The 576,716-nt window shown below is 46.3% G+C and overlaps 1 protein-coding gene and 1 long non-coding RNA gene across 4 annotated transcripts; both read right to left on the bottom strand.

Moving 5' to 3' along the window:
* Positions 1-214,857: 214,857 nt before the first annotated feature.
* On the bottom strand, positions 214,858-576,270 carry LOC138580857 (zinc finger protein 514-like). Of its 3 annotated transcripts, XM_069651738.1 has the most exons (10): positions 576,046-576,270; positions 546,002-546,128; positions 536,799-536,909; positions 401,753-401,869; positions 401,090-401,200; positions 334,247-334,333; positions 312,944-313,033; positions 277,813-277,905; positions 246,778-246,870; positions 214,858-216,033 (listed from the first exon to the last, which is right to left on the bottom strand). In XM_069651738.1, the coding sequence occupies exons 1-10, from the start codon at positions 576,067-576,069 to the stop codon at positions 215,372-215,374; spliced, it is 1,515 nt and encodes a 504-aa protein (XP_069507839.1). In that variant the 5' UTR covers positions 576,070-576,270; the 3' UTR covers positions 214,858-215,371. The 3 variants fall into 3 exon arrangements, with proteins under 3 accessions (XP_069507839.1, XP_069507840.1, XP_069507841.1); XM_069651739.1 differs by lacking the exon at positions 277,813-277,905; XM_069651740.1 differs by lacking the exon at positions 401,090-401,200.
* Positions 467,106-467,579, bottom strand: LOC138579602 (uncharacterized). Its single transcript, XR_011304093.1, has 2 exons — positions 467,503-467,579; positions 467,106-467,415 (listed from the first exon to the last, which is right to left on the bottom strand). It is a non-coding gene; the product is annotated as an uncharacterized lncRNA (long non-coding RNA).
* Positions 576,271-576,716: the final 446 nt, after the last annotated feature.

The raw sequence follows: 576,716 nt of genomic DNA, 5'->3' as shown, positions 1-576,716 counted from the left end.
TGCTGTTTAAATCTCCCTGCTACACTGTACTCTTTGTTTTTCCCACTCTGCATTACTCAGCATATCTTCCCCATCCAGTATACCTGTATTTATGGGAACAGTAGTCCATTCTTGATGTTTTACACACAAAGTCTGGGTAAGTGTTCTTTAAGGGCAAGTGAACTCTGAATGACTTGCAGGTAAAGTCTGAAAAGGCGTTTTCATGAGACTTCCACACAGATCTTGAGAAAATGTCTTCCGTAATATTCCAAGATGGATGAGGGGAGGTGTTACAAAATGCATTAAGGCATTGGGTACGGGTGGGGTATCCTCAAGGTGGAAGGGGAATGCCATGCCATGTCTGATGGTGCCCTGCTACTCCCCCAGAGGTTGTTCCCCCCCATGTGATACTCCCTCATATAACCTCCCCCAAGGTTAGGATCAAGTAGTGGCTGCCATCCCGATGCCACATGGGGAGAAGTCACCGCCGGGAGGAGTGATGACACCATCGGATTAATCGCATTCCCTTTCCCTAATGCTGCTGGTTCTCTATGCACCAATTGGGAAATGGGAAAGGAAGTCCACATTTCCCTGTTCTCTTCCTTTTCTGTGTTCTATTGGAAAACAATAGGGCTGCATATCTAAGTACCAGTGCATGACCCAAGAAATGGTGTCCTTGCAGAGGCTCCTCCATGTTAATGGAGAGTGATCTGTGACCAATTTAAAGTTCATGCCGGAATAGTAGTATTCAAGGTATGACACTGCCCACTTTATAGCCGGGAGCTCCAATTCAATAGTGGCATAGTTCTTTTCTCGGGGGTATAATCCCCTGATAAAAAGAATAGGGTGTTCTATGCCATCGTGATCTTGTGAAATGTGAGAAACCTGAAGGTGTCTCACCTGCTAGTCCATGGGGATCTGTCATCCAGGTGGCCAGAACACAGCCATCGCTTTTGGATCCAGTTCCTGGGGGTGGACCAGTGCGGGAGGATCACCTGGTGGAAGGGTCTTCGCGGAGTGGAAGTGGGACACTGGATGGCGAGACGCGGTATCCCCTTCCTTGTGATACCTTTACCCCATCCTACCAGGAAGGATACTTAGGAAGTCAAACACCCCCCCCCCCTTTCCCAACACAAACACTTTCTCACAGACAGCTCACTGTGAGAGAAAACAGACTAACACCCGAGCCGTATACCTGGCATGTCCCAATACAATGGTCAGGCAGGGCCAGGCAATTACTGATCATTACACACACCTGACTTCCATCACACTTTCACACTTCCCCACACGGTTAAAAGCGGAGCACGAAAGCACACTCTGAGCGAGGCAAAGCACACGAGGAAGAAGCAGTCCCAAGATAGCAGTTTAGTGCAAGGCGAAAGACAGCAAGACCAAAGAGGATTGAAAGGAGGGAAGGGTCTTTGACCTTTTCATCGAAAGACCGTCACTTTCACGAGCCTTCGAGAATAGGAAACGTAAGACCAGGAATCAAAGCTGAAGAATCCTGCATTGTGTGTCAAAGATAGCAGGGGCTCTCCCGCATGTATATTCAAGGCGGGGAGAATCGTTTGCCACTGTGGTACTGTCCTTGGCTCCTACATCAAAGCAGAGCCCCTGAAGTCAGCACAGCCGGTGAGTTGGGGAGACTGATACCAGATCGGTCTGTGTTGAAGCCAAGGTTGACAAGCTGCAACATTGTATAATTAAAGCTGAAGCGTATCTGGCAAGTGACGCGAATTAAACAGAAGAGGAGTGATTTAACTTTAAAGCCAAGATACGATACCGTAGGCAGAGTGGTCTGGTACCAGGTGGGTACTCATTCGAACGTCTGTTAGGTATCCAGCTGAAAGGTGACAATTGTGAAAGTGATCAAGAAATTGTCAAATCGAAGTGGTCCTGCAACGGTTCAAGTGAAACCCTGTGCACATTCGAAAGTCTTTGAGATTTGATGAAAAAGTATGCATATGAAGTTGGTCCGAGCCCGGCGCAGGGAGATCAGCTAAAAGCTTTTGTTTAAAGCAAGTTTGTGTTAAGAATTACAGTTGAAATCGAAATTGTTCCAAACCCGGCAGAGGGAGACCAATTGTGATAAAAGGGTGCTGAGCCCGGGTGAGGGGGGTCCGGGGTGAACCGTGAGTCAGCCGAAAAAGAATACCCTATTCTGAAAACAATGTATAAAGCAGATCTGAGCCCAGATGAAGGGGATCCAAGGTGAAGAACAATGTATATAAAGGATCTGAGCCTGGCTGATGGGAATCCGAAGAGAAATTGAGGACTTTTGAAAATCTGAAAGAAGAAAGGAACGTATTATTTGTTGCTTGCATCAAACCCTTTGAATCAAAAGACTTTGAGGGGCAAAGAGACTTGGGCAACGAAGGCCCTCGTGCAAATGTTTGAACTGTATCCTCATGCTCGAAAAGCCAGAGTCTGTGCTAAGCTCGAGTGCCCCCACCTTATCGCATGCTGAAAATGTGGGGAAGGGAGGCCAACGGCCTGAATATCCTGACATATCATTTTGTGAACACTTCTTTTTTGTAACATTGTTTCCAACACTATTTGTATTTAGAGGTAAGGATTGGCAATAGGTTTATTAGTATATGCCCTATTATTTTGACAAGGCACCATTAGGACTACATTATTATTTGATGGTCGTAGCTTGCTCTCATCTGTAGTTTTAGGATTAGATAGGCATTTTTTAAACCTTTTGTTCAATTCAATAATCACCCTTGAACTTGGTCACTTGTGTCTATCTTACTGTTGATACCATGCCTTCCTGATAGAAAGGACAGCCCCCAACCCGATACGTGAAGCGTCTGTCTGTAAAATTAACTCTTTGTTAAAGTCTGCCACCTTCAACAGTGGTTCATTCACAGAATGTTTCTGAGTTTGTCAAAACACAGCTGGTCTTCATCTCTCCACTTTATCTTTTGGAGTTCTACATTCCTAACCCCACTAAACCCAAAAAGACTCTTGGATCTTTCTTGGTTCTGGGCACTGAAGTTTCCTAGACAGCTTTCACCTTCTCATTTTGAGGTTAAACCAACCCATTACCAACAGCAAATCCAAGATACTTGACTGCTAACTGTGTCAAGTGACACTTTTCTGGATTGGCTGTGAGCCTGGCTTTCCTGAAAGCTCTGGTAATTAAGTATAGGTGGTGTTGGTGTTCTTCCCATGTCCTACTATGGATGAATATATCATCAATAAAAGCCCTGCAGAAAGAGGAGTAAGGCCAGAGTACTTGGTCTATTAACCTTTGAAAGGTTGCAGGGGCTCTGTGTAGTCCAAAAGGTAATAACTTTAACTGAAATAGTGTTAGGCAGAAACCTGTGCAGTTCCCTCTGGGACCACTGCAAAAGATTTAGGACTACAGGTGTTTGGCAGTAAACCCACTTGGTAGCAGTCTGTACCACAAAGATTCACTTGGTAGCTGTGGCTGAGCAGTCAGACTTCCCTCAAGAAGAGTTAGGCCGTATACAGAGTATTCACAATAGGTCAAGAGAACACAGTAGAACAAGTAAACACTGACTAGGGCTTGGTGTAAAAGAGAGATAATTATTTATTTTAAAACCAAATCTAGAAAAACACACAGGCACTAATAGTAAGCAATTCAAAAACACGGTCACTAAAAGATATACACTCCCTTAAAAGAATATTAGACAAGTCTTAAGTAAAGGCCCACTTATTTTCAGACAGCGGTGAATGCTTAATGCAGATGGCACTCTAATAGTTTGTTTTAAAAAGGGAGAGAAGAGCAGAGAACAAGTTGAAACAGATCCCAACACTTTTATCAGAACATAACAAGAGAGGAAGGCAAAGTAAAACCGTGAAGTTAGAGTTCAAGAGGCCGGATCCACTTTCGGAGGATCCAAACAAAATGTGTCCAGGGTCACACGGTTGCAGTGCACAAAAGTCTTGTAAAGGTTCAAAAAGGAGTTGGACCAAAGAAAGGGACCAGTTAGAGGGTCAAGACGGCCAGCCCAGTCCAGAAGGTTAAGGGGTTATTATTACCTTGTTGCAATCTTTAGAAAGGGAGGCCTGGCGGAAACGGTACCTTAAAGTGGTGAGAACGCTCCAGCGGGGGCAGTTGTTCCTGGCAGCGGGTGCAAGTTGGTGCTTCGTCCGGGGGAAGAGAGGATCTCGTTGTGGAGGAAGACAGGAGTCCGTTGCACTGCCAGGGAAGAAACCAGCCGCAGAGTTTCTCAGGTACAAGGAGCGGTCCGGTGATTTGCGGTTCAGTGGTGAGTGGCTATCCGGCTGCCGGGGTGCTTGGCACAGGCAGTTCGACCACAAACCGGGCTGGGGTGCGAAGAAAGAAAGGTAAACTGGTTGTGCCCACCAGTCAGGGGAAGAAGCCTCTCCAGCCGGGAGATCTTCTCTGTCGTCGGGAAGTGGTGAGTCGGTTCTGCAGGGCTCCACCGGTGGTGTTGTCGTGGTAGGTTGGCTCAGCTTCTCCCTCGTCGGATTCTCAGGTCCTGTGGCAACTTCTGAAGTTCCAGTCCCCAAAGCCCTGCTTTTATGCAGAAAACCCCCATTCACTCAGCCTAGCTGTCACTCAAACATGCTAAGTGGTGAGCCGGCTGGCTCACCACTTGGGCCAATCACACAAGAGTGCGACCTGAATTACCAAGGTAACTCAGTCCAGGGTGCCTAAACCCCCTCCCACACCCCCTGTGGTACCCAGACAGAGTGGCACCACATTTGGAGGCTTCTGTGGAGAAGCCCACCAAAAAGTGGAACAAAGGGCTTGACTTGGGTTGGAGTCACAGAAGAGAACACAAACGCCATTTTAGAATCGAGTCTTGGCAAAAAATACCAACCAGAGAATTAATATTAATTAAATAAAACGGCGGTATGTTCGAGGCTATGAGAATTAAATAATTAAAGTTGGTAGCCTCGAACAATGGGAAAATCCCATAGGAAAATATTCACGGTCGAATATAAAAAGTAGTTTCCACTGCCACCAGCCAAAACTCGATCGGGGGGACGGAGACGTGCCCCTTCGACTAACAGATCCCGGGGCAATCGAATTGCCCCGACCAGTACATCCACAATATGATGGTTTGTGCTGGTTTCTGTTAATAATTTGGGACTAGTAAAGCCAATGGTGACTTTACATGCCCTGGGAGACAGTAGTCAGTCCCAGGGTATGGAGTCTATGGTGGGGTGTCACTTTGACACCCCTGTGTTACTGCACAGAGGGTGCTGTGTAACACACATAGGAAAAACACATGAGACCCTATGGAGTAAAGGACATTACCAGTCAAAGGAATACCATAAATCATGTCCAAGAGTGGGAGAAAAAGAGTCTCACTCTTGGCAGGAGGAAAAAACAAACTCCAGAAATCCAGCAAAGCTGCTGGGGGACTCACTAGGTTAGGAAATTCAGCCTAAAGGGAGAATTCTCCCTAACAAATAGTCCAATTGGGAAGGGGGGAGCTGTTTTCTCCTTGTCCTCTGGAATAATGGGAACTTGCCATGATCCCTTCGTCAGAGCAATCGTGGTGAGAAAAATAGTGGTTCCCAATCAATCAATTAGATTGCCTATCCTTGACATAGGATAACTGTCCAATTGGGAAACCGTATTGACCCTCCTGAAGTCAATGCAGCACCTCCACGATTGATCTGGCTTGGCAACAAGTACTATCGGAGAGGACCAAGGGCTGTGAGATGGTTCAATGATGTCAGATCTGAACATATTTTCCAACTCTTCTATGACTATTCCCTTTCTGGCCTCTGGGATCCAGTACGGTTTTAAATGGACCACTTTGCCTGAGGGTGTCTGGATGTAATGGAAAACCCCTTTCACTCTTCCTGGCTCAGATCTAAAGACATTGGGAAATGATTCTAACAGATCTTCTCTCCGATTTTCAGACAACTGGGAAGGAATCAGGGTGTTCTTATCTGATTCGTCCGTCAATGAACTAGGCAATACCACAGGATCCTCTCTCCACTCCTTGACGAGGTTTACGTGATAGATATGGGTAATAATTCTTCTATCGGGTTGGTAGACTCGATAATCATTTGGGCCTGTTTGCTATGCCTCCAAATATGGAACTTGCCATTTGGACAACATCTTGTTCTCAGAAGATGGAAGGAGAATGAAAACCTTTTTTCCAATGGTAAAGGATCTAAGCATAGCTTTCTTGTCATGGTAGGTCTTTTGGTTTTCTTGAGCCTTCACCATGTGAGCTTGGACTATACTTCTGACAGTAGTCATATGTTCTTTTAACCGCTGGGTGGTTTGAGAACAGGGTAGGGTGGCTTTCTCCGGCTCTTCCCAAGTCTCCTGTAACATGTCAAGAACATCTCATGGCTCTCTGCCATATAAAAGCTCAAATGGAAAAAATCCTATTGAGGATTGTAGTGTTTTCCAATGGCAAAAAGGTATCATGATATCCCAGTTTTTACCGTCTGCCTCTACTAACTTCTTTAGGACATGTTTCAGAGTCTTATTGAATCGTTCCACTAACCCGTCATTTTGTGGATGATAGATGGAACTCCTTAGAGTTTTTATATGCAGGATTTCCTTACCCTCTGCCATGAGTCGACTCAAGAAGGTAGTTCCCTGATCCGTTAGGATCTCCTTTGGAAACCAGACTTGTGAAAAAAATTGAATCAAATGCTTGAGTATATGTAGGGTCGTATTATTGTGCAATGGAATGCTTCAGGATATCAAGTTCCATAATTCACGATTACCAGTATGTATCTGTTTCCTAGTTTCAATGGTTCTAAGGGCCCAACTATGTCCATGACTATGCAGGAAAATGCACATCAATTATGGGTAAGGTCTGTAATGGAGCTGGAAGGGATATCTGAAAGCTGGTCTTCTGGCACAGGGCACAAGTAAGCGCAACGTTTTTCAACTTGGCATAAATTCCTGGCCAAAAGAAACGGCTTAATATCTGTGGCTGTGCCTTGGCTGTTCCTAGATGACCACATGTTAAATGAGAGTGATCCATTTCTAATACCAGCCTCTTGTGGATTTTTGGTACAATTATCTGAGACCTGTGAGTCCCATCGGGACTAAGGTCACCCGTATAGATTAGTCCAGATTTTAGGAAACCAAAATGGCCCCCCCCTTTCTCTCTGCCTTCCTCTTCAGGTAGCACATGAAGGCACGCTTCTGCAGCCAAGGGATCATTCCTTTGTGGGAATGCAAGGTCTGGAATAATCTCGGCTTCCTCCCCAAGGGCTTTAGATGATACTGCCTCTGATGTAGTTGGGAGATATGCATCTGCCTTTCCAAAGCCTTTGCTCCCCCTCTCAGTTTTACTAGTGGTTTTATCTTCCTTTGCTTTGGGAAATAAAGCCCTCTCCAGGATCCCCTGGGCTATCCTTTCTCCTGCCTTTATCAGATATGCTTCCTTCTGTGAAGGCATCATGAAGCAAGACACAGACAACAGATTCAAAGTTAAAAAAAAATGTATTTTTTATTGTAAATGTCAGGATGGTGTAAGGCCTAACCTGCCCTATGCTAAGGTTGGATTTCCCTAACTAAAGAAACTAAGGCTAGTCCAAGTCAGTAAGGTCAACTTAAATTCTGTCAGTGTCCAAAACCTATTCTTGCTCTCCCAACTAAGCTATACAATCTGTAGGGATGTCAGCAACAAATGAAATAGTGTTCCAAATAAGGTTCTGCACTTCTTCCAGCTCTAGGCGTACATTCCAATGCCTTACCCCAAGTTCAAACCAGTTCCAGAAAGCCTTGGGGTTCCTTTCTCCAAGCAGACAACAGAGTTCCAAAATGGCCTCAAGGTTCCCTCCCCCAAGGCTACAACAGTTCCAAAATGGCTTCAGGGTTCCCTTCGCCAAGGCTGCAACACAGTTCCAAAATGGCCTCAGGGTTTCCCCAAGGCAACAATTCTTCCAGCTTGCCATTGTACAATTAGTCTCTTAATTCTCACGACCAGTTCCAGGCTACCTTTATAGTCCTTCAGGTTCAGTAGATACAGATTGCTATCTTTCCCATTCTCTTCAGCAATCTTAGTTATCAGTGTAGATTCTTTATCTGGACTTTCCTTTACTTTTCCAGAGAGGGTATTCTCGGTCTAGGCGCAGTTATAGGACCACACGGTCCACCCATTACAGGTCACGCAACCGATAAACCTAGGCTTCTTTCCCACACAGTTTTTTCTTTCATCACGTCTGTGCTTTAGTTTACATTCACTCTGAATTGTCCTTGCCACAGTGTGTTCTTCCACACAACTCACTTCGTGGTGCTCACTGTCTTCCACCACGTTGTTTTCACAAACTTCTTAAATGTTCATCACTTGCTTTTCACCTTATTCATAACGTTTCATTCTTTGCCTTTTTTAAAAAAAATATTCATTGCTTGTGTTTCACACTTGTTTCCATTTCATTTGTGGGTTTCTCAAAGCTTTCCTACAGTTCGGTATTCAATGATATATGTAAAGCATTTCTTTACTTCGATATTCAATAATACATGCTTTTTATTTAATCTCCTTCACTTTAAAGTTCAGCTTTTTGTTAGTATTATTCAAAAACCCCTTTCTTCAAGTTCAGTCACTTCTGCATATATTTCCTTTCAACCGGCATCACCATATGCCTTGCAGTAGCCCCAGGAGCCCCCGTGCTATGAATCCTGCTGTGGGTTACTAGTAGCTCTGCCTCTCTCTCGCTGACACTGCAGGTGGCCAGCAGCATTTGTGAGTCCTCCGTGCCCCACAGCTCCGGCTCCGAGTACAGAAAGGACTCAGTCAGCCTTGGTCCTCATACAGCCCGCTCGGACCCTGCTGTCACAACTTCCTGACATCACACGCCAGTGTCCTAGCCTCCAAGCAGGACCCTCTCGGCAGCCTTCTTCTCTGCAGGACTTTAACCCTCTCATGCTTGTTTCTCCCAGCCCGGTATCTCTCCTGCTAGTCTCTCTTTTCCTTGCAGTCGGCTACACCTTTTATGCATCTGTAGCTCATTAACAGGTTGCAGGTGCGAGCTCTTGTATGCAATTGCCTGACTACAATTACTGGTGTTCTCTGGACATGCTTGACCCTCACAATAGTTTCCAAGTCTCTTCCATGTCTCAGTACCAGAGTGGTGTAACTGCATGTTAGTCTGTACAACTTCTAGTCGCCTCCTAGTCTCCTATTCCTCGTCCCAGTACTAGAGTGGTACAAATATGGGGAAATAAAAGTGATTGGAAACAACCTATAAAGGTTGGGGCAGGGTAAGGTTTGCTCTCACAAGGGGATACCATGTCCTACCTGCAGACACCCTCTCCCCAATCCCCAAGGACCCTCTACCTAGGTGATCCTCCTCCCTCGCATCTCCACCCCCAGGGTCAGGATCCCAGAGCGATGGCACTTCTCATTGTTCGTACACAAAAGGAGAAAAGGTGCACAAACTTTAGTCTATTAGATTGCTCATCTGTCTAAGCGAAGATGGTTAGTAATGACCCATACCCATTAGTCCTGACAAAATGGACTTGGTGTGTAACGCAAATTTATAGATTAAATAATTTTAATTTTCATATTCAAAAACATTGTTGAAACAACTTGTTTTAAAACACACTGTATAACCCAAGATTATGACCCACATGGTGGGTATAACACCAATCAAATGGGATAAAATATACCACAATATTACAACATAAAAAATTCACAGACACATGACGATCAACATCCACTATACATTAAACAAAGTGTTGATTAACAACATATCCCAACATGTTTCATTTCTTTGTTGCTTCCAAATGCTAGAACTTTCTTCAGGGGAAAGAACCGTTTTACATCAGTTTTCACCACCATGCAATCCTGAGTACGGGGTAAAACGATCCAAAAATGGGGTCACCTAAGAAGGATAACAACCAACACCAACATATCAGACAGTGAGCCATATGATTATCATAACCCAAATACCCCTAGACACCATCATATTGATGTCCAAAGGACACAAGAACAGGTCTCAAGTAGACCTGCCCCATAAAAACCAAAACTACTATACCTCTACGTGTGATAGTAAATAGTAAGGACTCTGTCCAATCGAATAGCATAAAACTTCTCAAGTCAAATTTATTTTAGTAGCTGGGTACTCCAAATCACCCTCCTGGTTCCAAAATCTGTACATCAAATTAAACACAAACACAACATGTAATGACTAACAAAGCACCTTACAGGTACAATCGTTATAACCTAAACAACAGGAACTTACATCACCATGTGTCCCAACTTTAGCACCTTATGTTTATGTGAGGACAAGCAACTGTCAGTATCAACCACATGTTACCACCAACGTGATATACCTCAATTTGTGTGCCATCACCTTCTCATAGGTTCTCATAGGTTCTAACAATAAAGATATATATTACCTCTAGTCTCCACTACGAAATCATCCTTAGAGTATCACAGTATAACTCTTATATTTACCAGGGGTGCTTGCGGCATTGCCTCAATGCTAAAAAGGAAAATTTACACAGGACCGGTCACTCGATATGAAAGCCCGTCACAGCAGTTCTCCTAAAGTGCTCCACAGACATGCCCCTTATCTTTAGCGTTAAGCAGGACCAAACTCGTCTATCTCCGATCACTGCGGATCCAACTAAAAGCGGTGCCGTATTTACACGCACGCTCGCGTCTCAACCTAGACACCAAAAACGGACTAACGCTATGTTACACTGAGAAACGGCGCCGTCTTTCCATGCATGCTCGTGTCTTGACCTAGACACAAAAAACGGACTACCGCTATATAACAATATACAGGGTGGCTGGCCCAAACACTAACAAAGGACTCTAAGTCTCTGCGTACTCCACAACAGAAACCTGCCTATACTTAAAATTACGACGCGAGTCCCCAATAGCATCAAATTGTAATAGTTTGTGTGACATGTAGGAACAAGAAAGATGAGCAAGGTAGGGAAAGGACGCGATCCCATGGTGGTGAAAAAAAATGTTATGCATTCATGAATAGCTGTTACTTGCACAAAAATATAAATCATCCTCATTCTTCCTCATTACTCACAAATGCACATGGAAAATATACAGTATCTGAAAACATCAATGCAGCATAGACATATTTATACTTTGACATGAAATGTATAACTGAAGAGGAGGACACATAGAAAATAAACATCTCATAGGTGCACATGATGCCACTCCACCTCCTCATTAAGCCCTCTAATGTGGCTCTGGCAGTTAAAAATAATTTTTTGTTCAAAGGTGGAGAGTCTCCTATCTATCTCTTGTTTGTTAGAGCCATAGATTTTTTTGAGGATGACCCACCTAAAGTCTTCATGTGTGTGTTTCTTTTCTAAAAAGTGTTTCACCATGGGAGCTGCAATGATGACTTTATTCTTAATGCAACTTCGATGTTCTGTCATTCGTGTCTTACATTTTCTATTTGTTTTACCAATGTATTGTAGCTCACAGGGACATGTGATAAGGTAAACGACATTTTCAGAGTTGCAGTTTGTCATTTCATTAAGAACCCAAACTCGTGATGGATTCAACTGGATTTGTTTAGTCTCTACTGTATATTTACACATCAAACACTTGCAGCAGGGGAAATGCCCTTTCACTGATGGAAGCCCCCACAGAGTAGTTTGTCTGGGAACCGGCATCTGTTTAACAGTTATATCATTCCTAATAAGCATGTTCCTTATATTTTGACTTTTCCTGAAGGCTATGAGCGGAGGAGGAGTAGCTCCATCTCTATAGACTTTGTTCCATGCTTTCTTAATAATACTCTTTATCTTGTACGACAAGTTTGAAAAAATATTCACAAACACAATGCTGGCTTTTTTTATCTTTTCTTTCTTTCTTTTCCAACAATGCATCGTGATTGTTATTAAACGCTCTCTTAGATGATTGTTTGACTAGCTTGGCTGGATAGCCTTTGTTCAAGAGTTTATTAGAGAGCTTGGAAGCACTGTCACTAAAATCCTCTTTCCTACTGCTATTCCTTTTGAGTCTCAGGAATTGACCAAACAGAGATTAGCTTTAATGTGGTTGGCATGATGACTATTATAATGCTAAAGTGCATTTTTATCAGTCCCTTTATTGTAAGGTTTAACTTTCAACAAATGTGGACGTGATTGGTTGGTTTTGATTATAGATACTGCTTCAGAAGTTTCAAAACAGATAGTAATCGACATCACTAACATGCAAGAAGCTATCAAAAAAGATCTAGATTTGGAAACTTTCAAAACTAAATTGGAACAACACCTGAAAGAGCTTGTAGATTTAAAAACGATACAACTCTGGAGCGTGTAAAAAGAATGAAAAAAGACTTGTTGAATTATAGCCATGAGAAAATATTTCCATATACTGTTAAGGGCTACAAATTTGGCAATATTTATCAAGGACCCACTAACCCCAATAAGAAAAGGGTACATTTTCGGAACACTTCATACAGCTCCAGTGACAATGGTAGTACTGGCTCAGGTAGCATAGCTAACCAACAAGGATCTGGCAGAGGTAGAGGACAACGTTATCCCAATCGCCAGAGACAAGGACTGCCTTTTTTAGGACAGGGACCCAGCCGTGGAGACTGGGGCAATCAAATACAGACACGCAGCAGAGCAAGGAATCAGTGGTAGTGAACCTTTCTAACTATTCCCTTAGCCAGAATGAAGAAAAAGTGCTAAATATGGGTCTTATTTTTGTTACTACTAAGTTTCATGACCCTTTTGAATTTAGGTCTGAATTTCAGGCCTTTATGCGCAAACTACATCTGAATTAATTTTTTGAGTCAGGGAATGACTACACCAATCTTAACCGTACGGGTTTGAGGAATAAATCTACCTTCAATGCACCTGCCCACAGCAACCTCAGCTGAATCCCTTGTCTTTGAGAAACAGGTGTTGTTAGAACTGTGTAAATTGGAACAACAGGGCATCCCTAACCATTCCAATTTCAGTCCCACACAACGTACAGTGATATCTAAGCTAGCTAAAGATCATGATATTATTGTAAGACAGGCCGACAAGGGGGGAGCTATAGTGCTCCTTAATCGCTCTGACTATGTGAAAGAATGTCTGAGACTCTTGAGCGATGAAAGAAGTTATTGTCGCATTCCTAATGATCCTTCTAAGGACCTTGTGGAAATTATAAAATCCAAGGTGTCGAGGGCTCTTGAAATGGAAATGATTAGTAAACAAGAACATGATTATCTAATCCGTGACCAAGGCAGAGTACCAGTGTTTTATATTTTGCCAAAAATTCACAAAAGTCTTATTAACACCCCTGGAAGACCGATAGTGTCGGGAGTTAGCTCCATTCTTGAACCACTATCCAAATTTGTGGATTTTTACTTAAGACCATTTGTCCTGAAGATGGACAGCTATTTAAGGGACACTACAGATGCGATCAACAAAATAGAGAACCTGCCGTTTATTAGGGGCGAAACTCTATTGATTAGTCTGGACATTCAATCCTTGTACACCGTGATCCCGCAGAGAGCTACTCTAGCTGTCATTGAAGAAATTCTGATCAGCAGAGAAGATGGACACGCAGTCAGCAACAGTTTTATATTGTGGTGCGCAGAGTTTGCACTTACAAAAAATTTCTTCCAGTTCCAGGGCATGTTCTATAAACAGACAGAAGGCACGGCTATGGGTGCCGCTATGGCACCAAATATAGCGAACCTGTACGTCGAATATTTTGAAAAAATGTTTCTGTATACTGATGGTAATCCATTTAAATCCAATTTACTAAAGTGGTATCTCTATATAGACGACATTTTTGTGTTGTGGCAAGGGACCAAGGAGGAGCCTGGTTGTTTTGTGGATTGGCTAAATTTATGTAATCCTTTTCTGAAATTTACACGAGAAATTAATGAAGACAAAATAAATTTCCTGGATATTACCATCTTCCACCATAGTGGAGTTCTGAAAGTTAAACCTTACAATAAAGGGGCTGATAAAAATGCAATTTTGCATTATAATAGTCATCATGCCTACCTCATTAAAGCTAATCTCCCGTTTGGTCAATTCCTGAGACTCAAAAGGAATAGCAGCAGGAAAGAGGATTTTAGTGGCAGTGCTTCCAAGCTCTCTAATAAACTCTTGAACAAAGGCTATCCAGCCAAGTTAGTCAAACAATCATCTAAGAGAGCGTTTAATAACAATCGCAATGCATTGTTGGAAAAGAAAGAAAGAAAAGATAAAAAAGCCAGCATTGTGTTTGTGAATACTTTTTCAAACTTGTCCTACAAGATAAAGAGTATTATTAAGAAAGCATGGAACAAAGTCTATAGAGATGGAGCTACTCCTCCTCCGCTCATAGCCTTTAGGAAAAGTCAAAATATAAGGAACATGCTTATTAGGAATGATATAACTGTTAAACAGATGCCGGTTCCCAGACAAACTACTGTTACTCACCACTCCGAGTAGGCCGAAGATACAGAGATAATGACCTTGGAGATGTTGGTGGTATAAGATTCCAAACTCAGCCTTCCATCCCAGCTCCCCTGAGTACAAGACTCGGGCTTCCTCAAAGAGGGGCTCTTTTCCACAATGTACCTCTCTGCTGTTTTAGTTAGAACAGACAAAGATGTCAATTGAATAAAAGAGCGGGGAGAACACACACCGCCAATACCAATGCTGCAAAAGAATACCAAGATATTAGACAGTGTTGATATTATGCAAGTAATTAGAACAAATGAAATGATGGTACAACTACCTATATAGATATTGGAGTGGAGTTGAATTTCCCCGGGAATGATCTAAATAAAGAATAACACAAATGAGTGGAATTGAACGAATTCAGTATCGGTTCCCACTTATAGCTATAGGATTGATAACCACTGACCTGAAATAAGATAGTAGAGTAAGAGGAGTCCAGGATTCTGAAGACAACGACAGGAGAAAATAACAAACAGGGAAGTTAGTACAGGTAAGTAACCCCAAACGGCACGAGGGACGCACTAGTGCCAGGTTGGTGCAATTCAGGAGGGCGTTCATGTGCACTTAAGAGCAATCACAAGAAAAGTCACTCAGTGTCCCAGAATCCAACAGAAAACAATATCAATGGAAGGCAATAGGTATGTACCTGAGTACACGAGTATAGCTGAGTAACTGTTGAGATGATCCAGATAGAAGACGGCAATTGAAGAGCAGAGCGGCAGCTGGGAAGAACCACCAAAGAAGAGGGACGTATCCAGTAGCGTTCCGAGTCCAACAACCAGATGAGCACGACAGGAATAAAGGATGAGACGAAGCAATCCAAGAGTCAGGCAAAGGGTCAAAACCAGGAGTTCAGAAGGATTCGTGTAAGGAAACACGAAGAGGAAACGGTACAAAAACCGCGAGTAGCTGGTAACACTAATTAGCAGCAACGAGCCCCTTGGAAGACGGTGGTTTTATAGTCGTAAGAGGGGCGTGGCTTGCTGTGCGTCTTCCACGTACAAGACGTGTCAGGTGACCTGGAGTGTGTCGACGTTTGTACAGACGCCATGGTAGCTTGTACCTGGAACATAGAGGAGCCTGTAAAGAAGTTGTATTTTGCAAAGATGCCCGCGGGGAAGTCTGAAGTGTAACAACTACTCTGGGGGCTTCCATCAGTGAAAGGGTATTTCCCCTGCGGCAAGTGTTTGATGTGTAAATATACAGTAGAGACTAAACAAATCCAGTTGAATCCATCACGAGTTTGGGTTCTTAATGAAATGACAAACTGCAACTCTGAAAATGTTGTTTACCTTATCACATGTCCCTGTGAGCTACAATACATTGGTAAAACAAATAGAAAATATAAGACACGAATGACAGAACATCGAAGTTGCATTAAGAATAAAGTCATTGGAGCTCCCATGGTGAAACACTTTTTAGAAAACAAACACACACATGAAGACTTTAGGTGGGTCATCCTCAAAAAAATCTATGGCTCTAACAAACAAGAGATAGATAGGAGAGACTCCACCTTTGAACAAAAAACAATGTTTAACTGCCAGAGCCACATTAGAGGGCAGGAGGTGGAGTGGCATCATGTGCACCTATGAGATGTTTATTTTCTATGTGTCCTCCTCTTCAGTTATACATTTCGTGTCAAAGTATAAATATGTCTATGCTGCATTGATGTGTTCAGATACTGTATATTTTCCATGTGCATTTGTGAGTAATGAGGAGGAATGAGGATGATTTATATTTTTGCGCAAGTAACAGCTATTCACGAATGAATAACATTTTTTTTTCACCACCATGGGATTGCGTCCTTTCCCTACCTTGCTCATCTTTCTTTTTTTAAAAAAAAGTTTATTGATCAAAATTTTGTTTTTGATGCATACGCATCTTTACAAAATTATAGCATTATTCATGAAAGTTACATCAAATAAACATCTTTGCAACATTTAGTTCATTCAGTAGTTTACATGTACAACAATTTATCACTTTCTATGCATTTACAAAGAATTAAAATGAGATTAAAAAGATAAACTAAATAAACAGAACATCAAACTACAGATATCGTGTATAATATCATATAATACTTCACATAAACAAAGAAAGATAAAGAAAACAGAAGAAAGGAATGTTTTTTTTTTTTTGCACGACATGATATATGGCAAAAGATAAACATATAAAAAAAAGCTTGGAAATATCTATATATATATATATATATAGTCTTGACCCAAACACTGGAAGTTGTGGCTTAATATAGAGCAATCTCTGAACTCGTTGACAATGCCTCCACAATGATTTTCACTAAGCGTACTGTCGCTAAAATTATAGCATTTGAAGAACCCCACATACAACGCGACCAAATTAATTCTCTTACAAAGCTCGAGTCTGTCAAACTAAAGGAGTTAGTCGTTTTCACTCTTTCAGTTTCAAAGAATGAACATACTAAAAAAAGATGTTTTAGAGTTTCGATTGCTTCAGATTTATTGCAAAATCTACAGCTGGTACTGGTAGTACTATTAACCGTACTCTCCCAATATTTCGTTCTCGATTTTGTATGCAATAGATCTAAGCGGAATCGCATGTAAAGGGCTCTGGTTTCAGCACAGGGGCAGAGTATCAGATATAGTAGTCTTGGCGATTGCTTATGACGGAATTTCGCATATTTGGTGAACGACTTGTAGACCGATATTTGCGAACAGATAGCCGCCCAATCATTCCAGAACAGTCGTTTATGTGCTTTAAATAATTTAGATGGTAGAGCTTCTGCAGAAATGTTTATACTCGCTAAGATAGCAAGAATACGCTTATAGAAGGTTCTAATAGATATAGGATAAGCTTCCTGCAACATGATTTTAAAGTCCTCATAAATGGAATTTTCAATCGGAGAGCACATTTTTGCAACGTTCTTTACAATGCGCCAATCATGACGCACTGCTAAGGAATTTAGCCCTAGTTCGTGTAGTAATATTGAATTAGGAAGATAATTCGGAAGACCTAAAGTGGCCTTCCACAATTTTGCTTGGAGTTTATTTAGGAAACCGGATAGATCTAAGAGACATAGATCTAGACTATACAAAATTATTGCTTCAATCTTCTTAGAATAAAATTCAAACAACGGAAGTAGAGAAAATTTGCAATACTTATGGAAAATCATTTTCATTTGATTTTGCAAAGGTCGTATTTTTTCCGCAAGTGTAATTTGCCAAAAAATAGCAGAGGAATTATTTGCCAAATTATAGCCCAGATAAATAGTCTGTTTAACAATTTGAATATTACAAGAGTTCAAGTGCCATCGAAATTTGCAAATTTTTACCTTTGAAGAGAGCACAAGAATATTCGATTTTGTGGAATTTATCGTCAAATTGTTATCACTACAATAATGCTGAAAAATATTCAATTTGTTTTGCAAACCTGATTGAGTACTATCAAAGAGAAGCACATCATCGGCATACGCCAGCCAAGACAGCTGAAGTTTGCCAAGACGAACAGTGTTAGATATAGCAGGGTCCCATAACCCTTCGATGTCAGATAAATAAAGGTTAAATAGGACCGCTGCGAGATTACATCCTTGCTTAACCCCAATTGCAGTGGAAATAGGGTCAGTCAAACTGCCCTGACTCGAGATGCGTACTCTGAAAGATGTTTTGTCATGTAACAACGCAATGAGTGCTACTAAGTAGGGAGGGAATTTCAGTTGGAGCATTTTGTTCCAGAGCCTACTGCGAATAACGCAGTCAAATGCAGATGATAAATCCAGTGATGCTATAAAGATTGGACCATGGTCAGGACGAAGTGCCTCAGCTTTTAAATGTGCTAGGATCGTGGCGTTTAATTGTGTGCCCATATTCTTTCGAAAACCAGTCTGTACTTTGTTTAAAATATGATTCTCAGAAATGTGGGCTTCAACCTCCTTCAATAAGAGGAGAGAAAAGATTTTGGATGCCACGTCCATAAGTGCAATAGGCCTGAAGTTAAGGGGGTTATTTATTGGTCCTTTTTTATGTAATGGGATGATAATAGAGCTAACCCACGAGGTCGGAAGGTATTTTTTGGGTAAAGATAGATTGAAAAATCTTCAAAAAAGTATTGGCCCAAAACAGTGGGTCATCTTTAATTACACAGGGCGGGAGGCCGTCAGGACCTGCACATTTCAAGGATTTAAGTTTGGAAATAGCGAACAGAATGTCTTCAATGGTCCATGGGCATATCATTGGGATATGGATAACTAGGTCCATAATATCTGCAGATGAAAATCTTGGTGGGAGCAGGTATTTCTGTGCATAAAAGTTGGACCAAGCAATGCCATCAATGGATGATTCAAGCGAGGGCCTAGTACTTTTGTTCACTGTACGCAATAGTTTCCAAATATCCCGCGTATTGCGGTTACAGATTAGGCGTACTATGTTTTGGTTACCAATTAGGTGAAATGCAGATCTGGCCGCTCTTATATTGTTTCTATATCTGCATAGTAATAGCTTCTTACTTACAAGATAGCTGCTACAGGATGTGGAACAAAAGTTTCTTTTAAGAATTCTTAGCTCGCGATTTCTCTCCGATTTTAATTTAGCGATTTTACATGTCAAAATATAATCAGGAGCATTTGATTGAGGCTGTATCAATGCAAGTTCTGCAAGGGCAGTTAGATGATTATGAATCATTTGCAAATTCCATGCAAGAATAAACTGGCAGGATTGTGCCCCTTGATCATGATCAGGCCACCAGTCCCGGTTTACTAAGAATGTTAGATGTCGGCAGGTAGAGATATTCCAGCGAATAGACAAGAATTGTCTATCGCTTTGAACTAAAGTCAGCGGTTGGGATCTGCCAAAGGACTGAATTTCAGCAAGTATGATACACTGTAGAATGGCATGATCACCGTATGCTGCAAAAAAAGAAGTAATAGGACAGATGATGCCCGCTAGACCTTGGGAGGCCACCATGTAATCAATAGTCGAGCAAGCCTTTCCCCTGTGCCAAGTTAGGAAGGATTGAGGGAGTAAGGGATCCAACACTACTAGATCCCATGACCAAAAAAATTGGTTCCATTTTAATCCATTTGCGTGTGCTGTTTTGAAGTGCTGAGAGGCTATGTGTGAGGGATAAACTCTTTGAGATGCAAATAGATAAGCATTAAAGTCGCCACAAATCAGCACTTCTGTCGCTGGATAGTTACAAAAAGTTTCTGTTAATAATTCATTTAAAATGTGGATGGCCTCTTCAATGGCGAGCTTAGTGGGATTCCAATAAATGGAAATCAACATCACCTTTTTTAGCCCAGAAATGTCAATATCAATGTTTGTCATTACAAACAATTGAGAGCACAACTTAGAATTTATTACAAAGACAAGATCATTATTGAGAAGAATAGAAATGCCTCCGACTGGCCGACCAGACCGTGGCTGACATGCGGTTTTGTGAATGGTTGTGAATCCATCAAGACAAAATTCTTTGCAGCACATGGTTTCTTGCAGAAATAAAATAGAGGGAAGATCATTCAAGTTTCTATTTGTAAACCATGTAAGAAGATTGTTTAGACCGCAGCAATTGCAGGACTGAATAATGAGCTTGTTACATTATGATGAAGATGCCGCAGTCGTGCTCATTGTTTGTGAGGAATTTTGAGAAAGCGGCAAAATTCCAAAAAGTCCATTCAGAGCGGAAGTAAGGGAGGCCAACTGAACTAAAATGTTTCCATTCTCCAAAGACGTAAGGGCCGAGTTAGTTAGAGCATTACATTTCGACAGGGTGGGTGGGGGAATGAATTCTAGGAATTGCATTGCTTTTTCGAAAGAAGCAAATGCTTGTAGTTCCAATCCCAAGAAAACTAAGTCCGATTTATACTCCCAGATTAATTTTGCAATAATGGGCGAAATTACCTTGCAAAGCATGCGATTGTTGTTGATTAGGGGTAACTTTATCCATTCTATGTCTTGGGAAATTAAATTACGTAACGAAGGGATTTTATATAGGGTGTTCATCAGAAATGAGCGATTGATGGGCACCACTCCATTAATTTGTTGATTGCTGGTCCAACCAATCAAGGTCTGCGTTTCTTCGGGGATTTCATTGAAGGAGCGCAGATCATGACTAACTATGATCTGTGAGACAGCCGAAGTACATTCAGCAGTGGGCTCTCGCCGGACAACATTCGCCACCTCAGAAGGAGATGAAGCTACAACTTGAATAACCTCTGGAGAAGCGCCGATGCCCGAGGATGAACCAGCTTGCGTTGCTAGAACTACTCCACAGGGATTATTAGTGGCTGTCAACATCGTTGGGAGGAGCATTTGAGTAGCAATATTCTGCGGGAAAGAGATTTGAGGTTCATGCAGTTGAATCATAGTCGTGGGTTGGTGAAACATTACTGGGACATTCATAGTAATTGGAGTAATAGATTCGGGAGCTTCTTTCTTAACGTTAGTAGTCCCACCACAGCATGATGTTTTTTTGTTTTCAATCAGGGGAAAAAAAGTATTTAGATTTGCCTGAACTAACGTGCTAGAGCTTCCAACATCTTCACAACCAACTAATTCTCCAGTATGAGTGAGATCTTCTATTGCCTTCTCTACAATTGGTTTAAGAGACTTTGGACACATTCCTTTCTTTGCTTTTTTTTTAGAGGAATTTATTTGTAGCGCCATTAAACTTTCTTCGTTCAGTTGGATAGAATTAAAACGAAAATCTTCCCTTCCAATTTGTGAAGTATTCAGTATTACATCCCCATTGTTACAATTTTTGGCTGGAACCTGCAAAGAGATAGCTGCACTGCCACTATTCGCAATGCAGGCATAGTTTTTCTTTGATTTGTTTCTTCGTTTCAATGCTCTCTGATAGGATTTTTTCATCCTCCGTGAGGGATGATAAATATTAGATGGCACCTCAGTCAAATCGGGCGAGGTCAAGATGGAATCCTCAAGTAAATTTGTAATCGCTGAGGGACTATCAGGAGCCGGCTCATCCGCAGTAGCAGCTTGAGCATTTGTATCATTGTTAAGAAGGTCAGCTGAAAACAGCTCTGATCTAAATAGCATATGTTCAATTTGTAGTATTCTCTCGTGCTGAAGTTTCGCCACCTCTACTATGTCCATTGGGGTTGTGCCAGAAGTAGAAGTTTCTGGCAAACTAACTCCAACTGTGGCATTAGCAAAAGAGGTGGGCATGCCATTTAGTAAGTATGTAATTTCAGTTGTTTGTGTACTTTGCGATGTTAGAGCCTGTATTGCCAGGTTGGCAGGCAAACTCCTCTTTACAAGCTCAGCCGTGCGTTCAGGACAAGCAATATGAAACTTATGACAAGATTCCTGGGCTAACATAAACCCTTCGATTTTTGCTAGTTTAATTGAATTGTTAACAATAGATTCTTTTATATCCTTTAACAGCACATGTGTGAGTTCATGTCCCCTATCCAATAGATTTAAGATAGGAGTCAATACAGGAAATGAATGTAATTCACGCTCCAATGAATGTGAAGAGTTTTCGTTGTTCGATATTGGAGATAGAGGAGAGTGGGGGGCAGTAGGATCAAGAGAAGTCACATGTGGTAATTGATTATTCAAAGGATCAGAGAATACAGTATTCTCATGTTGTGGTTTCATGAGAGATTGAAGTTCAAAAGTGGGTGAACTTCTCATTTTGCTCAACGCAAACATTTCCCGTGAATGACTTCTGGATGAAGAAGGCTGGTTAAAAGACGCTAAAGGCGGACATGGCGTCTGATGGAAATGGACATGTTCCCTCACTCCGCAAGAAGATGCTACGGGAGTGGATGGGCCTAGAGAGAGACTAATTCGCCTTTCTAAGGCCGAGATTATGCCAGGAGCGAGCATAGAGGTATCGGAGATGGGCATAGGGCCATTATCGGTCACCTCAAGAAAGACACTAGATTGAGTATCTATGTCGTTGGCAGTTTGCAATGTGAAAGGTGTGTGCACTTGTAATTCGAGTAAAGGAACAGATACTTCAGTGCCTGTATGTTGTTCAGAAGCACTCAGAGCGACCGCCAGTTCTACAGGATTCGCAGTAGACATCGTTTGTATGTCAGCGGGAGGCTCGGACTGTGGACAAGTTTCTGATACCCTAACTCCTTCCATTTTTGCTTTTGGAATAGATTTAAGACCAGATTTTTTGTTGGATTCCCGCAATCGTTTCCCGTTCCTTAAGGTGAATAAAGAGGAATCCATAAATTAGTGGTTGGTAGGAATATAACACGTCACCTATTGTAACATAACAACAATAGCAACTCACCGAAATAATGTGTGATGTTTTATTTTTTTTTAGTACTATTTTTTTATTTTTTATTTTAAGGTTGCGTTGCAGGAACCCAACCGTATTAGTATTTATTAATTAAGCTGTCAGAAGGGAAGCGGAATACAAAAGAATAAAGCAGGGCTTACCCAAATCGTTTGATTGTCCGCTTAGAAACAGCCACCCACCACGCGCCGCGTACCGCGAACAGCAAACAGTCCTTGGCAGTGCTTCGCGGTGCGCAGCGCGGGTGCGCTGGGGGCGAGTGAATTTATGGAGGTAGGAGGGGCGTGTTCCAACAGAGGGAAACTTGATTCAGAACACCTTTGAACAATAGAAGAGAGATAGAACAAAAAGAATACATTTAAATTACTGCTTAACTCGTATTCACTGTCCACTATACATAAGCAGTCATTTATTGTTCAGAAAGCCTCAAGCCTCAAGCCAAGAGGAAGAGAGGAGGAGGAAACACGCTGCAAATCACCTGTTTCCTGCCGTGATGCAGGTCAGGCACAACGGTGTCACTGTGAAAGACTTCCTCCTTGTCCAACGGCAGTTCAGGTTCAAGAGAGGCGAGGTTCGGAAAGGTGAAGTCCACCGCCACACGAGGGCTGTGCAAAATCCCAGCGCAGCGCTCCTCAATTAGGGACCAGCACAGCAAACAGTCCTTGGCAGTGCTTCGCGGTGCGCCTTGCTCATCTTTCTTGTTCCTACATGTCTCACGAACTATTACAATTTGATGCTATTGGGGACTCACGTTGTAATTTTAAGTAAGGCAGGTTTCTGTTGTGGAGTACGCAGAGACTTAGGGCCTCATTACACGTTGTGCGGTAATGGAATACCGTTACCGGTAATGATTTACCGGTACCGTTAATTCCCTAAGCAAATCACGACCCGGACCCACCGCTATCTGCGCACCCGTTAATTACGGTGCCACTAATAGCGGCAAGGCCGCGGGCGCGCGACCCACATGCCGGAATTAGCACCATGGCGCTAATACCAGGCCATCACAAGCCATGCGGACATGGTATTAGCGGCATGTAAAACACCCAAAAACCCCTTACCGGCATGGTGCTAATAACGGCATCGAAAAGCACCCGTTAAGAGACCTGAGCAGTGTACCCATCAACTACAGGTGGACACAATCAGCACAGGTGCATGCAATGGGGACAGGCAGCACAAAAGAGCACACCACACCCCTACCCACACCCCTTCCCACACCAAGATGGTCCCGATAGCAGCAGCATGACATGACAGCCTTGACTACATGATAGCAGTGCAGCACCTACAACAACAGCCAGCACCAGAGGTGAGCTGTAACAGGCACCCATTACTCACACCATACAGGCGAAGACAGACATCCACTGAGGAGGTGGCTCCTAACCCCTGTACGGAACCCACAGAACCATCAGGAAGAGGACAACAATATAGTACATCCTTCCAATGACAGTGCTCCGCTGCCTAAGCGGCCTGGGTGTGGCACTCCTGTACGGCCGTGTCAAAGTGGCAAAGACAACCATGGCATGTGTAGAGCATCACAAAATGTGCATATGATGGAATGTGCCTATGCCACTTGAAATTGACATGCAACCACCAGAAGAGTATGATGTGGCTGGGGATGAGTGCGGGTGGAATGCCCCAGCAGGACATGAAACAGGCAGTGCCAAGGAGGCACACGATGTGCATCAGCATCTGATTCTGTAATCTCATCATGCACCAAGGTGAAATAGCATGGACGTAGATGGGAATTGTTGCCCTGGTGCATGTTTCGAGGCCCACAAAGGACCCTGTCCACAATGAATGACACATACACAATAATGGAGACCACGCTTGGGTTTCAAACTCTGAACAGTGTATATTGAACATATTGTGGTACTAAAGTGCATAACCCAAACTCCCAAAATACACCCTTACCCCCCTCACCCCTCAACACACCCAAATACACCCTTACCCCCCTCCCCCCTCAACACACCCAAACACACCCTTACCCCCCTCCCCCCTCAACACACCCAAACACACCCTTACCCCCCTCCCCCCTCAACACTCCCATGTGAGTCTCATGACGTGAATGTGTCCATTGCCACATGTGGCACACGAATCCTGGTGGCCCTATTTGCCAGTGCCTGCATCGTCATCTGGTGGCTGTGAAGCCGTGCGCCGCAGGTTCCGCATAGACCGGCGCAGGGGACTAGTCTGGCGGGAACTCCCAGACGAGGAGGGGCCTGGTTCTTCCTGGGCCGTGAGTGGGCACCGACGCTCAATAGCGTCTGCTATGCGGTTCATGGCCTGCCGCAGTTGGGCCATTTCACTGCAGATTCGGCTGGTGCATGCCTCCATGCCCTCCCTTGTCTGCTGTGCAAGTGTAGCAATGTCCTCCCTCAGGCGGGCTGTCTCTGCCACATGTTGACCTACTAGGCCACTCATCTCGGTCTGCCTCTGGTAGATGGTCGAGAGGTCATGTCGCATGGTGGGTGCTGGTGGGATGGCTGATGCACCTGGTCCCATTGCACTTGCATCAGGAGAGGATATCTGGGGGCTCCATATCCCTTCAGGGGTGGGTGAATCTCCATGACTACCCGGACCTGAGGAGTACCTCGGGCTTGCCAGTAAGGGGCTTGTTGGTCTGGGGCTCTGGCTATCAGCATCAATGGCAGGTGTGTCCTCCTCATCTGAAGGTGGGGCCGTGGCTGCTGCTTCACCCGTTGAGCTGGTGGCAGCAGAGTGCATTCCCTCGATGCTGCCCTCACCTGCTGGGAGACACACTTCCGTGGGTGCCACGACGGGAGCAGCCATGGCCTGTGGATGCGTGCAACTGGTGTTCCGGCTGCTTTTGTCCCTGTGGTCATGGACACTCGTCCTGGCTGCCCTTGTGGATGTGGCGGTGTCCCCTGTGGCATCCCTCCTTGCTTTTTTGCTGGATGTGGGAGCAGGTGTGGAAGTGCGTGCCTCCTCAGTGTCAGTGTGTGATCCTGCAAGGGTGAGAAATGTTGACAACCATCAGTAATGGGTCGACCTGCCTTGAGCAAAATGAATACGTCATGCCGTTCTATGCATTCCGGGCTCTTTAGTGTTGATGCAGGTAATGGGGATGTTGGGTGGGTCATGCATGAATGGGTCTGTGTTGTACGGGCATGTGGTGATGCATGCATGTCTGTTTGTGGCTGGAGCCACGGCATTCATATGGACACATGATTGGGGGGAACATCACACTTCACTGTGCATTGTTGTCATGATCTCTGCTTCCAAAAGGTCAGGGTTTTCCCAACTCCCTTGGAAGCAGATCCATAACCCAGGTTCCGAGTGCCAACCAGTCCCAATTGGGACCTTTTGGACCCAGTCCTGGCGCCAGTGGCACCAGGCTCATAAATATGCCCAGTCCCAGCGCTGGAAGCGCCGGGCTCATAATGCTTGGGTGGACTTACCTTCAGCAGACCATGCTGCTTACTTGCCTGCCAGTTGAGCCTCTGATCCTCTTCTGTTTGGAACTACTTTTCCTGTTGGGTGGGGCTGGAGCCACTCCCTAGATTCAGAACACTGGAACTCTTCTAGAAGGCAGGAACTCTTTTCTTACCAGGAACTCTTTTCTTACTTAGGCGTGGCTGTGGAAGGAGACACCTAAGCACTACAGGAGGCTATTTAAACCACACCCGGTGGATGAATCTTGCTTTGCGTTATTCTGCAACCTCTGCAGCAGAACACTCATCGTGTCTTCTGCATCCGGTCCTGGGCCTAAGGAAAAAGGCTTACCATCCTGAATCCAGTCTTCAGCAACACCTATAAAGACAAGAAAGAACAGGTTAGCATTCCGGCATCTGAAAGGCAAAGGCTTACCATCCTGAATCCAGTCTTCAGCAACACCTATAAAGACAAGAAAGAACAGGTTAGCATTCCGGCATCTGAAAGGCAAAGGCTTACCTACTCTTCGTGCGCTCCGGAGGTCTTCGGCGCTGCATCCTGCATCTGAAAGACAAAACAAGGTGCGTTTAAAGACATTGGGGAACTTTAATACTCACGTGCCATTACTCCTTTCCACATCTAATCCAGTGGGTATTCCGGCACCCTGCAGCCGCTCCGAACTCGTACCTGCAAAATAAAAAGACAGTTAGAGCGCATAGTGAAGCAGGCAACAAGCGCTTACTTACGTGCTTCCAGGCGCTTCTATTCATCACACGGGCTCCATCTTCAACTCACTTCAGCCCGTCATCCGCCATCGCCGGAACCCTGCAAAACAAGAGACATCATTGCTAAAGACTTTAAAGACATTTGAATGACTCGAAACTTACCGTTCGTGCAGTAAACGACGGACAGCAGTCCTCTGAAGTCAAGAGGCCTGCGCTACCTATCCAGTGAAGAAACTGGTTACAGCACCCTGCCCCGAGGCAGATGGAGAGCTCGGCATTCACTTACCTAAGACATCTTACTCTACACGTCAGGCATACAGTGCACAGAGGTCCAGCCCAAAGAGCCAACCGGGTGCTACACATCACCTTTGAAGATACGGTAGTCGCCCAGTGAAGACCGGCGCCTCTGCGAGAATCAGGTGAGCGTTACAGAACGCAAAGCCTACCGCAAAACTCTCGCCCAGGCGCTATGGAAACCTCGGATACTGACCCCCTAGCCCGGTTACTTGGGGAACTAAGGGCAGAAGTGCATGCAGCTCGTCATGAAACGAATGCTCTAAGAAGGGAACTAATTATTTCCAAGGAGAGAACAGACAATCTTGCTAGACAAGTGCTACAGTCACAAGCCGGACAGACCCCATTACCCGCATCAGGGGCAAATCTTCCTTCAACATCCTCTATGAATCCAGTGCAGATCAACCTACCTGGGAATGTACCTCTGGCTCCGCCCGAACGATTTTCTGGAGACCCAAAGAGGTTTGCAGTATTTATCAATCAGTGCCGGTTGCACTTCTTATGCCGGCCAGCAGCCTTTCCAACTGATCAAGCAAAAGTAGCTTTTGTACTTTCGTACCTTAGTGGCAATGCGGCAGACTGGTCGATCCCTCTAGTTAATCAAGATGATCCGGTTCTCCATGATTTTCAAGCCTTTCAGCTTAGTATGGAAAAACTGTTCGCAAGACATTCACAGGGGCAGGCATTGGACAATGAGCTTCTTTCGTTGCGACAGGGTAATCAAGACCTTTTGGCTTATATTGCATCTTTCAATAGACTAATAGTGGAAACTCAATGGCCTGAGGACAAAAGGATTATGCTGTTTTATAGAGGTCTACGTGGAGAGCTGAAAGACGTTTTAGCCCAAGTAGTGAATCCCCCACAAGACTGTTCGGATTATATAGACTTGGTCGTTCAAATAGATCACAGGCTGCAGAACAGGAAGGCCGATCGTTCCAAGTTTGATGCTCGAGTATTTTCCAAACCGCCAACTCCTTCCAAAGGAGTAGACTCCGGGGAACCCATGCAAATAGGGGGTCTGAAAGGTCCTCTAACACAAAGGGAGCGGGAAAGGAGGAAACAGTTGCAATTATGCCTATATTGCGGAAACTCAGGGCACTTTCTTCGAGACTGTCTGGTGAAACCTGCCAAGAAGGCAGTAGGAGCTGCAGTTACCAAAGTTACAAACTCTGAGCAGGGAAACGACCTCGCCCGACAAGAATAGAGGTCCTCTTGCCGAGCGTGAAAACCAGTTCCGTGACCTCGCATTTCGTGATACCTATGGTCCTCATTAGCCCTGATAATCCGGATCGATTACATGCAATTGAAGCTTACGTCGACAGCGGTGCCATCGGCAATTATGTGGATCATGAAATGGTTTTGAGGATGAATCTAACTCTTTGTCCCAAGGCTGTAAAGGACGTCATTACTACGGTGGATGGTACGGAGATAGCCTCCGGGCCAGTAACGCATACCACTCAAGAGGTGACGCTAGTAAGTCAAGATGGACACCATGAGAAGATCGTGTTCGATGTGATCAAGGCCCCTCAGTTTCAGATTATTCTAGGAATACCTTGGTTAGAGAAACACAATCCTCTGATCGATTGGCGAGCAAGAACGGTCCAGTTTCCAGAATGTGTCTCTACTTGTCACCCTCCACCTGGTGTTGCACTGGCCGCAATTTCTTCAGAGACTCCCCAGTTACCTCCCGAATACCTAGAATACCAAGATGTTTTCCGGAAGAATCAGGCTAACTCTCTACCTCCTCATAGGTCTTATGACTGCCAGATAGACCTGATACCTGGATCTACTCCTCCTTGTAGTAGAATTTATGCCCTCACCGAGCCTGAGAACCTTCACCTTCGACAATACCTGGATCAATACCTGGCAAATGGGTTTATTCGTCCTTCCAAGTCCCCTGCTTCTTCAGCTTTGTTCTTCGTTCCAAAAAAGGAAGGAGACCTTAGAACTTGTATCGATTATCGCTCCCTGAACCAGATCACCGTTAAGAATAGATATCCGTTACCTTTGATCCCTGAACTCCTGGACCAAGTCAGAAAAGCATGCATATATACAAAGCTGGATCTTAGAGGAGCTTACCACTTGGTACGAGTAAAAGAGGGCGATGAATGGAAGACGGCCTTCCGCACCAAGTATGGGCTATTTGAATATCAGGTCATGCCCTTCGGACTTTGCAATGCCCCGGCCGCCTTTCAATATTTTATGAACGATGTCCTCAGAGAGCTCATAGATGTATGTGTTGTTGTTTACATTGACGACATCCTCGTTTATTCTTCATCGGAATCTGAACATCGGAAACACGTGAAAATGGTCCTCGAAAGATTGCGTCAACACAAACTTTTCGCTAAATTGGAAAAATGTGTTTTCAACGTGACTGAAGTTGAATTCTTGGGATTCATATTATCACCTGGCGGAGTGCGTATGGATTCAAAGAAGGTCGATGCAGTTCTCAAATGGCCATCACCATCCTCCGTAAAAGGTGTGCAAAGCATGTTAGGCTTCGCTAACTTTTACCGCAGGTTTATCCCCGAATTCTCTCGAATAGTCCAGCCCATCACTGCCTTGTTAAAGAAAAACAAACGTTTTGAATGGTCTACCGAGGCGGAACAAGCTTTCCAGGATTTGAAGACTAAATTTATCTCTGCACCAATCTTAAAACACCCTCGCCCCGAACTCCCCTACATCGTGGAAACTGATGCTTCAAGCCTTGCCATGGGGGCAGTTCTATCACAAAAGGACCCGGTAACCAATCAGTTGCATCCCGTGGCATTTTGGTCCCGCAAATTCTCGCCTCCTGAAATCAATTACACGATTACTGACAAGGAACTTCTGGCTATCAAGTCTGCCTTTAAGGCTTGGCGGCATTATCTGCTGGGGGCCCGACACACCATTACTGTGATTACGGATCACCGAAACCTGCAATATTTGAAGACCGCAAAAGCCCAATCCTCTAGACAACTCCGTTGGGCATTATTCTTTGCCGAGTTTGACTTCATAATTACCTATCGACCTGGTACAAAGAACGGTAAAGCCGATGCCCTTTCTCGGATGGGAGTGGAAGAACACTTGGTCAACCCTAAACCTGTACCAATCATTCCCGAACAAAGAATTCTGGGTGTAATCGCCACAGAATCCATAGAGGAAGTTAAGGATAAGGCCAGGCAACTTGTAACTCCAGCAGACATACAGAATTGGCATCTGCAGGGAAAGGACTTTGCAGTAAAGGACAACTTATTGTATTTCCAAGAACGATTATACCTACCCAGCACAGATTTACAGAAAAAAGTAATCTCTTGTTATCACGACTCTTTAATGGAAGGCCATCCCGGTATAGCCAAGACCTCAGAAAAGATCAAGCGCTACTTCTGGTGGCCGTCTTGGAAAAAAGATATCAGAGACTTTATAATGTCCTGTGGAGTATGCGCCCAAAACAAGAGTCAAAAGGAAAGACCAGCAGGCCTCTTACGCCCTATTGACATCCCACCTCGCCCTTGGCATACGCTTTCTATGGACTTCATCACCGATCTACCTCCATGCTCCGGATACAATACGATTCTAGTAATCGTGGACTTATTCTCCAAGATGGCGCATTTCATTCCGCTCAAAGGCTTGCCAACAGCAGCAACTCTGGCCCGAGAATTTCTCGAAAACATTGTCCGACTGCACGGTTTTCCTTCGGTTCTAATTTCGGATCGAAGTAGTCAATTTATTTCTCATTTTTGGCGAAGTTGCTGTCGGTCGGCTCAAATTGATGTGAGACTATCGACCAGTCACCACCCTCAGACCGACGGACAAACCGAGAGGACCAATCAAACTCTGGAACAGTATTTACGGTGCATGCTGCAACAAACTGAAAAAACTTGGAAAGATATCCTTTGGATAGCCGAGTATGCCTACAATAACTCTGTCCATTCGGGAACTGGGAAAACCCCGTTTTTTCTTTTGTACGGCAGTCACCCTCGAACCTCGGAGTTGGATCCCCTCCAAGATCTTGAAACACCAGCAGTAGACTACCTGCATTCTACAATCACCCAAGCCTTTAAGGAAGCTGTTTCTCACCTTCAAAGGGCTAAAGAACAATACAAGAAAGGAGCAGATCAACATCGGAAGGAAGCCCCTCACTATCAAGTAGGGGATCAAGTCTGGTTATCCACCAAATATCTATCTCTAAAAGGGCCACGCACATTCAACCCAAGATACCTTGGTCCCTATTCCATCACTACCATAGTAAACCCAGTAGCGGTCAAGTTGGACTTGCCCCCGCACATGAAGATACATCCGGTCTTCCACGTCTCTCTATTAAAACCTGTGCAACCTCAAACCCGACTAACCAAATCTCCAAAACCTATCCTAGTGGATGGAGAACTCGAGTTTGAAGTCAAAAGCATTCTGGACTCCAAGATCTCCAAATCTAAACTATTCTACCTAATTGACTGGAAAGGCTACGGCCCCCAAGAGAGATCCTGGGAACCTGCTGAATATGTCCACGCTCCTCGCCTAATCAAAAGATTTCACCGAACATTTCCTGACAAGCCAAAACCCCCGGAGAAGCCCGGTTTGGGAGGGGCCTTGAGGGGGGGTACTGTCATGATCTCTGCTTCCAAAAGGTCAGGGTTTTCCCAACTCCCTTGGAAGCAGATCCATAACCCAGGTTCCGAGTGCCAACCAGTCCCAATTGGGACCTTTTGGACCCAGTCCTGGCGCCAGTGGCACCAGGCTCATAAATATGCCCAGTCCCAGCGCTGGAAGCGCCGGGCTCATAATGCTTGGGTGGACTTACCTTCAGCAGACCATGCTGCTTACTTGCCTGCCAGTTGAGCCTCTGATCCTCTTCTGTTTGGAACTACTTTTCCTGTTGGGTGGGGCTGGAGCCACTCCCTAGATTCAGAACACTGGAACTCTTCTAGAAGGCAGGAACTCTTTTCTTACCAGGAACTCTTTTCTTACTTAGGCGTGGCTGTGGAAGGAGACACCTAAGCACTACAGGAGGCTATTTAAACCACACCCGGTGGATGAATCTTGCTTTGCGTTATTCTGCAACCTCTGCAGCAGAACGCTCATCGTGTCTTCTGCATCCGGTCCTGGGCCTAAGGAAAAAGGCTTACCATCCTGAATCCAGTCTTCAGCAACACCTATAAAGACAAGAAAGAACAGGTTAGCATTCCGGCATCTGAAAGGCAAAGGCTTACCATCCTGAATCCAGTCTTCAGCAACACCTATAAAGACAAGAAAGAACAGGTTAGCATTCCGGCATCTGAAAGGCAAAGGCTTACCTACTCTTCGTGCGCTCCGGAGGTCTTCGGCGCTGCATCCCGCATCTGAAAGACAAAACAAGGTGCGTTTAAAGACATTGGGGAACTTTAATACTCACGTGCCATTACTCCTTTCCACATCTAATCCAGTGGGTATTCCGGCACCCTGCAGCCGCTCCGAACTCGTACCTGCAAAATAAAAAGACAGTTAGAGCGCATAGTGAAGCAGGCAACAAGCGCTTACTTACGTGCTTCCAGGCGCTTCTATTCATCACACGGGCTCCATCTTCAACTCACTTCAGCCCGTCATCCGCCATCGCCGGAACCCTGCAAAACAAGAGACATCATTGCTAAAGACTTTAAAGACATTTGAATGACTCGAAACTTACCGTTCGTGCAGTAAACGACGGACAGCAGTCCTCTGAAGTCAAGAGGCCTGCGCTACCTATCCAGTGAAGAAACTGGTTACAGCACCCTGCCCCGAGGCAGATGGAGAGCTCGGCATTCACTTACCTAAGACATCTTACTCTACACGTCAGGCATACAGTGCACAGAGGTCCAGCCCAAAGAGCCAACCGGGTGCTACACATCACCTTTGAAGATACGGTAGTCGCCCAGTGAAGACCGGCGCCTCTGCGAGAATCAGGTGAGCGTTACAATTGTTTGATGCATACACTCACCTCCATCGGACGAAACGGCCACGCCATGCTCCATTTGTCCAACTCCCTCAATGCATTCCACCCCGATGGTTGATGCACATGTCTCCTCCCACTCAGTGAGCTTGATTGGCGATTCACTGCCTCCTCCTGTGCCCGTAGCCAGGTTGCGGTTCACGGATAGAATGTTCCGCACACGGAGCCGGAGGTCATCCCACCTCTTTCGGCAGTCTTTGACTGTGCGGGTTGTGGTGCCTACCGCGCTGACCTTGTGGGCTACCTCTTCCCAGATGGCCTTCTTCTTCACAATGGTCTCCCGACGCATGTCGTTGTTGAAGACGACATGAGCATTGTCTGCTAGTGTCTGCGTTAGCATAAGGAGCTCCTCCTTGCAAAATTTCTCCTTGCGTTGCCGCTCAGACGATTTTTTAACGGCCTTGGGCATCTTCACGGTGTCCTTGGTGTATTTCCCAACGTGGTTCCTGGTAAGGTGTCCTGGATAAGGAGGATGGCAATGGATTGTGTTTTTAAAGATGGCCGCCGTGCTCTTTCCCGTTCCGGTGCGATGACGCTATTTCCGGTTCCGCAATATTACGGTAACCGCTATTAGCGGTCACCGCTATTTGCGGAAACCGCTATTTGCATGTGGCGGCAGGTCGGAAGTGCTAACAGCGCTTTCGAGGATGCCGTTAAGGGACTTTTTGGGGAGTTTAGCGGCATGGCGGTAGGCTCATTACCGGCATGGCGGTAGGCTCGTGCCCGCGATCTCGTAATGGCATGCAATTTGCGGCCTCTTGCGAGGGCGGACATGCTAATTACGCCATGCCGGTAATTGCCGATTTTTACCGCCTACTGTGTAATGAGGCCCTTAGAGTCCTTTGTTAGTGTTTGGGCCGGCCACCTTGTATATTGTTATATAGCGGTAGTCTGTTTTTTGTGTCTAGGTCAAGACACGAGCGTGCATGGAAAGACGGCGCCGTTTCTCAGTGTTACATAGCGGTAGTCCGTTTTTGGTGTCTAGTTTGAGACGCGAGCGTGCGTGTAAATACGGCGCCGCTTTTAGTTGGATCCGCGGTGATCGGAGTTAGACGAGTTGCGTCCTGCTTAACACTAAAGCTAAGGGGCATGTCTGTGGAGCACTTTAGGGGAACTGCTGTGAAGGGCTTTCATATCGAGTGACCGGTCCTGTGTACATTTTCCTTTTTAGCATTGAGGCAATGCCGCGAACACCCCTGGTAAACATAAGAGTTATACTGTGATACTCTGAGGATGATTTCGTAGTGGAGACTAGAGGTAATATATATCTTTATTGTTAGAACCTATGAGAAGGTGATGGCACACAAATTGGGGAATATCATGTTGGTGGTAACATGTGGTTGATACTGACAGTTGCTTGTCCTCACATAAACATAAGGTGCTAAAGTTGGGACACGTGGTGATGTAAGTTCCTGTTATTTAGGATATAACGATTGTACCTGTGAGGTGCTTTGTTAGTCATTACATGTTGTGTTTGTGTTTAATTTGATGTACAGATTTTGGAACCAGGAGGGTGATTTGGAGTACCCAGCTACTAAAATAAACTTGACTTGAGAGGTTTTATGCTATTCGATTGGACAGAGTCCTTAGCGCTACTTACTATCACATGTAGATGTATAGTAGTTTTGGTTTTTATGGGGCAGGTCTACTTGAGACCTGTTCTTGTGTCCTTTGGACATCAATATGATGGTGTCTAGGGGTATTTGGGTTATGATAATCATATGGCTCACTGTCTGATATGTTGGTGTTGGTTGTTATCCTTCTTAGGTGACCCCATTTTTGGATCGTTTTACCCTGTACTCAGGATTGCATGGTGGTGAAAACTGATGTAAAAAGGTTCTCTCCCCTGAAGAAAGTTCTAGCATTTGGAAGCAACAAAGAACTGAAACATGTTGGGATATGTTGTTAATCGACACTTTGTTTAATGTATAGTGGATGTTAATCGTCATGTGTCTGTGAATTTTTTATGTTGTAATATTGTGGTATATTTTATCCCATTTGATTGGTGTTATACCCACCATGTGGGTCATAATCTTGGGTTATACAGTGTGTTTTAAAACAAGTTGTTTCAACAATGTTTTATTGAATTTGAATATGAAAATTAAAATTATTTGATCTATAAATTTGCGTTACACACCAAGTCCATTTTGTCAGGACTAATGGGTATGGGTCATTACTAACCATCTTCGCTTAGACAGATGAGCAATCTAATAGACTAAAGGTTGTGCACCTTTTCTCCTTTTGTGTACAAACATTTATGGTTAGCCTCGGACCGTGGAGTTAGGTTTCCAGCGGGGCATCAGTGACCTTATGTATAATGAACTTCTCATTGTTCCTCATTTAGATTTGTATGTCACCTCTATAGTCAGGGCCTATGACGCCTGCTAAAATGTCCGGGCCGTATCGCCAAGCTAGGCCTGACTTAGAGGCAAGTGTGTTGTAAGTGCCTGACTGGGGTATCAAAACCAGGTCAGTTGATATTAAGGCCTGGTCCACAGGCTGTATTAACTGCCCACTGCTACTACACAAATCAAATCCTATGGATTGCTCTGTAGCTACTGATGGATCTGAAGCTAAGTTTCTCAAACCTGAGGGTCTCAAAGTTTGTGTCAACTGAGCCCAATCCCACCCTGACACCATATGTGAGGAGCCAGGAATAGGACTCTGACACAAAGGATTCCTGCTTTTGGTCAAACACTTTTATTAACGAAAAGAAGGTGCTAGGGAAATGCCTCTCTAGCCCTGCTCTAAGAGGTGTTTCCTGTTTCCCTACCTAAAACCAAAACTAAGGGTCTCTCTAAGTCAGAATGTCCAAAGGAAAACTGTCCTGTGTCCAAAGTACTATTCTGGCCCTCACATTCTAATAAACTAAACTCTGAAGTGAAAGGGGTAATGTCTTCAGCCTTTAGTGGACATAAATGTTCAAAAAGAAACATTTGTCACGCCAGCATAAAAGTTCTAACAGGATTGTAATGCTTACCAGATGCTTTGCGGGAGCACCTGGTTGCCTCGCTGAGTGTCCCGCACCTCTTATCACCCAAAGCCCTTGCAGTATTCTTGGATGGTACACTGCTGTGTTTAGGGTAGAATGAGGTGGGATTGTTGAATGTAGTTGGATACCCCGGGTTGTTGAGTTGCCTGTCATTGTAGAAGGATACCCTATAAACAAGAAGCACACGTTACTTTAGTGTGAGTGACTCACCCCTTCCCTTCCTTTCCAGACTATTGGTCCTAACAGTGGGATAAGCTCGGCTCACCATGTTGGGTGGTGGTGCTGGTGTACTGGGGTTTATTCTAGTGATGCGCCGGTTGCCAGTTACTTTACTGGTTGCTGCATGACTAGCCCTGCTGTGGCTTGTAATCAGCGTCTTGAGGAGCAGACTCTCCAATGTCCTCTTTATGTTGCAGTCTTGTTCTGCTAATTAATGTCTCTTGGTATATGCCCTGCTTTGTTGCTTGGCTTTTTTGTATGCGTGTTCTGCTGATTAATGTCTCTCGTTGCTATATTTCTTGCATTGCTGTAATGTCTCCCTTTGCTATATGCCTTGCTTTGCTGCTTGGCTTTTATTGTTTCTAGCTTCTGCTGCAGTTGGACTGGGCATGTCTATCTTCTCCTCTCCTGTTACTGGCTTACTGTGGAAGCATTCCAGTGTTTTCTTTAGGTGTTTTTTTGCAGGGTGATGCTTGCACGTGCATACAAGCATTTTTATCTCCCTGCCCTTCTGCAGCGCGTCATTCACAAGTTGATTTAAATGTATTTTGTTCTACTTGTTATTTCAGGGATGGCAAAAAAAAGTTCCAGGTGATGTTGTGACAGATTACATGGCGGAGGATGGCAGAGCCATGACATGTGAGAGCGAGTGAGGACTGCCCTGCTAAGTTTGTAGAAGCGAGCATTGCGCGGCTGGATTTATACATGTTCTCTCTTTTTCCTAGCGTTCAAGGTAGCTGGTAAATTCAGAACATGGTAAGCAGAATAACGGGAAGCAAGGGCATGTACCCGGAGCGTGGTTTAAATAGCTCTGGATCCACTGCCCTTGAGAACTAGAGTAGCAGCCAGAGACCATAGTAAGTAGAATACCTGGCAGCCATATTGGGTGTATGCTTGTGCCGTGACACTGCAGCCATTTTGGAAGGGTGTGTTAACACCTGATGGTGGATGGCGCAAGCACCAGCTGCACATTAGTGGAGTCCAATCTTCCCCTGCTCATGGGCTAACAGTGGTGACTGATGTGTCACTGGCACAAAGGGCCCCACCAGAACTCCCGGAACTGTTGGTCATGACAGCATTCCCGCCTAAGGCCCCACTCAAGGGTTTCTCAGAGTTCTGACGATGGAAACGGGCCACCAAACATGGTGCATGCTTGTTAGAAGCCGGTTCCCAAGTCCTGTGTAGTACTCCATACCCTTTCCAGTCTGTCAGGTAGTATAACTTATTTCTCACTCGTTTTGAATTTAGAATGCTTTGTTCCTCATGTTCAGGCTCATTGCTTTCAGACAGAATTGGGGGTTCCTGGTTGGACTGGTTTTAGTAATGAACATGGAACACAGGCTGTATTCGTAAGAAAGGCGGTAATGCCAATTTAACGGCTACTGGACTACTCACTGCGATGATGGAATATGGACCCATGTATCTTGGAAGACATTTCTTTGGGCCCTTTCGTTCAATGTACTTGGTTGCTAACCACACCTGATCTCCTACTTGGTATGTGGGGGCACGTTCTCTCTTTCTGTCTGCAAACTTCTTGTGAGACTCCTTAGTCCATTGCAAATGTGCAGATGCCTGTTTTAATGTGCTGTGAATTGTATTTTGTAGTGTTGTGACTGCCAGCATTTCTAGGGCTTCGGTTGGATCATACAATAACGTTTGAGGGTGTCTACCATGAAGGAAAAAGAAAGGTGTAAACCCGGTGGAACTGTGCAAGGTGTTATTATATGCGTACTCTGCCATCCAGAGTAGGTCCACCCAATCCAGATCTGTGTGACTAAACATGCAGCAAAGATATTGCTCTAATGTCTGGTTTGTCCTTTCAGTTTGCCCTTCGATTTGTGGATGGTAACTGGTTGATAACTGGATCTCAATCTGGGCTATGGCACAACATTTTTTCCAGAACTGGGAAACAAACTGGCTAATCCTGTCTGAAATCACTACCGAGGGGAATTCATGTAGTTTGAATACCTGTTTTAAGAATGTCTGGGCTGTGTTGGCAGTTGGTAAGCCTTTGAGAGCTATGAAATGTACCATTTTTGATAACAGATCGACTACTACCAGGATTGTGTTGAAGCCTCGCGATGATGGTAGGTCTGTGCTCAAATCTACTGACCCTGTGTGCCAGAGGGCTGCGGGCACTGGCAGTGGTTGGAGAAGCCCATGTGGCTTTTTCTTCTGTGTCTTGTGTTGAGTGCTGTTAGGCGATCCTCTGCACACCAGTCCGCTACACACCAGAACACACACCAGAACACTGCTCACATTTCCCCAACACCTCCTCCCACGGTTCGAGGCTCAAGTGATTCGGTGAACCCAAAGGACTGGAAACTCCGTACCAGCTATGGTGTACGGTCTCGATTGCAACCCTTTCTGCATTGGCAATTGCCTTGGAGAGCGTATAGCAGAAGGGGCGGTGTTACGTCTCCACGTCGATCACGTGATCCAGAGTGGCGTTCCTCACGTGACCTTGGTGGACGTCACATGACCCAGAGACGTCACATGACCCAGAAACGCACAGTATAAAGGTCGGAGAGACAGAACACTCATTGCTTCTCAGCTGTCTTCAGACTCTGTTTGGCGTTACCTATTGCTCCACTGTTACCTTGATCACGGAACTCTACCTCGGACTCCTTCGGATACCCTTTGTACCTTTGCTTGGAACTGTTTACCTGTTGCCGGACTTTGGACTACATCCTGACTTGCTTTTGGATCATCCCTTGGTACTTCATTGAACTCCTATGCCATTTCCCTTCTGGGGATCCAAGTCACGCCTTCACTCCTACAGGTGGCTGATCCTACATCCACGCTCTCTTACGGTGCTACTATTCCAGGGACCGCCGCATCATCTGAGTCTCGAACCTGTACTAGGTTCCCGGGGTTTTCCTAACACCCGATAGGTAAGACCTTTTAGATCCTTTGATTACTGAATTGTATTGTGGTTGCCTGGTACTTAACCTCGTTCCTTTTTGACAGCAGCATCGGTGTTCCAGAGGTTCCGTGGATCTGGGAAGTCATCTCCCACCTGTGGCCTCAAAGGTCGTACAGCGGGTTTTCTTTAGTTCCCCTGTACGTCACTTGGGGACGGAGGTCTCATCGGTCTACACGACACTCAAGTCAGAACAGACTGAGAAGCCGTATACTCGTGTTAGACGATGCAGGGATCCACGGAAGAACCCATAGCTGCTTTAGTCCAGGCGATTACAGTATTAAGGGCAGATATGGCCGCCGCAAATACGGTGATCCACCAAAGGTTAGACTCCATACAAAGTGTTCAGCATTCCCTTCCTGCAGACCCTGAGTTCGGAGATGCTAGTTCCTCCACCACACCTCCTCCCTTGGCTAATACTACAGTCCCCACCCCGGTGATACTCCCAACCCCTACCCCCCTGGCCGCTCCTGAACGTTTTCAAGGTGACCCCAAGAAATTCAGGACCTTCATTAACCAGTGCAAGTTACATTTCTTGTGCAGACCTTTGGCCTTTCCTACTTCCACTGCTAAAGCCGCCTTTGCCCTTTCCTATTTAGCTGGGACAGCTGCAGCTTGGGCTAACCCTCTGTTGGAGAATAATAACCCAGTCATTTATGATTTCGATCTGCTGGTTCTAGAAATGTCTTGAGTATTTGATACCCGACATAAGGCACAGTCTAGGGATTTGGAGTTGTTAGAACTAACTCAGGGTAGAAGGACTCTGATAGAATACATCACTCGGTTCAATCAATTAGTTGCTGAAACGTCATGGCCAGAAAGCAAGCGGGCAGTTGTCTTTTATAGAGGGTTGAGTAACAACATGAAAGATGCTTTAGCAGTGATCCCTTCTATGCCCACTCAGTATCCGGAACTAGTTGATCTTGCACTACAAGTAGATGCACGGCGATCGGAACGTAGAGCTGAGCTGGGGGTTTCTTCCCATCCTACACTTACCAGTACTCCTACTTCCAGTGCGGAAGAACCTATGCAAGTGGGTGGTTTACGTAGCCCTATTACAACATCTGAGAGGGAACGTAGAAGGGTGGATAATGCATGCTTCTATTGTGGCATCACGGGACATTTTGTGAAAGAGTGTCGTCGACGTCCCAAGAAGAACCAGGTTTTTCGGACAGCTCGACCTTAGACCCGGAGAACAGGTCGAGTGTTCAGTCTCTATCTCCGGGTACCCCTCTTGCCTTTGCTCGTGTTCAACCCGTCTCTGTAAACGCTACACTATGTCCCTCTACAGGCCTTCTTCATACAGTCACAATCATCATTGATTCAGGTGCTACTGGAAATTACATAGACATTGCTTTAGCCCATTCCCTCAATCTACCTTTAGTGGTAAAAACCCGACCTGAACCTGTTCAAGCCGTAAATGGCTCTGCGTTAATTTCTGGTCCTGTTCGACACCAAACTGCACCTCTCTTGTTGACCATACAAGATATTCACACAGAGACCTTAAGTTTTGACTTAATCACCACACCTCAATTCGGTATCATATTAGGGATACCATGGCTACGTGAACACAATCCGCTGATTAATTGGCAATCAGGCACTGTGCTCTTCGAATCCGAGATCTGTCAGAATTATTGTCTCCCGACCCATCAAACAATCGACACCCCTTCTCGGGCTTTGGGAGCCCTAGCTCAACTCACGCTGAGTGTTGATGGATCCGAGGTTGTGACTCCTCATACCGTTGGGGGGTTGATGTCTGGGATTCCGTCTGAGTACAAAGCATTCGAATCAGTTTTTGATCGCGGCTCTTCTGAGGTACTACCTCCACATAGACCATATGATTGCCCCATCGAATTAATCCCTGATTCCACTATTCCTTCGGGCAGGATTTATTCTTTATCTCCCTCGGAGGAACTAGCATTGAAAGAGTATGTACAGAACGCCCTTAGTTTAGGACACATCCGCCCCTCTACTTCACCAGCTGCAAGCCCTATATTTTTTGTACCGAAGAAAGAGGGGGATTTACGTCCTTGTGTGGATTATCGACGTCTTAATGCCATCACAAAGAAGGAGAGGTATCCAATTCCGTTAATCACACCCCTTCTGGACCACTTATCACATGCTTCTATTTTCACCAAGCTTGATCTGCGCGGCGCATACAATCTAGTACGCGTTCGCGAGGGCGATGAGTGGAAAACGGCTTTCTGTACTCGTTACAGGTTGTATGAATACCTAGTCATGCCCTTCGGTCTGTGTAATGCCCCGGCCCCATTCCAACGCTTTATGAATGACATATTCAGGGATATACTGGATGTATACATGGTTGTGTACTTGGACGACATCTTGATCTTTTCTCGTAATCTTGATGACCATGTAAAACATGTCCGAGAAGTACTATCCCGTCTCAGAAAACATTCCTTATTTGCCAAACCGGAGAAATGTCAGTTTCATGAAACGTCTGTTGAGTTTCTGGGATTTCACATTACTCCGGGAGCGTTATCCATGAACGATTCCAAGGTCAGAGCAGTCTTAGAGTGGCCAGTACCTCAAACACTCAAGTCCTTGCAATCCTTTTTGGGCTTCGCCAACTTTTATAGGCGTTTCATTTCCTCCTTCTCCACAATCGTTGCCCCGCTCACGGCCCTGACCAGTCCTCAGGTACCCTATCGTTGGCAGAGGGAACATCAGGAGGCTTTTGAGGCTTTGAAAACCGCTTTCACTACCGCACCAGTGCTCCAGCACCCCAATCCTGACCTCCCATTCATAGTTGAGGCGGATGCCTCTTCTTTTGCTCTTGGTGCAGTATTGTCCCAATCATGTCCTACAACAGGCAAATTACACCCAGTGGCATACCATTCCCGTAAGTTCTCCAGTACTGAGACTCACTACACCGTTACGGAGAAGGAACTCCTGGCTGTCATGGACGCCTTTCGTGTTTGGCGCCCTCATCTTTTGGGGGCTAAACATCCAATCACTGTATACTCAGATCATCGAAATTTACAGGACCTGGCTTCATTGAAGTGCATTAATAGCAGACAGGTTCGGTGGCATCTTTTCTTTTCCTCTTTTGATTTTCGTATTATGCATCGTCCTGGAACTTCACATGGTAAAGCAGACGCCTTGTCACGTTCCCCGGGTGGGGTCGAGTTGCCAACCTTCCCTGACACTGTTCTCGGAAAGAGTCATGTAATTTGTCTCTGTACACCCTCATTGTCATTGTTAGACTCGGTCCGAACCTGGACTAGCATTCATTCCGAACAGTTGCGAGAATGGGACCCCGTGTATTCTGATGGTTTGCCTTTCGTGCATGACCGCCTGTTTCTTCCCACACCTGACACTCGTAATCTGGCCCTTGAGTGGTCTCATGATGCTCCTTTCAATGCCCATCCCGGTCAGGAGCGCACTTTAGATCTCCTCAAGCGCTGGTGTTGGTGGCCCTCTATGAAGCGCGATGTGGAGTGTTACGTCAATTCGTGCGCGGTGTGTGCTCAGGCTAAACATCGGAGAGGCCGACCGGTTGGGTTACTACTTCCGCTTCCGGTACCTCCCAGACCTTGGCATACACTGTCTATGGATTTCGTGACCGATCTCCCCAAGTCACAAGGTTTTGACTCAATCTGGGTAGTGGTGGACACGTTCACAAAAATGGCTCGTTTTGTTCCTTGTAAGGGTATTCCTTCGGCTCCGGTCTTAGCAGACTTGTTCTTTGAACACGTGTTCATGTTATTTGGGCTCCCTTCGGTCATTATATCCGATCGAGGATCACAGTTCACCTCTCGTTTTTGGAGGTCGTTGACTAAATTGTTGGGCATTGATACCAGGTATTCTTCGGCCTCTCATCCTGAGACTGATGGGCAGACTGAAAGGACGAATCAATCTATGGAGCAGTATCTTCGCTGCCTTATGTTGCAACACCAGACCTCCTGGTTGGCCGTTATACGGCTTGCTGAGTTCGCATACAATAACGCGGCTCATTCAGCTACAGGTTGTTCGCCTTTCTACGCCCTCTACGGCCAACATCCCAAGGTCTTGCCGGTCCCTGATGCTTCTATTTCATCAAATCCTGCGGCCACGACATGTCTTAGGGATCTATCTGCGATACATGCTAGTACTGTGGTCCATCTCACTGAAGCAAAGGCGTCTATGAAGGCCAGTGTGGATGGCAAACGTCTAGCTGCTCCTCCTTTGGTGGTGGGTTCTAGAGTTTGGTTATCTTCACGTCATCTTCGCCTAGTGGGTTGCCGGAAATTGCTGCCTCGTTTTGTCGGCCCGTATGTAATCTCTCAGGTTGTGAACCCGGTGGCGTTTCGTCTAGTGCTTCCTAGTTCCTGGCGTATCCATCCTGTATTCCATGTCTCCCTCCTCAAACCCTGTCCCGACTCTGTCCGTCTTAGAACCCCTGTTGCGCCGGTGTCCCTGGCCTCTCCTGATGTCTTTGAGGTGTCGGCCATTTTGGGGTCCCGATGGTTTAGAGGTAGGCTCCAGTATCTAGTGGATTGGAAGGGTTACGGTCCGGAGGAGCGTTCTTGGGTTTCCGCCTTGGATCTAGACGCCCCTCGGTTGGTGGCCCGCTTCCATAGGGATCATCCGTCCTGCCCACGGGGTCGTGGGCCTTTGGGGAGGGGCTATGTTAGGCGATCCTCTGCACACCAGTCCGCTACACACCAGAACACACACCAGAACACTGCTCACATTTCCCCAACACCTCCTCCCACGGTTCGAGGCTCAAGTGATTCGGTGAACCCAAAGGACCGGAAACTCCGTACCAGCTATGGTGTACGGTCTCGATTGCAACCCTTTCTGCATTGGCAATTGCCTTGGAGAGCGTATAGCAGAAGGGGCGGTGTTACGTCTCCACGTCGATCACGTGATCCAGAGTGGCGTTCCTCACGTGACCTTGGTGGACGTCACATGACCCAGAGACATCACATGACCCAGAAACGCACAGTATAAAGGTTGGAGAGACAGAATACTCATTGCTTCTCAGCTGTCTTCAGACTCTGTTTGGCGTTACCTATTGCTCCACTGTTACCTTGATCACGGAACTCTACCTCGGACTCCTTCGGATACCCTTTGTACCTTTGCTTGGAACTGTTTACCTGTTGCCGGACTTTGGAATACATCCTGACTTGCTTTTGGATCATCCCTTGGTACTTCATTGAACTCCTATGCCATTTCCCTTCTGGGGATCCAAGTCACGCCTTCACTCCTACAGGTGGCTGATCCTACATCCACACTCTCTTACGGTCCTACTATTCCAGGGACCGCCGCATCATCTGAGTCTCGAACCTCTACTAGGTTCCCGGGGTTTTCCTAACACCCGATAGGTAAGACCTTTTAGATCCTTTGATTACTGAATTGTATTGTGGTTGCCTGGTACTTAACCTCGTTCCTTTTTGACAGCAGCATCGGTGTTCCAGAGGTTCTGTGGATCTGGGAAGTCATCTCCCACCTGTGGCCTCAAAGGTCGTACAGCGGGTTTTCTTTAGTTCCCCTGTACGTCACTTGGGGACGGAGGTCTCATCGGTCTACACGACACTCAAGTCAGAACAAGTGCACACATGGCAAGTCTTGACATATCATATTGCATCTTCTCGAAGCGTGGGCCACCAATAGTACTGTTGAACCTTTGCAAGGGTTTTGGTGATTCCTAGATGACCTTCAAGTAAGCAGTCATGGTAACTTCAATATCTGAAAATGCATCGATGTGTCAGGGAGATACAGACGGTTGCACTGGTAAGATAGACCATATTTTTGACTGACTCTTGCAACTGTGCCAGTTTGGTGGGTGTGGCGTTTATGGTTCCTAAAAGCTTGTGTGTTGGGAGATTTGCCACAGGTTCTCCTTCGCCGCAACCTATTCTTGATTGAGCATCTGCCTTGCCATTGTGTACCCCGGGTTGGTAGGTGATCGTGAAATCATATTCAGCGAAGAAGTGGGCCCATCAGAGTTGTCGAGTAGATTGCACCATGGCGGTTTTGAGGTTTTGTAGATTCCGGTGATCACTGTGACAGGATGTTGTGCCCCCAAAAGATAATGTCACCATTCTTTAAAGGCAACCTTGATAGCCAGTAGTTCTTTGTCTGTAATGGCATAGTTTTGTTCCGCGGGTGAAAACATTTTTGACCAAAATGCCACTTGGTGAAGTTGCCATGTGTCTGGATTTCACTGGGACAGCACCACTCCCATGCCTACATTGGAGGCGTCAGTCTCAACCATATCAGGGCGATCTGCTTTTGGATGTTGCAGGATTGGTGCTGTGGTGAATCAGTGTTTCAGGGTGATGAACGCCTGTTCTGCGTCTTCAGTCCAGTTACGATATAATTGGGTGCACAATATCAGAAAAGTCTGGTATAAACCATAGATAAAAATGTGCAAATCCTAAAAAACTTTTGAACGAAGTAGGCGACGGTCACTGGAGGATTGCTTCAACTTTGCGGTTGTCCATACAAACTCCCTGTGGCGTCAGTTGGCAAAGAGATGAAGGCAATGTTGGGGAAGGGAAACTTGCTGCTTATAAATATTATTTGAAGTTGACTCAACCTCTATTGCCAAAGACTGTAAGAGAAAGAGAGAAGTGGGTCCTAAAGGCAGACGTAGGTTGTTGTTGTGGCAGACAGACAAGAGAGGCAATGACGCTGCCCCTTTTGAAGAGAGATATTCAGAGGAAGAGTGCCTTGCCTATTTGAAGCTGTTGAAGTAACTTAAAGTGAATCTTGTCAGAACCAAAACCTGTTTTGAGTCACAAAGTGCTGAAGCTGTGGTGGAATATCTGATTTTCAGTAGATGCAGGATTTCAGTAGCACAAGTGAAATGGAATACTATGAAGCAAAGGAGAATGTCCTCATGGCAAACTCCAGTAGAAGTGAAGTTGTTGAAGTAGAAGCAGCTACTACTGCGAATCCTAATCTTGTGAATAGAGACATAATAACTGTTAACCAAGACCTGTGTTTCACTAACATTTATAGAAGTTGTATTTCTTTTGAACTGTGGCAAGTCTTATTGGATAACGGGAAGTGGTGGAAAAACATTGTGGCTGGGAATAACATTGATGATATTTTGAGGAAGTGGAACATCTTTATTTCACCAAGAAGAAAAGCTTTGTTGTTGTTGGACCTTTGGTTAACAAATCTTTACCTTCGCATTGATGAAGAACTGAATTCAGACTTTGCTACCTACGTGGATTTCCTCGTTTTTTTTTAATGAACATTGGAGCTTGAATCCTGGGGAAGGGATTTCACCCAGGTTACTGATAGGTTATCAAGAAACTGTGAATATAATTGTTGATGTTATCTGAATAGCCATACATTTTATTTGTGTATCTGATGTTTAAGTGTGAGGGCCAGACATCCTGTGTTATAGTATTTCACTTTAATTGTGTTAGGCTGGGAAATCCTCATCAGAGTAGGGATAGTGAGGCATTTAATATCATTTATAAATTAATAAAATTACATGTTTTGAACAATTATCAAAACGTTGTCTGCCTCGCATTGCTGACCCCTCACACTTATGCTCTCAGGAGGTGATGCAGGCCGGTTTTTAAGTATAGTGAGTCCCCAAGCCCCGACAAAGGAATGTCCAAAAACTATGTTAGGTGATAACAAAGCTTCTTTATATAAAATAAGGTTCAGCAAAATATATACATATAAATAATAACACTTTTTACTTTGGTTATACTATTCAAATAATGGCAATATGATATAGATTCTATGTGGTGCAACACAATAATTAGAATCATAAATAAGGCACCAACTGGTGACAGTTTTTAAAAAGCATAGCAATCATAAGCAAGGTGTATCTTCATAGATCAAGGAAGAAAGGCAGTGTACTCTCTGTAGACTTAAATAGTGATACTGTATGAGGATCCCCCACCTGGGAAACCTGTAAGGCAAATGTTAGTGTGCACCTTATCTTGTCTGTTACAGACCAATCCAAACATGTTCAATAATGTTCTGCTTTACTCCTACAGGTTCCACCTCCCCACAGTACCTGAGATGCCACAAGAGAACAGGATCCAATATTAATCTGGGACCTCTGCATGATTTCTGAGGCTGGAAGATGCTCTTCCTTGTCACAGTACCTTTGGTGCCTTGCCAGGCGAAGAGGTGGATGTTCTTGGCTGCACTCGATGGAACCCCTTGAGGATAACCCCTGTGCAAGAAGGTGTCACTGGAATGCTGAGGCCAAGAGAAAAAGAGGGACCAGATAGTGTCAGAAAGGCAGCAGTTTTGGTCTTTGCAGTGGTCTCCATTGGCGGGTCGTTACTGTGGATATCCCTTGAAGGTGAAACTTGCTGTGGACTCCAAAAAGGCCTGGCTGAAGAGGATAAGACCCTTAGGGTTATTGGGGTAGGTGTCATGTTTCAGGATTTCGTGGTTTACCGACATTTGGTTCGTCCGTGCTGCAGCACGGACCTCTGGATGGCTGAGAATGACCCGGACTCGACCACTGGACTGGACCCTCACCAAGGCTGGAACCTTGGAATATCTTCTTCGGTTTTTGGTGATGGGAAACACACCGGTGAACCTTCCTCTGCAAACTGGGATCTTCTTCAGTGGTCAGATGTCGTGTCAGGGATGTCCATTTAAAGATTCTTTGATCAGGTGGAACTTTTGTAGCCCCAAGTGTCAAGCAGCACTATGCCAGGGTACCCCCTCTTCTGGGCAATACATGGCAATCTGGCTTTCAGCGATCACAAACACTCCTCCAGACCCTGGGTGACACAACTGGACTTGGATGTCAGATCAAGATGTCCAAGCACTCTTCTTCTGGACTTAAGAAGACCCCTTCACCAGAGGGCAGGCTTCTAGGGTACTTCTGATGAAGAGTAGTGTAACAAAGTGGAAGTCCGGGACACCAAGGTAAGTTTATGGTGTTTTATTGTCCTGGTCGTGTACGCCATCAGTTGAACACAGGGATGGTAGGGGACACTGAAGACACAAAGTCACAAGGGAAACACCGGGCTCACCCCCACACCCATACTTCTCAGCTTTGTCTCTCTGTCTCTAACGGTCACCCAGTAGAACCTCCAACACTAACATTCCACCAGCTCATGACATCACACACAGCTACTTTTGAAGCCACATTACAACACCTCTCCCTCCCTAGGGAAACACAAGAAAATGATTAAGGTAATGCGACCAGCACCAAAACCCTAGCTACCCAAACACGGTACCAGAAATCCCGCACACAGCAGCCGCCTATGCCCAGAACACCTGGCAACCTCACAAATGGGAACCACACACAAAGGGAACCATTCACAGGCCAAACCGGACCACATAGAAAATGCCAACGGCACACTAACTCCATGACAACAACATGCCACGACCTTCAACACTAACTCCTCAAGTCCCCTAATTCCACCCTCGAGAACTAAAAACAATAAACTGTGCACTTACGCCTGTCCTGAGCTGCCCCTCAGAACCTAGGGCTGCCACCCCTAGACATACTATTGTTAGATAACACTAACACAACTACCTAACCAAACTTACCCTCCTACACACTAAACTCCTTCCACTCCGGTCTGCCCCCCGCAGTATCAGAGCTGCCCCTCTGAGCACAAACCAACCGCCCCCTAACCGGAGCAACAACAAATGCCCAACAACAAACGAGGGACCCACACAGCACAACTCTGACTGCAGTAACACAAAGAACCGCACTCACAATCCTGCTCCACTACCACTAACCATTGGACATTTTCTCTCTCTACGCTACTCCACCTCTAAACACATCAGTAAGACAACCTGATCTACCAAACTAGGAATCAGGAAGGAAACTGCACACCTCAGATCCAACATAGTAACTTCGCTGGTCCAAAACCAGGTACTATGGAAACACAGGCAAAGCTGATAAACTCTCAACCATAGCGGCCTACTTCGGCCCTTAGACCAAGCGCTACGAAACAAGAAACTTAAATACATACTCAGGCATAGTGACTGAACTCGGCACTTAAACCAACGCTATTAAACACAACAGTACAACACTGCCCTGAGAAACAACACCCATAGCGACCTACCCTGAATTTGACCAGGCACTATGACCACAGAACAACACTACATCAACTCCAACCACAACACTCAGGAAAACGGGCACAACTGAGATACACAACACCATGGCGACCTACCCCGGGGCCAAACCAGGAACCATGGAACAACAGAAAAACACCGCCCTAAAATACACCACAAACATAGTGACCTACCCTGGCACTTGACCAGGCACTACGTAAACAGAACACATAATGAGAACAGTCACACCAAGCACTCTGAACACACACATGGGCAATCAAACTCAACCCGCATCAGAACCGGGCACTATGGAAAAACAGCACCTACAGTCCAACTGCTCAACACGCACCCTCACACACAGACATAGCGACCTACCCTGGCACTAGTACCAGGCACTAAGAACCCCCATGCAGTCATAAACACGCTATCACACGCGCACCAACTCATTTTACACGCACCTATCATTACACTCACACGCCAAACATAGATAACACTAAGCGTGCAACGATACGAAATGCTGATAACATTGCATAATACATGGAAAATTAGGTGCAGACACTATAAAGGTCAAATGCGAAAAGCTGATAAGATTGCATTACACATGGAAAAATTGGTGCAGAACTGGGTAACATAACCGGCAGATGGAATCCGGCATGGACTGCTGGGCACGAACAATGTCAACGCTGCACGAAAGTCAGAGTTCCACACAAGGAAACCACACCAATGGAACCCATGTTCAAATTACTCAGTTCACGAGTAAAACTTAAGACCATATTCCCTGAAGTTACGGTCCTCCTGGAATGGAATTCCACTGCTTGGATGGTACAAAGGAAATAGGACTGAACTACAACAGTCACTACATAGCACAGTACACCCCCCTTACCTTGGGAAATGGAAGGGGCAAAAGCTCTGTTCCCAACTACAACAATGCCCGACATGAAAAACAAAATAACCAAAACTACAAATCCCAATAAAACATCATCACATTTGTAGTTTGTTTTTCATAGGTTGTACTGGTCACGTGACTTTATCCTCCAATCACGCCTCTCTTATCCTCCACAACACTGGACACCACAGACAAACGAACAACGGCCTTCAAAACCTAAGGGTACACCCCCCGGGACTTAAATAAGGGCCTAGGTACCTGTCAGATAACTTGGGCCACAACATGTAATCTGCACCCATACCCACTCACACAGCCCGATACACTAACCTGACCAACGTCCCAAACAACGCTGAACACCAGGTAAGTTCCAAAACACAATTTGACCAGAATGGAATCAGTAAACGTTGCATGATTTTACTCCAATTGCTTCAGGATGGTATGGCTGGCATGAGTTTGTCACTCGAATGAAACCATTCTACACTCCATGATACGCTCTCTCTCCCGGCACATACCTCCATGCTACCGGCGCGCCGAGAACAAGGCTTGAGATTCAAGAAATCGATCACTGCCTCGTGACCCACTGGAAACGCCTCTCCCAGGTGTGATGTCACGAGTAGGCATGGAGTGACTGGCCCAACAACTTCACTGGAGGGGCTACCAAGCTGCGGCACTCTCCCAACATCTCCGGCACCACTCTGCACCCGATGCCATGAAGAAGGACCCACTCCGCAAAATTACAAGAAAAGGAGGGGCCAGCTTCGAGGGGCCAACTTCGCTGCGTGGCCCTGTTGAACCAAGCCTTACTCCAACCGCCTGAATGAACATGGGAGTCCGCTCCACGCCGACGCACGGCGCCGCATAGATAGTCCCCAGGAGACACCAACAGCTGGACTCATACTCCTGAGCGGCCCCGCGCCTGACACATTGCGCACCCAGAAGCTGCTCCCTCCTTATAAACCGTCGGCTCCACAGCACCGCCACCATCGGGACAAACTAGCCTCGTTGACTCCGAATGACAACGAGACCTATACTCCTGGGCGCCCCCTCCTCCCCCGCGCCCGACACATTGCGCACCCAAGAACCGCTCACTCTTCATGGTGGGAAGGGCGGCAGCAAATTGGCTCCTCTGCACCGCCACCGCCAAGACAACTGGCCTGCTCAACACTGAATGGCAGAAAGCCAATGCTGCTCCTCCGACAAAGCGAGGTGTTCTTGGCACGGCCTCGCTGGGGGCAACAAACGTGGTACGACGGGCCAACTGAATACAGGCCCGTCTGGGTGTGGGGGATCCATGGGGGCGGTGTTCCCAGGGTGCTGCACCCCCCCCCCAGCAGGGCCGATGACTAGGCAATCCACCTACCATCCCATCCTCGTCGCCAGTGTAACAAAGTAGAAGTCCGGGACACCAAGGTAAGTTTATGGTGTTGTATTGTCCTGGTCCTGTACGCCATCAGTTGAACACGGGGATGGTAGGGGACACTGAGGACACAACTTCACAAGGGAAACACCGGGCTAACCGCAACACCCATACTTCTCAGCTCTCAGCTTTCTCTCTCTGTCTCTAACAGTCAACCAGTAGAACCTCCAACACTAACATTCCACCAGCTCATGACATCACACACAGCTACTCTCCAAGCCACATTACAACAAGTAGAAAGTGCACGATGGTCCCTAATAGCTTGGGAAGATGTCACCTAACCAGGCTCTCTTGAATCAGTCCTTGAAAGAACACAGCAGCTTTCGGATTACTCGAAGAAAATGCAGCAGCACACGTCTTCCTCCAGCGGGGCGCCACAGAACATCATCTTCTTGCTTCAGCTTTGACTTCAGCTTCTCCACTTAACTTCTGAACAAAGTGGTGAGTGAGGGGTCCATAGAATTGTTCTCCATTCACGCAGGCTAAGCCAGGCTCAGTCAGCCAGTCATACACAAGTACATTCATGCAGGCAGGCAGCCAATCAGGCTCACAGGTATTCAGGCCATTGACCCAAACCAGACACCCAAAACACAGAATGTAGATTGTAGTAAGCACCCAGCCTTTAAAAAAAACGGCACTGCATTTATTCCAGTTTCTGTCAGGGCTGGCCCAGGCATTGTGTCACACAAGCCAAAACCAGACACCCACAATACAGATGTGAGTTGACTTCAGACTCCATTCATACAGGTCCCATCCCAAGGGTGTACCCACAACACACAGTGCCTGGGAGGGCTTCAGTCAGTCTGACAGGAGGCAGCACCAGAGCTATATATGGTCTTTCCACCCAACAGCCAGTCAGGGAGAAAGGGACAAAGTCAGGGCTTCCCAGGACTTTGGGAAACAAGGTATAAAGGCAATAGAAACCAAGAAGCTACAGTGGCCATCTTGCCTTTGTCCAGAAATCCATTGATTCCTATGGCAGGGCCTGGGTGTCCCAAAAATGGAGGACACTCATAGCCACTGCCAAGTCAGCATGTAGCTGCCAACAGCCCATAACCTGCTCGCTAGGCAACACAGGTGCCCAAAAACACATACAAGGGGTATAAGGATTTACCACCACCCATGGGTCCCACAAGGGTATGCCATGGGTGTTGTTCACCAAAAGGAGAAATGAAGAGCTGCTCTGCCAGAGGTCTAGGCTGGCCCTCACTGTCAGAAAACAAACAGAAAATACACACAGAGAAGTGGCAGGGCAAGGACTAGGAGGCCCTGTCCCTCCAAAAGGCATTTCCAGCATCACAGTAGAGTAGCTCAACCTTTTCCGTACACTGGGTCACTGGTCCGTCCACGGCGACTACATTGTCTATCGTAGTTTTATGACATAATGGGACACCAATCCGGTGGGCCATTGTGAAATCCATGTAATTACCCACAGCCTGCAGTCCACATACGCGTCCAGAGCGTGCATCTTCTGTGGATGCTGAGGACAGTTGGGTACTACGGGTATAGCAAAATGTGAGACAGAGGATACCTTTTCTTCGCTCAACAATTTGTCTCTACATTTGCCAGGCTGTGGAGTTTTCCGAAAGCCCTAAATTTGTGGATGGAAATGTCAACAGCACCTGCCTTATTCCGCAGTGGTTTCGATGTGCACTCATGCAAAAAATGTCCAGACTTGCCGCAGTACAGACATAGCTGTTATTGTCTTTGTCTATCCCTCTCCTCTTTCCCTCTTTCAGCAATGGTTCTCGAACACTTCCCAATTGCATTGATTCACGTTGGGCTTCCGTATGATGTATATGGTTCTCCTTAGGACATATGTGCAGAGGACACGCTTCTGAGCGTGAACAGTTAGCCTTTCATTCCTGTAAGCAGTGGTTGAGCTGAATAACCAGGTCAATGTAATCAGAACAGCGGTCTGGTGGGTTTACCACCTGGTCTAAAACGTCCTTGTGGAAGAGAGTGGTTTGCTTTTCTTCCGGCCAGTTCATCTCTGCTACCTGTTAAGGGTGGCCACATAGGCTAACAAATCTTGTGAACCATGCCGAAGGCACAACAGCTCATTGTCGAGGGCCTGTGCCTGTTTTTTCCCAGCAAAGAGCTTCTCTAGTTCGCTTTGAAACCCCAGGAAATTGTGTAAAATTGGGTCATCCCTATCAACTAATGGTATCAATCGATTGGCTGCAACACGAATGCCACTTTTGTTTGATCAGCTGGAAAGGCCCGGGATCTAAAAGGGAAATGGAACCTACCTTTATTTATTTTATTTATTGTTCATTTGTAAAGCGCCTATACACAAGTGTTTCAAAATGCAGCAAGGCAGGAGGGGGGTGGACAGGTAGGAGAAAAGTAATAATCCTAATAGGCCTTGCAACATTTAGATCATGCAAGTGCAGTAATGAGAAGTGCATAGAGGAGACAGGTGGGCAAGTGCAGGAGCTGGGTTGGAGGGCCCAACAGAAGGAGAGTGCTAGGGAGGCCAGGGGGAAGCAGAGAGTGAGAGGGGATTGTGATGATTCGGAGCAACTCATCCCTGTTAGATACCAGCCAAATACCCCTCCTATACTGAAACCCCGAGAACTGTTAAGAATGCCCATTACAAAGTCAGATATTTTGTATGGATACATGTACTTCTGCAGGACAAAACCCATTGAATGTACTGGGACAAGGAAGACTTGTTTGGAGGAAGGAAGAACAAACGGCCCAGAGCAGATAAGTCCCTTTTCTATTGTCAGCAAAAAGAAGAGACAAAAACGGACAAGATTGGGTGGCTGAGGAGATAGAGGATGAAAGCCGGAGAGGAAGTAGTAGTAGTAGTAGTAGTAGTAGCTGGAGGCAAAGAGGAAGGACCAGTAACAAAGACTATCGGAACAGTTGTAGTCGTTGTAGCACCCGTTGTCATAGTGGTGGTCATAGAGGGAGGAAAAAGGAAGACAGAGAGGAAAGTGTTGTGAAGAACAGGTGGAAGCTGCGAGACCAGCCGGTAGAGGAAGACTGTGAAAGTCATTGTTGGAATTGGATTGATCAAAGCGAAGTAAATGAAGAGAGCTGGAAAAAAGGGAAAAGGGATATGCATAACCAAGTCCAGCGGTCCCTATTGGGACTGAGATACTCACGAGACATATTAGATTGGCGGAGGAATGTGAAAGCCATTGCTGAGCAAAAACACTGAACGGAGAAACCACTGTAGCAACGGGAGAACACTGAGCCTCACGGGAGCTGTAACGCTGAAACTGTGTTACAGCCGACTAAGCAGGGGAATACAGATTTTCTATACATTTGTCACAGAAAGTCATGATTCTATTAAAGACTCGGAGGCGAAAGATTATGCTTTGACGTCTCTTTACTCACTCGAGCAGCATCAGTTATAACAACAAACATGAAAAACAAAATAACCAAAACTACAAATCCCAATAAAACATCATCACATTTGTAGTTCGTTTTTCATAGGTTGTACTGGTCACGTGACTTTATCCTCCAATCACGCCTCTCTTATCCTCTATAATACGCTCTGTCCCCATAGTCCTTCCTCTTTCTTTTGCTGAACGAATTCAAACTTGCGCCCCAACCGGTAGACGACTTAACTTTCTCTGCTCCCTTCTCAAGGCTTCGTTTTCTGCTCCGTCCCTGGAACAAATATAACCATTACTAATCTCCTTGTGAATGGCTGGGCAATCGCATAACAATAACATTACTATATCCAATCCAACATCACATTATTTTCCAGATATCATATTTACACATTTTTCGTTGTAGCGATTGAAATTGGGTGGAATAATCTTTCACCTCCGAGTCTTTAATGAGTCTTTAATAGAATCATGACTTTCTGTAAGTACACAAAACACAGACTTTATTGCACAGCTCACCGGATGGTATGATGTTATTAAGGCAAGTGCAGATACAGTTGGTCAGGTAAAACAACTAAGGATTGGCCTCTTGTCAGCAATTGCAGTTCTTAACTTAAAATAGAAAAAACCCCCAAGGTTGTCAGTCTTACTTTCAAATGCCGTTCGCTCTAAAACCAAGGGTTCTGGTTTTCCTTTAAACAAATAAAGTTTGTAACGTTTTTAACCCAGGACTCCGGTCCTTCACTCAAGAAAATGTAATTCCAAAAATGTCCGAGCGTTTTCCCCAACAGCTTGTTTAATCAACCAATGTCCCGAGCTTCTACAGCCCTGTCTCCTGGCTCGATGTTGCAGGCCCCTCCGGAATGCAGCCCACTTGCCTGGCCGATCCCGGTTCGTATCACAAAGATAAGCCAAATCTTCTGGTGTCTGTTTTTACATCTGCGGCAAGCACCTTTTCCGTCAGGCGCTTTCCTCTGCTCTGTAATCACTGTTGTTTGCTGGACAGGTACGGCGTATTCCGTCGGTCCTTCCTCTTCTCCCTAATAGGCCCACCGGTAGTGGCTACTGGCCTCGTTCCATTCCGGGGCCTCACCGGCAGCCTCCTTCCATTCTTGAAACATGAGAGAGAGCTTGAGTGGTTTGGTAGCGGATTTAACCCTTGAGCCCCGCCTCCCTGGTAATTAACACTGTGTGTTCCCAACCACATACATATGTGTGTTCCCTCACACCTGCGGCTAATTCCCCTCCTCCCTGCTCCCTCTTCGCTACGCTGGCCTGGGTTTTAACCCCTGATGGTGAGGGTCTGCTTGAATAGGGAAACATGGTTTTTTCGTCTCCCTTCTTTACTTTCATTTCCCACTTTCTGGCTTTTATATGAATGCGGTAAGTGGAGGAGCATTCTGGGATATGCAGTCTGTGTCTTTTGTGGTTTACTCGTTGCACTTAGATTGATCATTATGTTGTCCTGTTGGATGGTTGGATTATATCCTTCCCTGTGGCTCTGTTCTTTATTGTCCTTCCTTCTTATGGCGGCCGCTACTATTTCTCCATCACACGAATGTATGGAAAATCTGTATTCTATGTCAAGACTCGGAGGCTCATATTATGCTCGTTTAAAGCTTACTTACCACCAATGATGCTACTTGCTCTACTGGTCTAAAATAAAAATTCTTAAAAGTCTCCTCATTAGACCAGTCTGCCGCCTTCAGAATATCTTCCAGGCGGGCTCCTGCCATAAAAGCAGACAATGCCATAGCACCTCGTGTGGAGTGTGCCCCGAACTGAGTCACATCTATACCTGCCTCAGCCATGCACCACTTTACCCATCTAGACAAAGTGGCTGCTGCTACTGCTCTAAAAGGTTTTCTAATTGCTATCAGCAATTGATATTCCCCAACAGGTCTCACCCTATTCGCTCTCTCTTCATACAGTTTCAAGCATCTAACTGGACACAATTTTGGTTTCCCCGTAAAGGCCATGGACTCAACCGATTTAATGTTAGTCTTTGTTCTCTTCTCTATGTAAAATACTACCCCTGAAGGTGAAAAAGATTTCCTATTTACCTCCAAAGCCTTCACATCGGACACTCTCTTACATGAAATCAGACATAATAAAGTAGTTAACTTAGCCCACAAAGCTTTCCTAGTCAAAAACTCATTGTCTGGCCAAGTCTCAAACTTCTTTAATACCACACTCAAATCCCATGAATGAGAATATTTAGGTGCAGGTTGTCTCATGCACCTGATCCCTTTCAGGAGCCTACATACCAGAGTCTGCTCACCTACCGGCTTACTCACAATGTACACATGACCTGCCGATACCGCTGATCTATAATTATTAATGGTCCTGTAAGCCTTCGCCTGCGCTTCTAAAAAATTCACTATGTGAACTATATCTGTTCGTACGGGATCAACCTTTCTCTCCATACACCAATCACTCCATTTATTCCATGCCACTCTATAGGCTTTCCTTGTAGCCAGTGCCCATGACTCTCTGATGAATTCTTGAACTGTCCCTGAAAGTCCCGGCTTAGACCAACTTCTCCTGAAATCGCCCAAGCTATGAGGCTCAAGTTCCCTGACCTCACCAATGGATGAGTCTCTTCTGCTGGATCTAGCAATGTATCCTCTCTGTCAGGTAACCGAATTGGAGCCTCGTAAGACAACTCCAGAAGATCCTGAAACCAAGCCTTACCTCTCCAATCTGGTGTTATTAAAATCACTGTGGCTTCTTGTCGCCTGATTTGCGCCACTGTGCGCGCTATCATGGCGAACGGAGGGAAAGCGTATTCTCTTGCTGGTCCCCAAACCTGGAGAAATGCATCTGTCGCTACTGCTTCCGGATCCAGTCTCCAGCTGTAAAACCTGGAGATCTTCCTGTTCAGCCTGGACGTGAACAGATCTGTCTGACATGAACCCCTGCGACGCATTATCTCCTGAAATACTGATTTGTCCAGCTGCCAATCGCTGGAGTCCCTCAACTATCTCGATTTCCAATCTGCTACCAGATTGAGATCCCCTGGCAGATGCTCTGCTCTCACGCTTATTCCCTTCTGGAGGCATGTCTGCCAAAACTCTTTGGCCATCTCCGTCAGCCTTTTCAATCTCGTTCCGCCCAGTCGATTTATATATCTGACTGCCGAAACATTGTCCATCTTCAACAGAATGGCCGCTTTCACTCCTTCCTGGGTCCAACACCGAACCGCGAAGGATCCCGCCAGTAGCGCCAGGCAATTGATGTGGAGACCTAGCTCCTCGCTCGACCATCTCCCTCCTGTCGACTGGTCTACCCATCTGGCTCACCATCCCCATCGGCTGGCGTCGGACTCTATCACCAGGTCCGGGGATGAGCCAAATATCTCCCTGCCATTCCATGCCTCCATATGGTAGTACCACCATTCCAGTTCCAACCTCGCTTCCTGCAATATCATCACTTTTTGTTTGTAAGATAGACCTCTCCTGAAATGATCTATCTTCAGCCTCTGCAACGCTCTGTAATGCAGAGGCCCTGGGAATATTGCCTGAATTGATGATGACAGACGGCCTACCAGTCTCGCTATGTCACTCAATGAAATCTCTTGCTTCGTCATCATACTCTTGATATCTTTCTTTACTGAATTCACCTTGTCTAACAGAAGCTTGAGAATACCCTGTGTTGTCTCTAAGCTGAACCCCAGGAACTCCATCTCCTGCACTGGCTCTAGTACCGACTTCTCCCAGTTTATCAAAAATCCCAGTTGTTGTAGCAAGACAGTGGTTATCCGAACCTGTTCTACTAGAATCTCCTTATCCTGACACATCAGACAGATATCATCCAGATAAATGATCATCCTGAGCCCCTGCTCTCTCAGATATCCTACTACAGGTCTCAAAAGCTTGGCGAAACACGATGGCGCTGACACCAGCCCAAACGGAAGACATTTGAACTCCCACTTCTGTCCCTTCCATACAAACTGTAATAGCTTTCTCTGCCCTGCCTCAATGGGAATCGTTAAGTATGCATCACTGAGATCTATCCTTGCCAACCAATCTCCCTTCTGGAGAACATCTCTTAACAGATGAATCCCTTCCATCTTGAAGTGCCTGTACACTAGGAAGTAATTCAAACCTTTCAGGTTTATCACCGGCCTTACTTTGTTTTTCCTTTTCACTAAAAACAGATTGCTTCCAAAACCTTGTGGACCTTCTGAGCCTGGGCCTATTGCGTTGTTTACCTTGAGTAACTCTATCTCCTTGTCTAGAAGCTCCTTGTCTTCTCCGCTGAACTTTATTTGCCTCGGCAATGCCACCTGATATGGTTCTTGCCAGAATTCCAACTGAAAGCCTTGCACCGTCTGTCTTACCCATGCATCTGAGGACAGCGCCTCCCATTTCTCTACATGCAGCTTCATTCTTCCTCCTACCGGAGGAATACTCACATCCAACCTTTCTGTTGATTTTAGATTTCTCACCTGAATTATTCTGGTGCTGCTGTCTGCTATTGCGCCTCCAACCTCTACCTCTGCCTCTTCCCCTGGAAGGGAAGAAAGGGTTGAATCTTCGATCTTCCTGTTTCCAATTAGCTCTGTCTCTATAGGAGCCTCTGTACTGGCCACGGCAGTTTCATTAGGATGGACCTCCTCCTCTCCGTGGCTAATGCCGTATTAGCGTTCCCCAGCAGACAGAGGGTCCTCTGAGCCCAGCCAGCTACAATGTCCAGGTCCATGGGCTCCTTCTTGGCCTTAGCCTCTTCCGCCAGCTGCCAGATCCTTGTAATCGGCCCTAGCATGTCCAGCAACTTATCCTGGCAGGACCTCCAGGACATGTCGATGCCCATCTTCACGTCCCTGCCATATCTGCCCAGGAACGTAAGGATTCTGTCATCGATTTCCAGGGTCTCGGCTACCCCGTCCAGAACCCTCGGTCTCGGGCACTCCGCTTTCAGCTTGAATCTTGCCTGCTTGCTCAGCGGCGCCCTCAACCATCTCCTGATGTACTCTGCAATTTTCTCAGGAGGGTCCCACTCTTTGGACCTTGGATGTACAAGGTCGTCAAGATCGAACTCGTCTCTGAGAAGATCCTCCTCTTCCCTCCTGCCTTTTTTACTCTTAGGCTGGATTTCATCCTCTTCTGGGGAGGTCTGAGGTTCTGATGAAGTGAATTCCTCAGATCTGGAACTGCTCCTGCAATAGTCGTCATCCGACTCGCTTGAGCTTGTACCTCGCCTCTCACGAGACCTCTCCTTCCTTTTCCTCGAGCTGGATCTGCGGGGTGAACCCTGGGCGCTACGGTCCCTGCGGGTTTTATGCTTGCTTCCCCCTTTCTTCCTGTGTGCCTTCCCTTGCGACAAGGCAGCCAGGCCTTGCAAAATGCCCCTCTCTCCGCGGGGCCTCTCGGCACTCTCCATTCTCTGGACTGCCTCACTCATACGCAGGCCGCTGACGTGAGGACCTTCAAATTCTTCTGAGTAATCACTCATATTAGTAGTGCCTTAATAGATCTATTTGCAGTTTGCTTGGGCTGCCACCGTCAAATTATAAATCTTATATAGTGTAGCTTGGCGAGTCTCGGAATCAGTTAGCAGTTTTGCCTGGGACTGAGCCCGTCAATGAGATCTTGCACAGTCTCTTAATGCTTTCTCCCCAGCAGGCAGAATAATGAGGGGTCTACACACAATCACCTGGGTGAGCCAGTCTTTAAGCATAAAATTCAATTTTTTGCCTGCGGTACCTATTTTCGCCACTAGAAGGTGGCCGCGGCTCACTGAGCAGAGCTGCTGCTCTTCCCACCTGCTACAGCAATAGAATGCTGCCAACGCTGGATTCGTTTGATGTATAAGGCTGCTAACTTTCTTTCCTCTTCCGTGCGCAAACACAGAGAAGCTACTCTCCTCAAGATTCACAGTTCGTAATGGCGCCGGAACCCAAAGGGTCCCGTAGCACCGTTCTGTGGCTACAGTGCCTCCTAACGAGGCACAGCTGGCGCCGTAATGAAAAGTCCCGTTGCGTCCTCCCCTGCGGATATGTTCCGCCAGCACAATCACGTTGCGTGTCTCCTTCCCTACGCGCGCGCATCTAAATAACAATCATATATCCAAAATACATTATCATTGCCATCACAAAACATATAAAGTAAAAACATATGCTTCACTTATCTCGGCTGCTCGAGCAGCAAAGAAAGAGGAAGGACTATGGGGACAGATCGTATTATAGAGGATAAGAGATGCGTGATTGGAGGATAAAGTTACGTGACCAGTACAACTTATGAAAAACGAACTACAAATGTGATGATGTTTTATTGGGATTTGTAGTTTTGGTTATTTTGTTTTTCATGTTTGTTGTTATGACTGATGCTGCTCGAGTGAGTAAAGAGAAGTCAGAGCATAATCTGAGCCTCCGAGTCTTGACATAGAATTAGCAGACACTAGATGGGACATCATCGTCTCATAGAAGTCATTTCTGTGTAGCTACCAAGGGTACGACGCGAAGCAGGGAATTGTCAGCACAACCTGGTGACGAGAATGTAACAAGGACGACTCGGGGAGAGGCATGATCCCAGGTCACGACCAGGCAGAAACAGCAATGCACGAATGATAACACATAGATACGGGTAGGGGGTGGCTAGTCACCAATGTGTTGGTAAAGACTATTAGTCACACAATAAACAAAGAAACATGCAAGTAACTACTTATTTCAGTGAAGAGCATAGACATAGTTTTGAATTAGTGTACAGACCGTAGGACTTGATGTAATCTAGGTGGCAGAAGGCTACAGGAAAGCAGCCACATGCCTGTCATTTTTTGTCCCTTTAGTAGTTTAATAGAACATTAAGTGTGAGGGTCAGAATAGATGTTGGGTACATGATAGTGGACCTTTAATTTGACATCCTGACGACTGTCTCTTTAGTTAGTTTTGTTGAGGCAGGGAAACCCCTCAAAGAGTTAGGGATAGTGAGGCATTTTTCCTGACCCTCTTATTATTTGAATAAAGGCAATTTGGTAAAACCACTACCTGTGTCAGTGTCTCCTTACTGTAACCCATCACAGGATCCACAAGTGCAAGTTAAGTTAAGGGGCTACAATGGCTCCAAGAGGTGCAAGACAACCAGCCAAATGGAGGCGGGGGGGCCTGACAGGGCATGTGCAGGATGGGTTCGGGGTCACAGGAGATCAAGTGCAGACGTAGACTGGGAAGGGGAGGGCCTGGCACCCTGAATGACTCTGAAGAAATCAAACCACCAGTCTCAGGCAGAGGGGACATTAAGGAGGGGGTGGGGAAGGAGAAGGAAGAAGAGAAAAAGAAAGTCTTGAGGAACTTCCGGAACTTAAGGAGATCCCACTCAAGTCTGAGAGGTGCAAGTAGACCATTGCAGAGGGAGGCAACTGCGGAGGGGAGAGATCTACCCCCAACTCTCTGCTTAGAGAAACATCTGATTTGCAGAGAGTTGGAGATAGAGGAGCAAAGGGCTGTAGTAGGGAGGTATTTAGGGATAGAGAGTTGGATATAGCATGGTCCCAGGCCCCAGAAAGCCTTGTGGATGATGCAGAAGGTCTTGAATTTGAACCTTGCAGTAACCTGGAGCCAGTGGAGAGATATAAGGGCTGAAGAGATGCCGTCCCTGGGCTTGAGGCCAAGGGTAAGTCCTGCTGTCCTATTTTGGGTTAGTTGTAGGGGGCGAAGGGATGAGTTGGGAAGGTTGAGGAAGAGACTGTTGCAATAGTCCAGCCCAGGGAGTACCAGAGCTCTGGAGACATTGCGTTTCTGTGGGAAGGTGAGGAAGAGGAAAATGCCTCTGAAGAGGTGCAGCTGAAAATAGGCCTTCTTGGCCAGGTCCATGATGTGAGGAGAGAAGGAGAGGCAGGAGCCGAAGATGACGCCAAGGTGTTTTGCTTCATACAAGGGTGAGGGGTGAAGGCCTAAAGAAGGTGGCCAGAGAGTGGGAGGGAAAGAGGGAGCGGGGGTCCAAATGAGAAGGATCTCTGTCTTACTGGCATTAATGCAGAGATCGTAAGTATTACATCATGACTGGATAGTAGACAGGCAGTCAGGAATGATAGAGGAAGAAGAGGAGGTAGAAGAGGGTAGCTTTAATGAGAACTGCGTGTCATCAGCATAATACTGAAATTTAGGAGAGAAGGCAGAGATCAGATGGGCTAGAGGGGTCAGGTAGATATTGAAAAGCCAGGACGAGAGGATAGTGCCTTGAGGGAAACCACAGGTGGAGAGTGAGAAGGTTGAGAGGAAATGGCCCAATTGAACCTGGGAGTGTCAGTCAGAGAGGAAGGAGATCAACCAGTCCGGAGCCAGGCCTGTGATTTTTTATCAAGGTGGCATGATTGACCTTGTCAAAGGCAGAGGAGAGGTCAAGAAGGATGAGAACATAAGAAGAGCTGGAATCAAGATTAGCGAGCAAGTCTTCACGGGTGTTCAGGAGAGCAGTTTCCATGCCTCTGGCAGCTCTAAAGCCAGACTGGTGGTCATGGAGGCAACCAGCAAATTCGGTGTGCTGGACAAGCTTGGAGATGGCAACCTTCTTCAAGAGTTTGCCCAAGAAGCAGATAGTAGAGATGGGGCGATAAATTGCAGGGCAGGAAGGATCAGTAGAAGGGTTTTTGAGGAGAGGGTGCACAAGGTAGTGCTTGAAGAGTGACGAGGAGGTTGAAGCAAGGAAGAGAATATTATCCTTGATAGTCTTGGAGGAGCAGGGGAGCACCTGTTTGGAAGAGACTTTCATAGAGCGGACTTGTCTAGAAACCTCATCAGGTGTTATGGGAGAAAAGGAAGGGAATAGAGGGTCAGGGGAGAGGAGACCGAGGGAGGCCTGGAAAAAGGGGAGGGAGAAGGATGTGGAGTAGAAGTGAGTGAAGAGAGGATATCCTGAGTTTTGGAGATGAAGTGAGAGGCCAGAGCAGTGCAGAGTGCCAGGGAGGGCAGAGCAGAAGTGGAGACAGCAGTAGGGTTGGCAAGTTCCTTGCAGATTTTGAAGAGTTCAGTCGTGTTATTAGTGGCCGCGTAGATTCAGGCTTGGATATAGGCCCTCTTCCTAGAGCAGATAGTGAGTCTGTATTGCCTTTGGAGCAGGGGGCAGGCCAGTTTGCCAGAGGATGTGCTTGAAGCCTGCTCCTTCAACTCAGCAACTCTGCACTTGTGTTTCAGAGCAGCCACATTGGAGTCATACCAGGAGTTGCCCTTGGATGTAGGCTTTAGGCGGATCCTCATGACAGAGGCAAAGATATCTAGAGTGTTGGAGATTGAGAGTTGAAGGTTAGAGAGGACTGAGTCGCAGTGAGAGTCGATGGACGGAGTAGGAGGGGAAGTGAAGGTGGAGGCAAAAGCGGCAGCTGACACTCGCTTCATCAGTCAAATGAAGGAGAAGGAGGCTGGCAGTGCAAGCAAAGACTTAGCCAGAGGACCAAGTACGTCCAGGTGAGAGGAAAGGAGGACATGATGAGACCAGGAGAGAGGAGAAACAAGAGGGTTGGAGATGGGGAGGTCAGAGGAGATGAGAGCATCCAAGGTGTGTCCGGCAGAGTGCGTTGGATTAGAGGGAAGAATGGAGAGGAGCCAGAGGGATGACAGGGAGAGGAAAGGCGGGAAGAGGGGAGGAGGACGTTGGTGAGAGATGGTAGATGCCTATTTAGAAGGCAGAGGTTGGGCTGAGAGCCCTGGGCCATGACAGTGCCATTCAGATAGACATTAAAGAGGACCCTGGAGGAGAGGAAGGATGCCAAGAGTACCTCCCAATGGGTGCCCCCATTAATGGGAAAGGAAGTGTAGAGGAGCAACTGCATGCCTCTGCCGGAATTCCGCCCCCTACCTCCTGTATGTTGGAAGACGGAGATTGTGCCATGATTGACTCCAGCAGTTCTGACCATACCCCAGAAAATATTCGAAAAAGGTACCCTCAGAGAAAGCCCTACCAAATGTATTCCCGAAGAGGAGACAATCTGAGGGAAGAACTCCCTGAAGGAATATGAAAAAGAGCGAAAGAGGAGCTAGTGACGTCACAAAAGATGAGCATGACTCACTGAGAATACTGAATGAAGAGAATGCATGGACCTTATACAAACTGATAACGAAGTAACTAATCAAGGAAACTTTCATATGCGAAAAGAAGATTGCATGTGTGTGACGCACTGCAGAAAATACAAGCCGTTCAATAACTGTACAGATGCAGCAACACAAGTAGATTAAGTAATCTTAGAAGCTGGCTATACATAGTGAATAGACTGGAAGCGGAGCAACCATTGTATAGAAGCTGTACATCAGTGTCATGAATTTAGTAAGCCCGGACCCATGGAGAGGAAAGGCCGAGAACTATGTTGCAGCAAAGAATTAGCTGAGATCGTGGATACGAATAGCGAGGCTGTCTGGCCTGGTATCATAGCTGAAGCAAGCCAAGGCGGTTATATATTCTTAAAGGCGGCAAATGTGAGAAGCTGAATCATCCCTTGTTAAGGTGTAAATAAAGAACACCAAGCGTGTCAAGTTTTATTCATTTAAGACATTTAAATGCTGCAAAATGGTTCAAATCGTGGTCTCCTGTCATGTGAGCCAAGAATGAAAATAGAGTTGAGCTTGGAGTCCTAGTACAACAATAGCCCACTCCCTTTTTATTCCCAGAGACAAGAATACTTTGCAAGGCCAAGTTCAAAGAAAATCTTCATGGCAGAAGGCATGGGTGATGGGAGACGTGGGGCTAATTGGGTGGGGAGATAAAGTGAAGTCCACCTCCTAGCACCTGGGTAGGAGTTTATGTGCTGCTAAGTGAACCGAATGTTCCAGACATGGCACGAGTGTGCCAACCAATTATAGAGGGCCGTATAATGAAGGGCCTTATAGTTTGAGAGCCAATGATACACTTTGTACCTAATAAGTGTTGAAGATGACATGTTTTAGAGGTAGGCATAAGTTGTCCACCTGACAGTAGATGTCCAATCACAATTCCACCACTTAGAGAAAGTATACTTAGATGTTCCCCTTGAGCTTATCACAATCCCTCGTAGGTTTTCTCATTTGCCACGTAGTATGATGTCACGTATGACACATTTTTAATATATAAATGTGTTTTTATGTGAAATGAATCGAAAGCTCAAGCGAACGTCCATTGATGTCTGTTGTAAGTGCCTGTTTTAGACAATTTATAATAAAACAAAAAACGTTGCCATTTCCTGAGTTGGTTCGATTATTTGGTGTCAGAGTTATTCTGCACCCCATCCATTGCATGCGTGTTATCCAAAGGACCCTAAGCTCACGTGGTAGCACTGTGGATAGTGCAAGTTCCAAACTGTTTTGTCCCGAGTCTTTTGGACAATTGAGTATCCTCCACCATTAGCCAGAAGATCGCAGGGTTTCCTGTGGAGAGCAGCCGAATAGAAATAAACTTGCAAGAAGAACCGAGGCGGTGGGCAGATCCCCCTTTGACAAAATCCCTGCCCGGTTTCCATGGGCGCTCTGCGGACAGAAGGCGAAGTGGTCGGATTGAAGGAGGAGTCGATACTGAAGGCCTCGAGTCGATTGACGAACGAATGGTGAGTGGACTAAGGGGAATGGCAAATGAAGGGAATGGGGTTGTGAAAATTTTTGAGTAACAGGAACTATTGTGTGAGGAAAAGATAGCACCTAGAGTCCCAGCTCAAGGGAGCTCAGAAGGGGACGTCTCAAACTCCAATTGGAGTAGAGTGAAATATATAACGCATGAACAGGTTTATGTAAGGTGACGTCTCAAACCCTGTACAGGGTTTTAAGTAAAGTCGAGAGAGAAAAAAAAGGGTGTTCACAGTGTTTATTAATGTGTAAAGTCGACTAGTCTATATGTTGTCTGTTGAGTAAAGCTATTGAAGAGCAATAGAAGTTGTAAAGTCATTGAAAAAAGTTGAGGAGCTATAAGTGACTACACTAGCAAAGAGGTTGGTATCAATCCAAAGGTAGAGATAGCTAATTAAGGAATTAGAGGCCTGAGCGGCAATTGATGGTGTGCGCTCATATTTGCTGTTTTAAAGAGTTGAAAAAGCAGTGATTTAAAGCAAAAGTATATAGGCTTTTTTATAAGTCTGGTAAGTATTGACAGTCAATTGAGACTTGTCATTATGGGAGACACTCCTCTCATGCACCTATGCAAGACACTGCCAAAACACATGCCCAAGCTCAAACAGTATAGTGCAGAATGGGTGAAAGGGACGGCAGATAAAATGTTCATGCCGTGGCCACAAGGGGGGATCACTGTCAAAAGCAGTATTACAAAACATGACCACATACTTGCACGTTGCGTACACAGGGAAGAAATTAGAGAAAGGTTCGCTATTTTAGAGATCAGGAAAATGTATCAGGAAGAGAGAGAGGATCCGCTACCTGAGGAGTGGATGCTTAGTCAGCTTAAGGAGGAAGGTGTTGAGCCCTCAGCTCCCTTTACCTCGGCCAAAATAAAAGGCGCTAGTGCGGAAGAAATAGGGTTATATCCTTTAAAGGAGTTAAAAGAGGTGACAGGGTATAGTAATCCAACATACAAACCGCCCGCTTATAGCAGTGATGATAGTCCAGAGGAGAATAAAAGAAAAGAAGAGATCTGTAAGATTATGCAAAACAAAGAAGAAAAGAGTGAGTGGTCGAATATATTGACAGAAATAGAAAGAGAGATTATAGATGGAAAGAAGAGAAGGATAAAACTGACGAGATAGCGCTCATGCAGAACGAATGGATGGGTGGACGTGGACAGATATTACTTAACATCGATGGGAAAAGCATCGAGGATTTAGGCAAAGAGAAGATAAGAACGAACAAGATAGAAGGGATAAAGAACGAGAGAAGAGATTGAAAGAAGACAAGCAGAAAAGGAAGAACAGGGAGCAACGAGAGCCAATGTATCGGGAGGAGCAAGAGAAAAAAAGAACGGGCAGAAGAGCAAAGAAAGTATGACAATAGACACAGAGCGATAGAAGATAGGGATATAAGAGAAAGGAATAGAGAAGAGGAGCAAGTTTAAAAATTAAGGGACAAAAGAATACATAGACAAAGAGAATAAGAGGAAAGCAGGGAAGGAGGAAGGACAGAAGAACGAAGGCAAGAGGAAGACAGAATTAGAAGGGAGTCAAGAAAGCAAAGAGAACTAGATGAAGAAATAGAACGAAGAAGTAGACAGCGGGGTCTGAAAACAGTCTTATTCGTAAGGAGCCAGTGGGGCCAAGCCCTGAAATACGATGGGATAGAACAGAAGAGTTCCTTCCGATAAAGGAAGTAACACCAGGGGCATCTAGAGTTGTAATAGATGAAGAAAGATTTGATGTGCAAAGCATCAGAGGGCGGATAGATAAGGCCTATCAACAGTTGATACGAAATAGCAAACATGAAACTCAAGGGAATGATGATCGATCCGTAATGCCTCGATCACAAAGAGAGGAGGGAAGCGTGTTCAGTGATTAACATAGAGCATTGTCCTTAAGCAGACTGAACTTAGATAAAGGTGAAGGGGATGATGGTCACACTAGTTGGGGACAACACATGTCAGAAGAGGAACGAGACTCAATCCTCGGGGGTATGAGGAGGGAGCACGTGCGTCCCTGAGGAAAGCTTGGAAATAGATAAAAAAGTAAGCTGGTCAGATCTGGAACAACCTAAGGACAGGACGTCAGATCCCATAGCATATCCAGAGCATCCCCGAGGACAATCCTATAGTGAGAAGGGAGAATCACTGCCATATGTGAGCAGGTTAAGGACGCTACCGACGAGGAGACGGGCAGGGACAATTGTCCCTCCCATGGATAGACTAACAATGGGAGCTGACTATTGGTTAGGGTTTTACGCAGTTTCCCTTATTGGAAAAAGGGGCAGCAAGACCACAGTAAATCCCTCGCCGCAGATGGACAAGGATAATTTAAGGTGCAAGCTCCCGAGTTTGACTTTGGGTGCCGGGAAATGGATCTATGAGTTAGACAAAATGACAGGAGGAAACACGCTGGTCATACGGGACATTAAGGGTCTCCTGGCAGCTATTCCTGAGGAGAGAGCTGATGACATATGGAGGAGAGCAGGATATTCAAGTGTGACAGCACAAAACACAGCGCATGATGGAGTGCCATTTAATAATTGCAGAGCAGAGATATGGAGTGTTCTCAGGGTACAGTATCCTGACACATCAGATATGGGTGCTATTATGACACGTAAGATGAAGGAAGATGAAGACCCTATTGCGTACATTCAGGACATTCAGGAGAAATGGCCACTTGAAACTTGCGAGCAGTGGGAAAAAACTGGCATTATTTTACCACATTTTATGTCAGGGGTTTCCTGAGCCAGTACAGAGACAGATGAAGAAACAAGTGGGGATGGAAGCAGAGCCGTGGGCTGAGATATAGCTGACAATTGTGCATCACTGTCAGCTATTGCAAGAGAAAAATAAGAAGAAAGATGAGATTAGAAAAATCAAGGAAGTCAAGTTAGTTCAGGAAAAATTGTCAAAATTTGCCATGGAAGGGGCGGTATTGACAACTGGAGAAGGATTGGGAATGCAGGAAGCAATGGGTACATTGCAGGCGAATAATCAGCGCCTGATGGACCAAGGTGGATATGGGTTTGTGCCACGAGGCAGAGTTATGGGCTATAGAGGAAGAGGAGGATTCCAAAATAATCAAGGTGGGTTTCAGAATACACGTAATGAGAATCTGAGTACTCAGGGAGGGTATAACCAAGGGGGACTTGTCAGACGAGCCCCCGTATGTTGGACTTGTGGAATGACAGAGCACATTGCACGCGTATGTGGGAACCAAGGGAATGTACAGAATGGCCAATTTTCAATGTACTCGTTCATGTATACGAGAGGGAAAATATCCAATGTCGGGAATTGCCATGAATGCTCAAGGGTTCTCTGGAGCTACGAGTCGAGTTCCTTTTACTGATGAATTACCAGTCTCCATAGGAGAGTGTGACATGTTCACAATAAACACCAGTTAACATTTTGGGAAGAGATCTGATGACGAAACTTAACATGACGCTTTAATTTACTAATCAAGGGATAGTGTGCTCCACTCCAGGAATACACTACTAAAATGTGGGCAAATTTATACTGGCATTTACAGGGCAAGTGGCTCTGTGAGACGTTCCAGTAGATCCAGACGATTTTCTGTATGGGGTAAGCATTCTATTGACTTGGCTACCTGGCTTTGTGGGAAAAATTATGAGGATACCTGGCAGGTTTTTGTTTACACCACGAATATCTATGGACGAAGAGGGGTGACAGACTATCCCTATAGAATTGGAAGGGAAGCAGCCGTAGTACAAAGGGAAATGGCAATGCTTGAAGGAGTAGACGATGAGGGCAGACCATGGAGAACAGTAGTAGCTCTCGAGGAAGGGTACAGATTGACTGACATCACTGATGACGACATGTTCAGGGAAGACCAAACAGACGATGAAGCTGTGTTCTTTATGAGCATCACATACTGGATAATAATAGAGAAAAGGGAAGTCCCACAGCAAAAAGGTGCCAAGCGTCGTTTGGACCACAGGCCCTTATGACGTAGGTTTATTAAAGGGAATAGGGGAAGTCAAAATAAAACTGAAGCCAGGAGCAATTTTACCTCAAGCAAGACAGTACCCCATGTCTCGAGAGGCTGATGAGGGTATATTTCAAACTATCTCGGCATTGATGAAACAAGGAATTCTGGTGCCATCAGAATCATCATGCAACACTGCGGTATAGCCGATCAAAAAACCTAAAGGAGGGTCGTCAAGATTTATACAAGATATGAGACTGATTAACCAGATTGTAGAGGCAGAGTTTCCTTTAGTTCCTAAGCTGGTGATGATACTAGGCAGTATCCTAGTGGAAGCCCGATATTTGATGGTGATCAATTTGAAAATTGCACTTTTCTTGATCCCGTTGCGCAAAGACTCACAAGACTTGGCTTCCTTTACGTTTCGCCAAACTCGACTGAAACATACTGGTTTGCCCAAGGGGTACTGTGAGTCCCCATCGATATTTGACAGAGTCTTACAGGTGGATCTAGGCAATATTGATTTTAAGGGTGCGGTGATACAATACGTAGATGACATTTTAATTTGTAGCACCACAGAAGATGAGTGCATACAAGATTCTATTCAGTTAATGACTATTCTAGCAGACAAGGGATATAAGGTAGACAAAGAGAAGTTACAATATTGCCAAGAAGAGATGTTATATATAGGGCAGCTGATTTCACATGAAGGAAAGAAGGTGACACCTGAAAGAGCTGAGGCGATTATGAAAACCTCAGAGCCAAATACAGTGAAAGAGATGCAACAGTTTTGGGGCTATGAAACTATGTTAGAGCCTGGGTGTTTGATTACAGTTCATACACAAGACCCCTGTTGCAAGCTTTAAAGAAAGCACAAGTGAATAAAGTAAAAATAGAATGGACTGAGGAAATGGAGCAAGGGTTTGAGGAGCTGAAAAAATCTATTTGTACTGGCCCTGTTTTCGGAATTCCCAATTATACTGAGGAATTTAATTTCATTTCGCACACAAATGGGACAGTCATGACAGCAGTACACATGCAGAGAACCACATTGGGGCAGAAGCCTTTAACTTATGACAGTGACCTTTGTACACCTTCGTACTTCAAATTATAAACCTATTTTAGTGTACTCATATGCCACCACTTAGAAGGTGCATCAACTTATAATAAGCCACCTCCTATGCAATATTACATCATGAGCATTATAGCCCACAGCCTCTTAACCCATATATGTCTACTGCTTATTATCCACCAGACACCTTGTAGTAGCCACCCCACAACTATCAAGCGAGCTCTACACAATTCAACCTATATATTTTTAGTCACCCCCACCATTATGGAACGCCCTGATCCAAATCCCCCAAGTGGGCCTCAAAGTAATCCATGTAGTCTACCCCTCAGAAACTCTAGACTTCGAGCGAGACTCACGAGATTCCACGAGCCCCTGACCAGAACCTTACCTCCCGCCAACAAAAGATCCAATAACCAGAAGGTAAATATCACTCCCCTTAATATCCTGAGGCCTCTAACCACTTACACTAAAATAAAACCTACCCAATCCACTGTAGTGGCCCCCCCTTTGAAAGGAGGATTAATAAATGCCAGATCCCTGACTGCACATGCCACGGATATCTGTGACTTGATATCGGCCGATAATCTGGACTTTCTTGCTATCTCAGAGTCTTGGCTGCACGACGCAGCAGGACCCCTACTTTCTTTAGCAATCCCGATGGTTATACCATACTGAGACAGGACAGAACTAAAACGCGAGGCGGCAGCATTGCTATCATCGCTAAGACTAGACTAGGTATGAGAACTACGCCCACCCTAGTTTCTGAATCATTTGAAGCGCTCACTATCAAACCTCCTCTAGTTAACTCCCAGACATTGACTATCCAACTCATCTACAGACCACTTGGACCCAAAGGAACATTCGAGGAGGATATCTACAAACTACTGTCCAATAACCTCAAAATTTCTTCACAACTACTTGTCCTAGGGGACTTTCATTTGGGATACAATGACCCCCTAGACAAAAACGCCACCACCATTGCCAACATTCTTTCTGAAGTGGGCATAACTCAAACATTTCTCGAACCCACTCATACCAAAGGGAGAATCCTTGACTGGCTAGCAGATTACAACTGCACCGCCAACATCAAATCCATCGTCCCAAAACCCTGGACAGACCACTTCTTCTTGTCCTTTGAACGCTCCACCTCTAGACCACTCTCTCCAGTACCGACCATGGCCCGCCATGTCCAATAAGGAATAAAAAGAGTATCACTATGGATAAAGTGATTACCGCCATCCTACCCACTCTTAACCAATTAGCGGATCACTTAGACCCTGAAACGCTCATCGACGAGTACAACAAAATCATGTTAACTACTCTCGGCAACATTGCACCTCTAAAACTCAGACCGAGTAAACACAAATTCCATTTAAATAAATGGTTCACCTCCGTACTAAAGGATTTACGACAACATTAAGAGGGATTGTGAAAACGCATGGACGCTAATCCCCTCAGAAAACCACAAAAACAACTAACGGAAATCTCCTCCCACTACAAAAAGGAAATCCACCTGGCCAAGCGAAACTCATATAACAAGCGTATATCTAATGCTTACTCGCGTATGAAGGAACTGTTCACCATCCTGAAGGAATTAGTCACTCATCCCCATTCCGGATACATGCTCCAAAGATAAAACATGGTGTTCAGATATACAACAAGCACTATCAAATAAAGTAACTATGCTCCAAAAGAAAACAGATAACAAAAAAGCCTCTCTCAATCAATCAACCAGCGCAGACTAACAATCTGATTACCGACCCCCTTCAAAGGAACAGGAATCAGCTGTGCAATTCATGTTCTCCAAAACTTCTATTCTTGAGGTAGAGAAAGTCATCCTCTCTCTTAAGTCATCCAAATGCCAGGGCGACCTCTGCCCTCCCCAGCTTATAAAAGACGCCGCCAGAGATCTCTCCCCATTTGTATCGAAACTCATCAACGCCTCATTTGCGTCGGGCACTGTGCCCACCAATTTGAAACAATCTTGGGTACTACCTCTGCTTAAAAAAGCAAACCCTAGACCCACTTACAGCTACAAACTATTGTCCCATAACAACAGTCCCTTTTTTGCTTAAAATCCTGGACAAGATTGCTTACAACCAAATTCAAAAATTCTTTGAACAATATAAGCTCTTAGGAGCATGTCAATCAGGATTACGACCCCAACATGGTACAGAGACTGCCCTTGTCGATTTGAAGGCACAAATAGATGAACTTCGAGATAAAGATAAAACGGCTCTTTTCCTGTTGCTGGACCTTTCGGCTGCATTCGTCCTTGGCGACCACAAGGTCCTTTGCAGCCACCTAGACTCAGCTGCACACTTTTCCAAAGAGGCTGTAACCTGGATTGAGTCTTTCCTCAGCGACAGGACTATGAGGGTATTTTCCCCCTCGGCAACGGCTGACCCGATCCCCATCCTATGCAGAGTTCCTCTGGGTTCTTGCGTCTCCCCAACCCTATACAATATATTTACTAAGCCCCTTTTTGATGATGTGGACCTTCTTGGTATCACCTACACTAATTATGCAGATGATACCCAGATTCTTCTCCCACTTTACAGAGTTTACAACAAGAATTTCGCCTTGGTAAATAGGGTGTATCTCATCATCCAGGCATGGATGGCAACCCACGGTCTATGCCTGAATGATGATAAAACAGAGCTTATTATCCTGGGGACTCATTCTAATCTTAAAAAATTAGGCCAAGACTATACCTCATTTGAGATTGATGGTAATATCATCAAGGTATCTAAGGAGGTGAAGACACTTGGCTTTTATCTGGACTCCACACTCTTTTTCAATAAACAGGTGAAATCCATGGCTTCTGCCACAGCTTACACTTGTAAGCTCATCAGAGCAGGTAAACACTTTCTCTCAGATAACAATTGCATTATCTTAGCTAGAGCCCTGATTCTGTCTAGGCTCGACTATTGCAATGCCCTATACATCGACGCTATCATCCACAGAATTCAAATCCTACAAAATAATGCCTTGAGAGCAGCTCTTGGCGTGTCCAAACGAGCGCATATATCCAAGATTAGGCTCCAAAACAACTGGCTGTCTACCCAAAATAAAATCCATCTAAAAGTTGCATCCCTTGTTCACAAAGCTTTGAACAATGCCGCACCTAGCTATCTCACGGACAGATTCCTAAAGAGAAGCTCCACCCGACCGGCGAGAACCTCCAATGCCAATAGCCTTATCAAACCGAGATTCAGGATGGATAAGGCTGGGGGAGGCAGCTTCCAGGTCCGAGCGGCCCAATTCTGGAATTCATTGCCACACCCTCTACGTGAGGAGCAGCCTTTTCTGAAATTCAGATCCAACTATATCAGTCTGCTGAAGTCTGCCGATGACAAGTTGCTTACTAGCTCTTACAAAACTCCTGATACCTCCTACTGTATATATATATATATAATCACCAACCTACTGCCCATTTGTACACCTCCCCTTTCTGGCTAGTGATTTGAAGCGCTGCTATTGCCTGTATATAGTCTGTCTTGCTTGTAATCCATAACGGACCTTCTATTGCCTGTATATATTTGACTTTGTATGTAATCTGTAACCATGCAACCTCAAGCCTTGCATATTCTGTACTGCTGCGCCCGGCTACCTTCGGGTTTGGTGCGCATTATAAGTGAATAAAACAAACAAACAAACAAACAAACAAACAGTAGGATTTTAGACCCAGTTATGAGAGGACACTTTCCTTGAGAATGTTAAGATGGATTTCTGAACTCTGATCTGGTGGGCAGAGGTTCAGAAGGCCAGCCTAGTTTCTTGGAACAGGGTAACCTTCTGGACAAGCCAGACCAATCAAGGTAGCATCGAAAGCCCACAATGAGCACACACAGCGAAGGACACTACAAATTACTCTCAGTCAGGTGTATATCAAAAATACATATACATTTATTAAAGACCTTTTAAATCAAACACAAGATCAGCAGTAATACTTAAACCAGCACAACGCTACTATGAAACATATATACAGATACCAATGGCCTAAAGGAATGACAGACAGTAAGGGTCCACAACTTGTAAGGAAAGGAGGAAGCAAACACTGTGAATATACTTTAGGCCAGAGGTCTTGAAACTGTGGGGCGTGCCCCCCCCAGGGGGGCGCTGCTGCATCCCAGGAGGGGTGCCAGAGCCCAGCATGAAATGTAAAAAAATGTTTGTAAATAAATGTCAATATTTTTAGATTGGAGGAAATGGGAAGGGGCAGCTCACATGGTCAGACTGGACCATAAAACGGTCTTAGTCACCAATGAAAAAATAGCCAGCATTTGCAAATGGATATTCAGTCCTTTAGTCACAGACAGTTTGAATAGTACCCAAGTGGGTGTTTTTTGTTCAAATGTAAACAAATTGTGATATTTAAAGAATATTTATTCAGCAACAATGATCAAAACTACTAGCTGCATAGTGAAGTAACTCCTCAGACTGGCCCACATTGGCCAACAAAGTGGCCCATTTTGACTGGCCTACACTAGCATTTTTGGTACGGTCATCGCCCTATTGCCCTATAGGCCAGTCCAAGCCTGCCGGCTCATCCATAATAGGCGAGGGGGCGTCCACCCACTGGCCACCTCACCCATTATGGAGGAACCGAGGAGCCAGCCCAGTGAAACACTGAGCACTCCCTCAGCTGCTTTTTCCAGCTGAGGGAGTGCTCCTGGGCTGGCTGAACTGTCAAAGTGAAACACTGTTTGCCTTTGACGGTTCATTTCCCCAGCCGCACATGATCACTGAGCCATGCAACGCTGGGGGTGTTTTGCTTCGCCAGCCTTGCATAGCTCATTGGAAATGCTGGCTGGGGCACTGCATGTATGTATGTGCGAGGGGGTGCTCCTGCACCTACTCGCACATACGGGCAGAGCATCCTGGAGCAGGGATTTTAGCAACCACACGCAGGCCCCTGCAGAAGGTACGTTTATGGCGATTTATTTTTTATTTAAATGTGTATGGATGTGTGTATGCTTGTGTTTTGGGACTGTGGTGGGAGCAGGATGGGCGGCAGCACTGGGATAGTGGTGGGAGTAGGGTGGGGAGAGCCTAGGGTCTGTACTGGGAGTAGGGTGCGGTGACGGCACGCAAAAGTTCATAGCGATTTCTACATACTGTCCATCTGGCACTTTTGGGGGTGCCCGGCCTGCCCAAACTTTGCTCAGGGGGGGCCCAGGCCAAAAAAGTTTGAAGACCACTGCTTTAGGCAGTTCTTGTTACACATCGCTGCAAGTGGTCTTTATGGGCACGGACCCGCTTGTGCGGCGCTCTGATTCCTAACATTTCTAAGATGGAAGCTGGTGATTCTCCCCGACCGGCTGGCAGCGGTCTAGTAGTTGCACGCTCCCTTGACGTGCGGACGACCGATCACGTGATCCTTTATCCGGAAACGAAGCGGCCAGTGCTTCGCGCCGCTTCTGCCTTTGACGCTCCGTGAGTTCGCTTCAGAATCCTCTCTCTCCATGCTCTCATCTCCCTCTGTGTTTGCGGTTCCTACTTACCCTGTGTTACTTTCTCTCTTCAGATCCTTCCCTCAGCTTTCGCTGGTTTCGTTCTCAGTCGGCTTCACGAATCAATCTTGTTTGTCTTCCATTCCGGCCGGTTCCCCATCTGAGTAAGTTCCCTTTCTCTAGGATTCCCTTGAGTATTTTTACCTGGTCCTCATCTCCTGTTATCCTTCCAGACACTCCCGACTCTCCCGAAGCTTTCCTACTCAGCCAGGTTCCAGATCCGAACTCTCGTCTCTTTCCCTCAGTCCTTTTCGGGTGAGAGGATTTCCATTGATCTCTCCTTTCCTTTCCCTTCTTTGGGCCCTCCTCTAACCTGCTCCCTATTTCTTCCCTTCTCATTCCTGCAGACAAGGTTTCTTGTGTGATTCCCGGGGGTTCCTGTCGGAGACGTCCAACCTTCCACCATTAGCCTGATCTGCACGAGCTGGGATTTCGTCCAGGGTTTTCTTCCCATTGAGGGTTTCCCTGGGAGACCTGCCCGCTCTCCTGGGTCACATTACCCTGGGCTGAGTGGCCAGGGCTGTCACTGGGAAATCTTCACAGCTGCTTTAATTCTCCCAGTTGGAGTCATCGATTGCCAAGGTGAGCTGTTTGTGAGTTATTACTTAAATTAGTACTACAACAGCTTATATTACTCATAATTATACAGTGCATTAACAGTAAGCGACGCCAGAAGGAATATTGGCAATCGGAATTCCAAATGGAACAACAAATGCAGCAGCTAATGGCGGCCATGCAGGCCATGTCATTAGAGGTACAATCCTTGAAACAGGATAATGCTCAACTACTACATCAAGTAGCTAGAGCCTTTTCAGACACTCCCCCGTCGTCCTTACATTCCGTTATGTACGATGGTGACCCCTACAGACTAAAAGAATTCCTTGACAGTTGTACCATCCAATTCACTTTCAAACCTCGCTTTTTCCCTACCGATAAAGATAAGGTAGGCTATGTTATTTCACACCTTTCTGGTCCAGCGTTAGCTTGGGCGACCCCTTTAGTTACCTCCAACAATGTTATTCTTGATTCTTACAGCCTCAAAAACATGTTTGGAAGAAAGGAGATTTCGGTTGCCACACAAGAGAGACTTCTCGATTTAAAACAAGGAAACAAAGAATTACTTTGGTATATCACTCAGTTTAAACAACTATCCTCTGAACTAGGCTGGCCAGATGAAGGTCTCCTCACTCTTTTTCGGAGAGGTCTCACAGATGAACTAAAAGACGAGGTCTCTAAAGTCCCTCGTCCCGCTAATCTAGCTGATATGATCACGTTAACCATGCAAATTGATTACCGAATGCATGAAAGGACATGCGAAAAGAAAAAGGGGAAAGGAACACGACCACAGTTGGATTATTCCTCAACCATTCAGAAATCTCTGTCTCCTACTGAAGAACCCATACAAGTTGGGACCGTTCGAGGACCGATTTCAGCTACTTAAAGGGAGAGGAGAAGATCTTTGAAACTATGTATGTACTGTGGGTCCTCTACTCATGTTTTGAAAGACTGTCACTTAGTTCCTCCTCGTCGCTCTCCTATTCCTAAGTCGGGAAACTTCAAAGCCTTACCGTTAGGGGAAGACCGGTAAGTGCCCAGCAACATTCTTCCCCGTATCAGACCAGTATGTCACTTGATAACTCTCTCAGCAATCAGTCCATGGTGGTAGTTTCTCTTTCCATCCTGATTCCAGAAAATGTCATCCCAGATATTCCGGCCTTAATAGACTGTGGAGCGGCTGGTAATTTTGTGGATGTGGAGTGGGCAAAATTACACGGTATCTCTCAGGTACCAAAGACTTTGGTTACTCCTATTCAGGGAGTAGATGGTACCCCTCTGAGTTCGGGTCCCATTAAAGAGCAAACCATTCCGCTCACTTGTAAGATATCGAGTCATAATGAAACCCTGGTTTTTGATGTTATCAGAACTGCCCATTACCCAATTATTCTAGGACTCCCTTGGCTGAGACTACATAACCCATTCATAAACTGGGCTCCTGGAACCCTTTTTCTAGGATCAGAATATTGTGTCCATCATTGTCTTTCTCAAGAATCAGTGGGGATCCGTATACCTTCAGATGAGACTCTCAAACCAGCTGTATCTTCCGTCAGTCAACTTGAGATTCCTGACTGTCATGAGCCTTACCGATCAGTGTTTGAAAACCCTGAATTTCCTAATCTCCCTCCTCATTGAAGAGTTGATTGTCACATAGACCTGCTTCCCGATCAGCCCATTCCCTTTGGCCGCATGTACGTTCTTTCTCAAAGAGAAAAGTCGGCATTAAAAGAATACCTTCAAACCCATTTACGGAATGGTCTCATTTCTGAGTCGGTGTCTCCTGCAGGGGCATCATTATTCTTTATCCCCAAAAAGGACTCAGATGAGCTCCGTCCCTGTATTGATTATCGTGGTCTCAACAAAATAACCACTACTGACAAATATCCCATGCCTCTCATCACGGACATTGTTGAAGCTGTTCGAGGGGCTTCTTGGTATACCAAGTTGGATCTTCGTGGTGCATACCATATATTCGTATTGCACCCGGAGACGAATGGAAGACCGCATTCCGGACTCCATTTGGACATTATGAATATCACGTAATGCCATTTGGCTTAGTGAATGCTCCTGCGATATTTCAGAGATTCATGGACCATCTATTTGCCAATATATTGTTCCGGTTCGTAATCATCTATCTCGACGATATCCTTGTTTACTCCAACAACCAAGAGGAACATATTCATCATGTTAACACTGTGCTAGAATGCCTGCAATCCAACCATCTCTACTGCAAAGCATCCAAGTGTGAATTCCACCAGAGAAAAGTTACCTATCTAGGATTTGTCCTATCTTCCCAGGGTATTTCCATGGACCCCAAGAAGATATCTGCAGTTTTGGATTGGCCTATTCCAACAGGGATAAAGGACATACAGAGGTTTTTGGGGTTCGCCAATTTTTCTCGTAAATTTATTCCTTCCTTCTCAGAAATCATACTTCCCTTGACTCGACTTCTCAAGAAAGGGGTATCATTTGTTTGGAATGAATCAGCTCAGAAGACATTCGATATTTTGAAGAAAATGTTTACTTCCTCAACCATTTTGATCAACCCTGACCAATCCAAACAATTCATTGTCGAGACAGACGCTTCTCAGAATGCGTTAGGAGCTGTGTTGTTACAGTCATCAGAACAAGGTGAAGAAAGACCGGTGGCATACTTATCCAAGACATTTAATTCTGCTGAGATAAATTATTCGGTACTTGAGAAGGAACTGATGGCTATCAAACGCGCCTTCGAGGAATGGAGACATTTGCTTTTGGGTTCACCCTTTCCTGTCTTGGTGCGTACAGATCACCAAAATCTCAAGGTTCTTCAAAATGCTTACACCACAAACAGCAGACAAGCACGTTGGGCTTACTTCTTCTTACCTTTTCGGATAGAATTTATTTACTGGCCTGGCAGACAGAATTTAGGAGTAGATGCTTTATCCCGTAAGGATTCTCCAACTTCTTCTTTTTGCCCAGAAAAGATGTTTCCCAATGCTCGGTTCATTGCAGTACGTACTGATTTCCTCCAAGAGGTACGAACAGCCACCACTCTTAATAAAACTTTCTGTGAAGACCTGGCATCTACTTATCATCTCTCCAAGGAAACAGAATACTACTTTCATGGTACTCAAGTTTTGATTCCCGTTCCTTCTTTACAACTGGAGGTGTTAAAAATCTGCCATGACTCTCGAGCTGCAGGACATAGGGGTGTACTTCCCACATTGGAACTCATCCAACGACATTTCTGGTGGCCTTCCATGAGATCTGATGTCCGGGACTATGTTGCCGCCTGTAAGATCTGCGCTCTTGCCAAGTCTCCTCGCTCACCACCGTTAGGGTTATTAGCAAGAATGCCCATACCAGACCGTCCTTGGCAGATCATTTCCACTGATTTCATATCTGACCTACCGCCATCAGCGAATATGACTACTATCATGGTAACGATCGATTACTTCACCAAGTTAGCACACTTTACTCCTTTGCGAAGATTACCAAATGCTCCTTCCATGGCCAACATTTTTCTCTCTGAGGTGTTTTCTCGCCATGGTCTACCAGACACTATTGTGTCGGACAGAGGTCCCCAGTACACCTCTCTCTTTTGGCAACAGGTTTGTCGCATTTTGGGTATTAAACGTGCCCTCTCTTCTGGATACCATCCCCAGACGAACGGTCAAACTGAGCGATTGAACCAAACCCTCGAGGGATACTTACGGTGCTTTATTTCTGCGGCTCAAGACAATTGGGTGGAACTGCTCCCACTTGCAGAGTTTGCATACAACAATTCTTTACATTCTGCTCTCCAGTCCACTCCCTTCTTTTGTACCTATGGTTATCACCCTTCCTTTGCTGCGAATGTGTCTCCCTCCGATTCTGGCTGTCCGGGTGTGGATTCTCTGATTGCAGATATCCATGAGGGACAGAGACTGGCTAAGCAATCGAAAGCTCAGAATCGAGCGAAAAGGTACGCTGATCTTCGTCGTCGAGACTTTAAGGAACTGACCATCGGGGATTCGGTCTGGTTGGCTTCCAGATTTCTTCCTCGTCATTTGGTCCCATCTAAGCTATCTCCCAGGTACTTTGGTCCCTTTCTAGTCCTCTCCAAGATTGGGACGGCCGCTGTCCGACTTGCCTTACCTGCTTCCTGGTCTCGGATTCACCCGGTTTTCCACCTGTCTCAGATTAAACCAGTGGTGCGGGATCGTTTTCATCGCGATGGAGATTCTCTACCGCCTCCGATTCTCACTGACAGTGGTCCTGAATTTGAGGTAGCTGCTATCTGTGACTCACGATGCCATCGTGGTCGATTGCAGTTTCTGATTGACTGGAAGGGTTATTCCCCTGCTGAAAGAACTTGGGAGCCAGCTTCTGGGGTTCACGCACCCCGTCTTGTGCAGCGTTTTTTCCTGCTTCATCCGGGTAAACCAGGGCCGCCCTCCCGGAGGAGGGGGCATACTGTTACACATCGCCGCAAGTGGTCTTTATGGGCACGGACCCGCTTGTGCGGCGCTCTGATTCCTAACATTTCTAAGATGGAAGCTGGTGATTCTCCCCGACCGGCTGGCAGCGGTCTAGTAGTTGCATGCTCCCGTGACGTGCGGATGACCGATCACGTGATCCTTTATCTGGAAACGAAGCGGCCAGTGCTTCGCGTCGCTTCTGCCTTTGACGCTCCGTGAGTTCGCTTCTGAATCCTCTCTCTCCATGCTCTCATCTCCCTCTGTGTTTGCGGTTCCTACTTACCCTGTGTTACTTTCTCTCTTCAGATCCTGCCCTCAGCTTTCACTGGTTTTGTTCTCAGTCGGCTTCACGAAAAAATCTTGTTTGTCTTCCATTCCGGCCAGTTCCCCATCTGAGTAAGTTCCCTTTCTCTAGGATTCCCTTGAGTATTTTTACCTGGTCCTCATCTCCTGTTATCCTTCCAGACACTCCCGACTCTCCCGAAGCTTTCCTACTCAGCCAGGTTCCAGATCCGAACTCTCGTCTCTTTCCCTCAGTCCTTTTCGGGTGAGAGGATTTCCATTGATCTCTCCTTTCCTTTCCCTTCTTTGGGCCCTCCTCTAACCTGCTCCCTATTTCTTCCCTTCTCATTCCTGCAGACAAGGTGTCTTGTGTGATTCCCGGGGGTTCCTGTCGGAGACGTCCAACCTTCCACCATTAGCCTGATCTGCACGAGCTGGGATTTCATCCAGGGTTTTCTTCCCATTGAGGGTTTCCCTGGGAGTCCTGCCCGCTCTCCTGGGTCACATTACCCTGGGCTGAGTGGCCAGGGCTGTCACTGGGAAATCTTCACAGCTGCTTTAATTCTCCCAGTTGGAGTCATCGATTGCCAAGATGAGATGTTTGTGAGTTATTACTTAAATTAGTACTACAACAGCTTATATTACTCATAATTATACAGTGCATTAACAGTTCTTCACTTTATCAACCCTAACTGAAAGGCAGTCCAGTCCCTAAGAAGAGTGGAGCCTTATGCTCAAATGTACTTTCAGATGCAGTTGCACGCAATTGTGCAGTTGGGCAGAACAGGGTCTCTTGCAGGGGTTATAGCAGCTCAGGAAGGCAGGTGAGGCAGTGAAGAATAATTTCTCACTATCCGAGGAGGGTCTCCCCAACAGGGTAGAACAGACTCCAAGAGTTGGGAATAGCTTGGTAGCACAAGCTGCCTCGATAAAGGTGAGTGGCCCTCAGGGGACACTTGTGCGTAAAATGGATGGATGCGCTAGGGGCCACCGATAAGGATTGCAAGTACTCACCGACCCCAGGCGCACTCCGGACCAAACTTTGGCAGTCGAGTCCACTTCGGTTGCGGGTTCAAATTCTGCAATTGTGCGGCTTTGCGGCTTTCATCGGCTGAGTTCCAGGGATGATTCTGTTGCGGGACAGTGACGATTTCTCCTCTCCTGGTGAAGGGATCAACTCAGTTTCACTGCAGCTCGTCTCAGGACAAAGGGGGGTACAGCAGCAGCACACCCACAAAGTTTTTTACCACGGCTGGGCGACACGGTGACCGTGTGCACTCAGGTTCAGGCATACTTCCCTAATATCAAACCTAGGGTACCTAGGTGTATGAAACTCAGCTGGCGAGTGCCTGGGACCCAGTGCTTATGATCTCCAAAGTCTCAAGAGGCAACTCAAGATCCAGAGCAAAGGTCCTGTGCAAGCTGGTCAGTTCACTGGTTGGCTCAGGAACACTTCCGAAAAGGCTTACTTGCAGGTTAAGGCGGAGGTGCTGTGAATAGTTGTTCCCACTATTCAAATTGGTTGAAGCACCTTTGCAGACCTTTTAGTTCGATCAGAGGCAGAGGGATCCTGCGGGACAACAGCAGGCTCAGGCTGCCAAACCTTCCAGCAGGTCACCTCGACTCGGCTACTTAGTTTCAGGATGCTTGGATCCTATCCTAGGTTCAGTGAGAACTCAAGAGATCAACCTGGTATGGGTGTTTGGGCCCTTCTCTTATCCAGAATCTCCTTCGTGCCAAAACGAAGAGGACCCAATGAGAGACCTGCTCACATACAACCATGCCAGACGTGGACCAATCACGGACCACAGTGGTCCCAGTCATTGCCAGCACACCACACTCTCTGGCACCCAGGATGTACATTGGAACTAGACAGTCCAGCCCACATCCTGGATGCACACACACACGGCATGTAGAAGCCCACGAAAACTTGGCGTTTCGCAGGAGAATGCATGACCAAATAAGGACTGACCCGGGTCTGCTCGACCTAGGGAAGGCAAAGGGACAAGATGGCCAAAGTACAGAACAAAGGACCTTGTGGAATGGCCATTTTGGGGCCAAGCCACTGTCCAGGGACAAACACAGTAAACGTGATATGGACCGAAAGAAAGGGTTAAAAATATGTGGAAATTAACAGCTGCCACCAGCTCTGTCCAAGGCACATCTGTACTTCTACCGAAAAATCCTTTGAGGGTGTCTAGGGCCTTAAAAATTAAAGGAAGACCCAGTGCACTGTACTGTAAGGTACTTTGTGCACTGGTAAAAATGTTGCAAAGAACTTGCAACAAAGTGAAAGGCTAAAGGAAACAAAGTCTCCCAGTACTGACGGTCTTTAAGGGCATGTCAGTTTCCCCATAACAAAGTGAGCGAAAACCCAGCAGAGTGCAGCAGAAGGCTGTGCTCCACTGGCAAAAGTCAGGCTAGGGTGGTCAGAAACAGCAAAAAGTTGGGGGGTTCACAACTGGAGGAAAAATTACTCATAAATGAAAATATTTCCGAACACTGAACAGTCATTGGCAGCCACCGCGTTCGCAATTGAGAAGTCTACAAGTATTGTGATGGGCTGCTTTATTACTCTTTTCATGGAGCATGCTCTATTTGCCATTTTAGAGAAACCTAAAGGCACATTGACATCCCAAAGAGCTTCAGCATATTAGGTAATGATTTCGAACCCAACAATTAAAATTGTGAGATTCAAAATAGTCGATCCTGCCAAGTTTATAGCTGAGCCAATAGCAGAAGGCGAGCATGTGCATGATTGTGCTAATTATGTTGAATTTTATGATGAGATTCCCCATGTGAAAGAGAATGCTTTGGCGGGAGGGGAAATCCTCTTCATTGATGGATCTTTGAAAATTGATCAGTCTAGTGGGGAAAGGCATTCTGGCGCAGTGGTAATAAGAGAAAGATTAAATGGATAATTCCAAGTTGTAGCAAGTGCAAGGCTACTGTCTCACTTTTCAGCGCAAGCAGCAGAATTGGTAGCGCTTATTGTCGTGCTTGAGAAAAACAAAGTGCAGGAAGTGACGTGTACATGACTCCGCCTTCGTGACGTCAACCGTACATGCAGGGTTAGCACGCTGGAAAATGAGGGGCTACCTCCATGCGGATGGCACTCCAGTACAGCACGCATCCTTATTGGACAGGCTTATTAAGGCACTACAACTCCCAGTGGCCATAGCGGTCATTAAATGCGCAGCTCATACTAAGCGGACAGATTTTATCTCTTACGGGAACAAAGCCGCAGACGCAGAAGCCAGAAGGGGTGCATATTCCTCAGATATTTTGAGTTTTGATACTGAGAGAATTAAAGAGAAAGTCGTCACAACTATGGTAGTGCAAGAAGGGTTTAATACATTATCGATAAGCCAACTAATGGAGATTCAAGGGAGTGCACTGCAGGAAGAGAAGGAATTATAGAAGCGAAGGGGGTGGTCTTCATCCCCCACTGAAGCATTATGGTGACAAGATAGCATTGGAAAGCCGGTGATGCCAGTAGCATTATTGGAGGTTGCGCTTGAACAGCTGCATTACCCCACGCATGTAACTAGGAAGAGTCTTGCTTCAATGATTGCGGAAGACTGGTTCATTCTGAATTCTTTGGAACACGTTGCACTCTTTATGGTAAACTGCCTCGTGTGTCAAATGTTTTACTGCTGGGCATACACTGAGAACAATTAGAGGGGTAATACATCGACCGAATGGTTCAATATTGACTATGTCGATATGCTGCAATTATGTAATGGATATAGGTATCTATTAGTGGTGGTGTATCTCTTTTCCAGGTGGATTGAGGCAGGTCTGTGCACACACCCTGATGCCACTTGCACAGAAACGTTTTTAGTACATGAAGTCTTTCCGAGATGGGGTGTGTGTGAAGTCCTGAGATCCGACAATGCGCCACATTTTGTTAATGAAGTATTTGAACAAATGAGGCTTCTATTGAACATTAAACACAAGTTTTCTTCCGCCTATCACCCGCAAGCGAATAGAATATGTGAGAGACTCAATGGCCTCCTTAAAGAAAGGATTGCCAAGATTAAATTGACTTTGAAGAAGGGATGGTTATATAGCCTGCACCTAGCTTCATATGCCCTTCGGTATCAGCTTGGTTCAGACCATCACCTCCCCCCTCACGAGTTAGTGACATGGCGGCGAATGAGAATGCCTCTTACCCCTCCATCTAGGAGTTGAAGTGCAGCCCAGAGTGTAGCTAAAACATATGGTGATGAATTGCATGACTATTTGAAATGTATGACCTCTAGCATCTCTCTCATTTCAGATCAACTCAAGCGCCAGGGCGGTCGGTCTCAGAACACAGATGAAGACAATTCAACAACCAGCACAACTGAACTTCTATCAGCACCAAAGTTATATGTTGGTGATCTTATCCTGATCAAAAACTTCCCTAGGAAGGTGAGGTGAGACCTTCCCTCCCACCGTTGCCGACCAAGAAGCAAGGCAAGAAGAAGAATTTCAGCGTGTGCAGACTCGATCGATGACAAGGACGAAGGATGATAAAGCAATGGCCAGTGAATGAAGCAGCTTTAGCTTGGACTAAAATTCAGCAAATACTTCTTATAGATATTCTAGCAGGAGTACAAAGCAAATTTTAGTAGGCCAACAATGAACTTTAGAAATACATTGAAGTATCAAAGTTATGCCTAAACGTCAGTTCTTGATCAGAAATTGCAAATGAGATCAGTATCCAGATTCATTTTGTGGCACATACCTGTTCTAAACAGTTAAACATATGGTACTTACTGATAGTGATGTGCATCGGCTTGTGCTTGCTGTTTTTGTATTTATACTTCAAGCTTATCCTCTTCTTGTCAGAAGAGATGTTGATATTCACACTTTTTTACAGGATCCTAAAAATGGCCCTGTGATTAGAAGACTTCTAATTGCAATCATTGAGCAAATGTTACAGTTGCAAGTATAAAAAAATTGATAACATTGTATTAAAGATGAGAAATCTGGAAGCTGGCACGGTTCTAGAGAATGAACAAAAAGTACCAGAATGGCACAAAAGGTGGTTGTCTATGTTTTGGTGCATACTATATGCCTGCACAATTATACTCTTTGTCTTTCTGTTCCTCCTCTTTCACAGTCTCTATCATATTAGTACTCCCTCTGAGGAAGAGGCCACTATGATTCTCCCCACTATGGGAACTACTTTTAATTTGCTTACTTCCACTAAGGTAGAGGTCTCTTTGCTTCTCCCCACTGTAAGAACTGTTTTTGATTTGCTTCATGAGTATTACACAACCTTTTCATTTGAGAGACATAAGAGAAATGCAGAGGAAAATAATGAGGGGGATAAGTACCTATTTAGACAATGCAGCACATTTGGGTAACCACATGTGGTATCAACCCATGAAATAGGTGGGAGAGAAAATATCTAAGGAGAGTTGCTACGTCTGCACTCTCATACCATATGCCATGAACACAGTATGAACTTTCATCTCCAGAGAGGTTCCAGAACACGATGCCAGGTGCCTCGTTCAGCTTGCAGCATGTATGACCAGAGGACAATTTCAGGGAAGTTGGGCCACTTTGCGATGTAGATCGAAATGGTAGTTTCCTTTCTAGGATGATTATATCAAGACTTTACAGATGGAAAAGCAACCTGAATGGGAGAGCAAGATGCTTGTGTATCCTGCAGAAGGACAGGAAGAGGAAGTCTTAGTCTATGGACAAGTGAAGTCCAAGAAGGGATGGGAAGGAGGTCGGATGTCCTGTGCAGCTCATCTACTGAAGTCAGAATATATGCAAGATGCAGTCATGGGCTAAGTATGTCAAATTGCTGACTTGGGTCGAAGATGAATCAGGTCCAATGGTTGTGATCCCATTGGTGAATGTGACACTGTGCTTCAGAAGAGAAGGAAAGAAGCATCTAGGAGATAATGTAGGCTGCAAAACTACAGTTGATGAGGCCTAAGGGCTGAGGAATCCACTGTTTGGCTGTGGCGAGTGATTCATCCTGCTGGAGAACAGAAGAAAGGAAGAAAGGAGAAGGAGGTGCGTGTGCGTGTGTTGTGCCTGTGGCTTTAACAGACCTACCACCTGACCAAGTCACCTGACTGGGTCACCAGACACAAAAGGCCGCCTCCCCCACCCTGGCAGCGTTAAGCCCTGAGGTCTAAGGGCTGAGGAATCCACTGTTTGGCTGAGGCGATTGATTCATCCTGCTGGAGAACAGAAGAAAGGAAGAAAGGAGAAGGAGGTGTGTGTGCCTGTGTTGTGCCTGTGGCTTTAACAGACCTACCACCTGACCAAGTCACCTGACTGGGTCACCAGACACAAAAGGCCGCCTCCCCCGCCCTTGCGGCGTTAAGCCCTGAGGTCTAAGGGCTGAGGAATCCACTGTTTGGCTGAGGCGAGTGATTCATCCTGCTGGAGAACAGAAGAAAGGAAGAAAGGAGAAGGAGGTGCGTGTGCCTGTGTTGTGCCTGTGGCTTTAACAGACCTACCACCTGACCAAGTCACCTGACTGGGTCACCAGACACAAAAGGCCGCCTCCCCCGCCCTTGCGGCGTTAAGCCCTGAGGTCTAAGGGCTGAGGAATCCACTGTTTGGCTGAAGCAAGTGATTCATCCTGCTGGAGAACAGAAGAAAGGAAGAAAGGAGAAGGAGGTGTGTGTGCCTGTGTTGTGCCTGTGGCTTTAACAGACCTACCACCTGACCAAGTCACCTGACTGGGTCACCAGACACAAAAGGCCGCCTCCCCCGCCCTTGCGGCGTTAAGCCCTGAGGTCTAAGGGCTGAGGAATCCACTGTTTGGCTGTTAGGCGTGGCGCAGCGCTGATGATGGATCCATCGAACTTATCCACATCCCTAAGGAGGCGAGCGCAAGTCAAACGCATGGCATTCCAAGATGAGCTGCCATTGAAAGGTGCACGCAACAAACAGGTGAGCCAATACTTTTCCTGCCAATCTGCATCGGAAAATATGGATCACATTACGGACCATGATATTCCGATCCAAGACATTGTATTTCATCCCCTGCCACACAAAGTTTGTGGGACTACACCTTGTGAGGGTGCTCGCCCAAATTCCGACCCCTGTGGAAAAATCCACCCTACGCCCGTGTTAAGTAGCCCTAAACAAGCTGAAGTGATAAGTCGCCACATGTCAAATAATGCAAGTTGTCAGAGCGCTACGGGCGATATTTCGCTCATCGTGGTTCAGGACTTACCAGCAGGGGTGGGCGAGCTCCGTCCCTCCATAGAGACAGCCGGTGATGTGCGAGCTTCTGGCCGCTCAGGGCCGGCGAATGATGTGCCACGGGAGTTCGGAGAGGCGGCGTTGTTGTACGAGGCGGAGGATGCTCTCACTGACGCTGAGGGGCAGAGCCAGTCGCAGGAAGCGAAAGCAGTAGGAGGATGCGACGCCGTGGCCGGCGACGCAGAGGCAACACAGCGCCTGTTGGACTTGGCAGAGGCCCGCCGCGTCAGCCCTGCCGCGGCTGCTCTCGCAGAGATATAGCAACCCAAAAGTGCAGTGAATCGTACTGATGTTCCTGAAACTAATCACGAGGGAGGCGCAATAATTCAAAGCGATTTTTCTTCCCTAAACAAAATGACAAATGCTGCTGAGCCTATCCACCTCTTGATATCATCACTACTGACCGCGGATGAAGCGCTAACAACGGTGCACGCGGATGATTTGGTGTGTGATCCATATTTAGGTAGTGAACAGAGGGGCAATAACGTAGGTCCTCCTACCTGTGATAAAAGAAACTCTTTGGAAGTGGTCTCTACCGTGCTTCAAAAATTGATTAATCTAAACAAATCCCATTCATTTAAACAGTCTGTGACATCTACCCCCGTGCAGGATGCGATATCTAAAGCACCCCTGAAAAGGAATTGTGTTAACATTACAAATGTAAACCGTGACATATGGGGATCCGGCAATTATAAAAGACCTAAGGCAGCCACTTCTGTATCCTCAGATGAGACAACATCGTCACATCACACTAATGTAGCAGACTCCCAGAAAAGATTGCCAGTATCAACATCTCGGAGGAGACCCCAAAGTCTGGAAAACAAGGCTACATCTAGTGAAGACTCATTAATTGACTCCCCCAAAAGAGACTCGTCGTTAATTGAACGCCCTTTTCCTAAAATCCGTCGAGAAAGGACGTGGCATAGACTGGTACCCCGGCCTTATCAAGAGCGACAAAGTGAGGGTAGTGGAGCCCCCTGTGCTCATGTACCAGCAAATTAACTTTTAATAGCTTTAACATCTGCAATGGCCATTTCTCTAACACCCTTCACTAAGTTGTACGAATCTTTAAATGAAAATGTGAAAGACGTTACAACTCTATTGGCCATGATGAATTCAAAAGTGTTACATCTGGAAGCATCACACTGTGCCCAAAACGCTAAACAAGAGGAGCTAACTCAAAAGATATTGGTAGGAATAAACTCCTTAAATAATGTGAAACAGAACGACACATTCGACAAAAAGCTGTTCGCAGAGGTCGCAAAAGAAACTTTGTCTCTTTTTCGGAAATCTCTGATCGTTCAAAAAGGAGATATCCATAGTTGCGCTAGAGACTCGAGCGTGACAAGATTGCCGGAGGCGCATTGTTCCGCTAAAGTTGCTTCTAATGCCGTCCAGGGGACTATGAAGATGGCCTTCCAAGTTCATCCGACTCAATCTCAGCACCTGACTGTTACATCTTCAGAAAGTCTTGTAACTGAAGACAATGCACCTGAGCTACCAGGGCGCAATGCTGTACCACTGTCGTCCGAAACTCCGTTAGAGAAATCCAGCATCTGTAACACACCACAGTGTGGAAATGTTGGGCTCTCTAACCCCCTGGACATATCGTTTAACACGGCCTTCCATCAAGCTAGAAATGCTGCAAATCCATCCTTATCAGACTCACAAAAAGCATCTGGCTCAATGCCTCCTGGGAAAGAGGGGGTTCAGGTGGGCGAAACGAGAGATAACCCCGCAGCATCCGAGACTCCGGCTGGGATATTTCCCATTTTTGGAAACCAAGACTCACAAAATCAGGCCAAAGTAAACAAGATTACAAAAAAACTCCTCCACGGATTGTGAAAAAGCAAAAGAATTTACCTGCTCATAAAAAAAAACCAGCAAAAAGGAGCACGGAAATTTTTACGTAATCTGAATATGTTCCAATTGGTGGACAAAGCAATCACCTCAAGCCTGAAACTAGCAGACACAATTAAGGATAAAACATTGGACCAACCGTTAACAGCAGAAAACGTGACGATATCTACTGAAATATTGCCTTGTGAGGAAGATTTGGCAATTGACAAAGAGTTAATAGACTTATCAACGTATGAAGATCCTGAGACAGAATGTGTTGCCAGTAAGAAAATACCGTGCGTTGACCTACGCTCACAAAAAAGCCCGTCAGTGCTTCCAGCCTCGAAAACGACCAACACTCCTAAAAAGTTGAAAAAGAAACACAAATTGTAAAAAGAGCAACAATCGAAGTGAGCAAGAGCACTTCCTCGATATCAACACGAGACACTAACCAGAGGAGATGTGAGCTGGTGCCCCTGGTCAGAGAAATAGAAGAATCAGATTTTGTACCTAAGAGCCCAGAGTTCATGACACTTCAAGCAAAATGGGAAAGGCAGAGGCTGAACAACAGGAAGATGAAGTTAGATCTCGACGAAGGCAACCATCAAGTAGTAAATGGAGAGAACCACTCAAAAAGAATTGAAGGGTCTGGGGTGCCTGTCCTGACTGTTCCACATTTACCACTACCAAAAATCGGCAATAGTCATGTTGCACAGTCTAAAACAAACAATCAGAAGAAAGAGAACCTTTATGAAAACAGGGGTTCGAACGAAGTGCCTAGCTTGATTAAAATAATGCTGGAGAGGTTGGTAGGTGGTGACAAACTAATTTTGAACAGATCAAACGTGTTGAGATTACTTCATCATATACCTCGGTTGCGCTCACTTGATTCGAAAGACCTGAAAACGGTTGAATTTCCGGACGAGCGGCAAACAGACAAAGTGATTTTGCATATAAATTCTCACATAATTGCAAATGTTATTTTAGAGGCTGATGAATATCTGTTATCGTTGGGCTTTGATACCTATAAATTGCTAGAACCAGACACACGCAATATTTCATTCAAGACTGCAGGACTATGTGTCTCTCGGCCCTTACCTACAGAAACATCTCCATCTTTGGAACATTCTCAATGCACAAAAGCACTCGGCATGGCTCAGTCAAGCCATTGGGGACAAGACGAGTCAATCAACAAGAGGCATCACTCCGCGCATATTTGCCAGAACTCTGAGCCCATGGAGCATGTCGAGGAAGTCGGAACAAGCACGATGGATAAAATCAAAATAACGATAAATAACGGAGCGTCAGAGGTCATCCGTGTGGAAACTGCACTAAACGGCACGCAAGGCAATGAAGTAACACAGGAATGGAACTGGCTGGCATCAGCCTTAAATAGTAAACAACACAGCTAATGCTCACAGACCAACATGGCCCAAGAATGTCTGCTTGCCTCCTGGAACACACGTGGTTTTGTCCACTTGTTAAATAACGCATGGGCCCAAGATTTACATCTCATGTGCTTGCAAGAAACTTGGCTGCGTGAACTGCCGGTGATCTCTGAATTTGAATGTGCTTTGAACCCTGCTATTAAAGCGGACAAGGGGCGCCCGATAGCAGGGCTGTTAACACTGATCAAACGGTCTTCAGGTTACCGCTTGATAACTTCTAAAAACTATACGTCCTACATTCAAGTATGCGAAATAAGAAAGCTCACAGAGAAACCATCACCTTCTGATGTATTCCACATACTTAATGTATACTGGAATCATCAAGCCGCCGGGTCCTACTCCTTTATTGACCAAGTTTCCTCCATAATTGATAATCTGCTTGAATCATCCAGAGGAACAGGCATGATACTCTGTGGTGATCTAAATATCGATTTTTTTAAACCCCAGAGCGTCACTAAAGGTTGCCTTGCTCAAACCTGGACAGATGAAATGTCTGTAAGAGGTTTGTCTATGTTAAACGGCTGTACCCAAGGTGACATTCCACCAAGGGCCACGTGGCAGCATGAGCTCTGTAGTTCAACCATCGACTACATTTTTGTCTCTGACAGTGTGCACACGAGAACAAAATCTCTGAATGTTCGGGCAATGATAAACAGCGACCACGAAATGCTGGTAGTAAAATTTTACGACACAAAAGGTGCCCTGAGTAAAAAATGGGGCTAAAAAATCTCAGCAGAATCGAATCGCCTACGAATAAGACTGGAAGAACACGAAGTGGCCACCATATGCTCCCAATTTAAGCAGATACCTTTGGAGATTGAGTATGCTCCCATATTGGCGCAATTTAAAAGCTCAAATAACGGAATGAAAAACAGATAATTCAAGAAAAAACACTCCTTTGATCTAACAGTGATGCAAAGCAAAAGAGCCATGCGAGCCGAAATTCGGAAAAATAATCTAGGTCCAAAAGAAGAAGGAATGCAAGGAAACAAAGTAACTAAACAACACTACAAAAACTGGATTAAAAGTTACCAGTTTATATTACATCAAAATGATGCAGAGGCAATGTTGAAGATTCTTTCCAATAAGAATAGTGGTGAGTTTTGGCGACAATAAACGCGATGGAATCACCACAAGAGGCGTTACTTATAAGTCAGGTGACGGAAGCTGAATGGGTCAAGCACTTCACTGCGCTATATCATAATTCCCTTGTCCCGCATGCACACTCACCTATCGAATCAGATTGGAACCTAAACTTCTCAAGAGACGAAATACGAGATGCAATAATGAGAACGAAAAACTCTAGGGCCCCGGGTCCCGACGGCCTATCGAACTTTATGATTAAACAGTTCCCAGACCTGTGGGCTGACTTGTGCTTCGATCTCTTTGCAAGAATAAACTCGCAAAAGCAAGTACCGACATCATGGAAGGCAGGGATAATAGTTCCCATATTTAAGAAAGGGAACAGAGCGTCACCGAAAAATTACAGACCAGTGGCCCTCCTTGACATCCTAGGCAAGCTTTACGCATCTTTGTTGCAAATCAAATTAATTAATTGGGCACAAACAGCAAAAAAAGTGGACGAAAGACAGGCAGGTTTTGTGAAAATGGTGGGTTGCTCACTGAACCTGCTAATCTTAAATCTGCTAAAAATGGAAGCCCTGCGCACAAACACAAAGGTGAATGCAGCTTTTGTTGACTTTTCCATGGCCTTCGATATGATAGATCGCGAAGCGCTATGGGTTAAACTGGAAGGGTGGGGGTGTCCGGAAGATCTACTTGCGGCAATCAAAGAGCTTCATACAGACACTTCAATTTCAATTTGTCTTGATCATTTGGGCTCCCTATCCGCTAAAATCAAAACTCTCAAGGGAGTGAAACAGGGATGCCCGCTGGCAGCTGCAATCTTCAGCCTTTTTATCTTTGACATTGGAGAAGCAATCGAATCTGTGAGAGCCTTCCCTCCAAAACTCAACTCAACGCCGATAAGTTGGTTGTTGTATGCCGACGATCTAGTAATTCTAGATCAAACTCCGAACGGCCTCCAACGCAAACTAGACGCGGTTCAAGGATATGTGAATACAAACAACTTGAAGTTAAATCCTGCAAAAACTGAAATTTTGGTGTTTGAGAACCTAAGATCACGCAAAAACCAGAGGTGCTCAAAACACAAGTGGTCACTAGAGCAAGTGGTCCTTTGCACATCAAAATCTGTAAAATATCTAGGAATGATTTTGAACTCCAGTATTTGTGATGACCCTTGGGTGACTGAATCAAAGAGGAAATGTGGACAGTTGGCACGTCAGGCTCTTGTGATCCATAAAAAATATGGGCGATTCTCAATGCGACCACTGAGAAATTTTTACGAACAGAAAGTGGTCCCGATTTTAACATATGGCGCTGAAAATGCCTTTGGTTGCCCGTCTACACATTGGGCATCACTGGAACATATGTTCTGGACGCAGGCTCTAAGCCTACCAATAGGAATATCTACTGCATGCATAAGGTATGAACTTGCGCTGGTCTCATTGCATGCGAGGGTCTGCTGGAACCAACTATCGTTGTTCCGGAAATCCAAAACTGAAGAGGGAATCCTACAATTCAAGATCCTGCATAATGCGTGCAGTGGAGGCTCCGACATTTTGTCCCAATGGGTAAAACGAGGTGAAGATTTATTAACCATCAACAACATTAGTTTACATGCCCTGCACGTAAACCCGACAGCAGCTAAAGTGAAGATCTGGCGCGCTGACTGGATTGACACAGGTAGTGAACGCCAAGCTGCCAGCGCGATGAAAGATGCGCCCGCTGAAGCGAAAAGCTACAACATACTGCAGCCTTATATGATTAGTTTTCCAAACTCGAAGGCACGTAGACTATTCTTGTTATTCAGGCTGAACTCATTCAAGACGAAGGACCGCATCAGACTTCGAGCAGACGACACTGATTCAAATCCCATTTGTCGTATCTGCCTTAAGGAGCCGGAATCCCTTAAACACCTGGTGTTATTTTGTCACTCTTTAAAAAATGAAAGATCTGTTCATCTGGGACAGTGGTACGCAAATCATCAAACACTGCACGCGGACGAGTGGTGGCAGAAAATGTGGAATGGATCGGATTGGAAACTAATTATGCCCCTAACCTCTTTCCTGGCTGTAATCGAGGAGAGGTTATCTAAAAACTCAAGTGTCTGATCCCCGATTCGTTGAAACAAAAGTATAACAAGTGTGGACTGACCAATGAGATAAACACCTTGGAGAAAGGTCTGTACACTACTTGTGTAAGGCAGAAGAGTCGAACATCTCAGGGGAATAAGTAGAGGAGTAATAACAACATTAAGATGTTAAATGTTTTGTTTTGAATTGTGTCATATTTTAAAGGTTTGATTTTTAAACCAATAAAATTTAAAATAAAAACAAAAAAAACAGTTGATGTTTCCAGAATGGGAGCAGGGACAGTTGTCCTGATGGATCGATATTGGACTTGTGGGCCTAGGTCCTACATGAAGCTGCCCAAGGATTGGGGATGAATGTGTTCCTTGGTACTCATGCATGTTCCAGCATTAGTGATTCCTCAGAGTGACCTGAACATTGAAGAATTTCCAAAAGTAGATGCCTATTTGAGAAAGAAAAGATCGCTTGAATTTCTCAGTTGAACCAGAAGAGACAATTACTTCTCAGCCAAATCAATAGAAGCATTAGAATCTATTCCTTATAGGCACAGGTTATTCAGCAAGACTGCTTCAATATTTACAACTATCTTCATGCCTACGATCCAGAATGCCAAATTGTTGCAAATTACCAGATGGGAGCTTCTGCAGACAATCAACACCAACATAAAGGGATTTAATGCTATCAAGGAAGAGCTGAGGGCCATACGACTGATGACCCTACAGAACAGATATATCCTTGACATGATCACAGCGATGGAAGGAGGAGTTTGCGCCAAAATCAGGCCATCATGTTGCACCTTCCGACCGTCTCACAATGATGAGAATGGGACCTTGACAGAGGCCATAACGTTGCTGACGAACTTGCATAATCAGATGGAAGACGAGACAGAGGACATTATAGATGACAGTTGGTTTGCTTCCATATTCCCATGGATTCCGCAGTGGATGGCAAACATCTTCAAGTTTCTTGGAGCACTGTTGCTCATTGTGATGTTTGGATTCTGTGTGATGAAGATAATAATTGCCCAATGTCAAAAGGCAGCAAAGAAAGCAGTAGGAATGAAGATCATGATCAATGTCGAATTAGGGTTTGGACCCAAGGAATTGACTCATGAAGATGGCAGAAAATACATTGAGGCCAGCATTGTAGCACCTGAAGGAACGAAGTTCCTGTATCCAAAGAATCATAAGAAGTATGTGGGACGAAGGGTCTATTGTAATCTGAATGGACAGTGCAGCTACATGACCTGGAGTATGGACGAACATGTTAAATCAGCCGGCACCCTGAGGGGGGTGATGAAGATCTGGACTCCAAAGAAGCACTTCTTCAAGAGAAAATATCAAGATGTGGCAACAGGTGAAGAGGTGGTCGATGTGTAGAGGAGAAGCCAAATGCCTCTACTAGAAGTCCTGCACCTATTCTGCCTATATGTTGGAAGCCGGAAATTGCGACATGCACAACGCCAGTAATGATACATATACAGCAAAAGGTCTTTGAAACAAGGTGTCAATTGAAAAAGCCCTATAAGATGTATCCGCAAAGAGATGATGGTCTCTTAAGATGGATCCATGAAGATGTGTAAATCTGAATAAAAGAGAAGATGAGTGGCGTCACATGAGGTGAAGACGACGCACTAAGAAGAATCGTCACAGAAGAGAATGTAGAGACTTTATGAAATCTGATGACGTAATAAAGAATTGAGTAACCTTTCATGTGTGGAATGAAGATTGCACGTGCAAAGAGCACTGAAGAAAATATAAGCCGTTTTATAATTGTACAGATGCTGCAACACAAGTAATCATGAAGGCTGGCTATATGTAGTGAATTGACTGCAGGTGGTGCTGTATATATATATATATATATATATATATATATATATATATATATATATATATATATATATGTATATATATATATATATATATATATATATATATATATATATATATATATATATATATATATATTATTTATTTGTTTTTGGTTTTAAAAGGAAAACCTTTACAAAAGAATAATGCCTTTCCAAGGATAAAATTGCAATAGGATCTCGGAAACCAGGAATAACTGGAAGGTCCAAAAAATGTCAACCAGGAGGCTCGCTGAACCGTGTCGTCTTTTGATACTTTGTTAGTATGGTAAGTTTCTCTGAGACTTTTACTATCGCTGCAGTGAGCATAATTTCCTGGCCGGAGATCAGTCTGTTCCAGAATGCATTTTGGTCTAGGCTCGCTTCTCTGTTTACAAATCTCCTCAGTAAAGACACTCTTATGGCCCATGTGCCTTCGCACTCCAGCAGTAGATGTTTCAATGTTTGGAGATTCGAAGTTTTGCAAATTTCACAGAATTTTGTTGCCTTCTCTCCCTGGTTTCTTTGGGCTAGGTTCAATCTCAGTCTGAGAAAACTGTTTCTTATCTCTCGATCTGGGAATTTTTCCAGGTAACGTGGCATAGTGCCAAGTTTCCTATCTACTGTCAAGAAGGAGTTTAGTGTTTTTAGGTTTCTAACTCCAGTGATTGTTTCGATCCAGTCAGCCACTTTTAGTTTTTTTTTTACTTTCAAGGGGTTTTGCAGAAGGATTTCTGTAGGTAAATCAAGCCTGTGCAGAATCTGTCCAATCTTTTCTTCTAAGCTCGACAGTTGATTTGATTTTGCTTTCTTTAGATGTTGATTTATATCGAAAAAGAGAGTGGACCTGCTGGCTATGATTATATTGCGATAAAGCGACAGAAGTTTCCACTCTGCACGGCAGCTCAAGGAGGTCAGGCCTAGTTCGAATCTCAGGCTGACTGACGAAGTGCACATTGGTAGGGAAATGGACGATTTCCAAATAAGTCCCTCAATTTTGTTCCAATCGTAGTTCCACAGCAGAGGTTTTGCCTCCAATCCATAGAGGAGGACAGGAACTGCTTTGCCTACGTAGAATTTCTTGAGTGGGGACAATGAAAATTTACAAAATTTACTGTTCAGGTTTTTCATTTGCGCGATGATTTTCGAGGTCTTGCTGAGAATTGATGAAATCACCTTATTTGCAGTTGGATGGGCTAAGACTTCATATCCCAGGTATGTGAGCTCATCCACTCGGGGAATTGCCTTATTGTCCAACGCCCAGATCCTTGATGTTATCTTTTTTCTTGGATGTTTGAAAATCAGGACCTTGGATTTTATTGGGTTGATTATTAGGCCGTTTAACTTGGCATATTCATTGAGTTTGGACAAAAGATGTTGCAGTCCTAATGCTGATCCATCCAAGAGAACTAGATCGTCCGCGTAGGCCAGCCAGTGTAGTCTTCTGCTGTTAATCCTGGGACAGATGAGCGACGCCGAGGCCAGAAAGTCTCCAATATCTGATAGAAATAGGTTAAAAAACAATGGTGCACCCAAGCATCCTTGTCGTACCCCTTTGAGGACCTGGATTGCTTTTGAAAGGTTGCCGACATCATCCAGCCTCACTCTAATATATAATCTGGATATTCAATGTCGCAACTTAAGTGACCCAGGACCTGTGGAAGAGAAGGGCTGAAAATATGGCACAGCAGAGAAAACAGCTGAAAATCAAGGAAGAATCGAGAAGGCTGTCTGGCCCAGTGTCAAGGGTTGGGGCAGCCAAGAACTGGTTATGAATTCAAGGAGATACAAAGAATGTGAGAAGCGAGGCAAGCTCTTGTTAAGGTACAACAGAAAGACACTATGGCCCTCATTACGACCCTGGCGGATTTTTTCCGCCATCGACGGACTTTTCCGCCATGGCGTAAAGTCCGTTTACGCCATGGCGGATGGTGGACTTACCGCCCCATTCCGAGGTCGGCGGGGCGGTAAGTCCCCATTGACCCATTTACCCTTCCCCATTCCCATTTCGGCCCCATAGGGTATAATGGGAGTGGGGAAGGAGTTAATTACGCCACCGTAAATTACGGTGGCGTAATTAACACCAAGGTCCCATAGCGCCATGGATTTTTACGCCCGCAAAAAGCGGGCGGAAAAATGACCATGGCGCTCTGGGAACTCGGAATTGGCGGTAAGGGGTCGGCGCAGCTAACGCTAGCGTAAACCCCTTACCGCCAGGGTCGTAATGAGGGCCTATGAGTGGTAAGTTTTATTAATTTAATATCATTAAATGCGAAGAAGCTAAAACACGGTCTCCTGTCACATGGGGTAGATGGACATAGAACATGGGCAAACAGCACAGAGACTTGAAGATAAGAAAGTGCTTGCACTCCCTTCTATTCTCAGGAACAGTGATACTTTGCAAGGCCAAGTTCAAAGACAATTCAAATGGCAGAAGGCGTGAGTGATGAGGGATGATGGGCTAATTGGGTGGGAGGCATGGTCAAGTTCACCCACCAGCACCTGGGGTACCAGCTTGCGTGTTGCTAGCGAGTCAAATATTCCAGGGGGGTGTGCCAACCAATTATAGAGGACCATGTATTGAAGAGCCCTATAGTATGAGAGCCAATGGTGTGTCGTTTCTATAACAAATATTGTGGATGACTTGCATAAGGGGTGGGCATAAGTTTTCCACCTGACTATAGAGACCCAATCACAATCCAATCCCCTACAGAAAATATACTTAGATGTTTCCCATAGACCAACCACAATCCTAAATAAGCTTTCTTAGTTTGCCACATAGTATGATGTCACATATTATGAGTTTTCACTATAAAAGTGCTACTTTTTATGTGATGCATTGAGATTATGCTGTGAGACGTCCGTTGATGTCCGTTGTACTCCCTGTTTTAGACAATTGAGAATAAAACAGATTACCTTTGCCAACTTCCTGAGTTGGTCTTATTATTGGTGGAAGAGTTATTCTGCATCCCCATCCATCTAACGATGCGCTACCTCTTTGAAAAGTGCCTAAAAGTTCAGATGAATCGACCAGAGGGGGGAGTGTAGAGGAGCAGCTGCATGCCTCTGCCGGAAGTACCACCCCCCCAGCTCGTGTATGTTGGAAGCCTGAAATTGTGCCATGCTTGACACCAGCGGTTGTGACCATACCCTGGAGAATATTTGAAAGAAGGTACCCATGAGAAAGCCACACCAAATATATTCTCGAAGAGACAACAATCTGAGGTAGGAACTCCCAGAAGGAATATGAAAAAGAGCAAAAGAGGAGCTAGTGACATCACAAAAGATGAGCATGACGCACTGAGAATACTGACTTAAGAGAATGCATGGACCTTTTAGAAACTAATGATGAATTAAAGAATTGAGTAAACTTTCATATGAGAAAAGAAGATTGCACGTGTGTGATGCACTCCAGAAAATACAAGCTGTTCAATAATGGTACAGATGCAGCAACGCAAGTAGATTAAGTAATCTTAGAAACTGGCTATATGTAGTGAATAGACTGCAGGCGGAGCCGCCATTGTATAGAAGCTGGACGTTGGTGTCATGAATTTAGTAAGCCCGGACCCATGGAGAGGAAAGGCCGAGAACTGTGTTGCAGCAAAAAATTAGCTGAGATCGTGGATACGAGTAGCGAGGCTGTCTGGCCTGGTATCAAAGCTGAAGCAAAAAAAGGCCGGTTTATCTATTCTTAAAGGTAGCAACGTGAAAAGCTGAATCATCCCTTGCTAAGGTGCAAAGAAAGAACATCAAGCGTGTCAAGTTTTATTCATTTAAGACATTTAAATGTTGCGAAACGGTCAAAATCATGGTCTCCTGTCACATGAGCCATAGATGGAAATAGAGTTGAGATTGGAGTCCTAGAACAATAATGGTGTGTGCTTGCACTCCTTTATATTCCCAGAGACAAGAATACTCTGCAAGGCCAAGTTCAAAGACAATCTTCATGGTAGAAGGCATGGGTGATGAGAGACGGTGGACTAATTGGGTGGGGAGGTAAAGTCAAGTCCACCTTGTAGCACCTGGGTATGAGTTTACATGCTGTTAAGTGAACTGAATGTTCCAAACATGGCACGAGCGTGCAAACCAATTATAGAGGGCGGTATAACTAAGGGCATTACAGTTTGAGAGCCAATGATACACTGTGTACTTAATAAGTGTTGAAGATGACATGTTTTAGAGGTAGGCATAAGTTGTCCACCTGACAGTTGATGTCCAATTACAATCCCACCCCTTATAGAAAGTATACTTAGATGTTCCCCTTGAGCCTATGACAACCCCTCATAGGTTTTTCTCATTTGCCACATAGTATGACATCACATATGACAAATCTTTTGTATATACATGTGTTTTTATGTGAAATGAATCGAGAGCTCGAGCGAACGTCCATTAATGTCCATTGTAACTCCCTGTTTTAGACAATTGATAATAAAACAGAAAACTTAGACATTTTCCTGAGTTGGTTCGATTATTTGGTGTCAGAGTTATTCTGCATCCCATCCATTGCATGCGTGTTATACAAAGGGCTCTTAGCAAGGGGAGAGTACAGAGACCATGTGGCTGGAGAGGGAATGAAAGAGAAGATAGCATTGAGGGTTTGCCTGGAAGAAACATTGACATAGATGTCAGCAATGGGCAGGCTAGGATTGGAGACCAGGAGATGCTTCTTGAACTTTTTCATTCCAGTCTTAGACAGAGGGGTAGGATAGGTGATAGAGAAGCAGTTACAGAAGATGGGGGAGATTGAGAACACCATTGTGGAGACAGGAGGAGAGGGGGTGGGGAGAGAGGAAGGAACTGATTGATTCATAAATACTGCATTCTTATGAGGGTCCACTGTGAATCGCTCTGGGGGCACTAAGGGAACAAAGCGGGGGTGTTGACTTGGATACATGCTGGCTGGGGTACAGGTGGAACTGGTGGGCCTGGGAGTAGGACTTGTCCTGCTTGCAACTGTGTTAGATTTCTGGCCAATTCCTCTGTTCGATCTCTATTGACCACTAACTCCTGTCAGAGAGCATTTGTTTCAGAACGGGCTGCATGTACTTCCGCTCTGAGTTCCTCTAGAACAGTGGCTAGTTGATCTACCTGGTAGGTCTACATGACGCTCTGGCAAAGCTGCTACTGTGAGCAGCACGTTCTGTAACGCTTACCTGATGACTTGCGGGAGCACCCGGGTGTCTCACTGAGTGTCCCGCTCCATTTTACCAAACAAAGCATGTGCAGCCTTCTTGGATGGTACACTGCCGTATTTAGGATAGAAGGGGTTGAGATTGTTGAATGCAGATGGATAACCTGGGTTGTTGAGTTGCTTGTGATTTTAGAAAAATACCCTATAAACAAGAAGCACACATTACTTTAGTGCGACTGACTCACCCCTTTCCTCCCTTTTCACACTATTGGTCCTAACTGGGGGTAGGCTGGGCTAACCTTGTTGGGTGGTGGTGCAGGGGTTTATTTTAGTGATGCGCCTGTTTCTAGTTACTTCACTGGTTGCTGCATGCCCAGGACTGCTGTGGCTTGCAATCAGCGCCTTGAGGAGCAAAGCTCCAATGTCCTCTTCATATTGCAGTCTTGTTCTGCAGATTAATGTCTCTTGTTATATGCCTTGCCTTGTTGCTTGGCTTTTTTTGTGCTTGTTCTGCTGATTAATGTCTCTTTGCTATATACCTTGGTTTGCTGCTTGGCTTTTCTTGTACGTGCCCCTGCTTTTATTGTTTCTTACTTCTACTGCAGCAAGGCTGAGTATGTCTATCTTCTCCTCTCCTGCTACTGGCTTACTGTGGAAGCATTCCAGTGTTCCCATCACAGGTTTTTTTGCAGCGTGATGCTCGCACGTGCATACAAGCGTTTAACTCCCTGTGCTTCTGCAGCACAGCATTCACATGTTGGTATATATGGGTTTTGTTCCTTCTTGTTGTTATTTCAAGGATGGCAATGCTGTTTCCAGGTGATGCTGTGACCGATTTCGCGGCGGAGGATGGCAGAGCCATGACAGGTGAGATCGAGCTAGGACTGCCCTGCTAAGTTCGTGGAAGTGAGTGATGCATGGCTGGATTTATACTTGCTCTATATTTGTCATGATGCCTACCCCTGGGGAACCAGACCAGGTCCAGCAACCCTGGAAGCAGGCATCGAGTTATTTTGAGCAAGCCCAAAAACCCCTGCTAGGGGCTGTTTGGGTGCGGTCCTGGCACCTATGGCACCAGGCTCATATAGAGAGTCAGTCCTAGCGCCGTAGGCGCCAGGCTCATAGAGTAGAACTTACCTGATGCAGACCATGCTGCAAGCTTACCTGATGTAGACCATGCTGCAGAGCTCCAAGCCAAATGAGGCTTGGAAGGGACTATTTTACCTAGGGACTATTTTTTACTCGGGTGGGGCTGGGGAGGAATACTTACCTGGGACTACTTTGGAGGCTATTTAAACCACGCCCGAAGAGCGCCTGAAGAGCAGCACAAGCTTAACGTTATTCTGCATCCAGCAGCGTAACGCTCACTGTGTCTGCAAGCCTGCCTCGAGTCTGCAGCTACTAGAAAAAGGGAGGAACCGAAGGAGAAAAGGTTAGAATAAGAGCAAAACCTTCGATCCTTACCTGAATTCCGGATCCACCGCGCCTTCGAGCTGGAAGAAATTAGTATTTTACGCGCGCCGCCTCGCCTGCTGCAGCGCCGCGCTGAACTCACCGGCCTTCGCAGCATCCTCACGATCCACCGCATCCTTCTGCACATTCCGCCGCACTCCGGCACCTAAGGGGAACACAAGAACAGCAAAGGTGAGCCAAGGGAATAAACAGAGGCAATAGTAACTACCCCCATAGACTTACCTGATTACCGCCGGGGATACTATTCCTCTTCACGGGTCGGCGCAGTCTCCATTGCATCCTCGCCGTACCCCGGCCCCTAAGGGGAACAAAAGGACAACCAGGTGAGACAAAGGGACAAACAAGGGGAACTCTTCTCACCACAATAGACTTACCTAATATTACCGCCGGAGGCATTATTCCCCGAACTTCATATTTTCTCTCCACACCTGAATAAGGGAGCAAGCAACAGGTTACATTCTGGCCTTATTTTATTGAACTGTGTAGAATAAGCCAAATCCTTACCTGAACTTCGTCAGCTACCACGAGGAACTCTTCGCTGGGGTCAAGCTGCAAACTGCAAGGAATCGGACAAGAGTGAAAGTCAGACATGTGAACTCTTACGAACTACATACTTTTCGGAGTCAATATTGTTCTGGAACTCACCAATTCCTTCGAGCCAGTGAAGCAACTGGTTATCAACGTGCCCCTGCGCTCAATGCAGGATGGAGAGCTCATCTTTTCAAACCATCAGGTGAGACTATAAGAGGGGACATCAAAGGTGATCTGTGGGGAGAACAGCGGGGGTGGAGGGATTTACGCTCAACTCCACGGGTGGTTAATTCCCTTTCTCCATTTGCAGAAGAATATTCCTACGGGCCAAGCAAACGAAGCTAGGTGGGCCAGTCCAGTCCGTCACCTCGGCCCTACGCGTCACATTGGTGGAGACCGCAGCTGTCCAGTTCAGATCGACGCCTCTGTGGGAGCCAGGTGAGTGCAACAATATTTTTCCTAGATGGATTATGGGGCCGTGATCCAGATAGGGTACAAGGTAGCTGGTAAATTCAGGACATGGTAAGGGTCCCCCTGCCCGTGTAGGCAGAATAACGTGAAGCAAGGGCATGGGCCCGGGGTGTGGTTTACATAGCCTTGGATGGGTTGCCAGTCAAAGGATCGAATCTAAAGGGTCGACAGGTCAAAGGATCGAAACCAAAGGGTCGACAGGTCAAAGGATCGAATTTTTTTTTGGGGGGGTCCCCCTAACCCCCTTTTTTTTTGCTAAAAAACACTTTTTTTCCCTAAACGAAAACCTAAAAAAATATATATAATTAAAAAAAAAATCGATCCTTTGACCTGTCGACCCTTTGGTGTCCATCCTTTGACCTGTCAACCCTTTAGATTCGATCCTTTGACTAGACATCCCTTGGATGCACTGCCCTTGTGAACTAGAGCAGCAGACATAGGCCATAGTGGGTGGAGCATCGGTGGTTATATTGGGTGTATGCTTGAGCCTGAAATGGCAGCCATTTTGGAAGGGTGTGTTAACACCTGATGATGAATGGCACAAGTGCCAGCTGCGCATTAGTGGAGTCCAGCCTTCCCCTAACCATGGGCTAACAGTCGTGACTGATGTTTCAGGGGTGCATAGAGTCCCACCGGGACTCCCGGAACCTGTGGCCATGACAAGGATACAGTTCCTTATTCCAGAAGGTGGTTCCCTTCCCTTGGATTTCTGTTCCCCTGGTTGCTTATTCAGCAATATCAGTTTCTTGGGTTTCTCTTTATCAAATGTACAAAACAACTTGGCTTTCTCTCTTCATCTTCTTAGGATACCTGGTGTACTCTCCTGCCTGGTCTCCATGCCTCCTCTTATGATTAGCACAACCTTTTCGCTAATCCTGATTTGCTTTTCTTAGGACTGCTTTGATTCATGTATTCCCTATACAATGTTCAGTAACAGGGCTTCCTTTTATACACACACTTGCAATTGCCTGGCATACTCTCCTGCTAGGGCTTTATTGGATGCGCTCTCTTGCAATGGCCTGGTATATTCACCTGCCAGGGCTTTCGTAAATGCACTCACTTGCACTTGCCTGGTATACTCTCCTGCCAGGGCTTTCTTAGGTGGGCTCTACACACCTCTCCACAGTGAATAGTCTCTTGTTTCTCCTTTTTCTAACAGTTTATTTGCCTGGTATTTTATCCTGCCAGGGCTTCTTTTATCTGTGTATCGTATACACTCATAATCTTGAAAACTCTGTATCTTTCTTTCTTTCCCTCTTGGTACGAAATTGTCATGACCCGTGTGCCAACCTGGCCATTATGGTGCAGGTGGAAAAGGAGGCATGTATATACATTGGCAACCACATCCAAGATGGAGTCCAAGAGCTCCACCAGTGTAACTTCACTGCAACAGTCTAGTGTTTCTCAAAATGCCTACCTACTCCCTCAATCCATCACATGGCTGGAAACCTATAAAGCTAAGCACCTTGCTGTGCTCAGCGCATCGCATCAAACGCAAATCGGTTGCTTCTGCATCCCGTTCGGTTTCAGTCTGCATGTTTGATTACCTTCTTCCCACTTAGTTTCTGTGATTTCCCATTAGATTGGGCTATTTCTATCCCTGTTTCCGCCAGCCTCTTTAGGCGCCCTATTTCTTTTCTTAGCCGCACTGCGGCTTCTTTTCAGGCCAGGCTGTGCCGTGTTGCTTTGTATCCATGCGGCAAAACAATGGTTGTTATTGCTTTATACTTGCCGCCCGTGGCCACTCTATAAACTTGGCTGTGCCGCGTTGCTTTTTCCCGCCTGGCAACTGCAACGGTGTTCTTTGTCAATCTGCCACCCCATGGCACCTCTAATAATTCAGGTTGTGCCACGTTTCTTCTTCCTGCGCGGCACAGAAACAATGTTCTTTGTTCATCTGCGGCCCGGTGGCCCCTGCAAAATTCTGAAGACAGTGGGGGTCATTACGAGGTTGGAGGTAAGGGATTACTGACACCGATAAGGACACCGGTGCTGGTAATACCTTACCACCCTATTCCGAGATCCCTTAGCAGGTCCCTTCCTTAACACCTGGTTTTACCAGGCGTTATGGAAGGGACCCGTTAAGGGACTTCAGAGCTAATAACGGTACCGCAAATTGCAGTACCGTTATTAGCTCCATCCCCATTCCCATTGAGCCCTATGGGGGCTCGAATGGGAATGGGGAATGGTTCGCAGAATGGGGACTTACCGGGTCCTCCAAGGTTGGAATGACCCGGTAAGTCCCTATTTCGGGAACCCGGACCCGGAATGCGGTAAGGGGGTAGCCATGGTGCTAACAGCACCATGGCTACCTCCAACTTCGTAATGACCCCCAGTGTCTAGTTGTGAACCGCAGCTCCTCTGCCGTTCATTTTCTCAGCATTAGGTAAGCATAGTTCTCGCTCATCTCGGCAACCTCTGCAGCCCATCCTCATCGTCGGAATCAGCAAAATCGTAACGTGGCGCAAGCACCACCACAAACACCTGCCTCACATTACCTTAGCTGTTACTCAGCTACATTACTGGCTACCTAGTGGTAGCCTTTTGGACTTCCACAGCTCTACATACAAGAGGAACAGAACAACCTATTCCTCAGTAGAGACTATTGGGTTTTATTCCCCAGAGAGGTTCCCAGAGATTCCTTAAGCTCCGTTTCCTACTCAGAGGGCCTTATTATGAGGTTGGAGGTAATGGATTACCGGCACCGGTAAGGGTGCCAGTGCCGGTAATCCCTTACCTCCATATTCCGAGGTCCCTTAGCGGGTCCCGTAATGGGTGCCTGGTTTTACCAGGTGCCCTTAGCGGGAGCCGCTAAGAGACCAGGGAGCTAATAACGGGCCCGCTGCTAGCGGGCCCGTTATTAGCTCCATCCCCATTCCCATTGAGCCCTATGGGGGCTCGAATGGGAATGGGGAATGGTTCTCGGCATGGGGATTTACCGGGTCCTCCAAGGTTGGAATGACCCGGTAAGTCCCTATTTCGTGAACCCGGACCCGGAATGCAGTAAGGGGTTAGCCATGGTACAAATAGCACCATGGATACAGCTAAAAAGGTTTTGGGGAGGCTTTCCACTACTTCTGGGACCCTGAACCAACTTTCAGATCAGTACCATTGTTTTATTAATTGCTACTAGTCATCCCCAGTCAAAAAGGAAGATCATCCTGAAATCATTCTGGAGTCATCCAATGACTCCATTCTAGAGTCATCCATGGATAGTTCAGGAAGATCATCCTGAAGTATGTGTACACGCCAAAATATTTAATGAGATGATGACTCTAGAGTTATCACAGAAACTACTCCAGGATGAGTTCGGAGTACTTCCAGTGATGATCTTGGATTACTCCAGGATGACTCCATGACAACTTCAGGATGAGTGGGGATTACTCCCGGATGACTTTGGGTTACTCTAGAATGACTCTATGACAACTTCAGGATTAGTTGGGATTACTCCAGGATGACTTCGTATTACTCTAGGATGACTCCATGACAACTCCAGGATGAATTCATGATAGCTTTAGGATTGGTTTTGAATTGTAAATGATTATTTCAGACCACTCCATGAGTTTAAATGATTTCAAGATGCTTCCAAAAGATTTAGGAAAAGGGGTTGGATTACCCCAGGATGTATCCCTTTTGAGTAACATTGGTGGCATTACTTTACAATGACTCTAGTTAGACTTCTGGATAGTTTACTGGAAAAAAAACAGTAAGCAACACCTTGTTTCAACAATGGATCAAATGCAGCAGTTGCCTGCTGCATACAAAATCTGACCACGGAAGTGCATGCTTTAAAAAATGAAAGTACTGGGAAAAGAGATTTTAGACTCTTGCATGGTGCAGTTTGTGTTCAAACCCACATTTGTTCCATGTGACCGATCAAAGGTTGGCCAAATAATCTCAAATCTCACAGGAAGTGCCCTGGCTTGGGCTACTCCGTTGGTCACAACCAACAGCCCAGTTCCTGATTCTTATCCAGGGTTTATGAATAGCTTACAGGCTATGTTCAGATGCCAGGAAATTACAATATCGGCACAGGAACACCTGTTAGATATTAAATAGGGTCCTATGGATACTGTACAGTATATAATTCAGTTACTGGTATACAACACTGCCTGGCTGGATGATGCTTTAGTTACATTATTCAGGCATGGCCTTACCAAGGAACTTAAGGACGAGGTAGCTCAAGGTCGCCCACCAGGCCATCTAGCCGAGATGATTGCTTTAGCAATGCAGCTTGAGTATCATCTCAGAAGAAACATTTGGAAAAGAAATAGAACGGACTCTTCAGAACACCAGAAACACATTAGACATTGATAACACCTCTGTTGGGAGAGGAACCCATGCAGTTGGGAGCTACCAGAGGACCTTTGTCTGTAGAAGAGAGAGCCAGAAGATACTTACAAGGCCTTTGTATGTACTGTGCCTCAAAGGATCATCTGGTGAAGGACTGTGCCATCGCCCCTCCTAGACGTTCGGGAAATGCCCTTTCCTAGTCATAGAGGGAACAATGATTCGGGAAAGTACTCTGAGTCCCCGCAGTTCTTCCTCCATGGTGGTAATTAAGGTCACCATACAGTTACCCAGAACCATTCTGGAGAACATTCCTGCAATAGTGGATTGTGGAGCTGCATGCATCTTCCTGGATAATGACTGGGCAGGCAGGAATTACATCCCACAGAGGACTAAAGTGACTTTGGTACCTGTAGAGGGCATCAATGGATCCCCTATTTCCTTGGGACTCATCAAAGAATAGACGGGTCTCTTATCCATGTAGCTTTGATCTAATAAAGGCAGGTTATTCTAGGATTACTTTGGCTGAGATTGCACAACCCATGCATAAACTGGACGGCAGTATCCCTCTTCTTGGGTTCAGAACATTGGTTTCAACATTGCTTTACTGATGGGTCTGTCGGTTTACATTCTCCTACTAATACCACTCCCAAAACTACATCTTCTTTACTAGTGGATATGGTCATATCCTTACCAGAGCACTATCAGACCTATCAAGAAGTCTTTTCAGATCATGAATACAAGGAACTTCCTCCACATAGAAGCGATGGCTGTGCCATCGAACTGTTACCCGGAAGGCCTATCCCCTTTGGCCGCATGTTTATACACTCGAACACCGAAAAGCAAGCACTCAAAAAATCTTAAAAAGTAACCTACAGCATGGCCTCATACCTGAGTTGAAATCTCTGGGGAAATCTCTCGTTTTTTATACCCAAAAAGAACATGAAAGAACTCCAGCCCTGTACAGACTTCCGAGGTTTAAATAAAATAACCATGCCGGACTGATACCCCATCCCATTGATAACTGACATTCTCAAAGCTGTTAGAGGGGCTACTCTTTTTTCTAAGCTGAACCTCTGTGGTGCTTATCACCTTATTCAAGTGCGCCAAGGTGATGAATGGAAAACAGCCTTCAGAACTCCCTTCGGCCACTGTGAGTATAGGGTGATGCCCTTCGACCTCTCTAACGCCCCAGCCATTTTCCAACGCTTTATTGAACAGGTTTTTCTGATTTATTACTTCATTCTGTCATCGTCTATCTAGACAACATTCTGATTTTTTCCAAAACATTTCCTGAACATATTTTGCACGTGAAAGAAGCTTGGGTAGTTTACAAAATAATCACCTTTGTGCCAAACTGGAAAAATGACAATTTCACCTTAAATATCCGAGCTGGGCTCTCTGCTCAAGGGACGCAAATGGATCCCAAAAAGGTGAAAGCAGTTTTACAATGGCCTACGCACCAACATTACGAGACGTGCAAAGTTTTTTAGGCTTTTACAATTTCTATAGGAAATGTATCCCACATTTTATGCGTTCTATCCTACCTATAACTGGTCCCTTGAAGAAAGGAAGAACGTTTTCCTGGAATGAAGAAGCACAAAATGCCTACCAGGATTTAAAGACAACCTTTACCCAGGCCCCCATACGCAGGCTTCCCAATCAGAGTAAACCTTTCAAAGTGGAAACAGACGCTTCCAGTCACACTCTAGCTGCTGTCTTAAAACAGAAAGGCAGAAACGGCACTGAACATCCCATTGCCTATCTGTCTAAAACTTTAGGGCCCTCATAACTAAATTACTGTCATGAATCCCGCCCCTCATGTCCCCAGCCCTCTAAGATGTCAGGCTGGAGCCAGGCCACGATCACTTACATGGCCCTCAAGGGCCTCTCCATCCCTCCAAAGACCCACTTGGAGTCAGACTTGGTGCTTGTGGCACCAGACTCACTCACTCCCATAGGATAACATTGGGGATTGGACTTGTAGTGCATTGATGGGGACAAGATGGATGCCCCCACATATTTCGGTTCCCAGAATGCATGTGCGGTCTAGTCTTTGGTGGTTCAGCCCAGAGGCACCTGGGATACCCAGAGACTATTTAAGCCACACCCAGACTGAGAAACATGCTTTGCGTTTTCTGCACCTGCAGCGTGGCACTCACCGTGTTCGGATCAGTCTCCAGTAGGCCTGCATCTTTCTTCTGCGCTCAGCTCCTGCAAGAACAAGAACACCGTTAGGAACAGCCTTACCTTGCGGCGCTTCTGCCCATCAGTCATCGCTCCTTCTGTTCTGCGGGCATCTTCGGCGGTGTCATTCCCATCCCGGCACACCGCGGTGTCATTCCCATCCCGGCACACCGCTCCCTAAGGAAAAGGGAAAAGAACAGAAAAAAGGCATTAGTAAGCATTCTGCAAATCTTCGCTTATTTTTAAATACTGTACGAGCTTCAAACGCTTACCTGAATCCCAGCTTCGCTGGGGGAACTCTGTCTCCCGAACTTCTCATCCATCTGCAAGAGAGAAAAGACACTCCAGGTTAGCGTAGAAACATCTAGAGGCGCCGCATACCGCGCTTACCCACCGCATTTGTTCTTCATAACCGGCATTCACGCTGAAAACGTTGCAGCACCTTAAAGACACAGAAAAAGAACTCAGTTCAATGCACATACTAAAGGGGTGCATCGCGCATCGCGCTCTCACTCACCTTCAGCGCTACTCATCTCAGCAGCACGCCGCCATCTCCGGACGCCGGCCATCATCTAAGTAAGGAAAGGAACGAAGTTAGAGAACTGTTCAAAAGACTCATTATGCTTACCTGTCGGACTCTTGCCAGTGAAGTAACTAGGCAGCAACGAGCCCGCATCAATCAACGCGCCCCTGCGCTGAAGGCAGGATGGAGAGCACACTATCCAAGAAAACAAGGCCCAGTCTCCAGTCGAATAGCCTCCAGGGAAGGGTTTGAGGTCGTAAGAGGTCAGAACAGGCTGAGTGACGTCCCCGTGGATACCAGGTGAGCGTTACAATTACACAGTTCTTGAAAAAGAATTATTGGTGATCAAAAGAGCTTTCCAAGAGTGGAGACATCTTCTCTTGGGCTCTTTACATCCTGTAGAAGTCAGGGCAGATCACCACAATCTGCGAGTACTCCAGCATTCGGAAACACAGAACATCCGCCAGGCCCGGTGGGTTTATTTATTTTCTCCTTTCAACATTAACGTCACCTTTGTCACAGGAAACACAATTGTGATGGCAGATGGTCTATCCCATAAATCCACCATTACCTGTCTTGATTGCTTATAATTGGGTGTGGCCACAAGCCTCTTATCTCCACCTCATTTGAGGCTGTGAAATCAGACCCCTGGTCATCAGTCACTCATGTCAAAACTCGCCCTAGACCGTGACTCAGCGCTAACAGACAGACATGCTTAGTGTAAGGAACTCATGGTGGCAACAGTAAAGACAGACACGAGTGATCACAGTTCAAGGGTGTTTATTAAACTGTATGTGCAGGTTGGAAATAACGCCTAATCTAAACCTAAATCTAAGATGGGAGCAAGCTACGACTATCAAATAATAATAAGGTAGTCCTAGTAGCGTCTTGTCAAATAAAAGGTTCTATACTAAAAAACCTATTGCCAATCCTTACCATTTAATACAAAAGAAGTATGGGATATGATTCACACGAAAGAAAGAAGTGTTCACAAATGATATGATATGATATTTTATTGATATCACGCCTATACACAAGTGTTTCAAGGCGGGACCAGGCAAGGGAGGGGAACAAGGGGAAACAAGAAAACAATCTTACTAGGTCCAGTGACATTGAGATTGCGCAAGTGCAGAGGGGAGGGAAGGGGAGAAGTGCCAAGGGAAGGGGAGGAGGAGCAAGTGCAGGACATAGGATCAAACATCAAAAACAAGAAGTGCGGCCAGCAGGTGGTGGTGCAAGTTTAAGTGCAGGAAGACAGGTGATAGATAAGTGCAGGTATGGGGGGATTGTAGGGTTGCAGATACAGCCCCAAATGCAGAGGTTGCCAGGGGGGCAGTGCAGGTGTGCAACTGGGAGGGCAGGGACCTTGGACCGTGGTTCAGAGGGTGGCCAGGTAGCTAGTGCAGTATCAGACAGGAGATCAGAAAGGTAGCGGAAGAGAGAAGGCAGAAGCAAAGAGGAAAGTCTTGAGCTGCTTCCGGAACCGGAGATGGTTCTGCTTAAGTTTCAGAGAGGCAGGGAGGCTGTTCCAAAGGGAGGCGCAAGCCGAAGAGAGAGATCTGCCCCCAACTTGTTGCTTGGAAAAGCGACTGACCCTCAAAGAGTTGGGGGTGGAAGAGCGAAGTGCTTGAGTAGGAAGATACTTCAGGAGAGAAACCTGGAGGTATTTTGGTTCCAGGCCCTAGTGGGCCTTGTGGACAATGCAAAGGGTCTTGAACTTGATCCTTGCAGCCACTGGGAGCCAATGGAGAAATTTCAGTGCTGGAGAGATACGATCCCTTGGATTGAGGCCAAGGACAAGTCTCGCAGTCCTGTTCTTCATGAGTTGCAGAGGACGGAGAGTAGAGGCAGGCAGATTTAAAAGGAGGCTGTTACAATAATCAGGCCTAGAGAGAACCAGGGCTCTAGATGCAGTGAGCTTCTGAGGGAAGGAGAGGAAAGGAAGAAAACATCTGAGGAGGTGCAGTTGGTAGTTTGACTTCTTAGAGATGTCGGAATATGAGGATGGAAGGAGAGTGTGGAGTCAAAGATAACCCTGAGGTTCTTAGCCACAGAGGTGGGAGGAGGAGGAGGGCCAAGGAAGGCCAGCCAGATAGTGGCAGGAAATAGGGGTGCGTGTATGCCAATGACGATGTTAGGATGTGCTAGCCGGGGGTCTCCCTTCCCTACGTTTTGAGCACTGGACAAGGCAGGACTCCTGAGCACAGCACACTCTTGAATTTTCCCAGCACGAGATGGCAGTTTCGTTTTCAGCTATCAGGGTCTTCAGTGTTTAAGTCTCTTTCCTACAAAAAGTCTCTTGCCTCGCGTACCTGAACTATTCAAAATAAACAAAAAGTTCCTTTCCAAATGTACTTTGGGTGATGACTTTTCACCCCTCGGTCACCCTCTTCCGGGCTTAGACCCCTCTCAAATATGAGCCACCCTCTGTTGGGTTCACTACGGCTTTTCTCACAACAATTTCCCCTGTGGCATTCACAAGCCTCAATGGTCCTCATTACGAGGCTGGCGGTAGCCGTGCCTGTAATAGAGGCACGACTGCCGCCGGTATTATTTTTTTTCCAGCGCCCAGAAATTGGCAATTACCGGGTCATTACAGCCTTGCTGGACCCAGTATTGGGCCATTCCTGGGCGCCAGAAAAAATGTGTCCCCATTTGAGCCCTACAAAGCTCAATGGGAATGGGGAGGTTGGATGCACCGGCACCGTTTATGACGGTGCCGGTGCATCTGACATGCTGTGCTCGCGGGTGCCTTTCATTCCGCCAGGTCAGACCTGGCGGAATGAAAGGCACCCGAGAGCACAACTTGGAGTTTGACGGTCCGGATACAACGGTACCAACATGCTTACCGGTACCGTTGTATCTGGACCGGCAAGCTCGTAATGAGACTCAATGGGCCTCATTACACGGACGGGGGTAAGGGTTAACGGTCACCGTTAATGGTACCGGTGACCGTTAACCCTTATCGCCTTACTACGAGGTCCCTTTGCGGGTTGGAGACTTTAATGCTTGCTTTTTGCAGGCGTTAAAAACCAACCCGCAAAGGGACCAGAGAGCTAATTACGGTACCGCAATTTGCGGTGCCATAATTATCACCTTCCCCATTCCCATTATGCCCTATGGGGCAAAAATGGGAATGGGGAAGGGCAATGGGGGAAGGGGGAATTACCGCCCCACCAACCTTGGAATAGGGCAGTAATTCCCCTTTCCTCCAAGGCGGTGCCGGTATTTTACCAGCATGGACCAAGGTGCGAATAGCACCTTGGTCCACCGCCGTCCGTGTAATGAGGCCCAATGTCTTTTTAAACAGTTCACTGTGAACAACCGTCTGTCGGGTTCACTCCTGTCAACGCACTGTTCCTTGGGACTTCAGGCTTCGCCCTTTTTTATCGGCATCCCTCCGTTGGGTTCACTCTTGCCAATCGCACAATCCTTTCTATTTTCTCACTATGCGGGATTCAGCTCCCTTAGCTTTTCAATTCCATGTAGATCAAAGATTTTCGACTGTACAGGGGGTTTTGCTAGACCCCTGTGTGACCACTTTGACCGTCTGCTTTCAGCTCTTCTAGGGCCTTCTGCTATCAGTAGTTTCAACAGACGTGGGATCAACCAAAGTCTCTCGAAAGAGCACCTACTGTCATGATCTCTGCTTCCAAAAGGTCAGGGTTTTCCCAACTCCCTTGGAAGCAGATCCATAACCCAGGTTCCGAGTGCCAACCAGTCCCAATTGGGACCTTTTGGACCCAGTCCTGGCGCCAGTGGCACCAGGCTCATAAATATGCCCAGTCCCAGCGCTGGAAGCACCGGGCTCATAATGCTTGGGTGGACTTACCTGCAGCAGACCATGCTGCTTACTTGCCTGCCAGTTGAGCCTCTGATCCTCTTCTGTTTGGAACTACTTTTCCTGTTGGGTGGGGCTGGAGCCACTCCCTAGATTCAGAACACTGGAACTCTTCTGGAAGGCAGGAACTCTTTTTTTTACCAGGAACTCTTTTCTTACTTAGGCGTGGCTGTGGAAGGAGACACCTAAGCACTACAGGAGGCTATTTAAACCACACCCGGTGGATGAATCTTGCTTTGCGTTATTCTGCACCCTCTGCAGCAGAACGCTCATCGTGTCTTCTGCATCCGGTCCTGGGCCTAAGGAAAAAGGCTTACCATCCTGAATCCAGTCTTCAGCAACACCTATAAAGACAAGAAAGAACAGGTTAGCATTCCGGCATCTGAAAGGCAAAGGCTTACCTACTCTTCGTGCGCTCCGGAGGTCTTCACACTGCATTCCGGCATCTGAAAGACAAAAGCTTACCAACTCTTTGCACGCTCCGGAGGCCGTCGGCGCTGCATCTCGCATCTGAAAGACAAAACAAGGTGCGTTTAAAGACATTGGGGAACTTTAATACTCACGTGCCATTACTCCTTTCCACATCTAACCCAGTGGGTATCCCGGCACCCTGCAGCCGCTCCGAACTTGTACCTGCAAAATAAAAAGACAGTTAGAGCGCTTCGTGAAGCTGGCAACAAGCGCTTACTTACGTGCTTCCAGGCGCTTCTATTCATCACACGGGCTCCATCTTCAACTCACTTCAGCCCGTCATCCGCCATCGCCGGAACCCTGCAAAACAAGAGACATCATTATTAAAGACTTTAAAGACATTTGAGTTACTCGAAACTTACCGTTCGTGCAGTAAACGACGGACAGCAGTCCTCTGAAGTCAAGAGGCCTGCGCTACCTATCCAGTGAAGAAACTGGTTACAGCACCCTGCCCCGAGGCAGATGGAGAGCTCGGCATTCACTTACCTAAGGTGAGAGCGTTAACCTGTGGGGGTCTACAGGAGAGGAGAAGAGGAAAGAGATAGGGACACCCCAATAACCCCAGTTCATTAACCCCGTATTTTCTATCTGCAGACATCTTACTCTGCACGTCAGGCATACAGGGCACAGAGGTCCAGCCCAAAGAGCCAACCGGGTGCTGCACATCACCTTTGAAGATACGGTAGTCGCCCAGTCAAGACCGGCGCCTCTGCGAGAATCAGGTGAGCGTTACAGAACGCAAAGCCTACCGCAAAACTCTCGCCCAGGCGCTATGGAAACCTCGGATACTGACCACCTAGCCCGGTTACTTGGGGAACTAAGGGCAGAAGTGCATGCAGCTCGTCAGGAAATGAACGCTCTAAGGAGGGAACTAATTATTTCCAAGGAGAGAACAGATGATCTTGCTAGACAATTGCTACAGTCACAAGCCGGACAGACCCCGCTACCCGCATCAGGGGCAAATCTTCCTTCAACATCCTCTATGAATCCAGTGCAGATCAACCTACCTGGGAATGTACCTCTGGCTCCGCCCGAACGATTTTCTGGTGACCCAAAGAGGTTTGCGGTATTTATCAATCAGTGCCGGTTGCACTTCTTATGCCGGCCAGCAGCCTTTCCAACTGATCAAGCTAAAGTAGCTTTTGTACTTTCGTACCTTAGTGGCAATGCGGCAGACTGGTCGATCCCTCTAGTTAATCAAGATGATCCGGTTCTCCATGATTTTCAAGCCTTTCAGCTTAGTATGGAAAAACTGTTCGCAAGACATACACAGGGGCAGGCCTTGGACAATGAGCTTCTTTCGTTGCGACAGGGAATCAAGACCTTTTGGCTTATATTGCATCTTTCAATAGACTAATAGTGGAAACTCAATGGCCTGAGGACAAAAGGATTACGCTGTTTTATAGAGGTCTACGTGGAGAGCTCAAAGACGTTTTAGCCCAAGTAGTGAATCCCCCACAAGACTGTTCGGATTATATAGACTTGGTCGTTCAAATAGATCACAGACTGCAGAACAGGAAGGCCGATCGTTCCAAGTTTGATGCTCGAGTATTTTCCAAACCGCCAACTCCTTCCAAAGGAGTAGACTCCGGGGAACCCATGCAAATAGGGGGTCTGAAAGGTCCTCTAACACAAAGGGAGCAGGAAAGGAGAAAACAGTTGCAATTATGCCTATATTGCGGAAACTCAGGGCACTTTCTTCGAGACTGTCCGGTGAAACCTGCCAAGAAGGCAGTAGGAGCTGCAGTTACCACAGTTACAAACTCTGAGCAGGGAAACGACCTCGCCCGACAAGAATAGAGGTCCTCTTGCCGAGCGTGAAAACCAGTTCCGTGACCTCGCATTTCGTGATACCTATGGTCCTCATTAGCCCTGATAATCCGGGTCGATTACATGCAATTGAAGCTTACGTCGACAGCGGTGCCATCGGCAATTATGTGGATCATGAAATGGTTTTGAGGACGAATCTAACTCTTTGTCCCAAGGCTGTAAAGGACGTCATTACTACGGTGGATGGTACGGAGATAGCCTCCGGGCCAGTAACGCATACCACTCAAGAGGTGACGCTAGTAAGTCAAGATGGACACCATGAGAAGATTGTGTTCGATGTGATCAAGGTCCCTCAGTTCCAGATTATTCTAGGAATACCTTGGTTAGAGAAACACAATCCTCTGATCGATTGGCGAGCAAGAACGGTCCAGTTTCCAGAATGTGTCTCTACGTGTCACCCTCCACCTGGCGTTGCACTGGCAGCAATTTCTTCAGAGACTCCCCAGTTACCTCCCGAATACCTAGAATACCAAGATGTTTTCCGGAAGGAGCAGGCTAACTCTCTACCTCCTCATAGGTCTTATGACTGCCAGATAGACCTGATACCTGGATCTACTCCTCCTTGTAGTAGAATTTATGCCCTCACCGAGCCTGAGAACCTTCACCTTCGACAATACCTGGATCAATACCTGGCAAATGGGTTTATTCGTCCCTCCAAGTCCCCTGCCTCTTCAGCTTTGTTCTTCGTTCCAAAAAAGGAAGGAGACCTTAGAACTTGTATCGATTATCGCTCCCTGAACCAGATCACCTTTAAGAATAGATATCCGTTACCTTTGATCCCTGAACTCCTGGACCAAGTCAGAAAAGCATGCATATATACAAAGCTGGATCTTAGAGGAGCTTACCACTTGGTACGAGTAAAAGAGGGCGATGAATGGAAGACGGCCTTCCGCACCAAGTATGGGCTATTTGAATATCAGGTCATGCCCTTCGGACTTTGCAATGCCCCGGCCGCCTTTCAATATTTTATGAACGATGTCCTCAGAGAGCTCATAGATGTGTGTGTTGTTGTTTACATCGACGACATTCTCGTTTATTCTTCATCGGAATCTGAACATCGGAAACATGTGAAAATGGTCCTCGAAAGATTGCGTCAACACAAACTTTTCGCTAAGTTGGAAAAATGTGTTTTCAACGTGACTGAAGTTGAATTCTTGGGATTCATATTATCACCTGGCGGAGTGCGTATGGATTCAAAGAAGGTCGATGCAGTTCTCAAATGGCCATCACCATCCTCCGTAAAAGGTGTGCAAAGCATGTTAGGCTTCGCTAACTTTTACCGCAGGTTTATCCCCGAGTTCTCTCGAATAGTCCAGCCCATCACTGCCTTGTTAAAGAAAAACAAACTTTTTGAATGGTCTACCGAGGCGGAACAAGCTTTCCAGGATTTGAAGACTAAATTCATCTCTGCACCAATCTTAAAACACCCTCGCCCCGAACTCCCCTATATCGTGGAAACTGATGCTTCAAGCCTTGCCATGGGGGCAGTTCTATCACAAAAGGACCCGGTAACCAATCAGTTGCATCCCGTGGCATTTTGGTCCTGCAAATTCTCGCCTCCTGAAGTCAATTACACGATTACTGACAAGGAACTTCTGGCTATCAAGTCTGCCTTTAAGGCTTGGCGGCATTATCTGCTGGGGGCCCGACACACTGTTACTGTGATTACGGATCACCGAAACCTGCAATATTTGAAAACCGCAAAAGCCCAATCCTCTAGACAACTCCGTTGGGCATTATTCTTTGCCGAGTTTGACTTCATAATTACCTATCGACCTGGTACCAAGAACGGTAAAGCCGATGCCCTTTCTCGGATGGGAGTGGAAGAACACTTGATCAACCCTAAACCTGTACCAATCATTCCCGAACAAAGAATTCTGGGTGTAATCACCACAGAATCCATAGAGGAAGTTAAGGATAAAGCCAGGCAACTTGTAACTCCAGCAGACATACAGAATTGGCATCTGCAGGAAAAGGACTTTGCAGTAAAGGACAACTTATTGTATTTCCAAGAACGATTATACCTACCCAGCACAGATTTACAGAAAAAAGTAATCTCTTGTTATCACGACTCTTTAATGGAAGGTCATCCCGGTATAGCCAAGACCTCAGAAAAGATCAAGCGCTACTTCTGGTGGCCGTCTTGGAAAAAAGATATCAGAGACTTTATAATGTCCTGTGGAGTATGCGCCCAAAACAAGAGTCAAAAGGAAAGACCAGCAGGCCTCTTACGCCCTATTGACATCCCACCTCGCCCTTGGCATACGCTTTCTATGGACTTCATCACCGATCTACCTCCATGCTCCGGATACAATACGATTCTAGTAATCGTGGACTTATTCTCCAAGATGGCGCATTTCATTCCGCTCAAAGGCTTGCCAACAGCAGCAACTCTGGCCCGAGAATTTCTCGAAAACATCGTCCGACTGCACGGTTTTCCTTCGGTTCTAATTTCGGATCGAGGTAGTCAATTTATTTCTCATTTTTGGCGAAGTTGCTGTCGGTCGGCGCAAATTGATGTGAGACTATCGACCAGTCACCACCCTCAGACCGACGGACAAACCGAGAGGACCAATCAAACTCTGGAACAGTATTTACGCTGCATGCTGCAACAAACTGAAAAAACTTGGAAAGATATCCTTTGGATAGCCGAGTATGCCTACAATAACTCTGTCCATTCGGGAACTGGGAAAACCCCGTTTTTTCTTTTGTACGGCAGTCACCCTCGAACCTCGGAGTTGGATCCCCTCCAAGATCTTGAAACACCAGCAGTAGACTACCTGCATTCTACAATCACCCAAGCCTTTAAGGAAGCTGTTTCTCACCTTCAAAGGGCTAAAGAACAATACAAGAAAGGAGCAGATCAACATCGGAAGGAAGCCCCTCACTATCAAGTAGGGGATCAAGTCTGGTTATCCACCAAATATCTATCTCTAAAAGGGCCACGCACATTCAACCCAAGATACCTTGGTCCCTATTCCATCACTACCATAGTAAACCCAGTAGCGGTCAAGTTGGACTTGCCCCCGCACATGAAGATACATCCGGTCTTCCACGTCTCTCTATTAAAACCCGTGCAACCTCAAACCCGACTAACCAAATCTCCAAAACCTATCCTAGTTGATGGAGAACTCGAGTTTGAAGTCAAAAGCATTCTGGACTCCAAGATCTCCAAATCTAAACTATTCTACCTAATTGACTGGAAAGGCTACGGCCCCCAAGAGAGATCCTGGGAACCTGCTGAATATGTCCACGCTCCTCGCCTAATCAAAAGATTTCACCGAACATTTCCTGACAAGCCAAAACCCCCGGAGAAGCCCGGTTTGGGAGGGGCCTTGAGGGGGGGTACTGTCATGATCTCTGCTTCCAAAAGGTCAGGGTTTTCCCAACTCCCTTGGAAGCAGATCCATAACCCAGGTTCCGAGTGCCAACCAGTCCCAATTGGGACCTTTTGGACCCAGTCCTGGCGCCAGTGGCACCAGGCTCATAAATATGCCCAGTCCCAGCGCTGGAAGCGTCGGGCTCATAATGCTTGGGTGGACTTACCTGCAGCAGACCATGCTGCTTACTTGCCTGCCAGTTGAGCCTCTGATCCTCTTCTGTTTGGAACTACTTTTCCTGTTGGGTGGGGCTGGAGCCACTCCCTAGATTCAGAACACTGGAACTCTTCTGGAAGGCAGGAACTCTTTTTTTTACCAGGAACTCTTTTCTTACTTAGGCGTGGCTGTGGAAGGAGACACCTAAGCACTACAGGAGGCTATTTAAACCACACCCGGTGGATGAATCTTGCTTTGCGTTATTCTGCACCCTCTGCAGCAGAACGCTCATCGTGTCTTCTGCATCCGGTCCTGGGCCTAAGGAAAAAGGCTTACCATCCTGAATCCAGTCTTCAGCAACACCTATAAAGACAAGAAAGAACAGGTTAGCATTCCGGCATCTGAAAGGCAAAGGCTTACCAACTCTTCGCATGCTCCGGAGGCCGTCGGCGCTGCATCTCGCATCTGAAAGACAAAACAAGGTGCGTTTAAAGACATTGGGGAACTTTAATACTCACGTGCCATTACTCCTTTCCACATCTAACCCAGTGGGTATCCCGGCACCCTGCAGCCGCTCCGAACTTGTACCTGCAAAATAAAAAGACAGTTAGAGCGCTTCGTGAAGCTGGCAACAGGCGCTTACTTACGTGCTTCCAGGTGCTTCTATTCATCACACGGGCTCCATCTTCAACTCACTTCAGCCCGTCATCCGCCATCGCCGGAACCCTGCAAAACAAGAGACATCATTATTAAAGACTTTAAAGACATTTGAGTTACTCGAAACTTACCGTTCGTGCAGTAAACGACGGACAGCAGTCCTCTGAAATCAAGAGGCCTGCGCTACCTATCCAGTGAAGAAACTGGTTACAGCACCCTGCCCCGAGGCAGATGGAGAGCTCGGCATTCACTTACCTAAGGTGAGAGCGTTAACCTGTGGGGGTCTACAGGAGAGGAGAAGAGGAAAGAGATAGGGACACCCCAATAACCCCAGTTCATTAACCCCATATTTTCTATCTGCAGACATCTTACTCTGCACGTCAGGCATACAGGGCACAGAGGTCCAGCCCAAAGAGCCAACCGGGTGCTGCACATCACCTTTGAAGATACGGTAGTCGCCCAGTCAAGACCGGCGCCTCTGCGAGAATCAGGTGAGCGTTACACCTACGTGGTGCTGGACCTCTCTGCAGCTGGTTTTCCCTTAATGTTAACAGTCTTTGAACTTTCTTTACTTTGCCCTTTTCAACTTTCGTTCAACACATTTTGGTTCCTTATCGGCTTTCCCCTCGACTTAACGGCTGTGATGGACCACTTCACTTTTCTTGTCTCTGGAGTCAAAGTCGGTACCACGGTAGCAAGTGTCTCTCCATGTTCGGATTATCAGTGTAGGTGTGCTCTGTGTACCGTTGACATCTGCTGCAACACACACTGGCTATTGTTCGCGGTCTTACGATTCCTTTCAGGGAGGTTTTGCAGGTCTGGGTCGGAAAGGGCAAGGTTGCTTCTCTCCTTGACGCCCTTTCGGTTCTCGCTGCCTTTCTCCTCCTCTTGAACTGTCGTGCTTCGATAGCTGTTTCATTGTGCCGTCTGCCTTGCTCGTCATATGATCTTGTGCTCCACCTTTTATTCCTGTGGGGAAGGGAAAGGGCCGTCAGGTGTGTGTGTGATTCTGGTCAATTACCTGACTTTGCCTGACCCTTGTGTTGGGACATGCCAGGTAAACGGCTCTGGTGTTAGCACGTTGTCTTTCGCGTAGGAAAGTATTTGTGTCAAAAAAGGGGGGTAGAGTGTCTGAGTATCCTATGTGGTAGGCTGGGGAAAAAATCTGCTATAAGAAGGGGGATACCGCGTCTCACCCGCCGGCGTACCGCTTCCACTCCCCGAGGACCCCTTATCCAGGTGATCCTTCCTCAGCGGTCCACCCCTAGGAACTGCATCTAATAGCGATGGCCATATCCTGGCCAACTGGATGACAGATCCCTGGGGACTAGTCAGGGAGACACCTTCAGGTTTCTCACACTAGATTCTTGTGCTTGTCAACATGATTAAACATATACTGTCAGGAATTGTAAAGTTCTTAGACTCAAAGAAATACCACTCTGATGCATTACTCTGAATCATACACTTGACACAGGAGTTAACATTTTAATGCATTTAATATGACCCCCTATCTTCTGAGGGTTCTTATTTTTATTAAAGAATCTAGAGCAAAAGCAGCTAAGCCCGGCACGCAAAGGGCATCATTTCTTTGGATCTACTAAGCTGTTAAGCTGTGGCTGCGACCCCCCTCACCTGCCCTCTGTCAGCTTCCGGGAGGACTTTTGAGGTGCTGAGGGAGAAGCGGCATGCAGCGAAGAAAGCCGCGGTGTAGGAGAGAGCGCCGTCACGCTGGTTGGCTCCGCCTCCTGCCCACCCTTTGCTGCGAGTGACGCCCACAGGAAGTGGTATAAAACCAGCACCCAGACACCCTTGCGGCACTAAGCCTGGCGCGCAAAGGGCATCATTTCTTTAGATCTACTAAGCTGTTCAGCTGTGGCTGCGACCCCCCTCACCTGCCCTCTGTCAGCTTCCTGGAGGACTTTTGAGGTGCTGAGGGAGACACGGCGTGCAGCGAAGAAAGCCACGGTGTAGGAGAGAGCGCCATCGCGCTGGTTGGCTCCGCCTCCTGCCCGCCCTCTACTGCGAGTGACGCCCACAGGAAGTGGTATAAAACCAGCACCCAGACACCCTTGCAGCGCTAAGCCCGGCGCGCAAAGGGCATAATTTCTTTGGATCTACAAAGCTGTTAAGCTGTTTGGCTGCTTTCTGTGGTTGTGCAGGGAATCTAACCTGTAGGCTGCTGAATACGATCCAAACAAGACACTAAGAGGAAGGAAGAGCACGACAGAATGAAGACATATCCCGCTGCCCTGGATCTACAAGGCACGGGATTGAGAACCCCCCTGCAGGTAAGACAAAGATTTGCATCTCTCCCAGAGGTAAATGGGAGCCCGGACAACACACTGAAAACAACAATGCTAAAACAGAGCCGTTTACCTTTTTCTACAAAAAAGCATAAGAGTCTATCAGTGGGAGCTAGCCTGACTAATACGGAAATGAGAAACCAATCGCTGTCCTTGGAAAAGGACAAAAACCTGCGATTGGCTCCTAAGACTCCTGAATTACCCATGGTCTGTACTATCCCTACTGCAATAGTGAATTTAAAACATCCATCCTCAGCACTGACAACACCGAAATCATTTGTGATTAATACCCACCAGGGGAAGGCAGTTGAACAAACTGACCGTGAAACAGACGAAACTGCTCTAAGTGACGATCCGATCCCAGTGAACAAGTCAGAAAGAAGATCAGATGAACCTAACTCACCCCTGGCTAACTCGTTGGAGGAAGCTCTGGAAAAGCGGAGAATAGACGTTGAAAACAAGATTACTGAGACAGGACTGGAATCTGGCGTAAGGGAGGAACTGCATAGTCCGGAATTATTCTTGACCAGCCCGAGTGAAGATCAGTACCCCTCAACCAAGAATGATGGTACCTTAGCTGGAAATTCAAAAATGACCACACCCTCCCAGGAAGAGGGCATGGCAGACCTACATGACCTCCCACTGGGGGATCAAGTGAAATTAAGAGGAATGCCAAAACTATCCACACAAGAACTAAGTTGTGCCCTAGATAGTACCACAAGGAAACGTCAATCACTAGAGGCATCATGGGAACATGGAGGCCAGTGGGATGTGATCGAAATGGGACAAATGGAAGAGGTCCTACAGGATTCCATCATACCGAGGGAAAAGATACAGCAGACTGACCCCACAGAGACAACCCCAGTAACATTTTATATCTTTCAACCATATAGAGAACAATATTCAAATCAAGGAGAAGTGGGAAAAGGAGATCAAAATCGTAATCAAACTGAGAAAAGAGAAATGATTGCAAAACCCCAGTGGGAAAAGGGGAGCATAACCCTCAATCCCCTGAATGAAATAAATAAAATGCACCATACCCCTGTGCACGATGTTGGATACGCCAAGAGACAATCGGGGAGGGCGATATCATTAGGAAGATCTACTACCGACGGAATCTCAGTCCCAACACCTGTGAGCTTGAGTAACTCAAGTCTTGCAAACAAAATCTTGCAAGACATAACTACATTGACGGGAAAAATCGAAAAGGGAGAAAGGAAGAGTTTCTCGCTGATAAACGAAAGAATGGCAGCTCTGGACAAAGCACAAGCCGAAGGGGGATCCTTTGAGGCTGAGGATCTGAGCACAACACCAACTAAACTCCAGGGGAATCAAACCTCAACGAAGGAGACCCAAACAACAACCCCTGATGAGGATAACCTGTTAGCTGATCCTTTGAAAGACCTAACTCCAAAAGCATTAGTCTGTGAGGATCAAACAGCAATGAACATGATCGGGTCTCAAACCTCAGAAGCCGTTAATACACACTCAGGAGAGCCATTGAAGGAACATATCTCACAGATAATAACGGAAGCCTGTAAACTTGGAAGAGAAAAGGATATGGAGCACATTCAAAAAGTGATCATGGCCTTGTTAAACATCACACTGGCCCCCTTTCTAAAACTTTATGAGGCAATTAAGGATTCCGTTCAAGAGGTGATTACTAGTAACATGCAAATAAAAGAGACACACGTCCTAATGGATTTTTCCTTGCAGAGTATAAGTGTACAAATAAATAAAGAAGCTGAATTAACTCAACTTTGGCAAAGCCGACTTAGTGAACTAGCAAGACGAGATGCGGATGATAAATCCCTACTGATGGAAGCAGTCCTGGCGGACTGTAAATGGATGAGAAGCGTACACAAACAAAAGATAGATGAGCTTCTTTCGGGAAAAAAATCCAAAGAAGGGAATGGTCCAATGAAACTGAAACAGGGTGCCAGTGCCCTCTCCAAACAAAAGGAGACACAATTGGAGGATGTGATTCTGATCCCTTCAGGGGAAAAGAGGGTGGAAAAAAGCAACTCAACAAATCAGCCGACCATAGCTCAACCGGATCAATCCACTTTTGCGATTTTTGCAGGCGCAATTTCTAAGGATCCGGCCCATCAGAAGGAAAAGGAGGCGGCAAAAAAACTAAATGAAAAAGGAAAAAAATCCAAGAATGAAGCTCTCAAACGCAAAGTAAATGGCTCAAGAGCATTCCTAAGGAATTTAAGAACACCACCTATTTATTTATTTATTTGTTTATTACATTTATATAGCGCGCAGACAGCCCAGGGGCATTGTGGCACTGTTACTTGTAAGGAAAACTTAGTTACAATGGGTACAGGTTGTGCCTTGGGTTACAGTGAGGCAGTGACCTGTGATCAGATATAGGTGGTGTCATACCACGTAATGCATCATACATGACATTCATGAGGGCTAGGTCATATGTTTGTTAGATGAACAGGGTCGTTTTCAAGGCTTTCCGAAAGGCGGCCAGTGAGGGTTCAGAGCGCAGGGAGCTAGGGAGGGTGTTCCAGTGTACGGCAGCGAGGTACGGGAAGCTGCAGCCCCCTGCTCTGGCTCTTTTTACCCTGGGTACTAAGAGCATGCTGGCATAGGGTGAACTAGTGGGTCTTGCGGAGGAGACCGGGTGGATCCTCTGGGAAAGGTACATTGGGGCGGCAAGATGGACACATTTGTGGGTGATGCTTGGAGCTTTGAATAAGATCCTTTCCTTTATGGGGAGCCAGTGGGATGCTTTTCTGGCAGCGGTGATGTGCTCTCTCTTGGCAATGCCTTGTGCAGCACGCAGGGCACTGTTCTGTATTACTTGGAGCTTCTCAAGGTTTTTGTTGGAGGTCCCTAGGAAGAGAATATTGCAGTAATCAAGCCGCGAGCCAGTTATGGCCCTGGCTATGTTAGTGCATGTTTCTTTTGACAGATAAGGTCTGATTGCGTTAAGGAGTTTTGCATGGTAAGCAGCAGAGGAGGCGATGGCGTTTACTTGTCTGGTCATGGATAGGTCGGAGTCTAAGTAGACGCCCACCGAGAAGAGAAAATATACAGTGTGCAAAGAAGTCCAGAAGAGAATTGACCATGAGTGAGTTGGACAGCATAGAGATTGACTGGGTAAAACATCCCAAAAATGCAGTAACAGAGGATAAATGGGATGACCTGGAGGAGTCAGCGAACTTAAGTGACCTGATTGAGTTCATGGACAACAACAGCGAGGAGGAAGATTGGGAAAGCATTAGCTTATCGGAATGGCAAACCATAGACAACTGGGATAACGCTGATTCGATCACAAATCCTAAGGATCATAAGAGATTGAAACCCCAAAGAAAGATTGCCCCTGGGAACTTTGGGATGACAGGAAAAAGATCTGAACCATGGGAAAGAGAACTCATTAGCGTTATTGAAAAGGAACCTGCCAAATTTAGAACCTTGGAACAAAAAAGAAAAGAGCAGGACAACAAACAGATGAATGTACGAAAGCAACAGGGAAACCCCCGACCAAAACAAAAAAATGATACAAAAGATAAGGAGCCTACTGAAGTCAAGAAAAGGAAAGTGTCGCCTTCAACACCCCCAAAGAAATCCATTTTATTCAAAGGATGCTATTTAAAACTAGAAGCCGCAGCAAATGGACCCAGAAGGGTGGTGCTAAATAGGAGCTATGTGATGGAGCTCTGTAATCAAATTTCACCACTACGTACGATATCAACTGAAGATATACAAATAGTGGAATTCCCCAGGGAACAAAGTATGGACCAAGTCATTTTACATCTGACTTCCAATAAAACCAAGCAGAAATTACTGGCGGCCAGTGACATCCTTAAAAAAAGGGTTTCCGACTTGAGGACTTGGATGATGACTTTAAGCAAAAGAATGAAAAAACAATAATGAAGCAAAGAAAAGAAGTGAAGGAGGAGACCCCAGTATATACCAAAGAAAAAGCTACTGGGAATAAGTACACAAAAAACAGATCAGTCGATGAGATTCCAACAGAAAAGGAGGAAAAAGGAAAAGAAGGGGAGAAAAATCAAAAAGAAAAATCCTCAATAACCAAAAAAAGCAATGAGACACTGAAAATCTTGAGGTTTACAGTGGACAATTCAGAAAATCCCAAGAGGATGGCAAGCACCTTAAACAAAGCAGAAAATAAAGGAAATGACTGGTCATGGATGGCGAATGCCTTGATCTCTAAGAAGAAGCAATAGAGTAAGGTGAGCCAGCAGAGATCTGTCCTCTGTGCCTCGTGGAACAACAGAGGATTCAAACATCTGCTCAGTAAAGACAGTCACTTTTTGGCCAAATATGACCTTATTTCAATTCAGGAATCCTGGATCCGCGAACCTCCAGTATGTGAGGGTTATGAAGTTTATATCAATCCGGCCAGAAAGGGACCAAAGGGAAGACCATTTGGAGGCCTTATGATATTAAAGAAATTAGACAGTTCACTAAAAGTGTTAAAACATCACATACCAAATCCATATGTGCAAATACTTAACATAACACTCGAAGCAGAAGATCCGAAAGTTGCGAAACAAATGATCCTGATTAACACCTATTGGAGTGAAAATATGCCAAGGTCGGTGAGCTATCTAAAATCAATCACAGACGTCATTGATAAATCTATGACGGAGGAAAAAGACCAGCTGATCCTATTAAATGGTGATCTAAACATTACATTGTTGGACAAAGAGGGTAAAATCAAAGAAATAGAACATCTATTGGGAAAAGAAAAAACATGGATGAAGGAAATGAGAATCCGCGAGATGAAGATGCTGAATGGCCAGACAAAAGGAGATCTAATGGGGGCCAATACGTGGCACAGTGGAAAATCGGGAGCATGCCTAGACTATTGCTTTGTAGGAGGGAACACGCTGCCGTGGATAAATTCCTTCACAATAATCAGACAAGCTAATAGTGACCATAGTTTGCTAGCCATGGACTCGCTTGGGAAATAAGATCAACCATAGGGAGCGAAAGAACGATGGAAACAGAGGTGTCATGGGGAAGAAATCGACTGAGGCTAAAGAATCAGATGATCCCTAAATTGGTACAGGGATATAAAGATGCCATAATCAGAGACGAAGAGGTGGTTGAATATAAATGGTTGTTGGAAGCCTATGTGAGCAAGTACGACCCTACTAAAACTAAGCTAATTAAAAAAAAACATGCTTATGACGAACACATAGTGGCCAGACGGAAACAATACAGTGCAGACCTCAAATGTATAAAAAAGGACAACAACATAGAGAGACAGGAACTCCTAAGGAAGTGTCGCCAAACATATAAAAATTGGCTGCGTTCAACTAGCTATTATGCTCACCTGGCTCCCACAGGGGTGTCGGACGGAACTGGACTCCCGGGGCCTCCACAAGTGTGATGCGTAGTGCAGAGATGACTGACTGGACTGGCCCACCTAGCTTCGTCTGCTTGACCCGTGGAATTAGTCTCCTAAAGACGGGGAAAGGGAATTAGCCACCCGTGGATTCGAGTATTAGCACCTCACTGCGTTCCCACTTATCACCCCGATATTCCCTTTCACAAAGCTCACCTTATAGTTTTGAATTATGAGCTCTCCATCCTGCGAGGAATGCAGGGGCGCGTTGATGGCCAGTTACCTCACTGGCTTGAAGATATTGGAAGAGTTCTAAAGAGTTCACAATGTCTGAGTAATCACTCTGTCCAATTCCTTTGTTTTCTGTTGCAGCTTAGATCCAAAAGAAGATCGTCTTGTGGCAGCTGAAAGCGATCAGGTAAGAGTCTGTGTTATCCAACACTGTCCGGTAAAAGTTGCCAAGGTTAAACTTGCTGCTTTCTCTTTTCATGCAGGTGCGGCGAAAGAGGATTTGGCGTTCTGGTGATTAATACCTCCGGCGGTAAAATCAGGTAAGGATATGATGGAAAGAGATTGTCCTTCTTTGTTCCCTTGGCTCACCTTGTCGTTTTTTCCTTGTTCCCACTTAGGTGCTGGAATGCGGTAACCAAGTGATGGAGACAGCGCCAGACCATGGTGGTGCTGCGAGGAACGGTAAGTATGGAGCGGCGCTGCTGCTGGCGAAGCGACGCGTTTAAAATGAAGTCTTTTTCTGGTTCATTGATGAGTTGAATCCAAAATCAGGTAAGAAATCCAGTAATGTTCTTGTTCTAACCTTTTGTCTTCTTTCTCCTCCTTTCTAGGCGCTCTGGTATCGAAGTGGGCGTGGCAGGATGCTGGTTGCTGACTGCAGGCACGGTGAGCGTCACGCTGCAGGATGCAGAATAACGCGAAGCATGTGCTGCTCTTCGGGTGTGGTTTAAATAGCCTCCAAAGTAGTCCCTGGTAGTATTCCTCCACAACCACATATTCCTCCACAACCACGCCCAAGTAACAAAATAGTTCCCTAGGAAAAGTAGTCCCTTCCAAGCCTCACAAGGGCTTGGATTCCTTGCAGCATGGTCTGCATCAGGTAAGTTTAAACATATGAGCTTGGCGCCTATGGCGCCAGGACTGATGTCCCATATGAGCCTGGCGCCACAGGCGCCAGGACTGTACCCAGATAGCCCCTAACAGGGGTTGCTGGGCTTGCTCCAGATGACATGATGACTGCTTCCTGGGTTGATGGCCTTGGTCTGGATGCCGGGGGCAGCCATCATGACAGCACTCCCCCCCAAGGCCCCTCCTAGAGTTGTTCCTCCCCTTGGCCTTGGTTTGTCTGTGAAATTCCGGTGGAATCTTCTCACCAACCTAGGTGCATGAACGTGGTCACTAGGTTCCCATGACCTTTCTTGTGGTCCGTAACCTTTCCAGTCGATTAAATAAAAAAAGTCTTGACTTAACCATTTTGGAGTCCAGGATACGTTTTACTACGAATTCGGGTTCCCCGTCTATCAGGACGGGCTCAGGTGGCTTGGTTAGTCTTGTCCCAGGTTGTACTGGCTTCAGAAGTGAAACATGGAAGACAGGGTGAATTCGCATACTAGCAGGTAATTCCAATTTGTTGGCCACCGGGTTGATAATGGCCTTAACAGGGTAAGGTCCCAAATATCTAGGGTTAAAGGTCCGCTTTCCCTTTAGAGGTATGTGTCTTGTGGCCAACCAAACTTGATCCCCAATTTGGTATTGTGGAGCATCACTTCGATGCTGATCAGCATTTTTCTTGTACTTTTCTTTTGCCTGTTTTAAATGTTCAGTTGCTTCCTTGAAGGCTTGTGTAATAGTAGCGTGCAGATGGTTCACTGCGGGCATTTCTAAGTGTTGAGGCGAGTCAAGTTCTGAGGTTCGAGGATGTTGCCCATATATGGTATAAAAGGGGCTTTGTCCAGTTCCAGAATGTACAGAGTTATTGTATGCATATTAGGCAATCCACAGAATGTCCTTCCAATTACTTTCAGTCTGGTGTAACATACAACGCAGGTACTGTTCAAGAGTCTGGTTGGTCCTCTCTGTTTGACCATCGGTCTGGGGGTGGTGACTGGTTGACAACCTCACGTCGATTTGCGCTAATTGACAACATTTCTTCCAAAAATGTGAAATGAATTGACTACCTGGGTCAGAGACCAATACGGAGGGAAATCCATGTATTTGAACGATGTTTTCGAGAAACTTCTTGGCCAGAATTGAAGCAGAAGGTAATCCTTTTAAAGGAATAACGTGGGCCATCTTGAAAAAAAGATCTACAATAACCATAATGGTGTTAAGTCCATTACATGGAGGTAGGTCTGTAATAAAGTTTAACGATAAGGTGTGCCATGGTGTAGGTGGAATATCCAAGGGTTGTAAAAGGCCAGCTGACTCTTTCTTCTGACTTTTGTTTTGAGCGCAAATGCCACACAAGATTACAAATGACTTTACGTCTTTTCACCAGGTAGGCCACCAGAATTGTCTCTTAATTTTAGCTTCAGTTTTCGCGATACCTGGGTGCCCTTCCATCAGGGTGTCATGATAATTGGAGATGACTAGTTCTTGTAGTTCCTGGAGTGGTAGAAATAGTCGTCCTTGATAATAAGGTAGGTCATTGATGACTGAGTAGTCTGAGCCTTTCTTTACCTAGTCCTGCAGGGCTGTTGGATCAAAGAGTTGTTGGATCTTTACCTGAATATCCTCTAGTGTTTGTGAAGTAGTTATGCCAAGGATTCTTTGTTCTGAAATTATAGGCACCGGTTCCGGGTTCGAATATGTTTCTCCCATTCCTATTCGGGATAAGGCATCTGCCTTGCCATTTCTACAGCCTGGTCGATAAGTGATCACAAAATCGAACTCGGCAAAGAACAATGCCCATCGAAGTTGGCGAGACGATTGGGCCTTGGCTGTCTTTAAATACTGCAAGTTTCGGTGATCAGTGATTACAGTAATGGTATGCCTGGCGCCGAGAAGATAGTGCCGCCAAGCCTTGAAGGCAGATTTGATGGCTAATAACTCCTTATCGGTAACTGCATAGTTTAACTCGGGTGCCGAGAACTTTTTGGACCAAAATGCTACTGGGTGAAGTTGACCGGTTTCAGGATCCTTCTGGGACAGAACTGCTCCCATGGCTAGACTGGATGCGTCGGTTTCAACTATATATGGAAGGTCAGGGCGAGGATGCTTTAATGCCGGTGCAGACTTGAATTTAGTTTTCAGTTCTTGGAAGGCATTCTCAGCTTCTTCAGTCCACAAGAAGCGTTTGTTTTTTTGCAAAAGTGCTGTGATAGGATGTACAACGTGCGAGAAATCTGGAATGAATCTGCGGTAGAAATTAGCAAACCCGAGCATGCTTTGTACTCCTTTAACTGAACTGGGTGATGGCCATTTGAGAATGGCGTCCACCTTTCGAGAGCCCATTCAAACTCCTTTTGGAGTCAAGATAAATCCAAGAAATTCAACTTCTGTAGTATGAAAAACGCATTTTTCCAATTTTGCATATAACTTGTGCTGGCGTAGTTTCTCGAGGACTGCATGAACGTGCTCCACATGGTCTGATTCTGAAGAGGAGTATACTAGGATATCGTCTATGTATACAACAACACAGACGTCAATGAGTTCACGAAGGACATCGTTCATAAAGTACTGGAAGGCTGCTGGTGCATTGCACAAACCGAAGGGCATTACCTGGTATTCGAATAATCCGTACTTCGTGCGAAAAGCAGCCTTCCATTCGTCGCCTTTCTTTACACGTACCAGATGATATGCCCCTCGAAGATCTAATTTTGTGTAGATGCAAGCATCCTTTACTTGGTCCAGTAACTTGGGGATCAGAGGCAATGGATATCGGTTTTTAACCGTGATCTGATTTAATGCGCGGTAGTCTATGCACGCTCTAAGGTCACCTTCCTTTTTTGGCACGAAGAACAAAGCTGAATATACAGGGGACTTGGATGGAGGAATGAAGCCATTGGCAAGGTATTGATCCAAGTATTGTCGTAGGTGAAGGTTCTCGGGTTCCGTAAGGGCATAGATCCTACTGCATGGAGGTTGTGCACCAGGGATGAGATCAATTTGACAGTCGTATGACCGGTGAGGTGGTAAGGTGTTTGCCTGCTCCTTTTGGAAAACATCCTGGAATTCCTGATATTCTTGAGGTAACTGCATGGCTGGAGTAGTGACGGTAGCCAGGTCCTTGTTCAAGGTTTGTTTTAGATAGCAGGTATGTGCACAATCCGGGAAGGTTATTCTCTTTTCTCGCCAATCAATACAAGGATTATGTGTTTCCAACCAAGGTATCCCCAGTATTATTTGAAACTGCGGGGCTTTGATTAAATCAAACACAATCGTCTCTCGATGCCCATCCTGACCCAATAGTGTCATCTCAGCGGTGGAATGGGTTACCAGCCCAGAGGCAATTTCAGTTCCATCGACTGTGGTGATGACATCTGAAGTGATCTTTTTGCAGAGAGGTAGATTCAGCCTAGAAGCCAATTCGTGGTCCAAATAGTTTCCTATGGCCCCGCTATCAATGTATGCCCTTACTGCGTGCATACGTGATGGCTGCCTTGGATCCATAATGACCTCTGTTCCTTTGGGGTTAGCATTGGGTTTAACCAACACCCGGTTCTCGAACTTGGCTCGATCAGCCTTTCGATTTTGAAGTCTGTGATCTAACTGGACCACTAAGTCTATGTATTCAGCACAGTCTTGCGGTGGGTTCACGACTTGAGCCAAAACATCTTTAAGTTCTCTTCGAAGACCACGATGAAATAATGTAACCCTTTTTTCCTCGGGCCATCCAGTTTCCACCACCAGCCTATTAAAGGTTGCGATGTAGGTTAGCAGATCCTGGTTACCCTGTCGTAGGGACAAAAGTTCGTTATCCATGGCCTGTCCTTGGTAGTGTCGGGCAAATAGTCTTTCCATGCTCATTTGAAAACCCTGAAAATCCCGAAGAATAGGGTCATCCTGATTGATTAATGGGATTGACCAATCCGCTGCACTACCGCTGAGATAGGATAATACAAAGGCTACTTTAGCTTGATCGTTTGGAAATGCTCCGGGTCTGCATAAAAAGTGCAAACGGCATTGGTTCATAAACAGGGCAAATCTTTTTGGATCCCCCGCAAAACGTTCTGGCGGGGCTAAAGGGATATTTCCTGGTAGAATCACTTGCACAGGGTTGCTTGATGTAACAGGGGTTGGCATCCCCCCGAGTCCCGGTAGAGGGGTTTGACCCGCTTGGTTTTGCAATAATTGTCTAGCAAGGTCATCAGTGTGTTCCTTAGAAACAATCAGCTCTCTCCTGAGGGTATTAGTTTCTTGGCGAGCGGCATGTACTTCCGCCCTAAGTTCTCCTAATAATTGGGCCAATTGGTCAGTCTCTGAGGTCTCCATGACACCCGGGTGAGAATTTGTAGGAAGGCTTCACGTTCTGTTACGCTCACCTGGCTCCCACAGGGGTGTCGGAAGGAACTGGACTCCCACGGTCTCCACCAGTGTGATGCGTAGTGCAGAGATGACTGACTGGACTGGCCCTCCTAGCTTCGTCTGCTTGACCCGTGGAATGAGTCTCCTAAAGACGGGGAAAGGGAATTAGCCACCCGTGGATTCGAGTATTAGCACCTCACTGCGTTCCCACTTATCACCTGATATTCCCTTTCACAAAGCTCACCTTATAGTTTTGAATGATGAGCTCTCCATCCTGCGAGGAATGCAGGGGCGCGTTGATGGCCAGTTACCTCACTTGCTTGAAGATATTGGAAGAGTTCTAAAGAGTTCACAATGTCTGAGTAATCACTGTGTCCAATTCCTTTGTTTTCTGTTGCAGCTTAGATCCAAAAGAAGATCGTCTTGTGGCAGCTGAAAGCGAACAGGTAAGAGTCTGTGTTATCCAACACTGTCCGGTAAAAGTTGCCAAGGTTAAACTTGCTGCTTTCTCTTTTCATGCAGGTGCGGCGAAAGAGGATTTGGCGTTCTGGTGATTAATACCTCCGGCGGTAAAATCAGGTAAATATATGATGGAAAGAGATTGTCCTTGTTTGTTCCTTTGGCTCACCTTGTCGTTTTTTCCTTGTTCCCCCTTGGGTCTTGGAATGCGGTAACCAATTGATGGAGACAGCGCCAGACGGTGGTGGTGCTGTGAGGAACGGTAAGTATGGAGCGGCGCTGCTGCTGGCGAAGCGACGCGTTTAAAATGAAGTCTTTTTCTGGTTCAAAGATGAGTTGAATCCGAAATCAGGTAAGAAATCCAGTAATGTTCTTGTTCTAACCTCTCTTCTTCTTTCTCCTCCTTTCTAGGCGCTCTGGACTCGAAGCGGGCGTGGCAGGATGCTTGATGCTGACTGCAGGCACGTTGAGCGTCACGCTGCAGGATGCAGAATAACGTGAAGCATGTGCTGCTCTTCGGGTGTGGTTTAAATAGCCTCCAAAGTAGTCCCAGGTAGTATTCCTCCACAACCACGTATTCCTCCACAACCACGCCCAAGTAACAAAATAGTTCCCTAGGAAAAGTAGTCCCTTCCAAGCCTCACAAGGGCTTGGATTCCTTGCAGCATGGTCTGCATCAGGTAAGTTTAAACATATGAGCTTGGCGCCTATGGCGCCAGGGCTGATGTACCATATGAGCCTGGCGCCATAGGCGCCAGGACTGTACCCAGATGGCCCCTAACAGGGGTTGCTGGTCTTGCTCCAGATGACATGATGCCTGCTTCCTGGGTTGATGGACTTGGTCTGGATGCCCGGGGGCAGGCATCATGACACTAGCTATATGAGAATGCAAAGAGATGCCAAGAAAATGCTAGCCTCAATATCAACTAACAAAGCAAGAAGTACATGGGACCTACTTAACAACAGGGACCTTAATCAATCGGCAATAGGCATTAACCAGGTCTCAGAGGAAAACTGGTTTCAGCATTATACTGCACTGTATGAAGGGGAAACCCAGGGTAAAATTATAAAGGAGAGGCCTGACGACATTCCGTGGGCCCTGGAATTTGATAGAGATGACATCTTAACTCTAATAAAAAAAACTTAGCACATCCAGGGCAGCAGGCCCAGATGGCATCTCCAACAAGCTGTTGAAAGAAAATTGTGAGGACTGGTCCGACCTAATATATGCACTATTTCAACAAATAAAAAAAGCTAAACAAATACCAACAACGTGGACAGAGGCCTACATTGTACCGATCGACAAAAAGGGGGACCAGGGAAATCCCAGGAATTACAGGCCGATTGCGCTACTTGACTCAATTGGCAAGCTATTTGCGTCACTCTTATTAAGGGACCTCAAAAAATGAGCCTCCCATGCTAAAATCTTGGACGAAAGGCAAACAGCCTTCGTAAGTGGAGTCGGTACCGCCCTGAATTTGTTTTTGATTAACCTGTTGAAGGCAAAGGTCTTAGAAGGGGAAAAAAAAGCTTTACTTAGCTTTTATTGACCTCGAACAAGCATTCAATGGGATAAATAGAGAGCGCTTGTGGACAAAAATGAGGAATTGGGGTTGCCCAAAGGACCTGTTGGAAGCTATCCAAGCCCTATACATGGACACTTCGATCAAGGTTCAAACTACAGCAAATGGAGGGCTGTCTAGGAAGATTAAAACTTCCAGAGGAATAAAACAGGGATGTACGCTAGCCCCCTTCCTCTTTGTCTTGTATATGGCTGATATGAAGAATACTCAAGAGCAGATCCATGCCTTTCCCCTGAAGATTAACGGAAGGGAGATACTGTGGATGCTATATGCGGATGACGCGGTATTTGTAGATCAGACGCCAATAGGCCTTTAAAGACGGATCGATACTTTCAACAAATACCTAAAAGATAACAACATGAAGATCAACGTCAAAAAATCCATGATCCTAACCATGAGGTCTGCCAGGGGAAGAAAATCAGCAGGGAAAATTCAGACGTGGTCATTGGGAAAGGAGAAATTGGAGGAAGTGGAAACCACAATGTACCTGGGGATAATGATAAATAAAAACTGCAATGAACAGGCGCATTATGCACTGATTTGGGAAAAACTAACGACCCTGACCAATCAAGGGATCTGCCTACATCGTAGATATGGTAAATTTTCCCCAACTCCGATAGTAACCTTTTACAAGCAAAAAGTGATGGCAGTCATCACATATGGAGCGGAGGCACTCTTAGCCTTAAGATGGGAATTTTGGAATACATGTGAGGCCTACTTTTGGCGATAGATCTTGCGCCTCCCGACTTCGTTACCGATGGAGCTCATAAGAACGGAGCTAAGGCTTCAATCCGTGGCCTCAATTGCACTATGGAAATCCCTATCCCTGTATAGAAAGTGTATCCTCGACAATCCATCTAAGCCGTTTGAGATTTTAGGGAAGACGGAAGTACCAAACGAAGATCCAATGCTTCTCAATTGGAAAAGGAGATGAAAAGCAAGCTTGGAACAGGCAAACCTCTCGGAAGATACCCTAAAGGGCAATCCAGATAAAGCCAAAAGAACTATCCGGGAAAAGGACTGGGAGGAAACACAGGAGCAAAGAGTGAAAAGAAATCTATGCTATAACATTGTCTGGGAAAAAAAAGGCTTAAATATGCTCCCACCGTACTTGCTAAAATTCCCATCCAAGCATTACAGAGACCTGTTGCTGCGCTGCAGACTTAATATATGGCTCTGCAGAGAAGTAAAATGGAAAAGAAAGATAATTGAAAAATCCATGGCATATTGCAGGTTCTGTAAAAATAAAGATCAACTTGAATCTGTCAGGCATGTGATGCTAGCCTGCCCGGTCGTGGAATCGAAAAGGCAGGTCTACATGGGCAGCTAGACCAGTAACATCACGGAGAAGACGGAAGAAGAATATTGGTAACGGCTCCTAACCGTTGAAAAGGTTGGTAGAACCCTAGATGCATTAAAATTTGTCGAATCATTAAAATTGGACCAGGAAGAAGACAGTCTTGGACTGTGAGACAATTCCAAGCCCACCGATTAGACCGACTTAATTAATGACTAGCGGCAAAATGTAATTTATGAAACAAACTATGGACATGTTTCTATCGATGAATTTGAAAATTGAATAATGTTTAAGGTTTAAATATGATTAACTAATAAAACAAAAAAAAACCAACAAAAAAAAAAGATATCACATAACATAACGTAACATTACACCTATGAACAAGATTGCCATGTGGGCAAAGAGCATGTTTGAATGTGTAAGTACTAGAACAAGTGGTGGTTTTAGTTTAACAGCATGGGTAACATTTATCACTCATTAAGCTATGCTATACTATACTAAACGATACTATACGCCATCAGTCTCCATGCACCCAGCAAGCATCCACCTGTCACTCACGTTTAGAGCGGAGGGTGCTTTAGATGAAACAGCTCCTTCTGGAGTTGACGAGTTCTGCTTAGCTGGGACTGTCTGTCTCGCTTGTGTGCTGCTGCACTCCTCCCCATCCCCTCCGGCTTGAATGGACTGGCAAGTCTGCTGGGCTTCCTGCTTTCCTTTCTTTACTCATCCTTGTGCTAGGCTATATATTTATCAAGTAACATGATTGCCCTGCACATGTGAGTTCATCATATCCGCTATTTGGAACAGTGAGGGAGCTAGCGTATCACTTTGTCTGTTGGAAGTCAAACTGCTATGTAAAACTACGTTAGATGGGTTTTTGCACCTCAAAGTGAGATCTCTGCACCCATTTAGTAAATTTCTTCACTGTACTTTATGGCATTTGTGACGTTCTGCAACATTATACATCGTATGCTTCTGCAGGCTATATTAGCCGGCTGTCTGTTATCAAGGGACATCAATATCACTTGTTACCCAGTTCTCCATGGTACCCTATGGCCCTTGACTTTGTGAATGAGCAAGATGCCTCTGTTTGCATCTGTCAATTTCCTGTTCTTGAATCCTTATCAGATATAACACTTTACCGGTGAGAGGTTAAAAGGCTGCTCTCAGATAACACCTAATGGTGTGAAGTCAAACAGGCTGCTAGCTGACATTTGTTGGCGGCTGATCTGCCAGAACAGGAAAGCACAATTTTCTGGACATTGGCTGATCGTGCAGAGCCTACGAACATTTGTTGAGCAAGTGTCGCACACTTTGTGTGCATCATTACATTTCTATGTTAAAGTGTGGTGTATGTTTGAAGAACACCTTTCATGGTTACCAGTCGTATAAGATAAGAAAAGCCGTCTTAAATCAGTCTGAGTTCATGTAACCCCCCTCAAGACAGTTGTCATAGATCAGAGATTTGTAGTACGGCAAAGAGATCATTAAAAACTTCAAGGAGCTATATTTGCAAAACAGGCCGCTTATGTCGGTGGCACAAATAAAGCATACACATCCTAGCAATGGTGAGTAATGATTGCTGCATGCACAAGTAACATAGTTGCTTGGTGAATACACGAGCGCCTATAAACATATTGTATGTGTTAGAAAAAATGAAATGAATAAATGCATCAAACTTTGAAGCAGTTAGCAGTTATGGCTAACACAAGCATAAATGAATACATGTATTTAACAGTGAGGTATTCAGGATACGTCCAATATTCTGTTACTGGAAATAGCTAAGAATACATGAATGAATGCATGTATTTCATGAGAGGTTTTTAGGTTAATTCAAACTCCTTACTGGCAATAGTTTCAAGGTAAGATACAGTCTTCTTTGAGACCTAATTAGAAAAAAACAGCCAGCATAACTTGGCTCTTGACTTTCTGACCCAATGCGCTTTAGAACGTGTGATCTTGAGCTTATTACCACATGTGTAAATCATCCACAGTTTAAATTGGTGCTCCTTGAGGTAGACCAAAATGTGAGTGCCTCTGCTACCCACAGTGATTTGCAAGTGGAGGTCATCCAATACGTACTTATGCTGTGTGCACAAACTTGTACCTTGAGGTATAATGCAGTATATTTTCAGTTCTGTGGACCCTGATTGTGATGCCAGTAGTGGACGGATTCTGCAAAATTTCAGGCTTTCCAGACTCAGGGTTTGCTGCTAATCTTCTTTTGATGTGCGTTAGTTAGGAAGCAAAGTGGTGAAGGAAAGAAAATGTGCATGTCAGATTTCTGCAAGGACATGGGCATTGGCTTATTTTGCCATGCATTCCTGGAACCAGAGGTATCCATCACTTGTCCCGACTGTGTAAACTCCCTTGGGCCCTGGGTTTGTGCTGAGACATGTTTCATTTTGTGTCTGGCTTGAATAAGGCTTTGCGACTGGAGGCTCAGCTGTTTCACTTGCTGGTGTGGTGGTCTCACGGGAGACATCTGCACATAGTTGTCACTTTTGTCGTTCTCTGGACAGTTTCCTTTTCCTTGACATGCTCCCATGGCGAGTTGTGGCTTCTGCAGGGGTTACAAGGAAATCACAGTAGAACACTTGAGGGAAGAATCTATGGATGCCACACACGTCTCTCTGCACGGACAAAGTTTTGGCAAGTGGAGTATGCTACAATGCAAGTCTGGATGATGAGACTCTGAGCCCCACGTTCTTGGCAAGAGCGATTCTTTGGCACACAACACACATCCGGTAATAGCTAATACCATCGACTTCTTCCTGATCAATGAGAAAATGAAATGTTGGCACCCAAGGTATCTGCATAGCTCAGCTCTGAACCGTTGCTTCGAGGCGCTTCATGTTGTGAACATTCATAATTCAGTGTCTACAGCAACATAAAAGAGAAAGTCCAAGTATTAGCAGCAGTACACACTACATGGCACTTGTCGAATAAGTCAGTGTTTTAATGAATGTGTCCAGCGCGGTCAGCCCTTTTCAAAGAACTTTTGTGGCAATCATTGTAACCACAGAAAAACCAGTATTCATGCCAGTTAACTGTGAGCTATCGATTAAAGAGTGCATAGGCTCTTCCATTGTATCTTCGGAAGCTACTAAAGCTGCAATCTGTTTGACCACTGCAGAGTGTGCTTCAAGATAAGACTTCACTGCTCCACACTCTTAGACGCATGTTTGCAGTTGTGCCATATGCAAGCCCAACTTTGGAAATAGTAAGGGTCTTAACTTGAGACTCGGCCAGTGGAGGAATTTGAATTATGCACTTGCACTAGGGGAAATGCCGTCAGGCCTAGTATGCTAGTTTTCTTTCTAGATCATTCGGAAACTTCAAGGCCTAAGAATGATTATTGTATTCCCGTGTTCCCTTCCCACCTTGAAGCACTCCACCTGTGTATAAGCGCTGTATAAATTTACAATTACAATTACAATTGTGATGGCCTGGGTGGATTCAGAATAAACCCAGAGCACTGAACTTGTGTACTCACAGTAACCACTGTTGGAACCCCAATTGCAACATGACAACAGGACTCATTGAATTGCACCAGATATGAGCCATTATATAAGCTGTGTACTTGACTGTGAAAAAATGCAATGGTTGTAACATGAAGTGTGCATTTGGTGTTACTGTCACAGGAATTCACTGGCTCTGCAAGCGCGCAGACCATGTGAGTGGACCCTTTGCATTCACGTAATGAGTACAGTGTTATTTCAGGACTTGAAGATGACACACATGCATGTAAATAAAGCACTACATAGCCTTCCCTGATCCAAATGTCATTAACCAAGTGCACATTACCACAGGAATGCAGGAACCATTAAAAGGGAACTGATTTTGAAGAGTCAGCCCCAGAAGAGGGGGACCCAATGGTGAAACCTTCACCCAACGTGAACTGAAAGATTAGTTTTTGTGTTTGTTTGTTTTGTAAATACCTCAGACCCTCAAAGGCAAGAGACTTTCAAGAAGAAACAAGACTTGACCATCAACCGTCCTGATTGCTGCCATGGGAAAGCTCCAGTGTGTGCTGTACCCCAAGCTCCCATCTTACCCGTGCTTCAAACATGGGGAAGGGAGTTCCAAGCTACCGCATCCTGACATATTATTGGCAAACACTTTTCTTTTCTTAAAAACGACCCCACACCCTTCTTGTATTAGTTGTGAGGTTTGGCAATATGTTTCTTAGTATAGGCCTTTATTATTTGACACAACGCCACAAGGACTGCCTTATTTTTCATTGGATGGTCAATGACTTGTTCCCTTCTTAGATTTAGGTATAGAGTAGGCATTTTTCCACCCTGCATACAGATAAATAAACACCCTTGAACTGTGATCACTTGTGTCTGTTTTACTGTTGTTACCATGAGTTCCTCACACACCTCACAAGATACTCTAGGGTCAGAGGTGGTGCAGGTAGCTGATCTCCTGACGCACCCAATCTGTGTGCACCTCAGGACAGCAGCTGACTGCAGGATAGCTGTCCAATTCTCTTCTTTAATGAAGTTATCTAGAGATTATATCACCTCACTCAGGTGATACTGTGAAAGCATTCCTTGGCCCAGCATTCCTATAGATATAGCTTGTGTCAGTGAAGTATTATGGGAATTCCACGCTCTATAGGGACCCACACTGGTCCTGCTCTTCTTTTATTGCATTTATTGTCTTGGACCACCCATAATACCGGACTCCCTGATGCATAGGTAATATGCTTGGTGCCATTGCGCTTCTTTTTTTCTCTATAGGACGCACTCCAGAACCCACCTTCTTCGCTCTTACAGTCAGGGGAGAAACTCAGGTTCCTATTGTTGCATGTGGCCTGGAACTATGTATAATTTTAAAAATACATCAAATGTGGGAATATACATGCCATGTCTAACGTGTGAACACCTTTGATTTGCCATATATGCTGGCCCGAAGTAGACCAATAGAGGGACAGTTTCCCGCATGTTTGTTCAGTCATGTTTGAAAAGTATTCTCTGTCAAAAATGACTGAATCGGCAACATACATGTGCTTTGTATCATTTGGCTCTTGGGGGAACTTATACTGATTTTCAACCATGTAATCCCTTGCTTGGTATGGTCTAAGTTAAATATATGGGAGCTGTGCTTGGAATTCAAGACTATCAGTTTGGAAAGCCCTGCACAGTGTTCCCAGAAAGTGTATTTGGGCCACAGGATGGGCTCACGTTTGACAAGTAGAAAGGCATTGTAATATCGAACATAACACACATGGGACCCTATCTCATGGAGATCCTCAACATCATCAAAAGCATCAAACAATGCATTTTGCGCAAATGTCTGGAGCCTAGTTCTAAACAGTTCTCTATAGGTTCTGGACACCGGATCACTAGGTGCAAACAGTCTGGATTCATCAAACACATAAAAAGTGTGAACTTGCAGCTGCTTGGCTGGGCCATTAAACTTCTTAAATGATGGCATCCACACATAGACCTACCACACATCCGCAACCCTTAGACCTACGCCCTCCACCCCTGGATCACCTGCACCCACTGCAAAACCTTGATTCCAAGGCACTATTTACTCGCTTCACCAAGCTACTAACTGCACCTGGCGTACAACGGTCTCAGACCCATGTAAGAACTTATACTTTACCACTTTAAACAGATTGCAAACTGTTACCCTTTTACTGTTAAAGCTTACCACCTGATGTCACCATTATTACACATCTGCCTTCAAGAACACACATTTTTTGTCTAGGTATTATGCATGTATCTCACGTTTCCCTGTTTCCCTTTCCTAACTTGCCTGCCTGTATCCAGTAGCATTGTTCATTGGCGATATGATCCTTATGTGTTGTCCACTTGTGACCGGTTTAGCACTACCTAGCACACGTCAGGAAACTGCAACCAGGTTTTATAATTGCTGCTCTTAGTTTAAACGCTATTGTAATCGCTCCTACCTGTCTGTACAGGCCATCCCCATAGTCAGACCCTGCTGCCACAGTTGCTATTACTTTTCTGCACACTGTATTTTACCCCAGATTGTGATTTTCGAATTTAGACAGGTTGCCATAGTTGATTTTACTGGTCTGCACATTATATTTCACCCCTGATTGTGATTTTCGAATCTAGACAGGTTGCCATAGTTGCTATTACTTGTCTGCACACTGTATTTTACCCCAGATTGTGATTTTCGAATTTAGACAGGTTGCCATAGTTGATTTTACTTGTCTGCACATGTATTTCACCCCAGATTGTGATTTTCGAATCTAGACAGGTTGCCATAGTTGATTTTACTTGTCTGCACATTGTATTTCACCCCAGATTGTGATTTTCGAATCTAGACAGGTTGCCATAGTTGTTATTGCCTGCCTGCACACTGTACCCTAGGTTGTGATCTCTGAATTTAGCCAAACATTTTGTCGCTAAAACTGCCCCAAAGTTGTCATTTATGATGCATTTAGTAACCACCGACCTCTCTATTCAACTGCTGCATTAATTACTGCATTCTGCACCTTGCTGCCCTGCCCTGCTAACACTACCACTGTCAATCTTGACAGAACGCTGCCTAGTAATCTAGTCACCTGACCCCCTATCCGACTGCTGCACTGGATTATTGCATTCTGGTACCTAGCTGCCCCGTCTTTGAATACCACCCGGGCATCGAAGATGCACCTTGTAGCTACCTGCCCTGCCATCTGACCGCCACACCCTACCTACACCTACAGAATGTACCTCCAAGGCATCTGCTCAGCATTGCTGAGAGTAATTCTCTACCTCATCCATTTATCCGGCCAGCCTAGCCCTACCTTTAGCTCTGCCTCCATAGGCAACATTCCCCCACTCATTATGTATCTCACTATACCATGCAGCCTCACTGCTAGAAATGCCAAACTATGGGCCAGATTACCCAAACTATATGAACCTCGAGCTAGGGATTCCATCCAGTCTAAATTGACTAACCGGACCCCACCTATGTACACAGTCACCCCTACCAACCGCCCCACGGACACACCCAAGCATAGCCTAATACTATGACCAAACATAAGGCTCACAACTTAACCACCATAGCCACCTGTACCAAAACTATCTCCATGCCCATAAGAGGCGCCTTAATTAATGCGCGATCTGTAGTAGCCCATGCCACAGATATAGCAGACCTTATTCTTGCAGATGGACTAGAATTCTTAGCAATCACTGAGTCCTGGCTCCATGCAGCCTCTGGCCCAGCTCTCTCACTAGCCATCCCTGATGACTATACTATCCTCCGAGCGGACAGAGCAGAATCCAGAGGCGGAGGCCTCGCCATTATTGCCAAAACGCACCTAAACATTAGACTTGACACCACAGACCTCCTCACTTCGTGTGAATCTCTCACAGCTAAGCTGCCCACTGCCAACTCCCAAACCATCAACATCCACCTATTCTACAGACCTCCTGGTCCTTTAGGTTCCTTCAAGGAAGACCTTACCACCATCCTCACCAACAACCTAAAAAATACTTCCCAGACTCTCCTAGGAGATTTCAACCTAGGCCTCAAAGATCCCAAAGACCTCCAGGCTACCCTCATTAACAATACGCTGTCAGAATTAGGCTTTACCCAAAGAGTATCCACTCCTACCCACAACAAAGGGAGGACCCTTGACTGGGTAGCAGCCTACAACTGTGTGGCCTCCATCACTGCTAATACTCCTCAACCATGGTCTGACCACCACCTCCTCACTTTCAACCTCGAAGCCTCAAGCCCCATCACTTATAATTTACTTGCCACAGCTATCCCTACGAGAAGCAAGAAAAATATCACAGCTGAAAAACTCATCTCCTAAATTCTACCGACCTTGAACCAACTCTCAGCTACCTCCAACCCCCACCACCTTGTAGAAAGTTACAATAACTGCATGCGCTCAGCCTTAGACTCTATTGCACCCCTCAAACTGAGAAAATGTAAGCCAAAAAAACACCTGAACACTTGGTTCTCTACCCACCTAAAAGCTCTCAGACTAGAGAAACGCATAAAGGAACAAGCTTGGAGAAAATCTCCTACAGATACTAACAAGCTGATCTCAACAAAATAATCTCCTCATACAAAAAAGAAATCATCCTCGCTAAACAAGAATCATATAACCAGAGAATCTCACAAGCCAAATCCAGCACAAAAGAACTGTTCTCTATTATCAAAGAGTTAGAAACTCCTGTCCTAGTCCCAGACACGTGTGAAAGATAAACAATGGTGCACTAGTGTCCAAAATGCCCTGTCCAATAAAGTCACAGGCCTTCAAATCAAAATCAACAACAATAAAGAATCCCTAACCAACTCTACTAACTCCACCAACACTCACCCACACCCCACACCTCAGAACCCCATACCCAACCCACCCACCCACCCGCTTCAGCTTCTCCAAAGTCTATACATTAGAAGTGGAAAAATTCATCCTCAGCCTTAAACCGTCTAATTGCCAGGGCGACCCTTTCCCCGCACAAATCATTAAAGACGCGGCAAGAGACCTCTCACCATTCATTACCAAACTCATTAACGCCTCCTTCTCTTCAGGCATCATCCCCAACAATCTTAAAGAATCATGGGTCCTCCCTCTACTCAAAAAACTCTCACTAGACCCTTCCATACCCACCAACTACAGACCCATCACCACCGTCCCCTTCCTGCTCAAAATATTAGATAAGACTGCCTATCAACAAATACAAAAATATCTTGAACAAAACCACCTCCTGGGAATCCGGCAATCAGGCTTTAGGCCCCAACATGGGACAGAAGCTGCTCTCATATGTCCTAAGGCCCAAATCGACACTCTGAGAGATAATGGTAAAACTGCTCTACTACTCCTCCTAGACCTCTCAGCAGCATTTGATCTAGTAGATCACAAAATGTTATGCAACCGCCTGGACTCGGCTGCCCACTTCTCCCAAGAAGCCATCGGTTGGATTGAGTCATTCCTCAGCAACAGATCTATGCATGTCTTCTCCACCTCAGCTTCCGCCGACCCCATCCCCATCACATGTGGGGTCCCTCAGGGTTCATGCGTCTCCCCCACACTGTATAACGTGGTCACAAAGCCTCTGTTTGATGATCTTGACGGTCTGGGTATCACCTACACTAATTACGCCGATGATACTCAGATCCTCATCCCGTTGACGGAAGATTACAACAAGGATTTGGCCTTGGTGAACAGGGTATACCTCATCATCCAGGCATGGATGGCCTCCCACAGTCTATGCCTGAAAGATGACAAGACTGAACTCATCATCCTCGGATCCACCACTAATCTAAATAAAATGGACCATAACTACACCAACTTTATTATAGACGGCAATCCCATCAAGGTATCTAAAGAAGTGAAAACCCTAGGAATCTACCTAGACTCTGCCCTCTCCCTCCATAAGCAGGTTAGTTCCATTGCCACCTCCACAGCCTACACATGCAAGCTCATAAGAGCAGCCAAACCTTTCCTATCCACTCAGAAATGCATTACCTTCGCCAGAGCCCTTGTATTATCAAAACTGGACTATTGTAACGCCCTCTACGTAGGAGCCAACAAACAGGTAACCAATAAAATCCAGACCCTACAAAACAATGCTCTCAGAGCAGCACTCAGCATCCCCAAGAGAGAACACATCTCTAACATAAGGAGAACTCACAATTGGCTTACCACCACCGACAAAATCCTGCTCAAAGTAGCCTCCTTAATACACAAATGCCTCAATAATGCAGGCCCCCGCTACTTAGCCGACAGAATAAAAAGATACACCCCTAACAGGCCCACCAGATCCACCAATGCTAACTTACTTACAGTTCCCAGATTCAATCGAACCAAAATGGGCGGCAACAGCTTCCAAGTGAAAGCAGGCCAACACTGGAACTCTTTACCACCCTCCCTTAGGACACCTCAAACCTATCCCCACTTTAGGCGTAGCTACATTCAGTGGTTAAAGAATAATGACCAATAACTGACCTCGCCTTTACTAATCATGTAACCATGTATACCTGTAAACTGTAAATTCCTGCATCCATCGCAACTGTATCAACCTATGTACACACTGTAAATTACTGTACAACACTGTAACCAAGCTGAGAATAACCTTGCTGCTCCTGCGCCCTAATACCTTCGCGTCTGGCGCGCAATACAAATGAATAAACATAAACAAACATAAACATAACCCATGGTTAGAGGAAACATTTGTATTGAGGTTGGAGTTCCTGGCTCTTGAAGCTCTCTTTTCTCTAACATGTGTGAAGAACTTAAAGGCTTTAGAACAACTTCTTTGCTTGCATTTGAAGTGGAAACCTTGCCCCGAAGCCAGTGAGATGAGAAACACAGTGAGGCTCAGCCACAGTACAAGGAAGTATACTGCCAGCATTATATAACACCATTTCAGAAAGCCTGTCCAAATACTCTAGCAACCAGAAAGGCTTTCTGTTTCCGAATTGGCAGACCTGGAGTACTTCCCTGAATCGTGGCGTTGTAGTCAAGAGTGGCACATTGTTCCTCATCTTGCAACCCAATCATTGTTTGTTGGGTCTCCATCTCTTCTTCTTCTGCATGCTCCTCAACTGGAAGAAAATGATTGCATGGAAACATTGTGGTAACCATCAGCGGGTTTCAGGTGGTCCACAGAAAGTTTTTTGGCACCTCTCTTGGGTGGTGTTGCGGGCAGGACAGCAGTTCTGGACCCTTTCAATCTGATTACTTGTACTGCTGGTCTGTAGGACTGGCCAAACAGAGTCTTACATGGATCTTCGACAGGACCCAATCTCTTGCTTTGAGAGTGGTCTCTGGACTGGCCTCAGCAGCTTCCACCTGGTGGGATTCCCTCAGCAGAGTTGTCGACAGCTGTTACTGTTGCTTAAAGAGGGATTTGGGGAGAGTGTGCGGAGCAGGCATAAACATTTTTCTCCCAAACAAGAGTTCAAATGGAGTCTTACCGTTGCATAGAGACTGATGTGGTAAATTATTTAATCTTCTACTAAATAGATGCACGTGGTCTACCCAGTTACCCCCCACTGAACGGATGCATTTAGTCAAGCACAACATTATTGAGTGGTTTGCCCTTCCTAAAAGCCCATTTAATCTCTGGATAATACAGGTTTAGAAAAGTGTAGCTCTGATTCCCAAGCCTCTCATGCCTTTCTCAAGGCCCGTCCTGCGAAAACTGGACCATTATCAGCATGGAGCGTTTGAGTTTCTGTCATGGCCACTTCCCCCCCTGAGTGCCTGTAAGACTGATATGCAGCCTGCTTTCTTTTGAGGAATCATCTAGGTGAGCCTAATGCAAGAATCCACTATTACTAGAATATATTTGTACTTATTTATTGCTGGTAGTGGGCCTATATCAGCCAGATATTGAATCTCAAAAGGTGAGGTTGTCTTTCTTAAAGGAGCCTCTTTAGGTTTTTTGCTGTGGTCCACAGTTGTCTTCAGGCATGTGTCACAGTTCACTATGTATACTTTAACATATTGCTTTAATCCTGGCCACCAATACCTGTCAAGGAGCAGCTGTGCAGTTGGGTAGAAGCAAGTCCATCATGTGTGGCTGTCTTCTCTATTAGGGGTTAATCTTTGAATAGGATTCAATTTTATCATAGGAATTGTGACTCCTGCTTCATTATTCTCAATGTCATAAATGTAATTACTTGGGAAACCTTTTGGCCTGGGTATAATACCCAAACAAGCTTATTTTATTTCTTCATCCATTGCAGTTGCGTAGCGAGTTATGGCTGCTATTGCTTTTCTCCCTGTGTGCTCTTTGGCATATTTATCTGCTAATGCATTGCCAATGCTATGAATGTGCCCTTTAGTATGTGCTCTTGTGTGCATCACCCATAGCAAAGGGTAAGTCTGTTTAAGGTCCCACACTTGTCTCTAGAGTTGCCTGGGAGCAATAGTTATATGCCTAAGGTCTCTAAAATCATATTGAATCCACCAATGCAAATCATTTTTATAGGCCCTGACAATCTAATCTGAATCTGAAACTACTAGTGTGGGCTTCTCCGAGTCTACTTGGCGCAATACAAGCAGCAATCCATGCAATTCAGCAGTCTGGGCAGACATGTCTCCCAGATGCTTTGTTGCAATATCAGTGTCTATAAATGTGTCTTCATGTGTAAAATGTCCTACCACTGCTGCACATGCAGCAGCATATTTGGAATGTGTTCCACCAGCTGGTACAGCGGAGCCATCACATAAAATTATTTTGAAAAAAATCAAACAATGGCATGTCAGGCAGTGAGGTATCTGGTTCTGTATTCATTGTCCAAGTCAATCCACTCATTCTTTGCAATTCTGCCATTTAATGATACTTTACATCTGGAGCATGTTCAGATTTTGACCAATGAATCCATATAGTATGTAATGCCTTTAGATTGGGCATGCTAGCTTTTGTGGCAGGCTCAAGTTGAGCCAAAACTATATTTATGTGTATAGTTCTATTTGCTGCAAACTGCCTTTCTTTCTGAATGATCATCTGAACTGAAGAAAGAATATTTTCCTTAGGTGTAAATCTTAATTCAGGTGTGGAATATACATGTGACTTACATGCGACCCTAGATTGCCAACTGTGTATGTGAAAGCATGATCTCCCACAACAGGTTTATTTCTAAGTGTTTGTTTCTGTATTTCTGTCTTGCAAAGGACCAGTTTGAGTCATTAACGAGTACACATGGTGCAGAATGTGAGTGGGTTCTGGCAACCAATGAGCTGCTTTGAAACCTGGTTTTATCAAAGCATACAATGGTTTCACTACTTTAGCAAAATTAGACACATAAGATCTGCGAAAATTCAAAAGCCCTAAAATTGCTTGCAATTGTCTGAGTGTGTTAAGCGTTCATATCTGGGCACACTACTCAGGAAAATCTGCTAACAGGCCTCTGCCCTCATCTGTAACAGTGAATCCTATGAAGGTAACACAATGAGCTATTGTTGTGAATGACTCGATGAGTGTGTGGGCGCTGCATTCTGTAAAACTCGCAGAGCTGCTGTGTGTTTTTTCTCAACTTTCACGTCCTTCCCCTCAGTTTTAGAACGGTCTGGCGTCTTTGCCTGTGAGGATTGAGATGAACTCTCATCAATGCCATACTTTTGTGGACTCTTCATTTGTCTTCTGTCTCTGAAATTATAGTCTGTTGGTCTAAACTGGGACTGCCCGCGAGGTTCAACCGAAGATAATTTACCTCTGTGAGTGCCTTGCCACTGTGGGGCATCCCTATCTCCTGTAGTTTTCTCATACTTTGGTTCATGCTCTGGGCATTTTTCTTCTTCTATTAGTGAAAGCTGTTGTCTTTGTGTTCTACCACCCTTTTTACCTTGAAACGATCCCCTTCCTTTTGAGGGTCTCCCTTCCTGGTGTGTCTCTTTGTCGGGCTTACTATCCTTGTAGCCTTCTTCTGTGCCTCTACAGGTCTCCTGCCTATGTGATCTCTGCCTAGCGATTGATGCTAAAGATGTGATTGACGGAGCGCATATCAGCTGTAAATAAAGCCAGCTATAAATTGAGATCCAGCTGTCACAGCTTGCTAAAGGCAGTGTGCAGCCAGAGGGAAGGAACATGGCTAGTGCCCTATGTCTATGCTGTGGTGTAACCTGGGGATAGGCGGCTTGCAGCTGTCCTAGCTTTTCTGAATACCACTTGGGTATGTCCTCATTTCTGGAAGGGCATGATCATAATTGTCATGATCACAAGGGGGTCCCCTCATCACCCTAGCAATTCCCCATTTCCTCATACCCACACTACACCAGGTGCCAGGAAAAAGGAAGGATGGACCTCACTGTTGCGAGCCTGGCACTCACCATTGTCATAGGTTTTACCTTGAACACTGTATGGGCTGTCCCTCCAAGATGGCCGCACTGTATGCCCATCTGGATTCAACCCCAATATGGCCGACGGCATGGCCACAAACCTTCCTGCAGGTCTGCAGACGAGTGTGCCTGGGTGGGTGACTATAAGAACCACACCCATGCTTTCCTCCTCACTTTGCGTTTCTCTGCTATCAGCAGTGACACGCTTACGGCAGGCTCCTGAAACCTACTCTCAGCCTCCAGCATCCTTGGTCCTAGGAGAAAGAAGAAAGATTGCAGATTAAAGCAGACCAAAGCAAACTACAACAAAGGCACAGACTACTCACTGTGCCATGCTCCCATTCTCCAGCCTTTACAGCGGTGCCGGTGCCGCACCTGTCCCTCAGCAGCACCCGGCTCCCTCAGCTCCAGTCCAGGTGCCACATCTGTCCCTCAGCAGCTCCGGGCTCCCTCAGCTACGGTCCCGGTGCTGCATCTGTCCCTCAGCAGCTCCCTGCTCCCTCAGCTCCGGATTCTACGGCTCCTGCATCTACAAAGGAATTAAAAGACTGTTAGATCATGAACACGCACAAGTACGAATGTGGGAACAATATAAAGCAGCAGGGCATGCAAGCTAAAAGCACCAAGAAAGGGAACAATATAAAGCAGCATTGCATGCAAGCTAAAAGCAATAACAAAGGAATAGCGCACAGCTACAAGAGTACAGTGCAGAGACAATAGAGACGAAGACAAGAGATTAAGAAGTGAAGTAGACATTAACCAGCCCCATCCGACAAACCACAGACGGTCTGGGCAGAGCCAGTGAAGTAACTGGCACGGATTAAGGATAGGAACCACATGCCCCTGTGACATTCAACAGGAAGCCAAATCCTGCACAACGCCAGCTATCCTTGTGTTGCTGCTTCCTACACAACACCCCTGCTCCTTCCACTCCACACTTGGATGGTGTTCATTTTAGCACTACATGGGTGTGGGGTGACGAGAGGCATGGAACTAGCATTAGAGAGTCCAGACACTCCCAAGAGTCCAAGGTAAGCGTTGCACTAATATAATTCTCAATGTCTGTAGCTGCACTCCTCCTGCATCTATCTGTCCTTGTGGCTGCTGGGCAGGCGCTATGCCATGCTGTACAGCATATTGCACTGCAAGGTTATGTACGGTGTCAAAATGTACAGCCAGTAGTTAATAGTCTGTTTGTAAAAAGGGGCCTCTGCGGTTTGGATGAAACTGGGCTAAAAATTCCAGTGACAAGTTAGATGTGGCTAACGGTCCATGTCTAGCATTTCTTTGTGGATAAACTAGGTTACTCCCAAACCAGTTGACATGATTTGTATGCGTTAAAGCCAATTCAGGAAACTGGTATGGGCGACAATGGATGGTATTTAAGTCTCCCCTAAGCAGGAGAGTTGCATACGCGTTATTTACCTTGTTGGCTGGGGTTTTCAAGTAAGCGAAGAGCGATTCAGCGGGCAGCCCTCCCAGATGCCCAATCGCTACTGTAAATTTATATTAACTCCCTGACAGTGTGATAACCTAAGCCAATCGAAAACCGCTAACCTGCAATGTATGGGAATATTGATTTCCTGATGGGCCATCTTCTGTACCCACCGAACCTCTTTTCATTAAAAAACCTTTTTAGAAAAAATAGTTGTGCCCGGCCCGTTTATCTTGACTGGGGCATGAGCTTATTATTAGCAATGCTGTGGTCAACCCCAATGAAGTCCCATCTGGGGTGTCACCAGGCTTGATTGCCTATAATTAGGCGTGACCATGAGCCTCTTATCTCCACCTCATTTGAGGCTGTGAAAACAGACACCTGGCCATCAGTCACTCATCTAAAAATTCACCCCAGGCCTTGTCTCGGTGCTAACGGACAGGCATGCCTAGGTTCATGTGCTTATCAACATGATTAAAGATATATAATCAGGAATTGTAAAGTTCTTAGACTGAAAGAGATACCACGCTGATGCATTACTCTGAATCATGTTAATGCATTTAATATGACCCCCTATCTTCTGAGGGTTCTTATTTTCATCAAACCAGCTAAAACAAAAGCAGATATAACATAACATAACATAACATAACATAACGCCTATGAACAGGATTGCCATGTGGGCAAAGAGTTTGTTTGAATGTGTAAGTACTAGAACAAGTGGTGGTATTAGTTTAACAGTATGGGTAACCTTTCTCTCCCATTAAGCTATGCTACACTTCACTATACCATACACCATCAGTCTCCATGCACCCTGCAAACAACCACCTGTCACTCACGTTTAGAGCAGAGTGGGCTTCAGATGAAACAGCTTCTTCTGGAGTTGACGAGTTCTGCTTAGCTGGGACACTCTGTATCGCTTGTGTGCTGCTGCTGCGGCTGCTGCTGTACTCCTCCCCAGCCTCACCGGCTTGAATGGACAGGCAAGTCTGCTGGGCTTTCTGCTTTCCCTCCTTTACTCATCCTTGTGCTGGCCTATATATCTATCAAGTAATATGGTTGCACTGCAAATATGAGTTTGTCATATCCACTATTTGGAACAGTGAGGGAGTTAGCATATCACTTTGTTCGTTGAAGGTAGAACTCCTATGTAATACTACATTAGATGGGTTTTTGCACCTCACAGTGAGATCTCTGCACCCATTTTGTAAATGTCTTCACTGTACTCTATGGCATTTGCGAAGTTCTGCATATTGTGCATCGTATGCTTCTGCAGGCTATACTAGCCGGCTGTCTGTTATCAAGGCACATCTATCTCACTTGTTACCCAGTTTTTTCCATGGTACCCTATGGCCCTTGACTTTTTGAATGAGCAAGAGGCCTCTGTTCGCGTCTGTCAATTTCCTGTTCTTGAATCCTTATCAGATATAACACTTTACCTGTGTGAGGTTAAAAGGCTGCTCTCAGATAACACCTAATGGTGTGAAGTCAAACAGGCTGCTAGCTGACATTTGTGGTCGGATGATGTGCCAGAACAGGAAAGCACCATTTCCTGGACGTTGGCTGATCTTGCAGAGCCTATGAACATTTGTTCAGCAAGTGTTGCGCACTTTGTGTGCATCATTACCTTTCTATATTAAAGTGCAGTGTATGTTTGAAGAACACCTTTCATGGCTACAGGTCGTATAAGCTGTCTTAAATTAGTCTGAGTTCATGTCATATCCACACCCAGTTTCAACCAGAAAAGATGTTTCCCAATGCTAATTTTCTATATTTTGTGGCTGACTTTCGTAGCATTTTAAGGAAAGAGACCATTTGCCATCCGGAAGCTATTCAATAACAGGCACAGAGAAAGAACCACCTCTGTGAGAATTGTATTTTCGCGGTCTTCATACCGACTCAGAAGCTACGTAAAGAAGTTCTAGGAATGTGTCATGGCGCCGTCATTGCTGAAAATCGTGGTACACAAGCCACTCAAGAATTCATTAGCCAACACTTTTGGTGGCCAGAAGACTTGCAGTATGTAAAAGACTATGTTTCGGCTTGCACTATCTACATTCAAAACAAGACTCCACATCACCACCCATTTGGTCTGTTGGTACAACCACAGACACCCACTCGTCCATGGCAACAAATCTCCACTGACTTCATTGTGGATCTCCCTCCATCTTCGGGGCATACCACTATTATGGTAACTGTGGATTCTCTCACAAAATTGGCACATTTTGTATCTATGTCCCAGGTTCCCACAGCGGCTTAAATGGCACAATGCTTTCTAAGCACAGTCTTCATGTTACACAAACTACCTGATACAATAATATTAAGACAGACAACCTCAATATACCTCTAAATACTGGACTCTTGTTTGCAAAACTCACAGTATACAAAGAGCCCTTAGTTTGGGGTATTATATCCAGTCAAATACCCACACAGAAAGACTAAATCAAATGCTGGAATAGTACCTATGATGCTTTGTCTTGGCTCTTCAAGATAACTGGAAACTTGGTGGAATTCGGCTACAATAACGCCACTCATTTTATGATTAAAACCAGCCCCTTTTATTGTAGATATGGTTATCAGCCCTACAGCATCCCTGCTCAAGTCCCTCAGTAGACAGTTTACTATTTAATATCCAAGAAGGACACAAGAAGGCATATGATGCACTTACTACCTCTCAAGTTCAAGAACAAAAAATATGCTGATAGAAAAAGAACTAGTAAGCCTGTTTACCAGCTCATTGATATGATATGGCTAGCATCACAGTTTCTTCCTAAAAAACTAGATCCCCCGAAACTTTCTCCAAATTCTTTTTTACCCTTTAAGATAATTTGTTCCGTGGGACTGGTGGTGTATTGCATAAAGCTCCCTGCTTCATGGTCAAGCATTCATCCTGTATTTCATGTTTGTCAACTCCAACCATACATCCAGGACATATTCCATAGGAAACAGCAAGGTCTGCCTCATCCAATCAGTATCGCTTCAGGGCCAGAATATGAGGTGGCAGATATTTGTGATTCTCATCATCATCGAGGATGCATTCAGTACTGACTGGAAAGGATACTCCTCTTCAGATTGCACCTGGGAACAGGCAAACGTGTACATGTTCCAAAGTGCGTTCAACGCTTCCATAGATAAAGACCTTAGAAACCCGGTCCTCTCCCTTCACAAGGTGGGCATACTGTCATGACCTGTGTGCCAACCTGGTCATTATGGCGCAGGTGGAAAAGGAGGCATGTATATACATTGGCAACCACATCCAAGATGAAATGGAAGAACTCTACCAGTGTAACTTCGCTGAAACAGTGTAGTGTTTCTCAAAATGGCTACCCACTCCCTCAATCCATTGTCACATGACTTGAAACCCACAAAGCTAAGCACCTCGCTGTGCTCAGCTAGTCCCTTCAAACTTGAATCGGTTGCTACTGCATGTCCCTCTCTGTTTCACTCTCCAGGTTAGATTTCCTTCTTCTCACCTTTTTCTGTGATTTCCCATGACATTGGGCAATTACAATCCCTGTTTTCTTCAGCCTCCTTAGGCACCCTATGTCTTTTCTTTACCTTTCTACAGTCTTTTCCGTCGCAATGCGGCTTCATTTCAATTCTGGCTGTGCCACGTTGCTTTCTATCCACGCGTCACAGCAACAGTTGTTATTGCTTTATACTTGCCGCCTGTTACACATGGGCACCGAGTGGCTTTGCTCGGTTCACACGGTTTCCGACTTCAAAGAGGTCGAGTGTCCTTTCTTGCTTCCCCGTTCTGGAGACGCTGGAAGTTGTCAGGGAAACCACGCCGCGGGAGTAAGAAGCGTCTCATAATCAGCTGACTCTGACGCTCCTTCGGCCAAATAAAAACACACGTCGCGCAAGACACGGCGCTTCTAATTAGCGTTGCTAATCTCGCCATCGTTCGTGTGTACTCTCTTGGATGATTCCTGTGCCTGACCCTGGACTTGTTATCGGACTTGCATCTCGCGCGCCCCTTGTCTGCCTTTGGAATTGCCGGCTGTTGACTCGACTTCAGAACACCTCCGGACCTGCCTTTGTGTTATCCTTTACAGACTGTTTTTCTCCTCCTTGCAAGATTACCTGAAGCCCCACCTCGGAACGCTTTCTGACCTGCCTGTTGTCTGGCCCTTATTTGACTACGTCTCTCCTTCCCGCTGGTTGTGTATTACGTTACACTTGTTGATCCGGTTCTTCTGTTTACATTTCAAGCATTGGCCGGACTACCGCTTCCTCTGTTTCCTGATTACGCTTCTTACTAATTACGGTAAGATATTTTCAGCCATTGTGACTTGTCTTCTTAACATACTGCAGTCTTCTGTGAATAGACTTTGTGGATACCTCACTGTGCAAGCTGGACGCTCTGCTGATTCCTTGCACCATCCCGAATCTAGTTGCGACCCTCGTGCCGTTCGGGAAGCTACCCTCTACTAACCTTTCCTGTTTATTATTTTATACCTCCGTTGTGTTCTCTTTGGACCTCCTTTCATCCATAAGGGGGTAAGACCTTCTCCTTACTTTTCTATCAATATTTCCCATCTAACTAGAACTTCCAACTTGAGCCTTTTCTTTTCTTTCTTTCCTTTAGGATTCCTCCTAAACTAATAGCTGCCAAACCTCTTTCAGGTACTCGCTCACATCCTAGATTTCCATCAATCCCTTTAAGTTCTGATTTATTGCCTCTAACCTGTACCTTGTGTTTTTTGCAGCTTGGTGTGGCGGTGTGGTTTCTCCCCGCTCTTTTAGGTAATATACCAACCTGCCTGTTCTATTATTACACAGTCAAGGGGGTCCATTATCTTAAAGAGCCGCCTCAAGAGAGGCAGTCCGGTGTGAGGGGTCCTTTTCTGGACTATACTCAGCAGTGACAGAAGGTTCCGGTCCATTTGGTGTTCCTTCCTCTCAATGCCCCGGCCAGTCCTACAGGCGGTGAGTAACACCGCCCCGCGGCCTCTCTATAATTCTGGCTGTGCTACATTGCTTTCTCCCATGTGGCACAGCAACAGTGTTCTTTGTTCATCCGTTGCCGGGCGGCTCCTGCATCATTTCGGCTGTGTGACTGGCAAGCTTCAGCTCCGCACAGCAACAGTGTCTCGCTGTGAACCGCAGCTCCTCTGCCATTCATTTTCTCAGCATCATGCAAGCATAGTTCTCACTCATCTCTGCAACTTCTGCAGCCCATCCTCATCGTCGGAATCAGTGACATCTTTACATGGCATGAGCAATGCCACAAATACTTCCATCATATTCTATTAGCTGTTACTCAGCGACATCACTTGGTAATTATTAGTACCCTTTTGGACTTCCACAGTTCTACATACAAGAAGAGCAGAACAACCTACTCCTCATTATAGACTATTAGGTTTTATTCCCCAGAGGGTTTCCCAGAGATTCCTCAAGCTTCTGTTTCCTGCTCAGGGGCTCAAGGGTTTTTTGGGAGGCTTCCCACTACTTCTGGGACCCTGAGCCAACTTTCAGGTCAGTTCCCTTGTTATATTAATAAATCGCTATTAGCCATCACAGAAATACTCATTCACATTCTCTCGCTCTCTCTTATGTACTTCGTTAATGTTTACTTGGTTCTTGCATGGCTGTCAATACGCCCCGGCATCCCCGCTTCCGCTGGTTGGACTCACTGGCTTTGGCTAGCGTACACTCCTTCTCTCGCGGTAAGCCGGCAGCGCTTGTTCAGCGTCTCCTCTTCGGTTGCCATATTTGCTTCTTGTCTTCTCAATGAGTTGCGGTCCCTGCTGGGATCTTCTGCTTCATGTCTTCAGGTTTCGGTATGTCAAAAGCTGCTTCCAAACACCAACCAACGTTGGTAAGCCGTATGTAGGCTTCTGGCGTTCCCGCGGTCTCTGCTGGGCTCTTCTGCTTTGTGACTTCAGGCTCCGGTAAGGCGAAAACTGCCTCCAAATACCTGCAAAAACCGGCAAGCCCTATCCTGGCTCCTGGTGTTCCTACAGCGTGTCACCTCTTGCAGTCAGCTTCCCTGCGTTTGGTTCTCGAGCCGGTCTGCTCCACGGCTCCCTCTTCAGCCTCGCAGCCTCTCTGCTCGGTCTGAGAGAGGCAGCGTTCTCTCTCCAGAAGCTCACAGCCCGTATCAGCTGCACCACTGTTTTAAAAATCTCCCGGGCACAGGTATTCACTAGCAATGACTGAGTGCTACCTGTGACATGGTATACCCTTTTTCTTTTGAGGACACCCCATCAATTCCCCATGCCTTAAGGGCGTATTGTCAATCCTCCCCTCATCCACCCAGGAAAGTTACTGAAAACACGTTTCCATACTCTGTACACAAGTCATCAAAACCTGACTTGCCTTTCAAAACCAATGAAAACACTTTTTCATACAAGTCATTAACAACTGACTTCCTTTTTCCTAAATGCGAAAATACTGAGATGAAGAAGAAGAGGAGCCGAGTAATGAAGATCAATGGAGGCCAAGAGCACAAGCCGGCTCTAGTTGTTGCAGGAAAAGGCAAGCTGCTGGGAGATTTAAACCAGTGGACCAGCTGACAGAGAGATGCTGGCTGGAGAACTCTGGTCCACTCTGTGTCGACTAAAGGACTGCAGGGCTGCTGCGATGTCCATGGAGCCAACCAGCTCACTGAATGAACCGAGGTGAGCTCACTGAAGGGGACAGTATGCTGTGAGGATGCCAGAAGCAGACGAGAAGCTTCAGAGAGTTTGCAGGTACTGAAAGGCAGCCTCCACACCGACTGAGCCCAGAGAGATGCTGAACGGAAGAGCAGGAGCCAAGAGAGGCACAGTAGCTACAAAGCTGAGGTGGTGAGAGGGAACAGATCAATGAAGATCCACAGGCTTGCCACGGGAGAACCTATACATGCCATCAAGAGATGGTAAATCCACCCAAGGGAAGCAGGGACACCAGGGCGTATTGGCAACCCACCCGAAAGCAAATAAAATTGAATGAAGTGTATGAGAAAGAGCGAGTATCACTAAAAGAGGCAGAACAAAGTGAATATAAGAGACTGTCAAGTGTGTGAGTTATGTTATGTTATACGAATGTGTAAAGCGCGACATTCACCCGAAGGCATCTTGGCGCTGACCAGAAAGGTAAACCGGAAAAGAAACAGACTAGTAACAGAAAGTTTAGGAAAGATACATTTTTAACGCACAATGAAAAAACAAATGTTCCTTCATTTCGCACAGAGCATAGGTTAGAGCGTTCCAAGCTTTTGATGCAGCCACAGAGAAAGCGTGTCCACCAACACGGGACAGCTTAGACTAGGTAATTTGGATGGTCAGGGAGGTTTGGGAGCGAAGTACTCTAGATGGAATATAGGGGGGAAATTTCACCTGGAGATATTCAGCCCCCTGTTTATAGAAGGCTTTATGTACAATACACAGAGACTTGAACAACACCCTCTTCTCAACTGGAAGCCAGTGCAGTCGGCGGAGAATAGGGGACATGTGAGCACCATAAGGTGGGTGGGTAACTGCTCTACAGCCATGTCCTGTAGTAGATGAAGTTGACATATTAAATAGGCAGGTTGTGCTAAATAGAGCACATTGAAGTAGCCAATACTGCTCATTACCAAAGAGGAAACTACAGGAGCATGAAAATCTGATGAGATATAAGGAAGAACCTTATGAAGGACCACCAGCTTAAAATGGCCTGATTGGCAAATGGCTGACACCTGATCAGACATTGAAAGAGTGTTAGACATTTTAACACCTACATCCTCCACCATAGAGACAGGAGAAGGAAAAGGGCCCAAGCTAGAGGGCCAGAACTCAGCAGTCCAGTACAGTAGAGGGTCAGTTGTACCCACAACCAGCACCTCTGTTTTTATCAGCGTTTAACTTCAGCCAGTTCCTGGACATCCATTCACCCACAGCCTCCAAGCAACCCCTAAGTCAAACAGCAGTGTCGGAACAAGACAGATCGAGCCGAAGGAGGATCTGTGTGTCGTCGGCATAGGAGTAGCATAGGAAGCTGTGTGACTGGATAATGCCAATAAGAGGAAGAATGTAAACGTATAAGAGAATAGGAGATACTGCGGAGCCTTGAGGGATTCCGCATGACAGAGGGGCTGGTTTAGATTTGAAAGGAGGCACGGAGACAGATTGGGATAGCCCTGAGAGAAAGGAGGTGAACCACATGAGCACTGTGCCAGATAGGCCAGCAGAGGAGAGGCAGGCAGCCAGGTTGGGGTGGTCAACGGTGTCAAAAGCGGCTGATAGATCTAAATGAATCAGTGCTCTGACTCCACCCTGGTCCACCAACCGTGCCAGATCATCCACCACAGCCACAAGCACTGATTCAGTACCCCTGCCAGGGCAAAATCCAGACTGCAAAGGGTCTAGAAAGTCAGAAGATTCTAGAAAAGCACCATGTAGTGGGGAAATGAGAGATTTGAGCACCTTCCTGGTGAACGGGAGGCGAGAAATGGGACAAAAATGTGAAAGGACTGCAGGGTCCAGAGAGGGCTTCTTAAGTAAAGGAATTACAAGAACGTGTTTTAGATCATTAGGGATATAACCCGAAGCAAGGGAATCATTAATTGCCAGTGTGATCCAGGAATCAGTGTTGCCAGAGATATCTTTCAGAAAGAGGAATAGGGTTAATGGGAGAAGCAGATTTTAGCCTATTTATAGCAGATAGTACATTTTGCAGAGAGAAAATAGGAAATTATGACCAACCTACCATGGACCCAGTGTCAACAGAAGACACCTTCGGGAGGTCAACAGAAGAGCCTACACTATTGAGGTTTTTGCGAATAGAGAGAATCTTTTCCTCAAAAAATGAAGACAGAGAGTCGCAGAGAGCTTGCAAAGGTATCAGACTGGAGGGGATTTTTGTAGGTGGAGATAACGACTTTGCCAACTGAAAGAGAGCTTTAGGTTGGTTAATGGCAGCTGAGACTTTCTCATTGAAGAAGGATTGTTTAGCCAGGAAAATTCCTTCCTGGTATTTGCTGGAGTCTTCACAGAACAGGATTTTTATGGGCTGGTTTATAATGTAGTCTCCATCTTCTTTCGGCCTGCCTACGGAGAAGCTTTAGTGACTTTAGGTCTTCAGTATACCAGGGTTCATAAAGACGAACCTTAGCTATACAGCACTTCAAAGGGGCAATGGAATCTGCCACATTGCCAAAGGCCTGTGCTAAGGTGGTTAGCGTGCGGGGAGTTGACCTGGCAAAGTACGACTTAATTTGAGTACATAAGTGTTGGCGAGAGGTGGAACGCCTGGCACGTTTCCAGGAAAACTGTGTTAGCCGAGTTTTTTAGGGCAGAGCATAGTAGGGGAAGAGAAAGGAACTGCAAAATGATCGGACCGGGTTAGTGTGAGCGAGGGAAAGATACTAAAGACTTCTTTATCAGCAAACACAAGATCTAAAGTGTTTCCAAGACGGTGGGTTGGGTAGGCAACTTGTTGTGGAAAACCTAAATCTGACATTGTGGGATACAGTTGAGTGTGTGCCATACACCTATGAGGAAAGCCCTGGAAGGAGACTATACCAGACAGATTCAAGTCACAAGAGAAGAGCCCTGGCAGCAGAGTATACCAGGCAGATTCAAGTCACAAGAGCATACATATGAGAAAGTCCCTGGCAGGAGAGTATACCAGGGAGATGCAAGTTGCAAGTGTGTACATATAGGAAAGCCCTGGCAGGATAGTATACCAGGCAAATGCAAGCTGCAAGAGTATTCATATAAGAAAGTGCTGGTAAGGAAAGCATACCAGGCAAGGTCAAATTGAACAGCATGTAAAATACATTACCTAAGGAAGTCCTGATAAGGCTACAGCAGGAATGGCAAAAGGCAGAGTTAAAACATATCAAAAAGGAGACACAACCTGGCAGGGCAGTGCACCAGGTATCCTACCAATATACAGACTAATAGCCACGTTGTTTTGTATACCAATTGAATTGTTGATCAAGAGAAATTTAAGGAACTGATATTCTTGAAATTATAAAACCGAGTGAAGAGAAATCCAGGGGAATGGAACCATCCTCTCGAGCAAGAAACTCAATCCTTCTGGAACTTTTTGTGTTGGAGTTACGCATTTCCTTTTTCAACATATGTACACAACTCAAGGCCAAAGGCATTTTCCCTTTTCACCTTAGATTTTCAGAATGTTAGGGTCAGAATAGTTCTTTGTACACAAGACGTTTTGCTGTGGACATTTTGACATTGGACGGACCCTTTGTTTTGTTTTATGTAGGGAAACCCCTTTTAGGATAGGGACAGAGAGGCATTTCCCAACCCACCTTTATTGTAATAAAAGTTTTTGTCCCAAACCATGATATATATGATATGATATGGCACTTATAACACACCTATACACAAGTGTTTCAAGGCGCGACGAGGCAAGGGAGGGGGTACTGAAGAAAGACAGAGACAATGATCTTACTAGGCCTGGTGACATTGAGATTGTTTTAAGTGCAGGGGAAGGGGAAAGTGCAGAGGCTGGGGGAAGGGGAAGGGGACAGTGCAGTACGTGGGATCAACAATAATATTATAGAATAATAGAATAAATAAGCAATAATAAAGTGTGGCGAGCTGGTGGCAAGTGCAAGGGTAAGTGCAGACATCAGGTGTCAATTGCTGGTAGGGGACTATAGGGATACAGAAAACAGTCCCAAGTGCAGGGGTTGCCAGGGAGGCAGTGCAGGTGTGCAACTGGTGGGGGAGGGGACCTGGGCATGAGATCAGAGAGTAGCCAGGTGACCAGTGCAGTTTCAGCCAGGAGTTCAGCAGGGGAGAGGAGGAGAGAAAGCAGAAGCAAAGAGGAAGGTTGTGAGGTGCTTACGGAACCGGAGATGGTTCTCCTCAAGTTTCAGGGAGGCATGGAAGCTGTTCCATAGGGAGACCCCAGCCGAGGAAAGAGATCTACCACCAACTCGTTGCTTGGAGAAGCCACTGACCCTGAGGGATTTGAAGGTGGATAAGTGAAGAGCTCGAGAAGGAAGATAATTACGAAGAGAACATTGAAGGTATTGCCGCCCCAGGCCTTGTGGACAATGCAGAGGGTTTTGAACTTAATCCTCGCAGCCACTGGGAGCCAGTGTAGAGATTTCAGTCCTGGAGAGATACGATCCCTGGGCTTGAGGCCAAGGACACGTCTCACAATCCTGTTCTGGATGAGTTGCAGAGGGCAGAGAGTAACAGCAGACAGATTTAGAAAGAGGCTGTTGCAGTAGTCCAGCCTAGAGAGAACCAGAGTTCTGGAGACAGTGAGCTTCTGGGGGAAGGAGAAGAAAGGAAGAATACCTTTTAGTAGGTGCTGCTGGTAGTCTGACTTCTTAGAGACGTCAGAGATGTGAGGAGGGAAGGAGAAATGTTGGGTTGAAGATGACCCAGAGGTTTTTAGCCTCACAGGTGGGAGAAGGAAGAGGGCCAAGTGAGGCTGGCAAGAGAGCGATAGGAAAGGAGGGAGCAGGTCTGCCGATGAGGAGAATCTCTGTCTTACTGGCATTAAGGCAGAGATCATTGGTGGCACACCAGTCCTGGATAACGGACAGACAGTCAGACATGAGAGAAGGAGAAGAAGTGGCGGAAGGGAGCCTGAAAATGAGTTGAGTGTCATCCACATAGCACTGAAAATTGGGGCCCGAGAGTGACAATGCAGTGGGAAAGAAGTGCCAGGAATTGGTTGAACAGCCAGGGAGAGAGGTTAGACCCCTGGGGAACACCACTGGTAGAGATAGAAATAGAGGAGAGGAAGGACCCAAGTGGGATCTGGGAGGGTCGACCATGTCCCTGTCTCATTCCTGGGTCCTCACAGTTGCCTTATCTGAGTTTAATCTGAAGCTTGTGGGTTGGCCCAAGAATTTAAAAGGCTCCTCCACAATTTCGAAATAAATGTAGGTCTTCATGGTTATCTCTTGTGTTCTAGGACCGCACCATGAGGTTTTGTCGTAGACTGAGTGAGGTAATGGGAGAGGGGGGATAGCTGAAGGTAGGCATTTCAAACATACTCCTAACTGTTCTCCAGTGTTCATGGCTGAACGTTATTAATCAGTGCTGCAGGGGTACACTGCAGACTTAGCATGTACAGTGGGCTTGCGGATAGGCATTCTTTTGTATCGTGTACATATGAGCAGTGTTTCTGCAGGACACATAATCTTATTAACATATATGGGCGTGCTCTCATTCTTAATAATGTGACCTTTTGTGACCTAATGATAGGCCTGTCAGAAAGGCATAGAAGCATGGGATCACTGGAAAGTGTATTTTCTGGTAGTTCATTTCACTGGGATCCAACAAGCTCTGACAGGGTCAGAGTCATGACTCTGTCCAGGAGGAATAGGCACCCTTCCCGAAATGGGGCATTGGCCATAGAAGGCCATGAGCCACATTCAGCCCTTGCCCAGAATCAGGATGAGAGTGTTGGGGGCACCCAAGGCCCTACCATTCCCTTTGGTGCCCCTATTATTGATGTGGGTATCACAGGATGCGTCACAGTACCTTTTCTGACAAGAGTACTCTTATCTCTTTCAGGACTACAACTCCCAAAGTGCACCTAGGTGCCACCAAGGAAACTCAGAACAGCAGGAATAGACTCAAGAACGAAAATTGAATGGACATGGATTTCTCCTGCCGTACATAGAAGATACACCCAAAACCTGACCTACCAACCCCAGATGGTCCCCAGGTGACTGATGGGGAAATAGACACCATAATGAAGGGGAGTAAGGACTGCAAAAGAACAGAAGAAACACAAACATCCTCAACAGATTAAATTGGGAACAGAGCTCACATGCAGATGAAAGAAACCACAAGGAAAGCAAGCAGCCTAAGCACATGGCTGCTACTTTGCTAATAGAGACTGAAAAGAGGGCAGGGCTAACATTTGTATCAGGGGTCCTCCAGTAGCTGGTACGGTTTAAGTTACTTACCTATAACTATTGTTCTCCAGCATGGCTTCGGCATGGATTCACATGCTCATCAATATTCCCTGTCATCAGGCTGGAAATCCTTGGTAAAAGAAAAAACAGTTTCACTTAAAACTGTATTTCTCCGTTAAACCAATCACTGTCCTCTGGGTCATACTGCCCCGATCCAATGACAGTTCTCTCCATAAGCCCCTCCTCTGGCAACCATCTTCAGAGTTGGTAAGATATGTAAAGTGGCAGTTTGACCAAGAAGAGCCGCACATGGGACGGAGGGAGGGGTCGCATGTGAATCCATGCCAGACATATGCTGAAGAACAATAGTTACAGGTAAGTAGCTTAAACCTTCACCAGCATGGGGTCTGGCATGGATTCACATGCTCATGAATAATGAATACATATCAGCACAACATTACACAACCACGGGAGGTGGCAAGGATCAACAGAAGCAATAACTCTTACCTCTGAACAGACCCAACGCAAGCAAAAAGGTTGCGTAGCACTGCTTGGCCAACTCTGGACTCCTCCATGGAATCCCTGTTGACGCAATAGAACTAGGTGAAGGTGTGTATGGACCTCCACGTCGCAGCAAATGTCCAGCAGGGGCCGACTGACAGGAATGCCATAGTCACAGCGATCGCTGTGTTGGAGTGGGCTCTCAGGCGGCCCGGCAGCGATCGATTCACCAACTGATGACAGTGCGTGATGCAGGCCTTCCCATGGTTCAGAGGACCAAAGGTCACGAAGTCTTCCGAAAACTCTTTGTGCATACCACGTAGAACTTCAGGGCATGAGCAACTTCCAGCAAGTGAAGGCCCTTTCAGCTAGTGACAAAGGCTTCGGGACAAAAACAGGTAACACCCAAAGGCTCATTGAGGTAGAATTCTGACAGAACCTTTGGCATGAAAGAGGGGTACATACACAGCACCACCCTCGATTCGTGGAAAGTCAGGTAGGTGTGCTTGCAGGATAGAGACTGGATCTCATCTACCCTCCTGGCAGAGGTGATGGCCACAAGGAAAGCCACTTTCCCTGAGAGGAACTTGAGAGGGTCTGATACATAAGCTCAAATGCAGCCCGCATGAGCCTTGTCAGGACCACATTGAGTGCCGGGGCAGGAGCCTTCACGGGCGGGAAAGATTGAAAAAATCCTTTGAGCAACTCCTTGATGAGTCAATGAGACCAAAATGAAGATCGGGAGGAGATAGCCCCAAGATGGACCTTGATAGAGGCATGCGCCAGTCTGGCCTTGGCCAAGGATAGCAAGTATGGAAGGACTTGCAGGGCTGCGACCCTCAGAGGGGTAATCTTCTGAGACCAGCACCAAGTAGCGAAAAGCTTCCACTTGTGACCATAGCACTTCCAAGTCGACGATGCACTGGCCTTGGCGAGGACCTCCCTGCTGTCTGCCAAACCAAAACCAAACCTTAGGGTACAGGAGCCAAGTCCTCAGGTTCAGCGATCCTGGGTCATGATGAAGGATTGCACCTCCTTCTCTGGTGAGAAGATCCAGAACCACTGGCAGCTTGACTGGATGGCGACGCGGACAGGCTGAGAAGGTCCGGATACCAAATCTGCCTCTGCCACACCGGGGCAATGAGTATGGTCTTGCATGGACACTGTCTGAGTATGTTGGTGAATCGTAGCAGGAGAACGGGGGAACGCATACAGGAACAGCCCTTCCCACGGGAAGGAGAACATGGCCACCAGGCTCTTCGGCTGAGCGAACCTGCTGGCAAACCTTTGGCACTTGAAATTCGCTGCCGTCGCAAACAGATCTACCTGGGGCCTGCCCCACTTGGTGACCGTCTCCTGGTATGGCAGGGCTCTGAAATCACGTGCCTTGCGCGATGTTGGAGCGAACACCCCACCATTCTCTCGCCCGACAGAACTCGTTGAGAGATATCATGTCCGTGAAGCTTCCAGACACCTGTATCCAGTGGGCGTCCAGGTATTCCTGAACGGGTGGCATTTGCAACCTGCAGAGCTGGATGAGGTAGATGCAGAACGACATCAGGCCCAGTAATGACTTGATGGCCCGCCCCGTGGCTGTCTTTGTTAACGACAGCCGTTGCACCTTCCCCAGAATGGCTGCTATTCTCTCCTCTGAGGGCGACACCAGACAAGACACTGTATTGAGTCTGGGGCCTAGGAACAGCGTGCTCTGTGATGGCGTTAAGCTGGACTTTGGATAGTTGGTGGAGAATCCCAGGTTCATAAGTAGGCGGACGGTTGCCTCCGTGTATCCTTTGGCCAGCTCCCGCGAGCCGGCATGAATCAGCCAATCGTCCAGGTATGGGTATACGTGTATGCCCTGTAGATGTAGATGGGCCGCCAATGGTGCCCTGCATTTTGTGAATACTCTGGGGCTGCCTTCAAGCCAAAAGGTAGGGCCTTGAACTGGTAGCGCTGTCCATGCACCACGAAACGTAGAAACTTTCAATGTTTCTTGTGAATGGGGACGTGGAAGTGGGCGTCCTCCAGGTCCAACAAAGTCAAGAAGTCTCCTCTTTCCAGTTGGGCGAGCACGTGCTGCAACGTGACCATTCTGAATTTTTGGGACTTTAGGTATTTGTTCAGATGTCATATGTCAGATGTCTAGGATGGGCCTAAAGCCCCCTGTCTTCTTTCTGACCAGAAAGTATCTCGAATAGACCTCGGAGCCCCAGAGTCGCTGGGGAACTAGCTCTATCGCCCCTTTTCGCAGCATGGCCCGTACCTCTTCCAGGAACTGAGGGGTGTGCTGCTCCTGGCGGGTAACTTGAGGCATCCGCAGACACCTGCATTGAAACTCGAGGATGTGTCCTTGGCCGAGAGCATCCAGCATCCATCTGTCAGTGGTGATCTTTCTCCACTCGTTGACGAACCTCATCAGCCTGCCTCCCATCGTGGTGCACTAGTGGGGGCCTGATGTCCACAGCCGGTTCAGGCTTGCTTCAGCGCTGGCATTCTCCCTTCCGGGCGACGGTGACGCTGTCCTCCGCTACTGTAGGCCTGGGAACAGCCTCTGTAGGCTTCCTGAGTTGTCGATCTAGAAGACTGATGGTACGATGAAGAGAAATCTTTTGAAGACCTACTCGACTTTCCCCTGGAGGAGTGAAAAGAAGAACAGTGCTGCTGGAGGGTGCCAAGGGAACGGGCCGTCTCCTTATCTGCTTTGATGGCCTTGAGGGACTCGTCGACAACTTTCCCAAATAGGTTCTCTCCGTCGAAGGGCATGTCCAGCACCTTTGCTTGGACTTCCTGGCAGAAATTCATGACCTTCATCCATCATTGGCGACAAAGGCAGACAGGGTTCCCAATTTGCCTGAAGCCCCTGTCGGCGATGTCCAATACCACTGTGATGGCGTGATCAGATGCTACTTCCTCTTCCTGGAAGAGAGCGATTGCTTCCATCTTCTTATCGTTGGGGAGGAACTCCAGAATAGGCCCCAGCTTGTACCACAACTCCCTGTCGTACCTGGCTACCTTGATAGTGGACACCACAGTGTAAATCACCTTCTTTCCCATGGCGTCCATCTTCTTCCCCTCACTCTCCGGAGGGACCGAAGACAACGAGGATGGGTTGACTGACCTTTTCCTCCTGGCCGGCGATACCACCGAAATCCAGCAATGGCTGCGACCTCAGGCACTTGGTCGCGTAGTCTGGCACCCAATATTTCTTTTCCAGCCTATCCCATTTGTCTGGAGCCGTGCAAGAGTTCTTCATGAGGTCCAGGACCTCCTCCCAAATGTCGTCCAGAAGAGGCACTGCCATGACTGTCTTCATCTTGGCTTTGCGCCTCTGGTATAAGAAGCCCTACTTCTTGGTTTCCTCTGGCACTAGCTGGAATAGCTCGGAGGCTCTGGAGATTATGGAGTGGAATGATGCCACTTCATCCGGTGGGGACACCCTACGTGGATCATCCAAATGTGGAGATTTGCTGTCTGCTGCGATGATATCATCGTCGTCCAACAGCGTCATGGCCGTATCCGTCCCCATGTAGGGTCTGCTGGGGGAGAAGGGACCAAATGTGGTGGCAGAGGTTGAAATGGGGGCGCCGGATGACGCTTCCTCTTCTTCGCCAGAGGCTGATAGGGGACCTGGGTTCCCCAGGTGCTGGAGCCGGAGACATCCTCATCTGGATCTCTGACACCAAGGTGTGCAGGGTCGACAGAATATCCAAGGAAATGTCCCTCGGCTGCGAAGGCAGTAAAGGGAAAATAGGCCCTGCGCCATCGTTGCCGTTGTCCTCCTCTTCAATGTCCTCATGGACCGTGTTTAAGGACTTTTGGTCTTCGTCATCCGTGGACGAGACCTCCATGGCTTGGGTGACTGTAACGCTCACCTGATTCCCGTAGAGGCGCCGGTCTTGACTGGGCGTATACCGTATCTTCAAAGGTGATGTGTAACACACGGCTGGCTCTTTGGGCTGGACCTCTGTGCACTGTATGTCTGGCTCGAAGGGTAAGATGTCTTAGGTAAGTGAACGCCGTGCTCTCCATCTGCCTCGAGGCAGGGTGCTGTAACCAGTTTCTTCACTGGATAAGGGGAGCAGGCCTCTTGACTTCAGAGGACTGCTGTCCGTCGTTTACTGCACGAACGGTAAGTTTCGAGTCATTCAAATGTCTTTTTAAAGTCTTTAGTAGTGATGTCTCTTGTTTTGCAGGGTTCCGGCGATGGCGGATGGCGGGCTGAAGTGAGTTGAAGATGGAGCCCGTGTGATGAATAGAAGCGCCTGGAAGCACGTAAGTAAGCGCTTGTTGCCTGCTTCACGATGCGCTCTAACTGTCTTTTTATTTTGCAGGTACAAGTTCGGGGCGGCTGCAGGGTGCCTGAATACCCACTGGGTTAGATGTGGAAAGGAGTAATGGCACGTGAGTATTAAAGTTCCCCAATGTCTTTAAATGCACCTTGTTTTGTCTTTCAGATGCGGGATGCAGTGCCGAAGGCCTCCAGAGCGTGCGAAGAGTTGGTAAGCTTTTGTCTTTCAGATGCCAGAATGCAGTGTGAAGACCTCCAGAGCGCACGAAGAGTAGGTAAGCCTTTGTCTTTCAGATGCCGGAATGCAGCGCGAGGCGTTGGTGACAGCCGATGGACCAGGTAAGTGAAGAGCTGTCACTGAAGACCGTAATGCTAACCTGTTCTTTCTTGTCTTTATAGGTGTTGCTGAAGACTGGATTCAGAATGGTAAGCCTTTCTCCTTAGGCCCAGGATCAGATGCAGAAGACACGATGAGCGTTCTGCTGCTGAGGATGCAGAATAACGCAAAGCAAGATTCATCCATCGGGTGTGGTTTAAATAGCCTCCTGTAGTGCTTAGGTGTCTCCTTCCACAGCCACGCCTAGGTAAGAAAAGAGTTCCTGCTTTCCAGAAGAGTTCCAGTGTTCTGAATCTAGGGAGTGGCTCCTGCCCCACCCAACAGGAAAAGTAGTTCCAAACAGAAGAGGATCAGAGACTCAACTGGCAGGCAAGTAAGCAGCATGGTCTGCTGCAGGTAAGTCCACCCAAGCATTATGAGCCCGGCGCTTCCAGCGCTGGGACTGGGCATATTTATGAGCCTGGTGCCACTGGCGCCAGGACTGGGTCCAAAAGGTCCCAATTGGGACTGGTTGGCACTCGGAACCTGGGTTATGGATCTGCTTCCAAGGGAGTTGGGAAAACCCTGACCTTTTGGAAGCAGAGATCATGACAGTGACGGCCTGTGGGGGCTGCTTCTGGGCCTCCTTGCCCCCCCTTTTTCCCCTCCTTAGGTTCTTAAACCGGGGCCTGAGCAGGCTTCCCCACTTCTGGCATGCCGGCAGACTTTCCCAAAGTCATTGCGGCAGTGTCACGCCTGGGGTGTATGGACACCGTCTGAGCTTCAGGGGCTACCTTCTCAGGGTCAGCGCCCTTCGCTGTCGTGGCTGTAGCAGTCTCCAACTCTGTCGCTAACGATGTCTTAGCCTGTGCCGGTTGGACATGCTTGGGCTGTTCGGCCTTCTTCTCTGTCCGCGGCTTCTCAGATTTCTCAATAGTTTAGCCGGGGTAGATGATTTCCTCTTCAAAGAGGAGCTTGATTGCCTGCTGGCAATGGAAGCGGAAGGTGATGTTGAGTTGTGCCCTATCTACCTTGGGACCCGCTTCCGCTGCGAACCCAGCGGACTCTGAATTGTGGCTCTTGTCCTTATCTTGCACCCCCATGGTGCTGGGCCTGAAGAGGGACCTTCCCTCCTTCTTCTCCTCCGTCATGGTCGGAGGGCGCAAAGTAGGCCCCATGGCCTTCCAGAATGTTTTGCCCTTGAGCGGCGTGGAACTTCACCGACAATGATTCCCCGCTGTCGGCAGTAGAAGCACAGAGCACATGGGCTTCTTTGAAACAAAAATAGAACTTTTTCCATAAAAAACAAAAAAACATGCAAATAGCTCAGAGAGCAAACTCAAGGACTCCCAACACTGAAACTTGCGGTAAAAATCTGAAGATGGCTGCCAGAGGAGGGGCATAGGGAGAGGACTGTCGTTAGATGGGGGCAGTATGACCCAGAGGACAGTGACTGGTTTAAAGGAGAAAGACAGTTTTAAGTGAAAGTGAAACTGTTTTTTCTTTTACAGAGAATTCCCATCCTGACGAAAGGGGAATATTCATGAGCATGTGAATCCATGCCAGAACCCATGCTGGAGAATGTCTGTAATGCTAATTAAAAAAGAAGCGTACACCAGGCAAGAAGTAACACTGTTTATTGCAGGCCCAGTTGCAGCTCGGAGAGCACAAATCAATCAGCACAGTGGAACAGAACTAATAGAAGGGAGCTGTCAGAGCCGCCCACTGCAGTTAAGCTTTTTATATGTGTTCACACTATTAGCATAAACAAAGGTTGCAGCACTGTTAAATCATACGACAAAGCTTTTTGGCAGCACTATGCCAGTCCCCTAAGGCAGCCTATACGTTACTCATTCATAATTGGTGAAAATAATCGTGACCCCCCCTATGTCCAGCACCTCCCTACATGATGTCACAAACCTTCCCACCCCACCCCACAATGACAGACATTGCATTAGACAATTGTGCTGCCACCAGTACTCATGGGACACAACCCAACCTGAGTTTAGCAAGGCGAAGACATTCTCACTGCATCTAACCAATGAGTTGCCCTGCTGTGATCGACAAGGACACAAAACACTATTGCACCCTCTGGATGTGTCATGGTCATGAAGTCAGGGGCACAGGCATGCAGGGGTCGCATGCACAAGAGACCTGGGTGGACACTGTCCTGGCGCCTTTGATGCCAGGCTCATGAACAAAAGTAAACAAGAACATCCATTTAATACCAAAAGACTTTTATTATGGACATAGCACTTCAGATGCATTAATCTTGAACATTCCATCCATTTAGCAGGATGCATTAACCTTGAACATTCCATCCATTAAGCAGGATACATTAACCTTCAAGATTCCATCCATTAAGCAGCCCCACGTGTATTCTTGGGTGTGGCTGCTAATGGATTGCCTTTGCACATGCTCACTCTCTAGGAGTGGCAGGGTGTGGCTGGTAAGCCAGCCCTAATGGGCGTGCCCACGATCTCAGCTATATAAGCTGCCCCGATCCTCAAGACAAACGCTTCGTGTTATTCTGCACTTGCAAGCAGCGTAACGCTCACATTCGCCTGAGGTCAGACTTACCTTTGAAGATCCTGCTTCCTGAACATCCTGCTTCCTGCCAGCATACTTACCAACTGGGGGAAGCTGTTCTTACCTGTACATCATTTCAGCGAACCAAGTATTCATCTTTACACTTTCCGGAACGCCGAAATCTTCATCTTGGCACCGCATCACGACACGCTCCATCATCGACGGCAGCGCCTGCAAGGAAAAACAGCAGACAAGGTTAGACATCGAAAAAAATAGTCAGTTTAAGGTTGCGCTTCGCCATACTTCGCGCTTTCCCTTAAACCATCACTTACCTACTGTCGAGCATTGCGGTTGCATACATCTTCCATCCGGCCGCATCTCACGTCTCACAGCTGCATTGAGGCCACATTTCCATCTAAGGGAAGAAAACAGAAGAGAGACATTATTGCGGGCATACATAGGAGCAACATATACAGACATTAAAAAGAACGAACAGCATCACAAGAGCTCAAGAAAGATTTACACATCATAAGGAGAAGCATAGTCGCAGCTGGACTGGACTAATCCTTATCAGGGATCAGTGAAGGAACTAGATCCCATTTTACGCACCCCTGCCAGAAGCAGCAGGACGGAGAGCTTATCTTCCAAAATTCACAGGTGAGTTTTATGGGCCACCGTATGCTCACAGAAACCGTACTTTGGGGTGAAGGGTTCAAGAGGTACAACAATCATAGATTGGCGCACTCACACACTCTTATCTCCACGCAGGAGCAGTATCACCAAGTACCACCGCTCACATCTTTTCTACTGAGGGAGAGGCCTGAAGGGGGTGATTGAAGTTCAGGGAGGGCTGCAAACGTGCCCCAATGCCTCCGCAGAGACCAGGTGAGCATAACAGGATGCCAAAAATCTCATCTGATTGGTCCCCTCCTGGTTCACTCCCTCACCCCCACAGCCCTACCCAAGCCCATCAGCGATTTAAAACTGCTTATCCCACCGTAATGTTCCTTCTGTTGACCACTATTTATTAATTGATGGTTTCCCTTTCCAAGCGAGTGCCCAGGTGCCTGGCTCACTGAACTTGAAAGTATCAGCTGAACTCATCTCCCAGCAACTGCAGTCTCCTGTGAACAGTCGGTTTGCAACATTTCTCTAGCATGCTGCTATGGCTGAGTGCTTGAGAAATTCAAGTCTGCCCTGAAATATGGGGTCCGTCAGTGTGAATACTTAAGTGGCTTACTTACCTGCGTCCTATATGTCCAGGTGGCTGTTGTATGTTCACATTATATTGTACTACTCCTGCTACCTGTTGCCCTTGCCCCTGGGGTCTCTGTGTGCTATTCTATCCTGTGAACTTCTCTAGCTGCACCTGCGCACACAGCACATAAATATCATGGTGCACCTCTAGGGATGTCCCTTCACCTTTCCCAGTCACTCCCGCAAATGATGAGTGCGCCCCCCTTGGCAGTGCTGAATTTGCACCTTTACTGCATTCCCCCCTATGATCGATCTATCAATCGACACAACTTTGCCCGCCATGCTTTTACTTACTGTTTTAGGGACCCACAACCTCGTTACCCTGCTCATGTCCCCCCCTTCTTCCTCATATACCCCAAGTGACGATTCCAGTACCACACACTCTTGTCCACTGGCAGAACATGCCACCTAAAAAGCATCATATTCATCGACAGTTGCAGGCAGGACTGTAAGCGCCCTTTGTATATCTCCCTTAGACTGCATGGCATTTACTGTATTACCCTGTGTTTTACCCTCCTCCCCACCCCCCTTTATTGGCATTTTATATCTCCTTCTTCCCTTTATACATTTGTAATATTGTAACATCAGCTGGCCTGCACAGAAAGTGATGAGCATCAGAACGAGCAGGGGGACAGTAACCTTAACCACGTTTGTCAAGCAAGTAGAGACCCAGGAGAAGCAGTAATCAAACCATGTGTCCGATGCCAGTCTGCGTTTCCTTCGTAAATTTTTCATGGAGAGTGCAAATTTCCTCGATGGCCTCTGTCAGTGTTCCATTGGCTGTATCATTTGTTGGTGTCACGGTGCAGCAGCTGCTGCCCATTTTATGGCATATGCCACCCTCCATTGCTGTCAACATATCTAAAATGTATCTGTTCTACAGTGCCACTAATCTTACTGCACAAAGTTCTTCCCTTACTGCATTGAGCCCCTTCTACGTTGAATTAACTAGCTGCAAGAGCTCATAGTGGGTCAACTGCAACCACTTTGCGTTAGTGGCTGCTTGGACCCCAGGAAGCAGTAGGGATGTGAAGAAAACCAATGCCCTTGAGAAAAGCCGAAAGCGATGAGGTATACACTCTAAACTCTGTGACGAGGCTGCCGACCAGTATTTGTTACTATGCTTCCTTCTGTTCACCTTGTGCTTCGCCCTTGTTTTTTTTTTAATAACATATTTTATTGATTTTTAAAATAAACAAACAATACTTAATCAATACATTCAAAACATACAGGCATGCAAACATTCTCAATGCACGGCTTGTCGGTTACCTTTTGAAGGGTACTTCTGAACTGCAGTGCTCTGATATCTTCTATGTTCCGTATGAGCGGTTGAGCCATGCTTGCCTTACTGCCAACAAATAACATGTTCAAATCCCAACTCCCCCCCCATACTCCATCCCCAACTGAAGCATCTGTCGCTCATACAACTAAACTTTTTAACAAATAGTCAAACGTTAAGTGCCTCTCGTCACTGTGGCATTAGAGATGCTGCGTTGGGCACTTTTGAACTTGTATTTCTTACTGTCTTGTGATCTAAGGGGGATGTGGTTTGGTGTGTCTTGGGCTGCCAGCCATCGTGCAGGGTGAATTCTATAGTTCTCGACTGGGATGTCTTCCGGGCGAGCTCTTGGTCGTTCACACCAGGTAAGTACCTCTGTTTGCTGTTTGCGCTTATTCATCGCCTATTTGTGGCAATGCCTCTATTTCTTGCTGAGGTGGCCCATCTGGCGGTCTGTTTGGTCGAGGTCTATTTCTCCGGTTTTCTTGCTGTCTCCATGGGCCCCAGTCTCCTTCTAGATTGCCTTCTGCCCAGTTCCATGCCTCTTTAGGGTCCGTGAAGTGCACCGTAGTGCCCTTATGGTAGATTTTCATCTGTGCCGGGAATGGTAGGCCATATTTCACATTCAGCACCTGGACACGTTTCTTGAGAGGGTCAAATGATTGTCTCACTTTTTGTACTTCTCTAATGAAGTCAGGGAAGAAGGCTATCCTGGAACCGTTGTATGTTATGGCACCTTTCGTCCTGGCCATTTGGAGCACTGCATCTCGATCCGTATAGTTTAAGATCTTGGCTATCACTGTCTGTGGTTGTGTTCCAGGGAGCGGTCTGCCAGTCAGAATCTGGTGAGCACGCTCAACTGAAAAGAACTTAGATAAGGATTTGGGGGAGAATAAGTCGGTGAGCCATTGCTCTAGGAAGAGCTCCATGCTAGCTCCCTCTGTTTTTTCGGGCAGGCAAAGAATTCGGATGTTATTTCTTCTCGATCGGCCCTCTCCCTCTTCCACCCGTTCCTCCAATACTTTGATGCGTTCCAGTACACCGTTCATTTGTTGACCCATACCTCTTAGCTCGGCCTCTGCTAGGGATATGCGCATCTCGGCCTCTCCTGTGTGGGACGATAGCTTCTGGAGATCGTGACGCAGTAGGGAGACCTCTGTACTAATGCTGTCCATTTTAACTTCCATGGAGGCTCGCGAATTGGAGATGGCGTTCATCGCGTCTCTAAGGGATATGTCTTCATCAGGGTCTTGTGATTCACCAGGCTTATACTGATCCGCTGGGGGAACTGGGGCGGATGTCATATATTGTTCCATTGTGCTCTGGGTGCCTGCTTTCTTGGCCTTTTCCTTTCCCATTTCAGAAGTTATACGCTTACCCCTTGTGAGCCTCTAATGTGTAGCGTTTAGTGGAGCAGTTCAGGGTGTAAGCCCACTTTGCCCTGTAGTACTTGTGATCTAGGTGCGGTTCCTGTGAGTATGATTTTGGGCCCACCGCGGGTGGATTTCTTCTGTCTGTGGCCTTGCTGCTTTCACAGCCTCTGGTTGGGGCACCACATCATTCTCTTTTGCAGTGTGCTGCCGAGCTCTTGTGCCTTATTTCCGATCATCCTGGCGGTGGCTGCAGGGTCGTTGTATGGGTATCTTTGTGGAGCCCTCTATTTTCCTGTGATGTTAAGCCCTGCGGTTTTCCTGTTAATATACATTCTCTATCTTGCATGTCTTCACCCTGGGGGTAATGTTTGGTGCCACAGTGGTTGCGTTGAGGCCTGTTCTGTAGGCTGCTGTGTAGGGCCAGGTCGTGCTTGGAAATGGGCCGCAGGATGTATGGCTCTGGGTGCCTTAGCGCCTTCTAGATTGTTCTCAGTAGATGTTTGCTCTTCACCTCACTAGTTGCATCCATGGTTCACATATGGTGTCTGCAGTTCAGGATGTGGTTGGCGGGTAACATTGGTTTTCTAGTTGCTTCCATATATGCCTGTTATTGTCTGCAGCTGTTTAATATAGCAGGTTACTGATCTCTCTGTGGGTATTCCCGCCTCTATGTTGTCGCAGGGTACCACAGTTTTCAGGGATTGGGGGTCCCGCTCACTTTCCTTTGTTAATGTTGTGCCCCTTTCTCATGTGTCTTACAGGTTTGGCTCAGAGGTGTGCCTGTGCAGCCCCACTTCCCAATGTCCAACGTCCTTTGCAGAGTGATTTTATCTGTGCTCATGCAGATCCGCCATGTTCTTTTCATCTCTCTATGCCGTGCGGGTATAGGTGGTGCATTGTCAGAGCCAGGCTCCTTGGGGCTCGTGGGGTCTGTGGAGCTGCGCTGGTGTGTCAGGCAAGTGGGGGCCCCCGCTCGTAGCAGCTGTCTCCCGTCTCCCGTCTCCCTCCTTCCCTTCTCCTTACCGCTGTTATTGTTGTTGTATTCCTCTGGAGCTTCGGAGTGGTTGCGTGCCTCGTTTTACGTGCAGGGTTTGGGTTTGTCGCAGCGGGGTGTTGATTTTGTCGGGAGGGAGGCAATGTTCTTTATTTCTCGCCTTCATGCAGGGCAATGGAGATATGGGGAAGTGCTTCTCTCGGACGCCCAGGAAGGCTCACGGCTTCTTATTGGAGCTCAGCTGCCGGGCGTTCTATTTCCAGCAGTGGCGCAGCTTCAGCGGGTGGCAGCGTTCGGTCTGATCCTCCTGCTGTCTCTGGCGGCCATCTTGTTTCACTCGCGTTGTCTGCTGCCTCTTTTCTTCGCGGCGGATTTCTCCGGATTCCCAGGCCGGTTTCCTCCCCAACTTCAGCAGTTCATTGTACCAGGTTTCTGCTCTTGATGGGTGTCCTTTTCATGGCTGGGAATTCTTATTTTTTTCCAGGATTTTGCAGGATACGTCTGGCGGCCTCGGGAGCACAGTGAAATTGTGTCTTCATGCGGTGCTCGCTGGCCACGCCCCCCGCTTCGCCCTTGTTGTGCCTGCTGTTCTTCCATCATTTTTCTTTTTAGCAGTGCCGGGTGTTCATTGAAAAGTATCAGATCTGCTTTAGGCACTACCAGAGCAGAAGTGTGAAGCATAATGAGAGAACATAGTCCACCCCAATCAGGAGGCAGCTGGGTATATGCTTGGATCCCACAGGTTCACCAGTGGTCCATCACCGCTGCTGTCCCACTCTGCAATGCAGTGGTACTCATCACTCTTGCGCAGCCGGCATGGCCCCCAGATATGTTGTCCCCATTGACCTAAAACATAAGGAGAATCGTATAAGAGGCTTTATGTGGACTGGCTGATGTCTTTCTTCTAACCATGTCACTGCATGCACATAATTATTTCATACTGCCCTGCAAGTATCATACATTTCCGTTACGACATTATCCTCAAACCATACTAACCCTTCTGCTTGATACTGCATCTTTCCCGCCCTCCCATTTGCCGTCAACAGGAGCATTTTCTCCTCATCAAAGGCCTTGTATGGCACCGAGGAATGTCCTGCCCAGATTAATGTTTGCTTTGCACTCTGTCGTGGTTAGTGAACAGTTGATTTCCTTTTCTTGCACCTTCAGTTATATATTCTACTATTACATACATGCCAACATTCCGACACGCCTGGAGGGAGATTTCTACAGAGAAATCGGAAGACAACTATTTCCTCATAGGAATGCATTGGGGAAATCATTATTTTAGGCGGGAGAACGTGAAAAATAGCAGTATTTTTCACTAAAAAAATCGGAAGTCTCCCGCCTAAATCGGGAGGGTTGGCATGTATGCTATTATGTGCTTAGTGGCCTCTTTTGTGGCCATTCTGTCTAGCTATATATAATTGTCTGGGTATACCTTATCCCCTTCATCTATCCTTTGAACCACCACAGTGTGTGACTGAAAGAGGCCTCTCGTTTTACACAATGACAGGTGCTTTAGGCAGGGGTGTAATTTCACGAAAATTCCAGGGCTAGTGGAAGTGACATCACAAGACCCTTGACCCCCTGATGACATCACCAGAAGTGATGTCATTTGACCCCACCCGAAGTGACATCACGGGAAGCGATGGAACACGACCTTTCACCACACGCAAAACAGGAAGTGGCATCATATAGCATTGTTTCTGAGTACACTATGAAAAATATGTTACAATAAAGTGATATACATTTCACACAAGAATGGATCACCATATGTATCATTAATATCAGTGCGTATAGGCCCATATTACCAAATCACTGTGAAGGCAAGCAGACGTCCAAGGCCAAACGGTAATGATGTGTTATTATATAGCACTTACGCTTAAGCGCTTCATATAGAACAAATATACATACAATATCCCCCGACCGGTGTTGGTACTCATTTATCAACCTCAGTAGGATGACAAGCTGAGGTCACCTTGCTGGGAGTTGAACCTGCAGATCACACACACATTGCAGCAGCCAGTTGTGACCCCTGAATGACATCCATTAAGCACCCCATTTCCCCCTTTGGTACCTCCAAGGAAGAATGTGGGCGCCTGTGTGACGTGTGGGATGAGAGAGCGCACATAACAAGTGTCATTAGCCCTCTCTCTCCACACACAACGCATGTCATCATACCACACATTGCCAGATGCCGCGTCTTGCCTGTCCCCAATGGCATTGTGAAAAACATCTGTGTTAAATACACTCCTTTTTTGCTCTCATATTATTACCATTGTTTTGTATAGTGCTGTCGACACTTTGCTTATTAAAAACTAGAGGAGAGAGAGAGAGAGACAGAGAGACAGAGATACAGAAAAAAGCCACAACAACCCATAACACATTATTTTTCTCCTTTCTTATAGTGCTACCACTGTTCCGAGGCAAGTCTTCTTCCCTCTCCATGGCCCTCCTATAGAGTCTAATAGCTGAGATAAAATGTCAATGATAACTGGTTTATACTTTATTATTTTTCTTTTTTAAAGTTTTTATTAATTTTGAACAAACAAACAATAAAACCAAACAAACTTTTTAAATTCCCTAACCACTACTCCCACTACCCCACCCCCCTTGCGAGTCTATCACCTTGAGTCATCAGATTCCACACCCTGTGGTTCGGTCTCCTCCTCCACAGGTTCAGTCGGGTCATCTAACGACCCAAAAATCCGGCTATCAGTGATTTCCAGGCCATCAGGGATTCATTCTCCTCCCACCGCCCCCCGTTTCTGCACGCCTCTTGCCATGCTATGGTTTCGGCTTCTGCCCATTTTTGCAAGTCTTTCCACCACACCTCTATCCTTGGCACATGGCATGACTTCCATCCCATGGCAATCCTTCTCTTTGCAAGCACATAAGCCAGGTCCCTTAGTTTGCTTACATGCCTGAGTTTCCGTGGTCTGGGGAACCCCCCAGCAGGCAGGCCCATACCGTGTCCACTACTATCTTGACCTCTCTTCCTTCTAGTTTCTCTTTTACACCCCTCCAGAACCTCTCTATGATCGGGCAAGACCAAAACATGTGCACCATGCCTGCGTTCTCTTCGTCGCATTTGGGGCATGCTTGCCGACCTGCATTCTCGAACCTCGATATCCTCCAAGGCGTCACATTAACCCTGTGTGTTATGTAAAGCTGTATCTGTTTCAGTCTTGCATTTCTAGACACCTTCTTATGATACCTTTGCACCCGTTCCCACATCCCATCTCCCATTTGGGCCCCAACCTCCATTTCCCAGTCCAATCTCAGCTGCGTGACCTCCTTCCCCAGTTTAGACATCAACATCTCTTACAGTTTGGAGACCTCATGGCCCCCCTCAGCTATATCATATATAACGTCGATGGTGGCGTCCAGTTCTTCCTCCAACACAGTTTCGGGCCACATTCTCTTAATCCTATGTACCATTCTGTGGTACGTGATGTACTGGCCTTTGTGCAACCCAGCCTCCTCCCGCAGCCCCTCAAAAGTAACACAAGAGCCCCCCTGCCAAATATCCCCAATCGTTGCCACCCCAGCCGGCTCCCAGTGGGTCCGGAGTATCAGTCGCAGCTGAGCGTCTGCCCCTGTCAATACCACCAATGGCATCTGCGGCGAGCATGGGGACGGGTTCCCCATCAATTGGCATGCCCTGCGCCACACCTTCCACCCCAGCAGCATCATTTTAGGGCGCCCCACCATCTCCGCCCTGGGTGCCCACATAACTTCTTTCAAATAAAAGGGTGCACAATCCCGCCCAAACAGCCTAAATTCGGAGGTCTCTTCATCAGATAGCCATTTGGCAACATATTGCAACTGGCTCGCCACATAGTACGCCTCGTAATTGGGCAGCTTTATACCCCCTTTGTCATGGAAGTTCTGGAGCTTCCATAACGCCACTCTGTTTCGCGTGCCGTGCCACAGAAAGTCCCTACACATGCTATTCAGTTTGGCAAAAAACCCTTTAGGAATCAGATACAGAATATTCCCGAAGTAATGTAGGAGCCTTGGCAGGACCACCATCTTTAGCATCGCTCCCCGCCCCATCATCGCCAAAGGCAGCTTCGCCCAAAACCGCATGCATTTCTCAATTTTTTGGATTGCCACCTCTGTATTCCCCAGGTACCGAAAAGTACTAACCGCCCACGGTACCTGTAAAAACGGTAACCTCTCTGCTGGAACCCCTGTATACCCCCCCCAACGGGAACAGACTAGACTTCTGGGGGTTCACCGCTATGCCTGATAGCACAGCGTATCTCCCAAGCACTTCCAGAATGTACTGGAGGTTCTCCTCCGGGTACCGCACATACAGCAACATGTCGTCCGCATATAGGGAGACCAAATGCCGCTCCCCGTTCACCTCGATGCCTATGGTGTCATATTGCTGCCTCAAATAGATTGCGAGAGGCTCCAGGGCCAAAATGTAGAGCATAGGGGACCACGGGCATCCTTGTCTAGTACCCCTACTAAACTGCCACCTCTCTGATATCACAGATCCCGTCTTTACCCTGGCCAGCGGTTCACTATCCAAAATCTCCGCCCACCTTACATAGCCAGGCCCTAACCCATAGTGTTTCAGGGCCGCCAGCAGCTACGGCCACTTGACTGAGTCGAAGGCCTTGATCGCATCCAGGGACACGATTGCCATTTCCTCCTCACTTCCGCTGCCAAATTCAATGATCCTCTGAAGTCGCCTATGATTGTTAGTGATGTTTCTATGGGGGACATAGCCCGTTTGATCCGGATGTATTAACTTACCAATGACCTTTTTCAGTCTATTCGCCAAGACCGCAGTTAATATCTTGCCGTCTTGGTTCAACATTGACACAGGTCTGAAGGAACCACAGCTGCGCCCTGGTTTATTTGGTTTAGGGAGAGGTACTATAACTGCCTCTCTCAGTGACTCCGGCAGGCGGCCCGTCTCAAACGCCTCATTTATCATCTCTAGCAGCGGGAGGAGGACCTCTTCTATATATACCTTGTAAAATTCGCTTGGGAGCCCGTCTGTCCCCGGGGTCTTACTAGTAGGCAACTGCCTCACCACCTCCCCCAGTTCTTCCAGGGTAATCGGGGAGTCCAATTCCTCTCTTTCCTCCTCACTTATCTTGGGCAGCCCCATATCCTCAAGCATTTCTTCCATCATTGCCCGGCTACTTTCCCCGTCTTCCCCGTATAGCACTTTATAATAATCCACAAACGCTTGATTAACCCCCTCCTGGGTGTCCTCTACGCTACCATCTTCCCACTCTATAGTTCTGATTGTGGCTCTGGGGGTCTCGCTCTTATATAATCATGCCAAAAGTCTCCCCGGTTTGTCACCTCCCGCATGCTGTCTCTCTATGTACCTTTTATAGTTAAGGTTACACAACCTCTCCCAGTAATCTGCACATTTTTGCTGCAGCTTAAGTATCAAATCTAGTTTCTCTGCTGTATCGTCGCCGGCTTTTAAGGCCTCTTCTAATTTTGCTTCCGTCTCCCTTAGTTCTGTTGAAACACCACCCTGTAGGCCCTTGGATTTCGCCATGGCCGCCCCCCTCATAACCACTTTAAAGGCCTCCCCCATAGTGTCCCCGCCGAGTCCATACTCCCAGTATTGGTTTCGAAATAATTTACTATCTCCTCCTGTAAATCTTCTCTAAAGAAGGGGTCTCTCAACGCCTCCGCTCGTAGGCGCCATGTCGGGATCCTTGCCCTCGGGGGGCAATATTGCCACGCAAGAATCAGGGGCGAGTGGTCCGAGAGGACCCTGGCCCTCTACTCTATGTGCGCAATCTCCGCTATCATTTCTGGTGATGCGAAGACAGTCCAGCCTTGTTGATAACTGCTGTGGGGCGGAATAATGTGAATATTGCCTTTCCCCAGGGTGCCACACTCTCCATGCATCTTCTAACCCAAAATCATCAAGCAGTGTCTGTAGCGCCTTGGCTGCAGGGGCCGGTCTATCCAATTTCCCGTCCGATCTATCACCCTCGGGTTCAATACACAGTTGAAGTCCCCTCCCCAGATCGCTGCGCTATCCACACACACACTCAGGTTCGCACTCAGTGTCCTAATTTATGCCGCCGTGTTCTGGTTCGGGCGTCTGGTTTATACTTCACATCAAATTGACATGCTCCTCTCCTTTTGTATGAGGGAACCAGTGCTGCGAATGATGTTGTCTCGACGGATGTACGACAAATGCAGCCATTGTTTCTCATCAGTCACTTTGACGGCTGTGGGTGTCACGTACACTATGACGTGCGGTCCTGTGAACCTAGGTTCTTTCCATTTTCTGACAAAGTTCTTTATGAAGACTTAGTCGCTTGGGTAGAGGGGTGCTGCTGGTGGGAAGGCGTCTTCTTCTTACTTGTTTGCGGGTGACGACTCAGTTGCCGGCCAGCCGGCTTGAGCATGGATATTCCCGACGATATATGGGTAATTGCTTTGGCGAGTTCAGTCAAGTACGTTTTAAATTCTTCCCCCAGTACCTGTGATGAGCTATGAGCGTCCAAAAGTGTACATGCAGGAGAGGAAAGTGCATCCATTCTCCTGCCAGTAACAGTTTCATACAGAGTCAAATAGTGATCTGCGCCGGGCGAGTTACATAATGCAAACAGAGCGAGAGGGAGGCGGCAATAATGCCAGGTTTTGCCAAGTGTCATTGTTAGCTTTGCCAAGCGCTCCTTAAGCAGGCCTTTTAGTCTCTGAACCACAACGTTGGCTTGTGGGAGGTACACTGAATATAGGCAGTGCTTTATCCTCAGGAGGGCTGTGACCTCATTGAACAGGTAATTGGCAAAGTGTTGTCAATTCTCTGACCTTAATTCATCACATATGCCCGACCTTGGCAATACCTCCTGCACCAAAAAGGTAGCTGCCGATTTTGCATCATTGTGGGCACCGTGTCCATCCTCAAGCCAACTTGAAAGGACAGACAATAACAAGCATATACCTGTAAGAGGTACATCTGTCTTGCATGTCGACATAGTCGATATGCAAGTGCCGCTAGGGCCCTTCTGGACGCAGAATTGTTGCTTTAACAGTTTTTAAAAAAGTGTTCTTATATTTCGTTTTTATTGGCATTGGTTAACTAACAGACATAAACACTCCCTCTCTCCTACCCCTCTTTCTCCGCAGTACATGGTGCAGCATACAATGTCCAATGGATCAGGCAATGCCCAAAATTTGCAGTTTCTGGGCACAGTAGGATATGTTATAGACACTTGCGCGGTACAAATGTCCTTTAACATTAACATTAACATAGAAGGTCGGGGGCGTGGCTACAGAGCCATGTGAAAGGACGTGTCTCAGAGGGAGCTCCTGATGATCCTTGATGCCGCGTACAAAAACGTTGTAATCAGTGCTAGAAACGAAGGAGCAGCTGTATGAAGACCCACCGCACACATACGGAACGGATCGCAAGGATCAAGGCCGGCACGCAGGACTTTGGAACTGAAAACACCAGCCCGTGTCTCGCCGAAACATTAAAAAAAATGGCGGTCTGCCCGGAACAAAGGAATGGATAGGGGTCGCTGAGGTCCGCAACACGCTTGCCGCCGGTGCGGATGCCGGCACCGTCAGCTGCGTGGGACCCGTTAAATGCAGGAGGAGAGGCGCGAACGGATGAGGGAACCGGAACGCAAGGTATGCTGAGCGGGCCCCAGTGAGGACAAAGAAACCTGCAGCGGAGCGCCACGCGGAGTTGGGAAGTGCCCCCTGGGTGAAGACGGCTCGCATTATATGCGGGCTATGACCATGGACGTTTAGATCTGCCGGTGCCCTGAACGGAAGACGCGAGGGAGGCCGCGCATGCTGAGGAAGATACATTGTGACAAGCGCCGGCGGGACTCAGCCGGCGGACGCATCACGCGCGAGGACCTTGAGGAGTAGCAACATTGTGGCCACGAGTTTACAAGGACATGCTGGGGAGGGCTGAGCCCCAGGAGTGCTGGAAGGGCTCCACCGGAGCACACACGGACATCGTATGCACACGCAGCATGCACAGAGAAAGTCTTATAACAGAGGTGTGGGGGGGCCGTGCGAACAGCTGACGAAGGGTGCTCTGCAGAGAGAGAAGTGAAGCTGCGTGGGGGGGATGCCCTGCGCCCCTCTATGGACGTCTGCCTAAGGCTGATAGAGCAGGGGCTCCGCTCCAAAGCCCATCTGTGAACATCAGGCGCTGGCCTGAGGAGAATCCCCTGTTCACCAGCCGGGTACTGTTGCAACTGAGAAGGCAGAGGGGCCCGGAGGGAAGGCCATACAAACGCCACAGCATAGGGGGCCATACCACCCCCCCGAGAGACTTCTCCTGAATCAGCGGCAGAAGGGCACTAACACACTACATTGTTGCCCATCTGGGAATGCAGTTGGCACGGTAGGCGTTGGGAGACACTTGCCCCAGGACAGTTGAAGGGGGGACTCGGGGCGCCCTTCCCATAATAAGCTGCGAAGACCACGGCCCAAGAGGACCACAGAAGTGAACTGCATTGTGGCCAGTAGAGAGTCAAGCTCTATGGAAGGTAACAGGCCACTGTGAGCGGAGCCACGCTTGGGCACATCGCCGGGCAACAGCGCTGTCCAGGGTGTGGGGCACGATCCTCCCGTATACCATAGACAGGCCGCCCCTGGATTTACAGGTGTGGATAGGAAGCTGTCGCTAACCGAAAGAATGTCCAGTAAGCCCTTGAGAACGAAGGCTAAACAGCCCACGCTGGATGAATATGCCAGTACCCCGACTGGCCCCAAAGGAGCCAGGAGCAAAGATAAGATTCCAGCAGGGGGAATGGCTGCTGTGAGCACAAACCAGGAGGTCCTTGAGGCAATCGCGGATCTGAAGGCGGCCTGGGAGTCCAAACTCCATTTTGCTGTGACGGAATTGAAAACGGCGATGGAGCTCCAAGTTGGGGCGGTGCAGGAAGATGTGAACCTCCTCAGGCAGGATGTTAGGACCCTGGCAGAACGCACGGAGACCCCGGAGAAAGAGATGGGACCAATCGCAGCGGACTGTGCTGCACACAAACGGGAGCTACATGCCCTGATGCAACGAGTGGGCAATTTGGAGAGTAGGGCGGAGGAGGCAGAAGGGCGCGCTCGGAGGAACAACATTTGTATCGTTGGTCTGCCAGAAGGGGCTGAGGGTCACAACCCGACGGAGTTCATGGAAAACATGCTGCTATAGGAAATCACTGGGGGAACCCTCTCTCAGGGATTTGCCGTGGAGAGAGCGCACAGGGCCCTGACAAGGAGGCCACCGCCGGGAAACCCGCCCAGGCCAATGATCGTCAAGATCCTCAATTATTGGGATCGAGAAAGAATCCTTGAACACTTCCGTAAAGGGGGAACAATACAGCGAGGTGCGGCGAGCATCACTGCCTACCCGGACTATACCCTGCAGGTACAGCAAAGCCACATGAACTTTGGATCGATTAAGAGGAGATTGCGGGAAGCTGGCCACAAATACATGCTGCTCTATCCGGCCAAGCTAAAGGTTTTTTATAAAAGCAAGATGTTGTTCTTCGAAACTCCAGAAGACGCCATGGGGTGGCTAGATATGCAGAGCTGCCCCCAAGAGCCAAATATCCAGAAAGAAGATGGAGCCGGACGAGATAAGTGAAGTGTGAGAATTGGTGGGACTGCGGAATGTGGGACTTGATTATAGTCATTGATGCAGCTGGACGGCAGGTACGTCCTGGCTGGTGGGAAACATGATCCATGTGCACGGATACTGCTGCGCGAGGAAGGAGCCTCCCGGGGCCGATCTTTATACCCCCATTTAGAGTTTAGTTAGGTCACTGTTAGTAAGGTGACACCCTGCTGGGTTCTCGGAATTGGGTTGCCAAGGGAGAGCCAAACGCGGGGATGCCTGAGATCCAGGGATGGAGCTGGGCAGTTAGTTGGGTTGGGGTGTTTAAGTTTAAATATGAGCCTTTGTAGAAATACTACTATCAGGAATCTGTTTGGTGTGGGGGGACGGCTGTGTGGGGGAGGGAAATGGAACCATTAATAGTCCATGGGGGACCTTAAGATATTAACATGGAATGTTAGAGGGCTCAACAGTTACTTGAAGCGTAATAAGGTTATGCTGTATTTGAGGCGATAGAAGATAGACATCGCCTTGTTGCAGGAGACACACCTGATGAGAGAGAAAATGGAATTGTTGGGGAGGAAATGGAAAGGGATAGCGGTGGGCTCATCGTATTTTGCCTGTGCAAGGGGAGTGCTTGTCTGGGTGGCGCTGCATGTCCCATTTAAGGTAACCGAAGAAATTGTGGAAGCAGATGGGAGGCTGGTTATAGTTAGGGGGCTGTTGGAGAACAAAGAAGTATGCATAGTGAATACATACGCCCCTAACCAGAACACGGCGGCATACTTTAGGACACTGTGTACCAAGTTGAGTGCGTGCGTGGGAGCTGCGGTGATTTGGGGAGGGGATTTTAACTGCGCCTTGAACCCAAGAGTAGACAGGTCGGATGAGGGGGCAGCCAGGCGCAGCACAGCGGCTAAAGTGTTGCAGACGTTGCTAGCGGACTTTGGCTTGGCAGATGTGTGGAGAGTAAAACACCCTGATGGGAGGCAATACTCGCACTATTCAGCTCCACATCAGCTACACACGAGGCTAGATTATATCTTTGCCACTCCGGACGTGGTTGCCGAGAGTATTCATATAGACTACAAAGCGAGGGTTCTCTCGGATCATTCGCCCCTGGTCCTCGGGTGGCAGTATTGCCCCCCCAAGGGCGCGAATACCGACATGGCGCCTCCGGGCAGAGGCGCTCAAAGACCCAGTTTTCAGGGAGGACATAAGGGATGAGATTATTGCTTACTTCGAGGTGAATACTGGCAGTGTGCAGTCGGCGGGCACTTTATGGGAGGCCTTTAAGGTGGTGATGCGGGGGATTGCCATTGCGAAGTCAAGGGGGTTGCTGGGCGGAGATCTGGCTGACCTCCATAGGGCTGAGATCGAACTGGAGAGAGAGATGGATGGAGGTGGGGCGGATACGGAGGAGATATTCAGATTGCAGCGGAAGTGCGCGGACTACTGGGACAGGCTCTGTAACTTAAACTATAAATAATATATAGAAAGGCAACACGCGGGAGGAGATAAAACGGGCTGGCTTTTAGCATGGTTGTATAAGAGTGAAACCCCTAGGTCCCCGATTCGAACTGTAACCAGTGAAGAGGGCAAGACGGTAGACACTCAAGAAGGAGTAAATAGGGCATTTGCGGAATACTATGCGGCTTTATATGAGGATGATGGGGGGAGCAGCAGAGAGGAGATTGATGAGGTATTGGAGGACATAGGCCTGCCCAAGGTTAGTGATGAGGAGAGGGAGGAGCTAGACGCACCGATCACCCTTGAGGAACTGAAAGAGACTGTGAGGCAGTTGCCCACCAGTAAGGCCCCGGGGGCAGATGGATTCCCTAGCGAATTCTATAACATGTATGAGGAGGAGGTGCTCCCACCCATGCTAGAAATGCTCAATGAGGCGTTTGAGGTGGGACGGTTGCCGGAGTCACTTAGGGAGGTGATTATTATACCGCTCCCCAAGCCCAATAAACCGGGACATAGTTGTGGCTCCTACAGGCCCCTGTCGATGCTGAACCAAGACAGTAAGATCCTAACAGCGGTTCTGGCCAACACAATGCGGAGATTGATCGGCAAGTTAATTCACCCAGACCAAACGGGCTATGTCCCGAGTAGGAACATCACTCACAATCACAGAAGACTCCACCGAGTGGTTGAATGGGGGTGCAGTTATGACGGTGAAATGGCGATTGTGGCATTGGACGCAGTCAAAGCGTTCGATTCTGTTAAGTGGCCGTGGTTGCTGGCGGCCCTGCGAGGGTACGGTATGGGGCCATGCTATATTAAATGGGCTGAGATGTTGTATAGCGAACCGCTAGCCAGGGTTCGTACGGGTGCAGTGGTGTCGGAAAGATGGCAGCTGGGCAAAGGCACTCGGCAGGGGTGCCCATGGTCCCCGATGCTGTACATTTTGGCCCTGGAGCCATTAGCAATATACCTCAGGCAACAATATGAACCGATTGGCATCGAGGTGGGAGGGGAGAGTCATCTCATATCCTTGTACGCAGATGATCTGTTGTTATATCTAAAGTGCCCAGAGGAGAATCTTCAGTATATTTTGGAGGTGATGGAGAGGTATGCCGGGCTGTCCGGGATAGCGGTGAACCCTCGGAAATCTTGCCTGTTTCCGCTAGGTAACTATGTGGGAAGGCCTGTAGAGAGGTTGCCGGTGTTGCAGATTCCGTGGGCGGTGAGTTCCTTCCGCTACCTGGGAATAGATGTATATCACTCGATTGAGGAAGAGCACAGACGCAACACTGAAATAGCCATAGGAAAAATCGGGAAATGCATGAGGTTTTGGGAGAGGTTGCCCCTAGCGATGATGGGCCGTAGTGCTATGCTTAAAATGGTTGTCCTGCCTCGGCTTTTACATTATTTCAACAATATTCCTTACATGATCCCTAAGAAGTTTTTTGTTAAGCTGCACAGTATGTGCAGAGAATTTTTGTGGCATGGCACCCGAAACAGAACTGCATTATGGAAGCTGCAGAATTTCTATGAGAAAGGGGGTATTAAACTGCCTAATTTTGAAGCTTACTATGTAGCGGCGCAATTGCAGTATGTGGCTCAGTGGCTCTCTGATGATGAGACCCCTGAACACAGGTTGTTCGGGAGGAACTGTGCTCCTTTTTATTTGCGGGAAATGATCTGGGTGGCTGGCTCGGATATGAGTGAGCGCCCTAGAATGCTGTTGTTGGGATGGAACATGTGGCGCCGAGCCTGCCGTATGATGGGGGACCCTTTCCCATGGGTCCCGCAGATTCCGCTGGTCGCGCTGGCAAAGGGGGACAAGCAACTGAAGGTAATCAATAGGACTTATTGGGAATCGGTGGGTCTAGTCACTTTGGGAGACATTTGGCAGGATGGGGCTATTATGGAGCTGGGGGAACTTGGGGCAGCGTCGGGATTGCACGTAGGCCAATATGTCACTTATCACAGGGTGGTACAGGAGATTCGGAGTAGGTGGCCTGAAACCATCTTGGCGGAAGAGCCGGACACTACTGTCGGGGTGATATACGATACATCTGAGGGTGGGCATGAGGTGTGCAGGTTGTACGAGATGCTGATGACTAAGATCGGAAAGGACCTGGTGCATTTGAGATTAGAAGGGGAAACAGAGATGGGAGCCCTGATGGAGGATGGGATGTGGGAACGGGCTTTGGGATATCATAAGAAGGTATCGAGAAATGCTAGGTTCAAACTACAGCTGTACATAACGCACAGGGCGCATATGACCCCCCGGAGAATATCAAAGTTCAGAAATGTTGGGCGCCAGGCTTGCCCTAAGTGTGATGAAGAAAACGCAGACATGATACACATGTTCTGGGCGTGCCCGGTAATTGAAGGCTATTGGGGTGAAGTGGTACAGAAACTAGCGGAGAAAGGGGTAACGCTCATAATAAACTCGGCCTGGGCCTGCTTGCTAGGGGGGTAACCCAGAGCGCGGAAACGCAGACATGTGGGGAAATTGAAAGATTTGGCATATGTGCTCGCGAAACGAAGGATTGCCATGGGCTGGAAGGAATGTCATAAGCCGAGAGTGGAGGTTTGGTGGAAGGATTTACAAAAATGGGCGGAGGCTGAAAGTGTGGCAAGAGGCTAGTAACACAGGGGGGATGAGGAAATGGGCTCCCTCATGGCATGGAAACTGTTGATAGCTGAAATGTTTGGAGCAGTATCGGCCCCAGCGGAGTCTGAGAGCAGCGACGACCTGACACACGGAACAGATACTGAGGGCGAGGAACAAACAGGCTCATAAGGGGGGGGGACGGGGAGTGCAGTGTTTATGTTGTTAAATGTTATTAACTATGTTTTGTTGTATTGTTGTTTGGTTTGAATAAAATAATAAAAAAATTTAAAAAAACAAACAAAAACAAAACATAGAAGGTCCTGAAGTGTGAAAAGGGAACTATATCCTCATGCCGCAGAAGCCAGAGTGTGCGCTTTGCTCGAGTGATCTGCATTGCCCAGTGCTAAAAACGTGGGGAAGGGAGGCCAACGACCCGAACATCCTGACATATCATTTTGTGAACACTTCTTTCTTTTTCATAAACATTACCCCACATTATTTGTAAATTAGTGGTAAGGATTGGCAACATTTTTTTTAGTATAGGCCCTTTTATTTTGACAAACCTACACTAGAACTGCATTATTATTTTTTGATGGTAGTAGATTGCTACCAGCTGTAGATTTATATAGGCGTTTATCACACCCATGCGAAGGTTCAAAAAACACTGTTGAACTGTGGTCACTTGTGTCTATCTTACTGTTGATACCAAGCCTTCTCTACAATACGCACACGTTTCTGTTTTAAAGTGTTAGAAGAGCGGGGGTTTAGCACAACGCGTAACCATGCTCCGATCACAAGTGGGATCCAAGGCCATGTTAAAATATCCCAAAATAATTGTTTTGCCTTCCATAAAAGCTTCTATATGTGCAAGGGTATTTTTGGAAAACCCTCTTGACCCACATTAGGGGGGTATATTGACGCCACCGTTAGTGTTAGGGGCCAGCTCCACAATCATGAATATATAGCGCCCGTCTTTGTGATCCTTAGTACAGAGCACTTTGATTTGGATGCCAACCCTAAAAGCTATGAGAACTCCTGCCACCTTCCCCTCTGCGTCCGACTGTAGAATGATTGGATAATGTCACAAGCAGAGTTTGTGCCGATCTACTTTGTGGATATGAGTCTCCTGGAGCACCACCAAATCTGGTTGGTGACGGGCCAGGAAGCCCTCTAATTTCCTGCATTTTAGCAGTGTGTTTAGGCCCTTAATGTTAATCATAAGGCACTTGAATTAGCTTGTTAATGATAAAACCGCAATGAGGGATACAGCAGACTGATCCTGCCATTACATACGTACTTAAAAACCAACCCTGTGCTACAGTTACACCCCTCCCCCCCAGCCCTTAACCCTCAATTTAACAGTCTCTACCCAAAAACAATTTCCTCCCTACCTTCCCCTCAAATGTCCCCTGGCATGAGCCACAGTACCTAATGTAATGTGAGAAACCTGAGGGTATTCTCCCAGTAAGAGCCCGGAATTCCCTTATTCAGGTGGCCAGGACACAGCCATCGCTATTGGATACAGTTCCTGGGGGTGGACCAGTGGGGCAGGATCACCTTAATGGGGAACCCAGGGTTATGTTAGGGGGAATGCCCAAGGTGAGACGTGGTATGTCAAAGGGGAAGCATACCAAGAGGGTGAAATCCCTGGCATCTTTATGGGCTGTGTTACATCAAGCCCCCTGTCTGTCTCCCATAAAATCTCCTGTATCCAAATCCGCCCACCTCCCTTCATTCGGTAAATCATCTAGAAATATGAGCCCTTTAAAACCGGTAAACTACATCTCCCAGAAGCCCAGTTTTCCTCTACTTTCCATCCGACTTCTCTCAACCATTGTTCTCCAAAACGTTCCAACTATCCCTTTTCAAACACCTAGTTTATCCTGACAAAACACAATCCCCTATGTTCTGTTTTGCATCCCGATCATTCCTGTTCAATTTATAGACCTTCCTCATTATATCACGTCAAACGATATGACAATAGCTCTTTTCCATCCAACCCCGTAGGACACTCAGGAATTATATCACCCTGCGTTTCCACCCTGAACACTTCTTCACATTGTGACAGACAACAGACTTGTAATATTCAACCCGTGTATCTGACATGTCCCAACCCAAGAGTCAGGCAATTGGCTTTAATCACACACACCTGACGGCCCTTTCCCTTCCCAACAGGGATACAAGGTGGAACCAGAGAATACAGTACGAGCAGGGCAAGGAAGGCGTAAGTCTGCACGGGGGGATGACTAAACCAAGGCGGCAGTTCAGGAGAAGGAGAAATGACCTTGCCCTTTTTGTCCCAGACCCGCAGCACCTTCGTGGACGAGAGTATAAGACCACGAACAAAGGAACAAGTGTCCTGCATCAGATGTGAACGGTACACAGGGCAAGCATACGCCGATAGGCAGGAACAAGGGAAGCTCCAGAGCCTGTGGTACCGGCCTTGACTCCAGAGAAGCTAAAAAACCAAGCGGTTCAGCACAGCCAGTGAGTCGAGGGGAGAGCCAATAAGCACCGGGCTGTGTTGAGTGAGGATCGAAAGTGTCAAAATTTAACGCAAATTAACTTTGAATAAAGTGTTTGAACTATTGAAACTACAGTAACCAGAAGGCTGTAGGAGGGCCAGCCAAGGGGAAGCAAAGTGGTCATACGTGAGGGTCGAGCAAAAGCCCTCTACAAGCAAAATACTTTGATCTGCAAGTTGGCAAGGCAAGCGAATCCCACCTGGTGAATGAAAGTAAGGGAAGTGAATCCCGTGAACATTTGAACTAAGGTGAAAGCAAGAAAGGGAAGTGCAATAGTGAGTCCGCAGGAGGGATGTCGAAGGAGAGAAATAGAGTGGTAAAGTGAACCCAGAGAAGAGAAGGGAGGTCCACTGAACCATTCTTGGTAAAGACATTGATAAGTTAACACAAGTCCAAGCCCGGACAAGGGAGATCCAGGGTGAAGCTAAACTCAGATACTGACAGTTGAGAGAGGTCAGAAACCCGAAACGAGGGAGACCCAGAGGTGAAGTCATTGAAGGTCTGACAGTTGACAGAGATCGGAGACCGAATGAGGAGATACAAGGAGTTAAGCTATCATCCAAATATTTGAATGAGCATGGGTCGGGCCCAGAAGAGGGGGACTCAAGGGTGAAGTCCTCACCCTTTTTTGAACTGTAAGAGGAATACAATTGAGAACGGTCACCCTGGAAGAGGAGGACCCGGGGTGAAGCCATCACCCTGTTTCAACTATTTGAACCGATGTGAACAGTGAACTACAATTGACAAAGGGTCAGTCCAGACGAGGCGGACCCAGGGGTCAACCCAGCGAAACATATTGGAAGCAAACTTTCATTTGTTAAAGGAACTTTTGTTTGGGTGGTTATCTGAACATATCAGGCTCCGAAGGCAAGAGACTGTCAGACGAGGCGAGACTTGACCATCGACGGTCCTGAGACTGTCAGGCTTGGAACTATTGTCTCGTGCTGGAGAAGCCCGAGACTATCTGCCTTGGAAATGTTGTCTCGTGCATGAGATGCCCAACACTGTTTGCCATTGAACCTGTCGTCTCCTGCTAGAGATGTTCGAGACTGTACTGTGCTCCACCAGCTCCCATCTTACCTTGTGTCTAAAACGTGGGGAAGGGAGATCCAAACCACCGAAGTCCGAGACAGTACTGTGCCTCAAGCTCCCATTTTACCCCATGTCTAAAAAACATGGGGAAGGGAGATCCAAGCCTCCCCATCCTGATTTATTATTTAAGAAAACTTCTTTCTTTCTTAAATCTTAAACCCAACACCTTTTGTGTTTAGCGTAAGGAATTGGCAATAGGTTTTCTTAGTATAGATAGGTCTTTTTGTTTGACTTGACATCACTAGGACTGCCTTATTTTTCATTTGATGTCGACGTCCTTCCCCATCTTAGATTTATGTTTAGAATAGGCATTTGTACAACCCGCAAACTATTTTTCATTGTTCATTAAACACCCCATAACTGTGATCACTTGTGTCTGTCTTACTTTTGGTCACCATGAGTTTCTTACAGTAACCTGGGTTGAGAACCCTTAGCTGTGATGTGAGTCATTAATTACACAGGTTGAAGTGCGGATATCCTAAAACCCCCATCTGTTACCTGAACAGATAGGATCCAAGATGTTGAACTCCTTTTCTGCTAAAGTTAGATGTGCTGCTTCTTTATTAGTCATATCCATAGTTTCCCGCTGCAAGTTCTCTATGTTGATGCCTTTGGATTCGGTCCTCTAAGGCAGGCTTTCCATTCGTCTTTCTGCATGCCCTTATTTCTGCATCCTTGTTGCTTGCGTCAATACCATTTCCAGGGTTTGAGTTGCTTAGTAGGCTGCATGCTCGCTCCTTCCGTCGGGGCCAATGTTGTATCCTCTTTAATCTGGAGTAGAGCAATTATTGACTCTTGGGAAGCTATTCTATGCTGTTGACTGTCTATGGAAAAGGATAAACCAAATGTAAAGGTCCACTTATATTTCATAACACGTGAGTGTAAGGTATTAACTACCACTTGCATGTCTCTATGTTTCTGGAAAGTAGTTTGCAAGAGATCTTGAGGATTTCTGCCACGTTATATGTTACGGGCGATGAGATCCTCGCCTGCTTGAGGATTTGTTCTTTTTGCAGATATAGTGCACAAGCAGCTAGCACATCTTAAGGGCGGGCCCCAGCTTCAGATCTTCTCGGGCCTGTACGGTGAACCCGGTTAAGGGGATTTTACCAGCCTCCTCCACTTTGTAGGAAACCATAGTGGCAACAGTAAGACAGCCACAAGTGACCACAGTTCAAGGGTGTTTATTGAACTTTTGTATGGGTGAGGAAAACGCCTAATCTACACCTAAATCTAAGAAGGGAGCAAGCTTCTACCATCAAAATAAAGAAAACGCTGTCCTTGTGGTGTCGTGTCAAAGAAAGATGGCCTATACTAAAACACCAAATACCACTTCCTACTTCTAAACAACAAATAGTGTGGGCTGTAGTTCATAAAAAAGAAAGAAGTGTTCACAAAATGAAAAGTCAAGATGTTTAGGCCATTGGCCTCCCCTCCCCAAGTTTTTAGCACAGGGCAAGGGAGACACTCGAGCACAGCACACTTTGACTGCTCTGTGCACACAGAAACAGTCTTGTCAGGAAGTCAGGAAACCTTCAGAGGCAGAGTCTTCGGTGGGATCTGCAAAAAGGTCTCTTTGCCGTAGAAAGTCTTGCATCACGGAAACAGTTTCTAATCCATAACATTCCTTTCTTTGCTTTCAACTATTTGGTGTGACATCCATGCTGGATCTCCCTCAGTCGGGTTCGGACCCCCTTCTCTCTCAGCATTGTAGGCTCCCCTCAATCGGGCGCAAGCCAAATTGTCACTTTATCAAAGTTCCTTTCTTTATTTCATCGAAGACTTTCGAATGTGCCAAGGACTTTGCCTCAGACCCTCGCAGGACCCCTTCGATATCCTTCCTTCCACATTCACTTTTAGATTGGAGATAATCTTGCCAGAGACCTTTGACTGGGTAGTCATGGATGCTGGACCACTCTGCGATTGTGTCTCTCTTCACACAATTCAAAGGGTTACTTTGTTTCACCATTCTCACCATCTGGCCTTCACTTGCGTCTTTTCCTGAACACGCTATTTCTCATTTCTTCTTGCAACACTGTTGCTGCTCACAACCTCCCTTTCATTCCAAACCAGTATCTGTTAGCTTCCTTCACTCACCGGCTGTAAGGGGGTTTTGCTTTGCGGTTTTGTCCCTGGAGCCAAGGATGGTTCTCTGGCAGCTGTAGCTCCTCCTTCTGCCACTAAGTCGTTCAGGAGGGCGCCGGATACTTCAAAGACACTGGGCAGCATCTCTCATTCTACCAGCTGGGCTGGTTGCTTGCTATTTTCCAGTTTCTACGAGCTTCACGATTTTCTGTGGCAAGGGTCAAGTGCTTCTCCCTCCTTGCACCCAATCTCTGCTCCTTTGTCTCCTTTGTCTCTTGTCCTGTGTTCAGCTGCCGCTTAGGAAGACCTGCTCCTTCGTGTGCTTTGCCTAGCTCGCCAAAAGTTCTATAAGTTCACAATGAAGGCCTCCTCTCAAAAGTCTCAATTCTAGAAATAATTGTCTTTGGACTCCCAGTTCCAGAATGCACTGTAAAGATTTGGCTCCCACTTCACAGCTCTCCAAAATGGCATTCCATGGCTTTGGGAGCTGCAGGAGCTAAAAGGGGATGTTGAACTGAGGTCAGGGTCTCACAGCCTGCCCCTCAGAGACCTGGGTTCACCTGCCTGGCCCAAGGGAGGAGGTCTGCTGTGGGTACCACCAGGCAACCCCAGCTGGCCCTGGTCTTGCCTTCTGGAGTTCAAGTTCCTTCTCCACACGGCAGTCTCCTCTTAGGTAACAGGGCCAGTCTTTGGGTCTCTGAGGGTCTCTGCAGTTAGCTTGGTCTTTCTCCTGCTTCCCGGCACCTTCCAGCATCCCCTAATCACTCAAATCGTGCCTTTGTTTTCCACCTTTTATACTTCCTGGGAGAGGTAATTCGGTTCAGGTGTGCATTGTTGTAAAGGGAGGTCTGACTTTGCCTGGCCTCATTACTGGGACAGTCTGCTGATAAAAGGAAGGAGGCTGTTGTCTGTGTCTGACTGGGTTTTCTGTCAGTAATCTTTATACTCCTGATCCCTCTCCTCTAGGTCTCAGTGTTTACATTAAAAGGGGTGGGGGACAGTTGGAAAGTCAGTAAATCTTGCACAGTAAGATGGGGAAGAGGATTGAAAGGAAAGGGGATACCGCATCTCACCATCGGGTGCCCCTACCCTACTTCCTGAGGTCTCCTCATTCAGGTGATCCTCCCGCACTGGTCCACTCCCAGGAACTGGATCCAACAGCGATGGCCGTGCCCTGGCCACCTGGATGACAAATCCCCAGGGATCAGTACGTGAGACACCCTCTGGTTTCTCACATCTGCAATTAGATCTGCGAAGATATGCATCACTGTGTCCTTTAATCCTGCGTCTGTCACTGTTTCCGGGAGATTTTTGATACGAATATTAGAGCGTCTAGATCTGTTTTCCAGCTCCTCATAGTGGATTTCAAGATTATGTGCCACCCTGGACAGATCTTCCAAGGCAATGTCTGCTTGCTTACATTCTTGTGTAAGTTCCTGAATTGCCAGCTCATCTGTATCCACCTGCTCTCCCAAGGAGGATATTTCCTTACTAAAGTCAGTTAGTGAGTGCCTGATTTCAGATGTAAACCTAGAAAATTGGAGCTGAAACGATGCTTAGAATTTGTCCTGAAAATCTTGAAAGCTTTTTGCTAAATCTTCTTTAGAGGCCACCATGTCTGGGTCCACAGTACATCATTCCGATATTGGGCCTCATTACGGGTCCGGCGTTAACTGTGCCGGTAAAACAAGCAAGTAGCCACCGGACCCGTAAACAGTTATCAGCGCCTGGCTTGAGGGTGACACCGGGGTACTACAACCGTGGCTGCTGGAAAGTCAGGCGCCGGTAATATGGTGATCCCCATTCCCATAGAGTCACATAGGATTCTATGGGAATGGGAACCACAGAAACACCAGCAATGGTAATAATGGTGGAAGTGCTTCCGTGGAAGTCTGTGGGTGGGTGCTGGTCCGTCCGGCAATTCAGACCTGCCAGGGAGGGCACCCGCCCTCCAGGCTTGTACTTTGCCTGTCCGGAAACAACGGTGCCGGTAAGCTTACCGGAACCGTTGTTTCCGGACTGGCAAAGTTGTAATGAGGCCCATTGTCTTAGTCCCTGATGTCTCTAGGGCAGTGCAGAGTCTTTCGGACAGAATTTTTGAAGTGTCTGCTGAGCCTGCGTATGTCCCGGTGGAGAATTCTTTCTTTTTTACTTACAGCATGTACGTGGTACTGCTGATGCACAAATATCGCAGGTTTCATTTAATGCCAACAGAAGCCAGCCACGATAATACCTCCCATCAACAGTGAGAGGTCTTAGGACTTCAATATGGGTGTCTTCTTTCCTTCAAGATAGACACTCCAAGATAATTTGGGGAAATCATGCATCACCATCTAAACCAGTGGACTGTGGCGTCCCACAAGGAGCTTGTTTCTCCTGATTGTTGTTTAATCTATACTTGCGGTGCCTATGCACATTGTTAACCCATCTTGGCATATTTTTTACTAACTTTGCCGATGATACACAACTGGTGCCGGCGCCGTTAAACGCATTCCGCACTTTTACGAGGTTCCCTCACAGGACCCGATGTGGACGTCAGGTTTTACCAGACGTCCAGAGCGGGTCCAGCGAGGGGACCAGGGACTTAACAACGGGCTGGTCGTAATCGGCCCATTGTTAGCTCCCGCACCCATTCCCATTGAGCCCGATGGGGGCTCAAATGGGAATGGGGAAGGTCCGGGCCCGGGTTCCCTGAAGGAGGAATTACAGGGCCCTCCAAACTCGGAATGGCCCGGTAATTCCCCATTCAAGGAACCCAGACCCGGACCTGATTTTGGAGGCAGCTATGCCCTTATTAAGGGCATAGCTGCCTCCAAAGTCGTAATGAGGCCCCCAGTGTCAGAAAAAGTTAAAACGCTAGGAATTTACATGAAAGCATCCCTGGGAGTGGAAGCTCAAGTAGCCTACTTAAAAAGAAACTGTCATTATTACCAGAAACTCCTGAGGAAAATCAAACCCCTACTAAACAAACAAAACAGTACAACAATTGCTAGAGTCACTATACTCTCACGGCTAGATTATGGAAATGCTCTGCTGCTGGGCACCAGTAATAAATGCCTTAAAGAGTGCCAGGTGATTCAGAACAACTCTATAAGAACTATAATCGGCAAAACAAAGAGAGAACACATCACAGGAAAGAGGAGAGACCTACATTGGCTAGCCATAGATGAACACATCACATTCAAATCTTTAACTTTGGTTCATTGCTGCCTATATGGAAATGCCCCAATATACCTCAAGAAACAATTCTTGAGATACGAACCAAGTCGAAATCTCAGATCTACAAACAAAGGCCTACTACAGGCCATGTCAACTAAAAGGACAAACGGCTTAGGAAGCCCTTCTCAACCAAAGCAATAGCCAAATGGAATAAACTATCTGAGACCTTAAGAACTGAAACAAATCTACTATGCTTTAAGAAAAAACTCAAAACCCTGCTATTCAAATAAAGCACTACTAAATCCAACATCCGAACCATACAGACTTAATTGTTGTCTTTCACTATGTCCTTGTCTATATAGAATGCGCTCCGATGCCTGCGGGCTGCAGCACTATACAAACACATAAATAAATAAATATTGACTGCTAAATTATCTGAAGTGCAGAAGGGACAGGTTATTGTCTAGTCTGGATTTGCCTCACCTTCCAACCTTCTCCACCGTAGAGAATCCTCCAGCCATGCATGCAGCCTCTATCTTGTGAGGGCCACACCCATATACCTCCTGCAGAGAGCCACCTTACTGTGAAAATAGTGATAACAGTAAGGCTGTACCAAGGTCTCGTCTCCACAGGTGTCTTGAAAACAGCAATAATAATCTCAGTTTTCCATCTGCCACCTAGATTTCTTAAACTCACTTGCCTGGAATATCTGGGTACGGAGGGTCTCAGGAAGTTTCACAGGAACATTCCCACCTGCGAGAACGATCTGAGCAAGATGAGGGCCAGAAGGCCCATGCTGCTTGGCCTCTTCTGCAGTGGGTAGCTCTGTGTCTGTATTGAGGGATAGCTTCTAGTGTGTAAAGTTTGCACCGGGTTGGACTGTTTTCCTTGTGGCATGCGCTGTGTGTGTTATATTAGCTGGGAGGAAAAGCCCCTTCTATGCCCACCTCAGATCTGCCAGAATTCCTTCCTGAGTGCTGGTCCCGGTCCGGGAGCCTTGAATGAAGCTAAAGCCCCCAGGGGCCATTGTTCGGACTGGGAAACATCAAGGCGCCTGGGGCGGGGAATCTCGTGTCTCCAGCATGTCTCATTTAAGCCAGGGAAGTCTCTCTCTCTCATAGCGTGCCGACCCCCAAACAGGCTACCAATGTTCTGGACATCTGCCGGGTATTTTATTTGTTGCCTCGAGACAGAGCTCTTGCACACACGTCTTCACAGTGCGGCGGCCCTCTTGGAATCGCTTTAACAGTTTTAAACATGTGCCCCACCAGAAATTGTTGCCACGTCATGCAATTTCCTGCAAATTTAGCCACAATTTCAGCATGAACCACCTTTTGTTTATTTCTGTGGCCACATGCTCCTTTGGCACGTGGGCCGGGAAGTGCTCTAATGCTACCTTAAGTAATTTTCTGGGCATCACTGGTTTCCCTGTGCTAGTCTGCCTCCACACCAGGTTGGTGGGAGAAAGACATCATCCCCTCTCTATCCATAGCGCCTTCTCTTCCTGGGGTGCTCCCTGCAGTTCAATTATCTGGACAATGGGCAGTGCATTGAATGGGTCTGTAGCATCAGATGTCTAGGGTCTTTTTGACCCTTGCGCCATCATAGGTATGTTGTACCTGGTTATAGCTTGGTATTGCCTTCGGGCAGGTAAGCCGCTTCTTTTGCTGCTCTGTCGGCCATATCATTCCCTTGGGAAATAAAGTCCTGGCCGCATGTGTGGGTGGTGCACTTTATTATTGCTACCCCTACTGGGACCGTCAATACCCTAATTAGCTGCTTCAGTAACTCTGCATGCTGCACAGGGCACTCATCGCTTCTTCTAAACCGCCTCCTCTCTCATCAAGCTAACCCTGAGTGCACGGTGGAGGTGGCGTAAGCAAAGGCGGAAAATATGTTCACTACGCGCCCCTCTGACATGTCTAATGCTCTTATTAGGGCTACCAATTCTGCCACCTGTGCAGAGTAGTGCACAGGCAGTCATACCTGTAAGCAAATGCGAAATTCGTCTCCTGCGTGACCCACCCCTGCGGCCCCCCGTATGCCTGCATCCCATGTTGGAAACAATCATGGATGACCCATCAACAAAGACCATGTCCCCTCCTTCTATTACTTCCTCCTTCATCCAGGGGTTCCTTTCTAATTTGTCCATGTAAGATGTGCAGTCGTGAACATATTCTCGTTGCTCAGCAGGCTGTGCTATGAATTCTGCTGGGTTCACCACACAGCATCTGACAATCTCAATGGCTGGGTTTGTCAGTATTATCTCGTATCCTGGACCCCTTTGAGTTTTCAACGTTGATTTTGACTTCTCTAGTATTGTGAAAAGCGACTGCTACATGTACAAAACTACAGGACAACCCATTGTTATCATTGCTGCCTTCTGTATTGCAAATGCTGCAGCCACTAGAGCTTGTTCGCAGGGGAAATGACCCTGCACCATTTAGTCTAACAGTCCGCTGTAGTATGCCAGGGGCTTGTGCCCCTGTGATTTTTGCTGTGTTAGGACAGCCGCCATCACTGTGCCATCAGAATGGGATAACAAATCAAACAACTTATAATTGGGGGTTGCCAACACTGGTACGTGCGCCAGTGCCTCTTTGAGTTCAGAGAAATTCTCATTCATTTCTGAGGTCCATTTAATGTGACACTTTTCCTTCTGGGCTTCCTTGAGTTCCCAGAGGAGCGGTTTGGTAAATGTTGAATAATCAAACCGCCAAGCCCTGCAGCAGTTGTATAGTCCCAGGAATTGTTGCATCTCTTTCACTGTGTGGCGGGTGGGATCCTGTGTATTGCCTCTACACTTTCTGATGTTACCGTTTGCCACTCTGTGGATATTATCTATCCTGAGTACACCACCTCTTCCTGGCAGTGCTGTAACTTCACCTTATCTACCTTGTATCCCTTGTCGGCTAGCAGGGTCAATAGAAGGAACACATTCCCCTGCACTGCTCCTCTGTCACACTGCACACTAGGAGGGCATCCATGTACTGTATCACTGTGCTGGGAACCTGTAAATTGCTCAGATCCATCTGGATCGCTCAGTTGAACACACTGGGAGACTCAAAGTAGCCCTGAGGTAACCCTGTGAGTTCAAATTGGACCCTGCGATAGGTGAACTCTGTGAGATACCTGGAGCCAGGAATGTAATGGGATGGAAAAGAAAGCGTTCTTGAGATCAATTACGGTGAAGCATTTGGCATTTGCTGGTATATTGCACAATAGTGTAGCAGGGTGTGGTACAAGTGTAAAGTCAGCCTCTACCACGTTGTTCAGGAGGCGGAGGTCCTGTATGAATCGCCAAGCACCTCCCTTTGCTTTTTTAATCAGGTATATGATCATGTTACATGGGGATGTTGATGTCTGTATTATGCCCTGTTGCCATAATGTGAGGAGTGTGTCATAAATGCCCTCATCTGCTTCCCGGAAAGGGGATACTGTTTTACCCAGTGCAGCAGTGTCCCTTCTTTTAACTTTATGCTTACGGCCCCTGCTCCTTTGAGCACTCCCACATCATGGGGTAACTTTGTCCACAATTTTTAGGGGCCCTCTTTAAGTCCTCCCTCCTCTTCCCCATCTGCAAAAAGATTTACATCAGCTAAGTCGGTCAATATCAATGTGGGGTCGATACAGAGTACTGTATGCCATCCTCATCTGTCCCTTACAATGTCCCTTTCGCTTTATCTCTGGCACCCAACCCAGTAGTATCTGGACCCCATATAGGAACCCCTTGGGGTGCAGGGCTTGCCCTTGTAAGGTGCTGTGGATGTAGTGGGCCTGTAAAATTCTCTCCACCCTCACTGGATACATGCCAGGAGTGGAACACACCAAACCTTTTTCTGTCAATGAGATGGTAGCATTAAGCTTGCTCAGCAAAACGCTCCCCAAGATGTTTATGGGAGTGTCTTTTGAACACAGTAGTGGGGCTATAAGGTGTTGTGTGCCTATCGTTAGAGGTAAATCCTGTGTAACTGGAACCACTACAGCCCTCAGATCCAATGTATTGGGATACATACTTCTTAATATTTTCCACACATGTGCGCGGCAGTTATTAAAAGGGGCCCCATTGTGTATATTGGTACTCAGCTTTACCCCGTTGTATCCCTCTGTTCTCATATTTTGTCCCCTTGCTCCCCTATTATCACAGCAAACAAGCTTTTCATATCCCTGATCGCCAGGGTCCCTGCTGTCTTTTTTCCTAGAGCGTACATCCACTTGCTCGCCCCTGCTATGAGGGAGGGCAAACTGTATATCAAATTATCTCTATCATTAGTCTGCCATGGCACATAGCATGCATGTCCCTTCCCTTCTGTAACAGGGGCATTTGGGTTGTCCTGGGACATACATCCAGCCTCCTTCTTGTGACCTTTGCCATCCCTATCTCCGCATTTCTACAGCAGAGGATCGTCGACCAATCTCTATTGGTTTCTCCATTGTCCCTTCTTTTTTTCTGTTTGTCTTTATCCTTATCCATCGCTCAGGATCCTCATCCCCATACTTATTTCTGTCTCCTCCTCCTCTGGAGGCGCATGGACTTTGTCAGATATGTCCATTCCTTCCTCCCCCTTGTCAGGCTGCTCATTGTCCAATTTGAACTTTCATTCCTGATGTCCAACCATCACCACCCAAGTAATCCCCGGCTCCTTCTCCTTTCTCTGGACCTCTTTTTCTATTACCCTCTTTGCTTCTTTGAACATAGTATCCAACTGTCGCTACATGCTTTTTATTCTATGTCTGCCGGGTACTTTTGGCCTCCCTTTTCCTTATGTTCCCCAGCCCCACCTTACTTATTACCCCTCTTCCCCTTCTCCGAGTCCCCCCTATTTTGGAGTACGCGCCGCGGGTTGGTGTGCCCTGCAACATGCTTTAATTGTGGATACAGCCCACATAGACGGGGCACAACGCTAGGTGATTCTGTTATGTTGCTGTCTTGCCCGCCCTTCTTCTCTGGCCCTTTCTCGTCTCCTCAAAGAGCTTTCTGAGCACTTAAAATATTTTGCCCGCTTTTGAGTTTCGATCCTTTGTTTGTTGCTAACATATACGCAGCTCCACCACTGAGTCTACAACACTTTCCAGGCAAGATCTAGAGGATCCCACGGTGGGCTTGGTACTGTGCATGCCGAAAGGAGGAGTAACTGCAGGCTGCTGCAGTGCCATGGGTGATCCAGAGGACCAGTGTCAGTTCAAGAAAGCTTTACATCCATGGGGAGAACTCTGGAATGAGCCAGAGAATGGAGAAGAAGACGACTTGCCACTCGTTCCCCTAATTCATTGGTAGAGTTCGGTTTGGAACAAACCTGGCCTCCCCAGGAAAGGGAGCAACCGGGACAGGAACAAGATGAAAGGAAATATTGCAACTAAATGGCAGGATCCCACTGAACACATTGCTGCAGCGTTGGAACACACTGAATAGGAAGATGCATTTGTGTGTCTCTGGCATGAAGGTAAAATAAGCATTGTTCCAACCACTCTGACATACATTGCAGAAGTTACTATGTTTCAATTCCCAAGCATCAAACACACGCAGATGTATACAAACCTTTTCCGTGTTTACCACAAGACTTTAAGAATAATAATTTATATGATGGGAGAACAGAGGTGAACAGAGGTGCCTTATTAGATACATGTTTGCGGGGGTTCAGTGAGCTGGCCTTAAGTCATATCAGGGCCAGCCACCACAACCCTGGGCACATGGTACAGTCACAGGCCATCCCAGCCCATGCATCCCAGTTAAAAGTCATGTTCTAAAGCACCACCCAAGGAAAAGAGATCCACCTTTAAAAGGCATCCAGCCCTGTTAGTCCTGGTCACACCTGGAGAGAGGTTGCAGGATGAGAGCAGCAGAATCGGCAAGACCCCTAACCGGAAGACAGAGTGAGCGGTGTGCGACGGCCAGGACCATTGAGGAGGGACTGGTGAATGGTAAGGAGGTAGAAATGTGGTGCAGTGAGGAAGATGATACTGTTTTGAAGGAATAGATTGTGCGATTTCAGGAACAGGAGTAGTGGGAAAGTGGAAGAGGAAGGCGATCCTGGCAGTTGGCAGCATGAACAGGAATTGTGTGGGATCAGAGACGGGGTATCACCTTGGTGAGGAGATTGAGGGGTACCACCTGAAGAAGGAGGAGAATGTGGTGCAGGAGAGCAACAGTATCTGGGAGGAAGATGTAGGGAAATTGGTAGAGCCTCAATTCTTGTGCCTGGCAACTATGCTATTTTAGATCTCCAAAATCATATTTTATACTGTGATTGCTGCTTAGATATACTGGACATACTACCAAATGTCAACCAGAAATTATAAGAGTAATAGAAGTATGCCAAGTAGCATTATCACAAAAGATTAACAAGAAAAAATATATTCCTTTATTATATTAGATAAATGTTATTGTAACTACATGAACCAAAATCGCCAACACATGTTTCGACCGTAGGTCTTTTTCAAGATGTTCCTGTTAGTTCTTATACATTCATAAGTTAATGATCCTTAAAGTAAATGGTTCTTGCCTTTATCCTTAATTGTTTCCAACACAAAAGTTCCTTACCATACAATCAAGAATATGAATCCTTGAAGAACATAATATCTGGGTATATAGAAATTTGGGGTACAGGCAAGAATCATGTACTTTAAGGATCATTAACTTTTAATTGTATGAGAACTAACATGAACAACTTGAAAAAGGTTGAAGCAAGTGTTTGGCGATTGATTAACTGAATTACAATAACATTTATACAATATAATACATTAATATATTGTTTTCTTATTAATCTTTTGTGATAGCACTACTTGACATACTTCTATTACTCTCATAGTATCTGGGAAGAGACAGGCAAGGATGCTGTGAAATTAAAGTTGGGAGATACCTGCCTGGAGAGAGATACTGCTAAAGATAAGAAGAGAAAATATACCATCTAGTAGAAGTACGAGAGAGACAAGCAAGAGAGGCTGCTTTGAAGCAGATGAGAATCAGGAGTGTGGGCCAGCATCTGATTCTGGAGGTGGGAGAGGGGCACCATCAGAAGCAAGTGGGACAGTTGAAGCCGCTAGAGGTGGAGCTAGAATTGGACCATCTTAGGCTGGAGGGAGAAGGAGAGACCATCTACCTATCCATCAAGCACAGGGCAGTTCTAGAAGACTACTTTGGTCCATGGGATTTCGCAGAGGTAGATGGAGGAACGAGAAGCCTCTGCTACTACGTGAAGCAAGGTAGCCAGCATGGGCCCAGGCATGAGGGAGAAGACACCCAGGTAGAACACCAAGACAGGAAATGGGTGCAAGTCAAGAGTAGGGCTGTTCCACTCAGCTGAACCTCACCACGGTGCCCAAAGCCAGCTGGCAAGCAAAGACCTTGTATCACCACTTGGTGGAAGGAGGGTCACACTTCTCTGCCTAGCCCCAACAAAGTGCATCTTGGGCCAAGTCTGGCGAGGGGTTGCTGCTCTGTCGGAGAGCCCATATGAAATGGCCTAGGTGCCAGTAATCTGGAGGACCCCCAAATGCCTGCCTGCCTGTGAGCCATGGATCCAAGGCCTGAGGAAACCCCTAGCCCAAGGGGGAGGTCTAAGGCCCAAACAAACATTTTTCCCCAATGCCACACAAGGTGAAAACACACTCTCTTTGAGGAGACACTCTGTAAGCACTTCTTTTGAATTTTGGACATTTGAAGATTCATTGGGACACTTGTTTTGGCACCAACCTGATTTCATTCATGTGACACTTTGGAACCCTGAGCAGCTTGCTACAGAACCCCTTTGGAGCCAGAGCAGTAGCCCTGTTTATTTTGGCACCTATGAATCTTGCTGGCCCCTTCCCTCACACCTGTGATGTCAGAGTGGAATTCCTGTTCTTGCAGACATTTGAGAACCCTGCTTACTCCACCCTCAAGTTCTAACACTGAAACCCTAAACTATTACCTGGATACCTTGTTTCATTGGGTTTGAAAGAATCCTGACACCTTATGTTAATTTTGTGCATTCTAAAATAAAACCTTTAAAAATCTGGCAGCGCGAATAAGGGCCAACAAGCAAACTGCAGGCATCAAATTTGGGGGGCGGGGGGAGCTCAACACAAAATGTATTTGGTTGTAGACATTGTCATATTGTCCCTTACGGACGACGCCCTTAGCTCCCTGGCTCATGGCGAAGAGCAGCTGCAACTCTACGGGGGAGGGGATATTCTTAATATCTCCCCTCTTAAGGTCATAATAGGAACAACGCTTTCCATATACCTGGGCGAAGGGCTCACTGAGGTATTTAGGGGTTAACATCCTGGGGAACATGACTCACCTATTTTGACTCACCTATTTAGGCTCAACAATTCTACTGTGGTTCATGGGGTTAAAAAAGATCTGGACCGATGCCACTCTCGGCACTTGTCCTGGATTGGGAAAATGGCTGTTATTAAAATGAATGTGCTTCTGGTACCTCTTTCAGGCGATTCCCGTCCCTGACCCTAGGCGCACACTACAACACTGGAACGCCCTGCTGCTAAAATGTCTGTTGAGGGGGGCTACCCTAGGGTGAACAAGCACACACTATATGCCCCAAGGTGGCTTATCTTTCCCCAAGCTTTTTAGATATTATATGACGGCGCACGTCAGACCCTTTGTAGATTGGGTGCAGAAGGAATCTGGAAAGTTCTGGGTGGCCATGGAGCAGGCAATGGCGGGGCAACATTTATGGACGCAACCGTGGTTGCCAAGGAGAGGATGGGCGCAGGGGCTATATGTCAACTCCATTACTAAAGCCACTTTAGAAGTCTGGGACAATCTGAGTAGATCACCAGGGGCCTGCTCTTTCCAGTCGCCCTTTACCCCATTTATTCACAATGGCAACTTCACCTTGGGTAAATTAAACAAGGGATTTGAGGGGTAGATGGACAGAGGGATAAGCAAGGTAGGAGATCTTTCCCTGGAAGTGGAAATCAGATAGAGTGCAAAAATGCTATGGGGCTGACGGAGGGCGACTGATTCTGATACTTGCAAGCTAGGCACTGGGTACTTCACCCCTCTGTGAAGGAACGGGCAACTAGGGAGCTCACACCCCTCGAAATCCCCCTTGAGTTAATCTTTCAGGATCCAGCAGAAGCTAAGGGACTGATAGCCAGACTATATGAAGTAATCAACTCGCTTTCAATCCTGGCCAGGAGATCCTATTGTGTTGGTTGGGAGGGTCTTTGGCAGAGAGATACCCCTAGAGGCCTGGGACAGGTTATATACAGGGACCTATTCCACCTTATGTCCACGGCTGGCAGAAACACAAGTCAAGATACTGTCAAGATAGTATAGAACCACATTCCGCCTGCCCCAGTTGCACCCGGCTGTCTCTGAGCTGTGTTGGAGAGGGTGGAGGGCAGAGGGTACTCTATTGCACATTCAATGGGGCTGCCCTGCAATACAAGAGTACTGGCTGGATGTCAGATTCAAACTAAAAGACATAATTGGCGTAGAGATTCCAGGAGACCCTTTACTTTGCAGCCTCTGCCTCTATGATTTGCTAAAGCAGCCGTACACAAGAGTGGAACTCAAGTGGATGTCATACCTGCTGCTGGCGGCCAAACTTTCAATTCTACATTTGTGGAAGTCGACCTGAACCGCCCTCTTTTAGTATGTGCCTGGACAAAGTTTGGAACATTCTTGCCATGGAAAAACTTAGAACTAACATGAGGAACTCCCTTTTAACTTTTATGGCTGTCTGGTCCCCCTTTTTGAACTACGTCCAGAGAGACTTCAATGCCCCGATTTGCCCAACGAGACGGAGAGCCCTAAACCTTGTTGAATTACCCTAGACTACGCCCCCTAGTCAACTATGACGCATTTGTCCTGTCAAACATTGTGTGGCTATCTCTTACGATACCCGAGGGTACTCCCCGGGCCTGTCCTAGTACATTTTCATCTATAACTTTCTTTTTTGACCTCTTTATGTCACCTCTCTAGTTCCCCAGTGTTCCTTATTCTCTCACTGTCTCCTGCAGCCTGAGTCACTTTTAAAAGCAGTTTGCATGACTCCAAGAAGCCAGAGTAGGCTACCCGGGTGGCAAGTATATTTCTGTCTATGTACAATGAACGCTTCAAAACATATCCCCATAAGTAGCACTCCCCAGAAGCTAATCAATTAGCAGCCATGCTGAAAGTATTTTGCTAGTATGACTGTGAACCAGCAGCAGGGTCTAGACTTTATTACTTGTTTTATTCATGTCATTGCCCTGCCCTAAGAAAATATTTGAATATTGGCATGATATACTACACTAATTGATCTGGGCAGGCAAAGCTCCTCTGATTAGCGCTGGCTACCCTGAAACTCCTGTATGAAAGGGAATGACTTGGATTCCCCGATTATTAATTTGAATACTATAGGCCTCATCACGAGTTGGGCAGTAGCCCTTAAATGCGGCAGTAACAGTATTACCGTGCATTTAAGTGCTGGCACTATCACAAGCTGTGGGCTAAATGGGCTGTTTTACCTCCAGCTTTGTTCTGGAGGTGAAAATCCCATTTCGCGCCCTGTTTTCGGCGCAATTACCGGCGGCTGTATTAGAGCGCAGTAGTTGCACCGAAAATGCCCCATTGGGTCCAATGGACCCAATGGGGATTTACCGTTAACACCCAACCCGTGATCCGGCGCTAATAGCAAGCAAACAAACAAATAGCGCCGGACCAGTTGGCGCTAATGCAATTACAGTTGGGCGGTATTACAGCCAGGATACCGTCCAACTAGTGATGAGGCCTATGCCTTCAGGTCTAATATGAAGTTAGTTGGTACAGTGTGGGGAAGTTGACAAGGGAAACGGAGGCCATAGTTAGGAAGGGTAAGTGAAAGGTCTGCTGCAGGGAGCAGGAGAGAGAGAGGGAATGATTATTACAGGTTGAGCAGTGCTGTATCTTGGATATTATGCAGAATACACAACAGGTTTCATCATGGGGTCACGTATCACTCTGAAGCTTTAGCCTTAGTAAATTTTGATATTCTGATATTCTTGAGGTTTTAAATGTTAGAGAGGGAAGAGGTTAGGGCAGCATGTAGTGTGTGCAATGGGGCAGTTTCTCCAAGACCATAAGCTAGCAGATTTTGGTACACTACAGGGAATATGAGCTGACAAATGCATAGTATATGGCATATGTGAAGGTGTGGGCTGGCTGTTGGAGATATTGGCTTGAGGTGCCTAGTGAACTCCCTACTTTTGTCTTCTTGCAGGTGTTGCTCGCCTATAAGGGAGCCCCCAAGAAAGTGACAAGAAGTTGCATGCGCTTAGTGTATCTGGGGAAGGGGAGATGGGTGACAGAACTGGGGCAGAAGTCACAGAATGAACTAGAGAATGACATGTGTGGTTACTAGGTCGATCTCTTCAACTCTAGATTTAAACTGATTAATTTCAGTGGTTTGCGCAGGAGCCATGTTAGGCCGCACATATCCAGCATTTTTCCCCAAAGGCAGTCACAGGAATGTGTTAGGTGCAGAGTCGAGGAGCCTGCCTTCTTATATATGATGGGTCATGCCCAGGGGTGCAGGCACAGTGGAAGGTCATAGATTATTTGGAGGGGATCAGTGGGTGGACACAGTTTTTAGATCCATGTGTGTTTGTTCTGTGACTCTAACGGCTACAAAGAAGGCACAGAAGACAACCAGGAAGTTGCTTTTTCTGGGGCAGGTATTGTATAAAAGACAGTAGGTGAAATGCTGCTTGTGACTTTATCTGTTATCCAAAGGTACCTGGCAAGGTGAAATGATTAAATGGGAGGCATTCGAGGAATCGCTGTTGCAGGAGAGCATAATGTATGGAAATGACAAGCCTCAATTCAATGCTTGGACTTCCTTTAGAGTCCTTAACAAGACAAGGTGGGGGAGAAGCCAGATGAAGGGAACAGAAGTACAATGGGACTACATAATTATACTATGTGTTACGATTCGGAGCATATGGCAATCTTACTCTAGTTACTGGTCTCGGGTTGATTGCATCTGCTCAGTGGGTGTTGGTTCAGCCACTGCATGAGAGGGTGATATCGATCGAACGTCAGGATTCAGCGGATTTCAGCCCGACTTTTTTACTTCACTTGCACAGCCAGGCACCAAAAGACATGCAATATGTATGGATTTGTTTCATTTACTCCATTTTCCCTCCCTTTCTCTAACATGTGTATTGCGCGTCAAGTATAGCATCTTTCCTGATGATCAAAACTTTGGTTTATAATGGATTTATTGCCTGATATGTTTCAATGAGTTTGATTATTTTTTACTGAACAAACAAAGTTTGAAACAAAGAAATAAACAAAGGAGTTGGTAACCAAAAGAAAAAATGGTTTATTCCCCAAGTTTGAGAAATGAGAACTCAAACCATTATGGTAGACCACTAGGGTTTTCACATCTCCACAGAGTGCCTTAGTATGTATTCTAAGTGTGCAGTACTTGGCTAGCTATCACCGAAGAGGTTTAAAGGGGATACATATGTTATTGAATTTTGCTATGGGCATCTTATCAAGAACCTTTCAGGAATTGTAAAATTGATATGCAAGCTTACTAAAAAAGGTATACCGTTTGTCTGGGACACACAACAATTTGCCATTTAAAGGTTTTTCATAAATCCAGTACTACATTATATGACTGTAAAAATGTAAAAGCAAAAGACCTTGGCTTACACTCAACCACAGTTTTCCAATGCAAAATGTAGTTCTTGTGTCGGGGAGGGAAAAACATTAAGTAAAGTGGCTCTCTTGTAAAATAATACATCAACACATTGCTTTAAAGCCAGAACGACAATTACAAATGTGTCTGCTTTACATAGAAATATTACATAAAAAGATCAATCAAGATAATCATGCACATTTTTAATATTGTTTGCTGAAATCTGTTTATTGGGCGACAAATGATGGATGCTGCAGTGGGTGTTTAACATTAGCTGTGGAAGCCTTGTGACCTTAACATGCAGGCGATCCTAAAGGACGGCAATGTCATTTTTCTTTTGAAATTGTGTTTGAATGTGGTCCCAATGACTCCCTGGTATTGAAATATTACGAGATTTGCAGAAGTTTATGTTGCTCCTTTTTATGGTTTGATGGTGTATTTCTGTGCACAAACACTATACCACAAAACGTCACATTATGAAATGAGGTATGTGACTATCTGCAAAACCGTATGATGGAATCTGTATTGGCTTTTGTTTTTACCCATCTTTCCTAAGCAAGTGTCCAATGATTTGATCTGAAGTCCACTGTCCTGACTTGCCAGGATGAATCTTTCATTGAGTTATGAATTCTCTTTTTCACAATCATTTGTGGAATTTCCTGAGCAACATGGGCTGTCCAGTTCCTAAAATTGTATTGCTGTTCAGCTTCCACTATGTTTTTTTTGATGTCGATTAAAATCACTTTTCCGACTGAAGTCTTTTTCGCATTCAGTACATTTATATGGCCTCTCACCAGTATGTATTCTAACGTGTCCATCCAGATTATATTTACGATTGAAAGTTTTGTGACAGAAGGTACATGGATATGTCTTTTCCCCTGAATGGGTTCTATGGTGTGCGATTAGATGGCTTTTCTCAAAGAATCGTTTCTCACATTCATTACATGCATACGTCCTTTCTCTTGATTGTGTTCTCGCATGTTCACCAAGTTCTCCCGCTGGACTGAAGCTTTCATCACATTCACTAACTGTGTATATAGTCTGGCTTTGCTGAGTGTTTGGAAGATAATTGGGAAACTGTGAATGCCTCTGACTACTCTGAAATTCACTATATTTATCAGGTCTTCTAATGTTAGGGCTTCCCTGAAATAAACCGGTATGTGCTGGATTGCTAAAAGCACTTTCACCGTGAGTAGGCTTCTCTCCTCCAAGTAACCGATCCTGTCTTTTGGCGTTTGTTTCCATGTGAAGGTTGGGAGTCACTTTTGCATTGGTCTTTGAAAGGAAGGTGTTACATGGTGTAGATTTTTCCGAACATTTTGCTGACTCTCTAGCTTTCTTTGCCCGGTTCATGTCTTCATTGCCTGCAGGAATATAAACAAGAAAGCATTGTTAGCTTTGTCCATACAATAAATAGTCAATAGTCGTAGCTTTCTCCCATCTTTAGATTTAGGATTAGCTAGGCGTTTTTTTCAAACCCAACTGAAGTTCAATAAACACCCTTAAACTGTGATCACTTGTGTCTGTCTTACTGTTTAATACCATGCCTTCCTTACAATAGGTTCTGTTTGGTCACAGCCATGCCAGCATGAGTACCAGCGTAACCAACAAAAAGCTGGTAATCTTTCCTAGAGTCTCCAGTACAAGTGGCGTAGAACTTAAGGACCCGCACCGGGTCCAGCCGATGGAATCGTTTCTCTGCTTTGGAAGGGCAAAGCGGAGGACAAAACACAGGAAGATGGATCTTCTGAGAGAGATGCTAATCCGAGACCACCTTCGGCAGAAAGGAGGGTCTCACTCTCAACGTCACCTTCTTTTTGAAAAAAACCAAAAACAAATAGGGAGGTAAAACAGACAACCTCTGGAGCTCATTCACCAGTCTCTAAGAACTGATGGCAGCCAGGAAAATTACCTTAAGGATGAGTAATTTTATAGAACAGGAATTAAGGGCCTCGAATGGAGCACTGTGAAAAACCTGAGGGTATCCTCACTACCAAACCCCCTGTATTCTCTTCTCAGGTGGCCAGGGAAAGGCCATTGATCTTGGGTCCTGACCCAGGGGGTGGAGAAGCAAGGGAGGATCTCCTGGGAGGAGCGTCCTTGGGGATTGGGAGTAGGGTGCAACCAGGCGAGACATGGTATCCCCCTCTCCCTATTGACCATCAACCTAACCTTTCCCTGACCTTTATGGGTTATTGTAAGTCAACCTCTCTTATTTCCCCTCCTGTGACGCTTGACATTACTGAGACGAGGAAGAGGCAGCTCAGAGCAGTGAACACTACACCATTTTGGTACTGGGACGAAAAATATGCCTGCTAAGTGTTGTGAAGGTCAGGCAAGCCAAACTGGGAAAGCACACCTGCAACCTGTTGGAGGGTTGCAGGTGTACACAATTAGGAGGAGAAAACAACAGCGGAAGCAGCAGCAGGGAGGCCGGTGCAATCAGCAGGGAACCTTACCTGAGGAGAGGCGAGCAGCTGGGGAAAAGTGCTATGGGTCGGTCCGTCCTGTGCAGCATGGCAAGATGCTGGGGACTGCAGAGATTGGCGGTCTATGGAAGCGTGGAGTGGGAGCTGGGGCACCGTGGAGCAGACTGAACTTTGAGAAGGGAGCCGTGTGAAGGGACTGTCCCTTTCCCTTGGGTTCAAGGTGTTTCTTCACCTGTGTTAAGAGGTTGACACAGGAGTGCCTGAGGGGCAGGAGTTGGACCCCTTACATCAAAAGCAGAAGACCATGTGATCCGCGCTGCTGGGAAAGCTGTCAAAATGACCGTCAGTTTCTGACAAATGAGAAACCCGGTGCGTGAAAGCTTGAACATTTCTATTGTTGAGGAATACTTTGTATGGAGTGGTCGCGTGTTTAAGGAAACCCATGTTCGCAAGTCTCCGGTTTACACCATTGTCGATTGTTGAACTACCAGGAAAAATGTGTATCAGAGTGGTCGCGTGTTTAAGGAAACAACACGTTTTCAAAAGTCTCCGAGTGCTGGGCATGTCTTTTAAAGCATATCGAACTAAATACAAACTTAACAAATAAAGAAAACTATTACATGTTGAATTTAGAAGTGAACAGAACTTTAAATACAAGTAAAACCACTGTATGCTGAATTCTGAAGTGAGTGGAACTTTAAAGAATAAGCTAAAACAAAGGTATACCGAAGTTTGATTTAAATGGAACTTTAACATTTAACACTGAACCAAAGAAAGGCGCATTGAATACCAAATTGTGTGAAAGCTACAAACAGCAGAAATATACATTGAAAGCAGAATTAACGGAAATACTGAAATTAACTCCAATATAGTCAAGATACTCGCATGAAAATAAGTTATAAAAAGAGGATGCAAGTGTGGCAAAGAATCCTAAGAAGACCAGGATATTTTTGTGATGATGAAACTAAGTCTTGGGGAAGGGATCCCTGAGACTTGAGACATTTATTGGCTTAGGGACGAAGCCCAAAGGTTATTTTATGTTGTAACTGTGTTACCTGAAACTTGGAGAAGGGAACCCCGAGTATTGGTTAAAACTGTATCACCTGGAATCTAAGAAAGGTAATTTGAGTCTTTTGTTGGAACTGTTTTATACTTGGGGAAGGGAGCTGAAAAGAAGCTGCGAGCTGGAAGAAGGTCAGAACCTTATTTTGAACACTGTGGGGGTCATTACAAGGTTGGAGGTAGCCATGGCGCTTTTAGCGCCATGGCTACCCCCTTACCGCATACCGGGTCTGTGTTCCCTGAATGGGGAATTACCGGCCCATTCCAACCTTGGAGGACCCGGTATTTCCCCATTCAGGGAACCCATCATCATTCCCATTCGAGCCCCCATAGGGTTCAATGGGAATGGGGACCATGCTAACAACGGGCCCGTTGTTAGCATGCTGGTCCTTTAGCGGCTCCCACTAAGGGCGCCTGGTAAAACCAGCCGTCCTTAGCAGGACCCGCTAAAGGACCTCGTAATGCGGCGGTAAGGGGTTAACGGCACCGGCACCGTTAACCCCTTAACGCCAACCTTGTAATTACCCCCTGTATCTTTTGGTTGTTGACATCCTTACACATCGTATAGATTAGTTGTGAGGGCAAGAATAGGTTTTGGACACAGACAGATTTTTAAGTTGAACTCTATGACTCAGACTTTCCTTAGTATCATTTAGGTAGATAAATCCCACTTTAGCATACATAGGGCAAGTTAGGCCTTTTTCCATTCTGACATTTAAGTTAATAAAGTGCTTTATTTTTGAACTTTGAATCTGTTGTCTTTGTCTTGCTTCATGATGCCTTCACAGCACCAAAAAAAAATGTTAAAATTAAACTCAAATCCCACGCCGGAACCACAAACTGGCAGGGAGTTAACTGGTTACACAAACCCTGCAAGAACTGCATAACAGTGGGGATTGTGAAGATCAAGCCCTGTTCCAGGGACCTCTTGAAAAACGAAATATCAGCGAGGTAAGCCTTTACAGTACCAATGTGCAAGCCTGCTTGGGCTAAGGAAAGCAGAAAATACAATAGGGGGGAAAAGAGGACAGGATAAAGGATCCAGGTCCTTCACCTGGCACCAAAGCGAAATGTATGCCACCTGCAGGCATAAATGGATTTTGTAGCGGGCCTTGTAGCTGAAAGGAGCACATCGAGTACATTGTCCGACAAGTCCTACTCCTTGTACCTCAGCCTTTCAGTAGCCAAGCATGAAGATTCAGGCTGCTGAGGTTCGGGTTGAGGACCCGCCCCTCCGATTGGGAGAGCAAGTCGACTCTCTTAAGAAAGCGCCAGGGAGGGCAGATGGACATGTCCAGAAACTCCGGATACCACATTCTCCAGGCCCAGCCCAGAGAGATGAGGATCATTATGGCTCCGAACAAGTCAACCTCCTGAGAACCAACAAAATGACATGGGACTGGCGGGAACGCATAAAGAAGGCTGAATGTCCACTAAACTGTCACTGCATACCCCAGAGCTCCCTGACAGGGAAATTCCCTGGAGCAGAACAACTCGCACTTCCCGTCGAGACTGAAAGGGAAGAGGCCACTTGAGGAGTCCATCAAAAGGAGATGATCTCCCCCAGAACTTCCTGCAGAGCTCTATGATGATTCTGATGATGTCGTCACACCTTTCCCATGATAGCCGCTCCCTATTTGGCCAGGGGACGGCAGCTGCTACCTGATCCTGACCCTGGAGGCGGCTGTATGACGGAGGACCACATGGGGGAGGTGACCTTCAGGAGGATAACATGGCATCATCGGATGAAGGCACATGCCCCCCTTTCCCTTTTAGGGATGCTCCCTGTGTATTCCAAGGATTTATGGCTTATTGTAAAAGTTCCCTTACACTGCCGATAAAACCTGCTATAGTATCATGTAGAAAGAAAACATAGGACAGCCCAACAATTCCATATATATACAAATACTGAGGCGAGGAGGCTGAACGGAGCATTTCCACGATGCCGAGAACTACAGAATGTGCTCTAGTAGTTATGAGAGCTTGACAAGTGCCGCGAGATCTAAAAGGCGGAACCTGAATGAACACAGTGAGATCTACCTGAGGAAGCCAGGTCCGCTCCGGTCGAAGGACTGTTGGGCCACTGTGGAGGGGTCTGTGGAGCCATCCGGCCCAGGATGGAGGGCTGCAGCAGCCGGTGTGCTGCGTTAGGACCCCGCTAGAGGAGGACAGGTCTGGTTGGTGGCTGCGGGGTCTCGAGAGCAGTACCTTAGCCACAGGGACACAGGTGGAGGCTTGGTCGCCAGGAGGCAACCACAGGGGACGTGGAGGCCGGCGAGTGAGGACGGTGGACCTGCAAACCGGAGGCAGAGCACTTAGATGCCTTTCCCTGTTCTGTTTACCGCAATAAAACGAGTCGGTGAGTCCTGGAGACAGAGATTGGGACAACGGGGCACTTTGGCAACAATACCGAAGAACTCTAAATAATTGTGAATGGAATGAAAGAGAATCATTTTGGGGGGCAGAGCCAGAGAGATGTCAAGGGAGGAGAAGAAAACCCCTCACCTCGTGAACCTTTGCAGAACTATTTTAGATGCGAGTCTAGGACCCGCACCCAAGGGAGACAAAGCCTCAGAGAGGTCAAGGGGGGAGAAGACAACCCCTCACTTTGTGAACCTTTGCAAAACCATAATAGCTACGAGTCTGGGACCTGTACCTAAGGCGAGGAAAGCCGCAGATGTAAAGGGGAGAGAAAGAGAGCCCTTCACCTCGTGAACTTTTGCAAAACCACAAGTCTGCAAGTCTGTGTAAAGTATCCCACACTGAAAGCCCTGGCAGGAGAGTATACCAGGCAAGCAGAAGTCTGCAAGTGTATGTAAAGTGAAGCACGCTAAAAGCCCTGGCAGGAAGGTTTACCAAGCCAAAGCTAAAGTTTGCAATAGTAGAAAATATACCACCCCAAAAAGTCCTGACACAGAAATACGTCAGGTAAACCCAAGACATTGAATGAAGTGAATTTGAAGTGGAAAAGAACCTGGCCGGGGAGTACACCAGGTATCCTGTATAGTCAAAACTTATATTTAGAACTGTTTTGGAATACAAAGTGTTTTGTTATGAACCACAAAACCTCCAAGGAACTTTTGTGCCTTTTGAAGTCGTGAGAACTCTTGAACAGCAAATTGGGGAAGAGAGCCATCCTGGAACCTTGAACATTATCCATTTAGAACTTTTCTGTTGGAGTGCATTTATATTTGTTTTTAACTTGACCATTTGTGCACCTTCCAAGAGTAGAGATATTACCCCTTTACACAGAGTTACTTTCGAATATGAGAGCAGGGATAGGATTTCAGACACAAGATAGTTTTGCTTTGGACATTTTGACATTGAACAGACCCTTAGTTTTGGTTGAAGTAGGAAAATACCTCTTAGAAGTAGGGACAGTGAGGCATTTTCCAACATAATATCATTTAATAAAAGTCTGTAAACACGAATATGACGTTTGTGTCCGCATATCATTACTGGCTCCTCACAGCTCCCACTCGTGGGAGGCCGTAGTCTGTCTGATCAAGGCATATACTGTGGCTTTCTCTCTTCTGGCCAGATGAACCGCCGTCAGAGAGACGGTGTTCTCCAGAGCCCAGAACCACAGTTGCACTGCTTCTCAGCACAGAGGCAAGGATTCCACCCCCCCCTCATTTGTTGAGGTAGGGTATGGCCACTGTGTTGTCCGTCAGGACTAGCACAGTTTTGAGTTTCACAGAGGAGAGCAAAGCAACCATGGCCAGCCTGATCACCCTCAACTCCAGCTAGTTGATATGTTCCCAGGACTACAATCTGCTCACCGTCAGGGCTGGCAGGTGAGCACCCCAACCAGTCAGAGATGTGTCCATGACCACCGTCACCTGGGGCCAAGGTTGGCGAACCATTGTGCCTCTCAGCAAGTTGTCTCGCAAGGCGCACCACATGAGATCCTGAGCCACATTATTCGAGACCTGTAGAAGGTCCGACATCTGGCTCTGAAACTGTGACCATCAGCAACAGAGAAGCCACTGAAGCGATCTCATGTGCAGCCTCTGCTCCAGCACCACAAGGATGTAGGAGGCCATGAGGCACAGTAGACACAGGAAAGCCGAGGCTGGGACTTGTACCTGGGATTGGAGGACATTGACCATCTGAAAGAAGTTCACTACTCGATCCTCTGCGGGAAAGCCCTGCCCAGGCGAGTGTCCAAGACTGCCCCGATCAAACGGAGAGACTTGGACGGGGGAATCTGAGACTTTTTGAAGTTCAGGGATAAGCTCAGGCTGTGCAATAAAGTTCATGTGCAGAGTAGATGCTCCAACACTAGATCTGGGGAGCAAGCTCGAACAAGCTGGTAATGCAGGTAGGGAAAGACATGAATGCCCTCCCTCCTGGGGGAGCTGCTACCACTGCCAGCAGCTTGGTGAAAAACCTGGTAGCCAAGGAAAGGCCGAATGGCAGGACTTTGAACTGGTAATGGTTTTGGCCCACCATGAACCTTAGGTACATCCTGAAGTTCCAGGTAAACCAACCAGTCCTGCAGAGAGAGGGCTTGCAGAATGTAGGCTAGAGTAATCATCTTGAACTTGTCTCTGCATAGGAACATGTTCAGCAGCCGCAGACCCAGTATTGGGTGCACGCCTCCCTCCGTTGGCACCAGAAAATAGGAGTACCATCCCCTTCCTGGTTCTGAGCATGAAACCAGCCTGATCGCGCTTTTCAACAGAAGCTGATGGACCTCCTCCATGTTGATGTGGTCCCGAGACAAAGGGGTGGTCAGAGGAGCGTGGTCCGGGGGTGCTGAAGGAATGGAGGCAATATCCCTGTCGGATGACCTGTAAGGCTCAAGCGTCGAATGTGGTCTTTGAATATTCCAGGCTGAACAAGGAAAGCCTCCCACCAGTGACCAGTGGCAAAGCCAGTCACTGATGTGTGGCACCCTGGTGTGCCGCGGATACAGTGGCCACTGCAATGCCCCCATGCTGGGTACCCCTTCCACTACCTCTCGGGAAGAGCCTGCCCTCTTCCTGGGGTAGACTGACCATGACCCCTCGGGTCAAAGAGGTGGGGAAGGGGCAAAAACAGTGCCCTGAGACGACAGCTGTGTGGAGGGCTGTTGCATCGTTAGCCCAAAGGGTTTAGCAGTTGCCTTAGACTGTTAGGGAGAATTCTCTTATAAGGCTCATTTCCCAAACCTAGTGAGTCCCCCAGCAGCTTTGCTGGATTTTTGGGGTTTGTTTTTTTCTCCTGCTAAGAGTGAGACTCTTTTACTCCCCCTCTTAGGCATGATTTGAGGTATGTCTTTGACTTGTTATGTGCTTATGGGCTATGGGGTTCCTTTTTTCTCCATAGGGTATGATCTGTTTTTCTGGATGTGTGGTACACAGCACCCTCAGTGCAGTACCACAGGGGTGTCACAGTGATCCCCAAACATAGACTCCATACCCTGGGACTGACTACTGTCTCCCAGGGCATGTAAAGTCACCATTGACTTTACTAGTCCAAAATTGTGAACAGAACCAGTACAAACCATCATATTGTGGAAGTACTGGTAAGGGGTAATTCGATTGCCCCTGGGTCTGTTTTTGAGGGGGCACTGTCCCGTCCCCCCTCGTCGAGTTTCTGGCTGGTGGCAGAGGATACTACGCGAAATATTCCACCGGAATATTCTCTATGGGATTTTCCCATTGATTTTAAATGCACCACTTTTTGGTGCAATGTTAAAGATACCGCCGGTTTATTTATTTAATATTAAATCACCGGTTGGGTCTTTTTGCCAGAACTCGATTCTAAAATGGCATTTGTGTCCGTCTCTGTAACTCTGACCAAGGTCGAGCCCTTTGTTCCACTATTTTGGCGGGCTTCTCCACAGAAGCCCTCCAAATGGTGCCACACTGTCTGGGTTCCACAGGAAGGGTGGAGGGGGGAATTGGCACCCTGGACTGCGTTGCCTTAGCAACCCAAGTCGCACTCTACTCTGATTGGCCCAGTGGTGAGCCGCCCGGCTCACCACTTAGCATGTGTGATTGACAGCTAGGCTGATGAATGGGGGTATTTCTGCATAAAAGCAGGGCCTTTGGGACTGGAACTTCAGAAGTCGCCACAGGACCTAAGAATCCGAAGAGGGACGAAGCTGAGCCATCTGCAACGATGACACCACCGGTGAAGCCCTGCTGCAGCTACCTTACCACTTTCCTGACGACAAGAGAAGATCTTCTGCTGGATGAGTCTTCTTTCTCAGAGCTGGTGGGACCAACCAGTTCACCCTTTTCGCCATCCAAAGATGGCCCTTGGTCGAATCGCCCGTGCCAAGCACCCCGGCAGCCGGATAGCCAAGCTCACCACTTTTGACCGCGAATAAAAGGTCTGCACCTTTTAACCGGTAACTCTGCAGCTGGTTTCATCCCTTTGCAGCGTAACGACTCCACGTTTCCTCCTCGACGAGATCTTCTCTTCCCCTGGTCGGAACCATGAACCGCAACCACTGCCAGGAACAACTGCCCCCGCTGGAGCTTCCTTTCGCTTAAGGTACTGTGTCCTGCCTGGCCTCCCCTTTCTACAGATTGCTAAAGGTGACCCTTAAATCCTTAGCTTCTAAACTGGGTTGGCTCCAAGCTTCTAACTATATCTTTTGACTCACCCCAACCTCTTTTGAACACTCTGCAAAGACATTCAGTGCACTTTAAACCGTGTGATCCTGGGCACTTTTCGCTTTGCTCCATTTAAAGTGGGCTTGGCCTTTGAACTTTGGCTCTACAGTATAACTTGCCTTTCACCCCTTGCTCTGAACGCTTAATAAGTGTTGGGAACTGTTTTTATTTTATGCTCTGCCTTTTCTCTCCATTTTTAACCTAAACTATTGGAGTGCCATCTAGGTTAAGCGCTCACTTCTGTCTTAACAAATAGTTGTGCTTTAACCCTGACTTGTCTGATAGTTATCAAGGGAGGTGTGTATACTTACCTGACTGTGTTTTAGACTACTTTTCGTTGAGAGTGTTAGTATATTGCCTAAAGTGTGTTTTAAATAAATAACTATATACTTTTTATACAAAGCTCTGGTCAGTGTTTGTTTGCTCTACTGTGTCTGGACGTCGAGTGCAAGCCCTAATGTCTTCAGCCAAGAGTGGTGCCTGAGCACTGTGCTAGTGTCCATGGACCTGCCCACAGAGTCTACCGTGTCCAATCCTGACTGCAGAATTTGGCATGCTGCCTCCTTGCCAACACAGACCAAGGACAGTAAACCGTCCCTCATCTCTGCCTCTTGAACATACTCAGCCGCATTGGCCACTGTTGACCAAAGGCCAAAAGAAAACATTGCCATGGCTCAAGAAGCATTCGCAGCCCGCAGTGCAGGACTGCCCAACGTAAAAACGTTTTTGCAAATGCGTCAAACCTCATACTCTCCTTGTCCAGTGGAAGCGAGGGGAAATTAGAAGTCTTCAGGCTAGCTATTGCAGCCTGAATCACCAAGCTTTCATGGGAGGAAAAAATGCTGGTCAGATGAAGCAGGACAGTGTTTCCTGGCCAGATCCCTGTCCACTGCCGGAAAAGAGGCAGGTTGCTCCCACACGTACAATACAGGGCTCCACTGCCACATTAATGAATCTTATATAAAGTGCTTAATACCGTAGAGCAGTCTCTAAGTGCGGGTCCAGGATTCACACCTGTCTTGCTCTGCGATGTCTTGCTTTCAAGGCAAATGCATTGCCTCTGAGCTATCCTCCAGCCACTGAAGGGCAGGAGCATCTCTGTCTTGTGGGCATCATCCAGAATATCGCAAAGTTCATACTGAACCTTGGACCATCAAATGCTGGAAGGCAGCTTGAGACTTTCCTGGGGGGCTTTGGGGGGAGAGAGCTGGCAACATGTCCATCTCTGTGTTGGTGTCGAGGCCACTGGCCACTTGCAAGTCCTCTGCCAGGTCCAGCACATCCTCACCTTCTCCACAGAATTTTTCCGGGAAATTCCTCACCTCCCTAGCACCTATAGGTTTAAGCCCAAGGGGGACCTGGTCGATCTCCTCGTCTTAGACGTCATATCTTTGATATGAATGCGTCACTTAGGAGTGGATAGTATTCCGACAGATCCGCGGTGTCCACAATGGCGGTCAGCGTTGACACCAGTGCAGGCGCGGAGGCTGACGCTCCCGACGTTGGGGCCTGCTGGCGCTGAGAGACCTCAGTCTCTGTCTGGTTCAGGCCTGACCCCTTAGGCATGCTGATTGGTTGCCAGAGGTTACCCTGACAGTCACAACAGATGAGGCTGATGACTTACTGAAGATGTCCAACATCTACAGGCAGAAGTTTTCCCCTTCCTCCAGCTGGGAGGATTGGGTTGGAAAAGGTACCTGCGTCGGCTGCTCAGGGCACTCCCTGGAGCAGTGGCTTTTTTTCTTTGAAGCGGACGATGGTGTGAGGACTCACTCGGGGAGCGGGACCTCTTCCAGTGCTGCTTTTCCTTTTCATTGCACGGAGCTGCTTTTTCTTCCGAGTGTCGTTTCTTACCATGCGACCTCGACCGAGACCGAAGTGCCTAACCCTTCCCTTGTGGACAAGTGCGAAGATCTTCACTGCTCCCCCTCGAAGGGCCTTCGGGTGCATGGACTGGAGCAACCCACAATCTTGGGTGTCGTGGCCATCACCCAAGCAAATCCGGTGCAGATCCGAAACTGACAACTGCCAGCCACAATCTGTACAATGCTTGAAGCTTGAGACCTTCAAAAAAAGCGGCATGGTGTAATTTTTATAAAATTATAAAGCGTGGTCCAAGTAGTGAACAGAATGCGCAGGAAAAAGGAACTGAGGTCATGGGGCGTGGTGCCGCTATATAGATACTGACCCGACGTCATGTCTGGCACGGGGCACAGAGGCGTCAGGCAGAGGGTACCCCCTGCCTGGCTGTGCCCCCTGGTGGCCGAAAAGTTTCCAGAGAAAGTCTGCGCTGGCCTAGGGATATCATAGATGAGGAATCCATGGGAAAGAAGAATCCTTTAGAAGTCTCCCATCATATCACGCTTTTTATAGGAGACTTTTTCATTTGCTAAAATCACTGGACTATGCAAACAGTCTTCACATGTAGGTTTACCTTTGTCTTTCCAAACGCACAATATTTATTTTTTTGCTACCACAAGAGCTCTGTAAATCCATTTCCTTGTTGCATCAGATGTACCATGCCATTTTGGAAACAGATCCAAAACACAAGGTATTGGATCTCTAGGGAGTATGAGGTTCATAACCAGTTCTATACGCTGTAGGATATTTTCCCAGAAATTGTTGTCCTTCGAGCAAATCCAAAACATATGAATACTAGTGCCTATTTCTTTTTTACTATACCAGCAGTGATTAACAGAGTAATTTGTTTCACCACCTTTTTTTAGGGGACCAGTCTAAATAGTGGATGATTATTTACTGCTTATAATGCACGTTGAGGTCTATTTTCCATCGTGCTGGGCCAGCACATATCCGAATCCAATCCACATGGGTAATCACTATGGCAAGGTCTTCTTCTCATTTCAGTTTACTCCTCTCTGGTGCGAGATCTCTCAACATGAGTTAGAAAAGACATACTTAAGCTGCAGAAATAATTGACATCCGTAAAAGTTGAATTATTGTCAGATGTTCATATATTTTTGCGTTCATGATGGAGAAGATGTCTACACATAATTCATTTAGTTATCGATAATGATGCCCCTGTGGCTCAACTTATATTTAAACCTAAAAGTGAAAGTCTAATAAGGTGTTACCATCAAGTACTTGATTTGTCTTCCATATTCCTGCCTTTTGCATTGTTTTCCACAGACAAGAATTGTCAGAAAGAAGACATTTTCTTTTTCCAGAGTGATTATTTCTTTTCCATTCCTGTATAACATGCTTAATAGTTGGAGGTGTGATATGTGCAGGCAAGGACCTATCCATGTATAATAAACATTCCAATGTAATTGGATATACAGTTTTTCTCAATATGTGCCTGATCTGGTGTTTTCTCAACAGTTGTAACAAGCCAATTAGCAAGCGTGCATAATGTATATGCCCTATGATATGATGAGTCACTTATAACGTGCCTGTACACAAGTGTTTCTAGGCGCAACCAGACAAGCTAGGAAGAAATAGGGAGGACGAACAAACGATTTTACCAGGCCTTGTGTCATGCAGATCGCGCAAGTGAAGGGGGAGAGGGAGAGGAGAAGTGCCGGGGGTGGGGGGTGGTCAGGGCAGCACTGCTCTGAGTAAGTGCAGCTGGAGGAGCCGGCGTAGGGTAGTGCAAGAAGGAAGGGGACTGTAGGGTTACAAATACAACCCCAAAGTGCGCGGAGGCCCGAAAGCAGTACAGGTGCTTGCAGGTCGTGGGGAAGCCTGGTCCCATTGGATTCTGAGGGTATTCAGGCGACCAGTCAGCGCAGCAGACAGGTGGGTCAGCAAGGGAGAGAAAGAGAGAAAGCAGAAGTGAAGAGGAAGGTCTTGAGCTGCTTTCCGTACCTGAGGTGGTCTGGCTTGTGTTCTAGAGGGACAAGGAGGCCATTCCAGAGAAAATCCCCTGCAGAGGAGAGAGATGTACCTCCCACTATCTGCCTGGAGAAGCGTCTGACCATCAGAAAGTTAGAGTAGTTGAGCGAAGGGCTCGAGAAGGAACATGTTTAGGAAGATGATATAGTCTTATTTTGGGGAAACCAAAACCTCCTTTACGGACTGAATCCTCAATATTGCCCATGGTATTTTTGCTTTATTAGCTTCTCCCCACAAGAAGTTGCTAATAACTTTATTTATTTCAGATGTTATTTTATTAGGAAGTTCCAGCAAAAGCGAAAAGGTATAGCTGAAGAGTCATCTTAATTATTTCTATCTTGCCCCACAAGATCGTTTAATCTTCTCCATTTTTGACATAGCATTCTCATTTCCATGAATTTTTCCTGCACATTTCTGAATAGTATATGATGAACTTTTCCTGCTAATCTAATGCCTAGATATTCAAAACCCTGGCCTAGCCAATTCAATCCAATCCCTTCGAATAAATCTTTGAGGCATGAGGGTGAGATCGTGAATGTCTCAGTTTTTGAAGTATTTACTTTAAAGTCAGATATCTTTCTAAACTAATCAATGACTTATAATGAACCTTTAAATGATACATTTGGATCAGATATCAAAACAGGCAGGTCACCTGCATATAGATGAATTTGTGATTAATAGAGTCCAATTTATATGTCTTTAATTCCTGGGTCTTGTCTGATCAAAACTGCTAATGTTCAATAAATAAAACGAATATAGGCGGAGAAAGAGAACATCACTGTCTGGTTCCTCTTTTAATATCAAACATCTCAGAAGTCATCCCATTTACAGTAACGTGTGATCTGGTTCCATTGTACAATGCGTCACATAGACTCAGGAAGTTGGGACCAGATCTGATCTTATTTAGTATAGATCGAAGGTAAACCCAATTAACCCTAGCAAAAGCTTTTTCTGTGTCAATGATACCTGCTGCTTAAGGATATAGAGAATGTTTGTTTGAATGAATTACATCAACCAATTCTCTAGTATTGGCTGAGCTATTGTAACCAATTAGGAACCTGGTCTGATTTTTATGAATTATAATTGGAAGGAGTTTACCTAGTCTTATCGCATACACTTTAGACAGTAGTTTAACATCTGTGTTTAAAAGTGAAATTGGCCTATAGTTTGCCCAAATTGTGTGATCTTTCCCTGGTTTTGGAATCACTGTTATCAGACCGGATTCATAGAAGCTGTAATAGCTGCTTGTCTAATGATAGCTCTAAACAATTGTGTTAAGAAAAGAGACGGTTCTTCACAAAGTGCTATATAAAATTCAATTGCAGGCTGTCTTGCCCTGGGCTCTTTCCTGATTTCATTTTTCTCATTGCTTGCATAATTTTGCTTGCCATTATATCAACCTCTAGAGTGTCTATTTTAGTTAAATCTAGAGTAGGTAGGTCGAATCTCTCTAAATATTCAACTAAGTTTTCAGCCTGCGAGTAATAACGCTTTTCATAAATGTTTTTGAAAGAATTACAGATATTCAAATTTATTCTTAGCATTTCTCCCCCTTCATTTACAATCGACAATACTTGTCTTGAGCTTTCTGTCATTTTCAGACGTTGTACCAACCAGAAGCCTGCTTTTTCACCATATTCCCAGAAGGCCTGTCTTGTGTAAAACAACCCTTGTTCTGCATTTAAAGTCAATTTGTGGTTTAGGGAGTTTCGTGCTCTTATTAATTTCTCTCTGTTGTATTAATGTGGGTTATCTCTATACAATTGATCTACCTGGGTATATGCATGTTCTAGTTGATCAATTTATATTCTTTTTATCCTTTATTTATTAGCTGAGTAACTAATTATTTTGCCACTTATTATTTTGCCACTTATAGTTGTTTTCAGAGCATCCCAGACAAAAAAAAGATTACATACAGAGTTTTCATTTATGTTCAGGTAAGGTGTTGTTTCCTTCTTTATAAGTTCTACAAAACCTATGTCTGATAAGTGGTGTATGTTTTTTCTCCAACGGTTTCTCTCTCTTTTACCTCCTGATGCACCATCTAGCAATGGTTCTAAACTGGCGTGATGAGAAATCAATATACCTCCTATATTCGTTAAAGTAATGCCACCAAAAAGTCTCCTCAAGGCCAAAAACAAGTAAATTCTTGAGGATGTCTTGTGCACACTTCAATAAAATATGTATGGTCTATCTGTTGAATAACATTGTCTACATACATCTACCAGTCCCATGCTACCAGCTTCAGTCTTGTTAAACTTTTTCATGCTTTATCTTCTGAATATGAATCTCTACTGTGTGACCTATCTAAATCTTTATCTCGTGCAACATTATAGTCTCCACCTAAATCTTTTTTTTTTTTTACATCTCCTGGACTTTGCAAAATGTTTTGGATTTTATCCCAAAAACATTGTTGGCCTGTATTTCGACCATATATATTGAATAACAACACTCTTCTATTTTCGAATAAGGCTTTTACTGCCACAAATCTATCCTCTGGGTCACGTATAATTTTATGTGCATTAAATCTTAGGACTTTCCTGCCAGTTCTAGAAGGTTAAGCTACTTGCCTGTAACTATTGTTCTGCAGCATGGGTTTGGCATGGATTCCCATGCTCATGAATAATATTCTCCTTCGTCAGGCTGGGAATCCCCTGTAAAAGAAAAAAACTGTTTCACTTTCACTTAAAAACTGTATTTCTCCTTTAAACCAATCACTGTCCTCTGTGTCATACTGCCCCCATCCATTGACGGTCCTCTCCCTAAGCCCCTTCTCAGCAGCCATCCTCAGATTTGGTAAGCACGTAAAGTGGCAGTATGACCAAGAAGAGCTGCAGAGGGGACGGAGGGAGGGTTCACATGTGAATCCATGCCAGACTAAAGCTGGAGAACAATAGTTACAGGTAAGTAACTTAACCTTCTCCAGCACAGGGTCTGGCATGGATTCACATGCTCATGAATAACAAATACATAGTAGTACAACATTACATAACCATGGGAGGTGGCAAGGCTAAACAGAAACAATAACTCTTACCTCTGGAACAGACTCACCTCAAGCGAACAGGCCGTGTAGCACAGCTTGGCTGACTCTGGACTCCTCCCTGGAATCCCCATCGATGCAGTAGAACTTTGTGAAGGTGTGTGTGGACCTCCACGTCGCAGCCCTGCAGATGTCCAGCAGGGCCACACCAGACAGGAATGCCATCGTCGCTCTGGTGGAGTGGGGTCTCAGACGGCCGGGTAGCGGTCGGTTCACCAACCAATGACAGTGCGTGATGCAGCCGGAGAGCCACCTTGAAATGGAAGCCTTGGACAAGACCTTCCCATGGTTCACAGGACCAAAGTTAACGAACAGTTGTGAAGTCTTCCGAAAACCTTTTGTGCGTGTCATGCCGAGCTTCAGGGCTCGAGTAACGTCCAGTGAGTGCAAGGCGCCCTTTCAGCCGGTGACAAATGCTTCAGGAAAAAAACAGGTAACACCAAAGGCTCGTTGAGGTGGAATTCCGACGGAATCTTCGGCATGAAAGAGGGGTGCGTACGCAGCAACACCCTCGATTCGTGACAAGTCTGGTATGGCGGCTTGCAGGACAGAGCCTGGATCTCACCTACCCTCCTGGCAGAGGTGATGGCCACAAGGAAAGCCGCTTTCCACGAGAGGAACTTGAGAGGGGCATGATGTATAGGCTCGAAGGGGGTCCACATGAGCCTCGTTAGAACCATGCTGAGTTCCCACGCCGGGGCAGGCGCCTTCACCGGCAGAAAAGATCAAAAAGTTCGATGAGACCAAAGTGAAGATCTTCCTGGAGACCTGGTGTAGCGGGAGATAGCCGCCAGATGTACCTTGATAGAGGCATGCACAAGTCCGGCCTTGGCCAAGGATAGCAAGTACTGAAGGGCCTGCGGGGCCGTGACCCTAAGAGGGGTAATCTTCTGAGAACTGCACCAAGTAGTGAAACGCTTCGATTTGTGACCATAGCACTTCAAAGTCAATGACGACCTGGCCTTGGCGAGGACCTCCCTGCAGTACGCAGGCAACTCATATCCTCCAAACTCTAGGGCTGCAGGAGCCAAGACCTCAGGATCAGCAATCCTGGGTCGTGAAGTTGCCAGCTTCTAATACCACTAAAGTCATGAAATGTGCATTTGTCAAGGCTGCACCTAGGGCCTGGAATACTCTTCCACATGACTTGAGAGAAACACAATCAACTGAAATTGTCAGAAAGAAAAACACTGCTGTTCTCCTGAAAATATTTTGCTACTGATTGACCTGTTAGTGCTGATCTCCTCTGCTCCGTTAGGTCAGAATAATTTGTTTATTTTGTTTTGCTTGTCTTTTTATGTGCACCCTTAAAGGTCTGGGTCCCTGGTTGCGCGTTATAAATCTATTAAAGTAAAAGTAAAGTATAGTGATGAAGGATTGAGCCTCCTTCTCTGGTAATAAGATCCGTAACCACTGGCAGCTTGACCCGAGGCGACGCTGACAAGCTGAGAAGGTCCGGGTACCAAGTCTGCCTCAGCCACGCCGGGGGGGCAATGATTTTCATCTTGCATGGACACTGCCTGAGTGTGTTGATGACTAGAAGCAGGAGAGGGAATGGGGGGAACGCATACAAGAACAGTCCTCCCACGGGAAGGGGAACGCATCCCCCAGGTTCCTCGGCTATGGAACCTGCTGGCAAACTTTTGGCACTTAGCGTTCACCGCTGTCGCAAACAGATCTATCTGGGGCCTGCCCCACTTGACGAACAGGCGGTCCACCCGATCCTGACGAAGGTCCCACTCGTGGCAGGAGCGCAGTTCCCTGCTGAGGGAGTCTGTGATGGTGTTCTTGACTCCCGCCAGGTTGAGAGGGACGAGGAACATCCCCTGTCTAATGGCCCAGCGCCACAAGTCCTGCGCTTCCTTGGAGAGCGCCAGGGATCGAATGCCCCCCTGCTTCCTGATATAAAACATGGCGGTGTTGCTGTCTGTGAAGATCCTCACCACCTTGCCTTTCAGAGACGGGATGGACTACTTGAGGGCCCAGAACACTTCCCGCAGCTCCAGGATGTTGATATGAAGATTCTTCTCCTCTGGCAACCACAGGCCCCTGGCATGCAGATGTCTGGTGTGTGCTCCCCATCCCTCTACGGAGGCATCTGTGGTGACCGTCTCCTGATATGGCAGAAACTGAAATCCCGTGCCTTGGGCAATGTTGGAGCGAATGCCCCACCATACTATCGACTGATGGAACTAGTCATTGAGAGATATCTTGTCCGTGAAGCTTCCGGACACCTGTATCAAGCGGGCGTCCATGAATTCCTGAATGGGTCGCATTTGCCACCTGCAGAGCCGGACGAGGTAGATGCAGGATGACATAATGCCCAGTAACAACTTGATGGCCCGCACCGTCTTCGTTGACGGCAGCCGTTGCACCTACCCCAGAATGGTTTCCATCCTCTCCTCTGACAGCGACACCAGGCAAGACAATGGGCCTCATTACAAATCGCCCGGTATGGAAACAACGGTGGCGGTAAACCCGCCGCCACCGTTGTTTCCATGCCGGGCGATCACAACCCCTGCAGGCGGGAGGTGATGTTCCCGCCAGGTCTGACCTGGCGGGTTTAACACCGCCCGCCTGCAGGCGGACAAGGAAACACCGGCAGCATTACGAGATGCTGCCGGTGTTTCCATGATCCCCATTCCCATTGAGTCCCATAGGACTCAATGGGAATGGGGATTAACACCATTCCGCCTAAGTGATTCCCGGGAAACCGGGGTTGTAATGCCCCGGTAATTCTGGGAATCACGGAGGCGGAATGGTAATACGAGTCCGGCGGTAACCAGGCGGTTTTACCGCCTCAGTTACCGCCGGACTCGTAATGAGGCCCAATGTATTGAGTCTGGCGCCTAGGAACAGCGCGTTCTGTGATGGCATCAAGCAGGACTTTGGATAGTTGACGGAGAATCCAAAATCGGTAAGTAACCAGACGGTCGCCTCTGTGTATCCTTCAGTCAGCTCCCGCGAGCGAATCAGCCAGTTGTCCAGGTACGGGTATACATGTATGCCCTGTAGACGTAGATGGGCCGCTACTGGTCCCAGGCATTTCATGAACATTCTGGGGGCCGACATCAAGCCGAAAGGTAAAGCCTTGAATTGTTAGTGCTGTCCCTTCAACACGAAACGTAGAAACTTCAGATGTTTCTTGTGAATGGGGACGTGGAAGTAGGTGTCCTCCATGTCCAACGACGTCAAGAAGTCTCCTCTTTCCAGTTGGCTGAGCACTGCAAAGTGACCATCTTGAATTTTTGGGACTTTAGGTACTTGTACAGACGTTTTAGGTCTAGGATGGGCCTCCAGCCCCTGTATTCTTTCTGACCAGAAAGTATCTGGAATAGACTCTGGAGCCCCGGAGTTACTGTGGAACTAGCTCTATCGCCCCTTTTCGCAGGATGGCCCGTACCCTCTTCCAGGGGCAGAGGGATGTGCTGCTCCCGTCGGGTAACCAGAGGGCTACGCGGAATCCTGCGCTGAAACTCCAGGGTGTGTCCTTGGGCGAGAGCATCCAGCACCCATCTGTCAGTGGTGATCTTTCTCCACTCGCTGACGAACCTCGTTAGCCGGCCTCCCACCGGGGTGCACGAGTGGGGGCCCGATGTCCCGTCCGGTTCAGCCTTGCTTCGGTGCCAGCATCCTGCCCTCCGGTCAACGATGGTTCTGTCCTCCGCTGCCGTTGGCCTGGGAACAGCCTCTGTAGGCTTCCGGAGTTGTAGATCTGGAAGGCTGATGGTACGATGAGGAGAAACCTTTTGAAGACCTGCTTGACTTTCCCCTGGAGGAGAGAAAAGAAGAGCAGTGCTGCTGGAGGGTGCTCAGGGAATGGGCCATCTCTGTATCCGGTTTGATGGCCCGGAGGGACTCCTCGGCGACTTTCCGAAACAGGTGCTCTCTGTCGAAGGGCATGTCCAGCACCTTCTCCTGTACTTCCTGGCAGAAGTTTGTTGCCTTCATCCAGCCTTGGTGACGAAGGCAGATAATGTTTCCCATATGCCAGAACCCTGTGTCAGCGACGTCCAATGTGACTGTGATGGCGTGATCAGACGCTACCTCCCCTTCCTGGAAGAGAGCGATTGCCTCCATCTTCTTATCGTTGGGCAGGAACGCCAGAATAGGCCCCAGCTTGTACCACAACTCCCTGTCGTACCTGGCTAAGATCACCAGTGCGCTGGCCGCCTTGATAGTGTGTAAATCACCTTCTTTCCCATAGCGTCCATCCTGTTCCCCTCGCTGTCCAGAGTGACCGAAGACGACAAGGACGGGTTGGCTGCCACCGTAGGCATTTGGGTGCGGAGTCCGGCACCCAATATTTCTTCTCCAGCCTATCTGGTTTGGCTGGAGCCATGCAAGGGTTATTCATGAGGGCCAGGCCCTCATCCCAGATGTCGTCCAGAAGGGGCACCACCATGACCGTCTTCCTCTTGGCCTCGCGCCTCTGGTACAAGAAGCCCTCCTTCTTGGTTTCTTCAGGCACTAGCTGGAATATCTCGGAGGCTCTGGATATCATGGAGTGGAACGATCCAACCTCATCCGGTGGAGACACCCTATGTGGAGCATGCAAATGTGGAGATTCGCCATCCACTGCAACGATATCCTCGTCGTCATCTATCGTCATAGTGACGTTGTCCATCCCTGTACCCGTGTCTGAGTCCACTGTGTGAGAAGAGACCCGATGTGGTGGCAGAGGTTCAAATGGGGGCGTCGGATTAAGCTTCCTCTTCTTTGCCGGTGGCCGACGAGGGCCTGGGGTATCCCAGGTGCCGGAGACGGAAGCATCCTCATCTGGATCTCTGACACCAAGGTGTGCAGGGTTGACAGAATAGCCAAGGAATTGTCCCTCGGCTGCAAAAGCGGAATAGGGAAAATAGGCCCTGCACCGTCATCGACATTATCTCCTCTTTAACATCCTCGTGGACCATGTGTAGGGACCCTTGGTCTTCGTCGTCCGTGGATGAGACTTCCATGGCTTGTGCCACGGCCTGCAGGGGCTGCTTCGGGGCTGTAACGCTCACCTGATTCTCGCAGAGGCGCCGGTCTTGACTGGGCGACTACCGTATCTTCAAAGGTGATGTGTAGCACCCGGTTGGCTCTTTGGGCTGGACCTCTGTGCACTGTATGCCTGACGTGTAGAGTAAGATGTCTGCAGATAGAAAATATGGGGTTAATGAACTGGGGTTATCGGGGTGTCCCTATCTCTTTCCTCTTCTCCTCTCCTGTAGACCCCCAAAGGTTAACGCTCTCACCTTAGGTAAGTGAATGCCGAGCTCTCCATCTGCCTCGGGGCAGGGTGCTGTAACCAGTTTCTTCACTGGATAGGTAGCGCAGGCCTCTTGACTTCAGAGGACTGCTGTCCGTCGTTTACTGCACGAACGGTAAGTTTCGAGTCATTCAAATGTCTTTAAAGTCTTTAGTAATGATGTCTCTTGTTTTGCAGGGTTCCGGCGATGGCGGATGACGGGCTGAAGTGAGTTGAAGATGGAGCCCGTGTGATGAATAGAAGCGCCTGGAAGCACGTAAGTAAGCGCTTGTTGCCTGCTTCACTATGCGCTCTAACTGTCTTTTTATTTTGCAGGTACGAGTTCGGAGCGGCTGCAGGGTGCCGGAATACCCACTGGATTAGATGTGGAAAGGAGTAATGGCACGTGAGTATTAAAGTTCCCCAATGTCTTTAAACGCACCTTGTTTTGTCTTTCAGATGCGGGATGCAGCGCCGAAGGCCTCCGGAGCGTGCAAAGAGTTGGTAAACTTTTGTCTTTCAGATGCCGGAATGCAGTGTGAAGACCTCCGGAGCGCACGAAGAGTAGGTAAGCCTTTGCCTTTCAGATGCCGGAATGCTAACCTGTTCTTTCTTGTCTTTATAGGTGTTGCTGAAGACTGGATTCAGGATGGTAAGCCTTTGCCTTTCAGATGCCGGAATGCTAACCTGTTCTTTCTTGTCTTTATAGGTGTTGCTGAAGACTGGATTCAGGATGGTAAGCCTTTTTCCTTAGGCCCAGGACCGGATGCAGAAGACACGATGAGCGTTCTGCTGCAGAGGTTGCAGAATAACGCAAAGCAAGATTCATCCACCAGGTGTGGTTTAAATAGCCTCCTGTAGTGCTTAGGTGTCTCCTTCCACAGCCACGCCTAAGTAAGAAAAGAGTTCCTGGTAAGAAAAGAGTTCCTGCCTTCCAGAAGAGTTCCAGTGTTCTGAATCTAGGGAGTGGCTCCAGCCCCACCCAACAGGAAAAGTAGTTCCAAACAGAAGAGGATCAGAGGCTCAACTGGCAGGCAAGTAAGCAGCATGGTCTGCTGAAGGTAAGTCCACCCAAGCATTATGAGCCCGGCGCTTCCAGCGCTGGGACTGGGCATATTTATGAGCCTGGTGCCACTGGCGCCAGGACTGGGTCCAAAAGGTCCCAATTGGGACTGGTTGGCACTCGGAACCTGGGTTATGGATCTGCTTCCAAGGGAGTTGGGAAAACCCTGACCTTTTGGAAGCAGAGATCATGACAGTACCCCCCCTCAAGGCCCCTCCCAAACCGGGCTTCTCCGGGGGTTTTGGCTTGTCAGGAAATGTTCGGTGAAATCTTTTGATTAGGCGAGGAGCGTGGACATATTCAGCAGGTTCCCAGGATCTCTCTTGGGGGCCGTAGCCTTTCCAGTCAATTAGGTAGAATAGTTTAGATTTGGAGATCTTGGAATCCAGAATGCTTTTGACTTCAAACTCGAGTTCTCCATCCACTAGGATAGGTTTTGGAGATTTGGTTAGTCGGGTTTGAGGTTGCACGGGTTTTAATAGAGAGACGTGGAAGATCGGATGTATCTTCATGTGCGGGGGCAAGTCCAACTTGACCGCTACTGGGTTTACTATGGTAGTGATGGAATAGGGACCAAGGTATCTTGGGTTGAATGTGCGTGGCCCTTTTAGAGATAGATATTTGGTGGATAACCAGACTTGATCCCCTACTTGATAGTGAGGGGCTTCCTTCCGATGTTGATCTGCTCCTTTCTTGTATTGTTCTTTAGCCCTTTGAAGGTGAGAAACAGCTTCCTTAAAGGCTTGGGTGATTGTAGAATGCAGGTAGTCTACTGCTGGTGTTTCAAGATCTTGGAGGGGATCCAACTCCGAGGTTCGAGGGTGACTGCCGTACAAAAGAAAAAACGGGGTTTTCCCAGTTCCCGAATGGACAGAGTTATTGTAGGCATACTCGGCTATCCAAAGGATATCTTTCCAAGTTTTTTCAGTTTGTTGCAGCATGCAGCGTAAATACTGTTCCAGAGTTTGATTGGTCCTCTCGGTTTGTCCGTCGGTCTGAGGGTGGTGACTGGTCGATAGTCTCACATCAATTTGAGCCGACCGACAGCAACTTCGCCAAAAATGAGAAATAAATTGACTACCTCGATCCGAAATTAGAACCGAAGGAAAACCGTGCAGTCGGACGATGTTTTCGAGAAATTCTCGGGCCAGAGTTGCTGCTGTTGGCAAGCCTTTGAGCGGAATGAAATGCGCCATCTTGGAGAATAAGTCCACGATTACTAGAATCGTATTGTATCCGGAGCATGGAGGTAGATCGGTGATGAAGTCCATAGAAAGCGTATGCCAAGGGCGAGGTGGGATGTCAATAGGGCGTAAGAGGCCTGCTGGTCTTTCCTTTTGACTCCTGTTTTGGGCGCATACTCCACAGGACATTATAAAGTCTCTGATATCTTTTTTCCAAGACGGCCACCAGAAGTAGCGCTTGATCTTTTCTGAGGTCTTGGCTATACCGGGATGACCTTCCATTAAAGAGTCGTGATAACAAGAGATTACTTTTTTCTGTAAATCTGTGCTGGGTAGGTATAATCGTTCTTGGAAATACAATAAGTTGTCCTTTACTGCAAAGTCCTTTCCCTGCAGATGCCAATTCTGTATGTCTGCTGGAGTTACAAGTTGCCTGGCTTTATCCTAAACTTCCTCTATGGATTCTGTGGCGATTACACCCAGAATTCTTTGTTCGGGAATGATTGGTACAGGTTTAGGGTTGACCAAGTGTTCTTCCACTCCCATCCGAGAAAGGGCATCGGCTTTACCGTTCTTTGTACCAGGTCGATAGGTAATTATGAAGTCAAACTCGGCAAAGAATAATGCCCAACGGAGTTGTCTAGAGGATTGGGCTTTTGCGGTCTTCAAATATTGCAGGTTTCGGTGATCCGTAATCACAGTAACGGTGTGTCGGGCCCCCAGCAGATAATGCCGCCAAGCCTTAAAGGCAGACTTGATAGCCAGAAGTTCCTTGTCAGTAATCGTGTAATTGATTTCAGGAGGCGAGAATTTGCGGGACCAAAATGCCACGGGATGCAACTGATTGGTTACCGGGTCCTTTTGTGATAGAACTGCCCCCATGGCAAGGCTTGAAGCATCAGTTTCCACGATGTAGGGGAGTTCGGGGCGAGGGTGTTTTAAGATTGGTGCAGAGATAAATTTAGTCTTCAAATCCTGGAAAGCTTGTTCCGCCTCGGTAGACCATTCAAAACGTTTGTTTTTCTTTAACAAGGCAGTGATGGGCTGGACTATTCGAGAGAATTCGGGGATAAACCTGCGGTAAAAGTTAGCGAAGCCTAACATGCTTTGCACACCTTTTACGGAGGATGGTGATGGCCATTTGAGAACTGCATCGACCTTCTTTGAATCCATACGCACTCCGCCAGGTGATAATATGAATCCCAAGAATTCAACTTCAGTCACGTTGAAAACACATTTTTCCAACTTAGCGAAAAGTTTGTGTTGACGAAATCTTTCGAGGACCATTTTCACGTGTTTCCGATGTTCAGATTCCGATGAAGAATAAACGAGGATGTCGTCAATGTAAACAACAACACATACATCTATGAGCTCTCTGAGGACATCGTTCATAAAATATTGAAAGTCGGCCATTGCAAAGTCCGAAGGGCATGACCTGATATTCAAATAGCCCATACTTGGTGCGGAAGGCCGTCTTCCATTCATCGCCCTCTTTTACTCGTACCAAGTGGTAAGCTCCTCTAAGATCCAGCTTTGTATATATGCATGCTTTTCTGACTTGGTCCAGGAGTTCAGGGATCAAAGGTAACGGATATCTATTCTTAACGGTGATCTGGTTCAGGGAGCGATAATCGATACAAGTTCTAAGGTCTCCTTCCTTTTTTGGAACGAAGAACAAAGCTGAAGAAGCAGGGGACTTGGAAGGACGAATAAACCCATTTGCCAGGTATTGATCCAGGTATTGTCGAAGGTGAAGGTTCTCAGGCTCGGTGAGGGCATAAATTCTACTACAAGGAGGAGTAGATCCAGGTATCAGGTCTATCTGGCAGTCATAAGACCCATGAGGAGGTAGAGAGTTAGCCTGATCCTTCCGGAAAACATCTTGGTATTCTAGGTATTCGGGAGGTAACTGGGGAGTCTCTGAAGAAATTAAGGCCAGTGCAACACCAGGTGGAGGGTGACAAGTAGAGACACATTCTGGAAACTGGACCGTTCTTGCTCGCCAATCGATCAGAGGATTGTGTTTCTCTAACCAAGGTATTCCTAGAATAATCTGAAACTGAGGGGCCTTGATCACATCGAACACGATCTTCTCATGGTGTCCATCTTGACTTACTAGCGTCACCTCTTGAGTGGTATGCGTTACTGGCCCGGAGGCTATCTCCGTACCATCCACCGTAGTAATGACGTCCTTTACAGCCTTGGGACAAAGAGTTAGATTCATCCTCAAAACCATTTCATGATCCACATAATTGCCGATGGCACCGCTGTCGACGTAAGCTTCAATTGCATGTAATCGATCCGGATTATCAGGGCTAATGAGGACCATAGGTATCACGAAATGCGAGGTCACGGAACTGGTTTTCACGCTCGGCAAGAGGACCTCTATTCTTGTCGGGCGAGGTCGTTTCCCTGCTCAGAGTTTGTAACTTTGGTAACTGCAGCTCCTACTGCCTTCTTGGCAGGTTTCACCGGACAGTCTCGAAGAAAGTGCCCTGAGTTTCCGCAATATAGGCATAATTGCAACTGTTTCCTCCTTTCCCGCTCCCTTTGTGTTAGAGGACCTTTCAGACCCCCTATTTGCATGGGTTCCCCGGAGTCTACTCCTTTGGAAGGAGTTGGCGGTTTGGAAAATACTCGAGCATCAAACTTGGAACGATCGGCCTTCCTGTTCTGCAGCCTGTGATCTATTTGAACGACCAAGTCTATATAATCCGAACAGTCTTGTGGGGGATTCACTACTTGGGCTAAAACGTCTTTGAGCTCTCCACATAGACCTCTATAAAACAGCGTAATCCTTTTGTCCTCAGGCCATTGAGTTTCCACTATTAGTCTATTGAAAGATGCAATATAAGCCAAAAGGTCTTGATTACCCTGTCGCAACGAAAGAAGCTCATTGTCCAAGGCCTGCCCCTGTGAATGTCTTGCGAACAGTTTTTCCATACTAAGCTGAAAGGCTTGAAAATCATGGAGAACCGGATCATCTTGATTAACTAGAGGGATCGACCAGTCTGCCGCATTGCCACTAAGGTACGAAAGTACAAAAGCTACTTTTGCTTGATCAGTTGGAAAGGCTGCTGGCCGGCATAAGAAGTGCAACCGGCACTGATTGATAAATACTGCAAACCTCTTTGGGTCACCAGAAAATCGTTCGGGCGGAGCCAGAGGTACATTCCCAGGTAGGTTGATCTGCACTGGATTCATAGAGGATGTTGAAGGAAGATTTGCCCCTGATGCGGGTAACGGGGTCTGTCCGGCTTGTGACTGTAGCACTTGTCTAGCAAGATTGTCTGTTCTCTCCTTGGAAATAATTAGTTCCCTTCTTAGAGCATTCGTTTCCTGACGAGCTGCATGCACTTCTGCCCTTAGTTCCCCAAGTAACCAGGCTAGGGGGTCAGTATCCGAGGTTTCCATAGCGCCTGGGCGAGAGTTTTGCGGTAGGCTTTGCGTTCTGTAACGCTCACCTGATTCTCGCAGTGGCGCCGGTCTTGACTGGGCGACTACCGTATCTTCAAAGGTGATGTGTAGCACCCGGTTGGCTCTTTGGGCTGGACCTCTGTGCACTGTATGCCTGACGTGTAGAGTAAGATGTCTGCAGATAGAAAATATGGGGTTAATGAACTGGGGTTATCGGGGTGTCCCTATCTCTTTCCTCTTCTCCTCTCCTGTAGACCCCCAAAGGTTAACGCTCTCACCTTAGGTAAGTGAATGCCGAGCTCTCCATCTGCCTCGGGGCAGGGTGCTGTAACCAGTTTCTTCACTGGATAGGTAGCGCAGGCCTCTTGACTTCAGAGGACTGCTGTCCGTCGTTTACTGCACGAACGGTAAGTTTCGAGTCATTCAAATGTCTTTAAAGTCTTTAGTAATGATGTCTCTTGTTTTGCAGGGTTCCGGCGATGGCGGATGACGGGCTGAAGTGAGTTGAAGATGGAGCCCGTGTGATGAATAGAAGCGCCTGGAAGCACGTAAGTAAGCGCTTGTTGCCTGCTTCACTATGCGCTCTAACTGTCTTTTTATTTTGCAGGTACGAGTTCGGAGCGGCTGCAGGGTGCCGGAATACCCACTGGATTAGATGTGGAAAGGAGTAATGGCACGTGAGTATTAAAGTTCCCCAATGTCTTTAAACGCACCTTGTTTTGTCTTTCAGATGAGGGATGCAGCGCCGAAGGCCTCCGGAGCGTGCGAAGAGTTGGTAAACTTTTGTCTTTCAGATGCCGGAATGCAGTGTGAAGACCTCCGGAGCGCACGAAGAGTAGGTAAGCCTTTGCCTTTCAGATGCCGGAATGCTAACCTGTTCTTTCTTGTCTTTATAGGTGTTGCTGAAGACTGGATTCAGGATGGTAAGCCTTTGCCTTTCAGATGCCGGAATGCTAACCTGTTCTTTCTTGTCTTTATAGGTGTTGCTGAAGACTGGATTCAGGATGGTAAGCCTTTTTCCTTAAGCCCAGGACCGGATGCAGAAGACACGATGAGCGTTCTGCTGCAGAGGTTGCAGAATAACGCAAAGCAAGATTCATCCACCGGGTGTGGTTTAAATAGCCTCCTGTAGTGCTTAGGTGTCTCCTTCCACAGCCACGCCTAAGTAAGAAAAGAGTTCCTGGTAAGAAAAGAGTTCCTGCCTTCCAGAAGAGTTCCAGTGTTCTGAATCTAGGGAGTGGCTCCAGCCCCACCCAACAGGAAAAGTAGTTCCAAACAGAAGAGGATCAGAGGCTCAACTGGCAGGCAAGTAAGCAGCATGCTCTGCTGAAGGTAAGTCCACCCAAGCATTATGAGCCCGGCGCTTCCAGCGCTGGGACTGGGCATATTTATGAGCCTGGTGCCACTGGCGCCAGGACTGGGTCCAAAAGGTCCCAATTGGGACTGGTTGGCACTCGGAACCTGGGTTATGGATCTGCTTCCAAGGGAGTTGGGAAAACCCTGACCTTTTGGAAGCAGAGATCATGACAGGGGCCTTCTCACCCCCATAACCCACTTGCGCCGGCTTCCTCCCTTATGGAATGCCAGCAGACTTTGCCAAAGTCACTGCGGCGGTGTTGTGCCTGGGGAGTAGGGACACCTTCTGAGCTGTGGGAGCTACCTCTGCAGGGTTAGCACCCTTAGCTGTCGTGGCAGTGGCAGTCACCTACTCTGTTGCCGATGAGGTCTTAGCCTCCGTCCGCGGCTTCTCGGATTTCTCACGTAGTTGAGCCGGGGTAGATTTCCTCTTTCGAAGAGGAGCTCGATTGCCGGCTGGCAATGGAGGCGGAAGGTGATGTCGATCGTGCCCTATCAACCTTGGGACCCACTACCGCGGCGAACCCGGTGGACTCGGACTTGCGGCTCTTGGCCTTATCGTGGGTCCCAATGGACGAGGCACCCTCAAAGGACTTAGAAGATCGCTCCTCGGACTGGCCGGTCCTGGGTGAGGCATGACCCTGCTGGGAGCATGGGTCAGAGGTCTTGGTGTTCTGCCACACCACCAGTCTACAGTTTTTAAGTGAAAGTGAAATGTTTTTTCTTTTCCAGAGGATTCCAGCCTGACGACGTGGAATATTCAGGAGCATGTGAATCCATGCCAGACCCCATGCTGGAGAATCAACAATAGTTTTATGAAGACACTTCCTCATATCAATGTAGTATGTATTGTCTGACAGGCCAGGTATGACTGTCACTGTGTTTTCAGAACCAAGACTAGACACCACAATAAGGTTCAAGGGTTTTATCAAACTTTTTATGCAAACTAAAGTGGAACATGTCAGGGTTGTGACAAAACTCAAATATGGTGTCAGGAGGGCAACAGTAAATAATAACTGAGGATATCAGGTTTGTTGCTGCTAGTGTCAGGGTACAGCATGAGGGAAAGGGCTAGTGCCTCTCAATAATGGGGTGAACAGAATCAGGAACTTCCCCTCTTGCTTCAAAGGGTTTTGTAATTGGACTGGTCAGAGTCATGTTCCAAAAAACAAGCAATGCAAGCCAGGTGAAAGAGTAAAGAAAAAGTGTTCCAAAAGTTCCTCCAAGTCCCATATGTATAAACCAAAAAGCAGCCCTTCCTCATTCAGGTTCCCTTGGCGATGGTGCAGAGTGAAACAATGTTTCCTAACACGCTCCAGCGAGTGCTGAAGACTGGGCCTTCGTTCGCTTATAGGGAAAGGTGTACCTTACTATGCTAGATGGTTGGGTCTGGCAAGTGGGTGTGACAGGCTCTCCAAACCTATTGCTAATGCAATCCTAAAGAGCAAGGTTTGTTTCCCCTATCCAGAAGGCTAGGGAGTTGAGGGTGGGGGGAGGTGTGATTCCTGGTCGCCCCTGCCATAGTGCGGGGATCCAGTGAGGATAGACTGGGGATGCCCAAGGTTTGGCAGTGGACTTTGTTACACTTGCCAAGTCTGTTTAACCAATTCTGTTTAACCAAATGTTCTCAACCTGTATTCCTCTTGCTATGACTGAGACAAACGCTACCCTTTCACTAAATCGTCTTCATGACTGCATTTTCTTATTGCCTATCAAGAAACTCCCGTTTAAAAGGCTCATATAGAAAGTGCATGCTCTCTGACATTCACAGGACGATAGATAAATGGAAGAAAGCCTAGCCCCCCCCCAAAAAAGACTAGTTTATCAAACACAATTTGGGGACTACCAGGAAAAAGGCAGAGCTTCCAAAATTAAAAACTACTCAGTGTTCACAACTCCAGCCTCCCAGCCAGATTCATTCAAGTTCTCAATCCATTTAGCAAACCCTATGCCTTTCTTAACAGTTGTTAACTCCATTATAGGCTTCAACGACAGATTATTGCTCTCCTTTTACTCCAAGGGGTCCTTCATCTCGCAATAGCATCACACTGAACACCAAAGCTTGTTCAGCCCAGCAACCTTTATAGCTCTGGTTACGTGGGTGTCTGCCCACTGAGAGAAACCAGATCAGTTATCGGCTCCTGCCTAAACAACCAGCCATGTGTCCGTTGATGCCAGTGGGATCAGTGCCCAAGTAATTTTGGGCCCATTTTCGGCATAGAACAAAGTTAGCGATTTGGTCCTCTTCAGCTGCCCCAAGCAACAGGGCACCAGTACGAGGAAAGTTGAAACAGACGTTTTTCTGGAGATGTAATTAACTGTGCTTCAGACTTTTCCAGTTTATGCTTTGATAGCTATTTTATAAACCACTTAATTGAAACATGTTTAGTTTTTATCATTGCTTGTTTATTTGTAATATAGACCATAGCCTGCCAACATGTTACGAACCAAAGATCATCATCAGTGTGTACTCTCTATTCTGTGTAATTCCTTTAAATTCTCAGTATTCTTGAAATGTCCTAACCTTTTGCATATAGATCTCCTATAAATATATGAAATCACAGTGTTTTTCTTCCTCTATGACTCTGCTGACTTAATTTGCTCTGTTATTTAAAAAGACGTGTAGATGATGCGATGGGCTCGCCTACCCGTGGTATGTAGCGTTTGCAACCAGAGAGGAAACGTGTGTTTACAGACACCTATAACACAGGACCAGTAATATGAAGAGAATTTAATGGACAACATTATTGTACAACTAAGAAGTAAACACTAAAAGAAAAATGCTGGTTAAGCAAGAGTGACAATCAGCAGCAAAGTGGGTGATAAAGTAATTCATATTACCTAAAACTCTATTGACTGACCTGTCTGTATACTGATGTTTTCTATTTTCTCATTGTCCTCATGGTCCATTGAATAGGGTTCTTCCTCTTCTTTTATGAGCACTGAAACAATTTCTGTATAAAGCACAGGCCGAGAGATTAACATGAACAAACTATAAAATATTATTACAGTCAAACCAGTAGTCCTCAGTTTGGCCTTCTTTTAAATCAACCTTCGGATGCCCCCCTCCACCTTCCACAAGTACAAAGATATACCTCCTGCCCCAAATTACTATGAATTTTGGAGGCTTAATTTTCACATACTGGAGTTATTGTTGAGGAAAATAGGTTGAGTTACCCCACAGGATATCGGGAGATTTGCACTTCTGGCCTCAAATTATTACAACTGAGTTTTCTAGTTTAGAAATATTCTTCCTTTGTGGCTGGAAAAGATTGCAGAGTCCTTTTATAATATTGTCTTGGAATGAGAAGAGTGGAGAGGAATTTTGGGGTGCATGGCAGGGCACAATTAGTGGTAATAAGGTAGTTTCAAGTCTCCAACACTTCTCTTTATTGAAAACTTTCTATTTTTTCAAGCTGCAAGTCCAGCATACTAAATAAGTACACATTCTTTTTAAAAATGGTCTTTATTGATTTTGTTACAAGTCTGACACATCACTTGTTCACTTCACAGTAAAGGTTGGTATAGCTCTTAGTTAACATCAGGCACTGATTTTGAAAAAGCAATTGACCAAAACATTATAACTTGTGTATATCCCCTACCCCCCCTCCACTCATCGGAAGAAGAGGCTGAGCTGCATTGTACAAACAGAGAACCAATAAAGTCATACAGGGACACCACACTACATCATTGGTTAGGCTTCATTGCTCCATGACTTGCTACATTGTGGAGGTGTACTTCATCCTCAGCTTTATTGGTACTTTGGAGGTGGCTGTTTGATGTGGGCTTTACTCAGCACGGCACAGAGCACTCCAGTATTCTGCATAATATTCCTTAAAGGGTAACCAGATCAAGTCCATGTTCCTACGAGATTCCATAGCTGCGGCCGCCAGGCTTTCCATTTCCTATATTGCATGTGCTTTACTGAGCCATTCTCTTTTGGAGGGGAGGACTGCTGACTTCCATTTGATAGTTAAACATACTCTGACAGCTAATAATAAGTTTCGTTGCATATGTGATAGAGTTTCATGGGAGTCTTCCTCGTCCAATTCCACCCCAAATAGTACCAGTGTTGGTGTGAGTGCTCTGGGGATCCCGTCGATGTCTTGGATCCACCCTAAAACCTCTTTCCAGTACATTTTCACCTTGTCACAGCCCCACCACTGATGCCAGTAATCGCTTATCTCCCCACAACCTCTCCAGCAGTGAGGGGGTGTACCTGGAAACATTTTGGACAGCCTTAGGAGTGTAGTGCCACCTGACCATTATGCGTGCATTGTGCATCTTACATTATGTGGATATGGATGACCCCCAGACCGCTCACCGTATAGCCTTCCAAACCCTGGGTTGATCTCCCAGATTTAGTTCTGCTTCCCATTTAACCTCAGATGAGGGGTGGCTCAAGTGGCCTCTGGTGATCAGGGCTCTGTACATACGGGAAATTAGCCCTTTTGTGGTCTGGGGGGCACTTAAAATTAGTTCAAATGCAGTGAGGCGGCGTTGCAGGGTGTCTCCCCAGCGGTGATCCGTTAAGACACTTCGTAATTGAAAGTATTGCATAGGGGTTACATTTTCCTCCTGCAGGACATCTCGTAGGTCCTCTAAAGAGATGTATACCCCTTCTCTCCACATTTGTGCCGCACTCACTACTCTGGCTTCATACCAATTCTGAAATCGGTGGACATCACAGATTAGCTTTTGTATGGGGGGGAGACCAAATGCAGCTTAACGGAGAGGGCCAAGTAGTGACGCCTTGTGTGGCTCGGGAGGGGTGCCAACGTGACCATAACACCTTCAGAATGGGATGTTCACGTATTCTTAGCGTCATGGCTGACTGAGGGACCCACAACCATTCCCCCAGAGTGACTGGTGCAAAGGCATTATTCTCTATTGCGACCCACTGTTTCTCAGGGTTTTCCCATAAATGGTCAACTAATACCCTTAGTTGGGAGGCTCTGTAGTATTCCGGGATATCTGGAAACACCAAACCCCCTGATTCTTTGGGTAAAACAAGAGTGGAGTAGCTAATTCTAGGCTTTTTGCCCACCCATAGGTATACCAATAACAACACCCGTTTAATCTCGGCAAGAAAGGAATCGGGTATTATAATTGGGAGTGATACAAAGAGAAAGAGAAAACGGGGCAACATTTTCATCTTGATGGAGGTAAATCTGGTGGCCCACGACATGGTCAGTTTTGACCACCTGTTTACGACCTCCCTGACAGCTTTCCACAGAGGGACATAGTTTGCCTCAAAGAGGTCTGCAAGGGACACAGTGATGTTTACCCCCAAATACCTCACTGATTGGGGTTGTATTTTGAGACCCCAACTCAAGTCCAGTGATTGGAGGAGGTTTCCACCCTCTCTGAGTGGGACTGCTATCGTCTTTGGGAGGTTTGCGTGAAAGCCGGATAAGGCTCCGTAGCTGTGTATTTCTTGGAAGAGGGCTGGGATTGATTCTGCTGGTTGGGTGAGATACAGGAGAATATCATCGGCAAACATTGCTAGTTTGTATTCCTTGATTCCCCGAGTGATGCTGTGTATTCTGGGGTTTGACCTTACCATTTGGGCAAATGGCTCGATAACTAGTGCGTAAATAAGGGGAGAGAGGGGGCTTCCTTGCCTAGTTCCTCGTGTAATGACAATAGGATCCAAAGAGACGCCGTTGATGGAGACCTTAGTATATCCATTCGGGATCGCTTAAACGGTCGTGCCAGCATGGAATTCTTCTGAGGAGAGTTTAACCCCCTTACATTCAGGGACCCCAAGGTTATGCCATCAATCCTTGCCATTGTAGTGTGTAAATTCTGCGCAAGTAGCCCCCAGATACAGCAGTCTAAGCGATATTTGTGACCTCCTCCCTGTATTGACTCTAGTTTGCCATGTTGTATGCGATATTGATGTATGTGGTTCAACATTGTGGTTCTGATATCCTCTGTCTTCTGAATGAGTGTCCCCCCCTCCCTTTCCCTGAGAAAAGCTAATCCTAGCATTCTCTGTTGACTAAGGAGACGCCCTAAACTAAGAAGGGCCATTCTGTTGAGGCCCCTCTTCAGGCATTGTATAATTATACAATAGTACAAGTGCCCAGCGCGTCCGCTTCCGATGACCGCCATGGAAAGGGAAAACGGACTCCGTTTTCCCTTTCTATGGCGGCGGCCATTTTCTTGGTCGTTTTTTTTCTGTCCCAAAACGCTGCAGCGTTTCGGGACAGAAAAAAATTACTTTTAGTACCCCGGTCACGCAAATTTTGCGGGCCGGGATACTAATAGCAATAGAACCCTCGCGGCGGGGGCATTTCGGACTCTGGTAATGCCCCGGGGCCTTCGGTAAGGCCCTCGCTTCGCTCGGGTCCTTACCTATGGGCCCTGGGGCATTACCTGAGTCAGTAATGCCCCCGCCGCTCGGGTTCTATTGCTTAATTAGAAACATGCAAAGGATGCAGTATTAAGTAACCTGAGAGAACCATCCCTTTTAAATCGGGCGAGCCTGTTTTAAAAAAAAAAAAAAGGGGGGCTTGCACTTTCCGTTAACCTGCAAACCAGTAACAACCAAAGATGAAGTACTGAGCTGGGTGGAAAGCTTCAGAAGTCTGTGTTCAAGTTCACACAGTGTCCAGGCGTTTATACTTCCACTTCGTTTGCACCTTCCCTCTCCTGGGTGGCTTTGACGCTGGGTCTAATGTGGGTCCCTCTGGCTTCCTCCACGGGGCAATGTCCATATCTTCTGCTGAACCTCAGAGGTGTCGCAGGGCTCTTTCTGCCTCATCTATCGTGGTGATCCTAAAGTCTTCTCCCCCATATTCAAAAGACAACGAGAAGAGGTGGCCCCATCGATAGTGAGTACCTTTCTCTTGCAACCAGATTGTGAGGGGGCGGCATCCTCTTCTTTTAGCTAGGGTCCTGGCCGAGAGATCTTGGTAGAGCATCACCTTTGTGCCTCCGAATTCGATTGTGCCCCTTTCCCTCGCTTTCACCAGGATGTCTTGCCTTTGGGTGTAATAATGGCACTTCACCAGGACCGACCAGGGACCTTGCAAGGGCTCCCCTGCCCTGTGCACTCTGTCGAATTTCAACTTTGGAGAGTCTGTGTCGACATATAGGGTCTGGATTAGGGCTTTAACTTTCTTCTCCAGTCCTACCGGGGATTCCCCCTGTTCTTCTGCTAAGCCCAGTATTCGAATGTTCATTCTTCGCTCTCTGTTTTCAAGGTCATCAAGCTTTGCCTCCATGTCTCTTTCCTTTTGTTCTAGTTCCTGAAGTCGAGCTTCATATTGCATTGTGGCTAAATCCCCTGATTGCTGATTGTTTACCACAGCTTTGAGTCGATCCTCGGTCTTCGCCACTCTGGTCTGTAGGTCAGCAACAGTTTCCGTGAGCTTGACTTTATTGACCTTATTTCCCCCAGCAAAAGCCTGATGTCCGATTTGGTGGCTCTCTCTAGATCATTGCCCGGGATATCTGTCGAGCTCTGGGCTTCATTTGACTCCATGGCTGTGTGTGTTTGGCGAAATGTTTGGAGTAGGGCCAAAGTGTTGGGGTCCAGCTTTGTTCCGATAGGCGTCGGTGTTGTACCACTCCTTTTCCTAACACTTTTCACTGCATGAACTTGTGCCTTATTTAAAGTCCACTCTGCGTGCAGGGGGAGTTTTGCTTCTTAATCTGTACCATTTCCTGGTGGATCAAGTTCAGGCCACGTGTCTCTTTCACCACTCACTTCGACAAGCACCTTTGAGGTATAAGCAGTGTGAGACATCAGTCAGAGAGTCACAGCCTCATCCACGTTGGTTTCTGTGAGGGCTGATGGTCGTGGTGATTTTGCGGGTTAACGGAGCCCTGGACACTGGAAACCAACTGATTGTTGTTATTTGTCGTATGTTCGGTGTGCTGCCTGTCCCAAGATTGCCGTTTGCGGTGGGTGGGTGCTAGTGCAGCTGTGCTTGCAACATCAAGTTAGCTGTTACAGTTCTCTTCGCTAGGGGACGTGATGTAATAACGTAACCCGGCTCCGGAGCTAATGTTAGGCGTTTGTGAGTGCCACTGACCATGTTATTGGGAGGCGGCCCCTCTCATTGTATTATTTTTTTTTTGTTATACTGTTGTCATGACCCTTGCCCCTGGCCCTCACTGGCAAGTCAGCCTTCCAGTAAGCGCCAGGTCAAAGGCCTTAAAACCTCATCCAAGACTCTCTTGGAGTCAGTCCTGCCTGGAGCCTTTGGCGCCAGGCTCACAACCATCATGAAGACCAACATTATAATGGGACTATTTACTTGGGACTATTTAACTTGGGGGTGGAGGGGGGGTTCAGCCAACATGGAGGTACACACATAGCTCAGTTACAAGGAACTGAGCTATGCGGTCTAGTCTTTTGGGTGTGGCAGGCCTGAGACTACTTTACCTGGACTACTTTGGGTATGGCAGGCTGGGACTATTTTACCTGGACTACTTTACCTGAGACTATTTCAACCACACCCACGAAGAGCAGGACGGAGAATCCACCTGTTACAATATTAAGACCCATCTTTAACCAGAGGCCTTACCAAGGGACCGGTAGAGGGTTCGAGAGTGCTAATCATCCAACCAGGGCTGGGTGGCGTCCCCGTGGATACCAGGTGAGCGTTACAGAGCGCAAAGCCTCAATCCACCTGGGCGTCATGGAGACTTCAGAGACTGAAATTAGTTCAGTTGTTGGGACAATTACGCGCTGAAGTACATTCAGCCAGGCAAGAAACCAACGCTCTTAGGAGGGATTTGATTGTTACTAAGGATCGTACCGACAAAATAAGTATACAATTGCTCCAATCACAGGCAGAACACACCCCATTGCCTGGTAACATTCCGCCAGCACCTGTACCAACTTCTTCCACCAATCCAGTACAAATAACCCTTCCTGGGGCAGTTCCTTTAGCGCCACCTGAACGATTTACAGGGGACCCCAAGAAGTACGCAACGTTCATGAACCAGTGTGGTCTTCATTTCCTATCGACCAAGCGCGGGTTGCTTTTGTCTTGTCATATCTGAGTGGCAGTGCAGTGGATTGGTCGGTACCATTGGTAAGTCAGGATAACCCGTTGTTACATGACTTTGGGGGTTTCCAGATGGAAATGAAAAAACTCTTTGCTCGTCATACCCAAGGCCAAGCATTAGACAACAAACTTTTGTCACTCCGTCAAGGAAGTCAAGACTGGGTGACCTGAGGAAAAAAGGACCACGCTATTTCATCGGGGTCTGTGAGGGGAACTAAAGGATGTCCTTGCTCAAGTGGTTAAGCCACCTAAAGACTGAGAATTCTTCAACCTTGCGGTGTAATTAGATGACAGATTACAAGACCGAAAAGCGGACAGGATAAGGTTAGACACTCGATCTGTGTATGTCGGTCAAAGGATAATGTTCCACGTACATTGGAAAGCACGGTAGAACCCATGCAAATCGGAGGTGTACGGTCCCCTTTAACTAAAACTGAAAAGAGATAAGAGAAGGCAACAGCAATTATGCTTATATTGTGGAAAATCAAGCCACTTCCTCAAAGAATGTCCAGTGAAACCACTAAGGAGAACTGTTGGAGCCACAGAGAAGGAAGATAATAACAAGGAGTCAGAAAACTACCAAGCCCGGCAAGCGTAGAGGTCCGCTTGTCGAGCGAGAAGGATGAGCCACAGACCTCACACTTTGCATTACCAGTAATTTTGATCAATCACCAACAACCGTCTCGATGCATGCTGTCGAAGCATACATAGACAGCGGAGCAGTTGGGAATTATGTAGACTCTGGCAGCAGAGATAGGGCTTCCCTTATGCTCTAAGTCGACTACTGAAAAAGTTACTACTGTTGATGGGACAGAAATAGCTTCCGGACCAGTAACCCAATGTCCAGCAGCACTAACCCTAGTGTGCCAGGATGGACACCGAGAATCTATTGCATTCGATCTCATCAAAGCTCCTCAGTTTCGACTAATCTTAGGGATGCCATGGTTGGTAGCTCACAACCCTCTAATAGATTGGCGTGTCAAGAAGTTGACCTTTACCGATGATTGTGCTCGTACCTGTTATTACCAAGAAAAGGGGAAAACAGACTGTTGTACATCTGCTACTCCCAGTACTGCGGCGACTGTACTAGGTGTGACTAGTACTCTACCAAATGAATACCAAGATTTTCAAGATGCGTTCCAGAAAGAACAAGCCAATACTCTACCACCGCACAGGCCCTACGATTGTCAGATCAACCTCATACCTGGTGCGCAAATTCCTTGTGGTCGAATCTATGCACTTACTGAACCAGAAAACTTCCATTTGAAATCTTATCTTGATCAGTACCTGGCAAATAGATTTATCCACCCATCTAAATCACCTGCAGCCAGTCCCTTATTCTTCGTACCAAGGAAGGAAGGAGATTTGAGGACTTGCATCGACTATCGCGCATTAAACCAGATTACAGTAAAAAAACGTTATCCAGTGCCCCCTAATTCCCGAATTATTGGATCAAGTCAAAGACGCCCAAATCTATACCAAACTGGACCTCAGGGGGGCGTACCATCTTGTTCGAGTGAAGAAAGGAGACAAATGGAAAACCGCTTTTCGTACCAAATTCGTACCAAATACGGCTTGTATGAATACCAGGTAATGCCTTTTGGACTCTGCATTCCAGTACTTTATGAATTATGTTTTGCAGGAGTTAATCGACATTTGCGCCCTGGTTTACATTGATGATATCTTAGTGTATTCTGCTACAAAAGAAGACCATGTCAGGCATGTCCGCTCCGTCCTTACTAAACTCCGCCAACATAAACTGTATCCTAAACTCGAAAAATGCTCTTTTCATGTCACCGAAGTGGAGTTCCTCGGTTTTATCCTCACACCGAAAGGTATCAGAATGAATAGACACAAGGTAGATGCCATTCTTAACTGGCCGTCACCAACTTCATTTAAAGGAATCCAGAGTATGTTGGGCTATGCAAACTTTTACCGCTGATTCATCCCAGATTTTTCCCAAATAGTGCATCCAATTACATCACTATTGAGAAAAAAAAAGTTCCATTGGACCGAAGAAGCAGAGAAGGCCTTTCAAGAACTTAAGAAAAAATTCACTTCTGCTCCAGTTCTACGGCATCCTCACCCAGACCTCCCTCATATAGTAGAAACAGATGCCTCTAGCATGGCTATGGGAGCTGTTCTCTCACAAAGGGACCCAGGAACTGGTCACTTAGACCCTGTGGCCTTCTGGTCACGAAAATTCTCACCTCCCAAACTCAACTATGCTATCACAGACAAAGAACTCTTGGCTATAAAATCAGCTTTCAAGGCATGGCGACACTATCTCCTTGGTGCTAGACATACTGTCACGGTCATAACTGATCATCGAAGCCTGCAATACCTAAAAAACAGCAAAGGCTCAATCATCCCCTCAACTGCGGTGGGCTCTTTTCTTCGCTGAATATGACTATGTGATCACCTACCAGCCAGGAGTCCGAAACGGAAAGGCTGACGCCTTGTCCCACATGGGTGTTGATGAAAAGGTATACATAACTCCAGATCCAGTAGCCATCATTCCAGAAGACAAACTCCTGGGTCTTACGACAACTTTGACACAGGGTGAATTACAAAACAAGATCCAACTCTTCATGGATCCCACTTTCTCACAAGAGTGGTGTGCTCAAGGAGAACATTACACCATTAAAGACCAGTTACCATATTTTAGGAACCGTCTATACTTGCCAAGTAATGATTTACAAGAACAGGTTATTTCGGGTTATCACGACTCCGAGATTGAAGGTCATCCTGGAATTACCAAAACTCTAGCTAAAGTAAAACAAAACTATTGGTGGCCAACATGGCGTAAAGACATCATACAGTTTATTCAAACTTACGGTGTGTGTGCACAAAACAAGTCCCAAAAGCAGAAACCAGCTGGTCTTCTCCAACCATTGGAAATTCCTACCACACCATGGCACACACTGTCCCTTGATTTCATTACAGATCTACCTCCCAGTCAAGGATTCAACACCATTTTAGTAGTTGTATTGTATTGTATTGTTTATTTATTTATAGAGCGCACCTGGCCGTTAAGCAACTGGGCGCTTGCAGAAAATAAATCTTAGGTTACAGGTACATAAATAAGTTACATTTCTATTGTTACAGGATCATATATCAAGCATTTCTTATGTTACAATGTCGGAGGACTTACATGTGGGATATGTTACATATATCAAACATTTCTCATGTTACAATGTCGGATGACTTACATGTGAGATATGTTACAGTTACATATGTTACAGTTACACGTATTTACAATAAATATACAGCGTATTTGGTGCAGTTGGGGCAAGAATTTGACGTTAGATTTGAACACATGGAAGGAGGGGGTGGCTCTGGGTGCATCTGGGATGGAGTTCCAGAGATGAGCTGCTAGAACTGGGAAGCTGGACCCACCAGTTCTTTTCAGTTTAAAGTTGGGGATTTTGATGCTGTTTGAGAAGGCCTTTCTGATAGGTCGTTCAGAAGTGTGTTTTGTGATTTTTTCTGTAAGGTATGCAGGTGCTTTGTTGTTCAGGCAATTGATACGGTCATTGATGGCCAGCCAGTTGACGGCTCTTCTATGGACAGATATGTGTTGCCCTTTGGGAATTCCTAGGGCTGTTCTAAGGGCATTGTTCTGCAGGGTTTGGAGTTTGTTGATGTTATGTTTACTGGTGCCTAGGTACAGTGCATTAAAGTAGTCTAATTTGGAGAGGATGAGGGCTCGCGCTATGGTGGTACAGCTATCTGTGGATAGGTATGGTTTGCAGGCGTGGATGAGTTTGCAGGTGTAACTGGTTGCTGAGGCTGTAGCATTTACTTGCTTGTCGAGGGTGAGAGCGGAGTCTAGGTAGAATCCTAAGGTTTTGACTTCCTTGGCTACCTTGATTTTGATGCCATTGATCAGGATGGAATTGTACAGTTTATTGGTGGACTCGATGATTAAGAGCTCAGTCTTGTCGTCGTTAAGACATAGGCCATGTGTGGCCATCCAGGTTTGGATGATTTGGTAAATTTTGTTTAGGAGTCTGGTATCCTTTTCATAGTCACCCTGGATTGGGATAAGAATCTGGGTATCATCGGCGTACTTGGTATATGAGACCCCTAGTTTGTCCAATTTATCAAAGAGAGGCTTTGTAAAAATATTGTACAACGTGGGTGAAACACATGACCCTTGAGGGACTCCACAGTTGATGGGGACTGGATCTGCTGCTGATGAAGGTGAGAAGACTCTTATGGTTCTTTGGTCTAGGAATTAGTTTATCCATGCCGTGGCTTTTGTAGAGAAGTTGGCTGCCGATTTGAGGTGATTACAGAGGAAGCTGATAGGTCTAGGAGTAGGAGAATAGCGATGTCTCCTCTGTCTTTGCGCTCGTCTAGTTGGTTTTTAAGATCAAGGAGAGCCGTTTCGGTTCCATGTCTCGGTCTAACTCCTGATTGTCTTGTCCCTAGTAGATTGTTGATCTCCAGATAAGCTTGGATCTGAAGATATGCAGCTTTATCTAAGATTTTAAGGAGGAACGGGACAGTTGTTATGGGCCTGTAGTTCGTTGGGACATTGGGGTCCAGGTTTACTTTTTTTAAGAGAGGTAATATCCAAGCATCTTTAAGGTTGGTTGGCACAGAGCATGATTTAAATGAAGAGTTAATAAATGATGTGACGAAGGGGGCTAGTTCATGTGCAGCCTCTTTAATAATTGGGGCTGGACAGATGTCACCAAGGCATCGGGACGGTTTCAAGGACATGATGATGTTCTTGGTTTCCACAATAGAAATGACTCTAAAGCTAAATTGGTTAGGGGGTTTAGTTTGGTTGGCGGCAAGTTCCTGGAGGATGGTTTTTTGCGTGCAGAGGGCATTGTTGTGGAGGGTGGATTTTTTGGCTAATATTTTGTCTTGTAACATTGTGATTTTGTTGCATAGGGCTTTTTGAATGTTAGTGCACCAGGCTTTGTCTTTGATACAGGAGTCTATGGGTGCAATTGGGGATTCTAATTCTCTCAGAATGGAGAAGATTTCCCTGGTATTCGAGTTTGCTTTATTGATTCTGTCATTAAAGGTCTCTTTTTTTTGCCTGAATGATTTGTTTTTTGTAGCTGTTAGTAAGGGCAGTGAGAAGGTTTCTGTTGTGGGGAGAAGGGTTTTTTCTCCAGCAGGCTTCTGCGTGTTGTTTCTCTTTGCGTAGGGCTTTTAGCGTGGGAGTGAACCAGTTGTTAAGATGGGCAGTAGGGTTTAGATTTAGTGAGTTTCAGAGGCGCAATGGCGTCAATCGCCGAGTTGATGGTGTTATTGTACAGGTCGACTAGATCATTAGGGTTAGAGATCTGGCTAGAGTGATTGGTGATAGGTTGGATCAGGGGGAGAAGATTTGCAAGTGTTATATTTTTTTTACAGCGGGTGAGGGCAGGAGGAGCATGAGGTTTAGTAGATTTAGGTTGAGGAAGGTCTGAAATGGTCAATGAAATCAGATAGTGATCTGTCCATATGCAAGGTTCAATTGCTGTTATGAGGGAAACGCAATTGATGTCTGCGACCCAATCCAGTGTGCGGCCTTTAGAGTGCGTAGGGCCGTTATTCCAAATATTGAGCCCTGATTCCCCAATAGTGTTAGCTATGGTGGAGGCATTGGAGTCTTTTAGGTCCTTGTAGCCCAAGTTAAAATCGCCTAGTAGGATGATTTGTGTGCCCGGTTTGGCATTAGTGTTTAAGAGGGTGGTTAAGTCTTCTTCGAAGGTGCCTAGTGGACCAGGGGGTCTGTAGATAAGGTGTACCGTGACAGTACGTGAGGCGGCGATTTCTAGTTTTAGGGATAGTAGTTCAGCTGACGGCATAGTGCAGCTGTCTATTTCTTTGATGGTGAGGTTGGCTCTACATATAAGAGCTATACCTCCTCCTTTGGAAGTTTCCCTGCCTTTTCTGAAGATGGTAAAGTTTGGGGGTATGGCTATCAAAAGCGCAGGGCCAACGGCTTTGTGTAGCCATGTTTCAGTCACTGCTAGGAAGTCGAGTTGGTTACAGGTGATGATATCAGCAATTTCCGAGGCGTGGGCTATTAGAGATCTAGCGTTGATGAGACCTCCCTTGAGGGTTTGTTTTATTTCAGTGTTATTGCTAGTGTGGACCTTGTTGGGCAAAGTTTCAGAGGATTTGGTGCAAGGGGTTAGATTGCAGCTAGGTTTCCTTTTGTGCATTTTTCGCCTGGTGTGTTTGAGCTCCTTCTTAGTGTGGCTAAGAGGTGGGTGTGCACTTGGTGGTTTAGGAAGTCTAGTGCCTAGTCTAAGGTTCCTTAGTCCGGTAGGACAAGCCTGATTCATTTGGGTCTGGGTAAAGGGAATAGGCTGTTTGGGGAGTCTAGTGCCTAGTCTAGAGTTCCTTAGTCCGGTAGGACAAGCCTGATTCAGTTGGGTCTGGGTCACGGGAGCAGGCTGTTTGGGTGGTAACTGTGTGTACATCTCTGTAGTTGGTTCCCTTACTGTAGGCAGATTGTGGTGAAGGGCTACCGTAAAGGCTAAGGCAGAAAGTGTAGAGAGTATAGCTAAGTAGCCAATAGGTGAGTCGGACATGAGAGATGTCATAAGTCTGGTGCTTAGAAGTTGTATAATCTAAGTGGGCAGCGTGCAGATGGGTTTGCTCCAATTCAAAATTCACAATATGAACTAAAATGCATGACTTAGAGTAGTTAGCAACGTACAGGGCAAGCGACCAAGAGGGTCTTGAATAGGTCACAGGGTGCAGTAGCTAGCGACCATAGCGTATAAATAGGTCACAGGGTACAATGGCAGGCGACCAAAAGGGTCTCAGAAAGGTCACAGGGTGCAGTAGCTAGCGACCGAAGGGTCTGAATAGGTCACAGGGTACAATAACAAGCGACCAAAAGGGTCTCAGATAGGTCACAGGGTGCAATAGTTAGCGACCAAAAGGTCCGAGTAGGTCGCAGGGTACAATGACAAGCGACCAAAAGGGTCTCAGATAGGTCACAGGGTGCAATAGTTAGCGACCAAAGGGTCTGAGTAGGTCGCAGGGTACAATGACAAGCGACCAAAAGGGTCTCAGATAGGTCACAGGGTGCAATAGTTAGCAACCAAAGGGTCTGAATAGGTCGCAGGGTACAATGACAAGCGACCAAGAGGGTCTCAGATAGGTCACAGGGTGCAGTAGCTAGCGACCAAAGGGTCTAAATAGGTCAAGGCAGAGAGCAATGCCACGTATATGGCAGGGGTATCAAACAGTAGTGAGGCAATCAATAGGTTATGCTAGTACACTACTCATACATCAAGCGAGGGCAAGTAGGGAGCAGTGCAGAGTACACAAGGCACCATTCAAGAGTATGGCACATCAAAAAGGCATGGTGCGTCAAGCATTATCAGGCAGAAGAGCAGTGTAACAAATATGTGGAGCACATCAGAATATGTGGGCAGCAAGCTTGGACAATGCAGGATGTGAGCAGATTAACTCAGGAAGCACGCATATTAGTCAGAGGCAAGTGCAATCAGGGAGCATAGCAGGAAAACATAGGCAATATGGCACATGTTAAGCAGGGGTGCTGCAGATGAACACGTTGTTAGCAAACTGAGGCGGTCACTTTAGATGATAAGCAGATCGCTGTATCACAAAGGCTACCCCCTGACTGAGCCTGGTTACCCTCTCCCACTAGCTGCAGGAGCAGCTCCATGCCGCCTGAAGCCCTGCGTGTTCATAGGTAAGCCTGGAGGCTATACCTCTGCATTTAGGCATCCTCGCCTCATCACATCGAAAATGACCCGTTTTATTTCACAATTGAAAGCCTTCAGCTTGTGCAGCCATAGCAAGCATACCAGACCCCTGCGCTGCATGGACACCAAAAACGAAGTCCATAACACCTAGATTTGCTATTGCAAAAACACAAGGTTTTTGCCTTGTAAAAATGGCCGCCTCCGTTTCCTCTCACCTACTCTGCTTTGTTGTGAAGCCCCAGAAGCCTGTTGCCCTGTGATTGGTTGTCCGCCACATCTTAACCAATCGGGGTGCACCGGCAGGCGAAGCCGGCCCTCGACGAAGGCAACAGACAAAGGCTACCCCCCTGACTGAGCCTGACCGAACGCAGCCAGGCGCAAGGCGCCTTCCCTATGCCCAAAATTTCTACATCTCATCTGGCCTCTAGCACCCTTCCTGCTAACCCGACCACCTACAATGCAAGGTAATCTACGCTACTTGCACCACCTTTGATGTACTTTAGTGACTTTTAGTAGACTTGTTCTCTAAAATGGCACACTTTATTCCTTTTAAGGGTCTTCCAAATGCATCCAATTTAGCAAAAGTATTCCTGGCGGAAATCATACGGCTACATGGCTTTCCATCGGTCTTGATCTCAGATCAAGGTAGTCAGTTCGTATCCAACCTCTGGAGGAAATACTGTTCAATGGCCCAAATTGACATTCGACTAACCACAAGTCACCATCCTCAAACAGATGGCCAAACAGAAAGAACAAACCAAACCCTCGAGCAATACTTACGTTGCATGTTACATCAAGTGGAAAGAAATTGGAAGGACTTGTTATGGATAGCTGAATATGCCTATAATAACTCATTACACGCCAGCACTGGACAAACCCCTTTCTACACTATATATGGTAGACATCCACGTACTTCAGAATTGGATCTCCCAACCCCTTTGGAAATGCCAGCGGTTGAAACCCTACACACGACTATTTCCCAGGCCTTCAAAGAAGCAGCAGAACATTTACTCCAAGCCAAGAACAGACAAGAAATTCGCTGACTAACATCGTAGTAAAGCCCCCCGACTATCAAATTGGAGACAAGGTCTGGTTAGCATCAAAATATGTGCCCATAAAAGGGACTCAGACCTTTCGTCTCCGATATCTGGGACCTTATTCTATTGAATCCATAATAAAGCCAGTGGCAGTTAAATTAGCCCTACTTCCCACTATGCAGATCCATCCTGTGTTTCACGTATCACTCCTGAAACCGGTACAACCCGGTACTCGGGTTACAATACCACCAAAACCAGTATTAGTTGACGGAGAACCAGAGTTTGAAGTAAACGATATCCTAGACTCAAAATACACCAGATCCAAACTATATTACTTAGTTAATTGGAAGGGATACGGCCCTCAAGACAGATCATGGGAACCTAGTGAATGAATCCATGCACCTTGCTGAATTATAAAGTTCCATCAGAATTACCCAGCCAAACCAGGACCAGGCAGAAGTGCCACCGTGAGAGGGGCCTTAGGGGGGGGTAGTGCTGTCATGACCCTTGCCCCTGACCCTCACAGTCACGGAATTCCCCCTTCTCACCCGAGATCGCTCTTTGGAGGATTTCTTGGAGGAAGTCTTCTTGCGCACGGATCCTCTTTTGTACAAGCCCGCGTGAGTCTCTGACTCCAGTGTGCATTCAGCGTTCCAGGATACTCGGATGCTCAGGACGTCCAGGAAGCAAGGAAGTATACACGAAGGAGGTACCCCAAATACGGGAAAGAAGGTAAGAGATGAGGGAGGAATTAATTGGGAAAATTAGAGGGTCCGGGAACCAAGGACAGGGGAAAGTTCAACGAACTACGGAGCACACGTCTAGTCACCACCAGCGATAGCGTTGAGACGCGCGGGCCGCGGGGGCGTGGTCTATTTGTAGAATGTGCTACGACCGACATGGAAGCTGCTGCAAGGCGTACCACGTTAGACGGCCATGTTGGGAGTATCAAAGAGTGCAAGCCCCGTTGTGACAAGGACCAGGAAGTCCAAAAGGGGCGCGTTCTGTGGATCATGACACTCACTGGCAAGTCAGCCTTCCAGTTAGGGCCAGGTCAAAGACCTTAAAACCTCATTCAAGACACTCTTGGGGTCAGTCCTGGCGCTTTTGGCGCCAAGCTCATAACCATCATGAAGACCAACATTAGAATGGGACTATTTACTTGGAACTATTTAACTTGGGGGGTTCAGCCAACATGGAGGCACACACATTGCTCAGTTACAAGGAACTGAGCTATGCAGTCTTGTCTTTTGGGTGTGGCAGGCCTGGGACTACTTTACCTGGACTACTTTGGGTGTGGCATGCCTGGGACTATTTTACCTGGACTACTTTACCTGAGACTATTTAAACCACACCCAAACAGCAGAACATGCTTTGCGTTATTCTGCTGTGGGCAGCGTAACACTCACCGTGTCCAGTTCTTTGATGCCAGTTTACCTGAAACCAAGGACCTGCAGAGAGAGAAAGAACACTATGAAACTTACCTGGAACAGTATCCTGTCTTCAATCCATCGCTGACTTCAGTTCCACTCACCTGAAGGTACGAACTCCATCATCTGGCACCGCATGCATCCTGGAATACCATAGCCTGGAAAGAAAAGAAAGAAAGGCAGTATTAGTAAGCGTTTACTCACGTTTCCTCCCGAATGAAGAAAGCCACACAATTCTTATCTGGGTAGTCATCTCCTGGTCAGTATCATTGCTGGAACATTACGGCGCTCGGCGAGGAACATCGCAACCTGCAAGGAGAGAAAAGACACAGGTTAGCAATAAAAAAGGCGAAACAGCACCGCGCATTACTCACCGGACAGCACTGCACACCCCGCGCTTTCGCCTACTGGCCCATGCTCATCTTCAAACTGCATGACAACACCAAAATACCTTTCCATACCTAAAAGGAAAGAAGCAAGACATTATTATTCGAACTAAGAGGAACATAAGAACTGCATATAAAGACTGTAAAGCAGCAAACCTACGGAGTTGCAGCAGGCCTGGATTCCCACACAGGGGCTTGCACCAGTGAAGTAACTTGGTCGCTGTTCGCCCCCACATCTACGCGCCCCTGCCACGAGGAGCAGGACGGAGAATCCACATGTTACAATATTAAGACCCATCTTTAACCAGAGGCCTTACCAAGGGACCAGTAGAGGGTTCGAGAGTGCAAATCATCCAACCAGGGCTGGGTGGCGTCCCCGTGGATACCAGGTGAGCATAACAACTGTTCACTCCTTTTGTTTCATTATAGTACGTTCTTTATTTCGTCTCTTTCTACCCCTTTTTTGGGACGATGGCGGCAGGGGGCCCCCGGTTGCTCCGCGCCCCGCCCGCTTCCCGAGCCAGGGATCGGAGATATGTGCATGTGCCACGGGACTCCTCTCGTACTCCTTTTGAGGGCCGGAGAGGTTTGCTCTTTTGTCTCTGAAGAGGCGCCCTCTGCTCACGGCTCGCCGGAGCAGTTGTCCGCTGTCTTGGGCTTAGGCGGCGGGGGAAGGGAGGGAATGTACCTTTCTTCTGCAGGATCTTCTGCGCAGTTCCCTCTCCCGATGCCGGCACCCGCTTTCGATCGCACTGTTCCGGGCCTTCCCTTTCAGTTGGGCGGCTCAGTCTTGGCGGGTCTCCCTGGGTCCCTCGTGGTTGGGAACGCGTCTCGCGGCCGCCATGTTCGATTTTCAATCGCAGAGCCAGTGCCTGCTGTATGCGCTCAGTTTCTCTGTGGTTCCTTGTACGATTTTGCCTGAATTTTCGTCCATCGATGCACAGGTGTTTCCTGGCGCAGAGCGTTCCATCTCTAGTGCGGATGGTTCATTTTTATGCGAATATCTAAAGCGTGTTGATGCCCCAAGAGGGAGACGATGGATTAAGCTGCCAACTTGTCTGCACCCCCTGGTGGTCCCCATAAGTACACATCTTTAAGGTTAAAGTGGGAAAAATTGTAGAATGTTGATAGAATGCAAAATGGGAGTGGGCTAAACCCAAGATGGAAGGCAAAGCATCATAATTACAGAATCCTCCTACTCAAATACCCACAAGGCACAAGGAGCCAAAATGGGTGAAGGAGAAACAGGACTGGGAACACAAACCATTGGATTTCACTCTGTTTAAACGATATATTGTGACTAGGTTTATGTTTGACTGTAACCTATTAAATACACATTTGGCGTGAACTGGGTCCTGATAAGACCAAGTATTGTATTGTGGAGACATTTTATTACTTTCATGCGATTCCTTTGTTGGTCTAATGCCATCTGTACTTGCCCATAGGACCATTGTAAGTATGTTTATACTTCTGTTGAGTATTTTGTTATGGCTTGCTCCAGAAGTGAGTCGGGTCCAAGAGCCCTGCATTGTGTGACCAGGGACCTGGTATGCTTCGGAACCCCTTTTTCTCTTCCCTCCCTTCAAGCATTTAAAAAAATACTAAAGTGTTACCACTGGTTTACTACGTGTGTGGCTAGTGTTAGGAGTGGGCAGGGTCTCTTCGGAGACCCTTTACTGTTTTTATAATAAACTGTCTAGCTTTCATGTTTTATTGTTAATACTTACATGAACTGTGGTTAGTTTAGTTTAGTTTGTTTATTTATAGAGCGCGTCCGAAACCCTCAGGTAGATGGGCACATAATCATGTGCACAGCATAGTTACATATCGTTACACGAACACATGTATAGGAAAATGGTACATACATTCAATGGACAAAAGGAATGGTACAAAATGTGGCATGAGATAATTACAATGGAAAGAAAGGACCGAGTTACATGGTGGTCCAGTTCATGATTTAAATAGGACATACAGTTCTGGATAGTGGCGAGAGGAGGCCAGGAATAAGTGTAAGTACATGGCAAGGTGTTTAGGCTGAGAGCCAGGATTTCACCATGGCTCTGAATGGCCAGAAAGAGGCTTCCGATCTGATTGTAAGAGGGAGAGAATTCCAGCATTGAGCTGCGAGCACTGGGAAGCTGGATCCTCCTGCTGTTTTTAGATTGTAGTAGGGAACCTTTAGTTGGTGCAGGTAGGGAGTTCTGGTGGGTCTAATGGAGCAGTGTCTAGAGAATTTGTCCGAAAGATACCGTGGGGCACATTTGATTTACAGGCAAATCTTTTATCAAACATTGTATATATTTTTCTCTATGTCCATTATCTTCTATTGTGTAATCTGTATTGGAGTAATTGTACCTAGCTACCAGCCTTCTCTCTCTCCTGGGTGAAGCCAATACAGTTTTGCTATGTTAACATATACAGAGAGTGCGGAATATCTAAGGTGTTAGCCCTGTGTGGCCTGTGGGACAAAAACTCCCTAAACTACAGCTAGAATGTCAATCTGCAGAAAACTCTTATCCAGTTCAATAATTTCATGTGGGTAATCACTATACACATAACATCAAAATCCTTTTCCTATAATTTGTAATGCTTACTGTGAAAAACCTGAGGGTATTTTCACTCCTACTCCCCTTGGGTCCTCTGCGCAGGTGGCCAGGAAAAGCCCTTCGCTATTGGATCCTGACCCTCGGGGTGGAGAAGCGAGGGAGTATCACTTGGGTGGAGGGTATTTGAGGACTGGGATTGTGGTGCCCTTGTGCGAGACATGTTATCCTCTTTTTCCTGTTGATTAACAACCTATCCCTCCCCAACCTGTATGGGCTATTATAAGCCAGTTCCCCCCTCAATCTTCCACTTATAATACTTGGACAAAGAAGGGACCACTAAGAGCACTGAAGATTACACCTTTGACCATTTTGGTACTGGGACGAAGAAGATGCCTGCCAGGAGCTATGAGGGTCATGCATGTCTCTTTAATTGTGGTGACGCAGGGCTAAGTGGACAATCACACCTGCAGCCTGTCAAGGGGCTGCAGGTGTATAAAAGGAAATCAGTCAGACAAAACAAGGAGTGAAAGAGGAAGCAGCAGGCGACCCTTATGAGGAGGCAGCCGTGTTGGGACCAGAGACAGAGCCGGTATGCTGGCAATCATCCCAAAGGACTTTTGGGACTCTAAGAGAGTGGGACGTATGTTATCCCCAGGTCTGGGAGCCTCCATCTCCAAATGCGAGCAGCAGGAGCTGCTGAGAAGGAGCCCAGTGTTGCAAGGATGTCACCCGCATTGAGGAAACCGTATGGGAGCTGGTGTGCAGAGAGAGAAGCACACGGCAGGCAAGCAGGGCTCGCCCCCACAGGTTTCCCGACTTCAGAAAGCCAGAGGAAGTCACTGGAAGTGCCGGGAGGACTTATGAGAGGCCAGTGAGTGTCAGGAGGGTCGTTTAAGCAGTGGGGCACTCCTCAAAGACTGCATGTGAATAGCGGTCTGTGTATTGAATACCAAATTAAATTAAACGTACCTTTGACACAAATCAATGCATGTTGAATATCGAACTAATTGAAAACTTAACCTTGAAGCAAATAAGCGCATAATAAATACCAAACTGAATTAAAACATACAAATTAAGCAACTCCAAAGCACATTAAATAGTGAACTGAAAATAAACAATACTAAATTTATGTTACACAAGGATTTGACCTAAAACATGAAGTTAAAGACATCCCGGTTAAAGGGAGCCATACAGTGAACTTTAATGAGTAATTGCAGTGTGACAAGGCCATAGCTTGGCAGGTGTGTGACACGTGGTGACAGGACCCCAAGGCTAACAAGAATGAGCCAACAGAGGACAAGACTATAAATACAGCTGTGAAAAACCTAAGGGTCTTTCCCAACCTACTCCCAGGGGAGCTTCTACACAGGTGGCTATGAGATGGCCATCGCTTTTTGAATCCCGACCCTGGGGGCGGAAAAAGCGAGGTAGAATCACCTGGGTAGACGGCCCTCAGGGTTTGGGGAAGCAATACCTGAGGGTGAGACATGGTATTGCCCCTTTCATGAAACTGACCTACTCAAACCCCCTCAGCCTTAACAGGTTTTACTAAAGCACACAATTTTCACTTCCCCAGATATCACTCCAGTACTGTGACGAAGAAAAGGGAATCAGGAAGAATGCAGACTTCCTATATGAAACACCACTATGGTACTGGGACGAAGAAGATGCGAACACCAGCATATCCTCATACTCAATAGACATGTACTAGTAACAAGGTCAGGCAAGGGAAATCAAACAGCCTCACCTGCAGCCTGTTAACCACTCAGGAGAATTAAAAAAAAGAACACACTCTTTCAGGGAGTAGAGCTGAGCAGGCATGGCTGCCCTGGAGCCAATGGGAGAAGTCAGAACGCAGAGACGATGAGGGTCTGGATAAAGAAATACCCTGGACCAGCGTGGAAAGAGGACCGTAACTCCAGCAGGTTAAAAGGGTCAGTGGAAGGGAGCCAGGAGGCGTGCTGATTCCCCTTGAAGTTTGCCATTGTGAATGCTCATTCTCCTGGGCCAGAAACCTGGAAAAAGCACACACAGTGAGTCGATCACAGAGGAGGCCTGGTGTGTGCTTGCAAAGGGAATGTGATACAATTTAGCAGCACAGAGGTGTAAGACGGGAAACGTGTCGGGCGAAATTGACAAACAGCGAAGCGAACAATGCAGTTCAACATCGTCGCAGAGTGGGTCCCTGTATAGTTAAACGCTGTTGAAAGACTGTTTGAAGGAAAGAGCTCCTGCACTCAGGGGAGCTGTGTGAATGTCAGAAGTGTGAGCAAAATAGAGACCCTCAAGAAGGAGAGCTGCAAATGAAAAAACAACATGGGAGCAAAGTCCCCAAAGTCTATGGAAGAGAGACTAAACCAGGAAAGGAGGATATGAAACACATTGGGGTGGCCACCAGGCAGGAGAGTGATCCAAATTGGCTGCAGAGACCTGCAACAAGGAGAAGAGTGTTTGAAAAGCATTGGGGTGGCCACCAGGAGGGAGAGTGATCCAGGTTGGCCGCAGAGTCCCCACTACAGGAGTTGAAGACCACACTACAAGAGTTGAGGGCACCTGGTTGTGCGACCTGTAGTGGGTGGACCGTGCAGTCTGACAACTGTGCCATGGCCAGGGGGCCCCTTTGAAAGGTAAAACAAAGCAAATGGACCTGTGTGGCAGAACTGAACTTTTGTGTTAAAGAAACCACTGAAAAACCAGAAGGGGTCCAAGCCTGGGCCAGGGAAGCCTGAGACCCCCATTAAGGCAGAGTGAACCAGAAGGCTTTTGGGTTCAGGGAAAGGGAACCCGGAGAAGCCTAACTAACTTACAGGGAGAAAAGGTATTGTGAACCTTTTGCCCAGTGAATATCGAGAATCCCTCAGAACTTTGTAATCCTGAGTGCTTTGAACTTGGGGAAGGAATATACAGAAGAGCTCCATTGTCACATGAACTTTGTTTTGAACACTATTGAGTTGACCAAACGCCATACACCCCGTTTCCCTATAGCAGTGAGAACAAGCATAGGTTTTGACACAGTCATTATATTTCTTTGAACTGACAGACTTAAACTTTCCCTTAGTTTTGCTTTCCAATAGGGAACATTACCACCTCAGAGTTAGGGCAAGTTAGGCGTTCTACCATCCTGACCATTGAGAATGAAGGTTTTCAAACTGTGTTTCTCTTGTCTGCGTCATCTCTTGATACCATGCCTGTCTCACAAAGCCAAGAGGCTGACCTAAGGAACTAAGTGAAGGTGATTTGGTGCACAGGAGCAAGTACCACAGAACCTGTGCCTGTGCTGAGGAGTTCCAGAACCCTGGTTGTGCGACCTGTAATGGGTGGACTGTGTGGTCTAACAACTGCACCTAGACCAGGGAGCCCTGAATGGTGAAATATAAGGACGCTGACCAACAGTCTAATAAAACCACTGCATATGAACTGGCGAAGCAAGACAGGAGGAGGGTCAGGTTGACCTAGTGTTTTGTTGAGACTTTTTGGAAAGACTGCAACAAGTATAAGTGACGGAGTTCAAGTCTTGCGGAAGGGAACCCTGAGACTTAAAGGGGCCACACTTGCCAACAGTCTCGAGACCCCTTTTGTTTTGAACTGTGCTACTTTGAACTGTGTTGCTTGAAGCTTGGCGAAGGGAATCCCAACTACAACAGCTTGAACTAGAGAAAGGTAATCGTGAGCTTTTTTCAGGGAGCTTTCTTGTGCTTGGGGAAGGGGGACCTGAAACTAAGCTGTGAGCTGGCAGAAGCTCAGACCTTTCAGTTGAACAATATTTCTTTTGACTTTGACATCCCTACACATCTGTTAATTGTAGTTGTGAGGGCAAGGATAGGTTCTGAACACAGAAACTTTTCAGTTGAACTCTTTGACTCAGACTTTCCTTAGTTTTGTTCAGGTAGGGAAAAGGTTAGGCCTTCAACCATTCTGACATTTGAATTAATAAATATCTTTTGTTTGAACTTTAAATCTGTTGTCTGTGTCTTACTTCGTGATACCTTCACATTACAAAGTCATAACCAAAATGCTTTGTATATATACTTCCATCCAGAAAAAGAAAGCTAAGGGCGCATCCCGGAAGTGCATTGGAAGTGCACAGACTGTTGGACTGCCCGCTTGCTTCATCTGCCCACATTGGACTTTTCCTGTTGTTTGCCTCGTGGACTCAGGACTATTCATCTCCCCTGAGCTAGTCGGCAAAAGGAAGCCACGCGTGCGGGGAAAAGCGTCTTGCGCTAAACTGTTGTTTAGCATTTTCTTTCACCACAGGCTCAGTGATTGGTTTGGTGCTGGCCACGCCCCCTGACGTGTCCAAACAGTCCTCTTAGGCCGGGTGCACGCGCATCCGCGCGCGCATCCCGGAAGTGCATTGGAAGTGCATTGGAAGTGCACATACTGTTGGACTGCCCGCTTGCTTCATCTGCCTGCATTGGACTTTTCCTGTTGTTTGCCTCGTGGACTCAGGACTATTCATCTCCCCTGCGCTAGTCGGCAAGAGGAAGCCACGCATGCGGGGAAACGCCTCTTGCGCTAAACTGGTGTTTAGCATTTTCTTTCACCACAGGTGATTGTTTGGGACTTGTGTTGGGCTGCGCACCACGCCGGTGCTGTTGTGTTGGGCTGCTGTTGTGTTGGACGAGGAGTGTGTACCAAGCTCCGACATTTGAACGAAGTTTTTTCTCCTTCTTTTCCCTATAGGCTCAGTGATTGGTTCGGTGCTGGCCACGCCCCCTGACGTGTCCAAACAGTCCTCTTAGGCCGGGTGCACGCGCATCCGCGCGCGCATCCCGGAAGTGCATTGGAAGTGCACAGACAGTTGGACTGTTAGACGGGACACGGGCTGGGCTGATATCAAGGTATTATTCATTGAGCCTGCATTTTATTGCTTATTAGATATTGCTTCTACACTAAGGCTCATACACTGTTCCTAAATTCGTCATTGTGTAGCCAGGGTAACCCTTAAGGTATGGTGAATGGCCTGCGTAGTGGGTGGAAATCTTGTGATTCTCCTTTGGAACCTTGCGACAATCCAGTTAGGTTTGCACCTGATGGTAATGGAGGGGCTACATCATCTGTTAGTATGAGTATGGGGCTGACCTCGGCTGGGAGATCCCTATGTGAAGGGTTGCCCCACTCACCTTGTGTTACAGCCCTTAATTGTACCATTCTGTCAGAGAGCGTCCCTATTGTCCACCCGTTGATTATGGCAGGGAGGCAGGGTTCTTTTGAGGTCCAGGAGAATATTCCTACATTTAAAATTGAAGACTTGAATAAAAGTGTGGGGGCTGTGGTGAGTGATCTTCCTATTATCCCACAGTCACCCTACAATGAGGCAAGATTACCTGCTATTTCGGGATGTCCCATGATTGGGCCCAAGTTTGCTGATGTATCTATGATAGCCCTTGGTATTGAGGCTGTCTTGGGGAAACGTATGAGGTTTTATAGGAGCCCTTCTACGCCTGTTATCCAATCAAGATATGGTATGGAGAACGTTTATCTTTTTCACTCCACGGAGGGTAATTTGCCAATGGAGAGGGTAAGGTCCTCTATTCCACATAAAACTCTCTTCCCTGGGAAAGATTATGGCAATGTTAAATCCAGTTCGCCTACTGACAATAAAGCAAACCATGTCCAGACGGGGGTGTTATCTCTATCTGACCATGAAATTGCAATGTTTTCATCATCTCACAACCCTGGGGCTAGACATGCCGAAATGGGTATGCCCACTGATTTTCAGGTCACTGATGCTGAATCTATGGCTGCTGATTTCCCGGTAATGACTAGACTATTAAACCTATTGGATAAGGGGCACGAACAGACCCACGATGGAATAGGTATTTTAAAAGGCGTTCTAGTCGATATCTTGTCCAAAATCAGTAAAATTGAAGGCTTCTTATTTGCCTGTAATGCTGTTGCTACTTTAACTTGCCAAAAAAGGAAATTGAATATTCATAAATTAGATCAAATGACCCAAACTCTACCTAACGTAGAGTTTGTAGAGCCTCGGCCAATTGGTGTTCATCAGGCTACACAAACACTAGCTGTCCCGAGAATGGCCGGTGCGGTTAAACCACCGTTTGCTGCCATTACTGCTGTAACCAAAAATAGTGATATATCAAATCTTGACTCAATGATATATCAGCGGATGCATGCGATCTCAGAGAATGCTTTGGCTATTCAGCTGTTGACCAAGGGGCTGACAGCTGTTGAGGCCCTTGACCCCATACCTGATTGATGGGATCTAGTAAATCGGATGGCAATGACTTGATTTCTAGCCCGTCCGACCTAACAAATCTAATTGACCTTGATGAAGAATCTAAAATGAATGGTCCTGCTTCGGCTAATCAGCCCCTTTCTACTGACCCCCAGATACTACCGAACGCCCCTATGACTAGAAAACAAAGAAAAATGGCTGCCAGAATCCAAAAAAGGAAATTCCACCAGGAAAAAAATCGATGTGCTGCCATAAAAAAAAATAAAAAGGATTTTCTGAAAGCGAATCCAACCTCCATTGACTCTGGGAATTTGCATAATCCTATTACCATTGATGAAAAAGCTATTGATTTTGAGCAACTTAACCCTGAATCAAAGGAGTTATTGGACCTGGCGGTATCTAAGTCCACTCATGGTGCATCGAAGGGCGGTAAGAATGCCTGTAAGAAACTGGTCACCCCAGTTACTGCAAAAAACATTCCTCAAGAGGGCATACCAGAATATGTGACTATGAAACAGCTGAACTTGCTGAATTATTACCGTACCATATCAATCAAAAAAGCCTTGCACACCATTAAGGGCGGGCACGGGGTTAGGCCACCCACTTTACTCCCCAAGGGTAGCACGAAAGTGGCTGCACCAGAGAAGAAGAATGTACTTTAACCACAGGTGGGTGATCAGGTTCCTCAGCCTTCGAACCAATCTTCCGATTCATACCGTTCAAAAGAAGGGGTTGTTCAAGGAAAAAATCTAAATACCTATGACACCTAATTCACAGAGGATGAGGGTCCCCTTCTTTCGCACGAGATGCCGTCCATCATGGGCTGGGAATGCAATGATTCTAATGGGAAGATGAGCCTTAATAGATCAGCCATTCTCAAGGCCTTTCAGATAATTCCTGCATTGAGAACCATAAGATCTGATGATATTGATTGGGTTAGACTATCCCCCAATGATAATAATAGGATGATTTGTGGGTATCACTCCCATATGATCATGAAGATGATTTGGGCCCAACGCACTGATTTTGAACTAATAGGCTTAACCCCATTTATATTCTTGAATGAGGAGCTAGCTAAAATATTTGTCGAAAAACCACCGGCAAGACCTATGGTACAAATGGGTGGGATTGAAGGTTACCTCCCTGCCCCTCTTAGTGATGAATTGTTTAGACAATTTATGACCTTTGCAACGGTGTTCTTTAGCTCCAAATTGAATGCCCAGGGTGTTCAACCTACTATCTCCCAGAACATGGGTAATAAATAGAGTAAGAGTAGGGGGCTGACTCTAATGTCTTGGAATGCCTGTGGCCTAAAGAACTTCAGGCTTTGGTTTTCGCATCTTGACATGGAGTTGCGCCCCGTGATTATTCTCATTCAAGAAACCATGTATCTGTCACATTTTGATGTACCAGGTTATTTTACCTATGTACAGCCTGCTTTAAAAGGCTTGCAGGGCCGCCCTTCTGGTGGTCTTGCGGTCCTTATAGATAAATCAAGTAGGCTCTCTTCAAAACTGTTTTTTTCTGATTATTCAATATTAGCAGTTAAAGTAAGACACCTAGGTGATGCTGCTTGCACACTGTTGGTAATTTGCCTATATTGGAATAAAATTAACTGTACATTGTGCGAGTAATTTGACACATTGGATGCAGTCCTGGTAGATGCCATATCCGAAGATCCAGGAATCTTTGTAATCATGGGAGGCGACTTTAATGCGTTATGCATTGAATTCTCCACTTACGGTACCACTTGTTCTGCTAGGGTAGCGGTGGGTCGATCATCTCCTTTCCTGGCATATCCAAATGGTACCTCCCAACCTTGATTCATTCAATTATGCCTGGTCTCGTGGTGCAGCGTCCTCGCTGATTGACTATTTCTTTGTTTCTAGTCCACTCTTAGCATATGTTGATAAGTTGATCATACGTAACCCACTTCTAGGTGACCATATGGCCTTAGTTCTCACTCTAAATTTTGGGATCAAGTATTTTGCATGTGATCCGGCCTTAACCTTGGTCATTCCCGATAGCCCTCATATCAGTGTACGGTGGAATAACAAATTATGCCTGAGAATGATGGCCTCTTTAAGTGATGATACTATGATCTACTTTCCTGACACTAGAGCTGGTCCGGATTGCCTTTTGGCTGATTGGATTAACACTTCTAGACTCCAGATTCATGTTGGTAACTTGATGTCTTTAGCCCCATTGCATTCTTCTCCACCGACTCATCGGCATACCTATAATGCACGTGTTGCAGAACTTCGCAAAGAAAAGCGTCGAACCATTCGTGACTTAGGACCACCTCATTTAGTTGGTGTTGCTTACTCGATGCTTAAATTAAAAATTGCTCAAAGATATCGAAATAGGTTGAAGGCCATGAAACATGAAATTATGATTGCAGATAATCAGACCATGCTTCGCCATCTTTTGAATTATGACTCTCGTAATATATGGTCGGCACTGAGAGTCTTGACGGGTTTGGGTGGGACCTTGAATGAAGCTGCGGTCTCTGCTACAGCCTGGTCTACTTATATTCAAGCAAAATATGAACTTCCAAGGCGTTTTGCCGATATTGTAGATCCTAATTATCAGAGTTTGATCCTAAAATCCTCGCCCTGGGTATATGATGACATTATTCGGGCGATTGGTAAAATCAAGTGCTCTCGAGCGCCAGGCCCGGATGGTATCCCTCCATGCTTGATTAAGCTGAACCCGCCCTTTTGGGCCAGGATCTTAGAGAACAAATTTGACAGTATTTATCTTTCTGGTTCTATTCCATCCAGCTGGTGTTCGGCAAACATCATCCCTATTTATAACAAAGGGAGTTGGGATGACCCGAATAACTTCAGGCCTATTGCCCTGATGGATGTTTCAGCAAAGATTTTTTCTTACTTGCTATTAGAATCCATCCAGGAAAATATTGTCCAATTGGATGTGCTGTCTCGTTTCCAGGTGGGTTTTCGTAAGCAGTTAGGGTGTTCGCTTAATGCCTTCATTCTAGCACACCTTCATGCCCAAACTAAATCTGAACGGTCCGGTCCGATATATATGGCTGCCCTAGACTTAACCTCTGCTTTCGACTCAATTATTCGAGCTGTGCTTTGGAATAAGATGATCACCTATGGGTTCCCGAGATATCTTGTTGCCATGATTGCACTCCTACATCAGAATACGACATATCGTATTCGATTGTCTAAGGATGGAACAATGACAGATAAAATACCCACACAAATTGGCCTGAAACAGGGCTGCAACTTAGCAGCTGTCCTTTTTAACTTATACTTAGCTGACTTAGAATCCGCATGGGTGGACCTGGTGATATTTCCAGTAAAGCTGGGTAGTCTGGTTATCAATTGGCTTGCCTTTGCCGATGATCTTTTGCTTATGGATAGAACTCCGTTTGGTCTTCAGGCAAAACTTTCGGCATTTTTTTCCTATGCCCACAGAAATAATCTTCAAGTGAACCCGTCTAAATCCTACATCATTGCAATTGCTGATGGAAAGAAAAGAACTGCTGGATTTACCTGGTGTCTCAATGAGACCATTATACCAAAAGTTAACGCCATTCGTTATTTAGGTTATCAACTTTCAGCTGTATACTCTATAGGGATGTGGAAGGAATTGATTAATAAATTCAAATCTTTCACCTCACAGATGAGGATTGTATACCATAGGTATAGTAGATTTTCTTTATTGCCCACTATTCAGTTTTATTTATTAAAAGTTGAACCTATACTTTTATATGCACTTGACATCTGCACCTATGGGATAGAAGAGTTTCTTGATTGTGCACAGGGTAAGATGTGGAAAAAGGTTCTAGGGCTGGCACTGTCCACTCCTAACATGCTGATATGCCATGAAATAGGCATTCTACCCCTGTCAGTCAAATGGCATTGGCGACAAATAAATAATTATGTTAAAATCTTAACACCTCCAAAAAAGAGTTTATATGAAGACCTAGCAAAATTATTGAAAGAAGGTCACCCCCCATCCATGGTTAAGTTTAAGGATGACATGGACAATCTTTTAACAGAAACCCTGATTGATAAGGGGGACTTAATATTGGGAATTCCTGCATGCAAAAAGAAATTTCAACTATACTTTTGGTGTATTTTGGTTGACTCCATTAGTAAAAGTAAAATGTATTATGAATACGCGAAATTCATTAGGAAATTTGGTGACCGAGCGCGTTACTTGGAAATATTTCCGTGCAATATTGCAAGAAAGACCTACTTAAGGTTCAAATGCAACCAATTAATTACCAACGAAAGGTTGAAATTGTGGTCATATGACAGCTCTGATACTTTGATCGGTAGCTGACTTTTCTGCCTTGGCAATGTATTGGAAACTTTAAAACACTTGACCTTATTTTGTTCATTTTTTGAAGTACAACGAAAACTGTCATTTGGAGCTTACTTGTATAATGATTCTGTAACTTGGAAAGAGTCCTTGTGGCAAAGGTTGATGTGGGGTTCAAGCCAGCGACTGATATTGTCCTTAATTACTTTTTTGGTTCCTCTTGAGTCTGCATTGTCCATGAAATATAATGTGCGTAAAGAGGGGACGACCATTGCTGTCGGCTTGGTTGAATAATCTAGACACTTCTCCAGGGTTTTCCACCTAGTTTTTATTGTATTTCGGGTTCTGAGTGGTACTAAGCCTTAGCGCATATTGTTTCCTTCTGTTCAGCACTGAAATAGGTTATATTGAGTTTTGCATTTCAAATTATGAATGATTAAGTCAATGATTGAAAAAAATGTTTTTATTTTTTCTCCTAATCTTGTTTTCTTTTATATGTGATGTTACACTGGGTTTTATATTTATTTTGATGTGTGAATTTGATAGAAATGAATTTCATATGTGTTTTTAAATGTAATTATTATGTTACTGTAAGGTGAATGTAAAAAAAAACAAAAAAAATGGTACCTGTCATTTTGTAAAGGTTTTTTTTAAAATCATAAACAATAAATAAAAAAAATGTAAAAAAGAAAGCTAAAGGAGAAAAAGTTATTTTTATATGAATATATAAACTTTATGCACAAAAATGTATACAAATGTCATTATATTTTTTAGAGAGCATCACCATTAAAAAAAATGATGTGTGTAATGTCTCTCATGTACATCTTGCCAAAAGATTACATTATACATAAGGACTAAAAACCTACCCAAAATGAAAAATGGACAAATCACCACTAAACCGTCAAGTGACTTATATGCCGCGAATGCTCAAACTACAAATCACAGAACTCCCACTTATACCAAAAATTAAAAAGACTGGATCATACATAACACAAACACTTATACTATATAAAAAGTTCAAACAGAATCAATCTCAAATTCCAAAAAGGATGGCACGTCTTCTACACAATGGTTGCCATCCACTAGCCCAAACTCCTGACCTATGCTAACTGTTTGTAATAACTGTGGAGCATATGCAACTCGTGAAACAGAAGGAGCATCACGCATCACCCAGCTTCAACAGTCAACCAAGTGAGAAAAATCAGTAACTCGCTGAGAAATAGCCATTTACCATCCAAGCACATCAATTTCATCAAGAGTGCCCGTTACTCACCTGAGCTGGTGCCAGCACTGTTCTCTTCTTCCTGTGACCCAGTACGGCCCCTCCGACTCACAATTGCTTCATCTGTATTACTTAAATTAAAACCTGTATTGAGGAATAACAATTCTACTGTATAACAAGTTTTACATTCCACAAAGTAAGTGTTGGTAAACAAACATTAAATACAATTTTTAAACCAGAGTATGGTTCACTTCCGGTGATAGGGAATTGGGAGCATTACGACACACTTAGTGGACCATGATTTTTAATTGGCAGAAGGTTGGAAACCTCAGCCCCCTGTGGCATAAATTATGTTTTTTTCTGTTCACAATAGAGACCTGGCTTAACCCTTTCAGCTTCAGTTATTACCAGACAAATGTACCTCTCTGGAGATGTAGACAGCACTCAATCCTTGGAGATATGGTTCATATCCTTTGTTGTATTTATGATTTGGACCACTAGGATTGCTTTGTTCTTAGAACTGTACCTAATTCTCCATACACAAGTGAAGAAATATCGCATTACATTAGAACTACAGCAGCATGAAAAAGATTATTGAGTAAATGGCTGGCAAACTTGCCTAAAGTTCTTCACAAGGACAGTTGCATATACCAATAAGCAAATATCTACCTTTTATTACCTTTTCCATTCTACCAAGCGATACATCTAATCTGCTGGTATAGTTTAAATGACATTTATCCAAGACTATCTTGTAACCACATCCTCCATTTCACCTGAGATCAACTGTCCGACTGTATTGACTTCTCCCTGTTTGCTGTCAAGCACACCCTGTAAACCCACCCAATATTGCATGCTGTGACAGGCAATCCTCTACAGCATTACAACATTCCAGGTCACAGAACAGCCCAGAAAAATAAGGAGGGAGAGTCTTCATCCAGTATTTCAATATACAATTTGTAGCTACACAAATGCTCACTCCCGTGGCATAAAACAACACTCCAGCCTTAATAAAACAACAGAGAGACCTAGAATGACACCTGCTTCAATAATCCTGGATAATTCTCCCATGACCTTGTTCCAAAATATTTTCATGACACTGCAGCTCAAAACAGGTGAGGGAAATCCCCTTAAGTCTGTCACACTTAACGCACATCGGGTCAAATGCTACATCAAAAGTATACAGATCTCTGGGGAATCTGTAAATCTTTGTGAACCTGTGATGAATAAGACTATATATGGTACTCAAAAAAAACATATTTACTTTGCTGACATGATCTTTTCAACTGCCGATCTGGAATGATCCTATTGAGCTCTACCTCCAGTTTTTGTTTAGCCTTCATGTGAGTGGGCATGAGGCTTCATGATGTCTTCATCAATCAATTAATGGGACTATATGCATGCACCCGCCTGCTTTGAGACAGCAACAGGTGTCACAAATAGCACAGAAACCACTCACAGTCTCAAGGATGGTTCAAGAGGGTTTGGTTTTATTTTAATGGCCCCAAAGCTGTCCCCTCTCCCGCTTGTCTACCATGGGATTCCTCCCTAATCCAGGCATCCATAACCCTAGTTAGTGGTACCAAATGGTAATCCCTACTATCAAATGCTTGGCTAAGGCTAGAGATTGTCTCCCTAAAATGAGGGCTCTCTAAACTCCCTCTGGCACTCCCTACATACCTACCCTGTTCTATAAGGAATTGGGAAGTGCCTTGCACTTACTCATTCAGATTAAGGATTGTTCACTTGCACCCATACTCAATCTTTCGCTTCTCTACGCTTACTGTCACACCCTACACCTTACTCCACCCTCCACAGATCTCTCTCTCTGATGTTTCACTCCTCCTAGCTCTCCCCTCCATCTTTTGATGTTAGTTCTTATCCCACTCCACTACTCATGGTCCACTCCTCAATACTATTCCTACCACTACTATCCTCTTCCTCCTACCACTACTACTACCCCTCCCACTTCTACTACTCAGCCGCTCTCCTTTCACAAAGTAGCATTTGTTTCACATCCACTCCTTACACTACCTTCTACATATTTGCCACGCAAACACACACACTCACACTGCAGGACCACTTTCACTCCTGTCCCAACACCTCACCTGCTGCACAAATCTCCTCCACAAGTCACTGCCCCTTCCTCTCTCCGGCTGGTCTCTTGGCCTATCACCTCCACCTTCTGTGACTTCACCCATGCAATGCACCCTTCCTGTTCCCTCTGCCATGCTTAAATCTCTCCAGCCCTATTCTGATTGCCAACATTCCTTAGCCACACCTGCTCTATCTTCCCCTTCTATTCTGTTTATGTATTGGGGAAAGTCTTCAAAAGGGCACTAAACCCCACCAACTTTTGCCTGATGGCATTACTGCTCCTTGAGCATGGCAGCATAAAGAGAGCAATGTCACTGTTTGTATTCCAGGCTGGCGGCATTCCAGTACATTTTGGGTATCAGTGTATTTCCTCGATTGAGGCCCTTGTGGGTTAAGGGAATATAGTAAAGGTCATGTGTCCTCATTTTGATAACCTCTGTACGAGGGCTATTCTCCGCTGCAGTGGCTTTTTCCCTATTGCAATTAGCAGCGCAGCACCAAAGGTCTGCACTGGGGTTGTGTGCAGCTGCTGCGTCTCCTTCTCCTCCACTTGTGAGCGGTGGCGGTTAGGTCCTGGAGGGAATGTTGCCGCTTGTTGTGGTTTCCCATTATCAATTTGCACGAGGCTTGTGGCTGTCAACGTCTTGGCGTGATTGGGTAGATATTGACCATCTGTCTGGGGGTTCCTATAAGCGAAAACAAAACACTGGCTAGCATCTGTTTGAGGAATAGTCTGAGCATTAAGTAATCTGCACAGATACATACTGGCAAAGAGAAGGGATGGGTGAGCTGAAACCCCTTTCTCAACTACTCTCCCCCTCGCTCCACTTTAAAATCCCCCTATACTTCTCTCTGTACCTCACCTTTCTCACACTTCTACCACTGTATACTCAACAGGTACCACTCTCTCGTACAGAACACTGCAAAAGTATCCTCAGCACTCCAATCCACTGGCCGCCTTAGTCCACAAGTGCTCTACCTGTCCTCAGCTACACACCTTCCAAATGTCCTCTGTGCTGGCCATGCTTTTATAGCCCAGCCTACTGCTTCTAACACTTTTCCGGCTTCAACTGATCTGCCTGGTCACATGCTCCCTTTGGCCAATTTCGGGCTAGGCGAACCATGAGAGGCTTTAAGAATGCTTTTAGCACCACCACCTTTTCAAATCTTCATTTGTGTTTTGGCAACCAGATGCTCAGGCTGCTTGTTTTTCAGGTTGCAGTCTTCCTGTGTTGGTAAGTGTTGAGTTTCCTTCCCAACCGGGCTTGGCGATGAATTCTGTGACTCGTCTGCTCCCCCGCAGTCTCTTCTAACTCTGTTTATTGTTGCTCCACGATTGCCCATAGGTATTTCTGGGGTTGGTTGGTAAGGTGGGTGGCATCTGTTTTTGGTAGGAAAAAGCCCACTCAATTCAATGCCTGGTCTCTTCACTTCCTTGGTTCCAACGCAGGTTTTCTTGTTTGCAGCCAAGTACATTCTGAGAGTTCTCATTCTGAAAAAGACAAGAGAGCTCTTGCCGGAAAAGGGGGCGACAGGCATTGTGGAAGAGACAGTGGTACCAGCGATCATATACAATGCACACTGTTGAGGGCAGGAACTGGGGCACCCCCAACTCCCGTACTCTGTGGTATGACTGCCTTTGGAATATACCCTGGCTGGTCATCCACCCCAGGTTGGAAGGGGTCTCTTTTCCCCCCAACAAGGTCATGACCCCGATCCTGCCACAATAGGTCATATGCTTTGAGAATGTTACTGCGCATTGATCAGTTTTCCACATCTTGTTTTAAGTGAAATATTGTGCTTCTAACCTTCCACTGTGTTTGTTAATTCTGAGATCTGAAAAATCTGCTTGCAGGTGGAATTTTCTACTTATTCAAGACACAGCTCTGCTTCTGCCACCTGTTTATCTAATGTTGTGATTTTTGGACTAGCTCAGAAATTCTTGCTATAATCCTTCTCTTGGTTTTACCTAGAAGGTGCTATAAATCATTCCTGTTGGGTTGGGTGGTGGAGGGGTATTACGCCACAGCTGAAAGGTGCTCTGAAATCACTGGTGCTATTGTTGTGTTCTCCGACTGTTTAGCATTTTCTTGGGAATTCATATGTGGGATGATATCACCTCCCTTTGAAGGTTTCACTTGTTTGGGCATCATTGCAAAGCCCACAAGGAAAGTGTAGCAGCAGTGCTACACAGGCCAGTGTATTATGTCCACTGTTAATGTACCTGACCACAAGGACACCTCTTATCAGTAGAGTGTAGTTTCATCAACACCCCCACAAATCCCCAAAAATAAGCATATGTGGTGCAACAGCAGGAATTTGTCCACCTCCCTATAGTACTAGCTTGCTGCACTGGTTCTAAGCTCTTGGGCAGGTAGAGTAAAGGGTTCCAAACCACAGGATTTGTCCAGAGCACCAGAACGGAAATGCAGCTTAGGATCTGGTGAGTTGCTGAGGACCAATTCAAAATGGCCAGCGTCCTGCAAACTTCTTGACAGTGCTGACCCCCTCACTATGCTCCTTGTAGTGAGGGCAGTCATATTCTCCATTGCCAGGTCACTTTCTGTGCCTTATCTACATGCATCTCAATTCCAGGGTATGACACATACACCATGTCATGGAATTGACAATGACCAGAAATAACAGGAAGGCAACCACTAGATGTATTTATAAAAAAAAACCTCAGATTTATTTTGGGTTTTGAGGGGTTTCTGACAGAAAGAAAAGTAGTAGGTCCAAGAATGTAATCAAAAGGGTTTGTTTATCTATATATTTAAACAATCTTGTTTTTGGCCATCTTTGGTCACCTGCAGAGGGTTCTATGGGTCTGCTGAACAAAGTCAATACCTTCCCTGGGCCCCTACAGTCTTCCCAACACGCAAAAGGTTTGAGAATAACAATAAACAAATGTCAATGGTCTCTTCCCCTCTCTTCTGTTCTTGGTTTGCCAAGGTTTGGGATCTGTGCCCCTCAAAGCTAGATGACGGTTACTCCGGGGTCCTGTATGCCCCAAGGCACTCTACTATTTGAAAAAATGTCCAACAGAAGTCTCCCTGGCCTAAGCTTTTGGGCCCTCCTCAGCCAGTCCGTAAAGCTGCAAATGTCCTGTGGGGTGTCTCAGGTCTCCAGAAGGTTGTAGTTCCTGTGTTGGGTTCCATCTGTGGGGGGAGAAGTCGTGGGGAGACCACAGAGGAGCTGGACACTGTTTCTGCCACTCCCCAAGGTACTCTTCATCTTCTCACTACTCCTATGGTATACTCGGGTGCCGATTATACCCCTATTGACAAAAGGGTGCGGTCACAGATATTTGAAGGACTGGGAGGAGGGTACCCACAGGCGAGACATGGTATCCCCTTTCACTTATGACAACCAAACTAACCCTCCCCGTCCTTTATGGGCTACTGTAGCTCTGCTCGATTTTCCTCACTCAACCTATTACAGTACTGGGACGAGGAAGAGGCGACTAGGAGTAGTGAACACCAGTAGGTCCTTTCACCACTCTAATACCGAGATGAAGAAGATGCCTGCAAAGTAGTGTAAAGGTCAGGCATGTCTCTTTAATTGCAGTCAGGCAATGGCAATTGGGAATTCACACCTGCAACCTGTCAAGTGGTTGCAGGTGTATAAGAAGGGGAGGACCTGCAACAGAGAGACACACAGGCAAACCAGCAGGGAGTCCTGTTTGCGAGGAAGCAGCCGTGGTGGGTCCTACAGGGAAGCCAGGATGCTGGCCGATGATCCGGAGGAATTGTGGGTCTCAGGAGCAGGCGGGCCATATGAAATCAACATGTTTGGAAGCCTTTGGTGTCGGAGATTCTCAGCCATAGCTGCAGACACGGAAACGAAAGCAAAATAGCCGCCAGAGTCCACGGAAGGGAAGCAGGGCTGACAGCGGGAGCAGAAAAGCTTCAGAAGTTTGAGCAAAGCTCGCATTGCAAGGCAAGCCAGCAGGCGGATCCGAAAGGGAATAACGCAGCTGCCCAAAAGGAACGATGAGGATCAGTGAGTGAAGGGGAATGTCACTCGAAGCCGGGTGCTGATAGGGGCTGTGTGAGATCGAGACGAATGCCGAATGACCCGAGTAACGTGTGCAGATTGAAACGGACCCAAAGCCCCACGGGTTAAATGAAAATGAAGCAGCAAAGTAAAAAAGTCACTAATATTGAATATCAAACTGAATGAAAACTTTATATATTGAATACCGAACTGAATGAAAACTTTATGGGCAAAGGTACGTTCTGATGAGATAAATGTGAAATTGCCCGTTGGAAAGCAACACACGAAATAAGAGAGTGTGGAAGTTTGTGAAAGAGCATGACAGAAAGATGGGAAGAAATAAAACCAGCCCGAAGTGAACTTTATGCATGAATTCAGTCCAGCAAGGCCAAAGACTGGCAAAAAGAGTATGTGACACATTGTGGAAAAGCCAAGAGGACAACCAGAAGAGGCCAAGTAAATGTGAATCTTCACATAAAGCCAAGAGGCCAACAAAGAGAAGTTAAGTGAGTGCGAACCTTGACACAGGGACAGAAACAGAAGAACCTGTGTGGGCTGCAGAGCCTAGGGTTCCTGGTTGCGCAGCCTTTGATGGGTGGATTGCGTGGTCGACAACTGCGCCTAGACCAGGCAACCCTCAATTATGAAAGCCAAAGACATTGTGAAGTAAACCAAGAATAAGCAATTTGAAGCGAACTGTGAATCGAATCCAGAAAGAGTGTCAAATTGATCTGGAGCTCTGTAGAACATTGAAAAACTGAAGTCAAGTATAAATTGGCAAGTTGAAGTTTTGGGGAAAAGAACCCTGAGACTTGATGACCTTTAAAACTGTCTTAAGGAAGGAGCCTTCAAGACCCTTTTCTTTCGAACTGTGTTGCCTTGAACTTGGGGAAGGGAACCCCAAGGATTTGTGGAACTATCGTGAACTAGGGAAATGTAATGACTGAGGGGGGTCATTACAAGATAGGAGGTAACCATGCCGCTATTAGCAGCATGGCTAACCCCTTACCGGGTACCGGGTTCCTTGAATGTGGAATTACCGGGCCATTCCGACCTTGGAGGGCCCGGTAATTCCTCATTCAAGGAACCCATCCCCATACCCATTCCCATTTGAGCCCCAATAGGACTTTGAATCTGTTGTGTGCGTCTTGCTTCATGATGCCTTCACACAACAGACGCTTCACTGCGGCAGAATCATAGCTTTGAAGGTAGCAATTACTGTATCAAGCAGCCATCACAGAACGCTGGCTGATCCACATTTAGAAAAGCAGCTGAACTCAAGGAACCTTTCATCATATTACACCTGTGTAACCCAGCCCCTAGGGAAAAGACAGGTAGAGATTGGCCCATAGAAGCAGCCGAGTGCTACAGCCAAAGTAAGAGGGCTAAAAGACCATGAAAGAGGGAATGAAAGGAAAGAGTGTGGGCTGTTCGGGTGGTTAAGTGGAGAGGAGGTGAACCAAGAGACCAGGAGGAAGAGGGGGAGATTGTTAAAGGTGAGCTATTGGCTGATAGAGAAAATGGTACTTGTGTGTAAGAGTGCATGTCTGGTAATTCGAAGGTATAAGCGAGTGTCAGAGTAGGGGACTAAGTGACAGTGTGTGAACAGAGTACATGAGAGTGAAAGGGGTGAATGTAAGAGGAAGGAAATGTTAGTGGAGAGGAGAGTAGAGGAGAAAAAGTAGTAGTAGGTAGAGACAACCGAAGGGACGGCAAGATTAACAAATTAGTTAACTTGGTAATGTTCTTTCTGATGGATGTTCCTCCCATGGATTCCTCATCTATAATATCCATCTCTCAGCACAGCTGCTCTTTGGAAACTTTTCCACTGCCAGGGTGCACAGCGTGATTTGCCTCCACGCACCGGACAGGATGTCGGGTCCAGTATATATATATATAAAGATTCCACCCCATGACCCAAGTTCCACCCTTTTTCCCCAAGCTTTCATTTTTCAAATCTTTATTTAAATTTTCACAAAAAAACAATATATTAAAAAACTTTACACAGCTTTCAAAATTATTCCAGTTTCAAGATAATCCAAACGCATTTTACCTAACTTATCACATATTATAACACAAGCAACGCAATTAAGATCTATAAATCCTACTATTCACAGTAAACCCAACTATTATAAGACAGCAAGATATAATACACACACCACACAGACAAAACAGGACAAATCACAAAACACCCCGCCCCCGTATACATACCCCCCAACTAGACTAACACATATATATTCAATCATTAAATGCTCTATTTTAGACTCATCCATACAAATCATTGAAGGGCCCCCATAATTCCAGATAAGTTTCCTCCCGGTTCTATTTTTTTATTATTATTAACTCTTTATTGGCATTTTTAAAAAAATTAACAGTTCCAACCAAGAAAGAAGAACCCCCCCCCCTCCTCCCCTCCCTTTGGTTCGAGAGTAGTCCCAAAACTTGGCAGATCGTCTTTTGCATTGCGCGCTGTGTTCGATGAATGAGGGCCGAATGCCTTTAGAACCCTCCTAGATCGCCCTCTCCAGGGCGCTCTACTATCCCCAGGAGCTGCATAGCTCGAGGGCAGCATACCACTCTTGCCCTGTCCATCAGATACTGAAAAGGGAAGCCCAGTCTGTGGAGAATTTGACGTGGTCCACCTGCATGGAATACGGGAGCCACTAAATTGCCAACAAGTTCCACATTTTTGCGACCCATTCGTGATCCTGAGGGGGGTCCCTTGCTTTCTATTTGTGGGCCAATACCAAGGCCGCCGCCATCATCATGATCACATAAAGCTTTCACCCTGCCCTGGTTTTGATTGCTTCAAGTGGTCCCCCTCAGACCTATGAGTGTGAGGTCCTTGTACCTCCTGAGCTCAGTTCCTAGGACTTGGTTGGCCGCTTCCAGGACTACCTCCCAATATCTCTCAATTTTCGGGCACTCCCACCATATATGCTCCCAAGTGTCCTCCGGCCCGCAGTCCATCCAACAGAGGAGCAATTTCCCTTGATACATTCTATAGAACCTCTAGGGGGTCAAGTGCCACTAGGTTACCAATTTCAACCAGATCTCCCTCTCGTTAACCTGGGAATCTGTGACCAAAGCCTGGTCCATTCTTTGTCCTCCACCATACCCCCTGAGGCTGTCTCCCACCTCCTCATGTATGGTCTCACTGGGAGTTGCTCTCCTGCCTTCAAATGTTTATAAATTGCTGTGATCAGGTGCCTGTCCCCCGATTCCCTGCTGAGATACCTTTCAAATAGGGTCAGCTGATGACTCGCTGCTTGTAGCATGGTAGGGAGGTGAAGCCAATGCCTCAGTTGACAGTATCTGACCCTTTCCCTTCGCCTAAAGCGAAGTCTGCCTTACATTGCTCAAACTGTTTCATCTGTCCATTACTGAACATAACCCTTAGCATCCTGCAGCCCCCTTGGTGCCAGGTGTAGAAAGTAGCTGTATTGTACCCCTGAGTGAATTGGAGATTTCCGAACAGGGGTGTGTAGGGTGAGAGGAAAGTCGTAAGGTGGGCCTCCCGCACTGCCTCGTTCCAAGTTCGGCCCACTAGATCCAAGAGGGCGCTACTGTGCATATGATTGGGCCTGTCCTGCTTAGGCTTCCATAAAACAAATTCTAGATCTTCCCCCAGTACCGCCCTATTCACAGGCCTCCATATCTCCCCCCTGGACATCTTTTGGCAATCCCGAAACACTTAATTGGGCTGCCCTATAGTATGCCCTAAAATCAGGGCTCCCCATGCCTCCCTTGTCTGTAGGGGCTCTCATCAGCCTAGCCTCCATCCTCGGGCGTTTGTTGGCCCACACAAATCTGTTGGTCATTCTGTTCATAGCCCTGAAGAAGGCTGGCGGGATATATACTGGTAGTGCGGCAAAACAGTACAGCACTTGTTGGAGCACAACCATTTTTGAAGTATTGATGCGCCCCAACCATGAAATAGCTAGGGGGCCCGAATCAACCAATTTAGACTTAATTTTCTCCATTATAGGTGGGTAGTTAGCCTGATACAATTGTTCAGTTGATTTGGGCAGTTTTATACCCAGGTAGGTAATCGCGTTCCTGACCCATCTATATGGGGAAGTTCCCTTTAAGGCCTCTGCGACTTCCCTCGGAATGGTAAGGTTGAGGATTTCTGTCTCGGAGGCGTTAATTTTGAGACCCGCTACAGCTCCATATTGCAGGAGCTCCATTTCTACCGCTGTAAGGCTGCGTCTGGCTGGGTCAGGGACAAAATCATGTCGTACGCAAATGCTGCTATTTTATGAGCAACCCCCATGAACGGGACCCCCTTTATGTTCTGATTGGATCTCACCGCTTCCAGAGATAACTGGCATCCCTGTTTGGTCCCCCTCTCAACGGTAACTGGTTCCGTCAGATATCCATTTACCGCTAACCGGAGAGTTGGGTGCTGATAATTAGCTTTGACTCTGTCCAAATATTTGGGGCCAAATCCCATTTTCTGCATAGTTGCGAAAAGGAATCCCCACTTCACCCGATTGAAAGCCTTCTTGGCGTCGACCGCCATGAGGAAAGCGGAGATTCGTCTTTTATTGACCTTCTCTATCTGATGGACCAATCCTATGACATTGCCGCCAGTTTGCCGGCCCTTCAGGAAACCTTATTGCTCCGGGTGAACCAGTTTGGGGATTATATGATCTAACCTTGTTGCTAGTATCTTAGCGTGAATCTTGGAGTCCACGTTTATCAGAGATGTGGGACGGTAGAAGGAGCATTCGGTAGAGTCTCTCTCCTTTTTGTGGACGAGGGCGACTTTCGCCTCCTCCATTGATCTTGTGACAAGACTGTCCCAGCCTATTTGGTTAAAAAGGTCGGTTAGGGTCAGTATTAACAATTCCATGTGGGTTTTATAAAATTCAGCTACAAACCCATCTGGGCCTGGAGATTTAAGGGTAGTGTTATGCTCACCTGGTCTCTGCGGGGGCGTTGGGGCACGGTTGGAGCCCTTCCTCGACTTGGCTCCCCTGGATCGCCTCCCTCTCCCAGTTACTGCAGAGCCTGCTGTTCTGGGTGCTGGTAATGCCCCTGAGAGAAGATGAGAGGCAATGAGAATGGCGTGGTGGTGTCGTGACTTCCCTCAACCCTCTCGTGTCAAAATGAAGTGCGCAAGCATTTTCCCATGCAAGCTCACCTGTTGTGTTGTAAAGTTGAGCTATCCGTCCTGTTTCTTATAGCAGTGGCGCGTAGAGTGGACCTAGTTGCTTCACTGGTCCTTGGAAGCGTTGATCCAGACCGGCTGCGACCAATCGACTTAGAAGGTAAGTCTTTTGGTTATGATTACAGTTTGTTTATTATAATGGGGTCATTACGAGTATGGCGGTAGGGGCTTAACGGCACCGGTAAGGATGCCGGTGCCGTAACCCCCTACCGCCACATTCAGAGGTCCCTTAGCGGGTCCCAGCAGGAACGGCTGGACTGACCAGCCATCCTTAGCGGGACCAGTTAAGGGACCATGGAGCTCATAACGGGCCCGCTATTTGCGGGCCTGTTATTAGCTACTTCCCCATTCCCATTGAGCCCCCATGGGAATGGTATGGTATGGTATGGGTATGGGGCTGAAATGGGAATGGGGAATGGTATTCAGAATGGGGACCTACCAGGTCCTCCAAGGTCGGAATGACCCGGTAAATCCCCATTCTGTCTACCCGGACCCGGACCCGGACCCAGGTTTGGAGGCAGCCATGGTGCTAATAGCACCATGGCTACCTCCAAACTCATAATGACCCCCAATGTCTTTTGTCTTGATCATTAAGAGTATGTTTTATCTCTTCCCAATAGGTGTGAAAATGCAGATCGGAGTCGTGGAGCGAATCCGGGGATTCCCCTGAGGATGATGGAGCTCCCGAATTAGCTGGTAAATTGGCGTTTATGATGGAACTCTAGTCTCAAGTACGGCGCAGCCAAGCGTTCGTTATCTATATGATTTCTAACCTGTTGTGTTCTTTCTCCCTTGGAGGAGAAGGCCGGCGGCGTAGAGCGAAGTCTGGATGTTCGACGCAGCTCCGCGGTTGCAGGATGACGGTATTGCGAAGGAGAAGAAAAGAAGCAGAGCTCCGATTAGCTGAACGCCCGGATCAGGTGAGAAGAAGGCTCCGACTCCGATAGTGATGGGATGCAGGTAAGAGGAGCCTTCAGCGATGGAGTAGCTGGATTCAGGTAAAAGGCGTCTACAGCGATGGAGTTGCTGGAATCCGGTAAGATGTCTTCATAGATGGAGCAGCTGGAATCAAGTGGATGCTCAGGTAAGGCCAGCGGTAAGCGGTACGCTGCAGAAAGCAGACTAACGCGAAGCGGAGGCACGTAGATGTGTAGCCTTATATAGGCTGGCTCTGGCCCCTCCCTTTAGCCCCACCAAGTGGCTCCACCTTGCCCCTCCCAGGGACTCTTACACGTGCCTTCCAATGATGTTCTATGGCCACGCCCGGCCCTGATGCACGTGCCTTAGGCAGAGTGTACAAGGCACACTTTTTCATGAGCCTGGCGCCAGAGGCATTTGGACCCTGGGGGTGAGGAAGGACTGGACCCTTGTCCAGTGGCCATGACAGGTAGTAATGATTTGATTGCAGCCCTCACTTTGTCCTCCGTGATGTCCTTTTCTAGTGTTTCCTTCTCCTCATCTGATATGCAGGCTAGCTGGACTCCATTTAAGTATTCTATCTGGGTCGTATGTTATGGGTTATCGGAAGCGTACAGGGAGGAGTAAAAACTGGTGAATTCCCGTTTGATGTCGTCATTATTGGCACTCCCCCCTCCCCAAGTTTAATTTTCAATATTGTTTTGTCTTTCTGTTCCTTTCTAAGCATTCTCGCCAGCAAGCGATCCACCTTATTTGCTTTGATGTAGTATTTCTGCCTAAGCTGTAAGAGTTTGCGTTCGGCCGCTCGGGTCTGGATTATATCTAGCTGTCCTCGGGCAGCTCTGTACACTCTCTTGGTGGCCGCGGTCTGATTAATACCCATATTGGCCATTATCCCTTTAAGCTCCTCCTCCAGCCGAGCCTCCTCTAATCTTATTTGTCGGTCCATTCTCGCCTTGATTGCAATAACAGAGCCTCTCAAGGTGGCCTTGAAGGCATACCACCTTACCTGAAGAGTCGTGTGCCCCACTTTGTTGTTCGTGAAGAAACATTCTATTTCTTCGTCCACGTCCCGGGTAAGAAGTTGATCTTTGAAGAGGGGTGTCGGGTAGCGCCATTTCCACAGTCCCGTGGGCCTCCTGTTTCCCTTGATGTGTAGGGTTATTTGGGCGTGGTCAGATAGTATTGTAGTGCCGATAGTAATATCAAGCGCCTCTGCCAGTAGGGTTCACGATAGCCAGATGTAATCTATTCTGGAGTGGGAGCGGTGGGGATGCAAATAAAATGTGTAGCCCTCAGTGTCCCTTTTATCCCCCTCCACACATCAACCAGGGCCAGATTGCTAATTTTGTCCCTCAGTTCGTGCGTTGGTCCACTTTGTGGGGTCGCTGCCCAAGAGCTCCTATCCTTGGTTGGATCCCAAGCGATATTGAAATCGCCAGTAAGTATAATCGGGAATCTGGCGAAACCCTCGAGTTTGTCTAGTGTCGTTTGAATAAAGGGATCTTGTGCTGTATCCGGAGCATTAAGAGTCGCAACAGTGAACGCCGCCAACTCCCCTCTAGACACTCTGCCAGGAACCTTCCTTGCTCATCCGAGTCCTTCCCAGTGACCTGCAAATCTAACTAGTCCTTCAGAGCCATTAGGACCCCCGCCTTTTTGCTGGGTTTTATAACGTGTATCAGTCTAGAGTAGCCCCATATTTTAACCCTTGCTATATCCAGGGTATGAATGTGGGTCTCTTGCAGCATTACAATATCCGGGCGCTCACGTCTGATATAGTTCTAATTTTTTCCGCTTAACTGGTGAGTTGAGGCCATTGCCATTAAGGGAAAGTATCCTCAACGTACCCCTAGTCGAAATGTTGGGTCAGAGAATCTCGCTTTTCCATGAATCTCTCAGGTAATAGGTTCGGGTACTCCGCCCTGGTACCCCGCCTCTCCCCAGGGCCCCTCAACCTGGTTGCCATCCTCTGCAATTTGGGCACTCTCGAACCTCTCCCCCCTAGCCCCACTGGTGAGTCGTAACAACTGGCCAGTGGCCCCCCTCGAATCAAAATCTTAAGAGTCGTTCCGCAAACTGCCCCCCAGTGTGTCCAATGTGGGATATCCCCATCCCATTCCAAGAATGAAAACCCTCCCGCCCGAGGCCCCTCAATCTGATACTGTATGTGACCTCATGCTTTCATCTCTTTGTGTATGCCATCCCCAGGCATTCCTGTCCTGCCCTGTAAGATCTAAGTCATCCTTGGGTCTCCTGTTCCTTCCTTGATGACGGGCCTTGCAAGGTCGGTTGGGCATCGCCCCGCCTCAATTATTTGGGCCGGACCGTGGACCATTCCCATGGCTTGCGCTCCACCTGCTGTCAGGCGGTGTGGCCCTCCTCTCACGTCCCGCCCCAGAGGTGATCATCAGGCCCTGGGGACCCCACCCAGTTTGATTACTAAAACCTTTTTACGGCACCAGATTCCTGGCGCTTGCGGCTGCGTGCTTTGTTCCTTGGTGGTCGCGGGCCGTGGTGGAGTAGCCTCTCCGCACTGTATGGAGATGGTCCTGTGGGCTGTGGGTCCTGAGGGCCCGGTGCTGCCGTGAGCCACTGTATGTCTCTGCTGAGGGGAAGAGGGGAGGCCCACGGCAGGAGAGGGGGAGCGCTGCACGTACCTTGATCTTGATGGATGTTACCTCAGTCTCATCCCACAGAGGTCATCCAACGTTTGTTGGTAGGAGGGCAAGCAATCGGGGGCCAGCGTCCCCACCTACGGGGTGTTCCCCAGCGCAGGCCTGGCTGCACGAGTTGGAGGGGGTGCTGGTGCATGGGTCCTCTCCGTGTCACTGTGCACCCGCTGGAATGGGCCGCTCCGGGCCGCCCCCCTCAGTTGTTGCGCTGCAGCTCCCCCCCGGCCGGGAACCTCCGGCACTCATAGACGGAGGCTCTGCTCGTTCCCCCCGGCAGCCGGGGTGCGCGGTCCTTTCGACTAGGGCCCCTTGGAGAGGGGGCTCACCAACGCTTCAGGGGAGGACATAGCAGGCCCCTCCGTTCCTGTGTTGAGTGTGCTGCGCCCGACTCAGGGCGCCCACAGGTCCAGTGGTGCTCGTGTGAGGGGTGGTGTTCAGCTTGATCGGGGTGGTGTTCAGCTCGATCGGGATAGCAGCAAGAGAGACCCCCCAAACCCCTGCTGTGCTCCAGAAGCCCGTGGGTACTTTTACGTTACATGGGGAGGGCTATTTAACGGTTATATGAGGGCTACGGAGCCTCCAGAGTCGGAAGCTCGGTGGGCGCGATGGCTAGAGAATTGAAGCTATCTTGGAATCTCCCTGGTTCTGTTTTTAACAGCATACATTTTTCAAAGTTTTAAAGAGTTAGCATGTCTGATAACCAGCCCTCTACAAGTGGTTTCTTTCTTATTTTCCACACTCTCAGAATTTGTTTTGTCACCACAAGCAGTGCTTTATCAATCCAACATGATGACTCACATGCAATATCAAATCTACCCTTGGGTGACAGCAGGACCAAGCTTTCTGATGCGGAGGGACGTCAGAACCCAGATCTTCTAGCTAGCCGTCAAGTGGGGCAAATATGGAGGGCAATGAGAAATCTGTGGAAAGAACAAACCTCAGAAAACATTACAGAGATTACGTTATGTGTTCTTCTGATGGATTCCTTCGCCCCACTGATTCCTCATCTATGATAAACTCCCATAGAAGTACGTAGATCTGGAGGAAGGAGGAAAGCAAGGACACCACCTAAACCAGAAAACTCTAAAGGACTGCTCTACCATAAAGAGCATCCGGTCCTCACTAAAATTTCAAGCAGCAATGCTTTTCAAATAAGGGCAAATAAGCCCACACAGTTGACTGGCAAATGTGCAGAACAGGACTCCACTTTGCAGAGCCAAGGTGGCAGCCAGCCCTCTGGTGGAATGAGCCCTTAGATTATCAGGCACATTCTTACCAGCCAGATCGTAGCATTCTGACATGCAGAATATGATACACCTTGACAGGGTCTGTTTGGTCACATCCTTGCCAACACGGGCACCAGCATAACCATTAATAAGTTGGTTATCTTTCGTGGTCTCCCTTGACTGAGAGCTAAAAGAAAAAGAAATATGTCTATTTTGAGAGGGATGGAAATTGGGGAGGAAGGATGCCCTCTCTTGCAACATCACCTTCTGTTTGGAGAAAACCAACTAGGGAGGTTTAACCGATAACACCTAGAGCTCACTCACCCATCTAACGGAAGTGACAGCGACCAGGAAAATCACCTTAGGGGTGAGTAATGTTAGCGAACAAGAATGGAGATGCTAAAATGGAGAGCTCATGAAACATTAACACTAAATTCAAATCCCATGCTGGAAACAACAAAATGGTACAGGGGGAACATATTCAAAAATCGGCACTATAAACGTTCTTCTCTCTGTTTCAAATTCCATCCTTCATGCTTGTCTCCATAAACTAGCCTCTATTCTTTAAACAAGAGTGTGGGAGCCCCTCTACTGAAAACAAACATGGATCGAATACCCTGTTCTATGGAATTTCTTCCACTCAGGGGTGTTTATAACCACGTTTTAGCTCACTGCACCCTTCACAGAGGAGAAATATCCATTTGCATATAAGTCTGGTCTCACCCATAAGGGCAGTCTAGCAAATGCAAGGCTATGAGGCCCAACGGGGCTGAAACACGTGTCTGGGGTTGCTGATGGTACTCTTGTTCAGAGGAGATTTGCCCAGCATTTTGGTGCCGGACAGGGGCTTTGCACTCTGGGCCGAGAAGGGCACAGTGGAGGCTAATAAACCTCCATTTAGAACACCTCTGGTCCAACCCCTTGACGGATGGTGCTGTATCTGTGTGCTATTGGGGGCTTGCCCTTTGCCCCAGTGGGCATAGTAGGTGAAGAGGCGAAAACCCCTAACCCTGTCTGTGTGGGGTGCAGGCTGTTCCTGAACTGCTAGGCCAAGAGACTTGACAGTCACCTTAGGGGACTGAATTTTCTTGAGGGACTCATTGGCTTTTGGCCCAAACAAACTGTTGCCATCCAACGGCATGTCCAGGAGTTTAGCCTGTATATCTGAGGCGAAACCAGAGGTCCTTAACCATGACTACCTCCTCAGCACCACCCCCATTACCATTGTACATGCCACACAGTCAGCCATATCCAGGCCTGACTGGAGAATTTGACAGTTCACTTCCTTGCCATCTTTGATCAGGGCTTCAAAGCCTTCCCTCATATTTTGTGCAGGGTAGTGCTGTGCAGCCCCTGAGACTGCAAACCAAATACAGAAAGAGAATTTGGCCAAGGCACATGAGGCGTTGATGGCCCTTGGGCCCAGGCTGCCTGAGCCAAGAACCTTTCTTCCCCAGGCATCAAGCCTCTTACGCTCCTTAACCGTAGGTAGAGAAGGGAAAGATGATGTCTTCATTCTCGCCGTGGGGGTCTGGACCACCAGGTACTCTGAGGAAGTGTGCTAGGACAGAAAAGATGGGTCAGAAGGAGCCGTCAAGTATTTCTTCACCATATTACGGCACACAATCAAGACTGAAGCCAGTTTAAACCATAATTAGAGGACCAGGCCTCAACTTCCAGGTTTGAAGGGGCTGTCTGGGCCACTTGCTTCTTGCACGTCTGCTGCATGATCCAGCAGGTTCTTTTCCTCCCCATAAAATTCCTTGGGGAAGTTCCTGATGTCTCTGGGGCATAAGGGTTCAAATCCAAAAGAGGATGGAATCACCCTCCTTTTCGTATATGTCTTCCATTTGAGATATAAAATGGCTCTTAGGGAGTGATTAGAAACTGGTCAAATTGTAAGGAGTAACACATTCCACAATTAGGGTCCCAGTACATAAAAGGCACAGTCACTAAGGGCCGCCTCATTAGGTTGTTGGCAGCAACGGGAAAACAGGGAGTAATTCCAAATAGTGCCCGTTTACACCTCCTAGAAAAACAGCATGTAGTAAAATCTGCTGATTGGGAGTTGAAATACCTCATAAAACACCTCTAATTTTCACCTCTACCCAAGAGGTAGAGGTAAAAAATGCAAAAATAACCCAGATGTTTGTAAACATTTTTTGCCTGCAATGAAGTGAAGTGCTTCTGCTTCCCTTCACTGCAGGAAATAAAATGTCCTGTATGGAGGCATCATTCTCACCATCTTTGACATGCAATGCACAAATGGTCAGGATTAACTGTTTGTGCATTTACATTTGTTTTCTATACAATCCATTTCCAGCTTGTAAGTAGGGCTGCAGATTGATTTCTAAATAACTGCCAATGCATGCAGATTTCCAGAAATACTGCATCGAGTATTTCTGGAAGTCTGCATCCATTACCACCAACCTATGACATGTTTCATAGTTTGGATATTTAGGTGGGTTTCTACAAGTACACCATGCATAATAGTAAAGCTGCAAACTCCAAAACGTGGCCTAAATATTGTCCTGCGGCCTGTAATTACATAAGGAAAATTGATAAAAAACTGCTATAATTTTTATTTACATTTTATATTATTAAGTTGATAGACTAGAATTTATGGTAGGTCACAATCAGAAGATGGACAAGGTGGCACTGTAGTGTGACTTTCTTCTTTATTTTTCCAACACAAACCCAAGGCATAAAATATGCAGTGTTGGATAGCAATTTGCTATGTAATTCTGTAAGTTTACCAATTAAATGACAGTTGTGTACCACAACAGGTGATTTAAATTACATTGTTCAATGAAAACACAGCTCACCATGCATTCCTCTTGCCCTCAGGGCGCTTCACAATCTTGTCGCTGTTCAGTACAAGTTCAATACGGTCAATGAAGAGACAGTGCAGCATTAAATCATCTCCTCCACTCTTAGAAGTACCAAAAGCCTATATGGCAGTACTAGCCAAGAAATGTTCATTCTTTTTCAAATAATTGCAAACCAGAAGTAATCAGGATGATACTTTTATTATGCGAACTACATTCTGTTTGACAGAGACCAGTAAGTGTCAACTTAATTCTTTAAGAAGACAGTCCTGCAATTCCATTCCCAAAAAATTAAGTAGTTACATAATGCAGAAGAACAATATTTCTACTGTAAAACACTGCACTAGCTCCACGTTTCAGTAAAACTTAGGTTAGTACATCGAAATCTCAGTGTCTGCTATATTTCATTTTGTAGGGGAAGGTACATCATATTGGCTAGCACGAACAAACACTTTTGAACATGTACATGATTACACATCCAAATGCTTTGATATAAAACCTAGTTCTGTGACCTGCTGGTTGCATACCCTGTGCAACTGGTGCTCAATCCATGAGCTGATCCCAAACTCCTTGACATCCTATCTTATCACCATGTTGCTTTATACAAGCTACTCTAAAAGTGAGATGTCTGCAAACTACAATATTCCACCTAGTTTTCCCAGTTTTCTGCATGCCATGCCATCTACTCTGCGTAGTTTTGTACATAATGAATACACAAAGAAGAAGATTAGATGTTTACGCAAAGTAGCAATCAATAAACCCATCCAGTCTGTACATCTACAGACCTACTGCAATACCATACACTGTTGTTAGTATGCAGAGCTCGCTTTGCTTTATGATTATGATTGCATTGTATTAGCACCTGGGGAGAGAGTTGGCCAATCAGGAGGCTAGGAATGCAAGTGGAATCTGCAAGTAGTCACCTGTATTTCATGCCGGCCTGCTGCAGCTCTACCTAGCCTTCATCTTGTCCTTGGAGGCGGTGCCCCAGGCTGAGGTTCTACTGACTGCCTAACCTCGACCCTCCTGCTCCACCAGAGCCCCCTCAGGAACCCTCCCTGCACACTCACCTGAGCACCTATTGGTCCACCCCCAGGTCCTGGAAATAGTTATTTCAAATTGCGGATATATGTGTAATTTCTATATGAGGGAAGCATGAATTGTGCAAAGCCTGATTCCCTTAAAAAGCAAAAAAAAGTATCGGAACCCCAGCTGCGCAGTGCCTTACTCTGAAAACAGCTTTCAGAGCCTTTTTACCATATCTATTTATTTATTTGCATCCATTCATGTAGCCGACGTTTACATTTTACTGCACTCATCTCACTAATGGGTTACTTCAGAGATAAATACACATTTTATATTGTTGCTCATTGTATGTCTTAACATCTGTTGATATTAACAATAAGTACATTTCTAATCAAATCGTTTTGTTTGCTAATCAAGAACACTGTAATTAGCAAATTAGCAAAGTTTGCTAATCAATTTTTGAAAATGAATTTATGCCTTGCAAACCTGATCTATCTCTATGTCTAAAATTAGTATCACTGCTCTGCAAAAGAAATGTCAAAAGGGTGCATATCACCCTGGTAAGTCTTTCTCACTACGGCTTCTTGTCCCTGGTGCAGTCTTTTCAATCGCAATTCTGTTAAGTCCACTCTTTTCTCCTTTGTGAACCTGTTTGTTTTGTGTCTTTCCCCATATCAGAAGGGTATTTCTGTTACTCTTGACCAAGAAACATCACAGCCTCTTCATCCCTGAGGTCGATATGCTGTTCTGGATTTTGGTGTCTCTCATCCTGCCTTAGAGCATGGTTTCCTGTACCCCGCTCTGGAGTTCTACTTCCCACGCCTCGCGGTATGGTTTTGCTCACCCCGCCTGGGGTATGTTTTCCCTCACCCCGCGTTGGGGTATGGTTTGTTCACCTAGCTCTGGGGTATGGTTTTGTTCACCCTGCCTTGTGGTATTGATTCTGTCCTCCGATCCTGGGGTTTTGCTTCTCTCGGTTTCCTGGTTTCTCCGACCCCGCCTTGGGTATGGTTGCTCGCACTTCGATTTGGGGGTGTGGTTGGGCTTCACCCCCTCTTTCCCGGTTACCAGAAGCCACTGCATACCTGTAGATTTATTTTGCCGTGCTTCGCAGGAGTGTCGGGGAGGTCGGCCCAGTTCTCATAGTAGTTTTCTTAGCGTCTTTATGTTGCTGTGTTTTAGATGGATTGGGTGCCGTTCTTCCATGGGCTTGCAGCGGCCCTGTGGTGCTGGTTCCTCGACTCACCGGCTGGCTTTCCCTTGGCCGGGTGCTCCTTGTCTGGCAGGGCTTTCAGCATTATGCTGGCTCGGAAGCGGTAGAGTACGCCAGGCTTGGCAGCTGCTCTCCTCTTCCTGCCACACCTCTCGACATTCCACATTGATTGGCTCTTTATCCTTCTGTAATGGGGTGGGACTTCCCACAGCTCTTTCACCGTTCCTGGCAGATCCTGTACATACAGAGGGTCAGTAGCTAAACCAACAATTTTACAGGATATTTCAAATCATTATACATGTTAACTCCCATGTAGCCAACAAAGACACTGGGATCTTGGGGATAGGCAGGAGGACTAATATACATGTCTAAGGGCCTCCTGTCCTCATGTGGCCCCCATTGGATCCAGCTTGCCCCACCCGCTAGGAAGTGTTAAGCTTAGTGGACTCACCTCCCTAGGGTGGCTCCCCCTTGGGGAGAGGTGATGAATTCCCTGGATTTATCACAAATTCATTGAATGTTGCTAGGGAGAGGTAATTCTTACCCTAAAAAAACTCTTGTTGACTTCCATTTTCCAGAATTCACCTAACTTTTACTCACAATGTATTATGTATGGTCTGGTACCCTGTTTCACAAAATGAAAGTATCAGGCACAATTTGTGCACTAGTGCCCCCAGGTTCTCTCTTTCACTCAGCATACCTCTACTCTCACTCAGCCTCCATTTTGCTCATGGTCCTTTAGAGACTGCAGCCTTGCCTGCCTCTCGCATCACACCATCTCCAACTGTTAACTGTGGGGGGGGGGGGTGTTCTGTTATCAAGTCCACTAGGGAGAATCCCACTTTTCCATGCTGTGTTGGTAATCTTTCGCTATCATCATCATTGACTTCATTCCTCGACACTGATAGCTTTTGTAAGTATAATTGAGATATGTTGTGATTGGATTTTTAAAGCATACTTACCACTGTGTTGCTTTCCATGCAGCTACAGCTATGCGGATGATGCAGGTGCACCTACTTTCTCTGAACCTTTTTGGTGCCCATATGTGACCTTTGTTGTTACTTTTTTAACTTTTTAAAACTTTTTTAAATTTTGATCTCACTTGACACTGAATGGTTTGTGGGCAACAGCAGTAGATGAGTAGGTTACCTGCCAATGGAGTTACCAGTCCCTGCTGCGGTTACGAGAGGTTCGCCCCTTGAGGAAGAGGCACCTGGATAGTTGCCAAGAGAGACAGGTGGTCTTAGAACTCCCTTGTTGAGGAGGCTCAAAAGAGGGACAATATAGAGGAATTGTTCTGATTAGTCTATGAAAAAAGGTAAGAGATGGCAAGAGAGTACGAGAGACAAATTGTCCCAAATAGTGTATGCAGTGTGACGGAGTGGCTCGCCACAAAGAACCATGCTGACTCAGAGTAAATCCAAGGGTCTCTATTGGAACTGTACAATAGATGGGATGGCTATAGATGCTGGGGGCCAGGTCTTTAGGAAAGTTGGCACTAGGGCCGCCTTTCTCTACCTTTTCTACCCTGGCCTTTTCCCTGCCTCCCTAACTCAGGCGTCCGTAATGGGGAGGTTAGTAACTATTGGCAGATGACTCCCACTGTCTATCGTTCTTCCTGGGGCCAAGTGTGGCTTCCTTAAGTCGTTGGCTACCTGACTCTACAGGGGTCTGTAACTCTCTCTCCTAGCCCCCTTAATGTTCTAGGGAGTTAGGGATGGTGCCTTCTTGCAACCCGGTATCACGCTCACTTCTCTCAGAGCCGCTCGTAGCTGACCCTCCACTACACTGGGTTCTTACGTTGTTCTCCTCCCACCACGTTATTATCCCTCTGGTTCGCACTCTGCCTTTCCACCTCCACCCTTTCATTTTACTTCTTTTCTTACTGCAGTTCTTACTATTGCTTGTATCAGCAACTTCCCCTCTACCTATATTATATTTTCTTTCCTCTTTCCTCCCAATCTACTTCCTTGCATCTTGCTAGCCTTCTCTTGTAATCTCTGTCTCACTCTATGCTGACAGTTACTCCTATTCTCCCACTCACTGTCACTCATACTATTCTGCTGCTCCTATTTCTATGTACTTAACCCTCGCTGTGGCCCTCTACCACTCTACTGCTTCTTCTACTTACTAATGCTCTCTACTACCTACTTCACTTCCAATGGTATCCTTTACTCCCACTACTTACTCCTCCCTCACTCACTATTCCACTACTACTATCTTACACTCCCAACTAATACTACCACCCCAAATACCACCCCTAACACTCTACTGCACCTACTCTACCTCTAGTCTGCACACTTTTCGCTCTCACACTCAAACACTCTACAGACCCCCTCTGCACTCCAATCACTGTCGCCTCCTCTAGTCTCTCAGACACCTCCTTCACCACCTAGGGTCCTCACACAACCAACCCACACCTGCACACTCACACACACCTGCTTATATACCCTACGCCCTCTCAGGATTGGATACTTACCCTATCCAAGAGACTTACCTGTCTCCAGGGGGTTTGACAGGGGAAGGCCATGGGAGGGTTTATAAGCCCCACCTCTTTCCAACATGGACCCTGATGAGATCCACAGATGTTAGATGTGCAAAGGCCTTTCTGTAGGTCTGAGCTTGCCCCAAATATCCCTGATGGTATAGTGGGTAATGGGGAAAGCTTTCCTGGACTTTAATTAATACACATTTCCTGGTGGCGTAGTGGAGGATCCCTGTTTGTGCCGGCTCCAGCAGATACTGTTTACTGGAGCCGCGATTGTGTTGTAATTGTCGCGGCACCCCTTGGTGCTGTACATCCCTTTGCCGCGTCCGCCACCGTTGGGTGGCCGGTGATGTTCCCCCTTTGGCACACCATGGCAGGATGCACTCCACTTTTCCTGGTGTTCCGTGACTCTGGTGCTGGTGGCGGGGCTGCTGGGTCCTGTTGCGGGCTCCACAGGAAAGTAGAGGCTGGTAGAGGGCCTGCCCGCACTCTGGCACCTGGGAAGCGTGTTGTGGGGCAGTCCCTCCCACCACCCACCCTTGACAGGACCAGAACCCTGGCCCTGTCACAACAGACTTTGGGAATTTGTGATTTTGACTTGAGGTAAGTAATACATTGCTGTGCTCCCTGAGGGGTTCGAAGTATGCGTTTGTCAGGAAAAATGCAGGTACCTTTTGACAGTCCAAAGAGCTCAGAAATGCCTATTGCTCATCTCTGGTTTGCTTCAGGTAACCCTACATTTTATGGGATCCTCAGGCTGAAGTACAGCACATTGATGTGGTAACTGTGAAGGAGGCTATGTGTCACACATTTCAGGGCTACCGGACTGGACCGGACTGGGATGAACCCTTCTACAGATTTCAGGAGGTATTCTCATGGAAGAACCGATTTTACAGTCAGTAGGATTTGACAACAGTGAAATACTAACTTGTGGTTTGACTAACATTCAATGTTTCCTTAAAACAAAAAGGTCGATTCACCTTAGAAAAGTAACAAAAGTTAGGGTCACTCCAAAATCCTGTTGTGAAGGGACCGAAATTAAATTGCTTCTTAGAAAGCACAGTGTGGCTACTCTGGAAAGAGGAAATGCTGGCCAGCATACTAAACTTGCAACTAGTTGGGCTGACATCTCGTAAATCCTGTCAGAGCAGATCAAACATGTGAGAAACGAGAGTAAAAAAGCCAAAGTCCTGGCAAGAAATGCAAGGCGGTGTGCATCAGAATAAAAGTAATGCAAGCTTTTTAATGTTTGAATTGATATGATTTTGTATTTATAACGCGCCTGTAAACAAGTATTCTTACAGGGTTCTCCATGGTTTGGAACAATATAAATGAGTCTTGAGGAGTGGAAACTTCAAGTACAAGCGAGCAAAAATAAAAGTGGGCAAATCATCCCAGAGCTTGCAAAGATGAAAAGGACTGAGGTGTTCGTACATGGCCATGCATGCTCATGTGGCTCCTCTTTTTAAAATGCAGTTTTGCCATCCTGTAAAGAGGTATGGGGTACAGAACCAACAGTCACAGCAGACTGATGCTTGATAGTTTATTGAAGTGCCAGAGGGCTCTCAGGCTCCTCATGCCCAGCTGCAACAGGTAGGAATGGTCTTTCTTCCACTGATTCTCTCTTCTGGTGACCCATCCCTGTTGGCTGCCAGTATGCCCACATGTAGACTGCAGGTTACTGGTCATTGGTGTTCTGCAACTACATGAATTAAGAACAGCCTTGTGAATTGTCCGTTCTCCCTTTAGAGTTCCCTCATACTTTTGGTTTGTGAGTGGTCTTATAGCCCGGCCCATTGGACCTCCCTGTGGGAAACGCATTGGGCTAGACCTCTAGGTCCTGGTATTGCAGATTGGGATTAATCTGATGATGACATCAATACTTTCCCAGCGGTAGCATCTCTCTATGTGGCCAGGGGACAGCAGCTGCTACCTGATCCTGACCCTGGGGGAGGCTATGTGAGGGAGGATCACATGGGGGAGGTGGCTTTCAGAGGGGTGATACATCATTGGATGAGACATTATATCCCCCTATTTCTTATAGGGATACTCCTTTTGTTCCCCATGCCTTAATGACATATTGTCATTACTCCCTTCATCCACCAAATGGAAGCTGCTGAGGATACCTTCCAAAGTTCTGTGTATAGGTTACCAAGTACTGGCTACCATTTCCATGCATGTGAAAGTACTGCGACGAGGAAGCTACAAAGAACAATGAAGATCCATGAATATGAAAACCACAAGACGCGGTCTAGGTGGGACTTTTAAAAGCCACATTCAGGATGGTTGAGGGAGATGCTGCCTGGTGGAGTCATTTGAAGCCGAGAACGCAAAGAGGGAAGGAAAGCAAAAGCGAGAGGGAGATCCGAGGAGGACCACCCCCTAGACACACTGCCCAAAGCAAACTTGTGGTAAAGCTGTGGTTGGTCTGTGGCAGGGGAACGATATCCCAGAGCGAGACGGAAGCAGCAGAGACAGCCACCCCCAAGCACCCAGGTGCGGGTGGGGAGCTGAACAAGAAAGAAGCGGCAAAGACAGCCACCTCCGACGGTGGAGAACCGAGTGAGAAACAAGCGGCAAATATAGCCACACTCGAGAACTCGGATGTGGGTAGAGCGGCAGAGAGAGCCACATCCAAGCACACGGGTGCAAGTGGAGAACCAAGCAAGAAACAAGTAGCAGAGACAGACGCACCCGAGAACCGCAAAGCAGGTGGAGAACTGAACGAGGACCAAATGGTAGAGAAGCCACCGACCGCAGAAGCCACCCAAACACCACCGACTGGGCACGAGGAAGCACCTCTCCCTGAGCGCCACACACCAGAGAAAAAGGTATGCAGGATGAGAGACTGGTGCTGAATGTCCGAGAGCTCACGGGAAACTCTGAGCGAACAAAAGTAATGGGTCGAGGTACCCCTGGGAAGAAAATAAACCCAATAAAACACAACCAAGATTGGCAAATAGTGGAGCCAAGTCGTTGTAACGAAAATAGGCACATATTGGGTTTTGAACTCGCAACATTATTTTGTGAATCAAGTAATTAAGTACGTAAAGCAAGTCATATAAAAAGCCCTGGAAGGAGAGTATTCAAGGCAAAGTCAAGTTTGCAAGTGAAGCATATGAGAAAGTCCTGGCAGGAGAGTATACCAGGCACAGTCAAGTTTGCAAATGTGTAAAGTGAATCACATGAGGAAATCCTGGTAGAAGAATACACCAGGCAAAGCGGCCAAGACTGAGAAAATGTTACATTAAAGTGGAAAAGAAACCTGTCAGGGGCGCACACCAGGTACCCTGTGAATTTGAGATTAACAGCCAAATTGTTTAATATACAAGTTGTTTTTGTTGATCAAGAGAAATCCAAAGAAGACTCATCCCCATAGGAGTTTAAAGTACTGTGAAGAATAAACCCGGGGAAGGGAGCAATCCCCTGGAACTGTGAGCGTTACCCATTGGGAATCTTTGTATTGGAGTTAGCCTTTTCCTTTTGAATTTGAACATTTTTTGCACTTTCAAGGCCAAAGACATTATCCTTTTCACTTTAGAATTACTTTTAGAATGTGATGGCCAGAATAGTATTTTGGACACAGGAAAATGTTGCTTCGGACATCTTGACAATGGACATACCCTTAGTTTTAGTTGAGGTAAGGAAACACATCATAAATTAGGGTCAGCAAGGCCTTTTCCAGTCCCCTTTTATTTGGAATAAAAGTGTATAGCCAAAAACTATGAGTTCTCTGTGTCAGCGTCTCAGTCTTGGCTCCTCACAAAGTGCTTCCCTCACCGGGAAAATGTGCATGAAGGCGAGTCCAGGGAGAAAGCACTGTGTTTTTATGCTGTCCATCTCCTGGCGTTGAGAGGGTCCGTGTCAGTAGTCCTGGTAGGCCTGGTGACAGGCTACCTTTAATGGCTAGTTGTTGACCTGGCTAATTTCGATGGTATGCTTACTAGTGTCGGTGTTGGTTGCATCTCTATAGGGCGTCTGTTTAGGGATGGGTGTATGTTCATAGCCATGCCTGATCTCCTGCATCACCACCTTTTTTCAGTCTTTCTGCTGATTTATTTGATGGCTCTTCTTGGTGACCTGTAGCGCATACGGGGTCTTCCTCTGTGCGTGCCATACTGTCTGTGTATTGTTGGGTTTGGATCCGACACATCGAAAGAATGTTCAGAAATGCTCTCCATTTGGACGTCATTTGGAGGTTGCCAGGGGTACCAGCTTGTACCTGTGGCAACTCCCTTGGTTAAACTGGCTCAGAGATCAAAGAGCAATGCTAAAACTAAAATAAACAGGGTGCTGATGAAAGCCATGTTTAATATCAGTAGTTCCCGTCACTTTACCTTCCCGTAAAACCTTAAGTAGCCCTCTCTTAGCTTCTTATGGGTTAGAGGAGAGACAATGGGTGAGGACTCCTTTTCCCACTCTCACTGCGTCAGCAAGACATGCAATATTATAAATGCATATTACATATGGTGACAAATGTATATGAGGCATTAGCTGCAATTGGATCCATAACTGAGGAATTTGAGTCTGTGCTTGGCATATGATAGAAACAATTGGACAATTGACAGTGCACATTACACATGGCTGCTGGGCATATGAGGCATTAACTAACATTAGCTGGCATTTCTGAGGAATTGGATGCTGCACCTTTTCCATGCGTGTTGTGACTATACTAGGCATATGATGCATAAAGTGGAAATATGGGACCTTTATGCCACACTTGGTATGTAAACACACATTTGGACTTGAGACTGTGATTTACATGATATGGGATACATTACTCACCCTAATCGTGTCTGATGCTTGTATTTGCTTAGATTCACATGATGTGCATAGGACAACATCTAATGGAAGCTGCAGAGTATTACAGTTGTTGTTTTCGAAACTCGAAAAGGGACATTGACAGGGCGTGCCAGTAATACTATCCCTAGTGTGACGTCCACTGTACCCATGATCCCTCACACGTCGGGGTCCTTCAGATTGTTATTTTTCTGACATGAGGTAGCATGAGGTTTAGCTTGAGTACAGTTGTATCCAAGCATATACGTATCAGACAAGCTCACAAGCATCCATGCGCCTTCTCTCCAAGGGGAGGAAGAGTGGGTCGCATGTGAATCTAAGCAGTTACAAGCATCGGAAATACGATTACAGTGAGTAATGTATCTATTCTGTGGCTTGTGGAATCTGCTTAGATCACATGCTGTGCATAGATTAGCGAGCAGTGGAAGAAGGAGGTGGGATGTGAGAAGGTTCATGAGCAAATAAATGTCTTAGACCTGCTTGTTCCACTTGTGTATCTGTCTTTGAATGAGTGTCAATGCAGTAGTGCTGAGTGAAAGTATGTATAGAGCTCCATGTAGCTGCTTTGCAAATATTGTCTAAGGGGACATTTGCAATGAAAGCCAGAGTGGCTCCAGTACCTCTTGTGGAGTGGGCCTCTGGCGTAAAAGGCAGTGTTTTATTTGAAAGGGAATAGCACAGTTGGATACATCTGACTATCCACCTAGAGATGGCGTTTTTAGAGATGCAATCTCCTTCTCTGCCTGGCGCTATGGAGACAAACAGTTAATCTGTTTTTCTCAGCGGTCTGGTGTTGTCCACGTAGAAGAGGACCGCCCACCTCACATCTAGTGTGTGGAGTTTTACCTCAGCAGAGCTTTTGGGTTCCTGAAAGAAAGCCGGTAGCTCAAAAGACTGGTCAACATGGAAATTGGAAATTACCCAGGGTGAGTCCGTAAAACCAGTTTCTCCTTATGTATAGTAAAGAAAGGATCCTGCACTGACAGAGGTTGAATTTCACTGACCCTTCTTAAGGAAGTGATGGCTACTGAGAAGGCAGTTTTATAAGTCAGGTGTTTGAGACTAGACTTGTGCATGGGCTCAAAGGGTGGTCCATGAGCTTAGCGAGCACCACATTAAGGTCCAAACATGGCGGTGGGTTTGAAATTAGAGGGTGGAGTCTCTTTACCCCTTCCATGAATGCTTGGACGACTGGTACCTTCCACCATGAGACCTTGTTATGGGAAGTGGTGTAGGCTGACAAAGCCGCCAGGTGTACCTTTAGCGAGTTAAACACTAACCATGCACCAAGTAAGTGGAGCATATAGGTTATAATATTCGAAGGAGTACAATCAATGGGGCTGATTTGCTTATTCTGGCACCAAATTACGAATTGTTTCCATTTATCATAGTAACAGTGGCTTGTGTTTAGTTTTCTTGACCCTTTCAAGATATCCATGCATCTCTGTGGTAGAGTGAGATGTACAAACTCTATGACTTCAGGAGCCATGCTGCCAAGTTCATACAGTGTGGTTGTGGGTGCACTGTTAATCCTCTGTGCTGGGTGAGTAGGTTGTACTGGCACGGGAGTTTGATGGGTTTGCACATCGCCACTCTGCGCAGATTTGGATACCACTGCTGTCTTGCCCACATAGGAGCAACAAGGATCAGCATCATCGGTTCCTTGTGTAACTTGTCCACCACCTTCCTCGTGAGTGGAGTCAGGGGAAAAGCGTAAGCAAACTTCCCTGACCAGTTCATCCATAGGCCATTCCCCTTGGACCCTTGCTGGGGGAACCTGGACGTGAAATCTGGGCATTGACGATTTTCACTTGTGGCGAATAGGTGTATAGTTGGAAAACCCCATATAGAGAAGAGGTGTTCTACGACTTCTTTGTGTAGACGCCACTCGTGTTCATCTGGTAGGGGATCTCTGCTCAATGAGTCTGGTAGAGCATTGAGTTCCCCTGGAACATGTTGTGTTGACAGGAACATTTTCCGTCTGAGTGCCCATTTCCAGATTTTCTGTGCAAGTCTGGATAGATTTGGAGAGCGCGTACCCCCCTGTTTATTGATATACAACATCGCTGTGGTGCTGTCCGTCAGGATCTGCACCGACAGGTTTGTTAAATGGGGTTTGAACACCTGGAGAGCTTTCAATACTGCCAGAAGTTCCAGCACATTGATGTGGTTTTGAGCTGCAGTGTGAGACCACAGACCCTGGGATGTGTGGTGAGGGTAGTGGGCCCCCCACCCTGCCAGTGAGGCATCCGTTGTGACCACTGCTTGTATCTGTGGGTCGTAGAAGGGTTTCCCCTTCGTCAGGTTTTTGCTCGTCCACCAGCAAAGATTTTGTACCAGTGTTGGCGAAACGACCCCTAGATCGTCCACTGACCGCTTGCCTGAGACCATTGTTTCGCCAACCACTCCTGTATTGGACGCATGCCCAGGCACGCGAGAGGAACCAGGTATATGCAAGATGCCATCATGACACTTAAACGCATTGCTTTGTGCACCCTTATCTGGCGGCCATCCTGATAATGTGGTATTTGCAGTAACAAATTCTTTATTCTCTCTTCTGAGGGAAAGACCAATCCTTCCTTTGTGTTTATGATAGCTTCTAGGAACTGTTTGGAAGTGCTTGGCACTAGGCTTGATTTTTTTCTCGTTGAGAAGCCCAATTGAAAGAGGAGGTTGATAGTCGTTTGAATGTTTTGTCTGAAAATCAGAGGTGGTTCCCCTGTTATGATTCAGACGTCCAAGTAAGGGTACACTGGGATGCGCTGCCACCACTGCCAGTACCTTGGTGAATACCCTTGGAGCTGAGGCTATTCTGAAGGGCAGCACCTTGAACTGGTAGTGCTGGTTCGCTATCTTGAAACGCAAGAATCTTTTGTGCGCTGGGTACATTGAAATATGAAAATAGGCATCTTTCATATCCAGTGTTGCCATGTAATCCCCTTTTTTAGAAGCGGGATTACCTCTTGTAGCATAGTCATGCAGAACTTTTGTGGCTTGACATACTTGTTCGCAGGCCTGAAATCTAATACTGGGCACATTGTTAGATCTTTTTTTGGCACAAGGAAGTAAGTTGAATAAATACCCCTGTTAACCTGGTTGGCTGGGACCACTTCTATGGCTTCTTTTAATAGAAGCGCTGTTATTTCGTCTAGAAGGATCCACTGATGTTCCTCTGAGTGGGCCTTTTGTCTCAGGGGTGATCGCGAGGACGTTAGTAGGGGTTCTATCCATCTATCCGAGGTGATACCCTCCCATGTGTGGGTGAAGTTGGAAATGCGTCCTCCTACTGGAGATGCATGGGAGGGTACCTGGAGCAGAATGTCACTTGCTCTGAGGTGGGGTGCCACCTCACGCTGGGTCCCTGCCCCGATTACCACAACCTCTATGTTGTCCTCGTTGGTAGCCCCGAAAGGTTTGTCCTTGGATGTTGACATAGGAACCTTGGCCTTGGTTGTATCCCGATCCTCTTTGAGAATTTTGGCCCCGAAAGCGGCGAAAATTGCTGTTACCTCTTTGCCCTGTGGGCTTGTTCATGAGCTGACCTAAGGACTTTAGAGTGTCATACTCATCCTTTGCTGTCTTAAGTGTGTTTTCTACAGCCTTGCCGAAGAGCACATCAGGTTCCACTGGCATATTAAGGTGGCCTGTGTTTCTGGCATGAAGCCTGATTGGCGAAGCCATGCGTGCCTCTTCATAATAGTGCCTTCTGCGATAACTCTCCCTGCATTGTCAGCCGCGTCAAAATTAGACTTGAGGAGACAAGTAGACACAGCTCTCCCGTCTGCTGCCACCTGAGCTAATTGAGATTAAAGTGGCTGAGGTGCGGATGAGTGCAATGCAGAAACCTCCTCCCACTTATGGCAGTTGTAACTTGCCAAAAGTGTAGCATTATTCGCAATTCTTGTCTGGTAGGCTGCAGAAGAGGCTACATTTCTGCCTATAGCATATATTTTCTTGCTCTCCTTATCTGGGGGAGCCTTGGAGGAAGCAAGGGGTGTTCCTGCTCTCTTAAGTGTGATGGTAACCACCAAGGTGTCTGGTTTTAACTGGCCTCTTAAGTATAGGGGGTCTGAAGGTGCAGGCCTGAACAGTTTTTTCACACGCGGGTTAACGGCCCGTGAGATTCGGTGCCTCCAAAGAAGGTTGGATTCTACGCTGCACAGATTTTAGCAGTGGGATAAACTGCTCTAGTGTCTTTTTGTCTCCCAAAAATTGTTCAGCGAAGTCTCCATCCTCCTGTACTTCCTGTGTGTCAACGCGGGAATGGTCTGCCGCTTTGGTTAAGACTTTGTTGAGGAGGGGTTGATTGTCTACAGGGGAATCTATCACTAGAGGGTCCTGATTAATAGGAGAATCTATGGAATACATGTTCGCCTCCTGGTCTGGGTCCTCATCGTCCCCATAATAAAGTAGGTCTGTGTCTTCATCAATAATTTGAGGGTCAGCTGTCTCCACAAATGAAAGATCATCTTGGTCTTCTGGATCTATTTCAGGGTCATATAGATCTATAATTCTGCCCTGTGCAGGGACATCAGAACGTGGCCTTTGGTAGGGGGTCGAGAGATAGAGGGATGAAAGCCAGAAGGGGCTGAGGTGGGATGGGTGGTCTGAAAGCTTTGAAGGTAATCTGGATATGTTTCAAAGAAATTCGCAATAAAGGTCATTCTTCGCATAACTCTGTCGATATCCTGCAAAGACCATTCCTTTGAACTTGGGATTACAGTGACGGGAATACCCACGTCTTCATTAGTTGGAGGTATCTGCTTAGGCCTAGAGTCTTTAGATTTCTCTATGGGCTTGGATAGTGTAGTCCCCACAACATGGTCACCGGCCTGTCCTACACGGTCGGGGGCCTGCGCTTGGGTAGCTGAAGCTACTCTTGTGCCCTCGCCGTCCGAAAGTGGGGCGTCACTGCCATCGCTGAAGGCTCCTTCTATCTCCATGACCTAGAGTTGCCTGGCGTAGTGGGCCCAGCGCTTAGTGGAACAGTCCTTCAACGTCTTAGGCTTGAAGAGCCTGCACGCTCGACAAGACGTCTCGAACTTGGTCTCTAGGGAGACACAAGTTGCAAACTAAATGTTTGTGCACCCAGGGGAATTTACGGTTCCACTTACGGCAAAACCTAAATGGAATGTTTCCCATAATTCTGGGTAAGGGGGATGGCAGCTGGGTGAACAAAGTGTAGGAAGGGGAGAATATGCATTCTAAAATGGCCTCCTAACAATGGACTCCCCCCTCTCTCCCTACTGTCTGGGCCAAGGCCCAGGGCGGCCTTTAAAGGCCGTACGGTCCGTCGCAATGTCTTCGATGGCAGTATTCTTTCTCCTTCCTCGGCGTGGTGTTACGGCAGTCGAAGAAAGGATAGAAAGAAAAACGATCGTAATTATACAATTCAATTGCTTATCGCCGAAAGGAACTCTGCTATAGGCATCCGTCTAGTATGGCGGAAAAAAACAATCTGTGGGACCTCGACGCGTGGGGGATCATGGGTACAGTGGATGTCACGATAGTATTACTGGCACGCCCTGTCGACGTCCCTTTTCGAGTTTCGAAAACAACAACTGTAATAATCCACAGCTTCCACTAGATGTCGACCTATGCATAGCATGTGATCTAAGCAGATTCCACAAGCCTCAGAAATTAGGTTATAACCAGCATAAAATGGCAAATGCTGTAGGTTGGAAACTCATTCTACACTTCGACGCACCTGGGATTGTGGTCTGTTGTTAACATATAAGTACACATAGCATGCATGTCATGTCATACAACCAGTTATTGACCACATGGGGCTGTACTGGTATATGAAATCAGTGACCTTAGCATATGTTGGTTTTGCTGAATTTACGCATGTAATGTAATGACCCCACCAATAGCAAAACCCTAGTACAAACGTTTTTATCTATGAAAACAGTATTTGTTCTACTTTAGTAACTATTTGAAATGATATATTCATCTTAAGTATTTTCATGTGTTTATATATCGTTGATGTCACTTTCATTTGATGTCAACGGGATAAGGGTCATACAATAGGACTTCGTATGATGTCATCAGATATGTGATGTCACTTACCGTTTGCATTTTGTGAATTGGCAACCTTGGCTGTTGTGGTAGGTCAGAATCAGGACTCAGATAACGATGAGTAATTGAACATTTTTATTTTTGTCAAGTTCAAAAGAATCTTTCCCAAAGTGTAAAAGCTCAACCCTATTCTATAAAAGAAAGTCAAATGGGTGCTTGTCAGGATGTCTGGGAAGTGATGGTTTAATCACACAGTCCTATATATTTGGCTATGGTAGTTGCCTTAGGGAGTTCCTCGCAGGAACGGGAGTCCTTGTCCCCAAAAGGGGAGTATCTCATGTTGAGATCCAACTTGCTGCGACCCCTAGGGAGGGTCCAGCGAAGCCCCTGGGGGGAAGGGACGAATCCCTGCGATTCAACACAGCATCCACGCTATGAAACAAATACCAAGAGCAGAAAATCCACTGCACTTGGTTCCAACGCATATTAACTTTAAGTTTACGATTTGAAACAGACACACATGATAGAGTCACCACGTAATGTGAATATTGCACTGCAAGGACTGTGAGATGATGTTTCATAAAATAATTTGATTAACATCAAGACCAATGATATATTCACGAAAAATGATCAAGGTATCACTCCAAGACGAATCATAGCACCTAAAATGGTTCTTTCATATTGCATGATTCACTCAATGATCCATGAGTTTAGTTTCACTTACCTGTAGCTATCCCCAGAGCCTCTTCCTTTAAACGTGGTTTATCCACTTTGCTATGTCTTTGTGAGAAAACTGAATTGACAGCTGGATTATCTGCATGTAATAAAAGAAAAACAATAGAAATAGTGAGCAAAACTAGATATACCACTCTAGCCCCGACACAATAATTAGCACACAGTGGATATCTTTGACTGACTGGCATCCAATTATAATGTCTAGTGTGCAGTCAATCACCAGTACTGACTGCATTCCTAACATTCTGACATGTTTTTCAAAGGGAAGTGTGACAATTCTGTACAACTCGTCCCCACTCCCCAGAAGGGAGTGTGGCCGGTCAGAAGGTCAGAGACTGAAATCTTCCCTTGAAGGACTTTATTCAAATTAGGAAAAGAAGAACATTTCTAATTATCCCTATGTGATTTCCCTGCCTAACACAATCTAACTAGGGTGCTTGTCAGTCATCGGTGAGTCCAAAATGAAGATCTTTGTCTGTCCAAAGCCAAAGTATTCTATTCCTACCACTATTAAAACAACTTAGGCACAGGAGAATGACTCCCTTCTCCTGTGGTCTGCTTTTCAGCACAGTCACTTTATTAACTCAATCGTAGGCAGTTCTTAGCAACTACTTTGATCAGTTCATACAGTTCAAAAATAGGATTCTTCAGTTTCTCGCTCATGTCCTTGACACCTTGTTTTCCCCTTCTGAGGTTATTCTTCTCTTTCTTTTTATTTAACACAATTGGTGCTCTTTCTATAGGTAACATCCACTCTTCCTCCTGGCTGGGCCACTTGTAAAGATTCTGAAGTAAACTCTTACATTCCTCTTTTATTTGATGGTTATTGAGATTGGTATGAAGGTTCCAATAACAGTTCTCACTTGTATTTACTTCTTTACCCTTACTGGGATGAGTATGAATGTGTCACACGCCAAAGACACTGGCACTTGTGGTCTCGGTGGCGACTGGGCAGCCATTGAGATTCCCATCACGTCTCCTCCACGTTTCATTTTGACGGTCTAGCTTCTGCAGCCTCGGCCGCGAGAAGCTTTTTCCGTCTGTTTCACCAGGAAGCCTGCGCGTTGCAACCCATTCGCGCTAGGCTCCGGGTGAGACGCTAACCGAGTTTTCCTCGCTCCGTTTGTTTCTTCGCTGCGCCTTATTCTTTAGCTTTTCCCTGGTCTTTTGTCCCTCTCCACAGCCCCCCTTGCCTACTCTGCCGTGTTTTCTCCTCTCTCTCTTTCTCTTGCCTGCCGCTTATCCCTGCTCCAGTCATTTCCTCCTCATTTTATTTCCTCCCTTGTATTTAGCCTTACTGCTCTCCCCTCCCGGCTGTTTATTACTTATTCCGGACCTTTATTTCTGCAGACTCAAGTTATTCCAGGTTTGCTTTTTTTTTCCTTTTAACCCTCCTTCTTCCCATCCGTACATTGGGTGCTACAGGTCCTTACTCTTGGCTACTCTCCAACTCAGAGGACTACGTCTTCCAGTACCTGCACTACTCCTGCCCTGAGGGTTTTTTTTGTGCCGTCAGGGGGTTTCCCCCCATATTGGTTGTTCCGGAAGAGGGGCCCCCCAGACCTCTCTGCCCAAGGTCAGGGTGGCTTCCTTCCGGGGCAGACCTTATCCGTTAGAAGTGCATATGGGCTTCTCACTAGTGATTAGTAGGTTCTCTTTGTAACGGTTGAAATACGACAAGATGGAATATTCGTGGCTAGGTTGGCTTCTGTAGGAATTGTAAGGGACAAGGCATTGTAATGGTTCTAGCAAATCCCCTATAAAAACTGCTGGTGGGCACAGTCATTTCCAATCAACCCATGGGTGTCCAATTGTGAGGTCTTTGATAGTTCACCACTGCACCCCACCATTTTAATAACATTTGTTTAATACATGAACCATCTGATCTATGGGCTGAACCGCTTACGGGTCTAGGCTGCACCTCCTATGTCAATGATACTTAATTGTATCTTACTGTGGTGAGGTGGCGTGCCTTGGACAGCTATTGGTCAACTGTCAGCAACAAGTTTCTTTTCTTTTTCAAATTGTAAAAAGGAGGCGTATCCGATACCTAGATGGCACATGGTTCAATCCATTTTATGGCTGCCTATCAAATTACGGAGGGCACCTGCACACACAGACCACCTGTCATCCTAGGCTATGGATAGTCCTTAAACTATTTTGATTATTATTTATAGTGCAATCACCAAATATACATCCCCACAACAATCAAACTACGACAGCCCTATTGGAAGAAAGAAAACAAGCTTTATTTCAGTATGAATATTACACTAGTAATGCATATGCTCCCTATTCAACTTGAACATTCATAGCCCAATATGTCATACAAGAGAAACCTCATATTATCACATATATAATGCAGACTCCGCAGACATTGGGCCCATTCACAGCCTTGGCAGTATCACTGCTATAATTGAGCCGGGATACCGCCAACGGAAATAGCGTTACTGCAACTCCTGCAACTGTGACAAGACACAGAGGGTGTACCAGACTTTCCAACCGTCTCTGATCCTGGTATGACACGGCTTCCAGCACTCACTTCTCCCGCTCCTGTCTCTCCGGTTTGCCAGCTCCCAGCCCCAGCCCCAGCCCCAGCCGGCGCCACACTCCAGACTGCTGTATCCTGCCTTGTGAATAGCCTGCATTTTTATATCCATTGGGCTCACTAAGTGACCACAGATGGTGGTCATTTAGTACAATTGATTGACCACAGTTAAAGGGACATGCCTGGCTTAACCCTCTAAATTCCTCCCTAGCCATCTTCTTCGTCTCAGTACCAGAGTGGTGTTTGGGGAGGGTTAATGTTAATGCTGATTTAAAGGTATTTGTACCGCGCACAGTCACCATCGGAGCGGTCCCCAGTGGCACGCTGGCAGATCTGAAAAGGGAGAAGGGTAGGATGGTTAGTAGGATTGAGCAGGAGAAAGGAAAGTGAGCAGTGATGTGCTGTTGGCAGCCTCAGTTCAGTTTGCACCGTTCGCTGAGCTTAGGTGTGATTTTAGGTTGGGAGCTTTTGTGTGCTGTTGTGTGAGGCTATGTGTGGTATATTTTGTTGTTGCAGTGTGGTGAAGTGTGTGCGGTTCGTTGTGCATTAGAGGTATGGTTCTGTTTAGTTAGAGTTTGAAATGTGTATGGAGAGGTGTGAGATTGTTTAGTGGTTTGGTTAGTGGCAACGCTGTTTAGAAGTGACGCATGCTAATCTTCACAATTCTGTCTAGATTTGACACAATGCTAATCTTCGCAATTCTGTTGAGATGTGATGTAATGCTAGTCTACACAGTTCTGTTTAGATGTGACGTGAGCAAGTATTACAATTCTGTCTAGATGTGACGGAGGCTAATCTTCACAAATCTGTCTAGATATGACACAAGCTAGTATTACAGTTCTGTCTAGATATGACGTAATGTTAATCTTCACAATTCAGTCTAGATGTGGCACAAGCTAATCTTCACAATTCGGTCTAGATATGATGCAAGCAAATCTTTACAATCCTGTCTAGGTGTGGTGGAAGCTGACATTCATCTGACATTCACAATTCTGTCTAGATATGACGCATGCTAGTATTACATTTCTGTCTAGATATGATGTAATGCTAATCTTCATAATTCTGTCTAATTGTGATGCTGGCTCATATATACAATCTTTTCTGGACTAGCTAGCACAGAGTATAGTCTACCTAGTTGTGAGATATTGCTCACTAATAGTTATCTTGATGTGAGAGATGGCTGGCAACACAGTTCACTACTCAGTGAGTCTATGTGGGGCGATAGTTGCAGAATGGAAGTGGGTACATGCATGTTACCTTCTATTTGGTGGTAAAAAGATAGGAGAGAGGTGGGCCAGTTATGTGGCTGCAGAGATAGCCGTGCCCATGTTATGTTAAGTTATGTTAATTTATACCTCGCACCGAAACCACCCAGGGGCAGTCTCCAGGCACTCACGTGGCTCTGCAAGAAAGAAGACGCGATTGCTTAGTGAGGAAAGAATCAGAGGAAAGGCCCAGCACCAGGAGAACCTGGCGTCTGTGTGTGCTGGCTTGCAGATGGTAGGTTGCGTGCACTCGTTTGTTGTATCCATATGGGTATGGTCCAATGCCTTGGGGTTTTCTGTGTGGCTGTTTGTCATGTTGGGGTGTGTATGTGTGTTTTATGGGTAGATTGGCAGGTGTTTAAAGTTGTGTGCACTGGCTTGTTTTATCCGCATGGGTACGTTTATTGTATCCAGTGTTTGGGTTAGTTTGTTTTAAGTGTGTGTTGCTTGTGTTGGTTTTCTGTTAGGGTATACCAGTGAGCATATGTAGTGTTTGGGTGGTGTGTTTGAGGAGGCACAAGCGGGTGGTTAGTGCTTTGGCTATTCGATAAGTTCTTCTATGTGGTTAATCTAGACAGTCCTATTTGATGTGGCAAATGACTAATCTCTATAATTCTTCTATCCGAGTGTGACGCATGGCTAAACTTCACCTGGGCAGAGTGTGAACTCCTAAATTGGAGGCACAACAGTAAGTGCAAAACACCTAGATTTGAGGTATCTAGATAGAGGGAGAACGCCTAAGTATGGGACACAGCAGTAAATAACACCACTGAACGTTTGGTACACAGCATTGATAGGGGTACTCTTTACTAGCTAACTAATTTTGGTATGCTATGCTGTGTAGGTAATAAGAAAGCAGGGCTTTTTGGAGTACAGTGATTGCTGTACTCCCCACCCAGACCAAACTTGCCTTGTCAGTTGCTGCTGTTTGACGGCTGGCTACTGGCTACTGGCTTCTCAGGCGAACACGGGCAAACACGGTCTGGAGCTGCTTCTTTGGGAGCTGCCCTTTGCATTGGGGCCCTTAGCCGAAGGGGCTGTACGGGCAGTGGGCTGCCCTAGGGGGTGAGATTAAGAGTCAACCTCCTCAATCACGGGCACAGGGTAGGGGGACGAAGGGGGCAGGGTAGAGGTCACAAGTACAGCAGAAAAATGGAAAAAGACAGGCAATTATTGGAATTATTGGAAAGGTTGGAAAAAACAAACATGGAAAGCAGGGGAAAAGATGAAAAGAACGAGCATGGGAAAGGATGACAAAAATGAGAGTTCGGCAGTGAGTTCCAGTCTGCCCCAGTCTGTGTTTGCCAGAGGAGCTGCTGCTACTGTTCACACGCTGTATCCAAGTAATTGGCCAATATCCCTTTAATTGTAAGGACAACCTACAAATATCACAGCCGGAGCGCAGCGCGGAATTCGGCAGTGAGTTCCAGTCTGCGCCGGCAGCCCCGGTTTGCACCGAGAGAATGACTTGCGGTATGCCAGGTGCTTCCCAGACACCGGTACAGTCCTCTACAACGCTGCTGACACTGGGCCCTCAGACGCAGCATAAATCCCTGCAACATCGCAGGAAACAAGGAATCGAGCCTGAAGCGGAGGTAAGCAGCACCTTAACGCTTGAGATAACTAATGTTCCCTCTGTGAACATTTTACCTGAATTTCCATTACAATCCGCCTCTTCATCAACTGTATCAAAGAAGGCGGACTGCATGGACATTAATGACTTACAAGCCGCTCAGATCACACTCGATGTAGAGACATTACAAACCAGCGGTTCGGCATGCACAGTAAGCTTGAGTAAGACACAGACTATATTCGGACGCAATCTACAAGACACGATGGCCTCAATGAGTGTGCCAGTCCTTCTCTCACCTTTGGTGTATGTCAATGCAAGCGAACGGCTGTATGATTCTCCAGGCGAGATTACAGATTTTGAGCTGCTTGCGGTGCACTTAGAAGCCAATGCGGTGATTGCAGACATGCCGCCCACTAGATACGCCACCACCAGCTGCAGCGCGGGCTCACTCTCGGAACTAATTACAACCGGCAACTCTTATCCCCTTATTCAGTCTTCTGGTCAGAGCGATATGACCCCCGGGACTGCTTTGGTAGCTTCAGGTCCCACGATTAAAGACACAAACTGACTACATTTGGATAAGTCGGTCACCCCGGTACCAAGGGGTATGGACAAAAATTGTACAATCAACGAATCTTTAAGCACTTTACAAACCAATACAGAACAAGAGGCAAGTGTGATATTGATTAAACGACTGCATGTGGATTCCCCAAAATCCAAAGATACTCCCCGAAAAAGCTTGCGAAATATGACAAAAGTATCGACTCTCAAATTCAAGAAGGTGCTCTTTCGTTGTGGCATGTGACGAAAGTCTTAAAACCTCTGCAATACCTCAACCTAAAACTATCTGCAGCAGACCTACCCGCCAGAGAAGCAAGGATCACCGAGAGGTTAAAAGCTGACTTCTTATCAATGCAAGAACGATTATAAGAGAGTTTCAGTCATAAATATGCCAAAGCAAGTGAATTGTGCAAACTTGATAAAAAAGTGATACAAGAAATTATGCCTCCAAAAACAAGCACGCCCCATAGAAGATCACCTGATGGCTTGTTAAATGCGATCAGAGATAAAAGGAAAAGACGATCAAGCAATCAAGCTAATGACATCTCGAATGTGAGTATGCAAACTACTAACTTTTCCTCTACACAAGACAGCGAGGCGGATCGCGAAGCAAAAAATAAGGCACATTTATCTACTGCTGCTGGACTTCAAATTCACAATAATGTCCTTGCCGCGACCTCAATTGCCATGCTTCCGTTCATGAAGTTATACGAGTCAATTCATGACTCACTAAGTGATCACACATCGATGCTCACAATGCTAAATAACAAGCTTAGCTCAATGGAAACGTTATCTCAAAATATCATCCAAAGGCTTGATTACGAGGCGGACACTTCTAAAGGCTGGAAAAAATGCCTAAGTGACCTAGCTAGATAGGAAACACAGGACAAAACCAATTTAATGGAGGCCGTAATAGATTGTACAAAATGGATGCGGCATAATGTGGCCGATTAGCTCGACGCATAAATCATTAAAATCGAAAGCACCAAGTAAGCAGATAAACTCCACACAGAGGCAACACGGTATATGCAATGAAGCTAATTTTCCTCAATTGTACATTGTATTACCAGCAAATAGTGTAACTTCTGCTCTTGCAGTTCCCACAAAGGAAACTGATTTAACACTTATCCCCAAGGTGGTAGACCAAACAACGCAGCAATGCGTTAACATAGACATCGGGGCAAATGCTTCAACCCAAGAGGTGGTTACTATTCAAAGGGGCGAGGAAGTTGTGAACATCATCCCATGCGTCCCAATAACATCAAATATACCAAATGTTCAACCACATCAAGATTCAAATTTGCAAAACTTGACCAAAAAATTATAATTTGGAATATTTCAAGGACCGGCTAAGACGATAAAAGCTCCTGATAAATCCATTGCAACCACAGGAGCAAGAACAAAAGCAAAGTCTGTTCCTGGAAGGAGTGGACCGACAGCAAAGAGATCACGCCCCAATGAAGCAAAAAAGTTCATAAGGAGCATTTCAACTCTGCCCCCAAGAAGTATTTTCAAACGAGTAGTGACAAAGGGGACTACTTCAAATGTCTGCTCCAACGATCCTCAAACGGCCCCGGTCGTCGCTCAGTGCGCTAAAAGACAGAGAGATGAGTTACAAGAAGTGGACGACGACGAGGTAGAGTCCTCGATAGATCTATGCGACCTCTCGACGTACTCCATTGAAGAAGGCGATGGGGATTCTCTCTTGGTAGATGATGGACTACATTTTTGCGCAAACACTTCAGAAAAGCTAGTAGACGCTAATTCTACTAAATCATTGACAAAAATAAGCTCATGTCGTGATGCTGAAAATAATGGACAAGCAAGAGTAAACGTCGCATCTGAGACAAATAAAACTAAAAGAAATAACATTATTCAAGAAAGAACGGCGACGACTAAAGGCCAAAATTTAAACTTAAATCCCAAACAAACATTAGCGCAAAAGTCAAAACTTTTACGACAAAACAAAGCTATTTTGCAAGACGCTGACAAGCTGTCATACAAGACTACTTGGAAAATTCAAATTGAGAATTTTCTGAATGAAAAAAATGAGGTGAATTTAAATCGAAGTAACATCATCAAGCTCCTACATAGTGTCCCGTCATTGCGCACAATTGGATCTGATGATATTGCGGTCGTCTAGACTGGGTTATTTTTCATCTCAAATCAAAACTCATCGCTAAACAAATACTTCAAGCAAAAGATGATTTGATGGTCTTTGGCTTTGACACCTCGTTGCTCGATGACAACATAAGACAGCAAAATTATTCTAAACAGAGTCAAAATGACCAACAGAATAAGGAATCTAAACAAATCGATTCACAAATCCAGTCGAGAGCAAACATGGTGTCTGCTCCAATAAGCCTTACAAAATCACGATGGACATCTCAAGTGCACAACAAGAATGTCCACTAGGATACGACCACTGATAGGAGAGCAACTTATTGTCTAACCTCTTGGAATACAAAAGGCTTTGCACATTTATTTGAAGAAAAATCAACTGAACTAGATCAATGTTCAATACTATGTCTGCAGGAAACTTGGATGCGGGAGAAACCAGTTAGCGATGTATATACTATCATGTTTAATCCGGCCGGAAAGAACATGTTTGGTCGTCCATTCTCAGGCTTAATTACGATGATCAAAAACAACCTAAAATGGACTGTTTTAAAGACCGTAAATATGAACATGTTCACCCAGGCTACCACAGTACAACTTCCAAAGACCAACCATGATGTCGTGCAGCATTTATTGATAATAAACGTCTACTGGAACCCAGCGATGATCCATCAAAAAGATCTGATAACACCGGTCACGGCAGCAATTGACGAATGCTTAATAACATTCACTGATCCAGCCATCATCGTTTGTGGTGATTTGAACTATTCGTGGTTTAACGTGCCAAACCCTTCAGTTTCAACAAAAAGTTTAACAGGCAATGATGCAACAAATAGAGGGGAGCGATGGTTACAGGAATTGATGGCAAGAGTGCGCAATGTTGAATGGATGCACCCATGGTGATATCCCGGCCCCAGCCACTTGGCATCGTGGCACAAGTTCAAAGACCCTTGATTACATCTGGGTGTCAAAAATGTTTAAAGCAAACATTTCAAGCTTGACAACTGTACAAACCAAAAGAAGCGATCATGATGCTTTACTAATGGTTTGGCACGAGAACGAAAAATCTAGCTTTGATGACAACTATAGAGAAAAGATAACAACTAACAATGCTGGCACGAGGTTGAGAATCAACGCAAAGCAATTGAGCACCTTCACAGATAAATATATTTCATCTCCCGCTTCAATAGGAACAATAAATTATAGCTCACTGATGATACAGTTTTGAGCGGCAAATATAAACTGCAAGAATCAACAAAAATCTAATAGACATCCCTTTAGCTTAACTTTATGTCAAGAAAGAAAGTTATTACGTAAGGATCTATTAAGACTAAAAAAAGAAAAAATAACATAGTTCTAATGAAGAAAAGGCGACAACGGTACAGAACTGGCTCAAAATATTTAACACCACTAGACACCAAGAACAAGCCGAACGGATGTTACAGCTCATAATACGCAAAGACACCAGAGCATTATGGGAAATGATTAATACTGGCAAAATCAAAGCGGCTTATGACATGGCCAATGGAGTAAATGACGAGAGCTGGGTTTCCTATTATTCAAAGGTATTCGACAGAAGTACCAGTATAAACCCATTGCCGAATGATAAAGCCTCCGTTAATTGGAACATAGTGGACTCACACGAAGACATTGAACAGGCAATTCAGAAACTAAATAACACCAGAGCGGCTGGACCTGACGGTATTTCAAATGCAATGCTAAAAACAAACACGCCATCATGGGCAAAGTTAATTTCCACATTATTCAAGAGGATTGCAGCAAGTAAAATCCTACCAGAGTCATGGAGAACAGCTATAATCGTTCCCATGTTTAAAAGTGGCAATCGAAATGATCCATCTAATTATCGCCCTATCATGCTCCTTGACACCATCGGAAAAGTGTTTGCAGCGTTCCTACAAAAGAAATTGACAAATTGGGCCGAACACGTAAAAGTGACTGATAAGCGACAAACAGGTTTTACGAAAGGAGTTGGCGTAGAGCTAAATCTAACGATCTTAAATACCATCAAACTTGAATCCATGAAGAACAATAAAAACTTGTTTCTCGTATTCATAGACCTAAAACAGGCCTTTGATACGATCAATAACCAGAAACTTTGGGAAAGGCTCCTATCATGGGATTGCCCATTAGAGCTAATATATCCCATTATGGCTCTTCATACAAACGCATCCTGTCGAGTAAGATTGAATAAAAAAGGTGACCTCTCCAATTTAATCTACACAAAGAGAGGAGTTAAACAAGGATGCCCATTAGCTGCACTTCTGTTTAAACTTTTTATATCAGATCTCCCTAAAGCCTTGTTACAACCGAGGACCTTTCCGCCAAAGATAAACAACAACCATGTCTCTTGGGTCATATATGCGGATGATATTGTCCTGTTAGATACTACACAAATTGGGTTACAACGATCTCTTGATGCCTTTCAAAGTTACTGTGACATCAATGATTTAATCATCAATACCAAGAAATCAAAGATTATGGCAATCTGGCAATCGTTAATAGCTTGAAGACGCGAAAAAGAATATTTGCCTGGCATCTAAATCAGAAAAAACTTAAAGTAACTAATTTGATCAGTTACCTAGGTATCCAATTTAATGTCTCCATACAAGAACAGCACTGGACTGAAGATCTACATACCAGAATGTCTATGTTCGCCTTACAAGGACTCAAACTTCATGTCGCATATGGTAAATTCACTTTAAAACCATTACTTTCATTCTACTTGCAAATAGTAGTACCGGCGATTACATTTGGTAGTGAAGCAGGATGGAATTTGCCGGCTGACATATGGTGTAAATTAGAGGGAAAGTTCTGGCACAAAATCCTGAATTTACCCAAAAATGTACCCATATCCATGATTCGCTATGAATTAGGTATAGACTCATTATATGGTACAGTTTTATGGAAGTCAATTGCAATTAGGGATGTAACGGTATTACGGTATACCGTTAAAGATACCGTGAACCAATTAATTGAACAATAACCACCGTCACATTGTTTATACCGGTATACCGTTCATACCGTTAAGTGTGCTTTTCAATCTGTTTTGGAAAGGCTGCAGTAAGCAAGTGCTGCGCAGTCTTGGTCTTGCACTGTTGGATGTGCCGTCTGCCAAGTAGTTTCAGTTTGAGCAACTTTTAATGCCATTCCATAAACCACACGTGCCTGACACAAAATCAATATGTTAGCAATAGGAAGAATAAATACAGTGCCAAGGAGGAAAAGGGTTTGCTTTTTTTTTTATTTATATTTTTTTTAAAGCGCTCACACAGCCCGCAGGCATCGCGGCGCTGTTAAAGAAAATGTTTTTGTTTATTTAGTTGTGTAATTGTTTTTGTCTTAGTTGCGTATTTATAACACGCTTAAACACCCAGAGGTTTCTAAGCGCGGACCCGGGGATCAAACCTGTGTTGCTTCGTGTCGTTTTGCTTCCAAGGTGCGCACGTTGCCGCTCAGCTATCCTCTCGGGACTTTGGGTTGGCGGCTTTGGGGTTTATATATTTACAATGGATAATGTTTTCTAAACATATGACAATGGGGGATTTCCCTGGTTCTATCATTGCATTTACATATAATAAGTGACACTGCGAAATGTACTCATCTCTGTGGGTATTCCCTGCTGCCATACCAAAGGGTAACATGTCCGTGATTACTGAACACCTTTTGGCCCGGAAGTAAACTAAAGGCTGTAACGTAAAAAGCGAGTGCGTGTGCATGCGCACAAGCGTATACTACCATCAGACTCCATTGATCTGTGGCATGCAGGTTATCAAGATGGCAACATGTTCATCTTCACCAGTAGCCAGTGGGGGAGCTAAAAGCCTAAATGACCACTTAAGAAAAGCTATTCAGTTTGCTTTGCCAGTCGCAGCAGGGCTCCCCCCCTCCTCCTCCTCCTCCTCCTCCTCCTCCTCCTCCTCCTCCTCCTCTTCCAGACGTGTGTTTGTGTTTGGTGGAAGCAAGGGGTGGCATTTCAGTGGAAAGTATGTTGAAAAGCCCAATTCTGGCCCCGAGTGCCTGGTTTTGTTTGTGATGAATAATCTGACAATTTATGACCTTTTAGAAAATATTTGTTAAGATTAGTTAACTCCACCTGCTATACCGCGATAACCATGATATACCGTCATTTGGCAAGAAGGTTATTGTACCGTCATAAAACTAATACCGTGACACCCCTAATTGCAATGTGGCGTAAAATGAGAAGCGCACAACTAGCAGGCCCCTATGAAATTCTACAAAAAAGACTGAATGTCTATAGATCCGATCTAATAAATAAGTGGGAACAGAAACTGCTCATGGTCATTAAAGATGCAGACTTAACAGATGAACTTGTATTAAAAACACTGCAAAAAGCTAAAACAAACCTGCGACGCTGGAAATGGATATGAAATAATGAGAAGCGAAAGACTTTAAAATGTACACAAGACCTTGGAACCTCGACACATGGGTTGGACGAGATTCCTAAGTACCTTTGTAAATTTCCATCTCATTATCATCGAAACCAATTCATTTCATTGCGCTTCAATCTTTATAAGACTAAAGAGACACTGTTAAGGAACCAGGATCCAGAAACAGCAGATAATCAATGCAGATATTGTAACAGTGCAGTCGAATCAGCAAAACAGTTAGTTACAGAGTGCACTGCCATCATATCACAATGGTCGTTGCATCTTGCAATTTTCCTCCATTAAATAACAACATGGAAGAATGGTAGAGCTACTTAATTGCAGGAGCAAATACAAGGTTGACCTGTGCAGTAGTTAACTTTTTAGACTCTGTTTTACATGCAAAATGAGGTTTTACATAAAGTAAAGTAAGAGTACATTTTGGGGTAAACTGAAATGACGACCTGCAAATCTTTAACCAAGTTTGGATCAAAGTCATTCGGACTAATGTTGTGAAATGTAATAAAAAAGTTTGTACTTTTTTGTAAAGTCAAACTAACAAAATATTACAATAAAAAATAAAAATGAGAATGGGAAAATCAGGGGAAAGGATGAAAAAACGAGCTTGGGAAAGCTGGGCAAAGGATGAAAAAAGAGCATGAAAAGCAGGGGAAAGGATGATCAAATCGAGAAAGGGAAAGGATGAAAAAAAACAAGCATGGGAAAGCAGGGGAATGGAAGAAAAAATGAGCATGCAAAAGCAGGGGAAAGGATGAAAAAAACAAGCCTGGAAAAGGATAAAAAAACGAGCATGGGAAAGCAGGGGAAAGGATGAAAACAATTAGCATGGGAAGGAGGGGGATAGGCAGGCCCCCAGGGCCCGGCTCCCCGACCCAGCTCCAAGGATCGTATGTGCCTCTCGGGCCACCTGATACTCTTTTGGGGTGGTCACGAGACGCCCCACACTGCTTCGTCCTCTTTGCTGGCTGGTCCACAGTTACTCACCACCTTCCCCTGGGTGTCAGCCCCTTCCATCAATGCTGCAGATCTGCCAGGCCCCACACCTTCTTACATTCCACTGCTACCAGCGTCTTCTCCCAATTACACAGCCCCCTGTCAGCTGGGCCATCCCACAAGCCTAGTTGTCCAATCACACAGGACACATAGGAGGATGGACCCTGCCATTGGGCATCTGTATACTCCTCCAACTCTGGGTAGTAGCACCTGTGAGAAACCTGAAGATGTCTCACTCGCTAGTCCCCCAGGGATCTGTCATCCAGGTGGCCAGGACATGGCCATCGCTACTGGATCCAGTTCCTGGGGGTGGACCAGTGCAGGAGGATCACCTCGGTGAGAGGTATTCGGGGAGTGGAAGTGGGACACTGAAGGGTGAGACCCAGTACCCCCTTCCTTATGAAACCTTTTCCCCATCCTACCCCGTAGGGTATCTAAAAACTCAACCCCTCCCTTTCTTGACACAAACACTTTCTCACAGACCGATTACCCTGAAAGATGATGGACTAACACCAGAACCATATACCTGACATGTTCCAACACAAGGGTCAGACAGAGTCAGGCAATTGCCGAGAATTACACACACCCGACTTCCCTTCCCCTTCCCCATAGGGATAAAAGGCGGAGCACGAAAACACACTGTGAGCAAGACCAAATGCATGAGGAAGCAGCTATTCCGAGACTGCAGTTCAAACGGAGGAGAAAGGCAGCGAAAACTGAAATGGCGACAAGGAGGGAATTGCCCTTGCCCTTTTCAACCCAGACTGGCGCAGTCTCCGAGAAGGAAAACGTAAAACCAGGAATTGCAGCTGGCGAATGGTGCCAAGGATGTCAGCGGTATATGGAACCCTCCCGCACTGATAGCCAGGGCGGGGAGAAGCTGTTGTCATCATGGTACCGTCCTTCACTCCAGAGGCAGGAGACGCCAAAATAGTTCGGCACAGCCAATGAGTCGGAAAGAACTGATAATAGATTGAACTGTGTTGGGCTCAAGGTTGTTAAGAGCAACATCAAAGAAAGAAGACTAAAGCACACAGGTCTTTTGTAAGTCAAATAGGTATCAGTTAGAGTGGCCTGGCGCCACGTGGGTGCTCAATCGAAGGACTCTGAGTGATGACCCGCTCGTGAACAAGGAGAACGTGTTGAACTGAGAAATCGAAGTCATATGAGGGTCAAGCCAAACCCCTTGTACAGTCGAAGGTCTTTGACATGTTGTGGAAAAGCTAAGTGAACTACATTGTTGTGCCAAATGTGAACCTGACTGAGGGATGTCCACAGTGAGTGGTTGGTCTGAGCCCGACTAAGGGAGGCCAACGTTGAGAGAAGGATCGGAGCCTGGCTGAGGGGGATCCAAGGGTGAAGAGTAATCGCCCGACGTGAAGATAAATAGAAGGAACTTACTTTTGTTTTGTTGTTTATGAGACTTTCTATGAAAGAGACTTGGACGCAGAAGGTCCTGATAATGAGAAAAGGAACTGTAACCTCATGCTGGAGAAGCCCAGGAGTGTGCTGTGCTCAAGAGTCCTGACTTATCATTTTGTGAACACTTCTTTCTTCTTTTGTGAACATTATCCCACACTCTTTTGTAGCATAGCGGTTAGGATTGGTAATCGTTTGTTTTAGTATGGGCCCTGTTTATTTGACTAGAGTCCACTAGGACTGTATTATTCTTATTTGATGGGTGTAGCTTGCTCCCATCTTAGATTTAGATTAGGCATTTATCTCACCCATTTTAATAGTTTAATAAAGACCCTTGAACTGAGATCACTTGTGTCTGTCTTACTTTGCTACCATGCCTTCCTTACACACCCCAGCCCCAAAGTACCTTCTGCCTGACTGCCGGTCCAGAGACCTCCACCAGTCTCTCAGCCGTGCCCTTCCACTCTCACTGACCTCAGGTCTGACGTATCCCCCCAGACCAGGTTAGGTGCAGGCAAAATAGCAGCTGCTCATCCCATCCCCTGTTCCTGTGGGGTCGATGCACCTCAGGCATACCGGTTTTGCTGCCCTGTTTGTCGGTCTACTCTGGCTCTCCCTGGGGCACAGCCACCCCAGTCTGGCCCCTACTAACCTTGTCTGTCCCCTATAGTGCAGTCGCTCCCGGCCAGTCTGCAGCCCGGAGTGCTCCCTTGACTCCCGGGACGGCCGTAACAGGTCTGCCCCCTCAAGGCCACACTGTCCGCTGGGCAATCTCACCCGGCTTCGCTGCTCTGGCTGCCAGCTGTGTCGTCTTCTCCCGCAGTGGTACTGTGCACTCTCACCAGCCAACTGCAGTCCCGCTCGAGTCGGCTCCTCCGTGCGGGTGGGTGAGACTGCTTTTGCCATGCCCCACGAGGCTGGTTCCTGCTCCAGAGAGCTCTGATCCTTCAGAGTGCAGGAAATATGGTGACCCCTTCTTGCCTGCAGAAGGGGGGTCACCTCCGTTATCACCATTTTCTCCCTCTTCCCGGCACCAAAACGTCACAGAAATGCAGCTCCTGGCTGTGGACCGCCTCCGCTTCCCGGGTCTGGACCGCAATATCAGCTGATTATAACTTCAGCCAGGATTTTGATTTAAGGGTTCTGGCAGCCCCTCGGAGCACTAGGAGTCTGTATCTACATTCTTCAGCTGCCCAGCTGAGCCCCTGTGGTGGGATTTCATGATATGTGCGTGGGACAACAGTGCACTGAAGGCTGGGCTATCCTATGATTGGGCTGTGCCCGATATCCTGGGGCCACACATGATGCACTGATTCTGTGCAACAGCACCCTGCTTGCGTACATGGAGAGAGACAGAGGACAGCACACCTGGCTCGTGGGTAGGTAGCACTCAGACCTGACTGCCAAAACACTGACATACACCTGGGGCACGTAAGTAGTAGTGAAGTGAATGAACCACAAGTACCAGGCACCCTGATCGACCCACCCCAGGACACAGACTTGACACATGTGATGAGCCAGGGAATCCAGTCATGGCGGTAACGCTGATTCCAGCATTGCAGATTTACTGCTGAATTACCGCTTAACTCGTAATGAGGCCCTTTATCTCGTGTGTCTGCCTCTCCGTCATGATGTCTTCACAGAAGGTGGAGGTGAGTGTCCGGGAACGTAAGCGCACTAGCCTAGATATGCTTCAGCAGGGTCTCTGGTTAATGGTGGTGTAGCTAAGGCTGGTTTTGTGTGGGTTGGCGGGTTTAGTGCAGGAATGGTCAAGCCTTAGTTGTGGGCTGGATCTCACTGGTAATGGTCGAGCTTGCAGGCAGTGAGTAGATGCAGGAGACGGTGAGGATGTATTACGGTTGCAGGAGCAACACCAGCTGGTTTCACGGGCAAGGCAGCTGGTAGGGGAGGGTGTGGAGCAACTTTAATAGCATGATCAGTGACCTTGGGAATCATGGGTCCCAGCAGAGATTGTGGTCAGGGCGGGAGCGGGGTGCCTTTAAGTGCAGGAGCAGTCATCTTAGGTTTTGCGGGTCTTGGGCTGGGCGCTGGTAGAGGATTAGCGTAGAGTGATCAGTGGGGTTCTGTGATGTGTAGTTACAAGTTGGGTCTAGGTGGCATGGGTCCTACCTGTGTTAGGGGCTGGGTGGTTCTTACGATGGCGGCTTTATTGTGGATGACTTTGGGTAGCAGATGGTGTGTCTGCATTGGGCGGCAGGGGAGGGGCCAGGTCGGCATGCCGTTAACATTGCCTTGCGGATGCGGAGCAAGCATAGACAGAGGTGGTAGGAAGATCGTAGGAGGCGGTGTGGTTATGGTGCATGTGCAGTAAAAGGTCACGTGCAAGTGCTCACTCGTGGGATGCAACGCTTACCCAAGACAGGCGTGTCTTGCAGTGATCTATCTAGTGCTTGTAAAGGGCATTGATCTGCTTTAGGATGTCTCTAAGGTGTGTCATGCTCCATGCCCTCCAGGACCCGACAGAAGAGATCCTTAAATGTGGTCCTTCGATGTGTGCCACCGGCTTCGCCTGCCGGCTCGTTACAGGCAAGACAGATAAGGGGAGCACTGGCCAATGATGTTGCTGGCCCATAGTTTCGACGGTAAGAGTGTCGCTAGTGGAAGACTCAAGGTGGATGCTTCCTATGCCACATACAATTGCGGCGGCCATTTTAGGAGGGAGCCCATGCTCTGTCTCACAGATGGACACAGTGGGTGCTGCAGGCACTGGTGCATGTGGTAGGGGTCCACTCCAGTTTGCATCAGGATACTCGGCCTGACAGGAGAGATCCTTCTATGTGGTCCTTCGATGTGGGCCACATAGAATTGGCTAATTGATCTAATAGAAGGGCATTGCCATCCCATCGTAGAAACACATTATCAATGTAACTAAACATGAACCAAATGGTCAGTGAACTGCATTACTTGATCATTACGTGACTTGTTTGCTTCCACGGCCCCATCAAAATACGCTTGCGTAGGAGGGAGCAAAACATCAGTCAACTGTCAGTAAAATGTAATTGTGGATGAGCAAAGGTTGACTCCCACCTAGCAAAATGAAGACGGAAGTGATTATTTTTGATCCTAGATGCAAGGCACAAAGACTCCTTTCACTCTCCCAACAGGTCAATCAGGTGGCAAAGTACTTTTTCTTTCATCATTTGGAATCTTAGCACAATCCTGCTACATAATACCAAGGTGAACGGGCATTGAGCATTTCATGGACAGTCATCTATTGCATGTTACTAAAGTATATGTAGGAAGAAATGAGCCCCATATACTCTAGGTGGCCCAGAAAGCAGCACTATGGGCCTCATCACGATTTGGGCGGTAGCCCCGGCGCTATTACCGCCGGTGCTATTAGCGCTACCGCCAAACCCCCCGGCGCTATTAGCGCCGGATCACGGGTTTGACAGAATGGTTGGTTCGCATTCCCCATTGGGCCCATTCGGGAATTCCTCATTCCACCTTGGGCCCAGTGAGGAATTTTTGCGCTATCACCTCCGGTGGATTTCCAGCCGGCGGTAATAGCGCCATAAATCGGCAAATTTGTGGCAGATTTACCCCCAGCTCAGAGCTAGGGGCAAATCCTCCAAGCCCATGATCTGGCAGACCCTTAAATGCGGCGGTAATAGCGCTACCGCCACATTTAAGGGTTACCGCCAGACTCGTGATGAGGCCCATGGCAAGTGGCATGAGGGATAATCTTCCCAACTGCTGGGGAAGAAAGAAACGTGGCTTCTTGACCTTTGGGGAAAGTATCACCTGAAATGGCAACTTAAATCTAAAGGAGCCTGACGGAAGAAGACCAGGAATAAATGGCTCATCGCACTGAATGGCATGGTTCTATTAGGGCCCCAGTCAGGAGAGTGCGGCTGCCGACAAACATGAGTTGCCAAATAGGGAATTGAAGATTCTCGCTGTTAGGTCTGTAAGGGTGCAGAAATACAGGTCTGATACAATGGTGGCATGTTTGTTGGCAAAGACATTTATTTATAAAAGTAAAAGAAAAGGAAAAACCTATCTTGCCCTATTTCTATGAGGGGGTATCCTACCTCAACAAAAATACTAAGGACTCTGTCAGTATCTCTAGTAAAGTAAAATGGCCACCATCCTGTCTCCTATGTCCAAATCTATTTCCGTCCCTTGCACTCTAAACTAACTAAGGAAAAACTGGGTGTCTTCATGGTCCAGAAAGAGGCTCCTCTTGTTCTGCATACAGATTGAAATGTTCCGTTTTTGATGAGAAAACCTAATGAATGCTTCTTCAACTTAAAAGTTCTTGATCTTAAATGCGCTTCCAAACATGTTCAAAGCACAGTTGCCAAATATCAGGGTGGGGGGGGGGGGTCTCTTCCCCCCATTTTTTACTTGTGTAGAGGCGCGTTATAAACGTAGCATCAGGTCTGGTTTAATATCCTACCAGACATGACTGTAGTCTATCTGTTCACAAAACACAATTCCCAAATGTCTCCATGTTACCAATGTAGCATCAAGTCTGGTTCACTTTCCTGCCAGTCTTGACTGAAGACTTTTTGTTCACAAAACACAATTTCAAAATCTTTCCAGGTAACCAATATAGCATCAAGTCTGGTTAAATATCCTGCCAGGCTTGAGTGTAAATCCTAGAGTTCCAAAAAGTGTCTCTTCATTTTGCATGGATCCCCGTCCCCATGTTCTGGCTTCTTGCACCTATCTTTCTCTTTTACTTGGATCCCAGGCCCCTCTGGGCTGTTTAAGTAGCTCCCTGGCCTGTTCTGTAGCTTGTTTCTCTTTTCCGTGGGTCCCAGACCCTTTTATATTCTCTTGGAGTCTCCCTGACTTGCTTTGGACCCCAGCCCATTGACTATGTGCTTCTTCAGGCTTGTGTGGGTCCTTAACCCCCGTCTACTGCTTTGGCAGGCCTCGCCTGACTCCATATGGGTCCCAGACCCTGGTGTGCTGTGCTGACGGGGCTTCCCCAACTTCATATGGGTCTCAGGCCCTAGTTTCCTGTTTTTGTGGACCTCTGCCCCTGCTTCACTCAATGGCCAATTGAACAGACCTGGTGTACTCTCCTGCCAGGTACTGTTTCACATAGGATATTTGGTAAACTTTGTTTCAATCTGTACAGCTCTTGAGTTATCTCTTTTTGCTTTTCGGGATATTGGGATATGCCCATTTAATCTATTCAGCTCCCTCCGTGTCCCAGCAGCCGGCCTGGCCCTTTCCCTACCATCGGGAAATGTTGTTGCGGTCTCCGGTCTGTCCTGAAAGCAGAGCAGGGCTTCTGTGCTGCTTCTGCGTTCAGCATCCCGTCTTTAGCGGCTTCGTAGCGGAAGGCTCTTTCTCATCACCAGACTGGTCCCTGTTGCATGGACCTCCAGGAGAGACTTGTTCCTACTCGCCAGCGTCTCGACTTCTTCACTTCGGGTCCCTCGCGTTGGAACCTGCGTCTAGTTCCTCGCTCCTCCAGGGCTGGCTTGACACAGTATACAGTCCTTCCTTGCTTTTTATCAGCGAGGCTGCCTCTAATAAACTGTACTGCATATGTTGGATCCGCACTGGGCTTTTGCCACCTTGTCTGATCTTCTTCGTGTCAGTGATGGTTTGTAGTCCTCCTGGATAAGTCTCACTCTTCCTCATCCCAGTATGATTACTGAAGTCCTGTATTCTACTGAAATACATAGAGGTGTGGCGGACCAGAGAAGACTGAGTGTGGTGAAAGGACAGTGGGGACAGAGATAGAGGTGGTGAATACTGCATTCTCCCAAGGCTCTCATCACTGGTCCCTTGGAGGGCTTTCCTCCCCATGGGAACTACCCGCTTAGTACCACCCCCAGGGGGGCTACCGAGTAGCGACCTCGCCATACTGGCCTCATGGGAAGGTGTTCCCCCCAGGGGAACAGCGATAATACCATGGTATTTAACAGAGGTCCTAGTTCCTGCAAAATGCTAGCTGAATGTCCAATATGAACTGGCTAAAACACTTTACAAACACTTTACAAACTTGCATGTCATTATTTGGCAAGCGATTACTTCACTGTATCTTCCCAATGTACTTTTCCTGCTGCCGAAGAAATCACATATTTTGAGTTTTCATGAGGATTAAAGCAGCACCGCTTCAGCAAAAGCTGAATTCAGTAATTAATAGTGACTATTACGATCTTCCATCGGGTAAAAAACACAAGTTGGAGAAATTATTGTATCACTCATGCTGCAATTCACAGAAGCAGTTCAGTTCAGAATTTGAGTCAAATGTACAAAGCTATGTAATGCAATATCTCAAAATGACTTTAAAATCTTATTATTCTAGCAAGTAAACACACAGTTGTATCAGAGCTGTATCAAGTTCACCAATACATATTTTGCTGTTTCACCTGCCACCCATTATCCAATGCTCTTCACATACCTTTAGTTCTTTCCACAGGCTGTTTGAAATGTGTTCTTTTGTCCTCATTACCACTCAGTGAAAACACAGCAGTAACAACTGGATAAGCTGTATATAAAAAAATCAAATAATAATTAACAGAACATTAATGTAATACAAGCAACAAATTGGCTGACCCTGGCATTACTGCCAATTAGCAAACTAACATGAACCAGGATGACAAAATCAATAAAAGTGTGATTGGATTATATATGGTTTCAGTTTTAATGGACTTTCTGCCGACTGCACAACCTATACTGCTGAAACCTCCTTCAAAATAAACTCTATAAACTGCTTGAGCATGATAAGACCATGAATTTGGAAGGAGAATATCACCTCCATGTTGCCTCACACTAAGTAGCATCTTTCAAATAAACAAACAAAAAAGTAATAACTATAAATCGAAAGATGTGCACATTACATTGTGAATGAAAGATCTTCCTGTTGGATAGCTCAACACAGTGATTTTGGATTTGTATTATTCAATTTCCCACTGGAAGGGAATGCCAAAACTGATAGGTCAACAGACAATTCAGGAAACATAAAATGGGATTCAAACAGTTTCATTTTATAACACAAAGAGGCACAGTGTGTGAGGTGGACTGGGTAAAAGAGTGAGGGCTCTTATAATACATCAGAAGAGAGCAATCCCCTCTCACTGAAGAGTGGTAGTCTGCCTGTCCCTCCCTCAATTCACTGTGGTTTGAAATTCTCACCTACACTTCCCTCACTTGGTGTGGTTGGTTGTCGTCACCAGGATGCAGAGTTATTTAGGTTGTCATTGCACCTAACAGACTAGTAGGGTCCGGACTTGTTTCAGGTACAGCCACATCTGACTCTTGCTGGGGCAGAGAGCTTTGGTGGAGATCACTGTGATGCTGGCTCTGTGCCTGCCACCGTCATTGCCCGCACAATGTGATTTTGCGCCCCTTCCACTTGTTCTCTCTAAATCTCTTCTCATCTTCCTGGTCAGCTCCACTCTCTCTCCGTCTCCTCTCCTCCTTGAAGACCAGTAATAATCAGGCACTCTTAATTAGTTTATTTTCTTTTTCCCTGGGGGATTCTTTTCTCTTTCACTTCAGCACTCCCATTCTCTTCTTGCTCCTCACTAGTCTTGACTTCCTCTCGTCCTCCTCCTTCTTTCTGGGGTCTTTTCCATGTTTGCTTCCTTCGCACACTATTCCTTCTATGGGGTTTTCAACTTTCTTCTCTGATTTCTGCCACCTCCTCCTTATAATCCCCTCCCCAAGTCCTTCCCCACCTGTGGGGTTCCATAAGGCTTGTACCTCTCACCACTACCCCAGTCATGAAACTCATCAAAAATGATGCAGGTGATACGCAAATCATCTACAAAATCAATACCAGCGATTTACCAACTACCTCTCATCAACAGATGAATGAGAAGTGTGAGGAAGGCATGGTAGCAACAGCAAGACAGACACAAGTGACCACAGTTCAAGGGTGTTTATTGAACTTTCACAGGGGTGAGATAAACGCGTATCTAAACCTAAATATACAGATGGGAGCAAGCTACAACCATCAAATAATAATAATGCAGTATAAAAAAGGGCCTATACTAAATATAAACTATTGCCAATCCTTACTACTAATTTACAAATAATGCACAGTAAAGTTCATGAAAAAGAAAGAAGTTTTCGCAAAATGATAAGTCAAATGATAAGACTTTGACCTCCCCCACGTTTTCAGCATGGGGCAAGGTGGTTCACTCAAGCCAAGCACACACTCTGGCTTCTCTGGCACGAGGATACAGTTCTATTTTCACAGTTCAGGACCTCCTGTGTTCCAGGTCTCTCTGCTTCTTGACTCAGAGGGCTTGGTGTACATAAAACAAAATTTAAATGTTCTTTTCCCTGGATCCTCAACTGGGCTCAGATCCCTTTTGAAAAAAAAAGTTCAACGTTGGATCACCCTCTTCCGGGCTCGGATGCCCTTAACACCAATGTCCGAGAGTTCTTTCGCGGGTGACTCACCCCGGATCCCCCTGTGCTGGGCTCCGATCCCTTTCATTCACTCAACTAGTCTCCCTCAGCCGTGCTCGGACGAATTGTAATGTATCTTAACCAAAAGTTCAAAGTGGGATCCCCCTCTTCCGGGCTCAGATCCCCTTTTTAAAGTCCAGGTTAAATTAATCTCCGTCAGCCGGGCTCAAACCAATTTGGATTTACTTTAAAGTATCAAAGACCTTCGAATGTGCACAGGATTTTGCTTGACCAGCTGCATGACCACTTCGATCTCAATATTCCTTTTTCTCACATTCAGCATCAGTTGAAAAGAGACCTTCAAATGAGCACCCACATGGCGCCGGATGACTCTGTGCACGGTCTCGTTTCTCACAAAGTTCCATCGCAAAGTTCGAATATTACTTTTTTGGTTCCAATTATACTCGTGAGCTCATCGCCAACGCCTCACACACTGTTCTCTTTATACAAAGTTGCTGCTTGCAATCTTGGTTCAAAACACTAGCCAGTTTGGTATCAGTCTCTCTGACTCACCGGCTGTGCTGTCTTTTCTGATGCCGCTTTGTTGTTGAACCGAAGGACAGTACCACAGCGGCAATCGCTCCTCCCCGCCTTGGTTATCGACGCGGGAGAGCCCCGGGTACCTCTGACACACTGTGCAGGTTTGATCAGCCTTAGTTCCTGATCTTCAATTTACTTTCCCAGGCTCATTAAAGTAACAGTCTTTAGAGGTCACTGGTACTTCCCTCCTTGCAGCTCTCTCTGGTCTTTCTCCTTGTATTAAAGTGCCATCTTGAAACTGCTGTTTCCTCAGGTGGTTTGCCTCGCCCAGAGTGTGCTTTCGTGCTCCGCCTTTTATCCATGTGTGGAAGTGTGATGGAAGTCAGGTGTGTGTAATAATCTGTAATTACCTGACCTTGCCTGTCCATGGTGTTGGGACATGTGAGGTATATATACAGCTCTGGTGTTAGTCTGCTGTCGCTCACGGTGAGTTGTGCTTGAGTAAGTGACTGCGTCGGGAAAGGGGGGGGGTTGAGTTCCTAAATATCCTACCTGGTAGGATGGGGAAAAGGTGTTATTGGGAAGGGGAAACTGCGTCTCACCATCCAGTGTCCCACTTCCACTCCTTAATGGAACCTCATTCAGGTGATGCTCCCACACTGGTCCAGCCCTAGGAACTGGATACAAAAGCGATGGCAATGTCCTGGCCACCTGGATGACAGATCCCTGGGTACTAGCAGGTGAGACACCTTCAGGTTTCTCACAGAAGCAACAGCCTTTAACTCAGCCCGGCCAAAACTGAAATTATGATCATGCCCAATGACCTCGCCTTTAAACAGCACACAAAATGGTCTACCAAAATGGGAAACAGACCAGAAGCTTCCAGAGTAGTTACACATCTCAGAATTCTGATGGACAACACTAGAAGTCAATGCAGTAGTGAAGAAATGATTCTTCCATCTGTTCGCGATCAAACGAATACTACCCTTTCTCATCTTGCCACACGGAACATGTGCCATCATCTCTATCGTCATGTCAAGAATAGAGCACGCCAACAGCATCTACCTTAGAATGCCAGACTAGAGGAGGTAGCAGCAGGACTACTCCTCAGACCAAGATAGAGGATATCCCACCAGCACCAAGATCCTTACATTGGCTACCAGTCAAGAGAAGGCTTTACTTCAAAACACTTTGCATCGTCCAAAGAGCAAATCATGGCAATGAGGAGGATTCCTGCAAGACAAAATCTCCATCTATAGACCAAAACGAACCCTGAGGTCTAGCAAGGATATACGCCTGCAACCGAAACAATATTTGAAAATGAAATATGGTGGATCAGCCTTTTCATACATCTCAAAAATACTATGGAGCTCACTCCACCGAGGAAATACGCACAATACAGGAACACCTGGCCTTCAGGAACTCAAAACCTGATTCTTCGATTTGCCTTCCTAAAAAGCTATACTGTGGTCTAAGAGGCAGGAGGATAACTCAAGGGCAACAAGTTTGTCTTGGAAGTAAGACAACACAGAACAACACAGGTTCAAACCCCGGTCCCATGCTTAGAGACGGCTCTACGGTATTAAGCGCATTATAAATGATTAAATAATGAAGAGTGGTGAGTAACCTCAATACAAAGAGGTACACCATGAAGTATTGGGTCCAGTTCATTACTCCAAGATCAAGTCAAAAAAAGCTGGTAAGCCTTGAGCAAAAGAAGACATAACATTGTTAGCAACCACACTATGGATTTCAGTCGAAACACCCAAAAAGAATCCATACAACAATAGCACAATGATTACCTCCTTTCTAGCATTAACCCTACTAAAACTCTTCAAACTCCTGAAAACACACCTCACACCAACCAAATACAACACCTGTCAAGATTTGCTCCCTTTGCTCTTGTTCCCGCCACTGTAGGGCATGATTTGAGAACTGTTTCAAACTGGATTTACCTTCTAAACCCTAAAAACAGTACTATGCTGATTTGGGAGCTCAAATGCCCTATTTTCCATTTCCCTTCCCTTCCGGATCGATTTTGGTTTTTCACAGGCAATATGCTTTTTTATTCAAAAGACTACGCTTTCTGGTATTCCTTGCTCATTGCTTCATCTCCACTCTTGCAGGACCAGGTTGGGTAGAAGATAAGTAACAACTGCAGCTGCAGGTGCTAGCAAGCTTCCCACCTGATGCGTATGATCATTAGCCAACTTTAAAAGCCTCAGTTTGCTTCAGTTCAGCCCTGGTCATTGATGCAGTATTCCGGTTTATGACTGGTACCTTGTTCCTGTTTTTTTGCTTAGTGTCTAGTTCCTTATTTCTTGTTCCAGGATCCCTGAATTTCGATTTTAGTGTGTTTATTAGGATTTTCTGCTTCCTGGATTCCCTTTTCTGTCTTCCTTTGTTTTCCAGTGCTTTCCTTTTCCTGTACAGTCCAACCTGTCTGTGTTCTAATTTCCTTTGACGTTGCCCTATTCTGCAGTGTAACCTTGATCTTTTAGTCATCCATCATTTATAGATTTACTATTTACTATTTTGTACCATTTTCCTTTCCTTCCCCTGGGTGGGGAGGAGGGAGGTTTTGACTTGTAATTTCATTGTCCATGCCCATGTTCCTTTACTTTCCCTTGCAGTCAGTTCCTGGTATTCTCTTGCACCTCTCTTTGTGTTCGCTTTTGATTGTTAGGTGTAGTGTGCAGTTGTATCGGAGCTCATGTGTGAATGCGTATGTTTTTCCTCTATTCTGAGATCACTATTCCTACTTGCCCTTGTCAAGAGTCTTATGTATTAAGTTATCCTCCCTTTCAGATTTCTACTGAACGGTGGCATGCATTGTCTAATCCTCCCACAAGATGTTCAAGATAGAGCGGATTCTCGCTAAGAAGCAGGAGAGGAACAGACCCATCCCAAAGTGGATCAGCATGAAAACTGGTAACAAGATCAGGTATGGTCCTTCACTTATAAAGTAGTTTTGGGGTTGGCGCAACCGTCCAGTTGCTCATATTCTGATTTCATTGTTATCTGAGATATTGACATGCGCTTTTTCCGTGTCACTGGATGTTCAGTGTAACTGGAATCTCGAGTAAAACCAAACAAATTCTATTTAAAGTGCTGCCTCCGACACAAGTTTCTCATGATTTCCCCACTGTGAACATAATGGCAGAAATGCAGTGTAAGACCGGGGGCGTATTTGTTTAGATTATATATTTTTAGATTATATAGTCTTAAACAGGCAAGGTTCATAAACGACTTGCAACACTAAGCAAGTAACAGGGTTAAAAATTGAGGGGAGGGTTGAGCCATTTAGCTCCTGCTTATAGCATAGAAGAGTCTAGTTAACTTAAAACCAACAGTTACAGGAGCTACGTTTGGCTTCCTAGGCCAACTAATGCTGAACAAACACAACTATGTGAATTTAACTGTAAATTTGGGACAATTTATAAATAAACATTACAAAAGATATACGACACATCCATATGACAATTAAACCATAAGGGATCATAAATAATGGATACAATTATATGTTTGCATTTTATGTGGAAGTTAGTTTTGCATAAAGCTATGTACTAGCTCCTCGTTCTCCACTGGTATTTCCTGATGACAAGTTACTGCTGGATACTGTGAAAAACCTGAGTGTATTTCACTGTCCTTAACTTTAGGGAATGAAGAGGAGACATCCAATGGCGAGACGCAGTGTTCCCCCTATCCGAAACTTCCTCCGCCTTTATAGGTTGTTATGAATCCTGTCCCGTTGCTCCGTCCCCAATTTCAACCGGTACCAATAATAAAGGGAGGCGTAGGAGAAGAAATATATCTGCCTTCAACATCCCTGCAGTCACTATGGGACATTATCATCTAAAACCCAATTACCTACAATCGTGCATTTGCCCCCTTCACCCTGACCAACACTTATAGAAGTTTTTTCAAAACCACTGGGATGAAGAAGAAGAGGAACAGAGCTATGAAGATTGTCCATAGGAGCCAATATACCATGGATTCCTAAGGGCAATCACCACCGTGCCCCATTAACGAGGACAGGCAGAGTCAAGTCACCCTTTTCAACCAACCACACCTGAAACTGGTGAAACATCCCCACCAGTATAAAAAGCAGAGCACAGGAACAGACTATGAGTGAGCTGGGGATGCTGGAGAAGACAGAGAGAGACCATTTGAGCTGAAAGGAACCTGGAAGGCCTGGAGGAAGGAGGACTACCCTAACACTGAACCTGAATCCAGAAGGGAGACTTCAGTTTGGAGAGGAGCAAGAACCACAGGAAGCCAGACCAGGGACAGCTAGGGTTGCCTGGCGATACTTACTCCAGAGTTCAGCCCCTGGGTGAAACAAGAAGACCCAGGCCCTTGAGGGGCAGGTGGTAAGACCCCGGCCTCACAACAACATCTTGGGCTCCTGCTGCTCCCAAAACAAGGAAAATGCTGTTTTCGAGGAGCTAGCGAAGGAGGAGCAAAAATGACACAGGTGCATTCTGGGACATGAAGTCCAAAAGCTTTAAACCTGTGAAATAAGAAGCAAAGCCTGTGAACCCTACGTTTGGCGTTCAAGATAGACCCTGTCCTCCCGCACTAGAGCAAGAGCCAGGGAGGTTAAGCAGACGCCCCAGCATCGATCTTGCATCCTAGATGAAAGCCGCAAACACAGCTGGTGAGATGAAGAAAATGCAACCAAGACCGGGTTGTGTGCAGGCGTCGAATGTGAAGCCAGAAAAATGAATGAGTTACTTTTTGGGAATACTGCAAGAGTGTAAAGGGACAGAAGGGTCAGGCACGTTGCAAATTGCCAGTCGAAGGTCTTTGTCTGAAGCGTTCCATATCTTTGGAATTAAAGTGATAAAAGGAAAGTGAAAGTAAGATCCTGCACACCGTCAAAAGACTTCGATATTTGTGAGCGATAACTGGTCCGAGCCCGACTGAGGAAGGCCTGTTGACAACTGCAGTTGGAGGAATCACAGTTCTGCATATGGGCATGTTTTTACACGACTTTTGATTCAAGGCATTTAAAGAATCTGCATTCAGAATGGAGCCTTTTTGTCTACTCATCGAGAATTGCCTTTTTACTGTTGTACAAGATGGTGGAGGAGATGGAGTCTTGTTTTTGGAGAGTTTGGCTAAGTTGTGTGTATTGTAAGGTGAAAGGTTAAACCCATCACTGTTTTTGTGGTGCAACCCTAGTTATCTGGAAGGGGTTCAAAGCTAGGAGTAGGATCAGAACAAAGCTCCTAGAAAAGTACCAAGGTGCTTTTCAGGCGGGAGGGTGGTGTATGATTGTGGTATTTGAGTAATTATTGGAAGTGGGTCAAAGCACCTATATTGATTTGCAGGGGGAGTGGAAATAAAACCTACCTTTAAGCAGTTTTCAGTTGGTATAATTTCTAGTACAATAATGGTGTGATACTAGAATTGGTTGGTGCCTTGTTGTGTGGTGGACTCAAGTGTGTCCTTGTAGCATGGGGGCTTTTTTCGCCAGATGTTTTACATGTCCTAGCAAACCAGGAAGGATAATCTGTGGTGCCTAGCTAAGCTTGAGTGGCAGGTTTTGGCTGTGTAAAAATCAATGCAGGGATGATCTCTCCTTCCAGCATTATACCTGCTTGGTCTTGATTAGTCAAAAGTGGCTCCTGGTTGCAGATCTTATTGAGCTAACCTGGCTCTTCTAAGATACAAGTAAAAGCCTCCTTGCATTCAGCTTACATCTGTCTGGAATGGTAGCAGTTCATAAATACTACTGCTGCAAAGTTATCTAAAATAGCTAGATTTTAGTATGCCTTGTTGCCATGGTAATCTGCATGTTGGCCACCTAATGTAGCAAGTAGGTTAAGTGTGCCTATTCAGTCATTAAGTGTCAGAAACTGTTCAGTAATGATCGCCAGGATTGTTTCTAGTTGTGGTTTTACGGTAATGGAATGCCTTCCTAAGGGTAGTGCATCTGCAGTTTTATGACTGCAGTGTTCTTAATGCATTCTGCCATACAACAAAACAGACTCGACAATGTCCAATGCTCCAGTTTGTTGTGTCTTCCATTGTAACATGAAAGACAGGGATGCTGATCATATTGACTAGTGATGGCTTGCATCTAAATCCCCGATATCAAGAGGTTGATTTATATTCAGTTAAATCCTTCCTTCTGCAGAAACTCCACCTTCCTTGGCCCTCTACCATCCCATCAGGTTTACCTTTCTGACCGGTCTAGCTTCCTGCCCCAGTCGTAGTAGCAAAACTCTCCACTAACTGGAAGTGTACAATGACCTCCATTATGTATCCCAACAGCATAAAACTCTGCTGAAACGCTTCTGAAAAATGAAATCTATCCTGCTGCTTAATATATGGGATACATTACTCACCGTAAGTGTATTTCTGATGCTTGTATCTGCTTAGATTCACATGCTGCGCATAGGCCGACATCTAGTGGAAGCTGCAGAGTATTACAGTTGTTTTTGAAATTCGAAAATGGATATCGACAGGGCGTGCCAGTAATACTATCCCTAGTGTGACGTCCACTGTACCCATGATCCTTCATGCGTCGATGTCCCTCAGATTGTTATTTTCCTGACATGAGGTAGCATGAGTTCAGAGGTTTCCAAGCAGATATGCATTAGACAAGCTCATAAGCATCCATGCACCTTCTCTCAGAGGGGAGGAAGGGTGGGCGCATGTGAATCTAAGCAGATACAAGCATCAGAAATAAGATTATGGTGAGTAATGTATCCCTTCTGAGGCTCATGAAATCTGCTTAGATCACATGCTGTACATAGATTAGCAAGCAGTGTTAGGAGAAGGTGGTGGGTTTCGAAAAGGTTCATGGGCGAACTGATGTATTAGAACCGCTTGTCCCAACTCTGTATCTGTCTTGGAATGTGTGTCAATGCAGTAGTGTTGAGTGAAAGTGTGTACTGAGCTCAAAGTAGCTGCTTTGCCAATGTTGTTTAAGGGGACATTTGCAATAAAAGCCAGAGTAGCTCCTGTGCTCCTTGTGGAGTGTGCTCTTGGCGTGAAAGGCAGTGTCTTGTCTGACAGGGAATAGCACAGTTGTATGCACCTGACTATCCATATGGAGATGCGATCCCCTTCTCTGCCTGTGGGTATGGAGACAAACAGTTGATCTGTATTTCTTAGCGGTCTGGTCTTGTTTACATAGTAAAGGACCGCCCTCCTTACATCTAAAGTGTGGAATTTTACTCAGCTGAGCTTTGGGGGTCTGGAAGAAAGCTGGAAGCTCAATGGACTGGTTTACAAACATTTTTTAGATGAACTTAGGGGAGAATCTAGGATGTGTCCGTAAAACCAGTTTGTCCTTGTGTGTGACAAAGAAAGGATCCTGCACTGACAATGCTTGTATTTCACTAACTTTTCTTATGAAGTAATAGCAACCAAGAAGGCAGTTTTGTAAGTCAGATGTTTAAGACTTTACTTGTGTATCGGCTCGAAAGGGGGTCCCATGAGCTTAGCAAGTACTACATTGAGATCCCAACCTGGTGGCAGGTGGAGTCTCTTTACTCCCTCCATGAATGCCTTAATTACCAGCACCTTCCACCACGATACCTTGTTGTGGGAGGTAGTGTAAGCCGACAAGGCCACCAGGTGGACCTTAATAGAGTTGAATACTAACCCAGACTCTAGCAAGTGGAGCATATCATTTAGAATGTGTGATGGAGTACATTCTATGGGGTTTATTTGTTTAGACTGGCACCAAATTACAAATCTCCTCCACTTGTCGAAATAACAGTGTCTAGTGTTTGGTTTTCGTGCCTCCTTGAGGATATCCATACACCTTTGAGGTAGGTTGAGATGTCCGAACTCTATGACTTCAGGAGCCATGCTGCCAAGTTCATTGAGTGAGGCTGAGGGTGCACTGTTAATCCCCCCGTGCTGAGTGAGTAGATTGGTCAGGTACGGGAGCTTAATGGGATCACACATCGCCAGTTTGCGCAGATGTGGATACTAAGGTTGTCTTGCCCACATAGGAGCAACTAGGATGAGCATCACATGATCCTTGTGGATCTTATTCACCACCTTGTTCATGAGAGGAGTCAGGGGAAAAGCATAAGCAAATTACCCTCACCAGTTCATCCATAGGGCGTTCCCCTTGGAGTCTGGCTGGGGGAACCTGGACGCGAAGTCTGGGCATTGTGTGTTTTCGATTGTAACGAATAAGCCTATTTTGGGGAAACCCCATAGAGAGAAGAGGTTTTATACGACCCCTGCGTCTAGTTGCCACTTGTGTTCTTCTGGTAGGGGACTATGCTCAATGAGTCTGCCAGTGAGTTGAGTTCCCCTGGAACGTGCTGTGACGATAGGAACATTTTCCGTTTGAGTGCCCATTTCCAAATTTATTGTGCTAGCTTGGACAGATTTGGAGAACGTGTCCCTGCTTGTTTGTTGATGTAAAACATCGCCGTAGTGCTGCCGGTGAGGACTTGCACTGACTGGTTCGCTAGGTGTATTTGGAATGCCTGAGGGGCTTTGAACACCGCCAGTAGTTCCAGCAGGTTGATGTGGTTCTGCGCTGTAGCATGGGTCCACAGATCTTGTGCTGCGTGATGAAGGTAATGAGCCGCCCACCCGGCGAGTGAGGAATCTGTTGTGACCACTGCCTGCACCTCTGGATGGTGGAAGGGTTTTCCCTTCAACAGGTTGTCTCTTGTCCACCAGCGAAGGATTTGTACTAGTGTTGGCGAAACGACCACTAGATCGTCCCACTGACCACTTGCCTGAGACCATTGTTTCGCCAACCACTTCTGCATGGGTCGCAGGTGCACGTGTGGTACCAGGTAAATGCAAGATGCCATCATGCCTAGCAAACGCATTGCTTTGCGTACGCTTCTCTGGCGGCCTGCCTTGATAATGAGGTATTTGCAGCAACATGTTTTGGACTCTTTCCTCTGATGGAAAGAACAACCCCTCTTTTGAGTCTATGACAGCTCCTAGGAACTGTTTGGTTGTGCTTGGCATCAGGCTTGATTTTTTCTCGTTTATGGAGAAGCCCAATTGAAAGAGAAGGTTGATTGTTCTTTGAATGTTTTGCCTGCAAATAAGGGGAGTTTCCCCTGTAATCAGCCCGTCGTCTAGGTAAGGGTACACTGGGATTGCCTCCCTGCGCAGATGTGCTGCCACTGCCGCCAGTACCTTTGTGAATACCCTTGGAGCAGATATTTCAAAGGTCAGCACTTTGAATTGGTAGTGCTGGTTCGTTATCTTGAAAAGCAAGAATCTTCTGTGCGCTGGGAACATTGAAATATGAAAATAGGCATCTTTCATATCCAGTGTACCCATGTAGTCCCCCGATTTAGCAGAGGGATTACTTCCTGTAGCGTAGTCATGCAGAATTTTTGTGGCTTGACATATTTGTTTGCAGGGCGTAAATCTAATACTGGGCGCATTGTTGGATCTTTCTTTGGCACAAGGAAGTAGGTTGAATAAATACCCTTGTTTACCAGGTTGGCCGGGACGATTTCTATGGCGTCCTTTTGGGGCAGTGTTGCGATTTCCTCAAGGAGGATGCGTTGGTCTTCCATGGAGTGGGATTTCTGGCGTGGGGGATGGTTCCGGGGTCGCTGGAGGAGCTGCACAAAGTACCCGCCCGCTACGGTGGATAACACTTTTGTTTGAGGTGATTCCCTCCCATGCTTTGGTGAAGTTGGAAATGCGCCCTCCTACTGAAGAGGCATGGGAGGGCACCTGTAGCAGGATGTCACTGTTTTTGAGGTGGGTACCACCTCTAGAGGAGGAACCCCTGCCCTGACCGCGAGATCTGCATGGTCTTCCCTTGTAATTTTGAGAGGTTTGACCTTGATTGTTCCCCCAGGACGTTCCCCGGTTTTGAATGTAGCTGAAACCCCCTCTGGGAATTTTGTCCGCATGAGCGATGAAAATTGCTGTTACCCCTTTGTCCTGCCGGTTTATTGGTCAGTTGGCCCAATGACTTCAGTGTATCATATTCCTCTTTGCCAGTTTTCAAGGCATCCTCAACAGCCTTAACGACGAGTACATTGGGCTCAATGGGCATATTGATAAGAGTGGATTGCGTCTCTGGCTTGAAACCGGATTGGCGTAACCAAGCGTGGCGCTTAATAATGGTACCCTCTGCGATGATTCTTCCGGCGTTGTCTGCGGCGTCAAGATTGCTCTTTAACAAGCAGCTTGAAACTGCCCAGCCTTCTGTGGCCACCAGGGCTAGTTGAGCTTTGAGGGGTTCAGGGGCTGAAGACAACAAAGCTGAGACCTCGTCCCATTTGTGGCAGTTATAACTAGCTAACAGAGTGGAGTTATTAGCTTTTCTGGCTTGAAAGGCAGCAGAAGAGGCCACCTTCCTGTCCATTGTATACAGTTTTTTACTCTACTTGTCCGGAGGAGCTTCAGAAGAGGCTAAGGGAGTACCAGCTCTTTTCCTTGTTGTGGTAACAAGAGAGTCTGGCTTGAGTTGCCCCCTGATCTATAACGGGTCTGACGGGGCAGGTCTGAAAAGCTTTTCTATGTGGGGGTTCACAGCCCGCGTCTGATTGGGTGTTTCTAGCGAGGTCTGTATCTTTTGCTGAATGGACTTCAGGAGTGGAATAAACGGGATCACCGCCTTTTTATCCCCCAAAATGTCTTCAACTAAATCTTTGTCCTGTTGATCCCCCTTGAGTAGGTATTTGGAAATGCTCAGCCGCTTTGGTGAGCACTTCATTCAGTAGAGGTTGATTATCAATGGGTGAGTCTACAACAAGAGGATCCAGATAGATGGGAGAATCCATGTCGTACATGTCTGGATCTTGGTCAACCTCATCATCCTCATTATCCCCGTAATAAGGGTCTGCGTCCTCTTGGACGTAGAGGTCCTCATGATCGGTGTGTGGGTCATATAAGTTTATGACTGTGGTGTCTTGCTCTAGATTATAAGGGCGAGATCTTTTTGCAGGGGGTTGAGCTGGTGTCTGGGAACCAGAGGCTGCTGCTGTTGGTTGGGTTGGAGTGAAAACTTGTGAAGTAATTAGGGCCTTTCTTAGTGCACCTGTGGTGCCGCTTGGAGGTGGTCACAAAAGAGTACTGACCAGGTTGTCCGCGACTGAGTACGAGCCTGCACTCAATGCATTCAACCATGGCAGCTCATGCTTTAGGTACACCCCTAATGGCCACACCCATGACTCTCTCTGAGTGCTGGAGGTAGGAACATCTTCTACCTCAACCTGGGAGGAGGGGTCTGGGTGAGTCCTGTTATTTGAAGGTGTATTGTATATACTTGTTATATGGTTTAATTGTATTTTGGTGGTTGTGGGCAGATTCTTGGGGGCATGGCCGTAGGCCGTACAAGGCATACATTAGTTTTCAAAAATTGAAAGAGTTTGCCATTTACAATTATCTTGATTAGCAAACACACCCATTTGATTAGCAATGTCGTACTATTATTTATAATGCCACAAGAGGTTATTTGGATCAAAAACATCAAGTGAACATCAATACAGAATTTCTGTGTACCGTTGAAGTAAGATATTAGGGAGACTAATCAGGCCTTGCAAATTCTTTAAAATTCCAGTAGGTCTGCAGGTTAAGTAATTTAGTTTACATACTCGACCTAAAAGAAATGCACTCGGCCCATAGCAACAGGTGACAAAAATATGTAAATGCTCTTTCTATAAAATGGTGCATGTCACCACAAACCCACTTTATATTTGGCACACTGCTACCACCTAGAGGCCAGCTATGAAAAGTGAAACTGCTTTGACATTTACTGCAAAAAAAGTAAATGTTACATTCAAATATTCATACACCCCCTGCAAAAGGTACTCACCCATCATAAACTCTATTACCCTATGCGAGTGGGTGAATGGACGTTGAAAGCTCTGGCTGAGTGTCTGGAAAATGAAGGTTAGCTACATAAATGGACACAAACATACATAGATTTGATAGAAAGGCTGTTGGTGCTAATATATAATGCAATCATAAACATAGAGCAAAATGAGCTCTGGAGGCTAACTACAGTGTCTGGTATTGCAGTAGAGGTGTCGGTGTACAGTCTGGATGGAACAATTAATCATTCTTTTGCATAAACATCTAGTTAGCCTTGTGTATTCATTATGTAAGAGGAAAGAAAATAAAGAGACTGAGAAGAATAGTAGGTGTAGAGGAAGACAATTTGTCAAACTAGGTGGAATATTGTAGTTCACTTTCAGGGTAACCGGTATAAAACCGCTCATGTGCCGAGCACTAGTTGCACAGATAAATGCAACCAGCAGATCAGGTCACAGAACTTCATTTGCCATTAAAAGCAGTTGGCCGTGTGATCATGTATATTTTCAATAGTGTTCACTCATCAATGAGATGCATCTTCCTCAACAAACAAACAGAAATCTAGTTCACACTATGAGATTTAGATACACTAACCTAAACTTTACTGTAAACCATGGAGACTGTGAGAAACCAAAGGGTGTCTCACCTGCTAGTCCCCAGGGATCTCTCTCTCTCAAGTGCCCAGGGCACGGCCATCGCCTTTGGATCCAGACCCTGGGGTGGACCAGTGCAGAAGGATCACATGGGTGAGCGGTCTTCGTGGAGTGGGAGTGAGGCTGCCGGTGGTGAAACGCGGTATACTTCCCTTTACCGTACCCATGATCCCTCCCATTTCATAGGATTCTCTGATGTCCCAATCCCCCCTCCCCACTTTTCACACAAACACTGGGCCGAGGAAGAGGGCGAATAAGAGTAATAATGCTAATTCTTACACATCGCATTGGACATGTCTCGCTAATTGGGTCAGACAAAGTCTAATGACTAAGTGCATACATCTGATACCAATTAGCTCTCCTCACACGGATAAAAGGCGGAACATAGAGACACACTCTGAGCCAGGTGCAACACGATTAAGAGCAGAACTTCTGGGGCGAAGTCGAACCTGCTGGAGCAGAGCAACAGACCGAGGGACAAGAGCCATGGGTGGAGAACCCCAGGAGTACCCTGCAAGAGGTCTTTGCCTCCAGAAGGCTGAGAAAGACACGTGGAGAAGGCCGACACCCATACAAGAAGGCTGCACTGTGTTTCAAGGACGCCAGCGACCCGCCCGGTTGAACAACAGAGTTGAGGAGGCGAGGCCAAGCCTGTGGTACTAACCCTGACTCGTAAACTGGAAGACAGTAAAGACAAGAGAAACGCACACAGACGGTGAGTTGGCAAGCGACATGAGAGACCGGTGTGTGCTAAAGAAAGATTAAAGTGGCAACATTATATCGCACAATTGAAGGCTGCACGCATGTGGATGAGCCGTGACCAAAGGCAGACCTGCGAATAAACCTTGACGTAACGATAGCTGTAAAGTCAGCGATCCTGAGTAACGGATTGGTCCGGCGAAAGGAAGTAGCCCACTCGAAAGTCTCTGTGAAATGTGAAAAGTATGTAGCGATAAAGTGAATGAACTGTAAAAGCGAGGTGATTGAAACTGACCCCGAGAAAAGTGGAGAGTAAAAGGTGAATGTTGATCTTTGGTGCATAATACAGTGAACTACCCAGACCAGGAAGCACTGGGGCAAATAACCTATGTGTGTGAGTTGAAAGCTGGAAAGTTAAAGTGGTCCTGCAGAGATCTGTAGAAAAAAGCCACGCACATTCGAAAGTCTTCAAAATCAGCAAACGGTCTGAGCCCGACTGTGGGAGACCGAAGGTGTAATAAGTTAGGGGAAGGGAACCCCTAAAGGAAGTGAATGAAGCTTGGGGAATGGAACCCCTGCAACTGTTTTGTTTTGCTGTGAAAGGTCTGAGTCTGACTGAAGGAGACCGACGTGAACATTTTGGGGAATTGTGTTTTGGAAATTGGAAAGTAAACCTTTAACTTGGAGGGCCAGCCGGGCCACGATCCACGCCTTGAACTGCCTTTGTGTTAAGAGCCTGAGTATGTCATCATGCCTACAAGGACCACCTTATTCCATGCTGTTCAACGTGGGGGGGGCTGACTCAGCCACATTTATTCTTTATATTTGAGCACGGACTTTCCTTTACATATTTATTCTCCTTTTAACACTTTTTGTACAAGATATAGGGCAGGAATTAGGTTTCTTAGGTATAGGCCATTTTGATTTGACAGAGTCAATTTAGGACTGTTTTATTTATTATTTGAGGGTCGAGACTACTCCCATCTTAGCTATAGGGCAAAGTAGGAGTTTCTCCAAACCCAATGAAACTTCTATAAAGGTTTTACAAATTGTATATTTTGTGTCAGTGTCATACTTGTGATACCATGCCTCACTTACAAGACAATGCAGTGTTTTACAGAAGCAATACTGTAGTTCGGCATTATGAAACTACTTAAATTGTTGAGAATGGAATTGCTTGACTGTATAAAGTTAAACATACTGGTCTTTGCCAAAGATAATATATCTTTGCCAAAGAGGATATAGTTGGCTTAGTAAAAGTATTATCCAGATTACTTCTGGCTTTCAATTGTTTAAAAAAGAAAATAAATCTTGCCTAGCCCAGCCACACAGGCATTTGGCACTTAAGAGTGGAGGAGATGACTACTATAGCACTCTCTCTCCATAAGTCCCTTGCAGTGAACAGAGAAGAGGGTGGCGAGAGACCCGAGAGGAATTCAAGGTGAGCAGTGCTTTTATTGAACAGGGTAACTTGAATGGCTAACTTTGCTACACAAGTGTCAATTTAATTAGCAAACCTACAGAATTGCATTGCAAAGTGCTATGCAACACTGCTTATTTTATGCCTTGTCTTACCCCTAAGAATCTGGCCCCTGGCCACATATACTATAGTAATATGTCTATAGTTATTATCAGTACTATAGGGGGAGTATATCGTATTTGTAATATGGTGGAATGATATAATTGAAGTGTATATGGGATTTTTGATCGTAATACAATTGAGGATAGTGCTCTTCGATCTCTCCTCCGCCTTTGACATGGTCAACCATTCTATCCTTATTAAACGGCTACATGATACCATGGCATTACGGACCAGGCACTGGACTGGCTGACTTATTTCCTCACTTACCGCCCTTTCCAGCTGGACCTGGGCCGTTTCTTCTCCACAACCTCACTCTCTACCTGCAGCGCCCCCCAGGGTCCTATTCTATTGCTGTGGCTCTTTAATATCTATCTCGTCCCTCTAGCTTATTTGATCTCCTATTTCTCTACTCATTTCTAGTGTTATGCCGATGACACACAGCTTTTCTTGAAACTTCTCTGTACTACTTTGTGCTCCCTGTGTTTTATCCCCGATTGCCTGACCGTCATCCAGGGATTGTGTGCAGCTAACTATCTTTGTCTCAATGCCAGTAAGATGGAGATATTTCTTATTGGGACACCTGTGCCCCGTTTCCCTTCTACCATCTGGTCGCCCTCCTTGAGCCCTCTACCCTCACCATCCTGTTAGGCAAAAACCATGGGGCTCTTTGACTGCTCTTTTTCCTTCACTCATTACATCTTGGACCTTATCAAGAAGGCCAATTTTAGCTTCTCCTTCTTACAGGCATTTTACCTTTCCTCACCTTCCTTCAGAAGCTCAATGTCTGTAGAGCCCTGATCCTGTGTAGGCTGAACTACTGCAACAGTCTCTTTATCAAACTCCCCCATGGTTCCCTATGTCCCTTTTAGCTAATCCAGAATAGGGATGCAGGATTTATTTTTGGCCACAAGCCCAGGGACCATATTCGTGGAGCCTTAACATCTCTACATTGGCTCCCGGTAGCTGCAAAGATGAAATTGAAGACCCTCTGTATCATGGACAAGGTTTCTGGGGTCTGGGATTACGCTATCTTCACCTTTCTCTCCCTAAATACTGCCCTGCTAGAACCCTCTGTTCCTCTAACACCTATTATCTGCTTGTGAAACGCTTCTCCAAACAGAGTGGGAGGCAGGTCTCTTTTTTCGGCTGTGCCTCTGTTTGGAACAGCCTCCCTGCTCATCTCACACTTGAGCTGGACTTTGTTAAATTCTGGAAATGTTTTAAAACTCTGCTCTTCTTTTTCTCTTTCCCTTTATCTCTTCTCTGCTAACTCATACCATTGCCACACACTGGTGGCTCGGTCCCTCATGAATTTCATAGGTTCTACGCTGTTGTGATGTCATCTTTGATGTCCTGGGTGTTAGTCACAGTGGTGGTGTGAGTTATGGTTGCTTAGCTTACCATAACTGGCAAGTTTCAAGGGTTTTTACGGTTTTACTTGTGACCATAACGTCCCTTTAACAAAGTTTTTTTACTTAATTTCATAGGTTTTTATTAGTGCAACTTAACCATAGCGTCCCTTTAACAAGGTTTTTTACTGAATATATGGGATACATTACTCAGCGTAATTGTATTTCTGATGCTTGTATCTGCTTAGATCCACATGCTTTGCATAGGCCGACATCTGGTGGAAGCTGCAGAGTATTAGTTTGTTTTTTGAAACTCGAAAAGGGACGTCAAACAGGGCGTGCCAGTATTACTATCCCTAGTGTGGCGTCCCCTGTACCCATGATCCCTCATGCATGTAGGACCCTCAGATTGTATTTTTTCTGACATGAGGTAGCATGAGAAGTAGCGCGAGTACAGAGTATCCAAGCAGATAAGATAGATAAGACTACAAGCATCCATGCGCCTTCTCTCAGAGGGGAGGAAGGGTGGGCGCATGTGAATCTAAGCAGATACAAGCATCAGAAATACGATTACGGTGAGTAATGTATCCCTTCTGAGGCTTGTGGAATCTGCTTAGATCACCTGCTGTGCAAAGATTAGCGAGCAGTGTTAGAAGAAGGAGGTGGGATGTGAGAAGGGTCATGAGCGAACAAATGTCTTAGAACCGCTTGTCCCACTTGTGTATCTGTCTTAGAATGAGTGTCAATGCTGTAGTGCTGAGTAAAGGTGTAAATAGAGCTCCATGTAGCTGCTTTGTAAATACTGTCCAAGGGTACATTTGCAATGAAAGCCAGAGTGGCTCCAGTACCTCTCGTAGAGTGGGCCCTTGGCGTAAAAGGCAGTGTTTTATCTGAAAGGGAATAGCACAGTTGGATACATCTGACTATCCACCTAGAGATAGCATTTTTAGAGATGCAATCTCCTTCTCTGCCTGGCGTTATGGAGATGAACATTTGATCTGTTTTCCTTAACGGTCTGGACTTGTCTACGTAGTAGAGGACCGCTCCCCTCACATCTAGCGTGTGGAGTTTCACCTCAGCAGAGCTTTTGGGTTCTTGGAACAAAGTCGGTAGCTCAATAGACTGGTTAACATGGAATTTGGAAATTAACTTAGGTGAGAACCTAGGGTGAGTGCGTAAAACCAGTTTGCCCTCATGTATAGTAAAGAAAGGATCCTGCACTGACAGAGCCTGAATTTCACTGACCCTTCTTATGGAGGTGATGGCTACTAAGAAGGCAGTTTTAGAAGTCAGGTGTTTGAGACTAGATTTGTGCATAGGCTCAAAGGGAGGTCCCATGAGCTTAGCAAGTACCACATTAAGCTCCCAACCTGGTGGTGCGTTAGAAATTGGAGGGTGGAGTCTCTTTACCCCTTCAATAAATGCTTTGACGACTGGCACTTTCCACCATGACACCTTGTTATGGGAAGTGGTGTAGGCTGATAAAGCTGCCAGGTGCACCCTTAGTGAGTTAAACACTAACCCTGCAGCCAGTAGGTGGAGCATATAGGTGACCACATTAGAAGGAGTACAATCAATGGGGCTGATTTGCTTATTCTGGCACTAAATTACAAATAGTTTCCATTTATCATAGTAACAGTGCCTTGTGTTAGGTTTTCTTAACTCTTTCAAGATATCCATACATCTCCGAGGTAAATTTAGATGTCCGAACTCTATGACTTCCGGAGCCAGGCTGCCAAGTTCATCGAGTTGGGCTGAGGATGCACAGTTAGCCCCTCATGCTGGGAGAGTAGATTGTAATGGCACAGGAGTTTGATGGGGTTGCACACCGCCAGTTTGCATAGGTGGTGCTACCATGGTTGTCTCGCCCACATAGGAGCAACCAGGATGAGCGTGATCGGTTCCCTGTGGATCTTGTTCTCACTTTCCTCATCAGAGGGGATGGTGGAAAAGCATAGGCAAATATCCCAGAGCAATTCATCCATAAGGCGTTCCCCTTGGAGCCTGGCTGGGGGAACCTGGAAGCAAAGTTTGGGCATTGCCTGTTTTCGCTTTTGGCAAATAGGTCTATAGTGGGGAAACCCCACTGAGAGAAGAGGTCTCCTACGACCTCTTCGTGTCATCGCCACTCGTGTTCCTCTGGGAAGGGATCTCTGCTCAGAGCATCTGCTAGCGAGTTGAGTTCCCCTGGAACATGTTGGGATGACAGGTAAATCTTCCGTTTGAGTGCCCATTTCCAAATTTTCTGGGCAAGCTTGGACAGATTGGGAGAACAAGTGCCCTCTTGTTTGTTTAAGTAAAACATAGCAGTCGTGCTGTCTGTTAGGATCAGCACTGACTGACTGGGTAGGAGGGGTTTGAATGCCTGAAGCACTCTGAAAACTGCCAGAAGTTCTAGCAGATTGATGTGGTTCTGAGCCACTGTGTGAGACCAGAGACCCTGAGCTGTATGGTTAAGGTAGTGAGCTCCTCAACCTGCCAGGGAGGCATCAGTTGTGACAAAGGCCTGTATCTCTGGATCGTAGAAGGGTTTCCCCTTCGTAAGATTCTCTCTTGGCCACCAGCGAAGACTCTGCACTAGTGTTGGCAAAACGACCACTAGATCGTCCCACTGACCACTTGCTTGAGAACACTGTTTCGCCAACCATTCCTGCATGGGTCGCATGCGCAGGTGCGCGTGGGGGACCAGGTAAATGCAAGATGCCATCATGCCTAGCAAACGCATAGCTTTGCAAACCCTTATTTGGCGACCAGCCAGATATTGAGGAATTTGCAGTAACAAATTTCGAATTCTTTCCTATGATGGAAAGGCCATCCCCTCTTGGGTATTTAGGATAGCTCCTAGGAACCGTTTTGAGGTGTTTGGCACCAGGCTTGATTTTTTTCTCGTTGATTGAGAAGCCCAATTGGAAGACGAGGTTGATTATTCTTTGGATGTTTAGTCTGCAAATTAGGAAGGACTCCCCTGTAATAAGCCAGTCGTCCAGGTAAGGGTAGACTGGGATTGTCTCCCTGCATAAGTGCGCCGCCACCACCGCTAGTACCTGGGTGAATACCCTTGGAGCTGAGGCTATTCCGAAGGGCAGCACCTTGAATTGGGAGCGCTGGTTGTTTATCTTGAAACGCAAGTATCTTCTGTGTGCTGGGAACATTGAAATATGAAAATAGCCATCTTTCATATCCAATGTTGCCATGTAATCCCCCTTTTTTAGTAGGGGGATTACCTCTTTTAATGTAGTCATGCAGAATTTTTGTGGCTTGACATACTTGTTTGCAGGGCGCAAATCTAATACTGGACGCATTGTCAGACCTTTTTTTGGCACAAGGAAGTAGGTTGAATAAATACCCGTTTACCTGGTTGAGCGGGATGACTTCTACGGCGTCCTTTGCTAGCAGAACAGTGATCTCCTCGAGGAGGATCCTTTGATGTTCCAGCAAGTGTACTTTCTGTCGCGGAAGATGGTCGTGGGGGCGCCCTAGCAACTCTAAGCATTATCCTCCGGACACTGTGGACAGCACCCATCTGTCCGAAGTGATCGCCTCCCATGAGTGGGTGAAGGTGGAAATGCGCCCCCCTACTGGGGATGCATGGGAGGGGACCTGAAGCGGAACATCACTGCTTGTTGGGTGGCGTACCACCTCTGGCGGGGCTGCCTCTACCCCTAGCGCGACCCCTGCATTTCCCTCTGGGGTAGCCCTGTGAGGATTGGGATTGACTGTTACCCCATGAGGTTCCCTGATTCTGGTAATAGTTTGAGCCCCTTTGGGAACTTTGGCCCCGAAAGCGGCAAAAATTGTTGTTTCCCCTCTGTCCAGAGGGCTTATTGGTGAGTTGGCGAAGATATTTTAGGGTCTCGTACTCATCCTTTGCTATTTTTAAAGCTTCCTCCACTGCCTTGCCAAATAGTACATTCGGCTCCACACACATATCTATCAGGGTTGCTTGGGTTTCAGGTTTAAACCCTGACTGCCTTAGCCAAGCGTGACGCTTTATGACAGTGCCTTCGGCGATTAACCTCCCAGCATTATCTGCTGCATCAAAGTTTGTTTTTAGCATGCAGCCTGATACAGACCTTCCCTATGCCGCCAGTTGAGCCAACTGGCTCATTAAGGGTTTGGGTGCAGAGGATAGCAAAGCGGACACCTCCTCCCCCTGGTGGCAATTGTAGCTTGCCAAAAGGGTGGCACTGTTGGCAATTCGTGCCTGATAGGCTGAAGTGGAGGCAACCTTTCTACCCAGAGCATATAGACGTTTACTTTCTTTATCAGGAGGTGCTTCTGAAGATGCAAGCGGTGTGCCAGCCCTCTTTCTGGTGGTTGTTTTTACGACCAGGGAATCAGGTTTTAAGTGGCCCCTAATGTATGGGGGATCAGAAGGAACAATTTCTCGACTCACGGATTAACCGCTCGAGTGAGATTTGGGGTTTGCAGCGAGGGATCAATCCTACGCTAGATTGATTTTAACAGAGGGATAGCCTGAGTAATGGCTTTCCTGTCTCCTAGGATTTCTTCAGCGAAATCCATGTCTTCTTGGACACCCTGTGAGTCGATATGAAAATGGCCAGCTGCCTTAGCCAGTACCTCATTGAGGAGGGGTTGGTTATCTACAGGCGAGTCATGCACCGGGGGGTCTTTAGAAACCGGGGAGTCAATGTTGCAGGCTTCAGCCTCATCCTCCTCCTCCTGGTCCTAGTCATCCCCATAATAAGAGACACATGTCTGATCATCAGCCAATTGGTTCTGTTTCATCACAATATGAATCAGGGTGGTAAGGTTCAACCACAAAGGGGTCTGTAACCAAGCCCTGAGTTCTTAGTGGCTGAGTGGACTTAGGTATTGTCTTTGACCCCGAAGGGGCAGAGGTAGGAGGGGTGTTGGAGTAACTATGAAAGTAATTAGGGTCCTTTTCATAGAAGTCAGCCATGAATGACATCCTTCCCATGACCCTATCAATGTCTGCTGAGTTCCATTCTTTAGAGCTAGGAATAACAACAACATGTTCTGGTTTCTCATCAGTGCCCATATCCTGAGCAGTGGGAGGAATGAGTTTACTCTTAGTGGTAGGATCTGAGACCTTGGACTTCCCTATTGATTTCTGGGCTTTATGCTTTTCTTTATGAACATGGGGTTCTGAACATGTCTTTTTATGTTGTTTATCCCCTTTACCATGACTAGAGGAGTGTTTCCCAGTGTTTTTAGGGGCCTCCGAGGGGTTGACGCTTTGCGTCGAGCTTTCGGAGGTGGGATTCAAAGAAGGACGTCGAATCTCGGGTGTACGGTCAGAGGCTTGGCATCTAGCCTGTGGAGGGTAGAGGGCGGAATCGTCATCTGACGATCGGGCCTCAGGGACCGAAGACGGTTGGGCTTTGTCATGAGGCGAACGTGAACGGGAATGCCCAGAGGACAAAGATTCGTTGGACTGCTCTCTTGGTGTCGTGCGGTGCCGATCACACCTGTCGAGTCACGGCCGGGGTTGATGTGCTTAGTGGAGGCAGAATGTGTAGTGCTCTTGCTGGCGGCCAGTCCTTCGGGGTCGGGGCCCTGCGCGCGGGTGTCCGAAGTCACCCCTTTGCCCTCGCCATCCGATTCAGCAGCGCTGCTGCAATCGCTGAATGTCCCCTCTACTTCCATGTCCTCTAGTTGCCTGGCATAGTGGGCCGAGCGCTTAATTGAGCAGTCCTTAAGAGTTTTCGGCTTGAAGAGCTTGCAAGCTCGACAGGTAGCCTCAGGATGGTCTTGTGGGAGACATAGATTGCACGTATTGTGCTTCTCCACCCAGGGAAACTTCCTATTACACTTAGGGCAGAATTTGAATGGAGTACTCTCCATATGTTACAAAATGGCAGCGGGCGGTATATGTACGAAAAGGTGGGAAGAAGCCTGTATGACCACCCCCCACTCTCGCTACTGTACAGGGCCGAGGCCAGAGGCCTTCCAAGGCCTGAAGTACGTTGTGGCAGTCCTCGGCGGCTAACTTCCTCGATCTTCACTGGCCTCGATCTTTGGCGTGTGGTGGAAGTGAAAGGAGAAGTATTAACAGTAATTATTAACTATAAACGGTTAAGCGCCGAAGGAACTCCGCAACATGCGTCCGACTGGTATGGCAGAAAAAAACTATCTGAGGGTCCTACACGCGTAAGGGATTATGGGCACAGGGGACGACACACTAGGGATAGTATTGCTGGCACATCCTGTTCGACGCCCCTTTTCAAGTTTCGAAAAACAAACTGTAATACTCTGCAGCTTCCACTAGATGTCGGCCTATGCACAGCATGTGATCTAAGCAGATTCCACAAGCCTCAGAAATATATATATACATATGGGATACATTACTCACCGTAATCATATTTCTGATGCTTGTATCTGCTTAGATTCACATGCTGTGCATAGGCCGACATCTAATGGAAGCTCCGGAATATTACAGTTTGTTTTTTGAAACTCGAAAATGGGCGTCGACACAGGGCGTGCCAGTAATACATCCATGCGCCTTCTCGCAGAGGGGAGGAAGGGTGGGTTGCATGTGAATCTAAGCAGATACAAGCATCAGAAATACGATTACGGTGAGTAATGTATCCCTTCTGAGGCCCTTCTGAGGCTTGTGGAATCTGCTTAGATCACATGCTGTGCATAGATTAGCGAGCAGTGTTAGAAGAAGGAGGTGGGATGTGAGAAGGGTCATGAGCAAATAAATGTCTTAGAACCGCTTGTCCCACTTGAGTATCTGTCTTGGAATGGGTGTCAATGCAGTAGTGCTGAGTAAAGGTGTGAATAGAGCTCCAAGTAGCTGCTTTGCAAATGGTGTCAAGAGGTACATTTGCAATGAAAGCCAGAGTGGCCCCAATGTCTCTTGTAGAGTGGGCTCTTGGCGTGAAAGGCAAAGTTTTTTCAGAAAGGGAGTAACACAGCTGGATACAGTTAACAATCAACTTAGAGATGGCACCTTTAGAGACGCGATCTCCCTCTTTGCCTGTAGCTACGGAGACAAACAGTTGGTCTGTTTTCCATAGCGGTCTGGTTTTGTTTACATAGTATAGGACCGCCCTACGCACATCTAGAGTGTGTAGTTTCACCTCAGCCGAGCTTTGCGGGTCTTGGAAGAAAGCCGGCAGCTTGATGGACTGGTTCACATGGAATTTAGAAATAAACTTAGGTGAGAACCTAGGATGTGTACATAAAACCAGTTTATCTTTATGAACTGTAAAGAAAGGATCCTGCACTGACAGAGCCTGAATTTCACTGACCCTTCTTATCGATGTAATTGCTACTAAGAAGGCTGTCTTATAAGTCAGGTGTTTGAGACTGCTTTTATGCATGGGCTTGAATGGGGGGCCCATGAGTTTAGCTAGCACCACGTTAGGGTCCCATCCTGGTGGTGGGTTTGAAATTAGAGGGTGAAGTCTCTTTACTCCTTCCATGAAGGCTTTAACCACTGGTACTTTCTACCACGACACCTTGGTATGGGAGGTGGTGTATGCTGACAGACCTGCCAGGTGTACCTTTAGAGAGTTAAAAACCAACCCTGCGTCCAGCAGGTGGAGCATGTATGTGACAATTGTTGAAGGAGTGCAATCAACAGGGTTGATTTGCTTATTCTGGCACCAGATAACAAATCTTTTCCATTTGTCAAAGTAGCAGTGCCTCGTGTTTGGCTTCGTAGACTCTCTCAGGATGTCCATACATCTCTGCGGCAAATTGAGATGTCCAAACTCTATGACCTCAGGAGCCATGCTGCCAGGTTCATTGAGTTGGGTTGAGGATGCACTTTCTGACCCTGGTGCTGGGACAGTAGGTTGTACCAGCCCGGGAGTTTGATGGATTAGCACAGCGCTAGTCTGCGTAAGTGTGGGAACCACGGTTGTCTCGCCCACATGGGAGCAACCAGGACGTTCATCTTGTTTACCACCTTCCTGATGAGGTGTTGGTGGAAAAGCGTACGCAAACATCCCTGACCAGTTCATCCACAGGGCGTTCCCCTGGGAGTCTGGTTGGGGGAACCTAGATGCGAATCCTGGGCACTGTCTGTTTTCGCTTGTGGCGAATAGGTCTATAGTGGGGAAACCCCACTGAGAGAAGATATCTTCTATGATTTCTCTCTGTAGACACCATTCGTGTTCCTCTGGGAGGGGATCTCTGCTCAAAGCGTCCGCCAGATAATTGAGATCCCCTGGAACATGTTGAGATGACAGGAAGATGTTCCTTCTGAGTGCCCATATCCAAATTTTCTGGGCAAGCTTGGACAGATTTGGTGAACGAGTCCCTCCTTGCTTGTTCAGGTAAAACATGGCTGTAGTGCTGTCCGTCCGGATCTGCACTGACAGGTTCAACAGGTAGGGCTCGAACGCTTGAAGCGCTCTGAATACTGCCAGAAGCTCTTGCAGGTTGATATGATTCTTGGCCACTGAGTGAGACCAGAGACCCTGATCTGTGTGGTGGAGATGGTGAGCTCCCCACCCTGACAGGCATGCATCCGTTGTGACTACCGCCTGTATTTCGGGATTGTAAAAGGGTTTCCCCTTGGACAGATTTCCTCTTGTCCACCAGTGAAGACTTTGTACAAGTGTTGGCGAAACGACCACTAGATCGTCCCACTGACCACTTGCCTGAGACCACTGTTTCGCCAACCATTCTTGCATGGGATGCATGCGCAGGTGCGCGTGGGGGACCAGGTAAATACATGACGCCATCATGCCCAGCAAATGCATTGCTTTGCGTACCGTTATCTGGCGACCGGCCTGATATTGCGGAATTTGCAGCAGTATATTCCGATTACTTTCCTCTGATGGAAAGGCCAACCCCTCTTGTATGTTTAGGACAGCTCCTAGGAACTGTTTGGAGGTGATTGGCACCAGACTTGACTTTTTCTTGTTTATGGAGAAACGTAATTCGAAGAGGAGGTCGATCGTTCTTTGAATGTTTGTTCTGCAAATTACTGGGGTCTCCCCCGTGATGAGCCAGTCATCCAGATAAGGGTACACTGGGATTGCCTCCCTGCGTAGGTGTGCCGCCGCCACCGCCAGTACCTTGGTGAATACCCTTGTAGCCGAGGTTGGCATGTAATCCACTTTTTTAGGAGGGGATTACCTCTTAGAGAGTAGCCATGAGAAATTTTTGGGGCTTGACATAACTTGTTTGCAGGCCTTAAGTCCAATACTGGGCGCATTGTCAAGTATTTTTTTGGCACAAGGAAGTAAGTTGAATAAATACCCTTGTTTACCTGGTGTCCCGGGACGAGTTCTATCACGTCCTTTGCTAGAAGATTGGCAATCTCTTCGAGGAGGATCTTCTGGTGGTCTAATGAGTGTACTTTTTGACGTGGCGGGTGGTTTCGGGGACGCGCTAACAGTTCTATGGAGTATCCTGCGGACACTGTGGACAGCACCCATCTGTCTGATATGATCCCTTCCCAAGCTTGGGTGAAGTTGGTAATGCGTCCCCCTACTGGGGATGCGTGAGAAGGGACCTTGAATGGAACGTCACTGTTTTGGTGGAGGCATGCCGCTGCCTCTACTGGGGCTGCCTTTACCCTTACCACATCCTCACTTATTAACCCTGCCATAACTCTGGGTAGACTGCTGGTTGTTGTTCCATGGTGTACCCTGCCCCTGGGAATAGTTTGTTCCTCTCTGGGAATTCTGTCCGCATTGGCGACGAAAAATTGACATTCCCTCTTTGATTTGGGGGTTTGTTGGTTAATTGGCCTAGGGATTTGAGAGCCTCGTACTCATGCTTGGCATTTTTCAGGGCATCCTCTACCGCCTTCCCAAACAGAAGATCTGTCTCCACCGGTTTGTCTATTAATGATGCTTGTGTTTCGGGTTTGAACCCAGATTGGCGTAACCAAGCATGTCTTTTGATAACAGTGCTTTCTGCTATCAATCTGCCGGCGTTATCCGCGGCATCAAAGGTTGCTTTTAAGATCAACTGGACACAGCTCTTCCCTCCGACGCAACCCGTGCCAATTGGCCTTTTAAGGGTTCTGGGGCGGAGTCTATGAGTGCTGCGACTTCATCCCACTGGTGGCAGTTGTAACTCGCCAGTAGGGTGCTGGAGTTGGCGATCCTTGCCTGGTAGGCGGAAGTGGAGGCTACTTTCCTACCCAAGCCATAAATCCTCTTGCTCTCCTTGTTGGGAGGAGCTTCAGACGATGACAGGGGTGTTCCCACCCTCTTTCGTGTGTTTGTAACTACCAGGGAGTCCGGTTTCAGTTTCCCCCTTATGTACAGCGAGTCTGATTGGGCTGCCCTGAAAAGTTTCTCTATCCTGGGGTTTACTGCCCTGGTGAGGTTGGGATTTAAAAGGGAAGGGTCTATCCTCCTTTGTATCAATTGAAGGATAGGGATGGCCTGGGCAACAGGTCTCCTTTCTCCCACTAATTCTTCGGCAAAGTCCCTCTCTTCCTGTGCTCCCTGGGTGTCAATGTGGAAGTGTTCTGCTGCTCTGGACAAAACTTCATTCAGGAGAGGTTGGTTGTCGACCGGGGAGTCGGTAACCGGGGGATCTTTGTCTACTGGCGAATCTACCCTGTAGGTTTCTGGGTCGTCCTCTTCCTCCTCTTGGTCCTCATCATCCCCATAGTAGCCCGTCCCAGATTGGTCTCCCAACATGCCCAAATCAGGATCCTCAATAAAGGGTGGATCCTCGTTATATTGAGAGTAGGGCTGTATACAGAAAGGGTTTGAAGACCGTGTTGGTGCTTCAACCCGGGACTTCTTACTTGGGGGTATCGGGTCCCTAGAACCTGAGGGTGAAGCCCCGTCAGGGGTATATGAGAGGAAGTGTTCAGGATTCTTGGCATAGAAGTCTGCTAAAGACGACATCCTAGACATAACTCAGTCTATGTCATCACTAGAACATTCCTTTGAGCTGGGAATGACTCTTTCCTTGGAGAGTTTCCCTGTCTTGTCCTGACTGGACCTATGTGGTTGTGCAGGGGTCTTTAAAATGACAGAAGACTGGGGGCCTCATTACAACCCTGGCGTTAAGGGGTTAACAGCGCCGTAAAAGGCTGCGGCGCCGTTAAACCCTTAACGCCGGATTCACACTTTAACGCCTGCTTTTTGCAGGCGTTAAAGTCCAACCCGCTAAGGATCCTTGGTGCTAATTACGGCACCATAATTTACGGTGCCGTAATTAGCGCCTTCCCCATTCCCATTGAGCCCTATGGGCCAAAAATGGGAATGGGGAAGGGGCCATGGTGAATGGGGATTTACTGCCCCGCCAACCTTGGAATGGGGTGGTAAATCCGCCATCCACCATGGCGGAATCCGGCATGGACCATGGTGCTCATAGCACCATGGTCCAACGCCAGGGTTGTAATGAGGCCCTGAGACTTGTCCATCTGTTTTTGCCTGTCTGACTGCTTCTGAGGTGTGGAAGAAGGTAGAGAATGCTTCTTTTGTTGTTTTCCCCCCTCCCCGTGGGTGGAAGAGTGTTTTCCCTGTGTATTCGCCCATTCGGAGCCTTTTCGACGTCTGGTGTCGAGGTTCGGGGGTAGTGTCCCTATCTCTAGAGTGTGGAGGTTGGGACTCGGGAACAGCCATTAAGCGGTCTGCTGACGCTGACTCCTGGAGTGCGGCCTGGGGATAGAGGTCGGCTTCGTCTTCCGATGATCGAACCTCTGTTATCTTAGGGAGCGAGACACTCTTGGCAACAGTGGATGGCTGCCTGGAGTCATGTGGCGATCTAGATCGAGAACGCCCAGAGGACACCGATTCGGTGGACCGTTCTCTGTGTGCCTCTTTCCGAGAACTCGATGTGCGCGTCGTGTCTCGGTGGGACTTATGTTTGGTTGAAGTGGTCTGGGTAGTGCTTGTGTCGCTGGGTGTTTTCCCCATAGCTGCCCTGCCGGACGACCTTCCGAGGTCGGGGACTTGCGCTTGGCTGTCTCTCGATGCCACGTTGCCCTCGCCGTCCGAAAGCACGGCGTTGCTGCCATCGCTGAAGGTGCCCTCCGCTGCCATGGCCTCTTGACGCCTGGCGTGGTTGGCCCAACGCTTGATCGAACGGTCCTTTAGTGTTTTCGGTTGAAACCTACTACACGCTCTGCAGTTCGCCTCGGGGTGGTCCCTCGGCAAGCAGAGGTTGCACGTGGCGTGTCTGTCAACCCAAGGGTACTTGCGGTTGCACTTGGAGCAAATTTGGAAAGGGGTACCCTCTATACGCACCTTGTGGCAGCGGGCTAATGATTGTAGGAATATATAGAAGATGTACCTATATATTGAAGAGTGTAGAGTATGTGCCACCCCCCACTCTCCCTACTTGCAGGGCCGAGGCCAGAGGCCTTCTCTGGGCCGACGTCGAGTGTTGCACTTCGGTGGCTCGACGTTGGGGTGGAGAAATAGGGAAATATTAAGATATTTTAGCAAAATTGTGGCTAAGGCCAGGAACTCTGCGGGATGCTTCCGACCAGTATAGCGGAAAAAAAAAATCTAAGGGCCCTAGACGCATGAGGGATCATGGGTACAGTGGACGTCACACTAGGGATAGTATTACTGGCAGCCCTGTGTCGACGCCCATTTTCAAGTTTATTTATATATATATATATATTATATGCCATCATAACTGTTCATACTGTTATTGGACAGCTGGATTTGTAACAGGAGAGTCGGCATGTTAGTGCGTGAAACCTCTTGTGCGGGGTAAGCTATTAACTTGTTTGAATCCGTATAACCCCCGGGAATGTCTTGCATTGACTTGTAATGAAGCTGGACATCTGTCTGAAAAGTCTAGCTGGTGAAGATTGATGGTCGTTTGTGTTTATTCTCCCCTGTCAGCCAATCATCTGGACAACGGTATCTGGAAAATTTTGACAGTGCAGTTGTGCAGTTACTAGCTCTAATACTTTTATGCACAAAGGAGGTGCTGATGCAATTCCAAGTGTAAGAACATTTAATTAAAAATGGTGTCGACCTTGAAGCGTAGATACTTTCAGTGGCCTGGGCCCATACAAATATGAAAGTATGTATTCTTTCATTTCTCGTGTTGTCATGTAATCCCTCCTTTGTTTTTGGTTACATTTTATAAAATTGTATTTGGTTTATTAAAACCCTTGCCAAATTTCCACAAAACTTTACAAACAACAAACACATTTCAAGTAAAACCAATTCATCATCCTTTTCTGACCCATATCAGTCCAACTAAATGTCAATCCAAGTCGTCAGGTCTAATATTCAATATTTCTTTCATAAATTTCATAGCAGCAAAATTCAGACTCTGATTATTGCCAATTAGCAACAACTCCCACCACTCCTGTCCCGATAAGGTACTTACATCTTTAACAAAGTGAGCCAAATATTGGGTTCTTATCTCAGATAGGGACCCATAGGCCACCATCAAATGATATGATGATTCAGTGGTGTCCCCAAACCCACAGAATCTACACATCGGGGTTGCAAGTGGTATCTGTTTCCTGGCGTGTTGTACTTCTCTTGTTGGCAAGATGTTTAAACTGAGTCTCATGGACATGTCCTGATAAACAGGGGATGGGTATTTGGATAGATATGTCAGTAATTGGTTCACTGCCCTTATTTCGAAGGATAGGTCCAAAGAAAGATTGTAATTAGATCTTATTACCTGCGTGTCAAGCCAGTCCTGAATTTTATTTTTGCCTTAACTTTGTCTGGGTTCATTATCAGGACCTCTATCAATACACTCAGGAACTTCAACCAGCCACTACACCTCTTTTGGCATTTTTCCAACAGCCAATCCGGGTTCACTCTATCCGAGTTTCTCAAAATTTCAAAAGGAGGGAGGTGGCCAGACATAACACTTTCTCTTCCAAAACCAACCTTCAAGAATCCCTCACGATTCCGAGGACAGATTTATCATAGCTTTGGGCCCATATGTTAGGACCGGGAAAACCTTCTCTTTATAAAAATCGAACACCGGCATGGTTGTCTTTTCATTTTTGTTCTAAGATTTAGATACCAGGGTCTTTCGCTTACACTCCTGTTAACCAATATTTCCAGGTATATGATCGATTCCACCACTGGCAATCACGCTCCTTCCAAGTGACAGGTGTTTTTTTCTTAATGATGTTAAGATCAGAATGCTAGATTTTTTGGTGTTCGCTCTTAAACCATTTCCTGTTGTGCAAGCCATGAATTGAGACTATGCTGGATCCCAACTGGAGTTTGGTCAATAAAGACCAGGTCATCAGCATATAACATCCAATGAATGGGGGAGCCCTGGAACTTCGGGGGGAATGCTGAGATAGAAATCTGTGACTCAAACAAGTCAGAAATGCAAAGGATAAAGAGTATAGGGCAAGGGGACATCCTCGTTTTAAACCTGTGTGAGTCTCAATTTTTCTGGTCACCACCCCGTTTTGACAGCCTCACCGCAATAGAAGTACCAGTATAAAGGGCTACAATTGCATCAACCAAATCAGGCGGGCAGCCCCAACTAAGAAGGTTATTCCACAGCCTCACCCTCTCGACACTGTTGAATGCCTGCTTGAGGTCAATAAAGGTCAAATAGTAGCTAGACCTGGTCTTAATTGCATTCATCTTCAACAGGCTCAACAGGAAGATATTTACTGGTACCCACCCCCTAAACAAAACCGTATTGTCTAGAGTCTAAACAACCAGAGTTCCTGGCCCAGGTGTTCAGATCACGCAATAAAATCAGCGCAAAGATCTTGCCCATGATGTCCAAAAGGGATATAGGATGCTAGTTCTTAGAATCTTCCCTGTTGCCCTTTTTAAAAATGGGTACTATTGTAGCCGATCTCCATTAACTAAGGACAGTACGTGTAGTTACAACCTGTTTAAGAATTAGAAAAATAAACTCAGCCCAAGGCATCACAGCTTCCTTTAACATATAATTAGTCAAAGCATCAGGTCCGGGAGCGCGAGAAGAGTTCAGTCTTCTAATCCTGGCAGCAATGTCCTCCAGCTCGAACTCGAAGGCCTATGTATTGGCCGGAGGACGATTTTTAATGGCTACTCTATGGACTCCCAAGGATAAGAGGGCTGTGAAGTGAGCAATCCATGCTTCTTCAGAAACTTGATTTGATTGCAACGCAGAATAAAAACTGCCATTGTTATTTATCAGTTCCCAGAGGGACTTGGTATTTGATTTACATGTTTTCAGCATGTGTTCAGCATCATGCTGGGCTCTTAGCCCCCTGGTAGCAATCCGGCAGTTTCTGTACTTTTGCTTGCATTTATTTTTTATCAAGGTCTCCCACCCACTCTTAGGTTTCCTTAAATCCAAGCGGAGGAGTTTCCTGGCCTCCACCACTAGAAGATTATAAACGTGCAGGGGTTTAAATTCAGCGTTATCCTGGATGATGGAGTGTTCCATAAAATCTTTCAAGATCCATGCATATTCAACCTCTGGATTAATTTCTGCAAAGTGCCTGCCCAACTTGGCTGTGAGGGCTGGGACTTCTCAGGGTTTAATCCTAAATCGGTTCCTCCTCTGCGTGATCAATACCGCTGGTTGTGAGAATGTTTTAAGAGGAGTAACGACGCGCATCTCAAATCCAACATGTCATGGTCACTGGTTTCCAATGGCATCACTGTAAACAAGACCACAGAGCACAAAATGTTAGATGAGACAAAACAATTATTTAAGCAGGCCTGCTGATTACCCCTAGACCAGGTACATACAACAGGGGTATCACCCTTTGTTTTCCCATTCAACATGTAGAGACCCCGGTTAGTGGCCTCGTCAGACCATCGAATGGCCCTGTTTGACAAGGTGTTTTTAGGGGCCAATCACACTGGCTATCCAAGAGCTTGATGGTTAGATCGCCACATAAAATGATGTGCAGATTATTGTGAGCAATATAAACCTCATCAATCAGCCACATTACAGAGTCAATTAAAACATCTTTGCCACACACAGCGGTATTCCAATACAAGTTAAAAATCACAAAGGTGGTTACAGCATGACACTGACCCTCTGATTTCTCCAAGATGAACAGTTGCACAAAGATGTTAGGATTGTAATTCTCCCAGACCACAAGTCCCTTCCCAATTGTTATGAGGGTGAGTAGCCTGGAGTAAGGCCTACCCACCAACCCTTTCCTATCCAGATTTGGATAACATTCTAAATCATCGCAACAGGGATTTGCTTTCAGCATCAAACCGTCCCAGGTTGAGATCTTTGTTGTTAAGTAAATGGACGAAACCCCTAGAATTCCAGGAACCTATTCGCAATTCTGGGATCAGGAGAACTGCCTGGGTCTAATGGTCTTTTGGACAAGCCAGAGCACCTGCTAACCATGACCAGTCTTGTGAGTCCATATTAGACGTAATAGGGTCAAACACTTCTTGCACCTTCCGACCTTGGTTGTACAGTGGCTTTGCATCTTCAATCCTAACTTTCAAAGGCAAATGCTTGGGGGACTCTCTTTGCTCTACCCGCTACACTTCAGTGGTAATATCAAGTTTAGCACTTGCACATTTCACTGCCTTGAAAGAGCCTTGTTCTTGGGTTAAAGAGGTGACCTCTGAGCTGTTTCCAGTAGCATCAATATATTCAGTTAGTTCGAAGCCTAGAGGTAACAGATCACATCCTGCTTCCATTAAGATAGATTTGATCAGTGATGAATTTAGGTGCAAGTCCATCCTTTTTTCATTGACAAACTGCACCACCCTGATGTCCTTGGAGTTAATATATCTCAGTTTTGTTATGTGGTGTAGCAGTTTCAGGGCATTTCTCCTGTTAAGGTTTAGTGTCATTCGCAGACAATCTTACTAGGCCTTGTGACATTCAGATCGCACAATTGCGGGGAAGAGGTAGGGGAGAAGTGCCGGGGAGAGGGGAAGGGAGAAGTAAAGGTAACTCAATAAGTGCAACCAGCGGGTGGCTCATAAGTGCAGAAAGAAGGGACTGTATGGTTGCAGGTACAGACCCTTAGGTCCTGGGGGAGCCCAGAGGCAGTGGAGGGCAACTGGACATGCAGGAGCCTGGGCCAGAGTTCAGGGGTGGCCAGGTGACCAGTGTGCCGAGCTATCAGGGTAATAAGCTGGGGAGAGGAAGAGAGAAAGCGGAAGCAATAAGGAAGGTCTTCAGTTGCTTCCGGAACCACGGGTGATTCTGCTCAGGTTTGAGAGAGGCAGGGAGGCTGTTCCAGAGGGAGGCCCCAGCCGAGGAGAGAGATCTGCCACAATTCTCGGCTTGGAGAAGTGCCTGACCCTCAGAGAGTTGGAGGTGGATGAGTGGAGAGATCAAGAAGGAAGATGTTTTGGAAGAGAAAGTTGGAGGTAGAGCAGTCCCAGGCCCCAGAAAGCCTTGTGGACAATGCAAAGGGTCTTGAACTTGATCCATGCAGATATGGGGAGCCAGTAAAGAGATTTCAGAGCTGGAGAGACACGATCCCTGGGCTTGAGGCCAAGCACAAGTCTCGCAGTCCTGTTCTGGATAAGTTGTAAAGGTCGAAGAGTAGAGGCAGGCAGATTTAGAAAGAGGCTGTTGCAGTAGTCCAGCCTAGAGAGGACCAGAGCTCCGGAGACAGTGAGCTTCTGGGGGAAAGTGAGAAAAGGAAGAATGCCCCCGAGGAGGTGCCGCTGATAGTGAGACTTTCTAGGGGAAGGTTCCAGTGGCAAAGGAGTGATTGCAGAAATGGGCCAAGGCTGGAGCAAGGGTGTCAATATGGTCCTTGATGGTTCTGGATGAGCAAGAACAACCTGCTTTGATGAGAATTTCATAGATCAGACTTGTCTATGAACATTGTCAGGGGTGAACAAGGGAAAGGAGGAGAAAGGAGGGAGGATAAATGGCCTCAGACGGGCCAAGAGTGGTAGAGGAGGTGGTAGAGGAAGGAAATGTGGACAGGATGTCCTTTTAGTGGTGAAATGAGAAGCCAAGGCCGTGCAGAGGGCCTGGGAGGGAACAGGAGAGGTAGAGACTGCAGCAGGATTGGCCAGCTCCTTGCACATTTTGAAAGGTTCAGCCGAGTTGTTACACGCCGCAGAAAGCGGGCTTGCATGTAGGCTCTCTTCTTGGTGAGGACAGAGAGTCTGTACTGCCTTTGGAGCAGGCGGCAGGCCAGTTTGTTAGGGGATGCACCCGATGCTCTTCACTTCCTCTCAGCCACCCTACACTTGCGTTTAAGGGTGGTGAGGTAAGAATTGTACCAAGAGTTGCACGTGGATTTGGGCTTCAAGTGGAACCTCAAGACCGGGGCAAGGACATCCAGAGTGTTAGAGATAGAGAGACAAAGGTTAGAGAGGGCTGTGTCAGGGTGTGAGTCAGCCAAAGGTGCAGGAGGGGAGAAAGTAGCGGCGAAAACCTCAACTGACACACGCTTCATGTGTCGGATGACCGAGAAGGTAGGTGGCAGTGCTGGAGACAGCTTGACCTGAGAGGTAGAGAGAGGTGGGAGGAAAGGAGAAAGTGGTCACTCCAAGAGAGAGGAGTGGTGAGAGGGTTAGAAAAGGGGAGGTCTGAGGAGATCAGGGTGTGCCCTGCAGAGTGAGTCGGGCCAGAGGGAAGAATAGAGAGAGCGATAGAGTCGCAGAGGTTGCAAAAGAGACCCAAAGAAAGGCTAGTAGCATCCAGATGGATGTTCAGGCCTCCGAGGAGGAGAAGTTGAGAGGTAGAGGCAAGGGGGGAGGAGGAGAGGTCAGCCCACTAAGAGAGGAAGAGGGCGACCTGGCCAGGTGGCCTGTAGATAGTTGCCACAGTGAGAGAGAGGGCAGGAAAGATAGAGAGCCTGCAGACCAGGTATTCAAAGGAGGAGTTGTACTGCATTGAAATGATAGAATCAGGGATCCACCATGGGAAAATCAAGGCTACACCCACACGGCGATGGTTGGTTCTGGATTCGGAGACTGTGTTGTAACTATCAGGAAGGAGAGTGTCAAAACGCGTGACAGATCTGGCCGTGAACCAAGTCTTGGTGAGACTGAGTACATCCAGATCAAGCTCTTCAAAGAGACAGCAGATGTCAGAGGAATGTTTGACAGCTGAACGAGAGTTGCGAGTAGCGATGTGGAGCAGGTTGCCACATTTGAAGGACTTCCGTGGAGGGGTACAGGCCAGAGGTACGCCTTGCAGAGGTGTTGGTGGTGCCCGAGAATGGGCAGAGGAGGAAGGAAGATAAGGCAGGGTAGTCCGAGAGGAAGAAGAGAGTGCCAGAGGGGTGGCAGAGGAAGGAGGCAACATGGTGGCAAGAGCTGCAGCAGGGGGTGCCGAAGAGGTGGCTGAGGAAGGAGGCGGCAGAGGAACCAGAGAGAGGTAAAAGAGATAGCAGGAGAGGAAAGGAAGGTTATAAGGCACAGGAAGCGTCTATCAAAACGTAGGAGATTGGCCTGAGGTTCCTGGACCAAGACGGTGCCATTTAAGTAGACATTAATGATGGTCTTAGAGGACTCGAAGGGTGCCAGGAGGGCCTCTCACTAGGTGCCACCATTAATGGGAGAAGAGGAAAAAGGGGAGAGAACAGAGACTGTATGGGGGGTCCATAGGCCCCGAAGGGAACGACACAGAGGATGTTGGTAAGAGTCTGTCTGGAGGAAGCACTGGTGTAGGTATCAGCGATAGGGAGGTCTGGGTTAGAGATCAGGATGTCCCATTTGAGCTTCTTCTTGCCAGACTTAGTGAGAGGGATAGGATAGTCGATAGAAAAGAAGTTAGAGAAGAAAGGTGAGGCAGAGAGCACCATGGGGGGAGCAAGGAGGAAAGAAGGGGGGATGGAGGGAAGGAGCGCAAGCAGGGGAGGGGGGATGCACAGGGGGCCAGTTAGGAGGTAGGCACAAGGGGAGGACACAAAAGGAGGGGAACACAACAAAGAACAAGAACAATGGATCTGATGCAAAAACAGAACCAACAGCAAAGCACAGAGCACAGAAGGGAACCTAGAACTAAAGAATGCAGATGCAATACAGAACCAATAGCAAAACACAGAGCGCAACAGGGAACCTAGAAGTGAAGAATGCAGGCAATGCAATGTAATGGCAAAAACCATGGAGCACAACACAATGTCAATACATTACACAATGGATCAAAGAGGGAAGGGACTAGATAGATAGAAACTTGATAGAATCTGAGTCTGGGCTCGCTGGAGGCCCAACATTTCATCATTTACAGGAGGCGGTTCGTCTGACGGTTTCACATCCACAACCAGCGTAGAAGGCCCAGCAGAAGTTGGTTTGATACCCACTATGGAGGAATACAAGTTTATTACAACTGCCGATTTAGCTAGTTTAGAAGTGCAAGTGCCTACATATCTTACACTAGCCTGTTGTCAGTCACCTTTGTGCAAGAGGCAGTTGCAAGGTTATGGTGGGATCTCATCCAGTTACAGTTCTCTAAAAGGGCCGCAATCAAGGTGTTTTTGTCGAACTCCTCACGCCTGGCAAAGTCACATAATTTGTTCTGCCATGTCAGTGAAGTTTCTGCTTCATTATTCAGCCTGTTATGAACAGTTTTGGCTACGTTTTCCAAATGAATTAATTTGGAGTGCATCATCACCAGGAGGGAGCTTGGTCTTTTAAGGCGTCGAGCTTGGAGAAAGGAGCCAAAGAGATGGTTAAAGCTGCCATGACGCTGTTCTGCATTTGCAAAACAGCCACGTCAGAGAGGCGGACTTCGTGCTCATGGTTGCATTTCTTTGCATGATGCAAGGACTCATTTTCCGATTCACCAGTAGAGAAAACAAAGTTCTTGTTGTGGCAGAGAGAGGTTTCCATACCCTGTAGGCGAGCTTTAGAGCTGGAATAAATTACTAAGACATCTTCCCAGCACGTTTGGGGTACCTTACATGGACTCTAAAACAGGAGGGACTGTCGAGATGGCAAAGTCTGAACGGCCACCTTCACTGTTCTTTTTGTGGCTTTCTATTTGTGTATATAGTTCCTCACTGTGAGAGGGGAATGTTGGATTTCGTGGGCAGATGACAATGACTGCTGATCGTTCAGCAGACAATCTGGCTGAGAACAGTCCATTACTGGCAGGAACCCCACAAATTAGCTCAGGGTGGAAGCAGTGCAAGCAGGGGGGCTAGAGAGGTGCAGGGAGACTAGGGTTTCATTTGGTTCAAAAGCCAATCTTGTGCCAATATTGACTGTCATGGCTGATTTTGGGGACAAAGCTTCCATAAAGACCATTGTATTTAGGAAGCAGTCACAGTTAGACAAGTCCCGAGTTCTAACACTTTCCCCCGCCGCAAGGTGTAGTCTACACCCCCCCTGTCTTCTGAGTTCTTAAGTACAAGGGTGGGTAAAAGTTTGTCTGCGTTCACAGTCACTTACGTTTTTTCAGTAAGGTTGCTGGAAGAGGTGGCAGCTGTGTTCGCCAACTCGCTTGCTGCATTCAAGTTTGCGTACTCGGATAGAGTAGGAGCACTCCCCTTTAAAGGCACTGGTGAACTCAACAGTAACACCTCTTTGAGTCTAAGTTGCTGGCAAGTGCGAGGGCCACCTGATGACATCCCAGGCTGCAGATGAAACACAACTCCTAAACCACACAGGAGCCGAACATCAACTCCCGCTCCCCAGCCGACCCGAGACACACTGTGCGTGCCCCGCAGTGCCAGGGTGTATTTGAAGAATCGGTTCGCCTCCAGGCAATAGAAGAAATGGAAGGCAGACTCCTCATAGCAAGGCTGGGAACTCCAGGAGAGAGACTGGCAAGTCAGCAAGCACAAGACACACTGCAAATACACTCTTTTATGTTTATGTTCATTGTGTTTATATAGCGCTTTACGCCAAATCGCTTTACATTATAACAACAAGGATACAATAAAAACAGTAGAAGCAATTACAAAATATGAATCAAACCATTAATACAGTAAGTAGAACAATTTGCCAGTGAACATAAACGAGGGAGAAGGGGGTGGAAAAGGGGGTGGAGAAGGGGAAGAAAGTGGGAAACAGGAAGAGGAATAGGCTGAGGATGAGAGAGGAGGAGAGGGGACTTAAGAGGAACGGAGCAGGGAGAGAGAGGTAAGAAGAGGAGGGCAAAAGGGAGGAGAGAGGAAGGTGGGAGGAGGGGATAGGAGTGTCAGGGAGGGGAGTGGAGAAGAAGTGATTTCAAGGAGACACGAAAGGAGGAATAGGTGGGGATGGAACAGTTAGAGAGAGGAATGGAGTTCCAGTGGCGGGGGGCAAGGAGCTGAAAGGAGCAAAAACGAGAGGAGGTGCATGGGGACGAGGGGGACAGAGAGAAGGAAGAGATCGGCAGATCAGAGAGAGCGGGAGGGAGTGTAGAATGAAATGAGAGAGGAGAGGGAATGACTTATTTGCTGTATGAACACATTTGTAGAACCACAAATTCCGAATGACCACGCTTAGATCTAGCATGGGTACAGGTTTTTTGGTACTGTGAACTACAGGAAGTTAAGTCCTGCGTTTCAATAGCTCTTTGGAAAAGCGCCAGAACTTTTTTGAAACACAGATGTTCTCATGGCATTCTTGGTGGATGGTTGAGATCTTCATAGAAGCTTGATGCAGTAGCCCTTTTAATTATGCTTCACACCCCCTTGGCTTAGGTGATTCCCCCTACTTCCATCGGTAGGTGAATGATATTCTTCATCCTATCAGAGTAAGATGGGGTACGAAGTGCTCCTGACTGTTGCTGTTTTGAGGCAGGGAATCATGGCTTCTACACTCCCTTCTGTTCTATTGAGAAGTAGGTCGGCCTCCAATCGTGTGGGAGACCGGGATTGCATACACAGGCCCGCGCTGGCCTCAACGCGTTGCGCAGCAAAGGAAGGCACAACACGCTGGTCAACTGCATAAACCAGGACTGACGTAGTTCCAGTGGTTCCTTTATTTTACCTCCCCACCCTCATCACGTGACCCCGGTCTCTTGTTGTGCACGTGACATTACATTCCTCCCAAACTTGGAATGTTAACAACAACATGGATCTGAGCACTTGCACATGGTCCTTAGACATGTTGGCCCTCATTACGACCCTGGCGGAAATCGCGGTGCTAAATGCACCGCGGAGCACGGCGGAAAGCTGCCGATAGCGCCATGGGGGTTGGCGGATTTTCCGCCCCATGCCGACCTTGGCGGGGCGGTAAATCCCCATCCCCCATTTTACCCTTCCCCATTCCCATTTTTGCCCCATAGGGTATAATGGGAGTGGGGAAGGCGTTAATTACGCCACCGTAAAATACGGTGGCGTAATTAACAACAAGGTCCCGTAGCGCCATGGATTTCTCCGCCCGGAAAAACCAGGCGGAGAAAGGCTCCATGGCGCTACGGGAACTCGTAGTAGGGCGGACGGGTCCGCCGCGAATAACGCTGGCGCAAACCCACTCCGCCAGGGTCGTAATGAGGGCCGTAGTCTTTTACCGGCGTAATCCTGCCTCACTCCTCCTGCAGTATATCCCTTGCAACATGTACCCGTGGAGGCAGGAGGATGGTTTAGGTCTCTCCCTCAGCTGGTAGCGGGGATGTGCCCTCTTAGTCTCTTCTGCTTTGGGGGAGTTGGGTATTGTACTGCCCGGTCGGGAAGGCTGTTCACTTGCTGTTTGGGTTGGAGTTTCCTCCGCCGTCTGTTCTACTGCCTCGGGCAGTGCCGGCGGGCCACTACCCATCGGCTGATGGTCCGGCTGTTCCTGCCACATGACCCCGGGGACCTTCCGGAAGTGTGACACGTTCATGGTCACCACTTCGGCTCCTCGGGTGGCTGTTATCATGCTGTGTTTTATGTCACAGACGGTCCATGGGTGTGATTCAAAGTTCAATGTCATTTTCTTTTGGGGCGCTCTGTTCTTTACTAGCACTGTGTCTCCTGCCTGTTGACATGTGCAGAGTTTGGCGGTGGGTTCGTAGGAACCGATATACGGCTGCTAGCCAGGGGTGGTTATGTTCCTTTGCAATGCATATTATTTTTTTCAGGGACCCCATGAAGTGTTCTGCGTCGCCACTGGCCTGCGGCTGGTAGGGAGTGATTTTCTTGTGCTTGATGCTCAGGTCTTGGAGGCATTGTTTTAGCTCTTGGCTGGTAAACGGTTATCGCTCTTCAGTTTGGCGAGGATCCCATATACTGCAAATGCTTTCTCGAGTGCCATGATCACAGATTCTGCATTGGTGGATCGTACATGTTCGACTTCGGGGTAGCGGCTGAACTCATCTACCAGGACCAGGAGCTATCCTTCCCCAGCAATGGTGCAGAAGTCCATGCTTACCGACTCCCACCTTGTGTTACTTCGTGGGGTGCTGATTTTTGGTCTGGTGTCGCCAGCCTTCTGGATGATTGACATGCTGTGCACGACTCAACCAGGCTTATCACCCGTTGCTGCATGCGCCGCATCCACATTCTGGACTTTAAAAACGACAGTGTTTTTACTATGCCTTGGTGTCCGCTGTGCGCTAGCCTCAGCGCTCTCTCTTCTAGCGTGGTTGGTAGGATGATTCTGTGTCCTTTTAGCAGCACCCCTTCATTTGATATTGTGAGTTCATGGCGGATCCCAAACAATGCCTGCAGCTTCTCTTGGGCTGCTTGCGTCCGCTGCGCTACTGCTGTCAGGTAATTCTTACAGTCCACTGTTCGGACGGCTTGCATGGTTCGTGTCAGGCAAGCATCTGTTTTAGTTTCATCTGCTATCTCGTGTAGCACAAGTGATCATGGTGGTGCGCACGCGATGACGTGTATGCCAGATCGGTTCCTCACTTCTCGATTATACAGTCGTACTTTCAGGTTTGCCGTCGACACAGTCCAACCATTGTCAGTGGATAGAGGAGCAGCAACAGAAAACCATGCAAAGTGTGAATCCCACTCATCCCCCTTATTCTGAAATGCACAGGTGGATTCCTCTGTGAAGTGAAAAGGGAGAGGTGCCTGTATCTCTTCAATCAAATCAGGAAACATTATCTTACATTGGGCAATTTGAAACACAGATGAAATAGAACAGTTATTACAGTGATTTCCGAACCATCCATACATGGATAAAAAAAAACCATAGCAAACAAATATCAAACCTAACAAGGAATAAGGAAAGGCAACTGAGTAGAGCAAACAAATTCGAAGCAAGGCAACTGTGTAGAACAAATAAACTCAAAGATCCTCCTGAAGAACCGTCAGATAAGTAGACGGGGAAACACGTGTCGAGGACACAAATAAATCAAAAGAGGACAAGTATTAAGAGGACACAAGAGGAACAAGCAGAAAGCAAGAAGATAAAGGACTTAAACAAAGTGAAAATAATGAGCACATCAACAGACTGTAAGACATTTATTACAGTGATAAGAGGACACAAATAAATCAAAAGAGGACAAGTATTAAGAGGACACAAGAGGAACAAGCAAAAAGCAAGAAGATAAAGGACTTAAAGTGAAAATAATGAGCACATCAACAGACTAAGACATTTATTACAGTGATAAACTAAGTGCACAACTGCAAGACACTTATTGCAGTAATTAGTAACATGAATGCTTAATAAAAAGGCGCCATTTCAATCAATACAGTATTGTTCTGTTGTCTTTTTCAATTTTTCAACCCTTGGACAGCCTAAGGGAAACTCTATTTTGAATTAGAGCTGCCAGTTTGATTATAAAAAGGAAGAATCTTTTACAAAATAACCTATATACATCAACAACACTGGGCGCCAGCAGCTGTCTTAAGGCTGATTTTCTACAATTCAATTTACGGATCCCAAACAATGCCTGCAGCTTCTCTTGGGCTGCTTGCGTCCGCTGCGCTACTGCTGTCAGGTAATTCTTACAGTCCACTGTTCGGACGGCTTGCATGGTTCGTGTCAGGCAGGCATCTGTTTTAGTTTCATCTGCATTCTCGTGTAGCGCAAGTGATCATGGTCGTGCGCACGCGATGACGTGGCACATGTGCTCTTCAGTTTCTGTTGCGTGTGGTTCTTCCAGCTTTTTGGAGGGCCGCGGGTGGCGGGAGAGATAATCTAAAAAAAATTATAGAGTTGGACCAACAGAACAACTGTTGGTTGTTCAACTGTTGGTCCAACTCTATAATTTTTTTGTTATATGACGCCTGGAGGACCAGGGACTTTAATCAGGCACCCCTTTTTTGTATAATAGGGAGAGATAATCTGCCAGGTTGCCTGCTCCAGCCCTGTATTCTACCTCAATGTTGAAGGGTTGCAGCTGTAGCATCCACTTTTCTTGCCTCGCCGGGGAATGTAGCACCGACTCTTTGAAAATAGGGATTAGTGGCTTGTGGTCAGTGAAGACCTTGGCCGATTGCCCCAGCAAGTATACCTTGAAATGGCGGGAGCCACAGAGCATAGCTAGTGCCTCCTTCTCGATATGCGCGTAATTCTGCTTTGTTTTTGTCAGTGCGCGGCTGGCGAAAGCTATGGGGTGTATTCGGCTGTCTCTGTCCACCTGCGTGAGGACAGCACCTAACCCCATGGGTTCTATGTTGAAGAACGCCCTAGTTGTGGTGCTGGACAGCGAGTCATTGATTTGTTGGAAAGCCTGTTGATGCTGGGTCGTCTATTCCCACTTTTTGTCCTTCTTTGTTAGTTCTCGGAGGGGGCTTGCGAGGGTGGCAAGATCAGGGATAAATCTTGCACAGTACGTTGCCATCCCCATGAAACTCCTCACCTCGGTAGCTGATGTTGGTGCTTTGGAGTTCTTTATGTTGCTTACTTTGGCTGGGTCTGGCGACACTCCGTCCGAGTTAAAGATATATCCAAAGTAACTGAGCTCTTCTTTGCAGAACTTGTATTTTTCTGCGTTTAATGTGAGCTTGGCTTCCTCCAGTCGCTGCAGCACTGCTGCGAGTCGCTCAAAGTGTTTGCTGGCATTAGTCCCGTAAACAATGATATTGTCACTTAAGTTTGTGGTTTTTCTAGCTCCTTTTCGACCGCTTCCCTCATATGAAAAGGGACACAGCGATATCGCACTGCTTTTGGTTCTATCATTGGATTGATATGCAGCTTGATGGTCCTGCCCCAGAGGCATCCAATACCTTGGAACGCTCTGATGCTTTTTGAGGAGATGGTCGATCTCTGTCGGTTGTATACTAAAAGCGAACTGGATCAGGTGCAGTTTCTCTGCTGTTTGACAGCTCAGTAGCGTCTCTAAGCCAGCATCTACTACACAGATTCTTGTTCGGCATTGGATGTTGTTGTTGTATGACAGGTTCGGTCGGAATGATCCTTGCACCGGCAGCGGTTTCTTGCAGCCATATGCAACAGTTGGACTCTTATCTTGCAGTACCAGCTTTGGGTTGAGTTTGTTGAATGTATGTGTGGGCAGCACATTGACCGTTGCCCCTATGTCGATGACCACTTTTGTGGGGTTTCCGTCTGATGTGATTATGCAGGAAGGTTGTTTCCTCTGCCTCTGGGCTTTTCCATGTTTTGTTCTGTGTGGTTCTACTGCGGATATCATGTGCACTCTATGTTCTTTCTTGCCTGGCTTTCTCCGCCTCTTTTCCGTGTCTGCCCGGTGAGATGCTTTCTTCACTTTCTTCACCTTCACTGCTGCTGCTGGGTGATCTTTGTGAGCTGTTGACTGCTCTTGCTCTTCCACTTCCTCTTGGTTGGCGGGATGGCTCTTGCTGGGTGAAACTTCTAAGGGGGTCATGTTGTTGCTGGTCCACTTCCCTCGGGCTAGGAGGGGTGTAAGCACACAGCCACAAAGTGGTTTAGTCGTTTGCATTTAAGGCATGTTACTCCACATGGAGGGCAGGGTTCTCCTCTGTCCCATGGGCCGCCGCACCACTTGCACGTGTCGTTCCGCCCTTGTGGGCGAGAGGGTCTTGAGTGGTTTGTGCGTTTGTTCTGTTGTTCTTGGTTGGTTTGCTGCCTTTTAATGACTGCAATTTCTTCACCTTTCTGGGGGTCGTCCAGTGGTAGGCATTGGATTGCGGCTTCTATTACTGCCACTTGGCGTTTGTGCGTTCTCGGAGTCGTCCAATTTCGAGAATGCGAGTCAGTGAGATGTTTTTCTCGGACAATATGGCTCTTCGCAGCTTCTCCGATGACAATACGTTTATGACTTGGATGCGGATTGCAAATTCTTTGTCAGGGAATTCGCATCCTATGGCTTGTTCCCTCAGCCTTGCATGGAAGTTGTCTATTGTCTCTTTTTCACATTGTCTGGCCATGCAGAAATGGAATCTCTCAGTCAGGATTGAGATCTGGTTTGAATTTCCTGGTTAGTGCTAATTTGGCGGTATTTTAGTCATCGGCAGCTCCATTGTTGGGGAGTGTGTTAAACAGGCGCAGTGCAGCTGCCCCAATGTTGAGTAGAAGTAGTGTGCACTTTCTCTTGTCTCCAGTGACATCCCTAGGTTCTAGATGCAGTTCAAACTGCTGTAGCCATATGCTCCAGCGAAGTGCAGCTCCTGTGGTGTAAGGGTCAAACGGCCCCATGAGCATGGTCTGTGAAGGATCTTGCCTCTCCGGGTTGAATAAGGTGCCTCTCCTGTCAGCAGAGCTAGTTGCTGCCCCTGCAGGACTTGCGCTTGGGCTCGACATGTTAGCTCTTGGCAAAGCGCGTGCTCCTCACGCTGTTGGCGTTTGCAGTGGCACGATTCTGTCAGTGGGCCTGGCTGGGCCTTGCTCCTCTTGTCGTGGACCATGTGTTTATCGTTCATATATTGAATTTGGAGCACCCCCGTTATGAGGAAGTGTATCTTAGGTCCCCAAACAGCATTATTTTGTTGCTGCGTATTCGCACGTGCAGACAGTCAAACGTTTTGTCTTTGGAGTGCTACAGTTCTTTTAATGCTTACCACGGTGCTGGAGTGACTTGATGGAACGTTGCAGAACGAAGATGGAGCGTTGATATGGGCACAACGTGTCTCTGGTATGTTACTGTCTCCGTAATGCTTACTGGAGTGTTGGATTGACGTGAAGAAATGTTGCTGTCACGTTGATCGGGGCGCAGCGTTTGGTTTGAAACTTCGTTTCAGCAGCGTAGTATCAGAGCACTCATAGTGAACGCAGAGTGTCTGCATCTGCAGTAGCGTTCAATGAGAAGGCACGCATGGTGAGAATTGTCCTCGTTACTAGTGTTCTGTTGCGAAGTAGGTCAGTTTCCGATGGTGTGGGAGGCCGGGGTTGCATACACAGGCCCGCGCAGGCTTCAACGCGTGGTGCAGCAAAGGAAGACAACACGCTGGTCAACTGCATAAACCCGGACTAACGTAGTTCCGGTGGTTCCTTTATTTTACCTCCCCGCGCTCATCACGTGACCCCGGTCTCCTGTTATACTTGTGACATCACACCTTCCTCAAAGGGTTTGACCGTTAGCGAGAGTTCAACAATGGCTTTGCAGTTTGAAGTAGCTGAAAGTGCGACTCCCTATCCAGTATGCCACTCGCTGTATTAGGGATGGCTGCTGGGAATATAATTGGCCTCGAAAGGAGTGATGATTTGAGGCACTTCCTTGGTGCGGGTATGGTCTTCCACTGCTTTGGCCTAAACAATTGTTTTTGTTTTTTTGCATTGTCCAAAGGCCTCATCAACGGCCTGTCTAAAGGAGAGAGACCCATAGGGGCTTTTTGTGCAGGCGTGTCTGTTTCTGGCTTAAAGCCTCCACTTGTCAGCCAAGCTTGGTGCTTTACTACTGTTTGATGGATGCAGCTGAAACCGCAGGCCAACACATTTTTTATGACCTCATTGGCAGTTTTTCTTTCCCGAAGGACCTTTTTGGGGTAGACATTTCTTTAGACATCCAGTTCAGCTATACCATGCCATTGGCGCAGTTGCATTGGCAATACAGAAGCTATATGCTGCCAAGTAGCCATTTTTCATTCATTTCGTGGGGGTGTTCGACATAGCAGAAGGGAGCTTTTTTCTTCTTTTTTGGGGGGTAGTAACAGTCGAAGAGCCTGCCATTGGATGGCTCTCCATATACATGTATTCAGGTGAATCGTCCCTTATCTCTCCTACCCAAACACAGTTTATGCAATCCTTGCCATCATCCTCTCCTACTTAGACTATGCCAACTCCATCTATCCTGGCACCTGAGCGTATCAGCTCAGGAAACTTCAACAAATCCAAACCTCTGCAGCCAGACTCCTCCTTGCCCTCTCACCCGCAGAACACATCAATCCTGCTCTTACAGTACTACACTGGCTTTCTATCAGCCAATGGGTGACCTTTAAGGCCATGTGCACCACACACTGCGCCCTCCATAATATTAGCCCCAAATAGTTTCAGGACAAGCTCACATGCTAGCAACCCACCAGAAATCTTAGATCAGGTCCTGCACTCCTCCTTGTGATCCCCCCTTACAATTCCACCAGATTGATAGGATCTGCCTTCTGTGTCCAAGCCCCCACCATCTGGAACTCCCTTCCATTACAGATCTGCTGCAATGAAGACTTCCTCCGCTTCAGAAAGGCCCTCAAAACATGGCTATTATGAGCATCAACCTGAAGTTTGTTCCCTCCCCACTCTCTATTTTCACGGCATCTTATTCCTCTGTCACGGCTTCGTTTACATCCAGATTATTTCCCACTGCAAGGTAAAGTACATCTCTCAGAACAGTCGGGACAACTCGGATTGGCTCAGTAACACCAAATGCAAAGTGCCAAGCGAAGCATCAAGGTACGTATTGTGATGAATCCTGTGGAGTCCTCACTGATTCCGGGACAAAGATGACCTCCTGTGTGCCCAGGGGATGGCAGCCGCTACCTGATCCTGACCCTGGAGGTGGTATTATGCGGGAGAATCACTTGGGAGGAGGCGGCTGTCGGGGAGAGGTTCTGACCCCCTCAGGAGAGACACAGTATTCTTACCTCACAAGAAAACAAATCTCATAAATGTCATGATGACTTGTTGTCATCATATAAATCCCTCTTCTAATCAAACCCAGAAAACTCCTCCTGAAAATAACTAGTCCAGATACCATTCATGCCTCACACATTTATAACACAAACCTAACATCTCCTGTTTCTAATGTTTTCCTAAGTGTAGGTTCCGAACAAAATCACTGTAGAAACCTTAGATATGGTGTGAACTCCAACTCCAATTAGGCCCCAATTACTGAGACGAGGAAGAGGAGTAGATGCAGATTGAAGAAAACTCCAATGTGAATGAGCGTGCTAGCTGTTTTGGAAGATCACGAGTGCAAGGAACATTTAAATATGCGAGAGCAGGAGAAGGAAGCGGTATGGAAGAGGACCGGACTAGAGGAAAGTGAGAAGAGAGACAAGTCCAAAAAGCAGCGGACAATCATCTGAGCTGCTTACCAGTGTGGCACAAGACCAGGAGGGACGCTGCAGGGATCGCTCGCTGGAAAACTGTCAGAACACCGGCAGCAGCAACAGAGCTACCGGGGATGCAATCACACTTGGAGACAGCAGTCTTTGATCCTGGTCGTAGAGAGAAGCCGGCGGGTGAGCTGGAAGCTGCGGGGAGAGCCGGAGGAAGTTCTGCAGAGTAACAGAGGCTGACCAAGAGAGGAAGCCTCATCAAGACGATGTGCCAGGGGTTGGAGACGCTACAAAACACTGATGAGTCCACCCAAAGTCATAGGGGACCCTGAGGCGTACCGACCGGCATACAAGCCAACAAAACATACAAGAATATTTGAATACTGAACAAATTAAGTGCAAAAGCAGAACTAGAACAAGTCCCCATATATGGCATATCAATGTGGGGAAAGTTGGAACAAGTCATACCTCAAGCCAATAGAAACACAGTAAAGTGATACAACTGTGTAGTGTTAAGAGACATTAGGCCTCATTACAAGTTTGCCGGTCCGGGAACTACGGTACTGGTAAGCTTGCTGGTACTGTAGTTCTCAGACCGGCAAACTACGAGTTGTGCTTGCGGGGAGCCTTTCTGCCCGCCAGGTTTGACCTGGCGGGCAGAGCGGCACCCGCAGGCACAGCATCCGACCTCCCCATTCCCATTGAGCCTTCTGGCGCCCGCAAATGGGCAAATACCGGGGCCGGCGGGGCCTGAATGCCCCGGTAATTGCCCATTCATGGGTGCCGGATAAAAAATCACAAGTTTGGCGGCAGCCTGACGGTTTTACCGGCAAGGCTACCACTAAACCTGTAATGAGGCCCATTGAATCAGAGAAGTCTTGGTGAAAGGAACACACCAGGCCCTGAACATTTGGGGGGGAGATACCTGGCACAGAAGTATACCAGGGGATCTACATAACCCAAAAGGGGATTCCTGGCAGGAGAGTATACCAGGGGATCTGAAGATTCTACTAAAGGAGACCTGGTAGGGGAGTATACCAGGAGCTCCATCAAAGTTGTATAAAGAAATGTACTTATTTTACAAAGCACATGGTAAAGGAGTATACCAAAGACATGTTTGCCATCCTGAAAGAATTATTAATTGAAAAAGACACTTTTGCCACCCTGAAAGAATTATTATTTGAAAGAGACACTTTTGCCATCATTAAAGAAATACTGTTTTAAAGAGACACTTTTGCCATTCTAAAGGAACTGTTGTTTGAAAGACACTTTTTGCTATCCTGAAGAAATTGTTGTTTGAAAGAGACACTTTCACCATTCTACCTAAATACAGGGGAACGGAACTACCCTCTGGATCCAAGTAGTTCTCCTTGAATAAAGTTACATCTATTGGATGTATTTATTTATTTGTTTTGATTAGGAACACTTTTTTTGCCACATATAGGTTTAAGATATTTCCTCGCACCCTTAGTTGAACATTTCTAGTGTGCAGGGCAGATTAGTATGTTTTGGACACAAGGACAGTTTACACGTTTTGACGACTTGACACAGACTGATCTTTAGTTTTAGTTTCCTAGGTAGGGAAACTCTCTTTAGGATAGGCACAGAGAGGCCTTCATCCAACCCTTTTGTTTTAATAAAGTCTGATGTTGAGAATATTACAACTTTGTGCCCGCCTCTCATTTTTGACCCATCACAGTAGTCAAACACCACTATGTGGACACCAGTCACAGGCACGGCAACCCACCCTCAAGCACTTGCATCCATACCCCACTCTAATACTGTAAGGAACTCATGGTGGCAACAGTAAAGACAGACGCAAGTGTTCACAGTTCAAGGGTGTTTATTAAACTGTATAATCAGTGAGATAAACGCCTAATATAAACCTAAATCTAAAATGGGAACAAGCTAAAAACCATAAAATAATAATAAGGCAGTCCTAGTGGCATCTTGTCAAATAAAAAGGGCCTATACTAAAAAAACCTATTGCCAATTCTTACAGCTAAGCTACAAAATAGTGTGGGATAATGTTCATCAGAAAATGCTAAATGCTAAAGGATATTTGTACCTCGCACTATCACCACCGGAGTGGTCCCCTGGCGCTCTGACGGCTCTGAGAAAAAAAAAGGGAAGGAGGAGGGCGAGTTAGCGGGAATAAGCTGGAAAAGTGCAAGAAAGCAGTGATGTGCTGTTGGCGGCCTCAGCCCGGTGGGTCCGTTGGCTGGGCTTGGGGTGCTTTGCGTTCGGTAGCCGCCGTGTACTGTTGTGCAGGTCTATGTGTGTTTTGTTTTGTTGTTGCAGTGTAGTGAAGTTTGTGCGGTTTGTTGTGCTATAGAGTTGTGGTTGTGTTTGTTTAGAGTTTGAAGGTGTATGCAGAAGGGTGAGATTGTTAGTCAGTTGGTTATTGATTCATGATTGTACGCTTGGTCCGGGCTCGGTGAATCACATGACAATCATTGACTCACATTTCTATCTAGATGTGGCGCAGGCTCAACTTAAGAATTCCATCTAAGTGTGGTGCAGTTCTATCTAGATGTGGCGAAGGCTAAACTTAAGAATTACATCTAAGTGTGGCATATGCTAACAATCATATTTTTAACTAGATGTGACACAGGCTAATCTTAAGAATTCCATCCAAGTGTGGCATATGCTAACAATCATATTTCTATCTAGATGTGACGCAGGCTTGGTTGAGGAATCCGTCCAAGTGTGGCACATGCTAACATTCACAGTTCTATCTAGATGTGGCGCAGGCCAAACCCAAGAAAAGAGAGAAGTGTTCTCAAAATGATAAGTCAGGATGGTATGGCTGGGCTCTCCCTTCCCCAGGTTTTTAGCACGGGACAAGGTGGGACTCCTGAGCACAGCACACTCCTGGGCCTCGCCAGCATGAGGTTACAGTTTGTTTCCAAAATATCAGGGTCTTCTGTAGCCAAGTCTCTTTCACACAAAGTCTCTTGCCTCAGAGGACCTGATGTGTTACAACCAACAAAAACAACAGTTCCTTCAATAAATCTTCATGAGGAGATTACTCTTCGCCTTAGGATTCCCCTCTGCCGGGCTGCGATCCCTCGTACAACGTGGGCCTCCCTCCATCAGGTTCACTATGGCCTTTCATTCACAATGTAACATTGAAGAGTCTCAATGTCTTTTTAAACAACCATTCACTGTGGACAACCCTCAGCCGGACTCGCTCTTGTCGACACAATGTTCACGGGTGTATTACTGTTCCCCCAATTTGCAGGCATCCCTCAGCCGGATTCACATTTGCCAAATACATTTCACTTTGCTTTCTCACAATGCAGGATTCACTTCCCTTTGCTCTCCTTCTTGTCAACAAGTCAGAGACTCGTACAAGGGGTTTGACTCGACCCTTGCATGACCCCTCGGACTCCTCTCGCCTGCCTCTCTGATGGCCTCCAGGTACTTGTTGTTTCAACAAAGGGGACAAGCCAGAGTCCTTTGAATGAGCGCCCACGTGGTGCCTGACCACTCTGCAGCTGGTCCTTCACTGGACTTTCTTTCAAGCTTTTACACACCAGTTTTTGGTTAAAAGGTTCATACAATGTTGCCGTTCCCAACCTTAAGGACAAACTAAAACCCTACCATCCACCCCGAAATCTAAGATCAAGCTCTGCCCGCATCCTAGTGATACCAAAAACCAACTCATCATTCTCAGCCCCGGCCCCCACTCTATGGAACTCACTTCCACCCCACATCTGACTCACCGAAGACCTCATGTCTTTCCGCAAATTACTGAAAACGTGGCTCTTCCCCTAAAAATCGACTCTGAACACAAACAGTGTAACAGCAACAAATAAACAATAGCCAACCGTTACTGCATCAAAAATAGCGTTGTGACCCAATCGAGAAAATGGAAAACCAAAACTGCTAAGGTAAATAAAACAGATAAACTGAATAGAACAAATAAAGTGGATGATCGGACGAAGCGGATAGACTGGATGAAACGGATGAAACAGCTGAAGCAGATGAAACGGAGCAAGTGTATGGAACGGAACTATTAGATGGAATGGAAGAAATGAATCAAATGAGCGGATGGCAGAGTCGAACAAATAAAACAGACTAGTAGATTGAATGGATGAGACTACCGAGCAGACTGAACTAATGGAAAAACAAGTAGCTATAACAAATGGAACAGACCAAATGGACTGAACGAATACAGTGGATGAAACGGATACAGTAGACAGTACAGACATAGTTGATGAAGTGGATGAAGCGGAGGGAACAGCTGGAGTGCATCGATCTGATGAAGTAGTTAGAATGGAGGAAGTAAATGGAAAAGGTAGAGAGGATGAGACAGGTAGAAAGGATGGAACTGTTGTAGGGGATGGAACAGATGGAATGGATAAACAGTGCATAGAACAGAGAGAGTGCATGGAACGGAAGGAGTTCATGGACTGGATAGAGTGCATGGAATGGACAGAGTGGAGGGGACGGATAGAGTGGAGGGAACGGATAGAGTGGAGGGAACGGATAGAGTGGAGGGAACGGATAGAGTGGAGGGAACAGATAGAGTGGAGGGGACGGATAGAGTGGAGGGGACGGATAGAGTGGAGGGGACGGATAGAGTGGAGGAGACGGATAGAGTGGAGGAGACGGATGGAATAGATGGAACGGTTGCAGTGCATGAAACGGTTGGAGTGGATGGAACGGATAGAGTGGATGGAACGGATAGAGTGGATGGAACGGATAGAGTGGATGGAACGGATAGAGTGGATGGAACGGATAGAGTGGATGGAACGGATAGAGTGGATGGAACGGATAGAGTGGATGGAACAGATAGAGTGGATGGAACAGATAGAGTGCATGGTATGGATGAAGTACATGAATTGGATGACGTGCATGGAACGGGTGCGCATGAAACCGAGGAGGGAATGGATGGATCGGTTGGAGTGCCTGGAACCGATGAAGTGGATAGAACTATTGGAATAGATAGAACGGATGGACTGGATAGAACGATAGATGAAGATGGAACTGATGAAGTAAGTACAATCAGCCATAAATCACTCTAGGTACCAACCAACCAGAATATATATATATATATATATATATATATATATATATATATATATATATATAATACATTACTCACCGTAATCGTATTTCTGATGCTTGTATCTGCTTAGATTCACATGCTGTGCATAGGCCGACATCTAGTGGAAGCTGCGGAGTATTACAGTTTGTTTTTCCAAACTCGAAAATGGGCGTCGACACAGGGCGTGCCAGTAATACTATCCCTAGTGTGACGTCCACTGTACCCAAGATCCCTCACGCGTCTAGGATCCTCAGATTGTATTTTTTCTGACATGAGGTAGCATGAGGAGTAGCGTGAGTACAGATAATTCAAGCAGATAGACAGAAAGGTAAGACTACAAGCAATCATGCGCCTTCTCTCGGAGGGGAGGAAGGGTGGGTCGCATGTGAATCTAAGCAGATACAAGCATCAGAAATATGATTACGGTGAGTAATGTATCCCTTCTGAGGCTTGTGGAATCTGCTTAGATCACATGCTGTGCATAGATTAGCGAGCAGTACCAGAAGAAGGAGGTGGGATGTGAGAAGGGTCATGAGCAAATAAATGTCTTAGAACCGCTTGTCCCACTTGTGTATCTGTCTTGGAATGGGTGTCAATGCAGTAATGCTGAGTAAAAGTGTGAATGGAGCTCCAAGTAGCTGCTTTGCAAATGGTGTCGAGGGGAACATTTGCAAAGAAAGCCAGAGTGGCCCCAATGCCTCTAGTAGAGTGGGCCCTTGGCGTAAAAGGCAGAGTCTTTTCAGAGAGTGAGTAACACAGCTGGATACAGTTAATAATCCACTTCGAGATGGCACCTTTAGAGACGCGATCCCCCTCTCTGCCTGTAGCTACAGAGACAAACAGTTGATCTGTTTTCCTTAGCGGTCTTGTTTTATTTACATAGTAGAGGACCACCCTACGCACATCTAGGGTGTGTAGTTTCACCTCAGCCGAGCTTTGCGGGTTCTGGAAGAAAGCCGGAAGCTCGATGGACTAGTTTACATGGAATTTTGATATAAATTTGGGTGAGAACCTAGGGTGTGTGCGTAAAACCAGTTTGTCTTTATGGATAGAAAAGAAGGGATCCTGCACTGACAGAGCCTGAATTTCACTGACCCTTCTTATAGAAGTAATAGCTACTAAGAAGGCCGTTTTATAAGTCAGGTGTTTGAAACTGCTTTTATGCATGGGTTCAAAAGGGGGGCCCATGAGCTTGGCTAGCACCACATTAAGGTCCCACCCTGGCGGTGGGTTTGAAATAGGAGGGTGAAGTCTCTTTACTCCTTCCATGAAGGCTTTAACTACTGGTACTTTCCACCACGACACCTTGCTATGGGAAGTGGTGTAAGCGGAGAGAGCTGCCAGGTGTACTTTCAGTGAGTTAAAAACCAATCTTGCATCTAGCAGGTGGAGCATGTATGTAACAATAGTGGAAGGAGTGCAATCAACTGGGTTGATTTGTCTACTTTGGCACCAGATAACGAACCTCTTCCACTTGTCAAAGTAACAGTGCCTTGTGTTTGGCTTCCTAGATTCCTTTAGGATGTCCATACACCTCTGTGGCAATTTGAGGTGTCCAAACTCTATGACCTCAGGAGCCATGCTGCCAGGTTCATTGAGTTGGGTTGCTGGTGCACTGTTTGACCTTGGTGCTGGGACAGTAGGTTGTACCAGGCTGGAAGTTTGATGGGCTCGCACACCGCCATCCTGCGTAGGTGTGGGAACCACGGTTGTCTTGCCCACATGGGAGCAACTAGGACGAGCGTCATCGATTCCCCGTTCATCTTGTTCACCACTTTCCTGATGAGAGGAGTTGGTGGAAAAGCGTACGCAAACATCCCTGACCAGTTCATCCACAGGGCGTTCCCCTGGGAGTCTGGTTGGGGGAACCTGGATGCAAATCCTGGGCATTGTTTGTTTTCGCTTGTGGCGAATAAGTCTATAGTGGGGAAACCCCACTGAGGGAAGAGATCTTCTACGACCTCTCTGTGAAGAACCCATTCGTGTTCCTCTGGGAGGGAGTCTCTGCTCAGAGCATCCGCTAGGGAATTGAGCTCCCCTGGAACATGTTGTGATGACAGGAAGATGTTCCGTCTGAGTGCCCATATCCAGATTTTCTGGGCAAGCTTGGACAGATTTGGCGAGCGAGTCCCTCCTTGCTTGTTCAGGTAGAACATGGATGTAGTGCTGTCCGTCCGGATTTGCACTGACAGGTTTAGTAGATGGGGCTCGAACGCCTTAAGCGCTCTGAATACTGCCAGAAGCTCTAGCAGGTTGATGTGGTTCTTGACCACTGAGTGAGACCAGAGACCCTGAGCTGTGTGGTGGAGATGGTGAGATCCCCACCCCGTCAGACATGCATCTGTAGTGACTACTGCTTGTACTTCGGGATCGTAAAAGGGTTTCCCCTTTGCGAGATTCTCTCTTGTCCACCACTGAAGGCTTTGTACCAGTGTTGGCGAAACGACCACTAGATCGTTCCACTGACCACTTGCCTGAGACCACTGTTTTGCCAACCATTCCTGCATGGGACGCATGCGCAGGCGCGCGTGGGGGACCAGGTAAATGCATGACGCCATCATGCCCAGTAAACGCATTGCTTTGCGTACCGTTATTTGTTGACCGGACTGATAATGCGGAATTTGCAGAAGTACATTCCAAATTCTTTCTTCTGAAGGAAAGTTCAACCCCTCCTGGGTATCCAGGATTGCTCCTAGGAATTGTTTTGAGGTGCTTGGCACCAGGCTTGACTTCTTCTCGTTGATTGAGAAACCTAATTCGTGGAGGAGGTCGATAGTCCTTTGAATGTTTGTCCTGCAAATTCCTGGGGTTTCCCCCGTTATGAGCCAGTCCTCCAGATAAGGGTACACTGGGATTGCCTCCCTGCGTAGGTGTACAGCCGCCACTGCCAGTACCTTGGTGAATACCCTTGGTGCTGAAGCTATCCCGAAGGGCAGTACCTTGAATTGGTAGTGGCGACTGTCCACCTTGAAGCGCAAGTACTTTCTGTGCGCTGGGAACATGGAAATATGAAAATAAGCATCTTTCATATCCAAGGTTGCCATGTAATCCCCCCTTTTTAGGAGGGGGATTACCTCTTGTAGCGTGGTCATATGAAATTTTTGGGGCTTGACATACTTGTTGGCAGGCCGTAAGTCCAATACTGGGCGCATTGTCAAGTCTTTCTTTGGCACAAGGAAGTAAGTTGAATAAATACCCTTGTTTACCTGGTGTCCCGGGACGAGTTCTATTGCGTCCTTTTGTAGAAGAATGGCGATCTCCTCGAGGAGAATCTTCTGATGTTCTAAGGAGTGTACTCTTTGTCGTGGAGGATGGTTCCGGGGACGCTGCAGTAGCTCTATACAATATCCCGTGGATACTGTTGACCGCACCCATCTGTCTGATGTGATCCCTTCCCAAGCCTGGATGAAGTTTGAAATGCGTCCCCCTACTGGGGTTGCGTGAGAAGGGACCCTGAACTGAGCGTCACTGCTTTGGTGGAGGCGTGCCGCCTCCCTTGCTGGGGCTGCCTCTGCCTTTACCACAACCTCTCCTATTACCTCTGCCGTAACCCTGGGTAGACTGTTGGTTGTTGTTCCACTGTGTACCCTGGCCCTGGGAATAGTTAGACCCTCTCTGTGAATTTTGGCCGCGTGGGCGACGAAAATTACTATTCCCTCTCTGGTTAGGGGGTTTATTAGTTAACTGGCCAAGGGATTTGAGTGTCTCATATTCGTCCTTGGCATTTTTCAGTGCGTCCTCGACCGCCTTACCAAACAACAGATCGGCTTCCACCGGTTTGTCTAACAATGATGCCTGAGTTTCTGCCTTAAAACCAGACTGCCGTAACCACGCATGTCTCTTGATAACAGTACCTTCTGCTATCAATCTGCCTGCGTTATCCGCGGCGTCGAAGGTTGCTTTCAAAATGCAACCAGACACGGCTCTACCCTCTGCGGAAATCCGAGCTAATTGGCCCTTTAACGGTTCAGGAGCAGAGGCTATGAGAGCCGTGACTTCTTCCCACTGATGGCAGTTGTAGCTGGCCAACAGGGTGGTGGAGTTAGCAATCCTTGCTTGATCGGCGGACGTTGAGGCTACCTTCCTGCCGAAACCGTATAGTTTTTTGCTCTCCTTGTCGGGAGGAGCTTCTGACGAAGACAAGGGTGTTCCAGCCCTCTTACGAGTGTTGGTAACAACTAGGGAGTCTGGCTTCAGATGCCCTCTTATATAGAGAGGGTCAGACTGAGCTGCCCTGAAAAGTTTCTCCACCCTGGGATTGACTGCTCTGGTGAGGTTTGGGTTCAACAGGGACGGATCTATTCTCCGCTGAATGGATTTAAGGATAGGGATGGTCTGGGCAACCGGCCTCCTTTCTCCAACTAACTCTTCTGCGAAGTCCCTTTCCTCCTGTACACCGTGGGTGTCAATGAGGAAATGTTCTGCTGCGCGAGCGAGAACCTCATTTAGGAGGGGCTGATTATCGACCGGGGAGTCGATAACCGGGGCTTCGTCCTCTACCGGGGAATCTACTCTGTATGTTTCCGGGTTATCCTCTTCTTCTTCCTGTTCCTCATCATCCCCATAGTAGCCCGTCCCGGTTTGCTCTTCTATCATACCAAATTCTTGGTCTCCACAAAGGGAAGCCTCTTGTTGATACCGTGAGTATGGTGTTGCGTAAGGTTGTACCTCGAAGGGTTCAGACCTCATCGGGGTTTCAAACCGGGCCTTCTTACTCGGGGGGATAGGATCAGTAGAGCCTGAGGGTGTGGCTCCTTGTGGATCATACGAGAGGAAATGTTCTGGATTTTTCTCATAAAAATCAGCCAAAGAAGACATTCTTGACATGACCCTATCTATGTCTTCTCTGGACCATTTTTTGGAACTGGAAATGACTCTCTCAGCAAGTCTATGGGATTTATCTTGAGTAGCTTTGCTGGTTGTGGACCTATCAGCAGACCTGGGCTTGTCTGTCTGTTTAGGGGGAGGAGTGTTTCACAGGTACGGAAGAATGTACAGGTAGTTTCTTCTGCTGTTTTCCCCCCTCCCCGTGCGTAGAAAAATGTTTTCCCTGTCCCTTGGTGGCTCCGGAGTTTTTTGACGCCTGGCGTCGAGGATCGGGAGAGGTGTCCCTGTCCTTCGAGCGTGGGGCCTCGCTGGCTTTAATTGCGGGCTCTGCCTCCTGGAGCGCAGCCTGGGGGTGGAAGTCGTCTTCGTCTTCCGACGATCAGACTTCTGTTAGCCTAGGGAGCGAGGCACTCTTGGCAAGAGTGGATGATTGCCTAGAGTCATGCGGCGATCTTGATCGAGAGCGCCCAGAGGACACCGAATCGGACCGTTCTGTCTGTGCCTCTTTCCGAGAACTCGACGTTGTCGAGTCTCGGTTGGACTTAGTGTGTTTAGTGTGTAGTATGTGAAGCGCTTGCGTCACCGGGGGTCTTCCCCATAGCCGCCCTGCCGGACGACCTTCCGAGGTCGGGGACCTGCGCTCGGCTGTCTTTCGACGCCGTAATGCCCTCGCCGTCCGAAAGTACGGCGTCGCTGCCATCGCTGAAGGCGCCCTCCGCTGCCATGGCCGCCTGCCTGGCGTGGTAGGCCCACGCTTCGTCGAACGGTCCTTAAGTGTCTTAGGTTTAAACCTACTACACGCTCTGCAGTTCGCTTTGGGGTGGTCCCTCGGCAAGCAGAGATTGCACGTGGCGTGCCTGTCGACCCAAGGGTATTTGCGGTTGCACTTGGGGCAGAATTGAAAAGGGGTACCCTCCATACGCACCTTGAGGCAGCGGGATGTTAAGTGTAGGAAATGTATAAGGTGTACCTATATACCAAGAGTGTAGAGTATGTACCACCCCCCACTCTCCCTACTTGCAGGGCCGAGGCCAGCGGCCTACCAGGCCAGCGGCCTTCCGAGGCCCAAATCTGTCGTGCAGCAGCCGACGGTCGATTTCTTCTCCAGCCGGCGTCGAGTGTTGAAGTTCGACGTTGGGGTGGGGAAGGATGTCAATAGATTAATAATTTTAAATTTTAGCAAAAGTATGGCTAAGGCCAGGGGACTCCGCAAGATGCTTCCGACCAGTATGGCGGAAAAAAACAATCTGAGGATCCTAGACGCGTGAGGGATCTTGGGTACAGTGGACGTCACACTAGGGATAGTATTACTGGCACGCCCTGTGTCGACGCCCATTTTCGAGTTTCGAAAAACAAACTGTAATACTCCGCAGCTTCCACTAGATGTCGGCCTATGCACAGCATGTGATCTAAGCAGATTCCACAAGCCTCAGAAATATATATATGTATATCTCTCTCACTCTCTCACTCTCTCCCAGAGTCGCTCTTTAAAGGAGCGCTGCAAGTAATTTGGACCTTGACATGTAATTGACTTTTGGGAAGCCAGGCAATTGTAACATGATTGCTCCAGTATAAAGAATGTGGGATGCAACACAGTGAATGGGGCTGGGAGATGGAGTAAAGAAATTCTCAATGGCTCTGGGCATTCCCTGTAAAGCTAGAGTGCATGCTCTCTACAATGGGGATCAGGAGGGTTAGAGCTCACAAACAGGTGACATTAGTAACCCAAGGGATGCTCCCATGTATCCTTTGCCCCAAAACATATAGCCCTCCTCCTTGACTGACATCAACTCAATCCCAGCCCCTGGTCTGGATTGCAGGCCTTTCTTTGCTCAGTGTTCTCCGACACCCAGGGTAGATATTTTATCTGTCCTGGAACTCTATCACAGGTTCTGAAGAATGGTCTATTTCTAGGCTAGTGTTGGGATGAGGAGGCTGGGGGATCCTCCCTATAACTGTTAGAGGCCATACAGCCAAGTGGTGGCACCTGGCTCCCGTGGTGACCCCAGCCTTATCAACCAGTCTATACCCTATGATGTCATCGCAGGCACAAATAACTGAAACAAAGCACACCTCTAGCAAGTAGTTAGGGTGAGACTTATTTATTTTTGTCCTTGTAACATGCTTCATGCCATGAATGGCTTTAGAGCATGGGAGTAAGATAGCATAGCATGGTGTAGCAGGAAGTTCATAAAGGAACTGGTGCTGAAAGGGTCGTCTTTAGTTCCGTCCTCATTTTAAGGTGGGCAGACTCATGAGGTAGCGTGGCTAAGATATGAAAAGACTCCTTCTGGCTCATGCCTGATTGGGACTAGGGTTCTAGCATTAGCAGGAGGAAAGGACCTTTGGGAGAAGGACAAGACTGGAATATTTAGCATGCCAAGCCTCACGGATGGTCTTCCATCTGGCAGAAACATCAGGGCCTATTGAAAACTTACTCCTTGCCTTGTCAAGGGAGGATAGGAACCCCTCTCACTGGAGGGAGCAGGGTAAGGGGGAGGCCTACCAGGGAGAAATCCAGAGCTAGTCTTACCCTTGAGTTGAACAGCAGGAGTTTTGAGAGTGCCTCAATTCCTGTCCCTCCATTTTGCCAGCATGTATCTAAGCAGTACACCTGTAACTCATGCCATACCTCCTGTGCACAATGCTTGCCAGTGTTTGCTTATTTCTCCTAGTTATATTGTGCTTGAAGGAGAAATGTAGCAGAAATATCCCATTAATTCCAAATTGTCCGTAAGCGAGGAGATCCGCCAAGAGATCAGACCACGAGTGACCAGATCTGTGAGATGCCGCAGGTGCAGGAAGGGGACAGGCTGAGAATGAGGGGAGCCACAGCAGCACCTTTTCCAGGCACAGTGGGAAGCTGTGCTGGGCTGTGTAAGGGAGGCATGGTATCACCAGTATGACACTGACACAAAAGGTACAATTTGTAAAAACTTTATTTAATTCTCTGGAAAAACTCCTATTATGCCCTATAGCTAAAATGGGAGTAGTCTCGACCATCAAATAATAAAGAAAATACAGTCTTGGTCAGTCTGTCAAATCAAAATGGCCTATTCTACAAAACCTAATGCCTGCCCTTTCTCTTATACCGAAAGCGTGCAAAGGGAAATATGTATGCAAAGAAAATCAGTTGGAAAATATAAAGAATCAAAGTGGCTGATTCAGCTCTCCTCCCCGCGTTGGACAGCACAGAATAAGGCAGACCTCGAAGACGGGATGACACACTCTGACTGAGGTTCTCAAAATAAAGCAGTTCAAAACATGGATTGAGGCTCGCCTGGCCTTACACGTTAAAGTCACTTTTCCAGCATTAACAAAAGTTCTTTCACAGTTCAACAAAAGGGTTCACAGCTCCCGGGAGGATAGCTCAGCAGCAACGTGCTCGCCTTGCAAACAAGATGACACGGATCAACACTGGTTTGATCCCCGGGTCCGCGCTTAGAAACTTCTGGGTATTAACCGCGTTATTAATAACCTATCATATCATAACCAAAGGTTCACGTAGGCCTCCCTCAATTGGGCTGGGGCCTTTCAAAGTAAAAAAGTTCACGCAAGCATCCCTCAGTCGGACTCAGACATCTTACTCACAGTACTAGCGGGGGGTCCCTTCCCCAAGCTTTATTCACCTTTTTTAGGGTTTCCCTTCCCCTAACTTATCACACTTCACTTCGGGTCTTCCTCAGTCGGCCTCTGACCATTTCCTGATGTTGAAGACTTTCAAATGTGCAATGCTTTTACTACATACCTCCGCAAGACCACTTCGACCTTCCCATCAACTCGCACTCATGTGTCATTTCCCCTGTGTTTCTTGGTCTATGGAGTTCAATCTCATATGCACAAGAGTTCAATATTCGCTCTTTTTGCCGGGGTCAATCTTATTGATCACGCTCTTTAAAGTTCATTTACCTTGTTGCCTTTTAATTTACATTTCACCTTTCGCAGAGACTTTCGAGTGGGCTACTTCCCTTCGCCAGACCACTCCGCTACTTTGTATCACTGGCTTCACAGCTATCAGTAATTTAAATTTCACCACAGGCCTGCCTTTCTTCATGTCTCAATCACACGCGTGCAGCCTTCAATTGTGCAATATACTTTTGCAACTTCGATCTTTCCTTAACACACGCCCGTCTTTCATGTCGCTCGACAACTCACCGGCTGTGTGCATTTCTTTCTAATCTTTGCCTTTTAATTCACAAATCAAAGTCAATACCACAGGCTGGGCCTCGCTTCCCCACCTCTGTCGTTCACCCGACAGGGTCGCAGGCGCCTTTGTTGTTAAAAGAGTCAGTGTAAGGAGTGATTGCGGGTGTATGAACTGGGTGAAAGGAGGGTGGTTGGAGATGGGAGTAGAAGCAGTGCGAAGGAGGCAGTAGTAGTAGTTGGAGGAAGGGGTTAGTAGTAGTTTTGAGGAGGGCATTGCAGTTGGAGGGAGGAGAGAGTGCTAGTGTGGAGGAAGGATTGGCAGCTGGAGGGAGAAGGGAGTAGTAGTGGAGGGAGGAGTAACATCAAATGGCAGAGGTGAGGCCTGGAAGGAGCGAGAGATTTCGGAGGGACAGAAGACTGGAGGGAGCAGTGAGGAGAAGAGAGAGCAGGAGAGGGAGGGATGAGCATGGCAGATGGAGGACTGCATTCAACAGAGTTTCTGTAAGGCACACTTCCCAAAATCCCAGTAGGACACTAACAACTGGATAGAGTAGGGACAATTAGGAAATCACTGAGTGAGTTTAGTGAGAAAAGGCGCTCAGCCTTTAAGTCTTCACCACTTGTGAATGCAAACCTAGACCGTGAGTGTTAATCTTCTATATCTACTAACCTGGGGGTTAGGGACGTCTGGGTTAGGGAGGAGGGTCAAATCAAGAGAGTGAGTGAGTGTGAGAGAGAGAGAAGGAAGAGAAGAGGAGAGAGAGAGAAAAGAAGGTACAGAACGACCTCTGTGTTATTTAATGTGATATGATGGCCTGTTTAACACTATATTTAGGCTTATCGCTGTACTCATTTGCTATAGTAAATTCAGCAGGGTAACTAGGCTTGCTCTTGAGATGTTCAAATGCTGATACTTATAGTGACCTACAATTTATAAACATAGGGAGTAAGGTATTGTTAATTGAGGTTGCACATGTTTCATGTTCATGTTTTTGATTATTTGTAGGTCATATTATTGATTAAAGACCCATGATGAAGAGAAGATTTATCGAAACACGTTGGGTCACCAGATGAATACAAATTCATGTTTTATGATAAAATCAACTCTCAAAAGAATGTTTATATGTACATGCAATGTTTAACCATAGAAGGAAAAGGCAGATTAATCTGCATCTTTATTTAGGAAAAACTAGATTACCTTTACATTAATTTAAATCGCTCTTTCAGAGACTTTCTAAACTTTTGGCAGGGGACAGAGGTTCCCTAACCTTTGGGAACCCATTTTTTTCTTCTCATGTTGCTAGTTGATCCATGTGCCAGGATCGATATTTTCTCTCCTACACCTTGAATCACACTAAGTCATAATTGTTCTTCTTTCCAAACCAGACAATATTTAGAATCATACTACTAAGGTTGTTCAGTGTGTCATTACATCACATAAAGGTGTCTGTGTCCAGCAGGAAGGAGCATAGGTGCCGCGAAGGAGAGTTGTGGAGGTTAAAGCAGCTGAGAAGAAGAGGTTGTGTGAAGTATGCTGGACAAGAGAGGATGTGAATTGGGTGGAGTGGACACAAGTTTGGAGACATCAGTAAGAGAGAAACCTTCACGGGTTCCTTTGTCTTCCTAGACTCTTCCTTGACATTGTTTTCTCTGCTAGATGAAAGGGCTGCGTCGTGGGGAGACCAATTGTTCTCGATTTCTATAATGGGGTCTTCATTAGCTGCAAGTTCATGTCCCTGGGCACCAGATCCAGTAAACTGCACCTAAAAATGAAGCCCAGTACTTACCGAGTTTTAAAATGCGAATTAAGTCTTTTTCGCCCAAACTGCCAGTATGAGTAATTACTTCTGAGTCCTGGGATTGGCGACTATTTGAGATACTGATCCTCAGGAGTCTCGTTAGTCCAGAGTTGAGATTTATTGGAAGCAAGTCTGTTCCACATTTCCCACTGACTAACATTGGAGTTTTCCTCCTTTGCTGCATCTTCTTCGGGGGCTTCAGGTTCTCTAACCAACTTCTGAATCGCTCCATTGGGGCCTTCTCTGGTACTTTCTGGAGTCATTTGCCACAGAATCTGCGGGATAAAACCAAGACTTTCCTTAATTTTCCCCAAGCAAGGGGAAGGCGTACTGACTTTGTCCCATTGACTTCTGTTGCCCCTACCAGCAGACTCCGAGTGACCCGGTCCGGAAGCAAAGTTGCCGGTGTTGTTAAAGGCACCTTTTATTTCCGGACCAGGTCACTCGTAATGAGGCCTTCTGTATTATGTGTTTTGCAAGCACCAAGGACATTTCTACTTTTTTATTAGACTGTCTCGTTGCCTTTTCCTCCCCCTCTGTCACTATGTGTTAAGTACTCATCTGTGATAGTGGACTCACATTGAGGTAGTGGGATAAGTAGCCCTCAAAGACATTGCTGTTTTTATACATATAATGGGTATTCCTTAGCTCTGTGCATTATGTGCCTAAGTACGTATTCAAACTAATAGAAGTCTATATGTTTAACATGATAAATGCATATATTTTTCAGTATATCAGTGTGGTGCAGGTGTGCAGGCTAACTGTACCTATGGTCAGCCTGGTATCCCTACCTGAGACTTAACCCTTATTGCCCTGTCCACATTAGTTGGCTTTATGAGAGTTTTGTGATCCATTCTTGTCAGATATGCTATCCCCACCTTATGGCCATTGGTAGTACAGCCTTCATCAGAGGGTTGTACATACACTGCCTCAACCGCAACCCGGAAGCAAAGCTGCTCAAAGACATTTAAGAAAACTTGAGATGCTAAAATTGCGAATACGAGTAATACTCTAATGGTAAATGTGATTGTTCGCCAGAGCACCCAGTCTACTGAGATAAAGAAGATGTAAGCAGGTAAATCAAGATAATGATGGTAGGAGAATCTGATCACCAGGGAAAATCTATTCAAGTGCACCTTGTGTCTCACTTACAGGGATTCATTTTCTATGTCAATGAGCATGTGGAAATAGGAAAGGGAGCAAGTCTGGGTGTGTTTCTTTTGACATCCATGGAAGTGACCACTCCCAAGGAGACATGTAACTAATGTTAATTAAGAATGAAGTCATGCATTACCAGAGACAAGAAAGAAACAATGCTGCAGACCACACGCAATGCTGTCAAAAAATCCTCTCACTGTCCAATGGCATTCTTTTCAAACCTAGGGGAAGCGTTAGTTACCTAAATTGGCGTTGGCTCGGCTTCCTCCCACCTCTGGCCCAACTTGATCAATGACAATTACCCCCGGATCTTCTGTCCTCAAGCTTTTTTCATTTTTGACATTTGGGGATCCTAGTGAACAAGGTAAAGTGCGTTTCAAAAAGTAAACAATGCTGAGTATTGCAGATGCACGGAATATTTGACAAAAAGCCATACTCTCCACAAAACGTAATCAAGGTCTTAAAAAGTTAAGATGTCAAAGGTTAAGACACATTCTCACAGTTAATGGCAGCACTTGTACTCTCAACTCACAAGCCCCAAGTGAACAAAAAAAAAGAGGGTTTTTGCTCAAGTAGCAATTACACAGCACTTGTACTCTTACAATCACAATTATTTCTATACATTATCTCTGAATAGGATGATGGGGACTTAACATACACTAAATTTAAAATAGTATTCTTACTGTATAGTGTGTGAAACGTTTGGCTTTCAGATTTAGTTAGGAAATAGTCACGATTTTATCATTGCAGTTACCCATCATTACAAATAATGATTTTTTTTCTGGTGCTAGCAGCAATCATATATTATAGCATGTTGGAAATCTGTTTTGGGTAGCAAAGCGATGGGGTGGGAGCGTGCAAAAAAAAGAGTGAAAATAGCATTGAATTCTTAGGCTGGTTTTACCTGTGCTCTGGCTGTTGTCGCTTCCTCTTCTGCGTGTGTCTTTGGAATACCTTCGATGGAGTGGTTGCTCTCCATTTTCTCTCACTGACAGGTCAGGACTACGAACAGTGTCGCCTCCTGTGTAAATCAAGCAATCGAAAGTTAAATACACAAATGACTGCTGTGTCACCACTCACCATGAAATCACATCGCGAAGGAAAAATGTGGTACAAGGGTTCTTCAGAGAAGCTTCCTCGATTCATATACGTGTACATGAAGCAGGATGATCATTTTTTGCTACGTGTCAGAAAATCCTACCGATAGGAAAATTTGACAGTGTAGGATAATTTGACATGAATGGTCATGTCATTTTTTCCTACCCATCAGAAATTCCTATCTACAGGAAAATGTAGAAAATACAGAGGTAGGAACATTTGACAGGCAAAGACCTGGTAGAGAGAGGCATTGTAGGACCCACATGGGCATCCACTAATTAGAGTTGGATGCGCCACCAGAGAGTTGTGTTCAAACTTAGACCACCAGGGACATGAAAGAGGGGCCTGACATCTTTCAGAGGCTATATTTACCAGGGAGACTGGCCGCCATGGATACCCGACACCAACTGGAACCCTGAGTTCACAGATCCGCCATGGACGCACTGTGGGGCTGTGTGTGGAAATATTATGTGGGGCTTCAACCCTATTTTTTTAATGTAACACCTTCAAAGCGGGGGTAGCCCCATTATAAAGACTTCTCCTTTCACATACACCTTCCACCAGGGAAAGATAGATCAAGATTTGGTAGGGAAAGCTGGTCAATCGGGGCAGAGGGAGGGATATTTAAGTATGAGACAGGAAACAGGAAGTGTGGGTTGTCTGAGGGAGGTCAGACGAAAAGAAAGAGGCAGACAGAGACCAGCAGGAAAAAGGCAGAAGAAGAGGAGTGTGAAGGCAGTTATTTGAGCAAGTTTTGGCAAGTGGGTGCAAGGGTACTGCAGAGTGAGTGTTCGAGTGTGTGTGGCTAATGGACAGAAGCTAGTGTAAAAAGTGGATGTTATGTGAATGTTACTGGATGAATGGATGAATGGAGTGTGTGTAGTGGAGTGGTAGGAGAGGAGTAGTGGAAGGAGGGGACTAGTAGTAGAAGGAGGGGAGTAGTAGTGGAAGAAGAGGAGCAGCAGCAGTGGGAAAACGGTATGAGCAGTAGTAGTATAAGGAGGATTAGTAGTCGTGAGAGGAAGGGAAGGAGTAGTAAGAGGAGTAATAGTAGTGATTGGGTCTCTCTTGGTCGGGCTCGGACCCTCCTTTCGTTCTCGTGTCAAATTAACCAAAATATTGTTACAGTTTGTGAGCTTTTCACTTAACGCCCATCTCTCACTTCCCGCTGCCTCTGCAGCTTTAAAACATTTCACTGAGACTTTCGATTGGGCAATCTCACCTCGCCGAACCACTCTGCTACTTTGTATTTCGAATTTACATTTCTTAAGGTTTAAGTTACTTACCTATAACTATTGTTCTCCAGCACGGGTCTGGCATGGATTCACATGCTCATGAATATTCCCTGTCGTCAGACTGGGGACTCTTATTTAAGGAAAAAACAGTTTCAATTTCACTTTAAAACTGTATTTCTCCTCTAAACCAATCACTGTCCTCTGGGTCATACTGCCCCCATCAAATGACAGTCCGCTCCCTAAGCCCCGCCTCTGGCAGCCATCTTCAGATTTGGCTAGCATGTAAAGTGACAGTATGACCAAGAAGAGCCGCAGAGGGGCCAGAGGGAGGGTTCGCATGTGAATCCATGCCAGACCCATGCTGGAGAACAATAGTTACAGGTAAGTAACTTAAACCTTCACCAGCATGGGGTCTGGCATGGATTCACATGCTCATGAATAACAAATACACAGCAGTACACATTACACAACCACGGGAGGTGGCAAGGCTCAAAAGAAGCAGTTAACACTTACCTCTGGAACAGGGTCACCTCAAGTAAACAGGTTCCATAGCAGTGCCTGGCCGACTCTGGACTCCTCCCGGGAATACCTGTCAACGCAGTAGAACTTCGTGAAGGTATGCATGGACCTCTACGTTGCAGCCCTGCAGATGTCGAGCATGGCACACCAGAAAGGAATGCCGTCATCGCAGAGATCGCTCTGGTGGAGTGGGCTCTCGGACAGCCCGACAGCGGCCGGTTAGCCAGCTGATGACAGTGCATGATGCAGCAGGAGAGCCATCTTGAGATGGAAGCCTTGGACAATGCCTTCCCATGATTCACAGGCCCAAAGTTCAAAAACTATTGAGAAGTTTTCCGAAAACTCTTAGTGCGTGCCACGTATAACTTCAAGGCACGAACAACGTCCAGTGAATGCAAGGTCCTCTCCGAAGGCATGAAAGTGGGGTGCGTACGCAGTACCACTTTTGATTTGTGCAAAGTCAGATGCATCTGCTTGCAGGATAGGGCCTGGATCTCACCCACTCATCTGGCTGAGGTGATGGCCACAAGGAATGCCGTCTTCCACGAGAGAAACTTGAGTGGAGCTTGATGCATAGGTTTGAAAGGTGCCCCCATGAGTCTGGTCAGGACCATGTTGAGTTCCCATGCCTCAGCAGGCGCCTTTACCAGCAGGAAAGATTGAAAAAGCCCCTTTGGAAACTCATTGACGAGTCTGTGGGACCACAGCGAGGATCTACCTCAGGATCTGGTGTAGCGTGAGATGGCCGCCAGGTGTAACTTGATAGATGCATGAGCCAGCCGAGCTTTTGCCAAAGAAAGCAAGTATGGAAGAATCTGAGAGGCTGCGACCCTCAGAGGGGTAATCTTCTGCAACCGGCATCAATAGCAAAACGCTTCCACTTATGGCCGTAACACTTTATTTATTTTATTTATATACTTCTTGTTTGCTTGTTAGGCGCTTATACATCAAATAAAATCTGTTTCAAAGTGCCCACAGGGCAACAGTGAAGGAACATGGGATAGCAGTATAATTCAAATAGAAAGAAAATACAGCGGGGGAAGGGACGGCCGAACCTACTATACCTTGTGAGTATTCAGAACATGCAAGTGCAGCAAGGAAGAGGGCAGTGGGGTAGGTGCTGGGGTGTCCGTGCTCGAGGGCGGGCCACAGGTGAAGTTTAAGCTATGGCAAGTGCTATCCATCAAGGAGCCACATTGGGTGGAAAGGTGCAAGTCTCCAGTGCGGAGGGTGTGCCGAGGAAAATGCTGAAGGAGCCAGACACAAGCTGGGGAGATTGAATGTGAGTGGTCAGGGGCCCCAAGGATGCATAAGGGTCCAAGACACCAATCACAGCAACTGTGATATTAGGAGAGGAGGAAGAAAGGAAAGGAGGAGGAAAAGAGGAAAGTCTTGAGGTGCTTATGGAAGTTAAGAAGGTTCTGCTCAAGACACAGAGGGAGGGGGATGCTGTTCCATAGGAGGGATCCAGCTGAGGAAAGCGAACACCTCCTGCTCTCTGTTTAGCTAAACGCTTTACACACAAGGAGTTGGTGCCAGAGCAACGTAGAGGTTGAGAAGGAGCATATGTTGTAAGAAAGAGTTGCAGATAGTGTGGTCCCTGGCCCCAGACAGCCTTGTGGATGATGCACAGGGATTTTAATTTGATCCGTACAGTAACCGGGAGCAGCCAGTGGGGACATTTTAAGGCCAAGGATAAGTCTTGCTCCTCTATTCTGGATTAGCTGAAGGGGTCGTAGAGTGGAAGAATGTAGACTGAGGAGGCGGCTGTTGCAATAGTCAGGCCTAGAGTGAACTAGACCTTTTGGGGGAAAGTGAGAAACTGGAGAATTCCTCTGAGAAGGAAGAGTTGATAGTGGGACTTCTTGGCAATGTCCTGAGTGTGAGGGAGAAAGGAGAGAGAGGAGTGAAAGATGACTCCAAGGTTTCTGGCTTCAGAAGAAGGAGCAGGGGGAGAGCCCAGGTTTGGAGGCCAGAAAGAAGGGAAGAAGGAAGGAGCAGGGGTTCCAATCGGAAGGATCTCAGTTTTGCTGGCATTCAGGCACAGATAGTTGGAAGTGCACCAGGCCTGGATGGCAGCTAGGCAGACAGGGATGAAGGAAGGTGCGAGTGAGTCAGCAGGAAGTCTGAAAAAGAGTTGAGTGTTGTCCGCATAACACTGGATGTTGGGGGAGAAGGAGGAGATGACGAGTGCCAGCTGAGCAAGGTAGATGTTAAAGAGCCATGGGGAGAGGATAGATCCCTGGGAGACACCACAGGTGGAGAAGGAAGTAGGAGAGGAGACGGTGTCCAAGTTGACTTGGGAGGAGCAGTGAGTTAGGAAAGAGGTTAGCCATTCCAGTGCCGGTTCTGAGATAACAAGGGTATCGTGGAGCCTTTGTACGAGGATGGAATGGTTGACCGCATCAAAGACAGAGGAGAGATCAAGTAGGATGAGGACAACTGGGCAGTTGGAGTCCAGGGAAGCGAGCAGTTCTTCACGGCTGTTCAGAAGAACATTTTCAGTGCCTCTGGATACTCGGAATCCAGACTGAAATATGGCAGTAGTTGGATGGACAGGTAGGGTCTGGTTTTTTCAGGAGCGGGGGCACAAGGGAGTGCTTGAGAGAGGAGAGAAAGAATCAGCAGCGGAAATGTGGTTGCAGGAATCAGCGAGTCCGGGAGCAAGAGAGCCAATGTTGCCCTCGATGGTTCTGGGCGAGCAGGGGGGGAACCTGTTTGGAAGAAGCCTTTATAGAGCGGGCAATTGTGGTAACTTCTTCAGGTGTGACAGGGGTGAAGGAGAAGGAGGAAGGAAGGGTGTGAGTGGCCAAGGGAGGCAAGCGGGTGTGGGATGTGTTTGGTGGGTGATTAACAAGGGTGTTCACAATGTCCTACGTTTTGGTGGCAAAGTGTGTGGCCAGTGCGTTACAGAGGGCCTAGGAAGGAAGAGGGGAGGAGGAGACTACGGAGTTGGCTAGCTCCCTTCAGATTTTGGAAGTTCTGCCATCTTATTGGATGCACCAGATACCCGTGCCTGAATGTGAGCCCTTTTCTTGACAAAGATGGAGAGTCTGTATTGCCTTTGGAGCAGGCGGCAGGCCAGTTTGGCAGAGGGTGAACCTGAGGTTTGCCACTTCCGCTCTGCTGCTCCGCACTTTTGTTTCAGGTCTGCAAGTTCGGAGTCATACCACGTGTTACGCTTAGAGGTGGGTTTCAGGTGGATCCTCATGACCGGGGTAAGGATGTCCAAAGTAATGGTGATGGCTGAGTGAAGGTTGCTGAGAGCAGAGTCAGTGGTAGGTTTGAGGTAGGGGTAAGGGGGGATGAAGGTAGAAGCAAAGGCAGCAGCTGACACTCATTTCATCGGATGGATGTGCACGAACGAGGTTGGCAGGGATTTTGAGGGTGCGGTTGGCGGGCTGAAGGGACCCAGGTGGGAGGAGAGGAAAGAATGGTCTGACCTAGAGAGTGGTGACTAGAGGGGGAGCGAGAGAGAGGTCAGAGTGGATGATGGCATCCAGTGTGTGTCCAGCCAAGTGGGTTGGACCGGAGGGGAGAATGGAGAGGAAAAGAGAAGCGTAGAGATCAATGAAAAGATTGGACGCTGAGGCAGGGGAGTCCAATTGGATGTTAAGTCTCCCAAGAGGAGGAGGTTGGAGGTTTGTCGACAACGCCCTGGCTCTGGCAAGGTCCTCCCTTTAGTCCTCCAAAATCTAAGGCTGAAGGAGCCTTGCCTTTAGGTTCAGAGATCTAGGGTCATGATGAAGGATTGCACCTCTCTCCCTGGTGAGCAGATCCGGAAGTACCGGCAACTTGACTGGAGGCGACACAGACAGGCTGAGTAGGTCCAGACACCAAATCTGCCTCGGCCACACCAGGGCAATGAGTATCATCTTGGACCAACACTGTCTGAGTGTGTCGATCAAACATAGCAGGAGAGGAAACAGGGGGGAAAGGCGTACAGAAGCAGACCTGCCCACGGGAAGGAGAACGTGTCCCTCAAGCTCCTCAGTTGGCGGAATCTGCTGGCAAACTTCTGGCATTTTGAGTTCACCGGCATGGCAAAAAGATCGATAAGAGGTCTGCCCCATTTGACGAACAGACGGTCAACCTTATCCTGACGACGTTCCCACTTGTGGCAGGAGCGCAGTTCCCTGCTGAGGGAGAAGGCAATGATGTTCTTGATGCCTGCCAGGTAGAACGGGACGAGGAACATCCCTTTGTCCAATGGCCCAATACCACAAGTCCTGAGCTTCTTTGGAGGGTGCTGGGGATCAAGTGCCCCCTTGCGTCCTGATGTAGAACATGGTGGTGTTGTTGTCTGTGAAGATCCTCACCACCTTGCTCTCAGAGACGGTAGGAAACACTTGAGGGCCCAGAACACTGCCCATAACTCCAGGATGTTGATATGCAGATCCTTCTCCTATGGAAGCCACAGATCTCTGGCGTGTAGACGTCCGGTGTGAGCTCCCCAACCTTTTGGAGAGGTGTCCGGGGTGACCGTTTCCTGGAATGGCAGGGTTTGAAATCCCGCCCCCTGGGCGATGTGGAAGCGTACCCCCCACTGCTCTATCGCCCGACGGAACTCCTCGTTGAGGGGGATCTTGTCCTCAAAATTCCCAGACACTTGTATCCAACGTGCATCCAAGAATTCCTGTAGGGGCTGCATGTGCAACCTGCAGAGACGGACGAGGTAGATACAGGACGACATCATGCCCAGCAAAGACTTGATGGCCCGTACCATGGCCCCATTCGCCGACGACAGCCGCTGTACCTTCGCTTGTATGGGCCCTAGCCTCTCCTCCGAAGGGGATGCCAGGCAAGCCACTGTGTTGAGTCTGGTGCCGAGAAACAGCGCGTTCTTCGATGCCATCAAGCAAGACTTCGGATAGTTCACGGAGAACCCCAGCTCTGTCATTAGCTGGACGTCTCCTATGTGTGTTCATCAGCCAGATCCCAGGAGCGGGCTCATATTAGCCAACTGTCCAGGTACGGGTATAAGGGCATGCCCTGCAGCCGCAGGTGGGCCGCCACCGGGGCCAGGCATTTCGTGAACACCCTTGGGGCAACTTTAAGCTGAAAGGTAGGGCCTTGAACTGGTAGTGTTGGCCTTGTACCACAAACCATAGGAACTTTCAATGTTTCCTGTGGATGGGGACATGGAAGTACGCATCCTCTAGGTCCAACGACGTCAAGAAATCCCCTTCCTCCAGTTGGCCAAGCACCTGTTGCATTGTGACCATTCTGACTTTTTGGGATTCCAAGTACTTGTTTAGACGGAGCTGGTCCAGGATGGGTCTCCAACACACTGTCTTCTTTCTGACCAGAAAGTATCTGGAATAGACTCCGGAGCCCCAGAGCTGGTGGGGAATGAACTCTATCACCCCTTTCCGTAACATGGCTCGCACTTCTTGCATGAGCTTAGGGATGTGCTGCTCCTGACGCGCAACCAGTGGAATACGAGGGCACCTGCGTTGGAACTCCAAAGTGTGTTCCTGGGTGAGAGCGTCTAGCACCCATCTGTCGGTGGTGATCTTCTTCCACTCGCTGACGAACCTCGTCAGCTGGCCTCGAATCCGTGTGCACGAGTGGAGGCCTGACGTATTAGCGAGTTCAGGCTTGCTTGGGTGCCGGAGCCCTACCCTGTGGGCGACGGCGTTGCTGACCTCTGCTACCGTAGGCCTGGGAGCGACCCCTGTAGGCTTCCTGCGTGGAGGATCGGGGAGGTTGTCTGTACAACATACAGCATCCCTTCAATGATCTCGATTTCCCCCTGGAGGAGCAAAAAGACGACGCGCGATGCTGCTGTAGAGTGCCAAGGAAACGTGCTGTCTCCATGTCCATCTTTATGGCTTGAAGGGATTTGTCGACCGCCTTCCCGAACATATTTGCGCCATCGAAAGGCATGTCCAGAGCCTTTGCATGAATGTCCTGGCGAAAGTTAGTGGCCTTGAACTATCCCTGCCAACAAAGGCAAACTCTGTTTCCCTTCTGTCGGAACACTGTGTCGGCGATGTCCACTGCCACCGTAATGACATGGTCTGACGCAACCTCCCCTTCCTGGAAGAGAGCGAGAGCATCAGTTTTCTTGTTGTCTGGGAGGAATTCCAGGATAGGGGCCAGCTTGTACCAAAGCTCCCGGTCGTATCGGGACAACATTGCCAGAGCATTAGCTGCTTTGATTGTGGATGCTGCCGTCTAGATGACTCTCTTCCCTAGAGTGTTCATCTTCTTCCCCTCGTCGTCTGGGGGACTGATGATACGGAGGCCGTGTTGGCTGAATGTTTTCTTGCGGCGGCGGCGTGTCCGGTGATGGTTGTGACCTCAAGCACTTGGGTGCGGAGTACGGCACCCTGTATTTCTTCTCCAACCCGTCTCATTTGGTTGGAGCTGTGCATGGGTTTTTCATGAGGGCTACGCCTTCCTCCCAAATGTCATCCAAAAAGGGTACCACCACGATCGTCTTCCTCTTTGACTCCCGTTGCTAATATAGGAAGCCCTTCTTCTTGGGCACCAGCTGGAACAGCTCAGAGGGCCTGGAGATCGAGTGGAATGATCCCACCTCATCCGGTGGGGAGTCTCTATGAGGGGCGTCCAGGTGCGGTGCTTCATCATCTGCGGGGAGGAATCATCTGCGGGGAGGAAGTCCTCAACTTTGTCAGTTTCCGTGGCCGTCTCCATACCAGTGTCCGTGTGTGTATCTGGGTCCGCTGGTGGAATCGGATCCCGACATGGTGGAGGAGGCTGATTCACCAGCTTCTTACATGGAGGCTGGTCAGGGGCATGCAGTACAACAGATGCCGGTGCTGGAGGCAACCTCTGCTGGATCTCGTCACTACGGTGTGGAGAGTTGACAGGATGTCCGTGGATATGTCCCCCAGCTGAGGAGGGAATGATGGAGTGCTAGGCTCTGCCAGACATCCTCCTCGTGGACAGTATGGACGGACGCTTGGTCGTCGTTGTCCGTGGACGAGATGCCCATTGGTTGAACGTAAACTTTTGAGGACTACTTTGGGGCCTCTTTGCCCCCCCCCTTTTTCTCCTGAGGGCTGTGTACCGGGACCTGACTGCTGCCTTTCCACCCCCAGCCTTTGCCATCAGCAGCAAACTCAGCGGAATTGGCCTTTTGGTTCTTGGCCTTATCTTGGAGCGTCCGCAAAGGACTTCGACCTCCTCCCGGAGGGAGACCGCTCCTCGGATCGACCGGTCCTGGGTGAGGGATGGCCCTGCTCAGAGCACGGGTCAGAGGCCTTGCTCAACTTGAGCCATGCCGCCAGCCTGATATACCCTTCTTTCTTCGTCTTCTTGGAGAAGCCCAGACATATCTCGCAGCCATCCTCGTCGTGGTCCGGGTGCAGGCAGTACAGACACTTTTGATGTTTGTCCTCCATGAAGATGTTCCTTAGCCCGCATTGCGTGCAGGGCCTGAAAAGTGACCTTCCCTCCTTTTTCTCCTCCATCATGGTCAGATTGTGCGAAGTAGGCCCAAGACGACCTTCCAGAAATGTTGACGAACAATCGTCTTTGAGGGGCGCGCAACTTCACCGACAACAGATCCGCATTGCCGGCCGATGAAGAGCACACGGGCTCCAATAGAACTAAAATAGAACTTTTCCACAAAAAAAGTGGAAAAAAGTACAAAATAGGTCAGAGAGCAACCCGAGAACTCCCAACACTGATGCGTGCGATAAAAATCTGAAGATGGCCTCTCACTGGGGGGAGAGGGGGGGAGGGGTCTCTGGCTTCCTGCCCCTTCGGATTAACCCCTCGGTTTGTTGCTCTCCTTTGCCTGGTTCACCGTAGCACTGAAGAAACTGCCTCTTCTCGTGCACCGCCTTGCTCAAAAGTTTAACCAAAAAAAAATATCCTTTCGACTTGAAGTTCCACAATGCAATGTTTTCATTTTGCACCCACTGAGCGAGCTCCCCTAAAATAGCATTCTGGCGGTTTTGGGAGCTGCAATGTTGTAAATGAGATGTTTTTGCGGTTAGGGTCTCACCACTTGCCCCTCAAAGGCCTGGGATTTCCTGTCTGGCTCAGAGCTCCCTCGCCATATTGAAGCCTCCCCTGTACTCACAGGCTCAGTACTTTGGCAGTCCTCCTTGCTCCAGGGCTTCCAGGGTTCCTCCAGCTCTGGTTCTTCACTCATGGCTTCTGTGCTTCCTCCAGCATCCTCAGCTGGCTCAAAGTGTGTCTGTGTGCTCCACCTTTCATACTGGCTGTGAGAGTTAACCAGAATCAGGTGACAGTGGTTACCCAGCCCCTTCCTCGCTCTGCCTGTCCTTGTTAGCGGGACAAGATGGAGAATGCCCATAGGAATTCATGGCACATTGATTCCTATGAGAAATCTTCATAGCTCCAATCTGCCTCTTCCTCGTTCCAGTGGTTTGGGGGAAAGACAGTGGGGAGGAATTATGGGAGTTGTAGTATTGCTGAGTGATGATAGGAAAAGGAGGAAACATATTAACAGGAAAAGGGGAACCATTTTGTTGTTTTAAAATATGGGGTGCTGTGTTTGTTCTCCTTTTCCTGGTTCTCCTAACCATCCCTTTTGTGTTGGTACCTGTTGGAATTGGGGAGGGGGCAACGGGACAAGACTTCCAAAATCTATAAAGGTGGAGGAAAGGTTAGGTGGGGGGGTGGGGCAAAAAGGCGGGGGAATACCATGTCTCTCCCAAGGGTGTTCCTCCCGCAATCCCCAAGGAACCCCTGCCCGGGTGATCCTCCCTCGCTTGTCCGCCCCCAGGGTTGGGATCCAAATGCGATGGCCCTTGCCTGGCCACCTGAACAAAGGATCCCCGGGGTCTACAAGTGAGAACACCCCCAGGTTTCCACAAATTGCAGAAGTAGAGAGGTTCTCGCAATAAAATATTTTTTTGGGATACAATCAGATGCCATCTAAAGTTGACATCTGCTTTAAATTTTGCTGCACTCTTAAATTAGACATTGGGCCTCATTACGAGTCCAGCGGTAACCCTCACCTGACTTCCCGGTGCCACCGGTCTATTACAAGTCCAATGGCCCGGGAAGTGAGGCACCGGTAAAATGTAAGTCCCCATTCCCATAGAGTCCCATAGGACTCTATGGGAGTGGTGACTCAGAAGCACCGGCACCGTTGCAAACCGTGCCGGTGCTTCCGTGAATGGTCTGTCTACCGTGGCCGCAGTGCCTGGCAGGGGTAGACGTGTCAGACATAGTTTGTCGGTCCAGAACCGGCAAACTTATAACGAGGCCCTTTATGTTGAATCCAGGTGCCCTCTAGAGTTTGATATCTTCTTTAAATCTTGCTGCGCTCCGAAATTAGACATTGGGATTGCCATTGCTCTGTATCATGCTGCACTCTGTAGTGTGATAAACCTGAGGGTAAGCTCACTACCACTCCCTTAGGATCTTCTGCACAGGTGGCCAGGGAAATGCCATTGCTCTTGGATCCCGACCCGGGAGGTGGACAAGCGAGGGAGGATCACCTGCGTGGAGGATCCTTGGGGATTGAAAGTGGGGTGCCCTTGAACGAGACGCAGTATTTCCCACCTCTCTTCCAGGGAGAAACCTTTATTCCAGGAGTGGTAATAGGGTTTTGTAATTCATGTCCCATTGACCAGGAAAAGGATAGGAGATATTTTCAATTCAGACGTACTGGAAAGAAGGCCAAAAGGGATAAATAGAATAACGGATGAGCGTATTTGAGGACAGAGAGGGATGCCCTTGGGAGGGACATGGTATCCCCTTTTCCTGCTAATGACCAACCAAACCCATCCCCCGTCTTCATGGGGTATTATAAATCAACCCCCTGGCTTCCTCATACATGACTACAAAAAGTACTGAGAGGAGGAAGTGGCAACCGGGAGTATTGAAGACTAGTTGCTTTCACCACATACTGGGATGAGGAAGAGGCCTGCTGAGAGCAGATGCGGTCAGGCATGTCCCCTTAATGATGGTCAGGCAGGGCTAATTGTGAACTCGCATCTGCAACCTGTTAAAGGGATGCAGGTGTATAAAACACCCACCAAATGAGAGTTTGAGAGGAAGTGATGACAGGAACAGTGGCAGCAGGGAGGCCAAGAAGAACAGTGAGGAGCTGTCTGTGTTCAACACGCCTGTGGTTCAGGGAAGAGCAGCCCGGGAGCTGGGGCTCTGTGGAACCGAAGGAGGCATGAAAGGGCAGCCGTGTCTTAAGTATGCCCCTTTTTCTATTGCTCAAGGTGCTCGTTCTCATGGGGCCAGAAGCTATTTAAAGTCATCAAAGAAATCAAAAACCCAACATACTGCAGCAAATGCTTCATACCAACACAATCCCTATGTGACAACATCACTAACCACCTAAGAACAAAAATAGAAACAATTCAGCAAACTAATGATGCAAGCCACGCAACAAACACAAATACGGAACCACCAAAAACCAGCACACCACCAACCGCAACAACACTCGACCGATTCAAACCTATAGTTGAAGAAGCTTTCAACACAAAGAAATCCTCAACCACAGAAGCCTAGCAACATACTTCCGGCTAATGAGGAACCTATACCTAAACACAGAAATAGTACCTAAAACATTCAAATCCGCATATATCATGCCTATCCTAAAAAACAAAATAAGAAGAACAGAAGATCTCACAAACTACAGATCTATATCAAATTTACCCTACCTGGCAAAACTATTGGAGAACCACATCTACAAAATCCTACTGAACTATGTAGAAGCCAACAGGACACTCAACCACTCCCAAGTCGGCTTAGATCCATGAGAGTAATGGAATCAGCACTTCTATCCATATAGGACAACCTAAAAATAAATGTAGACAACAGCACTCAATTGGCCCTCAAACTACTGGACATATCAGCTGCCTCTGACACAATTAGACACACAACACTAATACAGAGACTGGAAGAATACGGCTTAAAGGACTGCACTCTACATTGGTTAAAATCTTTCCCCACTAACCGAACTGAAAGAACATGCCTACCGCCATTTACTTCTAACACCAAAACCGTCTCCTACGGTGTACCACAAGGTTCTAGCCTCTCCCCACTCCTCTTCAACATCTAATGAAACTCATTCAAACCCACGGACTAACCACCTCCAACTATGCAGATGACAACCAACTCATCTTCAAGATAACCTCAACCAAAGACCCAAACAACATCCTCAACAAATGTCTCACAGACATATAGACCTGGGTGACAATCAACAAACTCAAACTAAACCCGACCAAAACAGAAATAATGATCCCCCTCCCAGAAAATAACAACACACACACACACAACTCAACCGGCCACCAGATAGGGAACCAAACCGGAAGCATCTACCGTGATAAGAAATCTGGGAATACTTATGGACAACAGACTCTCCACAAGTCAATGCACTAACAAATAAATGCTTCTATCTAATGGAGTGAGCCAGCTGCATATGTCTATAGTGTTCACCCCCCATCAACCAGAATCTGTCCTACAATGACTCCAACAGGATGAGCTTCCCCTCCTGCACCACAATGGGCAAAACTTTCACCTCCAGTTCCTCCCAGTTTTTAAAGTGACCCATTTTGGATAGTTCAGGGAGATGCCTATTGTTCCAAAGGGGTTGATGCAGTATTGGTTTCCTCCCTCACCATATGTCCTGGTGTGCATCAGCCCAAACCTGCCGAGTGTGGCGTATCATCAGGGGAAGGGCCACTTCCCTGGTCCCGCTCCCATAGAGCACTTGTTTGGGTGACCTCTCTCCCATCCATCCCCTTTCAATCTCCACATGTGGAAGTCTTAGGTCCCGATGTAGCCAATTGTTCACTACCCAAGTTGCGCAGCCCAGTAATATCTCTGATATTACTGGTCATTATGGCAACGCTGGAGAAGAGGGCGGTGTGTGCCATCACGCCATGGTTCCGTTTTTCGGAGGACGGTCTAGCTGTTTCCAACATGGCGGCCTCACAGATACCAATGCCTCGCCAATGGACCTCGCAGCGTTGAAACTGTCTGGATTCTCTCCCTTTCTCTTGGTAAAATGCTAGTTTGCTATCTTTTCCATTGCCTTCCTTCTTGTCCTCTCCTTGCTGCCTTGCTTCCCCTTTCCCTGGCCTCTTCCTTCACGGCTTCTCCTTCTGCCCATTTCTTGCTGTTCCCCTATTCACGGAAAGTCAGACGGCTCCTATTACCTTTGTAGCCGTCCGTATTTCAGCAGCCTTCACAAGACCATCACTGCTCGGACTGCTTACAGGGTTTTTTCTGCCTTAACGGCTTTTTCCCCGGATTGGGGGCACTTCTCCAGCCTCGCCGGGGAGTCTTTCTCTGGGACTTAAAGGAGAATCCACCCTGGTAAATGGAGAGGAAGGGCCTAGCTTTTCTCCCAAAAATTACAGGAACGAACAAGGAAAAAGAAAGAAAGTCTTAGAGCAAAACGCAGTGGGAAGAAGACAAAGAAGTCTCGGGTAAATACACAGAAGGCATACCCGAGAGTGGTGCATCGGGAAGCCGAACACTCAGCTCTGCATTTTCAATTCAGGCAGCTACCTGAATAGGTTATTTGAACTCACTGTGTATGCTCCGCTCCTGCGAAGCATTTTGCTTTCCTAATTTGCGGTTCTGTGTTGTAAATTTTGGCCACCTGGCAACCTGCTGAGCCCCCTTTCTCCATCGCCAGTGCTCTTCCTTTGCTCCCCTGCCCGCCTCCCAGCCTGCTCCCTTATGGTGATTGGCCCTTGTGCCTAGTGTTTGTAGCGCCTATGTGGTGCATCGGGAAGCACAACCTCCGGCGCTGCATTTTCAATCCAGGCAGCCACCTGAATAGCTATTTGCTCTCACTGGGTCAATTGTGTTAGTCATATCTGGCATCTAGGGCAACTGTGCTAGTGAGCCATATCTTGCATCTAGACCAACTGTGTTAGTCATATCTGGCATCCAGACCAACTGTGTTAGTCGTATCTGGCATCAAGGTCAATTGTGTTAGTCAATCATATCTGGCATCTAGACCAACAGTGTTAGTCATATCTGGCATCTAGACCGACTGTGTTAGTTAGTCATATCTGGCATCTAGTACAATTGTGTTCGTTTTTTTTTTGCAATAATTTTTATTGGTTTTTAAACAACAGAGTAACTTACAGTCATCAATAAATGATCCATAACAATGTGCATCAATAGTGTCTGTCTACATAACTTCCCCAACTTCCCCCACCCAACTTTCTCCCATTTCACCCATTATACCATATCATATTCAACTGTCTGTCGCACAATACATAATTGATATAAACCGTTTACGTCACAGGGGAAACTTCCACCTCCTGGGCTACGCCATGCACTGATACCAACAAGTCTTGTGTCAGTTGCTTCCAGGAATCTAGGACTACATTTTGTTCATCCTGATCACTATAGGTCGCTTCTTACCATACTGCGGTTTCCGCTTTAGACCACTTTTGGAGATCTCTCCACCATAGACCCATCTCCGATCCCTTGCGTGCTTTCCATCCCATAGCTATCCTCCGCTTCGCCAGTATGTATGCTAGGTCATTTCATTTACTAACGTGACTCGCCTGTTTCGGCTGTGCAAAAATACCCAACATACAAGCTGCGGGGAACCCACATCCAATATTATACCTGTAGCGGCTAGAGACCAAGCTATCGCCTCCCAAGAATGCCTAATCTCTGTGTATGCCCAAAACATGTGTAGTAAATCCGCATTGATCATTCCATATTTTGGGCAAACCTGCACTGTCGCGCTGCAAAATTTGGCAATCTTTCTCTGCGTCAGATACGCCCTATGGGTGACATACAATTGGATCAGCTGGAGCTTTGCATTTCTAGAAACCTTTTTATGGTACGTTTAAGCTCTGCCCCAGGATGTGTCTGTCAGTTGCTCTTGTAAGTCTGCCTCCCAACTTCGCTTGGTCTGCACCATCACATCGTCCGGTCGTGACATTAGCAGCTCATATAGCTGCGATACCCTGTGTCCCCACTCTGAAATGTCATACAATGTTTCTATGGTCTCATCCACCTGTAATATCCCATCCGGGGCAGGCCATCTGCTCTGCACACCCTGAAGTAGTGCAGAATCTGTGATATATTGTTCTGCATGTATTCCTGTGTCAGAGGCGAGTGTGTCGAAATCCATCAGTGTATCTTCTTTCAGTAGGTCGCCCACCGTCACCACACCCAGTGATTCCCAATATTTCCTTATCTTCAGTCTGAGTCATGAATCTTCACATTTTAGCGACACTAATGGTACTTGGGGGGAATACGGCGAGTCCATATTCACAATACGGCCTGCTCTACGCCATATCTCTTTGCCCAGTTTCAAAAGTAGCGGGGGGTCAGGGGTGCACGGCTTAACACTCCAAATGAATTCTTTCAAGAGGAATGGGGTACACTGTGGCTGTAATAACAAGGTGCCTTGGGACTGCCCATCTGACAACCAATTTGCCACAAATTGTAATTGACACGCCATAAAATAAGCCTCAAAATGCGGTGCACCAATTCCTACCTGGACATATGATTTTTGCAATTTCGCAAGGGCCGTACGGCATATCGAGTTATACCACAGCAAACTACGACATATAGGGCATCATTGCAAGTGAGGCGGTAAGGGGTTAACAGCGCCGGTAAAGGTGTCGGCGCCGTTAACCCCGTACCACCTCATTACGAGGTTGCCTCGCGGGACCCACTGTGGGCATCTGGTCAGACCAGAAGTCCTTTGCGGGTCCCGCGAGGGGACCAGCATGCTAACAACGGGTCCGTCATTAACGGGCCCGTTGTTAGCATGCTCCCCATTCTCATTGAGCCCGATGGGGGCTCAAATGGGAATGGGGATGGTCCGGGTCCCCTAAATGGAGAAATACCGGGCCCTCCAAAGTCGGAATGGCCCAGTATTGCCCCATTCAGGGACCACGGACCCGGACCCGAGTTTGGAGGCAGCCATGCCCTTATGGGCATGGCTGCCTCCAAACTCCTAATGAGGCCCAAAGTATCTAGATTCTAACCTATTGAAGAAGCTTCTGGGTATACTGTATTGCACATGGGTGAAGAAATGGAGGAGCCTCGCCAAAACCACCATCTTCAACAGCGCCACTCTCCCCATCATCGAAAGCACCAGCTGTGCCCAGCAAAAACATGAATTTCTCTATTGTGTCCACCGCTTTCGCTGTGTTTTGCAAGTGTTTCGTCTTAGGGCCATGATAAATATCTACCCCCAGATATCTGAATGTGGCCATTTCCCATTTAATTGGCAGTATTGGCAACCTGTCTAGGGTTTTCCCTTTGTATCCAGCCAAGGGGAACAAGCACGACTTCTGGGCATTAATTGTAATACCTGATAGGGCTGTGTAACGTTACAACACATCTAGAATATATTGGAGATTAATTTCAGGATGCTGTAAGTATAGAAGCATATCATTGGCATACATGGAAAGCAGATGGTTATTGCCACGTATAGTTATACCAGCGTCCTGATATTCCTTCCAGAGATATATCGCGAGCGGCTCCAAGGCTAGTATAAATAGTATAGGAGACCACGGACAACCCTGCCTGGTACCTTTTCTTAACTGCCATTGCTGTGAAATGCACCCGCCGGTCTTAACCCTAGCCATCGGACTACTGTAGAGTAGCTGAGCCCACTTTATGTATGTTGGTCCTATACGTTTAGGCAGAATCCTATGCAGTTTCCTTAGGGAGCACTACAGAAGATTAAGACTACAGGTATATGCAATAAATCCCCCTTTGATATCAGTCCGTACCACAAAGATTTAGTTGGTAGCTGTGGCTGAGCAGTCACACTTATCTCAAGAGGGAGATGAGCAGTATTCAGGGTTTACACAATAGGACTACAATACTTTGGAACAAGGAAACACTGACCAAAGCTTTGTATCAAAAAGAATATATATATTTATTTTACACACTCTGATGTTCACACACAAATCACTATCCTTAAAGCAAGTTAAAACAGTCATGAAAAGTATACACAACTCCCTATTTAAATTGTAGACAAGTTTGAGCAAGAGTGAAAACTGAGCAAAACGGCACAGTGTTAACCCAAGCAGAAATGGCACTCTAACAATTTCTTCAGACGGAGGGAAAGAACAAGTTATACAGGTTTAGACTCCTAAACACACCAGCAACACTTCCCAATTGGATTGTGAACAGGTTAAACAAGGCAGTACTTCAGCATCAACAGTACTTTGGTGAAAACCGAGCAAAATGGCACTTCAGCAATATATAAAGGGGTAAGAAAGGTGGTTGTAAGAGTTTAGGTGCACCAACACATTTCTTGATGAGAAACAATCTAGAGAAGGCAGTTGTAACAGATTTAGCCAGAGTCAATAGGCCTGTGCCAGAGTCGATTGTACAAGGCAAAGTGCCTAGGTTCAAAATGTTCTAGTAGCTGCAGTCAAAGCTTTGTTAAACGATTGAAAAGGCGGTTAAAGGACGTAGAAAGATAATGTTAGACGAAAGGGCGGCCAACCCAGAAGGTAAGTAAAGGATTTAAAACACCTTTAGCAGTACCCAACGAAACGGGAGGCCTGCCGGAACAATTTACCTTGAAAGTGGAAGTGGCTCCTGCAGGGCCATTTTAAGCAATTTTGGTGCCCTGGGCACGGACATCTTTGGGGCCCCCCTCCACCAAACCAAAGGAATAAAGGGATCAAGAATACTGGTTTTGCCCCTCAACCTCCACCACTCACACTCACAACCTATAGGTTGATATACTGTCTCGCAGCAAAATAAGCACTTTTACTCCCTTTACGTCCCCTTGCCCTCTTCATTCTTGCTCTAATCAGAATGATAAACACGTAGCATTGAAGACCAACGTTAGCAGTCAACAAAGGGGTTACTGTTCTAGTACATACAGGATACTTTTTTATCAATGACATCCAGGAAGGTAGATGTAGTATTAATGCAGGACGGTATATAAAAGGTACATGTAACCCATAATAGACAGAGAACTCACATTAGCTGCCTCACAGAATGCAAAAGTGCTCATGCATCGATAGAGACCACCATTTGGAAGGAAGGAGAACGCTAAACATACCGTAGCATGGATAGTGGAGGAAGATTAGAAGCTACCAGCAAGGTGTCTTTATCCAGACAGATATTAGAAGTGGGATAGGGTTTTCAAATAGTGTTGCCATTAGATATCAAAGGAACAAATTCCTGTGGTGTGGGATATATACATGCTCACTATTAACACAGTGAAACCATGAATAAGGCTTTTATGAAGATCATACCATGAGAAGGAAATCACTCGAAAGGGCTGACAATTTTGAAAGGTTTAGGCACTGGCAATGTTGAGAGGTTAGGCAATTCAAGATTAAATGAGATGCCAAGGATCACACATTGGTTAAGGGGTGAAGTTGGGATTTGCGCCAACTCTGCAATTTCTGCATTTGAACACTTACCATGAACTAAAACAATCTCATTTTATAAAAAACGGACTTGTTAAGTACACAAATCACATTACCAAGCATGATCATTTTTAAACAAAATATTATAGAAGGGTGTTATGCAAAATGGGAATGATTCTAGCTTCACTCTCTCCATCATGCATGGAAGTATATAAGAACCAGCATACCAATCAATGTGATTTAACACATTTAATCTGGGTTTGTCATTTGTGTTTTAAAGCTTTAAATACTTCTAAAACAATGGCTTGTGACATTTTCATTTATAAATGTGCATAAAAACCTTTGACTTTGAAAAGCAAACCGTTTTTTGTCTCAAACAAGCAGACCTTAAAATATGCTTGCCTGAGGCCTGAAACATATGGTCCGCTCTCTTCTGTCGTCTACCAACCCTTCCACCCAAATGGCCTACATAAGAAGAAAGATCCAAGTAATGGGCTAAACGATACGAGCAGCAAGCTAGAAGGCCAACCTCAAAGAAGACAGCACAGTAATGTAAGATATATTAGCTAATTTGACCAGGATCATTATATCATCTGCTGGCAAATCCAGGATACAAACATGAACGCTGTCGTACCGTAGTCTTGAATTTGGATATTTATTCACCTCTTGGACTAACAGTTTATGCTATCGTTAGAGACGATTGCTTAGGTTTTACAACACCCCATCTGAACAAACCAATTTCTAAACCTTCACCATACGGATGATATGTTAGTTTTTATAGCAACCCCTATCTGGTACAGGTATATTGCTGATAATAGCAGAGGTTGTTGTGCAAAACCAAGTACATACAGGCAGGTTTATAAACTTCAGACATAGGAAAGGCTCAACCTGCCTTGCTGGAATGTGATATTATAATGTTGCGCATGTGAACACATCTCTGCACTGGGTGCTTCACACACTGAGCTAACTACTGAACCATTGCTGTACTCATTTTATCAATATGCATTTCACCATTGCCTATTGTACATGATCAACATAATTCCCACAGGAAGGAAAGAATGCTACAGAGTTCTGCCATAAGAAACACACAAACTATGCATACCACAGTGAACACAGAAAGCAATACATGATGAATTGATAAAAGCAGAATGCACTTGCCAAAACAGAAAGGCAATGGGTTTAGAGCCTCAGCAACCCCCCATAAAATATCCTGACGTGTGCCATTTAAGACTGGTGAACAATGGAATCTTACATCCTCGGATCAGCTAGTCTTGTGGGGCCCCCTCCAAGGTGGGGCCCTTGGGGAAGTTCCCCTTTTGCCCTCTCATAAAGACGTCTCTGGGCTCCTGCGGTGGTGGTAGTTCCTGGCAGTTCCTGCAGTTCGAGAGATCCAGCAGAGGAAGAGAGACTCTCGTCGTGGAGGAAGGTTCGATTTACTGCACTGCTCAGGGATGAAACCAGCCGTGGTGCTCCCAAAACGGAATAAAAGGTACGCTCATTTAAATCGCGGTCGTGGTGGACTGGTGCCTGGCTATCCGGTCTCCTAGTGCTTGGCACTGGCGATTCGACCAAGGCAGGTCCTGGAAGGTGATTGGCGAACTGGTTGACAACACCAGCTCAAGGGAAGAAGACTCTTGCAGGTGAAGATCTTCCCGAGTCGTTGGAGAAAAGTGGTGAGGATCTGCAGCAGATCCAGAGGTTCAGTCGTTGCAGATGTCTTTGGCTTCTCTCCTCTTCGGCTTCTTAGTTCCAGTGGCGACGTCTTGTCCTCCAGTCCTCAGCACCCTGCTTTTATGCAGAAAGACCCACATTCATTAAGCCTAGCTGTCACTCACACAGTGGGGTGGCTATCCCGGCGGGATAACCCCCCAGCCTATCAGGGCAGAGTGCGACTTGGGTTTCCTAGGTAACCCTGTACAGGGTGCCTATTCCCCCTCCCACACATCCCGTCTACCCCAGACTCAGTGCTGCCGAAAGGAGGGCTTCTGTGAAGAAGCCCGCCAAAAGGACGAACAAAGGATCCCTGACCTGGGTTAGGATTTCAGAGAATGACACGAGAAAGAATTTATATCAAAGATCTGGCAATAAAAACCGACCGGAGTAAAGTTAATATTACAATAAACCGGCGGTATGTTAGAGGCGGTCAGTAAAAGTGGTAGCCTCGAACAATGGGAAAATCCCATAGGAAAATATTCGCGGTCGAATATTTACGGTAGTGACCGCTGCCACCAGCCAGAAACTTGGAGAGGGACTGTACGGTACCCCCTCGAAAATGAACACCAGGGAAAAACGATTAACCCTTTCCAGTACTTCCATAGTAAGATGGGTTGTACTGGTTTTGTTCATAACTATTGACTAGTAAAGTCAATGGTAACTTTACATGCACTGGGAGACAGTAGTCAGACCCAGGGTATGGAGTCTATGTTTGGGGGTCGCTACGACACCCCTGTGTTACTGCACTGTGGGTGCTGTGTAACACACATGTAAAAAGATGATTCTTATGAGGGTGAGAAAAACCCCATAGCCCATAAGCACAAAAATAGGCTGAAACATACATCAAAATACAACTAAGAGTGGGAAAAAGAGTCTCACTCTTAGTAGGAGTAAAAGAACGAACCCCTGAAATCCAGCAAAGCTGCTGGGGGACTCTATAGGTAAGGGAAATTAGCCTTAGAAGAGAATTCTCCCTAACACATACCAAAGTCCTTCAATGCTGCTAGCAGCCATGGCCACCTGACCGAATCGAATGGTTTAACTGCATCCAGTGAAACCATCGCATATTGATATGTACTATCATGAGTGTAGTATTCGATATGGTGCTGCCTCCTGATAATACATGCAATATTTCTATTTGGGACATATCCGGACTGGTCTGGGTGAATAGGTTTGGATATTTCCGGCTTTAGCCTGTTGGCTAATAGGGCTGTAAGTATCTTCCTGTCTTGATTAAGCAACAACAGGGGCCTCTAAGAACCACAGTCATCTACCGGATTGGTGGGCTTCAGCAGTGGGACAAAGATTCCCTTAGCGATGTTGGCAAATGCCTTTCTCCAATGCTTCGTTTAGCATTTCTAACAGTGGTGGTACCACAACTGTCACAAATTCTTTGTAGAATTCGCTGGGTAGCCTGTCTGCTCCCGGAGCTTTGCCAGTCAGCAACCACCAATGGTGGATTCCTGGTTCCTCCGCTGTTATAGGTGCCTCCAGATTGCACACTGCCTCTGCTTCTAGTTTGGGGAGCTCTATCTGTACCATCGCCTCGTCGATTTCTGATTGTTGCGTCGTCAACATCTCTGCATATAGCTCCTTATAATAATCATAAAAGCATGGATTTATGCCTTCCTGTGTCATGTAGGCATTTCCATTATTCCCTTTGACCACCAATATCAAGTCCCTCTTAAACTCACTCTTATAAAGCCAGGTCAACAGACTTCCCGCGTGCAGCATGTTGCTTTTCTATGTATTTACTATAATTCAAATTACCCAGTCTAACCCAGTGGTCCAAACACTCTTGCTGCAGTCGGGTTTCCTCTCAGGCCCTCTCTGAGGTAGTATCTTCCATGTTGCAGAGGGCCTCTAGTTTGGCCTCCGCTCTGACCAAATCCCTCTCTATTGTAGCTTGCATTCCCTTGGCTGTGGTTATTGCTGTCCCTCTAATCACCACTTTGAAGGCTTCCCACAGTGTGCCAGCCGAACTTATACTTCCCGTATTATTTCTGAAATAGTCTTTGATCCCCTCCCTTCAGCGTTCCCTGAATATCACGTCTTTAAGGGATTCACTTCTCAGTTTCCAAGTTGGGATGCGTGCCCTCAGGGAGGAATACTGCCATGTGATCAACAGGGGGGCATGATCTGACAATACTTGTGCTTTATGTTCCGCCATTGTGAACTCTCCCAATGTCTCCTCCCCAGTAAAGAAATAATCTAATCTAGTCTATAAGTCTTTTGGGGCGGTGTAGTGTGAGTATCCTCGAGCTTGTGGGTGTAAGGCTTGCCATACGTCTGATAACGTAAATGGTCATAGTATTGTATTTAATATTTTGGCCGCCGGGGCAGGATGTGCCAATTTATCACCAGATCTATCCAATTTAGGGTTCAGGGTGCAATTAAAGTTGCCACCTCATATAAGCGTGCCATTACTATACTTGGCCAGGTGATGTTACAGTGACCTAAAGTAGTCTGCCGTTCCCTGATTTGGTGCGTACGTATGAATAATACAAAGCTCCCTTCTTTCCACAATACCCTGCACTATAACCATTCCGCCCTCTGTGTCTTTATAGGTCTTCAGAACTTTGAACGGGACTGACGGCGCCACCCATATTAGAACTCCTCTTGCGAATACAGTGTATGACGAGCCCAGGGTCCACCCTCTCCATTTCCTTGGTAATGTTGCTCGTTTATCCATTGTCAAGTGAGTTTCTTGGAGGAGTGCTATATCTATTTTTTGGCGCCTTAGAAATTGCATAACTATATTTCGTTTAATAAAGCTATTGAGACCTCCAACATTCCATGAAACAATTTTAAGGTCCACCATCCCAGGTTAATGATCTAGCATGTCTTGACAGTCTGGTGTGCATAATATACTTTGGATGTGTGGTTCTATAGACTAACTTCCTATTAACAACCCCAACTCCCCTACCCCCCTCCCAACAGTTGGCCAGCTCAATACCTACTGCTCAGGCATTCCTGCACCTGACTCCTGTCTTGGTGTATATTACACTAGGAGTGCAGCAGGTGGATACTCCAAAAAACAGACAGCATCTGTGGAACAATCCGCAAATGGGCATAGGACGTCCTCTCACAGTGTGTTCCCAAATGGGCCCTACTGTAAGCTCCCATTTTGCACACAATAATAATGCCTGTGTTTGTCAGTAAAAGGATGCCTCGCGTTGCCATCAGGCGTCATCAGCTGGTTGCATCTCGTCCAATCTCTCCTGCGCTCCCCAGTCCGCGTCACCCTCTGTGGGGTATCAGGTAATATTATACCCACCAAAAATATCGCCGAATATATGTTAATCGGGAACGGCCATAGGCGATATTTTTAGTGGGGATAATATTTGGGTTTTTTGGGAGCGGGTTTGCAGGGGTGTCCCCTGCTGGTTCCATGCCTTAATATCGCCGGAAAAATATGGCGATATTTTTGCGGAGATATTAACACATGGAACCCTGAGTTTCGTCTCAGTACATTTTCAGTGTCCATCCATTTATTTGCCTCGTCAGGATTGTCAAAGAAGACACTTCTGCCTTTGTATTTCACTCTTAACTTCGCCGGTTAAAGTAGCATGTACTTGAAGTTTCCTTTTCGTCACCTCCTCTTGACTGACGTAAAGTTCATTCTTTGGCGTTGCACCTGTAGAGTGTAATCTGGATATGCCGTGATATTCGCAGACACCTTTTGCACCGTTCCCCCTCACTGTAAAATATTCCAGGATTATTTCTCTGTCTTTATAGTTCAGAATACGGGCTATTATTGGTTGCGGTGGGGCACCTGGTGGCAGTCTTCTTGTGAGAGATCTATGTGCCCTTTTCAACGTGAAGCCCTGAGTGAGGTTGCCTGGGCCAATTTCCTGAAGCAGCAAGCTTTCAAAAAAGTTGGTGAGATTGGTGCCTTCCTCGCCTTCTGGAAGTCTAATTATGCATACCTTATTACGCCTGGCTCATCCTTCTGCATCTTCAACTCTTCCTTCTATATTCTGCACTTGTTGCTGTAGGATTTTGACATCCCTGGAGGTATCTTTAGAACTGGTGGCTTGCATTGCAACTTCTTCCTCAAGCACGCCTGTGCACTATGCGAGTGAACGCACATCTTGCAGTAGGAGGTTTACATCCAGGCTAATGGCATCCATTTTGGACTGCAGCACAATCTTCAACGATGCTATGGCCTCTAGTACCGGTCTGTCTCCCCTCATGTGTCTTTGCTCTTCCTGTGGGGACGAGTCACTTGAGCCACTGTTCTCTGCTCGATTTGTAGAATTGGCAAAGGTATCCAGTGTGGGTTGTCGTGCCTTACTTTTCTAAGACTTGGACGCCATGATTATTCTTCTCTGCTGTTGTCTTGGTCTCCTCGGGCAGCCTTATATTTGCAGACCTTCCACTGATTAACTACTGGTTCGGTGAGGGTTATCTGTTGTGCGTCCAAGGACGAATATTAGCTCAGTGCTGCCACTACTGCCAACCGTGGTCATGTCGTCCGGGCGGTTCTCCCACTAGCGGGCACTCTTGATACAGACGTCGTGTCCCAATCGTTACACCTTACGATTATGCTAAAGGAAAGGCAGCATCCCACCATCTGTTCCTTTGTGCCAATGTCACCATTCACTCCTGTGTGTTCTGGTGGATTTGCGCTTCCCAGACTTCACTCCCAAATATTGCTGCCACCTACCGAAAATGTCCGCCTTTTCTGTTGTTACCAGTTATTGCTCTAGTCTACTTACGTGACCCAAGGATGCAGCCCCTCCAAGCACCTCTGTGCAACTTCCACGTAACGCCTCCTGAGCAGGCAGGGAAACAAACTGTGCACCTCTTCTACTGGCGCTTGCGCTAGGTTGTGCCAGGCAGTTGTAGCCGGGGCTTTGTGTTATTTATTTGTCTGACTCCTGCAAGGAGCATTTGTATGACTTCCTGTTCCTATGCAGCCCCTCTTTAGGGTCGTTTTTATACAGTAACAGCTGTCCCAGCCTTTAGTGCACACTGCGGCTGAAGCTTCATTGTTAGTCTTCCCTGTTTGCAATGGGTAGAGGCTGTATGCCGTTCCTGTCCGCCTTTCGCATGCTCTTCCTTCGGTTGCGTTTCCTTCCTTTGCACCAGACCTTTAACACACTGTATTGATACTTGCAGCCGGGCGGTAAGCCATGATGCAAATCGGCCCGTATTATCAGAGTGCAATAATCCGTTTGATTTAGAACTTAAGTGGTCATTCCGCCGCCGGCCGAGTAGCTAGGCTCCTCCTCTGTATGCCTTTCAGCTTATGCAGGCCCGCCAGGGACTCCCACTGTTCCAGCATGTGCTCCATTGTGTGTGATTGTCAGAATTATCTATCCTCCGATGCAGCGTTGTTGCCCACTCCTTGGGTCCCTCCATATGTTGGTCCCTCCATATCTTACAGGGTGCAGCGTCAGTGTCTCGGCATCTTTACAGCGACGCTGCCTGTGCCTTGGATATTCCTTTGTTGGGCCGGACCACTATAAAAACCAGCACCTAGCTTTGCTATGAAGTCCTTTATTACTGCTGTGCATTGTTAAGTGATCCTCTCCTACACACAGGTCTTCGTCCGTATAGGCGAACCACACTGGGAACTGGGTAACTACACACGAGTACTGGATAATGTGACTTGCGTCTCGTAGCCGCTTCTTTCAACACTGTTGGTGTGCCGAAGGGGGACCCTAGAGGAAACTAGCATTTCACTCAACTTTATCCATGCAGGCCCAGAGCTTGCAACATTATAACCACTTTTGTTATGATGGTGGAGCACACTGGGAACTGCATGTTGGCTGGTTAGTTCCCGTAGCCACTTCTTCCTGCGCTGGAGATGTGCTGAGGGCGGTCCCTAGAGGGAACCAACTCTGGTGCAATTTGATTTTTTCAAGCCCAGAGCCTGCAGTATTGCGGCGGCCGTCCTGGCCTATGGGGCTCTTCGATGCGGGCGGACCCGTGGTAGAAAAGATCAGCTCCTCTTTGCTATGGCACTTATCTACCCCTCGCACGTTCTGCAGCGATTCTTCCCGACGCCCCATGTCCTCCCTGTTCGGGCCGGACCACCGTTAGAGCCAGGCTCAGTGCCCTCTGCGATCTGATTTGAAGTGACCTTGCTTCTTCATCCAGTGCTCTGACTGTGTTTACTTGCCTTTTATGTTATGATACGGCCGCCATTTTGTTTTCCTAGTCTCTGGCGGGTCTCAAAACTTTGCAGACTCGTTCTTGGCGCAATATAAGCAACCTGCAATATGTCTGCACACGATTGTGCCAGCCTTCATCAGACATCCAATTCTTTGTTATACATGGGCCTGTGCCAGCTGGGTCCATAGTTTCAGGCCAGAATAATAACGGATTATCGGGAGCACCAAGAGAGGACGTCCTCACAGCATGGCTACCAAGCCACGCCCCCCTATTGTGTTAATTTGCCCCATCTGCCATCTAAACCAACTGTGTTAGTTATTCATATTTGACATCAAGGCCGACTGTGTTAGTTAGTCATATCTGGTCTCTAGGCCAATTGTGTTGGACAACCAAATCTGGCATCTAAGCCAATTGTGCTAATTAGCCAAATCTGGCATTTTTACCCCTATCCAGGAATCTCAAATCTAGGCGTTTTGCTTTTGCGGTTGTGTTTCAAAATGTAGGCATTTTTCCCTCTATACAGGAATCTCAAATCTAGGGGTTTTGATTTTGCTGTTGTGTTTGAAATGTAGGTGTTTTCCCCCTATCCAGGAATCTCGAATCTAGGTGTTTTGCATTTGCTGTTGGGTTTGCCATTTAGACGCTTTCTCTGTCTATCCAGGAATCTCGACTCTAGGCATTTTGCATTTTCTCCAGTGTTCGAAATCTAGGCGTTTTATCCCTCCATCTAGGAAACTTGACATCACCCCTCCCCCCATCCAGCACTGTGCTCCCAGCTCTAGGTGCTACACAGACTCTGCTGGGCCCAGCTCGAGCAGCTCTCTAGCATTACAGCTGTGCCCCAAGTGAAACAGCAGAACTAAGTCTCCACATAGTAAGGGACAGCCACCTTGGGTGCTCCACCACCCCCACAATACTCAGAATCTAGAGGTAGCTAGGGACAATTAGCAGGAAGGAGAAATGCAGTCACAAATGGACATCTGTCTAATAAACCAAGGAACATAGACTTCACATAGACAGCCCAAAGTATAAGGACACCAAAGGCCAGCACACTGGTAGCACCATCCATCCCTGCCTTAACATCCCCACCCCACCCAATCTGCTAGCTATCAGACCCCCACACCATGCCCCCACGTCCATAACCACAGACCACAAAAACCACAAAGAAGCCGAAAGGAAAATTACAACCAACAAAAAACTCAGGAAATTGTTGTCGGCGGGCAAGAACCGATGCGACCTAAACACAATAACGCAAACTCATTAAACTAGAAGATTACAAAGGACCACAATATGTCACAACACAGAACGGGATGATCCGAGATAAAAATAGGAGAAAGAATAATTCAAATGGAACCACACCTTGGCACCACACCAACAAACACAGACATGGCAACGGAACACACACCCATAAGCTTGACAGAAAATAGAACAAACTCCAAAAGATGGCAAACATCTTTATATCTAACACCATAACTCGCGACAGACCACACACCAGAACAATTTACGACCACTAACGATGCTAAACACGCCAGCAAGAAACCAGGACCGCACAGGAAAAGACCACAAACAACTGGAAGGAACAAGAAGGAAAATGACACACTCACTCCATATATCACCAAAGATCTACTCTACGACAGTGGAATAGACATTTTATTCATCACAGAAACCTGGTTAGACATCAACTACAAAGTCACACTACACAGCTGTCCACCCTTAAAACTTCAAATGCACACAGGTAAACAGAAATGGAAAAAGAGGAGGAGGACTTGCAGAGCATCAGAAACTGAGAATCCCTCCCTCATCCTTCATCTGACAGCGAACTTAAAAACAAACTCATCTATAGATCACTGACAACGCAATCTTCGTAGACACCTTTGAAGAGGCCATCACGAACCTGGCCATTAAACACGATCACCTGATAATTCTTCGGGAATTTCAACGTTTGGTTTGAACAATAGAATGCAAACTCACAAAAATCACTAATCAAGCAGTTCAAGATAATGAAACTATGCCTGATTGTTAAAGGAGCCACACACAGAGCAAGACACACACTCGACACAATCTTTGCCAACAAAAAAGTGATCTCAACAGCGCCACCAATCCAAATACTGTGGAGCGACCACCTTATCATACCGTTTGCGATCCAAATACCAGCTGAAGCACCGAAAACAGCACCAAAAGCTCCCCACAATCTGGAAAAGAAACTGGAAATCCATCAAAAGCAGTAACTTAAAAGAACAAGTGGAATCCTCAAAACTATCAACCACAACACTGGATGGAACTGACCTAAACGAAAGAACAGACCTAATCCAGAAATGCATCGACGAAATGATATACAGCATCTCCCGGGAAAAACCGTTCATCCCATCACAAAAGAAAGCACTGGCAAAATGGTTTACACCCCACCTCAACACAATGAAAAAAACAAACCGGAAACTTCAACTAGAACGGAGGAAAAACTACGACCAAGCAAAAGAATAAACTATCAAAAACAAATTTGAGCATACAAAAAGAAAATTCTAAAAGCAAAAAAGAAATACTACAACAACTGAATCACAAAAGCCACCAACACCCAGAAAGAACTATTCAACATCGTAAATAAGATGAGAAATACACCTGGATGCAATAAAACACCTGTACCTTCACAAAAACTATACGATGATCTCGCAGATCACTTTAAAAATAAAATCCCTGATATACATCAGCTCATACAAAGCAGACCAAGCAACCAGACCGTTCACCATCCCTCACCTACCCAGAAACAACAGAACAAGCTGCAAAGCATCACCCAAATATCAGGAGAGAAATTCCTCAAGCTGGTGAAACAAAGCAACAGAGCAGGATCCCCAATGGACCCCTGCCCAACCGACATCTAAAAATCAATCCTTACACAGTGCACACCATTGGAATGCCACAGAAACCTCTTCAACCAATTGCTCTCAATGGGGAGAGTACCGTGGGTTTTCAAATCTGCATACATCAAACCACTCCTAATCGATACAACGGGCAATGTGAAAGACCTCTCTAACTGCAGACGAATATCAAACATTCCCTAACCTACAAAACTACGAGAGACCTATGTCATGAACATATAAAAAAACACCAACTATTGGCCCAGGCACAAATCAGCTTCAGACCCATGAGAGGGACAGAGACGGCACTTCTCCCTATCTGGGATGACCTAAAGACCAACGCAGATTCCAACACAAACTCAGCACTGATACTACTCGACCTCTCTGCAGCGTTCGACACAGTCAGCCATAACAGCCTCACCAAGAGACTGGAAGAAATAGGGATCCTAGACACAGCGCTGCTCTACATTAAATCTTTCCTATCTGAAAGAATAGAAACGGTATGGATTAAACCATTCAAAAACGCACCGCGGAACACCAACTGTGGAGTACCAGAAGGATCCTGCCTATCCCCACTCCTCTTCAACATCTACATGACTCCATTAATTAATCTCATCAAAAGCACGGACTCACCTGCTACAACTACGCAGATTACACCCAAATCATCTACAAAATCGAAGATGTACAAGAGTAGAACACAACACTAATAGACTGTCTCAAATAACTCTATGAGTGGATAAACACAAACAGCTTCAAAGTCAACCTGGGCAAGATGGAAATCATGATTATATCCAAAAACTAAGGAAGCAACCAATATATCCCATGGCCCACAGAACTAGGAACAGTGCCCATGCCATCCAAAGTTGTAAAAAAACTTGGAATCCTAATGGACAACGAGCTAACCCTAGAATCACAAGTAAATGCAATAATCAAGGAATGCATCTTCCTTCTGCACACGATCAAAAAGATTGAACCATTCCTCTCCTTCACGCACAAAACACTGGCCATCATCTCCCTCATGCCCAAGTTAGACTACGCCAACCTCCTATACCTCGGAATGCCGTACTATCGTCTGAAGAAACTGCAACGTATACAGAATGTATCGGCCAGACTTCTCCTCAAACTCTCACAAAGGGACCACATCAATCCAGCGCTAAAGATGATACATTGGCTGCCAGTCAAAAAATGAATTACATTCAAAACAATATGCACAACACATAGAGCAATCCACGGCCAAGGAGCAGAATTCTTACAAAAGAAAATCACCATTTACCAGCAGACCAGAACACCCAGATCCAGCAACGACATCTGCCTGGAACCTAAACCATACACAAGGAAAAAACTTGGTGGATCAGCATTCTCTTGCCTAGCTGCCAAAATGTGGAACTCCCTCCCGAGATAAATACGAAACAAGAAGATCTAAAATTCAGAAAACTCCTAAAAACCTGACTCTTGAACCGGACAAAAACAAATGAGCAAAACCCACACCCCACGGAATGTATACACAAATAACAAGACCAGGGACTAGGCTAGACTACGACGAAGTACAGGGAAGTAGAGGTACCCCCGATTGGGAGGGAGAACCAGGTGCACCCATTAAGATACAGGGCCCTACCTGAAACTGAGGAGAAAGATAGGAACATCTTAAGTTGAACCACAGGCAGAGGGCATTAGAATTGAAGGAGAAAGAGTGTCAACCTAACAAGTAAATGTGTGATATTTTGACCCACTCAGCTGTGCTATGCTACATCACTTTGCTTCATTGGTGCAGAAACAGCACAAAATGGCCGCGCCGACTCCTGTGCGTGCCAAGATCTCGAAATCGTGTGTTTGTAACAACCAGAAAATAGATGTACCCCCTGCCAGCCACACACATTTCAGGTGGGGTGGAACAGAGTACTCACTACAGGAATGTGCCAGTGTGCTCTGCAACATTTAACATGGAGTGAAGTAAAAGAGGCAGTATTATTTTGCTGAAAACCCAAAATGCCTCTTTTAAATGACACTTTTTCAACCTTAAAAGTGCTGCATGGCACTAAATTCATCTATTTCTCATGAACCACTGTGATTAAAAAGGCCCTTCAATGCCCAGGATCATTCATTGTGTCTCAGAGGGTTTATAGTGATTAATGGCAAAGTTTTGACAACAAATGCGTCGAAAAAAAATCATTTTCTTTAAATGAGGGGGTCCCCCAGCCCCTTTTTTTTTTACTCCTTAACACCCATTTTAGTTTAAAAAAAAACCTTTACCCACAAAAAAAATCATTTTTTCGATGCATTTTTAAAAAAACGAAACAATGTCTGGATACTGTCTCAGAGGGACCGGGCTTCATTTGAATGACAGCTCCTGTCAAATGTATCTTTGAAAAGTCAACCAGGGCTTCGTTTTCATTTTTACACGGAGAAACGCGTCTATTTTCTTTGCAACAGTATCAAGAATCAGCTGTCCAGAGAAAGACTCTAAATAGATGCCTGTAACTGTAGCCATGCTGCAAAACAATTCCAGCACTCAAGAAAAGAACTATAGCTGCACAAAGTGTATATTTGCTGGTGATATGAAACCAAATTTAAAGAAATAGTAAAATGTGCTTTTTCCTGACTGAAGGAGGAAAATCGCCTATTTAAAAGTACATTGTTGTGTAAAGGCCTGATTACTTAGAAATGTAAAAGGGTTTGTTAATGTTAAAAATACACTTCGAAACTGTTTGAATTCTATAGGTTTAAAGTTAAGATTTAAAAGGAGAAAATCAAAGCTAAAAGCCAGGCTGAGTTGGCAAACTATATAAAAAAAGCTTGCTCTGTCAGGTCCTAGCCCTGAGAAAGGGTGACACCTCAAACTTCTGGAACAGTAATGTGGCTAATTGCTAGCTTGGAGGCTTTGAATACCCAGGACAAAGGGACTTCCCAAGTCACCATCAGACATTCTTCTTTGCTCCAGGCTGAGACAATAGCAGGCTGAGACTCTCACCTATCAAGTGTGAGGAGCAGTAAACTTCAAATAAGAGATAGGCCCCACAACCTGCTTCAAAGTAATTGACATTTGCTTGAAGTTGGGGAAAAAAACGGACTGACAGTAGACTTCCTGTTGGTTTTAAAAAGCCTATTTTGTAACTGAAATTTAAAGACATTTGACTTTGCAGCAAGAATGAAGAACAATATGAAAAGTTGGTATTTTTACATCTAATTTTATGCTCTTTCTTTGAAAACTTGGTAGAACTCATTACTAAATAAGGAACAGAAGTTGTAAAGAATAACAGATTGTGAGTAAAGTATTGATATTGCGAACACAACATTGTGTACACACATGCCAGGGGTAAATGCGCATCTGTGTACAAAGTTGGGAAATTTTAAGCCAAACCTTTCATGGTTAAAATTGCCAAAATGTAGCAGAAAGGCAAAACCAGGTCCCACAGACTTGGGGTTTGGAGTGGAATGTGACAGACAAAATATGTAACCTGTGTATCTGATTTTCTCAGAGGTTATAACTGTATAAATATGTATTTGTGGTACAATTAGATTTTGGTTCCAGTGGCTAGGGGAGGTTTGTAGTTATTGTAAAAATCATCCCATAAACATGACATCCTTTTCTGTGATCCAATCAGCGAAGAACAAGGCGGAAACTATGCTCTTGCCCAATCTTAGCATTAATGTTGTGGGTAGTAAGCCTACCCCTGCCATATACTGTAGTGATGTCATTTGGCATGATAAATAAGGGAACCTGACACAAACACAGACCGACTGATTCCTGACTTTCTTCCTGATTTCCTGTGTGGCGTCCTGTTCCTGATTTCTTCATCCTGCTTGATCCTGATTCAGATTTTCATTGCAAAGCCAAGGCCTATGCATTGCGGAACCCTTTTTCAGCTAGGCCTCACATTAAAAAAAATACCAAAAACTCAAGGGAAGCATCCTAATCCAGGCTGGCTTGCTAGATGCATGCCTCCTCCAAACTCGCCATCCCGCTGATCTCCAGACTCGAGTACCAGAAAGGCCAGTCCATTGAAGTCAGGTGACCAGAAAGGCCTAGATGATCCTGTCCCCCCAGAGTTGCCCAGCTGTCCTTGGTTAGACCCGATCTGTGTGATGACCAGAACCTTTGACGGTCCAAAACCCTAAATTAAAGTGGACTGTAAGTATTAATAGGAATCATAGAAAAACATAGCATACCTTGCCTTGCCTTGTCCTATCCCAATCTCTAAACCATGCTATCCTTACCTTAATAACTTGTAACATTGTAAGAATCCTTATTGCAATCCTGTCTTGGATTTATCTTGCTAAGCACCATTTCCTTAGTCATTTTCATCTTGTGTAAATCTTAAACTACCAATCCTACTTCAAGTGATCCGACTGGTTCTGCCAGATCGGGCTCTGGGGATCTGGTGTTGAAGTCATGAATCAACTCTAGAGCTTACTGTGTCCCTCCTTGTTATACTGGCCGGAATGCTCTAGCATAGAGTAAAACTATAGTAAATATTTTCTTGTTTTTTTTCTGTTTTCACTACCCGATTTTTCTAAATACACCTCCCATTCAACATTGCATATCTTCCTCAGTTTAATAACTAGAGACTTCATTCCAACTCTGGATTATACCCAAGACCTTTAGTTGCATCCCAACCCAAAAGTGTATTTCACCCGTTTTTCTTAAAAAATGTTTAGGAAATTTTTGGCGGGAATCCACAATTTTACAAAGTTTTACATGTGTGATTTTTATTCTAAATTATTTTCAACCTTCCATTTGGATTCAAAGTGTTTGAGGAATATTGCAGGTGGAAATCCTAACTTAAGTGCAATGTTTCCACACAAGCCAAAAGTGTTATTTTCTCTGGTGTTTTATATTTGTGTTGCTAAAAAGTGAATTTCAGTGCATTACATACCTTCCTATCTGTTATTATCACCACATTGGTGATTGCTGCTCCCTATTAAAAAGTATTTGTTTGATTTGAATTTTAAATAAATACATAAATATTACCTTTACCAACCAGCCTTATTCCTGGTCCATTGTGACCTGGGGTATTTGAGAAGGAGTGTGATATGAGTGGTATTGAACCTATATATATAATAAAATAAGCATTTCATCTGTGTGCTGCATACTAGGCTGAGACCAGGGTGTATCGCCTGATTGAAATACTTAACAGATTTGGGGGCTTGTGCCATGATTTTGAGTTACCACCTGTGACAGTCTAACACAGCAGACTAATCTGCAGGGTAGTGACACCTTGCTTGGTTGGTGTACTCTGCTACACTGTATAAGTGCCTCCTAAAACAAATACTCCAAGACTACGCCGGTCTGTAAAAGTAAAAGAAAATCAACCCCAAAATAATGAATAAAGAAATTGATATTTCCAAAATGGCTGTTCCTGTAGAAATTAGTATGGCTAGGGAGCACCTCCTGCACAAGCTTTTTGTCAGGGGGGAGTGGCCAGAACAGAATGAACATGTCTGACTGCAGGAAATCACAGAACAGGTCACTGCCATGAACCTGGATACATGCAGGACAAGGGCCCATTACACCAAGCTCTTAGTGAATTGTAAATGGCCCCAAAAATTAAAGAGGAGCAAAAGCAAAATTGCCAGTATTGCGGCCTACCTATACCTCAACATAGGAGTGATGTGGGAAAACCACGATGAAAATATAGTTCTGGCACAGAATCAAATTGAATCACTAGAGAGAATCCAGAATGATCTAGACTCTGCAGAACAAAGGCTACTGAAGAGCCAAGAATTAGAGGCAGAATCTAGAGATTATGTCACAAAATTAAAAGAAGATCTGGCTCTCCTACAGAGAGAGAATGCAGAGCAAGACACCCAATTACAGACACTGAAAGAAGAGTGGCAGGAAAGGGTTGACTCTCTGCAACAAAGTCAACAGAAACTGGCGCAACAATGAAATTATAATAGAGCCTGTGCAGAACAGATAGTTACCCTACAAAACCAGATAGGCAAATTGAAAGAGGAAAATAATAAATTAATTGTGAAAGACCTCCACTCTCAAGAGGAATTTGATCAGGAGCGCCAGAAATCCCATACTATAAAAAACAAAGGGGCGACCTGGCTGAACAGAGGGGCACCCTAAGTCAGGAGAGAGACTCCTTAGGCCAGGAAGTAAGCCAACTAAAAACCGAGTTAGAGGGAAGAAAGGTGGCCCTCCAGGAGCTCAATGAATTAAAGCCAGACTATGGGAAGCTACTAGAGCACACCAGACAGGTGGAGGATGTCCTGGAAGAGAGCACCCAGACCAAAGATGCTAAAACTCAGGAGGTGAGTCTCCTGCAGCAAACATTGGCCCAGTATTTCCAGACCAGGCAGGAAGCGCAGAGAGACCATGAGGCTCTCTGTGAAAAGAATGATATGCTCCACCAACAAGTAGCAATGCAAGAGCGAATTATTGAGACCAGTAAGGCCTTGATAGAGGAACAAAAGGCTCAGAATTTTGCCTATCACCAGTAAATAGGGGCTGAAAAACAAAAAGGTAGAGAGGGACAGAGCAACTCCTGATCATCACATAAGGACCCCTGTACTCAGGGACTCAAGCCCCTTCAATACCATGAACTCTGCCAGCTTCATGTCTACTTGATCATATGAACCAGGGGCACGGGATGGTAGAATTCAACAGAGTTGGTAAGATGAGACTGACAGATCAGCGCCCCCCAGAAATTGATGGAAGGGCGTCCCTGTACAGATCCCCAAATTTTAGGGCTGATATCTCCGACCAGGAAGACTCCTATGAGAGGAGAGTCAGGGAATTGGATCCACATAAATACCTCCTTCCAAAAGATCAGTTTGTGAAATTTGGTGGGAATCTCCAGGAAATAAAGCCCAAAATGAGTATCCTGAAGACCTTTAACCAGTTAGGGCAGTCAGGGGGGGGGGGGGGTACTCAACCAATCCTGGGAGCAGGGGAGAGTCAGAAGACTCTTCTGAGCACCACAGGAATAGGGAAACTAGGCCCCCACATTCCGCAAGCCCTTCTGAAGCTCGCAGAATCAGGAAGTGCCTAGAGGATCAAGAAGCCACCTCCAGTAGCAGTGCCTCTGAGTCCGAGGGTGAGTGGACTCGGGTGACCAAAACCAAAAAGGCAAACCAAATTAAGAGAGCTATACAAAAAGATCCCCTCGGGCAGACCAAGGCCATTAGGAGTGTTATAACAACATATCATAAAAATGCAATGTATTCTGTCTGGGAACACCTAGAATTATATGAACAGATGATGGACACTTCATCTGAAGGACAGCCAGAATTGCATACAGTATGTGAAGTGGACATTCTCTCCTGAATACTCCAGTTTCTTTGCGGGACTGGAGGATCAAAACCACTCAAGATGGTCCACCTATAGGGTGGCCATCTTAAAACATTTCTCTGCACATAGTAGCCCCCAAGAGGCTCGCAAGGCGGCCTACAATCTGCAGTGCGGGGAAGATCAGGCCCCACAAGAATTTGTGCAGGAGCTGAAATGTGCCTTTGCACAGACCGACAGGAGGGTGTGCACAGATAGTAGGGAGTTCATCACCACCTTCTTCCATGCACTCCCCAAATATATAATGACCCAGCTGGTGAGGGACTTTCACGAGAAGAGATCACTGGACTGGGTCATAGAACAGACAACCTGTATTTATGAGGTACAAAAACCTGTAAAACAACAAAAACCCCAAACCAGCTAACACCCCTGCTGCTGCTAAGGTGGTGAAGGTTGCCCCCATTTTAGATCTGGAGATGGGGGGGCCTAAAAATATACCTGTACAAAATCCATCCAGCCAAAGAACCAGAAGGCCCTCAGGCCAATCCCAGACAGGTGGTAGTCGGGGAGGAAATCCCACAAATGGGACCCCTAACTCCCCTGAATACATCAACCCACAATACAAGGGTAACAAACCCATCCTGGGGTATGTGTTGACTTCCCCAGCCCAAGGAGGGCATCCAACCAGGTAGGTACCACCCCAGGAAACTTCCCTCTTAACTTTCCCCAGGAGGGCAGTAATCCCCCAAATGCTGGGTTGAGTTTCTTTCCCCGGTACCATCAAAACTTCAACCTACAGAACAACCCTCCTTTCTTTCCCAACTTTCGGAAGAGCCCAGACAGCCCAATCAATGAGAGTGGAGGCCAATGGTGGAGGGTTACCCACATTTTCCAAACCCAGGGTACTATGGGAGAAGGGATAGTTACCCTTCCCACAATTCCACTAGGATTGACCAGAGACCCCATACCAGTCACAACTGGAGCGCCAGATCCAGAACCTGTCCCAGGATCTGGATCACATGTTGAGGGCTCAGCAGAACCCTCAGATGAGCATGGCGGCGCAGAACCCCACAAACCAATGGTCTGGTACTCCAGAACGATGACATGGAGAGAACCCAGACAACTCACCGGTTCCAGAGGAGGAGGCACGGGGAAGGGAGGTGTAAAGCCTTAGAGGAAGCTTCCTTCCCCACCTGTGAAAAGCCCCTGGACACCCAGGAACCAGAACCAAAATCTCCTGCCCCTGAAAGTCGGCAACCCAAGGAACAGAGGGCGGGTAGGAGAAATAGAGAACCCAAAAAGGCCCATTTTATGGAGGAGGTTAGTGTCCTCCAATTTGAAGGAGAGAAATCCTCAGAGGATTCTGGAAAAAAGATCTTCTCCTTCAGGGAGGGGGGAAACTCCTCCCAAAGAAAAATGGGTCCCAAGAGATCCTAATGAAGACTGGGTGAATGTGGGAACTGAGTTAGAATCGCCCATCATTGAACCTCAGAATGATAATCCAGAAAACCACATTGCCCAAAACTATACGGGTGACTGCCTCCAAAAAGGGGGGTCGGGGGGGACGGCTCAGAACTAGATTTTTCTTTCAGATCACCAAGCTCCCACACAGAATCATGCCCAAACTACCCCGGTATCAGAATCAAGAAATTGACCAACCAACTGGCCCAAAATGCACATTATCTCTGCCCCCTTGAGGCGAAGGAGGGAAGATTTTATGCCCAGTTGCACATACCAGGACAGTGTACAGTGTCGGCACTGGTGGACACTGGATCCCAAGCAACTCTTCTGTCAAAGAGGGCCTTTGATCAGCTGAATTCAGGAAGGGGGGAGAGATACCAGATCCTTCTCACCCCTCTTCCTGGACAACTTCAGAACTTCGATGGGAATGAAATTCCTGTTGAGGGGACTGCAGAGCTGGAAATTAAAATAAGGCGACACAAGATGAAGCACCCAGTCATAGTCGTGGCTCTGGAGGGAACCCCCTGTCTACTGGGGAATGACATCCTGCGAAGGTTGTCCCCCCTAATAGACTGTGTGAATAAGGTACTCTGGACCCAGACTCACGGGCCAATCAAATTAAAACAGAGTGTCAACCATGTTGGTCTAAATGGCACATTCCACATGGTTGAACAAAAACCAGATCAAATTAAGTTTCATCTTCTATATAATGAAATACCCTATGTTACCATAATTGCTGTGGGACAACAAACTGGTGATGGGAACTCCTTTCCATTTCTGCAAATAAAACTACCTTCCAGTTTCAAGTGGCATTCCACACTGGAAGGAAATACTCTGAAATTCTATACCAATTCACAATCTGACAATCCCAATTTTATAGCCAAAATTGATAACCAACCAGCACAAATTGTAACTGGCATTCAGAAGAAGGGCGAACAGCTCTTCTTTGTGATTCAGTTAAATGACGGGAAGGAGTATGTCCTCGTCCGAGTGGACTTGAATTGCGAAGAAAGCTTCATCAGCCAAGTATTATTCAAGAAACTCCCAAAAGACCAGAACCTACCCACTGTAGAGTCAGTGTATCAATGGGTATGGGGTCTGGAAATTCCCCGTTCCAAACATCTTCTGCTTAGCAGTTGTATGATCAACATTTCTAGAGGTGATAAAAGCACAGAACACAATTGTTGGGTCGTGCGAGGTGTTCCTTCTGCCTTTTACACGAGCAGTCACATCCTCAACCGACTCAAGATTAATTTGGATCCCAGATATTGCCAAGCCCGGTCCCAACTGGACAGTAAATGTCGGGGTCCTGGCAATACTAAAGAAAGCCTTCCGGTCAGTCCCAGTGCTACGGTAGGAAATGGAAGTTCAGAAATGGAGGAGAGGTCAACATCCCAGGCATCACCTACAGAATCTGCATCCCCAGAGGTGACTTGACAGAGAAAAAGTGGGTCCACATCAATCAGCTAAAGAGTTGTCACCCCAGGCATACTTTGCAGCAAATAGAGGAGCCTACAGAAAACCCAGTGGGAGATACATCTGAAGCATAGCAATATTTCAAATGGTCACTGAATGCATGCGTATGTCCCACTGCTGTCATCCCGATTGGAGGACAGTTAGTGAGAAAATTGTCATAACCGGTTTGTGTTCTGTTTTATAGATTTGCACTGATTACACCGTCCTTACCAAGGAGGTCCTCCTCAGGGACTTGGAAGGAGAAACCCAAGGAAATCCGGAGTGTCTGTCAGGCTGACTCCTGGATTCCGTCAATTTCGCCCCTCTTCTCGGAGTGCCCCTTACACCCTCCTGCTCACCTGTAGTCTCCTCGTCCGATGCGAGTCCGAATCTCTTCTTTCTCAATGCCTCCTCCCTGGAGTGTGGATGAGGCCTGCCCCGAGAGGAAGCCACCCTGCCCCTCTGACACGGGGCCAAGGGGGCCCCCGTTCCGGGGCAGACCGATTGAGGGGAAAAAGCCTTGAGGCACAAAAAACCCCTTCCTTGATGAAGATGGCAGCAGGATACCAGGTGAGAACTGAGTAGCTTCAACCGATTAGCAAAAACCACAGAAAGTAGAATAAGGCGACTGTTTCGGGGGGAAACAAGATTACAAAGCTGGGAGGCCAATGAAATGGGCTGAGAGGAAAGGACCCAGGAGAACAATGGAGGGAGAGATCAAGAGAGCCGAAGTAGAGCAGAGGGGAGCAGGGAGCAATTTGAAAGTCGGCAGGCAAACAGGAGAGAGAGAGCGGCAGATGCCGCGAAGGAAAGGACTGGAGCGTACCAACCCGGAAGCCTAACGCAAAAAGGTTGCAACGCGCTTGCTTCCGCGTTGGCGCTCGTTAAATGCACGTCGTCGGTCGGATGGCTGGAAGACTAGACCGCTGCCGAGGAAAGCGCGGGCGGCGTGACGGCTAGGTCAATGGCCGCTCCACCGCCAGCGCTTCCACAGCTGCCAGCGACCGCCGTGCATGACAGTATACCCCCCTCCAGACCCGAACCCACCGGGTTTCCCTGGATTTGTCTGGTGAAAACGCTTGACAAGCCTAGGCGCATGTACATGCGACTTGGGCTCCCAGGAATCCTCTGAACTGGGATAGTTCTTCCATGACACCAGGTATTCTAACCTACCTTTGCGATATCTGGAATCTAAGATGGCAGATACCTCATATTCTTCAGGTATAGACTTGGGATTTCCCAATAACCCTGTAGTCTTCCTAACTGGGGTGCTTGGATCTACTGGGCGGAGAAGGGAGGAGTGAAAGACTGGGTGCACCCGATACATGGACTTGGGAAGTTGTAATTTGAAGGCCACTGGGTTAATCCTTTTGATTATCTTGAAGGGTCCTATAAATCGTGGCGTTAGTTTGGTCGGATGTACCCACCTAGGTAAGTATTTAGTAGATAACCAGACCCGATCGCCCTCCTTCCAGTCGCGACAGGGTAAACGAGCCCGATCGGATAGGTCTTTGTACTTGCGTCTAGCCAAAGCTAAACTCTGTTGAGCTGTAGTGTGGGCTGTAGTTATTAGATCCAGGGTGGATTCAATGGTGGGTATATTAGTAGGTGAGGAGAATACTGCGAGGATGAAAGCCATAAGAACAAAAAAAGGGATGAGTCCCGTTGCCGAGTGCACAGCGTAATTATACACAAATTCGGCGGTGGGCAGAAGGTTCACCCAATTGTCCTGATTTTTATTGACATGACACCTAAGGTATTGCTCGAGAGTAGCATTAAGCCGCTCCGTCTGACCATTGGTCTGGGGATGGAAGCCTGATGACAAAGCCCTCTCTATTCCTAACCGTTGACACAGGGCACCCCAGAATCGAGATTTATACTGACTACCCCGGTCAGAAATGATCTTGTCAGGAAGTCCGTGGAGCCTAAAAATGTCCCTGAGAAAGACATCTGCCATCTCGGTGGCTGACGGCACTCCCCGCAATGCGGAAAAATGGGATAGCTTGGTGAACGTGTCAATTGTAACCATGAGACAAGTCGACCCCTGGGATTTGGGCAGGTCCACTATAAAGTCAGTAGAGATTTGGGACCATGGTCGGCTTGGCAAGTCCGGCTGCAGAAGCAACCCATAGGGTTTGTGGGTGGAGTTCTTATTCTGGGCGCACACAACACACGTTTTACAGTGTTGCCTTACATCTCGGGAGAGTGAAGGCCAAAAAAAAGACCGAGAAATTAGTTCCAAGGTACCTCGGATTCCCCTGTGCCCTGCGGTTACATGGTTGTGACCCCATTCCAGAACTTTAAGCTGTAAGGACTTAGAGGGAACGTACAGACGCTGTCCCACCAGTAGAAGACCCTCAGACCAATGGATTTGAGAACGTAAGTCACCGGGTACAGTGGTTGCCAAATTAGGTTTGGTTACTGTCTTAGTCTCTTGCAAGAACGAGGAAACTATCCCCACGATCTTGTTTCGGGGAAACATATGGTGGCTAACGGAGGAAGAGTGATAGTCTGTAGACCGACTTCTAGACAGGGCGTCTGCCACGTTGTTTTGGGTGCCAGGAATGTAGGTAATGGTAAAATCATACTGGCTGAAGAAATGCGCCCAGCGAGCCTGCCTTGAATTGACACATTCCATATTACGGAGGATCTTCAGGTTCTTATGGTCGGTACGTAATGTAAATGGATACGTTCCGCCTTGTAGCAGGTGTCTCCATTCTTCACAGGCCACTTTGAGAGCCAAAAGTTCCTTTTCGATAACAGAGTAATTCTGTTGACTTGTGGTAAGAGTCTTGGAAAGATATGCAATTGGATGTTCTTCGCCATTCTTCAGTTGAAGGAGTACAGCACCTAAGGCGCTCGCAGAGGCATCGGCCTCGACTATAAAAGGCTGGTCTTGATCTGGTTGAGATAGGATAGGAGCAGAACAGAATCTCCTTTTGAGATCGATAAAGGCTTGATCAGCTAGTTCCGACCAGAGAAAAGGTTTGGCATCCTTTTTAAGTAGAGAGGTAATGGGCAGCACAATCTGCGAAAATTGACTGATGAACTTCCTGTAGAAGTTGGCCAGACCTAGGAACCGTTGGACGTCTTTCAAAGAGGTGGGCGTGGGCCAGTCCAGGATGGCAGATACCTTCCTCGGGTCCATGGTGATACCTTCCTGGGAAAAAATGTATCCCAAATATGGAACGGAAGACCTATTGAAGAGACACTTCTCGGGTTTGACTAATAGATGTTGCGACTGTAAACGATGTAGGACCGTCTGGAGATGCAAGGCATGTTCTGAGGTAGACTTTGAAAAAACTAAGATGTCATCCAGGTATACTATGACACTGAGGTATAACAGATCAGAAAACAGGCGATCCATGAAGCGCTGAAATATGGCAGGAGCGTTAACCAAGCCAAATGGCATCACTCGATATTCAAAAAGGCCAAACGGAGTCCGAAAAGCAGTCTTCCACTCGTCCCCATCCTTTATTCGGAGCAGGTGGTAGGCACTCCGGAGGTCTAACTTAGAGAAGGTGGTAGAACTCTGGACTGCTTCCAATATGTCTGTTATCAAAGGCATCGGATAGCGGTCACGAACCGTGACCTTGTTCAGACCCCGATAGTCAATACACAGCCTTAATTCTGAGGAATCTCTCTTAGGTATGAAGAATAGAGAGGCTCCAGCCGGAGATTTGGAAGGACGAATGAGGCCGTTGGTCAAATGAGAATCCAAATAATTGCAAAGAGTCCTCTTCTCCAGTAGAGACAAAGAAAACATGCGGCTAAACGGAACCAGAGCGTCTGGTACCAGCTCGATGGCACAGTCTTCCGGCCTATGTGGGGGTAGATCCAAGACAAGATTGTCTTTGAAGACTTCTGTGAATTCGGCCAACTCCGGGGGAACCTTACAAATCTCATTTACTCCTTGTTTGGAAGTAAGGATTTGGACCAATTCTTCTGAGGAAGGAACTGAACAATTCTGTTTACAGTATGAGGAGGTAAAGGCCATGGTGTTCTGCGCCCAATCGATGAGCGGGTTATGCCTCCTCAGCCATGGAATCCCAAGGATTACTGGGAAATGTGCTGCTCGGATCAAGTCGAATTGTAACTGTTCCGAATGTTGCAATATGCAGACTTTCAAGGATACCGTGGAATGGGTAATAGGCCCTGATGAAAGCGGGGAACCATCTACACCTTCTACCTTCTGGAATTCGTCCCGTCTAAGCAGCGGGAGTCCTTGTTGGTGTGCCCACATGGTATCCATAAATACCCCTGCGGCACCACAATCCACCAAGGCCATGGTGGTAAGTACTTCTGTCGGAGTTTCCAGCTGGATAGGAACGGCCATGAGGCGAGAGTCCAACTTGGTTGGGTGTGGAGCTACCATCATAGTGACATAGGGACTAGCGCTCTGACCTCGGTTACATGCCCCCTTTAGTACCGAGGTTGTTCGTTTCCCGGTACTTCTGGACAGTTCCGAAGTAGGTGTGCGCCTGATCCACAATACATGCAGAGGCCAGCATCCCTCCGACGTCTTCTCTCTTCAGGTGTCAATGGGGATCTAGCGGACCCCACTTGCATCGGTTCTTCCTTGTTACTGGAATGAGGCAGGGAGGGCAATGAGTGGGCACTCGGTAGAAAGGGGCCAGGGGTTCTTTGCTTCTTTCTCTCCGCCTTGCGTTCACTGAGGCGATAGTCAATCTGGGTAACAATGGAGAATAAATCAGACAAGGTGGTGGGGCGGGCTATCCTTGCCAGTTCGTCCTTTATCTCCTCCTTCAAACCCCGGCGGAATATTGTGTACTGGGCCCGTTCTGGCCATCCAGCCTCTGAAGCCAAACGTTTAAAAGTGGAGATATAAGTCAGCAAATCACTGGAACCTTGATGCACATCCAAGAGTTCTTCCGCCGCAACATGTATGATTTCAGGCTGTTCAAAAGTCTGACGCAGTAAGGCCAAAAAACCCCCGTAGTCTCTGATTATAGGATTATTGTTGGTCACTAGAGGGGCTGCCCAGGCTAAGGCATTCCCTGTTAAATTGGATATCATAAATCCCACCTTGGTGTGATCATTGAGAAACAACTGAGGTCTAAAGGCGAAATAAATGGAGCTGGCCTCCAGAAATTCCTTGAGGCGCTTCGGAGTTCCATCGAACTTACCCGAGGATAGGGCCATAGGAGGTAAGTCAGAATCCCTAGGTTTCCGAGTAGAGACCATCTGTCTCAAGACGGCATTATCGGCCTTCACGTTCTGTAATTCTACGTTCATGGCCTGGACTGCGGCCACTAGTTCTTGTATTTGTTCTGGGGTGGCCATCTTCCCTTCTTGGCGTTGCAAACTGTCAGGCTCACTCCTGGATTCCGTCAATTTCGCCCCTCTTCTCGGAGTGCCCCTTACACCCTCCTGCTCACCTGTAGTCTCCTCGTCCGATGCGAGTCCGAATCTCTTCTTTCTCAATGCCTCCTCCCTGGAGTGTGGATGAGGTCTGCCTCGAGAGGAAGCCACCCTGCCCCTCTGACACGGGGCCAAGGGGGCCCCCGTTCCGGGGCAGACCGATTGAGGGGAAAAAGCCTTGAGGCACAAAAAAACCCTTCCTTGATGAAGATGGCAGCAGGATACCAGGTGAGAACTGAGTAGCTTCAACCGATTAGCAAAAACCACAGAAAGTAGAATAAGGCGACTGTTTCGGGGGGAAACAAGATTACAAAGCTGGGAGGCCAATGAAATGGGCTGAGAGGGGAGGACCCAGGAGAACAATGGAGGGAGAGATCAAGAGAGCCGAAGTAGAGCAGAGGGGAGCAGGGAGCAATTTGAAAGTCGGCAGGCAAACGGGAGAGAGAGAGCGGCAGATGCCGCGAAGGAAAGGACTGGAGCGTACCAACCCGGAAGCCTAACGCGAAAAGGTTGCAACGCGCTTGCTTCCGGGTTGGCGCTCGTTAAATGCACGTCGTCGGTCGGATGGCTGGAAGACTAGACCGCTGCCGAGGAAAGCGCGGGCGGCGTGACGGCTAGGTCAATGGCCGCTCCACCGCCAGCGCTTCCACAGCTGCCAGCGACCGCCGTGCATGACAGTGTCGCTCCACACCAGAAAAGAAAACCTGAGAGAAGGCTGGGGGTGTTGTTCCACATTCCAACCAGAGGCAGCGAGGAGAGCGTGTTGCATTGTTCGCTGATGGAAGAAGGACTGATACCCGACTGAACCTGCTTTTTCAAGAAAAGAAAAACAAAAATCCCACTTGCCTGACTCCCCCACAACTGGAAGTCCAGACAAAGTCGGGGGTGGGGGGAATCTGTGGGATATTTTGACCCACTCAGCTGTGCTATGCTACATCACTTTGTTGCAATGGTGCAGAACAGCACAAAATGGCAGCGCTGACTCTTGTGCGCGCCAAGATCTCGAAATTGCGTGTCTTTGAAACAACCAGAAAATGGATGCACCCCCTGCCACACACATTTCAGGTGGGGTGGAACAGAGTACCCACTACAGGAATGTGCCAGTGTGCTATGCAACATTCAACATGGAGTGAAGTAAAAGAGGCAGCATTATTTTGCTGAAAACCCAAAATGCCTCTTTTAAATGACACTTTGAACTCTGCTACTGAGAAAGCGTTTTTAATTTTCTACCTTGGAAGAACATACTGGTGCTAATCTTGCAAAGGCTGCACTGCGAGCGTACGCTCCTGCCGCCACAGACCGCTTCCAGAGAGGGGCGGAGCTTCAGAAGGTCACGTGACGGATCAAGTGACTTGGAAGAAAGCTTATCATCTGGGCACGAACACCCCTGTGGCGTAAGCCCTGGCGGATTAAGGGCTGGTGCTGTTTGGCTGTTCGGCGTGGACGGCTGTTGGTTGCTGGAATACAGTAAGCTCTAATTACTAACCTCTGAGTAACCCGGTTATTGCTGCCCATACATGTAAACATTATGTATTGGATCTTAATACCTAGTCTGAATATCCTGCCACTCTATTGACTGACTTCCCACACACTGTGTGCTCCTGCTCTCGATAAGCACCTCAGTCTGTCCACACCTCCTCATACCAGAGACTGCAGGGTTTGCATAGACGCCATCATCATTGCGAACTCTTTGATCTGATAACGTTTATCCACCTCCTAACGATTCCTGCGCCTAATGGATTAATCTTGGGCTCGTTTACATTCATACTTAAACCTACTCCAGAGACTGCGGTGCTCATATTTTATACAGTTTCATTACGAGCCCTTTTATTTGGTGGTTTTGCTCTACGCTTGTTTCTATTGACTGCTCCAAGGTTTACTTAATACTTTTTTTAACATGAGGTCTGGTTTACGTAGCCAAAAAGGATCCTCAATGTTTCCGGATGCTATTCTGTCGGATCCGGCTGGTAGTAGCCAGCCACTCTCAGCAGGGGCTAAGTGTTAGTCACCTTCCATTGGCCAATTAACATCTTCAACTTCTCTTTGTGCTCCGCCACTGCCTGTGCAAACTGCTTTGATTCAAAAAGAGGGGTTGTCATCTACCTTTTCTACGGACAAGCATATATCACCAATCTATAATGAGAACTGTACAGGGCACCTACATAAAACACTGATTCACAACTCAGAGACTGTAGGTGCATTTGCCATTCCTGCTACGCCCAATAGGAAATTGCACCAAAAAAAACCCAAACAACTAAAATCAATTCAGCCTATCTCGGGACAAACTTTTATGGATAACTATATTCTGAAAGCAACCTCTACAAGTACTGGAATTAAACTACCCAAAGCCTTTAGAGGTAATGCTATGCTGGACCATTCAGCTATGACCACCCAGACTTTTTTTGGCGGTAACAATAATATTACTGATTTCAGTATTATTGAATGCGCAGACAAAGCCATGGACTTGCCCTTCGATGGTGAAACTCTTGTAAAGTCAATCCCACAGACCAGGGGTGGCTCATCCCAAAATACTCCAACTGCTCTAATGAACATCATTGAAGGAATAGATGCAAATAAAGTAAATTCTGCAGGGGAGGCAGGTTCATGGGATGAAAATATAGGCACGCAAATTCTCCAAGATTACATCATACTCTGAAAGACCTGGACGAACGTATTCATCTCATCCATCCGACAGTTTCCGCCCTGAATGTGGTGCTCAGGTCATTTGTTGATTTGTATGACAACATCTGGGCAGAACTTAAGAATTCTCAAAGATTAATTACGGAACTCAACTCAAAAATTGATTTCATCAGTACCGAAATCCTTGCAGATCTAACTAACAAAGTGGATTGGATTGGAACCAAATTATCCCAGAAACTGACTGTGCAGGGCCAGTTATCAACGCCACAGGGCGATGTAACCTCCCTCACAGCCGCGCAATCACTTCCAGCATCATCTGAGATAATAGAAACCTCGGATAATCTACCCACTCAGGAAGCTCCTACTAATGTCTTACTACAAGCGCCACCCAAGACTGCACCACCTGATTGCTCTATCATCAGGGCTATTCCCCCTCACCTCCACAGTTAATTTTTTACAGAATATTGCCAACTTGCACTCTACAGCTAGCCAACCTTTAATTGTTGTGACTGCCTTTACTCAGGAAGGCATTTCTAAGATCAGTGCCCCTAAAAAGATATTTGCACCACGGAAACCGCGATCAATTAAGCGGAAAAGGGATACAAAACGACCCTAATTTATTGTTTGCTAAAACTCCTGTACTCTCTCTATCTAAATCAAACTTAGGGCTTATCCCGTAAGGGCAGGGGATTTCTGTAGCCAGTTCATCCAAACCTAAATTGGTTGATTCTACTGTCCAAACTGACATACTTTCTTTAGTCAATGTAAATATGGCTGGCTCGCCGCAAAGGTGCTATTCACAGAATCTTTTGGATCCTTTATCAGCCCCCCCCCCCCCCGATTGCAGCGCTGTCATCCATCTCGGCCCTGCACCGGGGATGTGGCCCCGGCAAATCCAGGACCTTTGATCAACTCCCCGTTCCACCTATTGTGATCCAGGCTAAAAACTCTAAAAATGGCCAACGATTTGCTGATGCAAAGCCTGGTCAACTATTTTCAATCTGGGCCCCCCACCCCCACCAAGTCCCCCCTCCTTCAAATAAACATCCTAATCATTATCATTCCCTGATCCCTGTACCCCCTTTGGACTTAGGAACAGGGTGGGGGAAGTTCCAGGCAGATAATATTCCATCAATATCTTCACATCCATCAATCTCGGTAGGCATACGAGACTTGGTGGAGCAATTGCATAAACCAACTTCCAGGCCCCTGCAACCAGTTATTGCTAAATTGCAAGGTGTAAATGTAAAAGGCTCTCAAAGCCAACCCTCGGGCCCACTACAGAGACAAGAACACAATAATGCCTCTAACAAGAAACCGCTGCACTTGATCAAAATACAGAGTTTTCTAGAGCTGGAAGTACCAATCTGTCTGAATAGATGCAATGTTCTTACCATCTTTTCAGAAATACCTGCCCTCTCCTTAATATCCTCTAAAGATATTGCCAGGGTGGCTTTCCCAGATCGAGAGTGCCGAGACACTAGCCTGATCCTTCTTTCTTCTCCTCTAGTTAAGGAATTGAATCTTGCTCAAATGGAGCCCCTGTGGGAATTGGGCTTTAAGGTGGATTCCAGACTGTCTTGGGAAACAGTGCCTCAGGGGCCTTTTATTGCACAGCTACCTTCTAAATCGTCTGTGGACCATCCTTATGGCTCTCAAGATACGACAGGCCTAAAGAATTTATCTAAACAGCAGGATTTGGATGTTGACTGGGCTACCATCATCTTAACCCTTTGGCAAAAAATTGTGCCCTAGGCGGCCTATCTCCAGGACAGATCTAACTGGCATCTCAGACTTATGTCTCAAATCGTGGAACTCGAGAGGCAATTCACACTTATTTTCAAATCTGGAATGCTTGCTGCTGCTGAGAGATGCTAACATTGTTTGTTTACAAGGGACTTGGATGACCTCAACTCCATACCTAGATGGTTATCAAATCTTCGACAAGCATGTCAGACAGAATGCGGGGGGTAGACCATCAGGAGGACTAATTGTTGCGGTTGACAACTGCATAGGTGTAAAGGGCATTGCACTTTTGGGCCTACCATTTGGGGCATTGGGTGTCGACCTTACATCTGTCAGTGGAGAATTGAAATTATTAATTGTTAACATCTATTGGCACAGTGGTATGGGTGTGGCTGAACTGTTCGTGACTGCCGTCTCTCAAATTATCCTGATTGGGTCTTTGCTAATGATCCCATACATGTCCTATTAGCAGCTGATATAAACTGTGAGTGCATATTTGAGAAATCCCCATGGGAAATTTGTGAGATGAATATGGTGACTATGCTGCTCGAAAGAAAAAACAAGTAGGTTATATATGGTATGCCGGGTTGGGTAATATAGGCCTACAACCCCTGGTAGGCTGCTCACAATCTCAAACTGACAATACCACCTGGCACACCTAGCGGCGTGGACATTCTACTTCTATGTTTGATTACATTTTTGTCGACAACTACCTATGCAAAAAATGCTTGTTGTTTGAAATTCATATGAATAACTGGAGCGATCATGGTATCCTAACGGCAATCTTTAAGATAAGCCATCTTCAGGGGACCCAACAGTCCCAGCTTCAGGTTATACCTAACTCATCTGGTTCCGCTGTCCGTTGGACACCAAAAAATATTGAGACTCTGAACCTCAATTTGAGGGCTAAGCTTAACCAGACTACATATGACTGGAAAATGGAAACTTCCAATACTGCAACTGTCATGACCCTTGTAAGGTCAGCGGTAGAAGAATTGGGGAAACGATTTGTATGCTCAGCCCCTGTTGAAAGGCTTACCCACTGCTAACACCCAGATTTAGCGTTTGCAAAATCTACTAGGAATAAAGCCCTTAGGAGACTCAGACTATCGAATCTCGATATGACCACACAATCTGGCCTCATTAGAAAGATCAAACAAGGGTATAAAAATGTTTGCAAATCAATTAAGCATCGCATTTTGCAACAAGATTCCGAATTAATGCTTCAGGTCCTTATGAAGGCGAATGTGGGCGCATTTTGGACCATCGTCAATGGACAAGACACTAACCCAGCTACTGCCTTACTAAATCCGATTTTGGAACAAGGCTGGCTGGATTTTTATGTCAATAGATTTGCCCTTAAAACACTGCGGGGAGACGATCATTTTGTGGATTGTATACCCATAGGCCCCTTCCTTAAATGGGAACCCCCCCCATTGAGATCGACACTGTCTTGGATCTAATTAAAAAAAGCAAAGATCAAGAGCACCAGGACCGAATGACTTAACCAACAACACATTCAAGGTTGATCCCAATCTATGGGCCAATCTTTTATGCCTCGAGTTTAGACACATTCTTCAATCTGGAGTCTGTACAAACTCATGGTCATTAGCAAATGTCATCTCGATCAGCAGCAGGACCGACCCAAAAAATTATCGCCCCATTGCGCTGATAGACGCAGATTGTAAAATCTTTTCTGCCCTACTCCTTTTACACCTCAAGGACTGGGAAAGACCTGCCATCTTTTGAGTCCGTTCCAAACTGGTTTCCGTAAATTCCATTCTACAAATATTAACGGAATTGTGGTCAAGTGCATTCAGGATGCTGCCTGGAGTTGTGACAGGGACCCTACTTTTATGGCCTCTGTGGACCTCTCGGCAGCCTCTGACTGCTTTGACCGAGATAGGCTGTGGCACAAGCTAGCATTTTGGGGCTTACCAAGGGGACTACTGAGTCTTTTGGAGGGGGTTTACAATAACTCTGGTGTAAGAATACGCTTAAACCAAAAGGGGGATAGGTCAGCTGTTGTTCGCACATTCTGTGGGGTCAGAGAGGGGTGCGTCCTAGCCCCATGGGTGTTCAAGCACGCAGCTGAACACCTACATAAGGAGGCTCTATTAGCACCAAGACTTGGCTCTGCGAAGATTATATGGTTGGCCGACGAGGACGATTTCCTGTTATTTGATTCAACCAAGGTGGGGCTCCAGTGTCTTTTAGATGTCTTCGTCCAAGTATGACAAGATAAATGGTTTGACCATCAACCCCGCCAAAACTAAAATCCTTGCTCTATCTAAAAGATTTCATAGGAAAAAAAACAATTCCTGGAATTTGGGGATGGGGGTAGGGGTAACTACTTCTAACAGCTTTACCTACCTTGGCTATTATGTTGGGGCTAGCAGGGGCTCGAGGGGGGCAGATAAATATGCTTTTGAATAAAGCTAAGGCTCTGGGAAACCAGATCCTTAAAATCGACCGTAAATACGGCTGATTTTCTATCAAACCAGCCCTCCACTTCTTTGAAGGGAAAATAGCCCCTAAATTGACATATGGCTTGGAGCTATGTACGGGGTTAACATCTCTAAACTTGATGTGATCGAAGGTGCCGAGACGGGTTCTTCTTTTACCAAATGCGGTCCCTTTGGCTGCAATTCGATACGAATTAGGCTATGTCTCTTTAAAATCTCGGGTTCATTGGAAGATGCTTACGCTTTATGCCAAACTTAAGGTTCCTTTATCTAATACCCTATACAAACTTGTTGGAAGCAATATTGAATGTTCTGGTTTTCTAACTAATTTCTGTAATTTGTGTGAAACAATTCTTTGCAACATTGATTCTGATTTAGAACATCTAACAACTAACCCAACGAAAACCAAAAAGAAACTGCAGGATTACGACTGGTGCCTTACAACTGACTGCTTTCACTCATATAAATCTATGCTCCATCTAGCACCCGAACACAAGAAAAGAGGGTCTTTCTCTCCAATTCTTACCATTTTTCCGAATCGAAATCATCGACATACACTATTAAGATAGCGCTGCAATATTCTCCCAACATTGGACACTAAATTGCGTTGGAAGCAAACTACGGTGGAAGATAGCCTTTGTAGATTCTGTCAGTCAGTCCCTGAAACGACTATACACCTCATTTTGTTTTGTGCGCAATTTAACACTCTTAGAGACTCTTGTTTGAGTGCACTGAAGGTTCTGTATTTGGGCTTACATACTGAGCTGGTATGGCAACGTTGCCTATGCATTCAAAGTACGCGAGAGGGATTGGCATTGTCTGGCTTTATATGTAACCTTCAATTGGATTACTCGAGATGAATTGCTTGATGATGTATATACATAGGCTATTCTTGTTATTAGTTGCTACTATCCTAACTCTATATGATGATTGTTATATGGCTGATATTTATATCGCTTTGCTGTATATTTTACTGTGTATGAAATATCTGTATGCATTGTAAAAATGTATATTATTTTGAATACTTTTTGTAAATTGTTTAATAAAACCATATACAATTTTAAAAAAAGACACCTTTTCAAACTTAAAATTGCTGCTTTGTGCCAAATTCATCAATTTCTCGTGAACCACTGTGATTAAAAAGGCCCTGTAAAGCCCAGGATCATTCATTGTGTCTCAGAGGAACCAGGCATCATTTGAATGACAGCTCCTGTCAAATGTATCCTTGAAAAGTCAACCAGGGCTTAGTTTTCATTTTTACACGGGAAATGCGTCTATTTTCTTTGCAATAGTATCAAGAATCAGCTGTCCATAGAAAGACTCTAAATAGATGCCTATAACTGTATCCATGCTGCAAGACATCTCCAGCACTCAAGAAAAGAACTATAGATGCACAAAGTGTATATTTGCTGGTGATATAAAACCGAATTTAAAGAAATAGTAAAATGTGCTTTTTCCTTACTGGAGGGGGAAAATCGCCTATTTAAAAGTACATTGTTGTGTAAAAGCCTGATTACTTAGAAATGTAAAAGGATTTGTTACTGTTAAAAATACACCTATAAGCTGTTTTAATTCTATAGTTTTAAAGTAAAGATTTAAAAGGAGAAAATCAAAGCTAAAACCCAGGCTGAGTTGGCAAACTATATTAAAAAAAACTTGCTCTGCCAGTTGCTGGCTCTGAGAAAGGGTGATACCTCATAAACCTCTGGAACAGGAAAGTGGCTAATTACTAGCTTGGAGGCTTTGAATACCCAGGATAAAGGGACTTCCCAAGTCGTCATCAGACATTCGTCTTTGCTCCAGGCTGATACAATAGCAGGCTGAGACTCTCACCTGTCAAGTGTGAAGGGCAGTAAACTTCAATCAAGAGAGAGGCCCCTCATCCTGCTTCAAAGGAATTGACATTTGCTTGCAGTTGGGGGGAAAAAAACGGATTAAGTGACAATAGACTTCCTGTTGGTTTTAAAAAGCCTATTTTGTAACTGAAATTTAAAAGACATTTAACTTTGCAGCAAGAATGAGGAAAGATATGGAAAGTTGGTAGTTTTAAATCTAATTTTATGCTTTTTCTTTGAAAACTTGGTAGAACTTATTACTGCATAAGGAACAAAAGTTGTAAAAAATAACAGATTGTGGGGAAGGTATTGATATTGCGAACACAACATTTTGTACACACATCCCAGGGGTAAACATGCATCTGTGTACAAAGTTGGGACATTTTAGGCCAAACCTTTCATGGTTAAAATTGCCAAAATGTAGCAGAAAGGCAAAACCAGGTCCCACAGACTTGGGGTTTGGTGTGAAATGTGACCCACAAAATATGTAACCTGTGTATCTGATTTTCTCAGAGGTTAGTACTTTATAAATATGTATTTGTGGTAAAATTAGATTTTGGTTCCAGTGGCTAGGGGAGGTTTCTAGTCATTGTAAAAATCATCCCATAAACAAGACATCCTTTTCTTTGATCCAATCAGCGAAGAGCAAGGCGGAAACTATGCTCTTGCCCAATCTTAGCATTATGGGTGTGTGTAGTAAGCCTGCCCCTGCCATATACTGTGGTGATGTCATTTGGCATGATAAATAAGGAAACCTGCACACACAGACTGGTTCCTGACTTTCTTCCTGATTTCCTGCGTGGCGGCCTGTTCCTGATTTCTTCATCCTGCTTGATCCTGATTCCAGATTTTCATTGCAAAGCCAAGGCCTATGCATTGCTGAACCCCTTTTCAGCTAGGCCTCAAATTCTAAAAATCCCCCAAACCCAAGGGAAGCATCCTAAACCAGGCTGGATTGCTACTGCTAGATGCAGGCCTGTTCCAAACTCGCCATCCCGCTGATCTCCAGTCACCAGTAACCAGAAAGGTCAGTTAAGTGCAGTCCGGGAACCAGAACGGCCTAGATGATCCTGTCCCGCCAGAGTTGCCCAGCTGTCCTTGGTTAGACCCGATCCGTGTGATGACCACAACCCCTGACGGTCCAAAATCCTAAAATTAAAGTAAACTGTAAGAATTAATAGGAATCATAGAAAACCATAGCATATTTTGCCTCGTCCTATCCCAATCTCGAAACCATCCTATCCTTACCTTAATAACTTGTAACATTGTCAGAATCCTTATTGCAATTATTACAATTCTGTCTGTGACTTATCTTGCTAAGTGCCATTTCCTTAGTCATTTTCATCTTGTGTAAATCTTAAACTATCAATCCTACTTTGAGTGATCCGACTGGTTCCGCCGGAGCAGGCGCTGGGGATCTGTTGTTGAAGTCCTGAATCAACTCTAGAGCTTACTGTGTCCCTCCTTGGTATTCTGGCCAGAATGCTCTAGCATACAGTAAAACTATAGTAAATATTTTCTTGTCCAAACTGAGTCTCTTTTCTGTTTTCACTACCCGATTTTTCTGAAAACGCCTCTCATTCAACATTGCATAGCTTCCTCAGTTTAATAGCTAGAGACTTCATTTCAACTCTGGATTTTACCTAAGACCTATAGCTACATCCCAACTCAAATACCGCAACCCAAATCAGTGTATTTCACCCATTAATTTTAGGCAGGAATCCACAATTTTACAAAGTTTTACATGTGTGATTTTTATTCTAAATTATTTTCAACCTTCCATTTGGATTCAAAGTGTTTACTTTTGCTCAAACTATAGCTCATGATTGTTAGTATCTTTCCAATGTTGCTCCCATAGAGATTTGTACTGATTTAAGCATTTTTGCACCACACATTCTTTTTTTTAAATGTTTTTTTTACTTGATTTAATTGTTTAAAAAGAAACAATTTTTACAAGATTGTTCCTGGGTTCAGTGAAGAAGAAAGAAGAAAAAGGTCCAGATCCTGCCAGCCTCTGCTCTTTGTGAGAGGGGAAGTTTAGACGGAGAGAATTGAGTGGGGATGCAGTTTTATTTCTTAGCAGTGTCTGCTCCTCTAGTTGCATTGCTTGGTTTGTCCTGGCGATTTAGAAGGCCGAGGTTTTCGTAAAACCCCACCACTGCGATTGTCGATTTAGTGTTCTCACCACTCAACAAGTTGTTCCATGTTCCCTCGTCATCCACAAAGTCAAAGTTGCCAAGTAAATGCCCCAGATGACGAGAACAAGTTTCATCTACCCCTCTACATGTTAGGAGTAGGTGCTTCAAGGTTTCTATTGAGTCTGGTTGGGAGCAGAATCGGCAGAGGCTGGAGTTGGTTCGTTTTCGCCTCTCTAATACCTCATTTGTGTATGCGATGTTGAGGCGGATCCGCATAAAGTTTTTGCGGAGCGTCTTGGAAGGGCACTTCAATAGGTAGGTTTTCGTTTGATTAATTTTCACTGGATTGTTTGGGATGTTTTTCATTGATTTTACTAACTGGACTTCATCTATGGTTTGTATCCAGTCTCTCTCCATCACTCTTTTTTTTTACTTTTCCCGGAGTGTGAATAAGATCCTCTGTGAGAGCTGCCTGCCCAGTCTAAACGTGAGATGTTTTTCTCCTCCCATTGTTGAAGCATCTTGCACTTCCCATCTCTCATTTCTTGTTCAACTGCTTTAAGTATCACCGAGGAGTTGGGTAAGAGCATTTTTCGGTATAGCATCAGTTCATTTCGTGCTCTGATGGAGTTTAGAGACTGTATAGTAAGTTCATTCCTAATTGCTCCCACCGGCATTGATTGTGGTAAGTTGAGGACCATGCCCCAGTAAATTCCTTCTACTTTCTGCCGAAAGTTAGAGGTAATGTAAGGCATAGCTTCCACCCCATAAGTTAAAGTGGGGATGACCTTCATCCTGTAGAATGTCAGCACTGGGGCAAGTGAAAAATGGCCGTACTTTCTAGAGAGCATTTTGGTCTGTGTTATTAGCAGACATAGTTTTTTCAGAATGGTCTCACACATTGGATTTTCTTTGATGCTTTTATTGAGTGTTATACCGAGGTATTTGAACTCCTCCCCTGTTTCCAGTGTTTCTTCCCATACTTTCCATGTGAATTTCGTCATTTTACTCTTGCATTTTCCCAGGATCATGATTTTAGTCTTTTCTTGATTCATTTGGAGCTGGTTTGCTTGTAGGTAGCAGTCCAAGTTCGTTAGTTGCCTTTGGAGGCCTATAGGCATTTGGTCCAACAGAATGATGTCGTCTGCGTACAGCATTCTAGATATTTGCTCTTTGCCTATTCTTGGGGGGGAAATATCGTGTATTTACCTCTTGGTCTTTGTAGTCCGAGGTGCATGCGTTGTAGAGGGCTGGAGCTAGTGGACAGCCCTGCTTTACTACTCGTTCAATTTTTATCCAGGATGACAGCAGGCCTTGTTGGTTTAGACGTACACACATCGACGTGTTAGAGTACAACTCCTTGATGGGGTTCAATATTTCTGATGGACAATTGCTATTTTCGAGTTTGTCCCAGAGCAGTGATTTGTCGACGCAGTCAAAATGCCTTTGTTAAATCGATAAAGGCCATGTAGATTTTAGGGTGACCTTCCATTACTTTGGCTTTCAAGGTACTTGGGCCTAAGATGTTGTCTGTCGTTCCTGAGTTTTTTACAAAGCCTGTTTGTAGCGGGCCCATCATGTTGCTGAGAGCTACCCAACTTTTGAAGCTTTCTAGAATGAATGCCGCAAAAAGTTTGCCTATCGACTCTAATAGTGATATAGGCCTGTAGTTGCTCGGGTTGTCTCTTGCACCTTTCTTAAAGATGGGCATCACAATCGCCTTTTTCCAAGATGGAAGAATGGTTGAGGCTAAGTTACAGTTCTTGAAAACTTCTCCCACGAACTTGGACCAGCCTTCAGCCTTTTGCTTAAGGTCAAAATTGGTGATACCGTCTGGTCCTGCTGCACGTGAACCATTGAGTTTTTTTATTTTATTCAGAATTGATTCTTGGTCTGTTGGAACATTCCATTTTGCTTTGCCGTTAGCTGTTATACGTGGTGGGAGCTTCCGGGGTGCTTTATAAAGCTGTTTAAAATGTTTCACCCAGCTCAGTTTGCCCACTGCGTTGGTTAAAGGCTAGTTTTCTCCCTTTATTTTTCCATTAATCAGAGACCAGAAGTCCTTTGTTTTTTTGCTGCAGATCGTACGCAGCATCAGTTCAGCGTCCTCTTGATTTCTCTGATAATTATTGGCTCTAAGCCACTGTTGATAGCTTTTGGTAGCTTTTTCTGACTCTTTTAAGTCGGAATCTGAGCCTGATTTATTTGCTCGTCTTTTTAGTTTTCTGACCAGCTTCCTCCTTTCCACCAGTTTTTGGTTAAAAGCGTGGATTATAGTTACTGGTCGTTTGGGATCTCTTTTTGCTGGTTTTCTGGGGACTATCAGAACAGAAGAGTAGTCCGTTATGTTTTCTACCGGATGGTTGCTGTAGTTGGAGCGCTCAGAATAGTCTCTCGTCAGGGCGCTGATTGCGTTATCTGATAAACGAATGTGAATACCCTACGAGTCCGCTTCCACGGGTGACGTCATTTTTCGGTCTTCTCTTAGACTTGCCTGCCACTTGTAAAGTAGCAAGTTATGGTCGCTGTTATCGGTTCTACTGACCTTGAAGGACGCAAAGTGTTTTAAAAGACTTCTAGACACATGGATATAGTCAATGACCGCCTCTTTGCCCTCTCTCTCCCATGTTGGTGTTAAATTTTCTTCTGTGCGGTTTATCAGGTGGAGGTTATGTAGGTCTCTGGATTTCATGAGGCTTGACCACAGAGCAGCTCTTCCACATGGGTTTTTCTTGTTGGCTAGTAAATTGATGTTCAGGTCTCCGGCAATAACTATGTGTTTCACGTCGTCGTCTATTAGGGCTGAGTCAATTGTCCAATCCACTTCCATCATAAGTTGTTTATTCGAGATTCTCAGAGGGTTCCAGTAGATGTTGAGGACCAGGATCTTCTCTAACATCTGTGTTTTGTTTGGGCTTTTGGTGGCGTTTGACCACGAGATTATAGATGCCAATATAAATTCTGATTTCTTCACGACCTTGGTCAGCGATAGTGAACTTCCTGACTTGACGGCTGTTATTAGGCCCGATCGTGGTCTGCCTTTTTGGCCTTTTTGTGCCGGGGAGTGTGTTAGCTCAAACCCATCTAGGCTGGGCTTGTTTATAAGCCATGTCTCCTGGAGGCAGAGGATGTTGAACTCTACCAGTTGAACATCGGATCTCTTAGTCAAGTGGGCGAAACCCCTCATGTTCCAAGATATCAATGACAGTGTAGATGTGTCGTTTGCTCCTTGGTAAGGCCGAAATGGATCGTAGGTGGTCTTGAGTGGTGGCTACTTTGTTCTTAGCCGGTTTACTTGCTTTGCAAACCAATCTCTATTTTCTTCTGAGTTGAGGGGAGCTTTCTCTCCGAAGTTCCACTCTTGTTTGGTATCGGAACGTGAGTCCGTTTTTTTCCTTTGATGGGCGATCTTTGGGAATGCACTGTGTCGTTGCTCCTCTTTCCCCTGATGACTTTCTGATTGAAAAGGAAAGTTGTCTTTTATCTGTTTTCGCAGCTGTGTCCGGTCGTAGCTCCTCTGCAAGTCTCTAGTTGTTTTTTTCCCTCTCGACTCTCTGGGATTACTCTCTCTGGGGCGGCCTGCGATTGTCTAGTGTAGGGGAGTCTCCTACTAGGCGAGTTGTGATTTCATGCAGTTCTTTCAAGTCTTTCTCTAGACTGGTCTCTAGAGTTTTTTGTCACTTTCTCCTCCATCATTTTGTCTATTTGGTTTAGAGTCGCATTCGTTGCTAAAGTAAGCTCTAGCCCCAAGTGTTTTAGTTCGTCCTTGGCACTCCAAAGTAGCTTTTGGGCCTCGTTTGAATTCACATGTAGGTAGGAGCTGTCCTTCCTTCCATTGGGGTTAGGTTCCAAGATGTCGATGATGTTTAGCGAGGCCGATTTCAGGGGCTTTATTTGCTTAAAGATGCTTGATAGCGCTTTGTAGTTTAGAATCCAGTTGTCTCGTTCTTCGCAGAATCTTTGCAGCTTAAATGTTCTCATCGGGATCGATTGCACGTTAGGAGTCGGCTTGCTTTTCCGCGCAATTTCTTGCCAATTAGGTGACTCGGAAGTCTCTCTTGCGCTGTGGACCGCCCTTGACCTATAGTGTATTTTTGGTTGTAGTTGGGGACGGCACAAACTTGTCACTCCCAAGAGGTCGTGTTTGGGGTTTTTGCTTTGTTCTGCATGTTCCTTGCTGGCCCCGTTTTTTTTGTTGTTCTCTTGGTTGTTAAGTTGAGATGTAGTAGTATCCAGACCTGTCCCTGAGTGTCTTCGCTTCCGCCCTTGACGATTAGAAGGCTCTAGGGTTCTTTCAGCAATTTTTTCGATGCTTCTTTTGGTGCGTGCTCCAGGTTCTTGTAATGATGGACTGGGGTCTTCAAAAAGCACTCTCTTGTTTGCCGTTTGCGTCTGTCGAGGATTTGGGACGTCTCTTTTGGTCTTTTTTTTTTTTAGGGGCAACTGGGATTTCAGAATCCGAATCTTCGACAGTGTATAAGCTTAAGTTCATCAGATCTATTGGATCATATGATTGTTCGTTTTCTTGGGGATTCTCTTCTGATGATTCGCTCTGCGCTAGTACTAGAATGGGTTTGTCCCGGGTAAGTCTGCTGGAATTTGAGTCCATTCATTTTTTTTTTGCAACTGATGTTTTGATTACAAGCGGCCCTTTCACAAGCCCCGAGTTACCCTTCTGTTCCTTTGATGAGCAACTTTGACTTGATACCACCTTTTTCGTAGGCTCTGTGTTAGACGATGTTTTCTGCAAAAAAATGTCAGCCGTTGGAAAGATGTGGTACGGGCGTAAATGTGAAGATTGCCGAAGCCGGTTTTGTCTTTGTACTTTTATTTTCGTTCGGTTTTGGCTCTAGTTTTTTTCTTTTTTGCCCCTGGGCTGTGTTGTTTTCACCCTCCTGTGGTGCTAGGGGTGGTGGTAATGATGGAATGTGGGTCAACCTTTTGGGGTCTTGCCGGCACTGAAGGAGTGCTGGCTGATTCATCGTTTGCTGCATTTGATGCACTAGGAGGGTTGACTCCCTCCACCGTCTCAGTTTGAGTTTGGTAGGATCTTATTGCGTGAGCCTCTGGTTCTCTCCCAGGGGTTTCTTTGCTGTTGTTCCCCTGGCTTGGCCTTTCTTGTACATCCAAGTGAGGATGCTTCTCCTTTGCAGTCACGAAACCCTCCAAAAAGAGTATTTTTGAATACATCATAGCAATCAGTGTGTTTTGATCTTTCATTGCGTCATTCAGGGATTCGTATAACTTTCCAAAGGGTGACAGTGCTATTGTGACCGTTGATAGGACGGTCATGACATCCAATTTCTTTTGAGGAGAATCTTGCGTTTGTTTGCTGGCGACCTCACTCATCCGTCTACTGGGTATAGGTGACCTTGCCCTTGAATCTTTGGTGTTTGTTGTTTTGTCAGCGTATTTCTTCTTCTCTGTAGTAGGATTCACAGGGCTGGCAATCGGTTGGTTCTCCAGGGGTTGCTCAGTAGGGATTGTGCTACTGCTTTTCCCTTTGTCTCTCTTTGGAGTCACTGTTTCTGCATCGGGTTCCTCACAATCTTTTGTGTTATTGAGCTGTAGTTCCTGATCCTCTTGTGTTTTTTCTTTTCCCATAGCAGTTTGATCAAGTGGAGGTGTTCTATGTGCTGGTGGTGCTTCCTCTGGTTGGTGGATCCTGGTTTTCTCCATGTTTGTGAGGGGCACTAGTGTCTTTGTTGAAGGGTCGGGGAATGACCTAGGCTCAATTGCACTGGACTGGGAAAGCTTAGCTTTGCCTTCCCCCGTGGATAGGGGCTCCAATTGGTCCTTGTCTGGTGCAATTTCTGCAATCTTTTTGTTGCTTGGCTTCTCAAGATTTTTTTGTTGGACAATGAGATCTTTTCTGGCTGACGGAATTGGGGGAATGATTATATCAGACAAGTGTGAGGCTGTGTCTTCTACAATTGCCAGCAATTCCGCATCCGAAATGTCATGATGAGTAAAGCCGTCTTGGCGTCCTTTCCTGCCAAAATACTCCTTTAGGGTATTCATGGAGTTGGCGGGATTGGAGATGCTTAATTTGTTTTGATTTTTACAGGTTCTTTTATATGGTGCTTTGACACGAGATTCTTTCCTGGCCGATGTTTTTGATGTGATGGCCACTATCTTGCTTGTGAGGTAGTATTTTAATGGTCTTTGATCCTCCTTTCCCAGGGAGTTTATTGTAGGGAAAACTGGCAGGGGAGCTGTTTCTTTCTCACTTGCTGGTGAGGACGGGCTATCTATCCAGGGGGAGGGTTCTGTCACCTCCTCTCCCTGATTCTGCCTCACTTCCTGTTCGAGGTCCGAAGGCGTTCCGTGTCTGAGAGGGGACTCCTTTACCATCCCAGGAGACTCCAACCGCGTGGGTGGGGGATGTATTCCCACCCGCGGGCAGTCTTCGTCTTGGTTCGTAGGTTCGACCTCCGCGGTCTCCGGCCGTGGTGACTGCGATATCTCTGGCGGGGGGGAAACCAGATCTTCCTCCAGCGGGTGTATGTGTAAGGTCGCCAGGACAGTTGAGGATGGGCATCCAACACTCGAGTGATCAGGCTGCGCTAACTGTCCCGCTTGCGCGGCGTCTCCCGCGTCAGCTCCGTCATCTCCGGCCGGAGTTGTGCACTGGCCACTCTCATCAGTATTGTGATTAGGGGTATCAGGGACAGTGGGGTTGTGATATTTATCCCCCTGTTCTGGGAGGTTGGCCACCGTGTTACATGTGATTTTACCCCTCCCCCTAGTGTATGGTCTTGGGAGACGGGGGTGGGCTTTTGATCGGATTACTTTTTCCCTCTCTTCCTTTTTTAGATAACAGGTGAGGTTGGGGTAAGAGTAGAGATTGGTTCTGTGACAAGTTTTTCGAGTTATGAAGAAGAGTCGACTTTGTAAGGTTTATTGGTTGGATTATTCCATGTCCCCTCTCCGGGGTGTTTCCTCCTGCACTCCCCATGAGACGACCACGTTTACTTCTTGTATGTATGCCCTCACCTTCACCCTCCTGGGAGTGTCTTTTAGCCAAAGCTGCCATGGGTCCCCCGACAGACTGGGGAAGGTACTCCACTCTCCACACCCCAAAGCCGCCAAACAGCCCAACAGCTTTGCTCCAGCCCTTCTACCTCAGGGCTTACGCCGCAAGGGTGCTCTGGGCCTGTTAATGAGCCCAGCTGGGTGTCACGTGGCTCGCGCATCACACGGGATGCAGTTTGTGCTTTTCAAAGCGAAGGCGTCCTTTTCACCATTCTGCTTTGAATGCCTTTAATGAAGATAGTGCAGGCAGCTGCAGGGGGGCTGGGACCAGTGCTGAGTTATGCTCCTTCTGTTTACTCAGATCGTAGCCCTCCCGCAGCCCAATGATTTCAAGTGTCTCTCGTGGAAAAATAAACAAATCACGCACCGCCACAGCCCAACAGCTTTGTTCCAGCCCTTCTACCTCAGGGCTTTCTATTCATTGTAACACATTCATTGTTGTCATTTTAAAGTGTAAGATTTCAAATCCGTTTTTCTCTCTTGTTTGGGGAGGGAAAATTGGATTTGAATTCTGTTTTCCATTCCTTATTCCTGATTACCTGCTGCTTCCTTATATCTATTTAGAATTGTTTGTTTGTGGGGTGAGGAATATTGCAGGGGAAAATCCTAACTTAAGTGCTATCTTTCCACACAAGCCGAAAGTGTTCTTTTCTCTGGTGTTTTATATTTGTGTTGCTAAAAAGTGAATTTCAGTGCATTACATACCTTCCTATGTGTTATTAACACCACAATGGTGATTGCTGCTCCCTATTAAAAGGTATGTTTGATTTGAATTTTAAATAAATAAATAAATACTACCTTTACCAACCAGCCTTATTCCTAGTCCATTGTGACCTGGGGTATTTGAGAAGGGGTGTGATAGGAGTGGTATATCACTCAGAATATTGAACCTATATATATAATAAAATAAGCATTTCAGCTGGGCGCTGCATACTAGGCAGAGACCAGGGTGTATCACCTGATTGAAATACTAAACATAAACAGGATAAACCACAGGGCCCAGGGAGCTCAAGGGCACAGGGAAGAGGTCCTCCCCTCAAGGGGCCCAGGGAGACGATAGTGGCAGCATAGTAGGATATGCCTGTGGACAAAGAGTTGTAGACATCCATCAATCTGAAAACCAGGGGGGGGGGGTCGAGAAGGTTTGGCCACTAAATAGCCCAGCAAACAATGCACAACTTTGCAAAGAATATAGGAAGGAGCCCCCTAAGACACCACAATGCACAACACTGGCAGGGATTTGAGGGGGAAGATAAAATATCACCACTAACTAACCCCACTAAAAAAACTCATCCCTCTGCTTACACCTCTCAAACTCTAAACAAAACACAACCATACCATTACAGCACAACAAACGGCACACACTTCACTACACCGCAACAATGAAACAAAGCACACTAGCCTCGCGCAACAGCACATGACAACTACCATCTGAAAATGCACACCTATACTCAGCGAACAGAGTAGACCGAACTGAAGATGCCAACAGCACATCACAGCGCTCTTGTGCTTATTTCCTGCTCAGTCCTATTAACTTACCTTACCCTCTTGCTTTTCAGGTCCGCAAGAACGCTAGGGGACCACTCAGGTGGTGATAGTGTGTGGTATATATATTTTTTTGTTTTATTTTGTAGGTCTTAAAACCTTTTTAACTTTTCTTTGACATTTTGAGTTCCCTCATTAAAATATATAAAACCAATAGACAGGAAACAATTAACCAATTCCATTCGATCAACAAAGTAAAAAAACAAAACAAAAAACAGCAGGAAAAGAAATTGAAAACAGACAATTGATTATACTGCAGTTCACAACCATAATAAACAAACAAACGTGTTCATTGCCATTTAACAGGTCTGTCCAGTAATGTAAAAATGTTGTTTAAAAAATTCAACAAAATTGTGGAACTCTCCCGTCCCCTGCACACCCTTTATACTGTAGAAACAGTCAATATTTCTATACAATGGTAATATTCAGTATCTTTCAGAAAAAAGAAGAAATTAATGAGAGAAGCTAATTCATGACACTATTATAATAAAACAGAATGATGGGGACCATCGGTTTTAATTGAATTTTAAATTAATTGTTATAGATATGAATTTCAATTCATTCATCATCCAGTCTTTGTAAACATAATAACATAAATGTGTTCATTTTGAGGTTACATTCAATATTATAATACAAGGGCATACAAGGTACTCATCACACTTTCTATACAATAGGCTTTTCACATGGTATATCCAAAGAAAGTAATGATGAATATTTTCTCGACGCGTTTCGGGGTGTCCCCTTCTTCAGGAATTGATAGCCCTCTTCATTGCCGTTAATCTTTGTTTCGTCTATAATGTATGATACAATGATCAGATTTTAGATTCTCACTGATAACTGTCATTTAACTCTTGGGAGAAATTTTTAATAATAATCACCTGGATGTTCAATGTGGAATATCCTAACTGGATTTATTATCAATAGCAATATCAGCCCAATAATGGTTATACAACCTGTAGATGTGATAAAAAGACAATAGGGAAAGCTCAATGAAAAACGGGATCTTAATTCATGAAGGAAAATCTAGTCATGTAATATCTAAGAAAAAATATTACCTTTCGGTATTTCTGTAAAAAGCTACTACATCCATGGAATGGGTCGCTGTGGTATGTAGTGAGTCCTCAGGTAATGGGAGCAGATCTTAAATAAATGCTCTTTGGATCTTATATTATTGACAATCGAGGAATTAGCAAAATCTGTCAGCAAACTCGACAGAGAAATCGAAGACCTGACAGAACAACTGTCGAAATTTAAAAACAAAGAGGAATTAACAACCATCATAGAGGAAGTGAACAGAACATTGGACAACTACAAAAAGGACATAGAACAACGCAAAGTCCGAAAATTCAGAAGAGATACGTTGGATTATCTTCAGGATATAGTATACTCCTGGCAAGAATACTACGCACAAAACAAAACCGCACCAGGTAGAAGACCACAAAACCACAAAACACCAACACCGGGACAAGAACCAAGTGGATCCAGTAGCGAAATACCTACAAGTGGGGACGAAGTTATCAATAGGGAGAACGCGGAAAGTGGACCGATTATACATACATCACAAGAAGCGACTACCTCTAACGCACAAACCACTCCCTCGGTTTTTTTAGACAAAAGACTACGCGAAGAGGCAATAAGAAATCTAAGATCGCGGAACAAACCAAACAACTAGTTGTTAATATTTCATCAAAACCACTATCCAAAGATCAAACGGACACATTGAACCTAGGTTTAACATTTATACCAACCCAGAATTCCAATTTGCTGGAAGAAAAAATCAATCTTCATAGACTGGCACGGAAAATGAGACTCAAAGTCTTTTTTGATTCACAAATGGGAGTCAACATTACACAAGAGCCACATCAATACTTAGAAATGAAACCCAAGAGTCATTTCGACCCTCAAGTCAATAACATAACCATCAGAATGTTTGAAGAACAGATGATAAAAGATCTCAAAAGGGTTAATTTCACCAGAACAAGGAACTACAATACCAGGAGAAGGCAGAATGAAATCATCAAGAACCTTGCGGATGACAGAAGCCTGACCCTAAAACCGGCAGACAAAGGAGGGGCCATAGTAATTATGGACACTACATACTATGAGGAGAAGATTTTAGAGCTCCTAACAGATGAGAACACGTACATAAAAATTGAACAAGATCCGGTCAGAGAAATATCAAGCATTATTGAAACTACGCTTGAGGAAGCTGAGGACCAAGGATGGATTTCCAACAAGACTAAATTGTTTTTGATTAATGAACATCCTATTACTCCAATCTTCTATGGACTGCCAAAAATACATAAGAACTTGACAAAACCCCCCCTCAGACCGATTGTTGCGGGAACTGATAGTATCTTCAACCCACTAGCAGTTTATGTGGACAAGGCATTACAACCCATAGTCCAAACAACCACAACATATCTTAAAGATACCACAGATTTTCTCAATCACCTAGACACCTTAACAGATATTAACAGAAATGATCTACTGGTTTCGTTTGATGTACAGAGTCTATATACATGCATCCCACATCAAGATGGTTTGGAAGCACTCGAATGGTGTCTACTAAGAAATGAATGTGAAGCAAACAAAACCTTCCTAATGAAATTAAGCAAAATTATACTCATTAACAACTATTTCAGATACAGGACGCAGTACTATTTACAAGCATCAGGAACTTCAATGGGGTCAGCAATGGCCCCAGCCTATGCCAATCTATTCATGTACCATTTGGAGATGAAATGGATTTTGATACCAACAAAATTTAGCAAAAAAATCATCACCTGGAAAAGATACATTGACGATGTTTTCGTCATCTGGAGAGGACAACATCACGAACTAGAGGAATTCCTAAAATACATCAATTCAGGCCACGACAGAATCAAATTCACGATGGAAATTGGAACCCCTAAACTACATTTTTTGGACGTTGAACTAGAGATTGGGGAAGATGGGATAATCACCAATATTTATCACAAACCCACCGATGTTAACAACACGTTACACTTCAGGAGCCATCATCCGACGCATTTAAAGAATAATTTGCCCTACAGTCAATTCCTTAGACTAAAGAGAATTATCTCAACAACTGACACCCTGAGGAATGAAAACCTATTGATGACACAAAGATACAAGGAAAGAGGTTATCCAGAGTCCATCATCAAGAAAGCAGAAGAAAAAACACTCACATTGGAGAGGAAAGACCTCCGTATATCAAGAAATAGATCTAAGGAGATCCCATTTCTCTACGCTTTAAGATATTCAGCACAGAGTCATCACATAACAAGGATGATCAAGAAGAACTGGGGTATAATCAAATTGGATCCACAACTAAAGAGACTATTTCCTGAACCACCCATAATCGCCTACAAGAGGGGTCGGAACTTCAGGGATAGCCTAGTTAAAGCAGAAAGACCGAGAGTGGACAATCAAAGAACCCTCACCAAGAGGAAAATAGGTACGTTTGCTTGTCTCAGTTGTGGCAATTGTAACAACATAATGAAGGGAAGTTATGTAAGACACCCATCAAATGGCCAAAAAATCCCACTAAAGGATTTTGCCACTTGTGACACGAAATCAATCATTTATGGTTTAAGCTGCCCATGCGGCATTTACTATGTTGGACAGACACAAAGGAAAGCCAAGGAGCGCTGGAATGAACACAAAAGTAACATACGTACCAACAGTGTTAACTCACCTGTAGCAAGACATTTTTCCATAAAGAAACATAATATTTCTCAACTAAAGGTTGTGATTTTGGAAATTGTGAACAGAGCCCCAAGAGGTGGCAATCATGCCAGACGTATGAACCAGAGGGAAATCTTCTGGATAGAGAGACTAAACAGTCTAGCTCCCAATGGGATGAACGAAGATTACAGTTTAGCCTCATTTTTGTAACTAAATACTGTTTCCCCTGACCCAATCAGAAACCCAGTGTGGATACAATATCAATTGCTGTTAAATACATTTTTGAATTTGTTCAGTTCACTTAGGATGATTTTTTACTGACATAGGATGTATTAAGTTACAGACCATAGAATGTGAGCATGCTTCTCTTGAAATAGTAAACACACGGATGTCCAATATTCGATTAACTTTTGTCCGTGGTAAACAATAGATTTCCCAGAAATTACATGAGACACTCCTCACATTTATCTTCCGACTCTTTTCACCTTTATTTCATTTGACTCAAACTCCCTGCACCAGTATAGATATACACCTATATACTATTGGTTAATCACACATTGTTTTCTAAAATATGCCCGTATGACGTCTGTTTTCCCGTCACACGTTGACGTTCTAAACATAGTGACGTCGTCACGCTTCGACGTGATGACGTCATAATGTAAATAGTGGCCATCTTTAGCGAAAACCGTGTAGAACGGTTCGAGCTACAGCACCGGCCATCTTCTCAGGAAGGAGGTAAGAGAATCCTTTGTAAACAGCTCCCCAATTGCATACCATGAGCCTAGAGGCCTTCACAGAATACTCTCCACAGAATGATCCCACCCCATTGTTTTCTTGTATCTTATATAGTATATATACGCGTTTTTACAGACACGAGTGGAGGAATCGCCCATTACTGCACTACCTCCGTACCTGAGGACTCTCTACATACCACAGCGACCCATTCCATGGATGTAGTAGCTTTTTACAGAAATACCGAAAGGTAATATTTTTTCTTAGATATTACATGACTAGATTTTCCTTCATGAATTAAGATCCCGTTTTTCATTGAGCTTTCCCTATTGTCTTTTTATCACATCTACAGGTTGTATAACCATTATTGGGCTGATATTGCTATTGATAATAAATCCAGTTAGGATATTCCACATTGAACATCCAGGTGATTATTATTAAAAATTTCTCCCAAGAGTTAAATGACAGTTATCAGTGAGAATCTAAAATCTGATCATTGTATCATACATTATAGACGAAACAAAGATTAACGGCAATGAAGAGGGCTATCAATTCCTGAAGAAGGGGACACCCCGAAACGCGTCGAGAAAATATTCATCATTACTTTCTTTGGATATACCATGTGAAAAGCCTATTGTATAGAAAGTGTGATGAGTACCTTGTATGCCCTTGTATTATAATATTGAATGTAACCTCAAAATGAACACATTTATGTTATTATGTTTACAAAGACTGGATGATGAATGAATTGAAATTCATATCTATAACAATTAATTTAAAATTCAATTAAAACCGATGGTCCCCATCATTCTGTTTTATTATAATAGTGTCATGAATTAGCTTCTCTCATTAATTTCTTCTTTTTTCTGAAAGATACTGAATATTACCATTGTATAGAAATATTGACTGTTTCTACAGTATAAAGGGTGTGCAGGGGACGGGAGAGTTCCACAATCTTGTGGACAATCTGTTGGATTTACATAGGTTAAAACAACCCAGTGTCAAGGTTGTTATTCTCCCCGGCACCCCGTAAATTTTCAACAAATCTTGTAAAAAAACCTTAAACCTAGGTGTGCGCTAGGCAACACAAATATTAAAAAATTCAACAAAGCCAAGATCCACAAGAGTGCCACCTTGCGTGAAGGCCAGCCACCATTGCTCCGCGGACCACGAGTCATGGTTGTTAATAATTTTTTCCAATAATCTTGATCTTAGCTAAGTCAGTGTTGGGCAAAATAAGACAAGATACTGCAATGATTCTACTGAGTTCTTGTCCTCGCGTAGTCTATATTTTATCTCCACTTTTGTGACTCTCCTTCTTGTTGCAAGTACCTCTCTCGTAGGATACAAATTTAACCTAAAGCGCATGTACAGTGCACGTAGCGAGCCATCAGGAAATTTAGCCAGGCTTTTAGGCAAGATGTTATAATTGTGAGCCTCAGGAACCAATTGTGCATAGCGCCTATAAGACTGTCTTAATTGTTGGGATTATATCTGGTCTTTAGTCCATAGCTTGCATTTGACAGATACTGGGTTAGAAATCAAGAATTCTTCTGAAACATTCAGCTCGATCAGAATAGTACAACATGCTTGTTTCCATTTGATTCATGTCAATTCCGACTCTGCAATTAGTTCTGCCTTTATCATATTAAAAACACATACTGGCTTCGGTAGTATGCATTTTCTATACAATGAGAAAGATTTCCACACCATCATCACGTACATTGATATCAACCCCAGTTCCATTCTTATGACTTGGATCGGTACACATTTTGGCAAGTTCAACACTTGTTTCCAAAACAAGCCCTCAAGCACAGCCCACACTCTTGCCGGCAGTGCAAAAAAGACCTCTGTGCCATAGGTTATAATAGGTACAACCTTCAAATGATAGAACAACACAACTGATGTCAGGGAGAAGCGCCCATATCTCTTTAATAAGACTCTGCCCTGAGCGGCCACGTTTTTCAATTTCTCCAGCAAAAGCAATTCTCTGGCAGTATCTCTCACACAGTTGTTCAAGTGCAGTCACAAGTATGTGAATGAATTAACTTTGAGCAGAATCCTATTTTGCAGGGTCCACAAATAAGTGCTTCTTTCTTTGGCCTTAGCCATCTGTAGTACCAAGATTCTTGATTTATCTGTGTTTATTTTTAGACCATTCTCCTGAACATATTTAGCTGTTGTGTAATCCTGTTGGAGTTTGGTCTATTAAGACCAAATCAACCACGTACAGCAGCCGATCCAAGGGTTTTCCACCAATATTCGGGGGAAAGGTTCAGGTTTTCTGCACGTCTGAAAGAAACAGGTTGAAGGGGGTAGGGGTCAATGGACAGCCTTGTTTAAGACCCTTTTCCGTCGGGATGGGATCAGAGAGTGTACCCTTCTAATCCAAGTTAACTCTCAATGATGTTCCCAAATACAGTTCCTTGATTGCTTCAAGGATATCATTAGGGCAACCCCATAAATGTAATTTTGCCCATAGTTTACCATGATCAACAGTGTCAAATGCTTGAGCCAGGTCTATAAAGGCTAAATAGATCTTGCTTTCATTTCTCACAGCCCTCTTCAAGATATTCAACAAAAACCCATTCAATTAAGTACCTACTTCTTTAACAAACCCAGATTGTAAAGGGTCAAAAAGGCCTGTTGAAAATGCCCAACTAGACAAGGCCTTCAGCACCAGTGAGGCAAAGATCTTACCAGCCCGATCAAGAAGGACGATAGGCCTGTAACTTTGCGGATTTGACCTATCGCCCTCTTGAAAATTGACACCACCACTGATGACATCCATGTCTGCAGAACTCTCCTAATCATTCCAATATACTCAAACAGGTTCCACAAAATGTATTGCCACAATATTGAATCCCTTTTCAGCACAGCATTGGTCACCCCGTCCCGGCCCGTGCTCTCGAGTTATTGGCTTTCTTGATCAAATCTACAATATCTTCTTTCTCCATAGAAAACCTCAATTTCACAGGCTGGTGAGTCTCCCCTACCCCGGCTGGTGAGTAGGGTCTCCTGAAAATTAAGTGAAATGGGCGAACCACCTCCCTGCTGGGACTGCATTAAGTATCAGCGCCCTCCCAGGGGGCACTAAGTGAGTTGATCAGCTTCCAAATGGGACTTCTATTTTTGTGCCTATAAGACGTAGCATCAATTCTGCGTCCCGTTGAAACATGACGTTTCCTGGATCTCACCCAGTTGTGATAGTGCTGTTTTACTTTTTTAACAGCTGTCATTGAGCCACCCTTTTCTCTCTGAATGTTCCTCAGCCCGGCTTTACAATTTCTCTTGGCCTTTGCCAGTTCCTCGTCATAGGCATGCAAATGAGAGAAAACATGTTTAACCCCCTTTTGCCTCTTTTCCATGAAATTAACCAAGAAGCCAGTATGCTCCAGTGCACCCGATATGCAGTGTTTAGATGTACAGCTCACCTGGGTAACAAATCTTTCAGTTAGCTGGACAATTTGAGCTTGATTCATAATAAGCCTATTTCGGCCACTTGTTGACATTACTGCTGTTGGATAGAATTCTGATGCCTCAAACCCCCAGTCCCTACATGTTAAATTCATGAGGTTATGATCACTCTGATCAGTGGGAGTTATTTCAAAATACAGGGTCTGTTTCAGCATGTTACCTGATTCAAAAGAATAGTCTATTACACTACATTCTGCACCTCTATTCCAAGTAGGTTTCGCTGCTATATCCCATTCTGTTTGTCCATTCATCAAATGAACATCCCTAGTACTTAGTGCTGTTCGCCAGACATACCCCTCTTCTCCGACAATGTAGATGAAACATGACTATCTATTATCAAAACATGCGTCTTATCAAAACAGTGAAAGTTTAAGTCACCACAAATTACTATGACTGAATGACTATGTTCCACCTTTCAAAAGAATTGCCCAAAAAACCCATAATTAAAGGTTGAAAATGTTGAGCCCCCTCAACTTCATGATTCCAGTATATATTAAAGAGGACCATCCATGTCTCCTTTTTGCCCTTTCCACAGTTGACCTGTATTATTAATATTTGGTCAAACCCCTCCCATTTCTGACTGCTAACAAACAGATGTATAGCATAGTCATCCAAGAGTGGGAGGGGTCTTAACCAGGTCTCCTGCAGGCAAATGATGTCATGCAAATTAAATTGCAAATCACCCTTCCCAAATAGATGAGCAAATCCCCTAGTGTTCCAACTCCCAACTTTACAATTCCTACTCAGTGTGAGATCATCTAGTTAAGCTCTCTTCCCATTCACCTCCAGAGCTTCAGCTAGCCAGCCCCAACTCTCTCTTTCTTCATCATTCTCTAGGGACTCTAATCTAACCACTCTACTTTCATTAACGCAATTAGTCCTCCTCCCTCCATAAGCCAAATAACCAACACTCTTACCCCTACCCTTTGCTATCCCCACTTAGAGAGGGAAGGCTTGGCTGTTGGTTGTCAGGCAACTCTGTCAGATCAAAGCCCAAAGGCAAGAGGCTATAAGCCTCCTCCAGCAAGGAATACTTAACCAAATTTGACACCAGATTGCAATCTTATCTAACCTGTTTTCTTCCAAGAATTCTATGGTCTGCATGTCAATTGAGGTTATTAAATTGGGATGCCTTGGGATATGAAGTAATCTCAATACATTTTCACAATTCAGAATCAACCCATCATTAATGTGGAGAATGCGTCCTAGTAACAAACTCTTCGTGTCATTGGGTGCTTTCTTATAACTTCTCTGAGCCCCTCCATTTTTTTTTAAACTTAGTTTTATTGGAGTTTATATCAAACAGGATACAACATATACATCCAAAATTAACCATCATAACATAGAAGCAGGTATTACAGTAAAATAGAAAACACGTTTAAGATACAGTGTTACATTGCAGCAAAATTCTTGTATTCTGTCCTATCAATAGGTAGCTCCTCTTTACAGCGTCAATTAACATTGACTAATCTTCTCCCATTTTTCCCCTCCCTCCCCCCTCCCGCTACTCCGCAAGACTTTATACTCTGCCGCTGAGGGATGTATTGTCTAACAATTCGGACATTGGTTGATAGGTCTGTCAGGTCTTGGGGCCTACCTTGTTCGGGAGGGTATTATGATGTTTCGTTACCCATGGCACTGATTGTCCGTTAGGCGTTAGTGAGCTATTCCGGGTATGTATTTATTGACAAACTCAAACCATAAGATATCACATTGCGTGGCTTTCCCATGCATAGATGCTGTGATTTTTTTCCATAATACACATATTGGAGGCCACGTTAACCCATTCTTTTTCTGTGGGGGTAACTGGGGATTTCCATTTTATGGTCAATAAAGCCCTTGCAGCTAGTAAGAGTGGTGCAGCTATGTCTATGACCCTTCTCAATTCATCCTCGATTTTCTCGAGACCAAATAATATCAGGTAGGGGTCTGCTGTTCGCTGGATCCCATCTAGGTCCCTAATCCAACCTAGCACCTCGTTCCAGTAAATTTTGATCTGAGGACAACCCCACCACATGTGCCAGTAATCCGCCGTGGACCCACATCCCCGCCAACACATTGGACTAGACGACTGATACATCTTAGAGAGCCTGCACGGGTCACATTGCCACCTATTCAGCAGTTTAATCGTGTGCAACTTATACTGGCATGAGATCGAGGCTTTGGGCGCAATCCTACATATCTTATCCCATGTCTCCGGGTCGATTTCCTCGCTCATGTCCCTTTCCCATTTTAGCCTAAGCGGTTCTGTTGAGCCCTTTCCAGCTTCCATTAGCGTTTTATACAAAACCGATATCAACCCTTTTGTTTCTGTCCTGGAGTCGAGTATGAGTTCAAACGGGGCGAGTTCCCTGCTCAGCTTATCCTTCCATTCTGGTTTTGTCAGAACTCCCTTAATCTGCAGAAAGTGGAATGCCGACAGTGTACCTATTCCGAGTGCCTCTTCTAGTTCAGGAAGCGTGATGAAGGAGTCCTTCCTTAGGGGCTGTCCCACCCTCTCCAGGCCTGCCTCATACCAAGCTTGAAACCTCTCCACATTAGGGATTTTGTCATTAATGCCCGGTGACCAGAGGTGACTTAATGGTGATGGCCATGTGGTAATTCTCCCCATATCTCCCCCCTCCCGCCATATGTCCCATATGGTTGCGAACATCGGGTGTGCCTTAGATTTCCTCAGTACTCTCCATCTAGGGGACCACAGCCATTCAGAGATTGTTGCTGGGGATAGATAATGATTGTCCATAGAGATCCACTGGGGCAATTTTTGGTTACGGAGATGGGGGATAAGGATTCGTAATTGAGCCGCCTCGTAATATTTTTGAATGTCTGGGAGGCCCACTCCACCCTTGTTTGTCGGTAGTGTCAAGTTGGAGTAAGCAATCCTGGGCTTTTTCCCTTGCCATAGAAATTTCAGCATTGCCTTCTTGACTTCGGTAAAGAATTGGCGTGGCATCTGAATGGGGAGCATTTGAAAAGGGTATAAGAATCTCGGGAGACAGGTCATTTTTATCACGTTTAAACGCCCCAACCAGGATATGGTTAGGTTGTCCCATCTGGCGAGGTCTGCGTGAAATTTTTGGAGCAGCGCTGGGATATTGGCTTCATATAAATCTTTCAGCGACCTTGTGACCTGTATCCCTAAGTACTTAATTTTTTCATGTTCAATCAGAAGGCCCAGGGACTGGTATTTTTAAGTGCTTGCTTCCAATGAGCCCTGTAGGGGGAAAAGTGTGGACTTAGATTTATTGACCTTGAACCCGGATACTTGGCCGTATTCGTCCAGGAGGTACAACGCTCTGGGAATGGAAGTGGTGGGGTTCGTCACATGAAGAAGTAGGTCATCGGCATACAGCGCTACTTTAAATTCTTCTTCCTCCAGACGCATGCCTGCTACTTCAGTATCCTGTCGTAATTTTTGGGCCAAGGGCTCGACGGAGAGGGCGAAGAGAATGGCCGATAGGGGGCATCCCTGCCGGGTACCGCGTTTCAGCTTGAACCATCTCGAGTACTCCCTGTTAACAGACACCGGAGCGTTGTAAACTGCTTTTATCCCCTTTCTAAATTTCAGTCCTATTCCCATGGCACAGAGGTCTGCGGCAAGGAAACCCCATTCCACTCTGTCGAAGGCTTTTTCAGCGTCGACAGAGAGTAAAGCGGGATCATTGCACATGGTTTGGGAAGCCTCGATCAAATGGAGAGTCTTTCTCATGGTGTCTGCACCTTGTCGTCCAATTAGGAACCCTACCAGGTCGGGGTGGACAAGATGGGGCATGTGGGCCTCTAACCTGGCTGCCAGGACTCGTGTGTACATTGTTGCATCAAGATTGAGCAAGGACATGGGGCGGTATGATCCGCAACACGTGGGGTCTCTGCCTTCCTTTGGAATGACCGATATGAGTGCTCGGTCGAAGGAGTCCGGGACAGTCCCCGTGTCAAGGATATCGTTAAATAGGGTGGTCAGGAATGGAGTTAGGAGGGCACAAAATGTTTTGTAGAAGCCGGCAGTGAAACCATCTTCACCAGGGGACTTGCCCAGTGTAAGTCGTTTGATCTCCTCGTGTATTTCGTCCTCAGTTATGGGGGATTCTAGATGGGCCGAGTCAGCACTTGCAACTTTTGGGAGGGCAATGCTGGCGAAGTACTCGTCTATCTCCTGTGAGTGTGGATCTACTTCTGTGTATAGGGACTCATAGAAGATTGCAAACAGTTCTGGGATGGAGGGTGTGTGTTGCGCTTGGTCAGGGGTTGGATCCATGATCTCTTTCACTTTACGTTCTACCCGTTGGATCCTAAGTCTAGCCACTAGCAGCGCATCTGCCTTATCTCCCTTCTCATAGAATTTCTGCTTCAATAAATGTAGTTTACGTGCTATCTGGCCATGTTCTAGGTGGCGGAGTTCTTCCCGTATTTTCCTAGCCTCTTGGATCTTTTCGGGGTCTATGGGGCCCCCCACCCTAGCTTCTCTATCAAGTTGGCATATTTCACTCTGGAGCTTATTCTCGATAAGAGCTCTCTCCCTTTTCTTCTGGGCCCCTTCCCGTATCAGGATCCCCCTCCAGGTTGCCTTGGCCGCCTCCCACACACTCTGCTTAGAGACCTCCCCAGTATCGTTGGCTTTGAAGTATTCTTTGATCTCTGTTTCGAGTTCTTCTCTGAAAACAGGGTCTCTCCACAGGGCCTCGTTACATCTCCACTTCCCACCCTTAATTGGCAGATGTTCCCATTGTATATCAACTGTGACCATGTCATGGTCGGACCATGTTATTGGAGTAATCCCCGAATGTGTGGTGGTGTCGTTCAGCTCTCGTGAAAGGTAGATGTAGTCTATTCGGGTAAAAGTATTGTGTGGAGGTGAGTAAAATTTATACCCTCTTTCATCAGGATGCATCGCCCTCCATGTGTCCACCAGCGCATATACCTGCATCATGTTTACAAAGTCACTACGTTCCCCACTCGCAGGAGCTTCAAGTCCTGGGCGCCCTGCTTTCCGGTCCAGGTCGTGATCCGCCCACAAGTTGAAGTCTCCGCCTAGTATAAGGTGGCCGGTGGCCTCCAACATTATTTTGGGGACAGTTTTAGAGAGGAATCGGAGCTGTCCTACATTGGGGGAGTAGATTGTGGCAATCATTACTTCCACCTTTCCAATGGTCCCCACAACTAGCAAGGCCCGCCCCTCTGCATCTGACCAGGTCTTGGAGACAAGAAAATCAAGTCCCTTTCTGATAAGGATTCCCACTCCTCCTTTACGCAGTGCCCCGGAGCCCCAAAACTCTATGCTGAAACGTTTCCCCAGAATGGACCTCTCCTCCCCTTCATATATTTTGTTTCCTGTAAGAGTAGGATATCAATATTAGCCCTTCGAAATTCCCATAGCACTAACAACCTCTTAGTTGGTGAGTTAAGGCCTTTGACATTAAGTGTCCCGGCTTTCAAGGGGCCTCGTGTGTTACCATCAGAGGTGGCCATCAGTATATAACAGTACAATATTCACAATCATGAATCATACCTTGTGTTTAGAGCCCTCAACCGATATTAGAGTTTGTCCCATCTCTGCAGCGAGTAGAGTTCTATAACAGTTCCACCTTCCCCCTTGTCTTGCATATCCCCCCTCTCCTTCCCACGCCCCCCCCCAATGTGTCAGCGTCCGAGCAAGTCCAGTTAGCTTCACTGAACTAGCCCCGAACCACCAGTAGGGACCATCGTCGCACGGTCCTTTAATTATCAATGAACACCACATAGGTCTGAGCCCCCCAACTCCCCATCAACAACAACTTACTGTCATGATGCCTACCCCCGGGCATCCGGATCAAGCCCATCAGCCCCGGGAGCAGGCATCCAGGCATTTACAAAAACCCCAGCAGCCCCAGCTAGGGGCCGTCTGGGTTCAGTCCTGGCGCCGTAGGCACCAGGCTCATAATAAAAATCAGTCCTGGCGCCATAGGCACCAGGCTCATAGACATTACTTACCTCATGCAGATCATGCTGCTAATAAATCCAAGCCAACGTGAGACCTGGATGGGACTATTTTACTACAGGGACTATTTTTTCTCGGGTGTGGTCGTGGGGAACTTCTTTCCTGGGACTACTTTGGAGGCTAATTAAACCACGCCCGAACAGCAGCACATGGTTCGTATTCTGCCACGCCCGCGTGCCTGCAGCCAGCATCCAGTCTTCTGCCACGCCCGCCTCGAATCCGGAGCTCCTAGAATAAAGAGGAAGAAAAGGACAAGGTTAGAAAACAAACTTATTTCAAATTCCTCACCTGATTCCGGATCCATTTCATCTCCCGACCTGGAAAGTACATCAGTCCTGCACGGGTCGCTTCGCCAGCTCCAGCACGGCGCCATACTCACCAGTTCTCACAGCATCTTTCGATCCGGCACTGTCTACATCATTTCTTCGCCGTACTCCGGCACCTAGGGGCACAAGAATAACAAGGTGAGCCAAGGGAATCAACAAATACCTCTTACCACCATAGACTTACCTGATTTACCACCGGTGGTATTATTCTCCATATCTTCATATGCCGCATCTATAAAGAGGGAGAAAAACAACACATTAACGCATGCAATAGTTACCGGACAGCGTTGGGTAACACAGACTCTTACCTGAATGCCAGCAGCAGCTACGAGACCTTCTTCTCACGAACTCAGTTGCAACTTAAGGAAGGAAGGGGACAAGAGTGAACATCGGGCACATTGAGCTCTTTGAACTTAATACTTACCAATCCCGCCTGGGACTTCAGAGTCAATGCTTACCGGAACTCTCCCAACGCCTTCAAACCAGTGAAGTAACTGGTATCTACGCACCCCTGCAAGACACGCAGGATGGAGAGCTCATCTTTTACAAACATAAGGTGAGGTTACTAAGGGTATATCGGAGGTGATTAGTGGGGGAGAGCGAGAACAGTTGGGAGGCCATCACTAAAACCCACAGGTGGCTAATCCCTGTCTCCACTTGCAGGAAATTACTTCTTCGGGTCCAGCAGACAAGACTAGGCGGGCCACTCCAGACAGTCATCTCTGCACTACGCATCACGTTGACGGAGACCGCAGCTGTCCGGGTCCGATCGACACCCCTGTGGGGTCCAGGTGAGCGTAACACTTACAACCATCGAGTATAACTTTTGTGTTGGGCCGAAACGGCCCGTGTCTCGAGCAAACTCATATTGTCAACATAGTCGCCGGTACTCCAGTTCACTTGTCCCCCTCCGGGGAGCCGTTACCTCTCCGAAATTTTCTCGACCCTTTGACTCTCTGCCTCTTAGGTCCTTGGAGTTTCCATTCTCTCCCTTCGTTTCTCGGGTTATTTCCTTCTTCCCCTTGTTCGCGCAGATCAACAAGTTCAGCTATGCAGGCCTTTATTTCCCTCTCTGACCGTAGTTTGATTCTCGTGCCTTCGTGTTCAAAAGAGAGTGAGAGGGGGGGTATCCCCACCGGTATCTGGTATCCCGTTCCTTCAACCATTTCATCAGAGGGTCACACATCCTTCTCAGCGCCAATGTCATGGCAGACAGGTCTTGATATATGGTGACCTGGGCACCGTTAAGGGTGATCACGCCTCCGCGCCTTGCCTTCTCGAGAATCTTTGCTTAGTCCTGGTATCTATGGAAGCGAGCGAGGACCGATCTCGGGCCTCCGGGTGGGCCACCTGCTCTGTGGATCCGTTCGGTTCTCGGTTCGTCAATCTCATCATCTGCCGCCAAGATTTTGATAATATCATGAAGTGTTGCCTTAAGGCTCTCCTCAGTCTCCCCATCATGCTCCGGGATCCCAAAAAAACGTAAATTGTTCCGCCTCTCCCGGATTTCTAAATCAACCATCTTTAGCCTGTATTCCTCTTTCCGCTGTTCTAGATAAGTGATTCTGTGTTCGAGTTGTATTTCCATAGTATCTATGGAGGTTTGGTTGTTTTCTACCCCCTCGAACCGGTCCTCAATCTTATCCATACATTGGGTGATTTTATCAATCTTGTCGCCTATGTTGGCCCCCATATTCTTGTCATGATGCCTACCCCCGGAGCATCAGGCCAGGCCCAGCACCCCCGGAAGCAGGCATCATGCCCTCGGGTAAAAGCCCAGCGGCCCCTTATAGGGACTCTTTGGACTCAGTCCTGGCGCCTTTGGCGCCAGGCTCATGTTGGACATCAGTCCTGGCGCCATAGGCGCCAGGCTCATAAAGGGAGGTGTTTTGTGCACTTAGCTGATGCAGACCATGCTGCATGCTTCAGGCCTCCCTGAGACCTGAAAGGGACTATTTTTTCATAGGGACTATTTTTTCACTCGGGCGTGGCCAGGGAAGGATACATACCTAGTTGGGGAAGGATACATACCTGGGACTTCTTTGGAGGCTATTTAAGCCACGCCCAGACAGCAGCTCATGCTTCGCGTTGTTCTGCTTCCTGCAGCTTAACGCTCACCGTGTCTGCTCCTGCTCCTGGACTACAGCCACGCCTGTCTTGAACCTGGAAGACCTGCAAGGAAGGAAGAGAAGAGAAAGGTGAAAACCAAGGATTATTTCAAGCTTCTTACCTGCATCCGGAATCTTCTCGCCAGCATCCCTGAAGGAAGACTTCAATTTAAAAGCATCGCGTTGCTCTCTGCAGCGCCACGCTTCACTCACCTGTCCTGTCCTCGAGACATCTCCCGGCTCCATCGCGGCTGTCAGCATCGGACGCCACATCTCTGCACCTAGGGGAGAGAGGAACAAAAGGTGAGCAGAAGGACACACAGAAGGAAAGCCTGATTAACAGCCATAATACTTACCGGCTTTTCTTCCACATTTCGGGTCGGCGCCGCCCCGTTGGCAGGTACCGTACCCCGGCCCCTATGGGGAAAGGACTAGAGACATTTCAGAGGAATGATAAGGACATCTAGAGGGATCGCCCTCATTACTACTCACCTCGGCAGGGTAACCCCTCGATGCATCGCCTTCATTCTTCACCTGAAATAAAGGACAGATCACAGGTGAGAAAGACAGCATAAAGGGGGCCTCACTTGAACTTTGAACTTTCATACTTACGGCGCATCGCTCAGGAAAGTCAAGTGGATTTTGCCAGCGCCATTCTGAAAACCAGTGAAGTAACTGGACGAACGCGCGCCCCTGCACCAGAAGCAGGATGGAGAGTTCAACCTTCCAAACCATAAGGTGAGCTTAAACCGGGTTTGAAGGAATAGAGAGGAACGGAGGGGGGAAGGGGGGAGCTAGCACACCATTCTGCAGACTGTTAATCCCCTTTCTCATCTGCAGAAGGATATTCCTACGGGACAAGGAAGCACGATTTGGAGGTCCTGTCCAATCGGTGTTCCGGGTCCTGCGCATCACGCTAGAAGATGCTGAAGTAATCCAGACTAGATCAGCGCCCCCGTGGGAACCAGGTGGGCGTTACAGAACGCAAAGCCTCCCTACAAATTCCCACCCAGGCGCTATGGAAACTTCTGAGACTGACCAACTGGCCCAACTACTGGGGGAATTACGGGCCGAGGTACACGCCGCTCGTCAAGAGACTAATGCCCTCAGAAGAGAAGTGATTGTAACAAGGGAAAGGACTGATGACCTGGCTAGACAGCTTTTGCAAGGTCAAGCTGGACAAACTCCTTTACCCGGTTCCGGGGGGAACCCCACTCCTGTGTTTCCAGTAACCCTGTGCTGATTAATCTACCTGCAAACATGCCACTGGCCCCACCCGAACGCTTTGCTGGGGACCCCAAACGATTCGCCGTATTCATGAATCAGTGTCGTTTGCACTTCCTATGCAGACCCGGGGCCTTCCCTAATGATCAGACCAAGGTAGCATTTGTGTTGTCATATCTCAGCGGCTGTGCTGCCGATTGGTCAGTCCCACTGGTAACTCAAGATGACCAGATTCTTCGTGATTTTCAAGGATTTCAAACAAGCATGGAAAGGTTATTTGCTCGACATTCCCAGGGACAGGCTCTGGATGACGAACTTCTATCTCTGCGAAAGGGCAATCAAGACCTTCTATCCTACATTGCAACCTTGAATAGACTAATTGTGGAAACTGGTTGGCCAGAGGATAAAAGAATCACGTTATTCTATCGAGGTCTACGCGGAGAACTTAAAGATGTCCTGGCACAAGTTGTACATCCGCCCCAAGAATGCACTGAATATATAGACTTAGTGGTCCAGTTGGATCACAGGCTCAAAACAGAAAAGCAGATCGGTCCAAGTTTGAAACCCGGGTGTTGGCCAAAACCCACGCTAACCCCAAGGGGGCTGATGCCTCGGAGCCTATGCAAATCGGAGGAATTAAAGGACCCCTAACTCAAAAAGAACGGGAAAGAAGACAACAGATGCAATTATGCCTTTATTGTGGGTCCTCAGGACACTTTCTACGAGATTGCCCGGTTAAGCCGCCCAAGAAGGTGGTAGGAGCCGCTGATAAAATCCATGGAAACTCTGTATCGGGAAACGACCACGCCCGGCAAGCGTAGGGGTCCGCTTGCCGAGCTTGAAAACTAACTCTCAGACCTCGCATTTCATTGTGCCAATGGTCCTCATAGATCCGGAACAGCCAAAACGGTTGCATGCTATAAAGGCATACATCGATAGCGGGGCTATAGGAAACTATGTGGATCGAGAATTGGTCTCTAAGATAAACCTCCCTCTGCGTCCTAAAACCAGCAAAGATGTCATCACCACTGTAGATGGAACCGAAATTGCCTCTGGACCGGTAACACATTCCACAGCTGAGGTGACACTTGTAGGTCCGGATGGCCATCGGGAGGCAGTTGTGTTTGATGTGATCAAGGCTCCACAGTTTCAGCTTATTCTCGGAGTCCCTTGGTTAGAAACACATAATCCTCAAATTGATTGGCGAGCGAAGAGAATAACCTTCCCGGATTGTTCACAAACCTGCTACCCAGAAAATCCAAAGATTAATCTAGCATCAGTAACCTCTGTCCCTGTGCAACTACCTCCAGAGTACCAAGACTTTCAGGACGTCTTCCAAAAGGAACAGGCCAACACGTTACCTCCCCACAGATCGTACGATTGCCAAATCGATCTGGTGCCCGGTGCACAACCCCCTTGTAGCAGGATTTATGCCCTTACTGAACCTGAGAATCTGCATTTGAGACAATATTTAGATCAATACCTCGCCAATGGTTTCATTCGCCCGTCAAAGTCCCCGGCATCTTCAGCTTTGTTCTTCGTGCCTAAAAAAGAGGGCGACCTTAGGACTTGTATCGATTACCGCGCATTGAACCAGATAACTGTTAAAAATCATTACCCTCTGCCTCTGATCCCTGAACTCCTTGACCAGGTGAAGGACGCTTGTGTATACACCAAGTTAGATCTCCGGGGGGCTTATCATCTGGTACGAGTAAAAGAAGGCGACAAATGGAAAACGGCCTTCCGTACAAAATATGGACTATTCGAATACCAGGTGATGCCTTTCGGGTTGTGCAACGCTCCTGCTGCCTTCAAATTCTTCATGAATTATGTCCTTCGGGAACTCATCGATGCCTGTGTTATCGTGTATATCGATGACATTCTTGTGTACTCCTCTTCGGAATCTGATCACAGAAAACATGTCAGGGCCGTCCTAGAGAAACTGCGCCAGCACAAACTGTTTGCCAAGCTGGAAAAATGTGTTTTCCATACCACCGAGGTTGAGTTTCTCGGATTCATCCTGACACCTAAAGGGGTCCGAATGGATTCACGGAAAGTGGATGCCGTCCTCAAATGGCCATCACCTAGTTCAGTGAAAGGTGTCCGAAGCATGCTTGGTTTTGCCAACTTTTATCGCAGGTTTATCCCGGAGTTTTCACGTGTGGTGCAACCCATCACTGCACTCTTGCGAAAAAATAAACGTTTTGAATGGACCGATGAAGCCGAACAGGCCTTTCAGGAGTTGAAAGCTAAATTCACGTCCGCACCTATTTTGAAGCACCCGTGTCCTGATCTCCCATATATAGTCGAAACCGACGCGTCCAGTTTAGCCATGGGAGCTGTCCTGTCTCAGAGAGACCCCGAAACCAACCAACTGCACCCCGTAGCATTTTGGTCCAGAAAGTTCTCACCGCCGGAGATAAATTATGCGATTACCGATAAGGAACTATTAGCCATTAAGTCCGCCTTTAAGGCTTGGCGGCATTATCTCCTCGGCGCCCGGCATACCATCACTGTGATCACTGATCACCGAAATTTACAATATTTAAAAACTGCCAAGGCCCAATCGTCTCGACAGCTCCGATGGGCTTTGTTCTTTGCTGAGTTCGATTTTGTAATCACCTACCGCCCTGGTTCTAAGAATGGTAAGGCGGACGCTCTATCCCGAATTGGAATGGAAGAAATAGACACAAACTCAGAACCTGTGCCGATAATTCCCGAACAAAGAATTTTGGGAATAACCACTTTACAAACCCTTGAAGACATTCGAGCACGAGTAAAACAAGTCCTGGCCTCTTTAGCCTTGCAGGATTGGATCAAAAAGGGGTCTAACTTTTCAGTCAAGGATGGCGTACCTTACTTCCAAGGACGCTTATTTTTGCCAGAAAAGGAATTGCAAGAACTGGTTATTTCCCGTCATCATGACACCCTGATGGAAGGACATCCTGCCATTGCCAAAACTGAGGAAAAGGTTAGACGACAATTCTGGTGGCCTTCCTGGCGAAAGGATATTAAATCTTTCGTGATGTCCTGTGGAGTTTGTGCCCAAAACAAAGGTCAAAAGACAAGACCCGCCGGTCTTCTTAAACCCTTAGACATTCCGCCAGCACCTTGGCACACCTTGTCACTAGATTGTATCACGGACCTGCCCTCTTGTAATGGTTACAATACTATTCTGGTCGTGGTGGATTTATTTTCCAAAACGGCCCACTTTATTCCGTTAAACCCTTAGACATTCCGCCAGCACCTTGGCACACCTTGTCACTAGATTGTATCACGGACCTGCCCTCTTGTAATGGTTACAATACTATTCTGGTCGTGGTGGATTTATTTTCCAAAATGGCCCACTTTATTCCGTTGAAAGGATTACCTTCAGCCTTTGTTCTTGCCAAGGAATTCCTCGAGAATATCACCTGTTTGCATGGATTCCCGTCCATACTAGTCTCCGATCGGGGAAGCCAGTTTATTTCTCATTTTTGGAAAAAGTGTTGTCAGCTGGCACAAATCGACGTAAGACTCTCGACCAGCCACCACCCACAGACCGATGGTCAGACGGAGAGAACGAACGAGACCCTTGAACAATTTCTACGATGTATGTTGCACCAATCGGAGGGTAATTGGAAGGATATTCTGTGGGTGGCTGAATATGCTTATAATAACTCAATACACTCTGGAACGGGTCAAAGCCCCTTTTTTACCCTATATGGACATCACCCTCGTACTTCAGACTTGGACTCACCTTCGAGCCTTGAAATGCCCGCAGTGGATCATTTACATTCTACGATAACTCAAGCCTTCAAGGATGCAACTGCACATTTGCAACATGCGAAAGAGAAATACAAAAAGAATGCGGATCTACATCGAAAGGAGGTGCCTCCGTACCAAATTGGGGATCAAGTATGGTTGGCTACAAAACACTTATCGCTCAAGGGACCTCGAACTTTTAATCCAAGGTATTTAGGCCCTTACTCAATCAAAGCTATAATTAACCCAGTAGCAGTCAAGCTCGATCTACCAGCCAACATGCGGATTCACCCCGTTTTTCATGTGTCACTTTTGAAACCAGTACAACCAGGAACCAGATTAATAAAGCCACCAGACCCAATCCTGATAGATGGAGAGCCAGAATTCGAAGTAAAGAACATTTTGGATTCCAAAATCTTAAAATCAAAGCTTTTCTATCTAATTGATTGGAAAGGGTACGGGCCTCAGGAAAGGTCTTGGGAACCCAGTGATCACGTACATGCACCTCGGCTGGTAAAAAGGTTCCATCGGAATTTCCCAAACAAACCGAAACCTCCAGAAGGAACGACCTTGGGAAGGGCCTTGGGGGGGGGGGGGGAGTGCTGTCATGATGCCTACCCCCGGAGCATCAGGCCAGGCCCAGCACCCTCGGAAGCAGGCATCATACCCTCGGGTAAAAGCCCAGCAGCCCCTTATAGGGACTCTTTGGACTCAGTCCTGGCGCCTTTGGCACGAGGCTCATGTTGGACATCAGTCCTGGCGCCATAGGCGCCAGGCTCATAAAGGGAGGTGTTTTGTGCACTTACCTGATGCAGACCATGCTGCACGCTTCAGGCCTCCCTGAGACCTGAAAGGGACTATTTTTTCATAGGGACTATTTTTTCACTCGGGCGGGGCCAGGGAAGGATACATACCTAGTTGGGGAAGGATACATACCTGGGACTTCTTTGGAGACTATTTAAGCCACGCCCAGACAGCAGCTCATGCTTCGCGTTGTTCTGCTTCCTGCAGCTTAACGCTCACCGTGTCTGCTCCTGGCCTACAGCCACGCCCGTCTTGAACCTGGAAGACCTGCAAGGAAGGAAGAGAAGAGAAAGGTGAAAACCAAGGATTATTTCAAGCTTCTTACCTGCATCCGGAATCTTCTCGCCAGCATCCCTGAAGGAAGACTTCAATTTAAAAGCATCGCGTTGCTCGCTGCAGCGCCACGCTTCACTCCCCTGTCCTGTCCTCGAGACATCTCCCGGCTCCATCGCGGCTGTCAGCATCGGACGCCACATCTCTGCACCTAGGGGAGAGAGGAAGAAACAAAAGGTGAGCAGAAGGACACACAGAAGGAAAGCCTGATTAACAGCCATAATACTTACCGGCTTTTCTTCCACATTTCGGGTCGGCGCCGCCCCGTTGGCAGGTACCGTACCCCGGCCCCGTATGGGGAAAGGACTAGAGACATTTCAGAGGAATGATAAGGACATCTAGAGGGATCGCCCTCATTACTACTCACCTCGGCAGGTTAACCCCTCGACGCATCGCCTTCATTCTGCACCTGAAATAAAGGACAGATCACAGGTGAGAAAGACAGCATAAAGGGGGCCTCACTTGAACTTTGAACTTTCATACTTACGGCGCATCGCTCAGGAAAGTCAAGTGGATTTTGCCAGCGCCATTCTGAAAACCAGTGAAGTAACTGGACGAACGCGCCCCTGCACCAGAAGCAGGATGGAGAGTTCAACCTTCCAAACCATAAGGTGAGCTTAAACCGGGTTTGGAGGAATAGAGAGGAACGGAGGGAGGAAGGGGGGAGCTAGCACACCATTCTGCAGACTGTTAATCCCCTTTCTCATCTGCAGAAGGATATTCCTACGGGCCAAGGAAGCACGATTTGGAGGTCCTGTCCAATCAGTGTTCCGGGTCCTGCGCATCACGCTAGAAGAGGCCGCAGTAATCCAGAATAAGTCAGCACCCCGTGGGAACCAGGTGGGCGTTACAATTCTTTATCTTCATCAGGAGGGCTGCTATATCCCCTTTCATGGCCGCTGTCTCTCCATGTGCCACGGATTCCGTTGCCATCGTGGGGGCGAAGAGTGTGTGGGCAGAAGGAGCGTAAGCGTAACTGGCTAGCTTTATTTTGCCTGCATATACGTACGTAGGTGTTTCACCTCGATGTCCCGGGTTTGGGCAGGCGTCGAAGGAACGTGTGGGCCTCACCCTCAGACTGCTCTGTAGCCTTGCACAGTTCTCAGTCGTCCGACAGTGGGAATGTGCTCGCCCAGTAGGGGGACAAGTTGACGACACCCTCCAGCAGGTAATCTTCGGAATTTGCTGGATCCCCGGTGCAGGAGCGAGGCCGGAAGATGTCTCCCTGGTGTCAACTCCGGTCGGTACCGGGAACCTGAGGAGGCACACGCCCCTGTTTTGGGGGCCCTACCCTCAGTCCGAAGGATCCGTTCCCTGTGCACTGGGAGGGGCAGATGATATGCGGTGTGCGGAGCTCCCAAGGCGGGGGTTCCTCAAATCGTGGAGGTCCTGCTTGATCCCACATGTCTTTCGTGCGTGCCAGGGCCCGGGTCCATGATGCGCAGAACGTTCGTCATGGAGGCCCACCACTACGTGAGCCCAGCTAGTTCCTCTGAGAGCCGGGGCCCCACGTACAGGCCGCTGCGCTCTGATGCACCGCGGTCGCGTAAGACAGCGTGGGCTGCGCAGGGTTGGAGGTGCAGCTTACCTCTTGGCAGGGCCTCCGCCGTGTTCCAATAGTCCGCGGGCCCAAGGGCGCGGCTGGAGGGTCCACGCCGTGGGTCGAGCGGGGGGCACTGCAAGGGAGCAGCTCTGTGGGTCCGAGGGGGGGCACGTTGGCCAGCGCCGCCTAGGCTGCGCGTCACTCTCCCGATGGGCCCGTTCGCTGACCCGGCCCGTCCACTTCCGATTTTGCGCCGCCACCAGCGAAGAACTTCACTCGAAGTTTAATCGGGCTTCCCGGGTCCGATTTTGATCGGGTTTTCTCCAGGGAGGTGCAGGAGTATTCCAACACACGATGCTCTGCTCTTTTCACCGTGAGGGGGGTCACGAGGTGGGGGCTCAGGTCACCTCGCAGACCTACGGGGACGGAGCTCACACGGAAGAGGACATCATCTGTGCACCCCCTAGTGGCCGATGCCACTCCATTTTTAAGTTCTCATCCACATGCTTCCGAACAGATCTAACTGTCTCGCCCCTGGATCTGAATTTCAGATTCAGGCGTTTGCCCTCCTAAATCTGAAATGGAGGTGTCGAAGGTCTTCTCAATGCATGCTCCTTTTTCAAGTTCTCGTCCACTTTGTCAGCTAGAAATCTAGCTGTGTCCGGCATGGTCCTCGATTTCAGACTCAAACGTTTTGCCTCCCCTGTGTTTGTAAAGTCGCCATCTAATTCTTCAATGTTGGTACTTCTGTCGGCCTGTCCATATGTCGATCTCGGGTTCAATGGTTTCAATACCCCATTCAGACTGGGTTGAATGACATGGAACTTAATGCTCTGCTTAATTGGACTCTGTGATTTAGCACAATCTAACTGTATACCAGGGTTCTTAGCCAGGGGTTCAGACCTATCCCACGTCTTCGTTGGATTTTCAGCCGAAACACAGGAGGAGAGAAGCCTGGAATTCTGATGTTGCTGTTGGTTATTACTCACCCTCAGGACATGGGACTGATTGCCAGAGGACTGATCAGCAAAGGTGTCCTCATCTGTAATTGAATACATTGACATGTTCATAAGATCGTCAGAGAGGGCATCCAGTTGAGAGGTCTGGAGTTGTTTGGCCTCCCGGCAAGGCATATCCAAGCTCATATTTAGCCCAATTTTCATGTGCCCATTTGGTTTACACTTGGATGGTTCAATTGGGCACTCGGGTAGCACCAGATTTCATACGAACGTACGGGACACGTTTGACCTGTTTTTTTTCAGCAGCTTCTGATTTTATTTTTTATTTTTATTTTGTGGTTGTTGCGATTTTGGAGCTTGTTGGTAGTGAGAGGGGTTTCCTTGTACTGATTTCTGCTTATCCTGTTGCAGCTGTGATGTTACATATCCATGACTCAACCCAGTTCTTTTTGTGAAAATTGGATATTCTTTCTCGTGTTGGAAATGGCCAATCCGACCCTTATCTTTCAGCAAGGATCGGGTCTCTTGACCATTGATCATCAACTCTCTCTCCTCCAGCTCCTCTAAACTTGCATCTTCAACCTCATTAATGCTGGGGGGGCCCCCCTTACTGGCTGAGGTAGTATACAGCCCCCTATACTCAAAGCGTCCTCCTTCTGAACAATAGCCAAGGACGATGGCTGTTTTGCCGTCTGATTCATTGTTTGGGTTTCTATTATATAAGGATGGCCAACCCTGTTCGTGTCCTTTTTTGGTTTTATGGCAGCTACCTTATTCGATTGAGTTCTTAATACATCTGTAAATTGGGTCCTGGAATCTTCAAGGAGCCCGTCCTTTGGTTCTGTTGGGATCAGCACAGATCGTTGTGATCACTGTTTGTTTTTCTCCTCGATGACTTGGTCTATCATACTGTGGAGTATGTTGGTAATTTGCGCCATGTTCTTGAAATTAAATTATATTTTATTTATATCGTGCTTGTACACAAGTGTTTCAGAGCGCGACCAGGCAAAGGGAGGGGATCAGGGGAGAACAAAAACAACGATTTTACTAGGCCCAGTGATATTGAGAACGTGCAAGTGCATGGGGGTTTACAATCTTATCCAATTTATCTTGGATTGCTGTAACAAAACCCTCCACAAACTTCACCTTCGAATGAACCATTACCAACAAAGTTGTGTGGTCCTTGAGTTGATCATATATACTCTAATAGAGCTTGATAAAAGGTACCATAGTCACATTCAAAGCGGCAAACGTATTCGTGTCAATCCTAAGTAGGTTATCCTTACTAGCCATTCCTTCCTCTTGATCCAGGCTCGAGAAGGACCTTGGGAGGTGACAAACACATTCCTTTTGTGATTCGTGACACACGTCAACCGTTAGCAGTTCTTGACTTTCCAATGAAAGCTTGGGCCTCTTGTTCCTTCTGGATGCAGCAGCTGGCTGCGCGGTATACATATCCTTTAACATAACAAGAGTGACAGCCTTGGTTCTAGAGGTTCCCCTTCTCATGGATTCTTCTCCAACCTTGATGCCTCTAGTGATTGGCTGTTCTACCTCCTTACCAGGCTTTCTTGTTTACAATCTTTATTCAACAGATACAGTCTTTTCTTGGGACTTTTTGCAGGTTTGCAATTGCATGGTGTGTTCCCCTGCTAGGACATCTTATGCCCTTCCAACTGCCTGGTGTATTTACTTGCCAGGATTTCTTAAACACTTGTGACTGCCTAGAATACCCTCCTGCCAGGACTTCTTATTTCCATACGTGTGTAATTGTTTCTCTTTATATTCACAATTGTATCTCTCTCTCAATTCGGTATTTCTGGTTGTTTCAATATTCACTTTCAGTTTTACCCATAAGAGCATTCCTTGCACTCATACATTGTTAGGGGTTGTCTTTGTATTCTACCTTTTTAATTCACAACAATCTTCTTAACTTTTCTGTCTGTGTCTTTACAAAGTTCAAATGGTGTTTGCTGCAGTCGGCAAAACGCTGTGGGGTCCTTACTTCGCTTGGGCTGACCACTGGTTCTGTGTAGCGTCTTCGGTTCTGTTTGCGCATACGCAGCATAGCTTTGCTGCTTGCCTTCCACTCTGGACTGCTGTGATGTCTCCCTGTCTTCTCTCACGACTCTGCTCCTTCACGCCTCCTCACCCCCAGGTCCCGGTGAGGGTAACGCTGCTTCCTCCAGCTGGCGAACAGCCAGGAATTGTCTTGTGGTTCCTGGTATTTCTGCGGCCCAGCTTGCTTGTGCAACAACACCTTCCCTCTTAATCTGTATCAGATTGTAAGACAAGTTCGAGAGGGCAATTTTTATTTCTTCCCCACTGGACAAGAGAGGTAACACCTTTAACCTCCCCTTTTGTCTAGTTTCACCCAGGGGCATAAAATACATAACTGAGCTGGCAGGGATTTCAACCCTAAGCTCTATGGAGATGATTATTTTGTCCCTACTGGGAATTTGGCATTTGTGGGGAAAGAAAAGGTTATAAGCATTACCCTTCACATTTGTCCTAGTGGGAAAAAAATTGCTTGCGGGTGTCAAGGGGAGAAACCAAAATCCTACTCTTTGGCCCAGATGGTGAAAGGGCTTTCGTGTTCTTTCTATAGGACCCAGTCCACTGGTAGAGAAAATGACCTGTCTAGATCTTTCCCCAGGTAAAAGTGTTAGGGATCTGTCTTGGTTTCTTGGGTATATGACCCACTGTTGGGAGAGGGGATGTTAATCCACTCTTTCACAGATGTAACAACTGTGGGACTAGTGTTTACTCTACTCATCTAGGATCTCATCCTCTGTCAACTAAGCCCGATCCCTCTCCCGACACCACATATGAGGGGTCAGAAACGAAAGCCGTGCACAAAGTTGTCCCGTTTTTAGTTAAAGACTTTTATTAACAAACGGGTTGGGAAAATGCCTTTCTGACCCAGCTCTAAGAGGAGGTTCCATAATTAAAACCCAAAACTAAGGATCTGTCTTTGTCAGGATGTCAGAAATCAAAACCATCCATGTGTCCAAAGGCTCTACCTGACCCTCACACTACAAACTAAATAGTAAGGCGAGAAGGCAAATGTCTTTAACCTGGTACTTGCAAAAAAGTGTTAATAAATGAAAATATGACAGTTCCAACACAAACGTTCTCCAAGGTAACAGAGTCTTGGTTCTAGAGGGTGGCTCCCCTTCCCCTGGATTCTTTAATGGGATGTCAATGTCTCTTGATCCAACAGTTCTTTGTAGTTTTTCGTTGGTTCACAACAATCGTGTTAAGTACAAAAGTTGTTTAGCCGTGTAATTTCCTTCTTTAAAAAGTTCCTTCTTAACACAACATTCACTAAGAGTAACAAGCCTTGGTTCCAGAGATTTACTCCGTTACCTTGGATTCTTCTCCAGCCTTAATGACTCTTGTGATTGCCTGGTATACTTCCGTACCTGGATTTCTTATATCCAACAACAACAGTTCCTTGTTTACTTCCACAATCTTTATTCAACAGATGCAGTCTTTTTTGGGACTTTTTGCAGGTTTACAATTGCCTGGTATACTCGCCTGCCAGCACTTTTTATGCACTTCCAACTCCCTGGCGTATTCTCTTGCCAGGACTTCTTATTTCCATACATGTGTAATTGTTTCTCTTTACATTCACAATTGTATCTCTCTCTCTCAATCCGGTATTTCTGGTTGTTTTAATGTTCACTTTCAGTCTTCCCCATAATGGCATTCCATGCCCTCATACATTGTTAGGTGTTGTCTTTGTTTTCAACCTTTTAAACTCACAAACATCTTCTTATAGTTTCTGTGTCTGTGGCTTAACAAAGTTCAAATGGTGTTTGTTGCATTCGCCATAACGCTGTAGGGTCTCCAATTCGCTTGGGCTGACTCACCGGTTCTGTGTAGCATCTACGGTTGTGTTTGCACTTACGTGGCATAGTTTTACTGCTTGCCTTCCACACTGGACTGCCGTGATGTCTCCCCGGCTTCTCTCGCAAGTCCTGCATGCCTGCTCACCTCCAGATCCCGGTGAGGATAACGCTGCTTCTTCCAGCTGCCGAACACCCATAAATTGTCTCGTGTTTCTGGCGTTTCTGCGGCTCAGCTTGCTTGTGAAACAACACCTTCCCTCTTTGCTGGCAAGCCCATTGGCTCCGCCACAATGGCTCGTGCCTCCAGCTGCCACATGCCTCCAAGGGAGATACAATGTCTTCTCCAGATTCCCCCTTCTCATAGATAGCTTTCACATAACTAGCACGCTCATTGAGCTTGAGGCTCCTTCTGCTCTGAATCATTTCCTTCATCCTCCTCGTCTCAGTACTTAGGTGGTTGAGGGAATTGGAGTCCATTGAGGTCAACTGATGCTTAGTATTTGGAGAATCTCTCTCAATGGCTCCATTCTTATCTCCGTAGGAAAGATCAGTTCTAAATGAAGGGGAATTAGACCAAAACAAGGTTTGCTTGGAGCTTTTACTTTTCAGATCATGGAGGGGAATTTGGCCTAACGGGTGATAGGGTATTGAATATCAGGGGATATTTCTCATAGGCCAATAAAGCCATGACATCTCCCTGGTGGCTGTCTCCTCCCATGTGATCCTCCCTCATACAGCTGCCCCCACGGTCAGTATCAGGTAGCGGCTGCCATTCCCTGGCCACATGGGAGAAGGTCACCGCTGGGAAAACAGTGATGACTCCATCAGATTCATCACACTGGACTCTGAGAAAGCCTTCAATAGGGTAAAATGGAGCTTTCTCAATGAAGAATTTGTTCAATTTGGCTTTGGGGAAACAGGGCTTGGGTAAGGCCACTATACAGGTATCCATTAACGAGAGTTTTGGTGAATGGGGTACTGTCGAGAGATTTTACCCTGTACAGGGGAACAAGACAGGATGCCCTCTATCCCCCTCTTCTTTTCGTCTTATTGATACAAGTATTTGCGGTAGCAATTCAAGCGAACCCGGTGATAAGAAGACTAGAGTTGGAAGGGGTATAATTCAAAGTATCCATCTTCGCTGATGATGTTCTGTGCTAACAGACTCATGAAACTCCTTGAGGGAATCAACTTTTCAAAATTCTTCGATCTGCCACTATGGGAAAGGGCCCACTGGAAGGGGGGAGATATTGGTTTTAATGGTCTAACCTCGGTGAAGGCGATGATTACCTACTGTGATCACCCTTTAGATGGTGCAATTTCTTCCCAGGGGCGAATCCCTCTCCATGATGCTAGGGAAGTGAGGCTGCTAACCAATAGTCCCCTTAGGAGTGGTAATATACGGGAGGGTCGCATGGAGAGAGACTCCTCTCCTGGGGATAAGGATGCAATTGGAAAACACAGCCCCTTTAAACCCCAACTCAGTAGGCTGACGATAGGCCCTGAACCTTATGGGTCTAAACTCATGTCTAAAACCATGTGTTACTGTGAAACATCAAACCACCCTGATGGTTTAGGTACTGAGAGGAAGAAGCTCTTGAAAACGCTACAAGTGACCGGGAAAAACCCCAGAACCACTGTACTCAATGTAATGGACGTTATGTCAGGGCGAGCCATACTATATCAGGGTGTCAGAAACAAATGACGGAGGAAGGGTACCAGGAAATGTACCAGGAAGAGTTCCAGAGGAGAGTACTAGAGATAGTACCGGAGAGAAAACGAGAGAGCAGTCGAGATGGAGAAAGAAATCCAGAACCAGAGAGAGATCGAAGGCAAGAGAACACCCAAAGGCAGGCCCGAGAAGCTCGAGCAAGAGACGTGGAGGGTGTAGTTCAAGGAAATGCACTAGGACGTCTCACAGGCCAACGGGATGTTGGCCATGGAGAAAGCCGAAACGAAGAAGGGAATAGGCGTCCAACATGGAGACAGAAGGCCAAACACTATACAACTGAAAGCTAGTGGCCGCTGGGAGAGAGGCAAGCCGAACAAGAGAAGGAGTGGCACAACACCCCGGTTAACCAGAAGTACTTAGTAAGAAGTGGGGAAAGCGTCATACCAGCTGGCCGAGAGTCGGCCATAAGGAAGGATGGGGATTGGGTCGTGGTGGCGTGACCTGTATTGGGTGGACCGGGCAGCCCACCAACTGCGCCAAAACCGCTAAACTATCTGTTCGCACAGCTACCTACACAGACCTGAACAGTATACTGAGAGGTGGTGGCTGGATGATCGATACAAGGAGGAAAGGTTGAGCCACGGGCAGGTTCCCGACAGCCAGCTCTACAGGTCCCAAGAAGCGAACCCTGACGAGAGAGGGAAAAGGTGATTGACCGTCATGAGAATCCACCACAAACCGGTGAAGACTGCCAACACCAATTACCAGGTAACAAGAATTATTAAAGTCCTAAGAGCATCTCAGAGGAAATTAGCAACAGTAGGAGGGTTCTAAAAGGACTGTTAGCTGAACATGCACAATGATTAAGACTAGTAAAAAGCTAACCCTCACCTTGACAGTTGTGATTAAAGTAGTCCGTAGTGATCTGGAAACCAGACGCCTCTTGAACCATACTGGAGGGGTTACCTTGTATAGTGTAATCAGAAGAAACCGAATCTGTCAACGGGTCTTCTGGACAATCATCGACGAGAACAGAGTTTTCAGTAGGGCGATCATTGATCGAGAAGTAGAGGTCCTCCTGGGCACATCCCAGAATCATACAGGGCTGGTCCATCGAGCCAACCCCAATCATCTTCTGTCATCAGTCTGTTACATTGCTCATTGGACAACACTAGATCCTGCGAAGAGTCTTGCCTTTTTAGCTTTTGCCCTTAACCATATCTTCAAGATAACAAGAAAACCATTATCATTGTCATTTTCTTGGCGCTTGGAAAGCCAGAAAAATAGAAAATCCTCTGAGACTGTAAACCATAAATAAATAGAGAAAACGGTAAACCATTTTGTGATCCAATTCCCAGTCCAGTTCCACTGGAGTGTGGTGCTCGAGAGGCGGGAGGGACTCCGGGGAACAGTTTCAACGTCCCAGTGGGAGCGGATCAAGAGTTGTGCAAAACCTATAGATTGTGAAAACCTCTATAGGGAGCCACAAACCTTATTAAGAACTGTGAAAGGCATTGGGGAACCAGCTAGGAGCAGGGAGTCATTCTCCAATTTCCATGAGAATTTTATGTGATTGTTTATTTTCTGTTGGGTTACAGAGAATCTGAAACCTTTATGGAACTTCTGCTTTGAAAAACCTGTTGGATGCTTTATATCGGTATCCAGTTAATATATCTAAAACATTACAGAGTGGTACATTTCCGAGTGGACCATAATACCGAAAAACACTGCAAACATAAATTCTAAAACATTACAGAGTGGTACATTTCCGAGTGGACCATAATACCGAAAAACACTGCAAACATGAATTCAATAAATAAAGGGTAGTGGGGTAACGGGGTTAAAATGGGTCGAGATGGGGTGGCGTTATAAGGGTAAATAAACAGGGGGCTTAAGGGGTCCCTCCTCAAATAAACAAATTATAAATAAAATGATTTTTTTCAGTATTTTGTCCGCGATTAAATGTACCACTATGTAATTGTGGTCGGTAAAAATCACATACAACCTTTATATCCAGGCAAAGGGAGTCATTCTTCTGGATTATGAACAGTAGCTTGATTTTATAGTGTTTTGTTGTAGTGATCAGGAAAGAATAGGAGCCTTTGTGACCGGGATGGTGCCTTTTTGTTTTGACTCACACAGACTTCCTGCCAAGCACCAGAGTTTCTTTGGTTTAGGTTGGGAAATCCATTTAAAGTTAGGGATAGATAGGTTTAGTTTATCATTTAATAAAAATCTATAGCAACCTGTATGGCACCACTTTGACAGTCTCTTCATTCCTTGTCGCCACACTACCTTAGGGTTAGGGTACCCTGCAACCTTAATGACTTGAACAAACTCAATTATAATTCCCTGGTGAATGAGTTGAAAGGCAATTTAAAGAGATGGTCTGATCTTACTCTTTCATTAATAGGTACCGCCCACCTGGTGCCTTCCTGCTTGCTGCTCTTTTCCCTACTTAAAGAGCCTTCCAGCCTCTATTTCTTTGCAGATGGGGGGCAGGTGCAAGTGGATCTAGGTCACCTGGACTAAGCACCACCCACCTTCTTAGCCCTGCCTCTTCCTTCCTGCTCTTAACTCTTAGATGAAGGGCGTCTCTCGCCCGGGCGTCCAAAGCGAAGGGCAGACAAAGAAAAGGGCAATTCCTGTCTGTTTGGACCAGGAGGACCACAAGCACCCAGGGCCCAACCCTTGGTCAGACAGCAGGTAAGCATGCACCAACATGTGTTTACTCCCTCTGTCCCCACAGGCCATCCCCACCTCCTGTGGTCCCCGGTGATGTTCCCTTTTGCGCCCCCTCCCCTTCTCGCACACAGGTGTTGCCTGGTTTGCTTGATTATTCGACCATGCTCTCTCCTGCCCCCCCCTCCAGCCTACTTCTGCAGGAGTCTGTCCTGATACATTCTGGTTTCACCATCACTGTCTTGTGGCCAATGCTGGATTTGACTTTTATGGACTTCATTGATTCACGGTGCGTCACTCTTTCTCAATTCACATGCTGGACTTCCTTTGAATCTTGTACTCATGATGGCCCTGAATGAGGCTGTTCCCATCTTCATCTTGTATCCTGGCTTGCAAGATTATGTGTTACTACGGACCTCTGCAATTGTATTCGCTCTCCCCTCTTGCTTCTCCACTCTTTTTGACTGTTAACTCTCTGTTCTCTCCTCCTCTCCCTTTTCCCATCTCCTCCCCTCGTCCCCTTACTTTCTTCTGTGCACTTACTGTATCAGAATTGTCCCTGGACGTAGTATGACAGCAACCTTGTCTGTCTCCTCCCACCCCCCCTGCCCTTACTTGTTTTTTTTCCTACACACCCACCGAGCAGCACTATCTGAAATATCGTCAGGCCCAGTACGATAGTCACTTGTTTTGTTCCTCCCCTCCCTTTCTGCACCTCACTTTTTGTTTTTCTCCGGCTCTACCAGAAATGTCATCAGGCCTAGTATGGTAGTCGACTGCCTGTTTCCATTTCCTTCCCACTCTCCCCATCCCTTCCTCATCTATGTCTTAGCTCTTGCACTATCTGAAATTTCATCAGGCTGAATACAATAGTTAATTTCACATTCTTACTGTTCATGGCCTGTAAGAATGTCATTGTATTTTCCCTTGTTCCCTCCCTTGCCTTGAAGCGCTTTGATACACATTGTGTGTAGGCGCTATATAAAAAACTATCATATCATATCATAGGTAGAATGATCGTGATAAACATGAAACATACTTCTACGCTTGGTATTTTTGTTGTAGATGCTCCCTACCTCTCTCCCAGAGATTACTTTTAAAAGGGTTTGACTGTGTGTGTTTTAGTTTCATATGGCTGAAAAAGAGGTTGCGTATGCTGCGAGAGACCCGGGCGCTTCCAAAGGAGGTGGGAGGGTTTGGTTTCCCCGATTTTGCTCTGTATTTCAAAGCGGCCCAACTTAGAATTATGTTAGAATACATGTCATAGGACTGTGCTCACTAGGCACGACCGAAGGCCCTGGCTAGTGGGCTCAAAAGACACGTAGTGGGTCCAAAAGAAACATATTGGGGGAACATGTACAGTGTACACAGACGAAGGGCGTGGCCACTGGCCATGGCTGAAGGCCATCACAAATGGCCCTTTAGTGTTTTTAAATACAGAGTGGGTTCAAAAGACATGTATAGTGGCCACCAGCTAGTGGATAGAAAAGTAACATATTGGGGAACATGTACAGTGGACACGGCCTTTGGCCGATGGCCATGGCTAGTGGCGGGGTAGTGTTTTAAAATAGACAGTGAAGGCCCGACTACTGTGCCCAGGAGACATCTATAGTTGCCAAAGGCCGTGACCACCTAGTGGGTCTAAAAAAACATATTGAGGAAACATGTACAGTGGACACAGACGGAGGCTAACGGTCTATAAAAATTCTATGGTATAACAAAACCCTTGAAATTCACTGAAAGAACTTTCGGTAAAGTGCAGTGAAGTTGAGCAGATTTAACGCAACGAAACCCTTGAAACTGAGCAGATGTAGGAAGTCATGACCAGCTTAACTCTGCGCATTCTTCTAAAACGTTTCGGTACTGTGCCCTTAGAAGATCCTGCCACAATCTCTTGCTAATTGGAGCTGAGAACCGATGATTCTGGAGTTTCCTCTGCTGTACTTGGTCTTGATATGATTTCCAATGGTTGCTTATACAATGAATCATACTTTTTGCAAATGCCTAAATTCTTACATTGCTGTAATCTTGTCTCTGGAAAAGGAATGGTCAAAATCAAACAAGAGACAACTTCTGCAAACCAGTAAAGGAGGTAATAGACAAAGACAAAAACAAAAGCAGAGGAAGCGTCAGAATTATTCAAAGAGAGGCAAGATGATGTCCACTGTATTGACCAGATCACAGAAGGTCCCAATATAACTCCAGAAGATACTACAGTTATCAATATCTCTTATGTTCCTGCTTCCCAACAAGTCAATGAACTACTAAAGAAAGGCTTATTTTTTGTTCCCGGTCATAATCTGGAAATTGTAGATACATTTGTGGACATTTATACATTTGGATGAAAAGAGACTGTATAAATATTTCCTGGACAATAAATCTGTTCGAACTAAGTTTACAAGTAATATTGGTACACTGAATATCAGAGACAAGAAGTTTTTTGAATGTTTAGAATCCTTATGGGCAGAAAATGAAATGCCAATGGTATCATCAGAGAGTGAAGACTACTGCTTATATTCAATCCCATCTAGCCATTATAAACCAAAATCAGTATTTGTGCCAGAAATGTTTTATGATGTAAAATAAGGAACAGACCTGGAATTCTATGGGGATGATGCAGCGATTTCTTTCTTTGGAAAAGTAAGCCTTACTGAGGAACCTGGTTGCAGCCTAAAAGCATGGGGTTGCCCACCCCAAATCAACCGTCTTACTCAATCTCATTACGGTTATTCAGGTTTACATATATGTGTATATATATATATATATATATATATATATATATATATATATATATAGTAAAAAAAAGAACTTTGTTAAAAGGGACGTTACGGTTAAGTTGCCCTACTAAAAACCCATAAAATTCACTAGAAAAAACTTTCTTAAGGGGACGTTATGGTTAAGTTGCCCTACCAAAAACTTGTGCACTTCACTAAAAAAACTTTTAAAATGTCCCATTATGGTTCAAAGTAAAACCAAAAAAACCCTGAAATTCACCAGTTATGGTAGGCTAAGCAACCATACCTGCCATCACCACTGTGCACTGCTAACATTACCACCCAGAAAATGAAAGATGTCATCACAAATGTCATTGATGACATCACTGACGACATCACATGTTTAGCCCCTTTGTTTCTGTTCACTGCTATATATATATATATATATATATATGACAATGCATTACTTACCGTAAAAGCATTTCTGATGGTTGTATCTGCTTAGATTCACATGCTGTGCATAGTCCGACATCCAGTGGTCACTGCGGAGTATTGCATTTTGTTTTTCGTAGTCGAAAAGGGGACGTCGACAAGGCGTGTCTGTAACACTATCCCTATAGTGACGTGCAGTGTACCCGCAACCCCTCACGCGTCGAGGTCCCTCTGTTTGTATTTTTTCTGCCCTGAGGGAGCCTTCTATACGTGAGTGAGTACAGAAAAGAGAGAGTGATGTAGAAAGATGTCTATGTTCCTTCCATCCGAGCAGGGAGGAAGGGTGGGCGCATGTGAATCTAAGCAGATACAACCATCAGAAATGCTTTTACGGTAAGTAATGCATTGTCTTCTGATGTTTGTTAATCTGCTTAGAATCACATGCTGTGCATAGACTAGCAAGCAGTACCCGGAGTTGGAGGTGGGTTGTGAGAAGGAACAGTAGAGAAAAGATGTCTTAATACTGCTTGTCCCACCTGGAAATCAGATCTAGAGTGAGCATCTAGACAGTAGTGTTTTGTAAAGGTGTGTACAGAACTCCAGGTTGCCGCTTTGCAAATGGACTCAAGGGGAACGTTTGCAATGAATGCTATGGAAGCCCCAGTGCCTCGAGTAGAGTGTGCTCTTGGCTTGAAAGGTAGTAGGTAGTTCTCTCTTAGCAAGAGTGTAACAGAGAGAGATGCATTGAACAATCCATCTAGATATAGTGGACTTTGAGACTGCATCCCCTTCTCTTCCTGCTGCCACCGAGACAAATAACTGATTAGTCTTTCTCAGTGGTCTAGTTCTTTCCATATAAAACAAGACAGCTCTGCGTACATCTAGTGTATGCAAACTCTTTTCTCCCAAATTGGAAGGGTTTTGAAAGAACGTTGGTAGTTCTATTGACTGGTTGACATGGAATTTCGATATGAATTTCGGTGCAAACCATGGGTGTGTGCGTAGAACCACCTTATCTTTGTGAACTGTTATGAATGGGTCTAGAATAGAAAGCCTGTAGTTCACTTACTCTCCTAATGGAGGTGATAGCTATTAGGAAAGCAGTCTTAAGGGTGAGGTCCTTAAAAGTTGCCTTGTGCATGGGTTCAAAGGGTGAGCTCATGAGCCTGGAAGTACCACATTAAGTTCCCAGCCGGGAGCTGGGTTTGCTATCGGAGGGTGTATCCTCTTTACCCCCTCCATGAAGGCTTTGATAACTGGGACTTTCCACCATGACACCTTAAGCTGAGAGGTGGTGTATGCAGAAAGTTCCGCTAGATGGACTTTAATAGAATTGAACATCAGACCTGAGTCCAGTAAATTGGTCAGGTAAAGGACAATTTGTGTGGGAGAGCAGTGGACTAGGTTGATGCTCTTACCTCTACACCAGATGACAAATCCCTTCCACTTGCTAGAATAGCAGTGGTGAGTTTTGGGTTTTCTAGCTTCTTTAAGAATATCCATGCATCTCTGAGGGAGTTGTAAATGCCAAATTCTATGACCTCAGGAGCCAGGCTGCTAAATTCATGTTCTGTGGGCATGGGTATAATGTCTTGCCCTTGTCCTGTGACAGCAAGTTGTACAGGCAGGGCAGTTTTACTGGTGGGGAGAGGGACATCTCCATCAGGTGCGCAAACCATGGTTGGCGGGCCCACATCGGGCTATCAGATTCATGGTGACTGGTTCCTGGTGCATCTTGTGCACGATCTTGTTCAGCAGAGGAGTCGGGGGAAAAGCGTAAACAAATTTCCCTGACCATGGTATCCAGATACCGTTCCCCTTGGAGCGGTTCTGTGGGTATCTGGAGGCGTAATCTAGGCATTGTGAGTTCTCCAGAGTTGCGAACAGGTCTATTTCTGGGAAGCCCCATTGGTTGAAGACGTCAAAGACGATGTCTTCGTGTAACCGCCATTCCTACTCTGAGGGCAGAGGGAAGTCTCTGCTGAGTTCGTCTGCTAGCAGATTGAGTTCCCCTGGTACATGTTGTGACAATAGGAAGATGTGGTGTCTGAGAACCCACTTCCAGATGTTCTGGGACAGCTTGGACAGTCCTGGAGAGTGAGTGCCCCCTTGCTTGTTGAGGTAGTACATGGATGTGGTGCTGTCCGTGAGGACCATCACTGTCTTCCCTTGTAGGTGTGCCTGGAAGGCTTTTAGTGCCTTGAACACTGCAAGTAGCTCTAATAAGTTTGTGTGCTTGGAAGCTACGCTCCGAGTCCAGACTCCGCGAGCAGTCTGATGGGATAGGTGAGCCCCCCATCCTGTGAGGGATGCGTCTGTGGTTAGAGTGGCTTCCACTGCGGGGGTGGCGAATGGTTTCCCTATTACCAGGTTTTCCTTCGACCACCACCGTAGCGAGAGAACCAAGGCCTGCAAGACCACCACTAGATCGTCCCATTGTCCGCTGGCCTGACACCACTGGCTGTTGAGCCACTCTTGCATTGGGCGCATGCGCAGGCGCGCGTGAGGTACCAAATAAATACATGACGCCATCATTCCTAGCAAGCGCATTGCTTTGCATACCGTCACCTCTCGACCGGCCACATATTGAGGGATCTGAAACAGCATATTTTGGACCCTCTCGTTGGAGGGGAAGACGAGGCCGTCCTTTGTTCGAATCAGAGCACCTAGGAATTGTTTGATTTGGCTGGGGTCTAAGCTGGACTTCTTCTCGTTGATGGAGAAGCCCAGTTGGAACAAAAGGTCTACTGTCTTCTGAGTGTTTGAGAAGCATGTCTCGTAGGACTCCCCTGTTATGAGCCAATCGTCGAGGTAAGGGTATACCGATATGGAAAACCTGTGCAGGTGGGCCGCTGCCACTGCCAGTACCTTCGTGAATACCCTCGGTGCAGACGCTATGCCGAAGGGTAGCACTCTGAACTGGTAGTGTTTACCCTCTATCATGAACCTGAGGTATTTTCTGTGCACTGGCAACATCAAAATATGAAAGTATGCATCTTTCATGTCTAGTGTTGTCATGTAGTCCTCCTGGGATAGCAGGGGAATTACTTCCTGTAATGTTACCATACACATTTTTTGTGGTTTTACAAATTTGTTCGCTGGGCGCAGATCTAGTACAGTGTTAGGCAGAAACCTGTGCAGTTCCCTCTGGGACCACTGCAAAAGATTTAAGACTACAGGTGTTAGGCAGTAAACCCACTTGGTAGCAGTCTGTACCACCCAGATTTACCTGGTAGCTGTGGCTGAGCATTCAGACTTCCCTCAAGAAGAGTTAGGCAGTATATAGAGCATACATAATAGGTACAGAGGCACAGTAGTACAAGCAAACACTGACCAGAGCTAGGTGTAAAAGTATATAATTATTTATTTAAAAGACACACTCATAAATTACACTAGCACAGAAAAGGTAAGTAAGTCAAAACACAGTCACTATTACTTATATGTACATCCCTAGTTATTTGTTGGACAAGTCTAAGTTAACACCACTTATTTCCAAACAGAGGTGAGCGCTTGACGTTAGATGGCACTCCAACAAGTTAGTTAAAAAGGGAGGGAAAAGGCAGAAGTAATGAAAACAGCAAGGTAAAACACTTTTCAGAGATTCACAGTAAGTTTAGAAAGGCAGTTTATTGCGGAGCAAGGAAGTTCGGTTGCCAGGCCCACTCTAGGGAAAGCCAGGCGAAAAGATGTCCAAGATCACACAATGTCACAAGTCTTTACAGGTGAGTAGGAAAGGTTTTACTAAGTTTAGAAAAGTTAGTTAGGGTGTCCCAGGCTTACCCAGGTTCGAGAGCCGAGGGCTAAATCTACCCCGTACAATCGGTGGCAAGGGAAGCCGGGCGGATCACGGTACCTTTAAAATGGAAAGGATCCTCCAGCGGTGGCAGTTGTTCCTGGTAGTGGGTGCAAGTCGCGGCGTCGTCCAGATGAAGAGAAGATCTCGACGTGGAGGAAAGCTGAAGGTCGTTGCACTACCAGGGAAGAAACCAGCCGTGAAGTTTTCCGGTTAAAAGGATGTTACCCCTCTTTCGCGGTTGAGGTAAAAAGTGGTATCCCGGTTGCCGGGGTGCTTGGCACAGGCAAGGCGGCCACGAGATGCTTCAGGGAGGCGAAAAGAAGGCAGAAACTGATTGTCCCCACCAGTCAAGGGAAGAAGACTCTCCCGGCTGGAGATCTCCTCTGTCGTTGGGAAAAGTGGTGAGACGGTTCCGCAGGGCTCCACCGGTGGTGTCGTCTTGGCAGGTCGGCTCGGCTTCTCCCTCTTCGGCTTCTTAGGTCCTGTGGCGACTTCTGAAGAACCAGTCCCAAAAACCCTGCTTTTATGCAGCAAACCCCCATTCATACAGCCTAGCTGTCACTCAAACATGCTAAGTGGTGAGCGGGGCGGCTCACCACTTGGGCCAATCACACCAGAGTGCGACATGAGTTGGCAAGGCAACTCAGTCCAGGGTGCCTAAACCCCCTCCCACACCTCCTGTGGTACCCAGACAGAATGGCACCACTTTGGAGGGCTTCTGTGCAGAAGCCCGCCAAAAATGGAACAAAGGCTCGACTCGGGTTCAGGGTTACTGAAGTGAACCTAGACGCCATTTTGGCAGCGAGTTCTGGCAAAAAATCCCAACCGGTGAATTTATATTAAATAAATAAACCTGTGGTATCTTTAACATTGCACCAAAAAGTGGTGCATTAAAATCAATGGGAAATCCCATTGGGAAATATTCCGGTGGAATATTTCCGTGGTATCCACTGCCACCAGCCAGAAACTCGGCGAGGGGGGACGGGACAGTACCCCCTCGACAACAGACCCAGGGGCAATCTAATTGCCCCTACTAGTACTTCCACAGTATGATGGTTTGTACTGGTTAAGTTCATAAGTTAAGACTAGTAAAGTCAATGGTGACTTTACAGACCCAGGGAGACAGTAGTCAGTCCCAGGGTGTGGAGTCTATGTTTGGGGGTCGCTATGACACCCCTGTGTTACTGCACTGAGGGTGCTGTGTAACACACATTCAAAAACCAATGATAGCCTATGGGGAAAAAATACCCCATAGCCCATAAGCACATAGCAAGTCACAGAAACACTCTCAAGTCATGTCCAAGAGTGAGGGTAAAAGAGTCTCACTCTTGGCAGGAGAAAAAAAATAAACCCCAAAAATCCAGCAAAGCTGCTGGGGGACTCACTAGGTTAGGAAATTCAGCCTAAACAGAGAATTCTCCCTAACATACAGGGCGCATGGTTAGGTCCTTTTTGGGTACAAGGAAGTACACTGAATAAATACCTTCCATTACCTGAGATAGGGGCACGACCTCTATTGCTCCTTTCTGTAGCAGCTGTTCTACTTCTTGCAGGAGGATGACGAGGTGTTCTGGTGACAGGCGCCGTCCCCTTGGAGGTCTGTAGGTGGGGGGACCGATTGAACTCTATACAGTACCCGTGGGCTACGGTTGACAATACCCACCCGTCTGATGTTATTCCCTCCCATCCTGAAAGGAACAATGTTATCCGGCCCCCAACCGGAGACGCATGGGAGGGGACCTGAACCTTCGGGTCATTTGGTGTTACTTGCCGGGGTGCCTCTGGGGCTGGAGCCCTGGCCTCTGCCCTTGCCACGGCGTTGTCCTCTTTGGTTATACTGGTTACTGGTACCCTGATTAGAGGGCCAGTTGCCCGCAGTGTAATGCTGTTGCTGCTGCTGCTGTTGGCGTTGGCCACGAAAAAAGCACTTTTCCCAAATCCCCGCCTGTTTGGAGGCTTTGAGATTTGGTCTAAGGTCTTTATGGTGTCGAATTCTTTCTTCGCATTTTCCAGTGCATCGTCCACTGCCCTTCCAAAGAGATTTGACTCTTCTATTGGCTTATTAATGAGTGACGCCTGCGTTTCTGCCTTGAAACCGGAATTGCGAAGCCAGACGTGACGCTTCAGCAGAATTCCCTGCACCAAAGAACGGCCAGCAGTTTCTGCCGCATCAAGAGTGTTCTTAATGATGCTCTGGTTGACCAGAGCTCCTTCTGTAACTGTAGCCAATAAGCAAGTTCTTAGAGGTTCAGGGGCTTCTTCGATGTCCTGCTTAAGCTTTCCCCATTGAGCATCAGCATAGCTTGCCAACAATGTATTATTATTGGCAATTCTATTTGAAAACGCTGCCGAGGCGGAAATCCTTTTGCCCAAGGCATAAAGCTTTTTCCCTTCTTTATCTGGGGGTGCCTCGCTGGTTGACAGTGGAACCCCAGCCCTCTTCCTTGTGTTAGTCACCACTAAGGAGTCCGGGACTGAGTGACCCCTGATATATAATGGGTCTGACTGAGAGGGTGAGAACAATTTCTCAATTCTTGGATTGACCCCCTCTTACCAGCGCGGGGGTGGACAACGATGGGGTGAGTCGTCTCTTATCCGAGGCGAGGATAGGAATAGTTTGACTAGTGGGAGGTTTTTCTTTAATAATCCTTTCGACAAAATCAGTATCTGGGGTGACCTCCCCAGTTTCAACTTCAAAATGCATGCTGCCTTCCTCAGTAGCGCATTGAAGGTGGGCTGATCGTCTACTGGAGATGGGTTCCTGACCGGTGTGGTCTGAGGAGAAGAAATGTCTATAATGTCGGGCTGTAAGCCACTTTCACCTAGGTCCTCCTCGTAGCCCTCCTCACCTATGTTAGTGTCATCATGAAAACCTTCTCCCTCTTGTTGGTCTTCATTATTCACAAACTCATCCTCTTCCTGGAAGTGAGAGTCCTCTTGAGTGAGGTCGTAAGAGTTCATGTCTTCCTGTAGGGGGTTAAAGAGCTTTGGGTATTTAGCCCATGGCCCCTCCTGGAGTACCTCCTTTGGCCTTTTGGGTGTCCTATTTTCTGGGATGGCCATGAACCTGTCTAGCTTGTCCATACATGACTGGAACCTCTCTGCAGTCCAGTAAGGTAGGCCAGAGCGGTCTGGGAGTGAAAAGGGAGTTCCCTCTCCCTGCAGTTGCTTAGTTCTGTCCCATAGCGCCGAAGATAGAGTCCCTTTGCCTTCTGAGAAACCCTCTAGCTGGCTAGGGTGTTCTGTCGACGGTGGGAGCTGTGCCAGCCTACCCTCCGGCGTCTTCGGCGTTTCTTTGGCCTTGTGAGCGGTTCTCGACGTGTCACCCGTCGTCCGTCTCTGGCCGTCTTTAGAAGCTATACGTGCGAGGCTATCGGCGATCAGCTTCTCCGTCGAGGGATCGCTCGCCGTCGCGCCCGTCATGATGCCCGCTCCCAGGGAGCCGGTTCAAGCCCTGCGTCGGGGCCGGGGACGGACGACGAGGAGCGGGAGCCCTCCTTCGAGAGGTCTACAACCTCCGTTGCGGAGGCCGTGTAATCACTGTCCTCGTCACATTCGGCGGCGGCGGTAGCTGGCGAGGAGTCAGACCTAGACATCGCATAGGCTGCCCACCTTTTGACCCTGCGGTCCTTTAAAGTTTTGGGTTTAAGTAATTTACAGGCCGCACAGCCGTCCTCTTTGTGATTGAGGGGCAAGCAACGGTGACACCGTTTGTGCTTGTCCTTCCAGGTAAACTTCCCCTTGCAACGTGAGCAAAACCTAAAGGGCGTCCTCTCCATAGCTGAAGGCATGCAATGTGATTACGACCTCGAAAGAGAGGGAGGGGAAAGAGAAAGGCATTCTCAGAGTGTTAACAAAGAAATGACCAACAACCCCACTCTCCCTACTGTGTTAGGCCGGCGAGGCCCGGCCACGTGTTAGGCAGTGCCGAAGGATCTCCTCCGCTCGTCCCTCCATCGAAGATCTTGCTCGGCAGAGAACAGCTTGGCAGCTACGTCGAGGGAGGGATCTATGTGTTATAATTAATAATAATAAACGACCAAGGGTCGAGGAAATGATTTTGCAATGTCTCTCGAGGAGCAGCGCATAAAGGCGACCAATAACTGGGTGGAAAAAAACAATCTGAGGGACCTCGACGCGTGAGGGGTTGTGGGTACACTGCACGTCACTATAGGGATAGTGTTACAGACACGCTTTGTCGACATCCCCTTTTCGACTACGAAAAACAAAATGCAATACTCCGCAGTGACCACTGGATGTCGGACAGCACAGCATGTGATTCTAAGCAGATTAACAAACATCAGAAATATATATATATATATATATATATATTTTCGGTAAAAAAACTTTCTTAAAGGGACGTTATACTTCACAGTAAAACCGAAAAACACTTGACATTCCCTAATTATGGTATGCTAAGCAACCATAACTCGCTCCACCTACGTGCATTGCTAAGTCTAACACCCAGGATATCAAAGATGACATCACAAATGCCATTGATGACATCACTGATGACATCACCTGTCTAGCTCCCTCTTTTTTTGTTCACTGACATATCTAAGGCAGGTGACTTTCTTCACCGTCAGTCAGGAATTAAAAAAGTTAAAAGGGGAGACCGCCAGGGGGCGCGGAGCATGCAAGTCGCGTGAGACCTGCGCTCCTCCTGCCTCGTAGGGCCTAGAGTGCCCTTCTAATCCCCGGCCGGGATTTTGGCATTAATGCTCGAGAGGACCTGCACCCTGGGCACTTAGCCCTACCGAGGCCGCCAACCGAGGGACCAGGTGCAGCCCCGGGCCCCCAGAAGAACGCCAAAGACAGCGGGCTCCCCGCGCCAGGGACCCCAGGTGTGTAGCCCTTGGCTGCGCAACTGCCCCCCCCTGCCGACCGGAGTTGGGCCAGAGGTGTCGGGGAACCCCCACACCCATGACATACACCCGGAGAACAGGCGCGGGTGGTGACAGCCCTGCACGAGTGGCGCAGAGCGCCAAGCCTATCCCAGACGAAGATTCTCAGGAGCGGACGGAGTTGGAACGCACCATCTGAGCCTCCCCCAAGCACCAACGGCATACTGGGGCAGCTGAGGTGAAGCCAACCCCAAGGACCCCCAGAGGAGCTGCCCGCCCGAGTCGAGCGGGAGCCTCCCCCACCTCGCACCCAGACCTGAGCGGCCTCTACAGGAGCTCTGCGGGGACGCCGGCAAAGCCGATCTGCCGGGCGTGAAGGCCCCCGCGGGTGTCCCGCGCTGCGGCTGCCCCCCCCCTCGGAACAACATCGGAGGATCGCCGCCCACGCCCCTTGCCTCTCCACAGGTTGGGGCTTACGACCGGAGGAGGACGCTCAGCCCCTCGGCCCACTTAAGAGAGAGGAGGGAGCCGGAGCCATAACCGCGCGTGGGCTCCACTGAAAGGAGGAACCTGGGCCCAGAGCATCATCGGCCGGTCCAGAGAATACGGAAAGCAGGTGAGGGGGCGGAGGGGTGAGAGGGACACTTGGAGGAACTGTGCTGGGGTGCCCCCCCCCGGCATCCAGCGGCACCCGGGACATTGCCCCTCCTCTGGCCCCCTTTTCTTTTTTTTTTTCTCCCCTCTTCTCCTTTGAAGGGGAGAGAGGAGGGGAAGTAATATAATAAAAGAGGAACAAGGCGGCTCCCGCCATCTCGCCCCCTGTCAATACTGCGGAGGCCCCCTCTGATACAGGGAAAAAATGGGAGGTCCTGGAGAAAGCAAAAAGACTTGAGCTTCATCTTCGAAGGGGACACAATTAGGATCTACCAAGATTTCTCTGCCCTCACACTCACCCGCAGAAAGGACTGTCACCCACGCACTCTGTGGCTCACCAGCCAGGACATAAGGTACAGGTGGTCGTTCCCATTCGCCCTCCCTTTTGAGCGATCTGGTGTAGACTACAGGGTGACCAGCGGCAAAGAAGCCACACAAGTCCTCCAGGTGCTCAAGAGTGACTCCCCAGAGGGAGGGAACGAAGAAAGCATACAAGCAGGGCCTGAACTCCGGAGACAACCAGAGGGCCCCTGGTCCACTAAGAAGAAGACGAAGGGCAGAAGAAAATTCAGGAAACCAAACACCCCCAACGTCGGAGGCCGGCGAGGGGTAGGCAAACAATGACGTACCGTCAGGGAATGCAAGGACACCAGTTCGACATTCCCGGCCGGGGACTCAGAGTTCATGGAGAGACCTGCGGGGTATGGACACTCACTCATCCTGGTGGCTTGCCTGATGGCCGGCGTCTGGTTCAGGGAAGGGAGGGGGGGAACGGAGGGCGGTGGGGTTGGACGCCCTCGAGCCCAGACCAAATCCAGCTCCAAAAGGGAACAGGGCAACTCCCACATGACTGGGGAAAAGATTAACTCAAGGCAAAGAACCAATGATACACAATGAGAGAAAGGCCGGGCAGAGTCCCTTAGAATAGGCTCCCTCAATGTTAAGCGGCTTAACTCCCCAACAAAGCGCTCCCTCCTGGGGAGGGAAATGAAAAATGCGAGAGCGGATATTCTCTTTGTATAAGAAACAAGAACAATCAGGGGGGGGGGGGAAGAGGGCGATCCCAGGTTCCCATGTGGGCCAGACCTTCTGGGCATCTGGCCAAGGGGGGGGGGGCGTCGGAATTGTGCTGCACAGGCATCATAAGCTGATTGAGGTATCCTGATGGGCAGGGAAGACGAGAGAGCCATGGTGGTATCAGGCAACTTACATAACTCCAGAATCTCCCTTGCAGTCATATACTGCCCCAATGTGGGGCAGATGGGTTTTATCCAAGAAGTTCTAGCAGAGGTCTTGTCCAGAGCGGAAGGGCTCCTCATCCTGGGGGGTAACTTGAACATGTGGGCGGATCGGGAGTTGGACCATAGTGGTAAGGCTATCCCACCGGGTGGTGGAGGGGGACGACCAGGGGGGGGGGGCTTCAAGACCTAATGTGGGAGAAGGGCCTGGTGGACATATGGAGGGAGCTCCATCCAACGGAGAGGGGGTACACCTTCTACTCCGCAGCCCACGGTACGAGGACTAGAATAGACTATCTTTATGCAGGACATCAGCATATGAGCAGAATAGAGGCTTTGGAGATCCGCCCAGTTAGTTGGTCGGACCATGACCTGATTTGGTCCGACATCAGCATATCGGGTCTAAAACCCAGGAATTCCCTATGGAAGTGTAATGACTTCCTCCTTAGGGATGCAGTCTTTAAAGAGGAGATGATAGCGGCGATCAAAGAATGCTTTGAGCTAAATGACACTGGGGAAGTCGACCGGGGGATAGTATGGGAGGCGGCGAAGACGACCTGGAGGGGTAGGCTGATCAGCGAAGGGGCTTCCAAAAAGAGGGAGAGGACTCTCATGGCTCACAGGCTGAGGTCTGAGATTCTCGTACTGGAGAGTATCGAGGGGAATGGGGAGGTGGAGAGGTAGAGGGACCTGGGTACTCCAAGGGGAAAGAGACACGATCTGAAGGAGCTAGATATGGGCAGAATTGTGGCAGGTCTTCAACACTTACGCCAAAGATATTATGAAAAAGGCGATAAGACGGATGCTATGTTAGCCTCCAAACTCCGAGGTCAACGGGCTGAGAGATGGGTGACTAGAATTGTGAGCGAGGACGAGGGGGGAAAGTTCAAATCCCGAAGGCATAGCTGAATGTTTTGCAGGCTTCTACGAAACCTTGTATGGGAAGGACAGGGGGGGCAGAGAAGAAAATGCTCGAGGCTTACCTTAGTGGGGTTACCCTCCCCACTCTTACAAGCCCAGAAGTGGCTGCCCTGGAAGCCCCAATAACAGAGGAGGAGGTACTCAAGGCAATATCAGACATGAAGCTGGGAAGGGCCCCGGGGGAAGATGGGTACACGGCAGGTTTTTAAAAGGCCTTTTCGGGCTACCTGGCAGGATTCCTGGCAAGTCTATTCACCAACATCATGGCCACAGGGAGGGCACCCCCTTCATTTGGTAAAGCCTTGATTACTGTGATCCCAAAGGAGGGGAAGGACCCGACAGATTGCTGATCCTACAGACCGATCTCTCTCTTGAATGTGGATGCAAAACTATTCACCAGGATCATTGCCACAAGGTTAGATGGTCTTATGCCGGGGTTAATCCACTCGGACCAGGTGGGCTTTATACAGGGGAGGCAGGGGTCGGACACCCTTCGAAAGACCCTGCACGTCATGAGGGAGGTGGCACTGAAGGGGGATAACCCGGTTCTGGTGTCTATCGATGCAAAAAAGGCCTTCGACCGGGTAGACTGGGGGTTCCTGCATGGGGTACTCGAAAAGTTGGGATTAGGGGTAGGATTAGACAAGCCATCATGGCCCTATATGCAGCCCCCTCTGCTAGAGTCACGGTCAACGGCCACCTGTCACGCATATTCGCCCTCCAGAGAGGGACGAGACAGGGCTGCCCCCTCTCCCCACTCTTGTTCGCCATGACCATGGAGGGCTCCCAGATGGTGCGAGGTATAGAAATAGGAGACCGTACTTTCAAACTAGGCCTCTATGCAGACGATATCCTGCTACATCTGAGGGATCCCGCCAGATCGGTTCCGGCCGCCTTGCGGGTCATCGACCAGTTTCGTCGCTTTTCAGGCTTCAGGGTGAACATAAGCAAGTCCACGATTTTCCCCTTTGCTCCAAATGCGGAAAGGAATCTGGCCGAATTGATCCCATTGGGCCTCCAAGTCTGTACCGAGGGTAAAAAATATCTGGGGATTAACATAGTAAGACCCAACGAGGACCTGAGCCAGGCGAACTACCCTCCTCTGTTTGATAAACTCTTCAGGGACACGGAGGGTTGGGCGAAGGGGCAGATCTCATGGATAGGAAGAATAAATGCCATAAAAATGAACCTCCTCCCCAGGGTATTATACGTTTTCCAGATGCTCCCGCTGGAGGCCCTAGAATCCTACCTCAGCGAAGCCAAAAGGCGAATAACCAGATTCATATCGCAGTGACAGAGACCCAGAATAGGATATGAGTCTCTCACCCTCCCCAAGGAAAGAGGGGGAGTAGCCCTCCCAGACCTGCAAACATATCATAGAGCTGCCTAGCTTAGAGCCTTGGCCCCACATTTTAGGGAAGACCCCAACAAACAATGGGTCTATCTTGAAAACTTCTACCTGCAACCAGTAACGGTGGGGGGATGGCTATGGGTCCCACTGAAGAAGTTACCAAAAAGAATCAGGGACCACCCCATACTCGGAACAATGTGGAAAGCATTGGCAGGAAAGGGAAAGAGGGAGAAGGTAACCACTTGGCCCTCACCACTGAGCCACATTTGGTCTACGCCGGTCCTAGAGGAAATCCCAGGCCACGAACATTACCAGTCCTGGTTCAAGGCGGGACTAGCCAGAGTCGGTCAACTGGTGAGGGAGGACACCTTCATAACCATTCAGGAGCTTGAGGAGGCCCTGGGAATTGGTAGCCTCTCCACCCTTCTATACTTACGACTCAAGGGTGTCCTGATGAAACCAAAACTAAAGCCCTGTATACAAAGAAAGCTCAACCCGGTCGAAGAAATCCTAGACTCCCATGTAGAAATAAAATGACTTATCTCTCTCCTTTATGGAGCCCTCATGATCCCCCGAGAAGGCACAACCAAAAGTCTTAGAAGGAAATGGGAAAGGGACCTGGGCTGTGTTGTGGGGGATGGACTCTGGGGACGTATCTGCAGCAGAGCCTTTAAGACATCCATCTCCTGCCAATACAAGGCGCATGCCATCAAACTTCTTCACGGGTGGCAGTACGACCCGATCGCCCTCTCTAGGATGTTCCCGGACGTTCACCCGGAGTGCTGGCATGGATGTGGGGAGAAAGCCGACTATTGGCACATGTGGTGGTCATGCAGGAAGGTCCAAGCTTTCTGGTCAGAGATCCTGAGCTGGATAAGGGAGGCGGGAGAGGGGGGCTATCCGCAGGATCCTATCCTGTTAATCTTTGGCCTGCAGCTAAGGGAGGAACACTGGGAAAAACTCCTGGACCTGACACACTCGCTACTCTTGGCTGGCTGGGGGCGGCACGGGCCAGAACGTGGAAGAGGGCCGCACTATCCACGAAGAGAGAGTGGGTGATCGTGGCTAAGGACATTTATTTCATGGAGAGACTCACAGCGGCCATACAGAGGAAATGCCCGGAGAACTGCAGGGTCCCATGACCCGGCCTGAAACCACTCTTAGCTTATGACACTTTGCCTCAGTCTTGGGGGAGTCGGCTAACCAACGACGTCCGTTAGCCCGGTTGGAGTTGCCCCAGGAGAAGTGCTACGGACAAGCAGTGTTTGTGTCCCAAGTCAACGGGTTGGGGGGGGAGGGGAGTGAAAACTCCAGAGATTTATGGTTTGATTGTGGTGTTATGATGGGCATCTGCCGTAAAGTTTATATGCTGTTAAAGCTCTCTGTTACCGTTAAATACCAATAAAACTTGATTTAATTTTTTTTTTAAAAAGCAAAAAGTGCTATATTTGTAGGCCTTACCCTTCTCATATGGTCCTACAATACTTTCCTTAGGGTACATTTATATCATATCATACATAGACATAGTAGAAGAAGGAATCCTGAAACACAAGATTCTTTTCTGTGCATGAAGGTAATTAGGTCGATTATGAACACTTTCTGGTAACACTGCAGGTTTTGTTGCTTACTTTACGTTCCCCGTGTATGCTTGTATTTGTATGCATTGTGGTGTCTTTGTGTTGTGTGCAATAGTACAATTATGCAGTAAGGGAAGCATTTGTAGATGCTTATGTTTCACAGTATGCAAAATTCTGTAATGGAAGCATATATCAATTTACTATCTAACATGGGGAGATGTAGAATATTGCATCTCTATAGCGCATGCTGCAGACAATGCCTACTTTTCTTCGCGAGGTTGTTCATGTACTGAAAGAAATCTTTATTTCAATGGATTTTTTACCAATGCATTGCTTAATGAACTATTTGGCATATTATAGTTCTGCAATGATCTCTGACATGTTTCTGCCAATATTATAATGACAATCCCTTGTGGTGGCTCTGCATGAAAAATAAATGCACATGTGATGTCATCAGTGATGTCATCAATGACATTTGTGATGTCATCTTTGATATCCTGGGTGTTAGACTTAGTAATGCAGGTATGTGGCGCGAGTTATGGTTGCTTAGCTTACCATAATTAGGGAATGTCAAGTGTCTTTCTGTTTTACTGTGAAGTATAACGTCCCTTTAAGAAAGTTTTTTTTACTGAAAAAAAATATATAGCAGTGAACAGAAACAAAGGGGCTAAACATGTGATGTCGTCAGTGATGTCATCAATGACATTTGTGATGCCATCTTTCATGTTCTGGGTGGTAGTGCTAGCAGTGCACAGTGGTGATGGCAGGTATGGTTGCTTAGCCTACCATAACTGGCGAATTTCAGGGGTTTTTCGGTTTTACTTTGAACCATAATGGGACGTTTGAAAAGTTTTTTCAGTATAGTGCACAGGTTTTTGGTAGGGCAACTTAACCATAACGTCCCTTTAACAAAGTTTTTTTTTAACTGAATTTGAGAGGTTTTTTGAAGGGGAACTTAATCATAACATTGCGTTAATAATTTTTTTTTGCTCAATATGCACTATCATCATGTGAACTTGGGACATATGTAGTTGAATGTATTTACTTTATATACATGTAACATAGAACATACAGAATCCCCTCGCTATTGGTATTTGAAAGGCACGGACTGAGCGCCTGTTTGCGGACGGGCGCGGACGAGGTCAACAGTATCCAAACAGTCAGGGGGTATCTGAAATTGTACTATTGTCTTACACAAAAAAATGCTCAACTTGGAAAAAGGAGACCTAAGGACATTAGAAGTACTAATAAATAAATAGGTAAACCTAAGCGTGTGAATTAAAAACCATGCATTTAATGACCATGTAGAATGAACTGGATTATACCATAACAAAAAAAGGTATGGCTCCAACATAATTACCTCACAGTAACTCAGCATCCAGGACCGACCGTGAACGCACGCAGTACAACAAAGGCAAATTTGAACAAAATAATAAGGCAACTTCATTTTTACTTATGTGTGTGTGTACTTTTTTTGGTATGTGGGGCAGAAAAAATAATTTCCTTCTGTTGTTTTGACATAGGAATGTGCAGTACTTTGGAGTGGCTGGAGGAGAATTTTCTGCATGGGGAAATGTCCGAAGATAGCGATAAGAATGGTACACACTGCTCTGCCTAAGCAAAATAATGGTCAGTATTGTATGGGCATTTAACATATGTATCTTTTTTTTTTTAACAGACGAGGAAAAAAAGATGAAAGGCCAACAAACGACACAGAGGAAGACAGGCTGAAAAGGATAGAACTCAAAATTGACACATTAAATGATCATTTTAAAAGTTTAAGGGAATTTTTGGAGGAGTTTGTGAGAGGAAAAATACGTTATCACTGTCCCACCTGTACCTGCCCTCCTTCTTCATTCCCTAGTGAACCGTCCCCAAACCTTCAAGAGGAAAATAGACGTTTTGATGAAACATCCATCCCTTCTTCCCCGCACAAATGTTCCCCTCACAACCAGCCCGTATTGAACCCTAATTCCCCTGTATTCGTGTCAGTATCTGCTTCCTCCTGTGTTTCTGTTGATTGACGTGTGTGTGTGTGTGTATTTGGAAAGTTTTTGTATATTAGTTGTACTTGAATAGTTTGAGGGATTTTTTCTTTTTTAAAGACGTAAATGTTCGAGCTATTCGCAAGCAATAGAGTATGGATGTTCTAAGGGCAATACACCTACCTGTAGCAATGGCAAGCAAGATGGAACTGATCTTAGAACGCACCATCTGTGCAAGTTGTGCGTAAATAAACAGAATGCGGCATCCTAAGGACATTATAGCTCTCCGTACCGCTCATAAACGAGATCAAACATGTTCTTAGAACACACCAGGTGTCCGGGATGTCTGTAAATGAGCAAAATGGGAGTGTCTTAAGGACACTATACCTGTCCGTATCGTCCGCATCCAAGATGGAAACGTCCGCAGAACAGGGGCGGTGGGCGGCATGTTCGTAGTCAAAGAAAATGGAGGTGTCCTAAGGATACTGGTCCTGTCTGTACAGTCATGAGATAATGCTTGGACATGCGCCGTACACTCATAAGTACAGCGAACATTGCACCTGTCCCTAACTGTCCGTCTCACTTGTGTCACACTTTTAATTAGTTGCAGGACCCGAGCACTGTCCGTAGGACATTTGCGCGCATGCGCATGTTTGTTTCTCTGTATTTGCTGTCCAGCGGGCACTCATTTCCCTCACGGCTGTGTTCAGGACGTCATCATGTGACCGCACCCATGCTGAGCGTGTGGACTAATTTGCGCAGTTTGTGTGCTTCCGCAACATTACAAAAGAAGTTATATACAGAAAGTGAAATTATTTCACAGTATAAAATCATCATTTCACATTTGCCATACAATAGCTGTACCTGTGCACGTATTGTTCAAAGTTTTTGGAACGCTTTTCAGTGATGAAGATGGTCGTGAGCCGCACCCCTCCACCCCTATAAATGTCCACACCCCTGAGTGCATCTTCATTGTGCCTTTGGCTATAGCACATGGAGTTGTGTTGCCTTTACTGCTGTAGCAACCAATAGGAAAGTTATTGTTATGGCATCCATGGGTACTGTTGCTTCATTAGCCTCAGCACCACCCCCAAACCCTCCACCGCCACCACCTCCCCAAGGGCCTGCAGAGGGATATACGGGTGAGGATGTAGAGATCGAGGAGGAAGAGGAAGAAGAGAATGAGGTGGAGGAACTCCGCACTACAAGCACACGCCAGGAGTCGTTGGTGTGGCGGTTGTTTTCCGTTTATGGGAACGTACCAAAAGCATGCACGAACCTGGTGAGGTGTAACCAGTGCCAGTTGGTGCTGAGTCGCGGGAGACCTGGTGCGTACAGCTTTGGTACAACAACCATGAAGCGACATCTAACTTCGTTCCACAGTGCGGACATTCGCAAGGTGGTGCCATGTGAAGAACATAGTAGGTTGAGTTCCTCCACAGCATCCTCCGTGTCTGATCCTCTCACCACAAGAGACACTCCTGTGGGGGAGCGCATCCCTGGAGCTGCCTCACAAGCCATTCGCGATGCTGTTGACCCTTACCTTTCGAAGGTGACAATATTGTGTGTGTATTGCGATGCAGTACTCTGCAGGGGGGAGAGTTTTCGAAGTGCTTTTGAGGCTACAGTCACGGAGCACCAGAAGAAGTGCCTCCTACCCAAGTAAAGCTCACCCTATATCTTTCTCCACCTGCCCCTTCTTATCCCCGTGGTTGGTGTCCCTTCCTTACCCTCCTTTGCTCTCCTCTCCTAGTGTGTTGTGTGCCCAAAAGCAGTGAAATGGAAAACTACAAACATTTTTAAAAAAGGGCTCTTTTCAGAGCCACTTTTCTTAGTTAAACAATAGAACAATCAAGTGACCGTTGTAGGCCTCCCCGCATTTTTGAAAAAGTCAGCAGACAGTCGTAGGACACACAAAAATGCAGGGTGCAAGCGGAGCAAAACCAATGGACTGTACACTTTGAGTAAGTGGTGGCTGAGCCTTTTGGTGGTGTTTTGTGTGCGTCAAAAATTGTACATTTGAAAAAATGGATTGTCAAATAGGTTACAGTGAATCCAAAAAAGGTTGCAATGCGGATTGTACATTGCGAAGAAAAATGTGAATGCCAGCATATGTGAGATGGACTCCATCTCTGCGAAAAATGAAAGAGCTGCAAAACAAAATGTTTTCATTGTGGAATGAGGACATGCCAACATCTCTTAGAAAGGCACAAACAGCCTTATTTATATTGTGCCTCGCTTTCTCCATTTGTGGACCAAATGCAGAAGAACGTAGCCATATTTGTCTATGTGTAATACGGGAAAAAAGTATTTGGCAATTTGGAAACATGTCCATGACCTTCGCAAGTGCTTCCTTCATTGCAAATTGCAAAGAAATTCCAGAGACATGGCCTAAACTGTTTCCTCCACAATGAATGATAATTATATCAGGATGACGCTCTTTCTGTAAAGTAGCACAGAGAAGTACCAAGTTGAGCCACCTCATTCCACGCACACCATGCCAGTGCTATTCCATATGAGGAAATCCAAGATCTGCAGATAGACCGCAACTTTCTGCATGCACCTTCAACCAATGTATCTAGGAGTCTCCCAAAATCCAGATAATCTGTTTGCACGCACACAGAGCCATGGCTGTCTGGTCTTCTGTCAGGGAGAAGACGGTGTCATTAAATTTCTCCGTTCAGAACACACCCACTGAACTTTACTGACCAATCCCTAGCTCCGCTCATTCTCATTTGCATGCGTCTATACCCCAGAATTTCCCATGTAAAAATGCGCCGCATGCAAACGACGGCCATGTCCGCGGACACGTACAGGATCAGAGCGTGACGACTGTACATTTAAGTATTATTCCCCTTTTCCCCTTTAAGGTAGGCTCTGAAAAGAGCTGTTTTTTTGTTTTTGGGCAGATGCCTTACAGACACCTGTTATTTTGTGTTGTTTTTTTCTTGCTTTACTCCTACAACCATTATAGAACCTTCTCTAAAGCATTCCAAAAGAACATGGCATTTCCCAAAGAAGATAACGCAACACCATCTGTTTCAAAATAATCCACGTTACTGGGAACAATGTTATTGTGGCTGCAGAAAAACATACCAGCTCGTAACATGAATGCACGCATGCCGCGATTGATGATACACCTCCCAATATTTTGATCAGGACAGAAAACAGAACTGTTGTCCCATTTTCCTCTAGGGAGTAAATCAGAAAAAATTACTTTCGTAGTTGGAAAGATGTTCATGACAGCTTGAATCAACTGTTCCAAATCTTTCAACAAAGTACGAGAAGTCATGTAGTCCAAATGGCAAGCACCGTAGTGCAAAAGTACCACATGCAGAGTGGTCATCGTACGCATGTGTCGGCAAACTTCCACAATTGCCTCAACATTGCGATCACTCTCAGCGCTCCACACCACCTCCACTCCTCTCACATCGATATGGTGTGCCACATGCCTACTCTTGGCATAGTGCTGTAAACCATGGACAAAAATATCTCCAAGCACCAAAACCCTGACCCTCTGCACCTCTGCCATCTTCAGTATACGCACCGTCTTTCGGCACAAAAGAGCAGTGTGAACATCTGATTTGCTGATGCCTACAGTCCCCTTTCCATGGTGGATTTGCTGTAGAAACCCGTATGTGACACGCCCTACCCGCGGACAAGCGTTGTCTACGTGCGGCACATAACTCTTACCCAGTCCTTCTACCCTTTCTACATCAGTCGCGAATCCATTCCCTCATTGGACAGAACTAAGCAGTCACACAGCCATCCACCAATCACAATCAACATTGCTAAATCTAACTCCGTCATCAACATTTCGCACTTCAAATGTACTATCGGTGACTCTGAAGGGAAGTCGCATATCATTGCAAAGCACCTACTTCAAAAACTACTGTGCAAGTGTCGCAGATTTCTACGTACATCTCCATGCATGCGCACATGCATGAGTATAAAGTACAGGTATGCATATTTTAAATCAGAGAACACGTGAAACCCTTACAATTTCATTTAAACAAATTAATGCCAATAAATCTGCATAGCCAATACATGCCAACCCTCCCCCTTTATGTGAAAGATATCAAATTTTTCATTGACAAACGACACTACTTTTTACTGTCTCCCGCATAACCTGTACATACGTCACAACTATCCCTATTGAGCGCGAAACTCTATTGTCCATTAGAAAATGTCGGAATTTTGTAACGTGTAGCGCCTACATTAATGCTACTTGCAATGCGATTGTATGAGAAAAATAAACGCTCCCGATTGCTGTCGTGACATCTCCCGCTGAGAGTCTCCCGATTTTTCGGAATCGTACTTATAATATGAAAGTAGAGGAATTTTTCCCATCTACTATAATGACGTATCGCTTACAAACCTCTCTGCTATAGATAATACAGCTTTAAATAAACAAGGCATTTTCATAACCTAAAAATTGTACGCATTTCTGAAGCATGTGCAACTAAGATACTGCAAATAACATACAGAGGTAGCACATAGTGAAGTGAAATGTTCACATGCAATGTGTTGAAATATGAAAGGAGAATACTCTGATAAAAGATGCAAAATTAACGTGTATAGTAACATCACTGCTTTAAGCACACAAAGTTAATACAGTGAAAACTACTCTCCTGAAAATCAACAGCATCTACACTGCAAACGACATATCCAAATAAACCTGGTCATTCCGCCAAAAAAAGTAAGTACAGTACTACTTTAATTTCTAACTATTACTCAAAGAGACTGTGTGGGTTATTTATTTAATTTGTGCACCAAAGCACACATTGATTTCTGAACCATTCTACCCACAAATCCCCATTTATTAAATTAAGAATAACAGGCAGAATGGCTCACAAATCCCTGTGTGTTTGGAACACAAATAACATACAAAATCCTTAGAATGTTAGTACTAGAAAACAAATAGCTGTTTTAATTTTATGCCATTAAGTTTACTGTTAGTGCTTCTCCTCACCACTACGCCACTTTGTACTCTCATCTGAAGCACATTGTAGTAGTATACAAACAGAGAAATAGCCTTCCCAAATCATCGTAAGAGGCCAATGCACATTGACACACGACCACAAAGAGTTTCCCCATCAAACGCATGCACGCATGCACACAGCACACATACATTGTACAACAGACCAAACCATGCCTTCCTTTTTTTTCAACAGACCCCAAAGAATGCCTACCAAAACGCAAGTCCGTAGAAAGGAACGCAGAAGTAGAGCAAATAAAAATAAGTGTCCAACCTAAGCATCTATCTGTAGCAGAGTTTGTAGAAAACGTTGGAACAAAACAGCTAATACAGTCGTTTCAGAAAACAAAGGAAGCTTCAACTACCGAAACGTTACCTCCTCCATCAAAATGTAGCATGAAACACAAAACTCTTCACAAGAAATCGGCTACCAGTACTGCTAACAATGCTCCTATTAAACCTGATATAGTAACAAGAACCCAATGTAAAAAAAAAGTATTTTAGCAAAAATGTTTCGCCAGAGTCCTTCAGAATCTAATAAGAACGGGACCGAAATCATCCTCAACCCTTAAAACCTACCGTCGAAAATTAATCCTACAAGCTCTCGTGGACAGTGCAATCCTTCTCAAAAGGAAGCTGTTCATATTAGTGTTAAATAGGATGAAATCACTAACAAAACTAAGTACCAAACTACAAAAGAAACTTATCAATAAACGGAATGTGAACAAAAATAACTTCTTACATATTTGTGGAGGTGAATGGAGTCACATGACAACCACAGAACCATATTTTAATGAAGAAGCATACAAACAAAATCAAACAAACACAATTGCCATCCATAGCAGTGGACGAGGGTATGAGAAAATCAATAATACCATCATGGAACAAGAAACAGTGCTTAGAAAAGTATCCCCTGAAAACTCAGAATTACCTCTCGATTTGATTGAACCAGACCGTCCAGTATAAAATGGCCGTGCACATCAATGTGTGCCATTCCTAACAAATCTTTCAAATCTTTACATCAGTTCCTCAATCAGTATGTAAAAGGTAAAGACAAAATGAAAATCAAAGTGCTGCAAAATATGGATATCTGTCCAGTACGCAAATACGCAGGACTGCAAGAACATTCATTAGCCTGCATTTCTGGAGCCATTTGCAAAAGCACCTTCCATGATATCAAAAGGATATCAATACATCATTCAGATGTAAGAAATCTAGTGTATAAAATATACTATGCTAAAAGTCCAGCTTCAGAATTAGCCAATTTAAATAACACTCTTCTGCATGGTACACCCAAATACCTACAAGAAGAAATTGACCGTATCCAGAGAAAATATTTTGGAAGTGAAAGCCACTTTCAAAATGCAATAGTTTTAGAACAGACTACCAACAATGCTGCACATAGCAACCTTCTATTACACACATACAAAAAAGAAATACTAACATTTAAAAGTGCATCGGCTGAAGTACCAAACCGTGTGTGTGTGTGTTGCCACAGAACGTTTTACAAAAGGAACACAACAAATGTAGACATAGCATACAAAATAGAAGATAATGAAGATTCCAAATGGTTTCAATTAGCTCTCTACATTTTAGCAGAAAACAAATATGAAATAAGAGAACCCCTAATATGTTGCAATTACTGCACAACACACCTAGACAACAACCAAACTCCTTCACGTGCTATCACAAATAATTTGGAATTGTTCCCACTAACATAAACACTGCAACAACTCAATTTGCATGAGAGCATCATAATTCAAACAGTTCACCCATTTCAAGCAATTATACGCCTTCACCCAACAACAGCAAAATTACCTCCCTCTGAATTGGTGAAAGGCATTTGTGGCAAAGTAGTTTATTTGCCATTAGATCTAACCGAAAATGTACACACTCTAGGAGTGCAACGATCAATAGAGCATTCTTTAATTGTCTTGGTAAATGGTGTACCAACAAAGGATAAAAAGATTTGACAACAACTGGTGGACTTACATAAAGTTAGACAAGCCTTGCAATATCTGAAAGACAATAACGTGTACTACAAGGAAATAAATATTGAAGAAAACTTAAGGGAAGCAACTGAAATAATTCAAGAGCCATCAGAAACTGGACAATTCGAACTTCTGGATCCTGCTGCAGTATGCACTCTTTTGGACCAGTACACAATTCATCCATTGCATTCCAATGAAGGCATAGCTGATGCACTAGAAACTTACCAAATGCGACAAACCAAAGGTTCACCAATGAGTATATGGGAAAAAAGTATAGAAGCACATGCTTTTCCACTGCTATTTCCTACTGGCAAAGGTGGAAGATACGATGATAGACCCAATCACATTACGGCATCAGAATACCGCTCATTACAAATGTATTCGCAAGATCCCAGATTTAGACAAAATGTGGAGTACATATTCCACCTACTCTTTGAAAGTGAACTAGCAACACTATGTTACGGAGTTGCACACATTTTGAAATCAGGAACCCACTTTCAAAATATGTCAGCTATGCAATTAATAGAAAGAGTACAGGAAAAAGATGAGGTTTTACAATCAAGTATAACAAATTTGTTTGCAAACATGCGTGGTACAAAAGAGTACTGGTTCCGACGGCACAGAGACTTACCTTGTATGATCAGAAACCTTGGACCACCGACTTGGTTTGTGACACTAAGTTGTGCAGAATATGCATGGCAAGATTTACACGAGTTCCTATGCATAACAAACAACAACAAAACCAACATAGATTTGTTAACACCTGGAGAACTTTGCTCTCTAGATCCAGTTAATGTGTCAAGATATTTCCATCATCGTTTCATTGCTGTGCTACACTTTATTTGCAATAAAACTGTTCCTCCACTCGCAGAAGTGCAACACTTCTTTTGGAGAAAAGAAGATCAAGCGAGAGGAGCACCGCACATTCACATACTTTTATGGATCAAAGGTGTACCTAAATTTGGCCACGACAGTGATGCCACTGTTTTGCAGTTCATCCAAAAATATGTCACTTGTGAAATCTCGTCACAACGGACACATAGTAACCTGCATGGGCAGATTTTACAATTTTAAAGACACAAATGTGTCAAATATTGTCGTCGCAAATACAAAAACAAAGGTAAATACAACACCAAATGCCGCTTTGGTTTCCCTAGACCAGTTACAGAAACAGGTGAAGTGAATAACTTCATGTCTTCAGTTCGACATAGTGTTAAAGGTAAATCACCTAAGAACACGTATTACATAAAAAGAACAGAAGAATCAAAATATATCAATGATTACAATGCAATCATTGCCCTCTAATGGAATGCAAATATAGATGTGCAGTACATTGCAAACAATTCTACTGCTGTTGCACGATATGTTACAGCCTACTTAACAAAAGCAGAAAAAACAGAGCTTCAAGACCTCTGGGATGACCTAGCATCAGACAAAACACTATCGCAGAAATTGTACAGCCTGGGCATAAAAATGCTCTCTCAGAGAATGTGGCACCTATGAAGCAGCAGATCGTTTAACCGGTACTGCTTTGTATGGAAAATCAGACAACATAGTATGGCTAAGGGCCTCATTCCGACCCAGGCGGTCCGGAAATAACGGTGGCGGTAAACCCGCCGCCACCGTTGTTTCCGGACCGCCTGAGTCCGACCCCTGCAGGCGGGAGGTGATGTTCCCGCCAGGTCTGACCTGGCGGGTTTAACACCTCCCGCATGCAGGCGGACGAGGAAACACCGGCAGCATTACGAGATGCTGCCAGTGTTTCCATGATCCCCATTTCCATCGAGTCCCATAGGACTCAATGGGAATGGGGATTTACACCATTCCGCCTCCGCGATTCCCGGAAAACCGGGGTTGTAATGCCCCAGTAATTCCGGGAATCACGGAGGCGGAATGGTAATACGAGTCTGGCGTTAATCAGGCGGTTTTACCGCCTCAGTTAACGCCGGACTCGTAATGAGGCCCTAAGTCTTGGTCCTGCGAAGGCTAGAAAAAGGGTTCTGAAATCATATGAGGACATAGAAACAATTGCCAGAAATGATCCCAACAGCCAAGACATTTTAAAAAACAATTTACTGGACACACACTATCCGAACAGGAGTAGCACTTTGGAAAGCATGTGTCTATACCACATAGCTCAAAACTCTGCATACAAAAATAGTGTAAAACCCGATGAAAGGAAAGGTAGATATGGAGTAACCGATTGTGAAGACAGCTTAGTGAAACTTACCAAACAAAGCTTAATTTATCATGTTAAATTGTCATTAAAAACTCCTCAACAAAAAGAACTATATTACATGTCTCTGCTACAACTTTTTAAACCGTGGAGAAAAGAGGAAGAGATACTAGATAACTATGACTGCTATGAAGATGCTTTCAAATCAAATGAAAGTGCCATCATCGATGAGAACTTTACACAGTACAAAGCAATGTTACACAATGAGCAGCAACACAAAGAAGAACTTCAGGCCCAACTAGATAAGGACTCTTCCGACAGTAGTCAACCTTCTGTAACAGGAAGCCAAGAACCACTAGGACAGCCACGAATAGCAAGTGAGGCAGAATTAGCTATGACAGAAGTGGAAAACACCATGTGTCACTATCAAGAAGATATCGAAGACCTAACTGTACAACAAGCAAAACTTAATAAAGATCAGCGCACCATTTTTGAAGACGTAACAAAACAAATTGTACATGGTGTGCAACACGAAAATTAAGAATATACCTGCCAAAATGACAAACCCATACTGCTGTACGTCAGTGGTGAAGCTGGGTCAGGAAAAACATTCTTAATCAAAATCATCAGCAAGTTCCTTCCAACAATTGACAAACAACAAACTGTCAGCTGTTGTAACTGCCCCCACAGGTTTAGCTGCCTATAACATAGGCGGTGTCACTTTACACCGATTACTACTCCTTCCAGAAGAGCACCAAAACAAATTAGACTAACAAACTTTCTGCAGAAGCTGCAATGGAACTACGCAGAGTATTAAAACAAATAAAAATGCTACTAATGGATGAAGCGAGTATGGTCTCCAACCTAATGTTGGCCTTGATTCACCTCAGATTGCAAGAAGTACTTAAAACAAACTACAAAGAACTCTTTGCAGGAAAACACATTATCGTTTTCAAAGATCTTCTACAATTGACACCAGTGAAAGGTGAACCTATTTTTAAAACCTTAGGACACAAACTTTGCAGTAAAACTGTGGGAAGCATAGGAAATGTCAACCTTTGGCAACATTTCCAATACAGAGAATTAACAGAAAACATGCGGCAATCTTCAGATCTCACTTATGACAAAATCTTAAAAAGTATTAGAGTTGGTGTACTATCGCAAGAAGCACAGGCAATATTGAAAAACCGGCACATTCATGCACTTTATGGCGATAATGCATTTGCTACTGGTGTTATGGAACAATTAGCGCACAAAAATGTCAATTGTATGGCCTTAATGCCAACTCTTGCAAGCTGTTTCAAATTCAATGAAACAATGTTAAATAAAGAAATGCAACAAATTATAGAAATTAGCGCCACAGACAAATTAGACGTACATGGTATGACACTACTCATGTGTGAGCAAGCTACAACAAGACTAAATAGCTTAGAAAAATCAATCTCCCACTCAGCTGGGTTGGAAAAAATATTAAAATTATCCTTAAATTGTAGAGTAATGCTTAAACGTAACCTTGACGTGGAGCAAGGGCTAGTTAATGGGGCACTGGGTACAGTTGTTGGCTTTCAATCATACCCACGTGACAACAACAGTTTGTCAATATTCGCTTTGACAAACTTTCAGAAGTGAAAAGGATAGGGCGCTCAACTGCTCGATTCCTTCTCTTCAAAGACATGTATGTACATAGAGAACAATTTTCTCCAACTCTTGCATATGCAGTCACCATTCATAAATCCCAAGGTCTGACCCTAGACAAAGCATTGATAGATATAGGAAACAGAGTCTTTAAAGAAGGCATGAGCTACGTAGCGCTATCACGCTTACGTACACTTGACGGCCTATTTCTAATGAACTTTGAAGCAAGTAAAGTGAACGCTGATATTCCTTGCATTTTAGAATACAATAGACTGCGTTGAATGTACACCCCACATCTGAAACAATATCCTGTTCCAGAAAAAGTAAAACGTGGTAAAAGAAAACTAAATCAAACAAAAACTTTAACAGAATCTGACAGCAAATCTTTCACAGAAAACAAAAGAAGCTAAAGCTTCATCCATTACCACAAGCAAAGAAGAACCTATTAGGGAAAGTAAACCAGGAACTTCTTCAGATGAGGAACAGAAAGGCCGAAAAGTGCACTCAGATACAGAACTAGCTGGTCCATTCAAATTTTCAAATGAAACTGGTGTAAGTTGCTATACAAAAGTAGCAATGAATATTCTATTTCAATTGCCACCAATTGTTAACAATATTTACTTACGCAGTAGAGACCAATTGTGTATGCAAATGTTAGTCCTGCATAGAAACGCAACAAACAACCCTGACAACACGTACAGTGTTCACGGAATAAGACAAGAACTGGACTACTGTGCTGGAATGGTGAGATTCACTATAAACACACAAGAAGATCCACAAGAATTTCTAATGTACTTACTACAAGTACTTGAAAACAAAAGCATACCTATAAATTAAATCTTCCAGATTTCATACATGTGGAAACATACATGCACTCTCTGTAGCAATGTGATACAGGAACAAATCCCAAATGAGCGATTTGTGTATGTATCCATTGTGTATGTATGAATTGTGAATCCATTCCATTTCAGCAACTTGTACAGAATGCAAACCATGGCAGATTATGTACTAGGTGCAATTCAGACAATCGCTCCACCTTTCTGATACAAACACATAGTAACTACATAATACTTATGCTTCTACGTTATAATGCAGATGGTACCAAAAACAACTGCAAGCTTAGTGGATTCACACACGGCCAAGTGTCACTTGGAAAGAAAACCTCTACAAAAATAGGTATAATCTACCATGCAGGAGCTACAACCAATGCAGGTCACTACACTGCATACATTAAAAAGAAATGTGGATGGTTGGAATGTAATGATAGCACCAATACTGTAAAGCAGAGATTGCCAGTTAATCTTACAAATGCGTATTTAATCTTCTTAAAGCCAAAATTGTATAACTAATGTGTACTTCATCATTACCAAAAAATGAAGTGAAAGACTACAAACAGTTAGAATACGCCAACAGGTATCTAACTGCCCAAGAGTGTATTACAACAACACAGATAAATGAATATCACAGATCCGTAACCACAAATGCACAGTTAGAATACGCCAACAGGTATCTAACTGTTGTTAAGAATCGGCAGCAAGGCAACAAAGATAACATTAATCAGAAAGAAGAAGGAAACAGTCAAAGAAAAGAAAGAAATAGTGTGTAGCATAGCAATTAAAGGTTTTTTTTATCCGACAAGGATTTTTTTTTCCCCAGACCCAATGATTTGAAAAACAAACACAGAAACTGAGCAAAATGAACAGTACACTGGTTTGTAAACTAAATATGAGGGTAAAAAAAAAAGCTAAACTGTCTATTATACAGTGTAATAAGTCTTCTTAAAATGCAAACGCTAACATGTTTTTTTCTTTTATCACAGAAATTGAAAATCTATCGTTCCGCCAAGTGCTAAAGTAATGTAAGACATATGGATTCTGAACAAAGTAAACAGTAATAATTATAACAGTATAATTACAGTCATCTCATACATATGCAAATCTACACGTCTAATCTATGGCACTTATATGCTGCAGTGGCTGTAGGCTGGCCCTAGCATCTTCGTTGTATAACCTACCACCTACACCTTACAGCCAAGCAAACAAGACGATAGGTCCTACCCGCAATCATCGCTGCATATCAAAACCATGGTGCTTGTAATTTGACTACTGATAAGTTTACTCTTGGGTGCATAGTCTGCAGCCATGCACCCAAGACGCTATGACGTGCACACAATTACCGCACCACACCACACCCATGTTTACTTATAACCTTACTGCTTATGACTTCCATGCACCCAAGACTCTGGGTCCTGGGAAGAACCACCACAGCATATCGCACCCATTGTGGCTTCTAACTTCACTACGTATAAAGTTGGGTTTGGGAGCATGGCCTTCGGCCATGCACCCAAAACGCTAGGCCCTCCCCACAACCACCTGAATAATGTTTCATAGTACGATTGTACCTATACCTGTGATATGCTGCAGTAGTTGTGGCCACAGGCTACAAACATGCGTGTGAGGCCATAGATTTTCTATGTATGCGTATGCAGTATATAAAATCCATAGTGGTGTACAGCTGCAGTGCTTACAACTTTGTTTTCCAGTGCATGGCCTTCAACCATGCACCAAAAACTGTACGTCCTGGCCACAACTACCACACCATATGACACCCATTGGGGCGTGTAATTACACTGCGTACAAAAGTGCTTTTTAGCACTCCCTTTTGTTCTAAACCGACAAACATACTCCTACTATAGCCAGTTTACCATAAATATACACAAACACATTTATGTACAGGAATATTTTTCTGTATGATATGATACAATATGATAGTTTATTTATAACGCACTTAATACCTAGAGGTTTCCAAGCGCGAACCCGAGAATCAAACCTGTGTTGTTTCGTGTCGTTTTGCTTCCAAGATGAGCACATTGCCGCTGAGCTATCCTCCCAGGACACCACAGAGGGGAGGTAGAGGGGACACATGTGAGTGTAAACAGATACAGGCTGCAGAAAGAAAGACACATACTAGTAATTAAGGTATGCTTTCTGAGGCCTATGACTCTGTTTAGATTCACATGCTGTGCATATAGTAGCAAGCATTGTTGCCTCCGGGTGATGAGGTGGAGAGGGCGTAGTTAGTAAAGCTGCAAATAAACGCTACAGTACAGCTTGACCTGCTTTCGAGTCTACTCTGATTAGTATATCTATATAATACTGTTCAGCGAAAGTGCAGATTGAACTCTATGTTGCAGCTTTATATACTGTGTCTAAATGAAAATTAGCTTGGAATGCTAGTGTTGTACCTGTGAGTGCAAACCAGTTGAATTGGAACACCACATTTTTAAGACAAAGGCACATGAAACAGAGCTCACTGAGCAAACTGTTTGGGTATAACTTATCCGACTGTCAATTTATGTGGTGTTTTTCTGCTTTTTTTTATGGTTCATCTATGGTTTGGCCAAGCTCCCTGGACATCGGATCTGGCTATATGCTGTCTCACGCCATAGAAATAACTATACGACCACCTTGTTTTCCAACTCATCGAGCCGCCATCAAGTTCTGGCTAGTCCACACTCTTAAAATGTTTTGTTTAGAAGACTACTGTGGCTCCCATTTGACATGTGCCTCAATTAGTAAACCATTTCTGTTCTTTTTTATAACCTTGTGAGTATTATTTTAATGGTTTTGGTGTTTTTAATTTATTTATGTCATTTTCCCATTCATCTTTTACATCATTTCTTATTACGTTGCACAGCCGTTACACTTTGAATGACAACCACCAACATTGCTGCAATGCATTCATTTTGGTCAGCTGCTTTGTAAGTGTAATGGATGCCTTCACAAAACCTGCACTTTTGGCTCAACATATCCCTGAACACTTTCCCTTGGGACACGGTCTAAAAGATATTCTGGCCAGACATGCTTCAACATCGATTTGAAGATCTGCCTCTTTTCTTTACCAATATATACTTTTTTGACCTTACTTTATACAGTGATTTATTCAGCCTACCATCAGTTGACTCAACTAAGCCTTAGCATAACGTGTTTTTGTAACACTTTGTAATCCTTGTAAATAAAGAAATGTAAAATTATTAGCCCCAATCACTTAACACTTTTCAGCAGCCGGTGCATTTTATGTTAGAAATATGGTGCTGTAAATGATATGATGATGATAGTTTATTTACATAGCGCCTATACACAATGTGCTTCAAGGCAAGGGAGGGAACAAGGGAAAATACAATGACATTCGTACTGGCCAAGAACACATTGAATGTGAAATTAACTATCGTACTCAGCCTGGCAACATTTCATATAGTGCAAGAGCTAAAACACAGATAGGAAGGTAATGGGAAACAGACAGGCATCTACCGTACTAAACCTGATGACATTTCTGGTAGAGCCAGAATTTTACAGGTGGTGAGGGAGAGTGTAGGAGAAAGGAGGGAGAGGAACAAAACAAGAAACTATCGTACTAGGCCTGACATTGCAGAGTGCTAGAAGGGGGCGGGGGGCAAACAATTAAGGAGGGGGGTGGAGACAAAACAATTGTTGCCATTATATTAGATACAAGGGACAATTCTGATAGAGTAAGTGCATATATGATTCCCAGGTGAGATGTCTTGTTATTTTATAATTTTGAGAAGTGAAATGCGCTGTGCTGTGGAGACTCACGGCTCTTGGGCACCATGAACAAGGATGAGTAAACAACTATTTTAACAGGAATGGCTTAGGCTGATTTCGGAGGTGTGCAGCATGCACCAATGTTTACATTCACCCTGTATTAAACCTATTTATTGCAAATCTTTGGTTAAACTGGTGTCATAGATGCAATGCAAAACAACAAAACTACACCCAAACATTTACCAATTATGATTTCTAAAGCAACCATAGCTCTGTCATCGCCATCATAGACCAACTATAACCAGGCCACTGCTATGTTCTGCTCATGATGTCTTTCGTAGTCATATGTGTCACATGGCAAATCGGGTCTTCAAAATAATCTTTACCGTTGAATTGGGCTTTTTTTTTAGGTTGGCCCTAACCATTAACTTGAAGTGACCCTTGCCAGTTTGGGATCCTACTATTTTTGTTTAGCTATTTGTAATGCTCATGTGGTCTACAAATTGTGGTTACATGCATGTTCTTTGCATTGGCATATGTAGCAACATGACAACCACATGTTGGTGGCCGAGTCATGGTTGCCTTACGATGGCAGTAAGTAAGCTGCTTTAAATTGCTTTGTAAATCATAACTGGCAAACTATTGGGGTGTTGTTGTTTCCAGCTGCAACCATAAATTCCCTTTACCCAAAGTTTTTTCAATTAATTTACACTTCTTTAATGAAATATACCATCATACAGACAGAGCATGTCCAGTGGCCACTTTCTTCAGTAATCCCCAATCCACCTGTTGTGCCCCTTGTGTACGGCTTGTGCCCCTACCCTGTGGTCACTTCACCAGCGGCAGGGCCTTTAGCCATGCCCCTGGCACCACAGAGCCACCCGATGTTTTCGATTGTGATCATGCTCTGAGCCCCCCCCTGCCCAAATAGTAGGCAATGGCCATGGTCTCCTGCCGTGGCCTATGGGGACTTTTCCTTAGGCCAGTCTCTAGGCACTCAAAAGCCACCAGAAGTGCTCCTCGGCATAGCCATTTGCCTGGAGCATGGCCAAATCCTCCACCTGTGGTCATGTTCAGTGGACAGTTTGCCCAGGGCATAGCCTTCAAGCCATACCACAGACTTCCCAAGCCACCTGAAATGGCCAATAGCAAGTGCATGGGCCTTGGCTGTGGCCATCAGCAAATTTCTTGGGCTCTGCAAAGCCACAGAAAGCGGGCAAATTTCCATTTTGACCCTAGGTCGGATCTATGGCTTTTACTATGATCCGCAGAGCGGAATCTCAAACAGAGCCAGATGTAGCCTGCAAACCAATATGATGACCCACTGGGATTCCCCTGATGTCCCACAGACCTGCAGCTGAATTGTTGAGGGCATATGCCACCTGTCGGAGAGCGCCCCCCTTTGATCGGTGGACACTGGCCAGAGATTGGCCTCTGCCCATTCCCCAGGCACCTAAAAAACAAACAAAGTGCCCATTGGACACTGTGCCCACAACAAGGTCTTTGTCCATGCCCTTGACACATTACACACTCTTTGGAGGTCTCAGGCTGGGCTTTCTTTCCTGGCTGTCTACTAAATTCTTTGTCACTTGGTTATCTCCTGACATACTCTCTCTTTAAAAAGACTTTACAATTCCATCTTTGATGGAAGTCTATCGCTTTCTTAGTCATGCACATTTATTTAGTCTCCCTTGCTCTTTCTCTTAATGTTGATTATGTCCTTCTTTCTCTTCTGGGTGTTTTGCTTACTCATGGTCGGTTGCGTGTTCTGTTATTTTTCACATCTCTGGGAGCTATTAACTCTTAATGATCAACTATGTCTCTCCCTGGTGTAAACCATTTCAAAGTGTCATCTACATCTTCCGTTTGGTGTTTACCTGCACTCAAACCATCCACATGGTGCTCTTCATGTTTTGTAGCGAAGATGTAGTTGATGAGTGCGCAGGTGAAAGAAATCGTGGAAGTGGCTTCAAGGGATTAAGGGACCTTACACTTTTCATTGCTCAGCGCAGTTAGGATATCTCACCCTACAGCAGAATTTGGTGCACAGATGCTTGTGTGTGATTTGTCTATGCATGGGTTTGTCTGTGAGTGACATTATGTGCCAATGTGAATGGATGTAGGTTTTTGGTGGATGTTACAAGGATAAACCAAAGAACTAATGTCGTCATGGGTCATTTAGTGCACTTGTCACTTACCTGGGGATTTACAAGTATGGTGCCCTTTCTTAGAGTCCTGTGTGTCCAATTTGTACAGCTCTTGCTTTTCTTTTTCTCTTAATGTGAAGAGTGTTGTGGTAATGAGAGGACCTGCATTAGAAGGAAATGTATGTTAGCAATTCCTCTAAATGTCTGAAGGAATACAGGGAGGTTCATGGCACATAAGTGATACAGAAATTAACTTTGGCTGAAACGTTTGTGCAAGAAGTAACTGAACTAACAATTATTTAGAAAACACAGGACATAAATTATAGCTGAAGACCGACAGACACAAAAACACTAAGACCTTAATACAGCAATAGACTGAGAAATAGCACCCACCATGTCAAGCTGGTACCCAAACTTTCCAATATCACCATCACCATCTGTGGGGTATGTGACGAATCCCAGGTTATCGTCCCTGCTTCCCTAGGAGGAGCCCCTTGCCATGAGCCCAGGCAGGCAAGGCCGCTACCAGATAGTCCCCATGGGGGTGGTACTCAGTGGGTGGATCTCATGGGAAGGTTCCTGTAGGACTGGGGGGTGATTATCAGGGAAGAACGCGGTAGACCCAGAATACCCCATCCCCTCCCTCATCTCCCTACCCTACGCAGGCTAACGATTCCACACACTTTCATCTATGTAAGGTAGAGCATCCAAACATCTTCTAAAGTACTGAGACGAGGAAGAATAGGAACTCCCTGTATGAATCCTGCAAAAGTACTGAGACAAAGAAGATTCCAAGCAACCCAGTTGAGATTGATAACACCAGCACTGGGATGAAGAAGACGCACAGAGTAATGGAGAGTGCGCCGCTGAACCAACTCCAGCAGTCTAGTCAATATGGACAATCAGTAAGCTGGAAGAAGTTTAAGGCTGGGAAAAAAGCCTGTGAGAGAGACTTTAAAGGAACAATTGCATATGAAGTAGGGGCCTGGAACCCTGAGTACAAGACAGAGTATGAAGAAATAATTACAGATGGATCAAGGGTCTGGGAACCCCACATACAGGTAGATTATTACAACCACTATATAAACAATACCAGTGCCTGACAGGTAAGTGAACCAGGTCTGCTATACTAACTAAAGAAGCCAAATTATGAACAATCATAGTACCTGACATGATAGTGAACCAGGTCTACCTTACAAATATCAGATATTCTGGAAACCAACCGGGGGAAGGGAGTCATCCCCCCTAGAAGCTGCAAAGGAGCCAGAGGTAAAGGAGTCATTTCCTCTGGCATCCTAAAAAGATCGGAGCAAGATCAGGGGAAGGGATAGATTCTACCACCACTTGTTGAACTATCTACAAAGTCTAAGAAAAGACCAGGGAAGGGAGTGTGAAGGCATCATAGACAGAGACAACAAATATGTTTCAAAAGTTTGATTTAACTTAAAATCCAGGATGGAATAAGGCCTAACTTGTCCTATGCCAAGGTAGGATTTCTCTACCTAAAGAAAACTAAGGATAGTAGGTGTCAGGAAGTCCAAATCAAAGGTCTGCCTGTGTCCAAACCCTATCCTTGCCCTCACAACTAACAGTTTACAATGTGTAGGGATGTTAGCATCAAAATGATAGTGCACAAAGGAATGTTCAGAGCCTCTTCCGGCTTTCTGCTCAGGATCACTTTCTGTCATGATGCCTACCCCCGGGGACCCAGACCAGGTCCAGCAACCCTGGAAGCAGGCATCAAGTTATTATGGGCAAGCCCAAAAACCCCTGCTAGGGGCTGTTTGGGTGCGGTCCTGGCACCTATGGCACCAGGCTCATATGGAGAGTCAGTCCTGGCGCCATAGGCGCCAGGCTCATAGAGTAGAACTTACCTGATGCAGACCATGCTGCAAGCTTACCTGATGCAGACCATGCTGCAAGAGCTCCAAGCCAAATGAGGTTTGGAAGGGACTATTTTACCTAGGGACTATTTTTTTACTCGGGCGGGGCTGGGGAGGAATACTTACCTGGGACTACTTTGGAGGCTATTTAAACCACGCCTGAAGATCAGCACACGCTTCGTGTTATTCTGCATCCAGCAGCGTAACGCTCACCATGCCTGCAAGTCTGCATCCAGTCTTCTGCCACGCCCGCCTCGAGTTTGGAGCTCCTAGAAAAAGGGAGAAAGAAGGAGAAAAGGTTAGAACAAGAGCAATACCTTTGATTCTTACCTGAATTCCAGATCCATTGCGCCTTCGAGCTGGAAGAAAGAAGTTATTTTATGCGCGTTGCCTCGCCTGCTGCAACGCCGTGCTGAACTCACCGGCCTTCGCAGCATCTTCACATTCCACCGCATCCTCCTACATGTTCACGCTGCATTCGGGCGCCTAAGAAGTAGACCAGAACAGCAAGGTGAGCCAAGGGAATACACAGAGGAATATTAGTAACCCCCCCATAGACTTACCTGATTTTATCACCGGGGCTACTATTCCTCTTCACGAGTCAGCGCAGCTTCCACTGCATCTTCGCCGAACCCCGGCCCCTAAGGAGAAACAAAAGGTCAGCAAGGTGAAACGAAGAAACTATCAAGGGGAACCCTCCTCACCACATTAAACTTACCTGATTTTACCGCCGGAGGTATTATTCCCCGAGACTTCATACTTTCTCTCAGTGCCTGAATAAGGGAGAAAGCAACAGGTTACATATTGACATTATTTATCGAACTGTGTTGGAAATACAAATATTTACTAGAATATTACCGGTTGCCACGAGGAACTCTTCACTAGGGTCAAGCTGCAATCTGCAAGGAATCGGACAAGAGTGAAAGTCAGGCATTTCAACTCTTACGAACGACATACTTTTCGGAGTCAATATTGTTCTGGAACTCACCAATTCTTTCGAGCCAGTGAAGCAACTAGGTGGGCCAGTCCAGTCCGTCATCTCGGCCCTACGCGTCACATTGGTGGAGACCGCAGCTGTCCAGTTCAGATCGACGCCTCTGTGGGAGCCAGGTGAGCGTAACAGAACACGAAGCCTACCCACAAATTCCCACCCGGGCATTATGGATACCTCAGAGACTGACCAATTGGCCCAATTACTAGGGGAATTGAGGGCTGAAGTGCATTCCGCCCGTCAAGAAACCAATGCTCTTAGGAGAGAACTGATTTTGTCAAAGGAGCGAACTGATGACCTTGCTAGGCAACTATTGCAAAGCCAGGCTGGACAAGCACCCCTACCTGGTTCCGGGGGAAATCCAGCTCCTGTGTTATCGGGTAACCCTGTGCAAATAAACCTACCAGGAAATATTCCATTAGCTCCACCCGAACGCTTTGCCGGAGATCCCAAAAGGTTTGCCGTGTTTATGAACCAATGCCTCTTGCACTTTTTATGCAGACCTGGAGCCTTCCCAAACGATCAAGCAAGGAATCGGACAAGACTGAAAGTCAGGCATTTGAACTCTTACGAACTACATACTTTTCGGAGTCAATATTGTTCTGGAACTCACCAATTCCTTCAAGCCAGTGAAGCAACTGGTTATCAACGCGCCCCTGTGCTCAATGCAGGATGGAGAGCTCATCTTTTCAAACCGTCAGGTGAGACTATAAGAGGGGACATCAAAGGTGATCCGTGGGGAGAACAGCGGGGGTGGGGGGATTTACACTCAACTCCACGGGTGGTTAATTCCCTTTCTCCATTTGCAGAAGAATATTCCTACGGGCCAAGCAAACGAAGCTAGGTGGGCCAGTCCAGTCCGTCATCTCGGCCCTACGTGTCACATGGTGGAGACCGCAGCTGTCCAGTTCAGATCAACGCCTCTGTGGGAGCCAGGTGAGCGTAACACTTTCCCCAGGTTCAAAATAGTTCACAGGATATCAGGGCTCCCTTCCGCAAGAGTTCAATTCTTCCAACTTTCAAAAATAAAAGTTTCTTGGGACACTTCCCAGATCCTTGAATATCAATACTTTGTACTTGTTCACTTAAATAGTTCTCTTTCTTAACTTCAAAAACTCCCATATAAGGCTGTTGCAAACCACAAGCGTCTTTAGGCAAACTTTCATTGGCTTCTTCCAAGCAGGGCACTCGATACAGGGGCAGTTGTCGGAGCACACGGTCCACCCATTACAGGTCACGCAACTGATACCCCTTCTATGCACTTTGTTATACAATACTGTTGTATTCCTCTGGCTCTTGCTAGCACAGGTGTCCTCTTAGCCTGCAATTCCTGGGCCCCTCTTAGCTTTGGGCCATTACTTCATTTTTCCTTTTCATACCCTTCTTGGCAGTCTCTTGATTTTGCCAATATATCTTTCATGCTATACATACATTCCGTAATACCTGCCACATGTAATACTTTGCTTTCACTTCATTCATGAGTATTCAACTTCCGTTTTACTCTGTGCAGTATGCAAAAGTGCTTTTAATAAGTTTCAGTACACTCGGCATTCTAAAAGTGCTTGCTTTGGTATCTAAAAGTACTTTCAATTACTTTGTTAGTTCGACATACAAAAAGGACTTTGTTGTGCGTTACCAGAGCACCCCAGTATGAGTGTGTCTTTGCTTTACACTCACCGGTCACACATGGCAGCTCCTTTCCACGTGGAATCCTTTGTGACGGGCTTCTCCGGACTCTGCCTCTCCCTCGCAGCTTGCACCGAGAGCACCACCCGCTCTCCTGGTTTCACGTGGCAGCAGTTGGGGTCAGTGGAAGTTCCACAGCTTCTGAGGCACAGACCCGCTCAGGAGGGTAACAGGACCTCCAGACCTGCTCATGGTCCACCACGGCCCCAGCGTCTCTCTCTCCTGCACCACACTGCTCCTAGTGCTTGGGTCTCCAGCTTGCTTGCATCCAGTCTGCTCTCCCTCTCCAGCCGGTTTTCTCTTTCCTGCCCATTCTCTCCCTCCCACTCGTTCCCTTTCTCTCAATGTGGCAGGCATTTTTATATCCTACAAAGGCTTTAGGGATAAAGGGTCAATTGTCAAAAGGGAAGGGGGATCCAATGTCTCACCCAAGCACGTCCTCTCCCCACTCCCCAAGTTCCCTCCACCCAGGTGATCCTCCCTCGGATATCCTTCTCCAGGGTCTGGATCCAAAAGCAATGGCCTTTCCCAGGCCACCTGAGAGGAGGATTCAGGGGGAAAAGAAGTTAAGAAGCCCTCAGGTTCCGCACAGGAGAGGTTCCCCCATCACTTGTTCAGTTTTCACAGTGAGACCAAGAAGAGCCAGAGGGGAGGGAGCTATCCCCCTGTTATTGTGAACAGAATAAGTAATTTGAAGAGACTTTCTTTTCTGTGCATGCCATTCATGGAGAAATCCTCTAAGAGAACTGTTAGAACTTGTTTTGTTTATGCAATCTGGAGAACACGTCTCATCACCAGGCGGTGAACACAAAGCCTCAGTCCAGAAGAAAGAAGTCACTCTTCTAGACTAAGAAGATCCTCTCATTTGTCCTCAGTTAGTTAAGAGATTAAGGGGCAGAAATAGGTTTTGACACAGGATGGTGGACTATTTGCTTTAGGCAGACATTCTGACTGAATCCTTAGTATTTAGTTGAGGCAGGAAAACCCATCTTAGTGTTAGGTCAAAATAAAAGAGAAAACCCCTAACTGTCCCTAACTAAAAGTCTATAACCACAGCAATGTCACCAGTGGTCGAAGTGGGCGGGAGCGGTGCTCCTCTACTTCTTTTAATTAGGTTTTACCGTTCCTATCCTTTTGTTTTAAAAAGAAACCGTTCCGGAACGGTTTCGTTTTAAAATAAAAGTGTAGGAAGAGGTTGGAACTTGCACTTTCAGTGCACAGCACAGGACGTTTCCTTAAAGAGCAGACACATCTGTTTTGGGATTTTTATTGTGCATGGGAGGGGGCGCAGCGATGAGGTTAATGGGGAGCGGTGCAGACCAGTAGGGAACATAGTTTCACTATTTCTTTTTGTACACTTCGAACACTGAATGTCACCTGTGTGTCGATCTCCTCCTTCCACACCCAAACAGGTAGAACAGGGATGCTTTTGCTCGTTGATCCCATTCAACATCTACATGTCCTGGCTGCCTCACATGCTCGAAGCACACATCATTGGGTTTTGTATGAATGCTAATGACAACAAGATCCAAGCCAAATAAACTGTACATTTAAGAATCATCAACTACTGTCTATGAGCCCAGAGGCCCTTTCAATTCTTAACGGCCGTGGCTTGAAGTTTTGGGAGCACATGCAACACCAGTCCTGGGAGCATGCAATGTGGCTAAGTGGCTGGCAAGAATCTGTCTTTAGCACCACAAGGAAAGTGTGGCCAAACCACAGGGTGAAAAATGCATGGCAGAGAGGTTTTGAGTGTATGGTACTGAATATGGCGTTATGTGGTAAAAAGTAAAAGTGCATGCAGTAAAAACTAAAAACCTGGTAGAGAAATGTCTGCTGGTTTGGGCACATTGTAAAAGTAACAAATGTTACAAAAGTAAATATGAAATGGAATAGAAAATATCCCTGCAGCGCTTCACTGCTCTGTGTTACAGTAAATCAAGAAAGAACTCTTGCAGTGGGGACAGGGTCCCCCTGCTCTGGTAGCCATATGGGCTGACCATTGCCGCCAAAAGAGATGTGCTGAGCAAGGCAAGTAAATCAAAAGGACTTTAACTAACTCTAAATGACTGGAGAGGGTTCATGTAATAGCAGAAAAAAGTGGGGGGCTGCGGGGTGTAAAGAAGGCATGGTATCAAACAGTAAAACAGACGCAAGTGACCAGAGTTCAAGGGTGTTTATTGAACTTCACTGGGATGGAAAATCACCTATCTAATCCTAAATCTAAAGATGGGAGCAAGCTATGACCATCAAATAATAATAATGCAGTCCTAGTGGTGTCTTGTCAAAATAAAAAGGCCTATACTTATAAACCTATTACCAATCCTTACTTCTAAATACAACTACTGTGGGAAGCAATGTTATGCAAAGGAAAAGTGTTCTAGAAATGATGTGTCAGGATATTCAAGCCGTTGGCTTCCCTTCCCTGCGTTTTCAGCATGGGACAAGGCAGCACACTCGAGCTTAGCACAGTCTCTGGCTTCTCTAGCACGAGGGTGCAGTTCAAAACTTCAACATCATGGCCTTCTGTGCCAAAGTCTCTTTGCCATTCAAAGTCTCTTTTTCCAGAGGGCCTGATGCAATATGAAAAACAACACGTTCCTTTCTCCTCAGGCTTTCATACGTACAAATTCTCTGGTGATTTTCTGTTCACCCCGGGTCCCCCTCGGCCGGGCTCAGACCCACCTTCTTAGGATTTCACACGTACAAACCCACTCTGCCAGGCTCAGAGCCACTTCAACACAAAACCTTCTTGGGTGATTTTCGCTTCAAGATTCCCCTCCGCCGGGCTCAGACCCACTTTGACACAAAGCTTTCAATTGATCTCCCTCTGCCAGGCTCGGACCAACTTCATTAACTTTGCCACAAATGTTCTTTACTATATCAACATCGAAGACTTTCGATTGTGTGCAGAATTTAGCTTGACCCATCACAGGACCACTTTGATTCACAATTCTCTACAAATCTTTCACTTTTCAGTTGGATATTTTACAGAGACCTACGATTGAGCACCCACGTGGTGCCGGACCACTCTGTTCAAAGCTAACGCGCCGCATAGAAACAATTGTGTACAGGTGCATTCTGAATGCCACATCATATCATATCTTCATTTCAAAGTTCAATCACTCATCAGCAATTCCACTTTACTTGCATCTTTTATCACACGTATTTCAAACAATGTTCGTTCCAGCGCTCGCCATTCAGTGTTGCCGCTTGCAACCTTGGCTTCAACACAGACCGGTCTTTTATCGGTCTCACCAAATCACTGGCTGTGTTACTTTCACCAACAATGCTTTGTTCTTGGAGCCAAGGACAGTACCAGGATGGCTGGTAATTCTCCCCGCCTTGATTCTTGAATCGTGAGGGCCACTGGGTATCTCCGACACACAATGCATGAATCTTCAGCAAGTTTTCCTGGTCTTACGCTTTCCAATATCAGGGGCTAATGAAAGCAACGGTTCCTTGTCGAAAAGGTCAAGGGAACTTCCCTTCTTGCAATCTCCTTCTGTATCGCCGTCTTTCTCCTCTTGTTAAACTGCCATCTTGCAACTGCTGTTTCCTAGTGTGCTTTGCCTAGCTCAAAGTGTGCTCTTGTGCTCCGCCTTTTATCTGTTTGGGGAAGTGTAATGGAAGTCAGGTGTGAATGATGGTCAGTAATTGCCTGACCTTGCCCGACCATTGTATTGTGACACGTCAGGTATACGGCTCAGATGTTGGTCTGTTTTCCCTTAGAGCAGGCTGTCTGTGAGAAAGTGTTTGTGTTGTAAAGGGGGAGGAAGGAAGGTTGGAGTTCCTTATTATCCTACTTGTTAGGATGGTGTAAAAGTGTTATAAAGAAGGCGATACCGCATCCCACCATCCGGTGTCCCACTCCCACTCCCGAACACCCCTCATCCAGGTGAACCTCGCGCAGTGGTTCACCCCCAGGAACTGGATCCAAAAGCGATGGCTGTGCCCTGGCCACCTGGATGACAGATCCTCAGGGACTAGTGGGTGAGACACCTTCTGGTTTCTCACGGTGGCGGGGGGGCGGTTCTGTGGATGTCATTGGGGTGAAAGCAAAAACAAAATAGTTTGTAACACCGGCCAAAAGTAAGATTAACAGGATGGTGGCTTTTTGAAGCCATTGGCAGGAAGAAAGAGAGGCTGTACACAGTAAACACTTCCAGACCTAGAGGGCTGGCATCCCCCAAGATGACTGCTCTATCAGCAAGCACAGAAAAAGGCTATGTGAAGAGTCAATACAGTGGTATCACCCAAATCCCAAGTCTTCCCGCTCACCCCCAATGTTAAGTCTGTGTGGCGGTTCCGCAGATGTGCAATTATTCCACAGGGTACAGTTTTGTTGTCTAGGATTCACTATTAGGCATCTCAGTCCTGAAGGATGTCCTACTTCCTTGTGCACCAGCAGCAAGGTCAGTGACACTTGTCAATTACACATATTTGATTTTATTTGATACAAGGTGTTTTATAAGCGCACATAGCATGAAGAACCCATCAGAGTGGACTGCATCGTCATCGGTTTCTCATGCACTGGGCTGCATGGTCTGCATGCATATGATTAGATCACACACACGCTCTTATTACAGTACATGAAAGCAAAGTCAAGACAAATGCATTTTGAATAGTCTGACATAGAAGGCAAGGCTTTTCATAGAGTATGCATTGTGCAGATAATGATGGTATAACTTTACCCAAAGCGGTCAAGGCTTGGTGAATTTCCTTCATCACATTCCTGTAAAGGTCCTTCTGCCAATCATGTAACAGCCGCCATTCCTCGTTAGAGAAATAGGTTGACACATCACGGTAGGAAACCTGTGCCTAAAAATTAAAATGCAAGATAGCTTAAAAGTGCATTCAAGGAAATATAATGCAGCCCTTCATTTATTTAAAATTCTTATGTATTACAGCCTACTACCAATGGGTGATTTCACCATACTTATGCAGTACAGAATATGCAAAAAGCATCAGAGCTCTTTACTGATACAAAATGTAGCATATAAAATGGCACAATAATGATACAAAATGCCATAAGCATTAAAATAGTAGCAATAGGACAAACAATAACAGGAAATAACTTCAAGGATATAATCAGATATGTCTTCATTTTATCCTTAACATAAGAGACCCTGCATTGCTTCTAAGAACTGGTAGAAGACAATTCCGTGGATTCAGGCCAGTCAACAGAATGGGTCGGCCATATGCTTAAAAACCAAGCATTGGCAAAGCTAGTAGTTTTGGCATTTACTGCTGTCCTTTGCATTTTTAATGTATAGGCACCAGGTTGCAAGAAGGAGAGCGCAAAATGTAAAGGGAGAATGTAAGAAGGGATGCAGGTGTGCATGAGAACGACAAAGGAATAGAGAACGGGAGGAAGCCATTAATAGGGGGTGCCGTTGATGATGAGCAAGAGGAAATATGAGCTAGCAAGGGTGTGAGTGGGAGGGTAGGAGAAAAAGAGAGGGTGTGAGAGGAAGCGTGAGAAAAACTAGGGGCTGCGAGTAAAGGTGAGAGTTGGAGAACATGGATTGAGGGTGCAAGCAGGGATATCTTTAAGGGTGTCAGAGCGAGGAAGAGAAATGGGTGTGAGGAGAAGGGTGTGAAGAGAGATAAAGTGACAGCACAAGGTGAGAGAGTTTGCCAGTGTAAGGTGAAAGAGAGAGAGAGAGAGAGAGAGAGAGAGAGAGAGAGAGAGAGAGAGAGAGAGAGAGAGAGAGAGAGGGAGAGGGAGGGAACAGGGACCCTGCAGAGAGAGGGAGACAGCGCACAGAGAAAGACACACACCGCAGAGAGACAAACAGCAGAGAGAAAGAGTGACAGCGCATGGAGAGAGACAGAGTGAGAGGGTGATGAGAGAGTGACACCATTGGGGAGAGAGAAAGAACACAGAGAGAGAAAGTTCTGCCACATTCGGGCCACCATATGCGCCAAAACGAAAAATAACCTTCTACCACTAGTTTTTACAATACAATATGAACATTGAGGGGCATGACCGAGCTTGCAAGAACTGAAAGAAAAGGTAGACAATGTAAAGGCGCAACAGTATATTAACTGTGTAGAGGTAAGGTAGAGCCCCAGAGAGACACATTGCTGCTTTTTTCATTCATAAACTGTCAGATTGCAAATGAATGAAGGTGTACTCTTTACTGATGGACACTAACTACCACCTTCTCCATTGCCCCATATGTTTGGCTCCATCAATTTCTATGCACAATTTAAATCTCATGTAAAACATATTTAAACCTGGGACAAATCAATGTAAATGTGGAATTCATCAGGTAAAGTGTCTAGTGCTATTCAAAGTACAATGGAGTGAGGGTAGGGATTTGGGAGATAAAAAGGGATAGAGATAAAAGGGTAGGGATTTAGGGATAAAAACAGAGTGGTACATTTCAGAGCGGACAGTAACACTGAAAAACAGTGCAAACAATTTAATAAATAAAGGGTTAATATAAATGTGTCGGGTTGGGGGTGGCGCTAAAAGGTAAAAAAACAACTGCGTTTTTGTGTGTTTTATTTCCGCAATGAAAGGTACCACTCTGTAATTGTAGTCGGTACGATCACATAACCATAGGCACCATACAAATATACTTGAATTACTAACTCTCTGTTTGGGGACATGTACAAAGGAGCACCTTTTATAGGAATGGGCCCATGGAGTCTGATTGTTCTTTGACTAATTGTATTAAGCCACTGAAAATGGCGCTTCTGAACACCAAATCACTTAACACGCATGCACATCCACAACCTTATCCTAGAGAGGGACTTAAACATGTTATGTCTGTCCCGAGACCTGGATCACAGAAGCAAGTGGCCCTATGATTGCCCTTGCCGTCCCAGAGGGTTATTCTACTTCTGCAAGAACCGAGCTCTATGGCATGGGGGAGGAGTAGCCATTATTGCTAAAAACAAATTCAAGCTCTTCACTGCCCCATGTATTTGGCAAGACTGTGAAATCTTGCATCTGAAGAATGTTGTTCTTATTTACTGCCCTCCTTCAGAAATGCCGGGTTTCAATGAGAAACCTCCTAGATCTTGGCCAAATCCTTTGGACTTAACTGCTCCACCCTCTTCTTGAGTGACTTAAATGGCTGGCTGGGCAATAAGGTGGATAAAGACGCCATTACCTGGAATCCACACTTTAAAATATCAACTTCAAAGTGTGCAATAATGACCCCACCACAGCCAAAAACAATGTACTGGATGGGGTAGTGGCAAGGAATTTAACGGTACACATTGATGATACCTCCCCGTGTATATGGTCCGACCAATACACTATCGAGTTTCATATACAACTACAGGAGCCTCTTCCTAAAATCAGTAACCGGCCAAAGAGAGTCATCAGTCATAATTTTAAAAAGGTACAACCATCTAACTTTAAAGAGTGTCTGGCAGATATTATGACTAACACATCTGATTTAGACACAGCTGAGAACCTTATGACTGTTTGCAACAGTTTAATCAAAGGTCTATTAAATAGAATTACCCACTGTAAAAATAAATTAGTCTGGGATAACGTTGGCCATCAAACCTGGTTCTCTCCAGAACTTAGCATCCTAAAAAGGCGAAATAAAACTTGAAAGACAGTGGTTAAAAAAATCCATCAGAAGTCAACAAATCTGCTTGGAAAGATCTTGAAAAATGTTACAAAAATACCATCTTTGATATGGTGTCCGACACCATGTTAAGCTCTGTCTCACTGAAGCATAGCTTGCGCCTCCGGGTCTCACAGACTCTTGATGTCATTTTAAGGGTGGAGTTTCTGTGGTCAGGAGTGGGGTATGTCGCCTGTGCTTTTGTGCTTTCAGGATTGCGTTTAAGTAATGGCCGCCGCACAATTTCCTGTTCCAGCGAACACTATTTCCGGTAACAGTATTTGCGGCACCGGTCTTACCGGTGCCGGTGGCTCCGGAACCATGTTGCCGGATTCGGAGTCACTGGCACCGAGGACGATGGTATTTTCATTTTGGGAGGGTTTTGTTGGTATTTCCAGCATGCCGGTGCTGCCGTTTCCGGCATGCCGGAATGCACATGCACGCCAACACAGAAACAGCCGGGGTTTCCAGCATCACGGATTGCTGGACACGGTGGCACCAGCATGCAGAAAATACAATTGCTCACCAGCACCCTTGTAATAAGGCCATATGTCTGCAGCAATCTGTTGTGACTACAACACGTCACCACGAGAGTGGGTGCTGTGTCACGTGTGAATATACAATAAATACCGGCGGACAGCTTCCCACCTGCCAGCAACCCACCAACTCCATGTCCGAGACTCTTACTGCAGCCCTGTCATGCAGTGTACGCAGTACACCGGACATGCCGCTCGGCATCCCTCAGCACCCTCACACCATGGGGGTCCCTCTAACATAATTCATGATTAATTGTGGAAAACACAAACCAGCGCCGAGCCGGGCTTTGTGACTCCTCAGCAATGAGCATTATGTCCCACGCATGCTATACAAAAGAATCAGAGCAACCCAGCACCTTCGCAGCATGGTGTGTCACTGGAATGTTACCGGTACGGCCCAGGTAGAAATCCCCAGTAAGGGAGAAGTTACTGCTGTCGTCCTGGAAAGGTGCCCCGGGTTACATAAAGTAAGGGAATGATTACTGATTTCTCCAAAATGTAAAGGAGCATCGTACCCTTTAGTTCCCGCCCACTTTGAGCTCTGGATGGGTGTAGAAGGAGTGGAGACAACCTTGCACACACAAAAGTGGTGTCTGAGCCTCAGGGACAGCTCAAAGGTAGACAGAGGAGGAGTACCCATGATGAGTCAGTGGATGGGTTTGGCGGTGTCGGCATGGCCTTACACTCTTTGGTGGGGCTGGATTCTGCTACCCGCATCCCTTCTCCTGGAGGATGAGTCTGTGAGGTGGGGATGGATAGCGGTGAGGATTGCCCCACTTCCCTGCCCTTGCAAGCACTGGAGGGATGAAAAACCAAAAATGGAACAATCAAGGCTGTGGAGATTTAGTTTAGTTTAGTTTATTTATTTGTAACGCGCACCATCGGGCCAGGGGGCATCAGGGCGCAAATTTGGAAATGTTTACATACAGTAGTTACATAGAGAAGTTACATAGGATCGTTGCAACAGACAATGACTTCAATAATTTACAAAGGATCATTGGAACAGACAGTGAAATCAATGTTTACATACAATAGTTGCATAGAGAAGTTACATAGGATCGTTGCAACAGACGGGACAAAGACATCAATAATTTACAGACAGGATACTTGCAGGTATATACAGCGAATCACGGTAAGGCAGACAATTACGAGGTAGGACCGTAATAGGAAGTCTTAGTTAGGAGCAAGGAGTCACAATTTCGATTTCAATTTCAAGGTATTGAGTGAAACCTCAGATCTGACGGTAACCGGGAGTGTGTTCCAGAGCTTGGACGCAAGGACAGGGAAGCTCAGGCCCCCCGCTTTTTGAAGTTTAAACCTTGGAACCGATAGGCAGTGGGTCTGGGCTAATCTTTGAGGCCGAGTGGATGAGTGGCGGGAGAGTCTGCTGCACATATAAGGGGGAGCCTTATTTGCCAGACATTTGTGGGTCAGGGCAAGTGTTTTTAGTGAAATTCTCTGTTTGACAGGTAGACAGTGTAAATTGGTTCTAGCTTCTGAGATATGGTGGTTTCTAGGGATGTTTAGCGCGGCCCTAATGGCATTATTCTGGGTGATTTGTAGTTTGTTTAGGTTTGCTTGGCTGGTTCCTAGGTAAAGGGCGCTGCAATAGTCAATTTTAGGCATGACGAGTGTTCTCGCTAAGGTGATGCTGTTGGGGGTAGTTAGAAAAGGTCTAGAGGCTTCAATCAGTTTGCAGGTGTAAGCAGCCGATGATCTGACTGCATTCGTTTGTCGTGTCAATGACAAGGGGGCGTCAACATAGAATCCTAGAGTTTTTGTGTCTTTGGAGACCTTAATGGTGTTACCATCTATGATGAATGATTGGTAGGAGTAGTCTAATTTATTGAGACGTTGCGAAGAGCCTTGGATGAGGAGCTCCGTCTTGTCGTCGTTAAGACATAGTTCATGTTGTGCCATCCAGGACTGGATGACCAAGTAGACATCGTTCAAGGCCTTCGTGTCAGCCATGTAGTCACCAGTGATGGGAATGAGTATCTGGGTGTCGTCAGCGTAGTTGCTGTAGACCACACCCAGATAGTCAAGTACATCAAAGAGGGGTTTCGTGAAGACATTGTATAAAGTGGGTGACACGCAGGTCCCTTGAGGGACACCGCAGTGAATTGGCGCGGGGTTGGCGGCTGCCGAGAGAGAAAAGACCCTCATAGATCTGTTACTCAGAAAGGATTTAATCCAAGTTGTGGCTGAATCGGAGAAGTGGGCAGCAGAGAGGAGGTGTTGGCAGAGGATTTGATGATTGACCAGATCAAAGGCTGCCGAGAGGTCTAATAGGAGTAGCATGGCTAGTTTCCCATTATCTTTCAGGTGTTCAATTTGGGTTTTTAGGTCTATCGGGGCTGTTTCGGTCCCGTGTCTAGGACGGAAACCAGACTGCCTCAAACCTAAGCAGTTATTAGATTCCAAGTAGTCTTGGATCTGCAGGTATGCTGCGCGATCTAAAATCTTCAGCAAGAAGGGGACCGTGGTTATGGGTCTGAAATTGGTGGGAATGCTAGGGTCTAAGGATGTTTTTTTTAGCAATGGGATCACTGATGCGTCCTTAAGGTTGTCTGGGACAGTGTTTGTACTAAAGGATGCGTTAATGAAGGCCGTGATGAAGGGGGCCAAATCGTGGGCAGAATCCTTAATAATGGGAGCCGGACAGGGGTCACCTTGGCAGTTTGACTGTTTCATTCTCTTAATGATGTCTTCCACTTCCGCAATAGTTAAAGGGGAGAAGGTAAAAGGTAAAGTATTAAGGGGAGTTGGGGGAGCGTGCCCTAGAGGTATTGGAGGACCATTGTCTTGGTTCAGGCTGTTTTGTTTGACTTTGATTTTAGATTGTAACATAGATATTTTATTCAGTAGGGCAGACTGGATGTTGGCGCACCATTTACTGTCTTTGGTACAGGTATCAGGAGGGGTGGCTGGCGATTCGAGTTCTTTAAGGATGTTAAAGAGCTCTTTTGCATTGGAGTCTGCTTGCATGATACGGTTGTTTAGCGACTCTTTTTTAGCAGTGATAATAGTGTCTTTGTAGAAGAGGGAGGCAAGGATGAAGCTGTCTTTATGCTCATCTGATGGGTGACTTTTCCAGCGATTTTCCGCGCAGCGCTTAGCTTTGCGGAGCACTTTTAACTGAGGTGTAAACCAGGAGTTAAGATGTGCGCGCGGTTTGGACTTCCTGAGTTTGATGGGGGCGATAGAATTTATAGCTGTGAGCATAGTGATATTGTAGGTGTCTGCTAAGGTTGTTGGATCGGTGCTGGAATGAGTGATTGCAGTGAGAGCAGGGAGTAGCAAAGGGAGGAGTTTCTCTTTAGTAATATCCCTTTTGTTTCTTGTGGGGAGGGCTCGGGCATTCAGCAGAGGCGGGCGCAGTGCTGCTTCAATATTGAAGGTGATGATGTGGTGATCAGACCAAACGCACGGGGTGTTGGAGAGTGTTTTAATCATACAGTTGGAACTAGCTAGCCAGTCAAGAGAGTCCTTCCTTTGTTATGGGTGGGTTCTTGGAAGTGCATGGTGAAGCCAAAGTCAGTTAGTGCATTCTCTAGGTCTACAGCAGTATGGTCATTGGGGTCGCCGAGTCCTAGATTGAGGTCACCTAGAATGATGATTTGAGAGCTAGTTTTAGTTTGGTCCAAAAGTAGAGTGGACAATTCGCCAACAAAGGATGGTGCTGGGCCGGGAGGTCTGTAGATAAGGTGTAAGGTGATGGTTTGATTGGGTGTCAGAGGTAATTTGACTGAGAGTAACTCAGCTGACTCTAGTTGGGAGTTACTGACCACTCTAAGGCCAAGGGAGTTTTTATGGATAAAGGCGACTCCGCCCCCTTTGGATTGGGCAGTATTGCGATCGCAACGTGTGATACCATAGTCTGGCGGTATGGCTAAGGCTAGAGAAGGTCCTGAAGTAGCATGAAGCCATGTTTCGGATATAGCGATAAAGTCGAGTTGTTGGGTCGTGATGAGGTCTGCGATGTCAAGTGCATGTGCTGGAAGAGATCTGCGGTTGATGATGGCGCCCTTGATCTGATGGAGTTTGGCTGGTCGGATGGGAGTAATAGGAGTAGTGTTAGGCGAAGCTGAGCATGGTGTTTTAGGTATGGTGTGATTAGGGTTGTTGTATGTTATGTGTGGCTTCTTGAGTCTAGACCCCAGTCTCTTGTTTCTGAGAGGAAGAGAGCAGGGCTGATTTGGTGTGGGTTTCCTCGCAGAGTGATGTAGCCTAGCCATGGGCGACCTGCTGCGGGAATACTGTTGGGTAGACGTGTGGCGAAAATGCTGGCAGACCCCAGGGGGCTACACGTTCCCCCCCGCCCCCCACCAGACATACACCAGGATTGACCTACTACTGATATCGGAGGAGGGCGGAGGGGAGGTCAGTGGCCCCACGGTCAAACCAATAACCTGGTCAGACCACAAACTTCTAGTCATGGGATGGTGTTTACAAGATGTCCCCAAATCATACAGGTGGCGCTGCAATGACACTCTCATAAGGGACCAGGTGTTCAAGGAATTCCTACGCAAGGAAATTGAAGCCTTCTTTGAAACTAACGATAGGGGAGAGGTCCCCATGGCTACTGTCTGGGAGGCAGCGAAGGCAACCTTTAGGGGTCTCCTTATTGCGGAGGGCTCACGTAAGAAACGCGAGAGAGCCCTAATAGAATCCAAACTCCGAGACGACCTAAAGACCCTGAGGGCACAGCTCACCAAAGACACCGTAGACCGTGGAAGCCTCCTCAGCAAAATGAGAGATACAAGACAGGCCCTACACACCACTCTAATTGGAGAGGTAGTCAAGAAAATGAGATACACTAAACAACGATACTATGAAAGGGGAGACTAGGTTGGAACACTACTAGCACATAGGCTTAGAGGTAACAGAGCTGCCAGGCGGATAGAGAAGGTTAGAGATGGGTCGGGTACAGTCCATTCGACAGCCAAACATATAGCCACATCCTTTGCGGGCTTCTACGAAACGCTCTATACCGCACAGGAGGGAGAACCACTAGAAGACATCAATAGCTATCTTAAAGACCACCCCCTACCCAAGCTTACAGACCTAGAGAGGGAGACTTTGGAAAGGGAAATAACGGAGGATGAAGTGGAGGAGGCCATTAAAAAATTGAAAGTAGGTAAGACCCCCGGGGAGGATGGCTATACAGCCGACTTCTACAAACAGTTTCAACCGGTACTGACACCACCACTTGCCAAACTCTTCAACCAGATTAAAACCCCAAAAACTATCCCACCAACATTCCTGCATGCCTTGATTACGGTAATCCCCAAACCTGGCAGGGACCCAACGGTATGTGGCTCATACAGGCCCATTTCGCTCCTTAACACAGATGCGAAGATCTTTACGGGGATCCTAGCGACATACCTAGAAAACTACCTCCCTAGACTGATACATCCAGATCAAGTCGGCTTTGTGATAAACAGACAGGGAGCGGACAGCATGCGCAAGACCCTGCATATACTGAGCTCAAAAAAAGTTAAAACAGAGGGCTCCCTTCTCCTGTCGCTGGACGCGGAGAAGGCATTTGATAGGGTGAGCTGGGCCTTCATGGAGGGTGTCTTGTCGTCCCTGGGGATGGGACCAAAGTGGCGGGGTTGGTTGTCAGCGCTCTACTCTAACCCCACAGCAAAAGTGGCAGTGAATGGGTGTGAATCGGAAGCCTTCCCATTAGGAAGAGGTACTAGACAAGGGTGCCCACTGCCCCCCTTTTTTACGCCCTTGTAATGGAACCCTGGGCCATAGCAATCAGGAGTAACGACAAGGTCCAGGGCATCAGGATGGGGGAAACCGACCACAAAATAACCTTATTCGCAGACGGCGTACTACTATACCTCTCCAACCCATCCCAATCAGTCCCAGAAGTGATGCACAGCCTAGAGCAATACGGGACCCTGGCGGGCTATAAGGTAAACTTAGATAAATCAATCGCATTCTCAGTGGGTCGCCTCGACGAGGTAGGGAAGCAGTACATTGAAACCCTCCCATTTCGTAAGCAACCTGAGGGGTTCTGCCATCTGGGGATCCAGATACCATTGGACCTAGCAGATCTTTTTAGAGCAAATTACCCCCCCTCTGGTCGGCAATCAAGCGTGACCCGAACGATGGGCAAAATCCGGTCTCTCATGGATGGCACGCCTCAACTCCATTAACATGGTGATCCTCCCTAAATTTCTGTATCTCTTCCAGATGCTCCCGACTCAAATACCAAAGTCATTCCTTCTAGAGATCAAACGGGCCCTCCTCCATTACCTCTGGGGGGGAAAATCGCATAGAATTGCATATGACACTCTAATACGACCCAAAGACGAGGGTGGAGTCAATTTCCCAGACCTAGACACATACTACAAGGCTTCACAGCTCCGAATTCTGGTAGATCACTTGTCGATGGGCCAGAAAAAGCAGTGGGTAGGACTAGATAACCTGCCCTTCTCCCCAGTCACACTGGATGAATGGTTGTGGGTCCCCAAGGCCAGTATCCCCAAAAATATTCTGAGACGCCCGGTCCTGGGGGTCTTATGGTCCATATGGAAGGAAGGGGGTTACCTTAGATGGCTCACAACATGGCCCTCACCCCTGAGCTGCATCTGGGCTCCTCCACTTTGGGAAGGATCAACGAGCCACTGGCGTTCCAGCAATGGTACGAAGCGGGCCTCAGTAGAGTTGGGCAGCTCTGGCGTGAGGGGGTGTTCATATCGTTGGTGGACTTGAAGGAAGCTCTCGATCTTCCCAACCTCTCCCCCTTTCGCTACCTACAACTTAAGGGGGCCTTGACCGAAAGCAGATGGGGTGACACACTTAGACGAGACCTAACAGACTTTGAGAAGTTCCTTATCACACACAAGGGAACCAGAGGGGTGATATCACGACTTTATAGCTTTCTGCTACTCTCTGTCCCGCGGGACCCCACGCCCGCCCAGCTCCAATGGGAGAGGGACCTGGGTGCACACATTGCCGAAAAAAGGTAGCTCAAGATATGTAGACAGGCCAACCACTCCACGACTGCACCCCAATACCGCCACGAGGCTCTCAAGCTAATTCATAGATGGCATTACCCCCCACAGAGGATAGCCAGAATGAGAAAGGGATATAACCCACACTGCTGGAAATGTCATACCGAAAAGGGAGACTATATACATATGTGGTGGAAGTGTCGGGTGGCACAAACTTACTGGAATGAGGTTCTGTCCTGGATAAAGGAGGTGGATGGGATGGAGAGGACCTTATCCCCCTGGCTGATGTTGTTTGACATTGAAGTGGAAGGAGGTCCGAAGGTTAAACATGACCATATTCTACAGGTGATGTTGGTAGCCGCCAGAAGTTGCTGGGCCCAAAGGTGGAAATCGCCCCAACCCCCTGGGGAGAAGGAATGGGTATTAAAAACACGGGCAATATATCACATGGAATTTTTGACCCACCTGCTTGATGAATCCAAGTCAAACAGAGTCCCTATGGCTTCCCTTTTTTGACAAATATGGGAAAACATCAGAAGACATTCACCTCACCTAAACCATGAAGATATAGCCCAGACCGGGAACAGCACCCCGGACGTGTGGGCCCTGACGCGTTGAGTCACCCATGCCCATCCTGATTTCGCCCTATGCCCGTGTCACATCTTTCTCAGACTCCGAAGTAGACCCTATTGTTATTACTGCTCTCTGAACCATGGTATGGGAGAGGGAGGGGGGAAGGGGGGAGGGAAAGGCTGGAATAGGGGAATAAGTTGTATTACAAATTTTTCTTTTTTTTTTTCCATCTGTAATGTACACTTTGCTGAACTCAAGCTTGCATTATTTGTTCTGAAAATGAAAACCTTAATAAAAACTACATTTTCAAAAAAAATAAAAAAATTGACATCTAAATACATGGCGTCCAGTAGTGACCCCAGTTACTTGACAAAGCATCCCACTAATGAAAGTTTAGTGGTACAAGCTGTCACATCAACCTCTAAATAGAACGCTTATCCGACCATTCCCCCAGACAGAGATGAGCGTTACAACGCTTTGGCCAAGAAAGTTTTCTCTGTGGGAAGTATGGCCCTAAGGTCAGCAAATGCTACATGTAAATTGGCCAGATTCACTCACACTATTTGGGAATGTTTATCAATGGCGGCTGATCATATCCCAGAAGGGGAGGAAAGGGACGGATTTTTAAATCTAGTCAATGATGGGAAAGATGTAATGTGTGAATCCCACTAGACAGGTCTCAACAATGCAGACAGCATCAGCAGGTCCATGGTGGCTAGTACAGTTATGCACAGGTTTGCCTGGTTAAGAAAGTCTGGTTTTGCTCCAGATGTGCAGGCCAGATTGCTTAAAATGTTCTTTGATGGTACACATTTATTTGGTAACAAGGCTGACGAGCGCCTAGATAAATTACAGACCTCTAAAGCTGCTTGGTGCTGCTATTAGACAGCCACAGAACCGCCCCACCGGCACACCTTGGAGGGCTTTTACTCCTCAGTTGGAAGGGGGAGAGGACTGTCCAATCAAAGAGGTCAGAAAAGATTTCCCTGTGGTGGGTGAGGAAGAGGTACTAGAACTGCCCAGGCAGCGGCTGCGTTACCATCAGCCACTGCTCCAGCCGCCTCTAGACCGCTCTGAGGTCTTAGTTCACAAGACCCCAGTGGGAGACAGACTGTCACTGTATCTGAAAGAATGGCGAGGCATTACTTCAGATGCATGGGAATTGGAAACAGTTGCCCAAGGTTACTGCCTTCCCTTTCTAAAAAAGAATCAGAGTCATCCACCGGGTAACAGCTCTTTAAATGTTCCAGATCCGCTCCTTATGCAGGAAATATTAACCCTAGAGAAAGGAGCTATAGAAGCAGTACCTGTAGCAAAGAGGCACAAGGGTTGGTACTTCCTGTACTTACTAATTCCAAAAAAGGACAGAGGATTGAGACTCATTTTGGTTAAGAGACTTGAACAGGTTCCTCAGGAAGGACAAGTTCAAGATAGTTACCCTTTCTCAGATCCTTCAGGCCCTCCAGCTTCAGGACTGGATGGTATCATTGGACCTTCAGGATGCTTACTTTCATGTGCCAATCCATCACAAGCACAGATGGTACCTGAGGTTCGCCGTTGGCGGTTCTCATTATCAGTTTGCCATTTGGGCTGACCTCCGCACTGAGGGTTTTCACCAAGTTAATGTCAGTGGTGGCAGCGAGTCTCAGGAGAGGGGGAATTCACATCTACCCCTACCTGGACAATTGTTTGTTCAGGGTACGTTCTCCCGAACAGGCCCTGAAACATCTCAGCTCCACCTGTCACTCCCTTCACAGACTGGGTTTCTCACCCAACTTCAAGAAGTCTCACATGATACCGTCTCAAAAGCTCCTATTCATTCGAGCAGTCATAGATGCATCCATGGGGAAAGCCTCACCAACAGAGGTGAGGGCTCAAGACATGCTGCAGATGGTCACCAAATTCCAAAGTGCCCAGCATCTCCTAGCCTTTGACTTTCTGGTTCCTCATGGCATCATGCATTTTTCTGGTGCAAGGGGCGTGCCCGAGAATGAGATCTCTTCAGTGGGCTCTAAGGACTCAATGGTCTCAGTTCTTAGACAGGATGTCAGATCTCCTTGAGGTCCCAAACAGAGTTGCTCAGGATCTCCTGTGGTGGGCCTGCAAGGACATTTTGAAGGGAGAATCTTTTTGGAAACCATGGACGGATATAAAGGTAGTAACGGACGCCTCACTCACAGGGTGGGGAGTGCATACCAACGGCCTGACAATCAGCGGTCGATGGTCTCCAAACTACATATCAACCTGTTGGAGCTGAGGGTAATCAGATTAGCACTGAAGGATTTTCTGCCCTGTGTGCGGGGGAAGAACGTCCTGATAATGACAGACAACATGGTGGCCATGTACTACCTCAACAAGAGAGGAGGTGTAGGGTCACTACCAATGCGCAGAGAGGCAATGCAGCTCTGGTTCTGGGCAATTCAAGAAGGAATCTCCCCATCGGCAGTTCACCTAGCCGGAGAGGAGAACACGGCGGCGGATGCTCTGAGCTGGCAGAGCACAAGTCTCCCACGAGTGGGAACTCGCTCAGGAAGTCCTTCAAGAGATCTTCACCCTTTGGGGAACCCCTAAAGTGGATCTTTTTGCGTCTACTGTCAACCGGAAGTGCGAACAGTACTGCTCAAGGGGCTTTCCCCTAAGAGAAGCTCTAGGAGACACGTTTGTAGTGGACTGTGAGTTTCCACTCCTGTACATATTTCCTCAAGTCATCAGGAGGTTGAGAAAGTTTGGGAAATCCATGATCCTAATTGCTCCGGATTGGGCCAGGAGGATGTGGCACCCGGACCTTCTAGACATGTCCATCTGCCCTCCAATACGTCTGCCACAAAGAGAGGACCTTCGCTCGAGAGAGAGAGGAGGGTTGGGTATTCCATCCAGAGGTCAAGAATCTCAACCTTCACACATGGTTTCTGAGAGGTTGAGATACAAGGATTGGGACCTCCGGAAGACGTAATGGAGATTTTGCTTTCAGCCAGAAGGCCAGCAACAAAATCCTTGTACTGCTGCTGTTGGAACAAGTTTTGCAGCAGGTGTAGGGATAAGAATGAAGATCTGTTTACATGCACTACACCTATCATTCTTTTTACACCTGGCCAACTTGGGGCTCCAGGTTAGTACAATCAAGTGGTACCTTGCTGCGCTCCCGATTTTTAAGCGCTCCTCTGAAGAGTTATCTTTCTTCAAGATTCCCTTTGTGATACAATTCTTAAAAGGACTGTCAAATACATTTCCCCCAGTCCCATTCCAAGTGCCAACGTGGGACCTCAACCTAGTATTGAGATTTCTAATGTGTGCTCCTTTTGAGCCTATCCATACCTGTCCTTTAAGGTTATTAACCTTAAAGGCCATCCTTTTAGTGGCCATTACATCAGCCTGAAGGGTGAGTGAACTTCAGGCCTTGTCCTGCAAGCCTCCTTATACAATCTTCTATAAGGATTACTACTTAGTCCTTAAGGTGAAACCAACCTTCTTGCCTAAGATTGTGTGAGTTCAATTTAACTCAGAAGATAATTCTACCTTCATTTTATCCTCCTCCTCATCCTGGAAAGGAAGAGGAGAGATTAAACAGGCTTGATCCCAGGAATGCACTAAGATTTTACATTTCCAGGATGTCTAAGATAAGACATGATGACCAACTTCTTGTAGCTTACACGGGCCACAATTTGGATATGGCAATTTCAAAACAAACCTCGTCGAGATGGATTATTTGGTGAATAACTGAATGCTACAGATTAGCAGGAAAAGATCCTCTGAAGGGTTTTAGAGCTCATTCAACCAGGGGCAAGGCTACCACCTCTGCATTACAGAGGGGTGTTGCAATTAGGAATATTTTGTTTGGCTGCCACATGGTCATCTGTACAGACTTTTACCAAACATTATAATCTGGACTCTTCCTCAAGCCGAGAAGGTTTATTTGGAAAGGCAGTGCTACATTCTGTGCACACAGGCCTATGAAGGAACTCCTAAATTATTATGAATCTGAAAATTCTGACTCCCTCCTTCAGGAATACTTGCACTGCTTTGGGACTTTATCATAAGATGAGGAATACGTGGGAGGACACAATCCATTCTAAGAACAAGTTACTTATCCATTGTAACGTTCTTTCGACTGGATGTTCTTCCGACGTATTCCTCATCGCCCCTCCCAAACTGCACGCAGTACAATTTTCCATGGAATTGCAGTCTTTGCTCTTTTAGGAGAAGTAACTGTCCGGTGTGGGTTATCCTAAACATGCTTTTAAAAACAGAACTGAAGCAAGCGGTCACTGCGCGCGCTTTATACCATTGATGACGTCGACATCGAGATGGAGGCCTCAGAGGGAGAATGAGTCGACCGACATCGACACACAGCACCCTGTGCTGGGAAAAAATCTCTGAAGCAGCTGAAGCTGGATATGGAAATATCCTAAAATGAGGAAGGAACATCCAGTCGAAAGAACGTTACCATGGGTTTGTAACTTGTTTGTCTCTGACCCCAGGTCATTAGCTAATGAAGATTGACCCCCACTATCTAAATCTGGCTTATCCTAAATAAGAGGACCTAAAGGCAGGTTGCCTTTGCTAACTAAATTCCCTCAGGAATTTCCTAACTGTCCCTACTTTATCCAGTGGTTAATGTTCAATACGGGAATGTGCCTTAGAGACACCCTGTTGGATTCCGTCCTTTTACCCGCTCCTCTCCATCTGCTGACCTCTCGCTACACTCATCCAACTCCACCCGCCTCTCTCTCTCTCTCTCTCTCTCTCTCCGTCTCACCTCCCTCTACACTACTGTCACTCCAATGTCTCACTCCTTCTAGATTTTGTCTTCACCCTTTAACGTTACTTCACCCTCTCTGTTATGCTTCCTTCCTCCTCCACACTACTACTTCTACCTCTACACTACTACTACCACATCCATACTACTAGAACTCCCATAACTACCGCCACACTGCTACTTCTCCCAGTCTGCCCACCTGCTACTCATTCACACACCTGTCACCCAGTCACAACCAACCACATTTGCCACACTCACCTGCACACTCACATTGAAGTACCACTTGCTCTCCTTCCTTCCTTGAACAACCCATAATTTCCTGTCCTTCCTTTTATGTCCCCCGTCTTCCTGCCATTGGTTCACTTGGCCTAATCAATTTAGCCTGACTTTCCCTCTTGGGTAGTGACACAATCAACAGAGCTGTTAAATGGTGGGATAAGTCCCATCCCTTTTTTCCATATGGGCCCATCGGAATACTGATGTCTGCAGGTGTCGGCTTACTCTTACTAGCAATGCAGAGCGCTGTGCAATGTCACTCGACCCTGAGAAACATTTCCTCTGCTGGTGTTCTTTGTCAAGCAGTTTCCCTTGATGCAAGCGCAGAATGCGGGTAGTACTTAACCGGGAGAGTTAATGCTCTTGCTACTGGTACAGACTGCCAAAGAAGTTATGTTTTTTGTTGGCGCTGCAGGGTTTCTTACTCTTTGCTGATGACCTTGGCTGATGACTTTCTCGTTAACTCTACAAAAAAAAGAAAGGTAAGCATTTTGTATAGGGGCATGGTGTGAGACAACTGTGGACTGCATATTACTTGTTAGAAACAGGGACCCTCTCAACTGCCGTTCTCCTCAGGAGAAGAACTGGCTCTGGATTGCTCCGTGGTTCGACACCCACCCCCAGCTGAGAGGGGTTTCTATGCCTTTTAACAAGGCGGGTGTTCTGGCCTTGTGATACATAGGTTACAAAAACAGGAGAGTGCATGGGCAGAAGGGGGTATTAGAGGAGCGGAGGGAGATAGCCAGGGATGAAAGCAGAATATCATGGTATTGTTTAGAACTGTTATAATGCCCTTTGAATTGAATAGTGACAGAGACAGCCTGCAAGGTTATATGTACAGGCTTAACCTCCCACATACGAGAACAGATTATGCTCTGATAATCACGTCCATGATCAGACACCAAGAGATTACAGAATAACAACAGTACATTATTGCCGAAAAGCGCTTTGGAGTAAAGCGCTATATAAACTCAATAAACATAAACATAAACATTCAGCTTTCCATGCGAAATGGCTTTGCGGGAAGACAGGTACACTGTACATTCCTATAAAATATTTTAATCCGATCTGGAGCCCATACTGGCCACATATTTTAATGAAATTTTGGATGGAAAGGCACTCCCCTGTTCCAAGCTAAATGCCCTGATCTGGTGTGTGTCTTATAGGCCTATCTCTCTTTTTAGTATAGATCTACACATTCTGACCAAGATTTGAGGAACAGGTTAGACAGGGTGCTGCCTAAGCTGATTCATGGGGATCAAGTGGAGTTTATACAAGGAAGGCAAGGAGCCGATAATATCAGGAACACACTCAACCTCATATATTTTGCTCAACCTAGCGGACCAGAGGATAATCTCGTATTCTTAGAAGCTGAAAAAGCATTTGACCGTGTAGACTGGAACATTATGCGAGCAGTCTTGAAACGCATGGGGGATTGAGGCACAACATTCTAGTAGATGGATAGCATTACTCTCCGATAGGCCAATCTCTAAGGTATATGTTAATGGCAGTCTGTGCACAGGTTTCCAGTTGTTCCATGGGGCATGTCAGGGATGTCTGCGCTCTCCCCTTCTGTTTTCCATTGTTTTAGAGCCACTGGCTTGTGTGATTCATAAGACCCCAACATAAGAGGGGTGCAGTATGGGTGTTTGACTGTAAAATCTCTCTCTTTGCTGATGATGTCTTCTTACACTTAACTAACACAGGAGTTTCTGTTGCTGCAGTGATGCCTGAAGTGACAAAGTCTGGTAAATTATATGGGTTCAGCTGAACTGTAGTAAGTTGTCTGTCTTCTCAGTGGGGAGGATAAGAGGGGACACCAAGGCACCTATAACAACATTTGGACTTCAGATCTTGAGGGTACCACATAGATTAGGAGTATGTTACGGTTCGCCTTTTGCCGTATTTCTGTTTAGTGGTCTAGTTGTTATGCAGACCTGTTACATTCCAAAATGGCGCTCTTAAACCGGAAGCTGCTGGATTATGGTGTGTTGCAATGCTCTGCTGGATCTATGCGATTTTCTTGTTTCTCCACGTCGGTTCTTCTGTCTGCCACGAATCCCTCTTCCTGGTCCTGCCCGCTGTTCTTCCTGAATTCTCTCTGTCCCTACATCTTCTGGTCTTCCCGTTTCCCCTTCTATCAGGTCCCTTCCTGGATTACTCTAGACTCTGTCTGCTGCTGCCTTGGCTGCTTGTCTGGTACTCCTGTGTCCATCCTGAGCTGCCACGACTGCCTGTCGGTAATCCTAGCTAAATCCTAAATCACTGACCTTGCTGAGGCCTGCTTTCAGTCCACCGCCAAGGGTTTTATTCCCAAAGAGGGTTTCCCTTGAAGTTCAGGCTATCATCTGGGGCAGGTCTTCCTGGATGAAATTCACAAGGACCAGGTTGGTCCCCTACAGAGATAGGGCATTTCTCTTCCCACCGAGCCACCGTCCAAGGGACCGGGTAAGAATCACCTCCTCAGAGAGTGCATCCGACATCACCCCTGACAGTTATTCCAGTTTTGAGTTGAACCTGTGTACTGTTGAGTAGAACTACACCCTGTATGTCTTCTAGATTTCTCCCTTCAGGCATTATTCCAACCGTCCATTGAGTGCAAATAAAGTTGTTGAGCCGTGTATTGCTTATTTGGGTTTCTGTACATGCACTCAGCCTTGTGGCAGGTGTCCTCTTTCTTTAAGATGCTAGACGTGCCATTACAATGACAAAAAACAGGCAACAACAATTGCCCGAATTATTGATTAATAATGGAGCACAGGACATACTGAGATTACAGGAACTAGCGGGTGTTAAATTCACAATTCAACAAAAAAGGCTGGCATCATCCATGAAGCGTAGTGAAAAAAACAGGAATATGCCACTGCTGTGGGGGATGAGACCGTATGAGAATTAATAGAATAGCCAAAGAGTGATGTGAGAGGGTGATGTCTACGAAGAGCCTGTCAAGGGAAACCAAGGGGTTAAAGGAACACCTCTCAACCTGGGGTAGGTGGCCATTCATTACAATGCCAGAGCCAGACCAAGCAGGGAGGTGGCACAGAGGAGGTGTGGGGACCCTTATGCCAGGCTGGAGCCGTGCATGTACATTGGTACCGCTGTATCTGTCCCAATGCTGCATCTGTCCTGGTCAGTTCTCTTTCTATTAATTTAGAGAATACGATAACCAGCGAGCATGGCACCTCAGAAACCAGGCTTGTATCATGGAACCTGAGAAGAAGCACCACTTGGAGGGAAACTACAAATAACATAATGCACCTGGACCAAAAGGGCAAGACCCAGCCTGGAGCAGGAGCAATGGAATGGTTACCAAAATGGGAATGGACTAGGTTTCACAATTTAGAAGCTAAATGGCTGACCAAGCACCTACCCCCACAAACTCTGGATGGGATACATGGAAGCGCTGTGTCAGCGAAAAAGGAACTATGACACTGCATGGGGATAGGCAATGCTCCTGCATGTGGAACTACTTGTATTACTGGTTCAAATATATTCATGGAACTATGTGGGTGAAAACAGGGGTACAGGCTCTTATGTGTCTGTTGCCTATTTTTTTGTTGGGGGTATTTTTACTCCCCATTTTTCTTTTTATGGGATATTTACCTATTTTGTGGGAGTAAAAGTGGCCAAAACACATTATTTGTAGGGCTGGTGCTAGGGAAGACCCAGGAATGAATGCTCCCCAAACCCTGTTTAAACAGTGACTTACACCGAGGTCAGGAGAGAACCAGAGAGCAAAAAACCACTCCGGTCGCATGGCTGGTGGAAAATGGGGACTGAAATGGGGGCAGGGCTAGAGGGCTTTTTGAAGACTTCCGGGAGAAATGATTGTACCAGGAAGCCAAATGGATCTAGTAGCCAATGGGAGCAATGGGATGCTTCTTGGCAGGAAGGAGAGGACTATAAAGAGCCGGCAGTCTATTGAGAGTGAGAGTTGTACAGGTGAGGTCAGAGAGAAGGTGCAAGAGGACCATGAAACCAGAGCTGAGGGTGTAGCAGCTGTAGGAGGACTTGGAGGTGATTTTGGAATGGTTACAGAGAAAGGTGGCAACGTGTTGGGGGGTAGGAAAGGCATACCAATTGGGTGTGAGTGAAATAGTTGGTGGAGGTAATTATAGGGGCAGAGTGAGAGTTTGGTAGAGGAAAGTGACAGGAAGGAGGGGTAAGAGAGCAATAGCAGGGCAGTGATCGGAAGTGTGGGATATGGAGGGAAGCAGATGGGATCAGAAGGGAGTTAGCGGGCAGGGACGAGAAACCAGGGGACAGAGTGCGTAGACAGACAGCGAGGAGGGTGGAAAAGTGGGGAGACAGGCAGATTAAGACACGGGCATTGAGAGGAGGAGGGGAGGCTAGGACAATCACAATACTCGGCTGGGTCCCATAGGAGGTCACAGAGGGAGTCAGATATATGATATGATTAGGCTATTTATAACGCGCTTAATGCCCAGAGGTTTCTAAGCGCAGACCCGGGGATCAAACCTGTGTTGCTCTGTGTTGTCTTGCTTCCAAGGCGAGCATGTTGACAAAAAATATCTCAGATAGATAAAGCTATGGCCTTTAGGCCTCCCTAGGGCAGGAAAGGATTAGACAGTGTGGGTACACTGGCTGTAGTAAATCAAGCTTGAGCAAGCCAATTGGGAATAGGGAGGAAGATGAATCTGGCTATGTCATCACTCCTTTCCCAGGGAAAGTCTCTCCCCATGTGGCCAGGGGAAGGCAGAAGCTGTTTGACCTTGACCCTGGAGGTGCCTATCTGAGGGAGGACACATGGGCAGGGGACGACCCTTGTGGGTCTGTAGAGGCGTCGCCAGACAAGAGATGGTATTCCCCCTTTCCCCTACAACCTGATGACCCTCCCCTCAATACCACAGACATTTATGGCATACTATAAGGTTGCATTAGAATGCGCCATGATGACTAATATCACCACTCTGAGACATCCTCTTTTACACTCATAACGTGACATCCCCCTGAACTCCCATACTTGTATAGCTTATTGTGGTGTAGACCCAGTTCAGCCACCTTACACCAATAGTAGAACTCTTTATAACATCTTCTGTAAAGACACAGAGACGAGGAAGAGAATGGGAGCAATACAGACCATGGAACTGGAGACGGGCTCTAATTGTTTGGGGCGTCTGGGAGGTGGCATGATGCTAAAAAGCAGGAAGGGTCAAGATGGAAGGAGATTCACTTCACCCAACGCAGATCAGGAAGGAGAGAGAAGCCAAGCTGTCAGCCAGGCAGTCGAGCACAGAGACACCAGACGAGAGCAGATAAATCTCCCTGGCTCAGGCTGGGAACCCAGAGATTGGATAGCGAGGCAGAGCCATGAAACAGAGAGAAGGAAAGGCAGAGGCTGGCCAATGGACGCATCCCTGAAGGCACCAGCTACGCCAAACTGGGACGCAAGGCAGTGGAGAAGCTTTGCGCTGAACAGACAAACACCCTTCTGTGACAAGAAGACAAACACGAAGAAGGACCCAAGAGAGAGCGGGGAAGGCCAGGAAGTCATCACAATGCCAGTGAGCCCACCCGGGTTGTGCTGTGGGAACATATTACTCACTGAAACAGAATCCCACGGCTTGCATGCTAAGTGTTCTGAATAATCCCAGTTTTTGGGGAAGTTAAAGGACGAGTACACAGAAGTAAATAAAAATTAAGGACTATAAGAAAGAGGTACTTGGTGAAGAGGCATACCTCCTTGTGTCCTTAATGATGAAGATTGCGAAAGTCCTGGCAGGAGAGTATCCCAGGCACAGTAGAGGTGAAGGTTCAAAGGAAGGCTAATGCCCCTTGGAAATGAATGTCGTAAATACCTGTCAGGAGAGTAAACTAGGCAGTGTGATTGCGAGTCTGGGACCCGCACCCAAATACAGTGAACATTGTTAAGTCCTGGCAGGAGAGTAATAGTGACCCCTTGCTCACTATTCTTAGAGGGGCACAGCTCCACCATACTGATGAGGTCCAACCAGACTGAAACACATGTCTGGGGTTGCTTTTGGTACTCTTGTTCAGAGGAGAATTGCCTAGCATTTCGGTGCTGGACTGCCCCAGGCAAGGACAAAGAATGGTGTGTTTGGCATATTTCTCCTCTGTGAAAGATAGTAAGCTAAAGAATCTGGGTAAGGCTCTCATAACCGGGACTAATGTCCAGCAGAGGGACTTCCCAGGACCCCTTTTTTTTGCATATTTTAAGTAACTTTGGGTCTCACTCTAAGTTACTAGGGGAATCCAGACATTGCCCTCTTGCTCACTATTCTTAGAGAGGCACAGCTCCACCATACTCGTTTTTGTTTCTTGAAACCCAAAACATATATGGAAACTTAACGAAGCTTGTACGAAAACATACAGAAACATGCCTAAGCATTTTATATATAAGAGATATATATTTTGTATTGACTTATAAAAAACCTTAAAAAAAGAGAAAAGACAAATACAATGAAAGGTATATACATAAGACCGTTACAAAAAAGGAAATAGTAATAGGATATTCTTTTGAAAGTAAACTGTTGAGCACACAATACAGTATTCATTAAATAACGTATGTAAAAAGATTATAGAAAATAATGCACCTGTGTGAGCTCATCCTTGTGAATCACGGAATTCAATCAATAGGAACCCTAGAATATCACCGCCGGATTGGGTGTTATTGCTATAACAAACACAGCATGTAATTAGCACTCCATGCAAATCTGTCCGCTGGTGCACATTGTGAGCTGGACAACGAAGGGAGCAGCTGTGAACACGTTTAATTAGCTCCCCGTGTTCAATCAGCAACTACCTTCACCACAAATGTACCAGGGTTCTGAGCTTTCCTATATTAGTTGCCCATAGTCAAGACCGGCCCAAAGGGCAGCAGCGCCCTCAGCGAATTGGCGCCTCCCCTTTGCCTCCTGTGCGCCCCTGGTTAACAGGGGGTGGGGCGGAAGGGGGCGGGGCCAGGATTGGCCACTTTTTTTTTTTACCTCCTCTCTCCGGCAAGGAGGTAATTATATGAATAGGGTGCGTCAGCACCCTATTGTCATTAAATGAGCCTGCCGCCACGGGTGCATTTAATGACAAGTGGGCGCTTACCACGCCTTCTGCCACGCCGCCAGCTCGGGGGAGCCCTTCAAAGACTCCCTCGAGCTGGCTCCACCCCCACCCCCAAGGCCGGCTCTGCCCATAGCAGCTGTTAAACCCCAGGATTTCTGCATAACAAAACATTCCCGCGTTCAATCATTATTTACTTGCTTGAAAGCGAGCCCAAGCTAAACCAAGTACTATAGAAAGTAAAACTTATGTGACTGCCTGTTGTGAATGACATAACAATAGTAGCATAATCTCTTCTTTACATTAATAGCAACTTGGGCTGATTACTCGCAAAGGTTCACCTGACGTATTTCAACCATTGTGAAGGCTAGTTATTCGCATGCTCTGAGTGTGACAAAATATCACAGTGGCAAAATATCACAGTGGCAGAACAACAAAGCTGCAGAACAGCACAGTGGCAGAATAACAAAGCAGCAGAATAACAAAGTGGCAGAGGCAACACAGTAAAGTGGTGGAAACTCACAGAGCAGATGACGCTACAATGAAATAGGTGCATTACTCAGCTGAACTATCATATCATACCATATCATGTCCATCCATTCACCTTTCTATGTTTCGTGAGGGATGGACTCTGTGCAGGTTTATCAGACTCACCCCAGTTACTGACCTCAGTGCGATTATCTCCAGAGCACGTGCGTCCGTCTTACATTCCTTTCAACCATTTAATTGCAGATTTCATCCCAGGGGCAGAAATAACTGAGCCCCATTTGCGACATGAACATATCCTGTCCAGTACAGGTAAAATGCAACAACCAGGGTGCAATCTGGCCTCCCAATATCTTTAGTGCGTGGGTAGCAACACTTTACAGCACAACCAACTCATTCATGGCTGTTCCCCACTGCAGATATACTTCTTAAACCAGCAGCACTTTCTGCGCTAGTGCTGTCTCAGGAAGCCACCCTCCTCTCACGCACATTTATTTGTACCCTGAACAGAGTGAAAGGAGACAGACACCCATAACCCATTTGCAGTTCTGGTATAGGCATTTCTATAGCACAACGCTAAACCCACAATGGAGAAACCGTTATCTTGGCTGCCTGCATACTGAGGTATCAGGTCAAATCACTGTAAGGCCCGCCTAGTCCTTCAGCCCCCAAATAGTTGAGGTGGTGGAGAGATGAACAGCTGCGTACTTAGGGTTACTACCTTTTCTTAATGTAAAATCTGGACTTAAAACTAAACCCACATGCTAAATGGGTCCTCCCCTTTTCACAACTTATGATCACTAAAGCCTAGCACGTTTAGTGAGTTGGTGTCAAAGTTGTAATATTTGTTGGTTTATTAGGTGGTTATATTTGTTGTGAAACAAAGGCGTAATGCGCACACAAAAGGTTTTAGGTTTTGTAGTAGAACGGTTAACATCCGATTCCCTTGACGGTTGAGAATGCTCTCTCTTGCCATTCTAAATGATGTACTCCTTCAATGGGAAAAACACATACTCTAGTTTAAGCAAAATCCAGGCTTGCGTAAAAGTGTGGCTTGAGTCACACTTTAAAAAGTGTTAATTGTAATGGCTTATTTATCATGCACTTAATACCCAGACGTTTTTTCTAAGCGCGGACCCAAGGTTCGAACCTGTGTTGGTCTGCGTTGTCTTGTTTCCAAGGCGAGCGCATTGCCCCTGAGCAATCCTGCCGAGACAAGGGGTAGCTTCAGTCATTTGTGTGTTAGTACCCTTGGATTTTCAAAAACAAAAACGTTTTAGAGCTACAAACAAAATTTCAGTGTCCAGCGCATGCAAAATGGCGAGTTTCGAAACAGAACCTTCCTGTGTTACTTCCAGCACTACCAGTTTTAGCAGTTTATCAATCCTTAAACTCCTGCTAGGCCTCTTCTGCATGTAGATAATGAAGCGTGCAGCACATGCATCCTTGGTCGTCAACGAGCCAGTATCAACTTAAATAAAACAATCATCAGTAATACACATATTGACAATGTAGGTGGTTCACAGCTGAAACAACTGTCAGGACAGGGACACTGAGTGATGCCAAGTACAGGGGGGACATATTTAAAATAGTTGTATAAAAAGCATTACATACAATCCATCCAATCATAATAAGAAAACATGTATTTTAAAATAATAATAATAATAATCTCCTTGGTTGTGAAACTGTTTACACTCCCAATTCACTCAGGTGTTGACAGCAAAAATAGTGTTTTAGCAACAAACAAAAAAATTAAATACACACAATAGACACCACTTAAATCCTACTTAGCACCTATGTGCAAGGTAAAAGAAGGAACATAAATCATTTCTGCAATTCAGTGATTGTACTTCTCTGTCTACAATCCACAGGGACAGCAGATAACAACTTGACCAAATGGCAACAATCTGGCAAGCAGGAGACAGGACATGGAAAGTGACCACTCTGTTCTAAATTCGGATGTGCAGTGCTGGCATTGGGCCGGATTTTCTTGGATCTCTGATCTGGAAAAGATCTTAGATTTGGCTTGTGTGTTCAGACTGCTTTAAATGGTGAAGAAGCGGGATTCCAACCCAGGTTGTCAGGATGAGGAGCAAGACGCTTACCCCAAGACCATTTGAACGTCTCATCACGGTGCCTGTGAAATTGCTTGTTAGAAGAATACTGTGCAGAAAATGTTTAAATACAGTACAGCTTTTTTAGCTTTAAAAGGTGTGCACCTTTTATACTTTGACAGCAGCACTGTGGGATACTATCCGCACTCAGGATAGTTTCCAGGTCATGATTATGCAGGGGGATGGGAAGGGTTGGAGGTGAGAACAACCTCCCCAGATCACTGGTGGGATACAACAGTTAATAATTAACTTTTCAGCACTGTAGATAGGTGGCAACACTTAAACATTCACCCTCTCTCCACACCCAAATGGTACAGGTGATGGTGTAGTACTGTTCGCATCATCCAAACTTATGTCTCCTCCTCCCCCATCTCCCACTATTTCTTCCTCTTTCAAATACACTATCTCCACAATCACTGCTCCCTATGGCATTCATATTACATCTCTCTTTCGGACAGCTGGTCTCGCTGGTCAATGTATTGACCACCTCTCAGAACTAATTGACTGCCTTCCTCTCCATCAACTCATTGTCACTGTTGACTTTAACCTCCCTGCTCTCTCCACTCCTCTATCCACTTGCTTTAGCACTCTTCTCCCCCACCACTCGCTCTCTCCTGTCCACCCTCTGCCCACCCATTCAAATGATAACTCCCTTGACCTTATTCTCATCTCCTCTAACTCTCCGCCTCTAATATCTCCAATGCTGCTTCTCCCTCAGACCATTCCATCGTTTTTGCCACCTCCACTCTTACTTCCACCCCACTCTCCCCATCTACCACTTCCTTTACAAAGTGCAAGTTTCCCTCCTCCAAATTTCCCATCTACCTCTTTGGCCTACACCACTCGCTCTCCTCCAAAGCAAAATTCACTGTTCCATCCACTGAACGCCTTCACCAGTTTTACTGCTGCTCTTAACGCTCCCTTCTCTTCTCACTTTCCTCTTACCGCATTCACTCCTAAACCCTCGACTCCATGGCCTTAGATTACACCTACGATCCGCACCCTGAAAAAAACAATGAGGAAAAGCCTTTTCACTTGGCAAAGATCTAGACACTCCTTAGATCACCAACTCTACCTGACTGTAATTCAAAACTATTCCACTGCTCATTTCATCTCCATCCTCTCAATCTAGATTCCTCCAAAATTTCTCAACTCAATTCTCTCACGTCCTAAAGCCTCCTCCAACTCCTCTACTCTTTCTGCTAATGGGCTAGCTATCTATTTTGCTTAAAAAATATCCAACATTCGAAATACCCTTGCAAATTACCTTCTATCTCCTCTCACCGGCTCACTTTTCTCCAACACCTCTACCCTCCTCTCCTGCCACAATGGCTTCCTTTGCCCCCACTAACCCTGATGAGCTTCTTGGCCTTCTCCCTAGGACTAACCCTTTGTGTGCCCCATCAACCCTATGGCCCCACACATAGTAAAACTCATAGCTTCCAGTGTTGCTCCATATCTTATTTCCCTCTTCAACTCCTCTCAACAGTGCCACTTGACCATCATCCTACCTACAAGCCGGATACGGTCATTCCCATCCTTAAGAAACCTGGCCCCGAGCCTAACTGTTCTGCCAACATTTGTCCTGTCCCGTCTCTCTTCTACCTCACTATTCCGAAATCTTAGAGCATGTAGTTTTGAACCAAATCACTGTGTTGATTGACACACACAACCTCCGAGACCCTCTTCAATCTAACTTCCGACTTCAGCACTCTACTGAGTCAGCTCTCCTCAATGTCAGCAACTACATCTCTTCCGCTAGTCATGCTAACCGTTCATCTATTCTTATTCTTCTTGATCTCTCTGCTGCTTTCGACATCGTCAACCATTCTGACCTTCTCTCTTCACCATCTATCCTAGGCATCAGGGAAAAGGCCCTCACATGGTTTGTTTCATATCTCACCCCAGGCACTTCCGGGTGTCCTGGAACAACCCTACCTCCCTGCTCACCCCCCTTACTGTTGGTGTTCCCCATGGGTCAGCCCTGGGGCCACTTCTCCTCACTCTCTATACCTCTGCTTTTGGCACCTTGATCTCCTCCTATGGGCTCTCCGGTCATCTCTTTGCTAATGACACGCATATCTTCTCCTTTCCCTCATTATCTGAGGCACTAGGGTAATAAATGTCTGTCTCTCCGCCATCAAATACTGGATAGTTTCTCACTCGCCCATGCTCAACTGCACTAAGACTGAAGTTCTCTACTTTCAATTCAAACAGGCTCTCTCTTTCTCTTCCCCTCTTTTATTCTTCTCTACTACCTTCCCTACGGCCTTTGCTCACAACCTCTGTGTCGGCTTCGACCCATCTCACAACTTCTCGCTCTTCATCTCTAAATATGCCACTGCGGTCAGACAATCTCCTAAATATCAGAAAAATTAGACACTGTCTTCCCTTCAACACTGCTAAGCACCTAATCTCCTCATTGGTACTCTCTCGATCTTACAACGTCCTTTCTAACTATGCTTTTTCCCCTCTCGACAGAGTCCTCAACTTTGCTGTCCATACACTCTTCAACCTTCCCCACTTAACCTCCACCTCCCAGCCAGTCATTAGTTAGGCTGGTTATGTATGAGAAAAAGGGCAAAGTATATAATCTTCAAAACTATATATAGCATTGCCCTGCCCCACCTATTGGCCCACCTCACTCCCTGCTCTCCCTCTCGCTCCCTATGATGATCCTCGGCTCACCTCCTTGTAGGGAAACGAAGATTCCATCGCTGGTTATTCCATTGAGGATTTGTTGAATTTGTGCACAGCATTTTATTGCAAATGTATGTGGGCAGGTGGGCTGCTTAGGGTAATAATAAGGTTAGAGGGGGATTGGGGCATGCAGGGGTTCTCCCGTGCGTACATTTGTGGTTAAATGTCCTATAAAAAAACAATGTGATGAAATCGCATAGAAGCTCCTTGCCACCTCTCGTGCCCCTTGTGCTGCCTCTCGTTTCTGCTCTGTTCCTCTACTTTCTCCCTTCGTCTGGAATGCTCTTTCTCTCCCTCTCCGCACTACTGCCACTGTATCTCTATTTAAATCCAACCTCCTAGCTCTCCTCCTCTCTGAAGAACCACTTGCATAGCCACCTCATCTCCCAGTTCTGCTCTCCGGCTACCTCTCTACAACAACCCCACGGCACTTCTTTCACCCCTTAATCCCAAAACATATCACTTCCTCGGGAGGTGAGCTCAGGGGCAACGTGCTCGCCTTGGATGCAAGACGACACAGAGTAACACAGGTTTGTTCCCCGGGTCCGTGCTTAGAAACCTCTGAGTATTAAGTGTTATAAATAACCAATCATATCAGATTATACTATTGCATTCCTATATCATACTCTACTGTCTTTGCCCCTGGTTCATGTTTCTATCTCCAGTCTTATATCTGCAACATCTCACCCATTGTTAAGGACACTGGTCCGTAATGTTAAAAGGTTTTCTAAGCATTTCTGTGCCACAACTGTATGAGCATGCCACGAGCATTGCCAGTTGCAGTGTCAGCCAGATAGTCTGCTTTCTAACACCCCTTCACTTCTTCCACTGAATTGGTTTTGGCCATAGGGTGGAGCAAAGACTGGATAAGCATCATCCAATTGGAATGGGCATGTTGACTGGTACACTTTTAAACAAGATAACTTTTTTAGTGCTTAAGTGATGTCATACTGATTTTGTATTTGCGATGAAATTGTAATTTTATATGTTTATATGTGTTTAACAGTGTGTTTCTGAATACATTGTTCAAACTGAAAGAGGTGTCATTTAGTTGCACCTTAAAATGCAAGAGATGGAGATAGTCTGATCTGAAAGGTGAGTTGTTTCAAGCCTTGTTTCCTAGTCCTTTCGATTTTGCATTCCTTAAATGTACATAATTACTTTATACGCCGCTACAATCAAGTACCGTCACAATAAAAACTAAAACAAGAGAGCCCACCAGGCACAATTACATTAATTTATAATAAGCAGGGTCCCAGGTGGGACTAGACAGTGTATGATCACAACATGGAGTTCTTGCGCATAGATCTACACCCACCATACACAACACATGTGATAGGTTCAAGGAGCAGATGTAGGTTTACAATGCTCGATTTGGAAGCATTTTTAATACACTTTTCTGTGGAAAGACTCCCCCGGAATACCATTTGGCAGGAGGAGAAAATGGTTGATAATGCAACTCAAAATTGCAATGCATCTTTTAGGTGCCAGCATTTTGGAGGGTATGGTTGGACTACACGCCCTCTAGACATAAGGAATAGCTCAAGAGTCGGACTGAGAAACACGTCCTAGAAATCTTTGGGAATAGGAAAGTCTTAAATCCAAGGAGCAAATAAACTGCCGCCAGCCACCTGCAAGAGCAGCAGTTTTAGCAAGTGTTGCCATGTTCCACAAATCAGAGTATGTAACCCACCTCATCTGAACTCTGCTGGTGCATTTCTCGCCAAAGAACTTGTCTGCGTTATGTTCCAGCGACCTGAAATAGTTTCCTCTCCAGCACTGGGTTCTAGATCCCGGCAAGGTATGGTTCTTGGCGGCCGTCAACGGTAACTGGATGATTGAACACCCCAAAACAAGTCCAACTTCCCCTGCGGAACACTGTATACAGTGCAGTCGCGCAGCATAGCCAAACCACTTGCTCACAAGCGAGACACTTGCTGCCGAGCATGCGCAGAAGAGGCCCGCTTCTACCCGAGACACTATCATCATGGAGCAAGAAAACGACGGCTTCGCAGCACATACTACGGTCACTAAAAGGGGTCTAACCTTACCTGGCGAAAAGATTTTAAAAAACAAGCTCCACCTACCTGCCCCCTCCCTACCTAAGAGACGCTATCCATAAACAGGGAATAACTTCAGGCAGAGACACTAATCCATCGTTTTCCTTCGTGCGCCAGTTGTGGCGCAGCTGTTTCACTCGGTATCAATCTTCTGTAAATACTACAGCGCGATACAGTCAAGAGAAATGAGTGACAGAGGCAGCTTTTGGCAAAAGTGACTGAAGTGTTAGCGGTTAAAATATTGCAATTTGCACATTACACTTTCTGGAGAGAAAAAATAGGTAAAACGCCATACCATTTAAGA

Source organism: Ambystoma mexicanum, chromosome 3p (assembly GCF_040938575.1).
Source record: "Ambystoma mexicanum isolate Mex_15411 chromosome 3p, UKY_AmexF1_1, whole genome shotgun sequence".
Taxonomy (NCBI): domain Eukaryota; kingdom Metazoa; phylum Chordata; class Amphibia; order Caudata; family Ambystomatidae; genus Ambystoma; species Ambystoma mexicanum.
This window is presented reverse-complemented; position numbering and strand designations above follow the sequence as displayed.

Coding starts and splice junctions, on each gene's coding strand:
- LOC138580857 (XM_069651738.1), bottom strand. CDS start 576,069: ATGCACCAGCAGAGTTCAGATGAG. Junction 536,910..546,001: donor CCAAGCCTTGACCGCTTTGG/GTAAAGTTATAC, acceptor CTTCTAATGCAG/GTCCTCTCATTACCACAACA. Junction 246,871..277,812: donor CAGTGCTGGCACCAGCTCAG/GTGAGTAACGGG, acceptor TGCTTTATACAG/AAATTGTTTCAGTGCTCATA.